Here is a 572,863-nt window from a genome sequence, read left to right on the forward strand (position 1 = left end):
GGACAGGAGGGGTCCTCTTCCTGGTAAACCACCAATCGTGCTCACCAACGTTGCAACTCCAGCAAAAAGTAGAAAACTGCTGTGAGTAGTAACCTTTTTACGAGATATTTTCATTTTTTCTCAGCATACTAAAATTAGAACAGTTCCCTGACTTATGTGGAAAAGCTCGGGGATTGTGGAACATTCCAGGACTGTTGCAAGCAGGAAGTTTTGGAATCTCCAAGGATATCAAGGCAAAACAATCACCACAGTTATTTTTCCAAATAATTCCTTGTTTTTTTTTTGTTTTTTTTTTGCAGAAAGTTTGCTCGGTAGCTTTGTCAAGTCGTCAGATCCCTGACGACTTGACAACTATTCCCTGAATTTGCCAACCTAGACAAATACATGTAGTATGACGTAAACAGAGCATTATTAACTTGAATCTGAAAAAAAGAAAATGTGGACAAGACGGGAGGACATTAAAGGTGCACTATGTAACTTCAAGAACAAAAAAAAATTCCACAAACTTGTTGAAGCTGTTACTATGTAATGACAGATGCAAAAGATAATCTGTGAGGATTTAAAAAAAGAAAGAAAGCAAAAGAAATCAACTGGAAGCCTAGTAGAAGCAACCAATCACAGCCAGGAGGCGTGCCTTATGGTTGTCAATCACCCTCCAAATGTCACTGCTCACCTTCCAAAATACCCTCTTCCCCTTTGCTCTCTGCTACACTGCAGTAGCTTGTCATGAATGCTAAGGCTAGTTAGCATGACCACCAATGATAGCGGATAAATGGCAAATTGAAATCCATTGCAAGGTCAAACCTGAGGAGAAGGAAAAATGACTGAAAAATGTCAAATCTGACGATTTTTAGTTACATTTGCCACGAGCACATTTGGCAGCCAGTACACATGATTGATTGACAGCACAAAGACCCTCCTCCTGGCTCTGACTGGTTGCAGGGAATAGGTGGAGGAGATTGATCTTTTCACAGATTATGTGTTGTAACATACTGCCAAGACATGGTGACAATTTGAACATACATAATTGTAATCTATATATATATAAAATTTGAAAAGAACAACAAAAAAAAGTCGACATCTGTTCCTGATCTACTTGCTGAACGGTGAGGTCAGGTGAGAACCACTCACACTTGCCAGGGGGTCAGAGTGATGAACTAATGATGATGAATGCATTTAGCCCCCACAGTGATCCCAGCACCCCGAGCAAGAACTCAGATATGTGTGGAATGTATATTCATGTTTGTTGATTTCATTTCATCCCTGCCTGGATGACGACGAGATTCCTTCAGGAATCAATCTCCCTTTATCGAAGTGGTTCAGACAAAGCTGTTTCTGGAGTCCCGTAATCCTAACCATTACCCTATTGCCCCCCCCCACACACACACACACACACACATACACACACACACACACACACACACACACACACACACCACACACACACACACACACACACACACACACACACACACACACACACACACCCTAACACCCCCATCTACTCCTCAAGTCACTCCACGCAGGTTGGCGGAGGGTACTGACATAAGAGGACGGACAGAATATATCCGAAACGTGATCCGCGCCAACAGACGGGACCAAAAATAAGGGTAAATCACAGACAGCGTGGTGCCACATGTGTCCCAGCTGAAAATGGAATTCAACAGATGGAGATTTACTATTGAAGCCTCTTTTTTTTCCTTAGCTGAGAAAAGTGGGACTTGACTACAAAAAAAAAAAAAGAAGGAAAAAAAGGCACCCGCAGGAGAATGTTCGGCATCCGTGGAATGTCATTTCAAGCTCACTTGGGGAACAAGGAAGGCCAAAATATTTACACAGAGAGTCAAAGTCTACAGAGAACATTTCAGAAGGAAAACGTTTGTGGAAATGTACTAGAACGTGTAGCTGTATACCGAGGGTGAGATGGTGGTTGCAGCCAGTTGCATCACATGGAAAGAGATGATGTGTTAAGATGTGTCGTTTATTTGTGGAGTTCAAGGCAGTTCAAAGTCATTTACGCCACAAAAACACAGCAACCAATCATGAAACAGGCAAGAAACAGGACATTTTTTCAAACGCTAACAAACAAACATATCGGTCAATGTTAGGCGACTCTAAGCAGGTGAGTTTTAAAGTCTTGATTTAAAGGAAATCTATGTTTCGACTGTTTTGCAGTTTTCTGGAAGATTGTTCCAGATTCATGGAGCGTACAGGTCTGAGCGCCGCTTCTCCGTGTTTGGTTCTGGTTCTGTTTCTGCAAAGCAGACCCAGTAAATAAAGCCCCATCCAAGTGATTTAGAAATGTTTTCCCATTCTACTGCGGGAGACTTGATTTTAAAAATAACATTTTCAGACATTTGGAATACTCTATAACACATGCACACAATGTCAGCATGTGCCAATGATAAGACCATGCAGAAAACAGCCAAGCGCCGATAAGACAATATGAACTGGATCGGATGTAAACGCAAAGCTTGCATCAAGGCTCCTGTTGGTTAAAAGAAAAAGAACAAAAACAAAATTCCCAAAAAATGAAACCAAGAATATCAAAGCGGGCCATTTTTTTTGCAAGCAATGTTCAGTTGAGTACTGCTCCATCTCCAGCTTTCTCCATGGGGAAAAGGCGGCGTACACCCTGGACCGGTGACCAGTCCTTCACGGTGTACCAGAGGACCAACAATCATGCATGACTGAACAAATTTTGAAGCGAGGAGAAGGAATGGCAAGTCTTTGCGGTTTGTCCTGCCAGATCACAAATAGGTTGTAAGTTGACTTTAAAAATCTAAAACAAAGAAACAGGAATTGGCGAATTATTCAAAGCCGCCTTTAAACTCAAATTGGTTGTCAGTGTAAGAGCATAAATCTGGCTGTCGTGTGATTATCTGTCACCCGTTCCAACACAAAAAGCTCTTTTAGCCTTTCTGGACTACTTATGGCTGAAAGGTTCATCCCATTCGGTGCCAAAGTTCTTTCAGGAACAGAATTTCCAAAACCTGCTGTATCTTTGGCAAGTCCTCAAATTATGCAAAGACCACATTATTCAAATCAAGTCCTGATGAACCAGGTGATATGCTAAACAAGCGGTCATTGCAGACTGGACTTGTCCCTATTCTAGACCAACTGAATGCGTCTGTCAACGCACACAACCAGGTACTAAATATTGGGTACAATGGGACAGGCACAAGTGACGGGTCAGCACAGATCCAAATGAAGTCCTACGATCAAACCAGGTCTGGCCTATAAGTACACATTTAGGAATGAGTATGGAAATGTTTCACAAGTGGAACTGACATCGTTTTGTTACCACAAAGACTCCACTGAGATGAGCTGTAGGGATTTGGGTTTTTTTCCCCTCATCGCTCCACAGTGTCCAGTGATAACGTCAAAGAATGAACAGCTGTCCAGTTCATCAGAGACCATCTTCATCATTCATGAATGGCTCCTTTAATGGTAAAAACACACATGGCCGGTGGTAAGACAGTGTTTAGGGGCATGGTTAATTTTAAAGGCACATGACACCTAAAATGTGCCACTCGTTAAGGGAATTTCTTGGTGGAAATAGTAACTCTAATTTTAGGGGGAGGAGGGATGTCGTTCCTTGGCTCTGAAATTCTTCACTGTTTGTTTCTGGACGTCCATTCTGCTGACAGATACCAGCAGGATGAGGGAACTCCAGAACAATCAGCTGTGTGAAGAAAACTGGAACAAGGTCAACTGTGAAAACAAGGTGACGGGCACCAACACGGAGCTGGACGCTTTGGAAGCAGAGCAAAAGAAATGCGTCAATCGTTTAAGTCAGATCAATTTTGGTTTTAGTTTTGGTTAGAATTACCAAAATTATTTCTAGAATGTTTTTCAGAGATTTTTCTGTTTTTATAACTTCTGAAATTCAACCCAAGTCATGCATTTCAAAAAGATACCGACCGAATTTGAGGAAAGTCATCAAATCTAAAAAAAAAAAAATTAATAAATAAATGGTTGAGCTATGCTTCCTGGCATTTAGAAAATAGAAATAACTTAGGTCATTTGTACTGGGTTAAAACAAGAAACGTTTGGCCTGAATTTATATCATATTCAGTGTATGTTAATATCTGGTGTCAACTGTACATGGACGGAGACAAGGACGACCTTGTTCCAAAAGACAAAGACGAACCTATTCGGCCGCAATGAGCAGACGCATGTTTAGAGGCTCTTCGAGGTGAGAACGTAGTTTTAGCTGTGAACCGTATTTGCACTGAAGGTCTGTTTTGTAGCTGCTGATGGACGCTCTGTGCAGCGGACATGAGGTGCCACCAGAAAGTGTTTTGCCTTATTTTACCCCTTCAAGTTGAAATATTTCTAATCAAATAAACTTTGATAAGAACAGCAAAGCCATCCTCAAATTTGACAAAAAACAAAACAAAAAAAAAAAGACTTCCAAATGATTCTCGTGACTTCAAGAATCTGTGGCGTAAAGCAAAGAGAAAAACTTAGAAAAATAAAACCCTGCTTGTTTTCCTACAGCTTCACCTGGAAAACAGGCTTTAGTTGATGGGATCATAAGCTGGAAATCCTGAAGGAGAACCTTCATCCATCAGTTTGTGAACCTGCATTTCGGTGAAGCACATCAGCAGGTCTACCTCTAATCCATGTTTCTTAGTTCCAGTCGTCAGGAACCACGACTCTGCATATTTTAGACACAGAACATCCGATTCTGATGCCTGCATGTCCTCTGCATGCCATGAAGTGCTGCAGAAGCCTGTTAATGACCCACTTTTAGATTGAGGTCTTGAAACTGGCCTATAAGAAATTGTAAAAAAAAAAAAATCAACATCCCGAGGTTTTTATCAGACATATATTAGGATTTTTTATTTATTATTGTGAAATGTTAAGGCATACAACCAAATGTTTCCTTGACAAAAGTTCACAGCAACGTCACATGAGTTCAACCAGCTGAAGCAAGGCACTTTTGTTTTTTTTTTCCATTTTCTTTTCCCCATCAATTATAACTTAAAACACAGAATACATCTTTGGCATCAAGACACAAAATAGTTACATGTATATTATATATATGTGTATTACGAGGACGAGAAACAGACGTAATATATTAACTCTTCTCACTTCAAATTGCCTTTTGTGTAAACAACATTCCAAAATAAGAGGACAGCATGTAACAAACTGAGACGCGGCATTGACCGGCAAATGCACCACGATGGGAAATATGAAATTAGCAGAGAGAGAGAGAAAAAAACACATTTAAATGTGAAGTTTTGTTTGTTATTTGTGCTCTTCAGAATATACTTTTAAATCGTTGCTGTTCACACAATAAACATCAGAGATAAAACTGGATAATAAATAGATGATGGCATACGAGCTTCATGTGATAAACTCCTTAAGTCGGATTTTAGTGGCTCTTAGCACTAAATAAGTGAATTGTGGCCCATTTCAGTTACATATATATATAAACATAACCCAAAATCCTTGACAACAGTAGTCTGCATACAACAGTGTTCAGTAATCCTACATTAAGCAGGAGAAATAAATAGAAGATTCCTTTTTAAGCATATAAGCAACTCTGTTATGGAAACTATGGTAAAAAAAAATAAAAAACCCAAACAAAGAAACTGCTGTATTTCACACAGTGATGGAGACAGCAAATAGAAGAGCAGATGCAGGACAATTATAGTCGAAAACCTCTTCCAGCACGGCAGGACCGGCCGCCGGCATTGGGAGGAAATAAACGGGCTGAGAAAAGCATGCGTCCAAGCACACAAAAGAATGCGTGCCATTTCAGCAAGGCCGAGGGGTCAGACTTTAGATAGCCTTTTTCTTTAACCGGAGCATTCCCTCAGCAAGGAATGCGAGAAGATTAGCTCCAGCGTGTCATCAGATGGGGGGAGCGAAATAGTGGCCGGCCGCCATCTGAGGCCCCACCGACCCTGCCCGCTAACGCCGGGGAATCTGGGAGAAAAAAAATAAATAAATTGGACCCCAGTGAAACGCCGTCAATCCTCGGGAAGCTTTTTTAGGAGCGAAATGAGCAGGCCTCTCATGAGCTCTGGCATTCAGGGGAAAGGTTTTGAATCCTCCACTGAGGGTCGTGGTTAAAAGAGAGAGGGCATCTGCTCATCTAAAGGTGGAGCCGTTTCTCAAAACAGCTTCCGAATGAAGGCCATCGTTTTTCTGAACAGATGTTACTGGCAGAGGGCATGGTTACAGGGGATGCTACAGTAAAGTCAAGATAAGATAAAAAAAAAAAAACAACTAAATAACTGTCACATGACAAAAAGGAGCAGCATTTACATATATAAATACAATTCACAACTCATGACAAAAACCATGCACTATGAGCAGCCCAGTTCCTTTTGCGTCGCTAAAATACTTTCCAGGTACCTCGTGCAACATCCCCCGTTCACTCGTGAAATGTGCAGAAACAACCCAATGGAAAGCTCCGCTCTCCTCTTGAATCACATTTTCATGCTCTGGACCGCTCAAGCTCGGCAGACCTCACATCCACTGAGAACTTGGTTTCTTTTTCCTCCTGAAAACGTTTCGGTCAGAGTTCGGTCTTATTGAGCGGCAAGTCGCGGCTCATATGAGAATTTCGATCGCCTCGGCGTCTGAACTCCTGAACATCTGGAGCGGGGCCTTTGGCTCCTCCAAGGCGCCTAAAACCGGTAGAAAGCAGGAAGAATTAGAAAATTAAGTTGCCAACAGACCTTGCCAACAGATAGTTGCAATTTAAATAGAAGATGGACATGAAACCAGACTGAATAGTTATCAAAGAATGTAGTAGGGTGATCAGCAATGAATCGATTTTAGCAATAAATCAACCTTTTCTTTTTTTGAAGATCTAATTTTAGGAAATTTGGATTTTTTTTCCACCATTGCACTCCTTTCAGAGTGATTGATGTCAGCCTTTTTCACAGATCCCGTTTGAATTAACGTCAATTATGCAACAACGTATAAGAGCATGGCCAAGACTTTTTTATTTCAATTAAGAGAATAAAGTTGTAATTTTGTGAGAACTCAACTTAAATTAGGAATTTTAGAATCTCGAGAACTCTGGTAGTGCTTTAACCAATAAGAAAAAAACAAATCTTTTAATGCACCAGCATCAAATTAGGACTTTTGAAATGACAATGCAAACTATTATGTCTATTATTTAAAAGAAAGAACCGCAGACCTGAACAAATGGTCACGTCAGATCTTGATTTCCCCCCCTTGTTTAAATGGCTTTTTCTCTTATAATTTTAAGATGTTCTTCAGGCAAAACTGAATTTTTATTCTCCTGATATAATTACATTCTTTTAAGAAAACAAATATTCTCGTATCGTATAGAAGGGATGACTGAAACAAAAGCCACATGTTGAAAATATTTTCTGTCATTTGTTTTTAGACTGATTCAGATACCGATCTGGTATGATTATATAATAGTACCAAACATTAAAAACTCACCGGTCGTAGCTGCTGGAATCCCTTCATTGACCTGTGACCTGTCCTTCTCTGCTGTGACGTCTGGCTTGACCTCATCACTCTGGGTGCTGGAGTCTTGGGTAGACGCCTTGACCGCGATGAAGGACGGGGGTTTCAAGACGACAGCGCCTGCCTGGTCATCCGAGAGGCTCTTTCCTGAAAAATGTGGACAAAGAGAAGACGTCGTTTAATCACCCGCTTCCATCCACAATGACAACCCCCTCCGGCTGGGAACATCTGCCCTTTGCCAGTTCTTCCTATGACTATTCCTGATCAGGCTATTCTGGAGCGAGAGACGATATGCATTCCAGCATTAAAACGTGTCTCCACAAAAAGGTCGCCTCCTCCTCCCTATTTTCATTTATTTTTTTTTAGCTTGCGTGCATTCTGTCTTGCACCGGCAGCTGCCACATGGAATGGCATGATGTTAAAGATCGTCTCGAAGGCGTGAATGGTAGGAACAAGAACTCACCTTTAGTTAAAGCGCCACACGTCAGTGTGTTGATGGAGGGGACGGACCTGGACTGACGGAGCGCCTGACTCTCTAGCCAGCCTTGCTCCCATCTGGAGCGCTGCTGCAGGACTTTGATCACAGTGTCCTTTTCCAGGAGCCGAGCGTGAAGTTCACGGATCCTGAGTGCGCGACAGACACAATGTGAGCTTAGGGTTCCATTGGAAACCAATGCGGTTTCCAGGTAGTCAAGAGGAGTACCTGTTCTCCATCTCCTGGTGTCTGTGGCTCCATAAAGGGAGGTCTTCGTTGAAGCTACTGTTTGGTGAATTCCCGGGTGAATGTTTGATGATTGTTGTATCCCTGGAAGTAATAAAACACATTGTTGGCGATATGTTGAAACTATTTCTGGCTGATCTGATAAATTTTTAATATATACATTTCCTTCTCATCTTAAGTTTTAATCAATCAGAAACAAGATTTTGTGTGATTAGTACGGCATGATCCAACCCAAAAGCTGCTACTGAACCCAGGTAGAGTGTCATCATACCTCTGTGCTGCGGCCGTGGCTGCTGCATCCATAACAAAGTGCTTCATGGTGCTCTCCTCCAGGTACTTCTGCTCCCATTTGGTGATGTCGGCCTCCAGAGCCAGGATGCGCTCCTCTTTTTCCCTCAGCTCCTGCTGCAGCGTGGATGAGCTCAGCTCTGATGCTGTGAAGTTGGTTGTCTGGATATGGTACAGACACAAAAGAGACAATAGTCTTTTAAACAAACCGTTACTTCAATATTTGACTTCTCTTTTTGTTTGCTTGGTGTTTTCAGTCCTGATAGTCCGGTGGACTCTGTTTCTTTGGGAATCAAAACGGCCACATTCTTACATTTCAGCTGGGCCAGCTTGCTTTCACACTACTCTGTGTCAAACGACACAAACCCTTAGAAAAACCTGTTCACCTCCTCGCCTGTGGTGGCGCTGCAAAAACGACTGAAGGGAACGACGTAAAAACTTCTGAAGAAGACATGCAGGTATTTTTCTTCACAAAATGTAAACACAAACAGAATAGATTCAGATTATAGGAGTGGTAAGATTTCTCTTTAGTTGCTGGTATAAGACAACGAGCCATTTCTCCAGCTAGCGGTAGACTCATGAGTTTGTTTTAGTTGTATTTACCCAGAATGCCCTGTGCTACAGGAGCAGTCTCTGGTCTGTTGCATTCATATGTTCAATCAAATAGAGCCAGAGTTGACTTCGACTGAACCAAGGCCTAGAGTGCGATTATGCATTCACACCTCCCCAAATGAACCGAACTTTGTAGGCACATGAACTAAAGTTTGACTAAAGCGGACTAAGCAGCTGAGATGCACACCTTGATGACTTTTTTCTTTGTTTTCGCTAACCTGCTGTGCCCTGAGGCTCTTCAGCTCCTGTTCCAGCCGGGTGCGAAGCCGCAGCTCCTTGTCCTCCCTCTTCTCGCACGCCGCCTGCAGCTGAGCGAGGGAGCTCTGCAGCCGCTCCACTTTCTTCATGTAGGCCGTCTTGCGGTACAGCTCCTCCTCCAGCTGCCGGTTGCGGCTCTGCGTTGAGGTCAGCGCCTGCTCCAGCCGTTCGCTTCTCCGCTGGCACTCTTCGCCAGACACACGCAGGTGCTGAATCTGCTTTTCCAGTTGTTCGCGCTCCCGCTGCTGCTCTTCGTCTGAGATAGAGGGATTTAAAAAGGAAACGTGATGTGAGGAAAGGGTGACGGGGGTATTTTCTCTTAAAAAAAAAAAAAAAAAAAGCTAATGTGTCTAGGGTCCACTGTAAGCTCGGTCCAATGACTCACTTGAACGCTGAGATGCATTCTTTCAAATATGACCCAACGAGACACATTTATATTCACAGATATCAAAGCATGTGGCTCAAAAACATAATTAGAAATTTGTTCTCTAAGCTGACAGCGAATGGAATTTAGCTTGTACATGAAAACATGAAATAAGCAATAAAAGACACAAAACTCTCCTTTATTAATCGTAAACCTTCTTCACATTTTATTTGGTATTTTAGAAAGGACAGCGAGTTTTATGGCTCCATAGTGCCACTTTAAAACGGGGGCTGATTACACAACACAAGTGCATGCCTGTGGAGGGAATGCAGACTTCCTCTGATCCTCTTACGCACACAAGCATAGCTTTCTACTGGCAAAAGCTCTGGAATGCTTCTAAGGACGTGAAGTAAACAAGCGGCTCAAAATATTCCTCAAGCAGCCCTTGTTAAAAAAAATAAAAATAAAAACACATGTAGGCTACAACACCTCCCATGACCGTGTTTTTATTTGAGGTTTAAGCCGGTGTGGCCCTCGGGGGAAATTTTATGGCGAAAACATTTCAGACTGGATGTCTCAGAACTGGTGAAGGCCTAAATTGGTCTGTGAAAATTATCATTTGCTCCTGGGTGCTAATGCTAACGGCTAGTGCGAGACAAGACCAAACACTTGTGCAATATACGAGTTTATTGCAAAAAACAAGCAAAAAAACAAAACAAAACAAAACAAAAAAACACCCAGTACAAATCGGAAAGTCCTCGAAATAGGATAAAAATATTTTGAAGATGAAGTTAATTTAAAACCACAAAAGTCCACTTTAGTCCTGACTCGTCTCTCACTAGCCGATAGCTCGATAACAGACAGTTATTAAGCTGGATTTAACCTGAATGCTACAAGATAGATATCACTTACAGTTAAAATATTATAACTATAAGTTAGAATATTACCACTGCTTAATATTTTAAATGGCAGACGTTTGTTTTAATCTCAACTCCCCTCTCGCTAGACGTTAGCTTGTGAGAGTTGATTGCATAAGCATCGTTAACTAGTTCTTAGTTAGATAACAGCTAGTGAGCTAATTTGGCCTTTGGCACCAAATTATCTTGATTTGAACTAAATACTCAAAGACAGTTATCACATACAGTTAGTTATAAGATTAACTTCATGTAAACCAAACCTCACTTTAAATATAAAATTATCAGAAACATTCGTTTAACATCAAGTGAAAGAACAGCAGCATCGGCTGAAACAAGATATGTCTTTTCCCTCTCCAACCTGAGAGAGATGAAATATTAACAGCTGGCTGGCCATCATTAAACCAAGGGGTAATAAAATGTCCAAACAAGGAGAGTATGCAAGCCAGGGGTCATGCTGAGTTAGGTCAGGATGTTCTGGAGTCCCAGACTTATTAGTTGCTTTACAGAAAGCAAGTTGAAGTGATGAAAAAAAAAAGAAAAAGAAGAATCTTGGGGTTGAGGGAGGTAATTAAAATAACAGAACTGGTTGAAATACTATGAAAGTCCAAAAATTCAGGTCACCTTTACTTGCAGCTCTGACAAAAAGGTCAGTGTCAATGCTGACAGCCGAGATGTAGACATGCGAAATTAATGGGGAAGACACCAGTTCCTGCTTTGGCTAATGTTCCTGCTATTGTTCAATGAATCACAGAGAGCTCTGCTTTGACAAATCACATCAATTACCATCTGTCTTGGACAAGACTGATGCGATTACTCACTTTGCTCCAGGAGTTTAACGAAGACGTGCTGCCTTGGGTCTGAGCACTCAGCATTACCAGCCGCTCTGTGCTTGTTAGCTGCTCCAAGTTGCTCTGTGCAAAGGAAAACATTGACACACTGGTTACACACATTATGTCACATCAACAAGCAATTGCCTCAACAGATGAACAGACCAAGTACCTCTGAGGTCTCTGTTAAAATCGTGCATCCTCTTAATCTCCGCCTCCAGTTTATTCCTCAGAGTTTTCTCCAAGGCTTCCCGCTTAGAAGAGCCTCTCATCAGGGTCTCGTACGCCTCTGATATCTGCTGGATCTCAAGCTCCAACTAGGAAGGAAACACAATGACGATGAGCGTCTGGACGCATCAAAGAGACAAATGAGTCATTGTCGCAATTCGCATTTACAGACAGACTGCTATTAGACATTATGTGCAACTGAGGAAGGCAGTTAAAATTCTTGAATGAGCTGGAGCAGCGTGCCACTGCTCCAGCTCCTTTTACAAGACAAAAGAGTTGAGGTGCTTTGCTGGAATTCCAGAGTCTGGAGTGGTGAGAAAACACTTCACACTTGCTGCTCAACTTGAACCATTCACAAAAACCTCTTCAATGGGACCACACATCCAGAAAATACAAAATGCGATCAGTGACTATACTCAAGCACTGTAACAAGTCTCTTCAGTGTCAAAGTTGTTTTCCCATCAGAGGTGAAAAAGTTGTAGGATTCAATATAAATGAAACTTTTGTTGCTCCTTTAGGCTTTGACGGGCCATCTTGTTCCATTTTTACTTGCTTCATACGGGTACAGAAAGGTGCCGTCTGCCACAGGAAGTCATGGATGCCTTGGAGACGCATTGGAGACGGAGGAAGGAGCTAATTGAGCTCCAGATGTCACTAGCAGATAACAGGAAGGCCAACAGTCATACAGCAAAGTTTCTCTTTTCTTTCCTTCACTGATTGCAACCCCTTTATCATAAAACATTCTAGATAATGTTGGCAGTTTTTGTTTTAGAAAATGTCGAAAGTTTAGATAAATCTGAGTGTGACATGGTTATAGTTAGCATGGCTGCACAAGTTAATTCTGATTAACGTTTTTCTACACTTATACTACTAATATGAAGATTTATTGTTCACTAATGACTGGAAGGCTATGAAGTTTTTAAATGATAGTATCTATAGTTTTCCAAAAGAAATTGACATCAGCAGATTGGAGCATTACAAAGACCAGAAACTGGAAAAAAAAATTTAAATAACAAAAACGGCAATTGTTTGGCAACATTTTGGGTTCAGAAAGGATGTTGGAAGTAAAGTTATTTTAGACTTTGAAACTTATTCACTTGTGCTCATTTGTTCAATGACTCTTAGCTAAAAGTACACATTTTCTTCACTTATTTGCAGATGCCTTAGTCCATTAAGTGGCAATAAAAATAAATAGCAAAAAACAGTCCGGGGGACTCAGACCATCAACTAACTGTGAAGTATTTATGCTGGATTATTACATTCTTTATTTTCAGTGTACCGTCCTTTTATTGTTATGGAGGTGAACTGCTCAATATATTATGATATTGATTTAAGGCCTTGACACAAAGACCTAATCTCCACGGTAACACCAAAAAGCTTGATCGTCCCTTTCGATTTTCAGTGCCGTTCAAACAGGTTGGCACGCCTACAAAAGCTGTATGCGCTTCTGTAGCGAGATGATGATTGCGAGAGCAGAAACAGTGAGTCTGAGAGTTTGGTCTATGAGGACACTATTGTCTCTCCATAGTTCTTGCTCACCTTCTGCAGCCTGGCAGCCTTCTGGATGTACACCTCCAGCTCTCTCCTGAGCTGCTCGTTCTCCCTCATCAACACGTCATTGCCGTTGGAGGATGCGTGGATGCCGTTCTGAGCCACCTGGGCTTGGGCAGACACATACCTGCAAAGGGCAGACATGAGTGATTCACCACAACACACCTGAGAACCACAGAAATGACAAAAGAATGCTTTGTCTGGAGTTCTTCTCTTGCTCCTGTTTCGGTGTCAGGTAATCCTCATGGGAGAATGAATCGATTATATAGTTGTGTGGCTTACCTGTGGTGCTGTGAGTAAAACGGGGGAGGAGGGTCTTTGTGGTACTGTACATGCTCCTGTGAGTAGCTGAGCATGTACTCAGGAACTCGGGCACATAGAGGGTAGTCTGGAGGAGGGCCGCGCTGGTCCGCGCGCTGTTGGGTCTCCTGTCCGTCATGCACCACGGCATTTAAAACAAGATTCCTATAAATCTGCGGATAGCTGCGGGAAGAGGTCAGAGCCGAAGCGTCTCTGTGTCCATTTCTCTCCAGAGAGAGCTGCATGAGCCTCTCGCTCAGGGAGCGAGCGTGCTCCCGCTTCAGATCCCACTGTCCCTCACTTTGAACTCCCACCGCGCCGGGGCCGTCCTGCTCTGACTTTTCCCTCCGAGAGATCAGGTACTGCGAGTGCGCTTTGGCCTCCTCGTAGGTCGGCAGCTCCTCCCTGTGGAGCTGGTACAGATGACACATGGGGCTCTCGGAGGGCAGGCAGTTCCCCTGGCGCTCCTCTCCTTGGGGCTCCTGCCGTGTCGACATCTGCATGTACTGGGTTTCTTCTTGAGTGAGGCTCTCCAAGGAGGAACGGGGACTGCCCGTGCCCCCACCGCTGCTCCCTCCACGCAGGGCCTGCTGCTGGATGGCCAGGAGAGCGCGAGTATCAGTCAGGTTCCCAAAGCGGAGCTGCTCCTGGATGAGGCGGTGCAAGACGGTTCCTGAGGAGTCCTCGGCTGTCTTCATGTTGGTCAATAAGAAATCAGTGCACAACTTAAACAAAAAACAAGCTTGACGTTGACACCTCAACAATCTGAAAAGGAAAACACAAGAGTATTGATCAGTCTTCAACAAGCAAGAGCTGCCCATTTCATCCTTCGCATTCTGGATTATTGTAGTTTGGTCTTTTGTTTCCCCCCAGGAAGACATTTCATATCCACACAAATGACAAATGAATAAAATCAATTTACTATATCTCCTAATTGTCATCTGTAGGCACGATAACAGATTTTGCTGGGCAATTAATTGTCTCAAAAAATTATTGCGATAAACGGTAATATTGTTTGAAGACCTTTATACACTGATTTAATGAATATTACGTAATAATACATGCGGTTTCCTGCCAAAGATAGGTACACTTTACTTTCAAAAGAACACTTAACACTGGAACTGATACACAAAATAAATAAAACCAAAAATAAAAATAGATGCTCAGTCTCCATTAACAATAAATGTACATGAATGAAAACTAAACAACATAAAGCCAAAGTGGAAATAAATACTGCATTCAACCAAAAGAGTGCAGATTATGAAGTCTGTATAGTATATTGGCCTTCAGTAATCATTAGATTTAAATAGAGAAGAATCCGACTGCCTGATGCAATAGTTCAAACTACAGGATTTTTTGTTACGGTACATCGTGGTGGCCGCTCCGATCTAAATCAAGGATTTATCCAGACTGGGAGCTTAACGCAACCTGTTGAATGTGACTGGTAGCCAATCAGAAAGCGCGGATTCTCCTCCTGCTTTCTGAGGGGAAATACGGAGGGAATCCCGAACAGCTGACACGGTGCAACCCGAAGTCCAGCAGACATCGGAAACAACATGAATGTTTATTCAACATTTCGTGCAAAGAAAATATAAATAACTAGGGGAGGAGTTGGAGCGAAATTTCTACCAGAAAACCCGGTAACTTTTCAGCTGTTCTTCGTTAACGTGACATAAATAGGTTATAATGATTTTCATTCAGTCAGACTGACACTCGCCACATGCATTACAAGTAGATTGTAGTGAGGAATTGATTAATGCCTGGTTTCAAAATGAGTAAACTGGACTTATTATTTTGTGTCCATTGTTGGACACAACACGGTTCGATCGAACCGTTATAGCTAAGATTCTGCCGGCTTATGTGTCTCTCAGGTTTTGATAATGGGCCGACAATCAGCGGGCCAACATAAGCGCGCGCTGGGCATTACACTAAGGAAATAAGGAAGGGAGGGTCAGTGGAGAGCACCGGAGTTGAGCCTTTTTTCATTCAATGTCTTCAACAGTAGGAGTAAAAGGCAGGAAGAAACGATATAGCCGATAATTGAAATGAGGTCGATAGTTTTCATTTATCGTGCGATTAATTGATTTATCGTTTATCGGATAGGCCTAGTCATCTGTACTTAAAAAAAGTGATTTTGTGACTGATTGTCGTTTCAGACCTTCAGGTTCAGGTTTGTCTACATAGGGGGTAATATAGTCTCCTGAAAATAATTACTTTTTCTTAAGTTATCGTGAGATTTGATCATTATATCTGTAAAATTCATTAAAAAAAATTTATTTCAAAGAAATACAAACTGATGAACATTGGTAAGTAGATGAGTAAAAAGAAGTTTGGTTTGAAAGGCAGAAGAATGGGGAGAGGAAGGCAAATTCACCAAGTGCCCCGATTCAATCCAGACCTGCCAAACAGCATTATGACAACTACAGTTATAGTTTCATTATTTTAACATGCATCCATTAATCTAATATCTATACAGCCGCTCAGTCAGCCAGCATCCCTGGTGTCTAGTTCAAGTTCATTTCATTGGGTGAGAAGAGTGGTCCAGCATGGACAGCTCAGCAAATATGCTTCTTCTTCTTTTTTTTTTTCTTTTTTTTTTTACAATAGTTGCACAATACCTAATGCCGTCTGACATGAACTGTTACTGGCAATACCCTGGAGAGTGATGTCAGTAGGACAAACTGAATTTTTCGTGCCCACACACTCCAGATAGGACGGTAAAACACGGAAATAAGACTTATATTAAAACAAGCGAACACTCCAATAAAAACAACAAACTCTACCAACTAACCAGCGTCATTTAGTAGAGTTAACGCGAGTAACGCTACTAAATAAATAGAGCAGAGATATTACCCTGTTTGTATGTAGTTTAAAACAAATATGTCTGTTTTTACATGTGCTACATGGAGGTGTTTCACCACGACTCTCCATATGGAGTCTACACACATCAGAAAGTCAAAACATTCAGACATTGAGCTGGACGAAAACCACAAATAATAATAATAAACCAAACAAACAAACAAAACAAGCAGCTTACCTCGCCTCATTCCACCGCGAGAACCGTTAAGAGTGTTAATTTGAATCAATAATCCTAAAGCTAGCGCTTTCTCCGGGAGCTCGCGGACATGTGCGCGCGCCGACCGGGCAGAAGCAAAACTGAGCGCGTGAAGCTCCGAGCTGCGTGGATAAATAACTGAGAGGCGATTGTTCCCTGAGCCTGGAATGAGAGGAATGCAAGCTCCGAGCCCCCGTGGGATCAAAAGCAGGAGCACAGGGGAGAGGAGGAGGAGGAGGAGGAGCATGGAGGGAGGCGGGACCCCAGGGGGGCTGAAAATGATTTCAGAGCTGCAGCAGCAGACCCTCAGCTGGCTGCTGGTGTCATGTAAAATAAATTTTAAAAAATAGATTTTTTTGTTTTTTCTTTGTGAGAGTATTTTAAATCCTTGCAACTTTTAAGATTAAAGCATATACAAACCCGCACATTGAAATATATAAAGACAAGCTAACATTTTTTTTTTTAAATGGAAGAGCGTTGGTAGGTATTCACAGAAACATTTGAGGAATGCGATTAGCTTAAAGGAAATATGATTCATAAGAAGGTCACAGACCGTTAAAAAATGTGGGAGTGGAAAGCAGGGATGTTTCTGCAGTTACCTCGGCCTGGACCAGCCCCCAGCACACCCTCCATAAAGAAAAACAAACACATTGTTACATTATGTCACATTCGCTTAATGACATCATTTGGAGACAAAATAATGTACTTTAGTGTTTCACACATCCAAGTCTCGGCAATGAAGACGTCCAGCGTTTCATTTAACGTCCAAATCAAATGCCTGTATCAGATTTGTCTTTGTCTTTGCTATGGACTGAACATGCAGTTAAGCAACATATAACTACTTCATGCACAACAACAACCTTTAAAAATATATATTTTCTTGTAAGTTAGAGGGACACACCAGGCCATGCTGGCCTGGGAAGAAGTGGTTTAAAATCACCCAATATAAATGGACATATGTGATGTTTTGATGGAAAGAAAAAATCTGCATTTCTCTCTTAGTCGTTTTGTGTTTGTTCAATGAAATATCTTCAAATCTCGGAAATTGTTTGACTTAAAACTATCCGCTTTTTTGGAATTCAGTATAGATGTAGAAGAAAAGCCCTTTGTGTACATGTTAGCTTCATGAAGGATTCAGTTGATGTAACGATTGATTATGTTTGAACTCATACGATGCGCAGTCTGTGAGCTGATAATGAAAATCTCATGCTTTCAAATGCTTAAAGCTGCAAAGCTGGATTGCACTTCACGACAGAAGCCATAACCAAACTGGGTTTATGGGTTACAGCTGGCCATACCGGTAAGAGCTGATCTATAATTGAGACAAGGATGAATGTTTTTTGTTTCTTGAAAAGTTTTTTTTTGTGTGTTTTTTTTTTTTTTGTTTGCATGGGTCTGGTAAATATTTAAGCCGTGGCCCGTGCCAGTTAATTGCAGATTGTGTGTTCCTGTGTGTGTGAACACGGCGGGACAGGGGAGGGGGGTTGTGCCGGGAGCAAGGCATGCTGCCTGCCAGCTGTCCGTCGACTCAAATCCCCGTCCCCTGCTTTAATAAGAGCTCTGAGAGATGCATTGTTCTCCCCAAAAAGCAGACATGACGGGGGCAGCCCTGCCATCTGCCGCACCCCGCCGCCCCTCCACCACCAGCACCCCCAGAGCTTCATTCACAATCACAGCCATGCATGAAGATGGAGACACTGGGATCAGCTGGTGTTGGGGGGTGAGGGGAGTCGTTTGGGGGTCCAACAATGAGCGGAGGCTTTCTGCAAGAACAAAAAAGAGGCATCGTCCTAATTTAGCGGCTGGAGTTTACGGAGGAAGTGAACAGGCCCCTGCTTGATAATGCAGCCCAGGTCGACAAACTGAAGGCTCACTTGGCTCAAACAGAGGCAGCCGTGCTGATTTGCATGGCAGTTGAAGTCCAACAGTTGCTGAAGAATGCTGAGCAAGCGATAACAATCCAGTTCTGCAGAATTATGATTCAACTGGAAAGTACAGATAAGCCCGGTGGTTTAATGCCTCACATTGTGTTGCTTCTCTGAAGAATTTATGGTTTACTGTTCAGTGTCAAACATCCTCATATCTGCAGGTTGAAAATTAATTTAGGGCAATAACGCAGGCAAAAGTATTTATACCCTTTGAACAGTTCCACATTGTGTGACAGACCAACACAAAGCAATTGCTTATCTGTGAATTTTATATATATATATATATATACTTTTTTTGAGCTTTACACCATGTTATTATGTTATTTTGTCATAAAAAAACAAACAAACTGGAGCATTTGAGAAGTCCTTGAAGCTCCCGTGCAAAAAGCCTGAATGGACCTGAGCTGCAGTTTCCAACCTTCTGAGCTTCTGCCTCACAGTGCAGGCCTTAACCAAGACTCCCCAGCTCAGCTCCTTCAGACTAGCCAGAAGCAATTAGCAAACATCTGGTGGAACTGTGCAGTAGATGAGCTCAGTATACGAGCCACTTCTCAGTGCAACACTGATAAAGATGTTGAATGGCTAACAGAGGAGCCATGTTGCGATGACTTCCCGAAGGCGGAGTTTCAGGAAGAGATTTTAAAGAGACAGAGGCCCAATTTCAAGGCTTTAAATTATGAAGTCAAAATTCCTTAAAGTCACATATTTATACAAAATTTTTTTCAACTGAAGTTAACAGGTTCTTGACTGCTGTACAATGGTATCATGTACCTGGAAACTATAATACTGCCCCTCTAATATTTAAAATTTTTTAAAATCACCCTTATTCTGACAGCACTAAAAAAAACTATTTCTGTGGAACCAAATGGCTTCAGAATTCACCTAACCATCAAAGACCACCCGTGTTTCTGCATAACTACAAATGTGATGTGAAAACCGATGCTTGCCAAGCATCAGTTTAATTAACAGCTGCTGTTCACACATGGTCTCCATCCAGTCTGAATGAGTTTCATCTATTTTGCAAAGAAGAATGGGGGAAAATTTTGATTCTAGATGTCCAAAGCAATAGTTGTAAACGCTGTACTTATGCAGACCGAAACCAGTGGATGTTTTGCAATAACTCTAAACAGACCTGGACTCGGTTATCCTGCAGTCACTGTGTTTGTTTTGGTCTTGCAAAGTAATAAAACGCCCGAGAGGCTTGGCTGGGAACAATCGCTATATGGAGTCTTGTTTCCGCTGTAAAGGCTAACTAACAGATTCCATGTCGCAGTGCATTGAGTCTTTATGAGGACATGGCTTCAAGCTTCTGTCTTTTTTCACATGTTTGCAATAAGTACTAGTGCACTGTATTTCAAAAAGGACAATGTATAACTCAAAGAAACGTCAACATTTGTTGTGTTCAATGGGATTACAGCTTTTAGCTTTCATCTTCAGTAGCAAATGAAAGCTTTGAAAAAAGAAGAATCAATATAGGAATAGTCAATGAAAAGATATAGTAGTTTTATTTATATAGCATATTTTCAGCAACAAGGCTGTTCAAAGTGCTTTACATGAATTACAAGAAAATACAAAAAACGACAAACCAAAAGAAAGACAAAAATGTAAAAGCATGAAACTACATATTGATTCTCCATGTTTAATAAGAATAAGTAGTCCAAAATTTATGAACTAGTGGATTCTTGTTCTGATAAAACTAGATGTTGGTTCTTCATGTTCAGTAAGATTAGTGAGATATAAAACTAAATGTTGGTTTAAAGAAATGTAACAAACAAAATTCATTAGCTTAAAGTAACACACTAAAATATTGTCCACTAACTTCTGTCGCCGAACAACGTCCCCATCACAACCCATCATGTTTCCAGCAGGTCCATTTCACAATGTCGCTGTTGACTATTTGGTGAAGGAAACCCTTTCACCATTACAACCGATAACTACAGTTCAGATCTGTAGTCGATTACCCTGGTTATCAGCAAGAGAGTATAATTTGATAATTTTATGACTGAACATGGCAACGACTGTGTACCATCCTCAGCCAAACGGATGTCTGACTCGCTTTAATGTAGTACTGAACGGACTCTTCAGACACCACAAGAAGAATGGAGAATTGTGGCTTCATGGCTGTCAGGGTAGCTACAAATGGTCGGCCCTCTTTCGACTTCTTCAGAGGAACGCCAGTACAGACTAAATTAGATCTGCAGTATAACCACATCAGTGCAAATGCTAATGTAGACAGTCACACATTCCTGCCTGGAAAAGGGAGACACAAACCCCAAGGTGGACAAGAAGACCGTCATGAAATGAGGTCAGAGGTGAAAAGTACGCCGCCATGCTAATCTGTGAAACAAACATGTGAATTTGATTTGAAGTGCTTAATTTCAGCCGTGACTGCAGTAGTGTTTGAGTCTTAACTGAAATCGTTGCCAGTTGTTCAATCCAAACATAACCCAGCAAGAATGAGCAGAGATAGACAGAAAATGGACGGATGGACTGATTTTTTGTCGTTTAATAAAGAAATGTGTTTCTTATAGGAAATATAAGACGAGTATGAAATTATATGAATTCTGAAGTATCAGTATTTATGTAGATTTTAGCAACAAAACAAAACAAGGCATGTCAAAAAAATAAAAAATAAATCAGAGCAGACTTCACTTGTCTGGCTCAAACCGGAGTTCAGATAAGCCACATTCCCAACTCACAAATTCACTTCTTTCCTCCAAATGGGCGTTTCAGATAGAATCAGATACTTCGCTCAGAAGCATCGTTACTGGAAAAATGCTTCTCTGATCATTTATTTTCCTCACATTCCAGATGTATCAACCCACAGTTCAGTGATTAAGGTGGGATAATCTGTCGCTCTATTCACTGGAGCGTTCATGACGTATTTCATTATGTCTAATGACTGTTAGTGTTATGATACAATTGCTTATTACATAACCACGATTCAAGTTTAATGGAAAGAATCATTTCTCACACCCTTCTCTACTACTTATGTCCTCCTTTTGCACAAAAAAAGTAAAGCCGGTGTGAATAAGTGCTTGACTTGCTTGAACATGCAGCAATTATTATTTTTTTCCCCCACGACTACACCCAACATCAACACGAGAGGCTTCAGAGACAAGCGAGTTATGAGTTATTGTATCATTCCGTTTCTGGGAAATCGTATAAATCTGTCACTCCGTGGATTTACCGTCTCGTTTTTTTCCAGTGTAAATAGGAGGCAAAAATGCTTAGGTAAACAAAGTGAATGAGATATTTATATGTTTCATACCAACCGAAGCCTGCTGATGCTCCCGTGTATTTTCTTATTTTATTTTTTAAGGTAAGCTCAGAAGCAGCATTTAATGTTTTATTTTGTTTCGGATCAGAAGAAGAGCACATTTTCTCTCATTTATTTAACACTTCAGGTACGGTTACTGTCAGACGGAGCTCTAAAGGCTGGCCTCTTGAAGGCCGTTAATGGCCCGGCCTAGTGGGTTAACACAATGCAGACACTGATCTGAGAGCAGCAGCCTTGTTACTGAGGTATGAAAGGCTTGGCGCTGGAACAGCTCCCTTTGTTTCCTGCAAAAGGAGGAAATGGTCACATTCCTCGCATTACCATGTGCATGGGGTTCTGACTGAGCCTCCCGTCAGTGGGCTTCAAACGGAGCAGAGTGGCGGCTCTCTAATGACACACTTGTAACTCCAAACCCTTTTTTTATCACTAAAAGAGAGAGAGAGAGAGAAAGTGTGATGACTGGTGGACTTGCTCGTTTGCTTATGGCGTTTGCTGAAGAGTTGCAAACAGGGGAAGTATTTTGTGTGTTCTGGGCAGGTAGTGCTATTTTATAGCATAATCATGTAATTATGTTAACTTCAAGTGTTTTATATATATAAAAACATGACTTGAAAATATTTCACTTCATAATTCAGCACCTTGAAATTGGGTCTCTGTCTCAATTTCAAGCTTACAAAACCAAGACATCATAGCATAATTCTCTTAGCTTATGGTGAGATTTGACTCTAAAGAAAGTTATAAAAGCCTTTTTTCTTTGCCATTAAAAAAGTGGAAATGATTTTGCTATTTCTAACCTACCTAAAAAAGGAGCCTTCAACTTGATTTAATGTCAGATAGCAGGAAATTAAAAAAGCTTCCATCTTTTATATTTTTAAGTGTGAAATGAACTGCAGGCTTGTGCTTTAGTGAAGAAAAAAAAAAGCATTCAACCAAATGCCAGCAGCCATGTTGGAGGGCTGTAAGACAAAAACATTTACACAAGTGTGACTTGTTCCAGGTCCAGCAGACACAGGCCTCTTGCACTTGGTGACAAGAAATTCCTCACATTAACAAAAAAGTAAACAAATGACACCGAGCTGGGGAGGAACTGTAAACAGGACTACACCTATGGGAGACGCCGTTTACAGATAACACACATATTTTCGAATGTGTCCCGTGGGCTCCTTCCTGCCGCGCCTTTCGTTCTGCATAATTTCAGAATAACTGCGACGAGATAAGGATGGTATATATCTGGGTCTTGTTTGATTCATAGCATCGCATTCGTCCCGTCAGGCCGCCAGTCTGGGCATCCCTGTTCTATTCAGCTGCTCTTATAGGTGAACATAGACAAGAAGGAAGAGGAAAAATAAAGGTGAAATCAAGGATATGTTGTTTCTGTTAGTTTTTTTTCAGGAGTGCTCCTATTTTATACTTAATTTTCTTCTTTTTTTTATCAGGACTGGATTGAATTTCTTCTCAGGTCTTCTTGGTTCCTTTTGGAGCAAAATCCCAGCATCAAGTTAAGACTGACGAGATGAAAACAAATGACCCTGAAACGAGAACCATCTACAGAGTCTAGGCGAGAAAGCAGATTTGTTTCGCTTGGTCGTTTTTTTTTTTTTTTTTTACCACCAATTAAATGCACCCTCAGTGAGACTTCTGTGTGAACGGTTTACGGCCCCAAAGCGACCCGGATTCTCAGAAGGATGTAGACGTCACCCAGCAGAGCACTGTTTAATAACGGAAGGAGGCATTTTGAAGATTATTCAGCAGAAGTCAGAGGAAGTTGATGAAAAGAAAAGCACAATAAATAGATAGTTTGCACAATAGTAAGATAGTTTGCCACATTTTGGAGAGATCTCTCCAGGGCGATGCTCTTTGGCGAAGCATTGTTTGGATGTGCAGTCAGAGCTCAGAGAGGAGGGACTGTGATGAGCTTCCATTACAAATCTGCACAAAACTTTGTCAATGTTCGGCTAATGTCAAAATAAATCAATAAAAAAATTCGCAATTGCAGGTTTTTCCATTAAATAAGAAATACAGTTTAAATCACGTGAATAAGTTTGTTCACAAAAGGTAAAAAAACCCCCCAAAAAACCCAGCATCCTCTTCGCACTTTGTGGTGTCTTCTTCATCTATTTTGCCAGTAGTAACATCCGGTTGTTGATCAGGTGACTGGAGATGCATTTTGATACGGCTGAAAGATCACCTCATGACATCACAAAAACTTTATTGAAAAACTGGAAGTTTTTTTTCCCCCTAAATGTGTGTTTCTATTAAGCACATTTATCTCCATACTTTCGATTTGCGCAGTTTCATAGTTAGTGAAAATGCAGCCGTCACCAAGATGGAAATGTATTCACTGGACGCCTGGTGTATGTCAACACTCCTCAAAGCAAACCCAGACATCCCTTGTTCCCAGGGTTCCTGAAACCTTCGGAAGACGCTGAGCTAAATCCGACCGCTCCAGGGAAACAAGCCCCGGGTGTTTGTCTCACAACAAGGGCCCTGCTGTGTGTCAACACACAACATGAGCATTCTCTGGAATGCCTGTGCTGCCAAATACCTTAAAAAAAAAAAAAGGGACACCTGAAGGAAGCTAAAAAAACAATCAGCTAGCGTTTTACAGGTGCATTGTCCATTCATTGCTTAGATTGAGCAACTGTCAGAAGGTCAAAGGTGAGTTTTGTTGAAAGATGAATGACGTATTAGCTTTCTAAAAACAAAGAGGATGGAATTTCATGGGATGTCACGGGGCTGCGGGGCTGAAAGGCAGATGTTTGTGGGGAGACAAAGCACCGAGTATCTCCTGCCCTCCAGCTCGGAGGCAGAAGCACCTGTCGTCTCCCACCATATGGACACGCAGCCACATACAAACACGCCACGCCATGTTCCCTACAACAGACTGCTCGCACAGCCAGCGACGCAAAATATGAAAGGAGGACTCCGTTTTAATTCAAATTCGTAATAAAAGTGGAGCGATATTAGCACCACTTGGAGTTTTACTCATTTTCCACTAAACAGATTGTATTTTATAGGGCTTTTACGTGACACACAAACACCAACGATACAAGTTTTCAAAAAACTAGCGTTGTTTAATGGAGTCTAGTTTTTTTATATTTAAAAGTAATAGTTCTATCGGCAGACTATTTCTTTTAGAAGATGGGAAAATTGTCTTTTTTTAAAGTGAAAATCTACAGGAACTAGTACTTTTTAATATTAATATTAAGAAACTGACTTACAACAAGATCCTGAATCTTGTTGAAAATTTTATAGCAAGTTAGTTTTGTCTTATTTTAAGTGTCCACGAGAAACTAGACATAAATACACAGTAAGATTGTGTTTTTGCAGCGTAAACATAGATCAAGAGCAACAATAGAACGGCTTAGAAACACTGTTTTCCATGTGCTTTGCTCACTGAGCTTTCCAAAATTTCACACATAAAACATTTGAAAAACTAAAAGATTCATTTTCCTTCCGCCTCACAGATGTGCACTACGTCACGTCAGTCTGTCACGTGAAACTCAAATAAATTCATGAAGGTTCAGTAGAAATCCTGTTGTAAGGAGTTCTGACAGTGCAAAAAAAATTCATACAACAACCGACTGCACATCTCATTTAGTTGAAGTCAGCTGTTGATAGTGGGTTTTTCTTTTTTCAATGATACATTTCATTCGGTCTTTCTGCTTTGTGCTGAACATGTGTACAGGCACACATAATCCCGCCCCCTGCCAGGCCCCATCTGTGCGGATCCGATCCGTTTGGAAACAGATGGCCGAGCAGAGCCTGGGCTTCCAGGTCAGACCAGGATGATTTCAGTCCTCTATCAGCCAGTGTGCAGAGATTGATGGCTCTGTGCTTGAGACCCAGAGAGCGGCTGGTGTCACACAGAGAGCAGGTGGTGGACCTCTGAGACACAAGCTAAACAGCTCACTGCCCCGACACCAACAGAGGGCAAAGGTTAAACACCAGGGGAGAGCGACTAATAATGACTGTCGGGACTACCAGCACAAGAAGAAGACAGAGAGGGTTCTCAGGGATCATAGCAATGTTACTGTTTCATTTTGTTGAAATTTATCATAGATGAAGTAAAATACTCTTGTTCAGCTCAAATGTTGCAGCATAAATCCACTTTCAATCAGTTTAATGCTGAATTTATGTCGCATTCGGACTTGTTATTAATCCATGACAGAGTATTCGAGTCATACTAATAAAAAGAATTTGAGACCTAATAGTAATCACAAGAATAAAACTAATAAAGTCAAAATATTACCAGAATAAAGTCGAAATAATACAAGAATAGTCATAATATTTACAGCATAAAGTCAGAATATTATGAGAATAAAGTCAAAATAAAGAGAAAAATATGACAATATTTGAGATTAAAGTAAAAAGAGATAAGTACAATTAAAGTCAAAAACTAAAGTCATGCTATTTACAGAATAATCAGAACATTACAAGAATAAAATCAAAATACTAAAAATAAAATAAAGTCATGATATCACGAGAAAAAAGTCAACATAATGTGAGAAAAAAAGTCAGAAAGTTGAAACAATTATTTTTTTGTTATTTAATCTGATCATTTATATATTTTTTCAATTTTCCTAGCGTGGCTCTGATATGTCATTATGCTGATGAAACCAAACATTATTAGCAATCAGGGTTGACCTACTGACAGGCTGCTCTGGGAAAACCTGCCTCTTACCATTCACATGGATGTTATTTCACCACCAAGCTAAACACCACCCGTCCCCTCTCACCTCCACCTCCTGCATGATGGGAAAAGCTGTCCTGTACTGGAAACACCCACCACACACACTGGAAAACTGCTGGGTTCCTACTGTTACAGCAATTAACAACCAGCAACCCAGATAACTGCTGCTGGCCATACAGGCTAATAACAAAGCATTATGTTTTAGCTCTGGTGCTAATTTCCACCTGCAGCCCCAGATCAGCTGGTGACTTTTAAAAAGGAATGCATAAAAACAACAACAACAAAAAAACCGGATGAATGCTGTTAAATAAACATAATTTATCACTAAAACACCATCAGACATGCAATCCAACAGCGTGCAAACGCAGCCGCATAACAGCCACACTCCCCAGAGCTCACTATGCACAGCACTCTCATATTCACTTCTACTTAATATAAAAAGAAACACGAATCAAAACAAAATACAACTTGTTCTGTTCTCGTTTTTTACGTTTATTTTGGTTCAGGCTGGTGAAAGGACTTGGGCCCTTACTATACTTACATTTAGAGATTTGAACTGTCAACTACAAAAGAAATCAACTCTATAGCAACTTTACGGTTGTATTTTTTTTTTAGACTTTTTGCTCTCCGTACTCAGTGTGTTCCATGTGCATTTTGTTCTGCACTTCAGTAGCTTATATGTTCCTGCTTTCTTTATTTGCCTGGTTTGTCTGCTGTGCATTTATCCTGTTAATTGTCACAATCTGCACATTTCTTTCCTGGGTTTTCTACCTAGACGGAGGGTAACTTGACGAAAAAGATGACGAAACGAGAACTTACAAAATAACAAGACGGGAGACGAGGAGCAAGACGGTCAAGGCAGCGGAGTATAACCAGAGGAAGCAGCGAGGAGTGAGAGAAAGAGAGGTGGTTAAATACTGGCAGGTTGGTTTGATTTCTGGAACAATGGAAAGGTACGAAACAGGAAACAAGATGCAGGTGTGATGAGAGAGCAGAAGGCAAGCTGTGGGAAAGAGAGAGAGATGAACAGGGGAGCTTGGAAACATAAATCTAAGTGAGACAAACAATAACAAAACACAAGAAATTAATAACATGAACTAAGTACAATAACTAAGATCTGAACTAGTAAAACAGTAAACAGGAAAAAGCCTGACCCAAACCCAACAAAGAATAACTAAGACCACAGAAAACAAATGGACAAAACTACAAACCCAGAAAAATTGACAAATTGCTCATTTCTATTTTTTTTCTATAATTCATCAAAAAACTACCATCAGAATGAATGAATGAATGAATGAATGAATGAATGAATATGAAATGTTTATGAGATATATAAGTCCAAAACAGTCATTTACAAGTATAAAATGAAGTGAGGAGTGTAAACTGACTTGATGATGTCGCAGAATTCATCCAGATTTGGAGTTGAAACTCTAACCCAGCAGGTTAAAACTCACACGGCGGTGCTTTGTTTTGTTAAAACTGAGGCTGGTTTTGGTCGGTGTTTGATCCAGGACCTAATTAGTAAAACAACTCTTGTTTCTGACCCTTCAGATTTTCCTGTGCAAAGTTTTGCTCTTTCCATTTAAAGCTGCGGCGTGTCACTTTTATCTAAACAAAAAAATAGACATGTTTTTTCAAACTGTCACCAGATAATCTGCAAAAAGATCGTCTTACCATTTAAAGAAACAAAAACAACCAATCAGAGCCCACAGGAGGGTCTCAGCTCTGTCAAACACCTTAATGTACTCGCTGCTAAATGTGCTAATTGCGAAGAAACATCTTACTGCTCCAGGATTATCTGCAGTCGTCGGTGGCTATGCTAACTAGCCTCAGCATTCACAGCAGGCTCTGCGTGTGCTAAGTGCAGCGCCACACAGAGGGATGATTAACAGTGCTAAGACCCGCCTCCTGGCTCTAATTGGTTGTTTCTAGTTAGCAATGGGAGGGCTGGAAGAAAGGCAGAGGAGCTGGGTGTTTTCATATCGCATTGTCATCACACAGTGACAGTTTCAACAGCTATGCATGTATACGTAAAAAAAAATTAAAGTTAAATACTAGAGCTTTGAAGCTCAAAAACGGTTTGCTGACATCAGATGCTACCTGTGTTTAGTGTTTGGTCAATCAGCGTACGACCAATTTAGAAACATATAACCATTGGCTGAAAAACTATGGTTTAAAATAAGAGCTTTATTTATTGTGCTAAAAACGTATGTCCCCTGCACATTTTCATAACTAATTCTCCGCTCAGAGTTGATGGGAATCTGCCGCTACACTTTGTTTAGATTTGGCCCCTCGTGGCACTTTGACCAGTCATTTAACGTTTGACCTGACAGCTGAGCTGCTTCCGGTGGTTTAACCTGTTCATGGGGTCGTTTCAGTTTACCCGGCGATTTATTTACTGTCAGATCGAAGCGGAGTGGCGGGGATTATTGTATGAAAGCCGAAACAGTTTCCGCCCCCACCTTGTTCGCAAAAGTTTGACTTTGTGTTTCTGGCAATTTGCTCCTATTGTGAATCACTTCCTGATGGGAGGCACTCTAGGAGACCGGCTCAGTCAACTGCAAAGGAATGCGACATTCCACTCTAATCTTACGGATGTTTCTTTGGATTTCAGAGACCGATTTCGGCCATTTTCCCTGTTGTGTCTGGAGAAAGTGTTTCCTGACTGACACCCGCGCCGTGCTCTGCTTTATCCACAACTGACTGCAACACATGCTTTTCTTGTCACTAGGAGACCACTTGCCATTATGTTGGATTTTATCACAAATATTTCAATGTTTTATATATTTATATCTGCACCTATTTACAGTTTAAGTTTGGAAGTCATGATGTATATAAACTTTTATAGCTGCTTCTCGTTTCCTCAGTTCTTCATCCTCTGAAATTGTTTATTTTTTGAGTTTCAATGATATCAATCATTTGTGAATTTTCAGTTGTTGTTTTTTTTATCAGTTTGTTCCTATTTTCAACCCACGAGAAGCATGATTTGAATGAAAAGCAGTCTATGTGGAATTAATCGTGAACAACATTTTTGTACCTAATATCTCTATTGATTTCCTCTGCTTTTATTTTGATAGTCCATACAACTTTGATAGTGAGTTGGCATAGTAGTTAAATATCTAGCTCTGATCTTTTTGTTTATAGCCTCTTAATGTTTTTATTCCTTTGTGTTGAAAAGCTTCTGTTGCGTGTCAGGATTCCTTCTTGTTTGTGTAACCAGCATCTACACGCATGTTTCCAAATAGCAACAGAAGCTGTGTATGCTCGCCGAGTTGTACCATGTCAGGGGAAAGCTTTGGTAAATACAGAGCTCGCTAAACAAACAGCTGTCTTGCTATGATAACCTCTCTGACCAGATGGGAAACGCGAAGTTAAAGGGAAAAGAGAGTCAGGGGAGCAGAGGGGGTCAGACATCAGGAATGAGGAAATCCCACCCACGCCATAGAGAACAGGAAGTAAAGGCTATTTGCATACAAATTGTTCTGCAGTGGTGCAACATATGCATCAGCATGAGGGTGGGTTGCCAGCAGAGCAATAGTGTAAATCAGCAGGTGGGTGTAATGTCTTAGACGGGATCCTCTGTCTGCAAGTGGAGATGTGGCTCTGAAAAAAAAAAGAACTTTTAGAATAAACTAATAAAATGTGCATTCTTAAAAGTATTTCATCTATATTACCGGTGCAGAGGCTTCACTCTATCACAACAGACTGCTCTGAGTTTTCACTGTTTCTTTCACGATGTCATCTGGTTCAGTCATTTAGAAAGCTGAACTGATTTATGGTTAATGCACTGTAAAAACACAAAATCTGACCAAATAGTTTTGGTCTAATTTCTGACGCAAATATGTTATCTTCTTAATATTGATGGAAAAAGTACCAGTTCCACAGACAGATTATTTTACTTATGTCAAAAGTTACTTTTAGGTTAGTTTTGCCTTATTTCAAATGTACAAAGATATTTGCAAGAAAAACTGGAGTACAAAAGATTTTGTGATTTTGCAGTGTAGGTAAAATGCTACTGAAATAGCAATAAACTTTTTAGTCTGTTGTAGCAAAGCAGGAGTCAAACCACAGGTTCACACACATGCGCTAAACTTTTTAACTTTCTTATGTCAATGTTCAGGATGAAGTTCAAATGAATCTCTACAACTGATTTTTAAAATCATTTTATTTCCCTAGCATCTTCCTTTCCCACCTAATTTTCCCTCCCTATGTTATTGATCCTGTGGGATGATATGTTTGAAATGTCCAGCCGGTAAAAAACTAACAATTTATTTTAATTTGTCAGAACTGATTTTAAAACTCTGGTTGGTGTTAAAGGTCGTGTGCAACGCTGCATGCAACGCTTACCTGCTCTCTCTTTGGTGAAATGAAAAATGGGAAAATCTCTTGTGTAATCTCTCGCGTTTTGTGAACTTGCTTTGTAATTGTGAAAAACCACCGAGCAGATTTCAAACCTGTGGAGGAAACTCTGTGGAAACCTGACGGTCTGTGATGCCCTGGCCCCTTCGGAGCCATCACCACAGGTGATGACAAGCTTTTCTGTGATCTCCTGAAACACTGACAGGTTTATGGCTCGTGTAATTAAAGACATAAACACGTGGAATCAGTCAGGCGGAATGTGGCATGGAAGCGGGGGCGAGGTGAAGAGGGTCAGGGATGTTTTGATTCTGGTTCAGGAGGCGGCGGATTCTCCGATTTTAGACAATTTAGAAAGGCGTCCCAGTTGCTGCATGCTCATGTCAACCTTAAATATTGTAAAGTGATGGCAAACTTTTCAGTTTCTCGATAAGAACATCTGATTTGTTTATTTTTTTTTAAAAGGCCATTAAATAGCAGTAGCATTGAGTGAAAGCATGTTGCGCAATAATTGCAGCGTCCTTCTCGTTCGGAGCTGAACGGGTCGGGGGAGCAGGGTGTTCCCGGAATGGGAACAAGGTCCGATTCTGAGAACAAATGTTCCTGACAACACTGTCACCTACCCCCCGGACCGCAGCGGCCTCACAGCAATGGAGCATGGAAGAGAAAAAAGGGAAATAAAAGGAAGGAGGGAAAAAAAGAGTGAACGTAGCGTCGGCTTATAAAGAACCAAGATCTCAGATTTTGCTGTCAACTGTTCTCAGTTATTGGGAGTGAAAACATAAAACATTTCAAGTAATCACAGTTAAACAGGTCTTGGTGGCACAAACCATAAGAACATACCATAGAAATGTACAAAACAAAAGAAGATTTAGATCATTTATCTGTGCTATATAAAGAAGGATTGATGATAACGATAACACTTAATCTGATTTTGCATATTTCTATTTCATCACCATATACTTCCCAAATTTTCCTCCGAGCATAGATGCATTTTGATTTCACTAACTTTTTAAAATCAAATCCTGTTTAACAATGAAGAACTGATTTAGTTTATTTTGTATGAAGATAGGTTTTAAAACATTAGTTTTGCAAGTACAAAAGCTTTGTGGAACACCTCAAGATATTTTACTCAGCTGAGATTCTGAATTGTTACTAAATAACTCTTTGGCTTGTGATTTGTAATATCTCTAAAATCAATGAAATTGCCACAAACATGCCCATCATAATCATTTTCGCCTTCTTTTCCTGAAACGTGATTTTAAAGTCCACGTCGACATGCATGTTGATTTGCTAGAAGACATTTTGACTTTTCTTTAGCAAGCTTCTCCCAGCGGTTTGCCAGAGTTTTGGTCCATTCCTCGTGACAGACGTGGTGTAACCGGGTCAGGTTTGAATGAAACTGAACCCGAGGATGAACCAGACTTTTGGAGGCCCAATGATTCCCCCATGACCTTTCCATGAAGTCACTCCATCCACTTCTAGTTGAGTCAAATGTCAGTCAACCAATCACAAGATAAACCATGACTCAGACATTTAGGACTCATTCCCGAACTGCTCAGACACGGCGACCTAACTACGTAAACGTCTCGGTTAAAAGAACACAATGAGAAATTATAGAAAAAAAAAAAAACACCATCTTGATAATTATTCTGGAATTTAGCGAGTCATTTTGGTAACCCTAGCTGACCTAAACCTGGAACGTGTAGTTGGATTTAACCACAAATCTCTAATCTTTAAATTTCCTGGTTTCATGTCGTCCGTACCGGACTGGGTAAAGAGGTCAAGTTTCTTTCCAATTAAATTTGAGGAAGGGCGTCATTTCCTCAGCCATTCCAGTTGAAAAGACGTGCAAATCAAAACATGCTGAGCTGTTTATGTCACCATGGCTGGAAGAATGTAAACTGGCTCTTCCCCACTCCTATTCATCAATGAATGCCGGGATACTTGAAATGTTTTTTTTTTTTTTGGTGCCTTTTCCACTTTATTCATTTCTGCAGTCACAGCAGACTGACTGGAACCCATTTGGTACTGCAGGCTGAGGACTGGAGATGATCCAAATTGATGGCCCCCATTAGCTGCAAATGAACAAGCAATGCCCTGAATAGTTTTAGCATAAGGCAATCCAACATCAAAGTTCGCAGATTCCCAGTTCTGACTGGGCTGAATGTCATGAACAATGTGCTCTAATTTCCAAGAATTCTTATTATTTTTTTCCTTTAATTAGGGTCTGCATGGGACGGCCGTGGGGGTTTTAGGGTTGTTGTGGTTCGTTCCAGTGGAGGATGAAACAGACGGAGATGTTTGCATTCCACCCCTTTTTTTTCACGCCGCATTCAGGACATTGCTGTGGATAAAGTAAAGACAGAGGTTTTGACTTTACGTGATGGATTTCCCTCAAGTGTTCAAGAATGACTTGAAGTATGCTTGCAACAGCCTCTCTTTTTCCATGAAAAGTATGAGGGTTTTCTTTTTTGGGGGGTGATTTGTGGAAAACAACAGTGTTGGGGTTTTGCTTTGGTTTTAATAGGTATGCCCTTCGTTGATGTGTTTTATATTGATGTAATTATGTTTATATTTATTAGTAAGCGGTAAGATTTTCATTTCTGAAGTTGTTTTTTTGTTGTTGTTTTCAGTGTTTCAATATCAAAAACTCCACAAAAATACAAAGACATTGTCCCTAAAGAGAGATAATGCTAAAAAAAAAAAAAAAAAACACACACACACACATTGGTGTTTCATCCGTTAGATAAAGATGTGTTTTACAGACATATTGCGCAACATTCACATTCAGCTCAGTCTGGAGGGAGGCAACTAAAGCCTGGTGACCCGCCAGGTTTATGTCACACTGGAGAAAACCCAGAATTTGGCAAATGTAAAAGTCCCAAAGACATGTTTAGGGTGACCATTGTGTTACAGCCGGAAACTCCGTCATTTTGTATCAACCAGCAGAGCAACTGATGGCAAAGTTCACCATTTAACAGCCTCGGGCTGCTTATGAACCTATCTAACCCGTTATTCTCTTTACCTGCACGTCGACAGCCAAAGAAGTTATGGCACCATTTCTCTTCCCCTGTACAGTAAAGTGTGAGCTGTAAGAGGGGGAAACAGCGCATGTAAACGCGCTCATTGTGCGCTGGAATGCTTCTCTTCCTGGCTCCTTTGCGCATCGTTCTCTAGGCGTCGAGCGCGCCTTCCCGTCTGCAGAGACGTCAAAACGCGACCTGAAGACCTACGTGAAGCTGACACCCCACCTACGTCATAAAATCCAGCAGATAGTCTGATTGGTTAGTGCTCCGTTAGTGCAGGTTTGTGCCGTTAAAATTTTCGTTTGTGCAGCTTTGGTTTCCGAGATATTAAAAATTATTTTTTTAGGTCATCAGAGTTCACCATCCCCCCATATAGCTCCAAAACAAACCAAAGTGGGCTGGTTCGTTAGTGCTCGGTTAGTGCAGGTTTGTGCCGTTAAAATTGTCGTTTGTGCAGCTTTCATTGTTGAGATATTAAAAGTTATAATTTTGGCCGATTACGTAACCATCCCCCCATATAGCTCCAAAACAAACCAAAGTGGGCTACTTTTTTAGTGCTCGGTTAGTGCAGGTTTGTGCCGTTAAAATTGTCGTTTGTGCAGCTTTCATTGTTGAGATATTAAAAGTTATAATTTTGGCCGATTACGTAACCATCCCCCCATTACGCACCAAAACAAACCAAAGTGGGCTACTTTTTTAGTGCTCGGTTAGTGCAGGTTTGTGCCGTTAAAATTGTCGTTTGTGCAGCTTTCATTGTTGAGATATTAAAAGTTATTTTTTTAGGTCATCAGAGTTCACCATCCCCCCATACAGATTCTTCCACCCAAAAAGAGGAATAGGTCTTCATACCTGAGTTCCTGCACTGAATGGCTCCATGCAGATTCATCATCTGGGGCCAAAAGAGTGAAAGTGGGACTATTGAAAAATGGAAACATGCATCATCAGCCTGTTAAAGTTGGAATATTGTCACTCTCTGTGTTAAACACCTGCTCCTTTGATGCCTTTTGTCAGTGCTTATGCTGTACTTTCTGTGACAGCTCTGCATTTCAAAATATTGTCATGAATGACAGTGATGACCCACTCTTGCAGCTGGTGAAATCCATAGCTACAGATGGTGTGACCCCGAAGACATACTTGCAGAGGGCAGATCTGCTTAGTTCAATGTTTGCAAAAACACAGTTGAGGTCTGGCGCCCACCAAATTGATGCACAGTGCAATATTTCCACTATTATTGGGAAGACAATGAGAAATGTATCAAGCGTTTACCTCTCAAAACACTGCTCTTCACAATACTGCCACCTAAACAAAGGAATGACGAGGGAAGTACCATTTCTTTTACCTGACATTTCTGTCCTGAAGAATTCTGGCATGACTCAGCTTGGCACTTCAGTAGAAAAAGGACTCCTCCTTCCACAGTCTCCCTGTCTCCGACCACTGGAGAATGAATCAGAATGCCCATCTGAATTCAAAACAGTAGCCAGGAACTCAGGAAACGTTCTCTGTGCAGGAACTGTTACTCACACCTACAGCTTTGGAGGAATACTATGGGTTGACACTGACCTTTCAAACCCAACAGAATTTGCGTTAAGTGAATTTCCCTCCACTATGGTTCTCCAAGAAAAAACACTAACTTTGAGAGGAATCGTTGCTTTCAGGGGAAGCTTGACCAAAGATGGCCTTGGACATTACACTGCATACTGCCGGAGAGCTCCATCTGTGTGGGAGCTTTATGATGACCTTGCCAATATCATGAAGACAGTGTCTGAAACAAACAAAATACTTCCACATGCAGTGCTATACACAGCAGATCTGTGATAGAAAAAAGTTGGGGAGAAAGTTTGAAGAGAGCAACATACCATGTTTACATACCCCTGATCAGACTTTTTTTTCCTTTTTGCAAGTTCTTATGTGGAAAAGGATTTGATATTTTGAGTTTCAGTTGGGTAAATGTTTTCATATTTCTTTCTGCATAAATCTCAAAACAGAGTTTTGTATTCAAAGAGGAGAAATTAATTTCCAATTGTCAATGTTTGTTGTTGTTTCAATTGTTAAAGTTCATTGTTCAAATCAACACCGTTTCTTATTTGACTGTCAACTTATATTGCATTTTAAAACCAGCCACTTTCATGGTTCATTACTTCTCAATTGCCTCACAATGAAGATATTTGGGTGGGTGAATAGCTAACCATAACACACATGTATGCAAGTTCATGCATCACAAAAAAAATAATAAATTACCAGAGATATTTTTCTTCTAACTGTATTAATTATGCCATGAGTTCTTGCAAACAGTACCTTTTCTATAATAATTAATAACCTCAATTGCATAAAAATGACACGAAAACAAAACTTACCCACAGACAGGAATTTGCTGAAAGACAACTGGCGAAGAAATGAAACAGGGAGTACAGCATGCAGCAGGTGAAATTAATTGTCCCCTAATTAGGTGAATGTGCTCAGTGAATCTTACAATCTGGAAGCACCAAATGAAGTAAAGTAAGATTTTGTTGGTATATTTAGAAAATAGTAAGAATAACAATAATGGGGTCATCTCAAATTCTCATTTGCATAACAAACTAGCCTATTTCTTTTTTTTTTTTTTTTTTTTTTTGGAGCAAGAAAGGGGGTGGGGAAGGTGACATAATCTGAAAATATGATAACTTTTAATATCTCAACAACGAAAGCTGCACAAGCGAAAATTTTAACGGCACAAACCTGCACTAACCAAGCACTAAAAAAGTAGCCCACTTTGGTTTGTTTTGGTGCGTAATGGGGGGATGGTTACGTAATCGGCCAAAATTATAAATTTTAATATCTCAACAATGAAAGCTGCACAAACGAAAATTTTAACGGCACAAACCTGCACTAACCGAGCACCAAAAAAGTAGCCCACTTTGGTTTGTTTTGGGGCTGTATGGGGGTGGTGGTGACGTCATCGGCCAATATTATAACTTTTAATATCTCAACAACGAAAGCTGCACAAACGACAATTTTAACGGCACAAACCTGCACTAACCGAGCACTAACGAACCAGCCCACTTTGGTTTGTTTTGGAGCTGTATGGGGGGATGGTGAACTCTGATGACCTAAAAAAATAACTTTTAATATCTCAACAATGAAAGCTGCACAAACGACAATTTTAACGGCACAAACCTGCACTAACCGAGCACTAACGAACCAGCCCACTTTGGTTTGTTTTGGTGCGTAATGGGGGGATGGTTACGTAATCGGCCAAATTATAAATTTTAATATCTCAACAACGAAAGCTGCACAAACGAAAATTTTAACGGCACAAACCTGCACTAACCGAGCACTAACGAACCAGCCCACTTTGGTTTGTTTTGGAGCTATATGGGGGGATGGTGAACTCTGATGACCTAAAAAAATAATTTTTAATATCTCGGAAACCAAAACTGCACAAACGAAAATTTTAACGGCACAAACCTGCACTAACGGAGCACTAACCAATCAGACTATCTGCTGGATTTTATGACGTAGGTGGGGTGTCAGCTTCACGTAGGTGACCTGAAGCGACTGGACGTCGCACGAGACGCGTACATCAGCGGCCTGCTCGCAGCGCACGCGCGCGCGGCCTCCCGCCGTCCCAAGACCCGCGCGTCCCGGAGAACAATGAAACGCTCCCCGCAGCACAAAGGACGTCGCCGTTGGAGGCAGAAGTAGGACAGACGCACGCGAGGCACGTCAGGCATGTCCTGTGAAGCCCCGCCGCGGAATGTGCGGCAGGGAGCGCAGAGCGCAGGCCGCGCCGCGCCGCGGCGGCTCTGGACCAATAAGAAAGAAATGGACTTCTCTGGTGACACAGCGCGAACCGTTTATGCCATGCGGCGTTTTAACAGCGACCATCTTTTACGTCATAAAAGCATTTAGAGCGTCTGATGACTCGCTTCCGGTTGTCTGAAGGTTTGCTCCTGGCCGTTTTCCTGGTAAGCTGACCGTCTGTTTAGGAAAAAAAAATGCAAAAAAAAAAAAAATAAATCCCCTCAGACCTGCACTAACCTGGAGCGATTCAGCAGAGATAAGTCAAACAATCCATCTTCATTTTTTTGTTTCTTTTCCCATGACAAGTGATCTTCATGAAGATAAAGAAAGTTCCCTAAATACCTCAGAGATCTTAATTTAACATGATGGATTGATAACGTGACCTGATATTTCCACCAACGCCCTCCTTTATTTATTTTATGAGCGTGTTGGATGGGATTTGCATTCCTGCTTTATAACGGCAACACACCTAAATCCTGATATGAGCCGGGAAAATAATAAAAAAAAATCCTGCAAACATGACCTGGTTGCTCAATTGCTTTTGGCTGGATGACACAGAACAGCTCACAGCTCCCTCTGCTGCTGGTTTGTGACACTGCATGTAAATAAACATGTCCCACCTTCCATGGCAGGAATAGATATTTTTTGCCTCATGCAGTTAAGCATTTAAATAAAACATTGTGCAACATGCTGCGTTACTTCAAGACACGGGTTTTCAAAACGTCAGTTAAGTAACAGGATCACCGACCCACGAATCCAGTCCATCGATTTTATCTCGGCATTTTATGATACTGACAAAGTAATTTATTGTCCTTTCCTAAACTTTTGTCTCTGGATTTTGAACTCTCTGGAATAAACTGCAGTCATTCTACATTGGGGACAATAAACGGTCTTCACCTCCATCATATCAAGAACTGGAGTTCCTCAAAGTTGTGTACTCAGTACACTCCTGTTCACACGAACAAACACAAACAAGGGTTGACCGATAAATTCATTTAATCAGCTCATCAAATTTTATTTAATTTTTGGAAAGTCAGGGTTTCCCCCACCCCCAAAAGCATGTGATGCTCAAGTTCCACATGCAGAACTTTAGCACCTCTGAACTGGAGAAATGCCTGCATTGCCAGCCTTGGTGCTGTTTGTTGGTGTGTGTGTGTGTGTGTGAGGAAGGGTGTTCATAGAATAATCATTATCACATATCAAAGTGACAAGTCAGAGGTCTTGGCAAGCGGCCGACCACCACTTCTCTGTTCCCTGTAATAACAAAAATGCAAAACACATTTTTTTCCCTCAGTTTATTTCCATTCTTCCAATGTGTCTTTGATTTAAAACAAAGCTATAAAAATGCATCTGGATACGGCTCCGCTGGCCTCTCCGCCGTCCACATGGTCGACATTAACATTCCGCCAGGTTACTAATGATGAGGACGGAGCAGGCTGCAGGGGGAGGCTTCATGACAGTGCTGGCATGGCGCGCGCATTCCTGCGCTGAACGAGCTGCAGAGTGGGCGGCTGTGACGCTGGGGGCACTGGGGAGAGAAACTGTCCTCAAAACTCAATATAAAAAGATAAAAAGATCAGCTTTTCCCAAAGAGGACACCGAACAACATTGCACATCAATACATCTACGGCAATATTAGCATTTGTCATACTAATATTGAATATTTGCCATACAATATATGATATCTAAGTGCAATGTTACCACAGGAATATTACTGGTTCACTAAATGCCATTTGATGCCAATATTTACTCACCTCAGCATGCTCAGTGCTCAAAGTGGCTCCAAATGCCAGCAGCGTGGCCAACTTTATGATTTGTTTGGGTAACAATTATTACAATTAAAGGCTCTCATTGAGCTGTGAGAGTTCATCACAAGATGGTCAGCTGATCCTTAAATATCAAAACAAGACGAGAGGACGTCACGGCAACGTGTCCTGCCAAGACCACGGCGTTCATCACAAACAGACAAGCTGTACAAAGTCAGAAGTGACACATGCGTCCGTCACGTGACACAAATGTCAGTAATCTTGTGATTTTTAATACGCCAAAATGTGTAGTGAATTAGGAAATGTAAATTAAGGAATCAGCAGTCACACACCGGTTTGGTACTGTTTATCAGGTATGCTAAGGCAGGAGGGCAGGGTCACGGCGCGGAGCCGAATCGCTCTCCCGAGCCGCTCGCCAGGAACCGGGACACCGTCCTAAAGTTGTTCTCCTTCATGCCGCGGATGTGGCTGTCCAGTTTCAGTCGCAGCTCGTTGGACCACAGGCTCTCCTCCTCCAGGAAACGAGACACTGCGCTGCGTGCAGGGGACAGCGCCTCCTGGTGGAGAAGAGCACAAACACCTCCAGTCGTGGTTCAAATTCTTTCAGAGCATTGCAAGGCGAGTTTTCAAACTTTCGGAATCACACTTTGGAAATGAAAACAACACAAATGAGCCAAAGAAAGCAAGCTTCAATTCACTATTACATGAGATCACTTATTACAGTTAATAATGTCTCGTGAAGGTAGTCGACATTTTAACTTTTTTGCTTTAACGCCCATATTTCTTTGTGTTAGTTTTTTGGGTCGCTAAATATACCAAGAAAGAAATACCAAGTCCAAATAAAACCTCATCCCACTTAAAAGCAATTTAAAATTAGATTTTGGTTGAAAAGCGGCTTTTTATCAGGTGCGGAAAAATATGTGGTTTCAACTGTAAATAACGTTTTCCAAATATAAGCTTTCAATCAAAAGTCAGATTGCACTTCATTACAAAACTGTGCCACTTGAACATCAAACACTTTCAAAGACGTTACATTGAAATCAAGAACTTTCCAAACCTCGAAAACATCAAATTGAAATTCTAGTATTTTCAAGGATTTCAGGCAGACAGACGTTTGGCCCCTGTGGCCCCTGAGTGCAGATCGATCATGGAAGGAAACTCACCTCTGGACCTCTGGAGGTCAGACAGTTTTCAGGGCCGGAGTTTTGACCCTCAGCAGCAAGTCTGGGTGGAGTGTGGGCTGCTCCTGCGTTTCCTCTGCTCAGTCCGGGGCTGCTGGTGGAAGACGAGGACGATGAAGATGAGTGCAGCTGGCTGTCTTTGCGCTCTCCGCCAGGCGGCTCTTTGGAAGACTTTGGAAAGACCTGAAGCTCTTTAAAGAGCCTCTGGATCTTTCTGTCATAGCTGGAGGGCTGAGTCCTGCAACGACAGCCGTTCAGAGCGTTTCGCCGTGGAAGTGTTTCTGTTCCCATGCGGACGCACCACCTACCATTCTGGACCAGGATGCACCTGTGCCGACGTCATGGTGTGGCCGAGCGCGACGTGTTGGTTCCTCTCCGGACCCGTTTTATCCTGAGCGTCCAGCTGCATGTGGTGCTTAGCGAGCGCCTGCTTCAGCTGCCGGTTCTCCTCTTCCAGGCTGCTTATGGAGGTCAAGTGGCGCTGGTGCAGGATCTCCCCACTCCCCTGGGGAGAGACGGGCGATCGACGGATGAGCTGCACAACCAAGAACGTGCAGAACTTACTTTAAGGACAAGGATCTAACAGGTTTTCTGCAGGTTTGACTGACTTAAATCTGAGGCTTTTTAAGACCATTAATAAAATTTAATTCCTGCATCGCGACAGAAAGGTACAAAAGAAAATGACATAGTATATATGACATCTTTTTTTGCACAGAACGCACCTGGCCTCGTATAGGTGGCAATCGAAGATAAATTTACACTTAACAATGAAACTTGGACATCATGCGCTAAATAAAGGTGCTACCACAATGAAATGCATTACAAACAATAAAACACTATATTAGCAGGTAATTAGCGCTAGCCTCAACGACTTCAAGCCACAAGACAGAATGAAGATGTCTGTGTGTGACTCAAACATTTGCCTGTAAACAAACTACACAGAATATAGAAGAGATAACAGCCTGCAAGATTTAAGAGCACACTTAAACGTATTTAAGGCCAATCAAGATTTTTTACAGAAATTTAAAAACACTTTCAGATCTTAAATTAAGATGCACAAATGTAAGTGTTTTTAAGGATGCGCGGTCTCTCTGTCTTAGATGCTGCTGGGTGATGAATACTCAGACACAAACCTTGGGAGGTTGGGACTGGAGCGTCTGCAGCAGACCTTTCAGATACTCGTTCTCGGCCTGCAGAGTCTCCAGCTGCACCTGAGTCATCTGAGTAACGTGAGAGGAAAGAATCCGGGTGGTTTCACTAAACCCAGCAGAAAGGTTAAACATTTGGTCTTGAAAGATATGAGAGTCTCTCGCATTTTGTTTAACAGCTACAAATCGAGAGGAAAAAAAATCTGTAAAGTGTGGCATACATTTGCATTCAGCCCCATTTGCTCTGATACCTGCTGACTCTGGAGGAGCTGCAGAGAGAACAGGACAACTAACACCCTGATAATCTACAAATCTGGCCTAAATGAAAGAAAGGCAAGAGGAAAACCAGACTTTAAAAATCTGACCTGCTGATTCTGACAAGTGGCTAAATATAACTTTTACAGAGAACAGTGACTGATTTTCAGACATAGATAATGAACGATTTTTCAGGTAAGTATTGGCCATTCTCCAAGATAGAGATAGCTATCAAAGTAGCAAGAGACAGCCAGCTAGAATAGATAGACACTCACTGACCGACTGATAGACAGAGAGATAAACTGGTAAAATGAAGGATGGAGCCCTAATAAAAAGCTCCGTTATCAGTTGGGTGAAAACAGCACTCACGTATTTCAACAGTCCAGTCAAAGTCTCGGCCTGAACTCCTTTTGATAATCAAGGGCATCACTTAAAAACAGTTGCTATCTGGGATTTTTAAGAGACGAACGTGGAAATATTGTCCATCTACGGACGTGGAAAGCTGAGGCTGAATACAAAAACATGCCACACTTTCCAGATATTTGTAACAACAACAAAAAAATACAAGTTCCTCCAGGTTCTTTTCTTTTCTCTTCATGCACATTTCTGAACCATGCGGCCCCAAACCGACCTTGAGCTGCGTGGCTGCCTCCGCCGCCCGCTGCGCCTCACTGCGAAGCTGCTGCTGGATGCTGGCCGAGGAGCCGCTGAGCGCCGAGATGGACAAGTCGCGCTGGTGCAGCTCGCCGGTCAGCTTCGACACCTCCCTCCTCATGCCCTCCACCTCGGCGCTGTGGGTCTGCCGCACCGTCTCCAGCTCCTGCCGGAGCTGCGGGGGCGACTCCAGACATGTGAGGGGCGACCCGACACGAAGGTGATGGGGAAAAAGAAAACAAAGCAGAAAGAACGAACGAACCCCCAACCTTTTTGCTTTCAGCGACCGAGTTGTCAAAGTCTGTCGCTACGTTTCTCAGCTCTTTCTCCAGGTTTGTTTGATCCTTTAGCTGTCGGCTCATGCTCTCCAATCTGCGTTCAGGCGAGAGGAAGCACAGGGACGTTTAGCCCGATTTACACAATTAAAACACAAATCAAAGATATTAAGAAAAAAATAATTATAGAGCAAGAAGAGGTAAAAACCTGGTGGATTTATATTAATCGTGGAGAAAAAACTATAATATGTATACAATTTATGTGGGTAAAACAATAAGTATATCAGACTATTATCACAAAGTGTTTGTCCACTTTCAGCTGTAATCAACAACAATTCCAAATGTTGCTGATGATACTTATTATGATGCTTTCGATAAGGGCTTTCTTGTTTTCTTTTAACGTGACGCCAGCAGTCACCTACCTCTGTTTCAGACATGTCAGCTCCGCCCGGAGGCTCGCCTCGCTGGCCTGAGCGCCCTGCAGCTTGTCGGCCATCTTCTCCAGGTCCTTCCTGATGACCTCCACGCCGGTGCAGCCCTGAGCCGCCAGGCAGTCCTCCAGAGAGCTGCGGAACGACAACAACACCAAGCAGTCCGTCACCTTTGCTTCAGGTTCCCGCCCGACACTGTGAGGTTAGAGCGCCCCCCCCCCCTTTGTGCAGAAGGCGCAGCGTCGCATCCAGCAGAGGAGAGAGCTTTTAAACGTCCGCCCACCGGATGACTTGGTCTTTAGCGTGGAGCAGCTGTTTGAGTCTGACGGCTTCGTTTCGAAGTCTTTGCTGGTCCAGGTCAGCTCCCCTCAAGGCGTCCGGTTCGTCTGACCGCAGCTGCGGGACAGAGAGGTCACGTCTGTTAACACTGGACTTCAATGAGTTCAACTGATTCAGCTTTGACAGCAACAAATGAAATACTGACCAACATATTTGATGTTTGTGGATGATGCCACTTGACAAAATGCCATGAAATGATGCGCTTATGATGTAAAGCACTTTGAGCTGCTGAAATGTACTACTTAAATAAACTTGACTGGTTGATATAAAATCCCAATGAAACGTGATTTTATGTAGGTTTGGGTTTGTGATGTGACGGTGTCACTCACTACTTACTGTATGTAACATGTGGTATTTAATATACACTCACTAGTTGTCCAAATTATGATCTCTGTTATTTTTAGAGTTCAAAGAGTTTTATATAAGCAGAGTTAGGTAGTATCTAGTTATATTTATGCAATTACATTTAGTGATTGCATACATTGAGAATAAAATAAGTACTTTTTTTTCTTATTCTAAATGTACTTTTAGGATTATTTTACTGCACTCCTTACTTTTACTTGAAAATTTTTTATCATGAAGTAGTTTTACTCGTTCTTGAGTAAAATTTTCTGGACTTTCCACCCACTGAATGAAAAACTAAAGTTTCATAATGAAAGAAATTGATTTGGGAAATACATTTTTTGTTACTTATATGAATTACTGTCATTCTGGTCCTTTAAAAAAAATTAAAACATTTCCACTTCACTTCATATTTTGGTTCGTCTGACGATGTCATTTGTAAATACTAAACGACTGATAAGTTAATCAGTTTCACAATAATTGAGTAAACCTTTTACCAATTGCTTGAATAACTTCTTGAAGGAATAATTTTTACTTTTCCCTGAGTAAAAACATTTTACAGTAGTGCTACTCTTTGGCGCTACTAAGTCTTTGGCTCTCTGCCCACCTCTGTCCATGGCCCCCCTCCTTCGCCCATGCTGACCTCCTGTGGCTGTCCCAGCAGGGCCTCACAGGGCCGCAGGCGCTCAAGCTCCAGCTCCTGGGACAGCAGGCTGCTGCGGGCCTTCTCCAGCAGAGCGCTGAGATGCTGCACCTCCGAGCAGCACTCCATGTGCTCCTGCTCCACCCGCCACGGTGCACTCTGGGAACAAAGCACGGCACGGTGATGAACGACCGCTTCCAGGTCGGCGTCTCTCTCTCTGGTTCAGTTACCTTAATGTGTGAGATCTCCTCAGTCAGGCTCTTATTCTGAGCCTCCAGAGTGGCGAGCTGCTTCTGGTACTGCGCCCGCTGCTGCTCCCACTCCAGAGAGAGCCGCTGGTACTCCTGCAGCAACCAGCAGGGTTATCTACACTGCTACTGGTGCTACTGCCAGGTCCGGTGTAAGCAATGCGGAGAGGGTGATGTGGGAATGTTACCTTCAACCGGTCTGATTCTTTTGCTCCTCCGCTTGTCTGCTTGAGATGTTTGCGCTGGAGTTTTTGGTAACTTCCCTTTAAATGGTCCAGCTGAAAGACAATGGCGTGTTAGGGTCATTGTTAATAGGAGAAAAAATAAATAAAAAAAGGAGTACATTTTCACCAAACAATTTCAGAAATTGTCAAGAAAGAACCTGGAAATTTATGAGTTTAGAAAGTTGAAAATTAGTTAGAAAAGAGGTTTTCGGATGAATCTCAGAAATTTTCTAAGAAAACATTTTCTTGTCATTACATTTTTTTTCCACCTTTAAAAAGTCAATAATTTGCAGAACAAAGAAAAAGTTTTTTTTAGATCATTCTCAGAAATTTTTGAGATAAAATGTGAAAATGTTTAAAAAAAAACAGTCCAATCCTTTGAAACTCAGAAATTTTTGAGAGAAAAATAACCGTATTTCAAAATTTGTGAGTTTTTTCCGGCAAAAATCTGCTCTAACATGCCGTTTGTCAGCAGGACTACAATCATTCAGTCCAACTTTGAATGCCTCCGAGGAGAAAGAAATAAAAGCAGTCGCTCTCGCGGGTAAACGCTGGGACTGTTTGCTCCAAGGTGTCTCACCTCTTCTCTGAGTTTCTGCAGCTGTTGCTCGTACTTTGCGACTGCCTCTTGGCGACTTCTCAGGATTTCCTCCATCTGTTTCTGAAGTACTCCAATCTGCAAACAGAACCCCTTGGATGAAACTCCTCATGCAACAACTTGGGACATTTAAGGAACAAGAGTCCCAGGCCTGTTCACTTCACCTCCAGGTCCCTCCGCTCAATGATGCTTTTGGAGGTCAGCAGGCCATCCTCTCCGTTCTTCACCTTGACCTCCAGGGCAAGCTTCTCGGCCTTCCACTCCTTCCTCTGGTGGCTGATCATGATGTCGATCTGTCTCATCAGTTCCTGGAGCTCTGGCTCGCATGACGACAGGACAGAACTGCAGCACACAGACCGGATAGAAGCACGTCTGTTAGAGCCAGTAAAACACAAACACTGACGTTCTAATTCAGTTTGGTGTCACCTAAAGTTTGTGTTCCGCGCTGATTCAAAAGAAGCCTCCATCTGGATTAGTTTGTTTTTGTGTGTGTGTGCTTCTTGTGGGTAAAGTCTTCCCTGGAGGTGTTAACCTAAAGGCTCCTCATGCCTTCCGCTGGCTGACAACAAAACAGCTCGTGGAATCCTGGACGTTACGCCGCCTCTACTGCCACCCAACCGAACTGGGCAACAACGACGCTTCCCCTGAGCTGCTGGAGAAACGGAAAGGACCGATCCGAAACACTGAGCTTCATACAGTCATCTACTAGCGGCGGAGGCTAATTTACAGCTAAGTTAGTCGGTCCAGGGATATTTGTTTACATCCGTAACTGCACTTATGCCGCCTTTCACTCCTTTGAGTACAATGAACTTCCTGCGGTGACCCCGCCCCCGTACTGTGACCTCAGCACGTTGTACGTCAACTTAACCGAATCCTCGAGTTCCAGAAGGCGCTCATGGCTCGTCTAAATAGGAAGGTACAGTAAATTTAATGATAAGGTATGAGGTATGCAAGGTATTACATAACTACGACTACATATAAAACACGTAACACGCAACATCGTTGTATTTATAAGTATAATTTCCATTGTGCCGCACAGTTGAACACGTGGCTCGTTGGTCTAGGGGTATGATTCTCGCTTCGGGTGCGAGAGGTCCCGGGTTCAAATCCCGGACGAGCCCACCTTTTACAACTGGTTTTATAGCTGCTTTTCCGTTTCCCCCCATTTATGTAGATGTAATATGCACCATTTGTTCCTTTGTTGCTAGGCGTTCTTATGACATACGAGTATACACAGAGGCAAAATACTAAACTCTTGCAAAGCATAGATCTTTTGAAAGATTTGAAAATTCATACCCTCCCTTGTTTTATTCTGATCCAATGGGTTGGGGCGCTGCTTCACCATTTCGACTTTTCGCCATTGCGTGCCTGTTGGCTCGTTTTTTCATTCGATACCAAGAATGAAACACATAGAGGCGTCTGCTCCTGCTACTGACAGGAAATGTGCCAACGGAACCATTGCATTTCTGCTGGTCTTTTCGGGTGAAGAAATTGATCCAAAGAGTGAATAACGGCATTCTAATTCAAACCAGTGGACATGGCTATAGCATGTCTCCGTGACAGGTACAAGATCGTGACCGGCCTTTTTTTCCGTGTGGCTCGTTGGTCTAGGGGTATGATTCTCGCTTTGGGTGCGAGAGGTCCCGGGTTCAAATCCCGGACGAGCCCAGTTTTTTTCCCGGTGTATCTTTAAACAATTCCTCACCATCTGACTGCATGTACATCATTTTATATATATATATATATATATATATATATATATATATATATATATATATATATATATATATATATATATATATAGTTCCTCCCCTTCTATCCACACCCCTCCTACTGCCTCCATCCTCCCTTCCTTCTTCCTCCACCTGCTTTCGGTCAAACGGCGAACAAAGAGCGCCTCCACCTCTTTGCTCCCCCAGCTGTTGTTGGGAGGGCTTACAGCCGGGTGGAAATAAAGAGAGAGACGTTCCTGTTCCGCCCCCACAATCGCCGCAGACAGTCCTGACAGCCGGGCAGCAGCGACACTGAACGAGGCGGATCGAGATCATCTCAGCTGTAAGTACAACCATATATGAGCTTTATTCTGCAGAGAAGAGAGAGATCACATGATGCCATCTTGCCTGTTACATCTGTTTCTGTTTCCTTAGAGCTTCTTTAAGTTCATGTTTTATAATAATGTGTTGATAAAGCAATCTAAACTTTTTATTCATGTTTGACTTCTCTGTAGACATTTGAATGTTATATTCTTCTACTATCTGCTGAAGTTGAATGAAAAATGTGATTTTTTTTAAAGGCTCATAATCTTTGCATCTTTACAACAGTCTAGTGACATTTTGTTTCATAATTTGATTCATAATTTGAGTCAGCGTGAGAATTTGACACACATTCTTTCATTTCACCCTCAGGGATTCATTATTATTGTTTATTATTCTTCACCGCAGCAGAAGAAGGAGGACTAACTCCCAGCGTGCGCCTGACGATGGTCCTGTGTGAGGATGGCGAGTGCAGCGTCTGCCTCCTGCCGTACTCCCGCATGGACCGGATACCCCGGCTGCTCCACTGCAGGCACACCTTCTGCGAGCCGTGCCTGGAGACCATATCCCGGCTGCACAGCGGTTACCTGGCCGTGTCCTGCCCGCTGTGCCGCCGGGTCACCTGCATAGGGCGAGAGCGCAGCCTGCAGGAGGCCCTGTGGGTCGACCTGGAGCTGTGGGAGCGGATTCAAGAGGCCACAGTGGTGGAGGAGCGGGAGGATGGACAGAAACGAAGAGCGACGGTGCAGAGGGCGGAGGCGGCGCAGCAGCCCGCATTACAGGCCGAGTGGTGGGTTCATGACAAGAAACACTAATATTTACCTGGAAAGTGACTCCATTTAACTTCTGCCGCTGTGGAAATGAGATTTTCCACAACCGTTTTGTCCCGACGCCACACAGAGATGACATAAACATAAATATGGGGGCTTGTTCTGGGAACAAAACACACCTCAGGCTTTATTCCAACTAATCCTCAACAATTGAGTAGTAATGATCAATCGTTAACTGGAACGTTTTTGAAGCAGAAGAACTCAGAATAATGAAGTTACAAAGGTACAAAAAATATACATTTTGAATCTGTGATTTAAAAAAAATCTACTTTGTAGATATGTTGTAACCACAACTTCTCAAATGACATAATTTTAGATTTATCTGGTTCAAATTAGGTAAAAAAAAAAAAAAACTATGTCAAGTTGAGTAGAAGGGTTAAAGTTTTCACATGCTGATGTTAGAGGAACGTTTCAGCTGCAGACGCATCATTTGGTACAAATAATCAAACATGCTAATGAAACGCTACATTGATCCATTTTAGGCAAAACATGTTTGTTTTTATTTTAAAATTAACTGAATTGTTTATTTATTTGCATCTTTTTATGTATTTCTACTATTGTTAAAAGAAAAAAAAAGAAGGTTGAAGTGGTTTTATAAAAAATCTGCAGACTGAGCCAATTTTTAAAAATCCAATCAATCGTCAGAATGATCGATGATCGAATAGATCGCTGCAGCCCTGTGCGAGCGTCCGAGCGCCTCGGGGAATAAACGTAGGAATTCCTCACATATCGAGGCGGTGGCACGTGTGCAGACGTCCCATTAGCGCCTGAGCTCTGCCACAGGAAGCTCAACTCCTGCCCCGTCTGCCCTCTCCTCAGCGTTTCCTGGCGGCCGGCCCCGGCGCGCCTCCGGCTGCCCGCTCTGTTCCGGAGGTTCAGCTGGACCAAGCCGCACCGGGAGACGGTCGTCCCCAGCAGCAACAACGTGTGAGTTTTCACTTCCTGGACGGTCGTCAGAACTGCCTCAGAGGAAAGAAAGTGACTGAAGAGGTTTGCTTTTCCTTTTTCTCTTTTGTTTCATTTAGAGAAATGAAATCTTGGCGCCGACTCTCAACAGACGACGTCTTCTAAGAAATGCAGCCGGAGGATCCATTTGTCTTCCTGCTGGGAGACGGTTTTGTCCTCAGCTGAAGGTCTTCCCATTATTTCACCCAGGCTTAGTTCTCCCAGCTGGTGCAGTGGGATTTAGTTCAGCTGTCCCAGTTCGCCTGACGCCCCCAACGCCCCTCACAGCAGATGGTCCGCTCCTCATCACCCAGCATAACTTATTATTTTCTTTATTTATGACAGTTTGTTGACAGAGTTTGTAATTAAACTATTTTTAAAATATTTATTTTCCACATTTTTTTTTTAAATGTCTTGTTTTGTGATTTTAAGAATCATAAATTCCAGTTTGAAAACTCCACTCTTCTCTCCATCTTTCCTGAAGTATCAAGTCAGAACATGAATATGATAATGTGACTGGAACTTTATGCACAGCAAAAAAAACCCCAGCTTTGCATAAAACACTCAGTCAGCCGTGAAAGTGGATTATAATCTTCATTCATCGAGCATCTGGCAAATTTTCCACGTTAAACGATATCAGAGAACTGGATCGTCACTTCCAAGGGAACACCCTTCGTTCCCCTGCCTGCCTGTGTCTGGAGGGTTCTGTCACACACACACACACACACACACACACACACACACACACACACACACACACACACACACACACACACACACACACACACACACACACACACACACACACACACACACACGTCTCACTCCAGAATCGTTGTTTCAGCACGAATTTGTTTCGCCTCAGTCATATTAAGGTCAGCGCAGTAAGAAATCCGTTGGTCGTCCCACTGGTTTGGCAAACAGCAGGCTGCCTCAGCTGCAGATCTCTTAAAGAGACAGTCCCACTTTAACGCCTGTTATTAATCCGACTGAGCCTTTCAATTCCCTTTTTTCAGTGGTGGTTTGATGTATTTGGGATTAAATGTGAGAGATCTAACCCACAGGTGTCAAACTCGAGGCCCGCGGGCCAAATCTGCCCCTCCACAGCTGTCAAATAGGCCCTCTACAATTTAGAGGGCCACATAAATTGAAGTTTTAAAGTAACAGCTACACGCTTAAATATAATTTTATCAGTGAACTCCAACAAGTTTTTAACCGTATAGGACCAAATTACATTATTGTGAAAATATTTTACGGATGGCTGCAATTTGATCATGTTCTGACACAGACACTGTAATATTTCAACTATTTGCTAACGGGCAATTTTGTCACAAGCGGCCCTTTGAGGATATCCAATGGATATCAGTGGATATCCTCAAAGATGAGTTTGGCACCCCTTCTATTGTCCAGCTTGTATGTTTAGTGTTTGCACCTTCCTCTGCCACACTTTTTTTCTTCCACTCAACTTTCTACCAACATGTTTGGATACAGCACTCTGAACAACAAGCTTCTTTAGCATTTGGTGCTCGTTCTACTGACCCACAGAGAACATGTTCAGGATTAAATGGGCTCACTAGGTTTTGACTTACAATATTCTAATTCTCTGATACACCCAACATTGGGTTTTCATTCTCTGTGAGCTACAATAATCAAAACTACAAGAGAAAAGGCTCAAGATATTTTATTCCATGCACCATCAATCTATTAATATGATGCAGGTAATATGTGACAAAACATATTTTTTATCATATACTAATTTTCTTTAGACATAACTACATAGGGTAATGTTCTCCAACGACTTCACTTTTACAAAGCCTGGTGAAATGAGTGTTATCACAGAGCTAACATTAATTTATTGACCATTTCTGCGAAAAAGCTGAATGTATAACCTGAATGAGAACGAGCATCGTTGGAGATAATCTCCGGGAGGGACAAGCAGGAGTTTCAGTTTCACAACACATTTCCTGACTCATCATTTGTGACTGATTGTGCTAATAATTAGGATTAAAGTTGAACTGCGAAGGAAGAAACTCCCAGTGATGTTACAAACACATTCTGTTACAAATATTCGGCCTTTCAGCATCATTCAAAGCGTGTCTAATTTAATTATTGGTATCCATAAAATAAAACTGTCCATTATAAGCAAACTCCAGATGTACATCACTAAAAGTTTAATGATCCGCACACACAGCAGTAGCTGCCCAGCAAATTCAGGTAGTGGTGAGGCCAAACAGGAAGTCCAGCAATGCAATCTTTGAAACAACATTGGGTAAACACTTACCAGGGTTTGCTAAGTGTATTAGGTAATGTACATTCCTGTGTTGGGTTGCTTAATCCGCTCAAACTGTAACAATGTCTGTGACTGTACAGTACAGGTGAGCAGCACCTGATGGCAAACAAACAGAGCCAACCAGTCAGCTGACCTTATAACCCAGGTTCTGAAAAATAACTGGAAATAAAGAAACAATAGACAATTGTTAAGACAATAGTCACATCAAACTAACTAATTTCCTTTTTAGTCCTGGAGGAGGAAAGTTATTTCAGATTTATGTTTTCCATAAGGAGAAAACATTTCTATCTCCTCTATTGTATTAAAAAAGTCACTTACAAAATGAATGTTATAATCGCTACAGTTCCTGAAACGTTTTGGAAAAGGCAGCAGCTGTTTGGGAATCATCTTTTCTTTAGTTCTCATGGTAGATTTCCTGTTTGTCATCCTTGGTAAAAGCTTTTATAGCTTTAACTAAAGAAATACGAATAAACTGTCTTGATAACAGGTGGCTGATAAGAAGCCTTTTTAAAAATGCAGATGTTAATAATAAACACAAAACACATTTATGTAACTTTCTTCCAAATATCCCCTGATGTACTGACACCCCCACATCAGTCTCATTTTTTTTGGTTTTCCAGGTGGATTAACTGTAAATATTTTGTAATTGTAATTCTGAAAATATGTTTTTATAACATGTACAATCTCCTGCTCACATTTTCCTGTCCTCATCAAGACATGTCCTCAATAGTATTAAACATTTCTATTTCTGATGAATGAACTTTATGAGCAGAATATAGAGAGCACATCAACCTGCCAACAAGCCGTGCATTAAAGCTTTCAGGGCTAAGTGAAGTAAATTTTGGTTTCTTACTGTGTCAGACATGGCAAACTACAGCACTGAATTATATTTCAGGAAATAAAACAAAGGTACTTACATGTGTGCTGCTATAAGCTTGACAGAAACTGAAAAGCCCAGTTGATCTATTTAGACAGATAATCTCATAATCTCATAACAAAGAATCAAATGTTAATGCATTTAAATTAATTCATATTTTCTGTTTGCTAAGCAACTACCGAATTGGGATTGTATCCAATATTAGTCATAAAACATCTATCGGTCATATTAATGAAGGAAATGCAAAAAAAACTTATATTTTTAATTAATCAAAGTTAGACTTTTATGTCACAATTAATACCTAAAATTAGCAAGCAAAACTAATAATACAAGAGATGTGGCAGTGGCCCTCAGTGGATTATTGTATGTTGGTGGACAAATACAGCTGATTTTCCATTGTCATGTTGTGACTATGTGTTACTCTGGTGTCGGCCAATAGGGAAGCTGAATATCTGGTTATATTACACTCACTGAAACTGGGCGGTTTTACTGAGTCGGGACAGGAACTGAAGTTCAGAGGAACTGAAGTTGATGTGCATGTGATGGTTACGTAATAATTAACCGTCATTACTTATTCGTCTAAGCAATGACGGTAATATTTAATAAAAGGTTAGGTTTTTAATTTGAGAAAAACATTTTATCAAATCAAATGATGAGCAAAGGAGAAAGTAATAAAGACACTCATGCAGAAGGTTGGTAATAAGACATCTTTATTAACCATTTGGAGAGACATGCTAGATCTCTGTACAGTGTGAATGAGAACTAGGTCAGCAGTAATCAGGTTTGATGTCTATTGTGATAGTACAATAGACACTGATCTGTGATAGTACAATCACAACAGTCAGCAGGGAGACCACCCCGGTCCCTGCTCCAACACGCAAAGATCCCACTTACGTCCCTCCGTCCAACTCAGTGGAATGTTGAAATGGGCCGTCAAAAAATAAAGGTGGACTCTGCCATATTCAGGATTTAAATACAATGGCGTATCTCCAAAATTCAATCTGAAAAACAAATACTCCAGAGTTATTTGTTAGAGCGTTTTTCTGACAAGGAACCAAGAACATTTTGTTGCTTCCTCTCAGCATGTCGAGGGAAGTCCAGTGGCACTTTATTTTGGTACGTTTGTATTCTGGTGAACGTTTCCTGCAATATTTTGACCAGCTGTTTTACTATTTGGCTCATTATGTTGGTTAGAGTTTGTTTTAGACGTGTGCTCCATATATAGATGTGTGAAAACAATTCCCAAACCAACACTTCTACTCTAGGACACACTACTCCAAATTGTATGGAAATTAACAATGAACATTTCCTTTTAACGGTTTACATTTTCACTCTATATCTAAAACACATTCTGCAAAAGTGCTGTAAAGACTTCACATCAAAGACACATCAAATCGAAGTAGTGTTCTTAGCACTGGCCGACTTCACCACCAGAACGTTATGATAACTGGCCCCGAAGGCGGACAGAAGTAGTCCATAATGTCAACATTTTCATTCAGTTCAAACACAGGCAGGAGAAATCAAATGTGGAAACACGTTATGCGACAGTTTCTTTAACGATCAGACACATCTTTGAATTAAGCGACTGTACAATTAGAATGAAGCGTCCCCCAACTTCATAATAACCTGAAAGGTCTACATGTGCAAATTAGTCTTTAGTCGGTGAGGAAACAGAAGAACGTCGTTTTAAGGGTGTAGTTGGCCCGTCTGCTCGGAGGCAGAGGGTTGGACTCTTCGCTGCTCGTTCACAGCGATCTGCATACACAGATCATCGATAAAAACACATAATTCTCCCACAGTGTGACAGCAGCTGGACGGACACAGTCCGTGACATTCAGACCGGAGGTGTCCTTAAAGAGAGGCGGAATGTGGCGGGAGTGAAGTGACGTGGCAGTGGCCCTCGGTGGAACTGCGTTCTAATGCCGTCCATACAGAAAGCACAAATTTACACACACGCACGGCAAAAAATTAAAAATTAAATCAGAAGGTCGTCAGAAGTCAAGTATACAAACCCAGCTCTTAGAATGCTGTGCAATCAAGTCACTGGTGGAATATTACATTTTTCAAACTCGTGTACAACTAGGCATGCATTACGTACTCTGGACTTTACAGCTCGGATTGATCCGAAATGTCTGAAATACAAATGTGAGGATAACAGCAGGGCTTCAGGCAGGAAGGCTGTGATTGGCTGTTCTGTAATTAGCTCTGAGATACTGAAGAATAGTCAATAACAAAGCTGAAAACGTATTTTTTTTGCGATTGCCCACAATCATTGTTGCACACAATACGGTCTGGTCTGTTCTTCAGGCTCTCAGACATGTTGTCGTTTTCCTAAAGTAGATGAAGAAAAAAAAAAACACTTCCAGAGGAATCCACCTTGTAATTCAAAAATATGGAAAAAAAGAAAGCTTTTTACTTTTCCACAAGGGAGAACAAAAGCTACTCTCAGATTAGGCTTTTTGGGGGTAGGGGAGTTTTACCAAGTCGTACAACTTTTTCTTTACTTTTTTTGTGAGGCATTTTTGTTAAAGTAGACCCAATTTCACATATTGCTAGTTCCAACCAATGATCAGTGGTCAGGTGAGGAAACCGGGATCTCAACGTGCAAAATCAACAGCGGGGTTAACCAATGGGAAACAACGTAACAAAGCGCGTGGCGTTGATGATGGAGATCCAAGGAGGAACCGTGAGCACTAACAGGAGCAGCCGCTTTCAGTGGTCTGGGGCTCCTGGGGTTTGTCCAACTTTATGTCGATCACTGAAAGACATTATTAAGGAAGCCAAGCAAGTAGGTCGACAGAACATTGTATGTGTCATTAAAACTCAGTGTCACGGCCTTCTTTTTCCAAAAAGCCAAAATTTCCAACCAAGGCTCTGGGTGTTAACAGGCGGTGTGATTTGAACGCACCTCTTGAATGTTTGTGAAAAATATAATTTATTTCTTGGAAAAATAGTGACAAAAACAATTAATTAAAGTGTCTGAAAACGTAGTCAAAATGAAAATTAATCTTATAAAGGTGTCCAACAAAAAGGGTCCAGAAAAATGGTCAAAAAAATATTTACAACCTGCTGTAACACACCTGACATTTACCAAACAAAATTCCCCCGCACTTGGCGTGTTCTTAATTACTCAAATTAATTGGAGGGTCTAACATTTAACATAGACTAAACACTTCCAAATACAAAAATTATTACAAATGTTGATTTTAAATAAATTTAAATATATTCTAACTACCCAAAAAAGGAAACTAAATTGGCACAAATTATAATTCACAAAATTGGACATAAATGGCCATGACACTCAGATACGTTAAACAGACTGACTTTTCAAGTATTCACAGCTGCTTATCAGTCTCTCACAAACTGGAGCCAACAGTGCAGATGAACTGCAGGCCCTGAACGCCTCACCGGTCCCAAAGGTTTTAACTTTAAGAAAATAACTTTGTATCCAACAAATCTATGTGGAGTTTTACTTTTGAACTGAATGAAATAAATAAACTTTTTGATGACAGCCAGCTTGAAAAAGAATACACACAGACAATGACTATTTCCAACCACTAGATGGAGCCTTTTCCTAACATTCAAATAATTCACCAATGAGATTCTGCATGAATGTGTGCAGTCGCAGCAGGTTTGGTGCCAATCTGCAGTGATCAATAGGAGAGAGGTGGGTTACAACATGAAGGGTCATCACTCTGTCACAGAGGGAGACTGGAACCATGCATGCATGCATGCACGCACACACACACACACACACACACACACACACACCCACACACACAAACACACACACACACACACACACACACACACACACACACACTGAAGGGTAAATTAGAGAGAGCAATTAAATGAAGAGTTCTGTTTTTGAGCCATGGGAGGAAGCTGGAGTACCCAGAGAGAACATGCTAACTCTGTACAGAAAGACCTCAGGTTGAGGTTTGAACCCTGGAACTTCTTTCTGCAAAGCAACAATATTACACTGCAAGAAACACAAAGTATTAAGAATTTGGTTTCCATTGTTCATAGAAAGAAGACAAAACTAACTCATAAGTAACTTTGCAGAAAGATACACGAGCTTGATTTAAGTCAAAATTCCTTAACTGATGAAAACATGCTGGTCTAACAGCAGATTATTTCACTTAGAACAAGACAAAGTGAAATCACCTCCAGTGAAACTAGCACTTTGTCATCAATATTAAGGAATACTTGGTTTCTCTGAAACATTACTTCCTAAAGCTAGTTTAGTCTGGTTTCCATAGTGTTAAGATATTTGCACAAGAAACTAAACTACAAATACTTGGTGGGATTTTTTTCAATTAAAACAGTCATGTTGAGTGAAATCAGCACCTTTTCATTAATATTAAGGAATTATTTACTTAAAACAATCTTTATATCTTGCTGAAAAGTTATTTCTAAGTTGGTTTTGTTTTATTTCATGTTTTCACTAAAAACTAGCAGGATTTTTTGTTTTTGCAGTGTGATGTCCATCCCACACTTATAAAAAGGCTTCTATTTTTATTCTTTCCTCACAACAGTTTTTTGGACAAAGAGGAAGCGTCCAAGCGATGCAGCCCAGTCCGTCTGTTGTGTTATGATGGAGACATTAACTTTGAATGAATCCTGGCTTAAATCACCGTGGAACAATTTCCTAACTAATGAGCCATGGCTGTAAAAAATAATTTTAAAAAGCACAGTGCTATTCCAACTTCATCTTCGACACAAAAAGCACATCCTTGCTAATCCAGACCTTCTAGTAAACATGAAGATGCAGCAGCAGCCTCTTATTTATGGGGCAACAAACACTTTTGGCCTACATCTCGTGTGCAAACCAGACCCAAACAGTCCCAGTGTGGCTGTCAAGCAGCCCGGTATGAGGTGGAGCCTCGCCGTGCGATCGCGGCGAGGCTCCTTTCCGCTGCTTTACAGTGGAGTGCGTGGTGGTATGATGTCATTTGAAGGGAGTGTTCCCACGTGCAGCGGCTGGCCCCAGCTGGAGGATGGGAGCATGTCAGCTGCCAACATCACCAAACCAAACGAGCCTGTCAGCCATGAATATTTTAGCGGTCGGCATAACTCAGGAATGGCTGTGGCTCAAGACGATTTTACATTTCGTCTAGAGGAGTTTTGTCGGCGCGGTTGAGCCTGAAGCTAGTTTTTTTTTTTTTTTGCTCCTCCTGCTTTCAGGCAGTCATTTGATTTCTTTCCTTTGTTTGCCTGAGTAAAGGCTGCAGGTGTTTGCGGCATGCTGGAGTAGTCTCATTCATAGTGAAATCCCAGATGGGATCTTCTTGTCAAATTAAAGCACTTTCCCCAGATCAGAACCTGACAGAGTAACCAGTGTGACTGAAAGGCAAACTGAATGTAAATCATCCTGCTTTGCAGTCAAACAGCTGGTACACGACAGGACTTATTCTACTTAACCTTGTTCCACAATCCTCATTCGGTTTAATGGGATTTTGTTGTTGTGATAAACTAACAAAAAGTAGAGCTTAATTGTTCAGAGGGATGTGAATTACACATGAGCTTGGCTAGTGGCAAACTGCAAGAGATTTCTCACCAATTCCTCTCAACTGGAGACGTACACAGATCATTTCCTCCAAGTCTGAAGACATTGGTCCACAACTGAGATAAAACGTATTAAAACCAGAACATCTGGGGGCATCTGACCCTGAGCTTATTTTAAGTCAATAATTAACTAATATTCATAAAACATACTAGTTTCACTTCACTATCATTTCATTTCACTTATAACAAGACATTTTTCCCATGATATTAGTGAAATAATCTGCCAGTGAAACCAAGTTATTCATCAATATTTAGAATTTATTAATTGAAAACAATCTCCTTGATCTTGCTAAAACATTACTTATAAATTAGTTTTGTCTCATTTCAAACAAATTTACACTAGAAAATAGGATAAAAATACTTAAGATTTAGTGTTTTTATATATTTTTTATTATAATGGCTAGGCTGACTCCTGTTGATCCCTGCCTTCCTTCATATTTTAAAACGCCATGATATTTTGCACTAAGTTTGAATGGTTTTCTCCTCACTATGAGCTGGATAAGTTTTAATAATATTGGGAAATCTCTGACCGGGAGTCCAAGTCTGGTCTAGTTTAAAATAGTTGCAGTCAAAGTGGCAGATTTTTAAAAAAGTTTTCAATTTGCCAGAATACAGGCTTAACAAAAAGTTTAAATTACTTCATCTTTCCAGAAAATACAGGATTTTAAAGTAGTAAATATGTGATGCAGCAATCAGATATTATTGTCCTTGATATTGAAAACAAAAACAATGTAGATAAGGTAGAGGTGGCGGTGTGCCAGATCCATAAAGGCAGATCAATTCAGTCTAACTATACTTTATGATCTGAGATACATCATACTTTATCATGCATTTTATATTACATTTAGAATTCCTAATTACATTTTAAAACATTAAGGCGATCAGATCTAATTGAGGACAAATTTTGATAACTGGTGAAAATTGCAGTGCTGCACAAAATTAGCAAATGAGATCATTTGGATCCGAGTTTGTAGTTGTGACTAAAATGTGGAAAAGTTTCAAACACACTGGACACTGTTGGTGCAGCCAGTTCCTTTGTTTTTGTCAGTGTTTTCCTGGTAGCCCTGATGACCCCAACGCTGATCTGGGTCAGGCGCCATGTTTAAACCCTGGAGGGGTTAATGACACAACCATTAGGAAGGAAATTGTTTTCAGAAGCAGAGAGCGGAAACCAGAAACTTGAGGCCTGCACATCCATCATGACACGCTCCCTTCCCAGCTCCAGTTTATATGCGCTGATTACAGTTTCCTAAACGCTCTGTGTGCCGACTGCCGTCTGATTGAGACCCCTCTGCTCTTTGCTTCAAATCAAATCTCATCCTTTTGAATCCGGAGCCTCCCTGCCTCTGTGTGTGTATGTGTTTGGTGCGTGGAGCTGCTCCACTGAGCGACCGTGTCAGCAGAGACGCATCGCTGCTGAGGAACTGTCATCACCAGCCATCCATCACCGCTCCTCTACCTCTCACACCGGAAAGAAGAAAACAACAACAACAACAACTAAAGAAGAGATGGAGCTAAAACTGTGACTAATGAAAGGTGGATCTCAGTAGATGGAAAAGTCTGGTAGGTTGCCAAGTTTATTCTTGCAGGAGCTGAGTTCACAAGTAAATTACAGGAACGCTGCAGCGGGATGTGCGGGAGCCAGCGTTCCTGTGCTGCGCTGCGCTCTGCCTGATTTAGGCAGATAAATGCTGCCGTGTTCGTCAGGACAACAGGAGACCCCTTAAAAGTGAAGGAGTAACGACGCGCGGCGCGACCGCAAGCAATTTTCTAGCTCATCTTCAGTTTCCATAGAGATGCGACTCTGCGGCTGTGGAGTAGAGGAGGATGTGGAGGGCTGCTGCACCCAGGGCTGCTGCACCCAGGGCTGCTGCACCCAGGGCTGCTGCACCCAGGGCTGCTGCACCCAGGGCTGCTGCACCCAGGGCTGCTGCACCCAGGGCTGCTGCACCCAGGGCTGCTGCACCCAGGGCTGCTGCACCCAGGGCTGCTGCACCCAGGGGAGGAACGGTCACAGAAACAAATGGTCGACGCTCACAGTCAAAATCATACAGAATTATTGTTGATTTAATACTGCTCAAGTATTGATAAGAGACAGCGCTAGAATAATGGTACATTAGTCTGGCTCTTGTAGTTTAACATATGTTTTGTTTGTTTATTTCTGTTGAAATAAGCAATAACTCGATGAATTGTATGATCAATTAAAATGAGCTCAATAATTTCCATTTTTTCTTTTCTCCATTTCTATAAAAAACTGGATGACAAAACTCTTCAATCTGGTGCTTTGGTCTCAACTAGCATTTTTTTAGGACAGTTTTGTTTATAGAGACTTCATAACTCATTTTATTTGTTGCTTCTGTTTTATTCATTTTGGATATTTAAAATGTCTTCCAGTTCCAGTGTTAAATGTTCTTGCATTATTATGCCATTATTGTTATTCTACTACTATTAAGGCAACAGTATTATCATTCATCACAATAACATCTGTGACAATTTACTGTCTAGCAGAATTTATTGTGACAGACTCATTTATGTCAAACCTTCATACAAATTCAAAAAGGACTGAATGTTTAATTTGTTTGAAAAGATTGTAAGCAGAAGTATAAAAACATTTTACCCTCACCCTTTTCTTTTATATGTATTACTGTATATATTTACTCAGATTATCAAAGTCTGATTCCAAACGATCCGAAACGTTAAAGTGTGACAAAAAAGGCAAGTACAGGATGAATCTGGAAGAAACCAAATCCAGTTTCACAGCATCACAAATACACTATAAACCTGGGAGATTGATGCTGTGTTTCACACCTGATGCTTAGGAAAGAGATATTTATTAAAACAAAACATTGACCGTATTACTAAACCAAATAAGCAGCATAAATATCAGACGGTGTAGCAGGGATGGAGCCCAGAGCCTGGGGACTCTCTTTTAGTTACTGATGGAAATTAAAGCAGAAAATGTCTCAGCTGCTTCATTTATCTCCAATAACACGTTGAAAAATGTCTCTGTTTGGCATATATTATTCCACAAAGAGCATATTTTGCATATCACCTCCATTTATTCTTCCCTTCCAACCAGAGCTGGTTTGACTTTGGCAGCGTTCTGCAGCTCCAACAGAACATTTCATGCTCTGATCCCTTCAGTGTGACCTGGAGGCTCGTTCTGAGGCGGTCTCTGGTTGTAACGGACAGACTTGGCCGCCCGACCTGAGACGAGCTGACGGTTACCAAGACGATTTTCCCTAACAACCTATTTAATTAGACAGGTAGCTGACGTGCATTTAAAAAGATTGCGAATGTAATTCTGTCAGCTAGTTCACAGTGCCGTGCTGCTGCAATCAGACGTCAACATTTTCGCCACGTACAAAAATTCAGAGGAAAAACCCGTATCGGGATAATATGTGACAGACCAGCACAAATCAAGGAATAATTGTGAGATAGAAACGAAATAATTCGAGGGTTTAATGCCAACAAAAATGAGAAAATGTTCTCAACCTGAAATTAAATATGGAAGTATCGATGAAAAAATGCATAAAATCCTTGAATGTATTTTGAAATACTTTCTCCCACATAGGAAATAACTTTATTACGTTTTACAAAATGGAGAGGTGGATCTTTTTAAAGAAATGATGATGTAATAATAATTTATTGCATTATGTAATAAATGTTCACAAACTAAAAGGGTCCAGTCATTAATCAGTAATCATTATACTCCTAATAATAGTCATATTCTAGATTCTATGTGCTTTTAAATTGAAACTCTGGTCAGCAAATTCAGATTCTGTATGAACCTAAAAAACAAAACGATTCAAAACGCATTCAAAGATTTTATTACATTTTGTGTCATTATTACATAATGCAGCTTTAAAGACGTTTTATCACATCTTAAAGTTTGATTTTATCACATTATTGCATATTGTGGTGTTATACAGCCTTAAACACTGTCAGGGATACAATGGCATGATACTAAAACATATTTACATCACACACTGGCCTACTCAAAGTCCAGACCAAAACGCATTTGAGAATCTTTGGCAAAACTTAACATTTGATGTTAACAAATGCTCTTCAAGCATTCTGACTGAGCTTTGGCAATTTTCCAATGAACAAGCAAACATATACAACAAAATATTAAAACTTTTATGTTAAAAAAAAAAAAAAATTCCCCCAATTCACTTCACGATTATGTGCTGCTTTGTGTTGGTCTGTCACATAAAATACTTTAGTGTTTGTAATGTGAGAAAGTGTGGGAAAGCTTAAGGGGCTGTGAACACTTAAACTGAAAAAAATGTTTTCTGTTCACAGTTTGTAACTGTGCTATAACATGTTCATGGTTTTTTCAAAGGATACTCCCCTCTTTGCTGGTTTCCTGCATACTTTCCATCCCTGGGAGAGCAGCCGCCACACGCCGGAACAGCTGGAAGACAGAAAAACAAACAGACACTGTTGTTCCAGATATATTTACTTAAAAAAAAAAAACTTTTAGGATTTTTAATCTTCCACCTGGAAGAAAGGCTGTGTGTTTATGTTATGAATTTGCTGGCCTGATGTCAGTGTGCTGAATGATGACACAGCCAAATAAACAATGAGACACTGCAGCCTTTGGAAGCTGCACTGTGACCTTTGTTTCGCCTGCACAGAGTGACGCTTGGTGTTTTAGGTGAAGAACGGCGTCCTCTGTCTGCAGGAGCTGCTGCAGGATGAGCGAGGCGCCTTCCATCAACACCGTCCACAGACTGACAACACAGCACAGCCTGCCTGACACTTGTTTGTTCTTTATTCTGCAGACAACAGCTGCTTTAAATGAAACAACAGAACAATCAGCTGTTTAGAAACAGACTTGAACCAGATGAGTCTTCTGCTTCGGTTTCTGTCTGGAATAATGGAAACCTCAGCATTAGGTAACAAATGCAGTTCAGTTCGCAGAGATGGGCTAAGAGGAGAGAAGGGCGTTGTGATTGGTGGGCTGTCCGACCAAATCAGGGAGCAGCAAAAGCTCAAAGGGAGCGAGATAAAACTGGAAGTTAAAACTCCAGTTACTTTCACATCAACATTGCTGGGAGAGGAGTAGAACAGAAATATCCTTTAGTGTCACACCAAAGTATTAAAAATATATTTAAAAATAAACTAATGTACTGCAGGGCAACAGTAAAATAATATAACATACAATTCAGTTATCAAAAATCAAAAATGGAAAAAAATCTCATATTTTTGTTTACCACAAATTGAAGAAAGGTTTCACGATTCCCAAACCGTGATGTAGAGAATTTATGAACAGTGGAAAAGAAAAATTTGTATAAGGTTTGACTCGTCCATCTACAATTTAGTCAGATAATAAAAAAAAAACATCTTGTTGCCATGGCTGCCACATCATAGATATCTAAAACTAAAAAATGTGTGAAAATCCCTCCAGCTGCACAGCAAATCAGAGGGGGAAATAAAACCCTCCAAAAAAGCAAAGTCCTCTCAACTAAGAATGTCTGGAAAAAAAACTAATGTAACTACTCTACCATGAGGGAAGCATTAGTAAATATGCTGCAGTTTCCTGTACAAAAGGTTACTTTCTACTGCAGGTTGTGTTTGAGGTAATTAGTTATACTTTCCTCCATTTTTATGCATAATAATGCATAAACAGTCACAACAACAGCTTCAGTCCACCAATCTACAGCTGTTAGGTAACACTTTGTGACAGACTTCATTTTGTTTACATGAGTTGTGGCCTTTTAATATGACTCAGTCTTGATAATATTTACACTGAAACAATGTCATCATTCAAAAAAAAACAGTCAATGATTTAAAATAGGGGTGCACCGATTGCAATTTTGTGGCCGATCGATGATAACTCATCTTTAAAAAGCTCGACCTCCTCATTCCGATTCTGACTGATACCAAGGTTTTTTTGGTGAGAAACGTAGCTAAATATAGCAAAAAAAACAAAACAAAACAAAAAAAAAATAGGTGAGTTGGCTTCAGTAGGGATTGACATCTTAATGGAGTAAATAATTGATTGACCACTTAGCATTATGTAAGCATAGTCCAGGTTCTACTTGTTGGAAAATTCTCACCTGTTTGACGTTGTAGCCCGTCTTGGCGCTTGTCTCGATGAACATGACGCTCAGCTCTTTAGCCCTCTGCTCGCCTTCCTCGATTGTAATTTGCCTGCAAATAAAAAGTGATCATAAGCATCAGCATCTCAATCCAGACACAAAACGCCAGTGGTTACTCTCACATAAACAACAAGTGAAAAGAAGCCGTACGAGGAGACTAAAATTCATTGTCATTTTCGGCAGGGAGGGAAATAACAGGTATTTGGCTAACTGGACAAGAGTGATTAATTACACCATGTAAAGAGTTAATGACTGCAAATCTGCATCATGTTCAAATGATTGGGGCGGTGATTGCTTGGTTCTTGCTGACACAAAGACACCATCAGGTTACCTGTGAGCACAGACAGACACCTTTGGCTGAGAAAGCAGCAGATCCAGAGAGAGGAAAGGCTAAATTAATTAGCCACTGCTCTTCTGGAAAAACCCTCATGTAACCATTTTGTTCAAATACTTTCTGACTCTTCAAATCTAACCAACAGGCTGCATTCAACCCTTAAACACAGCAGCGCTAAATCAAGCGGATGCTTCCCTCATTCTCAAACACCTCTTTTGCGTCGCAGCTCAGAGAGGAGTAATTCAGCGCACATGAGATAGTAAAAGACGTCTGCAGCACACAGGAAACGTTGCACCACCTGACAGAGTTACACCATTTCTTCTGCGACTATTTCTGGATGTTTCAGTGTGAATCGCAACTTAAACAACTCTGCAGCTTATTTATCTTCAGAGAGGCGGCTCTAGGGAAGCCGGAGGATGAATGTGCTGTCCTGGCAACATTCATGCCTTGCAAAGCAGCACTATGACTAAAATAGTAAAAATATGTGACGCTGAATTTATGTGTGTCGCACTAATGATGCTATGCAAATATCAGCAAAGAAACAAAGTAACAGAACATAATCATTATGAATTATGACTAAAAAATTTTAACATCCTTCTATTTTTTTTTTAAATGTCGACTCCCTGGGATTGGTTGATCCTCAAACTCACGTCACCTTTGATCATCCAGAATAATATGTTGAACTTAATCAAGCATGACAGTGAGTCTGAGAGAGTTTTCACGTTCAGACAGGAGAGGCTCGCCCCCCTGAGAGAAAGTCAGGACATGCAAAGACAAACTCCTGATTGCAGTCAGCTGTTAATTCATTTTAAACCCAATATATTTATAGCTCTGCAATGGGAACATTATGAGTTATTAAAGGCGACCTATTATGCTTCCTTGAAGAGGTTAGGATAGGTAGAAGCATGTTAATTACATTTACAATCATTCTTAGATCTTATTCTGCTCGGTTCTGCATCTTTTGAGCTCCTTTAAAATCCAAATAAGCTGCTGGCCAAACCCCCAAACTCAATGTTTACACTGGCAAGTGAAAATAGCTGCAAATAGATGCACAACTATACAACTGTACACCTTTGAAAAGCAGACGTGTAGCCTCCTGCACAGTCAACAAGAATGCAGCAACAAAACACTTGTCTTTGTGAACAGCGCATACAGCAGTAAAACCAGCTGACCAAACATGCTAGAGCTAGAGCCGGTTGCTGGGTAACAGGTTGCTAGATGAGGGATAGTGCCTGTTGTGACATCACAACCTCTGGAATGTGATGTCACATTCCAGAGGTTTTTTGAAATGGGTAATTTTACAGACACCAAATAAACTTATGACAAAAAACTTTTTAAGTGTTTGGGCTGTTTTTAGAAGCAGCAGAAACCAAAATAGAGGTATAAAACATGCAAAAGGTGAATTTTGTACAATACTTCTCCTTGAAAGCTATTCTGGCACTGTCTTTAAAGTAAGAAGATGGTGATTGGATTAGGACTATTTTCAGCCTGATCAGTTAATCGGAAAAATGCAACCATCCTATGTTTTCCTGATCTGTGAACACTCCATGCCAAGTGCCATTAGGGTAGGATTAGGATGGAATGCTGTTCAAGAGGAAGAAAGCCTGAAAATTAACAGTTTTCAGTATCAGTGAGGCATTTAAAATAAAGTTGGAGGTTCGTACAGTCATGTAAGAAATTTTCAAAAAGGAAACATTTTCTATTACTACACCAGATATTTTAGGCAAGAGAGATTTTGAGCAGATAAAGGTTTTCCAAATTACAACAAAGTTACAGTTTTATCATTTTGGGTTAGAAGCAGCAGTGTTACTGGATTTGATGACCTTTTGCAAATTTCTAAGTAAAAGTCAAGATTAACATCTTCTAAATAAAATTACGGAGATTCTCAGCTCCTTAAGTTGCTTACATTTCAAGCTGAACCTTACCACTATGAGCCTCCTGCAAAACTCTGACCATAATCACACATCTCAGCAGTGAAACATGGTGGTGGCAGAATCATGCAGTGGAGACGTATACCATAAGACTGCTGCTGTAATTGCAGCCAACAGTGGTAATGCAATAAATCATTAACAATATATATCACGATAGACATGACTGGTGTCTATAGATAATCCGATAGAACATTTGAATATTCACTGAACTCTGATCCAGAACCGCACAGCATTCTGGGAGAAATGGGGAAGGCCTTTAGCCACTCAACCTCTCACAGCGAGCTAACTCATTGGTTACCTAGCAACAACCTGAGTAACTTGCACAGCAGCTGTTCAGGTTTTGCCTCTTTACTGCTTAAAAAGAAACAAAAAAAAAGCATTACATGGAGTGAAAACAGTTAATATCACACCACCAGTTTGGTAATTCTTCATAGATTTAAAAAAAAAAATACTGATATATAACACAGTTTTTCACTCAAGAGGGTGAAATATAAACTGGCACCACACTTTTTATTTGTCAATAAAAAGGTTTTGGAAACCAGGCATTAATTTTTTTTCCCCGTTCACAGGTATTCGCTATCCCATGTTGTACATTAAAACCTTGTGGTAGTAATGTGAAAATCATGGCATATTAGCTGTACAATTTGTGCTCCTTCTGTTAACAGTCCATTTGTTCATGAGAAGAAGAAACTCTTCTACTAGCTTCATCATCCAAAATGCTTGGTAGTCGTTCAGGAGCAAGTATAGAAAAGAAAACCAGCAAAATGCAACGAGCTGGATACCGGGGAGATTCTTCTTGTCGGTGTGCAACGCACCAGGCTCTGCTTGGCTGCTGCCTCCCGCTGCATGGTGCACACCAGGTTTCCCACATGCTGAGCTCCAGCAGATCTGCAGCTCCTACACTGAGCATGCTCCCCCAAGCACTGAGCATTATGAAAAGCTCCACCACACTCCAGTGAGCAAAACCAAAACAAAAGAAAAAAACTCTGTGAAATGCTTTGCTCCCAAGTGATTTATACAAACAGTATGTGTAAATTCTACGATACTGCAACAGGGAAACAAAAAATTAAAAAGGCGCTACATGCAGGTGGTGTGACAAGAAACTGAGCAGAATTTGATCATTTGTGATGCAGAAATCTGCCCGTCTCTTACTCTTTGGCGGACATTTTGAAAAATTATTAATTTGCTGGATTCCCTGATGTGACTCAAGAACCTGAACACACACCTTCTAAATATTTGCACGAATCAGCATTGTTTCCTGATCCTAATGAGGCTTTCCTCTACAGAAAGCTGAATAATAAGCTTGTTATTAAGATGTAGAATGATTGGGTAAGAAAACATTTGCTTCAGCACTGATGGACCATTATAATTTTTCTGCATCGATTTGGCTAAACATCTGTCAGTTTGTCCGGTCCACACAGCAACAAGGCTCATTTCCGCTCTCAAAGAAGGAGATTAAAGGAGGACGCGATGTGATCTTAATGCAGTAGACAGAATTTATTTCTTTGCTGCGGCTTTAATATTCAGGCCACATTAAGAGCAAACTAAATTAACCGTGAAAAATTGGAAAAGGTCCAACAAGAAACTCTGATTAAAATCAAACAGCTCACTTTCTAAATGCTATTGAACCTAAATAGTGGTCCTCTTCTATCAACACCTCCTGTAAAACCAAAGCTTTTCATTCATCTTTTGCTATGGAAACGGTGAACTTGAATTGGCAGCTCCGGTGAGACGCATCCAAGAAACTGCAGCCATCAGCATTTTTCCTGATTTCCTTTCTGTTTCTGACATACTCTGAAGTAAAACTCCAGGGGAATTTCTCTGCAGCTCCGAGCTGTTGACCCTCACCAGGGAAATTAATGCATTTGTACTGATGAAATGACTTATCTCGCAAGGATGGATTTTCCTGTACCAAACGTGACATTCAGTAAAGCGCCACAGTTCAGAGGAGGAATGCAATAACGGAAGGACTTTCCAGCATCCATATAATACTAATGAGACAATATGGAGATACATGGAGAATGTAAAGCATGAATCTAATAAAGGGTATTGTGTACGATAAAGATCCATCACGTATAAACTAGCTTTCTGTTAAATCCGTTTTCTTGCTGATGGCATGTTAATGCATAGTTTGCCAGAACATGCTGGTGTCCTCATCTTGTCCTATTTTTGTCTGTCTTCAAACAAGATTTAATTAAAAATGCCTACATTTTTAATTAAAAACATAGATGTTTCGACTCTTCTTATTCCTAAAATAGCAAACCCCAAGGCCCTGTGCTCAGTTTTCTCAATGTCTGATTCCTTATGTTCTTTTTAGCCACTTCCCCACCAGATCAACAACCCACTCTATTCTCACTGACTGACTGACATAAACGACAGATGAGGCCAATTTTCTCTGAGTCAACTGCAAGTAATCCAGTAATGTTAATGATTGGACCAAGATATGTCAGAGTCTTCATGCAACTTCTGTCCCACCCCGAACCAGTCCAGAACTATTCACTTGTCAAAACAAAGCCTTTTAAAAAGTGCTTTTAGGGCATCACTGATTCGTGTGTCATTTTTATTAACTTAATTTAGGATTTGATGTTACTCAATGCTGTGTAAAGCCCACTATAAATATAAGAACATTTCTACCATCACAGCCCAAAGACACAATAAGGGCATAAAGTATAAAACCTGGACTAATTTTCTTGACTGGTTGTGTTGTGAGGTTCTGCAAGTTTTAGCAGATTTCAGGCAAAGAAACAACTTCACCACTGAACTAAAAAGGATTATTTCCATCTTTCTTTGCATTGATTCCTTTGTGTATGAAGTCTGCCTGTGGCCTACATTTTGTACACATGCACCATCAATACATGTAGCCAGCACAACCTATTTTATGGTTCAGTTCCTGCTGTATTGTATTGCTCTGAATGATGTAAGTTTCCGTTTTTCATCATTTCTTAGTTTATTTTCACCTCTGCATCTTTAAATCGACTCTTTTCTCCCCCTATTTTGGCTTCATTAAGAATCTTCCATCATCAGCATTTCCATTTTTTCTTCTTTTTGATGACTACACAAATCACACAGTCACATAAATAGGATGTGCTGAAGGATAAAACATTTCATAATTATGATTTACTTATTTCAATGCAGATGGTCAGATCCAAGTCGCTCCAATGAGAGTCGGCTGAGTTCCAAACATCACAACAATGAAACTAGATTTAATTCATCCCATAAAGCTAATGACTGTGTTCATTACAGAACGTGATTATGTAGCGACAGTAAGTCCTCGCATATCTTCCTGCACTGCTTGGACTGTAACAATAAATTCATATGCATCCATATCATTTCCATCTCATTAATACACAGATGTACTCTGCAGCGAAGCACCTAGAGCCTGTGTTGTGTGAATGCAGCCGGTGGTGTCAGCCTGCTTTGTTCTTGCTGTTCGGCTGAAAGTGCCTTCAGACAGTCATAGTTGCCATGGCATCGGGGCACGAAACGAGATGCTGGAGTTAGCCGGTAGTAGGGGATGGATCTACATACCTCTTGTCTGCTAAGTCTGTTTTATTGCCAACAAGCATGATGATGACATCACTTCCTCTTTCTGTTCTCACGTCGTCGATCCATTTCGATGTCTGCTGGAAGGAATTGACATCTGTGGAGATAAAGCAGAGTGAGATGACACCGAACAGCTGAGGTGACAAACGATGCAGCAGCACCAGTCCTCCCACTGCTGTAAACTAACATGGAAAGTAAAGAAAATGGTAGGGAAAAAAAAAAACACTACTGTTGAAACCTTGGTAACGAAGTGCTCCTCATCATATTCCCTCGTCTTAATGTGTCGTTCCAACATTCACAGCTCAGACAGTAAAGTTGCACTAACTTTTGTAAAAAAAAATTAAAAAAATTGTTTTATTTATGTTTTTTCCATATTTGTTAAAATTGTCATTATGTTGTGACAGTATGAGACAAATAATCTGTGAAAATCTTTTTAAAAATACAACCACTTCTGCCGTCTCCCTGTGGTCAACTGCAGAAATACACCACTTCTGGTGAAACCAATCAGAGTCAGGAGGAGGGTCTTAATGTCGTCGATCCACCTCATGTGCGAGCGACTCACACCCTGCATTTGCTCTCTGATATGTTACAACTGCATAGCACTCCATAGCAGGCTGTAAATGCTAAGGCTAATCAGCATGGCAATGATGACAAATCAATAATTTTTCTGTCACTGCAAGTTGTTTCTCCAGCTTTAGCACAGTGAGCAGTGCATACATGAGCCTGATTGACCTTCTGGCTTTAATTGGTTATTTTTGACTGGGAATGGTGCATTTTTCTCACAGTGATAATAGCACTGGGAGGAGGTGAAGAAGCTCAATCTTTTTATAGATTACCTGTTCATTTTATACATGGTGACGGTTTTAATATGCAAAACACATGTTTATAAAGGCTGCATATTGCATTATTAAAGCTTTTATTTTGAAAGAACTTTGATGCATCTTCCTTGTCCTTCAAAGCAAAGAACTACTTCCTGTTCGCAACTCATTTAAAATTCCTATAAAATGACATTGAAGAACGTTTGATATGTTTGCAACATTCACAGAAAATGTTAATAACTCATAATTTTTCCATTGTACAAAAGGTTCAAGGGGTTTTAATAGTTATGAAAGGCGGTAGTTGACATACAATAATACGAACAGCAGTGAAGTCTCATTTTAAGTTATTGAACTAAAGATCCAGCTGAGCTGCATCTTTTTAAGAAATATGCCCACTTAACTGGGAGTGCTAACAGCACAATGAGGGCTGTTTTATTTTCCTGGATATGGAAAATCTGACATTACATATAGCCAGTGCTTCACTGTACAAAACAAGAACCCAGTACAAAGAAACAAAGAAACAAACAAAAAAAAAACTATACTGCAGCACAAACTGCTGATGGGCTAATAGTCACTAATCAAGCCTTTTAGACTCCAAATGCTGGGAACACTAGAACAAAAGTTAGTCAAGTAAGTCAAACCACAGGGAACAGACAGCCTCAGTGAGAGCCAATATAACTAAATGTGCCTCATGCATTACAATAAGCAGCACATACTGTGTTAATTCAAAAGGTCTTACAAAGAGAAATTGACTCATCTTGTTGCATATAATGAAGGTTTTACACGCATTTGAATCAATGGGAATCCTCTGTGTTATGGTCACACTGTTCGGCTCAAACCTGCCAAAATCCCCTGGATTTCAACAAGTCCTTATAAAACTACAGAAAACATTCACAGAAAATGTTACCTCATAATTTTCCTATGTGTAACTTTACACATTTTTACATTGACTTTAGTTTTAATCCAATGGTGATCCAATGGTTAGTCTGGCTAATGCTAAAGCACTAAACCAAGACAGTATTTAGTGGAGGCTAATGATAAAGATGCTAACTTAATTAAGACACTTTCAAGGGTTGTTGTCTTCAAATTCTGTAACTCTTGTACTTGACAAATGTAAGAGTGTGCTCTGCTTTATGCAGATTGTTTAAACCTACGTACCTTTATTTTTGTTTGTTTGTTAAAGGTGAAGTTGTATATAAAAATGAAGTGAAATGGTGTGATAAAGCAAATCAAAGATATGTAATTTACATTTAAAGAGGCAGTATTATACAGTTTACAGCCACATAGAATAATTTAAGAACAATTAACTATATTACCTCCAGTTGTTATAGAAATACTGTATATATCAAATATGACTAAAAAGAAATTTTACATTCTAATTTAAATTGAGTTTCTTGAAATTGGGCCTCTGTCTTTTAAAAACTCCTGCTCTTTCTGAAACTCGGCCTTCAGGAAGTCGTCACAACTGTTTTCTAGTAACCTTGATTTTAACAGGCTTACACTGAGAAGTAACTCCTATAATGAGCTGAGCTCATGTGATTTTCTACCAGATGTTTACTAATTGCTGCTCTGAGGAGGAGCTTCATCTTCGTAGGCGGAGCTAGGTCCAACCAGGTGTTTGTCACAGCTGAATGGTTGCCATGAGATTCAAGGATTTCTCAAACATGCATGAAAGAATCAAAGGAACAATCCAGGCATGTTTTTGATGACGGAATGACATAACATGATAAAAAGCTTTAAAATGTTGATTTATCATAATACTGCCCCTTTAAATCAAAACTTAAATTAGTTATTTGTCTTTCAGAATATAAACAGTCTGGTAAATCAACCTGTTCTCCATACACATTTTTCTTTTTCCACCGCCATACTTACCCAAACCTTGGAAACACTTTTCATATATTTCCTATGTAGTATTCCTGTCATTCTGTCTGTAACAACAATCTCCAGGGTCAATCCCCTTCAGTTTTAGTGAGCCCACTGTGAGCCTTTTGTAAAACTCATCATGTGCAACAGAAACACACAGAGTGAAATGGAAAATCTGTCATCTGGGACACTGACTTGTAATGTCGTAGACCACCACAGCCACGGTGGAGTCCCGTATATAACTGGGGATAAGGCTTCTGAAGCGCTCTTGTCCTGCTGTGTCCCAAAGCTGCAACCTCACCTGGGGTTCAGAGAGAGAACGCTGAGGAGGGGAAGATTATTGAGACAGTCAGAGAGCCTGAAATCAGCTGGCTCCCTCCGCACACACACACTCAGTCACTGATAACACAACGAAAGCAAGATTCACAACAGGGCATTATTCAGACGAACAGATCCGTCATTTCCAAGGTTGTACTGCTTTTTTGTGTTTTTTTTAAAGATAAGCAGACAGCAAAACAGCAGATTTCATTGTATCCACCTACGCAGCACAGAAGATGACATGCTGTTCCCTCAGTGCTGCTCAACAGTCTGAATAAATATACATTATTGTTAACTAACGCCACAAAGCCATCGACGGAGACAGCCGCTGCTACTGGGAAACAATGTTTTCACCTCTTTTTATGACATTTATCAGACATAACGAAGGTCCTTACCGTTCGATCTTCCAAGTACATTGTTTTGGACAGGAAGTCGATTCCAATTGTGGCCTGGAAAGGAAAGAAGATATCAACAAACCAACATCGCTAAACTCGACCTTAAAGATCATCATCACTGTGTAATAAATATGATCAAATCTGCAGTGGAATCCAGGCAATTGTTACACACATTAGCATTATGTTAAACAACTAAAATATATCAAGTAGTTTATTGATTTTAAATGCCTTTTACACTCAGCAGGGCTGTTTACAATCATGACTCACATCTTCCTCATCATTCACTTATGTACAGCAATTGCAATCGAATCATTCCTTTTATTGTGTCATAATGCAGATGGCAGTGTTCTTCTTCAAGGCGTGCTTACTTTCCGCTTCCAAGCCCACGGCGTCTTTGCTTTGCTGCCTGTCATGATCTCATCAGCTGCTCTGGCTCTGATGAGCCCAAACTGAGAAATCAATGCTAAACTGCAGATCTGCATTTTGTTTCACCGCGCTGCTTGTCAGAGCTATTCATTTAGAAAGATGTGGAAAATCTGCCTGCGTTCTTTTGTGATGCAGATCGCTTTTCTTTTTAAAGGGAGAATAAAAAACTGTTCTGCTTTTTGCATAGGCGGTATTCTTTATCAAAACCTGAGCAAAGTGTAAATATTCTGTTAAGCAGCAAAGCTAAATGTATGAAAATAGAGACAGCTGCCCACGGCAGATGTGATCGGTGTGTTTTTCATGTAGAATGTACAGGTGTGGCACCGAGGCTGACCCGGACCAGCGCGGCCGGCTCCAGCTGCTTCTGTAAAGTCTGTGTGACCTGGCAGACTGCAGCATAATCCAGCCGGAGTCTGAGTTTTAGATGGTCAACAGGTCCAGTAGCACTGCAGATCTCTCAAATAAAGATGGATATTATTTTCAGTACTTCTCCTGAAATACTTTCCGCAGTGTTCGTACACTTTATCCACAATGAAATTCAAAGCACTAGACTTTGGAGATAACAATATAAATGAATTAATGGATAAAAGAAAAAAAAAGAAAGAAAAGTTTCAATTCACTAGTGTGCATCATTTCATACCGGTTTTAATAGTGTGTGATGTTATTCTAGATTTAGAGTAAACTAAAATATAGCATTTTATGTTCTAAAATGTCTCTTTAACACACACACACACACACACACACACACACACACACACACACACACACACACACACACACACACACACACACACACACACACACACACACACACACACACACACACACCATACAACTGTGACTGGTCCAAGAACAAGATACTAATTTAACTAAATATCTCACAGTTGCACAAATCTTTGAGCCATTAGGAATAATAAATATTCATTACATTGAAACAATCCAAACAACTTATGGTTAGGTAAATTAGCTTCATGCTCAAATTAAATGCTAAAATACAATATACAAAGAAAGTTACAAAAAAATGTCTAAAATATAAAAAATGTTCTTGCTAAGTTTTACAACCATTATTAGTTTAATACGTACATATAAGTACTCTTGGTTGCATAATTAACTATTCTTTGATTGATTTTTACATTTGTTGTGTTATACAAGAAGAAAAGTCCTGACATATTTTACTACCTCTGTTGATATGTTCTAAGTGTTGGAAAGTCTGGTCTTATCTTTGGTCTTGGAAGATCTGCTTTGGTCTTGACCTCGGCATGCCTGGTCTTGCCTTTCTACATCAAAACCAGACCAGACCAAGGTCTTGGACCTGGAGGGTCTGGTCTTGGAAGAACCAGTCTTGACTCCATCTCTGGCTTTCTGGTTTTTAGCAAATAGAAACAATTTTGGTGATTCGAACTGACCTAAAACAGGAAAAGTTTAGTCTGATTTAACTTCAGCGAGAAAAAGAAATAATGTATCTACAATTTTTAATTAGGGGTGTGAAAATATCGGATTAAAAGTCTAAATTTGAAAAACTGTTGAAGCCAAACATTAGATTTTACTTCACTACCTTGACTGTCGATGACTTAATACAGAAATCAAGCACTTGAAAAAAATTTAAATTGAAGCATGTGCAAAGATTTCTAGCGCCTACACAAACCCAGTTTCCTAAAAAGGGAGAAGCTCAGTGCTGCATTTGTGTGAACCAATGCCTGGGCAGGTGAAAGGATGTATATGCCATGTTGGGCAATTCAGCAGTGTGCCCACTGCCCACTTTGACAGACCTGAGCATCAGCAGCTCGATCACGCACTTGTTTCCTTGACGAAGCCAGCAGCCACACTGGACTGATTCAGAGTCTGGCAAAGCGACAGGATGTCATTTATACTCTTCCATTAGACTCAGCCCTGCTGGGATCAAACTGCACGGACTTAAAACACAAGAACTGGGGACGGTTCACAATAAAGGAGCAAATCTGAAAAATAAAAACAGAAAATTTAAATCTGGATATTAAATGCAAACTCTAGATAGCTACAAAACAGACTGCATTTACACTATGTAAGCATAACAGACAGTTAAGGAATAGTCTAATTATAAATGCTCTTATAAAAGAAAACACAAAACAAATCTTGAATATATTCAGTATTTAACAGTGTATTGAAGATAAACAGTTGGTTGTTGTTTTAGAAGAATAATAGATATTCTAGGTTCTGAACTGCTTCCACTTTGAATATAGAATCCCTCAGACAGCTATACATGCAGAAATAAGATCATGGGAAATTATTAATGCTCCCCCTGTTTAATTTTTAACAGGCACATAATGTCAGGAGACTGGTCATACATCCCCCACCCATTCTGCTGCCAACTAGGGCTAAACCTGTCTTCAGTAGACAGGAGTGGTTCTAATAATCCCCCCAGTCTTAAAATATTAAGCATAAACTTTATTAGAAGCAAAACGGATATTAACCATCATTTAGTCACTTCTTGTACTCCATGATAACAGAGGTTTTCATAACACAAACTATATTCAGAGGAATGTCATTAAAATTAGGGCTGCAAGATGTAAAATAAATCTTGTATGATATTGGTAAATATTGTGATACGATATTGTTTAAGTATCTTAAACAATTAACTTAAAGAAATCATGGAAAGAAAAAAAGCGGGAAGAAGTATAAACTTGTTCCTTCTACCAACTAAAACACATACTACACATGAGACGCCCTCAGCATTTTGAAGGTTTCCTGTATTTACACCTTTAGCCATTTATTTTGGTAGGCTCCAGACTACTGAAAAAAGAATGAACAACATGTTTCAGACATTCACAAAGACGACTGAGGCAGCTTTTGAGTCTGGTACTAGTTTTAGAGAGACTTCAGAAGAATTTGAAATCAGTCCAGATGGAGGACAGAGAAAACACCTGCTGATACGGAAGCTCTTGAATCCTGAGACACAAAGTGCATGTTGGCACAGTCAGAAAGGGACTACACACAGACCAGAACTTGAATATCTAATACAATGCCCAAATTCCCTCTGCAGAAAGCCTTCTAAATTCAGCAGGCTAAACAAATGCTGCTTTTAAGAGACAAGAAAAAGAAAAATCTTCTGACAGCTCTGTTCCTACCAGGACTTTCAAGGTCCTCCGTCTAGCAGGAGCGCTGACAAACCGAGCAACCCTGAGTCACAGAGAGCCCAGAGGCATCTGCTCACAACGCTGCCTTCAGCAGCTTATTAAGAACACACAACGTGGTTCATCTGAGGTTTGCTGCCGGCACTGTTCAGGGGAGTAAATCTGTCCATGAACGAGTCTCCTTTCACAGACAGCCGGCTGAAACAAATCAAAGTCCCTGAGACCCTGAACAGCACCGAAGGATAGAGCAGGTTTTTTTAAGACTACACTTCTCGAGTCAAGGAGAACATGGATGTTTCAATTCTGATCATCATTGTGGTGTTGTGGTTAGAAGAAAAAGAAAAGTCAGTTTATTATTATGACAATGGTCCATGCTTGATATGGTAGGTAACGCAAAGTCACTTGGCATAAGCGCAAAGGACAAAGCATGGATAGGGTTATGTCAGTGTGTGTTGACCTGGAGTCATTTGTTCTTTAAATCTGTCTGCTTGTTATTTTTTCTATGTGCAGATTTCAGAAGGAGTTTAATGAGGAAAAACAATTCCTCGGAAATATTTCAAAAGCAGAACCATTTCTATCAAAATCGCTCCTTTTGAGAGCAAATAATCATAAACAATTGCAAAATCCTGGAGGGACTCCTTAAGCACAACAGCAGAAGCTAACATCTACAGACTTCTTTATCTCCTCTCTTGGGGGTTCAACCAATCAGCAGCAAGGATAATGCATGGCGCTCCGGGATTGGCTGCATTGATGCTTCGCAAAGTAGCATAGCACATAGGCATTTCAGCTTCCTAAGTTGCATTTCCTTCTGAGTATTTTAGACCTGTTCTACCTAAGAGGATATTATTTTAAAATTTGGATATTATTCCAAATTTTAAAAAGATCACAATTTCATTAATTGCTGTTTTTCTGTTTTAAATTAAAATAAATCAAGTCATGTTCTGCATTTTTGTAATAAATTTCTGTTAGCACTATAAAACTGTAGTTAACACTCGGCCCACGCTGGGCTTATTCTTTATATCTGCTAAGATTCCAATATTAAGAACATGTAAACACTTAGATTAATAAGTTTATTGGGTCAGTTAATCTGGAGCTCAAAGGTTAGGTTGACATGAAATAGTGAAGGCTTTTTTTCCCCAAAGATGACATTAAAATTTCCGCCGTTGAGTCTGTATATGAAAATGGTCAGGAAAGAGCAGCTGATTCTGATTACTTGGGGAGAACAGACAGATGAAATCACAGCCCGGTGGCCGGGCTTGACTGACAGCTCCGACGCAACTGACAAAAGCGTGGAGCCTCCAGGGACCCCGGAGCCCTTTAACATGTGCTGCCAGGCAGCAAGGACGCCTGTCTCTGTCTCTCTCGGCTGAATGGCTGCTTGATAGGAGACTGCTGCTTTAAAAAAGGAGCAAATGCGGCTCGCCTCACTGACATCCCTCCCGCTGCCTGGAGCTGCTGCAACGCTCAGTTTCATCTTTTTGACGGCCGTCGGTCACTAAACACACCACTGCTCCTCTCAAATGACTCGGCCGCATCTGCTCCACTGTCCGAAACTTGACGCACGATGAATCAAAAACGCCAGCCGACGATCCTGGATGTAGAAGCTGGAAACCATGACGGCAAAAATCTGCACATCAGGACAGGTGTCTCCTGTGGGCTCTATTCAAATCAATTTTCAACCCTCATTGGGCTAATATATCCTCCCCCCTCTGTGCAGCAGCACAAACACTCTCACTGATCTGATGCCTGCTGCATTTTAATTAAAACGTAAAGGTCTCTGGAGTTGAGCCAGAAAGAAAAAACAGCAAAATCACTGTTAGCTCTACTTACTGCTGAGAAATAGGATTATTGTGCATATATAACTAAGAATTAGGCAAAACTGAGTTATAGTTTTGATCCATGTCGATTAAACTACAACTAGCATTCACCGTAGATAGAAAACAAAAGCAGCAGCAAATTTTTTCCAAAAGATTTTTTTTTTTGTAGAAAACCTTGGAAATTTCCAAAAGTCAAAAATATTCTTGAAAATACTAAGATAATATGAGATTAAGTGCAGAAATTTTCTTGGGAAAAAAGGAAATTTTTGCTGAAAAAAATCTCAGAAATTTTGAGGTTAATTTAGAAAGTTCTAGAAAAAAACCCATCAGAGATTAAAAAGTCAAAAATATTCAGAAAAAGATATCTAAAAAAATGTAAAAAAAATTCTCCTCCTACAATGGCCCAAATATACCATCGTAATTAAATACAGGTTATGAAGCCTTTTCTTTAAAACATACCTTTCCTTAAACAAGCAACCAGACAACCAACTCGCTTGCCGCATTCCTCCCAGCTGTTGCAGTCGCAGCTGTGTCAGTGAAAAGACTGACAATAAACCCAATATGAGCGCTTCATTCAATAAGCAGATGCTTTCTATTCAGTGCCAGCCTGCTGCCTGTCCCTTTAGGTCTCATTACTTCCAGACTTCTGCAGAACACCATTTATGTGTGAAACCAAGTCCACACATACTTCTTATGATGATTACATTAAATGTTGGCTTGGATGGCTAATAGATATCCCCACTGGAGTTTATCCAGCACCACTTAGCCTGGGAATTACAGCAGCAGCCTTGGGGTACGATTGACTGCAGACAAGCCACACTGGCCCAGATGTATTGATAGAGAGACTGCCACCTATGAAAATGATGCAGACATAGTCATTCATAAATGAACATCATAAATTCTACATTATATTAAATAAATGAACAAGCGTGTATCAACATATTAATTGGTGCACATGCAGATCAGCAACAAACATGTACCACTTCTATAGCAGAAGGCAAAAGTGGCAGCAGCTGCGAGGAACGATGCTGCTCCACTCGCGTTGCCAAGTGTCCAACAGCTGGACGGTGCAGCAGCGACAGTCACCAGACAGGGAAAATGACCCCTGGAGGCATGAAATATCTTTTCAGCAAGAATGCACCCTCTCACTTTCAGCATTATTGTGAACAAAGTACAGATTCTCTGTGCAAATCAAGGATTCTTTACAATAGCTTTGCAGCTGGGCACAATGAAAAGTTGAAAATGGTCATTAGAGTAAGCTATAATATACTCAGTAGCATGTAGAGAACCACAAGCATGTTGAGTAACATGGACTTACTCCATTCAGTATGTCAAAATTAGTGTATAAGCTAAAATTAGCCTAAACGCTAATTACTTTGTAAAAATATAAAGTTAATTTTATTTCCTACTATTCATCAGGTCAGCTGATGACCTGATGAATAACAAGTTTGTTTAGTCAACAAACAGACTTGTGTTATCTACAGGAACTTCTCATCCTAAAGGTCCCCAAATATGAGTTTTCTTCTAAATACACATATGTAGGATGTATTTGGAAGGCTAGCATGAAGCAGGAGGCCCTCCGCCATTACCACCATGCTACCGCTTTGCTGCTGCTACGTGCACACCGTTTTCGCCTGGGCCTGTCACAACGAAAAGCAGATGGCAGAACAGCTCACTTCCAGAGCCATCGAGAGGTGTGTGCAATGTTGGCAAAAGTGCGATGCGTCTGGGAGAGAGCATCCCTCTGACAAAGCTGTTGTCTGGAGTATCATAACTCCGTACAGTAACAATGTTATGACACTAACATTTTTGAAGTGCAAGTGAAAGAAAGTGCCTATGAACTGGTTGGTTTTTAACTGCGAGCTACTAACAGAGATGGGTGGGTGGGCTGAGTCCAGTGCAAAGCGGCCAAGGATGAGTAAGTCATTATGCAGGTTGTTCCTGATTCCTAACTAAAATAATGTGATTCATAAAACAAAAACAAAAACGTTGTGTCCTAGAAAATAATTGTGTTCATTAGTATTTATGACTATAAGAGATACTCAGCATGCTGATGCACTTTAAGATTCACACTAGACTTTCTCTTAGCGCTAAAACAATAAGCACAAAATAAGCTTTTGTTAGAATTGAACACTTTCAATAATTATCACAAAACAGTTTGAGAATAAAAGTCTAGTTTGTAGAATTGAATCTGTTTCAATATGTAAAAAAAACTGATTAAAAATGTATTCAGAAAATATAATAAATTAGTAGTGGGTGATATGAACTTGATATTTTCTGAAAATGAATGTATTATTAAGTTCTTTTTTTTAGTCTTTCAGTTCATTCGGTTGTGACTATACACCTCTTAACAAAATGTGTAATGCACTCAAAGAAGTGTGATTTGTATCACAGCAGCTGCATTTAATTATATTTTCAAATTCATAATGTTTATTCATACTCGGTGAAAAAAATAGCAGAGATAATAGTAAAACTATCAATCCCCAAAATATCACAGTTTTGAGGGATTTTAAACAATCAAAATCAATCGTGACAACAATAAATCAAAACTCATAAGAAATGCATCGTAATTAATTGTGAACGATATGATAAATGCCCATCCCTAAATAAAACACTGAAAGATTTCTGAAAGTGGCCAATTTTGAGACGATGGCTCAGTGGGTTAAGAAGTCGTCTTGAAATCTAACAGCTGTGGGTTCGATTTCATCCTCCTCCTGCCGCATGCTAATATGCCTCAGTGTATAAAAAAGTATGTAGTTTGTGAGCACAAATCACTATGTCTACCAAATTGCTCTACAAATTCAGTCCATTTCCTCTTCAGAACTGGAGGATGCTATGGATTAACTGTGGCATTTTCTCAACTGAACTAATCCCATTTGCAAAATATGTAAATATGTTTGCGTACAACCAGGAAAATAATGTAAATGGAGTTCAACATAGTATTTGTAGTCTCTTCTCTATTTTGAAAGAACCGCCTCCATATTTTAGGTCTGTCATTTTAAAGTATAGTTATCATTATTGACATTTCCTCTGCTCTTTTTTATTGTCTAATGTTTCAGTTCTTACTATATATATATATATAGCATGCTGTTTTTACAGCCATTAACCACAAAAACCCTGTCTGGTGTCCATAATTGATCTAGTTTAGTGTAGTTTGTGGTTAAACCATCCTAATCTTCATGCGGCTCATATTCTGACATCTTGGGACCAAGATGACACCAAACAATCGATTAGTCCTGCCCAGCTTATGAAGCTATAAACAGGATGTTCTCAGAAGGAAGCTTCACAGAGTGTGATCAGCAGGTTGCAACAGTAACATTGACTCAGAGTCTATCATAGGAAGATCTAGTTGGTTTTTTATCACCCATTGGTGTATTGCTACCCGTCCACGCCCACCGCCTCCCAATGATCTGGTTACTGATGTTGAAATGCCATAATTTGGAGTACTGCATACTCAAAAAAAAAGATAAATCAATTTCAAGTTCAGCTCAAACTTATTCGCTTTCCTCGCTTTGCCTGCTCTAATAATCACAATGCAACGCTGCAGTTCTTAACGTAACTTCTTTACATATATTAGATTGTGAACTAAATGAGCTAAAAGACACGGAAATTCTCATTCTCCACTATCCATAAGGGTGAAAGATTTATGTGTAATTCCAGTTTTATGACTGTGAAAGTAGATCCCTTTTTTTTTTTTTTTGCTTTTAAAGCAATAAACCCGCAGGCGTTATTAAAGCGTCTGCAGGCCTGCAGATGCTCACGAAAATCTCCAGAAGTGCTAGAGCTGCAGAAGCAATATTCTGTTTTCAGGATTGCGAGTGACGTTCAGCTGCTCTGCAAAACAGACTTAAAAACCCCCAAAAACCCACCAATTATCATGGGAAAATAGGTACTTTTGAAGCTTTTCGACTCAAAGGCAGTTGTTTTAACATGTTCTGTCATTTTACACATGGCGGATATTTCTAGCAAAGCTGGTTTTACTGGAGTACATGTGTTTGATTCATGAAGAATATCAAAAGAAAGGCTTACAACCCTTGTGACTGATCGAAACACATAAGTTGTAACATTACAGACTAAATAACCAGCTCCATAAACAACCACTTACCTGATATGTGTTGTCAAAGCTGTCATACATGAACCGTGTGATCAGAGACGTCTTTCCAACTGCAAGGCAAGAAAAGAAAACGATAGTTTCCATTAGAGGGTGAACGGGACATTCAGGAAGTAGACTTTCTGTCATGGTTGTCAGGGAGCTCATTACAGCGAAGAGGTGACTGAGGGGGGGGTCAGGTGTAGCATCGGGTCCACATGTAATTGGAATCAATCTGTTGCTGCAAATCATTTGGATTTCCTGAAAGCTGGAAACTTTTAATATAAAAAACACATGGAGGTGAAATCCAAGAAAGCAGAGTTGGTCTACTTTAAAGCAAATGGCAAATAATGTCAACATTTCTAGTGTTGGATGATATATAAACAGTTGGAAGGATGGGTTGATTGATGGGACATATCAGTAAAGGGGTGGAAGAACAGACAAACAGAAGGAAGATAAATAATGGAGGGATGGACAGACAGAGAAAGGATGGATGGCTGTATAATGTGTACAATGCCTGTAAAAAATATTTTCTCCTTTGGATGTTTTACCCTTTTTATTATTGATTTTACAAATCAATCATGAACAACATAATCTGGCTTTACTGACATAATTACAAAAAAAACATTTGATGTCAAAGTGGAAACTAATGTTTGCTATATAATGGAAGTTAAATTAAAAATAAAAACCAACCCAAAATAAGTGACTGTATAAATATTCACCTCATTTAAAGTGACTGACCTAATTCAACAGAGGTCCAGCTATGTGGTGCTAGCAGACGAAAGGTTACTGAAAAGTATAAGTATATATCCAAGATGCTGAATATTCCCTGGAGTTTAGTTGAATCCATTGTCAAGAAATAGGAAGAATATGGCGCATGTGTGAATCCGCCCATATCAGGTTGTCTATTATTCTCCAGACCTGAAATATACTTAAAAATGAAACGCTAGATTTTTATAAAACTGCATAACACTTTTACATAAAAACGCCATCAGATAATGATGCTTTTTACATGCTTTTTTCACTACATTCATGTATTGCTGTTCACAAACAGAGCAGACATATGAAGCCTGAGAGCGAGCCACTAACGCTTTGATTCGAATATACAATGATTGCTGTGATGATTGTTTCCAAGTAGGCCTGCAACGTGTCAAGGAGGCAAAACATTGCTGAATGTCGCAATTATAAGACTTGCTTTAAATAAATAAACAAACGCTTTAGTGTTATTGTCTTTGTGCTTTGGTTCACTACCCATGGAGCACTTAAATATTCTGGATTAGAAAACAAACAGCAGCATGATCACAGTTAAAAACATCCAGAATGTGATGTAACATGAAACAACAAATGGTTTAAGGTGCGACACTGGGCAAAGTGACATTAAGTTAAATATTCAACAAAATACACAGTCTTTCAAAACCTGTGCTCAGAATATGATATGAATTCACAATGCAAACAGTAAATGAGGATAATCTTAAACTACCTGGCTTTTCTCTGCTTAGGTCCGATGGTCATGACAAACATAATCATCTAGGAAAGCTTTGTATTTATTTTAGAGACGCTAATAGCATGCTACATCATCATTAATCATTTACAGGAACCGGCTGGATTTAAGTGTCCAAGTGATAGATAGTTCTTAATTATGTTTATCTCACAAATTTTATTAATGAAAGGTAGGGAAGCAGGAAAAATACAGAAGCCAACAGGATTCGACTCAAAACTCTGCCTGGAAGATAACTGATGATAAAATAGTTGCATCTGTGACTTCTACGTCTTTCACTCCAGAGCAATAATTTCTCAGTGTAACAGTATAATCCTCCTCCCTGCCCAAAACTTCAACATGTAGAGCCTGGGGAGAAGTCATTCAGGGTTTTTATTGCTCTTAAAAGTCGGTGAAACTGAACTCATTATTTATGCAACAGAAACCAACCGCAAGCGAACACTTCAAATACACAGCGACATCCTCCCTCGGTAAATATAATCTGTGCTATATTCACAGTTCATCAAATGGGCGGCCTAGTTTCAATTGTTTACAGGAAGATTTTAATCAGCCAGACTAATTTCACGCGGCTGTGCCTTCACTTGGTTTCCATAGCTGCGAGGCACAGACTCATGTGCAGCCACTGATTATTTACACAGATTTATTAATACATCATCTGAGTAACGTAGCTCCAATGCTGTCTTATTTTGGGCACAAGCCACTCGACTTAAAGGTAACCTAATAGCTCTTCATTCTAGCACGTATAGCCCTAAAAAATGAATAAATTATACATATAATATTAGATCAAAACTACCTTGACCAGCAGGTGGCAGTAAACCCCATAAAGTTAGCGTGATAGCAAACAAAGTAGATGCATAGGACTCATTGGCACATGTTCAGAGCCACATAAATAAGTCATAAATAACTATATAAATCCACAGTTTTGTCAGAAATGACCAATCACAACCAAGAGGAGGGGCTTAGCGCCATCCGTCATGCTCACACCTTCCCCCTTGTTCTCTGTTACACTACAGCTACGAACCTGCAACAAAACCTGCCATGAATGCTAAGGCCAGTTAGCATGACCTCCGATGACGGCTGATAAACATTTTCACCATCAACACATTTACCAGCGCATACATGAGTTTGATTGTCAGCCCTAAGACCCTCCTCCTGGTCTTGACTGGCTGTTTTTGACAGAACGGCGCTTTTTTGCAGACGGCAATAGCAGTGGAGGAAGTTGATATTTTTTTAGATATCTGTCTCATATTATACTGTTATGACACTTATTTTTTTCTTTTTCAAGAAATGTTGCATACTGGAGCTTTAATGTTGGAGCTGTGAACATAGTTCAGAATTTTGAACACTTTATTTATTCACTTTAAGTTACATTTTGAACTTGGAGCTTTCAAATACGAGTCAGCAGGTTCTGTTTCTTCACAATCTGAACCAAGCATATTAGCCAACCATAACAGCTGATGATTCTAAATAAAAGATGCAAAACTTTCCTTGTTTAAGTGTCTTTGAAATGCAAACTGAACATCTGCTTGAATGTTTAAATATTTGAGGTTTTGCTGCTTGATGAACAAAAATAGTTTAAGGGAAATATTGCTGAGTTTCAATAACACCATGGGTGTTTTGAATTGATTCTTTTGTGAGCAACACGTTCATCCCTTAGAGGAATTTAAATATCACTTCATTATGGACAGAGAGTTTTATCCAATGTTACACTGTTGCTGCCGAGTCATCCTCCTCCAGCTCAGAGAACATGAGACAGGCCTCCCTGCATCTCTCAGTCACAGCTGAAAGCTTCAGAAACTCAGGGACGGGCACAACCAGAGCATTGCACACAAAATCTGATGAGACTAATTTCCTCCACCGCAGGGAGGACCAGTTGACCTCAGCAAACCTTCAATTATTACCAGTAAACCACATCAGGCATATTGCAGATGAATTCCTTTATACTCAAAAAAATCCTGAATGCAAAGCATGTTTTCAGATTTTTGCAGTAATTAAAAACTTGGACCAGGTCAAAATATTATGGGAGGAATCAAAACACTGAGGAGGTCTGGTGGAAACAAAAGTACGGTCTAAAGCAGCGCTGGAGATGAAAGCACCAATATCAATTTTATGGGACTGCAGAAATAAACCACAATCATCTTATTAGATTTCAAAAGAAAAGAATGAAACAGGAGAACTATGAAGTTCAACTACAATCTGGTTGGGTTCAATAAATAAAAATATAAAAGAGCAAATAGTTTGGGTTCAGTGGAGTCCGAGATTTCAGAGTGGGTTGAGTGTTGTAGAATATTTTATATTTTAATATTAGGGTCTTCAGGGCCTTTCAGGCATTTAAAATTCCCTTCAGACATGGACCTCTGGCTTTTCTCTGGAAGAGTTGATCACAGGAGGGCTGGGCACTTTTCAATGAGTTCGTTTGAATTTGCATTACAGGCCAGATATTTGCTTATTTCATTTCAAAAACATGCCAGCAAGTCGGGTTTATTGCATGTCATGATTGGATTCAGTTTTCTAAAGAATACGTGCAAACTGCAGTCCAGCAGCACTGCTGGAATAAACAACTTTAATTCATGTTTATTTTTTGGAATGGAAATTAGGTCCTTGGACAATTTAACATAATTTTAAGTTTGTGAAATTTTTGTTTTCAGAGTTGTTATAAAGCTAAACATATTTAAGACATTAGGCTTGTGTTTAATGCAGTATTTTAAATATTTCTCATCATATTTTATTGTACCTCCCCCCAAAAAAGCACCACAGATCACTACTTGGACACCTCATCTTTTGTCTTTCAATGGACGAGTGCACAAACTCCCTGTTGGGTTTTCTGTTTTTCTTTTCCATTCAAGGCCCCAAACAAACTTCGCCCTACACGAATCTCACACTTATTGACAACTAATGTCATAAATATTGTTCCTCTACTATTTATTGATATTATTCTACTTAGCACCACCAAGTCAAACTCTGAGTCTTTTCCATCAGATCCACTATTTGAGTGACGTCCCTCCCAGAGTTCAGCCACAATAAGAATACTTTCAAACCTTTACAAATAACAGGAAACGAAAAACTATAAAATGTCATGGTACAACTCTAACATAAGCTGTAATTTTTTTTTAATTAGGAAAAAAACAAAAAATCTTGGAAGAATAAATTTTTTGAGAATAAACTGAGTTTTACTTGAATAAATGTAGGAGGAAATTGTCAAATTAAGTCTACATGTCATCTTACCCCTTCACATATTGTCACATTGTCCCTCTATTCAGATTGAGTTGCGAACTCAACTGGCTTTCTGTGCAAATGACAAATACAGAGGAAGTTTTCCTTTGGCTGTAGAGCTTCGGCAGGGTTAGAGAGGACAAATCATCGGTTTACATAAGGCATTTAAATGTTTAATGCTGTTGTGCAGTTCTGAGTGTGAACCTGATGACATCGTCTTCTATTTAAGCCTGGCTGCAGATGATGTTGTCATGCAAGATCATTGTGCAAGTTAAGTTGCTGGAATCTCCTCCGATGTGAGGCATGTAGTGCATTTTCTTTATTTCTGCTTAAGGATATAAAAAGTAGCATAGTGGTAATGCAGATTCTTGTAAAGGTTGAAGGTCAAATGAACATAAAAACATTGATGACAGTTACTGAAAAATGTTTCCCTTTTCAGTCAGCATATTCATTGTTTAAGTCTACTAACATGACATCAGGTGCCTGAAGAAATTATTAGGGAAGAATCAAGATCATCAGTCTTGAAAGTCATCCAATGTTCAGATGATTAATGATACTGATTTTTTTTTTCTGATAAATGAAAGTTTTATCAGACAACAGCATTTATTAGCATGGATGGTGCAAATCAAAAACTAGGACTCAAATTTATGCTGTTTTGGTGTTTCTGGTTTGAGCTACAACCTCTGTCGTGGGTGGGATTCTTAAACGTTTGCAAGCTTTTGGACATGTCGACATTAAAGTAAAGGTCAGCTAGACTGGACAGATATTTACAATCATCAAAGCTGCCCATGTTAACTGCTTATACATTTTTACTTCGCAATCGCCTTTTTTTTAGCATAAAAGTACAATCTTGTGAATGCTCTGGACATAGGGCATGATGTCAACTTCACTCATAGAAATGTTTTGTCTCTTAAGATTATAGTTTCCCTTTTTAAAAAAAAAAAAAAAAGGGACAAGGGTGTATGAAAATGGATGGATGGATTTATTGTATTACCGGTATGTATTTTGTAGGCACATAGTGGCATTTTACTTCCTAATTTAAATGCCTTGAAATTGGGCTCTGTCTATTTAAAATCTCCTGCTTTTTCTGACACTCCACCTTTGGGAAGTCATCACAACATGGATCCTCTACTAACCCTTTAACAACATTTTTTGTCGATGTGCATGTCCCTTAACAGCAGAGAAAAACATAAGGACCACATCTGCTCACCCTGCTCATTTAAAACAAAAACACAGTAAAATTGATAACTTTGCAGACATCCTAGTATTGGCAAGCCAGATACAGCAGATTCATGAGCAGAGTGTTTCCAGTTACATCTTTAGTTTTAATAAAGTCCCGTTTCAAAGACTTTTCAGATCAAGTTGGCAACAAGAGGGCCAATTACCAGAGAAAACAGGGGCCCCGCTGTGGGACAACCTGCTTTTTTTAAACCAGGAGTCCGCCAAGCACAGTCAGCAGACACCTCATCAAGACATCTAACAGCTCAAAATGCAATTTTACGGCACATTACAGTCCCTGCGCAGTTCAGCTTGCTTTAGGTGATTGCACTTACTGCTATTTGTGAACAATGAAAGCACAAAATGAGATAGTTTAGGGCTCTTATCTCAACAGCAAGATTACAAGGAAGAAAAAAAATGTTTTTTCCAAATATGTGGCTGAGAAAAGAAGAAATCCCTTTTAGATATTATCAGAGGGAATAACAGGTGTATTTAATGGAGGTCACTGTAATTATTCAACACTTTGTGAAATATTAAGTCAACCTTTCTTTTTGGAATTGAGAAGATAAAGAAGTGCCACTTAAATGACAAAAAATGTTTGAACTTAAAGTTGACCAGAGCCTCAATAAACAACAGCAAATGAATTCCACTATCAAAGCAGGACTTTGGCTTCCTTTCATTATAAAAATAATGTAGGAATAATGCAATTAAGGAGGAATAAACACGGATTGTGCTGCACAGCGTGTTGACTCCATTTAATTATGTGCAGAGGTGCACAGTGTGACTCATCGGTTCAGTAGATGGAGGACCAGTCTGCTCTGCGGGGGTTGGCTGCATTCAATTTGGTTTCATTTTAATCACTTTAGGAGAGCAAACAGCAAATTTCAACTTTAACAATGTTGCAGCTGGACGAACCTCGTCAGTGAGACTACAGACAGCATGATCAGAGTCTTTCATATTTAAAGATCAGGGATATTCAATCAACTGCAGCGCTGTGAAAAACCTGTTGCACCTCACTGATTTCTTCTGCTTTTGATTCTTTTTTTTGTTACACTGAAAGCAGCAGTATGTAACTGTTATAAAAAATGTTTTTAATATATTTGTTAGAAATGTTACTATGTTACAGTAAAATGCAACAGTTAATCTGGGGGGGAAGTCAAGCTCCTCTGCCTTCTCCCTTCGGTGCTGTTGTCATCTGTACAAACACCACTCAGTCAGAAACAACCAATCAGGTGCTGTCAATCACGCTCCTCACAATATCCTGTTTTCTCTCTTCTACGCTATAGCTAGTTCACCTGTCATGAATGCTAAGGCTAGATAGAATAGCTACTACAGATGAACATTATTCCTGGAACGGTAAGGTGTTTCTCCATTACCACATTTAGCAGCATGTACACAAAGTTGATTGACAGTGCTAAGACCCTCCTCCTGGCTCTGATTTGTTGATTTTGAACACAGTGCATTTCTTCACAGATTAACTGTCTCATATGGTGACAGTTTTACCAAAATATAAAAACAAAACATACTTTTGCAAAAGTTACAGACTGTACCTTTAAATGCGTCAGCTTTGCTTCTTCAGGCCCCGGATCACTTACAGTAATCTAGAACCGTGAATCCTGTTCTTCACCCAAAAAATTTCTGGCAAGCAGTTCACAACCTCAATTAATCAAACGTGAGTCCACCCTCACATGAGTTCCAAAGATGAAACCATGATGAAGGTTTTGGAGTGAAGTCCAGTCAAAGGCCTAAAATCCACTGACTGGTCTTGCTCAAACACCCTCTCATGTGGCTGAACAGCAGGCCAAAATTCCTCCATAGTAGCCTGGTAAAAACCAGCCCCTTGTTCTACACTTTGCTTTGTTCAGAGGATCTGAGCTTTCGCCTATTGAGATACGATTTCTTCCTGAAGACATGGACTCTGATGAAGTTTCATTTTACTCAGTTCAATATTGTGAAGCTTGCAATAAATTACCTGAGCTACCTGAGCTATAAACAACCATCCTCCACTGCGACGAGAGAAGTGCTGGTCCAAACGCTGTTAGTGTTAATTCAATATTTGAAAATGCAGCCATCATGGACTGAAAGGCTTTGTTCCCTTCCTCTTCTGCTATTGCTAAAACTACAGGCAGACTAATATTCTAATAGTCATCATTCACAAGTTCTTCTGTTCGCTGATTGGCATAGATTCTCTCCTTGACAATCTGATCCAGGGGAAGACACTGTCCAGGTTAACACCAAAGCAATGTGAAAGACTTGTTGACAGTTATGCTCGATGGCATTCTCAACTAGGGAGATTCAACCTGTTATTAGGTTTAGGGAGCACATAATTTTCTTTTCTTTTTTTAAACATAGGACCAGGTTGTTAGCTTTCTGTGTTGTATAAAAATCATACTTGATGATCTGAACTATTTAAGAGCAACAAACTTCTGGAAAATGCATAACTGCTGAAACACTGAGTTCCATTAAAGCTTAAAACCCACCTGTTCAGAGCCGTCTTTGATTAGCAGTAACTGGAATATTAATCAATATGTCATGTAAATCTGCTTGACAATGTAATCTGGCAAAATGTAAAGTTTATTGCTTGTTTCATAACTGATGACTGTGTGATGTTTTTATGATGTGAACTGTCTCACCACCGAAATGTGCAACACAAATAAATTTGATTTAAAAAAATGCAAAAGCGGTAAAACATTAAGGATTGTAATCTTTTCTCTGTTTTTGATATGGGGAGCAGTGGGTTCAATTAAACTTTCCCCATCTAAGGTAATACTAGAACATAACAGCTTACAAATTGTTGGTTGTGAGGATGACATCCTTCATTCTCACCGTATTTGCTAAATAATACATGGAATTATCCATTCAGCCCTCAAGCTGTGTTCCCAAAAGCCAGGTAAATCCACTGCTGGTCACTTGGCAAGTGAAAACCTGGAATCCCCTTGAGTGTCTGGCAGCCAATCGGAGCATGGCAAGGCTTTTTGCCTGGGCCGAGCTCCCACTCACAAGGAGATGGATAAAAATACCGGAGCATGGCATTCTTGGCATGACAACAGGATGAGAGCTAGCACAGTGTAGGCAGACAGGTATCTAATATTTATCAATGAAGGAGAGGACAGAGAAAACTAAGTGGTTTCAGCAGTTATTCACAGTGACAAGAGAGCACAAAAACCAGTGAACGATGAGGATTTATTAAATCTCACATCTCTGGACTTGTTTATGCCCACTAGCAGCTGCTGGCACACGGTAACCTTATAGAAGGGTGCCAGGAGCAGATGGCATCCAAGTAAGTTTAATTCCATCTCAACAAATTATACACACATTTAAAAAGATAGAATGAAATGTTTCTGTGCTTGAAAGCACATTTACTGGTTATGCTCTCTCAGTTTTAAGATCTCTCACTCGGTGATCCAATTAGACAGGAGGAGGATAAGAACACAAACTGTTAATATAAACTGTATTTTTCTAATATTTGCAGTGCCTTCAATGCAACTCTCCATCCAATTTAGGATTTAAAGTCAAGACCTGATTTAGTTTGAGAGGATGAAAGGAGAAATGTCCAGAATAACAGGACAAACGTTATTCTGGACATTTGTCCTGCTACATAACTTCAACACGTTTTTGTTTTTTTAAATACGAATGTGATTTTGAGGCTCAGCCCTGTTGCCTGGAGATATCACTAACTAAAAATCAGCATCAAGGCGTCCCAAACAGAAAGATTCCTTTTCTTTTACATTCAATCAGGCACTTCCACGCTGACAAATCAGAACAGTGACACTTAAAACTCCACTAATAGAAAAGATGCGATGTGAAACCTTAACAGGATGCATCCATTTACCAATACCTCTGAATTATGGATGAGTGTGCTTTCATACTCAACACAGGCTGGGTTCCCTGGGCACACATACTCGCACACACACGAGGAAGTCAGAAAGCTAATTCAGCTCTTACGAAGCCTAACAAGCAAAGTGACTTCACTAAAATTAGCAGCACAAAGACACACCTGGAGTAGAGCAACATACCAGCAGGCCCGGTGACAAAAAGGCATCTCTCCTGCCTTGGGAGGAGAGATGGAAGTCATAAGTCTGCCGTTTCACCGTGGAGACACCAACATGTCTTTTAATGTTTGGATTAATTTCATTCTGACGGGTGGAGAAATGAAAACGGCATCTTCTCAGAGAATAGCCCGCTTAGTCCATTTCTACTCTTGCGGGTTCCTGTTCTATTACTTCCACTGACTGACTTGTCTCAGATGCACTTATGTCCTCAGTTAAAAATAAAGTGGATATAAAAATATAATTGCTTTGAACAATGTGTTTAAACGGGCAATTATGGGATGAAGAAAGAAGATTACAGATATTGTTTTGCCCCATCAGTAGGGCAAGGCAATGTTATTAATACTTCAAATTATCTCTCAGCTTAAATATAATCTATGTGCTTTAAATAGATTAAGAATTGCATCTAGCTATATATATAAATTAATAAAATGAAAAGGTCTACCAGATTTTCAGTTGCACCGTGCCTTCATTTTAGCTAAAGTTAATCTAGCTTAAAAGGCAGGGTGGCAAGTAGCGGTCAGATACAGCCAGTTAAAATGCATCAATTCATAAATCGTCTGCTGTATTATTTTTAATGTTTATACCTATAGATTTATCACTAACTAGAGATATTTTATATGTTCTGTTCTCAAGATGTATTACACACAGGAAGACTATTGATGGTGCGCTGCCTTTGTTGAACCTTTTCTTAAACAAGTTGTAAGAGTTATATGTACCATCATGGCTACATATTAATACTCCTTTTGTATTGTTTTCTCTTTTTAAGATGAGTCAATCTTATTGTTTAAGAGAGAAACGTCTTGGCTGAATGGAAACGGTAGCAACTACAAGACTGCCTGGAAATGAATCATTTTGGGCTCACAGGTAACAAAGGAAGTGGAGGAGTGGTATCGATGCAAGATTCAGCAGAAATGCACCGATTTCATTTGTTTTTGTGGTTGGTTTCTGGTTTTTGACCTGTTCTAACAGGTTTAAGCCAATCAAGAACCATAATATAAAATAGTACAAGATCAGCGCTGAAAGCATTTCTGTGAATCCTATCATGAGCGGTCGTTTACCATCCATGTTTGGACAAGAGGTGCCGTCACAGCTGGCGTTCACTGTAAAACATTTTAACATTTTCAAAACAAAATTCATTTGTAAGTCAACATTCTTTGGTTTGCTTTAGTGGATCTCCTAGTTCAGGCCAGAAAGAGTCAAAGTGCAAATAAATAACCAATGTGTCATTTTATTTTTAATGACACATTGGTTATTATTTATTAAGATTTTCACACTTACATTCAACTCCATGCTTTTCTCATACTGGGGCAGCGAGGAAACCAGCAGCAGCCTCAATGTCATTGAATCCTAGTTGTTACTGGAATCGAGGCAAGTCAGGTGTCCCACCGGAGGCTTAGGTCCTTTCACTTGACCCCACTACTGAGCCAGAATCAATAGACAGAGCCTATGAGTGTTTGGGTCAGAATGGCCTGACCTCCTCCTTTTTTTTCCTTTTGCATTGACAACACAACTAAAACAATTTCTATTACAAAAATCATCTTATCAAAGAAAATTCTTGTTTAAACTCATTTGTGATTTCAATTACCAAGGACAACGAGTTGCTACCATCTTTCTCTGTCAAACAGGGACCAGAAAACAAAACAAGAGAAAACACAAGAAGTAAATCCTCAAGAGCGTCAGACTGAAAGATCCGTGTGTCATACAGTAGGATCAACAGACACACATGGATGCAGAACAAAGTGGATAATCTAAACTTTCAAATAAAAACATTCAGAATGCTGACTCAAGGCAGACTGCACCCAGTGAACCTCAGCTTTCCTTCTGCAGATCTGCAAGAACAACAAAAGGCAATGCGTTCAAAATGACAAATTGCTACAAGGTTCAACTCCCAGAGCAGAAGGAACGTCCAGGACAGGAACTGTATGAGATTATGGATGATTCTGAAACACTGCAAATGTAAAGACGCATTTAAAAACATCTGAGGTGACAAAGAACTTCCTGTTTGTTGGGGGTGGCGGAGGGACAAAAAAAAAAAAAACACAATCAGCTTTGAACAGGGATGGGGGCGTAGAAAGACTGAAATATTTCTAAAAATATCCATCTCCGATCAATATGGACATCACTTTTGAGCAAAGCGCAGTGTCAGACCGCTCCTACAGCATCTCCACCACCTGTTTCTCTGCAAGTCATCAGCTGATGATTCATTTCTTTGCCCACAGAGAGAGATAAAACACTCCCCTCCATACAAAGCTGAAAAGATGAATGCTCAGCCCAATGACTCCTCGTTTCAGTGAAGCAAATGCATTTTACAGTCATCTGTTTTAGTGAACATTCAAAAAGAGTTCTAATTTAACACAAAAGAAGGAGAGCAACGTGAATGTTGCAAAGGTTGGTCTGAGGCTGGAGGGCTCATCTGGGGAAAGGTAAACACTGACGGAGACCTGCTGAACTCAGTGAAGTGTCAGCTCCTATGCTGGGTAAATGACAGCCGTCTTCCACAGCTGGGATTTTATCCACTGAGCTGTTCTGTTTGGGCAACTGGCATTGTGTCTAAATAGGATTTACCGTCTCTCTACTTTTGAAATGTGTCGTGTTATGCAAGAACCGCATCCTCTTCTACAGTTCATAGTTAAGACAGTTGAACACCAGGGCTAGAGATTCAGCAATTAAGATAGTACAAAGCATTATGATGTATATAACATATAGTTTCATGAGTTAATGCAAATGTTTTGTTTTGTTCAAATTATTTTCCTTCAGAAAAATTATGACATATGAAGAGCATGCATTTTCAAAAGCCAGAAATTAACTTTGTTTGTTTTTTGGTGGAAATGTATAAAATTTCAATGTATGAAATCTGAAAATGTTCCTGACCTGAATAAAATAATGTCCATAAAACTGTTTTTCATTTTGACATAATGAAGAAAATGACCATTTCAAAGTTGACTTAAGAAATGAGTCAAGTTATAAAATATCATGCTAAGTCAACGTGATGTAGTAATGTAAAAACTTTAAGTTGAGGTTAATTTATTTATTTTTTTAAATTTCTCTTAACTGATCATTTTTAGTTTCATATACTTGCTTGTCACCGTCAACTTAATTGAAGTTGTAGCAATAGTTGTTACTCTGTGTTTTGAACTTGACAAATTGATACAGAGTCAGGAAGAGTGAGCAATTGTTTTTTTTTGTTTTTTAACAGCGTGTTTGTTACAATCCTATGTTGTCATTTCCTGCCTATAAAATCTTTTCTGATTGGATAACAAGGAGGGTGAAGTGAGACCACTGCATACTTCATAGTGATTTGCGTTACAAAGTTTGTAAAAACAGCTGGGGAATGTGCAGCATGTCTTCAAATATTCAGACAATGAAATTTACTCATTTCAATTGTTTATGTAGTTACTTGTCGATTAAGGTTGCAAACACTACCTGAATTTGTTTCTTGGTCAGCACAGTGTTGTTCAAAGCACTGTTGCATTTTTAAGCTTTTGCTCCCGTGAGAATTTTCAAGCCAAATGTACCTTTTAAAAGAGCGGTATTATGTATTATCCAGGAGTATAGTGGCATTTTACAGCACAATCAATAGCTATAGCCTATTACTATTGTTATAAAAATGCTGTATGTGACTTAGAAGAAAATTGACTCCATAATTTAACACCTTGAAATTGGGCCTTCCTGTCTCTTTAAAACTCCTGCTCTTTCTGAAATGCCACCTTCAGGAAGTTGTCACATCACTCCTCTACTAACCCTTTAACAACATTTTTCCCAGCGTTGCTCTGAGAAGCAGCTCCTATAATGAGCTGAGCCAATGTGCAGGTGTACCAGGTGTTTGCTAATTGCGACTAGCTAGTCTGAAGGAGCTGAGTGGGGGAGATGTTGGGGAGGGTTGCTCTGAGAGGAGGAGCTTTGTCCTCATTGGTGGTGCCAGGTTCACCCAGGTGTTTTGCACAGCTGAATGGTTGCCATGGGAGATTGAAGGATTTCTCAGACGTGTTTTTGATGAGGGAATAACAATATGACACCATTTAAAGCTAAAGAAAAGGTTGATTTTATTTAATACTGCCCATTTAAAATTAACAAAGAAAAAAATTGTACATCTGTACTCATTGTTTATCGAGTGGTGTATGTTAACAAATCTTATAAATCATGTTAAAACGGGTCTTCACAACGTGAACCATTCATGAAGCATGTCCGTTTTATTTCTGGAGCTTGTATGTTAGGATGAAGGGTGTGAATTCACAGAAATCTACTGTATTACAACAGGATGGGGCATGTTACTCTGATTTTGCTGTTATTTTTTTCCTGTAACACATTAACTATTAAATCCTTTTATATGCATCAACAACAAACATTTGTGTAGTATTTAATTCAGCAGGAAAATATACTGTTCTAGGCTGCTTTATATTGCTTTGAAAATTGGAAGTGCAATATTTATCCCATTATGTGATGCATTTGCAATATATTGTGCAGCTCTAGTTATAATGTCACTTGCAGATCTTGGTTCCAACTTTTGGGGGAAATTAAATGCATCATTGTGTGCACTAATCCTCAAAGGTGATTAAAAAAAATGACATATAGTCTCCTCTGCCTGGCACATATAGTAAACAGGGCAGATTAAAGTGATAACTTGATCAATCTGATACAGCTGGCAGAAGATCAACAACTGCATTTAATCGGAATTTGAAAGTTTATGCTGAGGCATTTCTTCTCAGACGTGCATCCTTAACAATATTCTCAAGGTAGTGAGGCAAACATTCAATCAGCGGGCTAGCGCTGGCTGTCACGGCTATACAACAAGATATCTCTAGCTGCACGGCATGAAAACATGTTCCATTTGCCAGGTTACTGGAAACTGGATATCCATACTAAAAAATAGCACACACAGACACAAGATGGGAAGTTGCATTTAGACGTAAAGTGAAAGTGTTTATCTTTTGACAACTAAATGATGGTTGAGGAAAGTTACTAAGAGATAAAGGTTGGACTGTCAACGCAAGGTTCACAAATAATTTGAAATAGAACACAAGAGTTAGCTTTAGTAATAGTTTTCAGTCTTCAAACAAATGAAACAAAATTTTAATCTTTCCGGAGTAGCTGACAAGACAAGTTTCCAATGCAAATGTGCGCAAAATTTGTTAATATTCCACTAACGTCGAAAGAACACAATTTTGCAATTGCAGTATTTCTATTAAATAAAAGTACAATTAAAATCTCATAAATAAGTTTGTTCAGGGGATAAATCATTAAAAACCATGCTGCGCCGTCATCCTCCAACAACGTTCTGTCGTCTTCTTCGCGTTTTGCTCCATTGGCAACAAAAAAAAAAAAAAAAAAAAAAAAAAACAACTTCAATCTCGTTCCACATTTTATCAAAAAATATGAGTTTTTTCAGAATTGGCATGTTTCCATTAAGCAAATTTATATTCGAAAGGTCAAACTGCCCAATTCAATGGAAACACAGTTGTTGTGATAGTGAGCCATGTCTGCTGAGAGAAGAGGCAGGATATCTCTGTTACTTCAGTGCTGATTATAAAACTGTGTGACAACTTGAGGAAATAAAAGTCAGTCCATTCGTATTGACTTTGACCCTAATAAAATTCTTTTTGTTAAAACAGATTATATTGATTATTTTAACAACTGTACTAAAAGTCCCAGAAGCATTTTCAGAAATGTTTTGTTACTCAAGTCGTCGTACTTTATTTTTTTGCATTTTCTGTGCATGTAGATGAGTGCTGCTGATATGCACTGATTGTATTTGCAATTGTGGTTTTTAGAGCCTTTGTAAGGGAAATGGTTTTGCAGCTCCCTGGCCAGGAAAACCAAAACTCAGTTTCATTTTGCTCAGAAATGTCGCTTCCTGCAGACAAAGTGATTGATGCATTAGCAGCAAGCAGCTAAAGCCTGCTATGAAGCTTACAAATCTGTTGAGTCAGCACTATTTTGAAACCAGCACTTTGTGTTTGCGCGATGGCAATCTTTGTGCAGTCAAAGATGGAAGATGGCATTTTGATTCAGGCGGCAGAAGCTCACGACAGCAATATATCCACCGCGCCACACATTTATTTTCCATCTGTTTATCTAAAGGGAGATGAAGCTTGAAGGCAGGAGGATTACATCCAAACAACCGACCGGTGTTTCTGTCGGGGGGGGGGGGGAGGAAACGACCCATGTCAGCTACCCAGAAAGTTCTGATTAGTAATCGGAGGTGTGCTAATGATGACTTAGTTGCTTGCATTCAGGGTGGAGAAACAGCCGATAAGCTTGTTTAAAGCCTCTTTAGCCGTGTTGAGGAAAATCTTCAGCCTAAAGTCTTTGTAGACGGAGAGTAGGAAACAGCCAGAGAAGTAGGCAGGAGTTAGGACTTCCTGACAGCTCATTTAACACTCTGCCTGCTTCCACCTACTTACTCCAGAGCCCCTCTCTTTCTGACGTTAGCTCATTCTTTTATGGAGGGCAAAAAAAAAAAAAAAAGCAGGACATCGTGCTAGCTTTCCCTTTATAGATGCTCTATTCAGAGACTTCAGCATCGCTGAACCAGAACCCTTCACAGGAGGCCTTTTCTTCAATCCACTCTCACACATCAGTTCCTAACACACGCTCCAGTCCAGACGTGTGTGTGTGTTTGTGTGTGTGTGTGTGTGTGTGTGTGTGTGTGTGTGTGTGTGTGTGTGTGTGTGTGTGTTCATAAATGACACTAGCAGAGCTGACTGGATTCACACCCGCCAGCTGCAGACATGTCGGAGACATACAGAGACACACAGAGACGCGGCGCTGTCTGGACGGTTGACAGCGTCTCCTCATGCCGTAAAAAAAAACACATAAAAAAAGTAAAACATTTTTTTAAAAAAAAGCACACACACCTTTCCCTCTGTGTTCCTTTAGCCAGGAAGTGTTTATGCAGAACTTTCTGATGGAGAAATTTCTCATGACAACACCTTTCACATCATTACAGCATCGTCTGTGCAAAGTTAATTTAACACCATTACTGAACTTATTCGGGTCAAAAGAATAGCAGATGCATGTGGTGGACGTCCAAACAGTTTACAGCAAATGCAACCCAGTTATTTTATCACTTCACACACATACAATTTTATAATTCCAGTTATCCTGAAAGCTTTCCAAGTTGGCAATAAGCTGGAAGTAAACAATCATTAACAATTGGGATACATCACCATCAAAATTGATAGCAGAAGATGTAAGTCTTTTTTTTTTTTTTTAACATATCAGTATCAGTCCGATAAGTATGGATTATAAAATTCCTTTCACTAATCTGTGTTGGTCTATGATTCAAATTAAATATCACATACTGAAGTCTGTGCTTCTAGCAAGACAAGATGTGAAAAAGTTCAACCACTTCCAATAGTTGGAGAAATAAAATGTAGTAGAATTATTGATACCAATAAAAGTTGATCTTATCCATTAAAAGAAAACCCTTTAAACTGAAAATCCCTGGGAACGTTTTACTTGTGCTTTTCTTCTACGGATTCCAAATTCAAAAATTGTTTTTGTGGTATTTTGATTTAACTCACTAATTGGGAGAAAAGTGTTGCAGATAAATAACCATCTATGTGAAACAGACATCCAGTCTCTTATGTAACCACTTTGCAACAGAAAAACCATAAATTGCATTTCTATAAATACTGACACTCCACGGTACAGGTGTCCAACTTCAGTTCTCAAGAGCCAGGCTCCTGAAAATGTCAGATTCCCCTAGTTCAACACGTCTGAAGCAAATGATTGCTTCATTACTCAGCCTCTGCAGAACTTTATCACATACTGAGGAGGGAGTTCAGTCAATAATTCATCTCTGGTGGAGAAGGAACAAATCTAAGATGTCTCTGGAGGACCAGGGTTGGATAGTCTTAGTCCAGATTATAACTAATTTAGCCAGCCTTGCATTAATTAAACAAATAATTACCTAATCCTCTCTGGTACCAACAGCCTGTCTATTCCATGCGGAGAGGTTAAGAAATGTTCTGTAATAATTAATCTGTCCGACAAATTTACCACTCTTCAGATAACAAACAATCCACAGATTTAACAATTATTTAATAAAAATGCATGACCCTGCTGTAATGTACGATCAATAGAGAAGACTTGAGCACTGAGCCTTGACTAATGGGGATCATTTAGCTTCTCAAGACCTCAGAAATAGAGCATATTAAAACAACCAGACCTGCCCTGCTAAAAAGGCTGAATTAAAACCTGCAGATTTACATTTTGGCGTTCCCGCCCAGCTCAAGTGTAATCTTGTGGAAAACAATTTAGCTGTTAGAAAACGAGACGCTGTTGGTTGTCTGAGGGTGTGGGCATGTAGAGCTCAGGATGGAGTGCAGAGCTCAGGAAAAGCCACGGATGAATCAGAGAGAGGCAGAGAGAGAGTTGCTAAAAGGTGTGACGCTGCTCATCATTCAGTGCTATGCGCTTCATCCACCAACATGTACATCAGAAAGCGGGTCAGCGTTCAAAAGCATAGTTAGTTGGTCAGTCTGCAACGATACCAAGGGCAAAGGTTGCAGCCATACAAGTTATCTCCTCGCCGCTGACAACCTGGGTGTGTCTCCACACAGGAACATCGGAATCAGTAAAAAGAAAAAAAAAAAAAGAGAGAGAGAGAAACAAACAACTTGTATCATCCACAGCAGCGTCACGCCCCACGCTGTTTTCAGCCTCCCTTCACTCTGTGAACCAGGACCAGTGATGGAGCTCCGGCTGTTATTTCACTGTCCGAGGCGGATATCGCCGCATCTCCGGTCCCTTAAACTTCAACCAGGGCTGCGCGTTTCCATTAAAGTGACGCCCTAATTCCCACACACTCACTCTCTAACAAACTGGGAGGCACACATTTCATTCCTACTCCGGCTCCCATCCCTCAGCCCCCACGGAGCCGCCCCACGGCCACGGCAGCTAGCTAAATGTCCGTGAACTTGCCGTCTGACCAGCAGGTGCAGCGACTTCACTTGACAAACAGCCGAGCACGAACTTCTTCTGGCGTGAATGAAAAGCATTTCTTACCGCTCTGCTCCCCGAGGAAGACGAGTTTGAATTTTCTTAGAGGATTCCCAAAGTCATTACCCACGGACATCTTGATGGGAGGACGAGGGGGGGCCGACCACGGACGCCGGAGGACAGAATGACGGGACTTCGGAGCTCGGTTGGTGAAGATGCTCGACGGAATGGGGCGGCGATGTTACAGCTCCGAGTCTTCGTGATGGGCACGAGCCGCTGACGCTGCACCGCCCGCTCCGTGACGCTAGGAGGGAGTGTTTAGGCGGGCCCACGCGCATGCGCGTTCTCACACGACTGACAGCCATGAAAATAACATGACGTCATATGTAAGAGAGAGTCCAGAGATGGCGATTTAATGCAGATAAGGCGAACTTTTATGGATGCAACAGGAGGGAAACGACCTAAATATTAGAAAACAAAAACAGGAACCATTTGAGAATCGGAAAGTTGGAACCCCAAGACACATTTCAAGAGCTCTCAAAGTCTACACAACCGTGTTAAAATCGAATTAAACTTAAATAAGTTGTTTAAAATTGGCTCATTTGCTTGGTGAAGGCATAACCTACAGGGATGTTTCCAATAATAATAGTATTTGTCCTCTCACAAATGTATAATCTTTTAATCCAGTGATTCACAACATCAAATAAATATCCATACCAGACAAAGCCAACCTTATTAATAAAAATGCAGTTTTATACATGATTTTCATACATTATGGGGAAAAAACTGCCAAGCTTTTGCTCCATCAGTATGTTCTGATGTTTGCTTCGAGCCAGATGAACTAAAGTGTCACATTAATGGCTATTAAATACAATTATTTGTTGTATTCACTGATCTTTGTATGTAGAGAAAAGAGAAAAAAAAATAGAGGAAAAAAAGTACATTACACAAACAATGTTTCCCAAACGAGATCTTCACTTCTACATTTCAGAGCTATTTGAATGGGTCTCATCAGAGGCCCCTTTATTAGATATTTTTGTCACAATGTAAGCTGGCTCTTTTTCTGAATCTGTAAAACAAAATGTCAGGGTAGATTTGTGTTTATGAAGCAGGTGATGCATGGGATCAATATTTCCTTATTTTGAACAGTTATCTTTACGTCTCTGACCAGCTTCCCTCTTGACAAAACTCATTCCCACAGGTTGATGCGGCCACCACCATGTTCCAACAACTTTCTGCTCACGAAGACATATGCTGCAATAGTTTCACAAAATCTCAAAGCAGCTTTTAAACGGACAAATAGCAAAACACAGAACATGTTCAATGACCAGATCTGTATACAGCATGATTTAGGTGCATAATTTATTTTATTTAAAAATATAAAAGGTAGGAGTAGGTGCTTAATATCTGAAAATCCATCAAAAACTTACATATGATTATACATGAATCTATTCTTGGTGTTGTTACTGATGTCTCAGGGTATGAGACAAATATGTAGAAAATAACTTAAATATTAAGCTATACAGTTCATTAGTTATAGAGTATGTTCCCAATGCAAACAGAAACCCCAAGTCCATTTAAACCTAACACGAACACGTAATGTTCAAAGATATTTAACAATTTTTAATCGAGATTTCATCCTTTATTACAGATGCAGCCTTCCAAGGAGTACTCTTCCTCAAAATGTTCTAACTTCACAGCGACGCTATGAGACGGGTCTCAGTCGGATCACACTCAGATTGTGGGCTTCTTGTCCAGATAGTACTCCTGGGTCCGTTTTGCTTTCCAACCCAGGATGATCAGCAGGATGATGCCTATGATCTTATAACCCACCTGCAAACCAATGTATCTGTAGGGGTAAGGTAATTGATCATTAGTGAATACAATAAATGTGTTCAAAGTGCAGGTACACATTTCTTCAGAGTCGTAAATGTTCCCACCGGCGCCTGAAGAGGACGGTGTCATAGTATTCGCAGCTGAACTTCCTTCCGCACACGTTTGTCCACCAGATGCAAGACATGTCGATGACCATCCCAAAGATCGCTGGACCCGGAAGCCAGGCTGACAGAGACGGAGGCAACGTGAGTTTTGGAGGACACCCACCCCTCAGACGGTTTGTGTTCCCGTTGCCTAAGATTAGCTAACGCTCTGGGATTTAATCTGAACCCAACTCGTCTGGCCTGCAAGAACTGATGCTGCAAAATCCAACGCTGACAATCAAGAAAGGACTTAAATAATTAGTTTAATCCATGTCCATGTCTTTCTTCGGTGTATGTAAATATCGGGTTTCACCCTTTTCTAATTATTTGGTTATTGATATTTTAAATCAGATTCTCCTAATTTATTCAACAGCAGAAATCTGTCCTCCTCTTACAAACTACAAAATCTTGCATACTTTCAAAATCTTATATTGATATTAAGATGAACTAGAAGCAGACTCTTACTGGGGTTTGCTTCAGCACTTAATGACTTAAAGATCATTTTAAATATATATAGTATGTGATTAGGAAAAGTAAAACTTACCAAATATTCTCATAAGTAAGAACTGAAGTCCTATAGCAAATGACTTCTCGTCAGCGGAAACACATCTGAAATGAAGAAAAAAACACAGGACTCAACTTTTAGTCAGTGTGATCCACTTAACTCAGTATTTGTGCCTAAATTAAGGACAGGCTTTTTAAAGAATATATCTGCTACTGCAGATTTTAACTCATAGATACCAACAAATCTGTGTCTGTATGTGTCCACATCGACATATTTCTTTACCTGAGCACCATCATGTATAGTGGGTTGTGAGAGAGGCAGGCAATCAGTGAAGCGAGAGAGATGAGTATTATGACTGGGTAGAGATAATGAGAGCAGCGGTTTGGGCAATGACCTGGTGTGACTTGGTTCTCAGCCCCAGACACACACTTGCAGTTGGTAAATACCTGTATTCAAAGAGAAAGTAACATTATTGCTACACAGCTTTATTGCTACACAGCTTAATTTTGTCATTAAGCAAAGGCAATTTCAAACAGTTGGGCTTGTAGCCTTGATTTAAAGAAACTCAGTGTTTCAGCTGTTTTACAGTTTTGTGGAAGTTTGTTCCAAATTTGTGGTGCATAGAAGCTGCATGCTGCTTCTCCATTTTGGAGAGGCCTGGAAGGTTGATACAACAACAGCAGATCTTGATTTTATCTTAGTGCCAGGTCATTTAGTGATTTATAAACTACCAGCAGTATTTTAAAGTCTGTTCTCTGAGCTACAGGGAGCCAGTGTAAAGACTTCAGAACTGGGGTGATGTCTTCCTGGTTTTAGTCAGAACACCAGCAGCAGCGTTCCGGTTCAGCTCTAGCTGGAAGATTTTTTTTTTTTTTTTTTTTTTTAGGAAACCTGCGAAGACACTGTTGCAGCAATTAATCCAACTAAAAACAATTGCATAAATGCGTTTCTCTAGATCTTTTTGGAACTTTAGTCCTTTGATCGTAAAAATATTCTTCAGCTGATAAAAGACTAACTTTGTAATTGTCTTTATGTATAGCTGAAGGTTCTGTGCTTGGAATTATGATGATTCTTTTCTGCATATTTAATAAGACTATCAAGAGGCATCAGCAGTGGTTCATGCAAATTAAACACTGAAACCTATCTAGACATATGTGTGTGGCATGATGTTTGATTTTCACCTTCACAGAAAGCAAAGATTAATTAACCTTACTTTTGTACATTAATCCTCTAAGCTAGCTGCGAGTCGTAACGTCTGCCTTTGACCTTTAATATTGAGTGCGGTAGTTGGATTGCAAGAGGTCTGGTTCGAACTACTACATAAGCCACTCAGTCCACCAGCTGGAAGATTTTTCACAAGCACTGACGTTTCTACACTTTGTCTAATATGCAAAGTCCTCTGCAAGCTGTGATTTAAAAGGCTTTTTATTAGCTATCAAAAGCAAGCTATGTGTCAGCTGTGGTCAGTTTGTGATGGAAAGATACAAGCCAGCGTGGCAGCAAATGTCAGCTTTATCTGACATACAGAAACTGCCAAAAGTTTTTATATCCCTTAAAATTCTCCACATTTTGTCACGTTACATCCACAAACATTAACTCATTGCAGAAGGATTTTATGTGAGAAACTGTCATTTGTTCAATGAAACATCTAAAAATATCAATAAATTTGAAAATAGGCAAGTTTAATTATATAAAACCACTTCTTTATCCCATTGGTAGTGTATTACAAATAGGAATATTTTTCAAAAGCAGTCTTTGTGTTTGTGGGACTAGAATTGCTGTGACACACAGTCGCAGCCATATGGTTGCCTAAAAAAACAATAAATCATTTGTATAAGTCAATATTGCCTCCCCCTATGGAAAAATACCTTATCTATATATATATATTTTAACAAATATAAGTCAATATGTTGCATGCATTTGTACCCTGAGACCCCTAAATAAAATCAAATACAACCAATGAACTTGAGCTAATCAGTAAACTGACTCCATCTGTAATTTATTCTGAGTAATAACTTAAAGTTAAAAGTTTAAAGCAGGGGGACAGAGAGGTCTGAACTTCCTACAGAGCATGATGCGGTCTATCATCTAAAAATGGAAAGTGTACGGCAAACCCAATTCAATTTAATTGACTTTGAGCTATTTTGCAAGGAAAGAAAAATGGCAGAATGTTCAGTTTCCACACTTCTTCAAAAGAAACTTGAGGTTGTTATTTTCTCTGCAAAGTATTGACTGAGGGAGGGGTGAATACAATCCATTCACTTTTTAGGGTTGTAGTTTGTTAAACCATGTATAATCACTCTAAAGTTATATGTAGTGTTGGACTGTCACATAAAATCCTAATAATAAAGACTGAGGTTTGTAGTTATAATGCGAAAGTGTTCAACGTCACTAAAACTTCAAGTGGCAATTTATTCTGTTTTTACAGGTTCTCTCTCAGATAAAGTATCTATGAGTGACAGCCATGAACAAGCCAGAATGAATTCCCCAAATTCAGAGTTTCTTCTATTTTTCTAAGCTGAAATTTTTAAATTAATACACCTTGCATCAAAGTGTTTTGTTATTTTCATAGATTCTTAGATTCAGCGGCATGCAGGTTATGGAGCAACATTTAACCAGCTTATCTGCGAGCTCTTGGAGAGATTTAGAGTTAAGCGTGTGTTACAAATATGCATGCACAAAGCTTTTCTCTTTGTGCAAAACCTGATTTCAAAACATGACATCAAAGACTCTGTTTGACAGAGGAGTTAAGTAACATCATTGGAGAGCAATGCACTGAATTGCGTCCTCGCCTGTTTTTGTGTAGAAATTACCTCAAACCTTTGGAGGAAAAAAAAGAGACTAGAGACTTATATTTTTTCCTCCCCTTCATTAATTCACACATTAATTTTCTATCTTGTTTTCCTGTTTTCCTGTTCAGAATTGGAGAAGGAACCTGGCTAATTTAGAGCTGCCAGTTCATCTTTTACTTTTTTTTTTAAGGAAGATTCAAGCATCTAAAACCTGTATGATAAAGCTGCAGCAAAATATTTTCTTTTTGTTTGTACAACTGATTTCTTAAAAACAAAGGGTCCTCCCCCTCCCATTAGAAGAGACGACAATTTAAATCTGTGTTTTCTCACCACGTGTTCAACACCAGCATATTTCTATGTATACAGATTCCCTGAGAGAGGGTGATGACTAACCATAGATCTGATGGTCCTGTTGGGGTGTAAGGTGACGTTAGTGCAGCCAGCATGGCAGGGAGAAAGGTACTGAATCCCATTGGAGTCACAGACAGGTAGGGCGGTGCTCTCAGGACAGGAGCAGCTGGCGGAGCACCTGCAGGGGGCAGCAGAGTTCAACCAACGCACATAATCTGTTTCCTGCAGGATGGAACTGAGGGTCTCAATATTTTTAGAATGGTTGTAAAATATGCTACTCAATTTTGTCACGCTATATTTATTATATATATATATTAACAATCAGCTGAAACCAGAAGTTTACAGACACCAAATAAAATGAGACATTTTATTATTTATTCTAAAATTAAATTAGAGTAAACTTCTCCTGTTTTAGATTAGTTAGAAAGTTAGAATTATCAAAATGATTTCCATTTGCTAAATTGATCATCTCTATCAATGAGTGAGAGAATAAATAATATATATATTTACGAATGCCTTCAACATGATAAATTTACATACACAGTGATTGCAGTCTCTTGAAACAATGATGACGATGTGATGGCAAGCGACATGACCTGCTGTTTCATAAAGATGCTCCACCCAAATATTATTGCAAACACAAATAATTTCATTAATTAATAACATATCATTGCTAAATAGAGTCATAACTCAAAAATGATAATTATAAATGTAAAATGTGTTAATTATTCAATGATTATCTTAAAACTTGTTTGGTCTGATTCAACTTCAAGCAGTGAGGAAAAACATGTATGTGTCTTTTTATTTCATGTATGTGAATTTCTGGTTTCAACTCTAAACCAGGTTGAAATGAGCTGTCATTAAAAAAACAAAAACAGCTTGTAAAACCTGAAAGGAATGCGATGTGAAGGATGTTCTGCATCTCTCAGAATGCAAAACACAATTAAGCTTTTAAATTAATATAAAAAAGAGAGCTATGAATTCAAGATAGGCCCACATGAAATTGCAAAAAACCTTGTAACTGTGTTAAAGATGTATAAAAAAAAACGGACTGGGATGTTGGATTTTTTTCAGTTTGAGCTTTATGTTGAGGATATTTTAAAATATCAATATCAAATAATTGTCTGAGCTCATAATATTTATCATAGACACTCTCTGTCTTACATTTTGTAAAATCAAACATTTCCTAAATGTTTCAAGTGTTAACTGCATTGGCTTTGAGACATCAGAGAGCTGTGAGGAAACAGAGTACAGCAGCTCTCATGTGTTGGTCAGACATTGTGCACTCACCTGGGACGATCAACTTGGTAATTGACCTCTGAGACTTTCTGCGTGTCGCAGCCCATGAAGAAGAGAGGGATGCAGAGGGCAGTGGAAATGATTAGCATGATGACTGCGAAACGAGGGATGCTCTTCAAGGTGAGTCCCAGCCTCCTCATGATGAAGCCACCGATCAGCATTCCCAATGCTGCAGCTGGTAGATTCAAAGACCCTGGGAAACAAGAACCACTGGGTTTTTACACACAGCATAACCTTAAAATAACAGCTTTCAGGGAAATTTTAGAATCTTTGATTTGCTATTTGCTTGAATCTCATTCATTTTAAGTCTCTGGACATTTTCTGGATATTTCACTACTCTTTTTGGTAGAACTGACAGACCAAGAAAGCTGCATCTGCTTCAAAATTGACATTTTCATTGAGCTATCTGGCCACAACGACAGTATGTGTGGAGAGTCAAGGTGAGAAATTCAATCTATGATAACCATTCCAACTGCAGAGAGCCTTCAGCACAACTTATTAAAAATATTTATGATCTTGTGTGGTAAAAGAAAATCCACAATAAATCCAAAAATTTCACTTGAACATTCTTTCACATCAATGTACAATTCTGACTGAAACTATAAATTCCTGCCATACTTACCGACTAGCAGAGTGCTGAAGGAAACTGAAACCCCATATTGTCTCTCCAGGAACTTGCTAAGGAAGCTAGCTAGGCCTGCTATGACTGAGGAAAAGCAGCACTGGGCCATGACCAGCAAGAGGAAGAGAGGGCTGGACAGCAGGTGGAAGAACATTCTAGGAAACACTGGCCAGAACACACACAGGAACACTGATTTGTAAAATGCAGCTTAGACAGTCAGGATATATGCCTAGTATCTGGTTTATGATGCGCTCACATTTAAGAAACTCAATCAAAGACCCATCCTTCTCCCGTAAGTTATCGTGTGTGTCACTCTCACTCTCACTCTCCGCCATCTACAAAAGAGCAAACACAGAGGTTATGTCGGCTTTCCTTTGCCAAGGAAAGATTATGATTACATAACCACGTTGTAATCAGTAGGTGCATCAGATGATCCCGTCTGAAACATTATTAAAAACCTGCTTTGTTTGGAGATATTGTCTTGCAGTATGTTGACAACAGCTACAGGACAGGATCTCCAGCCCCAAACTTGCCTTACGTTTTCCTCAATAAGTTTTGGAAATTTTAACTTCAATTTTGGTCAATGACAAGGACTCCAGATGGCTTTGATGAAGAAAAAAATATGGAGCAATTCATACCCACTAATAAGTGTAGTGGAGGGTCAGTGATGCATCAGCCATGGCTGGTGAATCGGAACCTTTAACAGGTTCCAATGGCCTCTTACAGAAGGCCATTGGAACATAATTGGGTCAGTGATATAATTAAAGTTTTTAGTTAAAAATGTGTGGTAAAATGTAGTCAAGTGAAAATGGCTCATGAGCTTTCAATAGAATAGTGAACCAACACATTATTTTCCCTCGTAGATCTGTATTTTTCTGTGTATATCAGATTTTCTTCATTTATTTTGTTCAATAATTGTAATGATAATATCGTTTTGGACTAGAATCAACTTGTAATGTCAACATACATCCAGCAGAGGTCAATAAGAGAACACAGAAGTATTTTGACAATTTAAAAAAAAAAAAAAACCTTTCTTCCACAGCTACAAACTGTAAAATCATGACTTGTATCCTTTCATTTTTAACAGAAAGATGCTTGTAAACTTCTGGCCAAATCTACAGCCATCACAGCAATGCTGTACACACAACCTGTCTTGTCATAGTCACTTACCTCTACTTCAAAGCTCATTTGACGGGGGAAGAAAAAGTAAGGAATGGAGGAGAAGGTCAAGAAGCCGGTGATGACAAGCAGACCCATCCACCAAGCCCCCACCCAGCCGGGGTCAACGGGGCTCAACGTCGGAATTTCATCTGAAATAGACAGAACAGAACCGACTGCTGAGTCGCTACAAAATGCAACGAAGCCTTGATAAACACCCAGCCTGAATCTACATGAACCATAGGATGTGTTTAAAAGACTTTGTCCTTACTGAAGCTACTTCTGTTCATGTCCACATAGAACCGAAGCATGAATGCACCCAGCAGGTAGCCGATGGAGGGTCCAAACACAGACACGGCAAACAGGATGGCTGTGAGCGAGAGGCCATAGGTTAGAGAAAATACATTCCTCACAGGAAAGACTTTTAAGCAACAAATCAGAATAAAGAAAAAACATGTCCTCTACAGGGCGTAGTAAGGAAAATATGTGGGGAAAAAACCCGGTGAATTATTATGAAGTGGAAGGTAAATTTTACATGGTTTACAAAATTGAATGTCTTCAGTCGATGTTGAACGGATGTAGGCGTGGTCAATATGGACTTCAAAACGAATTGATAACAACAAAGATGATGATACAAACTATTTATCACTTCGTTTTTAGAGATCCGTGTGGCTGCAGCTGAGTGTCACAGCAATAATAGTCCCACAAACACAAATACTGCTGTTGAAAAACATTCCTTCTTTAGGTCACCTGTCACATAAAGACGTACGATTATTTAATTAAACTGCTAATTGTAATCGCATTAAATCAGATTTTCAAATTTATTGATATCTATTGATGGTTTCATTGAACAAATAGAGAAAAATGTTAAAACAATTGGTCTCAACAATACTGACAGCTTTGGGGGAGTTATATGTCACTAACAGGAATTTATTATGTTATGTTAGAATGGCCCAGTTAAAGTTTAGACCTTTGAATAAGCAAAGAACCATTTTAGTCTCTAAATGTGAAAAGCTAGTAAAGACATACCCCAAAAAAACTTGAAACTATAAACGCAGATAAACATGGTGACATAAATTATTCGCTCCAATTATTTAGCTTATCATTTTTAAGAATAAATGACAAATCAATTTTCTTCCACTTCACAATTATGCACTAATAAGTGTTGGCTTGTGGTTGCAACATCAGAAAATAGGAGGAAGTTGAAGGAGTGCTGTATCAACAACATGACCATTGAACTCATCTCCTTTTACACACACAGGTCTCTTGTATCTCTGAACTGCAGGTTATTCACCTATGTAGAGAGGGGAGTTTTTACGTTCTGCAAAATCGTCAATGTAGGAAATGCCGAAGGGCTGGATGGGGACCGAACCCACGCCGAACAGAAGCTGAGCGATGCCCATAAATACCCACAACAGGGTGGTCTCAGTCAGGCGCTTGTTAACTTCAACATCACATGACTCCGGGTTGGTGGCGTTGGCAGATGGGTTGCATAGGGCTTGGTCTTCTGAAATGCAGTAGGCAGACACACATGGTCAAATATTGGAAGAAAGATGGAAAAAAAAAATTTAAATACAAGAAGTGATGTTTGATGACAGAAAACTGCAGATTTTTAATTTCTTGAAACCTCTCTGGCCCTCTGTTGAATCCAACATAATCAGTCTGAGGTAAAATGAAAAGGCAGAAGGAGGCTTCTGTTACTGCTAATGAAATAGCCTGAGGGTAACTCTTATCTTCGTAGCTTTTAACATAGAGATTATGAATGTTCCTTCAGTTTATGTTAAAGTTCAACTGAACAGGGGGAGTGAACCTAGTCAACTCTTGGTGAGTCCACTTAAGAAGCTGCTGGTGCTGTAGGCAAACCCAAAGATGCATTGATATGTTTGTGCACTTGTGAGCTCCCTGGTCTGGACCCACTCGGCACCGACAGACGTCATGCGGCTTTGTGTTTGTTTACGCGTGCAGCTTGTTCTTACTCTGCAAAGCCGAGCTGTGTGTGTAGGGCTGCGACAGAAAGTGAGGTAAGGTGAGGATCATGGCGCTGAAGGCCATCAGCAGTCCGCCGATGCCAATGATGCGAGGACGGTGAACCCGGTTGCCAAAGTAGCTCACAAACACAATCAGGATGCAGTTGCTGACCTTTGAAGCACAACCAGAGAAGCAAACCAGTCAGATCCTACAACCCACACAACACAGAAAATGCAGACGTGATAAATGAAGTCTCTTTTCGAGTACACTTAATCATTTGATCCATTATCGCAATGAAAACATTAATAAGGTGGCTTTGCATGACCAAAGCGTGAACTGAGATGTAATGTTCCGGCTTTGTTTAGTCTAGTTTCATAACACAATGCTGAAAGCAAACACACAGATAACGTCAACATGGCAATGTGGTTTGTAACTCCTGACCGCGGGTCATTTATCGGAGACAAATTAAAAGCATATTTGAGGGATTCGTAAGGAGAACACTGAGACTCAGTACTCCTGACATGTGTGTCTCTAAAATACAGCAGTGCCACCTGAAATATCAGGAAATGTGACTTTGTGTTGCATGCTCGCACTTCAGTTCCTCTTTTGTTATTATCCTTGAAAGATCACACTATCTCAGTCCTACAGCTCATGAGGAGATGCTGCTTTTGGCTCTTACCTCGTTGAGAGAGGAAATGGCTCCTGAGGAAAAGCTGTTGAGGCCGTAGCGCTTCTCGATAGTGGAGATGGTGCTCCTGAAGTAGGCGCTGTAGAGCAGCTGCGAGAGCTGCAGGAAGCAGTGGCACAGGACGAACAGCTAGGACAGACAGAGAGACAGACAGACAGGATGTTGCTAGAGTCTCTATATTGTGGTTAAAGAAAATAGTAATGCTGTCATAGTCAGAAACAGAAAGAGAAGATCTCTGTCCGCCTGGAACCTGCGATCAAAAACAGCTTAGTGCTGAACAAAGAGGTTCAGTGACTACAAAGTGTTGAGGGTCTGCTGCTCCAAAGGAGGCTCAAATAATCAGCCTTCCTCCATTCACAGTTTCTATAAAGTGTTTTTGTAGGTGCGGATGTCATTCCTGGTCCAATTGTCCCAAAGGACTTTGCTCCTGAAATCATGTTTCATTTTCCTTTCATATCAACATTTACAATTTCTCCCAACAGTGATCCATCCTTGTGGCAGGATGGAATGACATCTTGTTTCATGCAAAGAAGAATGTTTTCAATAAACTCTCCCTCAGGAAAAAATATTGAACCTACAGCTCATGTTTTTATTGGTAGGCAGCCAGTTTCCAGTAACAAAGTATACCATAATAAAAATGTAAGAGGTTTCAAACCTATTCCAAGGAACAATGATGCATATACTCACCTACTTGAGGAACCTGCTTTCTTGGAAGTGAAAAATTTGCTAACAAGTTGTTACACATGCAGCTTTCATGGCATTTGACAGATTAATTTGACTTTTTCTGTTTATTGAAGCTAAGTCAGGAGAGTGTTTTATGGGCCAGAGTCAGCTCAAGGCCAACATCCATTAATGCAACTCTTAGCTCAACAGGTAGTCCTGCTGTAGGGATCTGAGGTTCATTTGGTCAGCTACCCTCTCTGAATTTGTAAAAATCCTGGCAAAACAGTAAATAGTTGAGGAGCCAAAAAAAAATAAAGAATCATGTTTTCCAAAACATCGAAACCGCACACCTCTTCCAGAGCAAAAATCTGACGTTTTGGACCCGCTGTCTGCCAAACCTCCAGCTTTTCGTTACTCTACATAGTCCGTGTCTCTATTTGTTTACATGACTTGTCTCTTGCACTTCTCTCTTCACACAGAGAGTTGTGTAAGGATCCCAGTTGCCTGCTGGTTGGACTCCCAGGGATTTGGAAAAGGAGCCACGGTCTGCTCTGAGGGCTTCACAGAACCTCCGCGCGAACGTCCCAGTGACGCTCAAGATACGTGAGGAGATTTAGAGGAGAATTTGCAATGAAAACAGCGATAAATCTCAGATTTCATCTTTGTTTAGCAAACTGCCAGGTGGGCAAGGGGAGAATAAACTGTGCAGCTTCCTCAGAACAGCTAATTCCCCCATTAAAACTCATCTTTCTGGTTTGTGAGCACGCACAATACATGCTTGTACAGCGTTGCCAATATTTCATCCTCGTTTCCTATCAAGCGGCCTTTGCCTGTCTGAGTGTTTCAACAGGACCTTGTTCCTGATTGAGGCAAAGAATGTCTTTTGTTCGAGATTGAGATCATGACAAATAGTCTAAATCTGAGCTCAAACCCACTTCGGTCTTTGCTGTCTCAGTTTCATACATAATCCATGAAAACATCTCTTTTTTCCCACTGAGAAATCACCTAGTGCATAATAAAGCAAAAAACAAAAGGTTATTATCCTTAATGTCATAATGTTAGATTGATATAAGATATTATTTACACTTCCTGGTGGAGAAACTCAAAGCAACAAGTTGAGCAAACAGAGGAAATGATCAGCTTTCCACATAATTTGGTACACACGCACAGACTGGCACTGAACACATGCAGGATGTGCTCCCTGCAGGGAGGATCCACAAGAAGAAAACCAGAATTCATCTCAATAAATTAGGAATTTCTCATCAAAGGTTCTTTTTTTTATCAGTAATTTAATCCAAAAAGGAAACAAACCCTTCATATTTGAAGTGTTTGTTGTCTTTGATGATTATGGGTTGAAGTTTATAAGAAGATTAGACTGCAACATCAAACCAATAAAAAGTGGCAGAACACTGCTATCAGATCCACAGGTTGTGCATTTGTTAACAGTTGTCCTTTTTGAACACACTGTCAGGATGACATTGTCCTCGACTTCAACCTGCTGAGAAGGGAAGAATCGCAGGAAGTTCACAGGACGTTTTCTATCACTTTGATTTAAGAGAGCGAGCTGATGTCATATTTATATTTATTGTTGGGTTTTTTTTTTTTTTGTTTCTCGTAAGACTTAGCTACTTCTTTAAAAACTGGAACAAAGACAAAGCAGCATGGGAGGTGAGGATCGCCTCCCTTTTTATTGTGAGCAAACGGGTTGGCTGCACAAAGGCCTCCTGAACACAATAAAGCAGCACTATCTCAGATTCAAAGGTAACAGTTACAAGCTAGGTTGGCCACATAGCTCGGCTTCATATCGGAAGCTCCCGTTTTCAACTACATGTCGACGCTGCGATAGTCATCACAAAGTTTTAGATTCCATCTGACGGTGCATCTGGGTGGAAACTGATTCAACTCCATCAGCCCTCATTTCACCACACTGTTTCTGACCGAGACGATAAGAAAGCAACCCAAACCCGTGTGGTGTCCTTCACCGCAACTCATCCTAAAGGATGTCAACGAAAATTCGGCTGCAATTCTGTCTTCTACATGTTTTGAGAAAAGTGTTTCTTTCGCTAGTTATGTGCTTCCCAGAGGAAACTACAGCATCTCAGAAAATGTCATGAGTGTTGAACCGCCTGCTTATTTAGTCTTGGACATTTCGTTTGAAGCCATGTTAGTCACTTTCACGTTGTCAAGTTGGGTCCTGTAATTTTAACCCATTTTATTGGGGTTTTACAATATCTCTGTTTTTTGTTTTTATGCATTAAAATCTGAAGTGAGTCTAAATTTGTATTTACCACTATGAGTGGATACTTTGAGGAATTTTCTTTCACTGTAATTGCCAATCTCTACACATGTAGAGACCGAAAGCTCTACATAAGCTTTTTTGATAATTAACTCAAGCTCATTCAGGTTTGTCGTATGAACTCTTAAGAAAAGCACCTCAGAGTGGCTTTCATGATACTGCTGTACTTGCAGCTTGACAAGATGTGAACAAGGCATTGTAGTTGAGCGGGACATTAACACAAAACGTCTCGGTTAAATCGTTGCGTTTCCACGGTGCTAGAAGTTCGTACAATGAACCACTGCATTCTGCTTTTATTTACATTCACACAAGTGTATCAATTTCTTTGGAAACACTTTTTAAGGTTAGCCAAGTGTAAGATATGTGCTGATGAGATCACCAATAATGCTATGATTTACACGAATGCAAAAGTCGCTACGCTTCAGAAAAATTGCATCAAATCTGACTGAATTTTCCTCTCGGATGTCGAGATAGCCAGAAGGAAAAAAAAAACAAACATGTAAGAAGGCTTACAAGATGGCATATGGTGCTCAAGTGCAGGAGTGAAGTTGTCCAGGTGGAAATTTTTAAAGAATAGCCTCCAGCTTCAGGGGTTAAAGGCTCCGACTTGAGTGCGGACAAGGTGTAGCCAGCAGAAATAGTTCAAAGCGGAGATCAGTACATAAACAAACCGGGTGCTCTCACGAACCTGAGGAAATAGAAAGTAAAGGCTTTTGCAGTTCTGCTTGAACTTGCGCCAAGAGAAAGATGAGTGGATATCAGTGGTTTGTGTCACTTTTGTTGTCTGGTTGCGCAGTATTTGCATTCAAGTGGGGGAAAACTACGACCGTGTTGTTTGCTGCAATCGGAGTCCCGTCTTTCATGCGGCTAATCTCATCACTTAAATGAGAGCAGATTGACAAATTGCCTGCTGTTTAGTCTGTTTGTTCTGAACTACTCCCTTTATCTAAATATACCACCACAGGGCTTGGAAGGGGGCAAAAGTTCATAAGGAACACCCAACGTGACTGACAAGATCATGACCCGATGCTGACCCTCGCTGTTTCACCGACTTCCCATCCATCCACGTGAATACATCAGTGCTTCAACAGAGGGTATCTTCCAGCACAGAACCTGATACGGCAGGAGGGATAACTAAACATTAAAAACTGTCACGTGGAGTTAAATGGTCTTTTCTTCTTTTGGCGATAGAACTGTTTCTACTGTCTGAAAAAGCCTCAAGTCAAAGGCGTTGCTCGGAGATGAGTCACTGTCACGTTTTGAGAGTAACAAGCAGGAGTGCAAAATAAACCTTTGCCTCATTACCCAGAGTCCTGGAATGCAGAGTTTCTCATCCATTGTTGCAATACAATGACTAAAAAAAAAAACTCTCCTTTTGGCACGTAGTGGATATGGATACATGTCTCCCTCCGGTTAGTTCTCTAAGAAGGTAGTAATACAAACGGAGACACACAAAACTCCCCAAAACTGGACGTGAATGCTGCTGTTGAACACATAAACATCTTTGTCTTGACTTAGAACATTTGGTTCTTATTGGAGGAAGATCAATCAAAGTTATCAAGACTTTCCTTTGGTTAAAGCTATTAGAAGATGACTGAAATTCCACAGATGTAAAAACTACTTCTGGTTTTGTACAACTGGATCTCATGGAGGCCCATTTCTGCCACTTTGATGGACATAAAGAAAAATCTTGTCTCGTGTTTATGCGATTTAATGGAACTTTTTTTTTTTTTTTTACAACCACGTTTCGTATTTACTACATATAAAAATCACAATTATGAGCTGTATCCACAATTATGAAGATTACTCATTGTTTTGTGGTCTGGAAAGAAAACCCTGCTCACCAGCTGGTGGGCTTCAGGACGTTGTCTTGTTGAAATTCCCATTTAAGGGAATTTCCTGAGTTGGCTATAGTTTTTGTTCCACTGGAATGGTAGTTTTCCATTATATTTTATATTTTTGGTTTTGACTTTCTTTTAAAGATACGTTAACTTAAGCAGCTAATCCTTTACGGCACTCGATTTTATGTTCCCCACTCCCCAATAAACTTTTTTGACAACAGTTTTCTCTCATCATAAACCTCACATATCAAACTCTGCACTGCTACCGCTTGAACAATCCCTCTTTCAAACAATGACTCAGTAAATCACAAATTAGCAGCATAAACAGTATGGCTGCCAGTTTGTTTAGTTTTCTGTTACTCTGATACACCTGCTATTATTTTTTTGTTTTCTCTCTCTCTTGTTTTTCTCCTCTGCTCCCTCCCTGCCCACGCCTGCCCTGCTTTCTCTGTTTTTGTCCTATCTTTTTCAATATTTTTTTAGCCTTTCTTTGCACATCCTCCAAATCTACAAATTATGGATCTGGTTAACCAGTCTCTCAATGCAATTGGTCAAATTGTCTCAACGAGAAGACTGGGCACAGGAGAGCCCTCTTGTCCTACAGGGACACACCCGGCAGGATACACCCTGGATTTATTCATGATAACAGGATTTCTGTTGTTTGGAGCGTGTGAATACCTGGCTCATTGACAAATTTGTGACGGACTTGGCCGAACAAGCGAACACTCAGACTGTTGGTGTGGACAGAGACGCAATATGGATGTGAGTCTTGCTGAGACTCGCAGCCCAGCTGAGGACTCAAAAACTCACTAATTGGATGGAATTGATATTGGAAAAGTTGCTAGTTTCAATTCAGTGGAACAACCAAACTAATTTGGATAATTGGGAACTAAGATGTATCGGAGAGACTTTAGGGAAGATTGAAATTTATAATCTACTCAATCTAAGACAGTCTGTATCTGAATTGGCTTTCTCCATGTTGCCTTGGAAGGGATGCATGTTTCCAATCTACTTGAAGATATGTAAAGATAAAGCTCCTTCCGACCTCAACCCCCCCTGTTATCCATGCAGCTGTGGAGCTAAGGGCTCCCAAGGCCATGCCTTGATAATATCATCTTATCAGACTTCTGCCGGAAAGCTGAGCAACATGGTTTCATGGCCCTCTGATGTCTCTGCCTTCATTCATGTCGTTGTTTTGCCTGAATGTTGCCGTGTGCCCTGATGTGTCCTTTCCTCTTTTTTATCCTATGTTTTTAGAAACTGTGGAGTTTTTAACCCAGAAAAGGACAAACTTGGAGTCCAGAGACTCTAGTTTATTCATTTATAAGTCACTCTTTAGATTATATTTTAGAAACTGTCGAGTACTCACTATTTGGATGCAGATAAGACTCCTATTATTGCAACCAGAAAAGGAGGTAGAGCAAACTTAGAAACCAGAAAAACTACCTTAGCAACTATTTTTTAGATTCTGATTCTTCCAACCCAGAAAATGAATCAGACCAGAGGATACTTACTGATACCTATACCCATCTACAAACCCTGAATAAGAGTATCTAGTTTATTTACTTTAGATCAACATCATTATCTTTTTCTTCTTTTGCTCTTTCCTTGGTTTGTATTTTCTTTTAAATCTTGTAAAGCCCTTTGTATTGCCTTGTTACTGAAAATATGCTATATTAATAAAAATTCTTGTATTGGCCAGGTCACTGGACAACCACACAATAACCATGCATGAATCATGCACAGGTCATTGGGCATGGTGGTTGCCAGGTCATCAGAGTAGAAATATTAATGTTTCAAGATACCGGACCTTAATAATTTTGAGCACAAATGTAATTTACTAAATATTAGATAATATTAGATAACGTCATATTTTCGAGATAAGGAGGTCAGTTATGGCCAATGCAACTTCTAATAAAGAGGTCAGAATTCCGATTTAGCTCTATTTTTACTTTTTTTTTTTAAGTCCCAGTGGAGTAAATTTAGTTAGTTTTTTTTTTTTTTTTTTGAAAGTAAGATTTATTTTAAGCCCAGGTCTTTATGACAGAATATAAACGGGATAAAATTAAAATAACTTTCTATCAGATTATTGTTAAGGACCAAACACAGCATTGCACTTTGTTCCCAGGAGGCAGAGAGACGCTCAGGTCCCAAAAGGTTCGTGAAGAGAAACGTGAGGCGACGTGCCGAGGTAGACTTTGACTCTGTCGATTCTCCAGCGAAATAAAAATGTTAAACAACAAACAACGAGTGAGAGAGAGAGGCGGGTTAAAACGCGACGTTTAAACGGCAGCATCGACTCTTACCTTTATACTGCAGCATGGCGTCCTGTTGACTTTCCTCCTGGTTGTGGGGTAATTTGTCTCCATTGTGTCGCCGCGCCGTCGCAGTGGGAAGCAGAAGTGCGTTTCTCTCGCTGCTGGCTCGATTTCTACCTCCACCGGTGAGCTGGGAGGCGTTTTAAAGGCTGTTGGTGATGATGCAACTGGGCTCGCGCTCAAGCGCCACATGTCTTTTTTTTTCCTCCCCCCCCCAACAAAGTGATGATCAGGGAACAGACACTCTCGCGCGCACCTCTCCGGTCTTAGTCGCGCGCGCTCACCTGGGTGAACTTGGGGCGCCTGAAGGTGTTTTTTTGTCAGGCAACCACCGTTACCCACCCGGTGAATAACGGTCGGTGTTTGAACGAAAACAGAGAAAACCAGGAGCGCCTTTTAATTTAAAGCGAGCTCTGGTCCTCCGAGTGAACCCCTGCGTTGGTCCCCCCTCTGTCCCCGGCAGCTGAAAGGGGCTTAATGCTCATTACTTGCGGTATGCGGCTCCCTCGGCTGTTTCGGTCTGGGGCTAATAAGAGCAAACAATCCAAAGAGAAGCTCGTAAACACTTATGAACTGTCAGATTAGCTGGGAAAACAATTAACGAAAGCTGAAGTATGCGCGAGCCGCGAGGCGCGCGGACAGAATCGCTTGTAAAACTGTTTTATCTAAAGTTCAAAGTTGTTCTGGTTCCTGTTTGCGCCTCGCAGGTTCAGATAATGGTTCAAGTTCAAGGAGCAGCTTTTGGTCGCAGGTTTCACCATCAGAACTCACAAGAAAAGACAAGAAGAGATTTGGATCAAAATACAAAATATTGGAAACTACAGTTTTTCTTTTCAGTGGTCACAAACAATTGAGTGAAAAAAGTCGCAATGGGTCTCATTTTTTGATACCTGAACCTGGAAGTGCATTTTTGAATAAAAAAGTCTTCAAATGTTTTCTCTGTTGGTGTTTCTAATCGCCTCCATTAGCTGAAAATCATTTGAACAGAAATGAAGACTTAAAAAAATAAAAAGTCAGCTTGTTTTTAATTTATGGGCTCTTAAGTGTCTGTACATGACAGCTGGATGATATATAAGTACATTATAGGGAACCCAGTTACTGAAATAAATGAGCTTTTCAATGATATTATAGAATATGATAGAAACAGCGCCTCCTGTAGTGCAATAGTTGCAAATTCACCTGCCTGTGAAGTGACATTAATAGTACTTTCCAAAAATAGTAAAATGATGTAAAAGGAGCATAAAAAACTCCCGTATATTTACTTTTTAAAAGGGTAAAACATCAACCAATCCCTCATAAATGACTAACCAGCTTATTTGATGTTTCCACCTGTATTTTAATGATTCTCTTTGACCCTGAGCTCCTGGTCTTTGAAGTCGGACGCTCACAGATCCACAGAGTCCGGATTCAAGGCCGGACTCCATTTGGAAGAAAGAACATGGCAAAATTAAAAGATAACTTTCAACAAATCTGTCAGGGGTATGAATGATTCAGGGCTTAAAAGGCCATGCTAAATGTGTGAGCAATAACATGAGGGCAACGTCACAAAGTGATTTTGAAGCTGTGGCGGTAAATGGATGCAACCTTTCTCAAGGCCTCCTCTAACCAAGAGTTGAATGAAAATGCCTCTGTCAGTCTGTCCCTTCCATCAACAACATTCATTGTGTTTTGAGATTGAGATTTTCTGATCTCATCTTTTCAATCAACTGTTCCAGAACATCGTGCAGGTAAGGAGTCCTGAACACAAAAGAAGTCAGAGATTCATGTTTGGTCTGGTTTCAGGTTTTCCTCTCAAAAACCCCCCACAAAAAAAAACAAACTGTTCTTTGTGAGGTAAGTGAAAAGCACACACCTTAACGCCTGGCTTTGTAAAACGTTCCCCACATGGTAGTTGTGTTTTTAAGCCTCTCATTGCTCAACATCTTCATTGTTCGTTGTGATTTATGTTTTGTGCTCTAACTCCTGGAACCGTCAAATTATTATGCATAAAAATATATTCATCTATATGTCGCTGAGTCTCACACACACACATGCACAAACACACAGAAACTGAAGGGAAATGTAGAGAGAGCAGGAAAACCAGCAGGCATGTTTTTGGACAGATGAACCCATGGGACATCTTAACAATAAATATTTCAGATTTTAACACTTATTTACCTTTAATCAAAACAGTTGCAGAAAAAGCAATAAGAGGATTAACACTAACTACTTCTCATCAAATTCATCATCATCATCACCAACCAAATCCTCTTGATAGAATCTACTTGGTAAAAGTAATGCAGCTGTAAAGCACTTTATATATTCACACACTGACAGGCGATCTGAGCAGATCCAGCTCTGACTTTCCATTCTGTGAAAAACACATATTGAGCAGATTAAACAGAAACACATTTATTAAGCAGCCAAATATTAATTCAGTGATTCACTCCCTGGAGTTTGTGAAGGACAAGCTGACACTAGACCTGTCACGATAAATTCAGCTGGACGACAAATCGTTCTCGAAATTATCGCAATAAACGACAACATTGTTTGTTTGGAGACAAATGAAGCATAATTTTGTACAGAACGCTTAACAGTGGAAATGGACAATATTTTAAATATTCCAAAAGACACATTAACAAAAAAGGGAAATAAAACACACACACAACCAAAACCATCAATGAAATGGATTATGAAATCTCTGTAAACAAAATTGCTGTTTATATTTTGCCCAAATATAAACATAATCAAGAAAGAAAAAAAAGCAAACAGAAATTTCAAGCTGGTGACATTTTGTGATCATAACTATCGACTGTATTCTTCTCCGTTATTCAAGCAAACACTTTCCATTATAAAGAAGAGGATTGTCTCGTAGGATTAATTTGATGCGTTAGTCTGTGATTCATCAGCATCTCATACAATAAAGATCCATGTTGGTGAATATAGTAAGTAAAGCTTAACACAGATTTAGACCCAACAGTGTTTTTTGTTTTTCTTCAAGGCGAATTGAGGAAATGAACATGAAAAGACCTTCCTGGATCAGAAGAGAGATTTAGTGAGAAAAGAGAAACTTGGAGAGTAAAACCTCAAACCTTTGAACATTTTTCGAAATCAAAGCTGGGCAAAGTCTCCAGCGGTGACGACACCGCCGTCTGGTGCAGACAACTTCCAGTTACCCAACGCAGGGCTGTGGTTTCTTGTTTATCTTGGCTTATCAACGCTGATGCTGTTGGGAAAACTAAGTAAAAAAAAAAAAAAAAAGGGTGACCAAAGCTGACGAAACTGAAACTCGAATAAGACGACACCAACACTGGAAGTCAGGGCTGCTTTAGATTCTCTTCCGCAAACTGAGAAGTTTTCAAGTTATTTTGTTCTAATTGGACACAAAACAGCTGAAACGTTTTTCCTTTAATGTGCAGAGAAATAATCCTCTGTTAATAAACAGATGCTTTGTGCAAAACCAATCGATTCCCACAATTACTGGAAAAATATAACTATTAGTTTGTACTTTTCTTTTTCAAATTATTCAGTCTAGCAAGTTTTATTTTAAATCAATGGTTTTCTGTTACCTGTATGATATGAAAATAAGGCAACATTTTCACTATTTCTCTTTAAAACTGGAAAAACAAGAGATCATTTTAGTCAGGCAGATGTGCCAATGCAACAGATTATCTGCCAGATTAAATCAGTACAATATCAACCCTGGTATCAGTGTAAATTATTTCTATTGATAAATGACATGAGAGATTACTTTCGCTTTTTTTCATTTTTACTTTCTTCATATTCAGAAGGTTGCGTCCTGTCATGTCTCTCTGCCTATAGACAATTTGGGAAAGCCCAGATGATGATGTCAAAACTTTGGAAGCTTCTGACGGGTCTTTTTCCCCCCGGATAGGTTGACACAAAATTTAAGTTTGAAGGAGGAACACCTTAGACACACTGCTTCCTTTTGTGAAATCATGGTGAAATCTAAAGAAATATCAGCAAGAGAACTGCTGACCTCCACAAGTCAAGGCTCATCTTTTTCTAGACTTTCAAAACGTTCATCTGCTATCAATTATTCGAGAACCAATGAACCAATAACAATGAAAAGCCAGATTATAGTCTGAGCATACACACATGGCTAAAGAGCTCAACTTTTGAAGACAAATCCTGTTTGTCCAGGACAATTTCTAAGTATTTAGCTGACATGACCGTGATTACATTTGGGGGAAAAAAATGAAGCAGCACGCAAGTTCAAAAACACCATCCTGGCTGAAATACGGGGGTGGCAGGCAGCATCATGTTGTGGGGCCGTATTGCTGCAGGAGGAACTGGTGCACTTCATGAAACAGATGACATCACAAGGAAGGAACTTTATGTGGAAATATTGAAGCAGCATCTACAGACATCAGACAGGAAGACAGTGACCCGGAGCATGCAGTAGCTACCAAGTGGCTTAAGGACCCAGTCAGTGTTTTGGTGTGACCATCGCAAACTCCTGGTCTCGGCTTGAGAGATTTTGTGGGCAGATCTGTAGATGTGTGTGTGTGTGTGAGGAAGGCGGCCTACCAACCTGACCCGGTTCCACTGGTTCCGTCAGGGAGAATGGACCAGAACTCCAGTCATCTGTTGGCAGAAACTTGAGGAAAGAAATACAAAGCATTTGACCAAAGTCACAAAGTTTAAAAGGCACGTTCTGATTCTGAAGGCATTAATAAATAAATCTGATGCATTATAGTTGCAATTTTTAGCGAATAGAAATTCAAACAACTGAAAAAAGAGAAGTTTGGTCCAACTTAACTTCAGAGAGAGAAGCATGCTTTGACTGCCTCAAGTAACAGGAAGCTAAATAGTACGGTTTCCAAATAGTAAGGAAATGAATAAAAATGTCTAATAAATCTCATTATTCTGCCAGTTAGCAAATCAAAATAATGTCTGCAATGTTGACATAAAACAGAAAAACTTCAGTGGCTTAATGCTAAACAGTGTGACTCTTCAGAGTGTGAATGAACATCTGGTTTTAGATTTAAATACAAACTGGCAGTAAATTTAGTTTTCTGTTTCTACATATTCACGTAAACGTGGCTAAACTCCATTAGTGACTTGATTTGAACCGTTTGCTTGTGACCAGATGATACCAAAATTAGGGAGGGACCGGTCCCTAATTTTGGAGATATCGGTATCAGATATCGATATCTGAGGTTTAGTATCGGCCGATGCTGATCTGATACAGAAAAACAGCAGAATTTATTTGAAACTTTCTTCTTCAAACACAGACATACATGCCCTGGATTACAAATTCAGTTGACTGAAATACACCAACAGCTTCACAAGCTTGGTCAAACATGTAAAAACAACTTTAATTTGTTCAGTCGGTGCAATTAGGAGTAGAACAGCCAACGTAAGACAAATGAGCCTTTTGTGAAGGAGTCTGACGAGTGTGTTTGAAAAAAATAAAACAATAAAAAGAGGAACAAATGGAACAATCACACTGTTTTTAAAAGATCCCATTTTATTTGTGGATATGAATCTGGGAAGTAGTTTACAACCTTATCGCGACATGCAGTGACCATAAAAACTCATCACGAAGATGCTAAACGGTGGAAGAATACAACAAGAGCACGCTGGTTGGCAGTCGTGTGTTTTTTCACAGTGATTGATAGCACAAACGTTTCGACAAATCGCTCAGAGAATTCTGTCTGGGGCTGGTTCTGACACAGAACAATCAAGCTTATACAAAAAAACAAACAAAACCATAAATCAAATGTACAAATAAAGGAAGGAGGGGGATCCAATCCAAGGCGAGTAGGATTCTGTGTGTAGCTTTGCTGCGGTTCCGTCCACAGAGCAACCGTAAAAATCAGAGCGTTGGCACGGTCACGCGGCAGGAAGCTCATCCAGAGGAAGCACTGTACCATTTTGAGGAGATCTCGCAAATATCACAACACACACGAGCAAGTGTGTGTGCCGTTTCCAGGTCGCCTCTCATACCGAGCCGGAGCAAATCCAAACACCAGCTGTACCGGCCCGGCGTTTAAAGTCTGTTATTCAGAACAAATTCACCATTTTCATCATTTTGCTGCGTCACAATTCATCACTGTCCAGTGAAAAGTTGCCCCGTCGCCAGAAAATGTTGAGTCACGCAGGAGGAGGACATGCTGCTATTGTTCCAGTCCTCTGGGGGGGAAGAAGGAGATGCTTTGAAAGCAACCGCAACAGGAAACCAAGAATCTTTTTAATTTTTTTTACTCCTCTATGCCATAAAAAGGTAATTAAACAGATAAAAAAAAACTGTACAAAGTAAAAGAATCTCTGATAAGGCACATTTTTTATGAGTCAAAAAGCCTTGAGTTTGTTTTTTTTTTTGTTTTTTTTTCTCCTTCCAGCTTTCGTTTACACGAACAGGCCCGTTTTTACACGTAGGCACCCAGCGCGGCGTGAAACTCTGTGAGGCACTGAACGAGCTGCTGAAACTTTGGCCGCTCCTCTGGATCCAGAGCCCAGCAACAAGCCATGACGGCAAACCTGCCAAACGAGAGAGAGGAGAAAAGACAAAAAAAAAAAAAAAAATAAAGCACACAGTTCAGGCAAACACATACACACATCGCTGAGGACAACGCTTCCTGTGAGTAGAGGTGGGTAGTAGCCCAGCCATTGTTTTTGGAAGAAACGGCATCTCAGAAATGTTGATTATGAGCTAATAATCTTTGAAATAAAGTTACAAGTGGAAGTCGTGACACTGGACAGATTTCTGCTGGATCAAACCAAAGTGTGGGAGTTATCTTACGACAAAAGCTGCATTTGCATTGTAAACATGCGCAAAAATTTTGTCGGAAAAAACAACTTTACAATTGCAGTTTTTCCATTAAATAAACACAATGAAAATCACAAATCAAGTTTATTCTGAATTGTCACTGTAACAATTAACACTAATATTTTTGCCTAAAGAAGCTGCAGGTCCAAGACTTTCAGGGTGTTTGTCTTTCTGCCAGGCGCACTTAGAGACTGACATTGTTGCCCATTTTTGCTTTGCAGATTTCCATTTGGATTTAAGTCTGGACCGTTCTTTGACTGTATGTTTAAAATGTATCTGCTGTAACATAAACCTCCACCTCAGTTTAAAGTTTTTGCAGCTTCTAGAAGTTTTTCCCCACAGTTTCCTTGTATTTAGCTCCAACCATCTTGCCGTCAGCTTCCCTGTAACTAAAAAAAAAAAAAGAAGCAAAAACTAAAACAAACTGCCACAGCATGATGCTGACACTACCAAGTTTTGTTGCAGATTGAGGATAACTTAGTTTCTTTATTTTACATTTATGTCTTCATTGAAGACTATGACATGAACACGACTGTCTGGTGGGGCCACAGTGGTGGCCAGCATATTTTGAAGAGGGGCCATGGCCCCTCCCTGCCCACCTCTTGAGGACGCCACTGCTTAGACCTGCTTCCACATGGTTGCAGTTTGCCCTTGTGCTACCCTGTGCTTCTTAGTTGCTTTGCTAGTTTAGCAGCAATTAAAAAAAAAAAATAATAAAAACTTTAATTTTTCAGATAATTTATTAAAAGTTTTTCAAATGTTTTTGAAATGAAAGCCCTGCTCCTCCAGGATTTCACAATTGCTTCTGAGATTTTTTGCAGTCAAAATGAGATTTTGTGGTTCTACTCAAGAAACATTTGCAAGGAATTTTGCAATCATTTCAGAATCTAGATATGGAAAAAACCCCCAAAAAAAACAGTATAGATTCTTTAAAAAAAACTAACTCAATTTTTGTCACTTACTATTTTTGAGGAACATAGACCATAACTTGACCTCAAGTAAATCTCAGGACGCATTATAACAGAAGTGACGAATACTACAGGTTGGAGTTTGCATAACTTAAATCCAATGTTTTTCACTATTTTTGTGGAAATTTCACACGCGTATCTGCAAAAAAAACAAATCATGGAATTCTGAAATTTTTTTGAAGGGACAGAGTAGCAGGATCTTAAGAAACTTTGGTTGGGGTCTAAAAAAAATCTCTCCAAACATATATATTTTCCTTCCAGCTCACAATTGTGCACAATTTTGTGTTTGTCTAGCTAGTAAAATCCAAATCACATCCACTGAGATTTGCGGTTGAAACGTGACAAAAGGCCGCAGGGGTGTGAACGCTCATCAAGGCACTGACTTTGAGCGCTTCCTTGTTCTAGCCAATCATCAAGCTTGTCTTTCCTGGCGACTAGCGACGGGGCACCAGATTTTCAGCTGAGAAAAACTCTCGTTCTCATCCATCAGTGTGAAGCCGATGACCTCGTCACGGACTCAGTATTGAGGAAACAGCCCATAAATAACAACGCAGCGGTGGGCACCGGCTGCTCCCTGTGCTTGACAGTTGCAGGATGTTGATAAGGTTTGCATCGCCCTGCGCTGGCAGCGACTCAGCGTCTCGGTTTAATTCGGCCCCGCTGTAGCACAAACACTGTTTGAACAGCAGCACGCTTCTTTTGTCGAAAGCTTGTAAGAACAAGCCTGGCTGCAGCTGAACACACACGCTTCGCTGCAGGTGTCAGCTAACTGTTGGTTATGAGTTTATGGAGATTCCTCGTCCTGAAGGAACCCAACGGTAGCTTCATGTTGGTCTTGGACTGAAATTTGTTTTTGTTTCACAAAGTATGGTACATTTGACAACGGTTTCTGGAACTATTTATTGCCTAAGACATGTTTGGCTTATTGACGTTGCGGACGTGACGATAAGACAGGTCATCGCCGAGGAGCCGGTGCGTCATGACGATCTGCGTAACAATGCGCCTGAGACGGCCCGGGCCTGTTGAGATTCCACATGCAGCAGACCTCCGAACGTAACCTGGGGAATCTGGCACCATGCTGTCAAACTGGAACCAGCATGAATCAGAGCCGTTTGTCCAGAACATCACACATACTGGACAGAGACGGAGGGCTTAAAGGGGCTGGATTTATTTATAGTGCCATTTTATAGCACAATAAAATAACTATGTTAACTTCAGCTGTTAAAAAGATGCTACATATGCCAAATATGACTTAAAAATATTAAAGGGAGAATAGAGTGAAAAAACTAAAAAGGTGTGTGTGGTTGGGGGGTTTAATGGATTATTTTTTATAATATCCATTCATTCAGATGGTCATTTTGAGCAAACAATATGACCAGAGTTAAAAGTAGCAGCACAAGAGAGTAATTTGTATTAGCAGAGATGGCTCATAACTAATGATGTAATCTGGGACACGCCACAATGGAATATTATATTGAGTTGTGTTAGCAGGTCATAAAATCATCAAGCTGTCATAAAGCCACTGTCTTTAGTCAGAGGCTTCTACAGATTAGCTGCAACACTGACTGCTACAGAGATACCTCCTGCCCACAGCATCACCATCCACGACAACCTGTTTGAAGATCATATGAGTTCCGACATTTAATTTCCATTTGGGATAAACAAAGAATTTCTGAATTTAACTGAATATTGTGAATATCTGAATGAATCAGTTTTACACCAGAAAAAGTCCTAAATGAAAGACTGTTACATAAACAGTACTTTTAAAGCTGCATCAGAAACAGGTTTGTTCTGCCTTTTGGAGTTTGATTGTGATTAAATTGAGGTGCTTTTAGTTTTTAGTTTCCTGTCTCAGATTTTCCATTTCTAAATATTTAGCAATATTAATATTAAGAGCTTCAGTTTGTTTATTTCTGTCATGCTAGAGAGGGTACTTTAAACATACTTTGCATCTTGGTTAAGGTATGATAAATAGATTTTGTAGGTGAACTCTCAAAATAGTCTTTCAAACAACAGTAACACAGATGTAGTTTGAGGTGCAGAGTTTCCTGTAAAACCTCAATTAACGAATCAATCCATCAATCTATCAACTCACAGTTCGTCTGGACAGTTGATGGGCTGTGCTATTCTGTAGCCGTCCTTTAGGTAGGCCGACATCTCGAAAGGGTCGATGTCGACGTAGGGGGTCTGGCCCAACGTCATGAGCTCCCACAGCGTCACTCCGAAGGCCCACTGCAGACACACACAACATGATTACAAAACCGCTAAGCTCCAGTCAACACAAGCTGTCGGCCTCCATATGTTTTCACTTTAAAGGATAAACATCGGCATTTGTTTAACGGACGCTGAAAACCGGCGGTGCCCTGTTGTGTTTTTAAATAAGAGGGCATGAACAATACGAGGAAATTATGTCCAAAATGTCCTTGGAATACAAATCGCCACTGCCAGTTTTTGTTGAGGGATGGAAAGTTTAAACTGCAGGCCAGCTGTTGTGAGAAGGGACACAGAGTGATTGGGCTACTGTTGCTTTTTGTGCTGAGCTTTTCAGAGACTATAAATAAACAAAATGTCCATCAAAACAAAACTAAAGTCACTTCACTAGTCATTGCTGGTTATGCTCAATAAAACTACTGAGATTGTAGCTCCTGGAACTGAGAAAATGCTGTCTTTTAGGCTGAGGTTGTTTTTCTTTTTTTTTATTAACATGGCCTTTATGGCTTACACCCAGGGTGGTATGTTCTACACTGGCGGCGCAAAAACTGAATCATTTTCTTTCAATGATTCAGTTTTATATCACAATCATGTATACACTTAATGAACATTCTTTTCCTGAACTGGTTGTTGTTCCCAATAAAACTTTGTTCTCAACCAACTTAAAATATTGCCTTTTTCATACTTTTGCAGTTTTATCATATTTTTTTTACCCGTTAGAAAAATGACTGGTTCGAAACAGGACACCGATTTCTACTGACTGTACCAAAGTTATTCTTATTGTTAGGGATACCAGCTGCCATGTATACTTATTTTCTTCTTTCCTCTCTCGCCTGTGCTTCCATCACTCTGTGACTTGTAGCATTTTAGGAAATTATGCTGGTGTGACTCTGTCAAACTACGACCTGTTTAAACTGCAAGTTTATAACACTTCGTGACAGGGGTGCACCAATCACCCACCAGCGATTCTGCGATTTGCCGATTTTCACATGTGAAGCTGATCTTCTTTAACTTGGCAAAGATTTAAAAATCAACCTCTTCTGCTCTGGCAGTTAATAATTGTGACCCCACTGTTGCCAACTCAGCAACTTTCTTGCTATATTGAGCAAAATTTCAGACAAAAGAAATTGGCATCGTTCAAAGTCGGAACCAGCAGGTTGTGCTTTTTAAAAGATTGGTAATCGGCCAGAAAACTGCAATCGATGCCCCCCTCCTTCATGACATATATTAGAACACAACTACTGCACTCTAAACAGTCCTTAGCGATATCGGGGTCTCTGTCGGCTTTACCTTCTCAAAAGTCAACCACCCATAAAATTGCCCTAAAGCAAGATAAACGCAAAAAAGCTAGCTAGCAGTGGCTCAGTGGATGTAGCAAATTGTAGAACCAGGACCTGTTTGATGTAACATATGTGATACATGAGTTTTTGAGACCTCCAAATGAGCAGTGTGACATTTTTTTCCCTACAAGACTGCCATGGCAAAGGACTGGGACACATGCGGTTTCAGCAGGAAAACTTAGCTAATTTTAGAAGGTTAAGGTAAGAAAAATAAATTGTTTTGGGGTGAACTATCAATAGGAACACTTACTGAGTTGATGCAATGTAAAATTACTTAGTATTTTATCATAATTATTTTGTAAAACTGTGTTGAAAAGTGATGTATCAAATTTGATACAATGGGTCAGTTAACTCAAAAAATCAGTCAATTGTCTTTTTTATTGTACTTCATGTATTTTACATCATGTCAAGCAATGTACAGTCGTTTTTCATATAAACTAATGACATGTTTGCATGTTAATAATTTGGTACATTTATAGTTTAAAAATATATATGCAACTTGCACCTTTTGCTTATTTTCATTGAAAACTGACCAATTCAAAGATAAAATTAACACTGTTTTTTGTGCTTGTGTGTTCTTTTAGATGGCAAAGACATACACTGTTGAAGATATTCTGAACAGCTAGGGGGAGGATGAGGATGGACTCCTGCAAGGATTAAGGAACACCCAGATAGCGGAGATGATGAAGAAGAGGAACACCCAGATAAGGATGATGATGATGATGAAGCACCAGAAATCCCAAAGGACAAAACACCAAAGCAGTCGGGAAAGAGCAAAGTGAAAAGGAAAGAGTATAGCTGGAAAAAAACCGTTTGAAGCCCTGTTTGTTGAGTTTGTGGAAACTGTTGAGAAATACTCTGAAGAGGGGCTTGACTTCAGGGTCACTGGATTTCAGAGTAAACCAGGAAAACAACATCATTGTGAGATGGTATGACAACAAAGCTGTGAACCTGCTCTCTTCTTTTGTTGGTGTTTAACCACTGGGCAGTGTGAAGTGTTGGGGTCGAAAAGCCGAAACCCACATAATGGTTCCCAGACCGGCCATTGTTGACACTTACAACAGCTCCCTGCGAGCAAGGTACATTGACCTTCTTGATATGCTTTCTGCACTGTACAAGTCCAGCTTCAAATCCCAAAGATGGTACATCTACATTTGGTGGCACACCATCACAGTGGCAGTAATCAATGCATGGATCCGCTACAGAAGAGACCTGGAGAAACTGCATCCCAGGCAGAAAGACCTGCCCCTGCGAAGGTTTCAGGCCTCTGTTGCCACTGCCCTCACAAGTGCACGAAAGGTCAAAATGTGACAGACCTTTGTCCTCTCCGGAAGCAACGCCAACCCCTCCTAGGAGGAGGAAAACCACTGAGTTGCCCCCTGATGTGCGAAAGGATGGCCTCAATCATTTCCCAACATGGGGAACCCGACAGAGATGCAAGCACTGTGTGGACCACTTTGCCCATGTGTTCTGTGAAAAATGCAGAGTGCATCTTTGTCTGAACAAGGTCAGAAACTGTTTCCAAGCCTATCATAATGTAAAATTAAAAGGTTGTGAGCCACTATATGTATAGAAAATAACTGAAAAGCTATGTTCTCGAGACTGCCACCCTGCCAGTTCCATTGGTGGATTTGTTATTGCTGCATTGTTGTAGCACTTTTTATGTTTATCTGAGTTATTTGTGTTTTATGTTTTTGTTTGTTCAAGAAAAATCATCTTTGAGCATTGTGACCTGATGTATCAAATATGATACAAAATGAAACTCATATATGGAAAATAATTGAAATTTTTTTTTTTTGTTTGTTCAGAGGGACCAATAAAGGCTCCAGTTTCAAAGAATTGGGCTTTACAGGGTTAAGAAGAGTTAAGATAAAATATAAAATGTAAATATAAAATCAGCACCAAAAAAAAGTCAAGTTGTACAAGATGGTTTAGAATACTCCTTCAGAGCGCGGTGATGACATACACCATAAAGCCTGCTCTTACATCACTGCTTACGGCCACTGCAAACATTTCCAGCAAGTTCTTAACACTATGGCAGTAACTCTGTCATCGCATCCATCTTCCAATGTGTTGTGTGAAACCCAGTGGTGTAAAGGTACAGAGAATGTACTGGATGTGTGTAACTGATGCAGAGGGACTTGTAAGGACTTCCCCAGAAGCTCAGCTGCTTGGTAAAGCTGAGCTTCTATAAACTGTAAGCGCCATGGAGCAGCATGACCATAAGAGGAATGTTGAAGGATGGAAGTGAGCATCTGGCTGGAGTGAAAGTCTCTGTGGATCTGCTAAGTGTTGCTACTTACCATCTTTAAACAGGAAGGAGGGGAGCACCAGAAACACATGGTGGGCTCTTTCTGCGCCTCCCTTCCCCTTTTTTAAAGCCATGAGCAACTATCAAAAGAATGCCCAGAACACAATTGATCCCGTTTCCTGGATGGGTCCTCAAAGCCTCACGCTTCTTGAAAATAAACTAAAACCCTCATGACAGGAAACGCTATACCTGCCGGTGGATTTCTTACCACGTCACTGGCGCTGGAAAAGTCGTTGTTGAGCAGGCTTTCCAGGGCCATCCAGCGGACGGGACGGTTCTCGTTATCCCCCAGACAGTGGTAATCCATCGGAAATAGATCCCTAGCGAGGGCGTTGTCCGTGATCTTCACCTGCATGTTGTCGTCAATCCTGTCAGGGGGCAGAAAGGGAGGGAATAGGCATTCCCCGACCCAAAAAACAAACAAAAGTGGAGCATACTGGGAATCAGCAAGGACAATTGTTGCCACTTACACGCAGTTCCGAGCAGCGAGGTCTTTGTGGATGACCTCCCTGCGAGCAAGGTAGCTCATTCCGCACGTGATCTGGATGGCCATGTAAACCAGGTCCTGCTGAGAGATGGCCTGACGGGAAATGGGAGAAGCACAGAGTGACAACGAGCAGCTGAGAGGGAGATGAAGGAACTCAAGAGGGAGAACGAAGCACAGCTGATGGGACTTTAATGTGGTGGAACATATGACGTGTATGGAACTTCCTGTGTTTCCTTTGCAATGGGTCAAAGATGAGCGCCACATGCATGTTGAGACTGCTCCAGTTAATATTTCAAAATGTTTCAAAAGCATGTCTCGGCACATAATTATTGTGTATGTGTTTTTGTATTCAGATTACCCTAAATAAGCATTTCCCTTAATGATCTGCAACCTTAGTAGGGAGGTCCATGAGACTGACACATGTAGTGACCTGGTCTCATGGACTGTGGCAGCCCAGTCACACTTTCTGCAGACAGCTCTTTCAGAACTCATTAAGCTTCAGAAATGAACAAGTTCTTGCATATTCTGCTTTAAAATCTAGCTTTGGGTCACTGTAATATCTCAGATGAATATCTCCCTGAAATATTTGGGTTTGAAAAAGACAAAACAAACCAGCACAGCTTATCTGTCTTAATGACTAACAAACGTGACATGGCACGATTTCCTAAATTCCTAGTCAGATTAAGAAAGACAGAACGAGGAGATTAAGAATAAGAGTGAAAAAATATGTGATCCACTCATTATTCTGTTGCAAAGTTAATGGATCTTTTTTTGATACTTAAGACTTTTAACTTTTTTTGGTTTTATGAAATTGTAGAGATACAAACCAGCAACTTTTTTTTTTACTGAAAAACACGTTCTTTAAGCTAAATAAAGTGTTTTCAAACATTTTATAAATGGACAAAAAAGGTTAGAAAATGCCACACCGTTCTTTTATTTAGACAAACACCAGACACCCCTTTACAGGTAAACAATAATGTTCTTTTCTACTTTGTTTCATTCTGATCAAGCACTTTTAATTTTTTTGTTGAACCTGTTCAAGGTTTCTTGAACAGGTGAAAAGAAAATAATTCACCATAATATTATCTAGCGATTTTAATCAGTAAAGAAAAATTTACTTGGAGATTTTGAGGAATATTGCAAAAACATTTCAACACCACTGACTGGAGAACTCAATTTTGCTGTTTTTACTTCTTCTGTTTCTGAGAAATTGCAGAAATTGTTTTCTTCTGTTTTTTTTTTTTGCACTATGCTACTTGTGAAGTGCATGGGTGTGTTTGTTCCTTTAACATGCATGACTGTCCACCACAGCTGAGAAGATGATGACTCCTTCAAAGAAACTCAGTAATGACAACGCCACATGTCCAAGGGTGCAGTTCTATTTTCATGTAGTACAATTAAATGAATCCTTGGCTCAGAAATGCATATATACACACACATAGTGCATTTTCCTTGATGTCCTATCAGAATACACAAGGGAGTGTGAGATGAAACCAAAATAAATCATACCTAACCAAAAAAAAAAAAAAAAAAAAGAAAACTCAAACAGCCCACAAAGACGAGTGAAATATTAGCTACTAAGGGTAGCCAATCAACATTTAGTTTAAATACCTGCTTTGGTTGAATAGTTTAAAAGTTACCAGTTTGATTTAAATTGTGCCTTTAAATGAAACAAGTTAAATTAGAAACTTTCTTGTTTAAGTCCTGGAATGCTAGATAGAAAAGGACTTAAATAAAAAACCGTTTCAGAAACAAGGTTTCTTAAACTGTTTAAAGGCAGTAATCTTAATCTTCTGCGTTTTGTTGCAGTAAAAATCTCAACGAAATCATAATTTGGTCACTGAGCAAAGTTATTTAATATAGTCTTAAACAGGAAGGTTTATTGCGATTTTATGTCCGACAGTGAGAATAAAAATGTTATAAGTTACACATAACATTTAGTTTAAATGATAAATGGCATAGGGTGAAGACAGGGTCAACCGTCAAACTAGTGAAAGTTTATAGTTTTGTATAGAAGGAAAAACAAAAGAAGTGCAGAAAACTGTATCTGTCTCCTTTAGGTGCCAAAAGCACACAGTGAAATGAGAGAGCAAATGTATGTGTTGCTTGAACCTTCACAAAGGGCTTTTGATTAATGCAAACAGATGGCAAGCTTCATCTTGTGATTGCAAAATGTTTGCTAAAACTGTATTATGGAGCTGATTGAGTGCTTGGATCTGAGCTGGACATTTGCCAACTGGATCAGAGTCACAGGTTTGGCTACACAAAAGCCTGACTGTACGAACGCAGTGAAAATCTCTGCCCCCGAGCTTTAAGGCTATATAAACAGTGTTTGTGATAAAGGTGTGAACAGTAGTTTCTGTCGCTGCTACTTTTGTGGTGATTGCTGCAGAAACACAAACATGCTTTTCAGTCTTGACACTTGGATGGAGCCTGAAACGTCTAATTTAGGAGCTTTTATCATATCAGATGTGTCAGTGTGCTGGAGGGTTTGTATAGTTCTGGATGTTTCATTATAATTTAGTTGCGACTTTTTTTTTTGACTAATGCAGTTGTTTTTTTGCTTTGCTTTTAGAGTTAGTTTGCTAGTTTTTATTGTTTAAATATTGTCTAGTACAAGTTTAGTTTATGTTATATCTGCAGGAGCAGATTTAGATTTTTCAGACTGTCAATCCAATTCTATAAAAAAATGCTTAAATTACATGTTGTTGCAACTCATATTCTTATTGAAGAATTTCAATAGCTGGGTTAATATAGACCTGTAGCAGTCTGTATTACAGCAATTGTGAAGAAGCCTCTGACTGAAGGCACACTGTTTTTACTTTTGATTACATTTTTTTGGTGAGGAATTCAAAAAAGTCAACGTATTGTCCTGCCATTATGAGTACAAAGATTTGTTAATGAATACTCAACAAAAGAAAAATTTGAAATTATTAGCCAAAAAATGAGCATCTGTTTATTGTTGTTGTTGACTATTGTTCTCTGTTAGCGTAATATCACTCGGTAACGCCTTTTCTAGCATTCCAGGCAACAAAATGAATTACAAAAGTATGGATAAATCATGCTGGGATCGTGTCGAGCCAATATCTATATCAGCCATTAACCAAATCTGAGATGTTTGTATCGCACTGTGAGGTGAAAAATCGTATTGCAAGACCCATACGTATTTTTTTCAGTTTGGTTAGGAATAATAACCTTGGTGTGGAGTCATGCACGACTTGTACTTACTTCCACATATCATCATCATTATTTCAAGCAGCTTAAAGCTGCTGTGAACAAACGCCTCACCTGAGGGTTGTTAGCCTCAGCTAGCTTGCACTGGCGTAGGAAGAGCTTGAGGTTGCCCCAGGCCATGAAGGGCAGCAGCACCATGGGCTTCTCTCCCTCCTCTGTACACACGTGACATATTGGGAGCAAGTTTCTAAAGAAAGGTAGAACAATGGAGACAGTGAATAACTCAGCAGATTTACTGCGAGTGTGGAGGAACGATAGATAAAAAAACAACACTGCCAACTGAGGTCATCCAAACCATTGAAGGGGTGGACGTGTTGGGGAAATTATGAATGTGCTGACCGCTAATGCAACAAAGAGGAAGCACAGAAGGAACATGAAAGCATCTTAGTGAGAAACATGTAAGCTTGTAAAATATTGAAGCTGCTATAAGCCGAGTCAGTGGAGAAGGAAATAAGAAAATGACCAGCAGGAATAAAACGTCCAACTCCTCATTTTATGGGTTTTGTGTTATGCTTTTGTTGCCGTTAGGTTTTTTTAAATTATTTATTCTCAAATGTTGTGGCAAAGTATGAGGAAAAGGTCAACACTCCGCACCCTTCTGACACCATAAATGGTCCGCACCCTTCTGACACCATCAGAAGGGTGCGGAGTGTAAGAACAGCGGTGTTCCTCCACCAGCCTTAAAACAAACAGATGACCACAGGAAGTGAACTGAAACTGTGTTGCTAGAAAATGTTTTACTGATAAGAATACATATAGCCTAACACTGGGTCTTCAGTAGGTTTCACCAAGTCAGATTTCAGACTTTTAAAGACCTTTATAAGATTATTGTGAATGAAATTTAAGACTTGTGGAGGGAATGGTTGATTTCTGCAGAGCCAAAGAAAAAAGCTCTTGGCTTTTTTGTTTTACCTTTTCTAAAAAATACTTTGCAGTCATTATCTGATCTTTATGGGAGGATTTACTGGGATGTCAACTCACTGGCAGAATAGCAGCTGTCGTCAATGTTTTCTCCTTTTGAATAATTGTTCTATTTACTTTATTGCTATTGCACAAAGAAACATCAGTGAATTTGACAATGAAATGTCATAGTTTGGCTACCGGAGTACACAGAAGAAAATACTGAGAATCTATAAGTGTGACAATAATACATATGTACAAATGATTTCTGATGCAGGACAGCAAAAAAAAAATGCTCTAAAACGCGTGTACTTGCCTTTTCCACATAACTGTAAATAACGACAATAACAAAAGCAAAGTTTTTTACAAGCACAAAGTGAAATTGGATTCACTTCATATTTTTGCACATATATGGTAACCTTATGATTATTTTTTTTTTTTTACTTTAGCAAAAACATTAAAACTCCTCCTGGCTGCTCCTACTTACCTATGATGAAGTCCTCTAAGTTTACAACTTTCTGTGAGCATCATGGTCACCTGCACCTCTGAGGCATGATCTGAGAAAGAACCAGACAAAAAAAAGGAAACATCAAGTCATCTGTAAAGAGAATTACAGCAGTGAAAAAAAACTTTATTTTAATAAATGTATCCGTTCTGTTGCAGAAAGGATACAGTTCTTGTAATGGGAAACTTCAGAGGGAAGCTGACCTGTGCCAGGTTTTAATCAGTGTCTGCAGCTTTGGCTTCGCCTGGTACTTATTGTTCCCTTCCCAAGGGGTACATGAGACGGAAGCAAGAATTTTTTAACAAAGTCATAACTGGTAGTGGGGATATTGTTCACAAAGTGGTATCCACCCCACTCTGAGTAAACACTAGAGAACGGAGAGGTCAAGAGGAAGCTGGTAGAGAAAGCTGACACATGCCGCTGACAAAGAAGCTGTTCGGAGCACCAGCCCTCTCTCAGTCATGCAAACTTGCAGCATGAAAATGACTTCAGAGTCTTTTACTGTCCAGCCGGACTCTTCATTTATTGGACTGGATGCAGATCTGGTTTCTGCTGAATCCGTTAGGTTCGCAGCGGCTAATTCTGTCCCGATACTGCGTCGGGTGTGCAGCGGATCCCCAGGATTTGCTCGTAAAGAAGACAAGACGTTAAACGCAGCATTTACTTGACAAGATTACGACTGAAACGATTAATCGGATTAATCGTGGTGAATCAATTACTGAAATAATTGTCAGCTGATTTAGTAACAGATTAATTGTTCACTGGAGTGAACTGGGAGCCATTTGCTAAAAGTCAAAATATTCAGAGCAGTAATAAAGCCAAAATTGTACAATTTAAGATGAAACCCCTTTTTTAACCCACAACTCCAAAAACAGCAGTTTTAGCTTTACCAGGTTCAAATTCTTTAAAAAAGCCCTTATTTATTATATTTATAAGGAATGCTCTTATTGCATTTTAAGAAATAAAGTATTTGTTCTTTTTTTATATTTATTTTTTTTAGAATAATTATTTATGTGTGCTTTCTATTGTATTACTAATGTTGTATAAAATAAGCTTCAGAGGTTAAATAAAAAATCTGCAAAATGTGGGATTTTTAATCAAACATTTAATCAACATTTAATCTGAACTTTTGCTTTTCTCTCACCCAAACAAATGCATTTCATCAGCAATTTGTGTTTTATTCTGGTTATGCTGTGATTGCCAGGTTTACAACCCGGATGTAACTCCAGTGAAACCATCTTTACCCCACACCATGATGCTACCATTACTATGCTTTATAGTGAAGCTGGTGTCTCTGGATGATGTTTGTATATTTAGAGATGCTCATACACTTGCTCTAAGATTTCATGGCAGAAAATGTTATTCAAAATCTCCCATCAGCACGTGTTTGACTCATTTTCTGCCCACTTTGTTTGTAGAAAACGGCATTAGTCAGCACATACCTTTCACCGTCTTCACAAAGACCTGCTTCTCCTTGGTGGGGTCCTTTTCATCCAGCAACACTCCGTGGAAGATGCGGCCAAACGTGCCTGACAGAGACAAACCACAGGGGTTTCAATGGGAGCAGGGAGGCCAGGGGCGTCGCATTCATCGACTGAAAGGTCTCCTCCCTCACCAGGCTTTGGCTCGAGTTTAGCTGAAAACTGAAAAACTGGATCTTTCATCGCTTAGGACGGTGCAGAAATGCGCACGGCGTGGCGAGAAGAAACAACGGTGGGAAGACAGGGGGATGTGAGCGATGTAACATTATCTCAATGTTACATCGCCGCCTGGGGACATTTCGGAGGCCATTTTGGAGCATAAACCATCTACATAAACTTAGAAAACAAATGGCAGCCTGGGGGCAAACTGAGCCTTAGTCTCAACAGGAAAATGAGCTGGAGAACAGGGTTAGAGTTTAAGTGTCTCCCTCCCCCCTCTGCACCGTCTTCATCAAGCCTGTCTGGACCTGCAGGCTCCTTCACCCTTCAGCCCTGCATGTCACATATTTGGAGTCTTGTGTTTTGACTGCCAGTAATTGATTTCTATGGTCCATTGTTAAATTATTCAAGACTTCTCAAACTTTTTTTTCTCTCTCCACATTTTGTCATGTGGCAGCTAAAATTGTCAAGAGTTTTATGTGGATTTAGTGAGGCGTCTGTGGTTGTTCTATTCCAAAATGTAACAAAAGTTAAGGGAAAACAAAGCACTCAGATTACATGCATGTCAGAGCAAATTGATGAGAAGCTTTATTTACTTGTGGAAATCTGTGAAGCCATTGGCAAGTAACAGTTCTGGGATAATTAGCATGTTGCTACACGATGAGAAATCTGTGTTTACAATGAAAAGCATTGATTGAAGTGTATGAAGAAAAAAAGTGAAAAACTGTGTTAAACAATTTTTTTTCTGGAATGATGTTCCCAGTATCGGAAAGTTTTGTTTTTATTTGTAAGACGAAAGCAAAATGTAAATAAATAAATAATTCGTCATGTACAAAATGTTTGTTAAATGCAGAAGACAAAGAATCCAGAGGTTGTCCAAAAATGCTGAGGAATTTAGAAATGTTTTACAATGTAAACGCAACAAAAAGAAAATGCTAGCTTTAGCTTTTTTTTGGGGGGGGGTAGGGTGAATTTTTTTTCTGGGTGTTTTCATGCAAAGAAACCACAAAGAATGACAGAAATAGTTTGATAAATATTCTCTTGTTCTAAAGTTGTCCCTTTTTGTTCTTCAGTTGCAAATTGAGACCCCGGTGTTAATGAATTAAAAACCAAAATTATTAATGAGGGAAATTTAAAATAAATAGGTAAATGAAAAAAATGTTTGCAAAATGTCACCCTTGTCTACATTCCAGAGCATTTTAAAGTGTTCATTTTGTGAGCCTTTTAGCCTTGATTACAGAAAAGTGCACACAGCTACGCATCACACACAGACACACGACATTACACTAAGAAACTGGGTGCCAATATTCTCTGTTTAGTGTGAATTTCAGATTTATAAAGCGTGCATAAGATTTCTTATTTGGGGACTAGGGGAAAAAAAATCTGTATATTTCGGAGTTAAGTGAAAGTCGCCACATAATTTCACTAAAAAGAAAATGACTGGAAATGAATTTAAAATTTAAAACATTTTTTTGGTTGTTGTTCATTTACAGGAAAGCCAAAAGCTGATCTGAACACTGTCTACTTCCCACATCACATTTAAAACAGAAGTGATGAAGAAAAAAAAAACCCACACAACTCCCACAGACTTGTAGTGGATTGAGTTGTGTACATTTCTGGTGATTCATGCATCATAACTACAGCCCAGATAGGGCTGATGTCCAGAAAGGGAAGTTCACGATAATAACCATCCCATGAACACGCTGTGAACAGAGTGACTGCAGCAACATGATGAAACTGAAGCCAAAATCAGCTGTGATTGCATTTCTGCTGAGCTGAAGAAACGTTTGAAACTTTAACGTCAATGCCCCCCCTGTAAATGACCTTATTAGTATTTTGTGTTTCCTCATTTAAAAACGAATATTTGTTAACATAAGAATTTATGCTTTTATTTTGAAAGAATTTGAAACGGAAGAGTGGTGAAGTGTGACGCCAACTTTAGACAATTAACTGACAATTAACTGCTGGTCATCACACAGAAAGAGAGAGCGCTCAGGTTGGAGTAAAGCTAATGAAGGAGTGGTTCAGATTAGAGTATAGACAGTCAGTTGGTTGGCGCTTGGTTGATGGGGAACAAGGTGAGAGTTTTTAATATGTAAATATATGTTTAGTTTTACTGTAAAACGTGTAATTTGCTTTGGGTGTGACGGTTGGTTAATTAATATTCGTTAATTAACCGTTAACAGTTAATATATTGCGTTTTATTTCATGACAGAAGGTTTAATGACAGAATGTAAGAAAAAGGATTAATATGTTAAAGTAAAATGTGAAAACAACACTGTTTGAGTTATTAATGTATTGTATTTGTATGTTTTGTAGCTCTTACGGTGTGTTCACAATAAAAAGGCATTCAATAAACATTGTGAACCATCAGTTTGAGAGACCATCCATTCAACCGGGACGCTACACCCCCTTCAATGTGTTACATACTGTTCCTGGCAAGCATTCACCAACACTGATCTGATGAGGCACGCTCATCCCCTGCAGAGAACGTCAACAACTGTCATAGTAATTTCAATTCTGGCAGGCCGTGTGCTGCATAATAAGCCTGAGTGGATTCTGTGATTCTCCATACATAAAATTCACTCATTTCAACATTTTAACAGCTAAAAATGTGTTTATAGAGCGGAGCTGTGTTGGTTTAGTTAGAAAGCTTTTGTCTCCCTCACATCCATGTTAGTTTATGTGCTACAGATTTCTAAGTACTCCACTGCTTAAGAGTTTTGTTTTTGCTTTGTCTCACTTTTTGAAAACAATCTGGATTGCTAAACCAATCCAGCCCTATCTGCACAGAGGATGCTCTATCTACCTTGTTATAAATCATTAGTTACATTTCACCATCTGATTTCTGCCTGTAGTTTAACCTCTATGGCTAAAGCACAAGTCGGACTTGATTCAAATGTTTCAAATTGAGTTAACTGCAGGGTCTGTAATTAATTAATCGTAGTTAATTGCATTCTAATATAACATTATAGACAAAATAAGAAATATTTTCAGCTCAAAACCAACTTCCACTGATAATTATTGAATAAATAGACATACGAGCTCAAAAACAGATCGATGTTGTTTTCAAGCTGTTAGGTTATTCAACCTTCATATTGGTGCAGTGTTATTGTACTCATTCAGCTTCCAGGTGTTGCAGAGAAAAGTGTTTTAGAAATGTGGACTGGCTGACGTCATCACTGGGGACGTCTGTGCTGCAGCTACATGTTTAGCACTTAGACGCTATTTAAGGCTTGAATAGCTTCAGTGAAAGGCTAACTTCTTGGGATTATGAGACGGATACCTTCCTGTAAGACGTCTCGCAGTGTGACTCTGTCCCTTGAGATGGCGATGTCCTTCACTTTCGCCTTGGCCTCCATTAACGTCACACTCCTCAGGTCATTCTTCTCTATTCGAAGCGAAGGGTAACCTGTGAAAGGAAAGAGAAATATTCTTATTGCACAAACATTACAGCGTTCACAGAACTTGGTGGACTTTTCTCTTGGATCGCTGAGGCAGTTGCTATAATTCAAATAAATTCCAGCGATTACAAGAAACAGACTCAGGAAGACGTGCTGTACCTGACATGCATATTGCATATCAGCCAGCTCATGCAAAGTCCTGTATTACAGCACTGTTGTTGCATAATCTTCCCCAATCTCTGCACTGTCATTAGCTGCAGGCCTACCCTGTTCCCCACACCGTTTACATGTCAAGGAAAGTGGCAAACGTTTCATCTTCAGGATCTTTGCATCTGCAGCCTGAAACTACTCAATCTGCTCCACCAGCCTGAACTACAGAGATTTGAAAAACTAGACTTTAATTGTTTCTGAAAACTGGGTTTTATTTGAAGGGCGTTGAAAAAACACACGCCATAATGTTCAAATTTTATATGAAAAACCATTTTCATTCCTTGGCATTACTTTGCATTAATCTATCATATTACAATGAGTTGAAGTGATTCACAAAGGACTGTATTTTAGATCAACTCTTACAGTAAACTGACCAGAACAAAAGTGGACTAAAACTAATTCAACAGCAGATGATTTATGTAGACATAACACCTGAAAGCTGATCTAAGAAAGTCTGACAGTAAGACTTTGCTTGATATTGAGAAGAATGTTTAACATTTTACTTCATAAAAACAGGTTGATGCTGCCCCCTAAAGGCCACAACATCAACACTCATTTCAACCTTGTTGCATGGAGGAGTTAACAAATGTGGAGTCAAATCGAGGCACAAGACCAAAAACAAACAAACACTGGACAGGAGGGTTGAAGTTGAGGCAATTGGAAGCGGACAATAAAGTATGTCAGGGATGGATTTCTGTTTTCTCTTTGCTCTGTCAACATTTTCAAGTTTTCCCTGAAAAATGTATGATTTATGCAGGAAAAAACAGGATAACACTGTTGGCTTCTCAGAAAAAAGGGTTTTGAGGTCTGACAATAACCGAGAAACAGGGCTGCAAAAGTAATTCTGAATCTGTTCTTATACATGAACCCCTTACAGTGAGTGTGGGGCTCCAACTAAACATTATTTAGTGATCAATTATTCTGATGAAGCCACATATCGGAGATTTTTCATTTAACCTCAAGGTTTTGTTTTAAATACAATTTTAGAAACACATTAAAAGATCCAAATCAATAATTCTGGGTAAAACAGATTGAGAGAAAAACTTAATTATTTTTAAAATAGATTTTGGCCGGTTTTGGCTTAATTACTGCTCTCAGTGTCTTTTCCCAGCAAATGGTCTCTTTTTGAGTTTGTATTCTCCAATTATCGATTAATCAATTACTAAATTACTTGACGGTTATTTCAATAATTGATTAATCATGTTTAATCACTTCAGGCGTAACTAAGTGTGTCCTTTCTACACATGTGTTAAATTACAAGCAGCAAATTAGAAGTAGCTAATTTTGGATTTTTTTAATAGTTATCTTTCCCAGGTGTTCAAATCTAATCATATCTGATTTACTTTAAAAATGAAGTCAGAGGAAGGACAAATGGCATCATAGCATATGAATTAGTCAGAATGTCAGCTGCAACATGGTGTGACACTGCAGCAGGTAACAGGAAGGATGAAAAAGGTGCAGCAAAGGTGATCTATTTTCTCCTTTTGAGCTTTAGAGCTCAGTTATGGAAAACGCAGGATTTAGAAATGATGGCAGCATCTTGGAGTGAAGATAGAGTCTACTTGGTCTATCAGGGGGGAAATTCAAACGCCACCTCTAAAATCACCTCGTCTTTGTTACATCCAGGAAGTTTTCGCTGAGTTGGCGTAATTTCAACAATGCAGCAGGAGACAACGCTGTGACCTGGGTCAGTTTTTACAAAAACAAACATTTTTGGCCTAAAAATCATTTGAATCTTGTTAATACTAAGCAGCAGCAGGTCAGAACTTTATAAAATTGAGACATTGGTTTGATTGGTGAATCCTTAAATTAAATGAACAGATCTTTATTCTTGGATGTCCATTGGTGCCCTGATGTCATCAGAACTTTCTCACATTATTAAAAACTAAAACACAAAAAAAAGTTAAGACTTTTCAGAGTGTTTTTGTTTTTTTTCATCCAAGCAAAGCTGAGTGCCTGAAGCCCTGAGGGAGCATTTGTTGGAGTTGGTAAAAGTGTGTCAGTAGCGTAGTGTTTTGATTCCTCTTCCTAATGAACTTACTTTTGGCTTCATGAGGGGGAGCACCAGGGTTTTGGAAGGAGGAGGCAGCAAGCTGGAGAATGGGTGCAGAGCCAGGGTGATTGTCTAATGACAGGAGGGGAAAGTAGGGAGTGGAAGGAGGGAGAAAGAAAGGGAGAAATAAGCAATTACAAGGATTGCTCACACAAATTACAACGGCACCTGAACAGATAAATGGATGTAAATGCATCTAATTTTCAGTTTCCTTATATATTTATTAAACTATGCATGCTGGGGTGAATTTCACTATAAAGCTCTGGGTTAATGTATTGGTATAAGACAGAGAGAGAAGGCAAAAAGGTGAAATGCAGAGTTAACCCACAAGAGGGCGGTGATGGATCAATGATAGACATTTTATCTCTGGTTCTCAACATGACAAACTAAATCATTCCAGTTAATCAAACAGGTGATTTACCTCTGCAGGGCTGAATCAACTCATGTGTAACAAACAAGGATAGAGGATAAAAGAGTCACGTTTCATCTTATATAAGATTCACTAAAGATTTCTAACAAACCAAGGCCTTCACTGAACAGCTGCATTTATACAGAGAATAAATCCCCAACATGCAACTGAATATTTTCTAGCTAAAGCTACAAACATGCAGCAGGCAAATGTGACCCAAATCTTTTTTCTTGACTTTTTTCCAGCAGTCTGAACGGCCTAATACCCACCTTTTCACTCCTCTCTTCCCCAACTAAATAAATCAGATCTATGCCACTTCCACATGAATACGTATCCGATGTTTTTAAAGCATCTGCAGTCTGAACGGACACACTGCATTTTATCCGATTTTTGACGTGAGACTTGCGCCTCAATTCTGCACCAGAAGAAGCCAAACGCGGTAAAATTGGGGCGTAAACAACGGCTGAAAATTATATTTACGAACTTATGAAAGACATTTGTGTCATTGAAGCGCATCACATCACAACCCCACCATTCTTAGTTCTGACCACTCATTGAAACAGACTTTTCTGAAGAAGTTGTAGTCAATGCACCACAAAAGACCATTGATATTGGTTTTGTTCCCATTTCACTAACTTCCTTCCGTTGGCTGCCATTTCTGAATAAACTTTCAAATCCAATCCTTCTGTAAACACTGCACTGTTGTGTGACGTCTACACTGTTTCTCTGTGCATGCAGGTCGTTTTGTTGTAGCAAACTGTTCACACAGAAGTCACATTGTGGTCGAGTTTAGTTATTCAAATCAACAACAACGCCAAAAAAATAAATAAATAAATTAATTAATTAAGGCCTACTGTTATCGTCGCTGACTTCTGAAGGTCCTAAGTTGTGCTAGACTTTATTACGGGGCATCAGAATAACTTCACAGTTATGCCTTACTAAATTCCAGCAAAATACATTGAAAGGTGTGGCTGCAAAATAAGAAAAAACAAAGTTCAAAGAGAGTAGAAACTTTGGCACTGCACATTATCTGGTGAGATCCACAATGGAAAATCAAATAATTCTGACCTTCAGAGCACTAAGGCACCTGCAGCAAATTATCCATCCGGAAAACATCCAAAACCAAAAAGAAAAAACAAAATACGACCGCTGTCATGTATCTCGCGGCCAAAAACGCCAACAGTTTTATTACCAGTGATGGTCAACAGATAAATAAATCAGAGGAAACATTAATGTGGCGAGGGTCAATTCCTAAATCCAGCTTAGAACCGTGTTTCTCAGGAGTGGGGAAAAGAAAACGCTTAGAAGATGAAAGAGACTAGAGGTTATGAAATGGAACAAAAAAAAAAACCCCAAAGAGTTCACCAGTGTCTGAACTTTGACCTCATTAAAACCCACCTAATGAATTAAAGGTGTCAAGAGGCAAGTCTTTAGTTAATGGCGTTCCCCCCCGCGCCCTTTAATACGATGAACTTCACAGAGGTTTGTATTAGCAGAGGGACTGAACAGTTCCAGACATCCTCAGTCAGAACCAGTGAGAGCTCATCACATCTGGGCTCAAACGGACCAAATCCAATGCTTCAGAAAAGTTCAGGGTTGTTTTGTTTATATGTAGCATTTAAGTTTGTTAACACAAGTCTACCTTTCCCAGCAGGTTCTGTAATCGCATCAATTAGGTGTTTGATCACTTTCTGCCATGTCCGGCATGGAAAGGTTGCCTCCTCCTCCCTCCATCAACCACTGCCTGATGCAAAGCACATGGTGCTGATATTTACACACCACACAGAGCAGAGGAGGTCACAGGGCTGACAGCCACAAAAAGAAAGACAAACACCTCGGCAGCGGCTGCGTTCGTCATCATATGATACCGAGTGAGGCTAATTGTGTTATTCAGTTGACTATTAGATTTGGAAAAGCATCTGCCGCTTGCAGATGCCGGCAGGGCGACAGTATAACAAAATAAATAAATAGCACGCCGCACAGAGTTATGGATCTAATCTAATCTAATGTTGAGGATAACGGTGTGAACGGCAAATGCATCTGGTCTCACACACACACATACACACAATGCAGATGGAGCAAGAACACCTTACTGGTGACAGACGCGGCGTTGTTTGGCGTGTCGGCCCTCAGGTACTGAGTGGTCTGGGTGGATGGCTGAGAGAGACCCTGTGAGCTTCCACTGTCACTCACACTGACACAGAGGAAAGAAAACATGATGCAGGTGATCAAAGAGCAGAGGGAAAAAAAATCTGATTTGGTTCTGTTATCTAGTTTCAATCCAATTCAATCCAAAAATTTCACAAAAGATAAATAAATATTTGAAACACAATAAAAACAAGTATGGTTTTTCAAGCTCAGATACTTAAACTACATCTTAAAGTAAAGTCATTTGCACCACAGCTTTAAATGAACAAACCTAACATGTTTAAGCTAAATCTGAAAGTTTTTGATTTTTATTTGGGATCAAACTAAATAGCATTTGGTATAAAATACATTTCAGGTGAGTGTCTATCAGAGTTCTAACTGCTATGATCAGGACATTAATGAGCACAACTGGATGAAAACTCCAACCTGTCCTCCGTCTCCACCCTCTTGACGCTGTGCAGGTGGAGGATGGCCAGGATGATGGCCACCAGAAATATGACGATGCAGCAGACGCTCACGCTGATGTAGAACACCTGGGTGGAGGTGGTGGGCGTGGGCACGCCATCAACTGTTAAAACCCCCCCCAAAAGGATGACGGTAAATAAAGAAAACCTGGGTGAGGATTAAACACAGTTTACATTGCGAGACGGGCAGTGATAAAAAAAAAATTAAGCTTTTGTTAAAAAAAACACAAACGTGAATAAGAAAGGAGAGCTTTAAGTGCCTCTAAGGTCACTACTTTAAAAACGCTCGATGGCTTTGTGTTTTTCCATTCAAAGTCATTCAAAGAATTCGCTCTGATAGTTTGGAGCAGAAGGAGGTACGGTCACTTACAGCCCGCTGTGGTGGCGCTGTTATTGTTGACAGTAACAGGAATGTTTGAGTTGGAGTCCATTTCTGTTCAAAGAAGAAGAAAGATTGGAAAAGATGATTTGATTAAACATGAATGTGGTCAATTAAATGGTATAAGGTGCAGAATGCTGACAAGGCATACAACGAATGTATTTCATGGAACCAAATTATTAAAAAGTAAAGAAAAACAAAATCATCTGCTCCGCATACAATGCCATGCTAAAGCATTCATACCCCTTGAACATTTTCACGATGGATGCAGGGATATGACAATTTTGACCCAAATCATATCCATCAACAAGTCAGAAGAAACACAGATTAACATTATCAGCCCAATTTTACATGCTTTTTATTATTTGGATTTTTATTGTACAAATAAAAATCTGAATGGTAGGACGCATTTGTATACTGACGATCAACATTCTGACATTCCAAAACAAAATCCAGGCAATCTTCAGAAACAACTTAATTGTTGACTCTCTGTAATTAGAGCTTTGAAAGCAAAGAAAAACTGCAAAGGTGTGGCTGTCATTCTGCTAATGTTCATCAGGGAGGAGGGAAGGATGGTGGAGGCAGATTCATGTTGTGGGGGAGAAATGATGAGGCGTTCGAAACCTTCTATCCTTCATTTGCTACCAAATGCTGCATATGTCAAATATGACTAAAAAGGAATTTGACTTTGGAATTCAAAGCCTTGGAATTGGGTCTCTGTCTCTTTAAAAACTCCTACTGTTTCTGAAACTCTGCCTTCAGTAAGTCATAACAACATGGCTCCTCTATTAACTGTTTAACGTTTTTATCAGGGTTTCACTAATAAAGTGAAAGCTCTGCTGAGCTTCTGTAATCAGCTCAGCAGATATGCAGTTCCATCAGGTGTTTGCTAATTGTTACTGGCTAGTCTGAAGGAGCTGAATGGGGGAGTTGCAGGGAAGAGCTGCTCTGAAGCTGCAACTTTGAGGAGAAGCTTCGTCTTGAAGGCGGAAATAGCTCTAGCTACGCATTTTGGACAGATTAAATATTAAAGGATTTCTCAAACATGCACTAAAGAATCAAAGCAACACTCCAGGTGTGTTTTGGTGAAGGAATAACATTAAAGTAACATGATGAAAAGCTCAAAACATTTTATTTTACGTAACACTGCTCCTTTAAAACCTTTGGTTTGACATGTTTAGGGAAATATCCCTAAACAATAAGGGAATTGGAGTAAAAGGTTATTCAATTATTAAGTTGTATTAATCCTTAATCAACCACTGGGTGTATATTAAAAATCAAACATGGTGTTGGATCATGTAAAATCCCTTCAAAACACATTAAAGTTTGTGTTTATTTTGTAAACAAATCATAAAGCGTTCAAGAGGTGTGAGTACGATAACAGCGCACCGTTCCCACAAGCACACTATTATCTGACATAATGATAGGTCATAAGGGTTTGCAGTTCATTCATGCAACCACAGCTGTCCTGTGATACAATGGGAACGATATTCCTTATTTATTTGAAATGGGGAAAAAAAAACCTCATCCAGACAACAGACTCTGCTCCACTGTCTCAGTTTTGTTGCAATAAGCAACTCTAACCAGAACCAGAATTCATACTTTTGAAGCACAATTTCCTCCTCTTGAAGTTGAGCACTGTGAAGTTGGCCTGGCTGGTCAGGTTGAGCTGCATGGTGACAAACGCCTCTTCATCCACGTTTTCTGAACAGACAATGTCCACGCTGAAGACTGTCGAGGAAGCACAGACATGAGCCAATGATATACACAACATCTGTGGATAAGAGAAATGAATACATATGATGGAGGACTAGACTCTACAAAACTTTTCTTTCTTTTTTGAGTCAAAATCATTAGGAGCCATTGTGGAAGAACCTCTTTCGGTTCAGGAGCCTCATCCTGCAGATCCCTGATTTAGATTTATTTCTTTTTTATTGGTTTGAGCTCTAAATCGTTTGGAAAAAAAACGGTTCAATCAACCTTGCTCCACTGCTGTCTCAGTCATGGAGCTTTTCTACGCCGTGCGATAGGCGGGACAAATCTTGAGCGACGATGTCGACCTTCTGTTTCCTGAAGCTGCTCTGAGTTGATTACAGTTTATCCACTGGCTTGTTGTCAACTGATTACAGGGTTTCAGCATAGCTTCATGACTCCAAGTCAAACATCGTAATGTTGTGATTCTGAACCAAATCCCACTCTTTAGTCATGGCAGTGCTCTTGGGCAAACCTCTGGGGAAGCCAACTCCCCTACCCCACACAAGGTCTGCATCAGGATGAAAGGCTGTTGGCAAGGAGCTGGACTCACTGCAGCATTCAGATTTTATTCTTGCAACAAATGATTTCCCAGATGTCTCAAACAGGAATTTGTGCTTCATCTTTGTCCGTCCTGTAGCATATCAGTCTGTCATTTCTTAGATACGGTAACAAACTGATGACCTGTTTACCGAGAACCAGACGCCACCCAGCAACTCTTGCTGCACTGGTGGCAGCAAGAGTTTGGTGTTTCAGTTTTCAGTGATCTCCCCATCATGAACACTTCTTCACTGAACCTTCTTCTTCCTCACCTGGTAATCTGCTCTTCCAGCTGAAATATTCTTAGCAGCAGTTTTCTCTTTCACTAGACGTTTTCACCTGTGCTTTAATCTGACTGAAATATTTCTCTTTGATCAATAGAAAAATGTTATAAGCTCAGTATTTTTTCTACTAAAAGTAATATTTATCGGCCCCTCCAGGTTTTCACAATTCCACAATTGCAGAAATGTACCCAAAAATCAACAGATTCCGAAATTTCTTTTGTGCTAATGTCCAAAAGACATTGAGTTTAAGTAAGTTGTAACTCCAACCTGCAGGTGGCAGTATTAGTTACTTCTGCTACACTCAGCCTTACTTGATGTCAAGTTAAAGTGCACTGCGGCAGGTTACATAGGCCAAACTACTCAAGTTCTTTAAAGAAAAGAAATGTTTTGTATGTGGAACTTGTCGGCTTATTTTTTTTCCACCTCGTTTTATTTCTGTTTGAAAATATAGCAAATTTCTTGCAAGTATCTCCAAATGAACACCACAAAGTGAGTGATTTTGATTAACAAAAAAAATCCCAACCCAAATCCTTATTTTTATAAATTTCTATGAAATAAATCTGTATTCATATGATAAATCAGAACAATTCTACAAAGTGCAAGTTTTCATGGTTAAAACTGGAGCTGCAAAGGTTTCAAAACAACATAAAATTGGTAAACAAAGTGAACAATGAGCATCCTGGTCATTCTTTTCAATTACGCAATTTCAAAGTGTTTTAAAATGACAACTAAAGATGGAACGTTTCATAGACCTGAGAGAATGCGGGGAACCTCCCCCTGCCTGGAGATGTTGATCCTTGGAGTCTTCAGGACAGAAGGGTTCTCCACGAAGAATCCAAGCTGGTAGTCGACCTTTAAATGACAACTTAACATCAACAAACATACTAATATTTGATGTATAGAGAGGTAGTTGGGGACATAAGGATCAGAATCCTTACCTTTAACCTGGAATACCATGTGAAATGAAGGCTGTCAGTCTCAGTGGGCACAGGCATGTTGAATGAGAGAGCGTAATCATTCACCAGGTCGTCTCGGACGTAATAGAGCTCTGCATCCAGACCTGTGGACCAAACAAGTTACAGATGATTTAAACAGAGTGAAAGATAATATAAAAGATAGCTAGAAATCAAATTTCATTATTCTATATCAGGAGAGAGCAAGACCTCCAGCAGAAAACAGGAAGGCTAAACAGATTCCAGTTTCACCCTTTTGCCCTGGTAGCCTTATGATGCTGAACCTGGATATGGAAATGTTTGCATTCTTTTCTAAATCTGCCAAAAATATCTGTAAGCTAATTTATTTGTTTTTGGTCAAATATTGTGCATTAATAATATCATTAAACAGAACTAAAAAATTGTTTTTCCATTTTTTATGCACCAAAAGAATATGTCATTTTTGTGACCCACATCTACTTTGAACTTGACAGCTTCAACCCACTGTGACAAAAAGTTTGAACATGTCTGCTCTAGAAAATACACACACACACACACACACACACACACACACACACACACACACACCACACACACACACACCACACACACACACACACACACACACACACACACAATAAACTTGTATTTAGAAATACATGTTTTAAAGAATGCTCTCTTCTTTATCTCTCCATTTGTCACAAAAAACAAAGAAACAAACAAAATGCTGAACATTTGTTATGTAGGATTTGCAACTACTATTGAAAAGTACAGTACAAGGAAAAAAAAACTTCAACATGTGAGGGAAAGCAGTTTCTTTACTCATAAGAAGCAGGGCTAGTATAAAGCACAAGAGTGGAGACCATAGATTAGGAAGGCAAACAAATCCGTATGATGCTTTGTAATTAACATGAAAAGAGCCCTAAAGTGATTCATCTGAGGGGTTTTTTCCCTTTGCATCAAAGTCTAATGCTTAGTGATGAAATCCCCGATTCTGACCCTGAGGCAGCAGCAGCAGCCGCAGCAACAGCAGCGCTACGACTCTTTGATGGTGACTTTCAGAACATGGACTTTAAAGAGAAGAATCAAAACCGGGCCCGGCCTCTCTTAGTCCCCTCCAGGCTTTCTCTGAGCGCCTGCTTCAAACCCGTGTCTTGTCCTGCTGCAAACAAAGACATTCCTATAAATTTACCAAACTAAAGAGGAGACACGCGTTACATTAACCAGCACCTGACAAGCCCACAGAGACACTTTGTTTCACTCAAATCATATCTTTTTCCCCTCATTAACATTTTGTTTTTACAAAAATAGAAAGCTTAAATTTAATAAACAAGGACACACGTTTTGTAGAATTATTACGAGTTTTAAACCAATTTTTTCCTCCATCATCAGCACTAAATTAATATTGAAAATAAATTTACTTAAGTTATAGGGATTCAGGATAGGAATAGTTGCAGTGAGGAGTTCAAACTGTGTGTTTTACTCTTTAAATTTAAGAAAATGTATGAAAATCATTTGCTAAACAAATTCCTTAAGGTTTGATTATATGTTCTTTTACAGACTTGTCTTAGCTGGAAATTGTTAGACATGTTTTAGAAAAATATTCAGAAAAGATTCTGCTTTTTTGATTTTGATGAGGTTGTTTGTATGCAAAGAAAACTTAAAGTTTTTTTGTGTTCTTGCCACAGACAAATTTAAATATTGTCTATTTCTGTACTAATTTTGTCATTTTTCCCCTTTTGCTTTTTCATGTCCTCTTCTTTTTCAGTATTTTCAGTTTTTTCTTTTTCTTTTTTTCTGATGAGTATGAAAAGGTTATAATTGATTAAAATAAACACATTGATAATATTTCAGGATGATGGGTCAAAGACTGACATGCTGGTCTCGTGTCCGTCTTGCTCAAAACGTTTCCAACCAGGAAGCTGGACAGCACAACTTCAAACAGAGAAGGATGTTTCCCCCCACAGAAAATACCGATCTCCATCCAAGTTTATGCCTAAGCAGCTTTATCAATTAAGGCAAGCTGACAAGAGTCTGAAAACAGGAATGGAAGGTGACGGACACAGCAGCAGGTCAGTGTGTACACAGGCTGAGAGCTGGGAATAAGAGGTTCCTGAGCTAAAGGAAGTGTAACCTCTGCAGTCTGATCCCTGACACACACACTGCTTTATGCAATAATGAATGAATGAATAAATACAATGTGCATGTAACAGAGCCGCTGTTCGGTTACAAAGTTTGGTCAAAGCATCACAGTATCTGTAAGATCCTGACCGGCTTCTAAAATGGCCGGTGGGAAATGAGGTTTTGGATTCCGGGACATGTCATGGTTTCAGTTTGTTTCGAGCCGGACATTTCCATTTCTCTCTGCAAGTGTCAAGTGATTTACAGCGGCAGCAAAGGAGGAGGCTCAAATAGAAGTGATGGGAAACTCCCCTCCCGACACACCTGGGTACACTCAGGCTACCGAGGTGGAGGAATACAATCATTGTTTCAGCACCAGTGGTCCTTGAACCAACAAAAACCCCCAGCTGTTGTTGAAATTAGCCAGTTCACAGCTAATTTAACACGTGAATCAAACTCTGACTTGGAGACACACAGGAGACATCACATGATTTCTTAATACTATCATTTTTAGAACTAACTGAACCCGCAGCAACTTTTCAAATTACTCAAAACCTCGAGAAAGGTGCAGTTACGTTTATGCAGCACAAAGACATGCAAGCAAGCTGTCTGCTGTTTTATAGACATGTTGAAACGTGACGTCATGCATGCAAGAGCCCGCGCCCTACAGGGAGAGGGGGAAAAAAAAAACAGCTGGACAACAATAACTACCACTGGTTTTAGCTGTCAAGTTGTCAACATAAACCTCAAATGTATGTATGATACATAAAAAAAAGGCATCTATCACTTTGCTACTAATTCTCAACACTAAGACAAAGAGATAACAAGGTCCAACGGTATCTTCTTTCACAGTTTAATATTTTTAACAAATAGCAAAGGAAGTAGGTCAGTGGAGCTAGCTTGACTTTGACAACCTTAACATGTAGATGTGCTGTGGAAGTCAGTGGTTTGGCTCAAATGAAAAAACAAAACAAAAGGCGACCCAAATTAGCTAATCAATTACAGACTGGTTACAGACGATTAACAATAGTCAATAAATATAATAATACTCAATAAATAAATAGTCAATAAATGAAAACCTAACGCTGTTTGTGTGGTAAATGTCTGCTTGTTTTTTTGATGATGAATTCTGACAGATTTGTAATCTTTGCTGTGTCAGCTCCTGGACCTGTTGACACCAGCATAGAGAAAGGCAAACGAAAATGCATAATATAAAGTTTTGTGAATCTAATTATTACAAACAGAGGACCAGGCAGTTTACCCTGTTCAGGAAGGAAAGAAAGCAAGGTGCAGATGTCCACCTGGCTCCGCCCTGCTCTGCTCCTATCAATCACACATCCTAGATAATTTACAGAAGCTAAGAACAGGAGACGTCACATTGCATACTCAAATTATGGCGGGTTTAGTTCGAGCTTAGGCCTATAATTTATGTTAATTAGGCAAGTTTGATCAGACTTGGTTGGATTTTATAGCCCTCGGTCTTAAAGTGGGTAACAGAGATATTGTCATTCAGCACAGCGGGAAATTGTCATTGTTAGACTGGTCTACTCATATCCTGATCAGCCTAACCATGATTTGAGTTTAACTAGGTACTGGGTTTAACTTCAGACAATATGTCTGAGAGCTGCCAAGTGTAATCAGTCTTCTGCCTTCAACTACTATCCAGCTTCACAGCAGTTTGCTAAAGGGCACATCAACTTCTCTTTTAAGTGTTGGCAGGGAGAAACGATGACTCATTTCTCTTTCAGGTTCAGAAATTAAAAGCTGAACTTGATACCCTGGTGGCAAACCTCATCATGAGTAAAAAAAATGGAATGAGGCAAACGTGGATGCCTTAAAAAGACCGCTTTAGACCCCAACAACAGACCAATCGGAGCTCGGAAAAGCAGCTTTCTATTGCATTTCGATCTGCATGTTCTGCTCTCTGACAGGCTGTGGATGACGTTGAAAGGGGAGAACAAAAGACGGCAGTGGTCAGGTGGTCAGGTCCGGGACAGATACAACAAAGAGCTAGTTGTGCGCAGAGCTGACAAGCCACCTCTAAAAGCCTCCGTCTGCGAGTGTTCAGGAGGTTTCCATCAGGCCGACCTCTCTCTCGAAAGCCACAATAACTGGGAAGGCAGAAAACGATCCGCCTGAGGCTCCAACAAACCGACAGCAGCAGGAGGAAAGGAAGCCAAAGATAAAAGTTTGAGAGAGTGAAGAGAGTGAATGCATGAAAACTATCCTGATATGACAATGGAACAAGACAGATGTCCTCACTGTTGCATTTGCAATGAAGGGTTATATGAATACCAGATAGGATGCATTTGATGAGAACCTGGGGATCTTAGAAACTTTGACATGAACATCTCTGAGATTCAGTCAGCATCACTGACGGTGCAACATCCGGCTGTGAATAGCATGGACTACTTTTTTAGGTTCAGATTTTACAATCTAATGAATCAGTTTTTTATTTTTTGTAAACAATTCTGGTATTTTTCACGTTGCAATAATGTTCACAGCAGAGTTTGATGACATGTCTGTAAAACCTACTACAATATAAACCTCTCATACCAGTTGATAGCTAATTATTGATTGTTTTTTTTTAAATATCTGTCATACTGCTACACTGACGGCATGAACTTTCCTGTTTTATCCACAGTTTTCACTTCACACTGTTGTTGTTCATTTCTCAGCAGTTTTATGAGGCACAATGATGAAACCTGAAACTGCTGCTGTGCAAATTACTCAACAAGATGTTGCTAGATAACCAAAGAGTAAGTGAATTATAGTTGATCTCACCAAACTCATCTTTCCTAAATTTGTCAACATGTCCTGAGAGTATAAAATGAGCCAGATAGTCCCTGTGGTCTTACTGCCATCCTTGGAAATGCATTCTAATATTGAAAAAACAAGACCTTGTTTTACTGAATACATTGCATAGATTTTAACAAACTAGGTATCTACAAAGGCTTGCTCTTTCGAGCTGAAGCAATTCAAATGATGTCACAAAATTGTAATTTGAGACCAAGTTTATTAACTTTTTCCCAGTGGTCATGTGTTTCACAGTGACCATTGTGTCAATCCCACAATATGCTATGTTTTACATTCAGTGAGATGCAGGAAAACAGGAGATGGTGAGAAAAATCTGAGGGGAAAAATACCACATGTATTAAACAAAAGAGACGTGAATATGAACAGTGATTGAGTCTTGCAATGATCTTATGCAACCGCGTAAAATGCAATTAAGAATGCTTCAAGTTTGGTCCCTGATGCTGCAACAAAGAATTTGAGTGTCTTTTTTCAATAAAGGAAACATTTTTTGCTTTCAGTTTGATTTCATACTGAGCAAGACTGTAAACACACATCGCTAAATTCAGTATTCCTGATGAAAGAGTAATTGTATTTCTGAGAAGAAAGGAAAAATTTCTTGATCAGAGCAAACGATGAAAAAAAGTCTTTTCAATAAAACACTGTCGAGTTACAGATCAAGTCTCTCTTTAACTGAAATACTGCATACAAAGTAAAAATAATTGTAAACATTTTGCATTTTAACTAAGAAAAATAAATAAATCCCAGCCGTACTTTCAACTTGGCATCTGGACATCACCGCTTTCTGGCAAACCAGATGCAACCATCAAAATCAACATGCAGAACCGAGTCCAGTCCCCTCTGACCAAAGCCTAATGCTAAGTATTTACAGAAACCCTGCAACAGCATCAGCAGATGCTACAAAAAGGTCCCATTTAAAAGCATCATACAGCCAGAGGAAACACACACATTCAGTCCCAATTTCTGTGGTTTCCATTGAGTCACTTCAAAGAGGCCGCGCATCAATTTTCTTCTCTTCTTCGTCACGCGCCTCAAGGGAATAAAACAAGCGAGCCTGAGTGCTGCAGTTCGCCGATGTCCCACTATAGTGGCCACATTCATGTTCATACGTTTCTCGAGGGAGCTCCCCAGTTCATTACATAAATACGAACCGACTTCCTAAAAAAAAATTTCTAAAAAAACCTCTGGTTGCCCGTTTGTGTCAACACAAATGTATCTTTAGGCGACGTCTCAAATACACCATCCCTACTCGGGTAATATTGAACCCGAGTAGGGATGGTGAAGAACAAACACACTCTGTTTGTTTTTTTATAGTTTAACAGGAAATGCATTTCCTTATAAAATGTATCGTCTATTAAATAAAATCTACAAAAATAAGTTTTGTGTATCTCATTTAACTGTTTAGTCAGTATTTCCACAGCCTTGACTTGAACAGGAGAAACATTTCAAGATAATTTGACATGAAAAATGGAGAAAGAACGTGGTTGGGATGCAGAATGCCAACAACACACACACACACACACACATCCACACACAAAGGGTTTCAGTTTTTCAGAACCTCAAGCAAGAGGGAGCAGCTCAGACAAAAGATGTGAAAGCAGGAGCTCCTCTGTTCGGCCAGAGGATTCTTGAAGAGTGGCATGAAGGAAGTGAATGCTGCTGCCAATCATGCTTCTTTTTCAAAGCCTGGGCTTTGCTTTTCAGCCTCTTGAGGAGGAGGAGGAGGAGGAGGAGGAGGAGGAGGAGGAGGAGGAGGAGAGAGAGGACCCGACATGCCCTGAGCTGTTCAAAGTGCACGGACAGTTTGATTCAGAGTATTTCTGGATCTGAGAACTAAACCAAAAGGCTGGAGTATTTAGAAGATGGTGCAGCACATGATGGTAAGAGACAGCATTCTGATGATTAAACAAACTGTTGTGTCACCATTAGAGGGGAAGTATTATGTAAAATCAACTTTCTGATCATCATTTGTGATGTTATTCTCTTATTGAAAACATACATGGAGTGTTGCTTTTATTCTTTCTTTCATGTTTGAGAAATCCTTTAATCTCCCATGGCAACCGTCCAGCTATGCAAAACATCTGGTTGGACCTTCAAGGACAAAACTTCCCCTGCAGTTTCCAGGCTTCCGCCTCACAGAGCAGCCCTCCCCTGCGACTCCAACTCTCAGCTCCTTCAGACTAGCCAGTTGCAATTAGCAAACACTCTGGTGGAACTGCTGAGCTCATTACAGCAGCTACTTCTCAGTGAAATCCTGATAAAAAAACATTGGTAAAGGGTTAATAGAAGGACCACGTTATGATGACTTCCTCAAGGCTGAGTTTCAAAAAGTGTAGAAGCTTATTAGAGACAGAGGCCCAATTTCAAGGCATTAAACACAAAGTCATATGGATCAATGGATCACGATGTTTCTGTGAACAAAATTACCCTTAAAAATACCCCATATTAAGCATCAGCATAAAAAGATGGAGGTCATTTCATTTTATCATGTGATTATGTGATTCATTACTTACTGAGACAGGCTGAGCTTCAGGCTTAACTTCTAAGGAACAGAGAAGTTAAACCAAACCTGGGGGCGAGAGGGGAATTCCCAATTTTTGACTTCAAAAATAAATTTGTACAAAATCATGATAAACTATGTCAGTGCAATCTCAGAAACACCATTAAAATCCTAACAGCCTGCGTGAGTTAAGAGAAGAACTGATGTGGGAGATGAAGACTAGAAAAGAACGTGAATCCAAGTCGAGCTTCGGGTTCATTAGTCACATGGAAAAGCAATCAAGGGACGCCGCCGGTCCATCAGCCCCGGACCAGAGCTCAGCTGAGGTAGGATGTTTTCCATACTGAACCCTGGGGAGTCGGGCTGCTTGGGAAAGTTATCATCTGCTCCAAAAGCAGAAAATTTATGCGAAGAGTGCATCAACCAGAGATGCTTACAGAAGTGCCTCAGTGTTTCGGTCTCTGCACAGAGAGAACATGAACGAGCAGGAAGGGAGGAAATGTAAAACTGACTCAACGTTTCATCAGTCAGTAAAACATACAAAAAATTGGAAAAACATAAATGTTCTTCTGGACTAAAGCTACAATGGAGAGGAGAGCTGAAATCTGATGTTAAACAGGAGTGAAATCCTGTTCTAATGATTCTAATTTAAGTTGTAGAAAACTAATAAATTGTTTTTGCTGAACACCAAAATACATCATAGACCAGCTCTTGTTGACCTTCCAGACCTCTCAGGTCTTCTGGTTCTGATCTCCATCCCCAGAACCAGAACCAAACATGGAGAAGCAGCATTCAGTTTTTTATGCACCAAAAATCTCGAACAAACCTCCAGAAAACTACAAAACTGCCAAAACACTAAGTTCCTTCAAATCAACACTAAAATCCCGATCAGTTTAGAGTTGATACTGGAACAATGATCAATATATTTGACATGCATTCACTTGATGATGGCATTTGACAAAATGTAATGTTTATGGCTTGCTTGATAATTGGTGGCTGTGTGATGTTTTTAGGTGTAATCAGAACATTAAGTCAAAACTGGACAAAAAAATATGTACACTTTAAATAAAAAAAATCTTCAATTAAGCACCTTTTGCTGTCTATTTATTTATTAATCCAAAAATTAAACAAATTAGTAAACAGTATTTTTCTTTTAGCTGTAGATGCGTCCTTTGCTACAAATAAATGTGTAATTCCATTTTAGGCAATGACACACATTTTTGACTTCTTATTCATAAAAGTAATATTGTGTACAAAAAAAAGACTTAAGCAGCACAATGTGCTAATTTTTTCACCAATCAATCGACAGAAAGATGTTTGTGCTGATATTCTGTTCACTGGAGCCAAACTTTCTGCCCGTATTTTCAAATGACATAATTTTCACATGCAACTTTGCAAACCTGAACTGAAGAAGAATATCGTTTTTGGAAAAATGATCCTTCTTGCATCTTATAACGGCCACGTTTCATTCAGTCTTTTCCTATCTGGACTGTCAAAGTTTGACTTGAGTATGCTTAACATCTTAAATATGTTAAGCATACATACTGGATGATGGTGCATTTCCCTTTCACAATGGCTGTTCAATCTGGTGTTGAATGAGTTGAAGCATCAAAGCAAACTAAATATAGTCACAAGCAAACCAGTCCTTCTGTTTGATGCTTAGCAGCTCTGAATAACTGCATTTTCACCGAATGAACACACACAACAGTCTTGTGACATCATGTACTTCCACCTGCTGATAAATCCACTCAATAGAAAAAGATATCACTGTTGACCCACGAACAAATGCTGACGCGATTATAGGTTGATGACAAACCCATCATTGGCCAAAGTAGAAAGCCTTCTTCTGATTTCGCTGCTTCACCGAAAAACACAGTTTAAACCCCATAACAAGAGCGAAGGAGCAATGCATACACAGACTGGGACTTGGTGTCCAAGAAGAGAAAAACCTCAAGCCAAAGAAGATAAATAAAAAAAGAAAAAACAATTAAACATCCAGAGTAATTCACAGCTTCGTCACTTTTTGTCTTTTTGACTGGCTGAAATCACTGACATGGTCGATTATTATACACACTGCACCAAAGACATGAATAACTGTTTTAGCTGTGCTAAAACAGACGACCACGTCATAAACTATTTTGTTGCTTCGGCTTCAAAATGTAGGATTTGGGGGTTGCATGTTGTTTGTATTGTGTATGGTTTTTTTCCCCTATTTTCACGAAAACATCAGACAAGCCTCAAGGCCATTTTGTTCTTCCTCTTAATTGAATAAACTTTTTAATTAAGTGTGAATTACTCTGCTATATATAGTCGTCTGGTAATCGGGGTTAGTTTAAAGCCAGCGAACATGTCTGGAGAAGAGCAGGAACTAATTTAAAAAGAACAAACAAACTTGCAAAGATGATTTCATTTCAGATTAAAACACTGAATTGACTTACACAGAAGGCTGAAAATGACCCTTACCTCTTTGTATTTTTATGCATTTCTACTGTTGTGTAAAATAAGTGGGTAAATGAAAAATTTGCGTAGATTTTTTTCTATCCGATTATCGATTACTAAAATAATCCTTCATTGCAGACGTTATCTTTTCACAAACCACAATCTGATAATTATTCAATTAATCAACAGAATAGTCAATTACTGAAATAATCGTTCCTTTCAGGCCTGTATTTAAGAAGCAAATCTTGATTTCTATGGGCAAAAGACTAAACCACAATTACATTACATTACTTTCTAATGTTTATTATCAAGTATGACTTTATAAGAAAATAAGACATTGTCATACAAGCACAAAGTCAACGCATTTTATTCTGATTATATGTCAAACACAAGATAACGGAAAACTGAGAATAAGGAAGGACAATTACACTGTTTTAACAAATAATCAGAGAAGTGTCGCCCTGTACTTAGCCTAGCTGAGCCAATAAAACAATTACAGTCGAAAGTCTCTGGGCTTCTTTTTTCTGCCAGCTGCCATAGAGTATGAAGTGTTTGCTGATTCTTCAAGCTCAAGCTCAGTCGTTCTGGATGAAAAGGCTTGCCCAAGAGTCCCAACTGGATTTAAGTCAGGACTTTGAGAGGGTAATCGCAAACACGTGATTATGCTTAGATCTAAAGAAAAATTGGACTGTAGCTCCGGCTGTATGTTTAGTGAACCTCTCCCACTTTCTCAGGCTCTGTGCTTCACTCGGTGCTTAGCTCTGTTAAGACTTACTCCGCTGAAGAACACCAACCCCACAGCATGATTCAGCCATCACTATGCTTTACCGTGTGGATGGTATGAGTAGTGTTATTCGGGTGACTTGCTCGAAATGTATTTTATTCATTGGCATCAAAATAAAACTGGCTTTTTCTCGTTTTCCTCTCACCTCATTTACCTGCTGTGTTCATCTGATCACATCCCAATAAGAGACGCCAACGTCTAAGAAAGAAAACCTTAAACAGAAACACAGGCAGGCTGGGATGCACTCACAGCTGACTTTACAACAAGGCCTGCTCACCTAGAAACTTCTTCACCTCGTCCACGCTCATGTAGATGTTGACACGAGGCCTGTTGTTGTTGTTGATGTGGACGCCGGAGGGAATGCTGTGGCTGGCGAGGCAGCCGGCGCCTTCCAGCAGCAGCAGGAAGAAGAAGCCCCCGAGCCTCCACGGCACCGAGTGAGGCCAGCCCCGGCTCTCAGACGGGCTGCCAGCGCTCACAGTCAACCCCAACATAGCAGTGGTCGTCTGGCTCGCTGTTGTGTTCCCTCCTCAACAGTCGATAGTTTTTTTCTCATCCGTCCGGGAAGTTAATCCGTGGAGGAAACATTACGAGTTAAATTACGCCGCAGCGTCACTAAGCGCTGTAAATATTTCAGCCACAAATCTGTTGTTTTCGCTTTTTTAAAAGTCTTTTCTTTCGTGCTGAAACAGGCTAAGTTAGCCAGAGGAGGCTAACTTGAGTTTAGTTGTGCTAACCCTCGGCGGTCAGGCTGTCGTTCACCGAGCTCGCGCTCGGATTTACGACGTTTTCCAGCCGAATAAGAGACGTACTGGATGTCGACACATTGATGCACATTGATTTGTGCAGTTGAAAACGAAACAAGGGCGAAAAGAGTACCCGAAAGCAGTGGAGTCGCTAATACATGAAGCCTTCTCCCTCCATGGTATGTCCTCCCGTTGCTTTTTCCTCACCATCTCAGTTTTCACTCGGAGCAGGGAGGAGGGGGGGCCGCGGAACGCTCGCTGCTCCCACCGCAGGAGCTGAGTGCCGCCTTCAGGTGCTGTGGGAAATATTTCTTGAAGCGCGTCCGATTCATGTACGTTCGAGTTCAAATGAAGCTCCATAAATGCTCTGACCATTCTGTAAACGCTGGGGCATGCGTTCCAGTGAGGCGCATTTGTCAGTTTGAAAGCATAGTTTTAGACAACTTTTAAGTAGTTACTAAAGATGCTTTTTTTTTTTTTTTTTTTTTTTTTTTTAAGAAAATCACATTATTAGATATACTTGACTTATTGTATTTTGCACTAAACAGTCGTACAAACATACATGCATTAACTGAATTAGGAAGAGATTAGGTTTTAGAGTGCCAACGCAGGACCTGACCTTGACTTGTGCTTTAGAAAAATAGGATCCTTTAAAGCCACATAAGCGAGAACTCAAATTTCCTATAATAATGACGACAAGTCTGAGGGCTGTGCATATAAAAAGGAAAACAAAAGTAAAATTAACATTTTATCCAAAATGACAATAACCCTTTCCATGTTTTGTTTATTGAGGTGAAAGGTAGAAAATGAAAGAGTGGTGCCCCTGGATAAGATTTTTCTCTAAAGACTTAAAAAAAATGTTTTCTATAACATTTTTATTTATTTATTTTTTTTAAATAAATCTAACTTTGAATTTAACAAATGAACAATTATATACAGATTAAGAAATATCCAATGGCACAATTACCGCCAACAATCTCTTTGAAATAAACTTAAAACTCCTTTGTTGTTGTTCCTGTTATTTACTTTGCTATTAAACATTGACAAAGGTTTCTGGCGGATTTCCAATACTAACTCCTGAGTTTCTGTTGCCCCACAGTATGAATATGACATGACACACAATTATTCCTGCCACTGGCCAAAGTTTGGATGAGGAGAAATATTTATACAGTCACCACTCATAGAAGGATAATAAAAAACTGACTTATCCTAAACTCACTGTTAGAGGACTGCAGAAAAGAGTAGGATTCTTCCTGGTGTCACCAAGTTTTCACAAAGGTCAGATGCTATCAATATGCTAACTAGACAATTCAGGTAAAAAAAAAAACCCTACTGGCCCCTGCTATTATGAAAAAAAAACTGAAAATGGGTCACGATTGCATGTTTTTATTGGAATAATGAACCAAAGTATATTGCCAAATAAACACATAAATGGTTCACCACATTTAAAATGAACCATCTTCAGTGGCTCGACTTAAAAATATAGAACTTTATTCAAAGATATAATAAAAAAAAACAGCCACTTATTTTCTAACATTTAGAAAGGACGAAGAAATCTTAAACCATTTTTATAATTTTTATTAATAAAATATCCACCTACAAAATGATCTATAAACACTATTTACAGAATAGCAAGCAGTGATGCCTGCCAAGACAGAGTAAGATATTTTACATAGAAAACACTTGGCAGAGGAGATCAATTCATGGGCTGTGGTGAGAATGTATTGTACATTTTCTATTATTTCATAAGGACACATGAGGAAAATGTTGGGACTCTGAGCAGTCTGTGATTATTTCCCTGAGGGACAAACCTGCAGCTGGAGCACAAATGAAACCCTCTCCTTGTGTCTCTGCATGGAAATGAGGTATTTAAGGTCTCTTATCCGAATTTGCTTAAAAAGTGTGACGATAGTTTCTGCCAGCGAACGTCATAAATAACGTGGGGGTCAGTCGCCCATCAATCCCTTCCTTTTTCTGAAAACGGAACTTCGAGGATGGAAGATCTGTATCCGGATGTGCGAACGGTTGTGAAATGGTTACAGTGGGTCTTGACAGGGCTTCTCAGCACAAAGAAAACGAAAAAAAACAACAACAAAAAAATCACCATAATCAGATACTTCAAGTAGATTATATACACCGAAAATGTAGCTAAGAGGTTCTCCACATGACAGTGATGACTTTCATCAGCATCCAGCTTGCTCTAGAGGAAAGAATGACAAATTTTAGTTTGTTTTGTCGAAAATAATGCGCCGTTCTGCTGAGGCATGCAGAAAAGATGTTAAAACCTACTTTGATTTTCTTGTGAAAAAAACAAAACACTATTACTGGTGTTTGCTTGCTCTTCTGGCTGTTAGGAAAGAAAATACAAGTGTTTCCATTTAGTTAGATGACTATAAAGTCACTTGGGAGCAGAAAGCTTGTTATGCTTACTTTGACTTTTCACTGGCTCACAAATCTCCCGATAGCACACGTCCTGCTGTACCTTATATGTCCTTTTGTACCTGCGAGGAAGAAAAGCTCACATTCACTGGATATGCTGGGAAACAAGCCACTCCTCCAACCACCCCCACATTCCTCATAATCCTGAATCTCCATAAGTAGACGAAGTAGCAGCACTCACTGATAGTGGCACACTCCGCCCTCCCAGACAGGTATGCTTTTAGTCTCAGAGAAGAGCCTGGTGCATGGGTGGGGCACTCGCTGGCACACTGAAACACAGCACAGGACACACGAATGCCGTAAGAGCTGCCAGGAAGGGGATAAAGCCTGCTGGATGGCTTAGGGGTCTTGCGGGATGGAACCGGGCCCTTCTCGCTGGCTGACGGATGGGTTTTAGGACAGGAATGTTTAAACAACTCTGACACTGGATATTTGGGTGTAGAGCAAGATTTAAGGGGAGCAAGGGGTACGTCCAGTGTCTCCTTCATCAACGTGTTCTTCAAACTCGTAAATCCTCCTTTGTTTTGGCAGAGCTGGGTTTTTAGTAAAGGGCTAAGAAAGTGTGTTCCCCTCACTTGAGCGTTTTCTGGTCAGCAGCTGCTTTTTAACACTTTTCAGCAGGGCCGTGCAGAGACCTTTGGAAGGGTAGGGGCTCAAATTTAAAAAAGGGGCACATTGAACAAAAACACTGTTCAACATTCAGGAGCAACCACCCATATTAATCAAGAATCTAATTGGATCATACTACATCATTGCCATCATGCGGGGACAATGCAAAGCAAATGCAGTATATTTTTCCCAGCAGGAATAATGTTGCTGTTTCTGCTGACAGACCTGGAGGTTTTGAGTTGATCTGAGTCTGTAGCTGGTAAACAGACCAGAGGAGAGAAGGTACGAAGGTAAGAAGACAAACACACACTTACACAGTTCACACTGTCTGCCCTTGAAACCCGTTGCACAGGTGCACACGACGGAGCCCCTTTCGTTCACACACGTCCCTCCGTTCTGGCAGGACAGACTGCGGCAGTCCTGGGGCGACTCTAAAGACAGCAGCTGCCATTAAAACCCTCAGAGCAGAATGAGTTTCAATCTCATATTTCAGGCCCACTAGTTCACACCATCCACAGCTGATACCGTCCACTGACAGATTCCAGCTCTACTCCAGTGCACCAGAACAGGAATCTCGTGCTTTATTTTTTGCTAAAGTATTTAAATTAATAAAAAAAACAGAGAGAGAGAGAGAGAGTGCACAATGAAATACCTACCAGGCTGTGTTCTCAAAGCTTTTTCTTCAATCTCTAGTGCAAGGCTAATTTTGTTTGTCGTTTCTTCCATCTTTTCTAATCTGATAGGTGGAGGTCCTGCAAAGCAAACAGAAAAAAAAAGAGAGAAACATTTCCTGTCATGTATCTTTGCGAAACGAGGAAATGAACGAATTACTCCATGATGAGTCTGAGAGTTTAGATGTGGCACCGGCAGGGACTGTATACATTCCTCATCCTGAAACGATGTTTTGTCGAAACGCCATAAATGGTGGAGGAGAATCTTAAAGAGGAAATGTTTTCTCGAGAGCAAACGATAACATCTGGGAAAAGGTTTTACTGTTTAGCCTATATGCTACAGCAAGTGAAAAAAAAAGTGTCCGAAATCCTCAATAGAAAGTTAACTAATGTAATAAAAAAGCTGCCAGAAAAAGTTAGCAGGGTTTTCAAACATTAACGTTAAATTATACATTTTAATTATGTTAAAATAATAACATTTCCAGTTGTTCTAGTTTGGAGTTCCTCTAAATCAAGGCTAAATCCCCACTTTGCTGAGAGCCTTGATTCATAACAACTGGAACATTGTTCAACATATTTGATTTATATTTGCTTGATGATTTTGATGATGGCCTCTGACAAAATGGAATGTTTATTGCTTGTTTCATAATAGGTTCCTGAATTATGTTTTTAAGGTGTGAAACACTTTGAACTGCCTTGGAGCTGAAATTCAAGTGAAGTTGACCGACTAACATGATAAATTGTACAAAGCATGCTGAGGAGACTGGAACTATTGTCTTAAAGTAAAACTTCTTCAATCTCTTAAATATTCACGCGACCGTTTAAACTTACTGGTACGATGTCGGATCACTTTCGGCGTTAAGTGGGAAAACCTCGCCGTTATCTTCCCTCTCCTGTCAACCAGCTCAGTGTATCTGCAGCACAGGAACAAACACTGCTTAGCTTTTACAGTGGACCTGCTGCTGATGTTCGTGTTTTTGGGTAGAGTGAACCGTAATCAGACGCCTGCTAATACCTGAACAGCTCTTCGGAGTTCTTTATTTCAGTGCTGCCGCCCAGGTCTTGAGGGTGAGATGTGGGAAATACGCGCACGGTCTGGATCCCAAGTCCCTTTGCCGTGGGCCGCTCCCTCCTCCCAGGTCTGACCTGTGTTGGCACTAGGTTAGCGGAAGGAAACAACAGCAGAGTAATTCAAATGTAACGTATTAACACTTGTGGAGAGACAGAGCAGTAGGCACAGTAACTCACAGGTGGTAAAAGATAAGTGCTGCGGTACGCTGTGGATCTGTTCCTGTCCCGTGTTTTTGACAGACATGAGAGCGACGTAGTAGTGATGTCCTGGTGTCAGCTCACGGAGTGTGTACGACCCTAGCTTCCCATTAGGCAGGAAGCGGCTCCTGGTATTCAGACCACGGGTTACGTTGATCACAAAGCCATCTGGGACGTGTCGCGGGTGGCGGCTCCAGGTGATCAGCGCTGAATTGGGGGTCACATGCGACAGGGAAAGATTCTGTGGGGGATAAGGCCCTGGGGGTAAAACATTTAAATTTTTTTTTTTCTGATTTTTTTTTTTGCCTCAGTAATTCATATAAATCCACGTCTGTGGAGGGAAAGGGAAAGGTCCTCCACAGACGTCTTCACAAAAAAAAAAATCAGAACGAGGGATGCAAACACTTAATCGACTTAAGATTAATTGTTGATTAATGGTTTATTAGATTAAATTAATTCCAGTCAATTAACTAGTAACTTCGACCTTCTTTTAGTTATACTATCCAGCAAAGGGCGCCACTGGTAATCCCTAAACGGAGCCAGTTGATACAGAAACAAAGATGGCAGAGATATCACAAAATGGGCAAGCGAAACGGTCCAAACAGTCCAGCATGGGATCCAAGTTGCACTTTATATGGTTTTGTTTTGAAATATAAACACTCAACAAGCTACTTACGTCTCACCATAATAGCGCTGATGAGCTTCTAAAGTGAGGATGTGATGATGCCATTCACGTGATGGAGGCCAATAAGCAATGGTGATTTTTGGAGCTGTAATGACTTAATGTGTTTCATAAAACAAAGTTTTAACTTTCCTTCAAGAGCAACCATCTGTGAGCATCTCTCTGTTCATGGGGAATCAAGTGTATTTTATTCTTCTCATTTCTTAATTTTCTACTTAGCAACCTGAGAGGCTCCTGTTTTGTTATATTTATAAATATGTCTAAGTTTATTAATGCGAGAAAAATGCAATTTTCAAATTCAGTCAGTATTTAACATAGCGGATACGAAATGCTGAAACATTTTTTTAAATTCAGCAGATTCTGAAAAATGTAGCAGAGATTATGAAGACGGTCGGCCCTCTTTATGGAAGAGAACACTCAAGAAAATGGCTGCTTATTAATTAATCACTAGTCGACTGATAAGATCAATCACCTCAATTGATAACCTGCATTCCTATTAAGAATACACATTTTATCCCTGGTTAGTTCCTGGGAAGCACAATGTTAAGGATAAGGACTAAAGTGCTTATGTAATTTGTTTTCTGTACAATAACTCTGAGTTGGTCTTTGTGAACGGAAAGCTTGTTAAAACAATGTTGACACCTAGTAGTGTTTGAGAAACTGTCAACTTACTTGTCCAGAATTGCAGAGGTCCTGCTGAGTGACTGGTGGAAGGAAATTCATCTGGCCTGATCCCACTTTGAGTTAAAACATCCAATGTATACATGTGACCAGCTTGTAGTGAACTGTGAAACACAAGGAGGGACCCAGGTTGTGTTTACTCATGCTCAGTTTTGTCTGGAGCAGTTTGAAACTTTAAATTTGTGGAAAAAGTACTGGACACTTCCTTCTAAAAGGGACTCTGTCTTGTACAATACGTCAACACCTCCATCTAGTGGAGCAAAATGGAGCTGCGGCGGTGCCACTGGAATATCTAGTGCAAAGTCTTACCTGAAAGTGTGCTCAGTGACGCTCGAGTTGAGTGCAACGGTGAGATGCTCGGTCCCATCTGAAGGCATTAAAGAGACATGCACCCTGCTGACGGCTGCATGATGAGCAGCCTGGACCAGCCAGCTCAGCCAGACCTGGGAGGACGACACATTGAGCAGCTGCAGCTTTTCCACCCGCTGGGGTCCTGGCACAGAAAGTTTGATTGTTGAAACTCAAATTATCACATTTAAAAACACAAAGGGAGATGCTCACTTGTGCGAATTAGCGCAGTGGCAGGCTGGCTCGTGTCGTTGCCGTAGGCTTTGAGTTTGATGGAGACGGTGGAAATGTTGTACAGCATGCCGGGAACCAGGTCCCGCAGAACGTGAGTGGAACGCTGCTTGTCCAGGTAGTCCGTTTTGGGGGTGCTGTTGCCCTGGGGGGCGTAGGTCACAGCGAACATGCTGAGCACGCGGTGGGAGTGGTCTGGCTGATCCCAGCGCAGTTCCACCTCGTTCTCTTCCACGCGCAGTACATGGAGACCAGACGGGGGTAGCAGGTCTGGGAACAGCAGCAATCTTGGATTTTTACTCTACACAATGCTGTGCTTTGAATTATTAATCACTAATAATTCAAAGCATTATTAATCTTTATTTTCACATTTTGCAAAATAAAACCCCCAAATTGTCAGTGTGTTTTGTTGGGATCGAATGTGACAGAACAATACAAAGTAGCCTGTAATTGTGAAGTGGAAGAAATATTATTTGTGGTTTGTAAAACATTTTACAATAAACAACGTGAGAAGTATGGGTATGCATACTGTATGTATTCGGCCCCCCCTACAGAAATTACAGGTGCAGCTGTGTTTGAGTTTTGCACATCTAGAGAGTCAAACACAGTTGGCATGGATTTGAAGATTGACTTCCACATCTTGCCACAGATTCTCAATTGGATTTAGGTTCACAATTTGGAGAAAAGTAAAATTTTACCTGATCACCTTGTTGATCTTGATTATTTACTAATGTTCTCTGAATCCTTCTCAGAATAGCTGAATTTATGCTGGAATTAAATGAAAAACAACTCGACACCTCTGAAGATAACTGGTTGCACTCGGGGTATCAGATTACGTAAATCCAATAATTCAGATTCTTAGTCCTAAAATCCGTATTTCATATTGGTTCATCACACAAAATCTAAATAAAATACATCTCAGAGTTTGTGGTTTTTAGGTGACAAAATCCGTTATGATGCTCCGTAACCACATCGTTGTCTGTATAAATTTGTGAGTGCAGTCTGATTGTTGACCTTTACTGACCTTTCTCACAGTCTTTGCCTGTGAGGCCCACTTTGCAGACACAGTTGTAGTTTCCTCTCCTGTCACTCCAGCAGCTGCCTCGAGTTCCACAAGGTTTCAGCACACATGGGTCCTCCACTTAGTGGTGACAAAGACAAAGAGTGGCAATAAGATACAGTAGTTCATGTGTCACCAGTCTAAGAGTCATAAAGGTTATGTTAATCCCATTTAATGCTAAACAGAGATGGAAATAGATATGTGTTGTGTGTATAACCACAAAGAAAAAATAAATAAATAAGATGAGGAACGTATGGAAATGCAAGAAACCAAAAAGGACAAGTTTTTGTCTGTTTTGCTTTTACAATTAGTTGACTGTACGGAATTAAAGACCACATGGACTTAAATTATTCCATTTTGCTTTGTCATGATTACTCAATTTGCTACTCTACATCCAAAACCTTTTTTGTAGAGTATTTTTACGCCTGATAGTCCGGTAGACTCTGTTTGAATGTGTCCACAATTGCAAAATTTGTTGCATCTTCAGCTCGTGAGGTTTGCTTTCACGCTGTATCGTGTCAAACGATCCAAACCAATTGAAAAACTGCTGTTCACATGCTCCCCTGTGGTGGCGCTGCAGCAAGAACCACTGAAGGAAGGGACACAGAAACCTCCAAAGAAGACAGGAGTGCACATTCCTTCTTCATAAAATGTAAACAAAAATGGAGTAGCTTCAAACTGTGGCAGTTGCAGTATTTATTTTTGACTTTGGAAAAACACTATATGAGCCTTTTCTCTAACATTAGTTAGTAGCGTTTGTGTTGGTTGTATTTACCCAGAATGCCCGGCGATATAGTCTGCTCCCCTTTTTTTGGAGCACTTAAAAACAACAGTGACCTTGGCGGGTGTTCTGTTCATCATCATTTTGATTGTCTTGTTGAAAGTAGGATTTGGTTGGCTCTGAAATTTTTAAATTTTAACGAGAAAAACTCTGAAGTCATGTTGTCCCGACCTAACAGGAGTCCTTGGACTGAGCTATCTTACTTGACGTCCAATTAGAAATGCCTTATAATAAATGTGGGGATAAAAATGGATCCTTGCATTGAAACTTGATTGTCAAGTCAACTTTCTAAAATAATCCTTTTTCCAGTTAAGGCATCTGACAAGAGTTAAGCCTAATACTGCCTCCAAAAGCAATTCAGAGACAGTCAGATGCTTTTATTACCCATCGCCTTGATTATTGCAGTCCTCACACTTTGCCATCAGCCAAACTTACATTGCTCGCCCACAACTCAAAATGTAACCACTTGATTTATTACTAGGTCTTACAAACATGGCTACATTCCACACACTTTGGCCAGAGCAGTGTGGATACATAGAGGTAAGCTGCTCCACAATTTCGAAGCAGTTGCAGCGGAAGCTTGATCTGCTCTGCATTTTGCTCTGCATTTTAGTTGGGATTCAGAAACTAAAATGCAGGAGAAACTTTGACCAGAATGCTCCTTAGGGTGTGAGGATGGATGAGGAGAGGATATTAAATACAACCCGAATGCCAGAAAGGTTCTTTAAATTTGAACACAATAAAAACTCAAAGATGTTCAAATCACATGAGGCAATATGTGATTCACAACAGAACATAATGTAGCAAATGTTTAAAAGTAGAAATTGTACATCTTCATTCACTAAATTCTGCAGGCACCAAATAAAGTTGAGATAGCAACCATATTTACCAATGTGTAGCATCTCTTTTACAAAAAAAACAAAAAACAGTTTGAAGATGTCTGGGGATCAATATCTTGAATGATAAATGGCAGTTCTTGATGCAGTGCAAACCGGACATTTTGTTTTTACTAATTACAGAACCAAAATTATCCTTGCTATCTAATTTTAACCACAAGACCTAAATTTCAGAAGCAGATATTGGATGCAGGACTAAAAACAAAAGGGAAGGACTCCTTTGCAAGTTTAACAGTTTCTAACTCTTAACTCTACCAGAGTTAAGAGATAAACGTGAGACTCTCAAGGTAAATATCAGAACCTCTTCAAAGTTTGCTTACACATCTGGCAGCGTTCCCCGAAGAAACCGTCTTTACACGTACACGCGTAGTACTGTCTGTAACCCCGACACACACCTCCGTTCAGACAGGGGCTGGACTCACAACCATCTTGCTCTGCACACAGATATATTTGCATGTCGGTAGAATTCGTCCTATTATATTGTTGGCTAAATGTTCAATATTTGAGGTTGAAAAGCCACTGCACCTATTTCACAGTTCTGGCCTTTGAAGCCTTGTGGACAGTGACACAAGTAGGAGCCAGGCTGATCCTCACATGTCCCCTTGTTCATGCAGGGCTCAGACAGGCATTCATTTGTGTCTTAGAGGAATTGAAACATTCACATGTAGGAGCCATATCCGGGTGAATATTCTTTTGTGTTTCTGAGAATGCCATGGATCTACGGAAAGCCTTACCAATCTGACAGCGTTTTCCACTAAAGCCGTCCTTGCAGACACACTTATAGGACCCAATCTTGTTCTGGCAAGAACCGCCGTTGAGACAAGGCTGTGATAAGCACTCGTTAATCTCTGCCAAAAAAAGAAACAATTAAGTTAAGGTAAGTGTAAAGTAAAGCATAACTAGAACCACTGATGGATGTTTAACTTTAATCAGTAATGTTTCCATTGACTAAAATTGCACAAATTGGAATTGTGTAATGGAAACACGCCGATTTTGATATTAGCAGAACATGGAGAAAGCTTTGCACACATTTGGAAACGCAGCTACTGTAAGAACAAAACTGTTTTTCACATGAGTTTGTTTTGGGGGTTGGAGAGGGTGATTGTGTTGTTGTGTTCTACAGACCCTTACAAACGGGCGGCTGGCTCCATTCTCCCTGAGTGCTGCAGGTGCTCTGCGTGGCTCTGGGCACAGACGTGAACCCTGAATGGCAGACATACGCAGCGACGGAGCCTGGTGTTGTCGAGGAGAACTGGACCTCAGCGTGTTTGACATGGGGGGGCAGCCCGCAGCCCAGCTCTAAAACGGATGCAAACACGCCATAAATACAAGCATGGCTGCATAGTAACAAGATGCTTAGTGGTCCCCCACCAAAAGCACACCGAAGGTTATGGAGGTGCTTTCCATCAAGAACCGTCTGTATTTGTCCTGTTAAAATGACCTCCAGCATGTTGTTAAGAGTGTGTAGACATGAATCACCGTGTCTAATCACGTCTTACTTTATATAGCCTACACAGCCATCTATATTTGTAAATGTGGGGCCTCTAGTGCAGCAACACCGCTAAGATTATCTTTAGATGGAAAGCTAATATCTACGCACTTTAACAACTCAGGATATCCTCCGGCCTCGTCTAATCTGTCCAGGGCAACATCTTGTAAATGTCAACATCAGAGGAAGATTAAAACATTGTTGCCCGGTGACACAAAGTCTGCTTACCTGCAGAGGGATGTAATGAGCTCCGGCTTATTTGACAGTCTTTTCCGCTGTATTCGTCAGTGCATTCACATTTATACTTTCCTAGGTAGTGAAAACACGTTCCACCGTTTTGGCAGGGAGTGGAGGAACAGGGGTCTGGCTTTCCTGAAAACCAAAGAAGGGACGAGAATGAAATTCTTTTAATTATTGAGGTAGTTTACTTTTCTGGCATTCAGGACAAGGCGAGCATACATTTGAAAATCAAAAACACAAACAAAAACACATGACAAATGACTTGTAAAAGTGAATTTTATTTCAAACATCCTCTCCTGTGTGTTGTTCTGTGGGAGTATTAGAGCCAGGCGATGAGAATATTTTAAATGAATATAATAAAATAATCATATTAGCAGATCAAAGAAGAAATTTAACTGGGAAAAAAAATCCTACAATTACGAGAAAACAGTATTTTTTTATCAAGAAAGATTACCAAAGATTACCTAAATATGATGTGTCTTCCTCAGTCTATGTGTTTCTTTTTTCGAAATAGATGCAGTTGTTTGCACGGTCGTTTCAAAGTCCTGCTACTGATAACTATTTGATGGATATGTATTAAAAAGGCGTTTCTGTTAAGTGTTATCTGTAAAACTTATAACAAAAAACTTAAAAAGAGGAATGTTGAGCATTTTGTGATCTTATGCTTTGGTATTTTTGTGTTGAGTTCTCATTAAATGGCTACTTTGTTCTAATATTACAAATATCTTATTGGAATATTATTATATTATTGTCATATAAAAAAAAAACAACAAATATTAGTGTGGTCCTGATTTTAAAGTCCAAATGAGCAGAAGCTGTAAAACACGCTTCTGCTGACATCACCCCCAAAATATGGAACCACAAGGAATGCAACAAAATAACAAAATCCAAATTTTCCAAAAATGAACCCAAAAATTCAATTGAAGTGAATTGTGACATAAGCTTCCTGTTAACTGACAGGAGTGGCATATCGTGCGGTCTGGTACTGCTTCAGGGTTGAAGGGGTCGTGTGTTACAGATGGTGTTCTGCATGTCGGCTTTAATGAGAGGTTCTATGGGCTATTGTTGGCTCGCTGTCATCCTGAACCACGCTGCCCATTCTCCACACAGTAGGCACTTAGTGGATAGTTTCCTTTTTTCTGACCATTCTCTGCAAACCTGAAAAATTGCTGTGTGTGAAAGCTTCCACAGATCAGCAGGTTTCTGAAATATCTTACAGTTATGAGAAAAACAGTCTTTTTATTGAGAAAAACAAAAAACAAAGAGAGGCTTCTTGTTGGAGCCAGCCTCTCTGGCACCAACAACCATCAATCAAACGATCAAAATATGTCAAATCCCCTTGTTTTCACATTCTTGGTTTGAACTTTAGCAAGTCATCTTCGCTACATCTAGATGCCTGAATGCACTGAGTTGCTGCCCTTTAATTGGTTGGTTTACTCTTTGAGCAGACAGCAAAAAGAACAGTACATTATGAAGTGAACTGTGTTTGCTCATAACTTCCGGTGTACGTAAACCAGAAGTACTCATACATGTATATGAGTAACTCATACATGTTTTGTTTTCTTCTCAATGTCTGAAGTTAGAAAAGAACAGACTTAATTTTATTTTAGTTCAGCTAGAGTTACCAAAATAAGATGTCTACATCATTCTGTATGTACATCTTTGATTCTGACAACATTAATAAATAAATATATTGACATATTATTGCTCTAAATATCATTGCATTCAGCAAATAGAAATAATTTTGGTGACTAACTAACTGATTTGTGCATAATTAGCTTAAACATACTGAAAGCACTGGAGTTTTCTGAGTAGTTATTGACTTATTTCCACACATTTACTTTAATACTTTCACACAAACCTGCAACCAAATATTAGATATAATAGCAGTTGAGTAGTACTCACCCACTTCGCAGTGTTTCCCAGTAAATCTGTAAGGACACACACATCTGTAGCTCCCTCCCTCTTCCTTACAGGAGCCTCCATTACGACAGGGGCTCGACGCACATGTATTGAGTCTAACTGGAAAGAGACAGTCAAATAGAGGAATCATTGAAGAAGAGAGCACTCTAGCTTTTAATCACACAAAATACATTTCTTCCACTCCGTTGAGATTCGAGTCATAATTTGGGGAAATAGCCCATAACTCCGTCATACATACAAATTATCATAAGCCTCACAGCATTGCAATTTTTCAAGGAGCATTACGAGTGATGGCATGTTTCCTAGGGCACAAAAAGCTGCTGTTGGACTTGAGCCCGGGTAATAACGCACAACGCAGAGGGATGTTTTATGAATGCTGCTTAAAGCCGATTCATATGCAGGAACTGCTAAATGTTTTAATCAATTATTCTACCTTTTTCACAATGTTTGCCAGAGTATCCATATCTGCACTCGCAGGTGTAGCCTCCGTCTCGTTCATAGCAGTACCCCCCGTTCAGACAAGGCGAGGAGTCGCAGACCGACTGGGGCTGTACTGAAAAACACATAACAAGACTTGATTGTGTTCTACACACACAAAAAAAAAACCCAAAGTTTGTTGTTCATTCAGTTGATTATAGAACAATCAACAACATCAAAGATGTCAATTTCGCCCAGTATTCACGATTTGAATGGCGAATGTTAGAAGTTCAGTTTTGAAGCTCAAGTGTTTGTGACTACAGGAGACACATATACATGCAGTAATAAATATAATGTAGCCAGAAGTTTACATACACTGATTATGGGCATGACTGTCACATTAATTTGGGTTTTTTAAGGATTCTTCAAAGCTGTTCTTTTTCCAAATGCGGTAATACAGATTGAAAGATATCCCTATATTCAACTCGGTATTTTAATTAGAAGCTCAAAAGTTTTGAGAAAACCTTTATCTTGCCATCAGTGATTATGTTTGACTGCAGCATAAGCAAGGACTTGCTTGACAGCACTCGTTAGACTGACCAATACTCAGAACAGTGGAAATGTCCAAGGAACTCGGTTAAAATTTTATGGGAACTGTACAATTTACAACCTTAAAGAACCTTTAGCCGCTTCTGAACAACTGCAGTTTCCACATGGCCAGTTCAAACAATTATATGCACATATAAATTTGTTAGGATTTCAACATTTTGCCAAGGCCTGGAATAAGGCCCAAACTATCATCCTTAGATTCAAGGAACGAACCAGAAGCAGCCAGCGGAGGCTCCAATCTGCCATAAACTGCTCACAGCGAAGCAAGTGTTACATCGCCATGGACTGGGAAGGAGAACACCAAACAAAAAGTCTAAGCTCCAAAATTGACACCGATGAAATCTACAAAAAACTGGAACTACTCACATGGATGAGCCAATTGCGAAAGTTTGTTATGTTTAGATAGCTCAACTATTGAAATGTTTGGTGACACTAAATGGAAGAAAGGGTGAGGGAATCAAGGTGAGGCTTTCAAACGTAATACCACTGTACCTGTCAAGCATGGTGGTTGCACAATGCTAAGAGTCTGTTTGCTGTCGGCTTAAAGGCTATAACAGCGCAAACATCTAACATTAACTTCACATAAAATCAACAGCTTAACCAATGCAATTTGAAGACAGCGGCATGTTTCAACAAACCAAAGATACGCTGGTTTTAAATTATGCCAAAACGGGGAAAGCTTTCGGAATAGCTGTGACCTGAAGCCCAGAGAAGAATGGTGGGCTACAGGCAAGAAGTAAAGTCCATGTCAGAAAGCCAACCCACTAAAAGTTTGAACCAAATATTAGTAGGAGTAAATGTGCAACATTGACTTTTTTGATGATTGGAGAAAATCAACAATTCCACACCTGCCAAAGTGTTTGTTTATCATGCTGGTGCCTCAGGGTCTTACCAGGGTAAAAGTCCATTTGATCAGGCTCTACTCCAGTGTGACATGTACAAAGATAAGCTCCTCCATACTCCAAACAGGGACTTCCATCAGGACATGTTCTGCTGTTACTGCACAGGGTCTGAGTTATTCCTGAGTTATTGGAATTGAGAAAAGCAGGTACATAAATTTTGGAGGAAAATGTCTCCATCACAGTGTGACCCATTCATCAAGGGATTATTCAGCTCATACCCACCCAGCTGACAGTAGGCTCCGGTGTAGCCAGGAGGGCATTCACAGGTTCCATTGATGCCCACGCAGACGCCCCCATTCTGGCAAAGGCATTCTACTGCAGACACACACACACACACACACACGCAGAATGAGACTGGCTGTGTGAAAGATCCAGCACTAATAACCATCATCAATGCCACATGTTGAGTGTCTTTCATCTGACATATTGCAAACCCAAGGTTCTCGAACTAGCACCGTTTGAATTTCAAAAGGAAAAAAAACGAGAAATGCCGATTTCTGTGCTGAGTGTCCATCTAATGAAAGTTATCAATCTGAGCTAATAATGGTGTACTTCATTACAGTTTGTGTACCTTACAAAATGGACAATGTTCAATTCCAAAAATTGTACAGTACTTCCTTGTTAGGTATTTGGCAAGAAGTACAAAAAAAACTTTACTATTTGGAAATGTTGACTCCTGAAACAAAATGAAAAGCAAAATAAAACCACATATTTCAATGAAACATGCACTGCCAATCTAGAGAAACTCTTTCATATGTTTATCATTGGTCGCATTGATTACTACAACAGTATCTTCACAGGTCAGCTGATCCAGAACGCTGTTGCTGGTGTTCTGACTAAAACCAGGAAGGTAGAGCACATCATCCAGTTCTAAAGTCCTTCCACTGGATCCCTGTAGTTCTGAGAAAAGTCTTAAAATACTATTGTTGGATGATAAATCACTGAACAGCTTAGCACCACAATACATTAAAGATCTGCTGTTGTCACAGCAACCTTCCAGACCTCGCAGGTCTTCTGGTTCTGATTCTGCTCTGCATCCCCAGAACCAGAACCAGAACCAAACATGGAGATACGGCATTCAGCTTTCATGCAACACAAATCTGTTAATGCAAAACTGTAATTTTAGTTCCTTTAAATCAAGACGAAATACCCACCTGTTTAGAGATGCCTTTGAACCATAATATGTCTAACATTCACCAAAATATTTGATGTGTCTGATGATTTTAATCATGGCAGTCGTCAGAATGTAATGTTTGTTACTGGTTCCTCAATTGTTGACTCTATGGCGCTTTTATGATGCCTCGTTGTTGTAATTGACTGAACATCTTTCTCCGTTTTATTTGCCGTTGATTATGGTGGTACTGGAAAACGTGGTTATTTGTTATAAGAAAACCACTGCTGCAAACTATCAATTTGCTGCCGTTTTTCTTTTCCAACAACTTCAGAGGATAAAAAAAGAAAAAGAAAGAAGAAATAATTACCCTTCTTCACAATGCACATCCGCTCCTCACGAACCATATGAATGTTTTTGTTTTTCTCTCCCTGCTTAATTGCAGCAGCGGATCAAACGACTCGGCTGTGTCGTGGCTTAATGGCTCCACCTTTGAAGTCACCAGGAGCTCTGGTGGAGGGCATTCATTTCCCGGTGATATGGAGCATATTTTGTGACCAAAAAATGCAATGCCCCCAGGGGCAATTAATGGACTGTTAATTCGAGAGAGCCACTTTGATTGGCCACCTGCGCCGCCCGGGCCCTTTGATCTGAGAGCCTGATTAGGCACGCTTGAGTCCGGCTACTTTCTCTTCCTTGGAGAATCCTGCTCTTTTTTCCCCTGCTGTGCCTTCCAAGTGAGCCAGGCAGGAAAGTATTTGGGAGATTTAAGAGAGCCTATATAAGCACTTTTAGCTCAGGGGTGAAAAGCAACATGCATTTGTAGGAGCTCAAACCTTATTAAGGGGCACTTTTAACAGAAGGAACAAACACTTGCAGCAACTGCACTCAGTTGGTTAAGAGCAATCACTTTTGAAAGATGAAAGTTAATTTCTGGAACAGGAATAGCATGACACAAACTCTACATGCTGTGTGACTGGGAATGAAGTTTTTGAGTGTAAATGGCTACAAACGATAAATCACAGCGCGACGCTATGGCTGCGTTCCAAAGAGCAGCAGTTTTGAAAGCGTGCATACTTCAGCAGCACGGGCTGAAGAAATGACTCGAATACCACGGCACCGCTTCAACTCATAAACTGGCACTTTTTACGTCTAGACGAAACGCTTCCTCTTGTTTGTCAACTAATAAAAAGGCACAACAGAGCAATTATTCGCAGGATCAAGCAACCGGTTCCTGTAGTAAACTGGGCGAGGCCGTGTCAGTTTTGATAATTACGATAATCCATCACTACAGACGAGTCTTCCAGGGCAGACTTCCACATTCCTGTGGGATAGCAAAGCTCTTCTTCAAAAATACCCCAGTCTGCCTCTCTACCTGCCCAGCTGCCTGCAGTTAGCAGCAGAGAACAAAACCTGCACACTTTGACAGCATTCAGAGCAGAGCACAGGAACAGATCCAAAAGTATCTTCAACCCAGTGCATTCTCAATCTCCCCCAAAATGCAGATGTAAAACAGCAAAATGTGAACTATTTTTGACAAAGCTTCTTTGTTACCTGTTTGGTTGTGTGGATCAGTGGAATTCATCAGCTCTGAGGAAAGAAAGCAACAATAGAGGGTCATTTTATTGCATTCAAATAATACAATATAGAAGATGAAACCTCTTTCGTGTTGAGAAATATATTGGTTTACAAAAACACAGTGGAAATAACGGGTTTCAGAAATGAAGAACGACAATGAAAACATTCTCAGAGAAAAGTACATCTTATTCCATAAATATGAAACAATCTTCACAAATTGTGGTGTCCAATTTTCTTTCCCCACATGGGCCAAAATTGTCAAAGCACACAAAAGATTATTTTGTTTTTCAATTAAAAACACACAAGTGATAATTATTTTTACGATGTAGACAGTAACTGAAGCATACAATATTTTAAGAAAAAGAACAAAGTATTCTGACATTAGTAGAAAAATCTTAGTTTTACATCACAGAGATAAAAAATAAGGCCAATAAATACAGTAAATCAGACAACATAAATCTGAGCTTATTACATAATTCTGTATTTGCAGAAACCAGATCAGAAAGTATGGGAAAAAATTTAGAGACTTAAACATTTTGAACTAAAAAGTATCCAAAATATTCATTAATAAAATTTCACTTGCTTATTTTGATCCTAAAAAAAACTTTCAAAAAGATGGATGTTGGCAAGTTAGATCTACAAATAATGAGAAGCATTAATGATGACTCTTGAATTTCATAGAGAAAAAATTGAAAAGGCGCCAGCTTTTCAGCAAACGTTGGAGAAAATAACTGACCTGTTTAAAAACAATGTGAACTTTGCAAATTAGAAGTAATTTTCAGATTTTTTCCACCAGCGTGTCTGACAATATTAAATTAATAAAAAACATTGGTTTGGAAATGACTTAAACTGAGGAATGTTTTTGAATATAAAAGCAAGAGAAAGAAGTTAATTTTAGCAAGTTTCCCATGTATTTTTACATAAAGTTACAGATAAATTCCACAATAGAATGATAATAGAAGAAGGCATCATTTTCTTCAGTCATGTCTTTGTTTCATTCAATAAAATAAATTTCTCTCATTGCAAGCAACTTTCTTTTTCTTAAAACCTAAAAAAGAGGTAAAAACTGTATTCCTCTAGCCGTAAAACAAGAAAATGTTAGAATGCAGGAAAAAAAAAAAACTTGATAAGCTAAATTTAAGCAAAGGACCAAAGATATTTTTGCAGCTCTAGACAAATTTTATTTCCTGGACAAAAATGAGTCCTTGTATTGTAAAGGTGTTGAATCCGTATTTACTGACCTACTCTGATCTAGTGTTGTTTTTCTTATTTAGATATTACAACACCTTGAAAAGTAATCACATTTGACATTTTATCACATTCTGTCCGGAGACTGCGAAAGAATATGTTGCTTTCAATAAGTAAAAGTGTGCTGTGCATTTGTATTCTGCTACACTGAGTCAATATATCTGCTACAATCACAGCTGAAAGACTATTGTTGCATTTCTCTACCAGCTTTAAACATAGAGACAAGACTTTCTCTTGTTCTTCTCAGCAAAATAGCTTATGCTCAGTCAGATATGAAGAGGATAATCTGTAAACGTCAGCCTTCAATCCTTATGAAATGCTTAAGAATTTAAGTTTGGAGTTCTACTGAACCATTGTAATAAAGGAATATTAATTTATTGGTATCAGAATAAATCCAGAATCCTTTTCTCAACCCTTCACAGCTATGCACGACTTCATGTCGATCTGTCAGATAAAATCCTGCGGAAATTCATTGAAGGCTTTTCTGTACACATAGTTTCTGTCCACACAGCTGCAGAAATCCTCTCTGAATTCATAATTCTTTCCACTCTTCAAAGTTGATTATTTTAAAGGCACATTAATTTGGCTAAGAGCGTGCCGAAGTATGCTAAAAATGTTTTCAGTGGCAGTACATCCACAAATCCCTGCAACCGAACAGAATCAAGAAGCAGAAAAGCCCTCTTCCCACCAGCAGGCCTGAGAAGAGAATGCTGCAAATAGTCAGATATTATAAACTGTCTGCAGAGGGGCTTGTGTTATGCAAAGGTAACCAGGACACAATTGATGAAATGTTTTCTACAGATGAATCCCACCTGTTTCGCAGAACGTTCCAGTGAACGCAACGGGACACGCGCAGGTGAAGCCGGCCACCTGATCCACGCATTCTCCTCCATTCAGACACGGCTGGGATTCGCATTCGTTGATGTCTGAGGAACACACCAATATCAAACAATCAAAGGTGAGTCGAGAGGCGGATGTGTTCAACGGTAAGCTGGATTAGCGGGATTGGCTTCGCTTGGTGCAGGCATAAAGTTTCATTGACCAGGTGTCTGGCATTAGGATTAATCTGGTTTCATGTAGAAACAGGGATTTGTAAACTCTGGAGGGCCTGATCATTTCATTTCCTCATGGATTTAAGTTACAAAACTAAACATCTGCACAGTACTTAGATGAGAAAATGACTTTTTGCATACTGACTTCACCGAAGGAAGCTGTTTGAATATTTTTAAAAGAAGCGGTGCTTTGAAATCACTTCTAACAAGACCAGTTTGTCCACCAGTATCAATTTGTCCAGACTGATGAAGTTTTTGACATAAACATCAGCTAAAACACTGAATGTAATGCAGAATGAAGTGAAAATGAGTCGACCGAGACAAACTCCACTCACCTGTCTCACAACGCATCCCGGTGAAACCCGGCTCACACACACAGGTGAAATTGCCATCGCCCTGTACGCACGATGCGTTGTTAAGGCATGGTCTGTCTTCGCATTCATCAATGTCTACAACACACACACAAGCACACAGAAAGAAACACTCAGGGAATATTTACTCAGCTGATTAATATACCCGCCATGCAGCTCCCCTCATTCTGCAAATATGTGCTCCTGGCTGTGAAGGTATTAGAAGAGGCTTTGCTACTTCTTTGCAAGCTGACCGTCTTTGTGTTTTCCTTCAAGAGTATAGAAATCTAGAAATGATGGGCTAAGATGCAAAATGACTGACGCTTATGGTAACAAAACGTTAACCGGTTGCGTTTGTCAAAAAATAGTCAGTCACGTGACTCTCTTCCAAATTGGCAGGTATGACGTTTTACAGATTGGTGATTTGCCAGAAAAGACACATTCTCCCCTTAATAAAAATTGCACAAAAATTAATCAAAAGTAAATGCAAAATAACAGGCTTATATAAAATATCATTCACTGCTTGAAGTTATCATTGTGTTGCATCAGGATCGAAAGGGGAGAAGCATGCAGATATCACACCCAATCCCAATAGAATGGAAACACAAATGCTGCCTAAATGGAGGATTATAAATGGGAAAGTGACTTCGAGTCATGACAGCCTGAGGAAATGGGTGGAATGTACCTGTTTGACAGTGAACCCCCATGTATCCGGGAGGACACACGCAGATGAAACCATTAATCCGATCTTTACAACTCCCACCATTCTGGCATGGACTGGAAGCACACTCGTTGACATCTGCAAAAACAGGAGGAAACACAAGGGAGGCACTATGATGTTTTTAATTAAAAGGGAACATCTGGTAAACGATTGAGACGACTTCCAAGGATAACACATCTGATTGGCGCAGAGCTGATACAGGTATTAAGGAAATACTCAGGTGTCCCTCTGGAAAGTCTGCTGAAATCTAGCTATTTTCTTTACAAGCCAACATTATTTTTCCTGGCTGTTCTCGAGTAGACAAGTAGTCACTCGCAGCATGCACCGTGTGTCAAGCTAAACACAGCAGGAAGCAGTGTCAACCATAACTCACTGATTTGGCACCGCCGGCCGGTGAAGCCAGCCAAGCAGGAGCAAGTAAAGGAGGGGTTGCCTGTAATACAGTCATCGATGCACTGGCCTCCGTTCAGGCACGGACGCAGGTGCGGACACACCGAGGCTAGAAGATAACGGGAACAGGAAGCGGCGTAACGTCAAAATGTCAAAGGTGCGATTTTAAAAGAAATGTTCTTCTGAGCGCGGCTCTCACCAGAGTTGCAGCCTCCCACTTCCACATTTGCGTCGTCTATTCTGAAGACCCATCTGCCCGGGTAGCCGACGTTGGTCGTTTCCTCTAAGCTGACCACATCGGCGGTGCGAGAGCCCGGGATGTTGAAGTAGCGCCTGCCATCGCCAGCGTTAAAGCCTGCCTAGGAAGACATTAACATACAGGATGGACATGTCAAAGGACTGATAATAAAGAGATACTGAACCACTCTTGACAGATGGGCACTTTGTGTCCACAAGCAAGATAAGAAAGTGATCTTACCTGTGCCGCAATTCCCCCCAACCCCACAAGGTTTCCTCCACTGCTGGCATGTCTCCCTGTTGTCCACGTGATGTTATTGTACTGGAATATGGTAAAGGAAAGCTCTCCATCTGTAATCAGCACCACCTGGAAAGTATTAACCTGCACAGAAGGAAAAAACAGCTTTGGGTAAAATAATGACTTCATTAGTTGTTGATGCAAGAAAAAACCTTGAATACCAAAGAAAAATCTCTACTTAGATAACAAAAGGGAGTAAAGATAACAAATACAAGACCTTAAATTTACTTGGCTAAAGGTTTACCATCATTTTGTCTGCTACTACGCTGTACAAAAACATTAATACCCATTAGAGAGACTGATTAGGAAGGTCAGGCCTGCAGGCAGGCCGGTAAAAGAGATTTGCAGTAATTTAATTGAGTAGTTAAAGGGTTGTAAGTTATGTGGGATAATGATTTGCATCATAGTATTGAGGTGACAGACCTCCAGGAACAATCCCTGGCAATGATGGGAGCACACATCTGTCCGAAAGGTCCCTAAACTGTGTGCATCTGTACATAGGGTGTCTTTACATATATAAAACTCTAACACATCACATGAAATCTCAATAACATAAATGAAAACTTGTGGTTTAGCATGAGAAAACAGAGTCAAGATGTATAAATACGTTTTTAAGGCGGTGCAAGTTGCATGGTTTTGACCATGTTTTTGCAGTCATTATTTTCCGCCAAGGTTCTGCTTCCTTAAAACTCACTCAAGTAGGTAACTCTTATTAAAAAATAATAAATAAAAAATGGTTTTTGCATACTTGTTAAAGATGTCACAATGTCCTGATATCATGGACAAACATAAGATGTGAAAAAAAATGTACTTCTCAGCCTCCTTCCTGTGATCATACTGCCATGTGTAGAAATTCACAGCTCCCAGGTCAGAAACAGCTAATAAGAGCCAGGAGGAGGGTTTTAGCGCCGTTAATCAAGCTCATGTTTGCCCTGCTCCTACCCTGTCCTTGGCTCTGTACTCCACTACAGCTGGTTCTGCAAAGCAGAGCCTGCCTTGAATGCACAGGCTAGTTAATATGGCCAGCAGTGACAACGACTAACCAGCTTTCCAGTAATGTTACTAACCCCCTCCTGGCTCTGACTGGTTGTCTCTACCCAGGACCAGTGTATTTCTACTGTATTATATGTTGAGATCAGATTTTGAAAACACTCAAAGTTACACTACTACTTAACTTGATGTTGACAGAACAGATTTGGGTAAATTTGTACCGGCGTTTGGGAGTTTCCTCCAAAGAAAGTGACTTGGTGCCAAGTAGAAATGAGCACCCATGTTGCGTTGAAGTCGGGGAACTCTGCGAAGTACGTCCTGACGTCACCTGAAGCCCTCCTCAAGACGGAAGCGTCCTGGCTCTGCCTGTAGAAGACGCTCCCTGCCAGGCGGTTGTCCACATCGGCCCAGAACGGCGCCACCACCCTTCTGTCGCCAGCAATTGGAAAAGCCACCGGTGTAAACTGAGAGACCTCCCTCAGGAAAGACACAAGACCGTTGTTGTTAACCTGAGGAGAGGAACCAACAAAGCCACATGAATAAAACACCCCACATGTCAGCCTGAAGTTGCTCTGACTTCTTTATAGGATTAGGTGGAGTTAGGCGAAAAGTGCTGAATGGGGAAACATAAACTTGGCCGCACTGCGCCGACGTCACTGGGTAAACTCTGGAAATGAGCAGTGAAAGCTGCTTTCGTGGAAGTGGGCGCTTCCTACTTAGCAAACAGACGCTTCCTTTAATTCAAATGATGACAGCAATTCAGAGAACCTGCTTTCTGCTGCTCACACCTCCAAAGTCAGCACACCTGGAAGAGCATTTGTGGTCTTTGACTCTGCAGACTTCCACCAGCAGTAAAGTAAGCAAAAACCTTCAGACAAGCAAAAGGTAATGCAGCGACGTGAGTCCAGGAAAATGGTGTTTCCACATGCTGCATGTGAAGGTTTGCTGTTTGATTTGCTCATAACTGGTATAACTGGGAAGTTATTTTAAAGATGTAAACGTGGACTTTACAATAGCAGCTAAAACATCCATATATATATATATATATATATAACTGGTAGATTTCGATGTCAAATAATTTACTTTCAACATGTTTTTTTATATTTCTATGAAAGAGGCATTTCTGAAAAGAGAATAAGTCAACATAAAATTAGTATAAATAAGAAAGATACCTTTTTTAAATTAAAAATCGCAAATGATTTATAGACCCTGAGCAGTATTCTGCATGGTTCAGTCTTAAATTTATTTTTAAGACTGACTGGCCTCCTTTCCATCACCCTCATCCTTTGCCCTCTTCACTGATCCTCTGTCAGATTCAAATCAGGAGTTTAGACTGGGCCACTCCAAAAACTTGTAAAAAAGAAAAAAAAAAACAAAACAAAACAAAAAAACAACCAGTGAGAAGAAACATGTTGGTAAAAAACTCCCCAAAAGATTACCTTAAGACTTAATCTGGCAGTGGTGCGAATAATTTTGTGCTTATCTCTATTAGCACCTGAACTATGAGTAAGCACTTATGTCGTGCTTATGACTAAATGTTATTTTTTTTTAGCATTTAGTCATCCTACAGAAAATAAAAGGTTCACATGACATTCATTTACTCACTTAATTTTCTTTATCTGGCTAAATTCCACAATACACATTTAGTCCCCACTGAGTCTCCAATAAAAGCAGACAAATCTGAGCGTTTCTGACTAGTTGTGATTAATACTGTTTTAACATGCAATTAGGGAAAAATATCTAAAATTGCGCCGAGCATCATTAGGAATTGTAAATGCAAGTTAAGATGAAACAGAATCTGCAAAATGAAGTCTGAGAAACATATAAGGAGCGAGTTGTTTACATAGCTCTGTAGAAGGCGTGGGCCAGGCAGCAGCTAGACCAGAGGTGGGCAGAGTACGCAAAAAATTGTACTCAAGCAAGAGTAGTTCAACATATTTTCACACACATAGAAAGTAGTATTTCAAGAAATTTTTCAAGAGTGAAAAAGTATTTGGTGAAATGGTTCCTCTAGTACAGTGTAACTGATCACAACTTCTGAATATTTAAAAATGATGTCATCAGACAGACAAAATTCTAGTCATGCAAATTCTAGGATCTTAAAGACTGAAATAAAAAAACTTGTTTACAGAGCTCGCATAGAAGCAAGACGTGTCGCTACAACATGAGCGTCAAGTTAGAGTCTGTGTCTGGTGCATTTTGGGTAAATCAAGTTTCTTGATCATTCCGTGAAATGGTAGGAATGATACTTCATAATAATATCACTCAAATAAAAGGTGCAGTGAAGTGAAATTACTCCTAAGAGTTTTTTTTGTTTTTGTTTATTCAAAACACTACTCAAGTAAATGTAACTTGTTACAACCAACAGCTAGTTTCAACATATGTCAAGATTTCAAAAAGTTACATTTTAAACTGATTTCATTTTTTTTTTTTTTTTTTGCATTTTTATCATAGCATGAGAATCTAGTTTGCAAACGCCCAGTTTGGGACCTTCTCTGGTGCTATGTGATATAAGAAGTGATTTAAGTTATAGCACATGAATGAACATCGTGATTCTTCAATTTCAACATGGTGACAGATTCTGAATCATTGCTCTGATAAAGTTAGAACCAGATACAGCACGACAGGCTAACTGTCCTATCAAACCACCAGTGGGGAAAGGTTCATCCTGCAGACAGAGGGGATGAATCCCAATGAAAGGCTTTCATTCATGCATTGTGCCGGAGTATTATTAGCATGGGAAGAGTCTGTCCGCGCTGGCTGGCACCTTTCCTCTCTGTTCTAAAACCCCAGGGTGAACTCTCTTCGCTTTCACGCTGAGTGGCATGTGACAGTGACAAAGCAACGTCAGATGGCTGAACCCGGCTCCGCGGATGCATGAAAACCATAATTTGAAGAACTTTGCTGTAAAAACAGCAAAGGAAGTTTTGTTTGGCACAGCGCAGCAGTTCAGTTAATTGCCCAACCACAGTCTTCCCCTCTGAATCAGCGTGATGTGGTGAGAATGTGGCCGGTGCAGAGAGAAAGAAAGATACAGAGAGAAGGAGAGAGAGAGGGGATGGACTCCTGAGGCAGAATTCAGGGGTCGGCTGGAGCGCCATCTGATACCAGGAAAAAATAAATTGCTTAATTAATAATAATAATAATAATAATAATAATAATAATAATAATACAAGAGCAGGGCAATAGCAAATGAGAGCCCTGTGCTGACAGCAGCCTGAAAGTGACCCATCCTTAAACGAGAATTAGTGTAGAAAATGCCAAAAAATAAATAACATTTTATATTGTAACATAAGGATATGTTATTTTTATATCTAATCCAGTGTAGTAGCATCTGGAACTGCTTAGACAAGTGCATTTCCACCTTATAGAGAGCCTCTAAAGGTGGCTTTCACATGGAAATAACATTTGAGGAAAAAAACATATTTTTCTCTCATTCTAACTGATCTGTGACATTCAGGGAGGGAAGGTTCTGTATCACACTGATGTGAGAACGTAAGGGGGTTCAGAGCTGCCTTGAGTTGTGCTGTAGCATGACTTAGTTTGGAAACACCGACAGGAGAGAAGTGCAACGAGTAGGAGCTGGGTGATATGGACTTAAAGGGAAGATATTATGTATTTTCCAGTCACATAATGCCATTTATTAACACTAGCAAGTAATTGCATTAACTTCAGTTGTTTTAAAAATGATCCACATATTGAATACGACTTAAAAGAACTTTGCCTTTGTAATCTAGTGGCTTAAAATTTGGTGTCTGTCTCTTTAAGATACTCCAGTTCTTTCTAAAACTCTGGACGCTATCACAACTTGATGAGTCCTTGAAGAATCTGAATTATTGAATACAACAACATTTAATTTACCTTTGGGATCAATAAAGTATCTTCGAATTGGAATCTGAACATTCCTTCTCTATTAGCCCTTTATTACCAGCATTGCACTGAGAAGTAGCTTATATAATGAGCTCAGTAGATGTGGAGGTCCGCCAGGTGTTTGCTAATTACCGCTGGCTAGTCTGAAGGAGCTGAGTGAAGCAATAGCAGAGGACAAAAGCTTTGTGAGGCTGGTGGGTCAGAGGAGGAGCTTTTTCCTCAAAGGTGGCGCTAGGTCCTCCCAGGCGTTTTGATTAAAGGATTTCTCAAACAAGCATGGAGGGGATGTTTTTGATGAGGGGATAATGTTACAACAATATTTTATTTTACATAACACTGCCCCTTTAAAGTGTTATCACAATATTTTGTGGGACTATTATGATAACAATAAACGTGACAATGAAAATTATTCATTACTTCGTTTTTTATGTGACTATATCTGACTGCATGACGCTGCAGTCATAGCTCCACAAACACAAATGCTACCCTAGAAAAACATAGCCATTTGTGATCCACTTCTTTAGGACAGCAGCCACATAAAGAAATGTGATTTGTGATGCTGACCTGCTCACAATAGCTGCATTTTATCATATTTTTGAATTTATTGACACTCTCATTGAACAAAGGATAGAGAAAATAGTAAAAATAACAATCCCAATTATACGAACAACATTATTTGATTATTTTGAATCTATTGTGACAACGATAAATCAAAATTCACATAATGGAAGAAATGTATGACAATAAACCATTAACGAGACGATAAATACCCATTCATAGCAATGAGTCAATCATAGAAGATGTATCCCTCACTTTAAGTGGTACCACTTCATACTGCAACAAACTTTTTTAAAATATTTTTTCGGGGGGGATTTCTTCGCCGGATATATTCAGGATTTTGCTTGGGTGGTTTTCTTTAGAGCCAAGCAGTTTTATAGGCTAAAATAAACTTTCTTCTGGCTTAAGCCTCGCCAAAGCAAAGCTCTAAATGAAAAAAGAGGGCCATAGATCAGCTTGGAAAAACATTAGTTTTTCTTGTCAAAATGTGAGGTTCCACAGCTACAACCTTGTCCAGGTAGCCGACAGGACCAGAGAAGGTGAATGCACTTGCACCTTCTCGGCCCTGGCTCAGAAAGAGTTGTTGACTTACAACAGAAAACACATTTCTTTAATATATATCCAGTATATAGGTAATTAGATAATTAAATAGCATGTTTAATTCAACTGTGATGTATTTTAAATGATGAAAACCTTTGGAGTCACTTACATTTTCCTTCTGCCTTTGTGATCAGTCTGCTCTTATAAAATTCAGTCTTTCAAAATAAAAAGACAAGAGGAACGGCAGTTTACAACGACTTGTGTGCCAAACAATTTAGTTCTAATAAATTCTAAAAAAGTATATATTTATATGAATGAATTCAATCATTTTAAAGCTTCCCAAAAATAGTCAATTTCAGCTTATGATTAAAAAGTTTTCTGTCTACAGAAACTATGAAACTTTTGTCGAACCACAGAGTTGCAACATTCTCTCCACCTGGATGAGAATCAAGGAACAAGGAGCAGTTTCAGTTTGTTTACTTGTCAGCAATCCCTCATGCTGAGCATTCATTTATAAAGAAATTCAACCCTGTCAACATTTCTCTGTTACGCCTTAAATCTTACACATACCTAAACAAAAACATCTAGTTCGCCTGCAGACAGATTTCTCTTAACTGGATCTTTTTTCTGTCAACTAGTTGCATCAATACTAAAACATCTCACCATTTTCAGTCCATAAACACGTCATCAACCATGATGTGATGTGTTTTGTCAAGTTGAATGTATAACAGTAGAGGTAAATGATGAATGTCAACGCATAAATTTACAAAATCTTGTTATTCCTGTATTTTGTGTTGGGTTTTACAACTTCTGCCTCAAAAAACAAAACAAAACAAAAAAAAAACATTTTTGTTTTTTAGTCCTAAATCTGAACTACTGGACTCAGGAGCCTGAGTTGTGCATCTCTATGAAAAAGTATCTCTGATGTGGATACAGACTTGACATATGGAGCAGTAAATAAAACAGCAGAGCGTCTTGTTGCTCTGCAGGCTCCCTATAGTCAGGCAGAAAGAGAAAACAATTGCAGCACTGCTTGCTTTAACAACCTTCACCTGCTGCTTTATATTATTTGGAACTACTCATTTACAATAGCCCACTGCTACAACCTGTGTTTTCCATTTGGGATAAGCTTCAGAAAGTTATATGATTGAGAGCTGCTGCTCAGATGCCTGAAACGTCATCCCTTGTTTTTCATTGCAGCTGTTATCCATTAAGAGCACATTGCTCTTTATAGGCCACAATCACTAATTCTTACATTTGTAGTTGCGCTGTAGATCATTGGATAGTTAACCTTTTTTTGGTGTTTTTGGTTTTGTGTTGGTCCCATTAAATAAGGAATAATGGCATTTTTTTGCTGATCATGTGGGATGAAGTTTAGCACTTTGAACACTCCGCCACTCCCACCTGTCAGCTGCTATGTTCAAACTTCAAGGTCCCACTTGCTTTTGTAATTGTGCTTGAGTTAAACGGTAGAAAATGCTTTTCTTTTTTTTCTTTTTCTTCTTCTTAAACTTCTATGTTAAAGTGTCTTTTTTTGGTTGGGTTTGAGTAGATCTGCAACAATTTCTGGAATTATTTGATTAAAAAAAATACATCTCTTGGCTAAATTCCTATTGTATTTTATATGGCTTCATACTGTTCAACCGCCTAATGTTTTTCTCAGCCGAGTAACGTGTTTCCTGTTTCACAGAGTACAGTTATTGTGGTTGCGCAACGTTCTTCTGTTTACATTAGCTGTGATGGCGTAAGATGGGAGGAAAAGACCCTAAACATTATACATTTAGATTTGTATTTAAAAAAAGATAGAAGCAAACATCTTCTACAGTAAATCAAGTTAGTTTAGTGTAACAGTGAAACGTCAACAATACCTTCACTGATAAATCTATTTCTGAGTAATGAAACAGCAGACCCCTGCAGACATAATTAAACTATTATTGGAATCACAACTTAGAAAAGCAATGATGCACTGCACAGATCAGCTCTCAGTGGGGAAAATAAGTTTGATTTCAACAACAGCTATTTCAAAGAGCCATCTGCTTAAAGAGGCAGTACTATGTATTTTCCAGGCATATGATGCCATTTTATAACATTATCAAGTAACTTTCTACTTGAAGTTAATATCAGTTATTATTAAATATGCTGAATATATAAAATATGACTTAAAACAAATCTAACTTAGTGATATACAACCTTGAAATTGGGCCTTCATCTCTTTCTGAAAATCTGCTTTCAGGAAGCCATCAGAACATGACTCCTCTATTAACCCTTTAACAACATTTTTACCAGCGTTGCACTGAGAAATAGCTACTATAATGAGTTCAGGAGATGCACAGTTCCACCAAGTGTTTGCTCATTGCTGCTAGTCTGAAGGAACTGAGTGGGGCAGTCACATGGGAGGGCGTCCCTGTTAGGCAGAAGCTAAACAGCTTAGAAACTGCACCTCCAAGGAGGAGGTGCGTCTTGAAGGCATTACGACAGGGGTATCAAACTCCAGTCCTCAAGGCCCGGTGTCCTGCAAGTTTGAGATGTGGCTCTGCTGATTATCCTAAATAGAATAATTAAGTCATTAGAACTGATCTACACAAGGAGGAGGTAAATGGCTTAATGAAATTAATAAAATTGTTTTGTACCTGTGGCACATCTAAAAACTGCAGGACAGCGCCCCTTGAGGACTGGAGTTTAACACTCCAGTGGAGTGTCCATTACGAGGTCCACCCAGATGCTTGGCACATCTGAATGGTTGCCATGGGACACCAGGTTGATCCTGTGACACCAGTACATTGGGCTGGACCAGAGGTGCATCACTTAATGGTAATCTGGTTAGCAAGGCTTAATACCCTCCCTCGGTCTTTCGGAATGGGGTCCATTGGACCCTCAGGCTGACGGGATCACATTGACACCATGTGCACTTTTGCAAGGTTGTTTTTTCTGTGGTTTTGGAAAACTGACAGTCTGACTGAGTGTCACACTAAGGAGGAAGATGTGTGAGGAGTTTTTCTCTTAAACAGATTAGAACAAAACAACAGGTACCTTTTTCCAGCTATATGAATCTTGTTATTTTTTTCCATTCTCTCAAAATGGTGGAAAAGTTTGACTGATCTAATGACAATAAATGCAGAGGCTCTTGTTCTGAGACACCAACCAGCTAATTAAGAGAAACACCTCTGGCCCATCTCAGTGCACTGCTGTCATGTAAGCAAAAGATTAATTTGATCAAGTTGATCTACCGCTCATTGCTTTGGCCTTTGTCACAAAACGGTCACCACTCAAAAATTTTTCATTAATTTTTGTATTTGTAGGTAAATTTTCTGAAGGTGAATTTCTTCAGGAAAATTCAAAGTAAAAAAACAAACATAATTTGTAATTTTACAGAACTAAACTTTCTCTTATATTAGACCAAGACTTACTTTATTGTCATTGCACAGATATATATATATATAAATACGTACAAGTGTTACTGAACACTGAATACTGAACTGTTAAGACATTCAGTAAATATATTGCACTTGGTGTTTTCAAACAAAGTGAATATTTAAATGTATGTATGCATATATTATTATTATTTAATCATGCTAATAATGCTGCACACACTAATTTCTCCCATAAGATTCTGAAGAGTTCAACATGTCAACTCTGTAATGATTTGCATTAAAATTTTATTAAAAACTTTGCTCTCCCAAACATGTGCCAACTCATTGCTTCTGCTCCAAAAATCAATAATTAATGAGCAGCTGAAAGCTTGTTGAGAATTGAGTCACCTGCAAAAGAAATTGATTAGGTTATGTATATAGATACTCTCCAAACAAGAAGTAGATTTGATCAGACAAGAATATTCTCACATCTGCTCATGAACGGCTGTCGTTTCTCTGATTCTGGATGTCCTCCTTCGTGTTCCATGTTCTCAAATTCAAAGGGAATGGTTAATCTGAGCATGATAATCGTTCAGAACCTCCTAATGGGGTTACGCACACACATCTGTGCTCTGTTAAAGTGATCGGTCGTTTCTCAGATACAAACAGTCGGACAGTTCCAGAGGGGAAAGACCCCTGCCATGTTATCTGAGGTGTGGGAGGAGAAGGAGGGGAGGATATGGAGGAGTAGTAGAAGAAGAGATCCCAGCAACACGAGAAAACTCCCAGATACAAAACCATAACAGTGGGACAAGCCTGGTTACTATGTGGCATAAATAGGAGTGGAAGTTGGGAAAGACCCTGGGTTCAATAAAAGAAGTTTAAAGTGACATTTAGAGATCACGGTAACTAAAGGTTGAATTCCTTCTGGGTCTGGAAATAGCACATATTAGGGATCATATAGTTCTAAAAAGGATCAGCTGCAAAAGGTTTCAAGGGCTCAAAAGCTTCAGTAATGCTAATGAAGTAAGACAGCACCCACACAGCGTCTAAAATCGGTCTGCTTCCACGGCTTCTTTGTGGCAGCGGCCCAGAGGCTTGGAGCGAGCTCCTGGGAGAAATCTACAAATTTATCCCTGAGAGCTGAGTGAAATACTATCTGCTTCCCGACGGCAGATATCGCCCCGCGGCCTGCACGCCTTGCAGCAGATGTTTAATGGATTCAGGTGAGCCGCTGAAAGGAGTGAGCGTCATTTCAGGTTGATTCATTCATTCATGGCGTTTTCAGCAACTTCAGAATTACAAACGACTGAAAATGCTGAGCAATATAACATCATATGCAACAGGGCAAGTTTGCCCTGGTTTTCATGACTGTCGTGATGCTAATTTGATCTGAGATCAACAAGTCAAGCAGCCTGCAGCTTGTCTTATCTTGTCTAATTTGACAGGTGGAGATTAGTGTTATTGCAGAAGGCTGTGAGAGACATGGTGTTTTGGAAGACGACCTTTTGACCTTGCTAATTGTTGTCATGGTTCCTCATTCTTTTTAATGCCAGAGATCTCAACGGGAGGGGTGCTAAGGGGGGTTTGGGGGGGGGACAGGCACAGCTCCAGGCGAGGAGGGGCAGATTTGGAGAGAAAGTGTGGATGCATAACCACAACAGGTGGTGTTGATTTAAGAGAGTTCTGCCTTTTCCTTTTCCATTTGCTGGAGCTGAACCCAATATATGACAGAGGCAGATCAAAGGATGCTTCGCTTGCGCTGCGCGAAAAGCCTTGTCAAACCTTTCAGCTTCCTCCCAAGAGCACTGTTTTTGCTCTTTCTGGCGTGCGCATTTCCTCCCCTTCTTCCCAGCTTCTTGTGTAGAAGAATTACTCACAGATGCTGAACACAAACTGTCATTTCCCTCAGAAGGCTCTTTCGCAGATTTACTTTTAGCGGCGGGTTACCACTGTTCTGCTAATAGTTTGGTCTCCCACGTGTGCTCGGGAGCAAGCAGAGTGCAGGAATGGAGCAGATGTAAGGAGAAAGGGAGAGCCCTGCATTTTTTTCTTTTTAACAAATGAGATTATTACACAGAGGACTCAGTGAAAACTCAGAACGAACTTTGCAGTGAAGGATTTGGCCGCGCACCGGATCTCACCAGACCCCCACCCTGCACAAGTCACACCTTGTCAGCTTCAATTGTTACCTGCTTTTCCCCCCTTCTCCCCCTCCCCCCCGCCCCCTAACACACACACACACACACGTGATGATATACCAAGACACATCCAACTCAGACAGAAAACACACAGTTCTTTTCAACTACTCACGTAAAGTCCCGAGTGTCTGTCACCAAAGAACGGGAAGGCGACAGAGATTTCCCGGAGCCCGGAGCCTCCGTCGTCCTGGGCGGTGGTCTGGGCGTCCCCCTGGTCAGGACCGAAGGGGTAGAAGTCCTCCAGGGACACGGCGGTTTCCACCCCGGGCAGCAGGGTGCAGAAGCAGGGCAGGAGGGCTTGCAGCACCAGCAGCAGCATGGCCTTGGCCGCCCAGGGATGGAGCTGACAGCAGTCACCGTGGAAGGGAGGGAGGAGCTCACGCACCTCAGGCAACAAGTGCAGAGTGGAGCAGAACAGGACAAGACCGGACGCTTTTTCCTCCTCTGAGCCGCAGCAAAGCCGGAGTCCTCCCCGACCGCTGCCCCCTCCTCGGATCTGCCTCTGCCTCCCCTCTCACTCGTCCTTTCAGCAGCAAGCTGGGCTTCTTGTGTGAGACAGGGGAATACAGCAGGTTCCTTGCATTCTGCTTGCTGCCGGCCGCCGCGTGAGCTTACAGTCCGTCTCACTGAAATGAAACAGGGAAAGAAATGAAAGAAGAGGAGTGTGGGGGGGGGGGGAGCAGCGTGATTCAGCTGAGATGTTTTTCTTTTTTTGATTTTTTTTTTTTCCTTTTTTAAAAACAATCCAGTGATTTGATCCCTGATGGTCAGCTTAGAAATATCCTCAATAAAAGCTCTATTCTGCTTGCCAAAAGAGTTCTTTCAGCTTTTGGCCCCACCTCCCCCACAGGGGATTCACTACCTTGCATAATTAACTCTGTCTGGCCAATAGTCAGAGAGAGGTCGGTAACTGGATAACCACTGGGTGGATCTATGTTAATCAAAGGGCTGCTTTAAAGAAACTCTGACAGATTTTTCCCCCCGCACAGTTAACCTCTCTCTACGTGCAGTTACTAACATGTTGTCTCTGAGATGAAAAAAACAAAACAGAAAAAAACTCACACAGTATACAAAAAAGAAATCAAGAGAAAATTAAGCTTGATTTGAAGTCTGAATATTTGGAAAAACAGGATCTTTCAGTCTTAACAACACTTTCCATTGCATATCTGTAAATGTATGGATATTTTTATTTGAAATAAATGAGCAGAGATGCTCAATGTGGCTGAGAAAGTTTACAATCTTTGACTGAAAATGATGGTGACTTTTTAACAATGCAGCACATTTTGTAATATGACATGATGCAAAACTTTCAAACAATTCCACTTGATATTTGCATTCTCTAATAATTCAACTCAGTTATTCTCATTTAGATCAATTAAACAATGAATTTGATCAGAAAACGGCCACATGACCATGATAACGAATGAGTATGCAGATCAATCAAAGCCCAAATTAACGAACAATTTTCATCACAGGAAAGTTGGACAGATAAAGTTCTCTGAGCCACAAAGCAATCCCACAAAACAATGTGGCACATCCAGTTCACTTCAGAACAATACGCTTATTGTTTGTTGTTGTTGAGCTTTCTCGCAGATTAGCGTAATCCCATGCGCATGTCTGTCTGCGGGACGGCTGTGAACGCCTCAGCAGCGTGTTATGTGCGCTTCCAAGTATGGCTGTGGCTTGACACATGCAGATGTTGGAAAGCTTCCAGGAGGACAGCGGAGGAAGAACACAGAGGCGCCACATACTTCACTGCCTACACACAGGGCTGTAGCATCTGAATGAAATATTCCTGACACCTTCTCATCTCTCAGTCGAGCTGCTCTTTGAGAGCCAGCACCTGGGGGGACCAGGAAGGAGGAAGAATGTAGATTATAAAAAAGACGATAAAAGTAGATGAATATTTTTACAGCTGCAGGTCTAATACCTATTCCTCGAGGTGTCTGACCCTCTGGCAGTGAGCCATCTTTCTGGACTCCAAGGACAGCTCCGCCTGGAGCCGACTGTCCCTCAGGCGCTCCGTCTCTAAATCCAGTTCCCTGTGATGATGGGCTGTCACCTCCAGGAGGTGCTGTGCATGAGCGCGCTCCATCTCCGGGATTTGGATCTATCATAAGTTTGTTCAATTTTGAAGGGTTGAAAACAGAGTAGAAAGAAAAATATCAATCAGGGAAAGGGTGAAAACGGTTGTTCACTTTTTCTTTTGTAATCGGGAATCTGATGGGACTTTTAAACTGACAGTTATACATATCATTTGTCTTTATGGACTCCTTCATGAAGACTCCTTCATGTGACAAGTGCTACGTCATGTTTATGACAGTACCATGTCAGTCTTATGCACACCTCTTCAAATAAAGTGTTGCCAAAAAATCTAAAGAATTATATTTTTATTCATCACTCATTTATTTAAGAAATCAAAAACAATTACGTTTTTGCAAAAGTATTTATATTACTTGAACATTTTCACATTTTGTTGCAGTCCTGCAACTGATATTTTTAGTGCCTTATTAGGATTATATGTTGCATAACAAGAGAAGATACAGAAGAAGAAAAAATGTATTTCAATATATATATATATATATATATATATATATATATATATATATATATATATATATATATATATATATATATATATATATATATATATATATATATATATATTCCCTTCTCACCCACCGCGGGTGGTTCTTATCCTCTGAGCTCGGGTCCTCTACCAGAGGCCTGGGAACTTGAGGGTCCTGCAGTATCTTGGCTGTGCCAAGGACTGCACATTTCTGGACTGAGATGTCTGATGTTGTTCCTGGGATCTGTTGTAGCCACTGCTCCAGTTTGGGGGTTACTGCCCTGAGGGCCCCGATGACCACAGGCACCACTGTGGTCCTCACCTTCCAGGCCCTCTCCAGTTCCTCCCTGAGGTATTTCTCCAGTTTCTCGTGCTCCTTTTTCCTGATGTTGCAATTGCTTGGTATTGCTACATCTACCACAACGGCTTTCCTCTGTTGTTTATCCACTACGACAATGTCTGGTTGGTTCGCCATTACCATTTTGTCTGTCTGGATCTGGAAGTCCCACAGGATCTTAGCTCTGGCGTTCTCCACCACCTTTGGGGGTGTGCTGGACTGTCTCAGGAGGCCCCTGAGACAGTCCAGCACATCACAGCAGGGTGCAAGATACTGGCAGGGAAAGCGTACATGGAACGACATAACCAAGTGGCAGGCATAGTGTACAGAAACATCTGTGCAGAATATGGACTGGAAACCCTGAGATCAAAGTGGGAAACACCCCCAAAGGTGGTGAACGCCAGAGCTAAGATCCTGTGGGACTTCCAGATCCAGACAGACAAAAAAATGGTAACGGCGAACCAACCAGACATTGTCGTAGTGGATAAACAACAGAGGAAAGCCGTTGTGGTTGATGTAGCAATATCAAGCGACTGCGACATCAGGAAAAAGGAGCACGAGAAACTGGAAAATACCAGGGCCTCAGGGAAGAACTGGAGAGGGCCTGGAAGGTGAAGACCACAGTGGTGCTGTGGTCATCGGGGCCCTCGGGGCAGTAACCCCCAAACTGGAGCAGTGGCTACAACAGATCCCAGGAACAACATCAGACATCTCAGTCCAGAAATGTGCAGCCAAGATACTGCAGGACCCTCAAGCTCCCAGGCCTCTGGTAGAGGACCCGAGCTCAGAGGATAAGAACCACCCGCGGTGGGCGAGAAGGGAATTTTTTATTTTTTATATTTTACAAATCTAATTCAAATAAGCAAACACATCAGGAGTATTTGTTTGATTTGATGCCAGCATTTGGCAAAATGAAATGTTTATTGCATGTTTCATAAATGTCTCATGATGTTTTTATGATGTAAAGCACCTTGAACTGCCTTGTTGTGCCCAATACCTAAGGGTAGATCTAATCAGTCTAATTCTATGCTTTGTGCTCTCAAAGACGTCATGTTTTATTATTTATTATACACTATATTTAGAATTCCTGATTGCGTTTCTGAACCATTTGAAAGAAGGTTTGTTGCAGTTTTTTTATTTTATTTTTTATGTTTGACCAAACTAATCAACCTACTGTTTTCAGTTTCTTTATGTTTTTATTTTCCATTGGGCTTTACAATCCTAATTGCACTGACTATACAAATCAAAGTTTGACCAAGCTTGTGAAGCTACTGGTGTATTTAAGTGCGCTGCACTGGTGCAGAGTTATAAAATAAATGCAGAATTTAGTACATTTCTGCTTGTGTTTAATAAAGAGACACATTTTAAGTTAATTCAGCGTTATTTTTCTGTACCGGATTGGCTGATGTTAACCTCAGCTATCGGGATCGATATCGGGAGGGAAAAAAGTGGATCGGTAGTTAAAATGGCCAAAAATCCCAATGAAATACATGGAAGTGAGAAAAAGATCAAAAGACATAAATATATTGACAAGTCACTACAACATATGTGACCTAGAATTGATTGAAATTTCCCATTTAATTTTTTTCACCTCATTTAGAACAAGTTTTCCCTCATGGCCCAGGTTGCAAGGATCTTCTTACCTTGAGAGTCTGAACTACTCTCTGCTCTTCAGTCAGCTCTTTCTCCAGGCTTTGCAGTGTCTGCTCCAGCTGGGCTTTCTCCCTGGCAACAGATACCACCTCCTCCTCTTTTCTGAGTCTCTTCATCTCCACCTGACAACAGAGAAAAGGAAATAAATTCACCATGACTCTTCCAACACTCAAGTTCTAGTATTTTTGTAGCATAGATCAGCAAAATGTAGTTTGTTTTGTGGATTTCTTAATACCAAAAAAAAAAAAAAGCTAATATGTAGCAAAAATTATTGAAATACAAAAATAATTTGTTCCTGCAAGACTCAGTGTACCTGCTCATTTATGTGTGTTATGGCTTCAGCATCTGCATGTATTCATCGAGTCCAGAGTGTGGCAGCAAGGTCTCTGAGCAACACTAAACACATACTACTTCAGTTCTGGATTCTTTTGCATAAAGGCTTCCAGCAGTTGCAGAATTGAATTTAAGATACTTTAATTACATTTAAAGCCAATTATGGCTTGGCTTGCTCATATAATTTAGATGTTTCAGGGGTTTTTTTTCTCTTCACCAAAAAAAAACCTTCAAAGGCTTTATGGTGGAACGTGTATTTTTTAATATATAAATATAGCGTTCTTTAAAAAGTACTTTCAAAATTAGGCTTTTAAAATGAGCAGACTCACTTTCTCTAATGTCTTTCTAAGAGCAGACTTGTCTTTACTAAGGTGTGTCAACGCCTTCTCCATCTTTGCTTTCTCGTTCTGAAGCTTTTGCAAAGAGCTCTGCATGCCGGCGAGCTTTTCCTGCAATTCCTTCTTCTCTCTGTCGATGTGCATGGACCTTTGGAGTTGAGCCTCCTCCTGTTGCTTCTGACTCTGGGAGGGAGTTTATCAAATCATACTTCAGAAAAGAGCCTCGACCTTTGTAGCATCACTCACAGGAGTACAGTGTGCCTCACCTCCTTCAGCATTCGGTTACTTTTCTCCAGCTCAGATATTCTAACATATAAATCCTGTTGTGCTGAGTTAAGGCTCTGGGTTTGCTCAGTGAGTGAATAGTTCAGCCTCTTACTCTCTGAAAGTGCTTCCCGGGTTTTATCCAAACTCTCCTACGGATAAACAGATGTTAAAATATACTTTTCAGAATCACACAATTTCATGAAAACATTGCGACTTCCTACAATAGCCATAGGCTTTTATTAGTTCTTTATGTAATAATGAGATTTCTCTTAAGCCAAACAAGAGATTTATCAGCTTCCTAATGTTTTTTATTTATATTGTATGTTTAAGGTGATGGAATTATGACGCAGAGCTCAAAAAAGTCAATTTTACATAATACTGCTCCTTTAATTCATATCATGAGAAACTGTTCCACACACTGTACCTGCAGCAGTCTTCGGTCCTCCTCACTAGCAGTCAGAACCCTTTGCAGCTCGGTTACTTGCTTCTGCAAACCTTCTGTGTTCTTCCCAGTCCGACTTACGGTATTTGAAAGCGTACGAACCTGCTCCCTCAGCACGTTCTCATGCTGCTCAGCTCGAGTCAGCGACACCGCCAACCTCTCCTCGCTGACCCTGAGTGCTGCGCAATGATCTTCACTCTCGCACAGTCTTCGTCTTGCTTCTGTAAGTCTTTCCCGAAGGGCCGCAGCTTCTGCGTCCTGCTCTGCTGTTCTGAGGTGGGCCCTCTGTAGCTCACCTTGAAGGGTGCACTGAGAAAGCTCCAGGAAGCTCGCTCTGCTTTGCGCTGCTTCCAGAGACTTTTTCAGTTTCTGGTTTTCAGCATTTGCACCAGTTTCTAACTCCTGCAAGACCTCCATCTTGTCCTAAAGGAGATATTTCACACGCACTTTTAGCAGATGTTCACATAGGCAGCACACTGTGTGTGTTGCACATCGTCGCATTCCTATGATAAGCGACGATAAGTCTTTTTTTGCCAAAAGATGTTTTATGCCAAATAAATAAATAAATCACTTTTGGCAAAAAATGACTGAGGCCATTATTTTAGGAAGGTGATGACATGCACAGCATGATGATTTGGCTTCCATGACAACAGTTTTGGTGGTCACGTCGGCTGCTGTTTTTTAAAAGTCAGCGTTTGTGAAGAACTTTGTGTTGATGTGTTATTCTCTGTATAATTTGAATGACATGTCATACACATTCAGTGAAATTTTTACGGGGGTACGGCTATGAAAAAAAGTGTCCTTTATTTACTATTTTGTATTAATTAGCTTATTAGGTTTTACATTTATTCCTTCATTGCAGAAAATGGCTCTGTATGCCTTTCTATGACATAAAAATGACTTTCAGGGTTTTTTTGAGGGGCAATGCCCCCCCCCCCGTTTCCTTTTTGGAGACGCCACTGAACAATGCAACATAAACATGAATGTGCATGTTTGAAGTCAACCTTAGTCTCTTGGGAAATTGCCATCCACATGTCTTTAACATACCTGCAATGACCTGCATTTAGTCTGAGAGGCTTGAAGAGAAGTCTTGAGTTGAGCCAACTGACCCTCAAGGTTTCTGCTTTCCTTCTCTTTACAATATGCAACATCCTGCTGCAGGGTGAGGGACGCTTGCACCTTATGCAACTGTCGTGTCATTTCTTGTTTTTCTGTAGCAGTAAGCACATTGCATATGTCTGTCAAGACGCTGATATTTTCTGATTGTTGGTGGGGTTCCTTACCCTCCTCTGATAGCCTGAGGGAGCGCTGTACCTCCAGCAGCTGGCTGAGCAACTTCTCCTGAGAGACTTTCAAGTCAGTCACATGTTGACTCAGACTGACCGTCTGGGCCTGAGCTTCATCCTAAATCAAAAAGATGATTCACAGTTAAGATTTTGTGAAAAAAATGTTAAGAATAAGATTACAATATGGACTTTGATTTATAAGACCTTTTCTCTTTGGGCGTCCTTGATCAACCCCTGCAAAGTTGCTTGCACAGATTTCACATTTAATTCTTCATCTTCAGAATTAAGCAAGGGTAGTCCAGATTCCTCTGGTCCATACTCTCCCTCTGATAATAGAAAGCATGTTTTAGTTTCCATACTGTCAAAATAAATAAAGGCAACTGCAGAGTATCTTCACTCGAAAAACACAAAATCTTACCAAGTATGTTTCTAGCGCAAATATCTTAGTAAACCTGAAGTAAGGCAAAACTAACTCACAATTAACTTTTCAGTAAGATATAAGAGCTTGTTATGAGTCAGTAATTCCTTAATATTGATAACAAAGTACTAGTTCCACTGGCAGATTATTTCACTTATATACGGTGGCCCTGATCTGCCAATAGAACCAGCACTTTTTCATCAGTCTTAAGGACCTGTTTTAAGTCACTTTTACTGACTTAAAAAGTTCTTCTTTCCCAAAAGTTACTTGCAAGTTAGTTTAGCCTTAACTGTCCTAACATATATGCAATAGGTGAATGTTTCGAAAGATTTTGTGTTTTTGTATTGTTGCGGCATGATACAATGCCATCATTACCTGTCACATGGAAGTATCTCCTTGAGGGAGAGGAGGATCTTGTTTGTGATCCATGTTTGTGCAACAGCCTCACATGGTTGACATCAACAGTGCAGTGCAGAGCTGCATTCCACCCTGCCAGCTGGTGCTCCAAGTCCCGGCATATAGCATTGCTCAGAGTTAGCTGCTCCTCCAGGCTTTGGGCCTTGTTTTCAGCCAGACTGAGTTTGACAGAAAGTTCGTTGATTTGCGTCTTGGAGTCCTCCAGCACTTCTTCCAGCAGAGCTGTGGTTTCTCTGTGCCTCTGGCCCCTCTGCTGCTGATTGGCTTCTCTTTCATGCAGCAGCTCTCGGCTTTGCCGCTCAGCTGCTTCCAGTTCCATCACACGACACTGCAGACCTGCAACCTGTGAACAAAGCCACAGTCCTGTCTGTCAGCACTGTGCGGGTGATGTGTTGTGTGGTGACTTAAATATCTTAATGTCGCTTATAATGTCGTTTAAAGACAGGACAGTGTTTTCAAACACATTTGTTGAGTCCTGTAAACTAGCTGGACTTTATTGCTCACATCTTTAAGTACATAAATGTAAAAAAGAAGAAGAAAAAAAAGAAGCTGATTCAGCAAAACTATGAAAGCATACTATAGAAACTTTTATTTACAAAGTCATTTGACCTTTGCTATTTCTATTGGAGTTAGATAAACTAAAAGATTTGCTTAAGTGAAAATCTTTTAGTTTATCAACATACAGTAGTAAATAGCATTAAAACAATGACTTAGCTCATTAGATCTGGTGTGATTCTCAAACGTCTTTGGGTTTTGTTGAAAGAAATCGTGATTGAGAAGATATTATGTTGACATAATTTCAGGAAATGATTTTTAATCAGTACATGATCCTACAGAAAAAAACTGAACTTTTTAAAATGTCTTCATTATATAACCACAACAGGCCACACAGTGGTTAGTGCTGTAGTAGGGGTGAGCATGTATTGTATTGTTTATAATTTATTGTGAAAAATTTCTTATTATGGTAAGGATTTAGATTTATTGTTATCAGAATAATAAATGTCAGTCATTGACAGTAAATAGAAAAAACAAAATTGACAGTCTTATTGGAAATGTTATTTTAGCTGTTTTCTCTGCTTTTTGAGAGTGCAAAAAATATATGTGTAAATTCAAAATTAAGATTTGAATGAAGATACTGTTACTTACTGATATAAATCACACTTTTTAAAGTAACTGGCCTCTTGAAGAAGCCTATTTCAAACTGGAAAGTTTTGCAAGAACAATATTTGTGCTTGCGTCTCTATGAATGCTGTGCCATGCACTTTCAGCCATAGAGTTACATAAAATGTAGGCAAAAAGTTGTTTTTTGTCATAATCTTTGTTGTTTCCACAACACTACCAGAAAATATCACAATAAAATCCTCCATAATTAGTGTGTTTCTATTAGGCAAATTTATTTTTGTTATTCCAATTTGCACAGTTATATAGGCAAAGGAAACAGCTACAGAAAACATAGAGGGAGCTGAACTAAAGGAGAACAAGAATAATAGAATGAACTAAAATGCAAAATGAGAATACAACAATAAGTAAGAAGCTAAACACAAGGAATGAATTAATAAAACATCTGTGTTCCTACAAGGATCACAGATGACTCAATTCAAAAATACTTTATTAATCCCAAAAGGAAATTAAATGTTGTAGCTGATATTAATTCAATATGAGAAAGGGAAAAAAAATCCAAAAGCCATGAATGAAACAATCAGAAAAGAAAACATAAATGAAAAGCAAAACACCAACACCAATAGATCATTTACCACTTGCCTCACTGAGCGCTGCATCCTTGGCAGCCTCGATGTCCAGCACTCTCTGACTGAGAACAAAAGCCTCCCGCTGTGCTTCCTCTGCCCTCTTTTCCTCCTGACATACTTGGCTCTGCAGCTTCACCAGTTCCTGCTTCTGCCATCTGTTCTTGCTTTCAAGGACCTTTATCTGATAGCATAAAGATTCCACAAACTGATTCAAGCAATCCATGTGAGACAGATATTATAAGTCGAAGTAATCCTACCACCTGTCTGCGCAGTTCTTGCAGCTCTCTGCGGGCCTCCAGATGAGACTTCTCCAGCTCCCGCATAGAGCTCCTCAGAGTGGCTGCCTCTTTGTGTGTTGAGCTGCTACTTTCTTCCAAAATGGACTCGTTATGTTGCTTCTCCTCCAAAGCTCGTCTGAGGCTGGTCAACGTGAGATTAAAAGGGGTGTAACATTGAAATTGAGCATTTTCTTGCTACAAAAATAGACTTTGAGGAACATATCCAAACTTGTGAGATGGCTGCACCTGTTATTTTCACTCTCCACTCTTTTGATGAAAGCTCTGAGCTCCTGATTAGAAACCTGGATGGCTTCTCTCTCGCTGGTCTCATCGGCCAGTTCTTGCCTCAGCTCTAGTGCTTCTTTTTGTAACTTGTCTCGCTCCTGCACACAGCCTTGAAGCTCTCTGTGAGCCTCAGTCAGATCTTTTTTGGCCTCAAGAAGACTGTCTTCTGCTTCTTGCAGCCGACAACAAAGATCCTCTAACTTGATGACCAAATAAAAAAAATAAAAAAAACACGGAGTGCAATGTAATTGAGGATTGATCTGATTACTTCAGAAAGCAGTACATTTTGATACAATAGTACACTGCAAAAACAAAATTTTACCAAGTATTTTTGTTCTAGTTTCTACTAGAAATATCTCAGTACATTTGAAATATGACAAAACTAACTTTTCAGCAAAATATCTTTAGAGTTAATAATTCCTTATACTAAACACATTTTTTTAAACTAGAAGAAAGTCTGCGACTTCACTGTGGATTAATTTATGCAAACTCTTCTTTGCACATTTGTTTTAAATCTGTCGTAATGGAGGATTTTCGACCACGGTCATTTTAAGTTCATACTGACAGAATTCATCATCTAATCAGTTACGGCTCGTCTGCTAGCAGCAGTTCCATCCCATCCCACCCCTGAGCTTGAATTTCTTTTGTCTGAAATACCTCCTTAGGCTTAAAAGTGGTGCATCAGGAGCACGCCTTCTAAAATGGTAATTTTTCTGCCTCATCGGTCCACAAAATATTTACCAGAAAGTCTCAGTTTCTGGAAAATGTGAAATGTGCCTTAGTGGGATTTGTTTTGGCCAACAGTGGTTTTGGATTTTCTCATGAAATAAATGCCATTGTTTCCCAGTTCCTCTTCTTATTGTTAAATCATAAACACTGAGCCAAGCGAGGATTGTGGCACATTAGATGCTCCGTTTTTGTTTTTGTTTTTAATTCGCTGAATAAATTATCGATGTGCACTAGTAATAATTTTGGTAGGCCTACTGGGAAAGTTGTGAATGATGGCTCTCACTTTGATTTGCTGGAGTCCCAAAGTCTTGGAAATGTCCAATTTTCCCCGTTGGACAGACAAAATGACTTTGTTTCAGATCTGTTCTTGAATTTATTTAGATTCATGCCTGATGTGATTCTTGTTGAAATCTTTTAGCTTGCTTTCTGTTGTCCATTAGGTTCTGTTTTTTATAACATACGTTTAGAGGTGCTAAAAAACACCTGGCTAATCACTGAATTCATTGGTTACCAAAGAGGGCCAATATTTTTTCATATATGGCCAGGCTGAGTTGATCTTCTGTCCTTTTTGAATCTCCGCCTACAGGAAGACATCACAACATCACTCTTTTATCATCCCATTTTTATAAGTGTTTCGCTTAGTAATAGTTTGTATAATGAGCTCAGCAGTTCCACCAGGGGTTTGCTAATTGCTGCTGGATAGTCTGAAGGAACTGGGTGACGAGTCACAAGCGAGGTCTGCTCTGTGAGGCAGAAGCTCAGCCTGGAGACTGCAACTCAGAGGAGGAGCCGCGTCTCAAAGGCGTTGCTTGGTCCCACCAGAAGTTTTGAACAGCTGAATGGGAGATTAAAGGATTTCTCAAACATGCATGAAAGAAATGAGGCAATGCACCAGGTACGTTTTTGAAGAAAGGAATAACATTATAACATGATGCAAAGCTCAAAAAAGTCTGTTTAAAAACAGCATTTTGTATTCAGTCAGGTGAACTTTGCTTTTAAAATCAGTTTGGTGATCTTAGACATTCATGTGTAAGAAATACATCCTTTATAACATTTAAAATATGCCATTTTAAATTTTGTGTTCAGAATTGTCAGAAACTCTGTGACCTGTATTTTGTTTTATAGCAACGTGTTGTCGTTGGTAGTCGGAGAGGCAGAGGCCTAAACTTATCCAAGCACAGATAAGAGGCTGTTGGGCCTGTAGCCAGGTTCTGTCTCTCCTTATCTTCTCTTTGCAGCTCAGAGTGTAAAAAATCCACACAGAACAGCATGATAAATTGCAGCCTACCAAGAACTGGTGGAGGGAAAGGAGTGGAAGGAGGGGGAAAGGGAGGAAAAGTGTTATGTTTAGAGCCCACACAAGATGGTTCTTTCTCATAAACGCTAATGTGAGAAGAAACAAACTAGGGCCGATCAGGCCAATTATCCTTTATTTTATCTGATTTTGGGGGAGAGCAGGAGATGGGAGGAGTGGAGAATACGAGACACCAGTATGTGGTTGGGAAAGGGGGACTCGGAGTCCCAGTGGAGCCGGCCTCCTGGTGTTGCAAGGGAGAAAATAAACACTCCCCTGCTGGCTTATTTACACAAGGGGTTAAGTCAAACTTTTATTTCATATCATGGTACCAGGGACTGTGTCCTCCCCTTGTTTTTCCTCTCTATGCGGTCTGTCTTCATTGCTCATGCCCTGCCTGTCCTAGTGAGCCAAATTACGGTCTCTAATTGCATTTTTATGTTAATATTAGAGTCAACATGGCAGCAGTTCCCTCTTGTGGATTTGACAAAGTCAATTAAAACTGAGTAGGAGCCTTAGGGGAGGGAACCACAACACTTTTTCTTGTACAGCTCAATTCTGCACCTGATGGTACCTCACTGCTAGTAGGTTTTTGTAACAGCTAAAGTCAACATCTTCGTATATTAAGCACCTTTTCCTACACCAGCTCTAATTAATGCAAACTCTTAGAGACGATAGAGGAGGATCAGGATGTTTCAATGCTAGCCAAGCCAAACAAGTCTCTTTACCTTGCTCTATATAGTTCCTAATTTGTCCGGGGGGGGGGGGGGGGGGGGGGTTTGACAGGGATAGCATTGTTTTTTCAAATGAGGGGTGTTCATGCTTTTTCAGCATGCAAGCTACTTATAAAATCACCAAGGAAAGATCATCTACTTACTACAAAATGCAAAATATATATTTATCTATAAATATATTGAAAGTTCTTTATTGATTTTGTGCCAAATGAAGGTGATACGTTTTTAACTTCTTACTTGGGCCACCTGCCTCACTTATTTTTATACTGTTTCTTAAGAGGTAACTCGCTATCTAGCTAGTTTACCTGTACTTAGCGTCTTTGCGCATGCGCAGTTATTCATTTTTATAATAGCGGTTAGCAAACAGGTAAAAGAAGCATTACCGCCATTACCGGCAAGATGAATCATAGGCTGACATCTTCTTTTTCAATGTCATGCAATCTACCCACACTAGAGTTGCGATCGCCTGGAGGAATTGCGATTGACATATTGAGCACTGCTGTTTTACATACAAGCCTCTCTACAGGAAAATGCCAAATCTTGATACTTCAAAATGATCAAATGAATATTAAAATGACTTCAACAATCTACCTCCTGTTTTGCTAGTTCTTTGTGTTGGTTGAGTTCTCTGATGTTCTCCATGAGACTTTTCCTAGTACTCTGATGAGAGGCCAGGGATTCTACAAACTTATGTTGTAAGTCCTTCAGCTCACACCTAACAACTACTGCATTCTACAACATAAAAAGACACAAATTAATGAAGCTACATTCATTTCACAACAGAACTAAACTCGGAGTGTGTAGCCCTGACATACCTTTACCTTGTCCAGCTCTTGTCTGCTAAGCACTTCCCTCTGCATACGCTTCATCTCCATGCTGGCTGTAGCCAGATCCTGTTGGAGAGATGCTATTTTTGATGTAAGGGAAGCTTTCTCAGCTTCCTGCTGCAACAAAGCCTGGACACAACACACTATGAGGTTACATTTTAACATCTCCTGACAAAGTCAGTGGCAAACAAAGCTGGATGTTCTTAGTGACTTGCCAAAGTTTTCTGATCCTTCTACTTTTCTCTAGTATGTAGTTGTGAAGGGGAAGAAAATGTCACTTTTACCACAAATGATAGGCTATGAAGGATAACATTAAAGTTGCAGCCTGTAACTTTTGTATAAAAATGATTTTTTTACAGATTTGCTGAAACATACTTTCACTATGTTGTGATAGTATGTTATAAGATAGACAATCAATGAAAAATAAATCAAGCTCCTCTGCCTTCTCCCAGTGCTCCCAGTGGATCCCAGAGGATCTTAGCGCTGACAGTCACCTCGCAATGCAGACCTTATGCTTTCTCATACAGATTTTTCCTGATAGCAGATCCTGTTGTGAATGCAAAGGCTAGTTAGCATAGCCACAGAGGACGGCAGATAAACATTTTCTGAAACTGTAACTTGTTTCTTCACTATTTGCACATTAAGCAGCATGTACACAAGGTTGACTGACAGTGCTAAAGACATTCTCCTGGCTCTGATTGGTTGTATTTTGGTCAGCAGCGCTGCATTTCTTCAGACAATAATAGTTCAGTTTAACCCTGGCTTTCTTGTGCTTATCCTATGGTATTATGACATGGTAACAGTTTTAACACATCTAAATATTATTTTATGAAAGTTGCATACTGCAGCTATAAGTGTGACCTGCGTTAGTATACAAACCTTCACCGTCAGAGGTTTGCTTGAGAGAATAAGTGACAAAACATATTGTCACGACAATAAATATTGCAAACACTTTCAAGAGTAATGCTATGGAGATGTTTGTAGCAGGTCTAGTGCCGTGATTTATACATGACTGTATTCCTGTTTCTATTTATGTTTGTATTCTCAGAATATTTGGTTTCTTCTGTTCTTCTCTGCTGTATTTATAAGATATTAGTAGTAATTATCTTTAATCATTATTATTATTAAATCGATTGTTAATCAAGAGGTTAATGGTGACACTGGCAGGGCTGCCAGAAATCCACAGCTCAGGTCTGAGAATTTGTCTACAGTGTGACTATTGGTTGTGGATTCTCTCAAACTGTCTTTTATGGAAATGTGAAAAACAAGTGACACAACAAAGGCTTCAAAATTCATGTTCATCGATGCTTTCCATCCTATCTGATTGAGCTTGGGTAAAAGCAACCCAAAACAAAAGCTCAATCTTTAAGATGAGGGATTGAGGCGACTGATTATGAATACACATAACACTTTAGATTTATATTTCCACTTTACAAATGCACATCTGTTGGTTGGGGTCTCCAACATCTCAATAAAATACTTTGCACATAGGGAACTGGCAAGTGTAGATAAACCTTCGAGATTTGATACAGTAAGTGTTTTACGAGAGAATACCAATAAAATGCTGACCTGTAGAACACTGAACAGTATTACACTGACTGTTAGTTTTAAAATACAACTATACGTTATGTAGGATAATTCCTTAACATATCCAAAAATACTTTGAACAAAGACAAATGTATTTTTAAATAGGAACCACCTGTTGCTTTTTGCTTTCAGCTTGCAGGAGCCTTTGGCTGAACTCCTTCTGCAGCTTTGCCAGCTCATCCTGCACCTGCTGCAGCGCCCTCTGGTTGCGCGCACGCAGGTCCTCGCACTGCACGCGTAGCTGCTCTTCAGCCTGCTGCTGTTGGACAGCGAGCTCTGCAAACTGCTGCTCCTGTTAAAACGTCAAACATCGTCACGCACTTCAGTTCTAATCTGGAAACAATGTCTTCGATCTGCGAATGCCCACGACAACAAAGTCGCTGGTGTTATTTTTAAAGCCGTTGAGAGTTTATGTGGGAACACATGCCAACAAATGGAGAGGAGTAAACACAAACTGAAGGCAGGTTAGATCTTTTAATGTTTTATGTCCGACTGTCATCATAATGACATAAATGCAGGCTGCTGTAACCAATGCTGATTATGTGTGCACATAAATTAAAACTGTTTACTAGCCAGGTGCTGCACCAGGTGCCGCAACATGGTCCTCAGGCTGATGATTTACCGTTTGCTTATGTTCGGCTTCCAGCTGCTCTCTGTGAATTTGCTCTGTATTGTTCCGCACCAAAAGGGCATTTCTTTCCACCTCAGTCAGCTTTTCCTCCAACAGTCTTTGTTGTTTTGCAGCTTGTTGTAGCTGTTGTTCGGCATCCACACGCATCTGAGCAGCATCACCTGCACAAAGAAATAAATGCGTGAACCCCAGGCTGGCAATGAAATACTGAGTTGTACATCATGAGGAGATGTTAAAGTGTTATTAACATGTTTTGAGGAGTTGCATTTGCAGCCCATGTTCAGCCATGGGTTTACCCGGAACATTGAAGCTTAGCACTATTTATCTGATCCATGTGTGTTTGCATGTAGCAGAGAGACCAGGGTCAGCTGAGAAAGCAGCTTTGGTGATACTGCAGCCCAGCTGTTACAGATCTCAGGGCTGAAATATGGATCTCTGGTGGATGGCTGGAAAAGCTTCATGGCCGAGGGGCTTGGCATGGAAAACAGTGAGACCTCTGAGGGAAAAGCCACTCACGCGTCAAGGCCTCGTTAGCCAGACTCAAGCTGGATCTCTCGCCCTCCAGCCTGGTGAGCTTGGCCTCCAGGGACGTAGAGAGCTCCTGGCTCTCGAATATAGTTGCCTCCAGGGATTTCTTCTCTGCTCTGGAACAAAGCAATAAAAAGGCACTGAGCTCTGAAAAAAAAAAACAGGACCTTTGAAACTCAAGGTGGAGAAGATCATAAAATCCAATAATCCACCTCAAACACAGCTTCCAATAAAACTAGTTTACTTGTAGACTCTTGTTACATGAGACTCTGCTTTGGAAATCCACATTCACTTCAGGTCAGATTGCCTTAAAATATACAATGCCATTTGGTTTTACTTAACCCAACACACACACACTTGGGGATTGGGGACTGAGAAGTCAAGGTATGTGCACACATTGATTCATGGCAATGTATGCCTGCATATATGCATATATATATATATATATATATATATATATATATATATATATATATATATATATATATATATATATATATATATATATATATATATATATATATATATATATATATAGATATATATATATATATATATACATACACTTGGTGCAGATGCATGGGATTTCCTCCCACTGAAGTGAGCGCTTGCGGGAAACGGAAAACCCCGGTTTTAGTCTTGTCAAGAGGTTGCACAATTCAGATCCAGCAGTGTTACGACTATAGCAGGTGTTTATATGTACAAGCATTCATCTACTTGATTTGTGATGGCACGACGTGGATCCTACGCTTGTTGAATGATAATTATACCGAATGAAAATTAGACGCAGCTGAATAAGTCATTATTAAAAATAACAGGTAAAAATGATGGAATTCTGTACCCTGGCAGTCAAAATGACAGACAATGAAAAAGTATATGTACCCCAAGAACACACAGTTGTACACAGACCTCAGTGCAACAAGCTCCTGTGAGAGAGTGCAGGCTTTTTGGTCAGCAGAGTTTAGTTTGACTTCCAGAGCAGCCTTGTCCTTGGCAAGCGCTTCCCTATGTTGGGCAGCTGTCTTTACAGCAGTGATCTTTTCTTCTAGCTCCTTCCTGCATGCACACAGTTCCTCTTGTAAAGTCTGCATCTGCCTGCTCACCTGAAAATGGACATTTACAAATAGAAACCAAATCAAACAAACGTTTTTCACATGCAACAGCATACAGTTCCATACATTGCCACACGGCAAACTTGAGGTTTATAAATTGATGCTAAAATCTCAAGACATTTTAAGGCCAATTTCCAAAAACTGATACCATGCTTGGCATTTCGCTAAAGGGAGCCAAAAATGAGAATTATGGGCGAAGTATGTTTTTTTTTTTTTTTGCATATTTGTTGAAACTGACCCCATATTGCGACAATATGTTTATGAGACAGATCATTTGTGAAAAGACTTCCCCCCTGCATTTTGCCTATCAAAATGCACCGCTCCCGAGTCATCTTGACCAAAAACAGCCAATCAACTTTAAGCGGAAGGTTGTAGTGTTGCCAGTCAACCTTATGTACTATAATAATTTACTAATACTTTGATTACAGGAATGCCGTTTTACTGAACATTCATGTTCAGTGTTACCATTTAACACTTAATGATCTGGTTACTTGCCTAAAAAGTTTAGCCTTTGTTAGTATTTAGTTTAAAGAACTACAGTCGGTCCACTGGTGCTATACCGTGGCTGTTAGTGATTATGTGTGTTTTTACCCACTAAAGAGTGGTGCGACTGAATGCGAGAGGATGATAAATCACTCAATAGGCCTCTAAAAAAATTTGTTACGGTCACTTCTGAGGTGATGGTTACACCCATTGGGTACAACAGAGATGTAACCCTGTGTTCAAACACAAGGTTCAGTAGGATTTAAGTATGATTCAACCAAGAGATGTAAATATCTATCCATTCCTCCATTGTCTGTGCCTGCTTGTCCTTAAAGAAGTTCAAAATATATCTCAAAAATATTGGGTTTTTATAGATAGTTTTTACTTCTTTGTCCCCTGGCCCTCTACTGCTAAATAAATAAACAATATGTTCTAGTATTTCAATGGCCATTTTAGAACAGTCCAGAGATTTGATTTGATTTGATTTTGTAAGCCACGAGAGTCCTATAACCGCTTGCAACCATCATTGTTCTTGTTTGGAAATCGATAATAAAAACATGTTCAGGTGTGGAAACATCTCTCATTGGGGAAACCTCTCCCAACGGTGGACAGTGCCAGGGTATTGTTTGCTGCTTTAAAGTCTCCCATGGCATTTGGGGCAGGGTGAATGCTACAATCCTGTTTTATTGTGTTTCATGTCAGTAATTGGAAAACTGTGGAGTGAACTAAATTCCTTAAAAATAGTTCCCGTATTGCTTTAGTTTGGTTTACCCATCTCTCTTCATCGTTTCTGTAGGTGAAGGATAAACCGAAATGTTTCCAAATAGCAGATTTTATTGATCATGGGGAGTCCTCATAAAGTTGTGCGGTAGAATGCAGAGTTCTGAGCATTAATGCTCTGCATGTGTACAGGCTTCAAATGATGATCTATCCCTTCGCTATATATGCAAACCAAAAGATTTGTCATGAGGCTTTGTTGGCTGTTTGTTCTTCTTTCTTCCTTATTTACGTTTGAAAGATTTCACCATATTAAGTTAATTTCTCTGTGTTCTTTATTGTTGGAAAGTTGTTGCCATTGTGTTTATTTCTTGTATTGTATTGTGTTCCCTGTATTGTAGTTTATTCTCTTAGATCCGTACTCGACTTTTATTGTGAGATTATGTCACTGCAGTGAAATCTGAATTTATTGGAAGCCTTTTGGTCTGCCAACAAATTTGTCCACATCTGTAAATGAGAAATAAAAATGTACATCTGCTATTTTCTCGGACAACATTCACAGACTCGAGAACAATGGCTTTGTTCGTTGTGTGAACAAAAGCACAAAATCTTTTCTAAGTTGATTTTTTTTTTCCAAGTGGCCAATAATTATTTCAGTAATGTTTAGGCAGGTATTATTATTATAATTTGACATTATGTAACAGTAACCACTCTAAATCAGTACTGAAGCAGAATGTTTACAAAAGCAAGAATCGATATAATTTGGTTTTTAACTAAAATGAGCTCACATTAACCAAATATTATCGCTGCGTTCCTCTTAGCGTCTCCTTAGGTAAATATGAAAAAGGATGAATTACATGTTATGGATGAGAGTAGCAGCCAGACAGAAGATGAAACACAAGCACAGTACTCTAGAGGCCACACAGGGCTTGTTTTATTTCAGGCTGATTTATTTTTTGCAGATAGGTTTCCTAAAAATGTTTGGATGGAATTTGTCAAATTGTTTAGGCTTGTTAAACTCTAACTGGGGATCAACAGCTCCAGGTATTACACTTAGAACAGATAATAAATCAGGAAGGCATTCTTTTCATTCTTTGCAGGACGAAACGGCGAGATGTTATTTAGGAAGAATGGGAATACTTAAGGTGTTAATTTATCCGTGCTTTCGGAAGACCTCTGCTGGGTATTAAATGTCTATCTATTTATCTTTTCCAGTTCACATTTGTTCCTGAGTATCATGTGGCTGTAATCTCCCAAGTCACTCATAAAACACAGCAGAAGAGCTCCAAAGAAAACTCTACAAAATTAGAAAATAATAATAATAATAATAAAAAGAAAAACGCTTTATGAGCTCCTATACATTTTTGTGTAACAAAAACAAGCTGCGTGAATGTGATGAAAGCTATTAATAACGTAAGCACAGTTCTCCCAGGTGGTGGGAGCAAGGAGGGGTGTGAATGACCAACAAGCCCTGACCTCCGATTGCTTCTTCAGGGCCTCGGCTCTCTCCCTGTGCAGGAGGCTCAGTTCCGCTTCCAGCTTCTGGCAGAGCTCTCGCAGTAGAATGTGGGAGCTTTCAAAGGCTTGTTTTTCAGCAAGCATGTTCATCATCTCCTTCTGCGCTCGCGCCGCGTCCTCTCTGGCTGCCGCTCGCTTCCCTTCAGCTTCACACCTGCGTTCACTGAGCTCCGTTTTCTCGCCTTCCGTCTGAAAGAGACAAAAATTTCGCTTCGTTCGCTCTGCCACTCATTGATATATTTGCGAAAATCCACAGAGACTGACCTGAAGAACAATGCGACTAAGCTCCACCTTGTCTTTGGCGAGACCTTCGCTAAGAGCAGCCAGTTTAATGAGAGAATCTTTAAGGGTAGAATGCTGACTCCGCAATTTGATCAGAAGGCTCTCCTGTGCAGCACTGTGACACTCCATCTGTGGAGTCAATCATTGTTACAACAGTCATGCATACTTCCAAGAGCCACAAAAATATCAAAGGTTAGCACTGCGCTCTCACTGGCAGAACAGTTTACCTTGCTTAGAGCCTTAGAAAGGCTGGCCTTGTCATCCTCCAGCATCTCCTTCTGCAGAGTAACTTGATCTAGAGATTCCTTCACTGTAATCAGTTCCCTCCGGAGATCTGAGTATTTGCTCTCAAGATCCTCTAAAGCTCTTTCCCTGAAATATACAATATATCAAAATATAATAATCACACTATTTTTTCTGTCAGACTCCTGATCATGTAAACTTTTCTGTGGTCTTCCATTTTTCCTCCTTTTCGCTCCACACTCTGATATATCAGCGTTCCAGACGTGGGTGGTAACTAGTTCTATGGACTCAGATAAAGTTACTCGAGTAATATTTGGAGGGAAAATCTACTTTTGTGAGTACTTTTTCAACTCTGTATTTTATACTTTTACTTGAGTAATTTATTTCTGGATACACTAACCATTGTGAGTAACTTCACAGAATGAAGAACAAGCTTGTTTTAAACAAAATATTCACCACACCTGGTGCTGTGTAAGGTTTCATAAGATTTATTTATGAAGAAATTGATTTGGACTAGTTTTCTTTTGTCTGATTTTGTTATTTTGTAATCACATTGTGGTGATGGGACGAAATAGACACAAACTACACAAAAACACCGTCAACAAAGCAGTGAAAGCCTTTAGAGCAATGAGGTGAAGTTTGATTTTAATTTCAAAATGGAATGAACTTCTTAAGTTTTCCAAAAACAAATTCTACTCAAGTAAAGTACAAATTCTCACAAACAGTACATAAGTACTAAATTCACCTCATTACTGCCCACCTCTGATCACGTCTGTTTTAAACCCATCTTCAATAACTGGTTTCCATTTCCATCTCTCCAGTTTTCATCCTGTCCTCATGTGCCTTTTGTTTCACTCCATTTCCACAACCTGTCTTCTTTTCTTTCTCACTTTCCTTCATTCATCAGCTTCTGAACATACTCCTCCCATCTTCTCAACACTGTCCTCACCTCTTAATGCACTTTCATCACCATCCTTAATCACTAACTTGCGCATGTCCTTTTCAACCCAATCTCTCTCGACTTGCTAATTGACACAAGTCTTTTCCAGCTTGCTTTGTTTCCAGCAACTCCCAAAATCCCAAATCCTTGAAATATCTCCACCTAAGAAAATTGGGAAATTCTGTTGCCTTATGCCAAACTCTTGTATTCATTTCATTACAAATCTTCAGATAGTCGAAGATTTTTTAAACTATATCATGAAAATACTGTAGGAGAAGTGTTTCTAGAAAAATTATTTAGAATTTCAACTTTCTGACATGTGCTAGCGATCTGAGTTTTAACAACATCACACGTGAAATCAATTGGGCTTGACAGGATGTTTGTTATGCAAAGGTCATTGTTTGAACTTGAATGTACCCTCTGCGGGCTTCTGAGTGCTGGCGTGACAGCTGCGTTTCCAGGTCCTCCCTCTGCTGCCTCAGGAGGTCTCGTTGTCTCTGGAGGTCCAGTGACGAACTCCTCAGTACATCCAGCTCCACTCGCTGGGAGTCCACCTCCTGCTGCAGCACGGAACGCAGCTTCTCCAGCCTCCCTCTCTCACTGTGGGACACGCAGAACAAAGGAGGCAGAGGAAAACAAAAGAATGAAGTAATCTGGGGTCATAGAGGACAAGATTAAGATATATGCCTTTTTGCAAAGCTGTACAATATGTGCAACATTAGTTTGCTCTTTTTTTCTTGCAAATACTCATGGAATCCTGTGGGTAATAAAAAAAGGAAAAGCTGCTTTATAAAAGTTTACCTGGAGAGCAGCTCCAATGTGCAGAGACTTTCTTTGAGGCTTTCCTCTAGAGCTTTTTCAGCCTCCTGATGTTTTTCTTGCATTTCCTGAATCATCTGCTCCAACTCGGCCCTCTCATCATTCTTCTCCTGCAGTTGTTCTTTAAATGTGCCCACCTGCTCCAGAGCTTTTGTCAAACGGGCATGCATCTCCTGTGTTTGTATGCGCATGAATCATCATTAGTAGGAAGGACTTGACACAACATTTTTATAGAGCATGAATTTGTGATACCTGAGATTCTTTCAGATGCTTAGAAAGTACATTCTGTACAGCCATGAGGGTGCTGTTTCCTGACGGAAACTTGCCATGGGGTAGTGAGGTGGACATACTTTCAGAGTCAGAGTTCTCACCCTGAACCAACTGGAAATTTAGAAGAATTAAAAAAAAGATGTTACAAAAAACAATCTTCTTTAAAAAAAATGAAAAGAAAAAAAGTTGAATCAATGTGAATGTCTGCGTTCACACAGCAGGTAAATGAGCTTTTCTTTCCCTTATGCCACCAATGGGAAGCAGCAAAAAGCAAGGATCGGCCCAATTTCAATCTCCAATCTGTGCCACTTCCATATGCGGTACCAATTTGTATATCTGATTGTTTTCAAGGGCGGCGCAGTGGGTAGCGCTGTTGCCTTGCCGCAAGAAGGTCCTGGGTTCGATTCCCGGCCCGGGTTCTTTCTGCACGGAGTTTGCATGTTCTCTGTGTCCGTGCGTGGGTTCTCTCTGGGTTCTCCGGCTTCCTCCCACAGTCCAAAAACATGACTGTCAGGTTAATTGGCCTTCCCAAATTCTCCCTAGGTGTGTGTGTACATGGTTGTTTGTCCTGTTTGTCTCTCTGTTGCCCTGTGACAGACTGGCGAATGGAACGCAGCTGGAGATAGGCACCAGCACCTCCTGACCCCGTTAGTCTGAAGAGGCATGTTCGACTTTTGTATCATTGTTGTGAGACAATGAGAAAATTATGATGATGAAATTAAAAAAGAAGTCTGTGTTACTTCCTTGCACCATCTTGATAGGTAAATTAAGTTAAAGCTGAGAGTCCAGAACCCAGAACTGCTGTGTGAACATAGCCAATGTCATTTTGTACTGACCTGATGTATTTGGTATAAAATGTGTTGCAGTCCTTGAACCTCAGTGTGAACTACTGCCATCTCTGCTCTATCTTCTGCTCTCATCATCTCCTAAGCAGAAAAGCATTTAGGTTAGATAAGTAACATGCATGGGGCAAGTCTGACATTCCCCAGATTGCAGCCCTCTAGACAAGGAAGTTGTGGAGTTTATCAAGCCTGCAGTACAGACTCAAACCAATTTTAGCCCTTATTACTGCCCCTGTATTTGCCTCCTCTGGAGTCCTACCATCTTCTCCAGACTCATGGTGTGAAAGCTTGCATCCTTCTCAATTTTCTGGTTCTGGAAGTGGCTCAAGGTATCCGTCAGCTCCAAGATTCTAATTATCATTATACAAACGAGACACATACAAATAAATATAAAACACACACACAGCTACACGCCCACACACGCTTCACACGCCCACACACACCCCCTAAAGCACTGTACTAATTCAAAGATTGGCATGTTGTCCTCCTATAATACCATCAACACTATCAAATTCTGCACATGAAATTGTAGAATTCACAAAGACCTTTGATGATTATATCAAAAGCAGCTTAGATCAGAGATGTAAAGACACCAACTTTTTTGGTTGTCTCCTATTTGAAGTGTTCAGGAGGGAAAAAAGGACTGGAACAACACAAGCTAGAAGGAAAAGATCTGCAGATGACTATTACTTTTTCGGAATAGATTCAATGTGAGACCTTCATGTTCTACAAACTCTATTTCTAACACAGTTATTTAATTAGAACCTTAAACTGATAAAAAAATGCAGTTTCAATGGAGAAGATTATCTTTGATGATCCTCTTTGTGCCTCTTTAAATTGAGGCTGGTAACACATTCAAGTTGGGATAGAGGCACATCTGCCATACTTATTGTACTAATGACACTAGTATGAAAGTACTATCTATCTATCCATCCGTCCGTCCTTCCATCCATCCATCCATCCATCCATCCATCCATCCATCCATCCATCCATCCATCCATCCATCCATCCATCCATCCATCCATCCATCCATCCATCCATCCATCCATCCATCCATCCATCCATCCATCCATCCATCCATCCATCCATCCATCCATCCATCCATCCATCCATCCATCCATCCATCCATCCATCTATCTATCTATCTATCTATCTATCTATCTATCTATCTATCTATCTATCTATCTATCTATCTATCTATCTATCTATCTATCTATCTATCTATCTATATACACTGCTGTATATACAGTGCCTTACAAAAGTATTCACATCTATACCAGCTTCACCTATTAAGAGGAAGAAATGTTTTTCCCATTCTTACTCCCAAAATAGCTCAAGCTGGATGCAGATGGAATAAGTCACATCAGTTTAAAAATTTAAAAATTGCCTCAGATTTTCAACTAAACCCATCAAGGATTGTCATGCATTTATCTCCATCAACTCTGGCCAGAGTACCTAGCCATGCTGAAGAAAATGATTCCCACAGCATGCTGCTTCCACCACCATGCTTCACTGTGGGGATGGAGGGTTCAGAATGACGATCCCTCCAGGGTTCAGATCTAGACATACTTATCTGTGTCCTTTAGCTACTTGGAACTTGCAGAGACCTTGACCATAAAAAATTTGGGCTTGTAACCTGATAAAGTGAAAATGGTCAACTAAAAGAAAAACACAAAGCTAAAAAAAAAAGAATATGTATCTTTATACTCGCTACTGTCTCTTTGAAATTCCACAGACATGCACGTCACAAATCCCATGTATCTGATAACAGCAGGGGATGTTTCCTCTCTTCGCTGAACGAAGCACAACTCAAAGAACAATGCATGTATCTGTCAAAAACAGATGAGGTCCTGCGACCACAAACTTTATGTAAAATTTCTTTATGCATCTGAAACCAGTTTGTGCACAAAAAGCTTTCATTTCTAGGCTACCTTCTTGAGCAACAGTTTCAGGTCACGTTTCTGGATGTGGTGGGTAACTGTAACGTGGCTACATGCATCCTTGTGGAATGACAGATTCTCCTACGTTCTCACACTGCACTGCCTGAAACCTGAAGGTCACACACATTCAACAACGGTTTCCAGCTACGGCCTTGTGGCGCTCAGTTTTTCCCTCAGACTCCCTACATTTTTCTCCGACATTACATCAAAGCTTTTAATAAACCTTGGATGAGCTGTGACTCATCCTTCCTTGGAAAAACTGAGTTTGTAGATTAAGCAGGATTGGTAAATAACGGTACCGAAAAAGATTAGATTTGTGTCTGTTAGAGACTCAAACAGATGACCAAATTACAGATTCCTTTTTCTGCATTTTAAAGAATATTCTAGCATTTCTGGGCTTTCGAAAGTTATTAAGTGCAATGTAACTGCTTTGAAGAAAAATGGCTATGTAGAAAGTCTGCTATGGCTTTACCTGGAGTTTAGTTCAACTTTCTCTGCATCCCAGGAAAACTGAAGCTGCATGGTCTCCTTCAGCTTGTCCTTCAGCTGCATCTCCAGGGCTGACGTCTCAGACCCACTCTTTTCTGATATTCTGGTCTCCAAGTTCTGGCATGTAGCATGCAGCAGTTGACTAACAGCAGCACATTCACCTCGCATGTCAGACAGAGTCCTATTTGAAAGAGTCATGATTATGAACATCTGAAAACTGTTGAGCTGATACACAGCAAAAACAAATTCTAACAAGATATTTTTCGTCTAGTTTCCAGAGCAAATGTTTTAGTATACTTGAAATAAGACAAAACTAAATTACAAGTAACCTTTCTGCAAAAAAACAGGAGCAATTTTGTATTTTCAGTAGAAATTAGACATAAACATTTAAAATGTAGTGTTTTTGCAGTGCAAGGCCAAATGAGCTAAAAATTTCTGAGCCACAATGTTCATTTCATTAATTTCTTTATCAGGGTAATTTTAAACTGTTGTAAATCATCTGATGAGAAACAGCTACTATAATGAGCAACTATTATTAAAGCTAAACACTGTTCTGAACAATTATTATGGTAGTTAAATGCTAAGGGACTTTCAAGGGTTTAAGAGTTCAAATTCTCTTCTGATAGATGATTTTTACAGTGGATAACGACACTGAGCCACCTGTCCCAGTTGAGGAAAGAATAGCGGCGGGGGTGGGGTGAACGCTCACTCTGATGACCTGCCCCGCATTGATGACCTGCCCCACTTTGATCCTTTGATCAGAGATGCTGTTGCAGTCGTGAGAGTGAAACACAGATGAGGTGGGGGCTCTTTGGATGCCCAAAAATTGCTGGAGAATTTCTGGCTTCGCGCCCCACTCACCTGTCAGTGAAAGTCTTCAGCTGGGTGAAAGTGCTCCGCAGGGAGGCGGCCTGGCGCCACAGCGCCCTGACGCGAGCCTGCTCACGACTCGACAAGGAGGCGTACGTCTGCAGACACAAGGCCGGGGTCTCATGAAGAAAAAGCCTGCAGTAGGTTTGTGGCTTGCTTACTGCAACGTTTCCATTTTATTGTCATCCCTAAACACATGCAAACGCTGGAACTCCTAGACTCGCCCTGGCACGTTTACAACTAATTGGATTTCCCTCAGTCCACAGATGTAGGACATTTTACAGCAAGGAAAGCTGGATTGTTTGCACAATTTTTTTCCCTCCCTCTAAGCAGCTGGAATGTTTTCACAGGAAACAACAACTCAAAAAAAAAAAATGAACAGGGAACGAGAGTAAATTCAAGAAACTGCCGATGAATGGAATTCCAACCCCATGTGAACTCGGCAGGAGTTTAATTGTGCAATTTTTCAGCACTAAGGGGTGAACTTGAACTTTCCCTTTGCCTTTTAAGTTCAAGCCCTTCATTTAAGTGCTCCCCCCCCCCACACCTCTTTCTCTCTGCGCAGGCGAGTATGAAACCACTGAGCATCTTCGCGGGCCTTCCTTAAGCTCTCCATTAGGCCCTTGTTGACAATGTCTACCTGGTCCAGTTGTTCCCGTAGCACAGAGTTGACTTGGCTTAGGCTGGCACTCCTGCAAACAACATGTCAGATCAAATATCAATAATAATAAAGAAACACTCTCTTGAAGGTTCTCTAAGCAGAATAAACTTCAATCCACTAGGATGTCACTCAAAAACCTATAGTTCTAGCCAATCTGTGGCATTGTGTCAAGTTACATTCAATATCAACCAGGTCTGACAGATTCCAAAATCTTCACACAGTTCTCCCCCACTCTGCCCACGCTGATATAATGAAGCCTGCCACATGGTTACTCCTATATTTAACAGTGTGAGAGGCGGCCAAGTACACATTTGGCTTTATGGGATGATGCAATGTTTACATGGACGTGAAATGTGGGGATGGGATTAAGTTTCAGCGTTGTGTGTGAAAGCTTCGGAATTACATTTAGAACAGACTTAACGTGCACAATGCTTCGCAAAACTATTCATAGCCTTTGAAGTTTTTCTCATTGTGTTACAAATGGAAACCAGTCTGCGTTTTATTTGAATTTAATGGGATGAAGCAACATAAAGCAGTGCATAATTGTGAATTTAAAAGAAAAGCATTGTTAGTTTTGAATATTTATTTACAAACACATTGATGTCCATGTCAAGGTCCATTGTCGTTGGATATATACCAAAGACAACGTCCAAAGACAACGTCCAAGGACAACAAGGACAATGCCTCATAAATATTGTATGCAATATTTTTATTGCATACAATTTGCAACTAAACGTAAGAAGGAGTAATATTTTTAGGCAATTTGGATAAAACAGTTTATGTGAGGTTTATTTAATATCAGGCAACGTAGTTGCTTAAGAAATAGAGATGTAACTTTGTTACAACTTCTGCTGATGTGAAGCATTTGAGCATGTTTTAAATAACTGAATGCATGCTACTTTTGAACACAAAAGCATGAGGAGTTTCTTTATTAGGTAAAGCACAAAGTGTCTGTCACTCACCGGCTTCGCTCCTCCTGCAGCAGAGCAGTCTGTTTTTGGATAACAATGTTAAGATCTTGCTCAACACGCTTCTGAAGCTCAGCTGAGTCCAGGTGGGCCTGCAGAGGAATATAAAAACAAACTAACCTTTACCACTGGCAAACTGGTAACATTTAGCTATTTGGCAGCAGCTAAATGTCTGCTTTTAACTGACATTTATAGAGAAACCTTATTACTGGTCAGATTACTGATCTACATTGACTTTGGTAGCTAGACTGCTGGGACTGACTAAACTAAGTAAATGTGCAAACCATTTTTTAAATCGCCATTTATTGTCCTAAGTGGAAAATTAAGTTTGCAACAGGTTCTCCATAAGTTACAGAATAATAATCAAGGACTCAACTAATACTAATACTCATAATGGTTTACAGATCCCTGAGAACAAAAACAACTGGAACATACAAAATATATTTGATAATGATTATTCTTGATTTTGATGATTTACATGAACAATAAATGCAATGTTTATTGTTTTCATAAGTGGTCATTGTGTTGTGTTTATTCATGTAAAGCAATTTAAAGTGCCTTGTTAATGAAATGTGGTATACAAATAAACTTGACTTACCAAAAGTAGGGATGTGTGTTTCAAATGACTATCTAATCATAGAATTTTTTTTTCACTCATTGACTGTTTATAAATATCTGCTTTTGGGGTCTGAACTAAGGCAACGTTGATTTTGATCAAATTGTTCTTTATACCTATGTCCCAAAAGTGAAGAAGTAGCAATAAATGGACACATATTTTTTGTCTTGCCCTGAAGCCAAATTATAGTAATGGTTATTTTAAAGCAATGCAGCTGTAATAACATAAATCAATGTATTTTATATCATTTCGCTAACTGTTTACTGTCAAACAATTTAATATGCCCATGGTTATCCCGGTATCAAGGATGTATTTCTATTTAAAACTGATTCATGGGTGAATTAGACAGTTTGATCTTTTCAGACTCCAGGAGTTCTCCGATGCAGTGTCTTTGTCATGGTGTTGTGGTGGAGTAGGACCTGAATGCAAGAGCAGCAAAGGCGGAGAGTTGTTTATGAATAGTTAATGAAAAACTTAAGAACAAAAAATCAGAAGAACACAGGGAGCCACAGCACAACAGAAAAATAACAGGAGGAACCAGCAAATATTGACTGAGAATGAGTTGTATGTATACTGGGAGCTTGATTACTGAACAAGGAACAAGATGGCTGATAGAAACGGGTTCCAGGTGTGAAGGGTGAGAGCAGAAGGCTGGCTGAGGAGTGAGAGAGGGAGACAGAAAAACAGGAAGAGAGTGCGGCAGCAGGGAGCGAGAGAGAGAAAATATGGAAACTTGGAAAATGTAGACATTAGGAATAAACAATTAAACTAGAATTACTAAGAAGTGAACCACAGTAAAGTAGAATAAATTTTTGTGAAATGTGAGACATAACTTTATGGTCTTCTTTTTCTTTATTTTTTCTGAGGTAAGTGAAGCAACCACGTCATTAGATATTGGTCTAAGTTTTTCTGTGTCCTCCTGGTTCAGTTGACAGTGATTTCAAATGGATTTTGTTAGGCTGACCACTCCTGGGAAAGTTCATCCACTCTTCCATGTTTTCTTTATTTGTAGATAATGGCTCTTACTGTGGATCAGTTGAGTCCTCAAGAAAAGTTGAAAACTTCTCACTTGTTGTTAAATGTATTAGATCAGGGCATGATGTGCTGCTTTTTGAGTTCTCTTGGCTAACTTCATGTTGCCAGGCATGCTGTATTTAAATGATTTCTTGTTTCTACTGCTGTGTTCAAGTTATTTCGGAAGTCTGAGCTTGCAGGTGGGAATGATGTAACATGTGTTGAGAATGTTCTGGTTGCCAGTAGGAAAACAGTGACACTACAGTAATAAAAAATAGTAATCAATAGCAAACCTGTGGTGCAGCCAGTGAAATGGAAGTAAGAAAAAGTGTGACTCATGTGACAGTTAATTAATGACTTAAGAAGTGTGAAGATAAGATTCAAACAGCATTACAGTAAAACATAAATTATTCATGTGACTGGAAAGTCTAAGTCTAAACGATTTTTTAAATTTTTAACCAACATGTTTCTTCTGAATCAAATATTATGAAGTGGCACAGTCTTCATAAGTCTTGAATACTTGAAGCTTATCACCCAAAAGAAATAGTCAGAATCCAACAACAAAAAATATCAAAAGATGGCCAGTAAATGCAAGGAGGGTTTAACCACTACAATGCCAGTGAAGATTTTTACTTAATGATTTGGGAAGTTTTTGACACCACATGTCATTTAAAAAATGACTGATTGATGCCTTTTTCTCCTGATAAACATTGGAAAACTGTTTTTTAAAATTGACTGGTAATTTTTTTCAATGCACTAAAATATCATTGCACTTTTTTATTAGGACAGTTAACAGTATTATGAAGATGCAAAAGAAAAAAGCGCAAATCTATAAAAGAGCAAACACTTTTACTCACCACTCTCTTCCTTGTCTTTACTACAAAACATTCATTTACCAAGAAATTTAAAAACCTGATTTTAAATCCCATTTGAAATAGGCTGCAGTTAGAAACAGAAATAGTTAAACTACTTAAGCAAAATAAAATGTTTACCTCACAGATGAAAGCAACAACAAAACTAACTTTAGGCAAACGCAAAGCACACCAAATCATGCACTGTGTTTATCAAGTAATTTCAGTCAGTGAACACAGATATATAGATGATTGTATGTTGGTGTCGATATGCGATATTTTTTTCATTCAATGCATTTGAAATGATTGAAATATCCTTCTCCTTCTCACAGTAGTATCTCAGAATCTCTTATGTATCTTAAAATCCCGATGTCTTGTAACCCCTCAACCTCATAAACCCTCAGCTCCCTCTGCACCACCCACTCTCTGTGTTGGTGCCAGACACCCTGTCCTCACTAATAGAAACCACATGGCCCCAGAGCACTACAACACGCTGTGTGCCTCCAACTGCCCTTGCTGACTCCTCATGTACAAAGAGAGGAAGAGATTGAACAAGAGGGAGACCCCTCCCCTTCAAAACACTCCAAACCACCATCTAAACCTTTCAAATCAGTCCCGAGACCCGTCCACCCCCTTCTCTACTGTCTGCTGTACCTCGTCTTTTCTCGGGATGCTTAATCTCTCCAGCAGGCTCCAAAGAGCCAAGACAATGGTCTCACTGTTCGACACAGGACTCAATAACGTTGCCAGCATTATTCGCACATTTTCATATGACCTTTTTAAGACATTTACGCTACAAATTACATTAGGTGCTATCACGCACTTGGCCCAAGGCTGAGCTGTTTTTCTATGAGGACCCAGAGAGCATAAGAGCGGTGTTTACTGCCCGTTGTTGAGGTGACAGCCACGGGGAACGGGTAGGGAGGAATAACATGGGCGGTGTTTGAAATACACAGAAGTTCGGCAGCTGCAGTTGAAAAAGGGACTCCTGGAAACAACAGTTGTGTAAAGAGTCACTGATTGTGCGTGTTTTGGAAAAGCTGTAGCAATAACATTGACGTGCTGACAAGCCCACACTTTATTGATGTACCTTGAATGGTTAGGATATTTAATTCAAGAATTACCTTCTGGCTTCATGTATTTGAGGTGTTGGAACAACATCAAAAAGAAGATTGCCCAATACGAAAGAGAATAAAAACATCGGGAAAGCAATCAGTTAGTTCCAACAAGACTCAAAAACAATCTTAAAATAATCCAACAATGTAGTACCCTATTAACAAAAGTACAATAAATATATAAAATTAGGCTTTGCTTGTTACCACCATGAAGGGACATAAAAGCTTTAAAAACTTATGGCACACCAGTTCTGCAGTTTAAAGTCATTTTTAATGAGATGGGTTGTTTTGTTGTTGCTGATGACTCAAGCAGGCAGGGAAAAATGGTGTTGAGATGACTTAATAAAAAAAATAAATAATCAAATGAGAACTTAAACAGAGACACAGAGGGTGGGAGGGGCATGGCAAGATAACCACAGAACATCAATAAGGACTGACTGAAGATCTAGGATTACAAAGCAATGGTTACTGGGTCAAAAAACAGGAGAGGCTTAATTATCAGAATGAGTCATTTGTGATTGAGGAAGAATCATGAAAGGTCGTGGACTGGAAACTAAAATCAGTGTTACAAAGGTAAAAAATATATATTTTTAATTTTATTCTACTAGTCAATAGAAGGCTAAAAAAAAAAACATTTACATGTTTCTCTCAGCGCAGCGAGCAATCCTTACAAATATCCCTCTATAGGGAAGTATATATTTATGACAACGTGAAAGGCAGTTTTACCATATCCTGTTTTCATACCGGAAACATTTAAAGGTGTAGTGTGTAATTTTTATTTAATATTATGTCTTCAAAGAAACAAACAAACAAAAAAACATTTGTTAAAATTGTCACCTTGTCATGACAGTATGTTATGAGCCAGAATGTGTGAAAAGATCGATCTCCTTCACCTCCTCCCTGAGCTGCTATTGCTGTCTAAAGAAAAGCACCACTCCTGGTTAAATACAACCAATCACAGCCAGGAGGAGGGGTTTAGCGCTGTCAATCAACCTCATATACTGTGAGCTTAATGTGCTAAAGATGGAGAAACTATTTACTGTTATAAGAAAACCTTCATTGGTGGCTATGCTAATTAGTTTTGGTGTTGTAGAGAACAAAGTGGGAAAGTAGAGGGTGAATGGTAAGCGTCACACAAGATTGTGGCTGGCAGTGCTAAGACCCACCTCCTAGCTCTGATTGGTTGTTTCTAGTTAGCACTGGGAGAAGACAGAGGATCTCGATTTGTTTTCTCACAGACTATTTATGCCATACTGTGATGACAGAGAGACAGTTTGAACAAATATGTAAAAAAAAACATTTTACATCCTGCAGCTTTACACAGTATTTCAGAATTGGGTCTAGTACCATCAACAACAAATTGACACTAGGAAGTGCTAGAGCATCTGCCCTTTTTGCTCTGAACAAGGATGTGCTCTTTTGAAATCTTTTTCATTTTGTAGTGTCTATTACGTGGCCAAAAGTAGCATTTCTGGATTTAAAAGACTATTTTATCAGTACCTTACATATTTGTAAGGTACTAATCATTTTTTTTCCCTTTCAGGTGCTTTTAAGACAGTAGGCTGACAGGAAGGAGGTAAGACATGCAGCAAATATCGTCTGGTCTGGGAGTTGAACCCGCGACGGCCACATCGAGGACTCAAGGCCTCCAAATGTGGGTGGCGCTATCCCCTATGCCACCACAGCATGCCCTATAATTTTTAGATTTTTTATCTCATTCATCTTAGCTCTCTAAGAATCTGTCAAGTATCACACTGGCTCCATGCAGAAGTATAGATAGTTCTTCTTATGGCTGCATTCTGTGCTGTTGCATTGCTGTACTCTGTAAATCTCACATTACTCACTCAGCCGACTGTACCAAATGTTGCACAAGGTGCCCTTTTTTTCCATTTGAGCACCTGCCCCCCCAAAATGTCTGGTTAAACTAGAACAGTAACTTTCAGCTTAACATAGGTTAAGTATTCTTTGTATTTTGCACAACTCCTTAAATTAAAGTAGTGAAAACAGGATGTCTGCATGCATCACTCAGTTCCACAGTGCAAATTGTCAGAATTTCTCAAATCAATAGCATAAAGAACGTTTTGTGCACTCGGTGACCAGGTATCCTCGGCAACTCATAAAGGTCTCCGCCCTAACTCGGTGTGGAGGGTTGTTTGTCCTTTTTCATGCACGGCAGCACCAGCGTGTGAGCGTCTTGCCAGAGCCTCGCCCCAATTCCACACACCACAGAGATGACGCTTTTTTATGGTTTCTTTCCCCCTTCGGCAGTAAAGCATGAGGCCGAGGCTGCTGCAGATTAGCCATGCTCTGTGCAGGAAGCTCCCAAGGGAGGACGCACTAACAGTCCTCCGTGGACACCATCGTTTCACTTGGTTGTCTTGCATCACTAAACCAAATCCCCCCGCATCACTCAATGAGCGTGACCTCACTGTTTCTCACAACACACCCGTCAAGTGACGACTATAAAGGCAAAAGAGAGAAACCAATAATCTCAGCATTCCATCTGCCCCGACGCTGGGGGGCTTACAGGACTTAGCGGGGGCCCAGAAGTGTGCTTGCCGAGCCCTAAGCTATTTATGATCCGCTTCAGAGTACAATTAGTTTTGAACAGCCTCGACGGCTCCCTTAAGTGAGCTGAGCCCAATCCCATGAGGTCACCAAGTGCCATTCTGTAATAATGTTCAAAACACAATTCATACAAAAACAGCCCCTTAAGTCATGGCGTGTTTTATGCTGCCATATGTTAGCTAGGGTCCCTTTTACTTTTTTCTTTCTCATGCGTCCTTTTCTTGAGCGCAAGACTCTTAAGGCCGTTAAAATGTGGTTTGCGTTAGGTTTTTATATTTCTTGATATTTATGATTTGTGCCACTCCTTGTATTGTCTCTTTTGATAAATATTTCAAACAACATCAAGGGCTAATCCTGCTTTGATTCAACTGCCAACAAGCAACAAGAGAATCATTTTAAAGGCCCTTGTGAAAGCTTTGGTGTTTCAGCCAAAATGTTCTGCCTTGCCCATGTGGAAGATCAAAAAAAAAATCCAATCCATCGAGTTAACAAGTCATGATCACAATATTCTCTTAAAGATCTGATAACGGTCCAGTTTATCTAAACACTGAGCTGGGTTTTATGAAAAGAGCAGATCTGGGAAGCTTTTCTAATTTTCCCCCCTGTCCTCTCCAAAGAAACAAATCCATGTTTTTTTGGGGGGGGTTTTTTTGTACTGCTGTTTCCAGGGACACTCAGAAAGCCATCAACAACATCGGTTCCCTTTCTTTCTGTGAGACTCTCTAAGGGTGACATCTGGCCGAGGCTCGCAGTCGGCATGCGAAGGGTTACAGCTGCAATAGTTTTCTCTGGCTTGGCTTGAGCCCAGAGGCTTAATAAAGGGAATTAATGGAGTGCACTATCTGTCAGATTCCTAAACACAGCTGGAGCGGATGTTCATCGCCCCCCAAGCACCCCGAAGAACTTACTATCCTACTTGAACAACATAAGCCCCTTATTTCTTCCCCCATATTGTCCCCTGGGTGCTGACTCCGCAAAGGAGCCCCAGCTGATTGTGAAAGCTGTTTATGTATCATCACTGACTATAATTACACAATGTGGGATAACAAACAGAGAGAGTGGAAGGGGGAAGAGGAGTGGGAGGGCAGGCAACTGTTGTGAGCGTATCAAAATACAGTGAACTTTTTGGTCATGGATGGTAACAGCTGCGGTAATGATGTGGAAGCGGTACAAATAATCAATGTAAATGTGGTGAATTAATAATGCGTGCCGCACACTCGTGAGCACGTGGCCAGTGAGTCCTGTGGCATTTAACACGAATGCACCCAGTCTAAGACGATGCTATAGAGAACCCACACGAGCAGGCCATCCACTCAAGGTTTCATATGTTTCAGACATGTTTAAATAACTAGAAAGTATGCTAGATGCTTGACTTTAAAGTCTGGTAACTTGAGAAGCCTAATGTAAAAGGCTATATGTTCTACCGAACAGCTTTTCATAACAAAGTAAAGCTTTTAAGCCTACTCTCAGAGGAGAAGGTAAATTATTTTTATTATTCACATCGACAGATGTTTTGGACCTGTTCCAGTTGAACTGCAGCTTAAATTAACTGGATTGATAAGAAAAACAGGCTGGAGACAAATGGGGGTGGCAAGATGAGAGAAGACAGAGAACATTTCTAAAACTCGACTTTGTCTACTCCTGTTTGGCAGGATTCTTCTGAAGAAAGAATGGGGTAAAAAGATTCTAGAGAGCCCTGGGCAAGTGGCAATTGGTGTCAGAAATAATTCATCTAGAATCAGCTTTATCCAAATGATTGTAATATTACAGTGTTTTGCAGGCAGTAGGCTGCTTTGTATGAGAAAACGCACACTAGCATATCTGCAAAAGAAACACACAGGATACAGAAACATCAGGCTATGCAATACACAAACTAGGTCAAGGTTTATCCTGGCTCAGCAGCAATTTTCTGGGGTCACTAGAGATCACGAAGAGTGACTTACTAGGCACATAGGAATGCTTTCAGAGTTCAGATTTGAGCTTAGCAGTATTGAGGTAATAGTTCTCTGACAGCATAAAGACCGGGAGAAAGCTAGTGGATTTGGTGTGATGTATGTTTCCAAATGGTCACAATTTTTATAGCAGATAGTTGTTGACTGGCAAATACAAAAACCTCAATATTAAGTTCTAGAAAACCGTGTTTCTAACAAAGACATGACAATTTAAATATTTTGTGAAAATTCTGTATTCTTTAGTTTTTAGGTGATGAGCTAAATGTGGAATGCTACACCACGTTTACGGTTCCTCGTTAACACCGTCATAAACTTTTCCTAAAATTGGGATTTTATGTGACTTCACAGGGTGGCAACAGTGAAGCAAAAGAAAAGTCATTAAATAACATGTTTCTAGGGCTTTGATGGGAAACAACCAACATGTAGCAAAACCTTGCTCTGGTGAGATGACCTAAAATGCGATATGTAGAGAGAAACTAATACTGCGCATCACTCTGAACACACCGTTCACATGCTGAAACATGGAAGTGGCTTCATCTTGAAATAGGAAAAATCCAATGACGAATCTGTAAGAAATTAATGTTTACAGATGCTCTCTATTCGGTCTGACTGAACTCGAACTATTTTGTGGACAAGTCAGTACATGGATGTACAAAAACACCTACATCTGTGATAGCAGCGAAAGGTGATTATACACAATGCAACTCTGAGACTTCATACAGCGCATTTTCAGATGACTTGTGAGAAATTGTGAAAACCACATACCATTTTAAAGTTATGACCCATGTAGTTTGGCCTGTCACATAAAACGATTAAAATACATTCAAGTTTGCAGTTGAAACATTACAAAGTGTAAAACAAATTAGGAGTATACAAACTTTTGCAATTATGCTGATTGAAAAGACTACTGTTTAACTAAGGTCAGATAAAAGACTGGCAATAACTAACCTGGACTTTTTCAAAGTTAAAAATAAAAATCAACCTTAAGTTTTCTAAGACTCAGCAATTTCTCTGTTATTTGTTTATGGCTCTACTTATTAGAAATTCCGACCAGCATTTCCAGCACATCTGGAAACCAGCCATAAACACAGTTGGCAGACATTACTACACATCTCTGGGCTTTTTTAAAAACTACTAAATCAGATTCAAGGTTTAGCGTTATCTACAAACATGAAACACTTGGGTGTTTTATTTGTGTGTAGTATTGTTAAAAGCCATCTAAAAATACCAACAATATAGATGAATGCATTTAGATCTGCTAACTGCAGTAGCAGAATGAGGGTAGTGTTGTCACAAAATAGGTGCTTTATACTCAGTGAAAAACGATCTTTTTCTTCAATGGTCTCAGGGGAGAAGGCCAGTGACCTTCATAATTTTCTTCCTAAACAGCTGCCGCTACATGGAGCAGCAGCCATGGGAGGCAGTGAAGGGAGACGCTGAATATCAGGAGCAAAGGGGGGTCGGAGTGTACCTGAGCAGACCACAAGGAGACCCTTCATAACCCGTTTGTTTCTCTTACTTGAACTTACAAACACATGCATCCTGACATATTCTCAACATAGATGCGCAGATTGTACCTTTACCACATTCAATCACTCGCACAAACATTTAAAATATGTTAATTTGCATAAGTGCATTAATTAAATATGAGTTTGTTCTGAATTAATCCCTTCTTTGATTTCCCACAGGTACAAACAAGCTTTAATCTTCTATTTGCTTGTTCATGCCTAAAAGGCTTTCCCTGTTAGAGAGAGATGTGGTGCAGTGATGTTTACTGTGATCATATTTCCAAATGCATTCATTTGTGACGAGACTGGAGGAAAAACTTCTAACTTCAAATGAGAAATGTGTAAACCATTAATAAGTTTTAAAGCAGCTCGAGGCATTTATCTACATAGGGAGAAGCACTAAGCCAAAGCAGCATGGGCACAGTGAACACTAAACATGCAAATAACATTCCACAATTTAACCTTGGCCTAAAAAAATCCTTTCTCCCTTCTGTTGCTCCTACCCTCTCTGTGAGTCTGGTTTGTTTGACTAGTGGCTGGTCGTCGTCCATCTGGCTGGGAGAAGAATGCTCCTTCAGGGTACCGCTCTCCTCCTGCTTGCTAACCTCAACGCTCTCACCTGGGTTGGAGAAACAGATTCGGATCTGTTATATAGAGGTGTCAGGCTTTGCATGTGATGGTACCTGACAAAGCAGCGTGAGAGGCAGAACTAATGCAATGCATAATCAGTGCTTTTGTCTGGGAATGACAAGTGAAGCTTGCGCTCCTACCAGCAGGCTGTTCAGCCAGGTTGTGGGCGATGATCTGACAAATGTGAGAGGCGATGGGGATAGGAGTAGCTCCAGATTCTTCCACATTCCCTTGAAGTATCAGACTTCTGTCTCCTGAGTTGCTGTCTGACTGAAGCAGAGTCGTCTCCAATTTCTACAATGACAACATTATGCCCAACATGTCACTTAAAGGGGAAGTACTATCTGTTTTCCAGGCACATAGTGCCATTTTGTGGCACAATCAGGTAACTGTTAACTTCAGTTATTAAAATGCTGTGTAGGTCAAACATAACTTTAAAAAAAAATTACTTTGCAATTTAATGCCTTGAAATTGGGCCTCTGTCTCTTTCTGAAACTCCGCCTTCAGGAAGTCATCACAACATGACTTCTCTATTAAACCTCTAGCAACGTTTTTACTGGCGTTTCACTGAGAAGTAGACTGTATAATGAGCTGAGCAGATGTGAGTTCCGCCGGGAGTTAGCTAATTGCTGCTGGCTAGTCTGAAGGAGCTGAGAGGGGGAGTATGAAGGGAGGCTTGCTCTGTGAACCGGAAGCTTGGAAACTTGTATGTAGTATTGTTAAAAGCCTTAGAGGATTTTCATCCTCTAAGGCAGTGCTAGGGTCACTCAGGGTATGTTTGAGGGAATAACATAACATGATGTATAATGTTTGTTAACATGATGTAAGTTGGAAAAAATGAGCGTGAAAAACCAACTCATTAGCATTAATATTAAACTTTTCTTGTTAAAGGACTTTCTAGAACTTAATTTGTATCACTCTTTGATGCTCAAGAAAAGTTGACAAAAGCATTTTTAATACAAGTGATACATATTAAAATCTACACATTGTAAAATTTGTTTATGGAGTCCAGAGGTAATAATATTAATATTACACTCCTAAATACTTCTCTGTCTGAACTGCTGGAACCTCAATGTGTTTGATTTACAACACATTAAACATTCCAAATGATGTTCTGTCAACAAAAAATAAACCTAGTAAATGTTCCTATAATTCCTATAGTTATAGGTATAAATTACATATGTAAGGGCATTGAGTGCCACAGTGGTTAGAGCAGGCGCCCTGTATACAGAGGCTATGGACCTTGACGCTTCAATTCCCCTCCTGGGTTCTTATGCCGAAAGTCTTCCCTCCTTTTTAAGGGAAAGAAAAGACAATATCAGGTACTACCCAAAAATATTATCGACAGATTTATGGTAAAATGATTTTCTTTCCACTAAGGAGTTAATTTCTACCAAGAAATTAGATGGTTATGCAAAAGGATTATATATTTTAAAAAATACATAGATTGTCTTGGAAAAAGGCATGTTAAAATTGATTTATATTCTCTGTAATCAGTGGAAAAATCTTTATTGGCGTGACATCAATCAAACATTTTTTTATGATTGCTTCTCAGGTTTTTATATGTTCCCACTGATTTTTTTTTGACAATATATCTTTGGTGATGAGCTCAAAGTCTTTGAGGTTGGAAGGTCACCTTGCAATCTTAAACTCCCTCCACTGATTCTCTTCTGGCTCAGGTTCTCCACAACATAGATTTTTCTCCAAGGCCGGAGATCACTTCAGTGAATTTTATTATCTATTCAGTGAACAAAGATGACACGTACAAAGTATATACAAAAGACATCCATGGCAGGTTAAAATCAACACAGCAGTACCTTAGTTCTCACCTCCAGTGTGAGTTCTCCAGAGTCCAGCTTCAGACTGACTTCCTGTTGAACAGGGCCCTGCTTTTAAAGCCACAGGCTCCACCCACAGAAAGTCAAATTAAGAAAACAAAATAAAAACTAAGCAATTACTCCTAACTCAAATAAATTCTTAAAGTATACAAAATAATTAATAAGTGAAAAAAATAAATAAACTTGTAATCCAAAAAATACAATAATCAATTTAACAGCCAATACTCAGTACGTTCTGATGACGTCACCACATCACGCAACTCTCTCCCAGTGTGTCACAATCCGGAAACAAGCCAATTGAAAATAAAGCCGGGAAAATGTTTGAAAATGACAGATAAGGATTAATGTTAACTGAAGTGGGAACACCGCGTGTGACCCACGATGTACCGCACCAGTCCAAGCTGCAACAAAACGTAAGTTAGCGATTGTGTATGTCTGTGTATGTTTGCGTGTGTTTGCGTGTGTTTGTGTGTGTTAACTCTTTAATTAGGTCCTAACTCGTGACGGCTCCTCCGTCAAAGTAATGAGTAACTAAACCACACATTGAAAATGTATCGGAGTAAAAGTATGTAATTAAGTTCGGAAATATAGTGAAGTAAAAGTGAAAGTTATCCAAAATTTTCATACTCGAGGAAAGTATGAAGTACTCCAAAATATACTGAAGTAAAGTAGTGAAGTATTTTTACTTCATTATTATACAACACTGTAGCAGAGTTGCTCAGCAGGCTTCTGTAGGCCCAAAGCTGACATACCGAGCTCTTCTGGGAATTCACGTCAAACTGAATTCACAGTTTGTTCCTCAAGCTGTGAATTCAGTTTGAGTAACAAACTCAAAGGTCACACTGACTTTCAGAGCCTCTCCATAGATCCCAGGCATCTGGGCTCCCAAACTCCTATGATAGACTACTCTTCTTTAAAACATTACTTCGGTTCAATGATGTTCAAACACACACATTTCACAAGCTCTTGTGAGGTTCTGTCACGACATTTAAGTCAGGATGGGGTCTGGGCTTTGACTGGCCCATTGCAGTAGTTTGCTGCACTCCCAAAATGCCAGTATGTGAAAAGATGGTCACACTTACTAAAATTCAATTCCATTAAATAAATAAGTTGTTTCCTAATTCCTATGTAAGCAGCTAGGGTGTTTTTCACACACAACTTTTTCATTTTAGGTTTACATTTTGTTAAAAAAAATAGTGAGACTATGGAATAATTTTTGGTTCAATTATCATTAATTTATATTGTTTTAATTATATATGCTTATAAGAGAGGATCTACTTTTTATTTCCCATGATAGAGGCATACTCTTTTACCTTTTTGTCCTGCTTTTTCACCCTAACAACATTACTTGTAAGTTTTTTAATAAGCATTACCTTGGCATGTATACTTGATTATTTAGTTTCCCTTTGGGATTAATAAAGTGCTTTTGAATTTGAATAAAGTTATTAAGTTTAAATTATACCAGATTATGAACTCAATTAAAGTGTTCACACTTAGAGATTTAGGAGAAAAAAGGCTAGATTAGAGCTAAAGAAAGGAGGAAAAGAAAAATTAATCAGATAAAAGATTGCTATAATAAATAATCTACAACTAATGATAAATTACTGAAGCAAGTTTATACTGGATGCACAGTAATGCACACTGCATCGGATTCCAATAGCCAGGGCTAATATCTGGTGATATTCCCGGTAACAGTGAAAACTATTTTAAAATATGCACAGTTGTGTTTAAAATAACTGCAGTCCTACATCACTAACCAGGTTAAGCGCTGGATATTTTTTGGTAGAAACAAGCAGAGGCTGTAGTTGAATAATAGAAAACCAATAGACTCTACGGTCATGACATGCCTGCTGCTGATTCTGAGTAACTGAATCATCAGGTTACAAGGGATGTGTTCAGAAATATTAGTAATGTGGAGATTAATCAATTAGATCATTCATTCCAGGAAAAAACAGGCTCCAAACAGGCAGCCCTTATTTAAGGACAAAGTGGAACATGCTGGTTATGGTGCATTCCTCTGGGATTGTTCCACACATTGTTCATAGGAACAGTGTGCTACGATTAAAAAGTTGATTGGAGAAGGTAAAACATAAAAATGTGCAGAAAATAATAGGCTGCTCTGCAATTTTCTCAAATGCTTTAAAACAGAAACTAAAACCGAAAAGACATGGAAGAAAATGGAAAACTGCCATTCGAATGGATCAATTATCCAAAATGGAAAAGGGATCATGTTGACTTTTGCCAAAGAGGAGAAGTTCTAAGAGTGGGGGAAAACTATCAATAAACATACCAGCGAGAAAACAACATCCAGAAAAAAAAAGACTGATGTTACAGCCCAATCAGTCCAATAATGAAAACAATACTCCAGGGGCGACATCAAACCTGCTGTTTCAGAGGCAAAATAAGAAATTGCAGAGGAATGTTGGAATGTAGTCCAATTGTCCTGAGCTGGAATACCTGTTAGCAGTTGGTCGACTACAGATGTGAAGCAGTTCTCAGAAGCAGCTGCTGAACTAAATTCTTTAGTGATTTAGAGGAGACCTGAATTTTCAAGCGTGTTTTCCCAGGTTTATACACAGTAAATGTCAGACTTCTTTAAGAAAAAAAATCAGACACCGCCACATTTTCGAATAACTGAGTATTTCTTTCTTTTCTTTTTTTCCCAGTTATGATAAATTAGACATAGAATTCTTCAGGCTTTGTTTTCGAATTGAACATGCAGCGTTTCCAATACACTTGCGCTTTAGAAATCAAAGATTTGGAGTTTTATACTTTTGAAGAGACACATCTATGATTGTGAATATAACTGCATACGTTTCATAATGGTTATGACAATATAGGCACACGAATAGTCATTAAACTATCAAATCATTTTGGAACCGAATACATAAACTAACAAGTAATTGCCTAAAACTGTGATTGACCAAATAAACTCGCCTGGAAAATGCAACTGTTTTTGTTTGTTTCTACATTATGGGGCATTTTTAATTAATGTAATGTTTAGTTATTGATTAATAACTGCTTATTTATTGAGTTTTACATGAAACGGCTCTCATATATTATCATAAACAAGCTTCAGGCTAGTGAGAAATAGCAGGCGTGCCACTCCCTTCAGGAACGTTCTTGTTCTTTAATTAGCTTAATTCTCCTCACCTGCGCTTCTCCTCACCGTCTTCAACTCCGCAGCCCTCGACTAGCAACAATGACGCAGTTTGAAAGCGGTGAAGAAATGTCAGGGTACCGACCTGAATCACAGCCTCCAGTCTTGGTGAGTGTCCATCTTGCTCTCGACGAGAACTCATTATAAAACTTTCCCAAGTTCAACCATTAAAAGTTTTATACCTTTAAGCGTTCAGTAATTTGTTTGCTTTAAAGTTAGCTCGCGTTCTGCTGCAAAAGCCTGGGAACCTTTTGAGAATTCATGGCGAACAACAACAACAACTTATTATGCCAGTGACATGGAACTAAGTAGGCTCGTTCTTGAAAAAGGCAAACAAACAACCCTCCCGTCCCCCGCGTTTAAATAATTGTAGGAGTTAAAGTTAAGAAACTTCAGAATCAACTGAAGCCACAGCAAAGCTCTCTAATCCCAAACAGTTCACCATGGTAACCGCGGACAAGCAGAGTTGTCAAGGGAACAGAATTGGAGGACTGTAACCCGCGAGCCAAACCGCTGCGTTCCAATGGGTTAATAATTAAACGGGACAAACCCGCGTTTCAAAAGCTTTAAAGGTACTTTCACTCACGGAAAACATTTGTTTTTATTCATCCTTTTTATTTTGAGAACCATCATAGTTCATTTGTAGCAACAAATATGAGTAATGACGCTTCATAATAATGCTCAAAGCAGATGCTTTGAAACAATTTCTGCAAAACAAAACAAAAAGTAACATAAAAATATTCACTAGTACCATAAAACAAAAGAGGTCAGCAGTCAAATACATGAAAACACCTGTTCAGCACTAAAGCATGCATTAATACATTGAGATTGCCAGAGGGTTATGTGGCACACTATTCTTGGCACAAAGGACATCTTCTGATTGACTTGATACTTGCACTCCACCAGTCGACACATGCCAGGTATGTCACTCTGAACTCACTGACCCCCAAAACTGAAACAATTAAGGCCTTAAAGATATCTATGTCAAATCTATGGGTGGAAGTTCAGGCCACTGGGATGGGTCTAGGAATATAGTGGATACTCCACTGTAGAACCAAAGTCTTGGGAGGAAACATTCCACATCCCAGGTGTTGGATGCTCGGTTGTAAACCTCCACTTCCACCCCGTAGTCGCCCTCCATTCCTTTCCAGTGGCCGCCCGTGACATACAACTGTCCATCCAGGGATACGAGGCCACCATTCTCATGAAGCATGTGAAGAAGCTGGACCTGGAGACATTAAAAAGTCAGAGCTTTGACTGACACTAAAGGACTTCAAAAGGGGTTCTGCTTTGAATGCTGTTTTTATATTTCCATTGCCATGATAGCATCTAGTTTGATTTCAATAGCCCACCTTTTGCCACATGTTTGCCTCTGGGTCATATGAGTAAACTTTCTTTGTGTTATCAGCCAACAGGTATATTATCCCATCCATACAGACGGAACGAGGAGACGACAAATACTTGGGGATGAAGGGTGACCCTATACTGATCCAGGCATCTATAAAGAATACAGAAATTATCAGATTTTTGTGCTGAATTATTTATTTATTTTTTGCCCTGTTTTTGATTGAAAAATTTGCAGATGAAATTGAGTTGTGTCTAACAACAGTGACATGATTCTGAAATCCACCTTACCTATGACAGGGTTGTAACACTGCATGGTCAGTGCATTGTACTTCACTGCGCATGATCCAATCACAAAAAGCTTTCCAAAACACGCTGTGGCTGTGAAGTTGGTCACATATTTTAAAGCAGGACACGTCAATGCCCAGGAGTTACTGTAAGGGTCGTAACGCTCAACCTCAACTTGAGCCGACGTCGTGCCTAAAACAGGAAAACGAAAATTGTGGGAATTATATTTAAATAGTACAGTGTGGATAATAAAACCAACTGCAATAACTCTTGACAATACAGTCAAAAGCATTCATACCACATTTCATCATGTGACAACCCAAATCTTATGACACAGCAACACAATTATATAACCTAGTAGCATATAACTGAATTGGGTAAGAAAATTGGTAGTTTTCAAACTTCTTTACTGTTAAGAATCTAAAAAGTGTGGTGTGCATTTGCTTTCAGTCCCCCTGAGTCTTATGTAGAACCAACTGCAAGCCTTTTGGTGTATGTCTATAACAGCCATGCACATCTAGAGATTGACTTTTGTCCAGTCAGAAGAAGCTCAAGCTAAGACAGATTGAATGAAGAGGATCCACAACAAGTTTTCAAGTCTTGTCACAGATTCTTAATTGGATGTCGATCTGGACGTGAACTGAATTGTTGCACACATCAATAAGCTATAACCATTTCCAACCACTGTAGCTGTGTCCTTATGATTTGGAGTGCTAGAGACCCTGCATTTAACAAACATCCACTATTTTGTATATCATATAATGAAGATGCGCATGTGTGTGTGCGTGTGTGTTTTATCTTGACAAAAAGTGGAAATATTCAAGGGGTTTGAAAATATTTGGAAAATACTGTGTTCCACTACAAGAAAGAAATACAGATTCTTAATATCCTATCCCTCCACAGGACCAGGGGAAATTGAACTAAGTTGAAAAGGAGCTTAAATAGTTTGTCCAACACTGCTAACAGCTGTAAGATAGTAGCACAGATAGTTATATTTTCTCACCTCCGATTACATAAAGCTCGCCATTAAGTGTTGCCGACGTGTGATTTGTCCGGGGCCGTATCATTGGTGCCACAGTAACCCATCTTCCCTCTTTCATGATGTACTTCCAGGTCTCTGTGGTCGACCATGAGTTAGTGTTCAAACCTCGCGAGCCCCCTTATCGCACAGACAAACGCACTTTGTCAAAAGCCTGATATAATCCTTTTCTTGAGGGAGGACCTCAAGCAATTTACTCAAAAAGTTGTAGATGTCATCATTTTTATCTGAATGTTTGTCTTTTGTTTTAACATCTGGTGCTGAACTGACCTGTTACATAAACATCATTGTTTAGGGTCACCATGGCATAACCCCACTTGTTGGGATTAGGGAAGTTAGGCAGCTCATGCCACTTTTCTGCAGGGAAACGGAGAATATTTTTATTGAGGCACATTCAGACATTATGGGGAACTGGATAAAAGTCTCCATAAATAAAATAACACAGTAATGAAATAATGTCTAAAAAGTATGAAGGAAATTAGGCAAAAATGCAAAATGTTCTCGAGAACCATTAAGTGGTCATTACTTTGCAGTCTGCAATGAAACATAATTTTTTTGGCAAAACAATCCATTTGTGGCCAATGTCATTTTGCCTTGTCATGAAACCAGAAGTCTTAAAATGGGATGCAGCAATCTTTTCCTTAAAATCCCTTGAGAAAAATCTAACATGCCTTCCATCAACAGCTGCAATAAAACACTCATTTACGGAACTGAGAGGATGATCCAATTTTGTCACATCCAGAACATAGCTCTCCAAGAGTCGTTTTCCTGTCAACGGCACAGTTAATGACCTCCGATATCTGCCAAACAATTTTAAGGAATCCGACAGACTGTTCCCAGCAAAATTTAAAGTGTTAGATTCTGAAAGCAAGCCAGTGTGAAATGTAGAAATTGTATATCCCTACTTGTCTTTGTGTTGTAGAAGGCACAGTTCTTGGATGGCAATCTTTGAAGTCTTGGGTCTCTGTTGTCATCCTCGTCTGAATCGTTATCATCCTCGTCATCCAGTGAACGTCCTCCCATCACAAACAGTACTTCTTGCAAGTTTGGTTGTGGACTCTGATAGTTTAGTCTTTCGGAATATTCTTGTGCCAAATCTTGCTTCTAGAAAGATAAAAGTAACAAGGGTCATTAGTAATCGAATGCCATTTTGGGAAAATATGAAAGAGAGGTTAGATGCACTCACAAACCTCTCTACAAACTTCTTGAATTGCCTCCCTGCAGCGAGGGGAGGCCTGGACCAGACTGTCTTTCAGCAGAGTGTCAGTCAGGTAGCTTAGGCTGAGCAGAGACAAATGTGACAAGCTGAAGAGTTCAGGAAGGTGGCACAGTCGGGACTCTTTCTGATGCCCCACCCATTTCAAGATGGCTTCCACGCGTGTGCACTCCGAACGGATTTTCAGTTCTTCATCGGACAAACAAGCGGTCAGCTGATCTTTCCCCAAAAACAGAAACTCCTCACCCTGTTGCACGGCCTCAAAGGTCTCTAGGAGGAAGGCCCGTGCTTTGGCCACAATTTCAGGACAGCCGTGGATCTCTCCAAACTCCAGGATTCCCAGGCAGTTGGTCTCATCGATCTGATTCTGCAGGTATCGGCTGCACACAGCTCGAACTGTCTGAAACTGTAGTTGGCTAGAGGTACAAATCAAGCCCTCCACATTGCTCTGGTTTATTGTCAGCTTGCCGGTGTAGGCAAAGTCAAGCAAGTAGCTGAGGATGTCGGGATCGACATCCTGGAGCTCCACACGAGCAGCAATGCTCTCCACAAAGTCCCCTGAAAACATGGAGCGAAAATACATGCTGCAGAGGGCCAGAACCCCTCGGTGACAAGGGAAATCTCTTCCCCCTGCACTCAGGGTCACATCCACAAGTTTGGGGTGTGAACAGAGCAAACGCAAGCCTTCCAGGATGCTCTGAGGATGGGAGGACAGGCAGAAGTCCAGATCATCCACGTTGCGCACCATGATCACCTTATCCCAAAATGTAAATGTAAACTCTTCTGTCAGCAGATCAGCACTTTCCTACAAGTATAAAGGAAACACAAATAGAACTGATTCTGAAATGCCACCAAAACTTTCTCAGTTTTGAAAACAAATGAAGTGCACAAATATATATTTTTAGCCACTTTTTCAGGATGGCTTAGAAGTTTAAAATAACTGCATCATACAACAAATAAAGTGCTTGTCACTATTTTGGTTAATCAAGCTTTCTTTATAAACAATTCCAGCCATTACCTTTTAAAACAAAGCATACTTTTGATTAGGTCTCTTTGAAACTGAAACAATTTAGTTAAGCTTTACTCTAGTCATTGTACAAACAAGAGTAAAGCTTAAATTAGTGAAAAGGTGACAAAAAAGAACAAAAACTCACCCAAGATGGATCGTTTGAAAATGAGGGTTCATCCTTGAATCAAAACACAAGCATTCAACCAAGGCTAAGATCAACATGGAGTGGGCAACATGGCAAATGTTTGCTAAGTCACTTGGGAGGACTGGCTGTCCGTCTGTTATTTTTAGGACTGAGTGACGCTGTGCTGAAGTCAGATTGCAAACAACAAGTCTGAGACCTACAGCTGCTGCCAAAGGCACATGCTCTGCCGAAACGGCCCTGGAATCTCCATAAGGAGATAAATGAAGCAGTGTTGACACGTGGATGTTTCTCAACATAATCATAATGGTCTTCTGAGAAAAAAAGGCAGAACAACTCACCCCAAGTGACAGAAGGTTATCTGAAGTAAAAAACTCTTTTGCATCAGAGTTTTGTTGATGATGTTTGTTTGATACCTGAGATTTAATGTTAAATTACAGATAAAATATTACACATAACTCTGAAATTCGTTGCTGTTTAATTCTTAAAGCACAATGCAGTAAAACAGTATAAAATTTTTACAAATTAGGTCACATTCGACAATATTGAATAGAATTAAAGAAAACGTGACAGTATCTGTCGTAATTACAGAAACCACAAAAAAGCTTCTCTCTCAACTGCAGATCATGTTCTTTAATAGAAACAAGTTACTTTATAATTCTTAGTTATCTTTTACTACAAAGCATAAAAAATGTAAAAAGATACAGTAAACTACTCAAAATCAAAGATTTCTGCCTCTTTCTCTTTCCAAAAAGCAAAACTACGATCAATGTATTGACATATTTCTTCATTGCTGAAGCTGGAAATGTCAGTTCCGCCAGAGAGCATGTTCTCATCAGGCGTAGGTGTTTGAACAATGACTTTAGGGACCTGTCTAAACTCTGGCAGGCTGGGTTTCACTACAGTTGACGCGTTTTCAGATTCACTCACAGTGTTTCCAAAGAATTTCACTTTAATGTCCTCAAAGCCGTCCTTCCAGTCACGGTTCCCAGCCTCAATGTCCTGAACGACCGCCTTGTGAAACTCTCTGATTGTCTCCCAGGGGAACGTCCCCAAACGGTCGAAAACCTCGAAGCACAGCAAGTGCCTCATTTTCCTTTCATCCACAGGGAGATCCAACTCCAAGATGTGAAAGTAGCCCAGCATGAAGAGATCCAGGGTCAGGCTGTCGTAGTCGACTGGCACCCCGTCCAGACGAGGTAGGAACTGCTCTGGGGAGAAGAGGGCCTTCTGCCTGTGGAGTCTGTGAAAAACATCACAAGATTGTTAAAGACTTAGGAATGTTTTTCTCATATAGAAGTGCTGTTTTTATTTTCAATCAGGAATTTAACATAGGAATACTGCTAATACTGCTAAGAGCATGGGTCATGATTTCAAAATATTTTCTTACAGTAGATAAAAGTTGAAATGTGAGATTTAAAGTCATAAAAAATGACAGAATGATTTATGATCGTACTACATCGGCCACCGTCAGCATGAAACTTGATCCATTGCTTTCTCCAAATGGTTCAAGATTAGATCAATTTGGAGAAAATTAAAATGTGGAACAAATTTGCAGACATTAAATTCAATACATTAAAAAATATCTTAGCAGCTGAGAGCATTTGTATTCCACATGGTGCCACATCTGTTTGTGTCTTTCTGAATTTCTGAACTTTGTTACACTGTAATCCAGCCAAATTCCCAAGATAACTGCTCCCACTTGAATATTTTTTTTATTATTTGCTGTCATCAGACAGTAAACCAATTCTAAAATGATGGCTGGACAGCAGCCCATAAAGACTGTATGTCAAATGCTTCTACACCTCAAAAACCCAGATTTTTATATCACCCCAGGCCATTCTAACAAAATCACTCGACTCATAAGTTAAAGATAACATGCAAGTCATAATTTGATCACTCAGACCCTCCTTCTGGTTAATAAACCACGCGATGTTTGCATGTGTGCCGCTCATTCATGCTGATGTCAACTGCTGTGTGGTTAAATGAATGTGCTGCTTTCTCAAACAAGACCACACAAGACATCTCTGGCAACTGCACTCAAATGAAGGGAGCAAAGTTTTCTTTTTTTTACCTTCCCTCCAAATTTGCTGATGTGTTACAACAAAAACACAAACAGCTAGATGCAGAAATGTCATGATTAATTATTCTAAAAAGCTTAATGTGTGCTAAAAACTGTTTTGAAAGTTTGTCATTAGCAGAAGTAGCAGAACTATTACTTCTATTAATACTGCTACTGCTGCTACTAATTCTGCTGTTAATACTACTACTAATAAAACTAATAATACTGCTGCTGCTAATACCACTGTGGCTACTTCTGTGTTACTATTAACACTGCTAATAGTTCTATTATAATTGTTATTACTACTGCTACTACTATACTATAATTACAAGTTCTGATGCTACTACTAACACTAGTATTGCTACTAATTCTACTAGTAGTAGTCGTAGTACTTCTCTGTTGCTACCAGGTAATACTACTTCTGCTTTTATGACTACTACAGTTACTAATATTAGTAGTACACCAAGATTACTACTACAACTACATTTATTTACATTTGTTAACCACAGAGCACCACAGAAAGCCATTTCTGCCTGCTGCCATCAGGCTTTACGACGGTCAAGTCTGTGCGAATTGATTAAATTTTTTTCTGCGCTCATTTATAGGTTATTTATTGATTAATATATTGCATGTGATTGCTTGTTATTTATTTATTCATTTGTTTATATCTAGTAATTTTGAACTTATCACCCTTAGGTATATATATATTTTACAAACTTTAACTAAGATGGAGTAGCTTTCAACAAATAAGCAATTTTCCCCTTGGGGATCAATAAAGTATATTCTACTTATTACCACAACTACTACTAATATTAACAAGGATACAGTGATAATCTAGTCATTGTTGTTGAAGGTATTTTCTGCATCGATATGAGCTCATATAAACTCTGGGATAAAAATGCCTGCTGACTACAACAATTGTTTTGATATCTTCAACAGTGTTTAAGCATACCCTCTAGGTGTCACCAAAGGAGTGAATAATTAGCAACATGCAAGTCATGGGTCAACCTTGGAGCTAGAGCAGGTAGGTCAGAGATCTGGGTGTATATGTCCTTGAGGTATGAAACCTACATGGAAAGACCAGAATAGGCAGAAAAGCCAGAAGAAGTCCTGCTTCCAGTTTACCTCCAGGCAAACATTTCGAACAATCCATCCAGGGAAGAGCAGACCAAAACCTAACTTACTGGCCCACTGGTCCTAGTGTAAAAGTTATGTTTGTGGTTGTAATGCTACAAATCTAAAAAAGTATACTTTTAAGGACCGTTACTATTGAAGAATAATTTGTACTGAACACTGGGGATGTTTTTATGTTATCCAGCCTTACCTGCGTATCTGTCTGGAAGGGACGCTAGAGATCATTTTCCTCCAGTTTCCCATCATCTTGTTGACGGCACTTCTCTGTTTAAAGAAATGTCCCAGTGAACTGTTCAGCATAACGGACTCGTCACTTTCTGCGCTGCCTCTTTGACCAGAACCATACTCATCATGGCTCCCTGGGTCTCCGTTGCTCATCTTTCTTTCGACTGCATCCCTGCTCTTCAACGTCACTGCGTAGGCAGACTTTTTCCAGTGACCTAAGAACAGGACCACTATGCGCTCCTTTCTAAGGCTGATTGTTTCCTGAACATCTGCAACACTTTCGTCATTGTCAATACCAGAGTCACTGTTCTGGTCTACTTCGGCAGCTGGTTTCAACTCTCTCAGCTGTTTGTCAAGGTGTGTATCTTCAAGCTCCGCGGAAGGACAGAACATGACACTTTCCTCTTCGTGATCCGACAAAGATGTGTTCTGTTTCTCGAAATTTGACCTCAAAGTCCTCACGGACACTCCGAATTGATGGATTTCGTCCTCGATGCTCTCCCTGCGCACCCTGTTGGAGATCTGTCTGTCTGGTGCCTGAGAAAACACAGTGATGAGTTCAGTGTTGGGCATCTTACAGTAGGGCTGGTCTGTCAGGTTGGTCAAGAGCAGAGACATGCTTTTTACGATGCCTGAGATCCGGCCACACCACACAGGTAGGGGAACTTGGCTCTTGAAGTTCCTGAACTGGGTGTTGACAGTGATGTTGACTATGGGAGCCGGGAGGATGTTCCTGAGCTCCTCAGCAAGACGGGCCAGCTCCAGCTCATAACCTGCGCAGTTCCTCTGAAGAGAGACATTGGCAATCTGCTGCTCCAGATAGATGAGGTCATCCTCTGTCAGCAGCTCACCAGAGGGTCCCAGGATGGCATTGTGGGCTTGGGAGTACCTCCAGCTGACTTTGGCATATCTGCTCCCATTTTCCTGTAAAAGAAGAGGCAAACAGCAGGCAGATGAATACAGGGGATATTATTATAACGCTCGTCAAACATTTTAAATGATTTGGCATGTGAGGGAAAACAGTAATGATACAGTAAAACTGCAATACAGCTCTCATCCAAACCTCAAAAATATGACTCGACTCACAATGCGTTATGTGTGAATGATTTGTTACGAGCAATTAAAAATAAATGGTGACTTTAATGTAGATGTAATGCAGATATAAAACAGCATTACAAAGTCACAGCACAATTTGTGCTTTTCTCATCATAGTCTGAATAGGGTCAAAACCTATTTGTTTAGGCGAAGCAATGAGGAAGATTTAAACGACAAAGACATCAAACACCCCTACTAATAACGTGATAAAACAGATGAAGTGTCAGTTGGACCTATTTCTCCTGGAGGCTAGACTTGTGTTTTGAATATCAGTGCTATATAAAGAGAAGTCTTACAGTTGTCAGCCGAATTAATTATCATGCACACTACTGACAATACTTGTGGCAGGATTTTCTCATTTAGTTTCAAGTACAGAAGTGGGCAAATGTGTCCAAGTTCAGTAAGAGGTCTTAAAATATATATATATATTTTTACCGCAGTAGCATATTCTCAGGCAATTTTTATTTTATGTTTCAAGAAACATCCATAGGAGCAAAGTTATTAGTACCCATTCTGGAAACGCGTTGTACAAAAACCCTTTTGCCAACAGGACAGCGCGTACTCCCACCCTATAACATTTCACATGATGACATTCTGCAGATCAGAGCCAGAGATTTTCTGCAGGTCTGAGATCTATGGACTGAGATTGCCATAGAATAAGCTTGATTTGGACTCCAACAACATACTATTTGTAGTTTGGCCAGGTTCTGAACATGGTTCTGAACATTTGAAAAACCGAAGGGCAGCTCATTCTTACCTCCCTGTTAAGAGTCTGATAGACTGGATAAACTCAGTCAGTCTCATCTGACTAAAACATAATTTGCCAGTAATTGAAACAATTTGTAATGCTGACAAATTATACAAACTATACTTGTTTACATTTGTGATGGTAGGACACAAAAGGATTCTTTTGTCATCATTAAACTAGCTGCCATGTGGGTAGCACTACATGGCTGTTGTGAAGAAAGAATATTCAACTACATTTGGTTTAAGAGAATTGAAATGGGTACCAACTATTGTTGCAAATCACATTTTTTCCCCCACTGAATAATTCAATTCAGTGGCATAACGTTTGTGTTTTGTTTTTTTTTATTCCCACTGTACTTTTGGGCTACGGCAATGCAAGGGTGAATTCATTTAAAGGTTTCTTGCACTGTTTTTCAGCGTTGTCAGTAAATTTGTCCACATCAATAGGTAAACAGAGATCAGACTCAACAGTTAAAAGCACTTAACTAAACAGTGAGGATTTGCTTTGAGTTTCTGCTTTCTGTTGCAACAACAACATATTTGAACATTTCCAGTCACTGCTGACCAGTTCTGCCCATCAGGTTTGCCAAAGTTTAGACCACTCCAGCCATCATGACATCTCCAACTATAAATAATACTCTGAGACTCATTTTTCCTAGCTTGACATGTGATGAAAAAAAAATTAAAGCCGCAAGCAGCACTGGAGGCCCTCACAGTGAAGTGTGCCGGCCTCGTGGCGACCACGGAGGTTCCAGCAATTGAATTCATGCTCACATGCTCCCGCCAACAGCCAGTGTTGAAAGAAGGATTTATCATCTCAAACTGTGGTCCCTGGAGGATTTGTGGTGCAAGGGCACCCCCTAGTGGACAGAGGAAGCCGAGTTATAGCGACTGGATTCCTTTGAACGGTTAGTTGTAGGAATTGTCCTGTTACTCAAGACGATGAACCATTACCAAGCAAATAATTCATTTGCTTGATAATGAATGATGCTCTGTTTTCAGATTAACAGCTATTGTCAATTTCATTTGAATTTGTAACTAACTCAAAATGCCAAAGTAGACCTTTTAAGTCTGTTGTGGCCAGTCAAATTTATCAAACAGTACCACGCTTCTCATTAGGATGAACAAAGAAAAATACACGAGAGACTAATATTTTAATTTCAGGTTGCATCATATATTAAGACGAGTTATGGCGGGCGCAATTTTGGATTAAGTGCTCCTTGACAGCTTGTTAAATGGGTTAACTGGTCCTCAGCCTGAAAAAGTTTGAGAAAAAAGATGTATGCAAATGGTGAGGGATTACAATTTGCTATTCAGCCAAGCCCACATCTTCCCACCAACAAGCCAGTGTTAAAAGAAGGATTTATCATCATGTTATTCTCATTCATTAAACACAGTTTGATATCTGCATGAAGAAGGGATTAAGAGGAAGAAAAATAGAAGGAAAACAGGTGACTTCCTGTTGGAAGGGGGCAGGTCTAAAGTGATGTCACCAATTGACCATTTGAATGTGATGAGCTCTGGTCTGTGACGATATTAATGAAGTTTGATGCAGCAGGGAGCTTACAATGGGAAGTTATTCCAACTTGATGCTTCATGGTGGGTGGCCAGACTTGATGCTTGACCACGCCCACATGCTTTGACATAGGAAAATTCTTTTGATAACTTTTGACCTTCAATGCCTCAAGACTGTGGTGTCTGATTTTGAAGCCTGGATATCAAAAGCTGTAGGACGAATTCACTCAGATACAACATCAATAAAATAGACAAAATGGCGGCCTTGATTCAAAATGGCCGACTTCCTGTTGGGCTTAGATTTTTTTAGAGGTCCTGACAAGATACACATGTTCTGGGATAAAGCATGGCTGGGGGATGACTTTTTAAAAACATTTTAGGGAGCGCTGTGGAGGAATTAGGCTACGCCCACCAAATATGAGACTATGATAAAACGGTTTCACCGAAAAGCAAACCTCTTGAGGAAGAAAGTTGCAGGAACCTGGTTGCATAACCGCTGTAAATTAATACTTTGTTGAAGCCTGTTTGGATATGATTTCAGCATTCAGTTTTCTTTGGTAGGAGTCTGTCAGTATCCCACATCTAGACTTGAACAGAGAGCACTAATTGTGTGACCACAGAGATTTAGTTCTGTTCCTTGGCTAGGCCATTCTATAACTAACTTTACCTCCAGTGAAATCCTTCTTTTGTGGATTTGGATATATGCTTGGACTCAGTCATGCTGACAGTTTTCACCAGATGCCTGAAGGTTTTGGGTCTACACTGCAATGACAGCTTTGTGTGTACCCTCCGATAGTGTCCTGCAGGCTGTTAACTATTCTATCTCTAGAACCTTGCTTGTCCATCTCATAAGTATATTTCATGAGTCATTTTTCTTTTGAAAAATGACTCAGCTATTAATTTGTCAGCTTTTCTGACAAATTAACCACTGTTTTTTTTAAGACAGGGTTCTTCTAACTTGTGAAGCGCTAGTGCATATGGGTGATGACATTACCTTCCTCCTCTGGTCCTCTTCGTCCAGCAGCCGCGCCTGCAGTTGCCTCACCATGACCTGCCTCTTCCACTCAGCTATGGGCTGACCTTTCTCGTCGTGGGTGGGTACCAGATAGTCAATGTCTGACAGGTTAGCCTCCTCAGTGGGAAGGACCACCATCTTGCTCTGGCAAGAATGCAAGAAAATGGTAGGACGTGGCGCATAAACACCCTCGTGAATCTGTAATTCCTTTAAAGGAGCCAGGTTTTCCTGTAATATTTTGATGGACCTTTCTCAAGTTGAATATGTGCCGAATGCCAAAAATAGCTTCATTAGATTGTGTTTGCACAAAAATGTGTTCCCCCCCAAAAAACCTCTTGGCAAAAACACTTGACATATCTTGGCCTGCAGTGCAGTGTGTTATTATTAAAATTTAGATGGAAGACATAGGCTTTAAATTTAAACTATCTAAATCAAAAGAATATCTTCTAGACTCGCTCTTCATAAATAGGAAATAAATTTAGAAAATCCTGAGAGTAAGAGGAGTGTGCTTAGATGATTTGAACTGTATACCAGAGCAGTGAACTTACCGCTTGTCCTGTAAAAACTCCCGACATCCCTGAATCTTTCAGAGATTTTATGTTTTTCATGTCACCCAGGAGTTTTTTCTCAGCCAGGAGGTTCGTATCAGGAAACGTTGTCTTATCAGCAGAGGCACTTCTCTCACTCCCAGCTGCCTTGGATTGATTAAAACCTTTAATAACTGCAAAATAAATCAAATGTACTTCATGCCCTAATCCTTTCATTGCAGATTAAACATAGACACTAAGCATTAAACAGCACCAATCCCCATCCCCACTACTTTGCTCAAAGAGTTATTAAACAAGATGAAGAGAGGTGTTTGCCTTACCAGATGCAGCGATCTGGACTTGCTCTAGTCTCGTTGCTGCACTTCTCTCTGCAGCAGAAGGTAACGGAGGCTGAGGGTATCTATCCTGTGGTGGATCCTCACACTCAGGTTGCTTGAAAGAGGAGGTTTTAGGTTGTTTTAATTTAGTAATTGTGAAAGAAATGGAAAGAACCTCAGTGTTTACCTTCAAACTATCCATGTGACTGTCTCTGCACTCCTCACTCAGGCTCCCGTAGTAGTCCTCTTTGCCGCGTGAAAACAACACAGTCGGCTTCACCTGGATGTCCTCCTCTGCCGGAGCGAGAACCTCAATGGATTTGTTCGTCCACGAAGCCTACAAGTATCAAACCATGAAAACATGGACAATCAGAAAACTACAATGTGGCTGAGATCATAAAATTAAAGATTGGACTCTAGTCACTGTTGTTTGTTTATTGGTTTACAGTAATATTAATATTCTACTAATGGACATTAACTAAATATCTGACACAAAGATGATGGATCAACTGAAAGTCCCATTAGCCAAATAATTTCTCTATTTTACAGCCTAAACTTCCAGATAGTGCTTCTGTAAAAACCAAAACGCCTCTTTTTGTCTTCTGTGTTTTAGAAATGTTCCAATCCACTACTTGAGACTGAATTGCATATTATTTTTAAATGAAACCAGACTCTCTCTCTCTCACTAAACTATTGCCTCTGATTGACTGCAGCAACCCCAGTAAGAACCCACAATTTCTGCAGACAATTTCTTAAAATCACATCCTATTTTTGTATGCAAGTGTTTCAGGCTGCATGCATTCATTTGTCAATTTAATGATGGCGTTTTTCTACACAATCGTGCTACCGTTTACAAAAATCTACAAAGCAAAAGAGAGACAGTATTGATTGCTTCAGTTTCCTCTCTCTGAGTCATGTAGGATTCTTGCAGTACTAAAATTTCCAACTGAATAACAACACCCAGAAAACTATTCTTGGTATTTTTGATACTGTAGCAACACTGGAGTTTTTTCTGATAAAGAGTAGAAACACATATAAAGGAACAGCCTAAAAATGTCATGTGGCTTTCTCTAGGTGGGAAAATAAGCCTTTAAAGTTTGACATTTGAAGCAAATAAGATGTCAAAATAATCAATATGTCAATGTAATCAATGATTAAAAAATATCTTGCATCAAGATTAATAGAAATTGAGCCATTTGTCTCTTCCCAGGTTGGTACACAGCTGCGCTGCAAACATACTCACACTCAGCCCTTCCCTTATAGTGGCTCACTTGAACAAACATGGTGGAATAACAAAACAGTGAGCTGTTGCTGGACGTTTATAAGTCAGGTAACACAATAAAACTCTTTGGGACTGCATCTTTACACCTTTGACAACTCTGTGACTTTTAGGTTAATCTCTTGAGGACTGATCTTGCTGGCATAAGCTAATATTATCCATTATCCAGATATTAGCAAGTTGTTGTGTTATGTCTGTCTGAGGTCCCCTGGCTAGCTCAGATCCCCCAGCCACTTCCCCTTGAGAAACAAAACAAATGCTGTTCTACTGTAACATGTCGAAATTTTATTTTTCTTAGAAATAATCTGTTCAGAAAAATGTGTCTATATTATTGAAACTGACCATCAGTCACAGCATTGGATGTTTTAACAACAGGTAAAATATGTTTCTACATTCGAGCCTAACTTGGTGAAGCACTTTGCCCCAAACTGTATGAAACCTCAACGACATTACTGATGAAACTTAGAGCTGTTTCGCTGAACTTTAAAGCTGCTATTTTTAAGCTCATGGTTTAGATTTTAACAGGGTATCAAACCTGGACTCAATATTGGCAAATGCTTATTATTAAATGACATGAGGGGAATCCTGATTAGGGCATTCAGTATGTATTTAATATTCCCATGTACCATCTGGTGACAATCTCAATCCAATCATGGTCTCATTCTCCTGTCTTTTCATGACCAAAGCTCATTGATTGGGTTGATGACGTTAAGCATCAAGGTTAGGTATCTCATTATTAGATCTCAGCGTTTCATTATTGAATATCTTGACATAATAATGGCTGGACAATTTGTTATTCAGAAGATCTAACAAACTGGTGAAATACGGACGAAAAGAAAAAAGTGAAAGAATTGGCTCCAGCTGCAAGTGAAAATGTGTGACAGTTCTCTAACCAAGTGAAGTCAATTCTTGACAAAATTTGTGGCGGAGAAATGTGGGGAGATAGTGTTCTATTTTACTGGCAACCAAAAATAACATTCATCTGAATATTATTCCACTAAAACAAAGACCAAACATAGGAGAAGAAGAAAATCTTCCCAGGCAAAGCAAAAGTTTAAGAGTCATAACGGAAGGTGCCATGTTCAGTCCTGCAGACATCCTCTGTAAAAGAAAAGAACAAAAGGAGTGCAGTAAGGGAGCGTGAATAAGTGGCGGCATTCACACCGCTCCGGGGAGGATGGAGGGTATATGGAAACATTTAGGCTCCCTTTAATGAACCTGCATTGTCTTAATGCGCTCCATACACAATGCAAATCAAATTCAGCTCTCTGAGGACATTATTAGCAACCAAACACATCAAAGGCCCACCTAATATGCTGCTGCATGCTGTTGTGCTTTATGTCCAAGAGGTGGTCCTGCCATTTCCTCTCGCTCGGTACTTTGATGTGGAGCTACATAAAATATGCTGTGACACTGCTTAGGCGGAGAGACGAACTTCCCAGAAGTTGTGCAATCCACAAATAGATAAACAACATTACGGCCTGGGAAAAGGGCGGGGAGGAGGCCTTGTGACCCCTTCTCGTAACATTTCAGTGTCCCGAAAGCAGCGCGCGCCTGAGCCCGCGTGTGTGTGCGCGCGCGCGCGTTTAATTGGACTCGTTGGCCAGAAAACATTTGGTTTTCATCAGCACTCCATCACAGTTGCCACGCAGCTACAGATAGCCTGCGATTGGCTCGGAGCCACTCTCCCTCTGCTGAAGACGAGAGAGAGAGAGAGACTGAGAGAGAGAGAGAGAGTCCGCGGATTAGCAGCCAAGAGTTAGGAAACAGTGCCGTCTCATTGTCTTGCATGCAGGACCAGTAATCTTCACTCCCAGAAGGGCGAGCCACGCGAGAGCTTAAGTATTTCAGAACACCATGTGTACTGAAAAGACACGACATGTAACGCAGCACTGGCGTCAACCTTTTCAAGCAACCTGCGTCCATGTAAAAGCCGTCCAATTCCCGGTGATAAATTGCAACCTGGAATGTATACACTGGCGCGTGCGTTATACACAGAACTCTGGAGTGTAAATAGGTTCCCTGGCGCACGGCAGCACGCGCTCAGGTTCCACGAGCCGAGGTAAACGCTTGCGAGGCTAATAACTGACAATGTGTTTTGCCAACACTTACAACACTCTTTGCCTCTGTCACAGGGAGATGAATGAGAAATAAATTCAATTCATTACCGCGGCCTTCGATGGAAAACTCTAATCACTCTGGATGAAAATGTCGGACCTGAAAAACGGTCACAGGGCTCGACAGGAAAGCAAAAGAAAAAAAAGTCCACGCAAAAGTCAACAATCACAAAATAAAGTACAGCAATAAGCCTGTTGTATTAGTCATGCCTAACCGTAACAGGCAATAACCGATCAGAAAGTAGGCAAAGCAGCTGCCAAGACATCTGCCAGTTCAGGCCTCGTGGACAGAGTGTACAAAACTTTCCTTTCATTTCAGAAAAAATAATTACTCAGCCTGGCCAGTCACTTCCTACCGCTCGGAGAGAATGAGGGAAAATAAGACAAAAAGAAAAAGAAAAGAAAAAGCAAACTCACAGCGATCTGCGGAGAATGTACCAACCTGACGCCCGTCAGGCTCAAGCTCAGGCGGCCCGGACGTCCGAGGGGGTCACTGCCGCGCTGCCGACGTGACACTGCTTCATGACCTCGGGCCACTTGCTTAAAACCCTCTGCAGCATCTCGACCGGTGGCCAACAGCCGTCAGGCAATAAACAATAAGCCGACCGGTGAACGGCGTTAATAATTAAGCAGCGGGATTGGGTGGCTGGTAATGTCACTAATGCATGGACAGACAAATGGCCGTGTTGTAGCACGACGGGAAGTATCAGCGGAAGAGCAGCTGGAAAATAAGACATTTTATCCTCGCGCACTCAGGTGGTGTTTTTCCAACAGCTCCCGGTGAACACAAACACTCCACACTACAGCCTGTAATGCTTATCCATCTGACCTTATTCAGCATTAGTATCGCTGGCAATAGCATGTTGGGACAATTCATATTTTTTCACAGCAACTTGAATATCATTGACGTTAAGTCAAGTTAAAACTGCAAACCTTTGCATGCTTTATTGAGATTTCTCACCAAGTATTCGGCTTTCACAAAGAAAAATAATTTATTTGTATTCAGCCCCATAACTCTGATACCCTTAAAACAAATCCAGTTTAACCAACTGCCTAAAGAGGCTTTTAGCAAGGTGTCATTGATAACCCCCCCCCCGCCAAAAAAAAACAGCTCAGGTGAAAGAATCTGTTTCATAGTTCAAACAATGGATGTTTGAACGATTCACACGGTTCACAAATCTGGTCTAAAGAAATGAAAGACATTGTTGGAAGAAAGTAACATGAAGTTCCAGCAGTGGTATGAGAGAAACCAGCTACCAAAATGGTGGTTGCCAACCATTTTTACCCCACAGACTGGCCGCTGTTGAGGAGGCTTTTGAAAGGAGAATCTCTGGTGAAATAGGTCCAAAAATAATGTGTTTGGCCAACATGCAAAGCTCACTGTGTGGGGGAACCCTAACATCATGCATCACCCTGGAAACAAAACGATGGTGGCCTCATCATCCTGTGAGGGCTCCATAATTTGTTGTAGCCATGTGTTGCAATGGTCCATCGCAACACATTGTCTGAGATTCTGTTGCAGTTTTGGCGCCGCATTTCGGATCTTTGTTCTATTTCATGTAAAGGTTTGCACCAGGCTTCAGCTGTCCCGCAGATGGCCTCACATTTTAATTGAAACTTTTACGATTCAATTAGTGACTGAATGATTGTCCAGCGTCTTTGGCTGCAAAGCTCAAATCATCAGCCCAAATGCTTTCCAGTTGGTATGGGGTGTTCGAATTAACATCTAGTTTGGTTTTCTCCAAATGTGTTGCTGTCGAATCTGACCAAACATTTCCACTTTGGTCCTGTGGGGTAGGTCTTACGGTTTCTGAAGATGAAATGCGACACTTCCATGTTCTACTTTGAGAATGAAAGCCTTTCTCCTGACAACCGTACCAAACAAATCACACTCGATGACACGTTTTACGATTGTAAGAACAACATGCTAACCAGGGCCAAGTAAGGTCTGAGAGGAGATTCTTGTCTCTGTACAGCGACTAATTCCAGATAGTATGAAAATGGGTTTTTGCACCAGTTTTTTTGTTTTTTGTTGCTGTTGTTGTCTTTCCATCTTGCATTAACCCACAGCTGAATGTTGCAGTGCTGCATTCTGGAAAAACCTGACTCTATACATGTGTTTATGATTGGTGGTGATATGATGAAGTGCATTTGATTAGCAGCACCTGGCTGCTATTGACCCCCAGATGGAAGCAGTAAGAGCTTTTTAGAGTTAGGGATTTTGTAAACTACAACGTGTAGCATGTTATGTGTGGTTGTCTTTGGCTGTTTGATTATATACAGAATTCAAAGACCTGATGAGAACCTGAAGAATTTGTCCCGAAAGGTTAAACATCAGAGTGGAAAAGAAACTTTGATTTTCCTCTTTCATGCTATAAAGCAAAGTAAAGCGTGGTTGTATTTGGCTAAACATTGAGTAAACGTGATGGAAAAACTGATCCAAGTGAAACTGATGTGAAACTTTAGAGCAAACAATGAGCATTCTGTCAGATTACGATCTCTGTGAATCTTGAATGAATCATGTGAATGTTGCGGTCACAAAGTCTTTTGTCGTACAGAAATGCGAACCTGACTCTCTTCCAGTTCTTTTTTTTCCTGTTCCGATTTATACATGTAATTGTTTGAGAAGTCATTTCTGCATGGAATTAAATGAAATGTATAAAATACAAGTCCTTGAGTAATCTCAATGCAGTTGATGTGTTTTGAATGCACATTTACTTTTTGAAGGAAAGGTCAAAAACTTATTTCCTTCTCATTTGACCAAATCGTCTTCTTCCCCATGTTTGCTCCACCACCCACAATACTTTGTGGCAAACTGAAAGCAGTACTTCTGTTGGCTTTCTTTCAGCAATTACTTATTTCTTGCCACTTTTCCATAAAGACCGTTTTTTGTAACTGATAATTAAAAGACTCTTCCACTTGAGCTTTGGATTTCTGTAGCTCCTTCAGATTTACAACGGCCCTATTGACTGCTTCTTTGATTAATGTTCTCCTTCATAGCCCGTCACTTGGGGTAAAAGGTCATGTCTTGGTAGATTTGAACTTGCATTCACACCAGCCCTGTTTAGTTCACTGTCAAAATAGTCCAGTTCGTTTGAGGAGGTGTGAATGCACAATGGAGCTCTAATGCAGACCAAAAAAAGTGAACTCTGGTTCACATAAAGGCCTCGGACTCGGTTCAGTTGAAGTAAACTCTGACACAGTTTGAATGCACAAAAGAATGCAAGTGGTCCAGAAACCTCTCCAAAAACAGGAAGTGGATTACAGTGCAATGCATTCTGGGTCAACAGAACCAAAATAAATATGCAAGTCTGGCACTACTGGGAGAAGCTGCTAATTGTGAAGAAGGAAGTTGTTAGTCTTTTTCTGAGGTTTTTCTTCAATTCGTTCAATAGTTCACCACAGGCGGGGAGGTGAAAATGTTTTTCAATTAGTATGGGTTGTTTGTCACAGTGTAGTGTGAAAGCAAACCTCGTCAACTGGAAATGTAGCAAATGTTGCAATTTTGGTCCTTAATCAAACCAAATCTACCAAACTGTCAGGCATGAAAACATCCTTAGATTTTATTCAGAGGTATGGAGTAAGCGGGTTGACTAAAATTGCGTCCCACATTTTTTCAAATGAGTGTGACAAGAAGTTTAGACTGCTGGTGTCCATCTGATTGGAGCCATTGATGAGATGCAAACTCAGGACGGACAGAGCAGAGCCTAACATGAACATAAACAGACAACTCTGTTGTTTCTGTCTCCAGATTTAGAGGTGCACTGCAAAAACACAAGATCTTACCAAGTAGTTTTGGTCTAGTTTCTAGTGCAAATAGTACATAATAAGACAAAACTAACAGAGTAACGTTTCAGTAAAAAATAGGAGCTTGTTTTAAGTTAATAACACCTTATATTGATGAAAAAGTACTTGCTGCACTGGCAGATTATTTCACTCATAACATGGGTATAACATATATTTAAAATAATCTGCCAAGGGAACTGGTACTTTTTCTATGAAGATTATGAAAAACAAGCCAAATAGTTACTTGTAAGTTAATTTAGTCTTTTTTTCAAGTTTACTAAGATATTTGAACAAAACAACAAAAATTCTTGGTGTGATTTTGTGGTTTTGCAGAGTTGTGGCAAAATGAGATCTGCCACCTTCTAAAAGCATTACAGAGTCAGCTCCCTTCATATCACAAGGAGTTAAACCCGCCTACTTTTACTTAAAGGTCCACAGTCAAGATGACCTCTTTGTTAACATCCAGCTTTTGTATCCACTTCAACCAACACACAGCCAAGAAACACGATACACCCTACTGTCTACCGACAACACACAGTCCCCAGAGGTGACAATCATAACACTTCCAAGTCACTGGAATAAAAAAAGAAAGAAAGAAAAGAAGAACACATGACATAGAGGACCAGATGAGCGTTTGAAGCCGATGGCATCCTGCTCTCTTTGGTACTCTGAGGGATTGAGTTGCTGGTTCCAGGCATCAGAGCGGTGAAAACACTGAAACATAAGCCGGCAGATCCCGTATCAGGCTCGGCCCCTGGGCCCTCCACCTGAGCCACAGGAGAGTGGTAACCGATAGGCCCTCAGGTAGCAGCGGCTCCGACCGCCTCTGACGCCACAGCCTGTGCCAATTAGCTCCCATTGTTTATATGGTGGAACTGTTTGTGAATTGGAGCCACGGCAGCCACGCCTCGCCGATTCACCATCATCATCCTCTTCACGGAGGAGTACGAACCGTCTCAGCTGACTTATTTATGGATTCCTTTGGAGTGCACCTGTGCTTAATGTGTGCCTTTCCAAAGTGTTTGATGTTTTTTACATTTATACCATTATAATGAGAAACTTTGTTTAAGCAAGTTTTTTAAAATGACACCGTCAATTTGCAAATTTAACTTTCGTTGATGCGCTCTTGTTCATTGAAACCAAACTTGAACTTTTGACCCTCTGAGCACACAAACCCAACTGACTGCAACATCATGCTGTATGGACAATTTTTTTTTCTTGAGATGGGACAGACAAAAGTATACAATTTACATTCATCAAACGGACAATATCGCAACAAAATACTTTGACATTTGAACTTGGAACATGAGAAAATGAGAAAAATCTCCTGAGATGTGAATACTTCAGCAAGCGTACCGCTATGGGGATTGAAGGATACTGTTCAAAATCAATCCAACGAGCTGCAACCTTGATGTCATAATCGGTTATAATCCTCCGTTCGAATTCGTCAGCATTTAGAAAGAAACACGAATCCCACGTCAAGCTGTTACCACTAAAATATTCATCTCATTAACAAGCGTTGTGCTTCCCGCACACCAGAGCTAATCCCATAAAGCCCTCTGAGGCAAAGAGCAATGGATCTCCTCCTGATCACACACCATTGTGGCCCGTAATGCCTTATTAAACACAAAAGCCTTCATCCTTCATTCTCTTAGAGCTCTTAAACCGAGAGCAGCGCAATCAAGCAGAGTGGAAGGGAGCAGTTCAGCGGAGTGACAGGCCCGGCCCGAATCAAATGCATGTTACAAATTAAGAAAATGATTCACGGAGGCTTCAAGACTTTCCAGATGTTTGCTGTTGACCGGCCTCCCCCCACCACCATTCCCGTTCGGAGCGCTGATTTGTTTCACATCGAAGCCAAAGAAGACTCAGGTGAAGGACGGGAAGCCGAATCAGATTGCAGTTAGCCGATCATTTCAGCTACTGCCAGCTGTTTCTGTTGAGGCACTAAGGGCAAAAGACTTTTTACACTTACAAATACAAGGATTGTTGTTTTTTTTTTTTTTAGTTCACTTTTTTCTAATGATAATCCTGCATTCAAGTTGTTCTCGGAGCTGGGAAATTCAGACTTTGCCATTTAAAAACAAATCGACTGAAACGCCCAGCGAAGTCAGATGTCCCACTAGGAAACTGCAAGCAACTGACCATCTCCAGTTAGGACATGCAAAGCAGCTTTTCAATATGGCCGCTCCTCCCATCAACAGCTGCAAACTGTGGTGGAAACATTTTGGCTTCACAAGACACACATGTAAGAGAGCATCTAAAGTCAATGTTACAGACACTGCCTGTAGCTCTCAACTGAACACATTAAAGGTAGTGTTTGCTTACGGAAAATAAAACTTAGAACAATGTTCGTAAGATGTTTATGGACGTCGCCATGTTGAAACCATGTCTTCTTAACCAGTACATCCCGGGTCTGATGCCAAACCCAGCTCAGAGTTCAAATTCCCCAAGTAACTGGATTGTAGAATTAGGTAATCAGCGTAATATCCAGTTTGGAAAGTTGTAAAATGTCTCCAGTTCAGTCAGGTGAAAAGATGCTCTGTTAGGTTGAGATTTGGTCACAGTGGAGGTCACTAGAGCACAGCGACCTCACCGGCATTTTCAACACACCTGGATGAGTTCAGGTGATGAAAGCTTTGTGACACAAGGCATTAGCCTGGTGGAAGAAGCTATCAGAAGATGGGTGCACTGCAGTCAGAAAGAGTTGGACATGGTCAGCAACAAAACTCAGGTAGGCTGTTGACCTCTAAGGTCAACAGGCCCCTCACTGGATATCATCTCTCTTTTTCAGGCCTTTCTCTGTAAGCCTGAGTGATGATTGTCAGCATAAATCTCTACAGATCAGGGGTTTGTTCAGACCAGCTCATGACATAGTTGTGCATAAACTGAATGGCTGACCAGCAGACAGATGTAGGACCAACAGGATGGACCCACTGCTTTAAAACTACATCAACTTGCTCAAACTTGAAAAAAAAATCTATTGTGTTGCTTCTATACACAGTAATTTCAACAAGATGAAGTAGAAGCATTACATTTCCAATAGAAGTGTTACAATTGTGTATCTGAGAATATATCTGCTTACTACATCCCTTTTATTGCAGAAGATGCACTTTGGTTTCCTGACAAACACTATGCGCCCTTTAGACAGATGAATTTTGTTGGCTTGAGAGCTAAATATATATATATTTTATTATCTCAGAACTGTGCATCACAAATACACATTTCTGAGACATAATCACTATCCATTCTACACACCATCCCAGTCTACTGTGGGTCCTTAGTTCAAACTCCAGAAAGTCATTTTCACCATGTCCAGATTCCTAAATGCACTGGCACGTGATTGGCTGAGTTGCTACTTGTGCGAAGAAGCAATTGAATGGTCGTACCTAATGAAGCGATTAGTGTGTCTCTCAATTAAAAGTATTTTACATATAAGAATGTGTCATCCAATGTATTTTGTTTGTTTGATATTCTTTCAAATCCCCTCAGAAAGCAGCAGTCAAGTATTTCTGTTTAAAATATACAGTCGCAGGGGAAAACGCTGTAATGTCTATTTTCTTATTTACTACTGTTGTTAAAAATAAAGGTATTAATACATATATTGTTGACATACTTGCAGTGAGATTCATTGGTGTACCTCTAGTGTGGTGGACTTTTATATACTTAGATTTATTTGAGTAACTAAGTTATGAGAAGTTTTATTGCACCATACCTCATTTATTTAAAATATACAAAGGCAATACATATTAATATACATTAATATAAATGCCAGTTTAGCCTAGTAGGCTCATTTTCAGCTGTACTACTCTTAACTGAGAAAAAATTCTGGCTTCTTTACCAACAGCGAGTAACTTTACTGAATGAAGATCAAGCTTGTTTTAACCAAACATTTATGACAGTAGGCCTGTAACAATAAACAATAGTTAATCACATAATAAATAATAATAAAAAAAAACCTCAATCATTTTTATTTGATTTATTGTTTTCCTCTTTTCACCAAACGCTGAGTGATAAAAGTTGTCAGTTTGGTGTTCTGATCTCAACTAGTCGTTTTTTTTTTTTTTCAAAGATAATTTTGTTTACAGAGATTTTATGTTTTATTTCATCTATTGTTTTTGTTGTTTTCTCTATTTGTTTTGGACATTTAAAACATTAGAATGTAAAGGTTATTGATCCTTGAGGAAAGCGTTCTTGCTTCATTGTGCTATTATTACTATTATATTTCTTGAAAATGGTCTCAAAACAACAATATAATTGTTTATTGCAATAAGTTCTGGGACAATTTATTGCCCTGTCGGCGCGACATGAGACACGCTTACAATGTGTGTCAAAGTGAGACCTCTTGCTGCGTCACAGTTATTTTCTGCTGAGCCTAATGTGGCATTTGAAGACACATCAAGTGAAGATACAGTAATCTTTGTATATTACCTACTGTAAGTGTTGGTTTCATTTTACTTAGGAAAATATTTGGAAAGGTGTATAGATAAATTTGTTAACTATATGTACTTATGTTTTATTTTAGCACTAAGAATTTCCACAACATACATTTTATTAATTAAATTATAAGCAATGATTTCGAAACATGTACCCTGTACTTACCAAGAACTTGTTTAATTTTCCACATGTATTTATCTTTTTGTGGACTACTGTGTACTTTTACTTGAGTAAAAAAATGTTTACTCGAGCAAAATATTGTGATGCATTGTTTGGTGACTCTGCCCACCTCTGTTTATGTTTAAAAATATAAATTAGGCAAAGGAAATGAAGCTGCGCCGAAATCCACAGCCGAGCCACAAAGCTTACGTTCTTCTCTATGGCACGAAGGTACCTGGCACATTCAGAGTGCCCGTTGTACTCTGCTAAGTCTGCTGCTGTGAACCCATCAATATCCTCCTCTGTGGGGTTCGCTCCGTTGGCCAACAGGATTTTACAGCTCTGAGAAATCAAACGAGACAACATCAGCAGAGAAGAAAATAACAATACGTATAAAACTGCTTTATTCCCCCCATCCCTTTTAAATTGTGCCAACGAATAAATAAACAGCTTAGTCTAACTTCCAGCTCCCCGTTCTCTGCAGCATCATGAAGAGGGGTCCCTCCCCAGAAATCTTTGATGACTTTAGAACCCACGTGGAGCAGCTTCTCCAAGATGCAATGATGACCCCTGCTGGCGGCAAAGTGCATAGCTGTTGCTCCTTCCCTGTCTTGGCAGGACAAACCCACGTCGGTGCAGGTCACCTGAATTACAAGATTTACAAAACGCAGCTCAGACCAAAGCAGCAGCAATTACAGGGACCTCTTCAGAGAAAGGTCAGACAAATCCCCAGCACTGACCAGCCAGTCCAACACGGCCTGGCGGTCCATGTGAGCGGCGGCGTGAAGGCACGTCATGCCGTCGTAGGCCGTCAGGTGAACGTCGGCCCCGCGGTCTGTCACAAGGTACCGGGCCACGTGCAGGTGCCCCTCCTGGCAGGCCAGGTACAGCGGCGTGGCCCCTGTAGCCGTCTGCCAGTTCACACACCTGCAGCCAGAACACGGACAGCACGATTACTGCAGCAACAGGAACCATCAACAATCATGAAAATTACAAATGGGTGCTTTTTGTAGACGTAAAGTGAATTAAAGAGACACAAGTACTATGTTTGGCGTGAGGTGCTTCACAAATGGAAAGACTGATGGGATTCAGCCTGAGAGTACAGATATCAAAGTATCTGCTCCAAATTAGAGGCATTTATCATTTATCGTTATACATTTCTTGTCATGAGAAGAATGTTGATTTATTGTTGTCACAATAAATTTCAATCAATGATTATTGTCAGTATTGCTAGTGGTACTATTTTCTCCACTGTTTGTTCAATAAAAGCATCAAAAGATAAAAAAAAAACAGTTACCATGTGAAGCTTAGTGACACAAATCACACTTCTCTATGCGAGTGGTGTCTAAAGAAACGCATTGCAAACAAAATGTTTTTCAAGAGCAACATTTCTGTTTGTGAGACAGTTATACATTTACCTAAAAAAAGCCTAATGACTGGCTCTCATCGTCACATTTAACGTAAATCACAAAATATCTTGAGAAAACTAAGTGCATGTCTCCCACCTCTACTCTACATCCATGCTTCTCTTTTAAATGGATCAGGAGATCAGAGCCTTCCTGAAATATTCCCATTTTGTGTTCAGTAAACTCTGTTGTTCATTGTTACAGGCTTTTAGTGTGTGAGGACTGGAGGGTGGCAAAAGGAACATAAACGTGTAAAAAGCCATCAAATAAATTTTGCAGGATCATGACCTGAAATTAAACACAAATTAAGGTAATTTTATTTATTTAGCACATTTTCAGTAACAAGGCAATTCAAAGTGCTTTACATGAATTAGAAGGAAACAGAAAAACAACACACCAAAGGAAAGAGCAAAAGAAGAAAAAAGAAAAGCATAAGCCCGTGTTTAAGAATAAGTATTCTGTGATTTATAAACTAGTAGTTTCTCTAGATTCTTATTCTGATAATGTTGATCTAAAGTAATGAATACTTTCTCTAGATAAATTAATAAGAGTTTGTCTGGATTCTAACTTTGTTCTAATCCCTGCTCTGGACTGAGTGACTTTCTCTGGATCTTTTTTACTCTAAAGGTTTGATTCCTGTTCTGAGCTGAGTGAAGTATGCAAACTAAATATTCCTGTTCTGAGTTTCTAAGCAGAATGAGAGTCACATAATCACAATAGTGATAGTAGAAGAAATATCCAATTGTCACTACATTTATTCAGTGGTAAGAAAAGCTCAGGTGAAAAAAAACACACTAATAAAGCAGTCATATAACTATCATAAAACTCAATCATTTTCAATCAAAACGTTTTAAAAATGTGTTTAGAGTTTCTTGGAACTTCTAATTCTGTTTCTCGGGGGCATAAATATGATGTGACACAGAGGCCTATTTCTTTGGCCACGAGGCTGGATAAAGACCCATATTTATGTTGCCACCACACAGAGCAGGAAGGCAAGGGAGGGGGGAAAAAATCTCAGTTAAGAGAACCGCAGCAAAGAGTGGCACGTTGGAGTCACCAAGTCTACCTAATAACCATTAAATGCTATCTACATGCCAGCTACTTGGAGGGATGCCAGAAAAAAAAAAAAACATTTCTGTCCTAGCATTAAAAAGGTAGCCATGTTCAGTTTGCCAAACTCAATTGAGCTTTAACTGAATTCATGTGCTTTGGTCATATGAGACTGAGATTGAGTTTTCAGGAACAAACACAAATGGGTGTTTGGTTTATGGTTGGAAGCAAAAAGTCACCAGTGAGACTTGTATGGAAATAAGGATTTGGCCAAAGCTACATGGAAGCTGCTGAAAAGACACAAAACAATCTTCTGTTTTCACAGCCATGTCAAAACAGGCTGTGAAAGTTAAACCCAGAGAGTGGGAGTAACAGAGCATAGCAGAGGAGTCTGCAGTCCTGGGATTGTTCAAAGACAAATGGTCAAAAACTCTCTGTGTACGTCCACAATCATGTAATGTATAATAAAATACATCTTCCTTTTGTTCTAACAAATGACAAATGGAAGAGGAGACATATATATATAAAATTCCCTTCTCACCCACCGCGGGTGGTTCTTATCCTCTGAACTCGGGTCCTCTACCAGAGGCCTGGGAGCTTGAGGGTTCTGCGCAGTATCTTGGCTGTGCCAAGGACTGCACATTTCTGGACTGAGATGTCTGATGTTGTTCCTGGGATCTGTTGTAGCCACTGCTCCAGTTTGGGGGTTACTGCCCCGAGGGCCCCGATGACCACAGGCACCACTGTGGTCTTCACCTTCCAGGCCCTCTCCAGTTCTTCCCTGAGGCCCTGGTATTTCTCTAGTTTCTCGTGCTCCTTTTTCCTGATGTTGCAATCACTTGGTATTGCTACATCTACCACAACGGCTTTCCTCTGATGTTTATCCACTACGACAATGTCTGGTTGGTTCGCCATTACCATTTTGTCTGTCTGGATCTGGAAGTCCCACAGGATCTTAGCTCTGGTGTTCTCCACCACCTTTGGGGGTGTTTCCCACTTTGATCTTGGGGTTTCCAGTCCATATTCTGCACAGATGTTTCTGTACACTATGCCTGCCACTTGGTTATGTCGCTCCATGTACGCTTTCCCTGCCAGTATCTTGCACCCTGCTGTGATGTGCTGGACTGTCTCAGGGGCCTCCTTGCACAACCTACACCTTGGGTCTTGTCTGGTGTGGTAGATCTGGGCCTCTATTGCTCTGGTGTTTAGGGCCTGTTCCTGGGCTGCCAGGATGAGGGCCTCTGTGCTGTCCTTGAGTCCAGCTTTTTCCAGCCATTGGTAGGATTTACTGATATCAGCCACTTGGGTTATTTGCTGGTGGTACATCCCATGTAGGGGTTTGTCCTCCCATGATGGTATCTCTGGCACCTCAACCTCCGTTCCCTGTTGTCTGAGACATTCACTGAGCACATTGTCTGTTGAGGCTTTGTCCCTGATGTATTTATGGATCTTAGTTGTTTCGTCCTGGACAGTGGTTCTCACACTCACTAGTCCTCTGCCTCCTTCCTTGCGGCTCGTGTACAGTCTCAGGGTGCTGGATTTGGGATGGAACCCTCCATGCATTGTTAGTAGCTTTCTGGTCTTAATATCTGTGGCTTTTATCTCCTCCTTTGGCCAGCTAATTATTCCAGCAGGGTATCTGATTACTGGCAAGGCATAGCTGTTTATCGCACGGATTTTGTTCTTGCCATTGAGCTGGCTTCTCAGGACTTGCCTTATTCGTTGGAGGTATTTAGCTGTGGCTCCTTTCCTTGTGACCTCATCGAGGTTGCCATTTGCTTGTGGTATACCTAGGTACTTGTAACTGTCCTCTATGTCTGCTATTGTTCCTTCTGGGAGTGAGACCCCTTCTGTGTGGATGACCTTCCCCCTCTTTGTGACCAGCCGACCACATTTCTCTAGTCCGAATGACATCCCAATGTCAGTGCTGTAGATCCTGGTGGTGTGGATCAGTGAGTCGATGTCTCGCTCACACTTGGCGTACAGCTTGATGTCATCCATGTAGAGTAGGTGACTGATATTGGCCCCATTTTTGAGTCTGTATCCGTAGCCAGTCTTGTTGATAACTTGGCTGAGGGGGTTCAGGCCTATGCAGAACAGTAGCGGGGACAGAGCATCTCCTTGGTATATGCCACATTTGATGGACACTTGTGCAAGTGGTTTGCAGTTGGCTTCAAGGGTGGTTTTCCACAGCTTCATCGAGTTTGCAATGAAGGCTCTCAGAGTCCTGTTGATGTTATACATCTCTAAGCATTCAATGATCCAAGTATGCGGCATTGAGTCATAGGCTTTCTTGTAATCAATCCAAGCCATGCACAGGTTGGTGTGTCGGGTTTTGCAGTCTCGGGCAACTGTGCGGTCTACGAGGAGTTGGTGTTTGGCTCCTCTGCTATTTACACAGATATATATATATATATATATATATATATATATATATATATATATGTATATATAAAACATATTTGTTAAAACTATCACTGTGTTGTGATAGTATAATATGAGAATATGAAATAAAAAGCTCCTCTGCCTTCTCTCTCTGGTTCTGTTGTGATCTGAACCTATACACAGCTCTGTTAGAAACGACCAATCAGAGCCAGGAGGAGGGTCTTAGCGCTGTCAATAAATATTTCTCTCTGCTACGCTACAGCTAGTTCACCGCAGTAGAGCCTGCCATGAATGAGAGTACATGTAAATCCAACCTTGATAGCTGCAGCTATCAAGGTTGGATTTACATGTTTCATTGTGAGATCAGGCTACTGCAGCAAGATGAACACGCTGTAAGGCTGTGACTCATCTTTATTCAGCGACTGTGCTCAATTATTCATCAGCCAAAGCAAAGTGATGTTTGGTAAAGGAAAATAACAGGGACTCAAAGTGTGAGGATGAACTTCATTAACCAGCATGCTTTTAAGTACAGCCACATCAAATGACTGGACTTCAATTGGACTTTCCCCTTTTTTAATTGTTTAAAAAAGGGGAACGTTATCCTCCAACCTCACAGCAGCCTCTCTCTCCTGACACTCGTCCTTTCACTTCATCAGTTTGACCTGACGACAGGCTGGGGTCACTGGGAGGTCACGTCCACTGAAACAGAGCCACGGACGGCCCAGTGTGGCCTGACCGCTCATCCTGCCTTCTGAAAAACCATAGAGGTTTAAGCTCTAAGTACTGAGTTTCAGATTTTTAAACCAGTGGAAAGACAGATGATAATTTCCAAGGCATTTAAACCGGTTTGATAATAAGAATATTTAGAAATAATTGGAGAAAAATCTAATCTTTACACCATTTTTAAAAAAATGCAAGAATAACACTCCGGGAGCTGATAATGGCACTAAAATAAAAGTGCCAAAAAAATAAAAGAAAGCAATGATAATTATTCAAACTCATTTAACAAAAGGACTTCAGTTCCAGATAAAAAATTCTAAATAACATGTATATATATTTCTATACATTCAGAATTACTATTTGTATATCTTAACACTCGAAGAAAACAGGATGAGAATAAATGTCTTTTGAAAATAATCTGTGTTGAACTTCCAGCTTTGTTAGGATCCCTTGTTTGTATATTTTCCATGAGCTGCTATAACATTTGAAACATTCATCTAGTTAGTTTTTAGTTTGCAGACTTCCCACAAATTGTGAAACAACAAAATGCTGAGGTCGGACCCGGTCGGACCACCCAGTCGGACCCGGTCGGACAGTACGGTAGAGAGGTCAACGGACTGGAACAGCCTCCATTACAAACAGATAACTCTTTATTTGAAGGGCAGTGCATGAGACTGACATGACTCTGTAATAAACATGGATCATGAACATGCAGAAGTCTTCATGAATGTTTATGAGAGTTGTCGTTTAGTGTTTTTTGGTAAAAAAAAAAACGGACTAAAAAGTTGCATTAAAAGTGAATTCAAAGTGTCAACTTTGCATTAAAAGTATCACTATTTACCAAACAATACTTCATGAGAGCAGTCATAAATATTCATGAAGACTCCTTCATCTTCATGTCATGTTTATGACAATGTTATGTTAGTCTTACGCACGCCCCCTCGAATAAAGTGTTACCAAACGGACACTTTAAATCATATTAAAGTTCAAAATTTCCCTGAATGTGATTGTGAAAATTATAGAAAGAAAAAAGCTTGATCCAGTCAGAATGAGGATTTTTTTGGGGGAAAATCATTCTACATTTTTTTTCCCCCCAGGATTTCCACAAGTCTTTGAACGCCTCGTTAAAATCTGGAGCACAGACTGCTGCAGCGCGGTTGGAAACGCACAATCCTCACCTGGGCGCCTCCTGGAGGAGAAGCTGGAGGCAGGTGAGACCCCCGTTGGCTGCAGCGTAGTGAGCTGGTACCGCTCCACAGTTTGTCTGAGCGGTGGCCACTCCTCCAACCGACAGGAGCCACTCGGTCACCTCCACACGGCCAAACCGAGCTGCCAGGTGAAGAGCCGTGGCTCCCGCCGCGTCGCCGTCCTGGAAAAGAGTCACAGAGACCTGATGAAGATGACAGGAAGGATCGAGGGGATGTGCTGCTTTCCAGAGCTGCGGCACAGAATGCTATTACTGTTAATAAGCATATAATTAGCTCTTAATTTGAGTCGATACAGTTTCTAATTCTGGAGGAAAAGAAACAAATAAAAACTTAATTGTGCAGTTGTTAAGAACGTTTAGGAGGTGGCTTCGCACCCAACATCTGGGAATAATTTCTACTTGCTACTGCTGAAAGTGGCTCCACAGGAAGTCGACACATAATACATAATCAGCAAATACATTAATAAAGAAAAATTCATGTGCAGTACTGATTACAACCTGCAGCCATGAAACAGATTTTTAGGATACAAGTATTAAAACGTACAAACAAGTACTAATACAATAACATGTTAAATTATTAAAATTGTGTCTCTAACCAACACAAAATTGAAATATGGTTTTCAAAGATTTCTACAAACAAAAGTCTAAAAACCAACTCATAGCAGCTTCACTGTCTCCACAGCATGATGCTGACACCACCATGTTTTACAGTCATTCAGGTTCTCGTACTTTTCCCCAATACTTTGTATTTCTTCATGCGATGGATTGAATTTGTACGCCGTTGTTCTACGATAGTGGTGGAAAACATGCCCTCTCTTGAATATTTGTTGTGTTCCTTCATGATGCCGTTTGTTCTCTAATGAAACTCCGAGGCCTTCACTCAACAGCTGGATTTCTACTGAGATTAAATAATGCGCTGGGTGACTTAATTTAGAAATTAGATGACTTCTGAAGACAAGTGGTCATACTAGTTTTTATTTAGGAGCATCAGAGTATTCGGAGAATACAAATGGAAGCTGCACTTTGTATTTGTCATGCTTTGTGTTGGTCTGAATAGAAAGTATTGATCCATTTCCACTGATGTGACAGAATGTGAAAAAGTTTCAAGAAACTCAGTCATTTTGCAACGCACTTTGTGTCAAGGGTTAAGATTAAGGAAATGGCCATAATTTACTTTTGAAGCTGACAGAAACGAACATTTATAAACACACAGGTATTGATATGGTAATTAATGCAGTTCATGGGTAACACTAAATTTAAAAAGCTTTAAAAACATTAACAAAAGCTGTAAGTTCTTACAGAACAGTTTAAGCGGAACCAGGAATAGTGAAAAAGATGAAGAGAGCAGAGAAGCTCTTGGCTTACAGCATCTCAGATTAAACCGCACAGTGACCTTTGGCCCCTGGGTCATGAGCTTCACCAGTGACAGTAAACCCTCACAAACACGGGACACGACCTGAGCTTTAGGGGTAGCACACCTTCAGTCACGGATATTTAACTATGTAGCAATGACAGAGAGGCCCTGATCAGTGTTCTTCAGTTATTGATCATATCCGGAGCGCAACTGATAAACACAGAATTAGAAATGACTTTTCCATCAGGACTTCGGGGCCCATAAGTACATATCCCGGCTTGAAGCTCATACTGAGTTCCTCTTCAAGTCTTTTCTTTCTAAATGCTGTAACTGGACATACCTGCACGCTGCAGCCTCCTCGCTGCACGAGCCACCGCAGCTCCCGGATGTTACCGGTGGCTGCCGCGTCGTGCGCCGCCGTGGCCCCGTTGGAGGCTCGTGAGTCCGCAGGCAGCCCGAGGTCTTTCACCAGGAGCTGCAGGCAGTCCAGGCGTCCACAGCGGGCGGCGTGGTGAACCGGGCCCGCACCCTGGTTGTCGCAGATAGCAGGTGAGAGCTGACCGGAAGATGCGAGAGTCCTCAGAGCTGCGAGGTCTGCGTCTCGAGCCGCCTGGATGGCCCGGTGCGGCACCATGCTCAGCTTAACAGTTTCCTGGAGCACCGAGAGTCACCATCACACTACATGCTGCCCTCGCCTCCTCCTGAGCCAGGAAAGTGACACCCTGACAGCAGCCAGCTGGCCAGCAGGGCTGCCGAGGAGATGGAGGCGGGTGGGGCTGATAGAGGAGTAATGACAGACGGGTGGAGGCGCAGCGCGCGCGCGGCCTCCTGCGCCAGCATTGTCTGGCGGCGGCCATATGCTGGAGCTGCAGCCGCAGCCGCAGCACGGCTCAGTGGAGACGATGGGGGAGGAAAGGCAGCACGGAAACTTAAGTAACGGGAGAAGTCAGGATTACAATGAGGTTTTTAAGGGTTATTTTAAAAATTCATCACAGCGTTGGAATAATGAATACAGGTGACCCATCTGGAATGGTGGAATCTACATTAAATATCAGTCTGCAGCTTCAAGGGAAGGGAGCTTTACAAGCAGCTCGTGTGGCACAATAGTGCCTTCATTTTTCCATAACATCACCCATGAGGCCAGGCCAAGTTCCCCCACTTTATTATTTATATTAAATATCTCATAATCTTACAGGATCAAGTTTGGTGCGCGTGTCGCTGCACATCTTTATTTGACTCTCTTTAGTGCAAAAGAAAAGGGGTCAGTTCATTTGCTCCAGGACCTCCACCGTCTCCCTGAGATCCTCCACGACAGCGTCCACGTCTTCTTTGGTCGTCTCCCGACCCACGCTCAGCCTCAGAGCGTTAGCCGCCACCTCGGTGGGGACGCCGCAGCTCAGCAGGATGTGGGAGGGCCTGGCAGACACGGAGAACATGGAGGTCACCGCGCAGGAAAACCAGTGGGGTGAAGGAAGGAGGCTGGAGCAAGAGGTCAGCCGCTCATATCATGGCTGCAGTGGCACTTATGCTGCAGGAATACACACACTTCTGTGACAGCAGTCATGACTTCTGTGCCAGCTCATGTGGCAGCTGCCACAAACATTGTGGCACCTGCCTCAAAAGCTGCAGGAGCCGTCACCAAAACGGCGCAGAAGCCACGTCGCCTGCCACAAAGCTATCGCCAACAAGCTGCAGAAGCTTCCGGCAGCCGACACTGTAAGAGCCACTACAACTGCCACTGCCACAATTTGAGCTTGCCGTCTCTCCTCCAGTGGTAAACAGCTAAGACTCTTATACCTGTGTCCGCTGGCGGAGTGGCAGGCGGCGCCGACGCTGGCCAGCAGCCTCCTGCAGTTTGACAAAACCCTCCAGCCTAAAGCGGGCGGAGAGATGAATCATTCAGCGGCTCGCTGGCTTACAAGCAGCTCTGACAATCATCAGCGTAGGGTTAGAGGACACTGTTTGGGCTGACACGCCAAAACAGACACGGGGACAAAGACACATTACCTTGCAACACCGGGCCCAAGATGGACACGTTACATGTGTTAGGGAGGACATCAGAGCCGGGATAATGACTGTTGAAGCGGATCTTGTCTCTAAAGACATCCTGAGGCGGAAACAGGGGATTGTGGTTTAAGTTGATGAAACGACATGCCTCGTTTTCACATTCCCTCTGTCACCGCCCTACCCATTTCATTTACACCGACTTTTCTTTCACTGGAGACAAAATGAAGCCCAAATGTTCCACATTTTAAATCTTCAACCTCGTGTGTTTCAGAAAATAGGAGGTACAATGATTTCTATGTTTCAAGAAAAGTTGATATTCTGAAAGCATTTCTTTGAAATACTTTTGTAGTTTCCAATGCTGTCGTCTGTATTTTATCTCTTTTTTTTCCTGTGGGTAAGTACAGTAATGTTGCCCTGATAACATTGGTTAATATTTTCTTGTTTTGAGTTATTAAAGAGAAATAGCATCAGCCAAAGCTAGTATTGGAAGGTCAAAGCCTCATAAAACAGAATTCACTCCAATTTGTTCATCTCTATGCGCCAAGACTTCCTCCATTACTGATCCACATCATACTGTCCTTATTGTCCATTTGATTCCAGAGCACTAAGTTGAAGCCTTTTGATTTGTGAATGAACCTCTGGACTGTAAAAATCACTTTTGCAATTAGGAACTGAAAAACCCTTTTTACCTTTAAAAAAAAAAAAGCAATAGAAAGGTACAGAACTTGGGTTTGTATCATGTGCAGAAAAAGTAAATGTGTTTGGAACCAAAGCGTCTCTATTAGGGGAAACGCTTACCTGCAGTCGTTCTTCCAGATACGCTTTAATAATCAGCATATGACTCTGATAACTTGAGAGATTAGCGGTTACCAGCTCTGCAGCCTGACACAAACACAAACAAAAGGATCCTGTTACAAACAGTTTCTGTTCTACAGAGGCAGCGCATTAAACTTTAGTGATCTGTAATGTACGAGGCGCTGAACATAAACGACCTTTCCCAAGCCGGCTATCATTGGCGTGTTCTCCGTGCTGCAGTATTGATGAAGGAGCGGGGCAGGGAAAAAACAAAATAAATTCATATTTAGATCTGTAGGATTCTTATTTTTGATCTTATTTCAGAGTTTCCTGGATAAGACATAACCGGGCGTACCCTGGTCTGAAGTTCCTCTCCTGTCCTCCTCCAAACAGCATCGGATACAGAGGCGTCGTTGTTCCAGGGCCGTTCACGTACAACGCTCCGACACGAGGGGCGTAGAACTGAAACGTTTATATATGCACATGAAAAAAGAACAACACATTTTAGAAAGAGTTTTTATGCTAAATTTTTTAATATGCAGAACTAATTTCTGACCTTGTGTCCGACTATGGTAAGGTAATCCACTCCCAGTTCCTGGACATCCACTGGGATTTTGCCCAGCGCCTGGGCAGCATCTGTGTGCAGCAGGATCCTGAGTCGCTCGTGCTGCTTGTTGAGGGATTTTACTCTTTGGCAAATCTCTGGGATTGGCTGAAAAGACGAATGGCGTTCAGCGTACAGGAATGGGTTTTACGGCAATCCAAACATTGAATCTTTACAAGTGGAAAATGGTTTTCAGAACAAGAAAGACCAGGCCAAGAGGCTTTTCAAGCTTTTTTTATTCCCCCCCCCCCCATTACCATGACGACTCCCGTCTCATTGTTAGCCAGCATGACAGAGACGAGGCAAGTGTTTGGACGCACGGCCGCGATGATATCCTCCGCCTCGACGCGAGCTGTCACCTTAGAAACGGGCACACATGTTACATCTACGACGGAAATAACAAGAAGCAGATTCACCTCAGTGGTTGAAGGACAGACTCTTAAAAAAACAACAACAAAAAAAACATCCCGGAGTAAACGTGATCCCCCACCTGCCTTCCCGGCCCCCTGCAGGTTCTTGGCCGTGAGCCGGATGGAGTCGTGCTCCACGTTGGAGGTGATGATGTGCGGCAGGCCGGTGCAGCCGTTCTGACGGCCTTCGCCGTGCTCCGCGGCGCTGCGGCTCTTCCTGAAGTGCTCCATGGCCGTGTGCAGCACCAGGTTGTTGGCCTGCGGGACCGACCATTTGCTTTAAAGCAGAGCTGAGAGCTGAGAGCGGGAGACGACCGTTTTCTACAGCAGGAGTCGTTACCTCCGTTCCCCCTGAGGTAAAAACAATGTCCTCTGCTTTACCCCCAACCATTCTAGCCACGTTCCGCCTGGACTGGTTGATGATGGCTTTGGCCGTGACACCTGGAAAAACCACATTGCCAAGTCTATAGTAAAAATATTCAAAAATAGACTCAGACTTTTTTTCTCATTATCTATGAGATAAAGCTTCTGTTTTGAACCAAAACGAAGATATTTCACACCTAATATGTGGTTGCTACTGGGGTTTCCCCAAGCCTCCTGGAGAGCTTCAGAAATGACCTGAATCACCTCCGGCTCCATCGGGGTGGTGGCATTATAATCCATGTAGATCCTGTCAGATTAACAACTGTTAAACACCGCAGTGCAAAAGTATTCAAAACCGTTAAGTAGGCCTGTGGCAATAAGCAATAAATCTAAATGATTTGCATGACTTATTTGTTTTCCTTTCTTTCTTTCTACCAAAAACTGGATGGCCAAACTCTTCAGCCTGGTGCTTTTGGTCTCTCAGCCTTTTTCCTGAACAAAGTTTCTTAATTTTGTTTTCAGAGACTTCATAATTCATTTTATGTGTCGTTTCTGTTATTTTGATTGTTTGTTTTGGAAATGTAAAATGTCTTCCAGTTACAGTGTTAAATGTTTATTAGAATTTCAAGTTTATCTTTGAGAAATGTGTTCTTGCATTGTTAATCCATCAGCGTCATACGACTTAAAAATGCTCTCAAAACAATATTATTGTTTATCGCAATAATTTCTGGGACAATTTATTGTCCAGCAAAATGTGTCATTGTGAATTACTGTTTTCACACTTTTGTCACCTCACGACTGCAAACTTCTGTGTATTTTATTTGGTTTGAGGGAAACAAGAACACAAAGCTGTGCATAATTGTGAAATGAAAGGAAAACTGCAGATAGTTTCAGAATTGTTTGTGTGCAATAACTTGAAAAGCATGCATTCTTGTCCTCCACTAATGCAACACCCTGTTATAATTCAACTGGAGCAGTTCATTCACGGCTAAGGCCTCCTCACCTTTCTGCATTCATGTCCAGATTGTGATGAAGGTCGTGGTCGTTGTGGGTGTGACCCACCACCAGGGTCAGGTCAGCCAATTTCTCCGCCATTGCTGCAGAAACAGCAGATAAAACCGAGATGCATAATGAGCCTGAAAGCACGTAAAGCATCCAGACGGTCTGGAAACCCACAGAGCTAATCCTGCTGCAGAGCGAAGTGTTGGAAAGCTTCTAACTAACACAGTCCTGCAGCGTGAGACGTAAAGCGAACATTGTTTGGTGAGAAACAGCGCTGCTCGTCAGAGGGAACAGCTGTTCTCATTAGCATGTCCGTCATTAAGTTTCTGACCCAAACGCTGCTGCTTTCTGCGCCCGTTTTTACGCCTCATTCTGAAAACTGAAGTCCCAACAAAACTTTTTGAAACACCGCATGTCTTATATTAGATGGTTCCTGTCAGCTAGAGTTGGCAAACAATCACTTAAGCGCACCGAGAGCAACTTCAGCTAGCTGGTTTAGCTAACTTTTTTTTACTGCCGGGATTAACTACCGAGCATCCGACCGAGAGCCGCCACACCGGGACAGACATGGAGGTTAACAACCAGGACAGGAGTCCGACGTCTTGTCTCACCTCGCAAAGCCTCCCGAGGAGGCAGCGGGGAGATTTACTGTCGACTTTATCAATCATTAGCTTGCTAGCTAGTGTGTGGAACTGACAGCTCGCGACTCCCGCATCTTAAAGCCGCATAAAGAACCAGCAGCTTCACGCGACCATCGAGTCTGAGCGTCCAATACTTAGAAAATAAACTAAACAAAGTGTGCAATTATTTTAGAGCTCCGAAATCTTTTACCTGCTGACGTGAAGGTCCAGAGGCTGGATTACACACCACGTCACCCGATTTGAATGACGTGCTGGATGAATGAGATGACGTCAGAGAGAAACACACGGAGTCACTCAGAAATGAGACAAATTGGGCTGGGCTTTTTTTTTTTTTTTTTTTTTTTGTCTACTTCATTCAGACTTTGTAAAACAAAGGATACATTGTTGCATCTTTTTGGATACAACAATGTATCAAATTAATTTCAGCAAACATAACAGAATCTCCTAATGGTTTATAAAGTGCTATAACAGAGAGCTGCCAGCTGAATGACGTGTCAACATGGATGCATACGGACTGTATGCAGTACTGTTGGAACAGTACACTATCACTGTCCCAACAGTCATATTGGTAAATCATTTCAGAATGCAATATTTATTGGTTGTAATGTTCCAGATAGAAATACTACGCTTTGCTTGCCAGTGATAGATTTGGTCTGGCTATCGAGTAGATGCACACACGCCCAATATGCAACAAAAGAATGTCCCATTCCTCCCTCTTTGCAAATCTACTCTAAACCAACCAGACCCACAATGTTTGTCCGGTGTTGCTAAGGACAGCACATAGGAAGAAATTAATGTAAACAAAAACAAATGAACTCCGTTGAGGGAATGAAATCCAAGATGATGTTGCAAATGATGTTTTAGAACCGCATCTAAAATCTGGACCAAGCACAAACGAAGTCATAAGGCTGTAAAAAGGGAAGACATCAAAGCATTGGGCTTTGAAAACAGAATACGTGCGGTGGGATCAGTGGAAGACGAATGGGCAAAAACTGGAGTGATTGATGTTTGGCTGAGATTTCTTTCCAGACAGAAGAACAGATGGTTCCAGTGGGCCAGAGAGAAACAATCGTAGGTCCTGGAAGACTCGATGAAAGCAGGTTTTCCGTGATAAATCCTGAATCTGCTTTGGCCAAGGAAGACGAGGCTGGAACATTTGTTTGGTCGCGTCCCAATGAAACATATGAAGACAGCCTGAGAAAACAAGGGCTTCACCATTGGCTTCAATGATTATGTAACCGTGTCAGGTACAGTAGGACAAGTGGACAATAAGACTCCATCCTGCATTGATAAATATTGTTTTTCTCTCCAAGTCAAAATGTTAAGTGGTCGTTGTGAATTGTACATCATTATTCTACAATGTTGTACGGTTTAGTTTAAAAAGACCCCAACTAAAGTACTAAACCAGACCCAAAGTTATACATTATAAAAAACAAACGAGTCATTGCTTAGTGTTGCATCACTTCCAGATTTATTTAATATATGACAATGTGTTCAGTGTACACAAACATCTGACAGGAAACTCAAACAAACACTCAGACACTGACTGAACTACTGCCCATTTAGGAGTTTAATGAGTGCAACCATATGATACACAGTCCACGGCAATCATGTTTATATACAATGCAAAAATCTTTGAAGAACAATGGAATGTATTGGTGCAAAAAAAAAAAAAAATAGACGTGGAAGCACAAGAATGTGAGATTACTTCACGAGGGAAGGGCTGGAAAAGAGAGGTTGGTGATTGTGTGTGAAGGATGAGGATTGATTCCGATACTAGAAAGAGGGTGACGGCAAAGCAACCAAGAGCATTACTTTCTACAAGACATAAAAGTTTAACTAGGCCACAGTGAACCATAATCGTCCCACACATAAGCAGACAGATTATTACATGGCGGGTCTCAGAGTCTCTGCATACATCCCCGATGATGACCGCCTTACAATCAGTGAGGAACCCCAAAGCAGAAGGTTCAGAAAAACATTGAAGCAGAAGAATTCCTATATACCATTATTATTATTATACATTCAGAGTGAACTTTTAAGTGAGTGCACCAACAAAACTTTGGTTGCTTTAAAAAAAAAAAGTCAGTAAGATCAAAATCAATCAAACAATTACGTACAGGTTGACTGTTAGGGCTTTGAAATAAAACAACGCAATGCAGAGTTCTGAGTAAAGTACAAACAGGAGAGCGTTCACCCCAGGACAAAGGTGGATAAAAAGCACAATGATTCTGTTCAGAAGGTGAGCCGTGAGATTTGAACGCCAATTCAAGCTAATTGCTGATTTATTACGACTACCAACAGTTGTGCAGGTGAGAAGATCAGTCAACCGAATGAGCCAAAATATTTCCACACCACACAAGACTGTTAACATGTCAGGTATTGGATGAATCACATCTATAGAAAACACACAAACAAAAGATGCCATGTTTGCAGTTGTCTAATCGCTCCTAAAATGCCATGTCGTTAGGCTGGTTGCAACTGTTCTCTGCTTTTAGATGTCGTCCCTGCAGTCAGTTGACAAACTGAGCATGCTCCGTAGGCTGGCTGACCTGAGGCATGCGAATCCACCAGAGTCACCGAACACCTCACGACCTGAGTGGCGTTGGGACACGTTAAACCTCAGCTAAAATATACCACAAAGGAATAAAACCCGAGTAGAAACGAAGCAATTAAAGCTACAGGTGAGTTGCATTTGAAACATTTTGCATGTCGCATTAAGAAGTAGAGCCCTATGCAAGCTGGCAATCCTGAGATATGCTGAATCTCTTCCAAATATTTGAACATTTTGTCTCAAATGCATATAATAAGACGACGAAAGAAAACAAAGTGATTATGTGACGTGCAGACGTTTCCCGAACATGATTACAGCAGCGCGAAGGAGGTGAGGTTAAAGAAATTGGTGCAGAGGCAAACTGTGCAGAATGTTAAAAAAGAGGCACTACACTTAATATACACATCATTCAGAAAGCCAGTTTCATATGTGCTGTGAGGATCCACCGTTTTCCCATTTTAGGAGGGACGACAAGACCGACTTAATATCAAAAACGTTACATGGGTCATCAGTTGGGTCAAAGGTTAAGCTATCCTAATCGTTCAGGGTTGTTGTATTTTTCAAGTTTTCTTCAGCACAAAGAAACCGAGCGCGTTACTAGATTATTTTAAAAGAGAAACCGTAGGGATGAGGCTTTTATTATTCAAATGGTTCAGGAACTCATTAAAAAGTGCCATGTGCAGAAATTGCACTGAGTACTACTTTAGAAATATAAACGTCTTTGTAAATAAATACATGCGGAAATAAATAATTAGGCTGTTAGAAATCTAAATATATCACTTTTCAAACACAAGTCAGAGAGAAAGAAACCATACTGGGAGGAAAAGAAGGTGGAGATGTTTGAGTCTGTCATGTGGATGTAAAATACCCTCATACCCTAAATGTTATGGATTCACAGGCTGCAGTTTGAGGAGGTGCCATGTTGTTGCCCCACTGTGTGTGCTTAAGTTTGATGTTGAAGAAGTTTGAGGGTCTATTTTTTTCAATTAGTTTCATTTCAGCTTTTATTTTTCTGACTGTCAAGGTTAAACCAGTTGAAACTTTATGTTTAGCAGTAAAGTAGAGCAGAGAGGAACCTCCATGTTTTCCTATTTTACCGATGCAAATGTAGCGATGAGAGCTTGGCTAGTAGTGCAGAGGTGGCATTATTAAAGAATACATGTCCCTGTGTTGTTTGCGTTACTTTAAGTAATAAATGAGAAAGGCTTGATGTGTCACTGACAACAACTACAGCACGCTTATCGTACAAATGGAGTCTGGCGTGAGAAACCGCTGCCTCCTCCGTTCTCAAGCTGTGAAATAATGCCAGTACAGTGCGACGACTGATTCTTCCAGGAGTTTCTTTGCGCGTTGCTAAGGCCCGACGGGAAAAACCAGACGGCGAGGACACGAACAACGGAACGGAGACTGAGCAGGGGGGAAGATGGCTGCCGCTGAACCAGGCTCAGCATGATGGGAATGAGGAGAACAGGGAAGTATGTACATTGTAGTCTTTGCATGTATCTTTTTTTTCCTCAAATCCTCATCTGTCCGGCTCGTCTTCTCGACAGCTTTGACCTGAGAGGCAAAACAAGGACAACTCATTCGTTTTCCTTCATTTCACCAGCCGTTAGGTCTTCTATGTTCCACAATGAAATGAATAAAAAGTTCAGCAGGTTTTTTATGCGGCGGTTCCTAATTTAGCAAGATAACTTACCTGATAGTTCCAGCAAGAAGAGGGTTGAACGCATAGAGCCAGTCATGCATTTCTTTGTCATTAGTGGCTTGAAGCAATATTCCACGATGTTCTGTACACACTGCAAACGTATTTGGAGTCTGTTGGGAGAAGCACAAACGTTTCTTACGGCATATATAGATGTGGCAGAGGAGAAATGTTCCTGGAGCCGCTGGCTGTAAGTGCGTCTAGCCCCTTAAAAAGCTCTTTCATACGCGACGCATTTCTTCTAAAAAAATGAGGTCTTGAATCCGACAGTCATCTTTAAGTCTTTACTGAACTTAAAAGGAAATAAAAACAAACAGATTCAAAACAAATAGAAAGTGAGGGTCCAAAGACTGTGCTACTCTCAAGGTGCCAGACTTCTACAAGCTTTTATCTTTTATAAACTAATTAGTCAATAACCAATAAAAAGGCACAATGTAATAAGCTTAAGCACAATACAATTACAGAAGCTTTTTCAAATAGAAGAGTAAAAAATTTAACTCACGTGAACACAAAATAACATTTTGTATTAAGTTCCAAAAATGTAAATATGGCTCCTGCACAGACCTTCAGCATGGCCTGCTGGTCCTCACTGTACTCCACCTGGGCGGAGGACAGGTTCAGAATGGCCCTCTCCACCGTGTCTCGCTCAGAGTTGTAGATGTAAACGTACGGCCGCCGCACAACCACGTAGCGCTTCACCCATCCGTTGGTGTGCGGCTCCAGGAAGTGGATGTAGCCCTTCTTCGATACGATTGGGCTGAAAAACATGAATTGTTACATGGGGGAGTGAAAAGATTCCCATTTGTAACTTGTTTAAGACTCCAGTTGCATAAAGAAATGTGATTTGGTTCACTAAGCTTCATGCAGTAGCTGCATATAATCATATTTTCAAAATTTATTTTTAGCCCCATTGAACAAACAGTGGAGAAGAAAAAAAAAGGAAAAATAAGCCTCCCGACAGTTTTGGAGGGTTTAAGCATCATTAACTGAACTTTATCATAATGCTAAATCTATTCATCATGATAAATGGTAAATGATGTGATGAATTCCCAGCCGCTACGTCAAGTCGAAAGATGAGACTGACCTGACTCTGATCTCCTGTATGTCAGGGATAAGTTTTCGAGTCCGAGGTTTCACATCAGAACCTACATTCATGGACTTTTTGTCCGCTCCGTCCTGCTGCGGTTCAGGACTGGGGCTGACCGCACGGGACAGAGGCGGAGGAGGTCTGAGGTTAAAAATAAAAACCAAACACAAAAATACAGAGTTAGACACCAAAACATAGAGTGGAAAATCACAAACAACCCCAGAGCTAGGACTAACTTGAGCTCAGTGTTGTGATAGCAACCCTCCACCAGAGAAGGGCATGTTGAGGAGGGTGTGATTGTGTTGAGAGGAGATATGGAGGAGGCGTCTCTCGGCAATGTGACAGACATCTCAGAGATCTGAAACACACACACACACACACCTCCAGATGTTTCAAACCGATCAGCAAACGGCGATCAAAGCTTTGTGACATAATTTAAACTCTACCTTGCTTTCACTGGCGCTGACACACACATGGCTGTATTCTCTGTTGAAGGAGTGAGTGAGCAGCCGCAAACACTGACAAGAAATAAAGAAATAAATGGAGGAATCAAGCTATGACACCAAACAAAGTGGATTGCCAACTATAGAATATTCACATTTCAAATATGGTTAAAATGCCCACAGAGCGCAGCGTGGCAGCTGACCTTGGCAGCGAGCTCCCTCTGCCTGTCGGTGGTTATCTCAGAGCTGGAAGCTGGGTCTGCCTCGGCCACCGCAGTGGACTCACTGGTCTCCTCGGGGACGCAGGACTGAAGGGACTCCTGGCCCGTCAGCATGGTGGACTCCAGTTTCTCCCTCAGCAGGAGGAAATGTTTGGTTTTCTCCACCTGAGGAGGAGGAAACATCAGTCACACCTGCACTGTGACAGAAAAACTCCTCAGTAACTTTTAGAAATGCCAGTGACAGAAACTACTAAAACGCTGCCGTCTTAAAACTGACTTTTGTTTAGATCAGTATGAGCTTTGCACAGATAGTTTTTCCACATCTTGGAGAGAGGGTGTCTTTAACATTATTTATGTGAAAGCAGAGTAGGGTTTGCCCCAGTGTATTAAAAGCCTGGCGGGCCTCCAGGCTTTACTTGTACCCCCTCCAGGCTAAGTATTGCTTATTTATTTAAGTCTTTTTTATATGTTTGCATTTTTTAAGACTATATAGTTGGTGTTCAGGCACGAATCATCTAATATTTCATGAAAACCTGCTTAAGGCCCCAAAAAGGGGCTGGTTTGTGATTGTTGTATGATAAAATATGATCTGAACGGGTTCAGTCTTTTTATATGCTTCAAATTAGAAAACACACTTCTCACTTTTGGGAAAGCACATATAAAAGTAATATTGGCACTTGCATCTTGGAGGAGACTGAGTTTCTCCAGCTCCCACTGGTGCTCCAGGATGAGGCTGTCACTGCGTGGCCTCCACCCAGCCAGGTTCTCCTCTCCACGGACGTAGGCCACAGAGGTGTCCAGCACTCGCCTGCGTCTCCTCTGCATGCCTGGTGCGAGGCAGGAGGGTCCGTTACTCATATCTGAACTGAACCTCAGCTGAGTGTTGCTGCCACACGGACATTTTTCTTAACTCTTACCTGGACTTCCAGCATCTGCAAGATGACACAAGCTGACCTCGTAAACTCCAGTTACTCGGTTTCTAGAAAAGAAAGAGGAATTCTCAGAGATTGCATTTTACTGCTCGGCTGCATATGAAGCGTGGGGGGGAATACTAGACCTCCACGGCTCTTTTATAGTTCGAAGCTTTTAATCTCACCCATCCGCTGCTCTCAGGCTCCCCGTACCGAAAAGGTTGCGGATTGAACGAGAGGCCGAGAGCTTAGTGTCCCGGGAGTAAAACACCATGCAGATATCTTTGGTTATGTATGCAGGCTGCGTGCAGTTCTCCATCTGCAGTTGATAAAAGAAGGGGGCTTTTAAAACTTTTTTTTTCTCTCTCTGCGGAGGAACTCAACGCCTCACATAAGATACGGCTGTGTTACTTCAGCCTCTTATAAATGCGGGCTCTGTGCTGTACCTCCAAATAGGCCGAGAGGGTCATGTAGATCTTCTCTCCGTACGGCGTGACTCGGTTCAGGAGCAGGGAGTTGTGCATTGAGCTGTCCCAAGCAGCCTCGAAGCGGTAAAAAGTCCTGAGACAGTCCAGGACAAATGCATAAGCATAAGCAGTCAAAGCCGACTTTTTTAAAAACACAAATAAAAAGCAGAGATGCACCAATCAAGAATTTTTTCTGTCTTATAGATATTTATGATTTTCCTTTACAATTGTCTTGATTCCTGTTTTGCCAGATTTCTGTCATTTTAGAAAGAAATACCATGCAAAAAAAAAAAAAAAAGCAACTGGTTTTTGACAGATTTTTAATTGAACGGAAATTAAATGAAATTACACTGCAAAACATCATCAAGTACTTTTGGTCTAGTATCTAGTGCAAATATCTTGGTTCACTGAATAAGACAGTACTAACTTATAGTTAATGTTAAAGTAGGAGCTTGTTTAAAATTAACTCCTTAATATTGATGGAAAAAGTACTTTGCAGAAAGATTGTTTCACCTATAAAAATATTTTTTTCATCAATATTTATCAATAACTTAAAACAAAAGTTAGTCTTATTTCAAGTGTACTAAGATATCTGCACTTGAAGCTAAACCCAAAATACTCGGAGTTTTAGTTGTTGCTGTGTAAACTATCCATTTTGATTGGTACATCTCTATCAAAAACATGCTGTCTGTAATGTCTAATGTGTGTAAACAAAAGATTATGGAAAAAAAAGAGACGTTTCAAGAACAAACGTATTTTATATATAAAAATATGCACTGAAATTTTGCTTTAAAAACCAAGGACATAACTGGTAATCATAACTAATTGAATAAAAACTATGTTAGAAAAGTCCAGACAGTATAAACAGCATCTCCAGGTCATCATAATGCGTTATATGACAGTTTTTGCATGCAACACAATCAAATGATGGACTTTGAGCAAAGCACCACAGAAAAGCAATTGAAAGCAGGAAGGAATGAGAGGAGGACAGAGAAAATGGGGGACAGAGCAGTGAAATACCTATGGTCAATTCCCAGGGAAATGCTGTGAGAAAGAAGAAATCAGCAAAAGAATAAAAAGTAAGAGTTAGGAAGTATGTCGAGGCTTTGCAGTTGTGTGGCTGGGATGGTGTTTGTCTTTCTCGTCATGATAACAACCCCACAGAACTCCTTGAATCCTGCGGACACTGCTGATCCGTCACACCGGATGACCACCGAGGTGGCCATTTTTACCCGAAGCGACAACATAGCCGCTTTCTGCTTGCGTGGATGATTTACTCCGTAGGCTAATGTACACAAATTTACCCGTCTACCTCAAGGGGAAATAATCACACACATGCTGAAAGCTGTAGCTGCTTTGGCCCGTGGCCCGGTGACTGCCTCGAATCTAAAAAAGATTATCCAAGCAAGAATTGTATAAGGAAACCAGTGTTTTCTGTAGGCCATAAAAGCCGGCTGAATAGGCTCTTCATGAGGTTCAGATGTTCAGCCTAGGCCACTCTTGGACTGAAATGACCTCGTGTTGAAGTGAACAATGCGTCACCCAGAAGACAGCAAACAGGCACGCACTGTTCTGGAGTAATGACAGCTCCGTGCTGCGGACACAGCAGGGAGGTGACCGAGTGCAGAGATTCCCCCTTCTGCAGCCGGGAATTAGCGCACGAGTGCATGCATGCATGCAACGATCCAAATAGTAGAAAAGCTGCCCGCTTACACTACAAGCAAGCAATTTCCTTTTTCGCGCCTCTCCATCGTGTGCTTCTCTGCTTTTTACTGCCCACTAAAAAAAATGCAGGAGCCAGCGCTGAAGTCATTTTGCTGGCAGAACATTTAAGAAGCGTTTGTTTCTGGCGTTTGGCAGCGTTTTCCCTGAGGTAACAAGAAGCATTTAAATATATCCACAACATTGCAGCAATTTGGACTACTGAGGTAATGGTTCAGAGGATTATGTTTGAATAGCTATACTGATGTATTGGAATTGATGCGATCCATATTACAGCAATTTACTTAGTGGTTGATTTGAGTCCTTGTTATATTCTGTGATGGGAAACGCTCTGGGTTCTGAGGTCGGCGTGGTGCTCGAACCAAATAATTTTATAGATGTCAAATTATGACATCAATGTCAGGATTAACTAGAGAGTTTTTCTCAGCTTCCTACAGAATTTTAAAAGTGGGTTTCTACCGCCCCCTATTGGATCTGACGGGTCCTCCACCTGTAGAAACAGATTTTTAAAAACGTAAAAGCTTGAGGACATATCCTCAAGCTTATAAAGTGTGCAAGTGCACCGCAATAAATTTTAACACCCGTAGTGTAATTTATTTATTTCCCTAAGTCACATGTAATGTAAGTAATTCAATTACTTACGTTAGCTGCATTTCCATTACAAATGTGCACTTTGTCATTATTACATTAATATTTAAAAAACATAATTTTACAGTAGTGGTGTTTCTATTAAATATGAAACTCAAAGTCACACATAAATCCAGTTGTTCATGTGATAAATCATTTAAAAAAACATGCCGTCATCATCCGTCAACTACTTTCTATTGTTGTGCCATTGGCACAAACTGAGAAACTGGATCTTTGATTTTAATCAGCAGTTACCCGAAATAATCAACATTACAAAAAATAAATGCCTGAAATATCACTGTATTTAAAGGGGCAGTAATATGTAAAATCTACTTTTGAGTTTCACATCATGTTACAATGTTGTTCCCTCATTAACATACATGGAGCTTTGCCTCGATTCATTCATGCACATTTACGAGTCTCCCATGGCAACCATTCACCTGTGCAAAACGCCTAGTTGGACCTAGCGCCGCCTTCAAGGACAAAGCTTTTCCTCAGAGCTGCAGTTAAGCTTCAGAGGTTCCATCACAGAGCAGCCCTTCTCCCATCCCCCACTCAGCTCCTTCAGACTAGTCAGCAGAAATTAGCAAACACCTGGTGGAATTACACGTCTGCTGAGCTTGTTATACAGCTAGTTCTCAGTGCATCGCTGGTAAAAACTTTGTTAAAGTATTAATAGGTGTGATGTAATGAAGTCAAATTTGATATAAATGGCATTTTTAACAACTGAAGTTAACAGTTACTTAACTAATATGGCACTATGTATCTGGAAAACACATACTGCCCCTTTAATGAATTAATGTAATATGAATTTTATATATATATATATATATATATATATATATATATATATATATATATATATATATATATATATATATATATATACACACTGAATGAATAATTTATTCTTTAGGAGATGCACCTGTAAATTAGTATCTACACTCAACCAGAAAAAAATATTTTTAATAAGGTGCTATGAAAGCTTGCGATACTGTAACATATTTACTGTCTAAAAGAAAAAGATTTCCTCCGGACTTTGTGCTGTTAGAGGTTCTTGGAGCAATAGTTGGTGTGGAGACAGTTTGATGTCCCCATGACACCTCCAGCAAAGACACAGCCGGGAACGTTAAGCAAAGCAGAGCCATGCAGACCCTGTCCTTCCATAGCGGCTAACGTCCAACACCGGCCCAAACACACATCCAAGCACAGCAAGAGCAAGAGACCTGGGAACATGCAGGGTCACATCCTTCACCCCTCATGAACGGAAGGAAACAAAAGGGAACAGAAAAACTGCTGGAAGTCATGAGAGAGCGAAGGCGAGTAGGGAACCAAATCACAGGTCGACTAGAGAGATGGCTGGGTGTTAGGAAGGTTAGAGAGATGTGGTGTTGGTGTAACTTAAGATCATGAAAACAGAGGCAAATAATATACCTAGGCATGTCCGAATCAAGAAACTGTCTGCAGAGCAAAACAAAAAAGCAAAACAACAAAAGAACAACATTCTGTTAGTGTACTGGAGGGAGAAAATGTTAGCATTCATTTGCACTTTGATTTTTATCCAAACAAGACAACAAGTGGAATCTCAAGTGCAGTTTTAAATCACCAAAATTAAACTAAAACTACAAATTAAAAGTACTTTTTCATCAATATGGATCTCTTACTTTTAGTTGATTTTTTTTACTTTTCTTTTGGAAGATGGGAGATTAAGGAGTTAAATATTACATTTATTTAAACGGTTTTAAAAAAAAATAGGTCAGGCATTTTTTTCTATCTCTCACAACTTTCTCTAATGTGTCCTTGTCCTATACACTGATACAGAGAATAATTCTGAACATGTAGTATTTGCTTTTTTTTTTTTTTATTGTATCATTTAAGATTTATCTGACCCATATAAGGTTAGTCATTTGTTAATGTAAAAAACAATTATTTCAAATTGTGACAAATGTTAACAACTCTGGAGCTTTCTTCTTCTCATTAAGTTAAAATCTGTACTTTATTCAGATCAGTTTTAATGCTGACAGCTCCTGCATTTATCATAGTAAAAATGTATCAACTCTCACTGTAGGGAGTCTTTAGAGACATCTGCTGCCCTCTTGTGGCCGTAAATCACATATGAATACTTAAATGGTCATTAAAGCACATGGATTTCTCTAAGGTACAGTGGATTATGAGAAAACATCACCATATATTGACATAATAATAACTCCTAGTCTTTGAATGCCAGGATTTAACATGGTGTAACATGATGTCATGGTGGAATGCTCTAAAGATTGAATGAATGTTTTCATTATAAATAAATATGAATGCTTGTTAAAGTTGCAGTACATTTCAATGATTATTAAAACTGTCACTTGTTGTGACAAAATGGCACCAGACAGACAATCTCCACCTCCTTCCTGAGCAGCTACTGTATTGTGTAAAAATGCATCATTCCCAGTCAAAAATCAACCAATAACAGCCAGGAGGAGGGTCTTAGTGCTGTCAATCAACCTCCCATATGCTGCTAAACTTGCTAATGGTGGGAAAACACCTTACTGTTCCATAAAAACTGTTGTACGTCGTCATTGGTGGCAGCTGTTGTGGTGAACCAGCTGTTTTAGCAAAGTTAAAGTGGAAGGGCTTGAGCATGAGAGTGATTGGCAACGCTAAGCTTTAATTGGTTGCTTCTGACTGAGCGGTGTATTTCTGAAGCTAAAACTGGGAGAAGGCAGATTAGAGCAATTTCTTTTTACATATCTGTCTTTTACACGACATAATTATAATTTAACAAATATGTAAAAATATTTTTCTTAAAAAGTTACATAAGGATTTGTGGTATTAGGATATTCACTGCACAGCTTGAGTTTAATAGATACATAATTGAGACACAACAGAAAACCTGACAAACACAGAGAGAGGCTACATGTAGGTGCGATGATGAGGCACAATTCAACACCAGGGAGGGTCACACAGCCAGCTGGGTTCTGGGTAATCCTCTCTACTCTTTCTGCTGGGGCTGGAGGTTTAGTCTTTTTTTAAAAAAATCTGTGGTATTGCAAGTTAATTCATGCAGACAGAATAATAAAACTGTTTTTTGTGCCACGCTTCTGTTTTGGACATGCAATGCTCTATGGCTTACTGCAGTGCATAAGCTGCATGAGCAGTTTAAGAGAAGTTTAAACAAAGACCAAAAAATCATAAAGTACAGGGATTTCCAGGTTCAGCCAAAGAGCAGTGATACTATATATCAAGCATATTATCTGTTTTGCAGCTTAAGTAGACATTTTGCTCTTCTAACGTGATTTATGTGTGCATAAGGTCTCTAGCAACACATACCTGTCATCTTGCAGGGGCTTGACATAACCAGCAGATAAGATGTTAAGTGAGAGTATGTTTGGGTCGATGGCGGTCTCGTCAGCTTCCAGAGTGTTGCGTAAACGCCCTGACAAAGCACAGGTGTGTTTGGGAGAACTGTTCCTGCACATTCTTGATGAACTGCTTCAGGTTAAAGAAACCGGGAAGCTACACTTACCCACGACTAACTCTCGGACATCGTTCCACTCTATGTCTCCAGCAGACTCGTGCACAATGGTGACGGCTATTCTCCTCTGGAGACCCTGGAGTAAATCACGGAACAAAGGGATTCATGGTTTTGTTCAGCAGGTCTTTGAAAGTATTTCTATTTTGTCACGGTGCGATCATACCTGGTGCAGTAGGAATGTACCCTGGCATGGCAAGCCTCCTCTGTGGTCTACGACTGCAGGAATGTAACTTGGAGAAACCAAAATTATAAACGAGAATTAGTGGACAATAAATCTTCCCCAAATATTTCAATTCTAACTATCTGCTGGACTCACTCTCCGTTGGCCTCAAGCTCGCAGATCTCAAAGAACACCATCAGATCGTATTTACAGTGGCGGGGGCCCGCCTGGGGACGCGTCATCGCCTTCAGCTTGGTGGCAGGCACTGAGTTGACATGTTTCAAAATGTTATGTGAGAAAAAGCATGGTGAAGAGAGAACACACAACTATAAGCTAGTCTATGAAGGAGAGAGAACGGGCAGATGAAAGGAAATCCGGTGCAGGAAGAAAGTACAGTTTTGGAGAGAAAGAGCAACTTTTCTAGAAAATATTCATAAGCAACTTTATTGCTTGTACTTAAAGCTCAATGCTAACAAATCCACTTGCAGTTATCCTCTTTGTTCATTCCCAATGTGTTAAAGACAAAGGGGAATTATTGTACCTTTCCCTTAATTTTTACCAAAAGAGTTGAATAGTCAGATTGGAAACTGACTGCGTCTCTCTAACTTACTTAGTTCAACCTGAAAAACTCATTCCAAATAAGTTCACATGCACAAGTGTGGTGCATTTATATTCACTTCACTGAGAAGTAAAATCTAGAGGAACCAGTTCAAATTCAACCAATCAGGTGTAATTTGTCCTTAGTAAGTCAAGCAGAAAGACACTGAAAAGAGCTGTTTGTTGTTTGGCACAAACCAATTAGGCCATTCAGCCAGCATGTGGACCAGCCACAGATACAATGGGGAGTTTTAGATCAAGTAAATTTACAGGCTAAAATGACAAAGTGAACATAGAATTTGAGAAAAGACTTGAAAACCGATGATCACAGACGTTTTCCATCTATTCTTTTAGCGAGAAAAATGTTCCCGCTAAATGGCTTCAACTGTAAATAATGTTTTCCAAATTTAGGCTTTTAACCAAATGCACTTTATTACAAAACTGTGGAGTTTGAATATCAAGTGTTTAAGGACTTTAGAAAGAATCTGACTGAGCTTCAGTGATTTTGTAAAAAATGGGCAAAAGTTTAGCCTGCAGCTGTTATTGCAGAGAAAGGTGGTGCTACAAATATTAACTTGGGGCATGAATAAAAATAAAAAACTGAAAAGTGTAAACTTTTTAGAAGTTTACATTTTGCACTGAAGAATTGTGACATTCAGATCTCTCCCTGAGGTCAAATGACGGCTCATTAGAAGGCCTATAGAGAACATTGACATGCTGGAAAGGTCTGCTACCACCAGGAAGAGAACTAAAACGGGCAGGATGCCGGCCCTCAAGGACCGACTTTGGGCACCCCTGTTCTACCACAACCCAATTTTGTTCTCTGCTGTGAACAATCACATAAAATCCCAATAAAATAGATGAAAACATGACAAAACTGTTGACTATGCAAACACGTCTGTCAAATGTTTCTACTATTTTTCTGAAGTTTTTATTTCAGCTTTTGTCCCATTATATTTAGTGCTTTCACATCACTGTGATATTTAAATTTCCACAGAGAAACTCCAGTTCTACATTATATTTGAAAAGCAGAATATGCAATATCATAACCGTGCCTCTATATAGTAAAGTGACAATATTTTTAAGGGTAAAAGGCAGAACGATGAAGTTGAAGAGAAGGTTACATAAGGAAGTGCAAGGGTTCAACATAGAGGCTAACACACACACACACACACACACACACACACACACACACACACACACACACACACACACACACACACACACACACACACACACACACACACACACACACACAGCACCAGAGAGCCAATCCAAATGCAGAATCCTAAAACAGGAACACTTTTAATATCATTTCAATTTACCAAAATATTTATGTATTAGCACAACTTATACAAACAATAAAATGTCATTAGAAAAAAAACCCTAATTATTTTTCTTGACATGAGAAAAAAAAGGTTCCGGTTGCAGGATTCTGTTGGATCCGACAGCATGAACCAACCGGGTTTCTGAGCTTTAATAACTGAACAGATAGAGACGGGCGGGGCTGGCAGCTGAGCTCGCTCGTTTGCTTCCAGCAGGAAGGAAGCGGCCAAGCCAGCAGCGGACAGGGCGTGGCCCGACAGCGAGTCCACCAGCGCCCCATTGAACACGTCAGGGACCAGGTATCGGATCAGGTCCAGGGACTTCTCCCGATTGGACGAGTCGTCAGAGTCCACTGCTCACACCCAACAACATGAAGCTAAGATGACACGACTTGCAAACGGACGACGTACAAAAGATGCAAAAGCAACATAAAATAACTAACAACTAACTAGCGACAACAGCTGGGAGTTTCTTACCTGGTTTGGAAAGAGGCATCACTTGTGGAAATTGCCTTCTGCATGCGTGAAGCGGACTGGATGGAACAATAAAGTCACATGTAAATAGAAAAACAGATTCGTTTTCTATAGAGCTATATTTTCAAGGTAAGTTTTCAAACTTTTTCAGCATCAAATTTAGAAACAAAAACACAACAAAAATGAACAAAAAAAAAGTTTCACTTCATTATATGATACAATTTATTACTGTTGGTAATAGTCTTGCTGTAGTATTCTAGGTAAACTAAAATCGAGAAAAATGTTTTGAAATGTCTCTCTCACACAACCTATCCATCTGACTAGTTCCACAACAAAAAACTGATTTCACAAAAAAATCCCATAATTTAAACAATGTTTAAATAACATCTAAAATATAAGCTAACCTTTATTTCATTACACAGATCACTAATGTCAATGAGCCATTAGAAATAAACAATATTCATAACATTGAAGCAATGAAATGCTTCAACAGAATATCTAAATAATGTCACAAAAAATCCAAAAAAAAAAAAAGTTGCCATTGTGTTTTCTGGCATTTAATAAGTATAAATAATTTTTAGTAATTCTAACTAATCTAAAACAAGAAAAATTTGGTCAGATTCAACTTTAGATGGTGATTAAAAATATATTTGTATATGTTGTGTCTTTGTATTTGGTGATTAAAAATATCAAGTTGAAACTGTCGTCTTCATCAAAAGTTAGATTGCACTTATTACAAAACTGTGCAGCTTGAATACCAAGCATTTTCAAGGACTTTACACAGAAATGAAGCTCTTTCCAAGCACCTGTACAAACCTTATGTGTTTAACTTATTGACCAGGCGTCTCACCTGATGACATCTTTACACAGAGGAAGAAAAGGTTGTTTCTGGTAGTGTCCAAACACTTCAAAGACGATCGGTTGAGTCTTTATGTAGTCCACAAAGGACTTGGTCACTTCAACAGCAATCTACACACAAAAAAAAGACTTGAAAAGCAGTGCCCCATATGTGGTTGTAATAAAACCAGAAAATGATTTGTCTCTTACATTCTGCACGTGATAGAAGCCAAGAGGAGGCCCGTGGCCTGTGTTTTTCAGCGGCTCCGTAGAGAAAGCCTCGTCATGCCGATGGATGAAACTGAAATAAAAATGGAAACAAATGAAAAAGAAATAAAGGTGGAATAAAGACTAATAAGGGTATTTACTTTGGATGGATACCGACTTACTTAAACTGACAGAAGATGTCGGCATATTCAGCAGAAATGCTGGAGGCCTGCAGGACAGTCACCCTGAAGGTAAAAATGTTTCCGATTTTCAGGTGCTCCAAAGTCGCATCTGAAGTTGCATCCAGACCCGCCTTCGCTGGATTCTCCAACTCGTCTGCACCAGCTGATGCGAATAGAAGAAACAGAAATGGACAATGGCTTAAATGAAACTTTTTAGGTTTAGTTTAGATCCTCTGAAAGTATCGGCTGCAGCGGCTCCAGTATTCCTCCAATAAGCAAAGAAAATCGTCACAAGTGCCCACAGGAATGAACTATCCATTCACTCATAAGACAAGGTTACCCGCACATGTGTTGTTGTTGACCTCATCTGCTGACGGGCTCGTTTCAACATTTTGGCCTTGCCCCTCCACGATCCGAAGCTCTTCCTGAGAAACCCCTGTGCGGCTCAGTCCAACTCCGACAGAGCACGACTCCGACTGGAACTGAACATGTGAGGTCCACAACACAGCAGTCAGTAAAGACACAGCTTTTAAAAATCTGATACTCACGAAGTGACTTGTGACAACAACTGGTTGATTTTGTTTTTATTTAGGGTATTACAATAAAAGAGGGGTAAACACAAAGGCAGATCATAGTTTTTCCACTTTTTGGGGGAATACTGTGAAAGTCAAGTATTGCTTTGCTTTCACTTCACCATCAGACATTAATTTGTGTTGCTCTGTTACATAAAATCCCATTTACAGACATGCATCTGCAGCAGCAACAAGTGAATAAGGTCAATGTTTGTGAATACTTATACAAAACACTGAAATGTATCTAGGGCTGAAATGACTTGTTTATTCATGATTAGTCACTCATTGAAATAATTGTCAACTAATTTAGTATCCGATTAATCATTAACAAGAGTATATGAACTAAAAATGAAGCCAAAACAGTTAAAAAAAAAATCAGACATTTTTCATTTAAGATTAAGAAATGTCTTTGTCTGTAAATTTGTTTGACCCAAAACTCCTCAAGTTGCATAGTTTAAGCTTCACCTGGTTCAGATTCTGTAGAAAAAACAAAATTATTCGGCCTTTCTAATCAGTTAATCCAAAATATAAACAGATCAGCCACGTAATGTATTGTTAAGTCCAGCAGAAACAAATTCCAGACTTTCTATTTAGTTTTCTTACATAGAAATGTTTTAATCTACTTTGAATAATTGAACATATTGTTCTGCTTGACAAGTAGGATCAACTGGAATGTATGAAATTATTTTTTTGTAAAGTGCCTTGAGACGGCATTTGTTGTGAATTTGTGCTGCATAATTGAACTAAATTAAACTTTTCACATGTTGAGTTTAAAAGTACTCTTTAGCTGCAGATGCATCATTTGCTACAAATGTTTTCTTCTTTTAAAACAATTTAATGTATTTATTATGGATTATATAAAAAATAGCCAATTAATCAGTAGAATAATTGTTACATTAGCATCATACATTGGATTTTTTTCCCTCCCTACCTTCTCATACTGCTGATCCTCAAAAGAGATTTTGGCTGTGCCCGACTGTCTCACGCCGGAGCCGTAGTCGGGAGCTTCCTCGTCGGCTGGAGGGAAACAGAGAGCACCTTCACTTCATTCCCTCCAGAAGTTGCACTCAGCGTGTCTTTTCAGCTGCTTCACGCCGACAGACGTGAGCGACGGCAAGCCGGCGGGTCTGGGCCTTACCTGATATGGCCTGAACACCCACGCGCAGGAAGCCCTTCACCTCTCCTTTCTCGCTGACGATGGCCACGCGGTGCACCAGAGAAACCGGGTACACCAGGTTGCTCAGATAGACGAAAGCCCTGCGCGGTGAAAAGAAGAAAGAAAAAGAAAAACCGAAAGAAAAAGAACAGGCGAAACATTAAAACACAAGCAGATATCGAGAGGAGAAAAGAGACGGTTGACATTTAGTACATTTCCACCGGGCAGGACAACAGAACACAGAGCTGCAAAGCAACCAAACAGAAGCTGGGACTGCTCTTGCGATGGCCATGGTTGCCCTTTACTATTGCTGCTTTAAGGGCGTTTCTTCCTTTATCAATAAGCCAATATGTTGAGACAGTTATGGCTGGCATGCAGTATCCCTGTTGCTTTTAATACGAATGAAGCCTTGGTGAGGCTTAGGAGCACGTGTGAAAGAGTAACTTTAGCTTTGTAAAAATATATCAAATTTATGCTTAGGAGTTGTGCACTCACTGCAGAAAGCAAGGGCTTCCTTCATGAGCTCAACAATTTTACAGATTTAATTTTGTTTTTGTATGTTCGAATGTAATCACAAAACTAATTTAAATACTCAGAGTTAAGTCACTCTGCATTACAGTGCCTTGATAAAGTATTGATAACCTTGAACATTTTCATGTATTTTGGGGGGAATTTTATTGTGATAGAAAATTGTGTTTAAAATTATATTGGTAAATAATAATAATGAAAAAAATAAACATTTCCTTCCAGTTTACCATTAGTTCTATCACATTAAATCTACTGAAACAATTTTATTTTATTTTTATTTTTTAGTTAGCTTAACAAAATGTGAAAAAGTTCAAGAGGTATAAATACTTTTGAAAGGGATCGATTTTGCCATCTTGTTTCAAAGTGCAATTTAAGATCTATGAGTCAAAGGTCGCATTTTCCATAAGCCAGAGGGTTGGGTGGGGTTGGGGGTAGACACTTAGGGGTGGAGACTCATGACAAGATTGGTGAGGTGCAAATAAGGCATGCTCAGGACAAAAAAAAAAAAAAAAGGTCAACAAAAATACTTTCCAGTTGTCGACTCAAAGGAATCAAAAGCAAATGAAACAGAACAACATGACTCAGCTTGAATAAAAACTGCCAACAGCTTGATAAATAGTGTGCTACACCAAAAAACCCAACGAATAACATCCAAAATCAAAGTGCACCACCTGGGCAAAAGTAAAAGTGATGTTTGGTAAAAAAAAAAAAAAATTAAATAGTTAATTGTTAGACGTGTTCAAGTTAAAGTTGCCAAAAAAAAAAGGATCAAACTACAAACGTGTGTGTGCTCTGGCATGCCTAAAAGAGGCAGCAGCTGCAGTAGAAACCAGCTCTTTCATCTTGAGATTTTTGAGTGTTTCTTGCTCATATAACATGGTTCGCTCAAATTAATCACTTCCAACAGGAACAGAACAATTCTCTGTGCATGCCTTTGTAATGCTAATCAGATCAGACCTTAATAATCCCCATGACTCAGCTGCTTCGACAAGTCATTCACATTCATGCTTCTGGCACAAACCTCAGCTTTTTATTTAGCAGCACAGTGCTTCAAGGCGTCTGCTGGATTTTATGATTTTCACTGAAAAAATACAAAATCTTAAAGTACTTTTGATCTAGTTTCTAGTGCAAATACCTTAGTACACTTGAAATAAGACAGAACTAATAGTACCAGTTGTTGTAGAACTTCTTGCTGAATACTAAAATACTTCAGCAAGATAGAGGAGCTCGTTTTCAGGCAACTATTTCTTAATAATGATGAAAAGGTACTACTTCCACTTGGAGATTATTTTCCTTATGGAAAATGTCTTGCTCTAAGTGAATTTTTTCACAGAACTGCTTGTAAGACGAACATACTTCTATGAGTCATTCAACAATATACTAAAGTAACCTTGGTTTTAGTTTAAAAACCTGTTTCCAGGAGTATTAAAGTATTTTTATTTCACTTAAGGCAACAAAACAAAAAAAAAAAAAAAAAAAAAAAAAGAACGAAAATAAAGCATAAAAATGTAGATACATATAAAATATTGAAACCAGGAACTGTCCATTCAGAAGTAGCTTCATATGTTGTGTGGAGAGAGATTTGCAAATATTTCTGGTTTCAATTTCAGAAAGACTAGAACAATGAAAACTAAGTGAAGAACATAATAATAATAATAACATAAAAAATATATTCAAAAGCTTGTTTGCCTTTGAACATTAAACAACTGGAGGTGTTAAAAGAAGTGAGCAAAGAAAAACACCAGTCATGAAGCACTGAGCTGCAAAAGCATAAAATCTTACCAAATATTTGTGGTCTAGTTTCCAGAGCAAATGTCCTATTACACTTGAAATAAGAAAAGTGATTTAATCAACACTTTTCAGCAAGATATAGCAGCTTGTTTAGAGTCAATAATTCCTTAATATTGATGAAAAAAATCATCTTACTCTCAGAGTTCACTTATAACATGGGAAAATGTCTTGTTCAAATTAAATAATCTGCCAATGGAACTGAAACTTTGTCAGTTTTAAGAAATAATGTACCTAGAATAAGTTCCTATAACTTGTTCAAAAGTTACTAGTAAGTTGAAATACTACTTACGTTATATTTTTAAAAAATATAACGTAATAGATTAAAATGTTACTTGTGGTGCTCATCTTTCTGAGTTAGTTTTGTCTCATTTCAAATGCACCATGATATATAAAAAATAAATAAATTTGGTAAGATGTTGTTTTTGCAGTGTGATTTTTTTAAATGTGTCACCTCTATGTTAACATCAAAGATGCAGCTTTTCTCTCAAACCTGGAAAATGAAATTAAAGCAAAATATATAAACTAAGAGAAATTCAGATCGATGATTTGATGCTGCCATGTAAAATGCAAACTACCCATTCGACATCCTTATTGTGGATAAAACTCTCTTAAATGTGCACTTCATTTCTCTCGATGCGAATCGGAGGAGCAAAACCCAGCGTCTCAGTGTGAAAGAGCTAGTTTCCTCTGCCAGCATGCTCCTGAAACCTCACCAACCTTCCCACTACACTGAATAATGGAGAGCGGTCGTAAAAGGGGTCCAGGCCTTCGCTGGAGCCTCGGCAGAGCCCTCCAACATCATCATCATCATCATCATCATCATCCTCTGGCCCGAGCTCGGAGCACGGGTCGTCCAAAAAGATATCATCATCCAGGTCGTCCAACTCCTCCAACTCCTCCTCCCCTCGACCCTCCCTCTGCGAGTCAGCCAGCTCAGTAATTTCAGAGGTGGAAAGGGTCGGGGATGGGGTGGGATCACTCATGCGCTCGCTCATGCATGTGTTGAAAATAGGATTTCTGGTGCAGCCAGAAACATGGGAACTAGGTTAGTACAGTTAGATAGAAAGCACACATTGGAAAACATATGGACTGGAAGGAACCTTTCCCAGATTGAAACTAAATGCTGAGATATAGACGAGACATGGGAAAAGTGTTTCCCCAGCAGTAAACTAAATAGGGGGAAAGGAAGTGTGTGTCTGCGTAGCAAGATTTCTGTGGGTTACACCATTTTTTTTTTTCAAAGTGGAGGCCATGGTCCCTCAGCGAAGTTGCCCCCGAGCTCCACCGCTTTCATCAAATCAAACAAATTTGGTGTTAAATCAGGTGTGCTACATTTTTACTGGTCTGTGCTTGAAAGTTTGAATGTTAAAAGCTCAATCAGCCAAATCCCAAATCAAATAAAATTAGCCTTCAATGTTTGAGGAAAATTTTAGCAGCGCAAATATAACATAATTGACTCCCACCGAATTTGTTTGATTTCAGAAATGTGAAAGGGGCTGATTGACCTTCTATGACCCCCAGAAACTTTTACTAGTATCTTAAAAATTGTTAGAAATATTTAGTATGTTATTTTGTTTGCTGTGTTCAATGTATTTGATGAGTGCAGCTGTTCTGCTGTTCTCCCATTGTTCTATGAGTTTTTCAGTTCCTGCCTTGCAGTTGCAGAAAGGAGCAACTGCAACTCAAGCTAGCAGAAGAAATAACTGAAGAAACAACAATGCTATCTAACTGATTTGAGATAACAGAATAAGCTATGTAACTCGGGACCCCTAAGGAAATAAAAAGAACGTGTTGTAGGGTGGTTAGGAGATTGTAACTGAAGCTAGTTCATGTCCGTCTTCCTTGCAAGTAAATCTAAACTCTCTTGTCTTTCTCCTTTTGTGTGGCGTTAAAATGTTTTAGGTCATTAGAAAATGAAAAATGATACCAGCACAACAAAATCTTTGCTGCACACATTGCAGCATAAACATCTGAGAGCAATTTTGTTTGGGCGCGGAGGTGGGGTAATCTGTTTGTCAATAATTTTTACAAAATATAACGTAATAGATTGAAATGTTACTTGTGGTGCTCATCTTTCTGATTGGCTGCCAGTCAGATTTATCAAGATGCTTTGCTCCACAAGCCAGCAAAGCAAGCAGAAAATGGAAACATTTCTGGCAAGAAACACTGAAGGAACTGTCCAGTAGCCCTGCTGTGCAGAAAAACTGCTACAAAAAATGCTCAAGAAAACTCAGGGCCAACTAGAGTCAGAAGGTATAAGGCAGCATTTATGCTAAGCAAATCAATAAAAGTGAGGGCGAGGAGGGAAACAGGCGCCCTCATTCCAGACTATGATTTTATTTTAGGTATTTTGTGGCATTGTTTGCTGGTTTGCACCCAGAAGTTAAAAATTCTTTGAGCCCCTGTGTTAGACCATGAGCAAGAGATACAAATCAAAGATGCCATGCGGTACTCAAAATCAGTTCCTGTTTATCACTTCATTGTTGTTAATGTCCAATAAAACATAAAAAATAAACTATAATGGTCAACTCAAACAGTAGACAGAATAAAGGTAGACATCTATGTTCAGTGGTTTTAGTAAACAAAAGTGGCCAACAATTGTTCAACAAGCTAATGAGAAATGCTGTCCTGTATCTTTTACAGGATGAAGTGGATGATGTTCGCTGTTTACCTGCCAACCAGGCGGAACCATGGGAAGCGATCGTAAAAAGGGTCTCCTCCTGTCATGACACTTTCACTCTCCTCTGTGGTGTTATTGGGCACATCGGCAGCTCGGTCGTACATCTCTCGCATGAGGTCAAGCCTTTGCCTGCAGGAAGAGAAAAGGATGTTTTCACAGCCGATAGTCCTGCAGACTCGGTTTCCATTCCCGACCAAACCTGCAACATTTGCTCCAATTTCACTGTATTGTGTCAAACGAACCAAACCCTTCGGAAAACAAACCTGTTCCCCTCCTCGCCTGTGGTGGCGCTGCACCAGGAACCACTCAAGAAAACGATACGAAAACTTCTGAAGAACACACTGAGTGCAACTTCCTTCTTAGCAAAATGTAAACAAAAATCGAGTCTTTTGTTTTTGGTAAAAATCTATGACCCATTTTTTCCTTCTCCTGCTTCACTGGAATGTTTGTCTTGGTTGTTTTTACCCAGAATGCCTTGCACTTTAGTCTGCATCTACATATACATTTGAACCTCAAAGAGGCCTGGGGTTTTTAGGTGGACCAAAGTTCACTTTTCTGGTTTGTGTCAGAGTTCGGTTGCGCATTCAGACCTTCCAATATGAAACTAGGAAAGGAATCTAACACTAAACAATAACATAATTAAACTAGAGTACAGTGAACCCTCATTTTTCACGGGGGTTACGTTCCAAACAGAACCCGTGATAGGCGAAATCTGTGAAGTAGTAAACTTTTTTTTTTTCACAATTAGTATACAGTGAAATACTCCATAATACATCGAAATCAAAGAACAAAACCTTTTTACAGGCCCAAGTATTTGTTTAACAAATAAAAGTACTGTATAAACTTTTTTTTTTATATAAATAACGACTGTACTGTAAAATAATCATTTTAATCATCAATACGAACTGAAGGCTTCAAATTGCGGAGAGCAACACTCCCCCTCTGCGACCCGAGTCATTTTACGTATGTGTACATATTAAACTGCAACGTTATTGACACACAGGTAGAGAAGCGGAGAGACTGTCTAGCCAATCAGGACGCAGAATACAATGCACTGTGGAAAAAAGAAACTGCATAAAAAATTTGCAGAGCAGTAAGACCTTGAAAGGTGAACCGCGTTATACTGAGGGTTCACTGTAACTAAGAAAGGACTGAATCAAAGAAAAACGGGAAAATGATGATCTAGTCAAAAATCAAATCAGAAATCAAATCAGAACTTATGAATGCATGAGAAATTCTAAAACAACCCAATACTCTGGCAGGTTCATTTAGACAAAGACAGCCTACCTTAATTTTTCTAACGTCCAGAAGTGAGTTGCTCCATTCTTCTGATCTTGCACTTCCACAGCCACAATAGTGCGAGGAAAATGTCTACTTTCTCTGTCTTGAGTCGCCTCTGGGGGCAACAGGTCAGGAGGAAGTGGGGAGTAGAGAGTGTCTGTGAGCAACACAAACTGGAACTGGACCTGCAGGCGAACGCGAAGCATCTGTTAGGCAACAGCCAGCACAGAGGTTACATGGCATAATGAGTCAAATTAACAGGATGCACCTTCTTTTTGAGTTCTACACTGATGGCATTGGCTTCTTTAAGAAAGATGGCATTTCCCCACAGCAGGTCACGAAGTGAGGTGAACTGGTAGCATCTCCACTTCCTGAAGCCCCACACAGCCAACTCTCTCTCCTTCTCCGTCCACTGAACTGTTAATTAGAAAAAAAAAACAAAACAAGGAGACTCATGTGGCCAAGATGCGTTAACGACAGAGAGACAACATTTGAACCCAGACATCATCTTGACCTTCCTCTTCTGGTTCCTCCTCTTCTTCAGGGGCTTCTGGGTAATAACGGTCCACCTGCTTCTGTAAAGCCTCAAGCTTGCTCTCATAATCCTACACAAAAAACAATAATCAGTAAAGGTCTAAAACAGATTGCAATGTTTTGGCTTTAATACCAGACACCTTTGTGTAGTTATTGGTGTAGGTCTTTGTACAAACTATCAGTAGAAAACTAGAAAGTCCTCTGAACAAACTCTTGTAAAACTACAAAATGTGCCAGTTTCTCTACCAGTCTTTGCTGCTCTAGAAGATTGTTGGCTTCTTCCCTTTCTTTGCGGTACTGATCCTCCAACTCCTGAAGCCTGAGGACAGAAATGGATGCAGTCAAAACAGACTGGATGGAGGCAACACACAAAACCAAACTGATCAAGCTTTCTATTTTTATACCAGCGTGTTAAAAACAGAGGATGTAGTCATCTGTAATTTGGCAACTTTCATTCAGTGGATGTGGGTACTTATTTAGTATTTTAAGCTTTGCAGCCCAAAGGCTTATCACAAAGAAATGTCTATGCAAATAAGTTCCATCCCTTTATGACTGGTGTCAGATTATGGTTTATATAGGGTGGAAAGAATTTGTTTTTCAGGTAGATTTCAGATTGCAAGATTTGAAAAGATCTGGGTTAAAGAGAAAAATTTATTGAGATAAAATATCCAGAATGTTTGTGACTCTCTCAACAGATTTTACTGTAATTTGAGTTATTTACAAGTCATACATGGACACCACACCTTCTACTTTATTTTTTCATGTTCATGTAATTTTATGTTTAGTTATATTAAAAAAGCTTAGAAAAGAACAAAATAAGCTCATCAGCTCTAATGCTTCAGCTGTTTTGAAAAACACTGGAAGGTGTCAAAAAACATTGATGGTTTGATCATTTTACAACCGAAAAGCTCTATTTACTTTAGAGAGATTTAATGTGACTAACAACAAGTATTGCATGATTGTGAAGTGGAAGGAGAATGATACAAGGTTTTCATATTTTTTGGGAGATTATTATTCAGAGAAGCAGCTACAGGCTCTTCCAACAAGATAATTAAAACAAAACGTGGTTTTACAAAGAACCATTTTGCTGAACCAGTTTTCAAATTTGTGACTGTGAATGACTTAAAGAAACATTTTTTTTCCCCTTTCATGTCATAATCATGCACTACTCTGTGTAGGTCCCAATATGAGGTGAGAAAATCTGAAAAAATTCAAGTTGAATACATCTGTGAGGCATTGTACTTTCCATCCAAGCTAAGGTTTTTTTTTGTACCTCTGTTCCATTTCTTGTTTCATGTCAATGCCCTGTTTCTCCAACAGCTCTCTCTGGGCAAAAGCCCAGTCAACAGGCTCAGCAGGGGTCTCGGCGCAGGGGGTCCGCTCCCTTTCAGCTCTGGCCTGCTCAGGGTGGTTGAACCGGAACACGTGGCTTTTCCCCAGGATGATGCGATTTCCTTTAAGGAACGGAAGCTTGAATCAGTAAAACCAAGTAAAATGACTCATGTTTGCACAAAGCTGACATTAGGCGATTCAGTATTCTGACCTGACTTCAGTACTGTTGCTTCTGTCACTCTCTTCCCATTGACGTAAGTCTCGGCTCCTTCGCAGGGCTCCAGGACGACTGCTGCTTGGTAACAGAGAGAGTTGATATTACAGCAGTAGTGATGATGTCCGAACCCGTTGAGCTAAGAACCATCTGCTCACTCTCTCCTGATGGACCAGTGCATCTCGTAAAGGTGCAGTGCTCGTCCTGGATAAAATGGCCGCTGAGGACGATGTCTTGACGGCTGCTGGCGTCCAAACGGCCCACCCTAGAAAGCAACAGAATCTATTCCAGCTTCAACTTTTCAAAACAATATTACACTTCCAGGTGGAAAAATATATATATCTGTGATTATCTGACCTGGTGATTCCCTCTTTAATATAGTACAGCAGACACTCAGACATCAGAGGATCCTCATTGAGGTTCACCAAATGAGGCGTCTGACCAAGAAGAATGACTCATTTAGTGACAAGAAACTTTTGCTAGTGAAATAATTTAGCATCCATGTGGAAAAGTATGCTTCTCACAGCAAGCTATATCGACAGCAGTTAAACACCATGCAGTAAATTCACTTCCTGCAGCATTTAAATGTGGGTGTTTACATTGACTTATATGTACATAGGAAGGCAAACAGTTCATAAATCACTGAAATGGGAACACAACCATTATATATTCCTCCATGTTTACACCCATCCGTGCCATCAGTGCAGTGAGGAAGTGTTTGTAGTGTAATTAAGGAGATTAAGGAAATCTTAATCTACTCTCTCAAAGAGAACCTCACAGCACTCAGTGGAGAAGCACAACACAGAGCGACAAACCTCATTAGGGGAAAACAGACCAACTGTGTCTATAAACACAGGCTGGGGCTTTCTGGGACAATCAGAGGGCTTTGGGGCAAATAAGTAAGCAATTTGCTGATTAATTCTAAAGATAATTGTTTCATTTTAAAGACTGCTTGGAGACATGCAACATAATGCGACTGATTTTTATTTTGTGTTTTCTCCCTCTTTTTTTTTTTTTTTTTACCTTTTTAGGAGAGAACACACCAACGGTGCCGCCATCTTCTCGTATCGCCACACCCATTTCTGCCAGCAGGGCCTCTCTGGGGAGAAGCAATGTTCTCGATGAACTTAAGAAGCAATTCACAGTTTTGTTTTGTTTTTTGCATGTGCTTTTTGCTTTGTTTCTGCATCAGAGTCAGGAAGCAAGTTGCATTAAATATATGCTGAGGGACAAAATTCAAAAACTTAAATCTTGCTTAGTGATTTTTTTTTGTCTAACTTAGATGTAACTTTTCAGCAAGACATAGGAGCTTGTTTTAAGTTACTTAGTCCTTGATACTGATAAAAAAAAAAAAAAAACGTTCTAGTTAAAAGTGAAATAATCCACCCATGAAAAAGACATTTTTTCCATTTTATAAGGTAAAAAAAAATCTTCTAGTAGAACTAATACCTTTTCATCAATATTATATTTTCATGAAGTCAGTAATTCATTATAGACAATTTCCAAATTTTTTAGGTCATCAATTGTCTTCCGTTTTGTTGGCCACATTCTTACTATTCTAGACTTGTGGCCAAGGGCCAAACAAAATCCTTTTTTGGTCACACTTTGAACCCTCCTTGTCTAAATGGTGCAGCAACCATTTCTACTGGTTGCCTAAATAAACTCCCGCCATCTTACCTTTCCATTCTAATGGCTTCTGTCCGGCGGAGCTTTTCTTCCCAGGTCTCGTTTAGTTCAGCAATTATTTTCTCAGTTTCCTGACATTTGAAAACAAAAGGGGGACAGTTAAGATGCATCAACATGTGAGACATGGCCCCATCTTAAAAGGCAAGCTCCCCAACCCAGATTTTTGTAAGCCCGATTAATCTGAGAATTTTTCAACAAAAAAGCCAAAAAATATTTAAAACGGGGCATTTACTATGGCTAGAGGGAAATACGGCAGAAAGTCTCAAAAATCCAAGTGAGACGACAGTGGACGGTAACCAAATGTTAGCTTTGAAGTGTAACACAGGGGAACAACCTGGATTGTGATGGAGGATGTGGCCTTGTAGCCAACTGGTAGATTTTTCAAATTATGTTCGATAACCTCCCTATTAAAAGCACACGGGTAGGTCTGGCTTCAAACGCCAAAACAGATGTGTACTAAACATATTTCACTTATTTACAATATTTAAAATAGACTTTATTCTTCCATTTTTATAAGAAAATCCAATAAAGCACAACAATCTAAGGGAGAAGTCGGGCAGAATCTGAGATTTAAACAAATCACTGCAACCCAAAACAAGGTAAAGTACAAGGACAAAAAAATATCATGTAAATCCAAAATTACATTTATCACTGTCCTAAAGAGCTGCCCTGACAAAGTGCCTCTGCAAAAAGGGGCTATCAAACTGTAGTTCTGGCACCATGAAGATTTCTATAGTGCTTATTCTAAAACCCTGGTTCTAAGGCAGAATAACTAAGCGTCACCACCATTCCGGTCACCTAACACAAAATAAGCGTAAACCTGAGAGCATTAAAGACCGAGAGCATAATAGGCGACAGTAGCAATCTTAATTGGTCACAACAATTAAAGGTAGATTCAGAGCGGTGTAGGCGCAATCCACCAACATGTAACCCAACCAAATGTCGAACTCGCACCTCCGACCGACTAGTGAAGCAGCGACGCCTGGAGAACCAGCAACTTTCCGCGCGCACCGGCGCCCATATATACTAATGAGCCAGGAAACGCTGCGAACACCCGGAGTACAGGTGGGGGAACGAGCATGGTGTGTTCATAGGCCCAACACGAGTGGGAATTTCCGGCCACTTCGGCAGTGGGGCTATTTTTTGAGTTCAGAAACTAGCTGATTTAGCGAAAGAAGCGACACTGGACCCAGAGTTGAACGTAAAGATTCAATTATCAAAGAGCTGCGAGACGTCCGTCAAGAAAAGAAATTAAGGAGGAGATCAAAGTTGCCAACAGCCGGAGTGGTAACGCAGAGAATCGGATACAAGAAGTGGAGGAGGAAGAGGAAGAGGAGCGCTTGGAGCTCCTGGACATACAGAAACAGTTCCAAACACGGCTTGTGGATCAAGAGGGATGCAATCTAGCAATCTGGTGTACGTAATCAAGATGTTTATTTCAGCAAATGGATCAAACTTGGGGAAGAAAATCATTTCTAGATTGTACACAGGATTGGAAAATTTGAAGAAAAGCAATACAACATACATAAAAGTAAGATGGGGAAAAAAGATGCCAACTGTTGGCTTTTGCAGGAGAACTGGGAGGAGACATGTGGGAAGCAGTGGCAAACATCTCTTTCCCTTTTGTGGAGAGAGTATGTAAGATATTTCAGTACACCAGCACAAAGAAAATACCAAGATACAAAATGTTGGAGGCAATACGGAAAAGACAGAGCGGGTCACTTCCATGTGTTTTGGGATTGTGCCTACATGGTACCCTATTGGCAGGAATTTAAAGAATTGTATGGATAAGGTGCTGGGGGTGAATATTCCACTCACATTTGACGTTCTATACATGGGTAGAGGGATGGAAAGATTAACAAGAGCAGCTGATAAATATATGTATAGGATTATACATATATTTATGTATATGCTACCAATACATATATTGGTAGCAAGAAAAGCCACTACTGGAGGCAGAAACTCCTAAAAGGGAAGATTAGGTCGATGTAATGTATGATATTTATATTATGGAAAGGCTGACCTTTTCCATCAGATTAGAATCTGGAAAATTTAAGAATTATTGGAAAAATTGGAGGGGCTTTTATTTCACTGTGGAGATCATACTTTATTAATTAAGATTGTGGGTTTGGGTACCTTTACAGAGATACAGACCGTAAATAGTTTGTTTACAGTTAATTTCTGATAAGAGATTTAAAATTGTGATGACTTGGAAGAGAAGAACAGACAAGAAAACATAATTTTGACCATTTTTTTGTTGTTCTTTGTTCTCCCTTTAATTTTATTTAGCAAGTGTATGGATAGATTGGGTAATATCGAGATTAGCAAAGTTTTTGTGTCCAATGTAGGTACAGAATGTATGTGGAGGTTCTCTTGGATGATATATAATGTATGGATAACACTGTAAAGTCTATGTACTACTGGATGGAAAAAGAAATTTCAATTACAATGTGCAAAAAAAATAAAAAAACAATATCTTTACATGTGACGAAACGACTGAACTTAACACCAGGTTCTCACCTTCAGCCGCTCGATGGCTTCCTCGCTGCCTGGGCTGAACATAATGCGGTCATGCAGACTGGCAATAGAGGCGGCGCGGCTGGACAAGGCTGAGAGGGATGGCGATGGGCTCATCCCTGTCATGGCATTGGTCACTGTGAAAAGATCATCCCTTTGATTCACAGCTTGGCCTACATCGTTATTGTTCGTGTAATCGGACATGTCTGTCGGCGTGGGGCACAGGGAGTGGTTAGGAGGTCCGTAAAAGATAGCGAAGGAAAAATAAAATCGAAGATAAGGAGAGAAGAGAGGGAGAGTAGAAATGGAAGAAGATAACATGCCTTCAAACACGTGTAATCTGAACAGTTTGTTTAAAAGCGACGGCAGCGGGAGGAGGAAGCTGCACAGAGGGCATGTCAACTTAAATAAAGCAGCAAAGAGCCAACCAGCCACCAAAGAGCTTAAAGAAAATGCACTGACTTTATGAAGCTGTAAGCAGTCTCATTTGAAATGAAGTAAATAAAGGCACTTTACAGTAACTGTGTTCAACTTCCTGGTTTAGGAAGGAACCCTAGATGATTTTAGTAGGATAAAGATTTAGACAAACAGGATCCATTAAACTTTTAATCTTTTTTCCACATATAGGCCAAGCAAATCACAAACTTAAAGAGTCCGTAAGGTTTGACTAGCCCATCTGTTTCCTAATACAATGTTGGTCAAGATATCAAAACAAGCATACTATTTTTTACAAATAGTATAAACACTCGATAAATCTCAAGCACAAAAATCTTTGCTCAGAGTTGAATTATCCAGATGAGATTTACTCAGATTAAGTGTTTTATCTTTTTAAGTACAATATAGAGGTGAGCGATATGAGTAAAAAAACGTATCAAGCTTTTCATATCGATCGACATTGATAATTACCATTTTGTTTTTTGTTTTGAATATCTGGTGGTGCGACGTTTCCTGTTTCATCCACAATATCCTCTCCAGCTGCTGTTCTCATTTTCTGTTTCACTTCAGGCTCTTTTTTTTGTTAAATCTTTAAGCATCTTTTATATATGGTGGCTAAAAATGAAACTGCTAGTATAATAGATGATCAAAAGCAGTCAAGACTCACTAGCCCCTAAATTAATTCAATAAATTATTCTTTTCTTCGACTTGGTTTTTGGTGTGACCACACTTTGGCCCCAACAGCTTCATAGATAACAGGCTACGCATTTCAAAAATATACTGCATGCAGTTTTATTTTTAAGGGTCTGTAACAAGAATATTATCTATGTGCAACAAGAAGTTTGAGCTGCATACATTTGGGTTTGCTGAATTGTGAATTTATTTGATTCATCAGGCAAAACAAGAGAATTTTATGTTACACTAATGTAACATTGGGACTTTTCTTAATCTTAGCTTTGTTGTGATTTATTAACATCTATAATAAATTCTTTGTAGAGTATTAACTATGTAGCTGCTGCTATGGGAACAGAGTACAACAAATTGGCAAAGTGTGTGACACCCATCCTTCTGTACAGGTTTATTCTGCCAAGATGCACCAGATAAAATTGTCTCTCCAGCTAATAAATGGGGAGTGTTATGAAAGAGTATAAAAATGATATGAAAAAAAATAATACTCTCTGTGACTGAATCATCATTTTACTGTTACTGCACATTTAATTGTCCCAGCTGCCAGGGGAAATAGATTAAATCAGACACAAACCCAGCCTTGCCAGGAAAGGAAAGTGGGAAACATCACTTTTTATAGCATGGGAGTTGGGATGAAATGTATCATACTGCTTTCCGTATGCTTTTTATGCTGTATTGCTTTCCCTTTTTTTTGAATAATGAAAACTAAAACGCTGCCTCTTAAATGGCACATCTAAGAAGCCATATGTAGATTCTGTTTTTTGAACATCAGCAGCCTAAATTTATCATAATTATCAACAAAACTGCCCAGATAAACCTGACTGCTCAGTGGTGCTGCAGAGAACATCGACAAACTACTCATGCTGTTACAGTAAGCGCCATAGCAAAAGCAACAGCAAAAATAAAATATAAAACAGAAAAGTAAATAGGAGACACACGTTTTAAACCCTCTATGTCAGCACCAGTTGCTCGATAGGCTGGGTGAGATTGAAACAGAAGTTAATAGAGAGAGACAGAAAAGAGAAAACCTTTAGATAGAATCTTCATAGTAAAAACAATACCATGTCAATGGTTTTAAATACTTAATACTTTTAAAAGTATTAAGTATTTAAAGCCCTTGACTTTTTTTTTTTTACATTTTATACTGTTACAACCACAAACTTTGTTGTATTTTGATGGAATTGTGTTCAATAAACCATAATCATAATCACTGTGACGTGGGGTAAAAGTAATACACAATTTCCAGTTTTGTTCTACAAATAAAAATCTGAAAAGTGTGAAATGGATTTTATTGTATTTTATAATACTTATACCTAGTTTGATATAAACCTTTTCATTATAGTGTTGGTTGATTTTGCAGGGTGGCTTGCAGCCTTTAAGAGACTTTCACTTCATTCATCCTTCCACCAACTCAGGTAGGAAAACCAGTTTCAAGAAAAGTTTCCCCACAGCATGATGCTGCAACCACCATGTTTCATGGTCAGAGATGTGTATTTACATTGATGTGCAGTGTTATTTTTGTGGCAGATATTGCATTTTGCATGTGGGTCAGGAAGTTTTGAACATTTTGATCTCATCTGACCAAAAGATCTTCCTCTCTGTTTGCTTTGTGCCTTATGAGCCTTCCATCAAAATGAACACAGAGCAGCTGTGTTACACACAGGGGAACGCTAGTTGACAATGATTAAGTTAGTTTCTACTTAGGCATATCAAAAGCTGTATGAATGGAAATTAGCACATTTTTACTGCTATTTAATCATTTACAGCCCTCAAACTAAATATTCTAATAAAATACATTGCAGTTTGTGGTGGTAACATATCAAAGTTGACTGACCAGGCCTCACATATCCCACAGAATTTACATTGTTAAATGTAAATTCTAAATGCTAAATAAAACTTTTACAACTTCAGTTTCATCATCATTTAAATAACACACTTGTACATGAATAGATGGCGGGAAAAATTAGATTTTGTAACTCACTCTCAATGATGTCACCCAGTCCCTGGGCATACAGGAGGTCTTTCAGACGGGACACTTCCTCTTTCAGCTCACGCACCAATCGGTTGTTTGGATCCTCATTGATGACAGCGTTGCAGCGAATCTGTTTGGCACGGTCAGCATACCTGTGGATTTGAGGAAAAACCCCAAAATAACAGAAGATGCTGACACAAGAGGGAGGTAGAGAGCAAACTAACATACGTGCAGGATTGTCCTGATGTCTAACACATTGCAGCCTGAAACAGCTACTGCAACTTTTGACGTGTTTAATGTGATCCGGTCTCTGCCATCTACCTGAGGGTGCTGAGGGTTTCATCGTAGTTGATGTCAGCTGGACTCAGAGCGGCAACCATCGCCGTTCGAGAATTTCCCCCTAGCAACGGAGAGAGAAAATATGTGTATCAGCATTATCCAGGTTCAGTTTGAATTTATTCATGACTGCAATTGAAAAGCAGATTCTATGTACCCAAGTTCTCTCTCAGCAGCCAGGTTAAAACTGAATCTCTATATGGAATGAAGCTTTCCACTTTCTTCTTCTTTTTATTCTGTGCAACGAAAAAAAACAGATTTTTTTCTCCTTCAGAATGCGGGAGACAGATTTCTGAAAAAATAATTCAATTAAATGGGTAACCTTGTTCTGTCCAGAATCCTAAAAAGAATAGAAGCAGAAGAAAAAATATTTAAACATCTTAAAATCGGCCTCATCTTTAAAAATATACCAAACAGTCAGAGTAATACTCACCACTTCTGCCAAAGCAGAAATAACTTTCCCCAGTGTGGTTAAAGACTTGTTGATATTTGCTCCTTCCTGTCATTTTACAAAGCGATAGGATTTAATTAACTTTTTATAACAGGGATATAGAGTAAATTAGGATTTTCTTAAAGCCGTTTCACCTTAAGCCGGGTTCCTTTGGCTCCTGTAGAGTCCGCTCTCTCGCTGCCAGCCAGATCCACCAAGCTTATTTTACTAACCTACAGGAGCAACATCAGTTAATATTCCAGCATATTTAATGTTGCACATTATCTGTCAATCAAAAAAATATACAGCTATTAATAACCATTGCAGAGACTGGAATTAGATTAACCTTATGACCTGCAAGCCATCATTGATTTTTTTTCTCCTTAAGATCAAGATTTCCCCCGGAGTCATCTATCATAGTTAGGAGAAGCAGAAGCGCTATCTAAATGGATCATTTCAGTCAGGATGTGATAATAATCGGCTACCTTTTCAGAGGTGTTGTCGGTCTCCGCATCAAAGCGTTTCTGAGTAAATATGATGTTAAAAACTGCGTGAGAGCGACTGCTGGTCTCATTCATGTTGGTGGCAGCCACAGTCCTACACAGAGAGCAGAGTTTAATCAATTCACAGAGTCCATGTCTCTTTACTAGACGGTCCTACAGTAGCATGATTGTATCATACACAAGGTATTTTCTCAAAGTGATCTTACTTATGAAACCCGTGGTAGGAACACTTTCACGTGTAGTGAAACTAGTTTTTCCTTTTATCATTTTAGCTAAGTGATTTTTTTTTGGATAAACTGTAAGGCACTAATGTTGAAGGTTTGGTCATCAGCTATTAAGACTTTGTTTATATTCATACTCTTATTTTTAAGTGATTGAAGATAATTCACATAGCAGTTTCTTTCCTCTCCTCCCATTCTGTCTCTTTTTTTCCCACAGTAACCTTGTTTCAAACAAGAAGCATATAGGAACGAAATGAAACATGAACAGCAGAGAACACGATATGAATAGAAATACAGTATGTAAGGGCATTACACAACATATCATTTGTAATGTGAAAATTAAATTGGTGCTTCAAGGTAGTCTTTCAAGGACAGACATTTGAATAGAAGTTGGTGTTTTAGCATTAGCTTCTGCTAAATACCTGCTTTAGCATTTTCAGGACTAACTTTTTAGCTTGTGGTGCCCACTACATTTAAAAAAAGTGATTAACCATTTATTGTGTGAGAGATGAAGACAGACAATATAAAACTCATACAAAGAGGTGTAACTCCACTACACCGACATAAAATATTATTGAGGCATTTACTGATGCAACTGGTGCTTTTACCATGATTCAATAATTGTACAACATAGAACTTCATCATTTCTAAAACAACTAACAGATTTAACTGAGTGATACCTGCTACAGAACATTTAGCCAAGTTGTGGTGTGTGTATAAGTAAAAACTTATCATTTTCTCTGAATTAGAGAAAATTCTCAATATATCCACAATATAATTCACATATGCACTCACTTATTGTTTCTGAAAATCATTAAAAATATATGTTGTGTTGATCTTGGAAAAATATTGTGAACTCATGATATGGTTCCATCACCTGGCTTTGTTGCCAGAGTCCATCAGGTCCTGGATGTCGTTGTAAGAAGTGACAGCCAGTTTGGACAGGTCCTCAACGTACGGCCCCATCAGAGGATGTTCTCTGACGCGAAGGTTCCCTTTGTTCTTAGGGTTCAGCAAGTCCCTCACTCGTTCACAGTAGATTTCCATGTAGCTGACCTGTTCAAATACATATTTAGTTTGGATCAAGAGGCACCTTTGAGAACACAACCTCCTTATCATTCATCTCCAAGTCTCACCTCCACAGAGTAGGACAGGCTGTTGTCTGTATTATCACTGATCTTTGTAAAAAGATCTTCACAAAGCTAGAAAGAGGGAAAAAAGGCATTCAATAAAAAATAAATTCAGAAAAAAGTTGCTTCAGTTAATCTGCACTGGTTACTGTGTCACTCTACCAGTGGGATGATTCCTTGCTGATCCTTGACATCCTGTTTTCCCATCATTGTGTAGGATTTGCCCGCGCCGGTCTGACCATATGCAAAGATGCAGACGTTGTATCCTTCAAAGGCATGAAGCAACATTTCCTCTCCAATGTCTTTGTACACGCGCATCTGGGAGGCATAATTGATATCCTCCGGCTGGGGAGTGAGATCAATATCTAGTAAATCAGACAACCCAACACAAAACAGCTCGCTCTAATGGAAATCTGTCTCCTTGTTGAGAGGTATCGTTGCAGAATGAGTTACCGATGTGTGCGACCAGTAGGAGTAATCAAAGTTGAAGCTCTTGTTGTCTTTTGCCTGCTTGGGGTTGATGATGGCTGAAAGACAGGACAAGAAACATGGATCAGTCGGAGCGTGGGAGCTGTCTGAGTGAAACAGTACCTGAGCTGAATCAGTCAAGTTGTGCGGACAGACCAGGGAAGGCCTCACTTTGTTCCTATTACAGTGGTTAGGCATGGTGCTACAGCGAACCAAATCCCTCCAGTCCAAATGTGAAACTAAATCTGCTGACAACTTTGGAAGTGTACATCAAAACATTTTCTGAGACTTAAGAGCCAGAATGGACTGAAATACACCAAGTGAGACATTATTGTGTGTTTTTACAATAACTCCAAGATGAACGATATCTACAGTTTGCCGTTGTCCGGTGCAGGTTCAAGTTTATTTTTGGCTCCTTATGCTATGATCAAGGCTTTTGTTTGGCTTTGAAAGGTTCTGGAAAGCTTGTTCTGAAGAAGAGGGGTGCGTGGCAGACAATTACTGCAATATTTTCTCTTCCTACTGATGTAACCTGACAGGATAGATTATTTTCAACTGTGCCGGATGTACACTTTAAAGGAAATGTATCAGGCAAACTCCACTTTTTTAACCCTTCAATACATTTTGTTGTGTACTTGGAGATTCTGGGAGTGTAGAAAAGTTTAATTTAGTCTCTCCATGTGCTACATAGATGTCTTTGGTTGAGGCATATTTGTCAGTATGTTTTGTTTTCTCCATTCCCTCTTAAGTTTTTTTGAACTATTACAGCCAAACAAGATCATGGATCTCTGGTGAACCAATTTTCCGAGTTCAAGGATGATCAGGCTGAAAGAATAAAGACCAAAATGTTTGGTTGTTGGTTGTATTACCCATATAATTCATTACACTATCCCCCCAGCGTCAGAACCTCTTCAAAGTGCCATGTCAAATTTATTTTTTTTTTAATTCACCCACATCCATGGGGTATCTCCTTTTTGTTTGTGCAAAGCTATTTAAGGATGAGTGCTTCAGCAACCTCTGCCAGTATAAAGAAGGATTTGCCGAAAGGTTTTGTCTGATTGAGGGATCAGTTCCTTCTGTCTGTAGTAGCAATGGACAAAACTGTAAATGATGCCAAATTGACATCAAACTGTCACTGAGATATTAGTTTATATGTGTGCTGATATGAAGTCCTGGTATTGTTTTGCTAGTATCATTCTTTCTGATTATGTTAGCTCTGTGTCCTAGCTTTTAGCTCCTTAAAGACATGAACCTACTCTTTTTTGAACTGTTATTGTATGAACAGATTAGCTTTGTTCATACCATTTGTGCATTCAATCAAATACATTGCTTTCATTGAATCATGATAAATGGACATGATTCAGTGGTCATGTGCAAAAAATACACACGATCTAACTTGCTAACTATGTTGAGGTCTTGTTTACGAGATGCATTCGTTCATATTGTGGCATCATTTTCTTGTTCAAACATGTAAGACTGGATGGACAAGTCTTCTGTTGCGTACATCTTTAATCATTTTGAGAAGAATAGGTTTGTGTGCTTCTTGACGAGCTTTGCTATCAAACGACAAAAATAGCCAATCAGGGTGGAATGGAATGCTCTGCAAAATGGAGGGGGCGGGTGCGAGGTGCCTCAGTTGCATTTTGAGAGAGTGCACACCAAAACGAGTTGCTCTAAGACACACCTCAGAACAGGGGAATAAGACGAGCCAGTGAAGCTACAAAAACCAAAAATTCAGAACAAAGCACACCGGAATGCTTTTAAGTCAAGCTGTGATTAATATGTGATTTAAAAGCCGGAGCAGAAATAAATGAAGAGGAATATATTCACCTCTTCCCTCCTGTATCAGCCAATACATTCGTTGGTTACCATGGCGACTGACAATGGACTTGTGGACAGACATTACTACTGGCAAAGGAATTACACTGACTTTTATAAGCAACTCTCACTGCTGATTGGTTGTCAAAAGATTTCACTTTGATTCTTTCCCTTAACTTAACTTATCCTCCACATAAGGGAAACAACTTTGGAGGTATGAGTGATTAATTTGGTTATATAATGCAGCTGTAAAGACAATAAATTGCTTGTTAGTAGCTGCAGCAATTTATATAACCATCTAGTTTAAACAGAGTAAAACTTATGCTGCATTTGCTGAAACCCATTACAAATTGTAAGTATCAGACCACTTCAAAAAATACAGAGAATAATTACTCACAGCAGAACTATCAGATCAGATCTATCATATTTTCTAGGGCTACACAATATCAGAAATCTGATCAGAGACACTATCGTATCAGGTGGGGGCGTCAAAGAATCCATGTCACCTGAAATATTATTATTCTATTATAACTGTGGTGAACTCCATTTATTATTCAGCGATATTGAGTAAATATTTTTACTATCTTCCAAAAATTTCATATAACTCTGGTAGACAATTTCACAATTGAGTAGCAGAAATAAAATCAGGCTCTATAAATATATGCAGGTAAAAAGCCATTTTGTTACAACGGGCCATTTTAGAGCACCTAAAATTTTGCTTGGCTGGTTTGTGCTCAGCTCCTCTTTCTGCTGTTCAATAACGTGTCGCTCTCTCTTAGTTTTCGTTTGTTTGCATCCTAAAAAAAAAAAAAAAAGTCTCTTTGTCATTGTTGTTGCTAGGTGACTAAAATGTTGCTGTCATTTAATATCTTCCTGTCTTCATTCTCTGTGTGCTCAAAGTCACAATCATCCATTTCATCCTCCATCTTTCCACTCATACATTTAACACAATTTGTGCAGCATTTCTATTCTGTTGGTATAGCTGATAATATCATGGTAAACATGTTAATATTGCAATTATTTTTTGGCTTACAAAACACCATTAGACACAGACCGTCTGGCATTTCTGGGATAAAGATGATTCAGATATACCAAGTTAGATTATGACGTCTCATCCAGTCGTAAGCGACCACTAACCTGATATCACTCCAACACGACTGCTACTGTACCCTTTAATGAACAGCTTGTTTAAGGTTTAGCAACTGTGCAACTGACTCAGTCTCAATGTGTCTCAGGAAATTTATAAGTGTGGAGTAAATACTGTAAAAATGTAAAACCTAGTCAAGTATGTTGGTCTAGTTTCTAGTGCAAATATTTAAGCACAATTGAATTCAGACAAAACTGACCTGCAAGTAACATTTCATCAAGATTTAGGAAGATTTAAGGAATTCCTTGATATTAATGAAAGAAATGCTAGTCTTCTTCATCAGTATTGGAAGATTATTTTACGAGCAGATGAATTCACTCATAACTTGCTTCCTGACAAACATATTTTTTGTCTGCCTATTGGTTAGCCCAACCAAAGGCAGCATATTTAATAAGGCGATACCAGCGATGAAAATACTTCCTCTGTGCTCCCAGAGCAGCAGATCACTTTCTCTACTAATGCAGATGTGGTCAATAAGAGAGAAAAAACCAGCAGCTAAGTACATTCTCCAGTACTCTATGATTCATTACACAGTGAATCATATGAAATATGGGCCAGATTTCAGCCCCATTCTTCACTATGACAAAAATTTATAGTACACAGATAAAAAAAAAAAAAAAAGCAATTTCTACATTTTTCTTTTCCCAAAGCAGATCCGGCTACATGTTATTGTATAAAACATATGGAAACTTAGTTTTAATCAATTGATCATTCTAAATTGCCACACCAATTATCATGTTCATCTTTGATACTGATGATATTGTTCTAATCTACATGAAAGTTGTTCTCTCATACATATTAAAGAAGACGCAAAGAACACAAAATACTGTTTTCCAAATCAATAACTAAAATTATGACACAAATCATGTTCACAGAATGCTTCAGCAAAGATTGGATCTTAAAAATAACCTTGACTCTGTCCAGGATGAGTCTCTGCAACTGATGCTGACTCATCCTGAATGTTGCTCTGATTCAGATAAAACGAGCCCGCTAGCTCTTCCACAGAAGGACATGGAAACACCTTGCACTCAGATCAGGTGATTACTTTAGGGTGACTGAGAGGTTACTGGGAAACACAGAAGCTAACTTAATCAAAATGCACTCAGTAGTTCAGTTCTGATAAAATCTCTACATCATTTGAACTCAGATAAGGCAACAACCGTGTTGGTCATGTTCAGTTTTACCATGTAGCTTCTGATTTTGCAATGGAATTGCTTGCAGAAAGCCTAAAAGACGCTCGTGTCGTGTAACATATCGGCTATAAGACAAAATATGGCAGTATTACCTTGTACTAAGGTGAATTTTAGTGGAATCCAACTTCCCCACTTCTCTCAAATGAACAGAGATTTTATCTTTTGCAGGACACTGTAAAAGCTTCAAAATATTGCTAAAAATTATAAACATATCAATTATGTTTGTCTGTTTAATAGGCATGCTAGGCAGCTGTACAGTGGTTTTAGAGAGTTGAAATATCTTATCATGGCTTATACCCACTTGATACATACAAACAGTAGTTGGCACACGTCAGCTAATTTGCTAATAGCAGAGCTAATCTTTTGTTCAGCATTTCTGCTCATTTTGAAATGTTTCCATTTTGGAAACTTTCAGTTGAATAAAATTTGACATTTGTGATTTTGGTTCTCTGCTGTTTATACTGATGCTCTGAAGCAAATGAATCCTGTTTACGCAGCAGCTCCATTTCCTCTCCTCATCTTGTCTGTCTTTTTCTCTCCAATAACTTTATTTCAAACAAAAAAACATACAATAACAAAATAAAACACAAGACAAAACCGTAGTGTGATGGTTGTATTTGTTAATGTAAAAGACCATCATTTGATCAAATCAGGATATACGTTGCGATTATTTTGTGCATTATCGACTAAAATCATAGTTGCTTTTCATTCATGCTTTCGGCATCCTTCAGTGACATATCCCATGTTTGTATTTGTCACAGCTGCTGGGTTTTTATATCATGGTGACTGAGTGATGCCGGTCAGGCTGTCATGGATGACCTGGCCCAGTCAATAAAAGAGGAAATGTGGCTGCATCAGCAGGTCTGACACAGGGGAGTTAAACCCATTGACTGAGAGTCACCAACACGCTGCACTTAGCAGCAGCAGCAGCTGTTTACTGCTTTATGATGGGCTGCTGACTGAATTATGAAGTATGAATAGAAGACACATACAGAGTATGCGCAACTGTCAAAGAAATGCTGCAGGAAGATGAACAAAAGAAAACAGGTTTGATTGCTGTACAACAGGTTTGATATGTCAACACTTTTACAAACATTGAACTGTAATAATTTGATAGCATACTAAGAGCTTCAATGGTACAGAATCCAACGATGAGATGCTCTGCAAAAACACAAAATCCTACCAAGTGTTTTTGGTTTAGTTGCTTTTTCAAATATCATCACCCACTTGAAATAAGACAAAACTAACTTACAAGTAAGACATAGGAGCTTGCCTCTTTAACTGTGATGAGAAAGTTCTAGTTCCATTTGCAAATTAGTTCACTTATAAAATGAAAAAATTAAAAAATTTCTTGTTATAAGTAAAATAATCTGCAAGGGAACTAGTACGTTTCAAAATCAATAATGAGGAATTATTGGCTTAAAACAAACTGCTTTAACTTGCAGAAAAGTTACTGGTAAGTTAGTTTTATCTTATTTCAAGTGTGAAAAGATATTTGAACTAAAACTAAACCAAAAACACTTGTTAAGATTCGGCGTGTTGGATGTGGTTGAGAACAATAATTTTGAAATTCGGCCGAGATTCGTTCACCAAGAGTTAGCGCTCTTTTGCCTTCCAAATACAGACATTATTCCTCTGCATTTCTGTCCCCTGCATCTTAATTAAGGTCGGCGTGGGAGGGAACAGCTCACACAACAAGACTACTGCCATTTTCTCTCTTTGTGGGAACCGAGCTATTGTTCCACTCCTGAGTGTCAGCTAGAAAGCTCAGAAAAAAAAACAAAAAAAAAACAAAGACAGACACAAATTCCAAGGCTCCTTCTTCCCTTGTTTTGGCCAAGACTACTTGGGGACAAGGGGCCATTTATGCCCAGCCTCTGTATCCCCTCCAGACACTGCCACCAATGGATTTCTCTTCATGACGTCAGCCTGCTCATATCCTCCAGCCCACATCCAGAGCTATTGACTCAGTTTAGAAGGAAACAATCTGCTTTGCCTAAAGACTGGCAGCCGAACTATAAGTATCTTTGTGTGGCTGAACAACATGGAGTCCATTAGTAAGGGTGGCATAATGCTGAGGTCATTTTGATTTCTGCTCATGCCAATTAAACAAATTAAAACTAGAGATGGACTTCTTTGGAGTTTGGCACGCCAATTGTGATCAATTCCTGCAGGACGTTTCATGCATCAAAGCATTTATTCCTGTCCTTCTTTTAAATCAAACATCAGTATCAATCCACAGAATGTCGAACTTTTTATGTTTAACAGGAGGTTTGTCTTCTGTACTGCATGTCAAAATGAAATGTGAAGCTAGCGCTTTTAGTTTTAATATTTCATGGCTTGTAAAATCTTTATGGTTATGGGCCATTTTATGAACAAGTGGAATTATTGGCACCTTTCTGAGGTAAACATATTAAATGTAATTGGTCGAAAATGACTTTTTGATCTAAAAAGCCTGATTTCATCCTGCACTTTAAAGACTTTTTGCTCACATATATAGATATATATATTATATATATATATATATATATATATATATATATATATATATATATATATATATAATATATATATATATATATATATATATTATATATATATCTTATTCCCACTCTGAAGATTTTTATTATTATATTGGGATCAATTTGTGATTTTTTTTGACCATTTTGGTTCTGATCAACTTGAAGATTTGATTATAATATTTTATTCTGTGTAACTGATTCCACCAGGGGTTTTCCTTCATTTTTTTCCTCATTTTTACTTTTCCTTTATTTAACCAGAAAGAAAAATATATTTGATATTAAGAATCTCTTTTGCCTTCAAGAATGAACCAAAAGCAGGTTCATCCATTAAGCTAGCGGTCGTCCAGCATGAGGAAGGCCTTCCTGGCCGAACACCAGCTGTGTGTTGAGATATTCCCCGTCAGCAGTATCAGAGATGGGTGTGTGGGAACTGCTTCTGCTGCCAGAGTCTTTAAACAGCAGTCTGATTCTGGAACAAAGGAAGAAGTCCTCTTATAGGTTTTTTGAGCGATGTTCTGAAAAGGTGGAGATCATTCCTCCTTTCTGCCAAAGGTAGAGTTTAAAATTATGCGTGGAAATCTTGATGCTGAAATTTCAGAGTGTAACACATGGATAGAACTTTTAATAAGATTAGACTTTATTGAGAAATCATTGGATATTTACGATATTTAAGTTGAATTCTATTCTATTCTATGTTTCCAAATTAATTGCTTGATTAAAATATGTTTGTCTGATAACCTATTTGCAATTGTTGGTTCTGTGAGAAGTTCCTGTGAAATCCATAACTCCAACTGAGGCTACAACGTTGTGAATCTCTAAATATTTTTATGACATATACATTTCATTCTGCATTTAGGGATTCTTGAATTAAAACAAAAACAAATTATTACTTCAGATTGAATTTGATAAATTATTATTGAAATTAATTATATAGAAAATTTGAAAGCAGAAATGTAACTGAAATAACTGGATCAAGTGCTAAAAGAGTGACTAAATCAGCATTATGTCCAATGATATTGTTTTTATACAGTCCAGTGACTGTAAGAACTGTAGACAAATGAAACTGTAGAACTCGTCATGTTACGAAGGCCTTTTTGAATGTTTGCTACACCAAAAATTGCAAACATAACCTCAAAGAAATGCACTGAGGCCCAGGAAACGGCTGTACAGCCTGTTATCAAGTCATCCGTGTCATGAGGAGGGAGGAGGGAGATGACTAAATCAGGCCAAACAGTAAATATTTCAGGATGTCCAATCTATTATTGATGAACGGCTTTACCTTGCAGAGCAGACAACATATCAAGTATCTTTCCAGTCTCCTCATTCTGCTCTCCCTAAAGTCCCAGGAATGTGGAGCTCTGAACTACAAATAAATGCTATCAACACAAACCATTTTTCAAAAATTTGATCAAAAATAAACTAAGTTATACTTTTTTGACATTCTTACAGATTTTGTAAAATCCACTGAACCCTTCGCATCAGTGGCGGATTTGAGCAAACTGATTACTTTGTCTGACATGAGGAACATTTATTAAATCCTGCTTTTACTGTGAAAAGGTCTCTCTGTAATTACATGTGTGATTAAATCTGATGGAGATTAATCCACCTGAAGTGTGACGCTCAGGGATTAGTTTGGTAAACGTCGACCTGGCAGAAACGACTGCTGTCGTCGTGTGAAACCAGAAACAGAAAAATGACGTCTTATTTCTGGGCCTGAATAAAGTCAAACTTTAAGTGCAACATAAAAGATCTGCTCTCGTCGTTTCTTGGGAAAGACCAGGCCTGTTTACCACGGATTAATGTCAGTCGCTCCTGATGGTGCGCACAGTTAATTTCTCTTTGAGTAATCCCTTCACTAAGAAAGGTCAGAGGTCAGGGTGAAAAACAAAGCAGCTGGAGGAGCATGACCTCAAGTCCTCTGATTCATGAACTCAAACTTAGATTTCTACCCTCCTGCTGTCTTTCATGTATAAAGTGCCAAGACAATAAAAACATGAATACAAACTGCCATTTATTTGTGAAACAAACTCTGTGTTGTCATTTCAGCGCCGATGTTCGGGTTGGGCTACTTACTGGTGGTGTTTCCAGACATTTGGATGATGCATTTGCTTTCTTTCTCCGTCTCTCTTGAGTTGAAGGGGCGGACCCGCACCGCCACCTTCACCGAGGCCCCTGCCATGGCGATGTCTTCTCAGCACCTCGGGGGGCCTTCTCTGGAACCCAGACGTGGGGCCTGCAGGTCTCTGAGAGGGAGGACAAAGTGCCTTCATTAAAATTGACCCTTTTCTATCCCCAACATCGTTTACCCCATTAAACATTTTTATACATAACAATTTTACTGAAGCTTGTTATGTTATGAAACAAAAGAGAGTAAAGAGAGCATGTTACACAGCTGGTTTCTCATTTTCATACTTGAAGAAAGAAATTAATAAGAATAAAAGAGCATCCCAATATTTTGCAGTTGAGGACAAAGGAGGAAGGCACGGACACATGGCTGTAAAATAAATAAATAAAAAAAAAAGGTCATGCGTGGTCAGCTGCAGCTGAGGAAGATGGATAATAAAGCTGGCTGTAACAAAAGAAGTGCAGCAGCAGCTAAATGTCAGGATGTTTATCTGGATGACAATGGGACTGAAACAGACCAGAAATCTGGGAACTGGCGTCAATTCAGCAGGGCAGCTTCACGTCACTTTGTCTTACAGAAATAAAATAAAATAAAATAAACATGAAAATCTATTTGCTTCTGATCAGTTTGGGTGTGTTTGAGGAGCATGACTCATCGCCAAAGAATAATCCATCAATGTTAATGTCAATTAAGAGACCAGTACTCTGCATTCAGCGGTCACTGCTGCTCCCTAACCTTACAGAACATCCTTCAGAAAAAGCATACTCATTCCTGTTCGTTAATATTCATGGACTGAGGTAATTAATGTATCAGGATGTGTGTATGCGCCCTCATTTTATGATCTAACTGTCTGTCATCATCACTGATTCATGTGTACCTGCTGTGTCATCCTCCTCTCTTGAAATCCTCATAAACGTGGCCCCAAGCATATGAATCTATCAGAGGTGTTTGAGAAACCTGCACCAGCAAGAAGGCTTTTAAGGTTTGATCTTATTGCGGCGCAAACATGATGCGGCGGATGATGATGACACAAAAATGTAAAAGATTAGCAGTGAGTTAATATTAAAGACTTTTTTTCTCTCTCTTTTATTTGCAGTTAAATTACAAAATCTTACTGTGGAATGAAATTCAACTTTTTCACTATACATTTTTTTGAACATCTTTTCTCACTCTTCATAAGGGGTGTGATGACCATAATCTGCTCCAAGAGCTCAGGACAATCAGCTGATGATGATGATGATGATGATGATGATGATGATGATGATGATGATGAAGCAGCTCGGCGGGGCGGCCACCATCTTTCTGGTGGCAAATGCAGTAAAATACCCATAACCTTAATATCTGTCCTAAATTACCACGTAGTAAGCCATTATTTTGGCACGGAGCCTCATAAAGTGATGACGTTTGCGTCACATCTCGGCACCTTTTCAGGGTGACATGCTGGTTTCAGGCCTTTGCTGAAATAAAAGCAGGTCATATTATTTTTTGACGATTCATTAAAAGAACAAATAAAAAGCCGAATTATGGCGTCATTTCTCCAGTTGGACAACATTTGCTGAAGACTTCAGCCAGTGACACTGCATTCGTGTCAGCCAGCCCTCCCTGCCTCCCTCCTTCGCGTTTTAAATGTAACCCGTTTTATCATTTATAGACGCAGCAGAATAACATGTGAGCTGTGTAAATGTGTGGAGAGTGATGCCGCTCTGCTGCTGGAGGCCGCCGTGTTCATTACTGACAGCTTTTCTCTGGCCGCGCCCTTATGCTCACTCACTCCCGAGAGATTTAACACCAAGTAAAGAAGGACCGTGTAGTGCAGAATGTTTCACCAGGAGGTCATTGAAAAAGGACGACACACACACACACAAACACACACACACACAAACACACACACACACACACACACACACACACACACACTAAAAAAACTAAAGAAAAACGGGGTCGCCTTACCTCCAAGCAGCTCCTGGGAACAGACCGTGTTCGTCGTGCCTGTGTGTTTCACATCCACCGCCCGGGGATAGGATACCTCCACTTCCGCCGCTCGCCTCCAGGTCTGTCACCAGCCTCTCCTCCTCATGAAAACGGGACCGGGAGGAGGACGTCAGCGCGACCAGAACACCCTCCTCCGCCCCGACTGGCCCTGTCCGCCCTAACTGGACCTCTCTGGAGGACCGCGGAGGGAAGGAAGGGGGCCACTCTCGACCGCTGCTTTTGGGAAGCGGAGCGGTCAAAATGGCTCTGTTGTCTCGGTGTCTTTGGTGAGGATGCTCGAGCTCCACTGAGCCGGTGACATCACAGCCGGGGGGAGGAAGCAGAGTCGCTGCAGCACCGAGGAGGCAGGCAGGCAGGGGAGAAGGCAGGCAGGCAGGGGAGGAGGGAGGCAGGGGAGAAGGCAGGCAGGCAGGGGAGGAGGCAGGCAGGCAGGGGAGGAGACAGGCAGGCAGGCAGGCAGGCAGTCAGGGGAGGAGGCAGGCAGGCAGGCAGGCAGGGGAGGAGGGAGGCAGGCAGGGGAGGAGGCAGGCAGGCAGGCAGGCAGGCAGGCAGTCAGTCAGGGGAGGAGGGAGGCAGGCAGGCAGGGGAGGAGGGAGGCAGGCAGGCAGGCAGGCAGGCAGGCAGGCAGGCAGGCAGGGGATGAATAGATAAAGATCAGGGCGGGGATAAGGGTCCCTTCAGGGCTACAGCATAAAAAGAAAATATTCAAGCTAAGAAAGATGTTACTGCACATTATATGAGGGACCATATAGCCTACACGTTTAAAAAAAATATATAGGTTATTTCAAAGTAGGGGCGGGACAATAAGGGAAAGCAGTATATAAAACAAAAATGCACATGTGAACCTCAATAAATTAGAATATAATGGAATATGATGGAGTATAGTTATTTTAGTAACTCAAATGACAAATTAAAACAAATATTTTTGAACAGACTCAGTGATTTTAAGCAAGCATAAGGCAACAGTCCAGAAGAACTCCTTTTGAACAGGCAGAGGCTTTTAGCTGAACCAGAGTCAGGAGGGGCAGACTACTGGAAGGACAGAATTGACTATGGGATGCTGTTGCTGGAATAATAATTATAATTTCAGGAGCAGCATCCATCTATCCTTTTGCTCAGGTTTCCCCGAATGGCTGATGCTAATCCAGTGACGATATGCTGGCGTAAGAAGAAGCACCCAGAACACAAGTTCTCCACAGAAAAAACAAAAGTGGACAAGATTTGAACTTAGGACCTATTTGTTTTGAGGCAACAGCTTTAACCACAGTGCTAGGATCACATTTTCTGGTTGGGAAGAAATCTACTAACCCAAATTACTTTACATTTTACTTAAAATGATCCAATAAAAATGTATCCCAGCTACCTTGATCAGACCTGGGGAGAAGCCATTAGTCAGTTTGATCAGAGAACCAGGAGAAATTGTGCCCACAACTGTCCATCACAAAACAAAACTTGTCCTTCTAAAGAACAAAAAATAGCACAATCTGGAAAACCAGTAAGTACTTTTAATGCAATCTCCATCTTAAGTGGGAAGGGTTGAAAACTGTTCTAATGACGGCATGAGGGAGATCAATTCTAGTGAACAGAAGTTCTCTAACTGGTAGGAGGAGGGAACTGGATGATCAGGTTTCAGTCAGTGTGAAACATGATGCAGTGTTATTTGTGACCTTGCTCTTTGCACTGACCCACCGCTCCTATAGTCTGCAGCTCTCTGTCATAAATGTATTGTGTTTTTCTGCATAGAGCAGCATCGCTCCTGGACGTTCTCTGGGTCTTCCCCTGAATCATGTGCAAACGAGACCATGATAAGTTCTGACGTACACTCCAAGGTCTGCCAACATCTTCATCAGTCGCTGAGTAGAGGAATGAAAGGAGGTTTGAATAACAAGTTAAAACAATACAGCTTTAAAAACTGGATTCAGGTGAGCTTAATCAGAGGAACGTGGAACAGCTGAGGCAGAGAGCAAAGAGGCAAAGTGAGGGAAGGACAAATGACCAGGGTGACAAAGCCTGACACTGACAATAAATGAATGTTGTAAAATGCACCAACACAATAAATAAGTGAAACAAACAAACAAACACACACACACACACACATATAGAATGAACATAGCAAACATGATGGAAGTAAACAACAAGACCTTTCCAACAAGAAGGAACTAGAATGACAAGACTGATCAAAATACCAACACAAAAACTAAAACCCAACACAAGACATGCTACCTTTTCTAACTGTCCTTTAAGTCTTCCCTGCCAAGACTAAATTTGGTGGCCTGGCACTCTGAATAATTGACTTCCTGCCTGAGCTGTTGCCTTGATCCTGACTCAAAGGGCATGTTTTCTTAAAGAGATGCACTTGGAGTGTTTCTATCAGAGTGCGGACAAAAAAATGACCCCCTGTGCCGTTCAGCATGGAAACACGGATCAAAGTCCAGGTCTGATGAGGGCTTGTGACTCATGCATGTCCTGTCAAAGGATTCTCCCACCTGAGCTGTGGAGCTCTGCAGCTCACCCAGAGCCTTTGTTTTTTTTTTTCATCTTTCCACGCCTGTCAGTTTGTGATGATGCTGGGGGGTTTTCTTACCCATATTCTCTGACAAATCACTGAGACTTTCACAGCTTTGACGGTAAGCTGGATTTAAGAGCTTAAGTTAAAGTTACATACAGGTAGATTTCATTTTTGAATGGTCAGTTTTTATTTTGGATGTTTAAAATATCTTCCCGTTCCAGTCCGGAGTGTCCTGTACAAAATCAAAGTTCATTACTCGCATTATTGTACAATTATTATTATATTTGTTGATAAAGGACAACATGATCATTTATGGCAGTCATTTCTGGGAACAATTTGTCATCCAGCAAAATCTGTTATTGTGAAGGGCCTATTTTTTCAAACGTGAACTCAGGGTTTTACTGGAATGACGGTCACCACACAACCACATCCTGACAGCTTTCTGTGAGAAAAGCGCCCTCTGGTGGTGGATTGCAGACTCAAAGGGGGGTTTGCTTTTTGATAAACTCACAATAAAACTAGAATTTGTCATATTGTTACTACTTTTATACTCGAATACTAAAAGGTTCGCTCACTCTCATCGTAAACTGATATTTTCCTTCATAACTTTTCTAACATTTAACATTTAGAGTAACATGAAAATCTTTCTATAGCATGTCCATGCTTCTGATACAAGAACAGACACAAAACAAAAAGCAGAGATGATCTTTTGACTATACTGATGAGAACTGTTTATTTTTCCAGTTTAGTGACATCTAACTTTTAGCCTCAGTTTCAACAATGACAGAGAGAAAATATTCTGGTGACAGAGGTATCTGGTACAATGGGTAGATTACACTTTATTGACAGTTCACCTTAATGTTATTCTTTTTTTTTCAGAGAGCAGACTGCTAGCACAGCAGCCGCCTCCATTTTTGTCACACTTTACATCCATCACAGCCACGAGGGATGACAAGCCTTGTCTTAAGAGATCACGGTGATTTGAAAAACAAAACAAAACAAAAAAATCTGTCAGATCACAACTTTAAACATGAAGTGAAAAGTTCCAACTAAATGATGTCTGTTATGAGTTAATATTGCTTGGACAATAAACCAGAGTGCTTGTTCATATAATACTCTGCACTGGAAAATTCTCACATAAAGGGAGTTAAAAAGTTTGATAAAATCACTCAAGGATTTTGTTTTGTCTGAATGAGCCACTCAAACCCGAACAAAGCTGCAGCAACGTTACAAAAATGCCTTTTTCTTTTTTTTGCTATTAAACTGGTTGGTATTGTGAAGTAAGTCAAAGGCTTCTACCACTAAAACGATAATATGATGCATCTGTAGTAACACAGGATCGGGCTGACATTTAACAGCACCTTTCTTTAGGCAGCTTTACACGACTAAGTGTGTTATGTAGGAGTAACTTTATGTATTTGCAGAAAAAAAAAACATGCTGGACTGCAGTATATAAAGCCACCGTCACCCAGCCATGCTATGCATAGTGCACAGGTTGAGTGCTCAATGTTTTGTTAGATACACCAGAGAATTGCAGAATGTATTGATATCATTTACAGAAAATGGAGGTCATGTGGTAACATTGTTTAGGGCCAGGCTAAACATCAAAGTCCAAGTTGGATAAACTGGATCGCTCCACTTTAGGTCCGCTCCTCATTCCCTTTCTTCATTCTCATCAATAGGGGTGCACCAATTGCAGCTTGTTGGCCGATCACCGATATTTAAAAAGCCTGACCCGCGGTTTGACTTTATTTGTCTAAAAAGTTGCTAAATATCTCTGTTTACTTCATAATAGAAGTTATGAAGTAGACCCCGCAAAAAAACAAAAGAAAAAATCATACTGGAAAAAGATAAAGTGTTTTTAACAAATCATTCTAAGTAATCTGTTTAATTAGGGTAGAAGCAGAATTTAAGTCCCTTAAATGCACAAGCTAATGAGCAGAACTGCTACTGGATGGCAAATACGTAATGGTGAGAGAAACACTTAAAAGGAACGTCGTGGAGTGGATTGAATAAAACTCTATCAGATTAATCTCTGTGCATTCAGTCCACAAACAAGCCTGGGGAGCGATAGACGGGCTAAGCAGAAAAACTGAAGGCCGAGGGGAGGTAGCTAGCATAGCGTTAGCTAACGTGCCCGGTAGCAACTCCTAGCTTGCGCTGGTTAGACAGTTTTATTATTTACATCACACTTCACGATATATCTGATGCCTTTTCCCACCCTCTCACTCTGCGGTTGCCGGCGGACATGACCCAACTGCGCACCAATAAAACCTTAGAGATTTTTATGTGAGCTAGAGCTACCCACGTGCCATCACTCGCGCGACCGTCTGTCCGCCGCTCCGCTTTACAAAATGCACAGAGATGGCACTTTATCATCAGACTTTTGTTTTCTTTTTTTTTTGAATCAGCGATCACCGTTTTTGCCAATCGTGTCTTCAGTTCGTTTGAAATGGAGAGCACAGGGAGTGCTGTTGAGACTTTGTGCAAAGTTCCTCCCCTCGTGGGAGGAGTCACTGCGGCACCACCTCCTTCATCGAGGCCAGCGCCGAGTGGATCCGGACGTGAAGTCGGTTTTCGAAGTCGTAGCCTGTGAAATCCTCCTACGGAGAGATTGTGAAACAGGAAGTTATTCAGTTTAGTTTTTATAATTTTATTTGGTATTTTAGTATAAGTATTCAAGTTCAGCTTTTCACCTTGGCTTGAATTAGGAATGATCTCCCCTTTGCCACTGTCTGAATCCAACAATGGAAATAATAGTCATTGCACAACGTCCACAAGTACAAAGATGAATGTTTTTTTTTTTAATGCTACATGCAAAAAGCGCAGACCTCTGGTTTTGCAAGGAGTATGCATCCAAGCTCATAGACGGCGTACGGCTGGATGTAGGAGTTGATCTGTCGTCCGTACTCGTCCCTGATAGCTAGCTGGAATGACTGGATCACATGTGAAACGGGGAAAAAAAGAAAGTTTAAGCACCATTTAGATTAACTCCCGAATTATTCTCTGATCGGTTGGAGTAGAGTCCCACCTGAACAGCATCTCTGATGTTTCCTTGGCATTTCAGGATGGAACCGAGGAGGAGGTGTTTCAAGCCTCTGCATGAAGGCTCGTCTACACTCTGCAGCACTGCAGTCAGAACACAGGAAATGATGGGACGTTTAAAAAGACGTCGCTGTGCATTTAGGCTTGTGGAAATATGCAATAAATCAATCAATTGCACGATAAATTAAAAGTTAAATAATATCCTTTTGCATGGTTCATCATTTTGCTCTTTTCTTTCTTTCCACCAAATACTAGATGGCAAAACTCATCAGTCTGGTGTTTTGGTCTCAACCAGTTTTTTTTTTTTTTGGAAGGACAATCTCATTTACAGACTTCAAAGTTTCTTTGATTTTTTTGTTTTTGTTGTTCTGTTTATTTATTTAGGACTTTTAAAATGCCTAAAATCCACATTAATGTTTATTGATCTCTGAAAATGATCTCAAAACAACAATTTTATAGATTTATCATCCAGCAGAGTTTGTTATGGTGACAGGCCCACTGGCACATTTTGTGACATCACAACCACAAACTTCATTGCATAAGTGTTAAACTCAGGGCAGGTGGGCCAAATGCAGCCTCCCCTAACTATTTCTGAAGAAGGACTTCAAGATAACAGTTGTGTGTGCAAATATTATTTTATCAGTCAAGACAAACAAATTTAATTGTAATGTGGATTACTTCAAAAAAAAAAAAACAAACAAACCCCAAAACATGTATTTTTCTTCTATTTCAGCATAATGCACTGTTTTGTGTTTGTTCATCACATAAAATCCCCCTAAAACCACTGAAGTTTCTGGGTCCTGTAACTCTTCCTTCCTTTCTCCCTCTGTAGGTCGGACTGACCTTGATTCATTATCTGCAGTTTGGTTGAGGAGCAGTTCTGCAGCGCTTTCCACAGATAGAGAACCTCAATCACCCCGAGGATGCACAGCTGCCTGGTGGGCGAGACTTTTCTCAGCCTGTCCGCCTGCAGGGAGCCGTAAAAACAAGTTCAACTCCTACTGCAAACCACCGATCGTTCTTTTAAAATAAGAATAGCGTGTGTTGCTGACCCTTTTGACGGCAAACTGCTCTATCTGGTTGTTTTTCCTCTTGAACAGCTTCTGGACATCTTTGAAAACTCCGTTTGCTCCGTCCAGGTCCCCTGAAGCGCCCTGACACACTGAAAGGAAATGCAGTTGAAACAGAAACAGTTCAAAATTTGCATTGCTGGAGGATATTTCAAATGCGTTTAATATTATTTGCACTTTCTCTTCTTTAAATGTTCAAAATATTTGACAAACATTAACTTCTGCCATTGCAGCTATGCCTTCTGGTCACCACGGTGACCGCACACATCTTTGCATGCTGTCTTGCACCAACTTTTCAAAAATGTTAAATATAGCTGCGAGAACAGGACCCAGCGGTTCAGCAGGCACACAATTGCGCCTCTGATTTTTTTGATGTTGCTGCGCAATCCCGCTTGTGTGTTGTTAGTAGATCGGGTTTGCTCAAGATAACAACTAGAGACGCACCAATTAGATATTAATGTATGTATTGGTCCGGATATGGAAGAAACAAATTGTAGATCGAGTATGAGCAACCATGAGGCTGATCCATAAAGGGAGATCATCAAAGAACTATAAAATCAGTCTTAAGCTGTTTTAACACCAGTCTTACCTCCGGTCAGGTAGGCGTAGTAGCACTGCGACCAGCGGGACTCGTTCTTCAATCGCTCAAATGCTCTGAAGGCATCTTCGAAATTCAGCTCTATCATGCTGCACCAACCTGACACAAAGAAGAAGAAGTGGAGGCAGTCAGTCTGGCCCCTCGGCGGACCGCGCACCAACTCTCATGGCTAACCGGGTGAGAAAACACGTACCAATCTCATAGAGACACACATGCTGGATCTCTCTTTGGTCTGATGCAAGTTCTAATGCATCATGGAAACAGGCCAAAGCACTGTTGATATGGCACTGGGGACAGAGGAGAGAGAGAGAAAGAGCACACATACTGACAGGTAAACACTAATCGTATTGGACATGGACTGTTACGGATGTGTCGGATGAAAGCTGGATCAAGAGACGTCAGATTGGTGAGTTCACGAACCACGAAGCATGCATCACTGACTGTAAGGGACATGCCACTTTTTGTTTCCTTCTGGTCAAACCTGATCAGTGTGTGTGGATCCAGATGGTTACCACTGACTCCGGGTCTGCCGTACGTACCTCCAGTCTTTGAACTCGTCCCTTGAAGAACATGAAGAGGGAAGAGTTGGGATAAACCACAGACTTTCTCTGCAGGATGGCTTTGGCCTCCAGCAGCCCGGCATGTGTATCAGAACCCTCCAGGGCAAAGAAAGGCAGAACCACCGTGTGGTACCACAAGAGGGCCAACCTGGGAAACAAAACAAGACATTCAGATCAGATTGTTCTGCTGAGCCACTTCAACGATGATCGCATCTCTAATACACCCAAATGATTGATACCTTGTGGATTTCTTCTTGTTTTGCTTTTTCTTGCTTACAATTGGTTAAATGAACCAAAATGCAGTTTTCAAATAATATTACATCCAAAGATGTCCAAGACATCCTGATTTCAGATGGAAAATAAAACAGAAGTTCCATTTTTTCACAGCTTACCTGTCTCGCACCATACTGTCATGACATAGTGAAAAAAAAACAACAGATTTTTGATTGGCCTAGTCAAAGTCTGGACTTAAATTTGACAAAAACTGCATTAAAGTTGAATTACTTAAAAATTATTATGCTATTTTTTCATATAAATCTTTTCATACACCTGGCATTTCAGAAGTGATGTCCTTTTTTTTTTAGATACATGGATGTCTAAATGTAACATGTATGATGGCTTTGTGATGTGTGTGTGTGTGTGTGTGTGTGTGGGTGGGTGAAATTGAGGAGGTTCGAAGAGAGTTTCAGGGGGCTTAGGGGTGCCGTCTGCCCAGGGCAGCATTTATGTAAGAACAGCCACTGGAGTTGTGAACTATGCAACCAAACAGGTAACCAAAGGAGTGGCACGCTTCTACAAAGATGGTAGAAATCCTCATTTTATATCCACTGTTTCTTGAAAACAACAATTCAAATGGTAAACATGTGCTAATTTAAAAACATCAACATTTCTCTCACTGTTTACAAATTGTTCCTTATGCGGGTACAGACTGGGGTCGACTCACGTAGCCAGCGGCGCCTTCATGTCCTTACTCTCGCTCGCGTACATGAGGGAGGACAGGCCCTGGTGACGGTCTCCAGGGAAACCCAGCAGGTTGATGATCTTGAGCAGGTGTGGCGGCACCATGGAGATGCACAGGTGGAAGAGGCCATAGCCAAAGCTGACGGAGCCCTTGAGGCGGTCCAGGGCCTCGGCCGTCACACCGCTCTCCACATTGTGGTTGGCGTTGTCGGCTGAGAGCGACTCCTGGCTGCCGGAGGCCCCCTGCTGGCTGCTCTCCTGCAGCTGACTGATGTCACTGTGGCATTTGTTGTACATCTTCCATGCCTTGCGGAGAATCCAGCCGCCTTTTATATAAGCTGCCGGTGAATGACAAGGATGAGCAGCAATCATTTACTGAAAAGAATGCTCAAAAATGCTGCGTTTGTTGCCTCAGCCCAGTCATAAACCAGTACATCCAATGAAGGACTCATTGAGTTTTGGAATATTTTTAAAATGATCTTGATAAATTGTTCTTATGGCCTTTACGGCTAAAATACTAGGGATCTGCTTTTTTCACTTGCGATACAGACATCTGAGATTTAGTATCGACAGATACTGATACAGAAAAACAGCTGAATTGACTTGAAATATTTTTTTAAAAAGTCATAAATGTACTGAATTACAAATTTATGTGATAACTCTGCCAAGGTACAGCACAGCTAAATACACAAATAGCTTCATAAGTTTGGTCAAACATGTAAAAATAACTTTGATTTGTCCAGTCAGTGGAATTAGGAGGAGAATTTATTATTTATAGAATAAGAAATAAACTGACAAAAACAACAGACTGGCTACCTTTGTGAAATATGAAAAAATGAACTACAGCATTTGTAAAAGTGAAACCAATCCCTCAGAAATATCTTTTGATGTATGTTTCTACATCTGAATGACTGCTAACATTGGATTTATCAGATTTTAATACCAAAATCAAACTCCTTTTTAATAATTAACTACTAAATAACATGAAGTAACACAAATCTGTATGGATTAGTCAACACTTTTCAGAGTCTGCTTGTCCTGGGAGTTAGGTTTGGTTACCTGAGAGTTCCTGTTTGACGAATGACAGAACCGCGAGATACACTTGGCAGTCAGCAACAATGATCTGTCTCTGTAGGCGGTCCACCACAGCAACGCCTGACATTTGGGAGTCCATCTGTAACCCACACAGACAGGCCCACGTGTACAGTAAGCGGCGTCCACTTGAGATGTTGCCCATGAATGCTTTCTGAATAACCCTGAGGAGGCCAGGCAGCCCTGTGGCTACTCGTCCAGTTTTAGATTGAATTTCAGGGAAGTCCTAATTGAATTGGTTTTCTGGTTCGGCATGATCTCACTTGCAGCCTGGATGATTACACCTACTGCTGAGGATGTTAACGTCGTTATCTAAAATCTGTTCCTAGTGAAATGTTAGAAGATATGAGAAATATTAGAACCCCACTGAACGTCCAAATTGGTTTTATTCTTTTCCCCTGGCATTATTTCTGCTTTACCAGAGGTTCTATTAAAGAAAGCACCCTGCTAGTGATTTACTGGACTGACACACTTATTGTTATTATTGTTAAAGGGGCCGCAAAATACATGCTATTGAGCTTTACTTCATGTTAAAATGCTATTCCTTCATCAGAAACACACCTGAAGTGTTGAATTGATTTTTGATGCAGGTTTGAGAAATCTTTTAATCTCCAGCGGCAACCATTCTGCTGTGAAAAATGCCTCCGGGGACACAGCTCCGCCTTCGAGGACACAGCTCCGCCTTCGAGGACACAGCTCCGCCTTCGAGGACACAGCTCCGCCTCCGGGTTCAAAGCTCCCACTTGGAGCAGCAGTTTCAAAGCTTTTGAGCTTCTCAATGACTCCCTCACTCAGATCCCACAGACTAGTCATGAGCAATTAGCAAACACCTGGTGGAACTGAACATCTGCTGAGCTCATCATAGTAGCTATTTCTTGTGTGTTATGTTGTGATGACTTCCTGAAAGCGGAGTTTCAGAAAGAGCAGGAGTTTCTTAAAGAGATGGAAGCCCAATTTCAAGGCAGTTAGATTTCTTTTAAGTCATATTTGACATAATTAGCATTTTTATAATAACTGCAGTGAACATAATTACTTGATTGTGCTAGATTATGCTAAACACATTAAAACACATAAGACTGCCCGTTTAACAGTTAGATACTCGGCAACGTAGATTAGTCTTAAGTTTATCCTTTACTAGTTTCTCCCGGTACTTACACTCTTCTTGATCTTGTTTCGGATCGTCTCTAACACCCCAGCGCTGTCGCTCTCACAGAGTTTCTCAGTTGTCTTCAGATCATCACAGGCCATCTGCATCTTCTCCTCCTCAAATGTCATCATAGCGTTCTGCAGCAAAGCGCAGGAGAAGGCCTCCGACTAGTTAGGGTTTATACATCCACAAGCCCTCCAGGCATTGTGAAGCAGTCCATCCATTTAAGTTAGATGGACTGAACTTAAACGATGCTTTTCTACCTTCAAATGTCCAAAGAACTTTCAAATTAAAGCTTCAAACAGCCACAAAATACACATTGTTCACCATAAGAGTTAATTGCACTCTGTGCCAACATACAAGCCATACATCCGTTTGAATTACATCACTATGTCAATGTTTTGTTCTGTTCCTCTGATGAGATTCATGCTTGATCTAGCATGCTAACCGCGAAGGAGTCTTATGTAATAGAGTAACAAAAGGCTGCTTCAGCATAACCCTAAGTGGGGCAGAACGGTGACATCTGCACAGCTGTGTGTGGGGCAGGAACAAAGGACAAAACTTGTCCTAATCTGCAGCACAAACAAATAGGCATCACTTTAAAGCCAGCCCCAAAACTATACAATGATCTATGCCTAGCACCGAATAACATGCAGGGTTTGGGCTTCTCAGAAAGTGCAATAAATAAAACAATAATCCTAAGAATTGAAAATAATTTTTCACAATTACAACTTGAGTCTTATGGGGACAAAAATGTGCTGTTTGCCCAATTCTGTTACATGTTTGAGAATTTTATATAAAAAAATTCTTATTTTTATTATTCATCCTATTACATGGTTTATATATTTCATTTTGATACCATCTATTTCCAGTAAACACTAAAAGACTATTTCAATATCAACCTGCTTTGTCATTTAAAATGTTTTGTAAAGTAAAGTTCAACACAATTACAAAGGACAAAAATGTTTGTAATAGAACAATGACGAAGACATGAACTGAAGATCCACTCACATTTTTGTTAACAGGGACTAAAATTCTTTGATTGTGTCCTGTTCTGATCCTTGAAATATGTTTGTAGCCGTACTCAATGATGAACGTTCAGTCACTGAATGCTCCCAAGTGTTCAAATAATTATTTGAACGTATGGAGGAGAATTTGAAATTCTAAAACGGGAGAATCATCATCAGTGCAGACAGAGCATCTGCGTGGCGTTGCATGAGATTAAGAACTGCTACTATTGGGTCATTACTGTGATGTTAGAGTTGCACTTACCTTTAAAGTCTCAGGATAATTTGACATTCCCAAAAAATCTCATGGGAAACTAGGTTCAGCTTTTGATTAAATTATTATCAGATGGCGAAGTTTAAATAATTTAATTTAAAAATTGTTAGTTAAGCGTTGTCCTCCCAACACAGCCAGGTGCATTCATCAACCAGCGAAAGGAGACAACATCCTCTCTGCCTTCATTTTATGATAGGGCCAACATGAGAGGATATGACACAGTGTGAGTTTGAATTCGAGTGTGAGCATCACACCACATTATGAATCATCTCCCTCATTCAGCACCGACAGATTCAGGCTTTCAGCGATCTGCTCTTTTTGCTGCAATGCATTTCCACAGCTGAAGATGCATCCATTATGCTAATGGCTGGCAGGAAACAAAGGAAGATACCAGTGGTGACAACATGAGGCCTGCCTTTTGACAGACTACATTATCTCAGGTCTCACATCTAACATTAATTCTGTGGTCTTCTCCTCTAATACTCGTCACTGCCTTCATCTCTCCGCTGTAGCAGTACTTCCCTGATGCACAACTCACCAGAAAACTGACGAAGCTCGCTCCGAAGCTCATCAAAGGGCTGTGCGTCCTAACAGAGGCGCAGAAATGAGGGAAAATAAGACATAGAAACCAGGGGTTACAAAATGTGGCAGAAAATGTAAACTCAATTACAGGAAAGTATTTTTTGTGTATTTTTTTTTTATCTTTCAGTTACTTTTTGAGGTTTCTTTTCTGTTAGAAGAGATAAAAAACCAGAAGAAAAATGCACAAAAACAGCTGCAGTCTATCATGTAGATACATGATATACTGCAAAGCAAGCTTCAATATGAAAGATTATGAAATAATAATCCTGTTTATGTTTATTTACCAACATCCAAATATGCAAATTAAAACTGACAGAATAACACTTTGTCTGAGACTCTTTGTCAGGGAATCCAACCAAAATCTACAGACAGTGAAATGTAAAACAAAGAGAATACTTTTTCAGATGGATAAACAGCATATTTTTAATGTTCTATCTTAAAACTAACAGTTAAATTGTTGGTCAGCTGTTTTCAGTAACTTCAGCAAGACTTTTAAGTTAATGTCCAGCAGACGTCACAGCATCTTTTCAGAGACTTTGATTATTTCTAATCAATAATCAGTATAAGCTAAATCCTAGCAGTGATTTAGCTCATATTTGGGATCTGAAAAAATTCTATTGAGTACACAGTTATACATTTAAGGTCTGCCTAGTCCAAGTATTAAAAAAAACCCAAAACCACATAAGAAATAATCAAATAAAGGCTAGGTATCTAGCTAGCTAGGTGATAGCTTGCTAGATATTTATCTCCTAGCACGATAGGAGATAAATATCTCCTATCGTATCTCCTATGTTCTAGTATTTTAGTTCTCTTCACTGTGATTTAGCTCATATTTGGGTTCTGGTTTTTTTTATTCAGTATGAATTTATCTGGTTAAGCTCTGGTCTGTCCAAATATTTAAAAAACTGAACCACATAAAAAAGGATCAAATGAAACCCAGCTACCTCAACAAAGTACCACAACGACCATTTAATGCAGGAGCTGTGAGTTAGAATCAGAATTTAACATCATTTCATTGAGCGGATTGTGCAATAACGTAATGAAACCCTCAGGCCAATGCGCCCTGGGCGATCAGCCATATCCTCAATATTAAAGCCCAGGGCTGACCCAAGCTTGTATGGGACTTTAAGCAGAATCTTGATCTGAGGGCTCCTCTTCCTGTTGCAAACATTGTGATCAGTGAGTGCTTTTTAAAACAGATTTGATGGCGTCTGAGAGAAGCAGCCAAAATGGCTGAGAAGATGAATGTCTCAGGTTGTCATTTGCTTCGATGTGTTTGTGTTCAGGAACCATAAAGATTCATCTTGCAGCCTCAGCTTGTAACCATGTTAACAGAACAATCAAACAGTGGATATGTTCTTCACATTTTCACAAAGTAAACTTTGTGATTCTTTTAAATTATTATCATTATTATTATTATTATTATTATTATTATTATTATTATTATTATTATTATTATTATTTAATATCAATCAATTCTGAAAGCATCACTTCAAGCTTAATAGTGTTCTAGAGCTCAATAAAACTTTTATGACTATAAGTGAAAATACTAGCAGTTCTGAGTCCCCTGATGGTCTGAAGCTGCTCAGGTTGCTTATGCCTTGGGCCAGCTCATGTCTCACAACGACACACTTAAAGGAACACACCCACATTTTGTTTCATTTCAAGCGATCATGTTTTCTACAGGACACATTGTTCTCTACCCCCCACACCCCTTCCCCTCATCCCACCTGTTGGTGCAGGACAGAAAGGCTTTACCTGTATCTCTTGAAAAGCTCGTCGCTCTCTTTGAATCCGTTGTTGAGCAGCATGTTGATGCCTTGCAGAGCCATCTCAGCATCATCTATGTGCTCTGCCTTCTCCTCCACCTTCTGCTGCTGCTGCTGCTGCTGCTGGGACTGCTCTGGACCCGCCATCATCTATTCTACAGCGCAGTGGCTGCTGGACTGGACGAGTGCAATGGAAATGGAAACAAAAACAAAAACACGACCTCTCCGAGACAAACTCGCATCGGTTTCTGTCCGCAGATGTGCAGGGACAGCCTTAAACAGGGACGCGCTTCTGGTCGGATGCTTTAAAAAAACACACACACACAAAAAAAAGAAAAGAAAAGCCGCTGCGCGGCTTCCGCAGGATCCAGGAGACTGCGCCCCTCGGAAGGCCTCCGATGCCCGGCCTGAAATCAGACGAGCTCCGGTCGGCCCGGTGCTTCCAGCAGCAGCTGCCCGCTCAGAGGGAACGCTCTCCGCCGCTCGTCACCGCATCCGTCCAGCCGGCCATCCGCGCAGTTCTCCTTCAGCTAATCCCGTCCGCCCGCAAGCATCTGAGGCGTTACATAACGAGGATGCTGCGAGGCTTCGCCACAGCCAGGACCCACGCAGCTGAACGCACCGCTCCCCAGAACGGGCTGGCGTCACAACGCACGGCGGCTCGCCACCTGGGGGGAAGGATGGAGGGAGCGCGCGGCCCGGCCGCGCCCCGGTCCACGTCCTGACGACACAGCCTGCTGGGCCTGATGGGGATTTATGAACACATTGCATCGTGATGCTTACAATGCTTCTCATGAGCATCAGTGTCACTGAATAATGATAGAATGACGTGCAAAGTGTACAGGAAGGAAAGATCAGTGTGAATCTAATTCCTAAAATAATGGACTAAAATATTTTTTTGCCACCAGTATTTATTTATTTATTTTTGCCTAAATTATCTTTTGGCTATAATTTTTTTTTTTTTTTTGAAAAAGTGATTTTTCAGAAAAAAACTTTTTCGATTTTTCTTCATGGTGCCAGATTTCTGCTCTCAAATCGTCCAGAGAATTTTGCCCCAGAATCCTTGTTCACTCTTGTTCAACTGGGCAGACCTGCATCATGCAGTCGGATTGTTTTTTTGTATGTTTGTTTGTTTTTCAAGAGAGAAGAGACTTTATAATGGCAACACTTTTAACATAATCACTCTTTTTGTAACTGTTCCATGAGAAACTTTAACAGTCACCATAACTGAAGGCTGCACAGGGGAAACTACTTAAAACATGAAACCGTAGAGGCCAGAAAGCACAAACATAAAAAATATATATATTTTAACTGAACTCTGTTGAAGACTGAATAACTTTACTTCTTCTTCTTCAAAAAAAAAAAGAAAATAAAAAACTACCATTATGAAATATTATTATCTATCTGTGGGATATTTTTGCACTGTTGTACATGTGATTCAGCATGTTGCACTGGTAAAGAAAACAAACAAGTCAACACACACTTTATCCTTTGCCCCATACAGCAGGAGGCGGTGCCTCCGCTCTGAGCCACTGAAATGCTGGGATTGTATCTGGATCACAACAGAAAAGAGCTCAGAAACTCTTTCTGTGCTCTTTAACTCTCAGTAAGAACAGGCATGGAGCTCGGCTCGGTGGTTGGTGCTGTCAGGAGCAACAGAGTGCTGCTTGGTAATGAAGCGAGACCAGCTGTCATAACAATTAAAGATGGTAAAATCCACCAAATACTTTCTGGCTGCAACTTTACTGAGGATGTTGGCTGTGAGGTAAGCTGGCGGTTGCTCTCCCCTGTCCGTTAGGTTAAAAATGCCTCTGAGGGTTGATTTAACACCACTGGATTTACCGCCTGACGTTGTTGGTGTGACTCCAGGTGCTGGATGTGGGGGACAGCATGGTGATGCCAGGCGTCGTAGACTCCCACGTTCATGTGAACGAGCCGGGCCGCACCTCGTGGGAGGGCTTCTGGACGGCCACCAGGGCCGCCGCGGCGGGAGGAGTGACAACGATTGTGGACATGCCCTTGTAAGTTGAAGAATCCAGGCCACTCGGGCTGGTGCCCAGGGCGGCATCAGGAAGGGGACGCACACCCAACGAGGTCACATTGTAGGCTGCGTTGGTTGATTTGGCCTCTTTGAAAAGGGACAGATTTAACGGAGTAACATGTTAAGATAGCGTTTGGTTACAACCCCTCCAGGAACAGCGTCCCTCCAACCACAACACTCAGAAACTTTGAAGAGAAGCTGCAGGAGGCCACGGGGAAGTGCTTCGTGGACGTAGCTTTCTGGGGAGGAGTCATTCCTGGGAATCAGGTACCAACCAAATGAAATGAAAGAAAAGGAGTGTCCTATGTTTTTTTTGCACCAAAATATGAAAGTATTTTGTCTCCCCACAGCGTGAACTTCGACCTATGATCAAGGCAGGCGTTGCTGGCTTCAAGTGTTTCCTCATCCACAGCGGTGTTGATGAGTTTCCCTATGTGGCTGAATTTGACCTCCATACGGCCATGAAGCAGCTCCAGGGAACAGGAAGCGTCTTGCTGGTGATTTACTGGATTTGGCTCCATGACACACCTCTCGTTAAAGGGGCAGCATGGTGTAAAAATCCACTTGTTTGAGCTTTACGTGATGTAATAATGTTATTCCCTTCCTGTGCAAAATGATTGGAGGGACCTAGCTCCGCCTTCCAGGACAAAACTCCTCCTCAGAGCCCCAGTTTCCAAGCTTCTGTCTCACAGAGAGGCCCTCCACCGCAAATCCCTCACTCAGCTCCTTAAGACTAGCCAGCAACAATTAGCAAACACCTGGTGGCACTGCGCATCAGCTTATGTGAGCGACTTCTCAGTGAAACATTGGTAAAAACATTGCTAAAGGATTAATAGAGGGGTCAAATTGTGATGACTTCCTGAGTTTCAGAAAGAGCAAGCATTTTTAAAGAGACAGAAGCCGAATTTCATGGTGTTAAGTTACAGTCAAATTTCTATTTATAGCATTTTTTAAACAATCAAAGGGAAAATAGTTACTTGATTGTGCTCTAAAATGACACTGTGTGCCTGGAAAATACAAAATACTGCCTCTTTAAGAGACCTTCTGGTGATTGGTGACAAACTTAAAGTCATTTTGTTTTGTCTCTTCCAGTTTCATGCAGAGATGGATGTTCAGCCAACAACGGGGAACAACGCTGATGGTAATCATTTAAAGCACATAAAATTTTTCCCTTTGCCTTTTATCACTGTTAATTTTTGTGCTGAAAAAAAAAGTGAGCTGTTGTCAGGATAAAGACTGAAATGTTTTAGTGCCTTAATTTAGAATAACTTGAGATGCTGATTTTACAAAAACTAAATTATATTCAGACTAGGCTGAATATAGATAATGTGAAAAGTGTATAGAAATATTTGTGGAACTTTCTGTAATTTCAGTGAAATTGTTCATTAAACCTATATTTTATAACTAACCCACCCAGAGTCAGACCCTTGCCAGTATGACACCTTTCTGCAGTCCCGGCCTGATGTCATGGAGGTAGAAGCTATTCGGACCGTTGCAGAACTCTGTCTGCAGTACCGGTGAGAGAAGTTAATGCCAAAAATACTTTGAATTTTTCCACATTTGACCAAAAACTTATGAGAAACACTAATGCAGTAGTAAATGATTCTGATTTGGAAGAAAAATGGTAAGTAAGGATGAAAAAAATAATTTAGCCATCAAAAACTGAAGAAGTCAGACTTTTTTTACCCCGAGGTTGAACATGATGAAGCTTTCCTTCACAGGGACATGAGGGTCAGGCTTTAACATTTGGACGTTCAGTTTGTGGTTCTGCTGGGTGCAATGAATTTGATGATAAACTACATTTGCATTGAATTAAAGTGTAAGGGGTCCAAGGCTATTTTTGCAAGGCTGTGTATATTCCCGTTATGTCAGCACGGCTGGTTTCTCTGTTGAAGATTAGGTAGTTGCTGCAGCAGCAATGACCTTTCTGTGTTTCAGAGTGCGATGCCACATTGTTCACTTATCATCTGCAAAGGCCCTTAAGCTGATCCAGAAAGCTCGGCAAGCTGGCGCTCCCCTAACGGTGGAGACCACCCATCATTACCTCAGCCTGTGTGCAGAAAGCATTCCTGCGGGAGCCACACAGTTTAAGTGCTGCCCTCCCATCCGAGGCTCTGCTAACCAGGTAGACGGACTCATCGTTTTGCAGATCCAAAGGTTATGTTCAATGGACGCAATACAAAGAAACATGATTTGCATAATACTGTCATTGACATTCAGGAGCAGTTGTGGTCTGCGCTGAAAACTGGACAGATTGACATGGTGGTGTCTGACCACTCCCCCTGCACACCCGACCTTAAGAAACTGGAGAGCGGAGACTTCACGCAGGCATGGGGAGGGATTTCATCGTTACAATTTGGTACATTTCTCAACACCGGTGGCAGGTAGTAAAAGGCAAAAACTGTTTTGTAAGGGCTTTATGAAGTCCAGTGGACCCCAGAGTGCTTCACACTACATTCAGTCATTCACCCACACATTCACAGGCTGATGGTGGCGAGCTCCTGGACAGTAGCCACCGACTGCAGGACAAACGCCTTCTACCGAAACTTATGCAATTATTTCACCTTAAATAGCTCACATATCCAAATTTTACATTCGTTTTATATCCAGGGGGAATATCATCAAATTAGATAATCAAATTCAGTAAGTTTGAATGTTAAATTAGAAAAAGATCACATAAATATGACTTATCTCCAAAGAATACTGATTCACAGACACATCGCAGGCCTTAAATCACTGGTACTCCTGTGTTTCACCACAAACACTCTGTTATGGCAGTAAAGTAGTGGAAGGCTGATGATGTAGACTTAATGATAGAAACTAAAGACTACATGTTAATACCAATATCTCACACCCACAATCAACAATGGTGATCTCGCTGTGCAGTCATATTGTCCATGCTCCTTGCGGTCACTTAGTTTACCTAGAACTTTTCTGTCTGCTGAAATATTGCAGAGAAAAACATCAGGCTATCTACCAAACAGCTCCACAGAAACTGTAAATATTACAGAACAGAAAACCCCAAATCCAGCAGCCACTTTATCTGAAATACATGAAAAAAGAGACTCTATGTGTTGCAATAGCCTAGTCAAAGTCCAAACTTTGCCCTTATTGATTTGAAATTGCTAACGGGACTTGAGATTGTTTTTATTTAAAAATGTGAATGAGTAAAAATACAAGGACTTAAACCTATCAGAGCTAATAGAGCTCTTTCCAGTTTAAAATCATAAGTAACTTATTTGTTTTTCTACACGCTGCTTTTGCATTTTGGTAAAGTTTTTTAATTCTTTTTTAGAGTCATAAAGAGATACTTTAATAGATCGTGATTTATTGTTGATCTGTGGTTTTATAAACCCAAATTCCTAAATTGACTTACTTCCTGTCATTAATCGTCAACATTCCTATTTTGGTAGATTAGACCTGCTGTATCCCATCTCCAGATCTTCTTGATTGTGGTTTAAATGAAGCAAATTCAACACCGAACTGGCAAATAAGTTTCAAGCTTCTACCAATCATTTACTTTTTTGTCGCAATGGTCAAAGTCTGGCAGTGGGAGCCAAACAGACGGCCAGTTACAGTGTTTAAAAATTACCATCCCTATTTTTCAGGTTTGCCTCTGTTCTGGACTTCAGCCAGTAAGAGAGACTTTCAGCTGGGTGATGTGGTGAGGCTCCTCAGCAGAAACACGGCCCATCTGAGCAGCCTGGGGAACCTGAAGGGCAGCCTGGCCCCTGGCTTTGATGCCGACTTGGTCATTTGGGATCCAGAGACAGGCTTTCAGGTCAGAGTGAGGTATTCACACTGTAAAGGGGGCAGTATTATATAAAATCAGTTTTTCTTTTAAACTTTACATCATGTTTTAATGTTATTCCATCATCAAAAGCATACGTGAGTGTTGTTTGAATCTTTCGTGCATGTTTGAGAAATCCTTTAACCTCCATGGCAACCATTCAACTGTGCAAAATGCCTGGGTGGACCTAGCCCCGCCTTCAAGGCACAGCTCCTCTTCAGAGCTGCAGGTTCCAAGCTTCTGTCTCACAGAGGAGCCCTCTTCCACTCAGCTCCTACAGACTAGCCAGTAGCATTTAGCAAACACCTAGTAGAACTACGAATCTGTTGAGCTCATTATATGAGCTACTTCTCAGTGCAACACTGGTAAAAATGTTGTTAAAGGGTTAATAGAGGATTCATGTTGCGCTGACTTCCTGAAGGTGAAGTTTCAGAAAGAGCAGAAGATTTTGAAGAGACAGAGGCCCAATTTTACAAAGTCAAATTTCTTCTAAGTCATATTTAGTCATAGCATTTTTTGAACCACTGAAATCAACATAATTACTTGATTGTGCTATGAAATGGCAATAAGTGTGTGGAGAACACATAATACAACCACTTAAAGCTATTGTCAAGGCTGGGTTTGTGCTTCATGTTTGTTTTAAACTTCACAGATCGAAGAAGCAAGTATTCACCACAAAAACAAGGTAACGAAAGTCTGTAAGGAACAATTGAAAAACAAATCGCCACGATTGGCTTGCGGTTTACACGAGTAATTCTGCGCACGCGTGTGTGTGTGTGTATTTGTGCAGATGACCCCATACCTCGGCTCCACGCTGCAGGGAGTGGTGCGTGCGACCGTCCTGAGGGGCCGGCTGGTGTACAGAGATGGCAGCTTCTGCCCTGAACCTCTGGGAAAGCATCTCCTCATCCCCCAGAGGACGGGTCAAGCACAACTGTAGCAAACACAAACAATAAAAACTCAGTCCATTTGGAATATTGGGGATTTAATTGGTCTGACCTTAAATGTGTGTTCTTTTCCTTTTTTGTAAAGAGCACATAGCTTAAAGTTCCCATATGAGCTAATAGCTATTATTTGAAAATTGACTTTAAACAACTTAAGTGTTTAAGCTAAAGTAAAAGAGAATCAACAGTTCAGCTTTTATGTCTGTGGCTAAATATTACTGAGTACAGAGGACAGCCCAGCACCATACATTAGCTTTTGACATCAACAGAAAGCAGAGAGTCTGCTTCGTTGACTTCATGGACTGCTTCTCTTCCCAAACAGCAGAGGGAGAGTACCAATCAGAGGAACTGATTGAAGGAGCTGTATTACTGCAACTTACTATTGGATTTAAAGTGTATATGTTAACATTTTTATGTCTTTCAAGACTGAGAGTCATAGTAAAATCATTTATGGCCTCCCTGTTCTGGAAAAATACTGAATTTGAGGGTGATAACTCTTCCAACTGTTGACATGGTTTTAAGGTATTAAGAACTTTTGCACCTCCTGAAAGCCAGGTGAAAAGAAGACTGCATAAAGGTCAAACGTGTTACAACAAACATTTTACTAAAGTTATTTCAAAACGTGGTGGTTGTTTACTTTTTTCACTATGGTGAAACATGTCGAGCTTGAAGTAAGAAAAAAAAACTGGTTGGGCTGCTAATATGGTGTAAATATAAAACTAGAGTCACGTATGTTGTAGTTTTCAAAAAATAAAAAATAAAAAGAAAAGGCATTTAAAATGAAGAGTACAGGAAATAAACAGTTAATTTTGAAAGGCTGTAAGCCTGGTAGGTAATTATTAACAAACAGCAGCTTGTTTGGTGATGTCCTTATCACTGGAATAGGAAAGTACATGTTGTCAGAGTTGGGTCAGTTGACAGAAGATGAAAAGGGTAAATACTGTGACAGACGTTTGACCCGAGGACTTCACTGGTCAGTGGGAGGGGTGTGTCTGGCTGAGGGAATACTTCACCTCCGTCCCTTACGTCTCTTTCATCTTTTCTGCTCTGCTCGTCTTGCCGTAAAGTCATGTCGCCCGTCTCCATGCCTCCACCACAATGCCTGAAGAAACGAATGGTTGTTCCTCACCGTTACATGTTTGGACCAGGACCTTCCAATGTTCCTCGACGCATTCTGGAAGCCGGAGCCAAGCCGGTTATTGGACACATGCACCCGGAGATATTTGAGGTAAGTCAGCAAGTTTAACTCCCATCATGTTGTCTATGCAGGGGAAGATCAACACACAGCCATGGATTTCAGGATTGCAGGCTACGTAACTCTGTCTATCAAGACTGACAGACAGATGGCTTTCCTGATCCTGAATTTATGAACCACCCCAACTTTTGCTAACCCTCCTTTTTTGACCTTGGATTGTAGGCAATGCGTTTCAGTTGGACCCTCAATGAACAAAGACACAATATTGACATTTCACCTACAGAAGTTTAATTTTAATTGCAGATCATGAGTGACATCAAGAGTGGAATCCAATACCTGTTCCAAACACAGAACAGGACAACTTTTGCCGTGAGTGGCACTGGCCACACTGCAATGGAGTGTGCCATCTTCAACACAGTGGAGTCTGGGGAAAGCGTGCTGGTAGCGGTCAATGGTATCTGGGGAGAGCGGGCAGCCGATATGGGGGAGAGGGTTGGTAAGTCACTGAAAAGCTTCCTGATAGAAATAAAGATATTTTATATTTGCATTGGCAGACATATATCTAAATTTGGAGATAAAGCCTATTGGCTTGGAATATAGTCAGAACCATGCTCTGTTGGTCTGGTACAAACCAGATTCTTACTCTAAGCTTTGCTTTGTAAAAAAAGATTTGGACTCTTGGTTATTAATAAATTATTGTTTGCTGTAGGTGTGGACTGTTAAGTTTTAAATGATTGGATCGGATTTTACCCAATAACTAACGCTTGATGGTAACACAGCTCCTCAAACTGTGAAGGAAGCTACGCTATGAAGCTTACCAGAAACCACATGCACTGTAAACAACCCCATGAGAAGTAGGACCACAACATCTTTGCCAACTATGAAATGTCTTAAACATTTCTTTTGCTCAGACTTTAATAACTCAATATTTGTAGGTGTGGCCAACAAGGACTGAATGACTTTGTTCATTTCCTCCGGTGCTGTTGCCAAACTTCAACCGTAGGGAAACTACAATTTTAAAAAAACGTGTAAAAACTCAAAATCATTGTTCACAACCCCTCCTTCTTTTTGCTGGTTGGCCAGGATGCAATACCTCCTGAGAAATCCAGGTCAATGGGACAAATCCCAGCTGGAGCACTGAAGGGAGATGACAGTCAAGATGGATTGCGTGGGTTTCACTTTGGTTCACACTTTATTACTCCAAACATTTGTTCTTTCTGCTCAAAAAAAAAAAGAAATTGTGGAACAGGTTAAAAACATGTACATATATTTTGGAGTGGATCCAAAAACAGCCTCTATCCAACAGGTGCAAAAGTAAAAACCATTGTGGCGCCCCCTGGTGGCTACTTGACCAATGCAGAGATTGAGAAGGTATTGCCACATATCGCTGTAGTGATCAGACTAAACAAAGCAAACTCTCCTGCTGCTACAACTAATGCAGTTATTGTATGATCTCATCGCAGGCTTTATCAGAACACAGACCGGTTCTGTTCTTCCTCGCGCATGGAGAGTCTTCCACAGGAGTCCTGCATCCTTTAGATGGCATTGGCGACTTGTGCCATAAGTAAGACCTGCTGCTGCAGGATGTTCTCAATGTAGGACATGAGTTGATTTCAGATGTCTGCTGATTTGTTCCCCAGGTATAACTGCCTTTTCCTTGTTGATTCTGTGGCGTCAATAGGAGGCGCTCCTCTCTACATGGACCAGCAAGGTTTAGCGCTCATTATGTCGTCCATGTAGAGCAAATGAACTCTTGAATTAATCTCCTTGGTGTGGCATAATGATCTTTACAGAAAATTAAAGATGCTTTTGCCAATGACTGTATATGCAGGGATCGACATTTTGTATACCGGCTCGCAAAAGGTTCTGAATGCCCCTCCTGGTACAGCACCCATCTCATTCAGCGAGAGAGCGTGGTGAGAATATGTTGTGTTCTGCATATGCAAACGTGCAATGGGAAAACGTGTACTGAAAGGAGGAAAATTGTTCGCAGCCAAAAAGTGTTCAGTCGCACAACAAAACCTGTGTCGTTCTTCTTGGATTTGAGTTGGCTTTCAAACTACTGGGGATGTGATGACAAGCCAGCGAGAATGTAAGACACCTACGATTGAAGGCGACACAAGAGAAAATCCCACTTTGCAAAGTTCTGTCCTCTTTCTGTCTTCTCTGCAGATACCACCACACAGCACCGGTCACCGCCTTGTACTCCCTGAGGGAGAGCCTGGCTGTGCTTGCTGATGAGGTGGGGCATGAGTTGGAAGCAGCTCAGTAATTACTTGTGAATCTTCTGTTATACTTTTTTTTTTTTTAAAGCCAACAATAGGTAAAAAATTTTGCCAGGTTATTAGCACTTTGTCCTGATACAGTTAGGGACAAAGTTCTGTCTCACAGAGTCCCAGGATGAATTTTACAGCACTTTGCCAAAGTACTAACGCTTTATGAATTGATTTATTTACATTTTGTCATTCAGTGGATTTTATTTGGCTTTTATGTCACAAACCAACACACAGCAAGGAACAGTTGTGGAAGGCTAGGAAAAGGATGCAGTGCTTTCAACATTTGTACAAATGCGGTGTGCATTTGAGTTGATGCTTTGTAGCGGCGTCTCCCAAGGCAACTGTGATAGAGTGGTTGTTTTGCAATCTGAAGATCGATTCCAGGTTCTTCCTGCCATGACAGTGTGCTCCTGGGCAAGGCATTTGAACTCAGGTTGTCAGTGGTCAGTGTAGCTATGAAATGTGCATAGTAGTAATTGGAGTGGACCAATTACCATAAACATTGGAAAATGCAGTTACAATGTTATTTGGTGTCCTGAGATACGGTGAGGTGATTATTCTCTTCGGATGAATACTCAGCTGATTCCCATCATCTTTTTAATGGCTTTTCATGTAAGGGTCTGGAGAAATCCTGGGACAGACATCAGAAGGTGGCAGAGTATTTCCACGCTGGCCTGGAGAGCCTGGGTCTCAAACTTTTTGTCAAAGAAAAGGTGAAGCAGAGAAGCTGTCGTAAAACACGTGGCCATTGACGGCTCTGGGTTAACTCATGAACTGTTCGTTACAGCATGCAAGACTTCCCACAGTCACCACAATCGTCGCTCCTCATGGATACGACTGGAAAGAGATCACAGCCTTCATCATGAAAACACACAGCTTAGAGATTTCTGGAGGATTGGGGCCGTCGGTTGGTTTGGTATGAGAAACTGACACGTTCCGTCAAGCGCAGCCTGGTTGTGTTCGTGTGAATTAAGTGTGTTGGTGTTGTTCCCCGTCCTCTCAGGTGTTGCGTGTGGGACTGATGGGATGCAACAGCAGTAAAGCGAATGTTGACATGGTGCTGGCAGCACTAAAAGATGCCCTGAAACACTGCCACCGGAGCAAAGTGTGAGATGATGGCAGCAAGTTTTACTACAGCTCAAAAAATAAAATGTGGAAAATAAATATTGTTCCCTTTATGTGTCTGTATGTGTTGCGATACACTGTCATTTATGCCAGAATTGTTATGTTTGAAACATTGTAATTTCTATTTCTATTTCAAGTAAATTAATAAAAATTTGTTTGCGTTTTAAAAATGTACGGGTGAGGAAATGCTTTTTATTGAAGTTAATCTACATAGCAAATTTTAAAACTTCAACAATGACCAAAATGCCAAAAGAGACATTTGAAAAAAATAAATAAACGACTGCAAATCAATAAACTTTATTTACCGTTATGTGCAATTTATGTGGACCGGTTCATAAAATACAACATGACCAAAAAGACATAAGTCCAATTTGTATTCAGAGTAGAATAAACAGGAAATCCACTACAAACTGAATGACTTAGGTTGACATCAAATAGACTTGTCAAAACAAAATGAAACATGGACAGCACGCCTTCCTTCAATTCGAGAAGTAAGACTGCTTGGATGGGGACCAAAGCAGAATTATATTTGGGGGCCCTACATGCAGTTTAAAACGTCAGCATCACCAACATCGCCATCTTTGTTGCTTTGCACACAGTGTGTTTAACAGAACATGCTTGAGTCAACACAGAATTCCTTAAATTCGCCGGATGACAGAATATGACTTTACAATATCTAAACAAATAAATAAATAAAAGTACTTGAGATAAAGAAGTGTAAACCACTGGGATAACATTTCCTTCTATAGTTCAATTGTCTTTCAGTTATTGATCATTGCGTGAAGTGTGACGTCACAACAAGCACAGTCCGCATAATATTCATAAATCACCACAGGAGCATTGAACTTTGACTATGATACAAGTGAAACTTTTGAGAATTTTCTTTGTTAAATCACTTTTTTGGCGCCCCCTGCAGGCTTCGGGGCCCTATGGCGCGGCTTTAGATACAACTTTAAAAGTATCCGTTTAGCTTAGCTCATCATCCAAAAGAAGCGTCGTCATGTCCAAAGCTTCAGCAACAAAGTCAACCACAGCTCTTAAAGCCCCCCCTCCCCTCCAGGACGGGCCCGTCCATAGACATAATAAAATTCTTCTTTATGTCTATGGACCCCCTCTCCGGACGGTGGCGTAGACGAAAAGGAAAAAGAAAAATGACGTCTTTTCCGGTGTTTGTAAATCGCGGGTTCGCTACAAAAATTAAAGAATGGCGTCTAAAAGAGGTGCTCTCATTGTCCTGGAGGGGGTGGACAGAGCCGGGAAGACGACACAGTGCAAGAAGCTGGTCCAGGCGCTGCAGCAGAGCGGCCGGCCGGCAGAGATGATGAGGTTTCCCGGTGAGCAGTTTTAGCATAGTTAGCCTTCAAAGGTAGCCTTAGCATCTCTCGTCAGGGACGGCGCCTCTCCTCGAGTTTCACGTGAACATGGTTGTGTTTCTGCAGACAGGAGCACAACCATTGGGCAGCTCATCAGCGCCTACCTGGAGAAGAAGAGCGACCTGGAGGACCACACGGTGCACCTCCTGTTCTCTGCGAACCGCTGGGAGCTGGTGTAGGACTTTACTGCGGTGCTCTTCTCCTCAGACCTGCTGTCAATAGTTACAACTAACACAGATAATAAACACCGTGAAGCAGTCGTTTAAACAATAAGCCATTTAAAGGCGGACCGGGTGCTTTCTTTCCTTACTGTCAGGAAAGAAAACGTATCATATCTGCCTCCACACAGTCGATACTGCTGCGATCCAGTAGAGGTCGCCATTTCAACACAGCAACTCCGATATAAACATTGTTAGCTGTACCAACGTCATTGCAAAATTTACTTTGCAATTTACTTTGCACTTAGTTATACTTTGCATAACTAAGTCTTTACTTAGTTATGCAAACTAAGTAAAGTTTGCATAACTTTGCATAACTAAGTCTTGAAATTATAAATTAATCTGTACAGTTTAGAGTTGCAGGCACAACATTTAACACAAATTTTAGACCCAGTATTGCATGTGTCTTTTAAAAGAAACATGTTTGCGTAGTTCCACCACATCTTACTACTGTTGCCATTCTGAATCGTGTTTCCATATGGCCTTACAAGTTGTTCCTGGTGTAGTCAGAGTTGCTCCTAATTTCCCTATAATTTGACTTTGGACAGTGCATTAGTTGGTCCTTGTGTCTGGGAAGTTGGTATTTTCTGGTTTTGACCACAACTAGAACATAACCTACTAGTTTATTATCACACCCAGTTATTCATGGAGAATGCCAGCCAGGCTGCAGGAAATAAGTGATGCATTGTTTGTTTTACGGACCCTGATGGAGAATACAACCCAATTTTATTCCCTGGTCCTTTATTAAAAATTCTGTCCTTTTTTTCCCTCTTTAGTTTATTGCTAATATCATTCCTTCCCTCTCTTTCATTTCTTCTCATTTCTGAAACTTGAGTCTGGAAATTTTTAGATTTTGACATGAAACATGAGAAAGAATCTTACACTTACATTATTCTGTTAAAAAAATAAAAACATTCACTATTAGTTTCTGTTGTGAACTGTTAAGATTTAACATACAGAGGAAAATATTCCTCATGTTTTCTCTGAACTGCACGTATGTGATGAATCTTGCATTGAACACACAGGCCTGTAATGAAGAAGAAGCTGGATCAGGGCATCACGCTGGTGGTGGACCGGTACGCCTTCTCCGGAGTCGCCTTCACCAGCGCCAAGCCGGTCAGTGCTCTCTGAAAACCCGCGTCCGTCTGCTGGCGTTTCCATGTGTCTGAAGAGCAGCGGGGGGTCGTTGTCGTCCGCAGGGCTTCTGCCTGGACTGGTGCAAGCGACCCGACGTGGGCCTGCCCAAACCCGACCTGGTCATGTTCCTGCAGCTGAACCCGGCCGAGGCCGCACTTCGAGGTCAGTTCGGCAACGAACGATACGAAACGAGCGCATTCCAGAGATCGGTGCAGGAGAAGTTTGAGGAGCTCATGAAAGATCCGTCTGTCAACTGGCAGGTATGGAGATCATTCGCTGTTGTTGAATGTGGAGATGAAAAAATAAAAAATTCACATTCTTGCTCTTTTTTTTTTTAGGTCATTGATGCCTCCCAGAACGTCGAAGGAGTTCACGCAGACATCAGAACACACAGCCTCAACGCCATCAACGAAACCCAGAACATGCCTCTAGGGGAGCTGTGGAAGTGAGCCTGAGCCGGTCACAATGAATGATACGACGGCATACAAGGGCCATTGTAGACAAAGTTTTTAAAAAGGAAAAAAAAAAATCTTCAGTTTTCTGTAAAATAAAGTCTAAAATTTGATTTGGCTCAAAAACTTTCTAGAAATGTCAAAAGTGGAAAATATTTCCACTTTAGAAACTCAGAACATTTCCAAACCAGGAAAATGTTTGACTGTTTCCAATTGTTTTCTAGAAATTAGATTTTTGTTTTTTACTTTTTCCAACTCAGAAATTGTGAAGTTTCTGAGTTTTTAATTATTTTTTTTTACTATCTACATCGACCATAATATGCCATCTTATAATAACTTCTTTGCACACCGCACACTTTCCCTCTTTCAACATGAGATGTAATATAAATTTTTCTTATGGAGCCAGAAAGAGATAAACAGTTGTGATTTATTTTTAGTCCTCTTACATGTCTCTTGCTCCATCACTTGCCTGCATGTTGTTTTGATTAAATAAATAATTTTCAAACAAACTAGCGTATGCTCTAGACTTGGCAAGGATCCGTTTGCGTCAGCTGCTAACACAAGTCGCCTTTCTGAATTTGGTTTCGTTACAAGCTTGTTACAGACTTCTGATATTAGTGGACAAACTGCGGAAGCCGTAGGCGTCATGAGCCACTGTGGGTCTACTCCACAAAACCATGATGGCTGCTTTTTTTTCTTTTTCTTTTTTAACTTAGGGACTCAGGGAAAGGCACCAGATTCACTTCAGCATAAACATCAAAAGTGTTAAGACTCGAATGGAAACACACGTATGTGAGAGATGTGCGTACAGAATTGATCCTGAGCTCCTGCTACAGCTGCCACCGGGCCGTCTGGATGTCCGGAGGCTGATGAGAAGGAACGCTGCGTCGACTGCCCACGGACCGCGCCACTGGAGCTGGACCAGCTCAACGGGTCTCTTAAGAAATGTTCGTCTCCCTCCCTAACCCACCCCATGCCCGCCTCCCCTCGGGGATTTCTCTTCTGGATCCAGAGAAGAGACCGGAATCTTCCGCCTACTGTTCATAACAGTAAAATAATTGTTCGTTGCGTTCCTCACAGGGACAAGATTTCAAACTCCTCGTCCTCCGAATCGAAGAACCGCTCCAGCCTGTCCGAGTCCGAGAAATCTGTGACAGGGATTTCAGAAAAGAGTGAAACACTTAACTTACGGTATTTTAAAAATGTATATATATAAATACATACATACATGAATAGAATGCAGTTGACTTACCAGGAGTAAGGTTAAGGGTGTCGACGCTGACCATGTGGACAGGCTGGCTGTCTACTAATTCAAACATGGGCAGGCCTCCTTTCTTGCAGGACAACTGGAAGCAATGTCACACAGATGCATCTCAATAAACGACAAAAATCTGAAAAGTTTGTTTGGGTGAAGGATATAAGTAATAATCTTAAGGTTTTCATTTCATTTTGATATTACGCCAGAGTGATAATAATAATAATAATAAAAGAAAAGGGATTTTAAAACCAAAATGTTTGCCTTCTGAAAAGCACATCCATATCTTTGAAGGTCATAAAAAGCACAACGCAAGTTTGATTCACAATTCTGAAAACTGGGACCTGACACTTTTGTCCCCGCTGCTACAAAATAAAAGTAGGACCGTAACGCACCGTTTTCTAAATATGTATTACATAAAATGTTTTATCGTGAAAGCTAAAAAATGTAACTATAAAAGTGTAACCAATTTATTTATATTTTCATATTTTAGAACATAACTAATGCGCAACTACAAAAGAAAAAAAAAACACTGTTTCTAGAAGTATGGAAAATGAACAATGGATAGGCCTGTGTGAAGTTAATTACTTTTTAAAAACATGCTGAGATTTTACATAAGCACTAACAGAGAAAGAAAAATGACAATTTCTTGTTTCATTCATAATCAAACGTTTCCTGTTTGGACCTTTTAAGAGCCACAGAATGATGAATTTGGGGTTTTATTTGCTTTATCCTAAGGTTATCAGCATTAGCAGAAATAAACACTTAACAGATCACTGTCTAATAAGTGGACGTTTTCATTTCTTAATTGAATTAAGTCTCTGGGTGTCTTTAAGACTAAGTTGACTACAGTAAGTTTAAGAAAATATGACCCAAAATCTTGCTTTATGAAACAGCAGAATGAGACGTACCCTGCGTATGCGCATACACCAGTCGTCGAAATCATCCTCCGTTTTGCAGAAGAAACCCTAACAAAACAAAACAAGCAAAACTTGTGAGTTCCACTCCACACGGAGAGTCTCCTCATGGCTGAAGATGCTAACGCTCCCCATGCGGTCTCACCGCCGCGATGGACGGGTCCAGCTCACAGATGTGCATGCGGCAGGGCGGGTGCTGACAGTGGTACGTGTCATCAGGGACCTGGCCGTCTTCGCGCGGCTCCACGGCAGGCTGCGTGGTGTGTGGGTCTAAATAGATGAGCTCCTGACCTGGAGACAAAGAGACGAGTTCACAACCAAAATGGCCTCTTGAGAAACGGTTTCGAAAAGAAGAAAAAAGTCAAATAAAATGTGATGAGTACGAGCTGCTTTTTATTATTATTTTTACAGCTGAGAGAGTTTATTGAACAAACATGAGATCAGACATACCGACATAACCAATGAAGTAATGGGCACTGTTGGGTTTCCCCCCAATAACACCCAGCGACTGAGGCAGCATGAAGCATTGCTGTGAAGAAGACAACAGGGTTGGTCTCACCCCGACTATAGGTGAATTTACCTCAGTGTTTCGCATTGCAGTTTTTAAGGAGACTGGAATTCAAAAATCTGAAAGAGTTTCACTCATTTACTAGCTAGAACAATATATATTCAAGCTATGTGAATACTTTTTAGGGCAAGAACCTTATTCAGGCAGTTTATTATAAACATGTGAGTGATTGACAGCGCTAAGACCCGCCTCCTAGCTCTGATTGGTTGTTTCTAGTTAGCACTGGGAGAAGACGAAGGAGCTTGATCTTTTCATAGATTATTTCTGATAGCATACTGCTACAAAATGGTGACAGTTTCAACAAATATGTAAAATGAGTTACATGGTACAGCTTGAATTAAAATAAACAATAAATCTGAAAACAAAATTAAATTCAAATTTAAGAGCTTGTTTCAAAAATCACCTGCGTATTTTTTTTTTGTCCTGCAACACCTGTAATATAACGGGGAGGACACCTCCTGGCTGTGGAGGTTTCTGACCTTGAGCGTTTCGATGTAGGCCTCATTGATATCACTCAGGCCCAGCCTGAGAGGAATGAGCAGGACCAGCGGCCTCCACAGAGCCGTCTCCTCCTCGGCCAGGGCGCACGCTCCCTCCAGGCAGCCGTTCACCTCCCCCTCTCCTGCTGCTTCACCTGCTTGGTCCAGCCACGGCATGCAAAGACGCTCTGCAGGGAGGACGACAGGAAAAAAGACAGAATTCCTCAAATGACATGAAGCCTAATTCTCAACTCAGAATTAGGCTTGGAGATCGCCGAGTGTGTTATGAACGGCAAAGTCAGATTTGGTGTAAACGCATCATTTTCATTGCATTTAGAAGTTTTACTCTCTATTAAATACATCCCGAACTGGCTGCCGTTCTGTGTAAACAATTTGAGCAAAGTCCATCGTATTCAAACTGGAGTGCTATTTAAAGAGCCTCCGCTGACGAAACACTGAGCTGCAAAACACACGCGCACACACAGCTGCACTCACTGATCTCCTCGATGATCACAGTGTTGTCCATCGCCACGTGCACAACTAATCTGCTCCACGTATCAAACACAGCCAGCTTCCTGAAAGAAAAACCCCACAAATTATAGTTTCTATCCCGAACGGAACAGAAACTTTGAGCTTCCATTTAACATTGTTGTTCAGTCATTCTGTGGCTTCCTGTGTTTTATTCTTGCACTTGAGCTTAGGAATAAAATAAAGAAAGACATATGACATTCTGTAAGAGTGAAGTGAAAATCGCATGTCTTTTAAGCAAAGGTGCAATTTGTGCAAACTGCATAAATTTACATAAATTTAAGCAACTGACTAAGAGATATTATCAGATTTTTTCTTAAGTTAAAGAGATTATGGTTTAACTCCTTTTAACTTACGTTACTTCGTATAGGTTGGCGAGAGAAGGGAGCCAGTGGCGGAGACAAACGTTGTCCAGGCAATCAACGATAAAATTATGTTTACCCATAATTTTACACAAAAAAACAAGCTAGCTAGCCAACAGGGGTATATTAGCAGCTGGTTAGTTGCAGAACCAGGCCTGCTGCAAAACAAATTTTCCTGGATGATAAACAGTTCCAGAAATTATTGTCAGAAACAATAATGTTTTTGTCTTAAAACCACTTTCAAATAATAAAATGTTAATACAAGTCCAGCCTTTCAACAACTAAAAAGTTAAATTTGTACAGAACTCTGCACACTGGAACTGGAAGACATTTAAAAGATCTTTAGTAAAATACAACAATAAAATAAATAAAAAATAAACAAAAATACATACAAAAAGACATTAATAACTCCGATTATGAAGCCTTTGTAAACAAAATTGCACCTAAAAAAACTATTAATCGTCAGTATTGCGACAGGCTTACGTAGAACAGTAAGGGAGTCTGCACACAAAACTTTTGCCTGACAGAAAAGTCATACAAGCAAAAAAAAAAACCCCAAAAAAAACATGAAACGAAAAAAGACATCAAATATATGAGATTTAATAGTCATGCCATGACAAAATTAAAGACCTGTGATTGACATATAGAAGGGCAACTTACTTCTTGTTTTTAAAACGAATGTAAGACACTTTAAAGACTTAATTGTAGATGTATGAATCTAGCACCTTTTAAGAACCCCATGATAAAGATAGGTATCAGTACTCACTTCAGAACCTGGGCGACCGTGTTAGGCCCATACCACTGTCCAATAGGCTTCCCCTCTCCGACACCCATCTGGGCTGCAGCATTCAGGAACAAGAACACAATTTGATGAGCGCATTGTTGATCTGGTCAGAGGCGTCCGACTATTGCTACTCACCGATTTGATGGATGGAATAATAGCTGTCTTTTTTGTCGATGAAGGCGTTGAGAATACTGATGTACTCTTCTCTTTGTTTCTGCTCTCTGGCCCAAATCCAGTCTGAAAACAAACACACCAGTTATCACGTCGGCCCCCCAGCAAGCCCTGCTTGGTACAGTCTTACCAGTTTATTATTTATTTTACGTTATATCTGAACTTAAAACGTCACATAATGAATCATATGAAAGACACTTCGTTGCAGTTTATTTTTACACGCTTGATCAAGAGAGTCAAGCTGTTGTTTTTGTTGTTCAGTTTATCATTATTTTACATCGGCTTTTATGCTCATAATTGCACATGAATTGCAAATTAAAGTTGTTTTTGCATGTTTGACCAAGCTTGTGTAGCTATTGGTGCATTTGAAAGTGCCGTACTGGTGCAGTTATCACATTACATTTTATGTTTTCCAAAAAAAAAAAAAAAAAAAAAGAAAAAACATTTTTCATCAAGTCAGCACTGTTCTTCTGTATTTTATCGGTTTTGCCTTATACTGAACATCAGATATCGGTATCAGTGCATCCCTGCGCAACATTAAACTCTGCGTCCTACTTTGCTGCGTGACAATTGTGCCTCACCTCTGCCTAAGTGCCTGCACATCAAGGCCTCTCCGAGAATCATCTGGCCGCACCGCAACATACATCCCCATCCCGTGTCCGACGTTGGCCCGGTCCCTCCTGGAACACAATCGCCCTCTAATGGTCAGTAGAAGCATAACAGAGACGAGGTGGAGTTCAACATTCAGCCAACTCACCGATGGGCGGGAAGTTTTTTCTGTACGTGAACCACAGCCGAGACGTGATGTCGGACAGAATCTCGTCTTTCTCTAGATTCGAAAAAACAGTAAAAAATACACACTTGCTGGTCTGATTTCAGTGACAGAAAATGATAGGAGGAGAAAACCATGGAAAGAGATCCACCTGTAAGTGCATTGTATTCTTTCCCCAAGATCCACACGGGCTCCGAGGTCTCAGGAAAATCTTCAAACTCTCCAAAGCGAAGTGTGTCGTATGTCAATGTGGCTACAAACAAACAAGCATACAAAAAAGAAGAAGGTTATAATGACACTGTTAATGTGCTGTGCATTATGCTGCTGGATGATATGAGACAGGAAGTTAAATGGTGTGTCCATTAGCTTGCCTGATCAGAACCCTGGTAACTTCCACGATGTTTGTTTTTACACAGGAAGCTTTAAGTTAAAAAAACCCAAACATCTACAACTTTGAATTAATACGGCTTACATTAAATACGCAGCAACAAGCCAGGATGCAGTCTACTTTCAGACTCTCGCAATTAATTTCAAATTGAAAAAATGTCAGAGTCTGAAGTCAAACTCGGTTCTGTTTATTGATTTAGCTCCACTTCGCTGATCCAACCGAGAGAGTAAATTCATTAATAAGGCTTCGCAATTCATGTTCCCATCAATATTAATGACGACAAATATGGATAGTACATTTAAAATTAGCCTGAAGGTCAAAAGCAAACAACAACAGATAAAAATAACGTACAAGTTGAAAACATGTCCTCTGAGTCAGAGGACATGTCTCAGAGGACTCAGAGGACATGTCTATCATTATCTGTGTCTGCAGACTTGTCACAACTTGCAGTGGGGCGAAAAGTCAAAGTTGACTTCGAATTGGTAGGTCTTAAAAGCTACCAACTCGAAGTCTCTTTAAAGTCAAACTGGATTTAGTTTTCATCACCTTTTAAACATATAAAAAAGTAATCACCAAACAGGCTCATGATGAGCCAACAAAGTCATGTCCACCAGGCAGTACAGCCTACAGCAAGGTACATTATACTGTATTATTTATTGTGAATCAGCTCATTTCAAGCAGAATCAGGCTCAAATACGGAAACCAAGTGAATGAAGCAGGAAATCAAATGACCTCTGAAATGGATCATGGGGGGAAACTCTGGCTTAAACATGTCAGGAGTGATTCTAAGGCAACCTTAATGCTTTAAAATCGATGTTGTAAACTATCGAAACCTGCTTATCTGACACAAAGCTTATTGCTGCCTTTGTGTGATGTCATCAAACTGAAAACAGAGCAGAATGGTCTGGATTCTCCAGCAGGCTGAAAAAAAAAACCCCTGTGTATTTCATGAAACCACAGAGGAAAACCACAGCTCATCAAATCAACCGCATTTTTTAAATGTCAGTGTACATTAATGAGTCCAAACCAGCCGTCACTGAACAGCATCTGTAAAGATGATCCTACGTTTGGTAGCACAGTCTGTTAAAAAGAAATCATCGCTGTTGACTTGGAGCTGAACTCCCATAAAGTTTTGAAGGTTTTCTGCTGGTAAAGATTGCGACATGGAGGTAAAGCAGCTCTATCTATCGGTGGGAGATCCGAGGCAATCAGCGGTCACAAGAGGAGGAAATGAAGCTAGGAGTCAGACTAGCCTTCAGCGTTTTTCCTGCTAATTGTAACAAAATACCTGCTGAGATGTTGGCGCATCAACTGAGATGCTCGCCTTGGGCGTAACACGGTGTCTACGTAAGCGGCCAAACAAAAGAAAGTAGAGAAACTTATTAAGCAGAAAACTTTGCAGCAACACATGACACTGCTACAGGTGACAACAAGGCGTCGTGACTTGAGTTTATAAAGCGACGCAGCGAGCTGTCAACGCGAAGATTTACAGCTAATTTACCAGTGATAGTAGGCTAACGTGAGTTAGCTTTAGTCATCACTTTAGCTGGCTAACGTCACCGAGGCTACAAAGCTCGGCTAGCTTTCTCCAGTAATGACGAGGCAAAAAGAGAAATATATCCATGTATGGGATGATAATATCGAGAGTACTTCTACTGCTAATACGGGCTGTTAGTGAAAGAAAAATAACACTAATTTTCTAAAAAATATTGCCTACCTGCATCCATCCCGACGGTCTTCACCCTATCTTGTTTGTTGTTCTCTGCACTCAGACCCGCTGGACCAATGGGAGGAAAGTACCACTGCGGAATTCCAAAGGAGGCGGGACTTTTCCCCCAGCATCCAATAAAAACCGTCAAAGACAAATCAGCGTTCTCTGCAGAACACAATGGGGCGTTTAGGGGGTTTGAGGGGGGATGGGGGGCAGAAGAAGTGGGCGAACGCCCTCTAACGGTCTGTATGTGTAAATTCAGTCACGGACGCAATTGTGAAGTAACGCAGAAGTTATTCCTGCGTCATCTGAATGTTGTAACAGAAGCCCTCTTTGTGGGAGTCAAGCTGACGACATTTTCGTCCACAAAGAGTTATTTTATCGGTCGTTTTCCTTACCAATGCTTTTACATGATTAGAAAAGAATAATTTAATTGAATTTTGAGTTGCAGGGAATTAGGATGTCTGTTGGTCTACAACCCATTGAATCATAATTAAATTGTGAAGACATTTGTTTTTAGAACAACAAACGCCTCAGAATTTTTTCTCTTTTTTTCCCTGTATAGCTTTAAAGCGCTCACGCTTATTCTTAAGAGAAATTTAGAGACAAATTAACATTTGGCGCATATTTTTGGCCTGAAGAGGGAAGCCGGAGTACCAGGAGAGAACCCGCCCAGGGAGGAGAACCTGCAAACTCAATGCAGAAAATCTCCAAGTTGAGATTCATACCCTGATGGCAATAACAACCTTGCTGCTGTGTTGCCCAGTGGAGTAGAGCCATAGTTAATTTGAAAATAAAGCTTTTAGCAAAGGCAGTTAAAATAACTGAACCAAATAATGACAAACACTGTAAAAAAATAAAGAAAGAAAGAAACTGCATATTTCTCATATTAAACGAAATATTTCATGGTTTAGGTCAGTTTCCATTCCCAAAATATGTTCCATTCTCTTAATGGCAGAATATGCACTGAAATTACCATAAGCAAAAACAGAAAGACCAAATGATGCAATGACTTTGTAAGCTTCTGATAGGCCAATTAGAGAAACACCTGTGGCTGGGCCACAGATACCTCGAACTCACTGAAAAATCTTAAAAACTCTGGATCTCTGCAAGTCTGGTTCAGCCTGAGCTGCACTTCCTAGACAATGTGGGTGAAACAACTATCTACAAGCAAAAATGTCATTAGAATATCCAAATATTGTAATAATATGGAAGGAGATGAGCCTTCGATGAGCCTGATCTTGTCTAAAATTTATGCGTCACCCACAGATCTGAAGCTAAAAACAGCTTCTGAAGATAAATGAAGTTAATTGGTTACTGTATCTTTAAAATAGAGCAAACTGATCAGAAGAAAATGGCTGTGTGGAGTAAACATCGTAAAATAAGTATTAATGCAAGATTGTAGTTACTTTTGCATAGTGAAGAGTAAGAAAAATCTAAAACATCCTCATTTCTACATTAAACTGCAAAGAAAAAAAAAAAGAATCACGTGCAACAAATGTAAAATCAAATTTTTTACCATTTATTACTATTTACAGTTCTGGCAAACATTTATTTAATAGGTTGCTTAACGCTACACACAGCAGTGAAGTTATTCATGGAATAAAATCAATATACAAACTGCATGAGTATCATCACTTAACAGCTCCTTATACAGTGCAGCAACAATAGTGGTAACCATAGAGACGGAGGGAAACTTGCCCGGAAACACCTAACCAGGAACTCGTCCTTAATGTTTCTTAAAGAGCTTCTTTGTTATTTATTTATTTGTTTATTTTAAACTGAAAAGCAGCAGAAAAATAAGAGTCATGAGAAAGCAATGTCAAATTTTCCATGTGAATCAGAGCGTCGCAAAAAGTATTTAACCTCTTTGGATTTTCTCACATCTGCAAACCTTATGGTATTTTACTGGGATCATAAGTGGTAGACAAACCCAACGTTGTTCATGTTTTTGAAATGGAAGGAAATTTACGCATGCTTTATTAACAAAAAAAAAAAAAAAAAGTGTTTTGCATTTGTATTCCACCCACTTTTCAAATTCAATCAGCTGCCTTCAAATTTCACCCAATTAGCAAATAGAGTCCACCTTTGTGTGTAATTTAATCTCAGCATAAACTGAGCTGAAGGCCTCTGATCGAGAGCAACAGTGGAAAAGTATTGAGGAAAACAGCGGTCATGAACGATATCTGGTTTTGGTCTTTCCCCTAAAATTGAAGTAAAATAAGTTACACTGCGTGGTTGTGACATAAAAAAAAATGTGACTCTAAACAGGTTTGAATACTTTTGCAAGGCACTCTTCAGTTTACCCTTGTACGTCATGGCAAAACACATTTTTGAACTGCTTTCCCTCGAATCATTTCAATGTTTTGAACTTTAACCTCTCTAATAATTTCCTCCACACTCTTGTTCAAATAATCGGCCGAGCCTGAAGAGCAAAACTGCCTATTTGTGTTATGAGTACCACCACGATCAGATGTGGTGATCTGTGTTCAACTTAGAATCTCATGAAAAAGTCTTGGTTATTCATTGACGTGAGAAGCATTTACCCTTAATCACCACAAGGTGGCATGCAAGTCCCCCATAAAGGAATACATACAGTGCAGCAGCTTGAGAACAAAAACAAACTTTTTTTTTTCTAAAACAAGAAAGAAAAAAAAAAAATCCCAAAGTGTGATTGTGTAAACTCAATTTAAAAAGCGTGCCCTGACACAAGCAGCGCCAACAATAAATAGACAGGAGATTAGCGGCCCGTCCACCGAGGCTCAGTGCAAAACAGTGTAAACGTTGGCCCCACACGGCGGAGGCTCTCGTGGCGCCGGCGGAGTCTTTCACTTCTCTCTGAGGAGGTACAACACCACGGCCTTCAGGTGATGCCCGAACGCAAAGGCAGCAGACACCAGCCAGTGGGAGTACAGGGTGGGGCCGGTGTTCACCACGCACTTCGTGATGTCCGCCTGTAGGGAGACGGAGATCTTAAGAGACGTTTTGGAGGGAGACGTGGACAGAGGCAGGCGGCACAGACACGATTCACATCAAACATCAGCGAGGAGGATCAGCCAGCTCTGTCAGGATGAAAATAACTTAGAACTTTATGCAGCTCAACGAACAGGACACTGACTTCAAGCACAATCGTCAAACTCTGGCTGCTCATAACGCTTTGGCAAACTAGTCACCCAACATTAGAACCATAATCTTCAGTTTGTTTACTGGAAATTTGCATGTTAGAAACATAACGAGCTTTTTCATGTCATGTCCTTCCACCCCCTGACCTCTGACCTAACTTGCAATACCTTCATGCGATGCTAAAAAGAAATGCAAACAAGAAACATCAAGTGTTTTCACTTAGCATAAGCGCTGCCTCACATTGTCTGATTTCAGATGCCTATGAGTTCGGTGGCGAAAAATTGTATCGTCAGATAATATCTTATGACTTTACGACTAGAAAATACAACTTTTCACCACAATCCCCTCTTTTTATTATCAGGAAAAATGTAATATTTTATATTGACATCAATTTTTTATTTATTCCCACGGTGTTTATGGCTATGGAGCTGATGTTCGGTTTCGAAGGTCTTCGTCTTGTCAGAAACTTTTCCATTCTCGCAGGCTGGAGGTGCAAAGCGGCTTGATGAATTTGACTGGCAGCCAACCAGAAAACGAGCATCAGAAACAGCATTGAGGTCCATCATTTCAAATGAGATTTTATGAAAAAGAAAGACTGACAAACAAAACAGAAATTATGATGAAAAATGCAGGATTAAAAAGAAATGATGGGATTCAGGTTTTTTATTATTATTTTTGCATTAATCCCTCCAACTTCCTGAAGCCACCACAGCGCCCCCTGGCGGCCACCACTTTGAAAAGGGTAATGATGCAGTTTGTTCTCCAATGATCTCTTACAAAACTCTGAGGCGACAAGTGTGGGCCACATTCCACACTTTACTCTCTTTTTTTTTAAACAAATTTTCAGTAATGCTCTTCCTAATGTTGGTCTGTCACTTAAAATCTCAATAAAGTACCATGAGGCTTTTGCCTTGTGACAAAATGTGGAAAAAGTTAAATGCTAACAACTGCTCTATCAAGGCAGCTTACATAACCAGCTTGACAGAGAGCGACATACCGCAGGCAGCACGGCGCAGCATCAGCCCTGACACTAAACACGTCTCCATCCTCAGATCCCCCTCCGCCTCTCTGTGGAAAAACTTTCTGGGTCTGGTTTGGCGCTTCGCTCAAAAATAGGTCGCTCCCTCTTTTTGAGCTTGTGAGGTCAGAGGCACAATACGCCGCTCATCATTTTGTCACACTCCACTTCTCCTCAAAACACCGCAGGCATGCGAGCCGTGGCTCTGAGCAAACAGCCGCCTTTCCAGCCAACGCAGACAGAGGCACGTCGCTGGTCGCTCTTCGCACAACGTGTCTGACTCTGTTGCGAGAACACTGAAATGCACTGGACTATCCCCTCTACACTGTTTATCTACACTTTCCCCTGATTCAAGACTTACGATGCAAAAGCCAGGATTTATATTTATGTCTTTCATTTCCTCTGCAAGCCGCAGTTTAAACATCCATAGTTTTCGATCGATCAGCTGCAGGTGTTAGCTCATATCGACGAGAATACCCAGAAGCAGCTGTGCAAAGAGGAAGTTTGAGGCAGAATCAGCGTGAATGGTTCCAGATGGAAACACTGAAACAGAATGGAACCTGCAAAACAAAGCTGCTGGTGGTTCAGGACATCCTGGAGATCAGAGTATTGCATCAAATAGAAATTGCTCAACGCTTGCAACAGGTGGGTGGGAGTGCAACTGCAAGCACTTTGAGGTGTAGACCTTTTGGAGAATGGCTTTGTAGCAAAAGACCAGCAAAGAAATTGCTTCTTTCCCAATACAGACATGAAAGGACAAACAGTTCTAGCAAAGTGGTGCAAAGTTATCTGGTGCAAAAAAGAAAACAGTCAGCAATAAGCTTTAAAGAAGGAGATGCTTTCTTTTTTTTTAAACTCAGAAATCAGTGTTGGCAGATCGAAGCTTTACCAAATTGTGATCGGTGCGTCTCTTAAAATGGTTGAGGGTTTTCCTTACCCAGCCTCCTCTTTTCTTCAACCAGGGGTCAAACTCTTGCGGACAAACTCCCCCATGCAGTCCACGATGGTGTGAACCATGGCTGGATGACCATGACGCACACAGTCCACTGCCAGGGCTCCCGCCACGGCGTACAAGGAGACCACCTTCCCCCACGTCACTCCTGAGTCACACACACATAGGAGTTAGAGCTCAGAGCAAACTGCAATGAATTATCCCTTGACGGTCCACATTCTAATGTGCAAACATGTTGAGCAATGGCGACCATTTAAGGTTGGAAACCGAACCACGACGTAACAGCTTGAGGGTTCTGGTGAAAGCTACGAGGAGACGGATGGGGGTCTTTTTGCGGTTTTCCAGCTGTGGTACATGCAGACAGAAAGTCTCGCTACATTAGAGAGCAGATCCTTTTACCAGAGCGGCGTTCCTGTCAAAATGCCACCACGCCATTTACAGTCAAAGCTTCAGACTATTTCTGTGGTGTTTATATATCCAAGACAACCAAGCGGAGCCGAAGCTCTTTCCACAGTCTGTCCCTGCCGTCTCTAGAAGCTCCTAAAAGCAGATTGAGTTTCTCTTTATTGCTGGGATCTGGACTTTAACACTGGACTTCAACTCTGCAGAGTTGGATTTTAATTTTCTTTCAAGCCAACAGATGACGAGAGAGGTCCAAGTGAAGCATAAGGTCTTATTTAACGTGACAAGTCACATTTATATTTCATAAGATCTTTTTTTTCTTCTTTCCTTTCGCAACACATTTTTTGTGTGTGTTTGCTGACTTTTACTGAAGTGCTTGTTTTCTACACGACTTTATCTGTTCCTCACATCTTTGTGGGACAATTTTGACCTGAACTTCCTTTAAATGTTGCTTCACTTTATTGAGGTTTGTGGGTATTTCTTCCTGCACAGCTCTCTTAAGTTCTCAGTACAACATTATTGTTCATTAGCTGCTGTGTTTAGGATTATTATCATTCTGCTGGAGGACACAGTTTAGGCCAAGCTTTAGCTAAAATTCAAACGACCTCACATTTGACTCTAGAAAACCTTGAAGGGAATCGTCAACTCACTTGTAAAGGTGCATAGATCCCGCGGCTGCGAGGCAAGCTGCCTTGCTCTGTAGCTCGGTTTGAGTTGTCTGTAACAAAACTGCATTCTGGTTTTTGCACTGGGGCAAAATGTCTCCATACTGTCAAAACGGCCCAAGTTACGGTTTGCGTTCATCCCAGAAAGAAAAGAACTTCTCTGACATTACTGCCGACGTCTTTCCTGCTTGGCTTTTGAGCAATTTCTGGGTTTAAAAGGAGTTTGTATGATGCATGAAAATGTGGATTGGATTATTCTGCACCAGGGGTGTCCAAACCTTTTGCAACACAGGCCAAAAGCATCAACTCAAGAGTACTTGTGTGCTAAGAAAACAAAACAAAACAAAAAAAGTTTAAACTTTATCACAAAAGTTTGGAGAATCTGTTTCCTGCCCAACAATAAACATAAAATATGAACAAATAAAGGCATTTTCTGCAGGAAAGGAAAATGTAAATACAACCAAAACATCAAAAGCTTTTCACGTTTTCCTTGTTTAAAGGAAGTCGACCAGTTTGCTTCTTTACTTCACACTCCATTGAAGAAAACTGGAAAAGTTCATCTGTAAAACATGATTCCTCAGATAGACACTAACAGTTTTACTCTGCATTCTAGTTGTACTTGGAACTGGGAAACTCCGACTGGGAATTCAGAAAAAAAAAATCGACTGGAGCTGCGAGCAACTCCAGCTGCTTGTAAGATGGACTTCATGTTCCAATATGGCCGCTCCTAGCATCAGTGGCATTAAGCTTTGGTGGAAACACGTTTATTTTACGAGATGCATTTGTAAGAGTGCATTTAAAAATCAATTCCATTTATTTATTTATTTCATTAATTCCCTTGAAAATGGCTTTTTAGGATCCAATCATCGAGGGAGGACGCGTACAGCGGCGCTGATATGTTTGAGTCAAGCTCACAGCAGACAGACAGGAAGTAAGGGGGAGCGACTTGGCAAGTTTCCTGAAGGATTCCCCCCCTCGCCCCTCGCAGATAGTCTGTTTTTATCTCTGCTCAACAAATAAGCGCAGCGTGACGTTTGAGACCAAACTCTCGCGGATGAGGCATTTGCGGTCGTGATCTCCAGCTGCTCAGGACTTCCTCTCGACACAATGACTCGTCTGAACCCGTCTGCTGCACGTTTACTGAGTGTTTATGGAAGGACTGGGCCTTCAGTTATGCACCGAATTGAATTTGACCATCACTTATCCTAACAATGCCGGTGTGTCAGGCCCGGAGTCCTGCAGCTTTTAGATGTGCCTCTGCTGCACCAAACCTGAATACAATACTTTCATTCCAGTGTTTTGTGCATGTGGCACATCTACAAAGTGCAGGAACTCGGCCCTTGAGGACTGGAGGTTGACACCTGTGCATTAGAGCGTTCTTGAATAAATACAGCTAATCTCAAATTGGACTCACTGAAAATGGGCCAGACTAACCTGATCCAGTCCAGATAGACTCTGAGCCACCTTTTCAGCTCATCTCTTTGTTTTATCCCTGGAGGAAAAGAAGCCAGCTGGGACTCAGGCCTGAGCTTGTTGGGTGGGGTCCAAACTATCTGCAACAATTGCAGCGTTTTACCCTAATATGGGCCGAAGGTTTTCCACTGAAATTCCTTTCCTGGCAAGGGGTAAAAGAGAGAGAGAGAGAGGGGAGGGGGGGGGGGTGAAATTCCTCTAAATAACAGGGAATCCTGGGTTCAGATGAAAAAATGATCTAACTTTCAAGTGGGTTTTGTTTTACGCAGTGAAAGTTGTGAATCCGTTTTACAACTACTCAAAATACACAATAAGAGAAGTAGAAAGAGTTCCCCATTTGCTCGATATCTTCATTGTGTTTGTCTGACACTCTGAGCTTCCTGCTTCCAAAAGGAGCTTCTCTAATTAGAGAAACATTTCTTCTCCATCACTGCGTTATTGCGATTTTGTGACAAGCGAACAGAAAAGTGGAGGTGAAAAACGGTGCATGGTTTGAAAAATGTGGCATGGATCCATAGTCAAAGTGAAAACTTTGTAGAACCAGCTTTGTTCTGTATTCACAGCTGCAGATCTGCTATACAGCTCTTATAGCTTAATTTGAAATGTTTTTTAGGGACGTATCGATTCAAAAAATTTGGGCCGATATCAATGTATGATACTAATGCAGCTGTTATGGCCAATAACCAATATCAACCATAACAGAGGGGGATTGATAATATCACATTGCCAATTCCCCTCCCCCATAAATACATTCACAAATATAAACATGATCATTAATATTGAACCAGTTTTACTGATCGGACCAATGCTGGTATGTTTAAAAAATAACTAAAATCAGCTGATGCCAATATGTCATGCATCCCTATTCATTTTTTGCTCATTATTTGATTAAAGTTTTTTTTTTTTTTGCAAGATAACTATCCGAGTCAAACTGCATTGTGCCCAATATTGAAGTCACACTTCCACTTCTCAACTGAATTTTAAGTAGGACGTCCAATCAAGACGTAATCCTTTGGCTCCACGGTTATGGCAATAGTGTTTAAAGTTGGCCCATTGTATAAAATCCCAGTGAAACTCACTGTGTAGCAAAAGGAAGACCCACCTGTTGAGAAGACGTCCGCAGCGATAGCCATGAAGGCGTCGGACACCACGCCCTCCACCGCCACCGTGATGTTCAGCTGCCGGGCCACGTTGCGGTAAACGTTGGGACGGAGGTACTCCAACTCGTCACCTGGCCGGAACAGAGCAATCTGAATTCAGTCGGCCCGTCCTCTCACCGCCTGACACACAGGTAACGTTGGATTTCACAACATATGCAGATGATTTTTTTATTTAAGTTGTAAAGTTGTCTTTTTTCAAGTTGTCTTTTTTTTGTAAACATTTACAAGACTGATTTCTTTGTTTTCCCAGTTTTAAATCCCTTTTTTCAGTTTTGAAACTTCTTTTCAGTTTTTCCTTTTGAACAAACTTTATGGTCCCAATTTAGCTCCATATGAATGACTCTGTCACAGACCTGCATCACCAGCCTGTTTCATTATTATACCAACTCAGCTTGGTATAAAACGTAGCCAATGCTGTTGGTCCTGATCCTCTTCACAAACCGTTTCATTTTATTGCTGCCAGATTTTCCTGAAATCGATGGGATTTCTTCACCTCACAGAAAACAAGTAAACAACATTACAGGAGGAAATTGGCTAAAAATAAAGTGGAAAAACACGTTAGTGATCAGTCGCCCAATGGGTTGTCACCAGAGGCGTTCTTTAGGATGAGCCATTTCATCGTGATCAAGCACTGAATCACACAAACTGTAGAGGAAATAGAAAAACTAACCACTGCTCACTGTTCTATGGGAGAGAAAAAATGAGTAAATGGGTTTGCAAGATGAGGAATTGAAATGTATAAGTGTAGTTTGTTCAGGGGATTGCAGTCCATACAGTCTACCTGCTTTAAAGGCAGATTCAGGTGAAGGACTGACTCCAAGACGTCCGTGCAGCTGCAGGCCGAGCCGCCTGGAGCGTCTGAGCGATCAGGTGAGCAGCAGTCGAGGAACATGTGACCGACCGAAGGAAGGACGCCGGGAACACACCTCGGTTAATTATCCACTTCAAGCACGCGGCGAATCAATGTGTATGTTCTCGCCGTTCATCGGCTCACCGTATTCCTCATCCTGCTGAGAGGCTGAGATGACGTATTTACTATGAACGTCGGAGCAGTGCTCATCTCCAACACTTATGTTACAGGCAGAAGAGTGAAGGTGTTTGAAGACGGTTCAAGTTTTCCACCAAAGTCTGATTCCCGGCACTAACCATGATTCACACACGCAAGTGAGTTTCCTGCCCTGAAACGGAGGTGGAGTCATAACGAAAAAATGTAAAGCAACACCTTAACCAGAAACAAACTGGTCCGCTGTGTTTTTGTCTGCATTGGGAAAACGACTCCTGAAGAGAAAGGATTGCATCAAGAGAGAGATTCCCCTGAAGGGGTTTCACTGGAAACTCAACGAAGGAGTTCAGTTGTGTTTCAGTCTGCACATTGATCCACATTGACTGAAACACAACTGGATTCTACTGGACTGTATTCACCAGACCTGCCTACGCCGATGTCGCCCTTTTTCTGTTGATTCTTTGAAAAAGGGGAACGCAACATGAACGATTAGTGTGAAAAAACAACAACATAACAAAACATTGTCCTCTGCGTTTTGCTTCTATTATCTAACTAATAAAAATGTGGTATCTGCTGATCCAGCTGTGGTCATTTTTAGCTTTAATTAACTTAAACTGGACCTTATTTAAGAACAATTAGTGTAAATTTAGGGGAAATCGTTACAAGTCCCTCATCTTGTGACTTTTGTCTCTCTGGTCCAAAAGTGTCTGAGGTGAAAACATGTGAGCTCAGCAACTCAGCAGAGGAAAAACAAACCATCGGTGTGGAGGGGAAGTTTTTTTTTTTTTTGTTTTTGGTTTTTTTTTTTGCAGGTGAGATGAGGTCAGACAGAGGACCAATCGGGGAGCTCAAATTTTATAACCAACGACGATATAAATGATTAGTTGCCTCTGCACATTGATCCAGGTGGCATTTCTTATCTCTGCACCAAAAACCTCTGGGTTATGTTCACACTGGTCACCTGGCGGGACTGGAGTCCAGAACAAGATTTCAAATCAGAAAACGGAACCAGAAGCTCCTCCAGTCGAGTTTGTTCACGTGACAGACAGATGCCTGAAATGGTTTAGTGTTTGTGCGTTTAGACGTGATTGTTCCATTTGACTACTTTTATTCAAAGTGGTGTTTTGCTACATGACGGATTTCAATATGAATGTTGGGGAAAGGAGCGTTTGCAGCTGCAGCGCTCACTCACTGGATCATTTATGTTGTACACTGTCAACATTTATGCTTTGTCTATTTGATAATAAATAGGCAAAGCCAAAATGGCATGATATTTTTATATAGTGCGCTGCTGACATGTTCACTGCATAAACAGGACAATATGAGTTTATAGAAGGACTTTCTGCAGGGTTCAGGTTTGTTGGCTTTTTTCCAAACAACTGAGACTAGATTTCATCTTTTTCCTCTTGCTTTATTTATTTATTTATTTTTGGTGTTATTTTTCTCCACACGCCTATTTCGAGTTTTAATATAGTTTTCTTCCAGAATGAAAGATTGTTGTGAAAAGTTTTCCTAAGCAACTCGGTCCTAATCTAATTTTCAAGGCATAAATATGATCCACCATATTGGATCCAGTTCTATCAGCTGGATTTCTGCAGATGGATCCCGACCCAAAACTTCGGTGGGAAGCGCGACGGACTCACCCAGCCACTGGACCACCAGGGACACCTCCGCCAGCTTCCCTCCCGCCACCGCCACTCCCTGCTCGGGTCTGGACCAGCCGATCCCGGCGCGGTTCAGCCGGGAGTGGATGTAGTCCCTGCACAGCGCCTTGGCCTGGGACACCAGCTCCTTGTCGGTGGGCGACCGGTCGAACACCTCGGCCGCAAACACGGAGGAGCGCCGCAGCATCTCCATGTCCCGAAGCGTCACAGCCGCCGCTCCGCCTGCGCGGCTTCAGCAGATCACCGCTCCGCCGCGCCGCGCCGCCCGCGCCGCGGCTCTCCTGCTGCTATTATCAGATACAGACTTGCGGAGATTATCCCGCAGGACAAACACGCGGATTAGGTTGTGGGTTGATAGCCTGGATGAAGCTAACAGGGACGGTCCAAACCAATCTGAGTTTACAGAGAGAATAAGAAATTATTTTTTTTTTTAAAAAGAAGAAACGGCAGGAAAAAGTTCTGAATTAATCAATGAAGGCGATTTCATATTCAAACACGCTGCACGTGTAAAAAACAAAACAAAAACAAAAACGGAGTCCAACTGTATTATGAAAGAATAATAATGAATTTAAAAAATCTTGTAGCGGAGCAGAGAAGTGAATCTAATGACGGAGTTTTTGTTTTTGTTGGCTTTAAGCTGGGGAGCAGGAGCCAAAAAAATAAAACAACAACAAATTTAATAAATAAATAAATAAAAATGCTTGCCTGTTCGCAGACTGACGGGCTTTCCTTCTAAGGGCAGTTATTGTGGAGACCAAAGGCGGAGAGAAGCAGCAACTGTAAGCCCCGCCCATCCGAACCTCCACACACACGCGCACACGCACGCGCGCACGCACACACACCCACCCACACACAAACTCGTTGATCATCGACTAGCTTTATGACAGGTGGAGGCCACTCACTGTTAGTTTCCCTTTTGCCTAATAAGATTTAAGTTTCTGCTTCCTGATCAGGGCCTTTCATAATTTTCTCCTCCACTTTGTTGCAGTTTTCTTTCAGAGTCCTCGACTGCATGGGTTGCAGTCAGTCTCACGTTTTCTCCACCTGGGTCAATATCATAACAGTTAGCCGCTTTATCCCAGTGTCACTGGATTCCACATGAAGCGGTGCAGCCATCTGCACTGACCTCGTTGTCCAAGACTCAGCTAATGAGGTTTTCGTGCAGCCTCATCGTTTGGAAGGACAACATGCTCCAGTCTGGCTGTGATTGCATCCACACCCTCTTCACGCCGCAGCAGAAACCTGTTGGAGCAGGTCCTCTCCCTGGCAGCACTGCTGCTTCTGGGGGAAAGCCACTTCCTCCGGCTCGCCGCTGTCAGGACATGCCAGAGGAATGCCCTGCTTTTGTTTACGAGTCGCTGACATCAGATGCGGAGCAGCCCTGACAGTCCAATGGGGGCAAAGTTCAGCTGTAACTGGAAGATCATTCACAGAAGAATATCTTATGGTGGATGCAGCAGCAGGGCCTCGCTTCTGTCATAAAATGAGACCATGATGTGTCATCTCAACACCTTACTCAGCTTACATTATGACATTCATCTTGTTATTGAAAAACAAGCAACTACAGGAAGGAGCTACACTCAGAGTAAATGTTATGGAACTGCACACACATCAGGCTTGTCCTGCAGGAGCTTCTGGACTTGCGCTAATCCTGATGCAAGGTTCCACAGTATTGTACTGAATACAGATCACGCCATCGCAAAGGTAGTCAATGAAAGTTAAACTTATTTCTCCCAAAAGAATCTGAAGAGGTGATGCTGAAGCGTCAAGACGCTGAGAGCATCACTGACGGAGCTGCAAGAGAATCCAACAGGTTGCGTTCCGCGTGTGGCAAACTCAACTCAGCAATATTCTGTTCCAATGGTGAATTATACGTTCATGGTTTTCCTGAAATGATGAGTTCTTTCTCCATCATTACCACATTCAGCCGCGCAGTCACGAGCTTGATTGACAGCGCCAAGAGCCTCCTGCAGGCTCTGATTGGTTGTTTTTGACTACTTGCGGTGCATTTTTTTCAGAAGGCAGTGGTGGCAACTGGAGCAGCTCAGAGATCCTCAGTCTCATAACACACGGATGCAACATGGTAATTGTTTTAGAAAATATGTAAGAAAACATTTTTTAAATAAAAGTTACACACTGCAGCCAAGACAAAAACCAAACAAGAAAAAAAAAACGACTCAAGAATCAGTCAAATTCAGTTTTATTTGTTATGTTTTCAATGGAATAATATGAAGTCTACATGAGGGCATTCAGAAACACCGCTGACGACAATAAATAGGTGAGACCTGGGCAACAGGTTCATACACATGCAAAAATGACTAGCGGGCAGGAGATGACCTCCGTCACAGTCTGAGGCCCCAGAGGCAGAGGTGAAAGAGTACATGGATAGTACCTCCTCTCACTCACACACACACACACACACACACACACACACACACACACACACACACACACACACACACACACACACACACACACCACACACACACACACACACACACACACACACACACACACACACACACACACACACACAGAGGATAAAAATTCCAGTCTTCATAGAAAATATAGAAACCAAACAATACCATTATTTCTCTTACCAAACTAAATCAGCTGTTCAGTCAGTCGTACCTCCTTTAAATCAACTCCTGTTTATCTAAAACAGCCTGATAGGAGGAGCTCAACATGTTCTTCAGCTTCATTAGAGGGGAAAACCTTCACACTTAGATAACCCTGCACAGTATGCTGCTGAGATGTTGTTATCCGTATGTAAACTAAAACAGGTTAGATTTCATTAGTCGATAGCTCTGAGAGAAATATAGCACCTAATTGACAATAATGCATCTTAATCTGGGGCATAAAGCAGAACATCTACCCTGTAAACAACTGAAACTGTTATTCTGTTAAGAAACAGACACACTTAATGCATCCTCCAATTTCCAGCAATATTAGTCGCACAGTCTGAGTCAGCAGAGCAGCAACCTCCAAGCCTCTCGTCCCCGGCGACAAACTGTTCGACATGACTTTGACTTTCCGCTCGCCCTCACACACGTCTCGGCTCACCCAGAAATACAACGCAGAGCACATCCTAGCTGTAACCTTCATATCCCACATGCCGCGCTTCATCCGCATCCCCAACATGTACCAAGTAAAGCTTCAATCGTCATGCGTGATGACCTTTCAAAAGCAGAAAATGTAAGCCCTGGTCCCATAAAACTGCATTTACCTTCAGTTTGTGTCAAATAAGCAAACTGGGCACTACACATGCAAAAAAGGAAAAAAAAGTCACAAAAATAGATCATAATGTACACATCTCCCTTTCATTATATCCCTTATACTGAGATGTTTGTTATTATTCAAATACCTAATAGGAAAACAAAAATGCACACATATTAAAAAGAAGCTGAAAATACCAACAAGCAATCTGGCAGTATCTTTCAGTCTCCAGTTGTCATTCTTCAAAATCTGAACTTCGAAATAATAATGTGACTTTTCCCAGAGGCCCAGCCTCAGGATGCATAATGCTTCATTTAGCTTCCATTCATCTCCACATGACCACCTTTAGGTATGAGCAGGCTGATCCGGCCCGTGGTGCTCGCTGCACTCTTGATCACCTCCATCCATCTGAAAAACAAACAAACAAATGAAAGAAGAACACAGACATATTTTATTTATACTGCTACTGAAGCTGGGAAAACAGTGCAAAAGTATTCACGTCCCGTTTTCACATTTACGGGATCTCTGATGGTTTCAGCGACTTAAATTTAAGACTTTTTAAGACCACTATGAATGAAATGTAAGTAATTTTCCACAACAAAAACATAGTGACAAGGTTTTTTTTTGTTTCGCACAGAATGCACCAAGCATGGTAATGCACCTAGTCGTGCTATGGCAAAGACTAATGTCATCCAGCTAATTGCAGATAAATTAACTTACCCATGATAGTCGCTAAAAAGTTAGCTATGTAACTAGAAAGGGTTTATTAGCAGCTATATGGAGGAAGCCTCAACCGTAACAAAGCTGTCTCCATGTGACTCAAACTTTCACCGAAAAGAAAAGTTTAACCCAAAACAAATTAACCAAAACATTAAATATTGCACAACTAAATTTAAGACCAGTGGTCAATGTAGTTAAGGCCAACTCACATGTTTTCTAATTAACTTAAGATACTTTAAGGCCATTATGACTGGAATTTAAAACCTTTTTCACGACAGGAATGTTCAAAGGAAAACTGCATATTTTAAATAGTAGCGCCAAATGTTTGGGCACAGAATGAATGAATTTAAGACATCTTAAGGCCTTCATTTTAGACGCATGGATTTAAGGCTATTTGAGGATATGCAGATACCCCAATTTAACTGGGATTTCTTTTTCCCCAGAAGTTTTTTTTGGCTTCTTTGTTTTGATTTATGTCATAAAATCCTAGCAAAAGACATTATTACTGTGGTGGCAACTGTGAATATGTCTGATGTAAGCGAAACGAACCGGGCGACGAACCTCTCAAAGGTGTACTCGCTCTCGGCTCTGAAGAAGTAGACGTGCGACTTGAACTGCAGCTTGAAGACGTACTCCTTGTGAATGCTGTCCGACTCGTCGGGGGTGCTGACCGTGTAGCCGAGCAGCGGCAGGCTGGCCAGGGGGAAGTCGTCCTGCGGCAAACATAAAAGCAGTTCCGTTGTTTGTCTGTTTTCATGCGCCAGGAGCAGCACACGGGAGGATCGGCGGACGTTCGGGCCCACCTGGTGGGTCTTGTAGAAGAACAGGCAGAAGTTGGTGAAGACGACCCAGAGTTTCTGCCAGCCGTTGCTGTTCTTAAACTTCCTCAGCAGGTATCCTGACAGCTGGTTCTGACACACAGAGAAACAGAAGGTTGTTCAGACGCTGGCAGCTGGATTCAAGGTTTAATACATGTCTAGTTCTGTGTCACTCAGGGTGATGAAAGGGTTTTACTGCATGCTGTGATTTTTAAATGACAAAATGATTTAGGAACAGAGTGAAGTTTGCTTCATGCACATGAAAAACTGTTTTTAAATCTCTAATGAGTTAAGTTGGGAAAAAATCTTATTTTCTGGAATATAAACTTAAAGTCACATGATGGTTTCATTTTATAATCTACTTGTAAGGTCAGGAAGTTAGTTATTTGAAATGTGCTAAAATAGAATAAAGGAGATCTGTAAGCATTTCCTTAAGAAATAACATTTATTTAAGAAATTTTCATAATCCAGTCTCCAGGGTCTGAAGATGCAAAACCTACAGCCACAAACCGGAACCCTTAATAAAGATTTGTATAAAACAATAGAAATTTACGGTTGTATGGAGACCTAATCTGAAAAAAAGTTCAGATTACATAATTTACACATTAAGCAGTACATAGTAAGCCCAACAGAATAAAACCTTCATAGAGGCAAATAAGGTGATGAACAAAGACATCTGAGCTCCAATTTGCCAACTTTTGGTGTTTTAATTATTGCTCTGCCTGTAGATATTGGCATGTCCGGGTGATTAGCCTTTTTCTTTAAGACATTTACTGATTTATAAAAATCTGCTCTATTAGAATGATATGTGCTTTTGTTTGTCCTGTTTTGAAGAATGATCATTTATTGGGACGTTCAGCAATACCAGTAACTGTGGTGGTTTTGAAAAGAAAATAGAAACAAAATTCTTCTTTTCCAAATTGAATAAGTTTTTTACATTTTTATCTTTATTGCAATAAAAAAATAAGTAATATTTTTTCAGAGTTGTTCTAAGATTAATGTTTGGTAGATGTGACATAACTATATATCATTTATTTTTATTTTAATTGACCAATAGAATTTTTTTTCAAATGAAAGGTTTTCCCTATTATTATTCACAGAGTTTGCAGGTCGTTCTTTTCTGACCTTTGTTTCCATTTTAGAGTTGATTTCATGTGATTTTTTGCCAGGTTACTGGTATTAAAGCTCCTGGTTCTGGTACCTGATTCATGCGCAGGTAATCATTGAGAGAGAGGTTCTGGTTTCTGTACCAGCAAACATGCGTGATGGTGTTTGGTCTTTGTCCCTGACCGAGGAGATAGCGCGGAGGAAGCTCCGGCGACACGGCCGGAGAGCCGAAGACTGGAAGTGTGAGAGAGAGAAAGAGAAGAAAAGGGTGCAGAGAAAAGGTTCAGCGTGTTAGTTAAGATAAGGAAGTCAGGAGGAAATGTGAGTCAGGCAAAGTCCAGATCTGTGGAATGAAAACTCGTCAGACGATGTTTTCTGGCATGCAATATAATGAAGGGGAGCAGAAGGTGACACCTGTTAGGATACAGGGAGAAACCAGGAAGACAGATGGGGAGGGAGAGAACGCTAAAAACCCCCCAAAACAATTAAAATGCTTTAAAGAAAAGATGAAAGACTCAGATCCAGACGGAAGACGCTGCTCTTTCCACAGGTCCAGTGAGGAAGTGTGTGTGAAACGGTGTGTGTTTTAGTGTGTCTGCGTTCCAGGAGGGGGGCTACCTCCACGGCCAGGCTGTGATCAGACATAGACACACTGGTGTTGCGGTGCCAGCACACATGCATGGTTGTGTTGGCACGGTGATGCGTCTGCTTGTCGAGGGAAGTGCGGGAGGAGTTCATGTCGTCCTCCGACTCCTGCTCCAGAGAAACCTCGTCAGAAGATCCTGAGGAGGAAGAGGAGGAAGGAGGGGTGGAGGGAAGGATAACAGGAAGTTGTGTGGAGGAGAGGGGGATTTGCTTCTGACTTACTAGCGTTTTCGATTTAATTTCGATTTAATAAACGGACAAAAAAAAAAAAAAAAAAACCCAATAACAACAACAACATCCAAAAGAGACAAGCGGCTTTCGGTGGGGACGTGGAGGCGGTGAGGTTGCTGGGAAGCCTTACTGTTGGAGTGATCGTTGAGGCCGGTGCTGAGGAAGATGCCAGATTTCTCCTGAGACTTCTTAGCCAGGTCGATGGCCATGTTCAGATCCTCGATCCACTTCCCCATCTCCACCTTAGAGCTGATATCACAAACAAACAAAAACAAACATCAGGAGATGGCTATTATGCAAAACAAAGAGTCTGGGTCAGAGTGTAGAAGAAAGAACATTTTCAATGATGTGCACAAATGCTGACGAGAAAGAGAACTGGATTAACTGAGCCATCATGAGTAAAGAGATTAATTCACCAACACAGCAGTTGTCTTTAATTGTTTCTTGGGTTCCTGCCAGTTTCCTTGTTCCTTGTTGTTCATCTGACAAATAAACTAATCAGCATGTCTTCACTGGAAAAAGAACAGCACTGGAGCACAGACTGAGCATTAAAACAGTTCTGGTTTCTGTTTGCTTCAGGTTCGGCAAAAGTTTGAGCTACTTTTACTAAATACTAAAAACAAACAAAAAAATGTATTAATATCACAAAGCAAACTAATATCAGAAACAAGAACAGGAATCATATTACTGAACTTAAGCAAATATGTCATTGATCCAACGTCCTGTTTTTAAACTGGTCTTATTTTAATAAATTAAGGCCTTATGCTGAGGGGACTTTTGAAGGAAGTTGTTTTTTTTTGTTGTTTTTTTTTAATATATACAAGATTCAGGAAAAAATTCAGCAAAGTTAAAGTTTCCTTCCAATGTATTTTCAAATGGACTCTTATTGGCTCACCTGGCAGCCACCACGATGGTCCTCTGAGCAGAGTAAATGGTGAAGCAGTGCGGCACCGACCATTCGTTCTCACTTTCCTCGACCTGTGGGAGAGCATTCACAAAGAAACAGAAGCTCAATGGAGTAAGCAGTGACTACCTTCTGTTATTGTGAGGGAGTTAGCATGAGTGAAAACAGGAAGGGGCAAAACAGAGGACAAAAGTCTGACAGTAACACGGAGCAGCATAATCCATGGTCAGGATGTAATGTTTGTGTTTTAAGATTTTTTGTTGGGTTTCCTTCTTTTATTACACCTCAATTTAAATCATAAGAGGAAGCACAAAATACACAAACAACAACTTTTGTTTTTATTTCTATACAAAATAAAATACCCATCATTAAACCGTTGCTGTGGTTTATAAACTGCTCATTCATGTGTTCATGCGATTGAACACATGAATGATGCATTACCTTTTCCCCATCATTTTATGAGTTGACGTGACCATTTGTGCATTTACTCTCCAAATGAACCCATAAAAGTAGTAAACAGGTTATAAGCAAACAGATAAAAGGATCAATGAAGTGACTGAATAAAAAACTAAAATCTCAACTGCCCAGGTTACAGATGTACATAAACACAAAAACAGGAAGATGAGGATCACTGCCGTTAGCAATCCCCACACAATGCAACTTTTACTTTTTTTGGGGGGGGGCAGTAAAATTTAATTTTTATAGTGTCATTTTATAGCACAATTGTGTAACTATGTTGCCTTCATAATTTTCCTTTGTAATTTAGCACCTTGAAATTGGAGCTCTGTCTCTTAAAAAAAAAAAAAAAGAAAAATCTTGCAATTCTTAAACTCCGCCTTGAGGAAGTCAACACAACATGGCTCCTCTATAAACAGTTTTAACATTTTTACCAGTGTTACTCTGAGAAGTAGCTCAGCAGACACACCGTTCCACCGGGTGTTTGCTAATTGCTGCTGGCTAGTCTGAGGGAGCTGAGCGAGGCAGAAACTCCGCTTAAAAACTGCGGCGCCATCTCCACCCAGACATTTTGCACCCAGACATGGTTGCTGTTACGACTGGCTTGGAGACCATGCAGTGGTTCCGGTGCAGAAAACGAATATTTATGAACAAAAACTACAATGGATCGTGAAAGTCAGTGTCAGTGGTGTCATGCCAATGCTTGGATGTGTCGTATGAATGCATATGAGGTGCAAAAACAAAGACAAATTCAAACGGGGAGCTGAGGCCTGACAGCAGAGCACCACAAGCGTCAAGAGGCAGAGTGGACACCGAAGGTGGAGACGGCCAGGTTTCAATATTCTGTGCTCCAAATGAACAGAGCAGCAGCACCTGTAAAGGATTTCTCAAACATGCACGAAATAATCTTGGCAACTCTCCAGGCATGTTTATGATGAGGGAATAGCATATGATGAAAAGCACAGAAAAGTTCACTTTGCATAATACTTTAAGTTGATGCATAAAATTAAAATAATTTGACATTGGTGTGTCTGCAGCAATCTGCTAAATATGCTTTTTATTTAGTCTGCATGGGGGAAGCAGGGCTGGTCTGGGCATCTATGCTGGAAGAGCTCACTTACCGGTGCATCCAGCACTATGAGCTGCAGCCAGGAGAGAAACAGAAACATGCAGAGTTAGGAAACCAACACGCCTCCGTTTTGGAGGTCTGTCCTAAAACCCTAGTGCGAACTGAAACGCCATCAGGAGTCGTCCTCCGCCGACCGGCGCCCATGCGTGTGTGTGCATTAAGGTAAAGTCAGAAAAAGTTGAGAGTTTTGTTTTCCAGACTCACAATCATGCCGTGAAGTGGCAGCTGTCCATGCACTTTGAACTGATTGGTTGCCGTGACACCTTTGCTGGTGTAGAGGAGCATGTCTGAGAACTGACAAGAAAATACCCGAGCATTAACAGCTGATTGCCGGCTTGATTAGCAAGCTGAAGGAGGAGTCCGTTCTGGACCCACCAGGAAGAACATTCTCTGCTGCAGTCCCTTCTTGGTGAGTTTGTACAGACAGCCCTCTCGGATGAACTCCTGCAAACAAAGAGGCAAACAGAAGACATCTTCGTTTCTGTTGGTGTCTGTGCTCCCCCTGCCATCTGCTCGGCGTCGGTGCACTCACCCGGCCTGGCGCCGTTAAGTTCTCGATCCCGATCAGGTCTCTCTGCAGCTCCGTCAGCTTCTGGAAGTTCTCCAGTCGGATGAGACTGCTCTGGAGCTGGGTGGCTATCTCCGCTACTTCCTTCAACGCTTCTGCAAGGGAAGAGAGAGAATATCAAAACATGTCACGCTCTGCACCACCGAGGAGTTACGATTAAGTTTCGCAGACAGTTTCAGACGGTGCCTCCAAACATGATACTCATGAAATTAAACTTGACAAATGTTTTTTTTGTTTGTTTTTTGTTAAGACTGTTTAAAAATCAACTCCCGTGTGGTCTCAGACTGTGGAGAAGAAAGCTTCACACTGTCCGAAAAACAGAGGTAGAAAAGGAGTCACTGTGGAAATACACACCAAAGTTCACTCTGCCTTTTCAAATTGATTCTCCGTAGAGCTACTTGCAGTTCCTTTTCTTTGAATCCAATGTTAAGAAAATACTTGTTCTTAACAAATATCACTGACGTCAAAGTTGTGCTGCTTTCCCCCAGTTTGGACACTTTATCTTAATTTTTTTTCTCGCATTGATGTTGAGGTTTGTTTTTCGTTAAATTTATTTGCTCTGTACAAAAACTAAAAAACAAAAAAGTAAAAAGACTGAACAGTTTTTAAGAAGTAACTTTTACACTTAAACAGTTTATTATATATATATATATATATATATATATATATATATATATATATATATATATATATATATAATCTTTTTTAATGAAATTTGAAAGTCTCTTCAGTGTCTTACAGCTTTTTGTCAAAAAGAGCCAGATTAGCTGTACTTCCTTTCAAACCGGAGCCCCTTGTTCAATGGATCCGTGGTCTACAGGGTGATGAGATGTGGAACATTCACCTTTACAGTCTTCATAATCGCGGTGAGCAGGAGAGTAGTGCTTGCAGAGTCTCTCCAGGATGAGCTTGTAGTGCATGAGGCGCTGGATGGGTTTGAGCAGGAACGTGTTCAGCGGCAGGTAGCACACCTTCTGCAGCTCAAACTCTTTGTAGACCGTCTCCAGCTTCTTTATCCTCTTGGAGGCTTTCTCTAGCTCTGTTAGCACCTCGTCGTGCTTCTGCAGGAAGCTGGTGAATTCCTTAGGGCAAAATCGTTAATGGAACAATGTGCTTGATATTCATCGGAGGGTCCGGAGTCAGAACTTAAAAAGCTAAAGGCATCTGTACCTTAAGAGCACACATGTTCTTCAGCATCACGTCACCGATCCTCTGGTAGTCACCTTTGACGTGAGCATTTGAACGCCCCTCCCTGTCCAAACAAAGGCAGGTTTAATTGTCATCACCATGTCGACAGGCATGGTGAACTGCGGAAACGGAGCGATGGAGACGTACCAGAGAGCCAGCCTCTGGTCTAACTCCTTCAGGAATCCTCGGTGGAACTCGTAGATGGGGTCGATGTTGGAGAAGAGGAGCGTCATGAGGCCCTCGGGCATGGCGTTTTCTTTGATCACTGCGCTACGGAACCACTGCGACAAACAACCCGCTATTACACAGATGACACTGAAGATATGCAACATTTTTTAAAGAAAAATAAATCACTAAAAATTTGACCAATTCAAATTGAAGAACAACACACCAGCTGCTGAGCGTGGTGGCGGCAGCATACTTCTGTTGAGTTAGCTGCCAGTCGTGCTAACGCTTTGCACAAAGAGGGCAGAATATCGAAAAGAGGAATCCTTATTAATCCTTAAACTCTGCTTGACAGGACAATAATCCCAAACACAAATCAGAATCATTTCTGTTCTGATATGAAAAGATGTTGAGTATCTTTCCAAAACCTTGTTGATAGAAACAGAAACTTTGTGATGTATCCAAATTAGTGTGGGTGTGTGTATTATGTGCTAATTTGGATGAAAAAAAAAACAACAGATTTGAATTTATGTACCCAATTCTTGTTTCTAAAACTGACAAAAGTTATTTGTTGTGTCATCATTTCATCCTGAATGAAGAAAAGACCAAATATTTACTGAGCAGTCCATCGTGATAATGACATTCAGACCAATACTGAACGAATGTGAAACTTTAACTGCTGCAAAACAAAATTATTGTCCTTTTTCGTTCTCCAACTCACCACAGTGATGACCTCCAGGTCTTTCAAGTACGTTCGCTCTGTGGTCAGAATTTCTTTGGCAATGAAGTAGGCCTTGTCGGTGGGATATCGCTGGAGGAAGAAAGGGGGCTTCATTGTAAAAAGACAACAAACAAAACTGATCCCAAGGAAGTGCAAAGAGTAAGTCAAATTCTCTAATGACAACATGCCTTCCTTTAATTAAAAACCTGGGGAATACTGTGCCTTGCAAGAGTATTGATGCAGAGAAGGGAACTTAATCTTTTTGGCTTGCATGTAAAATACTGAATGCACGGTCCATTGTTACTGAAACACGGTATTGGCAGAATCATGCTGAGGGCAGACAGGGTGATACTATAAGAAAACCTGTTCTGTGTAACAACCCTAAACATACAGCAATTGCTACAATGGAATAATTTAGATCAAACACATTCATGTGTTAAAGTAGCCTAGTCAAAGTCCAGATTTAGAATCAACAGGACAATGTTGACTCATGAATATAGTTAGTATATCCAATCTGACTCTGGTTGGGCTGCTTAATAAAAAAAATTGACAGAGATTCATCCCCAGCGTCCTGCAGCTGCAACCATCAATGAACCATCAACTCATACAAGTGCACACCGCACTTTTGAGATTTTTATTTGTTGAAAAAGTAAAGCCATGTTTTAAATTCTTTCAGTTCTTGATTATTTAAATCTTTAAGAAGGGTCCTTTGAATATGTGACACTGGTTCTGGCATGAGAGGTTTGACTGTTAGCTCCGCCCACCAGGTTATGGATGGATGTTTGTAGTTACCAATATTCACCCCACTCAGCAACTTTCTTACTAGTTTTAGCAAAATTTCAGACAAAAAAAGAAAAAAAGTCAGTATTGCCCAAGATTGGAATTGGTATGTGTGGCTTTTTAAAGATGAGCAATCAGTGATCGGCCAGAAAACTGCAGCCAGAGCATCGTTACTACAGCACTCTGTAAAATGCCTGTTGTATATCTTTACACGTTGGTGTCCAAAAATGTTAACAATTAAATTGGGGGAAAAAAAAAAAAAAAAAAAGAAAATCACACACAATCCCAATAGAGACAAAATTTTTTTTGTTTGAATACTTTTACATGGCACTGTATGTGAATCGGCTTTAAATATTTGAACTTTTGAGGCAGGTGGGGCCGGGGGGTTTGGAAGGGTGGCATGCAAGCAGTGTACCTTCCTCCTGCCCTCCTCCTCCTCCTCTAGCCTGGCAGTGCTGCCCACCTCACTTAGGATGGGGCTCTGCAGCGGAGACGGGGCCTGGCTGGGGGGCAGGCTGAGGGTCGACATCTGGAAGGAAGGCGACAGGCTGAGGGGACCCTTGGAGGTGAGGGGCGAGAGCTGAGGATTGTCCATTACTGAATCTATGAATGGAAGAGGGAGAGTCAAATTAAAAAAAGGGGAAAAAAAAAGGGTAGTTTGATTTTTCAGGTGTCCCAGGTGATGGGAACGTGGAGAGAAAGGCACAAACATGACCATCTTAAGTGGCGAGGGTTCTTAATCTGTGATTGCAGATAAACTAATCCCATATATTAGACTGTATTTTGTCACATCAGCAACACTAAACCCAGTTCCCCCTTTCTTTGTTTCTGTGAAAACACAGCTGAACATTATAAACAAATCGCAAGTCTAATCTCACATACAAACACTGGCAGCGCATGAAAGAATAGCTGCGAATCAGACTGCAGTAAATATGGGTTCCCACACTTTTTAAATCCTGGCCATAAGTTTTCCAAATCCCCCTAAAACAAAAAGAAAGAAGACTGAACGAAAAACAAGCCTTCCTCCTTCCACTGCTTCTGTTCGCTTCTCTACACAGCAGATAAAACCCGACCCATCCCATTCTAACAACGGAGTCAGCACAGCTGCTCTTCCACTTATAAAATGCAGGGGTGGAGGGAAGATCGACGAGAGAGAGGGGGGAAAAAAAAACAAAACAAACCAAAAAAAACAAAACACGGGACTCGCTATTTGACCCGGAAATAATTGCCCGGGTGAAAATGATCAGGAATGTGGCTTCTCTGCAGGGCAAATAGGTTGTTAATGGTGGATGTGGAGCAGCCCACAGGGACCGACCCAGAGAGGAGGGGGAGGACAACGCATATCTGACTCGTCAGAAAGAGAGACGGGGGGCTTTGGTGTGGAATGACTTGGCATGAGGCCTGCCCAAACAACGAGCGCACACACACAGCTGGAATTAGGCTGAGGAATCTTGTGTACGACCCAACCCCCCCTCCCAACTGCATGTGGTTTGCTGCATCAAAAAGAAAAACAAAAAAAAAAAGAAAATAGAGAAAACTACTGTTTGTATAAGTTTGTTGAGGGATTATAAAGTGTTCTTTTTCAGGAAATAAAATACGGACTTTGTTCAGAAGTGGGACGGCCCAAAAAAAACTCAGGATATTTCTGTGAGAAAGGATCATCAGTTTTGTCTTGCATCGTTCAAACACAATCAGCCATGAAGCAAGTTCGGTCTCCAAATTAAGAGGTAAATCATTTCTCCATGACCTTGATGACTAAACTCTAAATGCCTAAAACTGCAAACAAATGAGAGGAAGAAAACCCTGCTGTGACTTCAGTCCGATTTGCAAAAAGAAGAATTTTAAGTCTGACATTCATGGTACCCAAAAGTGATTCCTTTATTCTTGAGAATAAAACATACAAACATTAAGTACATGTTGATGATGACTAAGCTTAAATACACACAAGATTAGGTGATGATTACTTGGTGGCTAAGCGTAGTTAGCTTGTTATTATTACCATCAGCTCAGTGTAAAATTGGGTTAAAGTAGGGAAAAATATCATATTATGGCAAAAATAGTGAATGAAATGGAAAACAAAACAAAATAAAAAACACACCCAAAAAAGACAAACCCCTTCATCAGGTCAGAACAACGTTTAGTAAAGTAAAAAAAAAAAAAAGATCTGGGGCTGAGCACACGTTTAACTGCAGAGGTTGGAAATGCCGTCCAACAAAATGACAATGAGAACAGATGAGCAATTAGAGGTTTGAATTAAATAAACCATCTTAAGCTTTGGATCCCGTTTAGCACATTGTGATTGGTTGGAATTACTTCCCAAGGAAGAAATCATACACCTGAGTTAAAGACACATTGCGTGGAAGGGCTGCAGAAAGGGAGGCTCAGAAAGACTTGACTAAAACAGAAAAAAAATGCAAGTCACTATGGAAGAACATCAGTTTTGCAATCAAGTCTTTCTGATTTGAACTGTGCAAAACAGATTCCTACGCCAATACAAAATGAAAGACAGATTTGCCTTTGTTACTGGATTAGAGTCCAGAAGACTGATAAGAGAAACATGCACATGTTGCTCCTTTAGTGGTTGAAAACCTTTGCTTGCATACCTATGTTTCAAATGTTTCTAGAAAGAGTAACACATATGTCCAGTTAATGTGCAAAACAATGCTTCCTGTCAATAACCTGAATATTTAGTTGTTAAATTGTGAATAACATGATTTATTAAATATGGTATAGCACCCTTGAAGCTAGAGGTTAAAGAGAAATGTTTTTTTTAGCAACTTTGTTCTAAAAATACAGGACTAATGTACCAAAAGGGGTTTACTTAAACTTTCTATATTATGAAAAATCTTAATATCACATCTTCTTCATTCTAGCTTTTATTAATTATGTAGCAAAATACTATTAATAGTTCTAAAATGATACATTCATCTTGTATAAAGTGGTATTAGCATTTTACATTATGGCTCAACAGAACAAGGTTTACATTCTATTATTTATCTGAACATGAAGCTCTGTGGTTAATCATGATGGTGCTGAGAAAGAACACGGCAGGTGTAAACACCATTTCAACCAGCAGGGGTCAGTAATGCACAGAAGTGAAACTAAAAACACTGTGGCATGCCTTGCCTTGTTTATTTAAATAAAGGAGGCACTTTAAAAATATTTAAATAAGTCACAAAAGATTTCACTTTTACCCTGAGTCTCGATGCTCAGTTGCAAGTAGAAGGAATTAGTTATTTCAAAGTTCATAGAAGAGCCCAGCAAAATGGTTTATTACAAGAAAAGCTGATTTCTTTTTGTTGATTGTTATAACATAAAATTAATGTCAAGTTCTACAAATTTATGCCAGCTAATGGAATGAAAGTTTGAATGGAAAGTAGCTTTCAAAGTCTGTGTTCAGCAAAGGACGCGGAGCTATTACTAAGCTAATTTGTGCTTTATTGCTATTTTTTGTATGTAAAAAATCTTTTAAAAAAACAATGAAAGGTGGCAGACTAGACTCACTATTTTTTCTTGTAAATAGATCACATAATGTAGATTGAAGCAAAAAAACACTCAAGAGTAATTTTGTTAAAAATGCCATGAATGGCTTACTCTGGGAAAATAAACTGGCCCATCCTCTTCTGCTTACATTGATTTACTTCTAAAAAAACTAAAACAAAAAAAGGTGATCTATATGTTACTCTTTATATTACTCTTATAAGCAAAAAACTTCTCCTGTAACTGCGCCGCAACAGTTTAAAGGCGTAAGTGCTGTAAGGATTTACATTTTAATCTGTGGGGATCCAGAGGGGTCTGCCAGTCCCAGGGACTGCAGGTTGTGGCATTGGAGCAGGAAGCCCTCTATCCCACTACTTCCTGTTAGAGGGTTGCTATAAAACAGGTCCTGCTCAGGGGGCAGGTTGCCGTCGGAGCCCCAGTCGGAGTCCGAGTCGGAGCTGCCGTTCCCAGATCCCTCGGTGGCGGTGGGAGGGTAGCTGAGCTGCTCGAGCTGCTCCACCAGGTCACTGAACTGCATGGCGGAGCTGCTCTCAGAGCGGACAGAGTACGCCGGGAAGTTGACCATTGAACTGGCCTCTGACTGGATGCCAGAGCCCGGCAGGCGCAGCGAGGAGGAGTCCGTGACCCCGTACCCCACCGACATGGACTCCCCGGCAGAGCTGAGCCCCAGGTTGTCCAGGGAGCTACACTCGGAGCGGTTGTTTGCCAATGAGCTGGTCTCGGAATGCCCCACGAGGCTGTCTGGAAATGCGTGGACATTCCCATTTAAGTCCTCGATTCCAACACTAAAAAGCCGATTTTTGCTGATGTCAGACCCCTCTGTAAAACCTAATTGGTCTACTTTATTCTCGTCGAGCCCGAAGGAGTAGGCCTCTGCCCCGCCTCCGTAGAAAGAGATTTCGGTGGGATCATCATCAATGAACTCCTCTGACACCTGCAGAGGTGAGCCAGGCATCGAGAACATGGCATTTTGCTTCGTCCTCAACAGTTCTGCCTCGAAGGCCTCAGGTGTAAGAGGCCCCTTCAGTTTCTCCCTCCCCCCTTCGAGCGAGCATCCCGTTCCCCGTCTCCTGCCTTGCTCACTATTCTCATTGTCGTTTCTGGAGGGCAGCGATAGGGATGTGCTGCCGTCTAAACACACAAACACGGGGCTGCAGTGTCCTGCTGCCTGGTTGCTAGGGGCACCTTGAAGCGAGAAGTGTGACGGGAGAACGGCCTTGACGGAGTCTTCCTTCGGAGGGCTGGGGGGTCTGGCTGCTCCCGCCGGAGACTGCAGCGGCTGTTGAGCTGGAGATGGGCTGAGTGCAGAGAAAGGTTGGAGCTGAGGATGTATCTCAGTTCGTGGAAAGATCCGGGTCATGTGTGCAGGGAGGAAGGACTCGGCGGTGGAGGAAAGGGAACAAGGGGCCCTGGGACTGTCACTGAACGACAAGGTCTGGAAACAAAGGCAGAACAAACGGACAAGAGCAGGGCCAAAGAACATGCAGAATGAAGGCCACAAAAGAAAGAAAAAATAAATATTTTGATTAGTTTATCCATTCTGGCATAAATGATGGTTGTTTCTAGCTGCGTTTCCATTAATGGTAAAGTTGCGCAAATCAAAATGACAAAAATTATTTTGCTTAATGGAAGCACATCAATTTCAAAACAGCTCGTGTTTTTGTGATCAGATGAGATGAGGTGGTCATGTCAAAATTTCTCTGCACATCACACATGATCAACAGCCGGATGTTACGTCTGGCGAAAAGGACGAAGAAGACAACAGGAAGTGGTATTAGAACGATGGTTCTTTTCTTTGGAATATGTGCATCTGGCTCCACCAGAGCTCTCACAGCATCGCTTAGTTCATAACAAGATGCGTCATTTTAACATGTTCAATCCAAAACTCTTCTGTAAAATTTGCAACCACAATTCCCCAAAACGCCACACACATAGCTGCTCCCAGACATAGCGGGTTGTCACTCCAATGCCTGAATAAGACACTGACGTTTCCTCTGATTGGCTGATAGATGATGAGCATTAGCGTTATGGCTGAATTATGATTATTTCTCATGCAACTCCTTACATTTGTCGCTGCCGTCATGATTTTGAATGACTTACTGAGTAAAGAAGATTATTCATGTGTGATTTTAAATTTTTTTTTTTTTTACATTTGCATAATATAGACAGAGATTTGCGCACATTTGTAATGGAAACACAGCTACTGCCACATGTTTTTTCTAGTTGTTTTGTTTACCTGTTTTGGCATGTCAGAGGTAAAGGAGCGAGCAGACATTCTTACTTTGCTGTTCTTCCTAAACAAAAACAGACCTCACTGTCAGAATAATTCATTGTTACTCATATGGAAAACAAATTATATGACCGACAATGTCCAGTTTGGGTCAGATGTTTACACACACTCATCACAGGCATGAACACCACCAAGTTTGGGGTTTCATTGATTTAGTTTACTCAAACTTTGGTGTCCAAACTTTTTCCTTTATGAGCTAATAATTGCCACGTAGTTACACTTAACAATTCATTTTTGGTTATTTTGATTTTATTGGTCAACAATAAACAAAACTTTCAATATTTTAATGAAACAAATTTGCATAAATTTAACTGGGAATCATGTGAAACATAAAACAAAAATATTATTACTCTTTGGTCAGCAAAAATAACAGAATGTACGATGCCATCACTGCATAGAAAGCCCTTGCTGTATTTGCAGAAGGGTCTGAGTAAAGGTTGCTGGTTGAAAAATGTATAAAAATGTGTCAGATTTCTGCACCAGTGGAATTTGATTGAATTTGTGCCATTTTTGAATTTTTGGCCAGCACTTAGGATGCACATGGTCAAAGTTATGCAAACACTGCCATTAATGTTTGGTGAATGTGCTTTATAAAGCGGTGCCTTGAGCACACACTTTTTCTAGTCATGGCAGCAAAATGCTGCCACCATAATGCTTTAAAATTTGTATGTTCAAAAGCCTCTCTTTGGTTTCTCCGAACATTCTTCTTCTTATGTCCAAACAGACCAAACTGCATCCCATCTGACCATAAGCTTTTCTCTAAATATGCATTTAGCTGAAAATTTCAGTCAAGGCTATATAGTTGTCGCACATCAAAAACTGGTTTTAGAATGGATAAAGGGAATGAGCATAAACCTTCTGGAATAACCCTCACAAAGCCACAACCTCAATCCAGTTGAAAATTTATGGACTTTACCTCAACACTCAGCCTGTCCCAGAAAACCGACCGGGTTTAACGTTCCACCAATTCTGCCAAGAACAGTGGTTAAATATCCTGCCACAAGTGTGCCAAAACCTTGTTGTCAGCTTAAAAAAAGCATGTGGTTAAAGTACAACTTACTATGGGATATTTAGCCAAATAGTTGCCAGGGTATTTGACCCCTGTATGTACATTTTTTGTAATTGCTGCTGCTCTCTTGGCCAAGATTCCTTTGGAATCTCAATGTTTTTTTTATCCACTTAAAATAACAGTTATAAATAAATAATCCTCACCTCAAAAAATGAACAATTGATCATTTGTGCATATCTTGAAACTTTTAAAACATCATTGAAGTTATGTGTTGAAAGAAGAATTATTTAAATAAGCCATCAAAGGACCCAAAATTACTGAAGTTTGTACCCATGATGAATGTATGTAAACTTGTTACCTGGACTGTACTGCACATGTACTTCTGTTGAGACTATAACACACCTCTGATAAGGGGTTCTCTTTGCTCCGTTCTCCCGAACATACTCCACAAGCTGTTTCTGGGTCCTTCCACTGACAGAGAGAATCCAAAGCAATAACATGATAAAATGCTCAACTGTACAGCAAAGGTCAAAAGTCTGAATGAACTGACTTTAAAGAGTTCCTACCTGTATCTGAAGGAGGAACCTCGTGTGAAGAGGATTGCTTTGGTTTTGGGTTCCGGTTGATCAAACAAACGGAAGAACGAATGGTACTCCACACAGATCTTCCAGAAATTTTTACACTGGTCACGACTGGCCATCATAAACTCAAGAATGTCTTGATGTGGCCCCTGAAATAAAGGTAAAATTAAAAACACTGACCTGGTCACATTTACAATGAATGTGAAATCTGAGATTAAATTGAAGTCTGTGAAAACTTACATGGACTTCTGGGTGGAGTTTTATGAGGAACCGTTTTCTCTTAAAGCTCAGTTTGCGAATCTTGGACCAGTTGAAGGTGTTTATTTTCGTGTTGCCCTAGGTTACAAAATAATACCAGGAAAGACAAACAGAAAAGTAAACTAAATGACAGAATGAAATCATGGTGGTTGCGATCAAAGCAGTAATCACCTGAAAGACCTGAAGGCCCATATGAGCAACAGTCAGATTGATCTTGGTGCCTTCTCGGTCAGCTGCTGGGTGAAAGCGGACACCGTACATTTCCAGTTTACGAGCAATCTCTAGAATCTGGAAATCTGATTCAGCAGGAGTCTGGCCACTGGTTATAAAAGAAAGGGGGGAAAAGTACATAAACAAAAAAATTCATGGCATGTTAATAGTGAGCTGTGGTATGTGGAGTCCCTCTAGGATCAATTCTAAGAGCCTTTTTTTTAAATTGAATTAAATTAAACAACAAGATGGCACAAAAATGTATCCACATAATTTTATTTGTGGTCAAAAATACTTTAACTCTGTTTAAAACTCTCCTGCTACCAATATTGAGTTAGCTAAAATTCTAGCAATATTTGCAATAAATATAATACAAAGTAAACATTGCCAAAATGAACTATTCTGATCACTCTTAATGATTTCTTCTAAGTTAACCACATAATTCCAAAAATAAAACATGTCATGATTTGTTGACATCTTCAAGCTTTACAAATTTAACTGGTGCATATAAAAGCAAGTGATTACAAACAAACAGCATGTTAGAAACATATCCATCCCATCATTACTCCATTCTAATTTTGTTCATCCTTTAAGCATGAAATCTCCTTAGAGCCCTCTCCTGCCCCACTGGCCTGACGGCTAATAGACTAACCGGAGCAACGGATTAAAGCAGGGAACTCTCTGCTAGTGCTACCACTCTGGCAACCAAGGAGAGAGATTAGCAAAAGTCTTTAGAGAACCTTTAAGTCTTTAGGGCTTTTATTCAACTTGGGTGTTGGAAAAAAAAAGCCTCTGTTGGCTATGAGATAGCATTATGCTCCTTTAGAAACTGGCTGTGGGAAAGTGCTGTAAACAGTTTCTGCTAAACTCTAAACCGACAGACATGACTGAGGAGGACTTGTGTCTACGTATGAAGAACACACAGTCACGGTTTTCACCAAGCATAAACTGCATAGAAGCAATGGGGCATCATTTACCACTTCTTAAAACTTCAACATAAAACAACATTTGGGATAAGGACCGAAAAGTCAGTTTACTTTCTGTAAATCATAATTAGATAACAGAATGAGCTCAAAATAGCAACATGACTGCCTCCCATTAAGGCTAAGAATAGGAGGGGCAAAGCAAGCACTGGCAGGTCAGCTAAGGCTTCACTTTTAAACAACGCTAAGCTACCGTTCTTTAAAGTATTATAGTTGAACCTTTGAAAAAAAATGTTCACAGACAGGTGATAGTTAGCAAAACTATGAACTGATGATTATGCACTACTCTGTCTAGTTCAAGCACATAAAATGAGAACAAAATGCAGTGTGGTTGTAGCAGGATGAAATGTGCAAAGGTTTAAGGCATATGCATATTTTTACAAGACACTAGATATGAAGCTGATCTTTTTTCGGCTGCTAAATTTGAACACGATCTTTAGAATGTGATACTTTATGAACAGTCTTAGATGAGGACATATCTCAGAGTACTCCAGCTGATGTTTCATCTTCATGGTAGTTTTTTTTTTAATCTTGGCAAAAGTTGTTGCTACACTTAAACAGTAAGTGTAGCTAATATAAAGCCACGATTAACAATAGCTCCTCAACATTACCCCTGTAGGTGAATACTGAATAAAAGCCACACCATTATGGTCAGGAGAAAGATCAAGCTGTCAGGAGCAGTGCTTTAAATAGAGATTCAAATCATATTAAAATCATGAGGTGAAGGTAAATTGCATTAAGTCTTACTAGCAGTAAAAAAAAGCAGAGCAACAGCCCAGACACGGCTACTACCACTAACCCTCTAGAGTAAAGACCAAAACCTGACAATATTATTATTATTTTAAGTGGTTCCAGGGATTTGTGGCTGATATGGGTTGGATTCAAATATTTTAAGAGATTTTTGGCTTCAGATCAGATACAAAGGAACAGGGACTGAAACTTACAGGTGCCTGCGGTGGAACTCCATGATTCTCTCTTGCACTTTGTCTTGATAAGGCAATAGTTTGTTTGCTCTCAGGAACTCCCTGTCTGCAGCGTCATCATGGTCTCCGATCTCCGCTGTCGGTTTACACAAGAGAAAACATCAGATTCGGTCTGCATAATTGGAGGAAACGTAAAGTCTCTTCAGAACAGAATTATAAAAAGGCCACATGAGATTATTGTCATTTTACAATGTGCAACGAGTAAGTCCATCTCCGTTTTGAAATTCAGCGATCATTACGAGGCAGTAATTGAGTATTTCTTTGTGTTTTTGACATTAAGGCGGTAGAATTACACATACACTGAACAATGTGTGAGGCCAGCAGCGCTCCAGTATTTTCTGTACAGATCAACCTGCCCTCCATCAGATCCCTCTTCATCTGCAGGGAGAATAAATACCTGTGGGAGGAAATGAGAGCCCAAAATTACTCACAACACTGAGATTTGTAGATTTGAAATACTTTTCAACTCAACTGAGAAGATGCTACGAAATGAGACGCACATCTCTCAAAGGATAAGAAAACAGAAGGAAATATCAATACATTTTCAAAATCATTAATTGCTTTCATTATTCGTAAAATAATGACCATTTTACTTTAAAAAATGGCACCTTTCTCAACAAGGAATGAAAACTCTTCATTATGATACAGCAAATCAAACCACTCCTTTAATTGCTGACCAGCTTTTTGCATGTTTTCTTTACTACTTCAATAATTTATCTTTTGTGATATTTTTAAGGTTAAGATTTTCTATCAGATTCAAGTCAGGCCTCCGACTGGGCCACTCCACAATAACACCATCACTTCCTGTCAGAATAAAACAGTCAATAATGCTAAATTAAAATATTTCAAACCTAAGTGATGTAACTATTTGGCAGCACAAGCATAATAAAAATGTATTTTATTTCTCTAATGATTATTGAGAGATTTTTGAAAAGAAAACCAAAACCCTTAAAGATTGTGAAACTTCTTCCATGAAGACCGGAGCCAAAACAAATACCCAGATAAAATTTCACTTCACTGACCTGGTGTACTCTTCCTGCAGTTGACCCGGGTCAGGGGGAAAGAACTTCACAGAAAGTCGGAACAGCGTATTCGCTGGTCCTGGAAAGCAATAACAGAAATATTGAAATTCCTCTCTCTATCAGGTGGATTTACAGCCAGTTTGATGCTACTTACTTCTGACTTGTCTTGCAATGGGCTTTGTCGGTTCTAGCCATACCTAGAGGGAGACAAAGTTTTAGCTTTTCAGCATTTCAAGCTCCAAGTTTGACCAATTGTTACAACAAAACTCAATGCAGGTCTTCCAGTATAAAGTGACAGCTCTATAAGCAATCGTCTACTTTTCTTGGGACAGAATTTACAGTTCCAAGTAAAAAAACAAAACAAAAACAAAAAAACAACAAGCTCCCTCTTCCCCTCCCCTCATTTCTGCCTCATTGTAGCTCAGCTCCTCTGTTAAAACTGTGGCTGAATGATGAAGGAATGCGCAACAAGAAACCAGCATTGAGAAACATTTCTACTCAGAAAAAACTGTTGTAATCCGTTTATCTACACATTTCTGCATCTGTCATTGATCTAAATATATTGGAGCCCGTCTTCAGGCAGTAAATCAGTTAACCAAACCCCTTTCTAACAAGCCAATGAATATTATGTCATTGTTTATCATCCAAATGAAGTAAAATCAATAGAAAAATAAGACCAACTCATGCAGACTTTAACTGTGAAAGTCTTTGAGCACAATTTTAAAAGAAGATACTGTTTGAGATGTATGGCCAGTGAATCCATTAGAGACAAGCAGTATTGTTTCAGAATGTCATTTATGGTTTGGATCGTGGCCCCGATGTTGGTTTATAAAAACTCCAAGGTGGTATTACATTCCAGTCGTATTTCTGGAAAGATAAAAACAGCAGAAATTCTGACGGGCAAGTCGAGCCAGACAAGTTATGCCTCATTTCTACTGAGTAGTACGGCATGTGTCCGAACTCCAATTTATGGTCCGGCATATTCAGAAAAGCATTTCCGCCACCAATGGAACTCTCACTGAGCAAACACCTCACGCTCCGTCAACTGTACGTACCGTTGCCCTATAGACCTACAACTTAAGCGTGCCCAGAAATGGTGCGACGTGTTGGTTTTTTGGGCCACTTTTACCAAGAAGACAAACGTATTAAACCACAGTGATCCATGCCGTAAATCACAGTGGAAACGAAGCATTACGAGACTTCTACATCGTTTCCAGTTAAACAACACTGCCTTACTGTTTGTACTAATCCAGAGCAACAAAGTAACCGTAAAATGACGTCAAAGTGAACAGGGAATCCCCTCCACCCGCATTTATGTTATGTTAAGAACTTTGACCTGTCACCGACAAAGAGTGTGTAGTGTAAGCATACAGTACATTGTAAGACTAGTGAAAAACCTGAACCTTTTCATGTGGGGTCATAATAACAACAAATGTCAATGAATTTTATTTGGAATTTTTCTGGCACAAAGTGGTGAATATTTATGAAGGGAAGAAAAAGGGATTCAATAGTTTCAACATTGAATATTCAACATTTTACAACAAAAAAGTACAAAAGTATGGATGAGGTCCCTTTTGTTCAGTACTTTGTAGACCTACCTTTTGTTGCAGTAAGTTATTTTGAGGCATGTCAGCTGCATTTCCGTTGACCATATTATAATTGCACAAATTGGAAATGCAAAAATAAATTAGCTAAATGGAAACACGGCAATTAAAAAAAATACACATTTATTTTTTAATTAAACGTTTTTGCATAAGAATGAGGCGGTTTTCGGCAATATCAAAATTAGCAATGGAAACGTGTTTCCACGTCGCATGATGTGTTGTCATTGTGATCAACAATCGGATGTCACGACTGGCAGAAGAGACGAAGAAGACGACAGGAAGTGGTACGATGATTTTGTGTTATATTTTTTAATGTCTTATGGTGTGAACAAACTCATTCACATATGATTTTAATTGCGTTTCTTATTGTGAAAAGAGCAAAACATTTTGAGCACATTTTAACATTCAACATGTAAATATTGAGCACATCTGTAAATGAGCTACTGACAATTTTACATATTTGGAAACTAATTTTTGGCCCCAGTTCAAACACATTGGTTGGAAACATTTCTGAATATCTATTTCAAATTTCTACAGCTGAGTCTCAGTTGGATTTAAGTTTCAACTTTCAGTGGACAAATCTAACATTTTGCATCCATTTAACCTGAAAGACCCCATTGATGTTTGCAATTGTGACATGACAGAATATTAAAAGGTGTATGAATAGCTTTGCAAAGCACGGTGAAATCTGTGTGCTTCAAATCAGAAGTGAAAGATATCATTGCGGAGTACATACCCAATTCATCTGCATGTTCTGAAACTCGACGCCAAAGTAATCACTTTCGATGAGGTTACCCCTGTGGAAAACCTCAGACAGGAGGTTCTGTCCAGGAAGTTTTGGCTGAAAGAGAAGAAAGAAAACAGACTGAGGCATTCCTTTCATCCACATGCCAGCAAAGTTTTCTAATACCCTCCTGTGAAGCACCATAAACTCGCACGAAAAGCAACATATAGAGCATTGGTTTCAGTCAAAAAAAATATTTAGACGTGCCCCAAGTGATCCCCAGAGATCCTTGGAGAAAGGCCAATGTAGCTGTAGCTGAGCGCTGGGTAGGTTCTGTCTTTGGAGCAGAAAATAGTTGCCATAGGCAAACAATTCTCTTCATTGTGTTTTATGAGTTTGTATGCTCCATCTGTTGAGTCAAATAGCCTCCTTGATGTTGACAATAAGCTGGTAAAATATATATATATATATATATTTTTAAAAAAGGTGTTCTGCGTTGCACTGCTGCCTCACCCTGAGTTAAGGGGAGAACAAATCTCAGACAGAAAATCTGCAGAGGTTTACCTTCTCAGCGCTCTGGGGTTTGTTTTCACTAAACGAAGAACTAATTACTATGTACTAAGAGCATACTGCAGTTGAGGTTTGGAAACCTAGGCTGTGACTTTTTGAGAAAATTACAGCCTAAAACATCTGGTAGTGATGTAAAATAGTATTTTTAAAAGCCTTATAAAAAGAATTGCACTGCATCGGCTAAAGTAAGGCAGTACAGCTCAACGGCCGCCAAAAGCTCAACTACAGACGCTCTTTTCGTTAGTCACATGTTCTGCAGCCAGACAACCTATAAATCGCAGGTGAAATCTACAAAAGGACCATCAACAAGTGTGAAAATTTGTTGTAAAAGGCTTCAAGAGCATGCACTTAAGAGTTTGATTACCACTGAACTAAAGTGAGGAACGAAAGCATATGCATTGGAATACTTTGGTCTGCCTTTGAGAAGAAGCCAAACACACATTCTAGATGACGTCAGTAAGTATGCTGAATGAAAACAGTGGGCAAATGTGAGGAATTCAGGCAAAATGTGTCACTTTGGCTGACTTTCAGCATAAACACTGAGCTCTCAGCAGATGGACTTCTTTATTAGTGAGTTTATCAAAACCAAATTCTTCACTGACATTAGATCTTTTTGGACATACTGTCCCAACACTGGGACAGTTTTAACAAATATGTAAAAAATATATATATATTTTTTTTATAAAAGTTGCAAGCTGCGCCTTTATTCTTGAGAAGGAGTGTTTAAATTAAAACCTCAACAAACTAGTGGGAGAACAACATGTGAGATGACATTTTCACAGAACTAAAGAAAATTATGGTTCCAGAACAGCATAATAAATAGACATATGAATCTGCTGATTTTCAGCTCGATGGCCCTGACCGGCGACAGGTTGGTGAGAACCTCAAAGAACAACCTTTTTCTGACGAGTGATACCAACATGCTACCATAAGTTCCAATAACAAGACTGTTCCTTCTGGACGCTGTTATTGAGGGAAGTTTTTTCAAGTGAGGTGCTTAAAAATTAAGTCAAAGGATGAACGCTGACGAGGGGAAGATAAGTGAAAATTGTATTTTCGTTGCATGTTGAGACATGTTTGCAGCTCAATCAGCTTATGAGAGCAGATTAGTCAGCTTACAACAGGTTGTCTGATAAACAACTTTGACTGCATAACTGAATTTAGATGCTTTGAAATTACCTTCAACTTCCCCTTCAATAATGGGACAGAAATGATGGCTCTTCAAGATCATTCCTGATATTTTACATATTTCACCTCACAGTAACACTTGAATGTTTTAGCAAACTTTCCACACTACTTTTATTGGGATGTACAAATTTAGTAATCGTCAATTATTCAATGTATTTGATCATTGGCACAGCTACTAACTTAACTCTAATCAAAATGTTAAAAGTCAATTAGTTTTCTTTCACATAGCTTCTTTTTTATTTTTCTTGTTCAGAAGTTCATTTATTGTATTTGAAGATCCAATGACTTTGGTTTAAGATGTGCAACCTTAATTTGAATTTAAACTTAACGTTAATTTAACAAGCCAGCAAAAGGACAGGATATTTGTGTAACCTTCTAGTCTACGTCTCTTGACCCCTCCTCGAATGAAATGAAAAATCACTGTAAACACAAGCAAAGGACAGCTTCACATTCCATCAAACATCAACATCTAAGATATCCTGAGGAACGAACACATAGTGTCATCTCTTGATAGTGAGATCCTGATAAGTAGTTAGCAGTTTGCAATTTGCTGAGCGGCTGCATACTTTCAGAGAACAAACAAGAGGATCCACATTGGTTATTTTCACCTTGACCTTTTATACAAAACAAAAGACCTTAGCAATGAGCCAAATGCGAGTGTAAGTCTACTTAATGGCTGTCTGAGTTTTATTCTGATAAAACCCACTGGATCCATTTTAGAATTTCTCAACTTATTCATTTTACGTGAGGAAGCAAATTTAATAATTCCATTTATTACACTTTTATCCAATCTTGGTAACAAGACATCCTGCCACCATACACTGTCACCAGAGAGTGAGCAGCTCCAGGCAAGCAGCAGAACAAAGATCACTCCACACAAGAAGAAAAAGTGAAAATGTGCATCTAAAAAGGTCCTATTGTGCCAAAATATCCAACAAAGACATGACAAGCTATGCAAACTAGACATACCAGGTGATGAGTCAACAGTATTCTGGAATGAGCAAAGCTCCAAAGCAGCAGAGCACAAAGGCACTTTAAGCCAAAGAAACAACTATTATAATCTTTCAGGAAAAAAAGATTTTTCATAGAGACAAAGACATTTATTTACAAGTACATGGAAAAATTAATTATTCTGGTCAGTGGAAACTAGAAATTAGCTTTATGGCCATCTAGATTAACTACAAATGTTAAGTAAAAAACTTTAATATTTATTATTTTGTGGAGCCATAAAACACCTACAGAAGCAGCCTTTGTTCTTGGGAGAAAAAAAAATTCAGTGCTTTGACAAACTGAGAGGAAGCTGGAGGGCTTGTGTTGTGGCACAAGCAGCGCTTCGTTATATTCCCCAGGGCTGGTTGGAGAAACACCAATGAACAACATCTTTTTAAAACACTTTAATCTCACTGGCAGTATCTCAGAGTGCACAATAACTTCATTATAGTCACCAAACAATGAAATACTTTAATGAACACCAACCAAAGGTATGAAAAATAACACCAAGCAGGGTTTTTCCCCAGTGTATTGTAAGCCTGGCGGGCCACCAGGCTTTACTTGACCCCCCACCATGCTAAATGTCGCTTGTTTATGACAGCAAAGACTGATTAAACTAGGTTTGTAGCTGAAGCATTGAACTGAGCACGATGGAGTGCGCACCAGTTATGCTGTCCATGCACCATATGCTACTTTTCTCAAATCATAATGTATGCTCATGCACCCCTAAAGTTTTGTAACTTAAAATTTTTCCAAACACAAAAGCACGGTGGACTGCTTTGGTGTCCCCATCATCACACGTAGCAGGTTTTCTGGGGGAAACTCTACCAGATACTTATAAGAAGATATTTAAAGATAAAAAAATTGTACAATCATAAGTAGTAATTATTTTCCTAAATCAGTGTTTCCCAACCCTGCACAGTGCTTTAGTCCTGCTGATTGCAATTGATGACTAATTAACAGGTGTTTGTTGAACTGCAATCAGTTGAATCAGGCACATTAAAGCAGGGAAAGCTTTAAAACATATGGGACAGTATGCCTTGAGGACCAGGGTTGGGAAACACTGTCCAAATAATTGACTAAATTAGACCAACAAATGTCTTCATTCGCTGTGTAAGAAAAGTTGACAGTTCATCCAGAATGATGTAGAGCACCAAAACTTTCCTGATACCAGTTGTGTTTCCACTACCACAAAAGAAAAATACTATAGCTCTAAAAAGACTTTATCCTACAACATCTCTGAGCTAGACCAGCAGGATGAAACATTCAGTAGGAGTGACAGTAGTGCCAGCACTGGATAAAAATGATGCGAGCACCTCCTTCTGATTTAGATTCAATAATGACTTGGTTAATTTACAATATATCAATAATTTAATTAATACTTTTGATATTGCCCATTACAAAATTCAAGAACATAATTGTGTGGCATAATTATTTCCAGAATGATGTGAAATATATTCCACCACAAAGCCATTTCAGAATTTTAAAACCAAGCAGATCTGTCTGGCTGTGGAAAAGCAAACCTTTTTTCCTAAAATACATAAACTACTTTAGAACATTTTGTTAGACAAATGTTTGTTTTGTTTTTTTCCCCAACTAATGTCTAAACTATAATATCTAAAAAAAGATAAGCCTATTCTTAAAATATCTATCCATGATAAAACCACACTGACAAAAAATTAAATTAAAAGACAAAATGCAGAAACCTTTTTTCCCCCCCATTTTTAAGCTACCTAAATTCTAGATGATCCTTCATCTCTCTGCTGTCAGTCAAATTTTACTTAAATCTTCTGGAATTTTCTGTTGTTGCCACAAGTGAGTCAGAAAATTGGTGGGTTGCTTATGAAAAGTTCAAACAGCATCTAAAGCTCAGATACATGGGCAGTATAAGAGTTAGCCCATGTGTTGTTCACACCCAGCTTGTGGTAGATGAACCACAGCCTCATCGTGTCAACGGGTCACCTAATCAAGCTTCAAAAGCAGAAGGGATTATGGCAAGCAGATGTTTCTCTGAGAGACAAATCTTTCTCTGGGTGTGTTAGCGGAGCAGCGTGGCATTTGGTGATGTTGGGGAAATACAAGTACGAGTTTGAAAATCAGCAATCTGCAGGGGGGAGGACTGAGTTTCTCATGCATGGAAAAAAATAAACAGAAAGAAACGGAAAGGAAACAGGTGAACAGCAGATCTTGCCTAACCCAGTTCAAATCCAGGTCTTGGGTGTGCCTTGTGCGACAGGTTAAGCACGGTTTCATCCCAGATTCTCCCACGAGCAGCAGGGGTGTGTTGGGGCTTGTATTTGGCACAGTGGGACACACACCATTTTTTCAGCTTAGCTCTACCATCGCTCTCTCTCCGTCTTCGTCTCTCTCGAAATACACTTTAAAGCTCTGCACACCAGTGGCCACAACTATGTGAAGTGAATTTCAAGGGCCTTTAGCTGCTTTTCTCAACCAAAGTCAAACTTTATTCTAATGAGTCACGGCTGGGGGTTCTTTTCAGAGAGAGCTGGCAACAGAAAACACCTGAGGACAACTGCCTTCAGGCTGCATTTGTTGGCACATAAACAGCATTTGCTGATAGTCAGGATCAGGTTGTTTGCAGGTGACCTTTGACTCGCGTTTCCAACTCAAGCCATTTCAACATTCTTAAGCCTGTCGCTATGAAACGGTGTTACACATCAGGGTCATTGTGAAATTCTGAATGGGGTGGAGGAGATTGAATTGTCATTTGTGGAGAGTGTGCGCGTATGTTGCCTTGCAACTTTCTAACGACAAATTTAAGCCAAATTCCATACGTCAGTGTTATGCGACATCATTCACCTATTGGGGGGTTGATGTGGAGAGGGTCATCGTTTTTAGCTGCTTTAACTAGCCTCTGAGGTCAGTTGGTGAGTAGGTGTGAAGTAGGTAATTGATACTAGCTGCCCTCCTTTGTACTCAACAGAAATGCTGGTTGAATAACACTGGTTTAATTTATATTGGCACACATTTTGAATAATGTTTAATCTCATAATGTACAGTGCATGTTTGTCTAGTAGCTGTTTTAAATGTTTGCAAAACTTTATTTCCATTAAATAAGAAAAATTAAAAATCTCATGTGAATATGTTTGTTCCCACAATATCACTTCCTGTTGAATTCTTCCTGATTTGTCCTGGTTGTTGATTATGTGACTTTTGGGATGCCAAAAGTGTTTCCTTTGCAGTTTTGCAAAAATCATACCTGATCCTAGTGCCAAAGCTTTTTATCAAAAAACAAAAGTTTTTGCCATGATTTGATTAATTGAATTTATTTTTTAAACAGAAAAAATGCCACAGAATCTACAATGTTTAGAAATGCACCAATTAGCAGCCTAAAAAAATAGGTCACTGTTGTAAATACTGTTCCCTCCACAACTTTTGTGTTTCCCCTAGTTTGATTACAAACTTCCCCTGGTCTACTTGCTCCAACACCTTCCATATTGAATAGTTTTGTTGCAGCTGTAAGCTCAAGGTATCGGTCGCATACTGACTGGAATAAGATTTGACTTTGTGGCTGAACCGTTCGTGGGTCAGGGTTGGTCAAGGTGAGAAATAACCAGACTTGTGCAACAGACTCAAGTTATTTTTACGATTACTTCTTGCAGATTCTGTTCATATCTTTCATGTAAAAATTCAAACTGCCCAACGGTCACCTTTCCAGAACAGCAAATCCTGAACCTCATCAAACAATATAAAACAGAAAAGCTCAAAAGGAAAGAAACCACTAAGAAAAGAAAGAAAAAAAAATTGAGAAGGGAGGAAAAAGAAAGCTCAAAGGTAAGAATGGTGGATATAACAAGAATGTACTTAGGACACAAGGAAGGAAGAAGAAAATGGATAAAACAAGGACAGGAGACAACAAAGCAAGAAATAGAAGGAAGAGTGCAAGGAAGTGTACAAGTAGGGAATGAATAAAGGAAGGATACAAGTAGGGAGCAAAAGAAGTAAGGATACAAAATTTGTTTTAGTCAGTGGGAAGTAGTGACATCAAATTCTACACTCATCCATACTAGCAAGGAACACCTTATGATAAAACTCTAAAAAGACGAGCCTCCATGTGTAGTTCTTCACACTGTGGATTTTATGACTACTTTCTGGACAGCCATACAGAAACAAATAGCAAAAAAAATAAAAAATCAAACAGCAATGACTTGAATCACACAAACAGCATTGTGTTGCTCTGACAGAAACCAAATGTGAAGTTGACGTCAACAAAGAGGTTGAAATTCCTGGGACAAACTTTCAGCAAGGCTGCACTGCTGTGTGAGCCCCATCCCCCACGTTCTCTGCTCAAACTTTGTCCTGGCGGTGAGTGCTCTTTCTGAACACGAGACACTGCCCCTCACTTCTGCTCCCCTTTCTTCCTACCTACTTTGTTTTTTGCCGTTTACGTGCTTGTTTGCCAACACTAAAGCTGTGCATTTTCACACTGCTAGGTTTTACAACCCATACCCCCCTTGGCTTTTTTTTTCACAAGTTTTTGAGCTAGAAGTTAAGGCCAGAGAAGGGACTGGCAGAGCTGGATAAAAGGAGTCTGTGTTTCCTTGCCCTGATGGGCCTTCCTCCACTGTCCAGAAACCACAAGGCTGAGCTTTCTCCTGCACTGGCCGTGGGAGGAGCTTGTGAACAGGAGCTATGCAAGCAAATGTCTGCTGACGATGCCAGGTAACTGTAGTAAAGGTTAACAAATCACAGAGCAAAGCTCTCTTATCTGATTTTGGTCTACTTTGTGCGCCACTGTCACAAACATTCTGTCATACAACATATTTCTATCACAAACAATAAAAACAACAAAGGAAAGAACACAGGAAAGTTTGCTTTCTGTGAATTATTGAGTGAAATTCCATCAAATAGTGGACTTGTAATAGTTGTAGATTTATGCAAGGGTACTGTGGCAGTTTGAGCAATAAAACTTCTTAAATTAGTGAATTTGCCAATGTTGATATTGTAGTTAATTCGTGAAGCATTGCATAAATGTACATAATTCCTAACTGTGCCAGTCCAACATTCCTCAAAAAATATTCATGCCTCCTTGATGATGGTGGAAGAGGAATATCAATGTTGCACTCTGAGCACATTTACATCTAAAACACAACAACAAACTTGTGTCTACGTCAATGAAAACTGATATCGGCACTTCGCATGAAGAATGTCGGGGCCTTTATGTTAGCAGGGGAGGGAAGGTTGATTGTGCCTTGTCGTCAACTTGTCAATCACACACTTGAATTGGTTTTATTGGCTTTAAGTATCACATAATTGTGAAGTGGACAAAAAATGGTTGCACTCAATTTTATTTATCAAAGTAAAGGAGGCTGAATGTGAATAGGTTTCAGCTCTGTAATTGCAAAAGACTTTGAAGCCCACTCCACAATTTTGTCCTGGTTTGCATTGGTCTGTCACATAAATTCCCAACATAATGCATTGGGTCCGTGGTTGTAGCATGACGAAATGCAAGCAAGTTTGAATAATTTGGCAAGCAGCCACATCCTCTTCTTAAATAAAAGCAATGCTATGCAGTGTTTCAGTGGAGAGATAACTACTACTCTCCCACCAACCCACGGCTCCTCAATGAATGAACAGACATATGGGGCAGAGTGGATGAACAACAGAGCCTCTCAGAGAGCCATCTTGTTCTTGCCAAACTCCAGTCTGCTTGACAACAAGACTGCCGTCATTCCCCCTTTTGCAGCTATGTACTTCTGTCTGCGCCATGTGCAGAGTTCTCATCAGGCCAAATTCAAAAACCGATCCACCACAAAAACAGTAAGGGTTGAAACGAATAATCGCGACCAATCGATTGAAATAATCGCCGACTAATTTATCAGCTGTTTAAGTATTAACTAAAGTACACAGATTTAAAAAAAAAATTAATTACTGAAAGAACACCGCACTCAAAGCAATACCTCTAAATTGTACCAAAAAAATATATGCGCTTTGTGTTTAACATAAAAAAACCCTGTCTGTAAATATGTTTTACCTAAAACTCCTCAAATGAGAGTTTCAGCTTCACCTGACTGAGAATGTAAAAAAAATTATCTTATTAAGCACCTTTTGCTATCCATTCATTAAAAGGTTAATCCAAAAAAATATATAATCAACAGAATTGCCCACACTGACATTAAATCAAGAAGAAAGAGCTGAGCTTTTCACAGCTTGATGTTAGAAGCAATTCTTTCTCTGTAGATGCATCCTTTCCTATGAAAAACTAAGTGTCCACTAAAGGAATGCTACATAGTCACAATAAAATGTTTATTTTCTTATTAATTAGAAAAGGAATTAAGTTATTTGCATATTTCTGTGTAATTATAATGTATAAAAAACATGCTTAAATGAAAAATCTGCAGAATGTGCCAATTTTTCTCATCCAATCACTAAATAACTAAAGTAGTCATTAGTTTCAGCTCTAAAAACAAAACAAAACAAAAAAGTCATCAAAAGATTGTTTTCCTTGTTGACTGAACATCATGGCGAGTCGTTCTCTTATAAATCAAACTTAAATCTGTCACAGTCCATTAGCATCAGACTTGGCAGTAACACATGGCGGATGAGATTATAAAACGCCCGTCTCAACGGTGCTCCCAAACTGCATCTGCTGGAACGGTTATTGTTGTGGCTACAGGAGGATTTAGGACACCTGGAGAGAGGAAGAAATACTCCATCTAAAACATAATTAGCAGCCACCAAACTCAGCATTTGCTCTTCCCTGTAAATCAGGCACTGAATTGAATATTTAATCCTTGTGGCTGACTCCACTTTGATAGTATTCTCCTCACGGTAGGAAACGACAGGAAACAAGTGCTGATATAGTGGCTTCCTTATTACTTCCTATTTGTCTACTGAATTACCCCTTCTGCAAATTGGAGAGTTACAACAGGAAAGCAAAGGAACGTTGTTTAAGTCTGGGAACACCAATAAATAAAGCTGGAGTACAGGCTAGTCTCAGGTTAAAAAAATAAATGAAAACAGAAAGAAAGACTCCATTTCACCATTAACTTTTAGATGTGAGGCAGGAATTAAAGCCAAGAAACCAAAAAGTGCCCTGGAAAGGGACACAAAGCTGGAAGCAATAAGAGGCCTTAAGGGAAGGGGATTTTAACACCAAAGCCATGTGGCAGCTGTCACCGACCCAAAGCCACACGCAAGCAGGGTAACCAAGACATGCAGCCTGGTGTGGAACAAACAGCAGGCTTATCTCAAGAGTGAATAAAACAGGGCGAGGGGATTGCAATGGTGACCCCGGCGGGACAACTGCTGATACTCACATCTATGACGAAGAACTCCTGGGAGTCGTCCAGTCCCTGCACACGGATCTGGAGGCCCAGCCCGTGGCTTTTGCTCCCGCCGACCATGTTGCCGCTGAGGCTTTGGCCGGGCTCCAGCGTGCTGATACCGGCGTTGAACTGGGCTCCCAGCCTTGTGCCAGGGGTCTGTAGAACCCGATACGAACCCTCTATCTCCCCCATGATTCCTCTGGACCGCGGACTCCTGTAGGTCACAGAAAAAAAGTCATTGCAAATCATGAAAACAAAAAGCAGTATAAAAATTTCTTTTCAAATTAGACTTCAGATGAAATGCTGAATATTTGCATTTGGCTCGAGCTATAATATTTTACACTTTGGACACATGAGCCGCATTTATAGGAACTTAACAGAACTATTTCGTCCTTTCACAGTCGTGAACCCGACTTTCATTTTCAATGATTAAGTTATTTTCTACGATCAACTTCACAGAACTTGTTTCAAGAAACTTTTTGACTGGCCAAACTCATCTCCTTTAGTGCATTTAAATTTAAACAGTTCTTGAAGCAGGTCCTATGACATGTACCAGTTTTTACAGCTTGACATTTTCCTTTAGCTGTTTATTTTTCCGTGTTGTATTTGTTGCTGCCTCTTGGCCACAACTCCCTTGAAAAAGAAGTTTTAAATCTCAGTTGGGTTTTTTTTTTAGCCTGGTAAAATAAAAATAATAATAACAATAATGTGTTGTATTCAAAAGTAATATCAACCAGGAGCAGATCACTGATTTATTCCAAGTGAAGAAATAAGTGGTCATAATCTTCCATTATCTATTCTTATTTCATAAACGTTAATAGGCCCAATTGGTGCTGATTAGTGGAATCAGCACCAACATAAATGAAAACAGAGTGTACAAAGTTTCTGCTTAACGATATGCAGTTTAATTAACTTCCATCCAAGATGTGAGTATGATGGTGTGATTTTCTCCATAATTAATGGAAATACTTAATTGCAAAGGAAAGTTGACATGTTTAAGTACATAAGGGAAAATCTGGTTTTCTTAAAAGCACAGAATGGAAGTATGAAGGCAACGTGAAAGAGCAGCAGTTGTACTCTAACATCTGACCCATTCAAGATGAGTGTACTTATTTCAGTATTTCTTGAGTTCAAATGTTCAGGTTGTCCAGCCCATTAGATCATTATTAATGAAGTCATCTTGGCTCATCAAATAGATAAGAACAGCCATTCAACTGCAGATCAAACCACTAGCAGTCAGTCTACCCACTGATATAATGTGTAAAATAAATTGATATGTTTAACACAAGGACTTTCATTTGAGTTGAAACAAATAAAATATTGCCTACATACATGTCCTCTTAACATAAAATGCATAGTTTCCTTTGTTATTTTCAGATATAGTTATGTTTTCAATATATTGTTGAAGCAAGTACCATTTATCATACTTTTAATATGATTGCATTTTCTATTTCATTTAACGCAATAAGAAATTATTGGGTACTTTTAGCCCTTGGTACCAGAATAAATGGAAAGAAACAACACACAATTACACCCTGTCTGAGATTTGAGCAAGTTTACGACTACTTTTCACTGAAGCTAGCGAAGTTTAGCAACATGGACAAATAAACTGAGCAGTTTAGGTAAATGTATACAAAATGGAAATAGGCAGAGATGAAATGACAACGTCTGGGCGCTAAATGGGGCTAAGAATTAGCGAAATGACCCGAGGCCAACACACATCTGAGCCAGTCGCAGAGACTTGGATGTGGTGCAGGAGGCTGAAACTGCAAGAACCACTGCCTGGAAAAGAGAAAGAAACCGCGGCGTGCAGCTTTAAAGACGGCGTGAGTGTGGGTGGGTGTTTTTTTTCTTCCGATGTTTATTTTGACCTAGTTGCACTCAACTAGGTCAAAAAGATACATATGTTGCTAAATTGTGAAACGGATGAATTACAACAAATGGCGGAGAAGACGCCAAGAAAGTGCACGAGCGCTGTTGTTTTTCTTTCCTTTTTTTAATTCGTTTTGAAAAAGTTTTGATACACTTCAATACAACAACACCGAAATAGTGGGGACGCGAAGTTAAACCCTGAAGTTTTCGGTTCCGGCTACCGAAACAAAATAAAAGTCACACGTGATTTAAAAAAAAAAGTCTGAACGGCGGTATTGAACTTACCGTATCTTGCTGGAAATGATACAAAACGTTAAAACTTCGCTACACCGAGGAGGACACCGCTCCAGTCCATGGTCGGCGTCGCCTAAACCAGTGTGCACTCACACTCCTCTGTCATTGGCTGAAACCGTCGCGTTCGTCCTGTCATTGGCTCAGATGTGGCCGAGGGTTTGTGGGCTGTGGGACGAAGATTTACCTTCCTTCACTTTAAATAGCTTGCATGGACGGAGAAGAGAAGAAATATGTCGGAGGGAAAAGCACATCGTACTTTCTTCTAGGGCCTACAAGAAACTTTGGAAATGTTTACGGCGGTGGCGTGGCTTTCTTTACCGGAGCGGTCAACCCTGATAGGAAATAAAATGGTTGATCCTCTGAGTACAAGACGAAATCTCCCAACTCCTCAAGTTTGTGTTAGTTTGACATGAATTATTCTGTATAAAGGTGCATTTATCTATCAGAAATGTTCAGTTCAGTCTCGTTTAACCAAAGTCCAACGTCTTCTAGTAGCTTTCAGGTGAAGAAAGAAAAAAAGGTGTTTCTCACATTATAATATAGCTCCCCCTACTGGCCTTTTTAAAACAAATGTTTTAGCATTTATTCCATAAGTTAAATTTAATACATTTGCAGAAATCTAGTGTGTGCAAGCAAAGGCCTTTTAAAAAAACCATATATTTTAGTATATGTATAAATTAGATAGCCATACAAACCTAATCTCTAAAGTTAGATTTAAGACTGTTCTTTTACTTTTACAGCACTTTTAGCTTGAGCAGACTTTGCTCATCCCTCATGCTTAACATCATTTGAACTCAATCTAGACAGATCTACAAGTGCTATGTTTCACGGGAGACGTTCAGAGTATAATTATTTTTGCTACCTTGTTCTGGCTGGGGAAAGTTTTTCGTTTGGACAGATCAGTGAGAATGAACTCAGTATTTGTGACAGCAGACTATTCTCGGTGCAGAAATGTGAAGAGCCATTTGATACTCTCAAATCTCTGACATTTTTCACATAAAATGTCTTATTTTAACTCCTGAGCAGCAAACAAACATCTTTGTCGTGTGAATAACATTTTTAAAGTTTGTGGTTGAATTCTCACCTTGATCCATATTCCAGTTGGAAGTAATCATATAAATAACAATTGTGATTGATTTTGTGATTGATTGTATTACAAAGAAATTAACTTTACACTTTTTAATACGTTATAACACCTCTACCTACAATAAATGGAATGACATAAAATAAAATGTAAACAAAAATAAAAAATTGAAGGGTGATCCTGGTCTATGCATGTTCTTGGTGTTGATTTTAAAAGTAAAAAGAAAAAACATAAAGAAAGTATTGCTTTCAAATTCAAATATGGGTGATTTACCTTGTTTTCATGGGCAAAATGGATGAGGAAAGCTGTACATTTGATTGAACTTTTCTTTCATCAAAACAAAAACAATAAACACACAAACAAAAATGAAAAGAAATATATATATATTTATATTCCTAAACTATTCTAAGACCATTATATGTTGTGAATGTGACGCAAGGAGGCGCTGTTTCCTCTGAACACCTTGACTTCTGTCAAACTGAAATGTGTAAAAGCAGCAGGTTTGTTTAATTTGTTTTTCTGTGTTCAGAGTTGATTCTATTTTTTGTAAATACTATCCACCTTCAGCATGTGAAGTATTAAAATGGTCAACAGATGACTGCAGGGTTCATATATGGCTGTTGTTGGACAATAGATTATGTTCCCTTTTTGTCACTCAGCCATATGTAATTGTGTCTCTTTGGTTTATAAAAACCATAGCTTCTCAGATCTCTCAATATGACTGTCAGTTTTCCAGTTCAGGGGACAGTCAATGTATAGAGAGGAAACAGCGCCCCCTAAAGCCACAATCCACGATGGTCGGAGAAATAGTTTGTGGACTGGTAACAAATACAGACCCATTCAACAAATTAGAAAATTATTGAAAAGTCAATTTTCAGATCAGAAAATGGATGGATGGATGGAATACCTTTTTCAGTTCAAAAACATTTCTAAACTTTGAATGCAATGATAATTTGTGCTTTTGCTTCCTCTCATCATTATTATTGCAAAAGTCTTCTTCTGTGTTTGAATGGGAATTCCCTCAACCATCTCCAGCAAACCTGACACGCAAAGAAAACAGCATATTACTCCTGTTTTAATCTCTACATGAGAGATTAATGTAGGTAATGTTGGTATATTTTAGAATTTATTTTCAAATTTTAGACCTTTTCTAGAGCTCTGCTTGGCCAAGCCCCAGCCAATGTTTGGAACGTTTCAGAACCCTACAGTTCTTCTGGCAGTCTGAGATCTGCTAGTCAAAGACTATTAATGCCTCCAGGAAGACGGGGGATTAATGCTTTGGAGCGCTGACCCCTCGGGTTGTGGAATGTGTTGCCTCCATCTCTGTGCCGTGTCGATTCTGAAATGACTGAAGACTCATTTATTCAGACTGGATTTAACTAGTTGATTGCTGAATGATTTTTTTTTCTGTATAATATGAAATTGGTTTAGTCTTCTGAGCTTTTATTTTGTTCCGGTTTTTATTGAAAAGCACTTTGTGGTCTTTCAACCTGTGACAGGTGCTGTAATATATTTATTTACTAAGCCTCTCTAACAGAGTTTTAATTGGGCTACAGAATTCAGCCCAATCACATATACTTTGATAACTAAAATAATAGATTAAACAGAATAAATATTATTGTTGTGGAGCTCGTATGTCTATTTATTCTATTAATTACAACCAAAAGGGGTTTTGAAATAAAATCTTATTTATTTTGTAAATATATACAGTTTTTGATTATATATAATTATACGATGAATATATATGATTAAATAAATATAATTCTGATTGGTAATAAAAAAATTTAAATTATGGACCGTTTCCAACAAAAGCTTACAATTGGGTGTGTTTTGTGGTGTAAACAAGCACAACATGAAGACACCAGGTCAGACTGTACTGGTAAGATTTGTCCTCCCAGACAAAGGTTTTAAAGGGGCTCTGAAGGAGCACAAAGAAAAGAGTTAAATATTGTAAACTCATGGTGTCACACTCTCAGTTGACTCACTCACACTTTCCTTTGCCTTTAAAAAGTGTTTCAGTCAGTAAACTCCACAACCATGGGGAAGACTGCTGACCCCCCAGTGAGAGTAAGTCACGAAGGTCATTGCCGAATTCAAACACATTCATGGGAAATTAAATGTCAAGTGAAATCGTGGTGTGAAATTTTGCACCAGGGACAGGGATAACCACAGCCAAGCAAAACCCATTCAAGCATCAAGAACTACTACACACAGACGAATGACGTTCCTCATGCCAAGGTTCTGCTGAAACAGACACTGGAGTGTTGCTCAGTGGTCCAAAGTCTTCGTTTCTGAAAGTAAAGTTTGCTTTTGATTTGGAAATCAAGGTTTCAGAGTCTGGAGGAACAGTGGAGAGGCACAGAATCAATGTTACTTGAAGTACAGAGTGAAGTTTCTGCTGTCAGAGATGATTTGGAGTGTCATGTCTCTGGGTTTCCTGAAGATCACAGTCATTGCAGTCATCGTGCAGACCATTTTAGAACATTTTGTTATTCTGACAAACTCTATAACAATGCTGAATTCACTTCCCAACAGGACATGGTACCTGCCGTCATTGCCAAAGGTAGCAGTAGTTGGTTCAGTGACAGTACAATGTTACTGTACTGTCCTTGATTGGTCAGAAACAGACCCGACCATGTCGATGGTCAAGAGGATGATGAGACACCAGTCCAACATGGTCATGTGCTTATGGACCTTAGAAGACCAATATCAATGTTCCTGTAGCTATTTTGTAGGAGGCACTGCGGTATTATGGGATCGCTTTTACCCAATAAAGACATTCCCGTTCCATCACTGGTTTGGACACTGGTATGGCATTTGTCACTGATCCTGTTTAAGATATTCAGAGACAGGATGCTAAGCTATACTTATGAAGAGAAAGGTTTCTGCTTTGGGACCTCGACACCTTTGATCCTGGTTGATTGGGTTCTTCTCATTGACATCTTTGATCCATTACCTTTACCATGCAGCAGGCCAAGTCCAGTTACTTAGGGTGAAGCGTCTAGAATAGAGTTGAGCCTCTCTAAATCTGAAGCCATGTTTCTCAACTGGAAAAAGGGCTACGCCCTCCGGTTTGGGTGTCTTTCTGTGCCTCACACAGTGTTTTTGTGCATGGTTTGGGTCCTTTTATCTTTTTCTTTGCTGTTGTATTTTTGAGAACCTTGGTGGTTTCTGCATGCAGACCGTAGAGCTTGAATGTTAGGAAGGTTCATTCTGGGTGAACTCTTCTAGAGTGTTTTGCTTTTTCCCCCTCCCTTCTAACCTGACTGTTCAGTTTATTGATCAGGGATCTGGATCTATAAGTGTAAAATATGCTTATTATGGTATCCTTCTATTGTTCTACACTTACAAACACTAATTTAAGGTTTTAGATCTGCTACTTTATTCAGATTGTCATGGAGTGAAGTCCCAGCATGCATTGTGAGAGTGTCTGGTCAGCAGCAGAGCTGTGAGTCTGTTTGAGATGCAGGTCCTTGTCCCTGTTTTTAACCAACCCCTGCCTGTGCCTTGTCATCTTTAAAAACGATCAAACACTTCATTTCTGTCTGGCAGGGTACTCACATACTTTTTTCTATCCTAGTTTTTATTTTTAACAAAACGTTTCACTCATATTTCCTAGTTTTAATTTTCAAATATCTAGATGTTTTTAGTGGATGATCATCAAAAATAAAGACGGCCACCAGAGAGCGTATTAATGGAGTCATGGTCGATTGACTTGGCTGTTTTCATGCTCTCTTTTGATCTGTAGTCATTATTCTCAGTGAATCCAGGACCTCCTCACAGTGTCTCTGTAATCAAGTTAGTCGTGATACATGGTCCTGTAATAACGTGAGGCAGTCGGCCATGGTGTTTATGTATTGCACAGATTACAACTTAATACAGAGTGAAAGTGTTTGAAATAATAAGAAGTATATTGTTGCTCATTTATCATTCTCTGTTTAGCACATCATTATCACGGGCACGGGCCTCAGTGCTAAAAAGGAAATCCCACCTGCCTCCCCAGGGTTGAACAACTGATAACAGTTTCAGAAAGAAAACTGCAATACAGAAGAAAAAGGCTGAAAAAAAATATATTAAAGAGAGCAGTAAGAAAGTATTTCTACATTATAAAAGCAATTTACATTTTGTCATGTCACTGCCATTATGTTATTTATATATTTTTTTAAGGTAATTGTATGGGTGTGTCTGCATGACACAGCAATTATAGCTCCATAAACAAAAACATTGCTCTTGAAAAACGTTCCAACTTGTAATATTTAAAGAAGTGATTTGTATTGCTAACCTTCACATAGTTTAGCAACACAAACAGTGGAGAAAATAGCAAAAATAACAATCTGGACATTTTTTAAAAAACATTTTTAACTGGAATTTAACATGTCAGCGATAAATCAAAATTCTTATTATGAAAAGAAATTGATTGCAATAAATTTGTCATATCATTTATCATAATAAATGATACAATAAATGCTTATTACCCTAAAAAAAAGGTCATTTCTGTTTTTAATTTTGCGTGCTCTACTGCACAGAGCAGCCAAATTTCAGTTTCAGTTTCTTAACGTATTCTGTCCTTTGCATTCGCTCCAAAAGCCTTCTGTGGTTATCCAGATGTTACTTTGAATACTTTCTGTTCTGATTCACATTAGAAAACACTGCTGCAGTTTCTTTCTTGTGAACCATTATTTCATCTGGTGCATCTTTTTTTTCCCCAACATGAATTTGAACTCAAATTGTTTTCTTGTGTAGTTTAGGCCAGTGTTTTCATTCCACGCAGGAAGCATTTTAATGTCATTTTAATACAATTTCAGGTTGGAAGGAGCAGTGGCCTTCATTTTCATACCATTTGGGAGCCGCTGATAGACACCATAACAAACGTGTATAGAAAAACATGTACGACTGAAATCTGAAAGATGTGACGAGAAACTTACCAGTAGAAAACTAAATTGCACATTAAATTTACAGGCAAAATGAACTTCCTGTCTACAGTTTAGTATGGTGGGAAATCCCAGACAAGTTGGAAAAGGTGGTTGACATCACTGATGCAGAATAGGATCAAAGAGCAGAGAGAGAAAGAGGAAGTTCACACCATCTTCTCCAGTGATCACAATGGACAAGGATCATATCCCCTACTCCAACATCTCTCTGTCCAGCTTCCAACTACACAACCAGACAGAGATTTATAGGAGGCAGAAGCAAATGAGGTGGATTAGCAGTGCTTCCCAGAAACTGAACATGTAACAGGACATGTCACTGTGGAACATAATCTCTGCTACCCAGGAAATTAGACAGCTTCATTCAGGGGTGTCTTCAGATTTGCTGGAAGACTAACAATTACTACTCCATGGATGATATGAGTCATCACAAAATTTCATTTGGCTTTGTGATAAATAAAGTATTTGTTGACTTTGAATTGAATGTTAAACTTCTAATTACTGATGCACGAATGCCTGTTTCCTTAGGCCATGCCACTTCTGGGAGATATTCGTAGAATATTTTTATCATTATTTATTTTTATTATTATATTATAATAATCGATTAAATTTTCCTTTGGAATCAGTTATTATTATTATATGATGTTGCATGGTGACTCACCTCTATCATAGACGTTTCAAAATGGGACACAGACTCTTTTTCACAACAGCAAACATTTGCAAGTTGCCATGCTTCACTGGTTGTTTCACCTGAAACTGTTTTATATGCTTAGATGAGACCAACATGGAGTTTGTCAGCTAAAACCTCTTCAGGTGGGGTTGGTGTGAAACAGAAAAGTACAACAGCTCAGTATGTTGGAGGTGTTGTGATGCAGTGGGTCTGATTCTCGTCTTGATGTCCTGATGTCCTATCCCATACATCCATCCAACCTACAACCGAAGACTCTGGAGTCGTCTCATTGTATGTTCCAACCTTGTGAAATATGACAAGAAAACAAAAAGTGCAAATGGCAAAAAATAAGGTTGTGTGATAATTGCCAATATTTGTGCCACTATAGGGTTTTAGTAAAAAATAATCCTTGGCATGTAATCCCCCCGCCCCCCAAAGAAATAATGTAGACAAAATAACAAGTGGTACTGAGTGCACCAAATAACTAAACAGAATAGGTTTAGTCATCAATTTATGTGAGATTATTAATTGCTTACAATCTAAAAGTGGAGTTACTGAGAGTGAATGAGCTCAGTGGTGATGAAGAGACTGTAACTTGAATGAAGATGGCTGTCTGGGATGATTTGTGACACCAGGTGGAAGAGACCTGCAATGATGCATGGTTTCAGGATGCCTTCATGCCACACAAATAAAAACGGAAGGCGTAAAAAAGAAGGAAGCAGTTTAATAAGCGTGACCTAGCATGACTCTTACAGTTTGATGCTGTAATAAGAAAGAGAAGGCTGATATTTAAGCATTTTTTAAACCAAATGATAAGCATGTTTTTGAAAAATTGGAAAGAAAAAAAATATTTAGAAGATTAATTTAAAATAAAAACTCAGCATCTTTGAGCTATAATCTCAGTGTCTCTTCTTCATATCCATGCAATTCAATGATTAAACAAAGTTATGAACATTATTTCCTCTGTGGAACACTTCTTTACTTGGTTTATTTGTTTGTTACCTCTGCACTTACAGTACAGTGAATATTATATGTAACTTAAAAATAATAGAAAAAGTTAATTTCTTGATTCTATTGTAAGTTAGCTCATTGTCCCTCACTCTAACTTTTAAATTTCTGAGAAAATAAAATAAATGACAAGACAATGTTTGAGGGGAATGAAAATAAGTTATTTGTAACCGGACTCTTGGACGTGACGTTTTAGGACATGATTGGTGGCGGAGACCTCTATATATCCGTCAGGCTTCACTCCCACCTTCTCGCCAGTGGAATTTCAGCTCAGCTCCTGCACCTTCAGGGCAGACGAACACATAAAAGAAGTAAGTACTGGCTTGTTTTCAGTCCTATACCTCTGTATTCCCGACATCCGTGACTTCTACTGACCACTAATAAACCACCGCGGTACTTGTCCTTTGACCAGTTAAGGGGTAAGCTCTATGTATTACACTATGTTCTGGCCTGACTCCGTGTCATTTCAGCCCTCTCAGCTGTGTGCCTACGTGGACTTAGCTCGCTAGTCGAACGTTATGGAAGCTAACGTTAGCTCGCTAGCTAGGCTATAGTTGGACTTGTACTTTTATTGAGTGTACTGATGTTGTATAACCCGTATAAAACGCCACAATCCCTGTCTAAATGTACAGTTGGGATTATTGTAAAGTTTTCAGCTTTTAATTAGCTGACATTTTAATGTCACCAACTGTGAAACAGACAGACTTAAGTTGTGTTTTCCAAGTGAGAGTGAGGCATGCTAAGTTAAGGCTACCTATTAGCCGAAGGGCTACGTGTCACAGTCGTACACGCCGCAGTCAAAGTTTTTAGCAAGTTTGCTAACAAGCTGTGGTTTCTGGGGTAATATTCAATTATTCAGTATTTGTCCTTGTGGCTCTTACACCTCTACTCAATGGCCCGAGTATCCAACGTTATCTCCGTGTCCTCGTTTGATATTATTAGTTTTGTCTGGCAGACTACATGTTTTATCGGCTAGGCAAGGTTAGCCGATATGAAGGCACCTAGCATTAACTGTGCTGTAAAGTGTCGTTGGCAGCTGTCAGCTAGTTAACATAATATCCTGTTAGCTGCCTTCTTAAGTCTATAAGCTGGGATTTAAACTATAATGTTATCGAGGCTCGAATGTTGGCAGGCTGTAGGAAATATTAATGCAAGTTAACGTGGAGTACAGAGCAACAAGACACTGACTTATTTGTAGCTTTTTATTAAATACCTGGCGTGTTGCTGATCTTTTCTCCTTTGCATCACCATACTGTATTTTTAAGTTTCATAAACTTACAAAATTATGTTGGCTAAATTCTCAAATGAGTATATTTCAGAAGTAGAGTGCAAAACTTAATTCATAAAAAAAACTTTTGGATGCCAAATTCATGTTTACATGGATTTTTTTTTGAAGGTTTTTCTTTTTTGGATGCACATGTTTCTGAGGTAATTAATAATCTTCTGTCCACATTAAAAAATGTCAAAGTTTGGTTTGAAGTATAGATGAAAATGCTATAGTTTAGATTTTCCACATCTTCAGTGTTCAGAATAATTATACTTTGAAAGTGTGAGTTGTCTGAATCAGATTTTGTCAGTCTCATCAAAGCATATGCTGTCCTGTCAACATTTTCTTTCTTCTGTATGTATTTTAAACTCAAAACTCGTCAGTCTATTTTCTAGACAAATGAATCCAATCTATTATCACGCAACGACAACGCTGGTTATAGATTTGTTTTTGTGAATTTTTAAAATTCACCAAGCTAACTTTGATGTACACTGCATTTTTTTTCTCTTTACTTTCTTTTGGGAGCTTAGCCAGTAATTGGTAAAAAGAAGGAACCCATAATAGTACATAATTGGTAACATGCCAAACTAGAAGTCATGTTTTTGCTGCAGGAGTGCAAACGTTTCCCTTCCCCAATGTTTAGTCAAAAGCTTCACCATGTCACTCATGACCTAGAAATTACACTGTTGACTAAAAGGGTTTGACTTTTATGTTAGCAAGAGACAGAAAACTAGTGAAACTTCACACTGGATAAGGTCCGTTGGACATAAAAAGCACAGCATACTGTATGTAAGTAAACTCTTGTTGTGCGGTGGTAGAGCACAGCACTGCCCTCTTTATAGTTTTTAAAATATTTTACCTCGAGTCTAATTCACATCGCTTCTGAGATTCTTTTATGGTCCAATCAGAGTGAATGTTTTGTTTAAAAAAACAATCAAAAAAAAGCAGGAAATGTGAAAATGACGAGGTATTACTGGAAGACATTATTCACAATACTTAAGCCCAAATTGTAGTCTTAAACACGCAAGCACAATGAAATGTAATTAAAACAACTACAACTTGTTTTGCACTTCATACATAAGTTACTCATGACAACTAAACCCATCTTAAACAGTCTCTTATCACTGTTGTGTGTAAAAAGCTGTTTAAATGCAAGTTTACTCTACTATTTTTTTTTTTTTTTCAAAAAATTCTACAACGGCTGTAATCTTGTTTCATAATGCTTTTTGTGGAAAAGTCTCCAAAATTTTCAGTTTTTAGGTTTTAACTTGACAAGACCAGAATCATTTGTTGGGTTTGTTTTAGGAAAATGATAATCAGTCTGTCTGATTTATCATTGAAGAGCAATTAGCTGGTGTATTTATTGCAAATCTGCTTGTTCATCAATAAAACAGTACAGGAATTTAAAGCTTAGTTTTTCATAGACTGGAATAATTCCTTTTGGAGTCCTTACCTTCCTCCTCTTTGTTTTTTAACAGGTAAAAGCTGGCAGGCTGACGGGAACTTGCATTTTACAGGACGGATTATCTGGTAACTGACCATTTAGCTGGTAAGTTGCTTGCACACATGCAGCGTTTTTAAGTCGAATAGAATAAATCTTTTGTTTTTCTTAACAAATGTTGAGTCAGTCCAGTTGTCTACAGAAGATGGGTTCAAAGTCAATAACACACTTTTCAATTTCATCCCAGCTATAAAACGGTGCAGTCAGTTTCAGTTTACTACACTGTTTACTATGTTGAAGCAGCAAAAGATTATAAATGTGGGATAAACTTGGACTAATAGTAAATTACTATTTACTGGGTGATTATTTCTAATAGGTGCATTCCTTTTATTGCACATTTTTATGTCTATGATCCTTTAGCCTTTTTAGCCTTTGGTGGCATTCTTTTTGAACTAGCTTGGTGGAAAGAGGAGACGTGAAGACTCCTGTGCAGTCAGGTGGCCTGGACTTCTACATGGTTCACATATTTTGAGCACACAGCATTCCTCATGTACATACCTGCACACACATGTGGATGGGACTGACACCAGCACATTTCTTTATTATGTTCCCACCTTTAAAGCAGAGGAGTGTGATCATAAATTTATGATGTGAACATAGATTATTACAGCTAACTCTATAGATTATGACTTCAGAAAAAGTTATTAAAACCTCTGGTTGAACGGGTGGGTTGTTGCTACCTCAGTTTACAACAGGTGTCCTCTATGCAGATTTACCATTTCTATTGTAATACACTCAACTGAATGATTTTATATCCTTTTTCTGCTTTTCTTGGAAGAAAATCCATCCTAATATTATTCATTCTTTTCTTTGTTGGCAAGAGTTTCTTGACCAAAACACACAAACTAGAAATTCCCCTGGAGTTTTTGCTTTATACGTGATCAAATTGAAACAAGGTGCATATCCTATTTCCAAGAAAGTATATTCCCTTATTAATGAGGATCACCTGAATGTGTAAAATTCAGGTGAAGGTGAGGACTTCTGAGTTTTACTCTTGGAACTGAACCGCTGGCTCAAAGATCTAAGACACGGACCGCTCATGGACTTTAATCTCCTGCGTTGTGGACATAGAGAGGTCACCGAGTAAAATCCTCTTAGCCTTCACCCTGCTATAATTCTTGGAATAGTGCTGTTTGAAGAGACAGAGAGGGTGCACTGCATTTGGCATTGCTAATAAAGGTGCTCCTGATCTCAGGAACATGGCTTTTTTGTGATAAAAGTAGATTAGATAAAGGGAAAACCAAAGTTCAGTTATAATAAGCTTGCTCATGATCATGTGACTTTATTATTATTTTTTAAACATGTTTAGTTCTTGAGATTAAATGTTTCCTGACATATTTGAATGTAATTGAGCCAAAATTCAAATTGTAATAACATGTGGCTCACATGACTGCTGTTTTTCTGAACTCTGCCATGTTCCAAAAAGTGGTGTTACTTTAACCATTACTTGTTAGCTGCATTGTGGTTGTCACCGTACTAAACCATGCGCTTTGTTTCCAGTGGCACACTCGGACTCTGTGTTTGACGTGGGATCTTAACCATGAGCTCAGTCGCTGTACTTACGCAGGAAAGCTTCATCGAGCACCGCAGTGGGCTTCTGCCAGAGCAAAGTGGTGGTGAGTGATTCTGAATATTAATGTACTTTTAGCACTTTTTGTTTTAATAATTGGGGTAGTTTCATCCTCCCCTCCAGCTGCTGGAGGCCCCAATGCTGGAGAAGATGAGGAGGAACTTCCTACCTACAAGGATGCCTTCCCACCTCTCCCTGAGAAAGCGGCCACGCCTGAGGGGACGCAGGAAACTGCCAATGCCTGGACATCAAAGATTCGGCCTCTCAAGTCCTCCATTATCACCCAGGTGCACCAGTACTACTACTTTAACTTAACATGTGGTCCTTGTCTCCTTTTGCTCGAATTTGTAAAAATTTTACAGAGTTTCCTTGCATCCTGTCTAATGTTTGAAATGCAAGTTGGCCTTAAATGCATTTATCACAAGTCTTAAATTTTGGCATGGGATGACTAAATAATTTTGTGTAATTTGTTGCATGTAATATTCACAAGTAAAAGTTTCAAAATGCAGACACCTTCCTTGTGTTCTGTGACTTAAGGCTACCAATAACTAGCCGCTAATGTACCCTAATTAGCTTTTTTTTTCTTTTTCTTTTTTTTCAAAATAAATCTCAGGTTTTCCATGTGCCGCTGGAGGAGCGCAAGTACAAGGACATTAACCAGTTTGGGGAAGGGGAGCAAGCAAAGGTCTGTGTGGACATCATGCATAAGACCGGAGCCCACCTGGAACTCTCCTTAGCTAAAGACCAGGGTCTCTCCATCATGGTGTCTGGGAAGCTGGATGCTGTGATGAAGGCCCGCAAGGAGATCGTGTCCCGACTGCAGACTCAAGTATGAAGCTTTGCAATTTCAATTGCTCAACATTTATTGTCTGTGACAAAGATGGCTGAAATGTGTTTTGTTTATTTTTCAGGCTTCAGCGACTGTCGCTATCCCAAAGGAACACCATCGCTTTGTCATCGGCAAAAACGGGGAGAAGCTTCAGGAGCTCGAGCTCAAGACTGCCACCAAGATCCAGATCCCACGACCCGACGACCCCAGCAACCAGATCAAGATCTCTGGTACCAAGGAAGGGCTGGAAAAGGCAAAGCATGAGATCCTGTTGATCTCTGCTGAGCAGGTAATGTTAATGTCCTGTGGAAGCATTTCCACATACATTTTTATTTTCTAGTTTTACATTTTTTTAAACTTTTCTTCTGCATTTAAAAAAAAATAGGATAAGCGTGCTGTGGAGAGGGTGAACATTGATAAGGTGTACCATCCCTTTATCACCGGTGCCTACAATAAGATAGTTGGAGAGATGATGCAGGAAACTGGTGCACGCATTAATGTTCCTCCTCCAAGCGTGAATAAGAATGAGATCGTCATCACTGGGGAAAAGGAGCAGGTGGCCCTTGCTGTGGCTTTAATCAAGAAGATCCATGAGGAGAAGGTGAGGAGGAGGCAACAAAAGATTAGATTGTATAGAACAATGTTTAGTTCCTGTCAAAAGGTGCAAACAGCTGGTCTTTGTATCTACTGCAGAAGAAAAGCACAACCACGATTGCAGTGGAGGTGAAGAAGTCTCAGCACAAATATGTCGTCGGCCCCAAGGGAAACACCCTGCAGGAGATCCTGGATAGAACTGGCGTCTCGGTTGAGATCCCACCTTCAGACAACAGCTCAGAAACAGTCATCCTTCGTGGGGAGCCTGACCGCCTGGGACAGGCCCTCACCGAAGTGTACGCCAAGGTACAGGCGTTTTCTGATGCAGAGTGAAAATGCCAACCAGAGGGCATGAAAGTTGGAGGTAAAACTAACTTTTTGTTTTTGTTTTCAGGCAAACAGTTACACTGTTTCCTCGGTGTCAGCTCCTTCTTGGCTTCATCGTTTCATCATTGGCAAAAAGGGACAGAACTTGGCTAAGATCACCCAACAGATGCCCAAGGTGAATGCAGTCAAGATTGGAAGAAGTTTGAGTTTTGAGTGTTCATTAGTCCTAATGATGTCTTTATTGTTTGTGTTCAGGTGCACATTGAGTTCACCGAGGGAGAAGATAAAATCACTTTGGAAGGACCAACCAAAGATGTGCAGATGGTGCAGAGTCAAATTGAAGCCATTGTTACGGATTTGGTGAGGATTCCTTTTCACTAATGAATTATCTTCTGTACATGAAGAAAATCTTTGACTTGCTGATACGAAAAACTTAAGATTTCTTCTCTGACTACTTCTACACCAAAGTGATGTAATTTGGTAGAATTTATAAATAATGCATTCACTCATCTGCAAAAGATAGGATTTTTGACTTTCTGACTTGATGAAGTTGAAAACCAGAGGCCATTCATGGTGCATCTCTACACATGGAAGACACATATCTCATTTTTTTATTTATTAATTTGCCTTTTAACAGGCAAGTCGAATGGATTATGCAGAGATCACTGTGGATCCCAAATTCCATCGTCACCTGATTGGAAAAGGAGGTGTCAACAGTAAGTTTGCTACTGAAACTGTATAATAAAAAAAATTAAAAAAAAGATTTTTGTGATTAAAAACAATCTGTTTTCTGATTTTATTTTTTTTAACATTTAGTCAACCGCATCAAAGAGTTGCACAAGGTGACCGTCCGCATCCCCCCTGACAACGAGAAGAGCAACTTGATTCGCATAGAGGGGGATCCGCAAGGTGTGCAGGAAGCCAAGAAGGAGCTGCTGGAGCTAGCGTCACGCATGGTTGGTACACACCACTGAGACGCTACATGTAGTTCACCATGCAGCCTCGAATCGCTCAATAACTTGTGGGGTTTGCAGGAGAACGAGCGTACAAAGGACTTGATCATCGAACATCGTTTACACAGAGCCATCATCGGGCAAAAAGGGGAGAAGATAAAGGAAGTGCGGGACAAATTTCCAGAGGTCAGTTTTAACTCCTTGTATCGGTTTGCATTTGCTCTGTACTGAAGCTGCTGCCGGTCTCTGAACGACTCCATAACGTTTGTTCAGGTCATCATCAATTTCCCCGACCCAGCACAGAAGAGCGACATCGTTCAACTCAGAGGGCCTCGGAATGAGGTGGAAAAATGCTCCAAGTTCATGCAGAAGATGGTGGCTGAAATGGTAAACTGTCAGTTGTTTTAAAATAAATTTCTCCCTCTTTTATTACTATTGTGATACACATTTTGAGGTGCAGCACAGGGTGTCTGCGCTTCCTTAAAGTATTGCATGCATGGATCTAAAATTAAGGCCATAAAACTTCTTCATTTTACTGATTTTATTTTTTCTAAAAATTTGTGCCACTTAGTACACGGTCCCTGATTATCATTATCTAACGTTGCAGGTCTTAAATTTTCTATTGGCAGGACTGTTTATCTTGTATATTCAGTTTGTTTTTCTTGGTGGGACTTTTGTCAGAAAAACAAAAACTGTCAGGCAAAAGTACTTTATTGTGTTCTGTGACGAGACGGTTGAGGCCAACGGTCCCTCACTAACATACACTTGCTAGCTGTCGCTTTTTTTGCATCAATTATGGGTAAGTGCAATCATCTCCACTTGGCTGGACGAAGTTTGCACATTTCTGTGGAGATATAGGTCTTAAATTTAAGACTTTTGTGATTTGAGTTTGTGAATCCCTTCAGTAACTGTGTGTTCACATTTTCATTTCTACTGGTTTAGTTGGAGAACAGCCAGACTCTGTCTGTCCCCATTTTCAAGCAGTTTCATAGGAACATAATTGGAAAAGGAGGAGCAAACATCAAGAAGGTGCCGTATATTGTACTTTTTTCCTTTCTGTATTGCATCCTCAACCCAAGAACAAGCCTTAAATAAGATCTTTGATGCTGTAGATCCGAGAGGAAACAAACACCAAAATCGACCTCCCTGCCGAAAACAGCAACTCTGAAATGATTGTCATTACGGGGAAGAAAGCAAACTGTGAAGCTGCAAGGAACCGCATTTTGGCTATTCAGAAAGAACTGGTAAACACTCTCTAAACTATGTCCATCTGGTTGTATGATAGTAAAATTACAGTTTAATTATTGTCTCTCAGGCCAACATCACAGAAATGGACGTCTCCATCCCGTCCAAGTTGCACAATTCGCTGATTGGCTCAAAGGGCCGCCTTGTGCGCTCCATCATGGAGGAGTGTGGCGGCGTGCACATCCACTTCCCCACCGAGGGTTCAGGGATCGATAAAGTCACCATCAGAGGGCCAGTGGAGGAGGTGGAGAAAGCAAAGCAGCAACTGCTTGCTTTAGCAGAGGAAAAGGTTCGTACAAGTCATTCAATTTCCTTGCTAAACTTGCAAACATTTTACTTTGGCGTTTGATTATACAATCGGATTGATGTTTGCCAATGAGGAAATGTTTAGCACCTATCCACCAAACAGCCACCTACACATTAGGGTGGTTTCCACCTCTTCAAGATGGCTGTCAACTATCATAAATTTATTCTGAAAAGCCCTACTGAATTCTAAATTTAAAATTTGGTAAACCGTCTTTCACAGCAAATAAAGAGTTTCACTGCTGAGCTGCACGCAAAGCCAGAATACCACAAGTTTCTCATCGGGAAAGGTGGCGGAAACATCCGGAAGGTTCGCGACAGCACCGGCGCCAGAATCATTTTCCCCACGTCTGAGGACAAAGACCAAGAACTCATCACTGTGGTTGGGACTGAGGAGGCGGTTCGGACAGCCCAGAAGGAGCTGGAGGAGCTCATCAAGAGTTTGGTATGCCATTTAAAAAAAATAAAAATTTGAGTCCTTTACAGGAATGGGCTGGTATCTGGGTTCAATGGGAAAACTTTGAGGCCTATTTGATATCTCTAGTGTTTTTTTTTTCTATTGTTGGACTTTTTTGTCTGGCAAAAGTTTGTCACAGTCAAATATCTTTGTCTTCTGGAACTGTGGACTTTTGAGGCTCCTGGTAGCTCTTGCTCGCTACAGTATGTTAGCAGCCACCTTGCTAGCTTTGTTTGCATCCATTATGGGTGACAACAAATTTAATGCCAGTTGTACACTGCAGCAGATATGTAGGTCTTACTTGAATGGGTGTACGGTGCAGATTATTCGGTTTCTGTGTAGCCATTTTGAACTTTATGAGTTAAATAAGCTGATTCATTCAACACTTCTAAAAATGGCCTGATTTAAAAACAAAACAAAAGATGGTACGAAATGTCCCTAAAGGGCCAACCTTAAACATTTGGAATGTTATAACGGGAAACTTATCGCTGACCAGCTCATTCCTGATCCATAACGTAAAAATAAATAAATAGAAGTGCATATCTTGTGGTTTTTAAATAGTGATGTTCACTTTGTGGTTTAAGGACAACATTGTGGAGGACACGATGAACGTCGACCCCAAGCACCATCGCTACTTTGTGGCCCGCCGGGGTCAGGTCCTCAGGGACCTTGCTGATGAGTACGGTGGCGTCATGGTGAGCTTCCCTCGTACTGGCTCCCAGAGCGACAAGGTCACCCTCAAAGGAGCCAAAGAATGTGTGGAGGCAGCCAAGAAGCGCATGCAGGAGATTGTTGAGGACCTGGTAAGTGTTGGTTGTCTTTTTTTTTTTTTTTTCCCCCCTTGTTTTTTCAGATTTTTACTTGATTTTTTTTTGTTTGTTTTCTTTCCCCCCCAGGAGGCTCAGGTGACTGTCGATTGTGTGATCTCTCAAAAGTTCCACCGCTCCATCATGGGTCCCAAGGGCTCACGGATTCAGCAGATCACCAGAGATCACAACGTGCAGATTAAGTTTCCAGAGCGAGAGGACCCACAAGGTAAAAGCAGGCCTTCATTGTGTTTCTGACCAAACTTTAAGCAAAAAGGAGCATTTTTGTCTCAAAACAATTAACGGTGTGTATGCGTTTGTTTAGCAGCACCTCCTGCAGACGCTCCTGTTCAGGAGAATGGAGAGGCCAATGGGGAAGTCAAAGAACCTGTCGACCCAAACGCTCCCAAAAAGTGTGACGTGATTTTGATTTCCGGTCGCAAAGAGCGCTGTGAGGCTGCCTTGGAAGCGCTGAAGGTCGGAGCTGATGCCATGCCTCGGTTTGGACTCAGTCAGTTGCTTTTTCTATATCTAAGCGTGTTCTCCTCTCTGCAGGCCCTGGTTCCCGTCACAATTGAGGTGGAAGTGCCTTTTGAGCTTCATCGATACATTATTGGACAAAAAGGAAGTGGAATTCGTAAGATGATGGATGAATTTGAGGTACACCGTCTTTTAAAATCAGTTAAAATGCAGTGTGGGCTCAGTGCAGCTTCCTCATGACTTCAACCTGCTTCCAGGTTAACATACAAGTGCCTCCTCCTGACCAGCAGTCTGATAAAATTGCCATCACCGGCTTGGCCTCTCACCTTGACCGTGCCAAAGAAGGCCTCTTCGAGCGGGTTAAGGAGCTGCAGGTTGAGCAGGCGGATCGGGTTTGTAGTTCTTTCAAGTCGTTCTGCTTCAGCCTCTTTCACAAGATGAAACACAAAAGTGGGATGATTTTCTTAGTCCTGTAATGTTATCTCAAACATGACCTATTATGCAAAATTTTAATTCTGTACTTCCATTTGGTTCCTACTGCTTTTAAAAACTGGTGTTTTTTTTTTTTTATATTTGGAAATTGAACTGTTTCAAAAACCTCCCAATTGTAAAGTCATGAACGACAGGCACTGCACTGTTAGCAACCCAAGCAGAGCTCCAGCACATTTGGGCGTCTAGTTTTACTGCTGCATGGTCTGAACAATGGCTACTGAAAAAGACAAGTGCTGACTTGCCATCCAAAATGCACTAGCTTACTTCTTGTTGGTTGTACAGGAGGCTCCACTTCTGCTTTTCAGAGACGTAAAGTCATATAATTAAGCATCTGTTTTCAGCTAACAGTGAGTTCAGTGGCATGGCCAGCAGCAGCTTATTTAGATTTAAAGTGACAGAAGCCTTAAAACAGCTCATTGTGAAATGACCTCAATGTACCGAACTGATCAGACTTGAATCTCATCGAAGAATATTGGTACAAAAAAATGTAAACATGTTTTGGCCTGTCTTAACCTGCTCAAGGAATCGTCATAAGTCACCTTTTAAAGGTCATGCACAGCACAAAAGTCTCAGATTAATTTTCAAATGCCAGAAATCGGGCAATAAAACAAGTTTTGTGCAAAAAATCTCCCCTGAACCTGCAGGCACTCAAGAGCTTCAAACTGACCATCACTGTGGACCCAAAGTATCACCCAAAAATTATCGGCCGCAAGGGCGCCATCATCACCAACATCCGCACAGAGCACGATGTGAACATCCAGTTCCCAGAGAAGAATGATGAAAACCAGGTATAGTATGGAAAACAAATGCTTAAAGTTCTTTTTTTCTTAACACATTGATGAAATGGAACGGCTCAAATCTTTTTTTTTTTTTTTTTCTTCAAAGGATCAGATCACGATTACAGGGTACGAGCAGAACGCCATAGCTGCACGGGAGGCTATTCAGGCTATAGTGGACGAGCTGGAGGAGATGATCTCCGAGAACATCACCCTGGACAGCAGGGTCCACGCCCGCATTATTGGGGCTCGGGGCAAGGGCATCCGCAAGATTATGGATGAGTTTAAGGTGAGCTTCCGTAAAGCTGAAATGTTCTCCCTCTGGAACACGCACAAAGGAACTCGACCAAAACCTCACTGCCATTTAAATGTTCATCTAAATGTACAAACTTTTAATCTCAGTAAGGCAGGAGCTAAACATGTAAATTCACAGAGATTTTAAGTCAAAAACATGTTCTAGAAAATTTCTAGCCAGATTTTTCTTTTTTTTTTTTAATCAAACATGTCAATTTTTAAAAAAATAATGACTTAAATATTAAGTTAAATACAACTTCTCAATGTTTTCAGATTGATCTCAGGTTTCCACAGAGTGGCGCTGCAGATCCAAACCTTGTAACCGTAGTAGGTCGTCCTGAACATGTGGATGAAGCCATTGATCATCTCCTGAACCTGGAAGAGGAATATGTAAGCTCCTCTAAACATTTTTTTCCTCCCCCCCTCCCTCGAGTCATGATCAAATGCCAACTGTTTGCTGATGCACTTTTTTTTTTTTTTTTATGTTGTTTTTCAGTTGTCGGATGTTGTGGAAAATGAGGCGAAGATGGCATACATGAGGCCACCTGGTGGCAGCGTTGCTGCTGCGGATGAGCAGCGTGGCCATTCCAAAGGTTTCGTGGTTAGAGAGGCTCCCTGGGCCACCGGCAACGAGAAGGTGAGACCTACCCAAACGGCTGCTATTCCACTCTGCATCACTAGTTTTTCTGAATCCATTTGCTCCTTTTCTTTCAGGCTCCTGACATGAGCAGCTCGGAAGACTTCCCAAGCTTTGGAGCTCCGGTCCAAGCGAAGGCGTCACCCTGGGGACCCAAACGCTTTTAAGCCGTTGGCTTAAACGTAACTAGTCAAATCTTCCCCTCCACCAACTCCATGTGCATCCCTCCCAATCTCCCCCCCAAAAAACCTCTGGAGCTGGACTGACCGCTGACCCTCAAAGTCTTTAGTTCTCAGAATATCATCCTGCATCTCGGTCACCAGTCCACAATAAGAGCTTTCAGATACTGTAATCCATCGTGAGCTTTATGTCTGCGTTGACTCGTACCGTCTCGAGCCTAAATGTTCCGGCCATTTTGCCGTCTCGTCTACACCGATGTTTTAAATGTTTTAGACCAGATGCCTCATTGTGGTTTGAACTGTTCTACCAAATCGTGATGACGAAGACATCACTACTTTTTACGTGAGCTGCCCTTATCTTAGTTGCCTTTTGCAGGAACAAGGGGTGGGGAGATACTGATTTTAATGTTCAAACTTAAACGTCAGTCGTAGAAGGTTCCCACACCCCTTCCTGCTTCATCCATGTAGCCCAGTGAAAATAACATAGTCGTCCGTTTCCAAGCACACTATAGTGATCGTCCAATCATGTCCTTCCATGTGCTCGTACCTGTGCTGCTGTGCGAACGATCAAACTTCGGCTCCCACCTTGTAGCCTTATGAATTGGTGAGCTGTGATGGAAGGTGTTGGGGAGGTAAAGAAGGGGAGGGTGGTGGCTGAGTTTCAGCCACCACAGAATGGCACCAACTCAAACTGCCAGATGCTTGGAGATCATGCCACACCTAAACTTTGTACAACACTAGGCTAGAGCTCCACAGCATCAAAACCTCACACTAACTGTTTTAAATAGATTCGCTACATTATAAAGTAGATCACTCTGCGGAAGTCGACCATCTTGTGCCAACTTTAACGACGTCCCGCGTTCTTCGCCCTCTGTAACGGGTCAGTGTCCAGTCCCTTTGTCTTCCAGTTGCTATGCAGATCCCCTCTGTTATATAGCAATGGCCCCTCCCTTTTTTATTTTTCATTTTTATTTCAGCCTTACAACTAGAAAGATACAAACCAGGTAGAGATGAGTTGCTTTCAGTAGACAACTGCAAGGTGTTTCCTCATTCTTTCAAAAACATTTTCTTCCCAGTTGTGTGTTTTACTTGGCGTGTACGTTTAGCCTACTAGCTGCTAAGTAAATGTCTAGCATCTACCTACCTTGGTTTATATCCTCCTTGTATTGAACGAAAGATTATGCAAATACCATGAAGTGAACGGTTATGGACGACACTGGAAAAAATTGTCCAGAAGCCAATAAAAAAATTGAAAACATTTTTCATCTCCGGCATCCTTTTTGGGTTCATCACAAATTAATACATTTCATGTCATAAGATGGATTTTTGAGAATTTAGCGGTTCATGAGTATATCTAAAAATAGAAAATTGTGGAAGGTCACTATAAAAATTAAATGACAAAATTTGGGTGCAAATTTTGATCATATATTGAACCAAGATTCTATTCAGTAAAACATTAAGCATAATAAATTATTTTCACCACTTCAGCCCAGACAACAGAGTGATCTGTGGCTATGCGGTGATCTCCATTGCTCGGCTCAAAGCAACGTTCAGCAAAAGCTCGTTCTGATGTGGTAGATGAGCTGAAGTCAAGCTGATGGATTTTTTTACAGTACAGCGGTAAATCCAGTATGAATTCATCATATACTGCCACACCGCGGTATCACTGAGAAAACTGAATGCTTCCAACTGTTGATGTAATAATGTTTGCCACTGGACGCGCTGGAGAGCGCTGGTTGGCTCAGCCAGGCAGAGGAACAAACTGTTGGCTAGTCAAGTTGGAATAACAATAAAAAAACAAATGGAAGATAAAGAAAGAGATATAAAAAGAAAAACGTGAGGCCAAGATTCGAGACTACACAATTCAATAACAAAGTATGTTGGGTTTTTAAAGATTCTGACTGCCTGTATAGGCCACTCAGTAAAAAAAAAAATCTCAGAGATTCTGTCATGAGATGGTATCTCAAAATAATGAGATTTTATCTCAAAAATAATGAGATTGTATTTCAAAAATAATGAGATTCTATCTAGAAATGAGATTTACTCAAGATAATGAGACAGTAATTCAAAATAATGCGATTCTATCAAAATGAGATATTAACTCAAAATGAGATATTAACTCAGAATAATGAGATTATCTCAAAATAATGACATAGTAACTCAAAATAAATAGTTGTTTATAACATATTCCAAATTTGTGTACTGAAAACAAGAAGTAAAGTTATAGTACCTGTATTGTTTGCAGGAAGCAAAACTGGATCAGTGATTTGTCCAGAAAGCTGTTAACAAAATAGGCAGTCGGCTTTAAGCTGGTCGAAATGATCAATCCAAAACTTCTGAAAGTGCACCACCATTGCTCTATTCTTGGATTTCCTGTACTTCCTGTATCTCATTATTATGAGATACAGGATATATTCCTGTATCTCATAATATATATCAGATATTATGAGAGACTATATGATAGTCTCTCATAATAATGGCATACTATCTCATTATAATGAGATTTTTTTAACAGAGTGGCGGAAAAGGGCTTCCATAGAAAAGCAAGCGGTGGAGTGACATTATCAATCAGCCAAATAAAGGAATATGTTGTGGCAACGAGATGTTTTTTACAAGAGGAAGCAACTGATTAACATCTGAAATGCTCCAATGACACATGGACTATGACCCCAGAGGAGCTGAGAAGGCTTCACACTAACAGTGTCACCAGCCACAATGAGGTACTTGATGAAATGAGTTGCATTTCATTTTCCTTTGGGTCAAATTTGAATTGATTTTTTTATGTATTTATTTATTTTTGTTAATATATTATCAGCTTCTCACATAAATTCCCAATAAAATACACAGAGGTTCATATTTGGAGCGTGTCAAAATGTGGGAAAAGTTGACTTCACTGCAGTTGACTTCTCCTTTGTGAGATTTTAACACAGAAATGGGGTTAATTTTATTTCTCCAAGCAGCCTTTCTGTTAAAATCCACCTTCTTCTTTCATGTTCGTTGTGCACTTTGGTCAGAATTATGAACCGAGAGCAGACGACTCTTTATTCCCCCCCCTTTTCATCCCTTCTCCTGAGAGTTGACAGAGGTGCATTTTCAACACTTCCAAAGTGCTCCTGTGTTCGAAGGGAGCATCGGAGAAGCTCTCAACCGGAGCTCTGAGGCATAATCACCAAACAATTAAGATAATTTCCCAACGACTGCTGGTGGCAAGGAAAGCAATTTTTCTGTCTTGTAATCGAGTCGGGCTGTCAGATTAAGATAGCAGGTGATTTAAGAGAAAGTGTCTCTGCTAAGTGTTTGGAGAGCGATCTAGGTGGCCTCAGGATTCCCTCTGCCCACTGAGATTGCCTTGAAAGCCAAGGCGCTTCTAAATCTGAAAAGAGAAAGTAACATTCGAGAGTTGGATTCGTGTCTCTGGGCGTTTTGGGGTTTTTTTGTCACTGTATTACTCGCCTTCTGCTGCAGATCTGCTCCTGCATCTTGCAACATGAAAGAGTCGAGTGGCTTCTTATCTTCTCTCCCTTACTTTCTCGTATCTCCTCTTTCTGTCTTTTACTTGCACACCAACAACAAACTTCAAATTCAGTACGTACTGTATGAGATTATTATTGGTACATGACCAGAAGACAGATTCCTTTATACAAGTTGTATGTGTGTGTATGTATGTGTGTATATGTATATATATATATATATATATATATATATATATATATATATATATATATACATTTGTTTTTTTCTTATTTTGATAAGCAGGTTTTTTTTTTCTCAGTATTAGACATGTGTTTCTATCCTTAGAGCCTTTGAGCCTCACCAGATGAAAATTGGAGAAAAAAATAAATAAAAAACATCGTTATTGGGGTTATGTATAGATGGAACAGTGTTATGGAATATTCTAGTTTCTGTTTTCATTCCACATCACAATTCTTTAAAAAAAAGAGCACTACTGCCTCAAACGTACCCTTCTTTTTAAGAGATAAGGACTTTCAAAGACATAATTCTAGACAGCTAACTATTCATAATGCTGCACCAGTTGGTTAGATAGTGCTTACATAAAAAAAGCTGTGTAATATCAGAAATTTTCCAGCCAGACAGTGCAATTTAATATAGCACAACCGAGTAATTGTGACTTTCTGTTGTTATAAAAATGTTGTGCATGTCAAACACGACTTAAAAGAATCGTGACTTTGCAATTTAACGTCTGAAATGGGACCTCTGTCGCTTTAAGAGGCTCACGCTCTTTCTGACAGCCCGCTTTCAACACGCCGTCGCAACAGCATTCCTCTACTGACGATTATGTTTTTTTTTTTTTTTACCAGCGTTTCACAGAGAAGTAGCTCGAATGATGTGTTAAGCAGACCCACATTTCCACCATGTGTTTGCTAGTAGTTGCTGCCGCTTGTCTGAAGGAGCCGAGTGGCGGAGGCATGGGCGGAGGCGTGGGCGGAGGCGGCGGAGGAGCTTCGTGGCAAAGGCGGCGCTCAGTTATGGCGCACTCTTTCTGCAAACTGAACGGCTATCAGGGGAGACTAAGGGGGTACTCGAATATGAATCAAAGCAACATCAGGTATGTTTTTGATGACATTGCAATATAAGCTAAAGCTAATAAAAGTTTATTTTACATAACAGTGCCCCTTTAAACTGCAGCCAGAACCTGTAAACATGCAGATGGGAGAGAGCTTGCAGAACTCTCAAATCCTCTGCATGTTTGGTAGAACCATGGTGGCGTATTTTTAAGACATTGCAGAGAGAAAAAAATGAGTAAATTTCCATATTAACATCAGATATTTTCTAGGAAATAAAGAACAAACAGGAAATCTTATGAGCGCCAAAAGTTTAAAGTTTGCTAGAAATTTTTATTTTTTATTTTTAGATTAATCTTAGAAATTTTCTACAGAAATGTTGAAGCTTTCTGAGTTTCAAATGTCAGATTTTTGACATTGGAAACTCAGAGATTTTCTTTTTTTCTTTTTTGTTTTTAACTTTCTGAGATTCATCTCAGAATTTCAGAGATTTTGGCAGAAATTTACTCTGGAAATTGATGCTGAACTGGCTGCTCTGTGACAAAAAGGCAGTTAGAACAAGACATGGTTTTGCTGAAATGGTGTTACTGTTGAAATGAGACAAGTTTGTATTTTTCCTGCAAGAGAAAAACGGCTTTGGAGTCCTCTGACTTGATGGAGTGCTATACAATGGTAGGCCATTTTTCAGGTTGTTGCAGCTTGTTCTTAACAGGAATCCATGACTTTTCACTTTCTGTAGGGTATAAAAATGATGTAACTGTAAATATTTTCTTTATGTTAGTCGATATCATTTCCATCCTAGAGTTGTCTAAACTCTTCTAGGAATTCAGATTGAACTGACCTTTCACTCAGATTAGTGGAAAGTTGAGCTTCTTGTCACCAAACCCTCCAGCTGACTGGCAAACCTGATCTCAGAAAGACGAGGTAGTTGCCTTATAAAACTCCAAATTCATTGGACACCTGACTTAACATGACACTGGGATACTTGCAAAATAGTAAGAGGCAGGACTTTCTGTGGATTTAGAGGTTATTTTCTGACATTTTCTTGAAACTTTCCAGGCACTTTTCTGAAAGTTTCAGGGTAAAATCTCTGAAGTTCAAAAAAAAAAAAAAAAAAAAATTAAAAACACGCTATAACTCCTGGGGCAGTACCCTGCAAGCCTTATCTATAGGTGACAAAGTGTTGCTTTAATTTATTCAAAATATTTTATTTAGAAACATAGATCAAGTGAAAATATATATCATCATTTGTGATGATGATTTAATTGTTTATATATTTTAAGGAAGAAAGCCAAGAAAGTAAAAGTTATGCTCCACACTCTCAGATGGTGCAACAGTTACACACCTTTGTCCACTAGATGGCGTTGGCAGACTGGAATTTCTTCCTCATTGATTTGTGCAGGGAGTCTAAAAACTGAACAACTCAAATTCTACACACGTCACAAAAATTGGCTGCCATCTCTTACATAGAGAAATACTGTTATTTGGACATGTTTGTTACATAATCATTATTGTATCCAAACTGGCATTTTGATGATTTTCACTGATCATAAATTATTGAAGAACAGAAAAAAAAATCCTTTTTAAAACATATTCTGAAGTAAACACAAATGACCAAACAAAGATTGCTTTTAAGCCCAGTCAGCGACTTTGTTAAGAGCATCAAAACCTCAAACGTATCATAAAATAGATTTAATCAGTAAATTACCTCTATTTTGGAAAAGTTGTGTTTTTCTTCTGTTATGTCAAATGTTGATTGCAAGTTGTAAAAGGTAAATATAGCCATTTCCTAAGACAATCACCAGAGTGAGAAGTGGTTTAAACCAGATATTGAGTTTATTCAGTGTTAGATTTCTGACTGAATATTCTCAGAATTAACCAGACATTGGTAATTCACTGTTATCTTGAATGAGTCTGAATTGGTTGTAAATGTAATCCATGTATGATAATAAAGTAACAACATTTAATGTCTATCTTCTATCCTCCCTCCCAGAAAGAGCTCTTTGGTCTAATTACCAACATTGTCAACTCTCAAGTACGGTAGTGGCAGCATCAAGCTGATGATCTCTTTTGCTGCCAGTGGAACCGGTCCACTGCATTCCACCAGATCTGATGAAAGAAGTTGTAAAACTTACCATGATGTCTTTGGCAGAATCATTTCAAAACATTGCTTTTCTTCTTTGTTGCTTTGGATGTTTGGGAGAAGTTGTGAATGATGATGATGTTTTTTGTTTCAGAATTGTAGTCTGCCTGTAGATACTATCAGGCTCTTTGCAGCCTCCCTAACTGGTTTCTGTCTTGTGTTCACATTGGTTTCTACTGACTGATACCTTTGTATAATAACTTCCTTTCAATCATTTTAAACCTGCCTTCCAAAAGTAGCTTTAACAAAATTATGCAAGTCATTTTAGTCTAGTTTCTGGTGCAAGTATCTTAGTACACTTGAAATAAGACAAACCTAAATTATAAGTAACTTTTCAGCAAGATACAGAACCTTTAAGTCAACAATTCCTTCATGTTGACGAAAAAGTATTATTTCCATTGGTAGATTATTTCATCTATAAGAAATATTTTATGTGTACGGAACTAATAATTTGTCATCAATACTAAGGAATTATTGACTTAAAACAAGCTCCTGTTTATTGTTGTGGAAAAGTTACTCATAAATTGGCTTTGTCTTGTTTGAAGTGCACTGAGATACTTCCACTAGAAACTAGACCAAAATTGCTTGGTGAGATTTTGTGTTTTTGCAGTGTAAAATCTCTTTACCTTGATGTAGATGTGTTCACATTCAGTGAATCTGCTTTACTGCCGCCTTGACATTAGCTGTAACTGATCTCATCGGTGACTGTGATCGCTGTGTGCTTGTTGCCAGTGATGTCAACAATCCCTGGCAAACATAATTAGACTAAGTGTTAAGAAACTATTTAATAACAAAAGGCTGCTGTGAACATTTTTTCCTGAATCACTCTGCAACCTTGTTTTCCACTTTTAGATCTAATTTAATCAGTGATGTAGCAAACACTCACACATTGCCACAGCCTCTTACGCATCATTATTACAGTAAAGTCATGCATTTAATCACAGCACAATGGGCTGATGACACAATTCACCTCTAATTACTTCCAAAATTACAACACTTGACATGTTACAGAGTAAAATGCCGACTGCCCCGGGTTTCCAGCACCATAGGGAGAATCTTTGCCCCCACGTTGCTGTAGCAATCTTTTGACTTTGTCAGCACCTGAGGTTTTAAAAAGGAGCAGAGAAATCCAGCCGAGTGACCAGCAGGGGTCACATATGGCCAAAAATGTATTCCATTCCCCTTCTTATAGCTCATTCTTACAAGAAAAATGTCAACAAAAAGTTTCCCATCGACTCAATCAAAATTCCTCATGCTCGGCTCACCGTTATTTTGACGGTTTGTCTACATTATCATTCAGTTTCTGTGGAGCATGCAGACCAGATGGCAATCACATACACGAATCAGTCCCTGTGATATTTACTCCTTTAAGAGATGCAAAGCGGGTGCTAAACATCAAGCCCTCCGGATCAGTAATTAAAGCATCAGGACCACAGGGTTGAAGGCAGAATTTTGCTTCTGGCTGCTGCGTCATCTAAAGCAATCTCTAGATCTCAAACACGTCTAGCTTTTTGTTTTATCTCTTAAAAACACAAATGTGGGAAAGCCTCCAGTTGAGTTCCTGCTTGGAGAGGCGTTCGATGACACGCAGAGCCTTGTGTTCCTGCACGCTCCGGCCACTGCCCGCTAGCTAGCTAGCTGCTATCTCTCGTTGTTTAGCTTTGTTTTTTATCCGACGTACAGTTTTCACCCAAAACTTTTAAATCTAAATGTCCTTCGCTTGTTGCGTGAACTTAATTAGCTGGAGTGGAATTATTGCTTTGTATGTCAACGTATTGAAAGATTTAAGCGAGCAAAAAACTGCTGAGAAAAAAAAAAACTATATATATCTTCATATAACTCCATGTGTGTCACAAACCAAGTATTGGTTCTGTACTTTATCAGATCTCTCCAGCGTCTCTTCCTCTGGAACTGCAGAGGTTTCATGCTAGGTGGCGATGGGGATGGGGGGTAGTCCGGGGAAAAAGGAAGGGATCTGCTGAGGCGCTCTCGCACAATGACATTGTCTGAACTACAGCCTCCACGACTTGCCGTGCCGCAGCGACAGCCCTTTAGTGTTTCCTGTCAAACGGAGCATTGTTGCTTTTAGTTCACTTTAAGTGTCTAGACAGTGGTTTTGCTGCTCCGTTGGTTCCCCTTGGATTGAGGCCAAATCTTCACTCCTGGCGGTGATAAGAGTCTTATCTCGCTGTTAGAGGGCCTGGAAACTGGAGCAGAGCTCAAGAGAGTGTCACTCAGGTGGGGGGGAGTGCGGGCACCTAGAAGAGCAAGCCGGGGTTAGTCAGCCGACTCACACATCACACCTGCATATTCACTTTGAAGCCTCTTCTGAAAGATTATTTGATTTTACTGGCTGGATGTTTTGTATCGCCACCTCTGATTTTCTGTCGCCCCAACAGTAAGATGTGCGTGCGTGTTGATTTCTGCGATTCTCAGCATTGTTTCAATGGGTTCAATCGGTGTTCAACAGAGAAGGGCGCATGAAGGAGCTTATAGCTCCCAAGATATGCGGGAAAACTTTCTGCATTATAAACCTCACCTAAACAGCTCTCCAAAAACAACAGCCTCCGAAGGCAGCTGTTTACTCCGCAGCTCCGCACCGACAAATTATGAGGCTGGGGGTCACCCATTGACGCACAATGAATGGCCCGCATTCTTCCCGACAAAGGCCAGGAGGGTAATACAACTATTCAGACGCTCTCTTTTATGCTCGTCGTTGCTGGAAACTGTTTGTTGTAGAAAAAAAAAAGTCCAAGGTCCCTCAGGTAAAAAATCAGTCGGCAGATTGTGCGCTGGTTTCTTGTTTGAAGTCCATTGTGGCTTTATTCCCCAGCCAGGTAACACAAGAATGCCGCTTTTCTTCCCCACATAGTTGATCCACAATATTGGCAAATGGTCCTTAATTCCCCTCTATGCAAGGTAACTCTCCAGCTTGAAGTAATTCAGAGTCCTTTTCTTTTCACTCTGAATGGTGGGGCCTGTGTAGGAGAATGAAAAGGATTCAATAGAGGTGGATGATTTATTCAAGGAAAAAGCACTAAGACTTTGGAATGAGAAGCATGACTGTATTCTCCCGCGAAGGACACCTTGTTTTGTGCGACATAAGGCGAAATCTATGGCTGCTCAATTCATTCGTCACCGTATAAAAGAGATTGAACTGATAAATATATATATATATAAAGTGGGGGACAGTGAGGAAAGGGTGGGAGGAAAAAGTTAGCCTCCCCCCCCACTCCCATGTTTGGTTGGTTGCGGACGTAATGGAGACCGTAGAGCTTATAGCTTCGTAGCGTCGACTCTGACTCAGAGTCAGTGATGAATACAATGGCATGCTGGACAAAAGAACTAGTTCAATTGTTCACCAGTGGTGCTACTTTGGGTGTTGCTAGTCGTCGTACATATTTGTCAGGGGTCTCAAACTCCAGTTCTCGAGAGCCGGTGTCCAGCAACTTTTAAACATCTCTCTGCTTCGGCACACATGGCTCCAGTATTAACTCATTAGCAGAGCTCCGTAGAGCTTGGCAGCATGCTAGGAACACACTGTCACCTTTTTATTCCAGTGTGTAGAACAAGGGACACATCGAAGAGTTGAAGGACTGGTTCTCAAGGATTGGAGTTTGAGACCACTGCTTTAAAGGGCCAGTATTAAGTACTTTCCAGGCAAATAGTGTCATTTTATAACACAATTAAGAGACTCTGTTTACTTAAGTTGTTATAAAAATGCTATTTATGTCATATATGACTTAAAAGGAATTTGACTTTGCAATTTAATGCCTTGAAATTGGGTTTCTGTCTCTTTAAACAAAAACAACTCCCACTCTTCCTGAAACTCCGCCTTCAGGAAGTCAGCACAACATGGTTCCTCTATTAACCCTTTAACAACGTTTTTACGAGCGTCTCACTGCGAAGTAGCTCACATAATGAGCTCAGCAGATGTTCAGTTCCTCCAGATGTTTGCTAATTGCTGCTGGCTAGTTTGAAGGAGCTGAGTGGGTGGGTCGCGGTAAAATCAATATTTTAACAGTACATAAAATGCAGTTTTCAAGTTTATTGCTTATTAATGTTGTCTTGATGGCAAAAAAGCAAAGAAAATCAAGACTGTTTATACTTTTACAAACTACTATCATGAATCTCAAAAGGTTTTTGAAAAATCTGTTTTCTGTGAAATGATTCAATTCTGGGTTGATGGATTTAAATAAGCATCAAATAGGAATCTTGAATCAGCTTCATTGACCGTGGTGCACATAGGTTCAAACTGAACATGTGCAGTTCTCTTTGAGAACAGAAAACGTCTTTGGTTTTGAGAGGGTAGCGGTATAGTTGTCTGCAGCAAACTTCCAGAAAACTTCCAAACAGCTGAAACACCGAGTTCCTTTAAACCCAGAATTAAACCTGGCTGTTTCTAGAGTTGCTTTAAAAAATGTAACATTGACCAACATATTTGAAGTGTTAATGATTTTAATGATGGCTCTTGTCAAAATGTAACATCAGTTATTGGTTTTCACGACTGTTAATTGTGTGATGTGTTCACCAGATGTTTGTTTTCATGATAACGAAGCACTTTGAACTGCCATGTTGCTGAAATGTGCTAAACAAATAAACTTAAGTGATTGACATATACGATATCAATAAATACCGGTTTTTGCAGTACTAATATCAAATATTTACATTTTTCCAAAAATTTACATCAGTGCATCCCTGATTGTGGGTCAGTTCACAGCGTTTTGAATTAGTTATTGAAAACACAGAGAGATTGTTACTTTTAGCATTTATTAAAGGACGCTAACACATAATGTCCTAGTTGCTCCATCATTAATTTACTTTTATGCATATTTGTAGGTGACTGGTGTCTCCAGTGGTCAATGGGGAAAGTGGGTGGTCCACCCAAAAACCAGGTCGCAGACTCAGAACCTGGTTCTCGAGAGTTTTCTGTGAAATTTTACGTCTTTAAAAATAGGAAATTTCCACTTTCGATTGAAAAAACGGAGCATTCCAATCACCCATTCAATGCTGCGCCGGCCCGTTTATGCTTTCTGCCAGGCGTGGCATGCTGGAAAAGTCCAAGTGTTTCGGTGCAGCTGTTTACTGGGAACACACGCTGCGTCAAGTTTTCACATCCACTGAACTACTGCGTATTAATCACAATTTTTTTTTCTCATTTTTAAGAAAGAGCATGGAACTGGCAAGATTATTAACATTTAATGGAGAATTATTTTAGATATAAAATTCACATTTATATCATATCCTAATATAGAGGGACTCCCTCCCACCCATCCCCACTGAATAGGCTATTTTTATTTCTCTCATATGTGTTGTATAATCACTGTGTTTTGATGCTTCAGGCGCTCTGACATTTGATGGTGCCGGCTGTCAGGCCTTGTCTTGGATTAAGGGCAGCATCAGGCAGACATATGTCCTTTCTACTTTTGTAATGGTTTGAGATTTTTTTTTTTTTATCTGGGAGAAATATAATTTTTATCTCACTTCATTCAGAATGACAGTTCCTCAAAATCGCTCCACACCGAGGGATATTCATTACTTTTTGTAGACCTGCCCGGGTAGCTCGTCAACTTTTCATCTCCCTTCATCTCTCGTCTATTTCACTCTCTCAGAAAGCCTGTTTTTTTTCTTCTTCTTCTTCTTCTGGCAATTTTCCTGCTTTACTTTGCTATGACCTTCCTGCTTAAATTGCTTGGCTTGTGTTATTCACAGTCTGAGATTTACAGAGAATAATATTGCACCACAGGATTTCCCACACTCTTAGGTGCCCAATAACTTGTGACAGAATTTCTGTGACCTGGTTGTCTGTATTTTCTCAGCTTAGGTTGAGGTGATGGGGGGCTGTAGTTCTCATCTCGCCCCCCCACACGCCCCAACCCCATCTGTACATAATGCTCAAGCTGTCATGTGCACCTTAAACTGCGCCCACAGTTCAAACGAATTGATTGGTTCCAGAAAAACGTAATAAAAACAGTTAATAAAGAATATTTTTGGGGCTTTTGATAAGCCAATCAGGGGCCAGCGGGTAATGAATGAGCAGGTGCATGTGTTTGTTTGTGCTAGAGGCACTTTTTTTTTTTTTTTCTCCGTTGGGCGAAACAGAAAAGTTGAGGTCAGAATGGCAAGTCTAGGTGGAGCTAACACACTTGCAAATGCGTCGTGTAATAACAGTCATAATGGAGGATGTAAAAAGCCCTCTATCCTTTTTTTTTTTTTTCTGCTTCATTTAAGACAGTGTGAGTGCTTATCTCCCGTCTTGTCGCGCCACAACAGAAAAAATACATGGAGAAACTACAAAAGGAGATGTGCACAAGTACGCCACATTCAACTTTCCTTCCCTCTATCTCCTGCAAAGAGGCTTTTACATTGTCACTCTCTCATTTGTGGCACATAATAGTGTCTGGAACTCTCCGCGGCCCATTGTCAACTACAGGACTAGTTGTCCATTTGGGAAGTGCAAAAAATACTGGGAGGGCTTTAATCTTTCTTCATTATTTTCCAATTTTGGATAAATGTGCTCATAATACCCCCCTCCTCCTCTAAATGAAACTCTTTGACACTCTCTCTCTCATTTTTTTCTTTTTTCTTTTTGCTCCACACTGCACTTTTCACCTGCTTTCATCTTTTACACAGGACAAATAAGTAGTCCAAGTGTACGGTCAAAATGTGGAGATAGAAGGATAATTGAGTCAATAAATATTAGGGTCATGGTGTGATCATTGTTGGAGCCTGTTCAGGAGGTCTTTAGAGCAATACCAATACGCATATTACCATATTTTTGTTATTTGCCACAACAGAGCAAATTGACCCAGCGAGGGCTACTTTGCAAAACTGTGATTGTGTGGATAGCTAACAGCACAGACCGGGTCCCTCTCTGTTGCTGCCTTTGCCACTGTAGCATTTTCTGTATCGCCGCGTTTATAATGGGTCGTCCGGCCGCCGCGCAATTTATTTTGATATCTGAGATGAGAAATTGTAGAAATGTGACTGCTCTAATTCTGCCATAGACTACACTTATGATGTGAAAATTTCTCTAATTTGCAACATGCTCAGTAGAAATGGGCCGCGTGAAATATCAGCGCGTCTCGATCTGACCCCCAGAGAATGCCGCGACTGTGACAGATGTGATTGGACGCAAGCACGCACATCAGCCCGAGCGCCCCGGAGCTCTTTGCTGTTGGTCACCCGCACTCGGCAGGCAGCCATGACAGTATATGCAAAACACTTGAGCGATAGTGCTGACAGAGAAATTGTTCCACAGTTTAACCCCCACTTCCGCCCCCCTCCGAAATGAAAGGTTAAACAGCGAACATACTGTAGCTACGAAGTGTTGTTTTGCACGCTTCGGTGCAATAAATGCATGAATAAATTGTCCAAATTGAAGTGGGCGTGTGTGGATGGGTGACGGTGACATGCTAATTGCTGTTTCATGTCCTGGAAGTGTGTGTGTGATTTTTTTTTTCTTTAGAAATATTTAGCAACACAACCCTCGGCAGATGCTCTCTCAACAGCCATGTCCTCCATGTTGATGGAGTAGCTGTGGGTTTTGACCGAGACATGCGAAAATGTCATGCTATCATATCATTAGTATGTAATGAAATCTAATTTCTACCCCTTCAGCATGTGTTTACTTAAATTGGAAATGATCGCTACGTGAAAAATTGAACTTACTTTTGAAAGTGATATCAGTCAAGTGGTAAAATTTGTTGTAAACTCTTGGAGTTGCATGGTCAGAAGGGCTCAACGTGAGCCTGCGTAGTTTTTAATAGAACAAACTCTTGATTTTGAAATAGTTTCTACTCAAAATTGTACTCATTTACTCACATTATGTAGCCTACATTAAACAACAATCATACAAGTGTTTTAAGGATATCGTGGCTCAACTCAATGTGGACGCAGGTTGTCGTTGAGTATGTTTAAACATTGCTGGTGTTTTTCAGGGTTTGTTGACTGAACCTGAGCTCACCAGTTTGATAACCTCAGACTCCTGTGGTCTTCATCTGAATGGAGCTCAAAATTACAGTCTTTCATGGAACACGTTTCATTACTGAACCTTTTACCGAGGCCAAGACAGGTAGAAAATCCCCCCCTCCGCCACATCCAGTGGAGTCCTCTGACGATGCGTTAAATATTTATTATATATACCCAATATCTGGAGAACTGTGAAGAATAAGCAGGCCTCTTTCCTGGGCTAACGATAAAGACAATAACTGCAAGCATAACAGCATTTCCATGCTGATTCTTTAAATATAGTTTGCTAATGATATATTATTAACAGGGGGCTTAGTTGATTTTTTACACCCATGGTTCATTTCTGCTCTGATTAGCATGGTTGTTTTTGTGTCGGCTTTGGTGCCGTTATCAGTGCTGTTGCTGCTGTTTCTACCTGGAATGTGTGTCGAGTTAGCTAGCCAGCGCTGAATCCAGTCAAAGGCAGCATCAGGTAAATATTCTTGCATGTTGTTTTGGAATAAAAGGATTAGTGTTACAGAGGTCCTTCTTCATATTTATGCGTTGCATTTGTTTTTGCCAGCTTGTGGTACTTAGCTTTAGTTTGAAGTACTAAAAATGACTTTAAGGTGATGCTCTGCTGAACCTGCGATGACAATGTAGCATATAGCTGTAGTTGATAACATGTTAGCTGTCATTAGCCCACCTTGCTAGAAACTTGTGGAAGTAACACTACAGGCTTTTAGACTATGCTAATGTTACAGTGTTTATGTTTCTTCAATAATATGAGTAAATGGTGGGATTTTTCTAAAAAAAAAAAAGTTACATTTTACATTAATATATTATTGTAAACTTGATAACATTTCCGATGATAGTTTGCATTTTTAAGTTGGACAGAAATACAAAAGATATGAAATACATTTCCAAAATTGTTTAGCACTATTTTACATTCAGACTGCCTACAGTTGTCACCTTTCTGTCTAATAACCTTCTCATTAGTTTTGCTACCCATACAAGAGAATTGTCCCTGGAAAGTTGTTCTTCTGCCTGTTCCCGTGCTACAAAACATTTAGTTCTTGATTCATGTACATGTTCAACATTGCTACCTTGTCAAGCATTGCTCTGTCTGGCTTGTTCTATAAGATTGAAACCTCATATGGATTTTCACCTGAAAAATGATCTTCAGCATAATAAAAATTACAGAATGATTCTGCTGCTTTGTTCAAGCAGAGTTACATCCGCTCACTACCATCAACGGTGCTGACTGGGACCAGCACTTTCTGCCCACACACGTCTTATAAAAGTTCACACTAACAATATGAATGCTCACTTTCTACTCCTATGCTGTTGTGAGATTTGGATAAAGCACATTAGAACGAAGGACATCAGTAAGTAAAGCGATTAAGCTGCTGTCAGTGTTTCTTATGGTGCAGGCTGGCCTGTCTAAAAACAGTTTCACGTAGGTGTGAATGTGAAGAAAGGAATCACATTTTGTGAAACATGAAGTCCTGTCATGTCCATAAAGTATGGGTGTCCTTTGTGATGGGCTCTGTTTCATACAGCCACACAAACACTTGGCTTGTGTCAGATAGCCAACGTGTCGAAAAATGGATTCTGATCCACCTTCCTGTTTGGAGTTACTTAACAGAACTCAGCATGCTGAGGTGAGTAAATCTCAGCATGCTGAGATGTTAGCCAGCTAAATGTTTAGCTCAGAGCTAAATATTTAGCTGATATGCAAATTCACTTGCCAATAACTGGAAGTGGACTATCCAAATGAAAGATGGGCTTTCATACCTCTAGATAAGCTCCTGCTGGTGAGACTGGGTAACTGCTACAGTCACTGGTAAACTTCTGTATTGTCGCTAAAACGGCTCATTCTATGAAACTGAAATGTTGTACATGTCGGGAGAAAAATTGAAGCCAACCACTCTCGCCAGCAGGAGTTCATTTGGAAGTTTGCTAAACCTAGCTCTTATTTTTATAGTCCACTTCCAGCTATTAGCAAGTGAATTTGGATATTGGCTAAAATGTACCTCTGAACTAAATATTCTCTAAGGGCAATACATAAGTCAGGCTATGCATGTATGAAGCAAAAATAATTAGCTTGGAGGCTAAGTATTTAGCTTGCAAGATACATATTTAGCTTTGTAATGTTTAGTTTGAAATTGAGATATTTATAAATTAATGAATAACTTGGTGAAAAGGTCTGAAAAATGACTTTTTATGCTACGACAGAAAAAGTGAGTGTTAACCCAAAAAATCCAAATTATTGCTGTTAATTTTCAACTGTGTAATTTTACAAATGCATCCCCGTAGTTGAACACATTGAGGATGTAAATTTCATTCTGAGGTGGTCAGACGAACTTTAATTTTGGAAAAGTAGAAGGCGACATTCTTCTCACCATACATGTGCTATTCACAACAGGAAGATGTTAAAAGCGATGCGCGTATTTCAAAGCGTTGACAGGACTTGATTTTCCACAAATTCCCTTCATTCACGTAACACTTTTTTTTTTTTTTAAATTTCAGCCTGTAAGGCAAGATAAAGGGAGCAGCAGCAGCTTCAGCTTCAGAATAACACGCAAAAATGTTACAGATAGGCTTATTTAAAACCATGGTTTAATGCTGTTATTTCTTGGGAGACAGCGAGTGTTTTAAATGTTATTTTGAAGACAACTTAAATATGCAATTCTCAGTTAGGCAGGAATATCTTCTGGAAGTAATAGATTGTGCAAGACAGTCTATTATAAACTGTTTTTCATTTTAAATGCCGCCGACATATTTACTACATTTACGCCAGTAATTTAACTGAATCCAAATGTCCAATTACATTGAAATATGTTGTTTTTTTGCAATTATTTATTTACAGTATTTAAGATTACAGCAGAGAGCAGAATTTCTTACTTAGATTTGCACTGACCCACTTAGTGCAGCGCTGCAAATGTATCACTTTATATGGTGCTTCCAGCAAGGACTGTTAATGTGATGCTTTTGTTTGTTTTTTTAACACCAATGCCATCATTAATGTTATGATGAATTATGAATCTTATGAGTAATGCAGTGACTTCACAGTATAAATGTGCTTTACAATAACTATAAATGAAAGGAAATATAGATTACTCAGTCTAAAAATTGGATTTTTCACACTCTTTCTTAAAAAAATAAACAAAAAACAACCCAAATACAGTATTCGGGAAGAGTCCACTTGTTTTTATTTCCTCTTGTATGTGCTGAGGAGCGAGTTTGAAGGGGGGGGAGACACAACACAGTCTTTGAGTCATTGGCACTGACCAATAATCCCACCAATCCATCACAGATATCTTCTCACTGGAGCAGTAAATCTGACTTATTGACCCTCAAAGCCCCTCAAAGGGATCATTTTACAGAAACACACTCATTTTAGAAAAAAACAAAAACTTCTACTTCTTAGCTTTTTGAAAATATTTCAACCTTTTGCGTTTATGGTGTTCAATTTGAAAGCAAAATTGCATTCATCTATTTCTTTTCTTTTTTTTGTATTTTTTAAAGCTGATATCGAGTTTATTTTCACACGTTGAACCTTACAAGCCCTTGACTTATGTGTTGCCCTTCATGCTTGGCTGCTCACCAGGTCCATGGAGCGTTTCGAAGACCTGAGCACAGAAAAACAGCTTTATATCAAATTCTACTGCCCTATTTTCTCTTTATAAATATATATATATATTTATGTATAAATATATATATATATATATATATATATATATTTACATCTATAGATGTAAATATATTTCAATTAACGTGTGCCGGTTGTTTCTGCAATCACACAGCGCATCAGTAATTGTTGGATTTGTTTTTAATGCCCCTCAGCAGATTATTTTCTTGTTGTATTGATTTATTGATTTTTTCAGTGTTAATTTTGAACACATTGCATATTTTTAAGCAGAGTAAGCAGATTTCTCCCAGTTCGTTTGGTGACGCCTTCAAACATGCATCTAAGAAAAAAATAAAAGGGCTTAGAAAGCAGTCATAAGACACACAGCAAAAGGCCTTTATGTTCAATATAATATGAGAGCAAATAAAATGAAAGCTGATGTTAGGCAAGAGGAAGGAGCAAAGGGAGGGGAAGAAAAAAAAAAGCACTTTTGACTTAAGCATTCATAGAAAAAAAAAAAAAATCTGAATTTCTGGGTCCTAATCTTTCGCTCCGAGCGCTGCCGTGCTAAGCTCTGGTTCGGGATGACAGGTCCCCCACCTGGACAAGCTTGGACAATGTCTCCGCTGTGTCTCATTTCTGTGGGAACAGTGCGGCGCAGACAGCTAATCACGTCCGGAACCAAAGGCACCTGCCCTATCTGCCTCTACATTTGGTCGGGAATCTTTAAAGAGGCTAAACCTCACTTTCATGCTTGTCTTTTATTCACGGTAAGTGCTTATCGAGAGCGAGCTGTTGCCACTGCCCCATCTTCCCTCCCACAAGCTTCTGAGAATGCTTGACGTAAGTACAGCCAATCTGGGTAAATACGAATCTCTCCTTGCTGTCACTGCTGGCATATTATGCCCCTGAGGGAACATTCTTTTCATAATATCATAAGCTGCTTAGCGGTGTGCTTCTATTTAAGGCATACATATTAATAGCTATAAGGAAATCATATTTGAACTGTTCCCTGCAATCAATGTCTTTGGGTTTGCTGTTATACTTTGTATAAGAAGGTGTTAATAACTTGAAGGCACTTAGACTGGGCAATCTAATCCCTTTGTGTGATAGAGACTCATCTTGGCAGGAGAGTGCGGCAGATCACAGGACAAGGTGCCACCGAGGTTTAGTCCCCTAAATCACGACTAGGCTCTTGCTCTCCCTCGTCAGAGTGAGATCCGGCACCGGCGCGCGAAGTTGGTGCGAAGAACACGACAGCAGCTGGTTTCAGCCCTTTTCTTCTGGCCTGGAGAGAAAAGGTGACATTACTCTGGGCCTCCTTAATGCTGGCATAGAGGATTACACAATGATTACACAATAAATAAGGGAGAATTACAGGATTTTCTTTTATTTTAACAATGAACCTAAAAAAAAAAACCCCAAAACTCCCAAAACATTTGGAATCTTCATTCATCTGTCAGAAGAATAATAATAAAAATGCTTGGATCTTTATTTAAGGTGTGTTACCTTATCAACATAAAAAAATAAAAAATAATTCTTTAAGCAAAGCAGATAAAACTGTAAGTTCTCAAATCAGCAGGACACAGAGAAAATGAATGCATGAACCAAAATCTGACCAACATTACTGCTAGACAGGTTAGATGCAGAATCAGCAATAAAGGCTCAAGCTGGTGAATTGTAAGAGTTGTTTTTCTTCAAATGATTTTACTGCAGTTTTTTTTTCCTGTAGAGAACTGTGCATAAAATAAACCACAGCAGAAGTGTGCAAAAACTAGGGCTATAATACCAACATGTGTTGGTACTACAGTCACATTGTCAAAATGTTCTTTATTATTAGAGATTGACATAAGTAGATTATTTTATTTTATTTTTTTTACCAGTTTGTCACATTCCACACATTTTTATCTACTTTGCTGGGATTTATGTGGCAGTACAGCATGAAGCGAAATGGCTTTCAACATTTTTAGGGAAAATAAAACTAAGTTCTGTAAACTGTGGCGTGCATTTACCTCCAACCCACTTTCCTCTGACACTCTGATAAAATCCAGGACAACCAACAAGTTGTCCCTCACAGGTTATTTTTTTTTCTGTCGTTTTTTTCCCCCTTCATGACTACATGTTACTTTCTGTCCTGTTCTGTTCTGTCATATAAAACTCCAGACTGAAGTTTCTGCTTGCAGTGTGACAGAGCAGCAGAGAAAACTCTGGGCTCGAGTGGCTTTGGTATTGGAACTGCATGTTCAGAAACTCCACAGCTGTCTCTTATACAGATGCATTCATAGACACATTCGGGCCGAAGCCTTGTGCTAGGAATTCATTCTCGTAACATTTACATTTTTCTCGCAATCACAAACTTTCACTTACTCTTTTGGGGGGGATTCTTTGAAATAGGCCAATAAAGTAGAACAAAATAGATGTGACATGCTTTTAGTTTAATTTATTTAATAAAAAAACTTTAATAACTTTGTTTGAAGCGGATGGAGGCAGAAATGTAAACTTATTTCAAACCTGCCCCCCTTTTTTTTTTCTTTGCTAATCGTCCTCTACAAATCCAAAAAGTGACATTCACTTGTGCTAAGCCTTTTTTACTGAATGCCCCTAAATAAAATCAAGACACAACCAATTGCCAACAGAAGGAAAGACTTATGTTTGTAACAATATTCTGAAAACCACACACTGAAACTCTTTCCACAACACAACTATGAGCTACTTTGTGTTGGTCGATCACAAGCTCACGGCTGAAATGTGGAAAGCAAATACACTCTATATATTAATAAATACAAATTCATTCATGCATTGGTTTGGTTCAACAGCTTCTTCTGCTTGGTGACTCCTGTTCTAGTTCTCTGGAAACACATTGGACAATATTATGAATGTTTGCTACGGAGGAAAAGTGGAAAGAGGGAAGCTGATTCAAGGTTTCTTCGTTGCCTCCGAGAACAGAGCCTTTATTCTTCCTTCGCTTCTCCGCTCAACAAATGGGAAGACGTGACTCTAAGAGTCCATCAACAAGAGTCTTTCCCCAGTCGTTACACGTGTGGACGCCGATTTTAAATGTGTGATGACACAGAAAATTACAGCCAACTGCTCGAATAAGAGTGGTGGGAAAGGGATTCGTTTGCCCAGCAGGGGGTGCTGAGGGTCCAAGCAGGGCTGTGGAGTGTGAGAGCAGGAGGAAAGGCTCCGGCTCTGGTTGCCGGGGCACAGCTCTCTGAGCTCAGATGAGTGCTTCAATTGTGGGGATATTTTCCTCTAAGCCCGTGGTTGACAGCAACACAGTGCACTTATTTAAAGCAATTTCAAACATGTCTTGTCTGACAAGTTTTAAATCCTACTTAACACCCCGTAACCGCCACGAGTTTACTGTCAGAATTAAAGAAGAGAATTCTCAAAGGCAGAAGAAATTATCACTTTCATTTTGTTCGTCGCCATTGTTTAGAAAGGACACGGGAGGGATGTTTACCTACGGATGAATGCGTTATTAGCGCCTTTACAACTCTGGAGGTTTTCACGCCGGAGAAAAGGGGTTTCAAAAGTTGAACTTCGATTTTTCTTTTTGCATTTTTTTTTAAATTACCGACATCACAACTGAGAGAATAAATGGGAGTCTGGGACGAAGCAGGACGGAGACATTTTTATGGAAATAAATCGTGACACTACAAATATTTCACTTCGTACTCCTCGTGAGAGCTTGCAATTGAAAAGCAGAATTAAAATATTTTCTTTAAAAACGTTTCACGTCCAACATATAATATTTATCCACATTAAGACACATGGGAGCAAATCTGGGCCTGCCTCAGCGTTGGCTCATGTCATTCCTGCAAAGAAAAAAAAAAAAGATTTTTTTTTTGCTCAGATTCCACATTCTCTATCAGCCAAAGAAGAAGAAGAAGGGAAAGAAAAAAAAAAAAAAACAAATCAACAAATGTAACAATCTTCCTCCTGTCCTCCTTGTGATTGCATGTTAGGGACTGAGGCGATAAGCACACTGGTACGTGTTGTTGCTGTGTGAAAGACACCCTTTATCGGCTCATACCTCTGACTTGTGCTTAGTCTAGTCAGCCGGTGAAATATGACGGAAATCTGATGTGGGTACGGTCCCATCTTAACATCAGCGCGAGAGCACGCCTTGCAAGCCAATGTTTATGCTTCCCCGGCCTTATGTTCGCAGGGCAAAAATGTCAATAGTGTCAAAAGGAACATCCTGCCAAAGAGAGGAGGTTTTTCTTCTTCTCCTTACCTTTGCAGCGGTTTTATTGTGTTTGCAGAGCATCATGTAATCAGTGCAAAAAGTGAGCAAAATGTTGCTGGAGGTTGATTTAAGCCCAACCTTTGTTTGATTATGTAAACTGTGCATGAAAAATGGCCCGGATTTGATAATTTTGCAGGAAGCTGAGTTTGTCTTTGAATGCAGAAAAAAAGAACAAATATTTTTCTCTATTTATTGTTTCAGAGATATGATGGGGGCTTGGGGGGGGGGGGGGGGGGGGTCAGCTTGCAGGAATGAGTAGATTCTCATGCATTTACTTCACAAAAGCAGGAGGATTTCAAGACAAGACATTCTGAAGCGAAACCTTTCTTCCACTGTAAAAAGGAATTTTGAAAAAGCATGCTAGTTGGTAAATGTTCTTGAAGAGCTACAGCTGCAGCCAACTGAGCTGCTTTTATAGTAATTAGCCGGTTTTCAGGCCCTTTAGCAACTCCTTTTTCAAAAGTATACATGTAGTAATTTTTTTTTCTATTGTCAGAGATTTAAACAGCAGTCCCTCCATGGTGGAGCCAGACTATCTCCCTCAGCACGAGGACTGCTAATAAATCATGTACGAAGCGGCAATGAGCCGATTCCCTTACAGGTAGGGAAGGAATTAAAATATACAAATATTCTTTGACTATTATAAATGATTGCCTAAAAATGACCTCTGGATTTCTGTTGTCTCCTTTTGGTACGTTGGACACAGGAGCTTTTATCCCCCGAAAAATATCCAAAGAGTTTCGTAGTAATTAACTGTGACTTGTGGTATGTTTATAAATGGACGACTGGGATAAAAAGTAAATGTAATCAAATATAAATGAGAAACTACTTTTAAAAACCCTCTAAAAGTAGATTTTTGGTTCAAAGCATATTTGGTGTTTTTTCCCCTCACTTATTCTTATTTCTCGTTCATCATCCATTACAATCACATAATGGATATAACTTAGGGTGGCTTTATTCAGGGACTTCTAGCAAACTTTGAGTCAACCAGTAGATGCCTTTCTTCTTGAGGAGTTGGCAACAGCAGCTGTTATGCCTGTTATTTTGGATCTGTGGTCTGGTTTTCAGCAGAAATGCTATGGCTGGTAGTTTAAATCAATCTGTAAACGTAGTGAAAGTTAAGATCAGTCAAATGATTTAAGGCTTAGAACGTGTGTGATGGATTAAGAATGTAAGTTTGCATCCAGTTTATTGAAAGCTAATGCAGAAGTCAAACTATAAGAATGATGTTTTTTTTTTGTTTTTTTTTAATGTGTAGTGTCCAACAGAATTACTGACCATTTTTCTTGCGTCTAGAGACAACTCTCATCAGCCCGGTGCTTTCTCTGGCATCTCTGTGATGCGACTTTAAAAAGATGAAATGGCTGGACGGAGGAGAGCTTTCTGAAACTGTAACTTTTTAAACGTTGATGCTGGTTTCCGGCCCATTACAGTCCTGATTATGCAGCCAAGAGGGTCTCAGCAAAGATGACAGAGGGGATCCTCAGTCTCCATAAATCTTGTTTGAATGCTCCAATGATTGCAGCTGTCAAACCGTGTCCTTCAGTGTGTCTGACATTCATCAACCAGAGTTTAGAGATTTCAAATGTACAATAAAGAAGATCATTCTGAGTTATGAAAGTACAAGCCATTTCCCCGTCGGTTCTGAAATGTCTATGTAAAAGTGGATAAACACTTAAGCTAATAGGACAAACAGTCCAGATGTGCAGCTAGTTTAACTTACTAAACAACTGGAGCGTAAGTTGTTACATTAAATAAATTATTTAATTTAAGTGAACCTATTCTAAACATTAAAATTGAACAACATGTTGTTGAGTAAGCACAGTCTAAACACTGCTTGGAATTTGACCTATTTAAGTCACTTGGACGCTGAGTTAGTTTTGAGTCAGAAATCTGAATTAAAATCTACCCAAATATCATCTGGCAGCGTGTCATACATCATCCGCATTTACATCCCAGAAACATCGGGTCGTTTAGGGATCCGGCGTTCTAAAGTAAAATTTAAACTTATAAGACAGAACACTTTAAAACAGTTCAGAATATTCTACCACCTATTGTGTGTGTGTTTTTTTCTTCTTTTCTAAAAGTCCTGAAGGTTATCTCGACGTCATATCTGCCGGTGGTCTTTGCACCGCTTCTTCTCATCGGGTTTTGTATCGTCTATTGGAACACCTTTTGATTTTTTTTTTTTTTTGGGCGGTGGGGGCAGGGGGATACTTTCGAGGTTTGCTAAAAGAAGGATGAAACACACACACACACACACACAACCATGGGGGTCTCAGACAAAGAGTGAACAAAGACATTTGTTTCCTGCTACATTGCCACCATCAACAGTAGCATCTTGCTTGTTAGCTGTGCAGAGCGAATGGGAATGTGGATAGGGGTATTTGGAGGTGGAAGAAAGGAGATGCTATCCGGACTAAATGAGGGAAGATTCACACAGCATAATGAAGGCTGGACCCATGGCTTCACAGCTGATGTGTATCTAAAAAGGCCTGGTAAATACTGTTTCGGAACAGAAGGCTTTATCTGCAGATATACATATCCCCTGCAACCACTGCCCCCCACATGAGGGCAAGATCTATCTTTTGGATCACCTTTATTCTTGTTTTTTCTTCTTCTTCTTCTGCCTTTTTTATCTGCAAAGGTGAAAATATGTGAGACTTCGGTTTAACTCTTTTAGGAATCTGTGCACTCTCCCTACAGTTAGAGAAAGATATATTGGAGAAGAAGTTTCAAGAAAATTCTACATTGTTGAACAAAAAATGTAGATAAAAAGGAATATTTCTAAACAATCCCCTTGTAAATACTTGGACAATATATTAAGTAAAACGTTATGCAATGACTTGCCATTTTAGACAGTTTTTCCAAGGTTTGACAGCTACAGCTTGTATAATATAGTGGTGGGTCTCAATAAAAAAAAAAAAATTAAGCAATTTTAATTGCAGGGTCTGTGATTAATTGCAATTGATCTCATTTTCATAAAGAACCATATATTGACAAAAGGCCTTTTTTGCTGCCAAATTACACATCAGCTGAACAACAAACATGTCTGTTTTTTAATCTGTCGTTCAGATCAACCATCAGATTGTTGCAGAGAGCTGTCATTGGGACGTTCACCGGGTGAACCCCAACCTACAGGCGCTGAGATGGGGAGCAACAAGTACACCCGCTCCTGCCCGATGCCTCTCACCGTGGCATAACTCCAGAGTGGAAGTATGTCCAGCCCCTCTCAAGGAGGCCGGTTCCAGAACCGGAGCCGTGCGTTGAGGTGAGATTGACTATTTCCGGCCAGAACCTCTGAACCTCAGACGCTCGTCTGGCTCCATCCCCACCAGAGAGGTGACATTCCACGTCCCAAGAACCGGCTTCTGCAACCAAGGATCGAAACGCCAGTGACCCCTCCCTTGGCCGCCACCCATCACAAATTTCACCCAACCCCTTTGGCCCTTCTCATAGGTGGTGGGCCCACCTTCTCATAGGTGATGGGCCCACCTATGAGAAGAAGGATGAAACACGTGGTGGGCCCACCTATGAGAAGGGCTCTATGGGTAAAAGCCCGGCCACCAGTCGCTCCTCCACTCCTGAAGCCAGGCCTGGAGGGGGGCACCACGATACGGTGGCAGCCCAAGGAGAGGAAAAACACAAAAGGGTCAATAGATGAGCCATGTTGTGACTTCCTGAAGTTTCAGAAAGAGCAGGAGTTTTTTTAAAGAGACAGGAGCACTCTTTCAAGACATTCAATTATGATGTCAAATGTCTTTTTCAGTCATGTTTGATATGTATAACATTTTTATAATAACTGAAGGCAAAATAGCTTAATGATTGTGCTATTAAATGGCACTGTGTGACTGGAAATACATAGAACTGCTCCTTCAATGCACTGAAAGAATGATTTAATTAGAGATGGACTTCGCTGGTCATGACTTTGAATCTGATGATTTAGATTTGATTCCAGTTCCAGTTCTAGTTAATGACTAGAACTGGAATGTCTTTATTGGAACCTCAAAGGTTGAGGTCATGTTATGTTCTTCATCCGTCCATCCTGTGTTCGGTTCCCCCTCAAAAAAAAAAACAAAAAAAAAAACGCTTTTTGCTGGACGAAAACGTCCTTTATGTCGCAGCACATGATGACACTTTATCCAGTTTTGTTACATCAGCACTCGCTGTTAGAGACGCTGTGGAAATTTCTTATTATTAGAGTGAAAAGTGTCGAGTTGCGGCCAGAAGCTGCAGCTCCTGAGATCATTCACCTTCTGACCAAGCGGCATAAAAGGAGCTCATTCTTTGAGGGACAATTGAACAGAAACAGAATGAAAGTCTGCTAGGAACACATCATGCTTCCAAACAAGGGGATAGATTCATGGTCACACAAGAAAAGGAGAAGAGTGTTTTCGTTCCAAACAACAAAAACATCTCCTTCTGTCAAGCGAAATTAAAAAAACAAACTAAAGAAAAATGGAAAACGAGAAAACACTGATCTATTTAATTGCCAATAGCTCACAGCTACAGTATGAAACGACATGCAAACGGATTGAACAGCTTGAACCATTTTAACTTTAATGTTCTTTATGTGTATTTTGATCTGTTTATAAAACAGCTATTCTGTAAAGACTTTAGATGTTTGATCTGGAAAAACCTGATGACTGGACAGATTTTGGCTTTGAACTTGACAAACATGGCATATGATGTGATAGTCACTGGAAAGAAGAAAGCCACTAGAAGTCTATTTGTACTTTTGTCAATAACATGGTCACACACACCCAGAGCTACAGGCGAAGGGTTTCAGAGCCACACAGCATGTGTTACAATGGCCTAGTCAAAGTCCTGACCTTATTCAACTGGGACTGTGTGGTGATTTGTATTTCTAAAAAACTTTCACAACCATTTATAGCTTTTACTTCTTTGGTTTTTTTTTCTCTCTCTCTCTTGCTCAATATCATCAAAATATAATGAGACTATATATATATATATGGACATAAACTAATAATAATAATTGAAGGGCAATTATTCTGTTTAGAATTTGTTTGGTCTTAAACTCTATCCTATTTCACAATACTTTTGGACAACAGAGAATTATAGTCACGGCAAAACAATTAAAATAATAATAATAAATTATGAGAATACAAGAAAGTTGTACAAGAAGAAAGTAAAAAAAATGGAACACCCTCATACTACTGTGATGTTATTCTAATAATTTTATTGTCATTTCATCAATATTCCCTAATGCATTAGGCCATAAGAAGCACCTGCATGTGAACCTAATGGATCCAAATAATCTGTAAGACTCGAGTGAAACCTCAGAGTTACATGTGAGGAGTGAAGACCTTGTCATTTTCCATCCCTGCTCCACACTTCAGATGATGCGTTTGGGGGGGAAAAAAAAAAAAAAAGATTTCCTTTCCTCCTGTCAATGCAATTGAGCTATTGCAAAGGAGGTGTGTGGGGAAAATAAAAGTAAGAAAAAGGTCAGCTGGATGTGAAGCTCCTATTATCAGCAATCTTCCCTTAGCTTCCATAAGCAGCTTGTTTCTAAGCTGCAACCTAGCCAAGCATGAAGAGAATATAATTTCAGCCAATCTCCCGGTAGCATGGATGCACGGAAAACCATTGTAAGGCTAGTAAAATAGCCACAATGGAGTCCGTGGCCTTTCTGATAAAGATCTGCATGGGTAATGCCAGGGCAGCAATGAAAGCAATTTTGCTTCTTCGCAGTTAACCCGGCTCCCTCCATCTGACCGCTGTCCCCCGGGCAAAGAAAGAGGTGGGTGGCAGGTTTTTATTGTGTATGATTATGAGCGGCAAAGCGCGGCGAAGTTTCAGGCTTTAATTCTCGCCTTACTGGCAGCTTGTGCTGAGCTTTGCTGCTTTTTGTACGCTCACTGTTTTTAGATCTTTTAAATGCCTGCCAGGGCTACAAAGGGAAATGCTGCAAATGCTCTTAGTAATCAAAGTGTTAACGCATTACGGGGAGAGCACACACAAAGAGTCTGTTGCAGTTCAAAACTGTAAAGGTCATTTTGTTGCATTTTGGGGGTGATCTTGATCAGTGTTAGAAATAATTAAATAAATCTACGCAGTCCCTCTGAAAAGTCTGCACAGCCCTGCTAAAGGTCTGGTTTCCTAAGAAATAAGATCACAGTACGTAATATCCAAACTTTGATTGCCTTTAATCTCTACAATACAAAGGGAAAACATGTAAAACTGCATATCTTTGTACTGTTACAGTTTGATTTGATTTTTTGCTCATTTACAGTCTGTAGCTAAAACCATAGTTTGCAGAGAGGTGAGAAAGGATCAAGGAGCTCATTATACGAAGGTACTAGTCAGGAGAAGGGGGGACAAAAAACTCCAGCAGCACATGTGCAGGCAACACTGTAGTGTTGCCTGTAGAGTTGCCTGCAGGCAACATTCAGACTATCAGTGCCAATTGACTGGACCTCTGTTGAATTAGGTCAGTCACTATGCTGGCAGTTTTTTATGTCACGTTTTTTTATTTATGATTATTTTTGAAGAAATCAGTCTCCACATTGACATTAAATGTGTTTTTTGAAAAAAAAAAAAATAAAAAAATAAAAAAGGAAAACTCTTGTTTTGTAATAGTATTTTTTTTTTCTTGCCTGAATTATTTTTTGAAAGATGGCTAAAAATAAAGTGTTGCCTCAGTGCATGAGGAATAACAAAACCAGACTGCAGCTCTTCGCTCACTTGGCTCCTCCACCTGAAGAAGTGAATCACTGGTCATGACTGCATGTTGTCATGTGAACACAAAGGATGAGACCATGCTAACTTCATCTGGTGAATGTGGCTCTGGCAGACTGTCACCCTGTGCCTCAAAAGAATGACCTGCACTTCACTCCTGGAGTTTCCTGGTTTCTTTTTTGTTCTTTTCTTTTTTAATTACTCGGGCACAAACTGGAACGCCTCACATGGGTCTTTCCAGCCCTGTCTTTAATGAAGTCACGTACCAGTAAGGTCTTACTCTGTAACTGGGACAGTGATGCTGGTCTTTGTGTAAACTCTTCCCACCCCATATGGTAGCTTTTCTAACATATGCTCTTATATGTAAGTGTAATCAATCAGTTTCTGTATGTTCATTGTGACGAGATGGACAGAAACTCATCCAGCGAGTGTTTGTGCAGTGAATACATTTATGCCTAAGCAGGGTTTTAACTTTAAACATGGCCGACCTTGGTAGTCAGATGCCACTTTTTGGCCTTGTTTTAGACTTTATTAAAGTTTGCTTTGGTTTTAATGAACACATAGATGGAAAAGAAATGAAAAATAGAGAAAGGTTTAAAGGAAAAGAAGGAGAGAAAGAAAGATGAAGAGAATAGAAATTATTCTGTTATTCTGCTTCTACACCTGCAGAAAGAGAGAAATAAACGGCACCAAATAACATATGGATATATGACAATAACATCATCACCGAAAAGGTACAAATAAAAAAAGTTCATTTAGTGGCAACCACCCAACATAAGTTGCATGTTCATTGGCCTTAAAATTATGCAAAGTGGAATTACAAAATAAATTTGCAACATGGCAATATATATATATATTTTTTTGCGTACTTCGTTAATTTCATGACTCTCATCCCATGAGTCACGTGATCAAATGACAAACGTTCCAGATACAAATGTGGAACATTTTCAATCACCTATTCTTTCATTTCCTACAAAAAAAAATCTCACTTCTTTATTGGTTTAATTAAAGCGTTGCATAATATTGCTGAACAAGTAAAATTTAATCGCCATAAAAGGTTTGTGTTTTTGTATTAAAAAAGTACTTTCCGTATGATTTTGGTCTAATGGTTTGGACACCAACTTGTGTAGAGTCACCAGAGCTTCAACCATTCATAATAAGTTTTAATCATGTATAAAAAAGCTGAAGCTGTTTAAACAGCTTTTGGAATTATTAAAAAGAATAATATGAACACTGGATGCACTCTGTGCACAAGCTGCAGATTGTAATTCAGCCCAGATATTGTTTAATTACAAGCAGATATCAAGTTTATTAATATTGACAATCAATCTTATGTACCATGAATGCTTGCATTTTTCTCAGAATTTGTTTTATTTTTCTTTTTGGGAGATATAGGGCTTATTTTTTTAAGTTTAAACAAACATATAATATAATATAATAAAACAAAACCATTGGTGACTTTCTTACCAGTATACACAGAAAACTATCCATGAGTGATTCATTATTAATGGTGAATTTATCCTTTTTGCACATTTTCAGATTTTATTGAAAAAAAATAGTCATAATATTGAGGCAATTGCACATAATTTTCTTCAATTTTTTTAACTCACCCAATATTTTGTGTCACAGTCACAGAATAAAATAAAATACATAAGTAAGAGAGTATGAACAGTGTTTTATATCAATACAAAAATATTCATTCTTTTTTGTTGCTGAATTGAAGAACACATAAATAGTTCCAAAAAACATATTCAATGTAAAAAATGATGAGATACACTTTAGAATATTTGTAGTTGAAGTTTTTAAGAAGTTTATTCCTGAAATGAAATGACAGAGAGCCAAACAATATAAAAGGACTACCACTTTTGACATAATCAGACTCTCGTTGTAACTTATAACCAGCTTTATTTTCCTTTTTTTTAATCTCATATTTTGATGACTATTACAGGGAGGAGCTCCGGGTTTTATTTGGAAATCCTCATTTTCATCACCTTGATCTTTAGCTCCTTCCACAAATTCTCTATCAGATTCAAGCGGAAATATCACTTCTGATTGTGGTATGAATACTTTTTGGTTTAAATGCTCAACGAGTTTCCGGGGTTTTATTGACAGCTTGTTTGACGTGTCCTGGACCGTTAAACTCCGTCACCCTACAGGTTTATCTATTTATAGAAGAACATCTATGGCCCGTTTTTAGATTTCTCAAAGAGTGGCGAGCTTTTGAAGCCCTCTCCCAGACAAAACACGGGCCCACGTCGAGGTTCGGAAGATAAAATTCCTGCAACCTTAAAAGTATCACTTGCAGCTGTTGCTGAACCCATCAGAGCCGTCTGTGGTCAAATCGCCGTGTTGTCTGAGCAGGTTATAATGGAGGCCGGTGACCATAGCCACAATACAGATTCCATCTCGTCTGTGATCAACCGCAAAACCTTTCAACGCCACCCGCAGAGGCTTGAAGAAGCGGGATGAAGAAAAAGACGAAGATTACTTTTGTTTTTTGTAATCTCCTCTCTCTGTTTAAGGAAAACGAGGCCGGCTTCCAAGATGTCCATTAATATCTGTTGTCTCCTGCTTGAATGCATCTGAAGTTCAACGTTCCATGCAAAACCACACGACAATGAGGTTGTTTCAACTCGACCTTTGACACAGGAAATCTGTTTTGTGCTTCTGTATTTGTAGTTTTCGCAAGGACGCGGCAAAGTGAAAATAAGGCCCGTTTTTTTCCCTCAACGTGACGTACAGTCTGCCGTTTAACAGAAAGAAAGTTAATTATCTGAAATGAGTCTGATGATGGCGAGACGTGACACACACTCACACGCACGCACACACCCACACGCACACACACACACTCACGCACACATACAAAAGGCAATACGTTATTTGAATGTTTAGCCATTATCTCCAGAGCACTTTTCAGATGATTTGTCCTTAACCGCGCCAAACACAGGGGTCCGACACCGCCTTTTGTTTTCTTAGTTTTACTGCATTGCACAGTTCACGGGGAGAGGTCACACTTTTGTATCGGTTTTATGGAAGGAGAAAAAATATTATTTGAAAGATAAACCTTTTTTTCCTTACTCCTTTTCATTAGAGCAAAAGAGAGAGGGAGAGAGAGAAAGTGTGCATGCTCACACATCTTGAATAGAATGAAGGAAAAAAAAAGCTGCAGTCTCACGTATTGGCCCCCCGTCTCGGCTGGAAGAATGCCGCTTCGCTTGAGGTAAGGAGAAGCAATGGTCATTTAATTAACCTTTCCCGCTTCAATCTGCTCACAACAATTTTGCCTGTGACTCCCTTTAATAGTTTAATGACCTTGCTGTCAGTAAGACTGAGGAGAACTGAGTCAAAGTATGATTTAATTAAGAGTCCATATGTTTAAGACTGTTCCCGCGGAGATGTGGAAACATTGGGGTTGTTGGCAGCGACAGGACTGACCTTGCTATTGAGTGTCAAAATGACAGCATGAGCCTCAGAGTAAATAATTAGCCGAGAGAAGTAAAAGAAAAGCAGTCTTTGAATAAGGCGTGTGTGTGTGTGTGTGTTTCTTCTTTTCTTTTCTTCACCTGGGTGGTTGTAATCAGTGTCCAGTAATGCTGAGTCCTTCCACAATATGGTGCTAGTGTCCCTTCAAGGGAAGACACGGCTGTTATATGCAAACCAGGTGCTGTAAAGAAAGGAAGCTCAGCTGTTTAAGTTTCAGAGGCTACAGGAAATAGATTCCTCCAAACGTTTCGGAACGTTTCAGATTTCGACACGACGGACAGCAGACATAGAGTGAAGATTGTAGAAATATTCTTAGGGAAATCAAGAGAGAGGCACCGATCAGATATTGATATCCGTATCGGCTCCGATATTGACAAAAAGGTATCGGTGAAAATGAGCCTGATCTTTAAGGGCAGATCTAATCAGTCTAATTCTATGCTTTGCTTGTTTTACATTATATTTAGTAATATAACTAATGGCACTTTCTGAACCATTTGAAAGGTTTGTTGTAGTTTCTTTTTTACATATTTGACCAACCCATTGTTTTTGTCAGTTTCATTAACTAGTTCACCTTGCTATGCTCCTAATTCACTGAACAAATGAAAGTTGTTTTTGCATGTTTGACCAAGCCTGTGCAGCTTTTGGTTTATTTTAAATGTGCCGCACTGGTGCAGTTATCAACTAAATGTATAATTAAGTGGTGATGCTTTTTAGTTTGACTCCTATATGACTTTAAATCCATTAACTGTTCTCACAACCTCTTGGATCTCGTCTTCCTCCCTCTGTTTCTGTACCAGGTATGCTAAACGCCGCCACAGAACCAGTTCATAATGTGGTAGATGCTTGCTCAGTGCGTCTGTGAGCGAGTGATGTCAGCCTGCCACAGCAGACAGCCTTTATTAAGTGACGCTGTCAAAGCAACGGGACAACTCAAAAACTACTTCCTGTCATACTTCCATCCTGACAGCATCCGGATCGGATTCATGTTGACAAGAAACATTGTAGCCTGTGTGATGTTCATCACGTCTTCTATGCGTTAAGAACTAACTGTAAAAAACAAAGAAAAATTTCAATTTACAATCAAAGTGTGAAGCTTGCAGTGTTATTTCTTTTTAACATTTTTTTTACTTTTTAGTCTTTGGGTATATGAATGTTTTTGCAATGTGTGTATTTTTAGTGCGGTAAGTTGATTGGTTGTTCTCGTCCAAGGCACGCAGTGAGGCTTTGACTCCTCTGCAGTCGGATGTAGGAATATAGAAAATCCAAACCAGAAGCTCATTTCTACTTTGACCTTTAATTTAATTGAAACATGTCGTTGCTCTAAAGTCTTTAATTATGCTTTAAACCATTTCTGTGCTGTTCAACAATATGATAGCAAGAAAAAGAAGAACATTTCATGCAATTTCTTTAGTTACTAAAACTCAAGATGAGACGGGCCAGTCCAAACATGTCTTAAGTGTGGTCCGTGATGAGAATGTCCAGAGGGGCTTTCCAGAACGGAGCAGCAATGTTGCTGAAAGATCTTAGACTCACGGTGAAAAAAGAGACGTGAGTATAGAAACACAGAACTAGACCTCAGAGTTAGACTCTAACTAGCCTTATCATTCGTGGCAGGCTATGTTGTGACGAACCAGCTGTAGGGCAGCACCGAGGAAGCCAGAGAGGTGAGCATGAGAGTGATTGACAGCGCTAAGCCCCTCCTCCTGGCTCCGATTGGTTGTTTCTCACTGAGTGGTTTATTTCTGCAGCTAGCACTGGGAGAACGTAGAGGACGTCAACCCCACCTTCACCCCATCCACAAATTATCTGTCTTCTATTATACTGTCACATAATAATCTTAATAAATATGTAAATATATATTTTAATAAGTTGCATGCTGCAGCTTTAACTGACCACATATTCAAACGACCCATGCTGTGGTAGTAAAATGGACGGTAGCCCAGTTATTAATAATGAAACGCCTCATAACAAGAACGCTGGTAAATGACAGTCTACTGTTGCACAGGTTTGTTTTGTCTGCTACATTTAAACCAATAGGAAGGTCAGGAATCACAGAACGTTCATGAGATGCTTTGTGGTTCAGATGAGACTCGGCTTCACCGTCCTCTTCTTCCTCCTCCTTTCCCTCCTCCTTACCCTCCTCCTCCTCAGCACGCTGCCGGCTCCGGGAGCGACGGGAGGCAGCCAGGGTCACCTACGACAGCTCAGCTGACTGTCACACAAAGTGCTGGTCCACTGATGAGAGTTAAATTACTTCATAATAGTAAGGGTGTTCCTGGGTTTATATTATGATACGATAATCCTCTTTCCACACAATGATGATAATGATCATTATTATGGCAGGGGAGTAGGGGGCGAGGAAACCACTCGGAATGGAGACTTTGCTGCATAATCCTCCTGCCTTGAAAGGTTAAATACGGATTTGAATATTATGATCCCCCCTCCACCACCACCACTCTGAAAGTGATCGCGCTGCATTTGAAGCAAATGTGCTCGTTGTGCACTTTACCTTCCGGAGCCGCCTGAGTGTCACACTGCACCGCAGAAGACATGCTTTGCACTGAGGTTATTTTCACAACTACTCCTGGGGAAAAAAAAAGAAAGAAAAAAAAAAAGATTATGAACTATGACTCTTCTGAGAAATCCAGTGTTGGAGACACTAATGTTGAACGTGAGTGTAAAAGAGGTTGTGGTAATCTTTGGAGAGGCAAGGCAGGCTTTAGGTCCCGGTTTCTCAACCAGAGTCATGGTTGGAAAGTTAATGTGAGCCATGTTCAGCAGGGGTGTCCAAACGTTTTATCACATGGGCCAAAAAGGAGTCAATAAGAACAAAAACAAAAAAACCTTGTGAACAATAAACTAAGCTGGAACAGATGAAACGAGTTCAGTAACTTTTGTTGTTGTTGGAAGGACATTCATGCATTGAAGATCCAAAATGGAGAGACAAAAAAAAGGTTTCGCAGGTTTGAAGAACCACACTTTGAAAGCGCTTGACCGCAAATAATATAACTTTTTTTTAAATCAATTCTGAGCAATTAAACTAAATGTAGAAAGACGTAATAATGACAGTAGGTGAGCAGCAGTTGGTGCTTCACTCCTTCACATTTAGACCCACATGAAATAAATTTAGATGAGTTATCATAACAGTTCAGTGTCTTGAAGGAGCTTTATTTCTGTTAGCACAACTTATTTGTCTCAAAAGGGAACATGGAAAAGCGTCCGTAATCTAATGATCCATTGAAATGAGGAGATGAGATGAAGTATTGGGTTCACGTAAAAGCAACGAAACACATTTTGATGTATTTTGAAGTAGGAATAGGATTAGGGTAAAAGATAAATAAAAAATCAGACTGATCTCAGAATTCTGACTTTGGTGCAGATGGGCACCTGGGAGCAACCAACTTTAATACCAAATGTGAAGGAGGAGAATTGACCTTGTGGAGAAACATTTTGGATTCAAGCGTTTTGTCTATGTGAATTATGAGAAAAAAAGACATTTTTCCCCTCACAATTCTGTCTATCCCTTTTTGTATTCACATTTCTTTACTTAATTAAGCAAAGGGGAAAAAGCTTTCAGATAAAAGTCCTGGCAGGAAAAAGAAACACAATGTATTTTTGTGGCTTTAATCAAGTATGTGAGGAAGAAACCTATTTTAGGTATTGATCGTTGTAGAGCAGGAGGGTCCTCCGAGGCCGGCTTTCATCTGTGAGAAGTTGTTGACTCTTCCTGCTGCTCGAACTTATTGAACATTCAGGCTTTTTCTAAAATTCCTCTAGTCGCTTACTTGAAGAAAAGCTTAACGACCCCTTGTTGACCCATCTGAAGTTGTGAATGCCATGTTCTTTCTCCTTTTCTGTTAAAATATTCCAGTTCTTTACGTTACATCTCTTTTTTTTAAATAACCATTTAAAGATAAGAGACCTTGATTTAACAAGACAGGGTTTTTAATTAGTAACTTAGAAATAAACCTTCTGCTGCACACATGGCTTCATAGTGGGGGGTTTTACTTATCTAATAGTCCGATGCAAACTTGGAACTTTATGAATTGTTTTGTAAGGGAAACAGACACATCTCTACTGTACACACCAGTATGTGCTTACCTAGTAAGGGTCTTGACTCTAATTCTTATATTTCTACCTTCCAATTTGTTGTCTTCTTTGGACTTTTGCAATTCTGTGTTTAAAATAAAATACAATAATATTTATAAATACTATTAATAAATACACGTAAGATGCACAATGCCAGTTTAATCTTTGAACTGCCTGTTAAAAACTGTGCTTTGCCACTTTAAGACATGTCTAGAACTGCAACTGTATCAGTTGTAACTCTTCTTCTCTGCAGTGTTTCTGTTAGCTTAGTTCTTGGCGCAGCTTCATGTTCGTGCCACACCTGAGTGAAGTTGGCCTTCACTCAGGTTTGAAGAACCTGAGTGAAGGTTCTTCAAATCAGACATAATTGGCGTCAAACTGCAAAATTTTTTGTTCGTGCCAGTATCATTTTAAAGATATTAAGAAATGTTTCTAGAGGTCATCAAAGGTCAGGTGGAGGAGATTGAGCTCACAGGTTGTCTTTCTCATACTGTGCTGTAACGGCATGGTGGAAGTTTTAGCAAATGTGAAAAAAAACAAAAAACAAAGCACACACTGCAACAAGTACTAGCTAATCCAGCTCTGGTGCAGATCCACAGGCTTCATTCACTGGATACCTTCTTGTCTATTTGATATTCCACAGCCACAACTGGAGGGATTACATGAGGAACAACTAATATCTTAAATGAAGTGCTTACTAAAACAAGGGCCAAAACGATGCACTTGTGTTTAAGAAACATTAGATCAGGTGATTACGGTGTCTATACACCATGTCCAGCTGGTGTATAGACACCGTGCTGACAAGGAGAACTTGAACCCCACTAACAATAATGACCTGAATCATTTTCGTCAAAAGTATTAGAATGAGCCATGATTATTCAAGGGATGTTTGTCTCTAAAAATGACCCGTACAGTTAAACACTCAATAATCTGTCCTTAATATGACCCTCTGTGGATGTACAGCTGAAACATCTAGCATCTTTTAACAAATCCCTTTTTTTAAGCAGTGTATGGCAGATGTGCAAATACTAAATGACATATCCCAAAATGTAATAAAAATAATTTTAAAGTAGCATCAAATAGGAAAAATATTTTGGTATATATTTAAAAAAAAATAATGAAATGGAATGACAAAAATTATTTTCTTTTTCATAATCATTACAGCAATCAAACTCTTATAATTGCTCACCAGCTGCTTGCTTGTTTCCATTGGTATTTGAAAACACAGTCTCAGTGGATACAGGGAGCATAACAGAGAAAAAACAAGAATTGTATGTATTTTATTTTTCATTTGAACTTTTACCATGTCACCTGTACCTACGGCTAGGCAATATGAGGAAAATTTAATATCCTGATATATTTTTTCTATGTCACAATACACTACATATATATCGCCATATATTTATTGAGTTCCAATGTTATTTTAAACCTTAGACCCCCTTGCAGCATGATGTTACCCCCATGCGGTCCCACCCCCATTTCCCTGCTAGACTTAAATGTAAGCTCAATAAAAATGAAAGACAAAGGGATGCAGTGTTTTGTTATAAATTTTCTACACTATGACTAGATAACAAAGTCAGAAGAAAGTTTTAATTAAGAAAGAAATTAGCAAGGGAGAGGGAAGTAGGTCAGTTGCTTGCTTGACTTTGACAAACTATAGTATAGATGTGGAATAAAGTGCGTTTTGGTTCGGCTCACAAACAGAAAAGGCTTGTAAAAGAATAGTCACTAGTGAGGCATTCGAAGGGGGTCGGATAAACCATACTCACAGGGAATTTGATGGCGAAAACGTATTATTTGAACGACAATGTATGCTCAGTGGTTGCGATATAGCCATTATAACCATCGTAAATTGAAAAAGTCGCGAAACATCAAGTGTATAAGATACATCGTACTGCCCTAATTGCACCTGCTTGTGTACTATGCATCGTTTTCTGTTATTGGTGGAATGTGTGTTTTTTTTATGTGTTTGTCAGGGACTGCAAATGGAAATTAATTCTGGCAGAAGTAATAGTTATATTAGTTAGATGGTTAACAGTTTTTCTTTGTGTAGTTTTTCTCCTACACATCAGTGTCGTTCAGTAAACCAGGTAGAAAATGATACAACTGTAAGAAAGCTGAGAAAGGTCAATATCTAAATGTTTAGTCCTTTTGATCAATAAATGAGTTGGAAATGAAATTGAGACTGATCTCGGTTTAGATTTTTGATGACCATCAATTATATCAGTTTCAGTTTTGTGGGTGAAACAAAAGTCAATTTTGATGAGGGCGAAACGGTACAACACCGTCAATAAGAGCCTGGATGCTAAGACCTGATCTCCGGAGGTTTGACACTTTAACTGTGCAAAACATATTTTTTTCAGCAGAACCTTCCTTGAAAAACCCAGAGCTTTCCCTTTAGTTACGATATGTACTAATAGTGTAGTGAAACATCTCTGTGACTGGAGTTTAGCTTCAGTTTGTGATCTGGTTTACAGCAGTAGGAAATAAACAGACTTAAAAATGAAATGTCTGAAATGTCCCACATGTAAAATATTGAAGGCAAGGAAATGATCTTTAATTTGGACGTTCTTGTAATAGCATATTAGCAATGGCCTAAACTATTTTAACAAAAGTACGTTATTGATCCCAAAGGAAATTAAATGTAACTCTTAATTAGTTATTGCATTGTTTTCTGGTCATATTACAAGTGCTGAACGACTTTTATTCTCCCTCAGTAATAATTAAAGGAACTGGACATTTTCAATGTTTTGTGTTAAAGTGATATACTTTCATTCTATGGTTTTATTTCAGAGGAACAGTTTTCCCAGTCCTGCCTCTGTCCTCTCCCAGCGTTGGGATGAATGTTGCATGCGATTGTATATGATGCATACATTGCGCATGTCACTTTCCGCATGTCGTACAGTAACGTGGCGCGGGTACAGTGAGCTCGGAGGAAGCCGTGCAGCTTGTGCCAAAAAATTCAAACACGATTTACATTCCCAATGTAATGTATTAAAACGTTGACAGGGCAAAAGGGATTCACAAGATGCTGCATTAGAAACTCAATTTCTGTGATGAATTGCCTGAAGCCAGTGAATTACAAACTGCTCCCTACCACCTTCCCCAACCCACCCCCTACCGAGGCTCAGAAGTTTTTTTTTTTTTTTGTGTGTGTCAAAATCTTCTTAAACCTCTCTCTTAATCTGATCTGCTGAATGTGAGAGGGTGAAAGGATTTCCAGACTAAAAAGCATTCATTTTTCGTCTTGTTGTGCACTGCCTTTTCCCAAGTGCTGGGTCAGTAATATTCAAAATTTGCTGCTTTGCTCTTCCATCTTCCCGGCACAACTCTGCTTGTCTCGGCCTTATAGATGTCCTTTCCCACCCTGGTCCGTCGGCCATTATGCGCGACTGATGGAAAAACTGCCACTATACTTAACTAAGTGTAAACATTATTAACCAAGTAGTACAGGCTGAGGGTGGCAAATATTTATATTTATAATTTAGTGCTGCCACTGGCTATGATACAAACTGTTTCCACACACAGCATGCCTTTAACTGTAGGTAATAAAATGCTTGTATCTCATTTCAAGTGCCTTGAACTTCCCATGTTTTGTCATGGAGTACAAAGCAGTGCATAGATGTGAAGTGGAACAAAAAGATTACACGATAATTATTATTATTATTGAAAAAAAAATAAATCTGGACTTGTACTTGTGAACAACCCATCAATGGAATTACAACAGCAAGTCTTTTCACTGAATTCCCAACCTGCTTTGCACATCTACCTGAGTTGTGCAATACTGTATGTATTGGTATCGGACTGCTAGCAAGCAAATACAGGGCATGGTATCACGATACCAATAACTTAATGCCTTTTTATTTTTTAAGTTTGACGTTGTTGTTGCACAGATTCCCCTCTCTCCTTTTCTCTTCTCTACATCTCCTTGGAGATGTTAAGACCTGATTGACGGTACTTCATACTCTATTTTTGTGGTTTTTCATTCAATTGTTTCATTCAAAGTTGAGATACATTTTGGACAAAGTTTATAGGTGTCTTACTAATGTTTTGAACGTTAGTAAGACATCTTAAAAAATTATTTTGTTTCCTAAATAAAGTCGGGAAAAATTCCAGATTGAGAGCAAATTGAAACAAAACATTGAGAACCTATGACACAATTAGAATGAAACTTCAAAAATTGAAACAAATGTATTGATCTTATCACTCTAGTATTGATCTGATGCTTTGTTTTGATATTATTGATATTTTGGATTTATCCGCTAAGCTTTAAACTCCTTAATCCCTCCAATCAGATCAAACTAAAACCAGGCCGTGAATATCGATCAAGTCTTGCCACAGATTTGATGAGTGAAATGGATGTTTTGGGACTTTAATGTTCAACGCCTGTGTGATGAAGACATCACCACTTGACTTCGCAAAAACAGTGCTGTCTGGATTTCCTTCTGGACTGAAATCAAGCGTCAGAAATATTCCAGTTTGAACATATCAAATGAACAATGCAGAGGAAGCGTAAACATAACAAATAACTTGAGAAGTAAAACGCATTTCACACGAGTGACTGACTTATTGTTCGCCGGGTTCATATTTTTCTATGAGCGCTGGTGCCGGCCCTGCGCCATTGTGCTCCCTTCATTGTTCTTGTTGATTTACAGGGCCGCTACAATGGTGTAATAGGAGTTTGGCTCGGCTGCTCCAGAAGAGGTTTGCAAGTCTTTTGTTTGCGAGGCCGATTGTGAGGAGTGAGGAAGCCTTGGAGCTGTCATCCCAATAAAGAAAGCTCCTCTGCACTGTGTTAAGACCAACACCCAGTCAAAAGAGGTGGTGGTGGTGGGAGAAGCAGATTTAGTTCACCGCTGTTTGCTTTTCTCACAGAAAGGCCATGCATTAATGGAAATCCAAATATTCCAGCATTACCAGAGGATGATAATGTAAATTCAAGTTAATATTGGCACAATGTGTGTGTGACAGTTTGCCATAATGCGCTCTTCCGGGATTAGTCGTTCATTAAACAGGTTTGCCATGCAAAGCCACTGTCAGATTTTTGTCAACCGGGACAGAATAGGGGAGAAAACAGTGCCAGCCGAGGCATTCACAATTAAAATCTGCAGCCTGATTATGGTGACCGGTTTAATCTCGATCATGTGAGTTCCTCTGTAGATGTACGGAAATAATTCTCGACCATAATAGCGCGGCGAGTCAGAGGAAACAAAAGCTTGTATGCGTTTGGTTTAAAAAGAGCTGTGAAGCATTGTCAATGAAATGTTGTTTCATTTAGATTGTTCAGAATAACAGCGTCTATTTATACCTCCTTTTTTGTTGGCTTTTCCTCTTTTCTCTGTTCTTTTTGTGGAGTTCTGTGAGATCTGAGAAAATGGATAAAGTGCTATTGTGTTATGAGATCTTACATGGATCCAAAGCTTTTCTCTTTATTGTTTTGGGATCTACAGTAAGATGGTGCGCGCTCATCAGACCTTCAGCATTCTTTAGTGAAAATAGAAATGTTTCATTTTAGAACATGGATGATGATTTTTTTCTTTCCATTTTACTAGTTTAACAGTTAAACTGCTGACAGTTTCCTATCATACTATATGTGTAAATAGCTGTGGCTTGTGCTGCACCATCATTTCTAAATTCTGGGTATTATGATAATATGTAGAATTCAAATACATCAGCGCAGAGTTCAGTCATTTTGTTTTGCGATAGCGTTTCAGTTTTATTTAGTTTTCTCGTTTAAGTGTAGCAAATGTGTAAAAATGTTTACATTTCATCCCAAATCAATCCTCGTTATCTGTGTATATTTATTTTTCTTGGTTTTCGAATTGTATTTTATTTTGATGGAGACGCTTTTATTTTATTGTTTTCTGTTTCTGCATCATATGCTGTGTTCATGCTGTCCTCCGCAGTTCAGCCAAGCTGAGCTGGGTATATACATATAGGAGTTTATATATATATATATATATACATCGAATGATTGTAACTAAGTTCATTATGGAGCCATTGCTGTAATGTTTGAGTCATTACTGCAGCAATGATGCATATTTTTGGTATATTAAGTACAAGCTAAGTTCAGGGAACACTTCCCACTGAGGATGGTTAAAATCTGCAGATACTTGACCCCCCTCTAAAACAACCAATAACTGCCTATTTTAGTAGTTCCAATAGCAAATATATATTAATATGGATGAAAAGTGGAGACAACGTTACCACTATCACATAAGCTAATATCTACTGTCTTCCTTAATAACAGATTGGCTGCTTTGCAAATGCCAGCCAACAGCATTGCCACTAGGTGTCTTAGAATATACAAAATGTTTTTTTCTTTCATTTAGAGCAGGCAGAGGATTTCGAGAAGTTGGCCTAAGTTAAAACTAGGACTTTTGAAGTGCATTTTGGTTCAGACATTTGAATAAAACTAATTTAATTGATCAAATAGTGAAGTACAAAACTGTTACTTAGTGTTTAGATGAAAGGTTGTATCTGTCAGGATATTCTTAATTCTGGTTATAATTCTAAAACTACATTCAAGTTTGTTCTTTTTATTCACATGAATGTCAACGGTTTCCTTTCTCCAATTAACAAACATGTTTTTTCATTTTAATGCATCTCTATGCCTTTTTTTTTGTTTGTTTTTGCTCTTCAGTTCTGCCTGTTCAAGGACTTTCTGGTGGTGGGGGGGTGCAAAGTTAGTGCCTCTTTCAGTCAGCAAGAAATAATGAGATACAATGTACCTTTTTGGCTAAAAATATATGGCAGATGGCAATAAAAGATTGTTTGACTGCTTTTGTCATCCCCACCTTCAAGATACACAAGCATCATAAATACTTCATACATCGTCTCACACAATTCTGGCTTGGGGTGTGCGCTTGTTTGTCACTCTTCGGTATTGATAAAAAAAGATTGGTCCCCGGAGAATGTGTTGTTACCGTCATAAAGGGAAGGCCATGTCCACATTATTATTTTTCTCATTGCGTCCAGCAGTGTTCAGCTTTTCAGAACGCTTTAATCTGCTCTCCAGTCGGACACGTGGGACGCGGCCTTGCCCCCCTATCGCCCCCGGTAGACTCGAGGCGGTAAATATCAGATGGGGCCCCTGCTGTCCGCTTAGGCTCGATACAATCAGCATTCAGAACAATTCCCAAGCACAATAAGAGTTTTTCAACTGGTGTCTGCAGTCCTAAAGTGGGCCGAAGGACCGTTCTCACCCCACAGACATAGCAATGAATTATAGGGAAAAAGAAATCTGTTGCTTTCATATGTGCAGTGGAATATATTGACTAAACTTCTGCTAAACATTCAAGTTGGATTAGAAAATTCAATTTTTTTTTTTTTTTTACAAATTCTTGAATAGAATTTTAAATATGTATAAAACGCTTTTCTTTGTCAGTCTTCACATTTTGAAGAATATCATACAGGATAAAATCTTACATTTTTCACTGGTAAATTTTAGTGCTGCATCTTGTTTCAAATGTGTAATTGAGTTAATGGTAAGGTTTTTAATTAATATGCTAATCACATTTTAGTCCACCTGTATATTGGCTCAATAAGCAATATGTTCAATTCAAAAAGTCTTATGCTCTTCAATTGTATATAATTGTATATCAACTCAATAACAGATATTTTTGAAATGTTACTTCAATTATTCAACTATCAAATTAGTGCAAAGTGCTTTCCAGAGGTTCAGAAACTCCTGTTCGTGGAACTTCATCAGAAATGTGGACTGTGGACGCTGACTTTAGCATTGGGGACGTCTGTGCTACTGCTACATGGTTAGCATTGGGATGCTATTTCAGGCTGACTCCTTTCAGCATAACTTGCACACAACATAGTGTTTTCCAGAGTCCGATCAGATAATTTTTTGAAGTAAAAATGAACACCCAGTGGACAAGAGAAGGAGATTTGTCGTCCATCATTGTATTGCAGATGTAGCTTGTGCGTCAGATTTACATTCCTTAACACTAAGTAAAAGTATTCTCAGAAACCTGAGAATACAAGGTTCTGGACAGAACATTTTTACATTAACACTTTTTTAAAATGAATAAATAAATTGTGTTTAAATTTTTAACATGTTAAAATCTATGTAATCAATCAAAATCAACATGTTAAAGTCCTGGCCATGTTATAAAAATCTTAACTTTGAGTGTCATTGTAAATAGCACAAAAAATGTATTTAAATTTCAGGGTGAAGCCAAATTTATGAAAAAAAAATGTGCATAGATGAAAATAACTTTCAAGCCTCAAGCCTTGGACATGAAAAGATGAAGGTATCTCAAGTTGAGTTTCATAATTTCTCAAAATCCCACTTCTAGTGACTGTGAAAAAATAATACACTTTGATGTAGAGCTCAACATTAATCTCTCTTTGTTCTAAATGCTCTACTTTGTTTTTTATCTTGAGTTTATTTTGGATGGTGAAGTAATTTATTTATTTATTTTCCATTTCCATTCTTCCAGGTTTTCTTTCTTTCAAGCAGCCTGACCCAAACCATCACCTTTCCCTTGGCATAATGTAACCCAAAAAGAACTTTGTAGCACATCGCACTCAGACTTTGGACCGGTCTTCATATGGTAAGCAATTGTGTTGTGAAAAGTCCGAATAATGTAACAATGGCCAGTACATACACACACAAGTAAGGCTAGCCCCCAATCTGTTGATCTTATCAGTTTTTTTTCTTATAAGTTTCTTATGTGTGACAACTTGTGACATATAAGTGAAAAAAGACGGACAGATTATTGTGCCAAAAAGCAGAGTCTCTGCTTACGGCAATAAAATCCAGGAAAGTGCAAAACAAACAGCAGATTGCTTCTGAATAATTATTTTTCTTCCATTCTGACTGACAGTTATTGTTACTCCTATTTTAGAACCACTTTGTCATTAATCAGCCAGATCATGTGGTGAAAGCTGTCGCTGCTGAAATAGCTTTAATATGGACTACCCCTCTGGGAACAACTTGGTCATTAACTCTAATGCCATTTTCTGCTGGAGAGAAACCTTCCACCCCTCCTCTTTTTATTCCCTTCATTGATTCCAAAATCAAGAGGCAAACGACTCCCAGGACATTTAAGCGCACTCGGTCCTCCTCCTCGCCAGCCAAAGAGGTTGCATCGTGTCTTTTGTCTGAACCGCTGACCTACTGTTCCTCTGCAGACAATTGTCGGCAGCCCCGCCGACGCAGGACTCGCTTCAACCTAGACTGACTTAAACAATTTTTTCTCGTTAGGAGCGTGTCGGCGTGTCATTTACGGTAGTAAACGAGGGGGGGGGGTGATGGGTGGTGAAAGGGGAAAGCTGCAAAGACTGTGATGAAGACAAGAGGGGCAGGTCAAATGGCAAGCTGCATCTTTAACTTAGCGGGTATTGATTTTAGATCCCCCTCTCCTTTTCCCCCACGGGAGACACAGTTAGCTACTCTGCATGAGTGTGGGATGGTAGCAGTGAGTAAAATCCATCAGGAGCATCAGGTGAACAACCTGCCCTATTCAAAACAATTATTAATTCAGACACTGGAATTCTCCCAATAAATAAAATGAATATTCAAGAAGATGTTCTTATGTGCAATTTTGATTGCATTATTGTCCGATTCGATTAAAGATTGGGTTTTAAGAAAAAGAACCACGCTTTTGCCCGGAAAAGTATGTAGTAAGGAAACACTGATCTAATCTTAACATATGAGACATTTTGTGCCATGTTTTTTTTCATATTGCTGTTAATAATGAACATCCATTCAAAATTAAATTCAAAAATACTTTATTGAAGGCAAATTTAATGTTGTCCTAACTTGTATTAATTCAGATTCTTCATAATTAATGTCGATAGTGATGGCTTTTGGGAGGAGAGATCTCCTGTAGCCGTCTGTATTACAGCTAATTTGAAAAAGCCTCTGACTAAAGACACTGTTTTTCTAAGATAGTCTCATGACAAGGATGCTCAAAGTTGTCTATAATTTTCTTGATTTTTGTGTAAAAGTGTTTTGACTGTGCATTTTGATAAGATGTGTCAAAATGACATTGTGCTGCTATGGATCGGTAGAGTACATTACATTTTATCATCTCATTTTGTTCTGTTTTTAATTCTTATGGATTGCCCTAATTCTTCTAAATGAATGATCAGGAATCTTTACAGAGTCTGTGAATGCTGCAACTCCATGCCCCCATCTTTTAAAGGTCAGCGGGTCTTTTTCATAGCAGACAGAGTGTATGCATAGCATACCATGACATTAGTTAAGTTGTAATCAATTCATTGCTTTCAGACTTGGCACTTGTGTAAATATGCATAGTGGTTCTTTACGGAATATGTATGCACTTTCTCTAAATTCTGACATTTAAACTACTGATATTTTTGTTAAAAAGATACTTGGAAAAGTAATGCAGACACCCAACAGTGAAAAGGGAAAGCTAATGCAGGCTAGTCAATTTTATTTTGTTGCGTTAGAAGTAGCATCAAGTGCATAAAATGAAGAGCTCCAGATGAGTTAGTAATCATCAAACAAACATATTAATTCACATCCAGTGATGTTAATCAATTATAAATTTAATGATGGAACTTAATGTCATGTTCTGATTGTTGATTCTATGTTGCGTGACTTTGTGTTTTTGTGTTTGTTATGATGTTAAACACTTTGAAATGCCTTGCTGCTGAAATGTGCTATACAAATAAAATTTTATTGATTGATTGATTAAAATCCAAGTGGAAACTGGTTTCTGCAAAATAATGAAAATAACATGAAAATATTTATTCTAACTTAAATCACTGCATCATATGGGCTCTGTGTGGATGGGTCTCAGTAAGACTTCCACATCTGGACGCTGTAATTTTACCCCAATTCTTCTTTACAACCTGACAAAACTGTTCTGTCAGGTTGTCGCGGATCGACCTTTTTCAGGCCCAGCATCAAAATTCTCACTCAGTTCAGACTCACAAAAACAATCTGGTCTGAACTGCTGCAAGTGTGTCAACAGCGTATGGAAACAGAATGAAGATTTTGTGCCTTGAGAAATGTTTCGAACGATTTCTTTTGAATTTTCTGTGGTTGCGGTTCTGGTTGTGCACCGGCCAGAGTGGCTTGTATAAACCTTTACGTATTTCTGCGATCTTCTTTTCACGAACCGGGACCTTTGTTGCCATTTACTTCATCATTAAATTAAATGTGATTGAAACAGCATGAAAGCGGTTCATTGAAATGACATATTGAATCAGAGATGAAAACATTTTAAAATGCTTACCTTTCATTAACCACCAATTCACTATTGTATGTTGAAGAGGTCAAAGAGAAATGCCTGTACAAGTGCAAACAATGTATTGAGTGTAGTAAATAAAGCATTAAATACCTTCCTGCAAAAATAGTAATAATAAAGAAAGGTCTGTTGAAGTAAGCAATAAAGCTTTGAAAACGATGCATTTAATGGAAAATATATTACCATTTGAAATGGACTCAGCTGTTGTCATGATGTCCTTGAGATAGAGGTTGCCTTCAAAAGCAACAATAGCTCTTTTCAACATGTTTCTATGGCTTCACTACTTAGGCCGCCCTTCCAGACTGTTCAAGGCAACCACTAGCCCATCTCCGGACCGCTCCTTTTATTGTCTCCATCATTTTATATCATTTAGAGTCACTCTCATTCTTATCTAGATATTTCAATTACATGGCTTCTTTGCCACAATGTAATTTATTGAATCACTGGTTTGCGGAGTATTATTGGTCTGCTATGTTTCTGGGAAGGTTTCGCTGAGCACATAAACTCCCTTTTTTTTTTCGTGGAAGGAAATGAAGCTGAAATTTTTCTATGGTTCAATAACTCACTTTTTTTTTTTTAAATCACAAACATTGTGATAAAAACAATGCAATTCAATACAAGTCTGCACATACAGCAACGTCTACCTTTTTACCCAAACATCGAAATTTCTGATATGGACTGTTGGGAAAATATGTTAAAACTATCAAAGTTGTTCATGTGCAAAATTTCCAGATGTAAAGAGTAACAAGCAACATGTAAGAGTCCTTACGATTGACAGCTGCTATCCGTCACCGTACTCATATTGTGTTGTACTGTATCACCTCAGTAAAAGTTACACAGTACAAAGACAAATGTGGTTTGGATCCTTGTCTGTTTGTGCACAGCACCCTATGACCACTTTCAAAGTGAAATTAACTAAATAAAAGCAATATCAGGCTAACATTAGGAGTGCATAGGTTGTTCTGAAGAATGTGAGACTCAGTAGTGTACTATAACATAGTCTACTTTGTGTAACAGCATACACAGTGATAACAGTGATAGCAGCAGCATGATAGAAAACACTTTTCCATGTGTAATATTATTTAATTTGTATTTTTTTGTGTTATTTTAAATGTATATATATATTTTTATCTTGCTAGCTTGGTGCTCTTAGGGGCCCCTGATGGTGTGGGGCCCCTAAGCAGCTGCTTAACCCTGATAGCAACGTATAGTAAATTCTAGCATAGTTTAATCTACCTTAATACAGCAGATTATAGTACAGCATATTATACCACAGAATAATATAGTCCTGCATAGTTGCAATACTTAGCCTTATATGTTATACTCTATAGTACATGATACAATAGTTCAGTTTACAGTACCACTGTGTACCAGAGAATATCACATTATAGTTTAGCACAGTCTATTACACTATAGTTAAGTTTTTCTTGAACTAAAACTGACCTAAGAAAAATAAGTACAGTCCTAATAAGGGATGTTAAAAAAAAAGTCACATTAACACAATAAAGCTGGAAAAACTCTGCACATGCTGCAGCTGACAGAAAGCAGGTTTCCTATTTGAACTCGTGTAAATCTCTTTATTCCCCGGCCGTACATTTCGCCGGGATGTTTTGCCGTTTGCATCAAGAACTAACTTTCCACCGGCAGAGTAGCGAGAGGAGAGACTTGACGCAGCAGTCTGGTGTGGATAAGAGGTTTCCCTTCCCAGAATCAGTAGTGCACAGAGTAGGTTAACAGTGCTGCGCCCAGGGAGATGAAAAAGCATAAATTAAAGTGCTCCCTCAAGGAGAGGAGGAGGGGATTGGGGTGTGTGTGTGTGTGTGGTGTGTGTGTGTGTGTGTGTGTGTGTGTGTGTGTGTGTGTGTGTGTGTGTGTGTGTGTGTGTGTGTGTGTGTGTGTGTGTGTGTTTGGGGGGTGCTGCTGGGTTACCGAGGCATTATCAGTGCTGGGTGAGGAGCACACAGAGCTCAGTTTCATCCTCATGTTCTTTGTTAACACAAAGGGGGTCACCTCCATGTGAAAAGGGAAATATAATAAAGCCGAGACCCTCGCACAATGGCAGACCGCTGACAATGCTCACCTAATTCTGCCTTTACGGTCGCCGGGCCCAAACTCGGGCTCCTTCTCAGGAGGGGCGTCCAGGCTACGGCGATACAGTTAAAGAAAAAAGAAAGAAGAATACAATATGTTAGCTGATGAAAAATAAAGAACAAAAAAAAAATAACACAAGCACACACATGCTCACTTGAGAAATGTTTTAATTATATACAAGAGAATGCAGCTAATAAAGGAGGGAATTAAGGCAAACGCTCTGAGCGATTGTGGGAAATTGGCCAAAAGGAAATGAGTTGCCTCACAACCTCTCTCTCTCCTTCTCTCTCTCTTTCTTTCTCTCTCTCTCTCTCCTTCTCTCTCTCTCTGCCATTAAAAAGCTTGCAACTTCAAGCAGTTTTTTAATCAGCTAAAAACATATGTGGCTTTGCAGCTAAGACAGCTTGCCCAGGCGCTGATAAATGCCTATCACTAATTTGCATATGGTAGAAGCTACACTTTAATCAGAACCTCTAATCCCTGACGGTATTAATGTTTTTTTTCTTCTTCTTCTCCCTCTCCCTCCTCACATAGTATCATGTTTGCTAATTCCAAAGTGATCAGCTCCTTGTATGCGTCTCTTTTTTTGTGCTGGCATAATGGCCGAGTTGAGAACTTCTGTTCCTACTTTGGCACATAATTAGGACTACAAAGGGGACAAATCGCGCTGAATGGGAACTCACAAAGAAGAGCTCCTTTCTTCAAACCCCCCGCCCGCCCTGCAGCCCCCAGTCTCCTTCTTCCGCCGAGCTCTCGTTAACGGTCGTGTCACTTCACGCACGGCCGGTGAAAACGGGGGAGAGGAGGAGAATTTTTGCAGCTAAATCTTGACTACATGGCAGCGCTTAAGAGTTCAGGCCCAGACAGAGAGAGAGAGAGAGAGAGAGAGAGAGAGAGAGAGAAAAAGAGAGAGAGAGAGAAAAAAAAATCAAAATTTACCATGTAATTAAAATGTCTGTCACCCGTCGGCGGGTTTAGAGGTTGGAGTTTCTCCTAAAAGTGGCACTCCAGGCTGAGAAGTATTCCCTCTTAATTACTTTGCTAAGCACCTTGCAGGGTACATATGTTTGACCTTATTTTCAGCTCTCATAAATATCTCATCTGCTGCAGCTACACAAATCTGTTTTCTTTTACTTAAGAAAAAGGTACAAAACTTATAGGTTTCTTTTATTTTTGCTTCTTCTCTTGTCGATTTAAACGTTTTCAAGTAACATAAAAAAAAACCCTCAATGAAAGCAATGACCTCATTAACTCGGTGTGCCTAAGAAGTGATTGTGAGGAAGTAATTTGCCCTTTGACCTAATAACTGGTTGCGTCCCCTGCCTTTGTGAAGGGTTTGTAAAAATCGACAATAAAGTCTTCGACATTAGGGTTAGGGTTGATCTCAGCCTGGACGGAGGGCGTTGGAGCGCGAACAGCCGCAGCAAGCAACTCACTCGGATTTAAGGACAAACTTTGACTGGACCAGCACTGGTGTGAATCAGATCAATGTCCTGCTGCCAAAAAACCCCCAAAACTCTTGAGTTTAAGGTCATGAACTGATGGCCAAACAGCAGGAGAGCAGAATTCATGGTTCTATCAATAACGATGAATTTAACCTGAAGTCTGTCAATCTTCCACCTCCGTGTTTGACCAAAGGATGGTGATGATGATCTCTCTAGGAGGTTCATCTTTCATCTTGTAAGCTCATAGAATATTTTCCCCAAATTCATGGAGATCATCAAGACTTTAATGTGAAACTGATTGTTTGGTTGCCATTGACATGCAGTGGTTTTTGCCTTTTCAACTCTCTGTAAATAAACATTTTAACCAGTTTCTTTCACTGCTTCAGACACACAAAAGGAAAAGAAGAAGAAAATCTAAATGTACCAAGGAGTTTCAGTCTAGTTTCTAGTGCAAATATTTTGGTACACTTCAAATAAGACAAACCAACTCATAAGTAACTTTCTCAGCAAGATACAGGAGCTCGTTTAAAATCAGTAAGTCCTTAATATTAATGTAAAAGCACTTTGGCAGATTATTTCACTTAAAAGAAAGTGTTCTTCTGATAAGTGTTTTCCAGCCAATGGAGGCAGTACTTTCTCATCAGTATTAAGGAAATATTGGCCAACTACGTATAGTTGAGACATTTCTCAGTTTTGTCTTATTTTAAGTGCGTTAAGATATTTTCACTAGAATTAGACCAAAACATGGAAATTTGGCTTTTCTTTTGTTTTGGTGTTTTTGTTGTTACTGATTAACTTTGACTATACCTGAGGCAAGTGAGGTTCTCAGTGCTTTAGATTACATCCTGTAGTCTTAACTAGACCTCCATCGTTAACTCATGATAAGCTCATGAGTTATCGATGAGCTTATGGAGAAGTTTTGGGTGGCAGCAGAGCCACTGCAAAACAGCAGAGCTGTTCCATGGCAATTTTTTTTTTCTATTTTTGGACAGGTGCTCCAATGTAAATGTATTATGGTAACTGGTCAGAAGAAATCAGAATCAGATTAAGTTTCTCCGAGTAAATGTATTAAGTTTGCCATGTTAGACAAACATAAAATAACTTCATTTGCTTCCATGTGACAAATTAACGCTGTATCCATTTAGTTGGAAGCCCGTTTTCTTTTTCAGGGTATGTCACACTTGAGTCCCACAGCCTTTGAAGTTGCTTTTCAACCCATTCCAGATTGAATGGGTTTCGAATCTGTTCCTGAGTTTTTGTAGGGCGCAGCATGATATGTGGCTTTTTCTGGTCTTTTGGCCTGCTTCATGTTGTCAAACAGGTTCTATTCAAGTGATTTCTTGATCCCACTCGTCAGTGACTAAATCACTGCAAAAGTAATTATGTTATTATTTTCAATTTAGAGAAAAAACAAATTTTTTCACAGCGAAACACATCAGTTCGGATCTCTTATAAATGAAATTTTCATTTGAAAACTATATCTTCTATTTATACGGTGTATATTTTTGTCTGACATTGAAATTTGAAATGTGACAAGAAGCAAACGCAGAAGAAATCACTTTGTCACGGCACTGTAGTTCTTTTTTTTTAAGGACTACAGCCTTAAATTTTGGGTCATGACGCTGAAAGAGGGGAATTAAAAATGAAAGGGAAAAAGAAATGGAACGTCAACTAGCTACATGAGACAGCTGATTTATACAATTCATTTGGGCCATTACTTTTCATTAAACATCAAATGAAATGGGTACTTACTTACTAAGAGGCCTTTGGGGAGCTGAATTGCAGAGAAGAAAGAAGATTAAACTTTACATTCAGCCCCAAATTTAATTCAGAAGTAATCAATCGCATAATGGGCCAGCAACTGTAGCCGGGGTGATTGAAATGAAATTACCATATTTTTAATCTTAATTTTCCACACTGTTTATCTGACACTGTCAATATAAAATACAAACAGATAATGAAATAGCATTATATTGACACTACAATCATCTCTCGAGCAGCCCTCTGTGATTAAACCGCTGGAATGTTTGATTACATTTTGTTGGCTGACATTACAAATGACACGGATGCTTCGCCGAGACTTGCTGCCGGCTGGAAAATGAGCCTATCCATCAAGGACTCCTGGCAGCTTCTCCCCTTCCAGTCGATGGCTACTGCCAACGGTCTGGGCACCCTTCTGTCAAGCCGTTTAGCACCCGAGGAGAGGGGAGGGAGGCCGCCGTGGTCGGGCTGCTCAGGGGGAGAAGAGAGCGGTTGAAAAAGATGGAAGGAGGGACGGGGGGGCGTCGAGACGAGTGATTCACGGCCCCTTTGCTCTGCTAATGATACAAAAGCAAAGGAGCCACACAGAAGGAGAGAGAAAAATGTCTCAGGCAACATATCGCCCATGCAGGTGTCTCCTGGCGTACCATAAAGGGACCATAAAGCCCTCACAATGCAAGGCCCACAGTCTGCAAATCAACAGCCAAACTGCCGCCCTGGATTAGGTCTGCTCCGCAGTCATCAAGGCCTGTCCACTCCTGAACGCGGCGCCGTGAATACCCTAATTACTTTTTAAGAGGCTTCATCAATTATTGAAAATTTGCAAGGAAGTTCAGCGACGCTCCAAATACTTTTTTTCCCCTTGTTTTCTTGGTACCTACTTGAACACTTAGCAGACAATTTTGAGGGGAACGTTTGACTCCATGAATATTGACGGGGCTTTAAGATGGTTGGGCTTTACGACATGCAACCCGCAAACATACACGGCACATGTACCGCTGTGATGGGAACCAGCTGGTGCTTCAGACAATAATGCATCGTGTTCTGCTAAAGAATTCACGCCTCTTAACCTTCATAAAATGCTTCCACCTCACAAATGCCTCTCTTAAGGGAAAATATTATGTAAATAGACTTTTTTGAGCTTTTTGTTATATTTCCTCATAAAAAAAAAACATACCTGCAGTGTTGCCTTAATTCTCTAATGCTTGTTTGAGAAATCCTTTAATCTCCATGGAAACCATTCAGCAGGACAAAACACCTGGGTTGACCTAGCTCCGCCTTTGCGACACTGCTCCTCCCCTGGACTGTAGTTTCCAAACGTCTGAGCATCTGCATTACACAGCGCGACTCCCCCACTCAGCTCCTTCAGACTAGCCAGATGCAATTAGCAACATCTGGTGGAACTGCACGTCTCCTGAGCGCCCGTGTAAGCAGCGTGCACTGCTGGTAAAACATCGTTAAACGGCTAATAGAGGAGCCATGTTGTGATGACTTCTAAAGAACAGGGATTTATTTGTTTCAATTGGAAATTTCTCATCAAAGAGGTCAAAGGTCACATGTGGGGTACCCCAAGGTTCAATCCTAGGACTCCTCTTATTCAATATTTATATTCTCCCACTAGCTCAGGTTATAATAGGAAATAATATTAGTTACCACAACTATGCAGATGACACACAACTCTACATTACGATGTCACCAGGTGACTCTGAACCCATTCGGTCACTGAATAAATGTTTAGACAGATAAATGTGTGGATGTGCCAAAACTTTCTCCAGCTGAACAAAAACAAAACTGAAGTCATTGTTTTTGGACCTGAAGAGGAACGATCTAAAGTCAATGCACTGCTTCAGTTATTTCAACTAAAAACTAGCGATCAGGCCCGAAACCTGGGAGTAGTAAAGGACTCTGACATGAACATTGCGAGCCACATAAAGACAGTTACAAAGTCGGCCTTCTATCACCTGAAGAACATCTCCAGGATTAGAGGACTAATGTCTCAGCCAGATCTAGAGAAACTCATCCATGCGTTTATCTTTAGTCGCATTGATTATTGCAACAGCATCTTCACAGGCCTGTCCAACAAATCAATCAAACAGCTGCAACTGATCCAGAAGCTGCTGCTCCTGTTCTCACTAAAACCAGGAAGATAGAGACATAACAGCAGTTTTAAAGTCCCTGGCTCAAAAGAACAGACTTTAAAATACTGTTGTTAGTTTACAAATCACTGAATGGTTTAGCACCACAATACATCAAAGATCTGCTGTTGTTGTATCAACTTTCCAGACTCTCCAGGTCTTCTGGTTCTGGTTTGCTCTGCATCCCCAGAACCACAATCAAGAGAGGAGAAGCAGCTTTCAGCATCTATGCACCAAAAATCTGGAACAAAACTCCAGAAAACTGTAAAACAGCAGAAACCCTGATTTCCTTTAAATCGCAACTAAAAACACACCTGTTTAGAACTTTATTTTGAAATGTAATATGTAACAATGTATTGTCTTTTACATGTTGCATGACTTTGTGTTCTTGTGTTTATGATGTAAAGCACTTTGAAATGCCTTGCTGCTGAAATGTGCTCTACAAATAAAATTTGATTGATTGATTCTAGAAGAGAGAGAGAGCAACTTCTTAAAGAGACAGAGGCCCAGTCTCTGACAAATGACAAAGTCCAATTTTTTAAAGTCTTTTTTGATGTATACTGCATTTTTGTAACAACTGAAGGTAACATAGTCACTTGACTGCTATGAAATGGCACTATGTGCCTGGAAAACACATAATACTGCCCCTTTACTTTTTTGGGGTTTTTGTGTAATAGAAGAACAAAAAGAAGCGGATGATCGCGATGTGGATGAAAAGACAAATGTTTTCAGAGGTTTTTACAAACGAAAATCTGAAGGTTTGATTTCAGGCAATACTTATAGAATCACCTTTTGCTGCTATTAGAGCAGCAAATGGTTTGAAATATCATTTTGGCCAGGTTTGCACATGTACTCCCTGAAATTTGTATCTATTCATCCTCGCTATCTTAAGTCCAGTCAAATTGTATGAAGAGTATCTGTGAATCTGTGGACATCAGTTTTCTGTTTTTTTTTTCATCCCCTTTTCTTTAAAGGGGATTCAAGTTGGTACCGCACACTTTTTTAGCACATTTGAGTCTGGACTTTAACAGGACCATTTAAGCTCATGAATATACCGTTGCAGATGTAGCTGTAGGCCTGGTGTTATATCAGACATATGAAATTAAAGATGTCAACATATTTTTCCTAGTAAAACTCAAAGCCATATTTTTTTGTCCATCTCAGGTCAGCAAAACCAAAAGAAACACTAGTTTGTTTGTTTTTTCCCCACTTATTCCTTGAAGCTAATCTCCCACATAAACAGAGAGGGTGTTTGCTGTGTGCATCCGTCACATGTTTTCCCGTGTTGAACTGTGGGAACTCGGCTAATCTAGCCAACCACCTGTAGAGGTGACACAGCATTCTCAGTGGAGATGAAGTGCCAACCCCAGGAAATGCTCTGATCCTCCACTGGAGTTTGTGTTAATGTTGTGGAAGCCTTTGAAATGTTTACAGAGGGATTTATTCACACCGATATCGCACATCAACACCGGAAGGACATTCCCCTTTTTTAATGGCAAGCCAAACGCTGTCACATAAACAAAAAGTTGCGTGATATAAATTCAAGGCAAAGCATCTATTGCGACTGAATGACGGCGACGCTGGTCGACGGGGGAGCGCGCCGCCATCGCCGCCGTCCTCTTTTCAACAGATCGAACCTTGAGCATGAATGAGGCTCATACCAGACTACAGCTGCCACTGTCACCAATATTATTGCTGGTGAATATAAATGTCAGTACTGTGAAGTGTAAGGCATGGTATTTGTACGTTATCAGATTCATTCAACCACACTTTTGCAGAATCCATTTAATGTTGTGAGAAGGAGGGCAGGGTGGGGAGCATTGATTTATGGAGATGTATCAAAATGTTTCTTTTTGGAAATTTGTGATAAACACATTTATTTGCCTCACAGAGACAGTACAACACAACTAAACTGAACAAAAAAGAAACGGCTAATTACATCTATCGCAGCAGTGTTGTTTATCAAGAGTCCTGCAGAATAATGCGCTGCGGCGGCACATTAGAAGAGACAGATTGTAGTATTTGTGTCATCAGTGGTATCAGCGGTCCTGAAGGTCAGACTGATAAGGCTGAGGATTTCTGCCTTCGGATTGCATTGTGCGCCGACCTTCAGACCCCCCCGAAGTCGATCAACCGGTATAACAGCTGCTCCACCACAGGACAGCCAGGTTCAGAGAGATGGGGAATAAGGAAGGATCAGTGCTTAGGCTGGAACCTGGTGAGGCGAAGCCAGACAACATGGGGAATTTTAGGTCGGACAGCCACAAAAAGCAGACTGGCTGCCCCTGTAACTTTGTACCATATCGTTCTGATGTCATGCCCAAACATCTCACTGGCCTCTTATGTGCTTTTCATTTACGTTTCTGTTGGTTAAAGTTTGGTCAACAACCTTTATTAGACATTAAAAAAGAAAATTCTTTAGGTTCTTCAAAAATTGTGTTGTACAATCGTCAGCAAATCTGACATTGGGGTGAGTTCTGGTGTCCTAAGGTGCACCAAGGCTTTAAACTGAATGGGTAAATTAGCACAATGTAACACAATGCTAGTGCTAATATTAGTGGCAGAGGTTTCATTTTCCTGGTGTATGGAGGGTAGCATAACTTTCTGCTGCACCTCTCCAACTTTTTGCCCCAAACACTTTTACCTTGCTTACAACACAGATGTCTTTGTTTATTTGAAAATATTTTTACTCATTAAAAACAAAAACTGAGGTGTTGAAGCTGAAGACATTTACCTTACCTTCACATTAACTCTGTTTTAAAATGACAGTTGCTAAGCTACCAGCTACCTCTGCTAAGCAGGCTAGTTACCCAATCACATCAATGGACTAAATAACCAGCTAAAATCAACTTGCTGTTTAAAATGGCTAAATTTAGTGAGTGTTCACTCGATGTATTTTCTTATGTAAATACCTTAAAATTAAAGGATCTATATCAGATGTAACATTTTTTAAAACTGTAAACACACATATTTAACATCCGATTTTTATGTCCCAGCTGATATGCGGACCATTGAACTCCTAATTGGAGTTTGCTGGTGCAAGAAATGAATAAATACATTTGATGTAATAAACAACCCTTAGTTTGTCGGTAGGTTGTCCAGCCAGATCCATAGAAACATGATGCAAGAAAAGCATAAATAAAAATGATTGAATAAGTGACCTGCTAAATGGAGAATCATTTTCAAATGCAGGGAACTATGTCGCATCCACTGAAACTCACTTGGCCACTTGTTAAATCAGTAAAGACTTGTTGTGAAAACATAAAGAAGAAGAGCTCCCCTTTGTGAAAACTTTATGGTTGCTCTTTAAAAGGCCTCAAGGCAATAAGTAAATAGGTATTTTCTTCGACTTGAATACTGGAGCAGATGATCTTTTCATTGCAACGTGCAGCTGATGGAAGTTGATGTTAAAGGACACAACAGCTTTTCTCATTTATTTGTACAATTATGGACTAATATGGACTTATATAATAGTCCATATTAGTCAGTGGACTAATATGTAAGTCCTTTGACTTACATATTAGCGCTGCCATATGTAAGTCAATGGATTATGCTAAACTTTGTTTTCTTATTCTTATGACTCAAATGTTTATACTTGTCAAATAAATAATAATTCCATGAGTAACTTATGAAAAATTTTACATTTTCCACATCCTATCGCATCTACACTGTAGGATTACAGTTTATTACGCTGGTCCACAAAATGGCAAAGGCAAAAACAACTTAGACAAACAAAGAGTCACATCTCCATAAAACTAAGCTGTAATGAAAACCCCCAAACTATTACGACCCTGGCGCGAAATTTAATCATACCTATAGCTACAACAAGTGTCTTATGTTATTCAATTATTATACTGTAGTTGCTAGGCTAGGTGGGGATGTTTTTTTTTTTTCGCCTTTTGTATTCACATTTGTTTAAATAGTAAAACAATATTCCCTGTTTTGGATACTAATTAAAACACTTTCTCTTTTACGGCCAAACTACATCAAACTGTTCATCATCGGTTTGTGAACTGATAATGAACTCATCCGCCATCTTGACCAAAACAGCTATTAAAGGGGGAGTCCTGATTTTCTTTCTTTTTTCTTGTCCCACTGAAGTATGATAATGTATTTGATGCATGTACAGTACCATCCTAATACTGGAAACATCCACGGTTAATTTGTAATTACCAGGTCTGTTACAGCTGCGTCAGTGATTCCTGTGAGATAATGTGTGACAAAATAAATACAAACTGCCACCATTTTCTCTCTGCAAATTCAATCTGCCATGAACACAAAAATAAATGGATTCATCAATAGCTTTGTGAAGATCGATTTGAAACTATTTATAGGCTGAATCGGAGATAAAACCCCCCCGAATTTAAATCCGATTTGCAAATTGAGGTCTCGTTCCTCCGTTGTTTCTAAGAAGTGTTCGCACGGCTCACCATGCTTTCTGCTTCCTGTGATTTCAGGCAGAGATGAGGCTGACAACTGGCACCCTCCAACAATAGCGTCACATCTGTTAGCCATTCTTAATGATCTTTCTATCACATTTGAAGAAGGCGCTCCTCATCACAGAAACGCACGTTGCTCGTCACGATCGTTTAGGAAAGACTAATAGCGATGGGAGGATGAGAAATACAAGTGGAGAAGAACTCTGTCAGAGGAGTTTGATTTATTGTACAAGTACAGATGTTGCTGCAATTAGATTAGACTCACTAAAGTGATTCATGTCTCATTTCATTCTTTTTTCCACAAGCAGCCTCAAAGTTATTTTTGAAATTCCATTTTAGGAACTGTCAGTCAGGCAGACAGTTTCATATAGACCATAAACACACTTTATTTTCTTCTGTGAAGTGGAATCATTTGTAATGTGCCGGTCTATACTCTAGATAGAGATTTAATGTACGCATGTTTTCCAAAACATTGTAATTCAACTCAGGCTCAAATTAGGTGACATGTTTTAATATCTTCATAGAAACAAAATTCAAGTTTAGCATCACATGCTAAACCTTAAATGTGATATTTGTTATACTAAATGGGACGCAGTGTTAATTGTCAACACTTCAACAACTAGACAACAAGGTCCAAGTTTCTCTCATTTCACAGGTCAGGAAAAAGTCTGAAGGGTCAGTGATGCTGGCTTGACTTTGACAACTTTAAAATGTAAATATGCTGCAAAAAAAAAAAAAAAAGGCAACCAGCACACCAACTCTCTGTCAGATCATCAGTAGAGAAGGTTGTTAAATGAGCTAATCAACCACCGCTGCTTCCGATGATCGCTTATTAATAATCGCAAATTAAACATCAAGCCTGAAACGAACTGCTGTAACACACAATGTTCTACTTTTCTGTATGGGAAATGTGTGGTGGGTTTTTATGGTGTTGAGTCCTGATAGACTTGTGGATCTGTAATCTTATGCCGAGAATAAATTTGTTCAAATGAACCAAAGAAAAAGTGAAAATCCGGAACAAACTTCCAGAAAAAATGACCAAACAGCTGAAACACTGAGTTCCTTTCAATAAAAACTAAACACCCACCTGTTTCTTTTGCTTTTGAGCCACAGTGACTGCAGCACTAACCAATATATTATGTGTTGATGATGTTAATGGTGTGCAAACAGACAAAATGTAATGTCTGTTTGCACATCTGTTGACTGCATGATATTTGTTTACATTTTCACTTTGAACTGACTTCCTGAACTCTCCTCATGCTTCACACCGTCAACCATCTGAGGGACAGAATCCCACAAAGTTCTGCAGCCTTTCTCATATATGTTTACATGACTGTCCAAGCTTCTTTAAGAGTAAACATTATTATTATTATTTTGACCAAACTCATATAATAAGGAGGAATCTGGGGGTTGTCTATATTTTAAAGGAACTCTACATTTGTTTTGTAGAAAAGTGACGTAGAAGAGCGTCGCACCTAACTTGACTCTTGATGATAAGGTTAGACATCAGCACTGTGGGTCAGAGTCATTCATTCAAGCCTTCACCCTCCACCGGTCCTCTTGTATAAATGATCTTTTCAAATATCTTCACATCGAAACCTTTTCTGAACCGTTGCAACCTGGTAATGGCAGCCGGCTTTGAACCCCTCACCTCCACAGCATTTCAGAAATATGTAATTCCCTCATCATTTCACATCTTTGACACGCTGCAGCCTCTTCCTACATCCACTTGATGCTGTGCAACCTTCAGCCCTCGGTGGTCGCATCTCTTCAGTCTGTTTTAACCTTTGTAGAAATCTTTTACTTTAGACCATAAAAAACAGCCTTGCTGAAATATACTTTTACCTTTATGTTTTATTTTTTTCCCGCATTGCATTTGAATGTAATGCTACGTTCATTCAAGGGAAGTATGGCTTTTCTCCTCAGTCCGTTGTCATTTTGTACAATGTAGTCAAAAGGTTTTAACCAACCTCTCCTCCTTAGTGGTGTCTTTTCTCTCTCTCCCTCTCTCTTTGAAGATCTCAAACTTAAATGTTTTAGATCTTCAAACTAATTTTAATATCAGTCATCCAAAGCATGTATAAGATACAGTTTCAAATGATTCCCATTCCTCCTTTGGAAAATGGGATCCTGATCATGTGCCAAATATCATGCCATATTTGCCATATATTACATATTTTCCAGTTTTGTTCTAGTGTCATTTTATAGCACAATAAAGTAACTCTTACAGCATTTTCAACTGAAGGTATTCATCACACATAAAGAAATTTCACTTTGCAGTTTTATCCTTGGACTCAGGCCTCTGTCTCTTTAAGAAACTCCTGCTCTTTCTGAGACTCCGCCTTCAGCATGTTGTCATTTGTCAGGATTCCTCAAACATACATGAAAGAATCAAAGCAACACTCCAGGTATGTTTTTCTTGAGAGAATAAGATTACAACATGATAGAAAAGTTGATTTTACATAATAAAACAAATAAAAAAAAATCATAAACTACATGATTTATCTAAACTTTTAAGCTCAGTTTCACAAAAGATCACAGAACATCAGAAGCACTGTTATTGCTTGTTATTTATGCCTTTGTTTCTTCAAGATTATGGATTGTTGTTGTCACACCTGCCAGAACAAACCATCCTTGGACCGTCTGCAGGTTGTACAGAATGTTGCTGTATTGTACAGAATACTCCTGACCAGAGAAAGACCCAAAGTTTATCTCTTGTCAGACGACTCTTAGTTCTGCTACATTGGCTCCCCATCCACTTTAGAATATGTTACACAGTTTTGAACGGAGATCCACATGGGCACATCTCAGAATCCAAGTGGCCCTAGCAGGTTCCTGAGGTCATGTGACCGGGCCCTGCGTTACCTCCAGTACGGTGAGACTTTATCCTTTCGAATTTGAGTTCCAGGGAAGATCAAATCTTTTAAAAATACATTTTGCTTAACTATATGGATGTACTAAAATTCAAGGATTTTAGTTGTTTCTTTTGAGCAGCATTTCAGATCCATGTCTTGAAAGGTGCTATGTAACTAGCGCCTTGCATACCTACTCATTTACTCATTGGCAAGATGAATGCAAACTTTTACCTCACTAGACTGAAATAGATTTTGTAGCAATGAATTTCATATTGTGTTTCAAAGTGTTAAGAATTCAAAATCAATATATTTCTGTTCTGTGAATGCGGCCTTTATTTCTTTCTTTGAGACTCATTTCAGCCCAAGGACCAAAATAATGTATTACAGGGTTATGAATTAACATTGCTTGCAGCGTCATTCAACCATTGAAACTGTATAATATGAGAACTGAATCAACTGAAAGGATGAAACGCGGTGACACAGGTCATCCTTCAGCGCGGCTCACATCATGTTTGTCCTGATGCAGTTGATGTTTTTTTTTTCATTTTTTTCCAACAGCTTGCTGAAAGCAGCCTGATATAAATTTTCCCTTGCTTACAAAGAAAAATTCAACATCTTTTAGAAAGGTTCTGTTCACTGCAAACAGACAAGGACCTTGTGTTACAAATAAAGGAGTCTTTGTTTGTCGTACAAAAGTAATGTTTTAAAATAATAAAAGGCAATATTTTTCACAATAAACATATTAATCTTATACCAACAGAACACATCATTGTAGAGTCAGATTATTTTGACAACAGCATGAGCAATTGATTTAATATAAAAATTGATTATAATCATGTTTGGTAAATTTGTTTTACATTCTTGTGATTAGAATCGCATAACAGCCCCTACATGTCTGTTATTTTTCAATCACAACCAACCTTGACTGACAGTTTCAACTCATGAAACTCAATTATTTATTAACTATCAAATGTTACTCTTGTGCCAAAAAAGAGGAATTTGGACAACTTGAAAGAGGTCATCAGCGTACGTTGATACCAAAGTAAACAGGTTTGGCCCAAAAAATAAATCCTGGTGATTCACAGATAGTGAAAATATGAATCACCTGAATATTTTCTGGTGGACTTTTTTTTTTTCTTTTTTTAAAATTGTGATGGACAAATCTGAATCGTAGCCTGTCGTTTTGACAGATCACATTGCACATCTCTGACCTATTGGTGCAAACGTTTTCAGTTTTACAAACCCAGTATGTCCTGCAGTATCATCTCTGACAAGGACTCAATACATCTCACAAATCTGGTAGCTGGCATGTTGAAAAGTTATGGTCGGGAGGTTTTGGAGAGTGTCTGGTGCAGGTAAATCAAGTGCTTGTGTTCAGAAAACACTTCAATTGGAGAAATGTTCCCTGATTTAAAAACTTTGACTGAAATGGTGGTTGTGATTCCAGTCTGTGTTGTGGCACTGGAGCACAGATTCATCCACCAGATCAATATAGAGACCCTGAGGGATTTGATTACCCACAATTCAGCTCCATGCTAACCAGCAGGAAATAGCAAAACAGTACACATTCAGACCATTTGTAATTTAAGGGTAACTGCTTAGTTTAATTGTTCACATGTAGATCCTGGGCCCGCAGTCAGTGGTATTTGTCACTGCGGAGAAAAATATCCACGCATTCATCTGGTTGATGTGTGATGGTTCTTGTTGAATATTTCTAAAACTGACTCAAAATTTAAATTCAACTGGATGTCATCATTTTAAAAGCTGATGTTAGAAATAAAAGTAGAGTGTGATGGAATTTGCTTGGACCCAGTCAATGGTAATGACTGCGAACGAAAAAGTCCAGCGCAACCTCTGAGTTCATAAGTGGACTGACAAAAATATTTCCCAGTTGAATTCCAGTGAGATTTATCTGTTCTCATTTGGAGCACAGTCAACTCATGTTGGGCCAAGATCAGGTGTTTTAGAGAAAACAACCGATTTGATTCAGCTTCTCATGTGGCTTCAGCAAATGAGCAATTTATGCAGCAAAACATTGAAAGTGCATGATGCAAAAATTCATCTATTATCCTCATTGAGCATTTCTGAAAAACTAGCATGCCAACGTCTTTCTAGTATTGTTTCTTGTTTCAGCTCATGCCAAATAATTCTCCTGCAGCGTTTTCTAACTTATTCCACATGTTCTCCAACTTAATGTGAAGCACAGATTTTACTCAGATGTCAAACTTTATCATTCATTTGTAAAGAAACATTAGGAAGCTAGGATTAGCGCTAAGATGAGAGCACTGCAGCCTGCGTGACTGTCGAAGCTCATTGTGGACAAAAGTCAAAGTTGCACTCCAAACGTTTTGTCAGAATTCCAGCGTTAAAACAACAACAACAACAACAACAACAACAAACCCCCCTTCAAAAAACCAAACAAGGCAGAGTTAGCAGAGGGACAGCAGCCGCCGAGGAATCCCGCCACCTGTTGGAGGACAATGTGGCTTTTACATAGAAGTGAGACAGACTTCCCCTGCTCCCTCCTCATTTTGTCAAGGCGTAACCTTTCCCCCCCCGCTCGCCCCCTTCAAAATGCAGCAACTCTTTCCAATTGAGCTGTTGTTGCTGCCATTGCTATTGGCTTTCAATAAGGCACAGGGTTATCAAAGAGTGAAGGAGAAATTGCCTTGGCTCTGCCGTAGCCCTGATTGCGCTATCAGAGCCGTCAGGGAGGTTCTTTATAAAGGGAGGGCACGGGGGAGAGCGAGGTGGCGGCTGGCGTTGCCCCCCTGATAAATCAGTGCGTCGCTGGCAGCCGCCGCTTAGTGCAGCCAGGCAGCAACCGAGCGCCGCAGTTCAGGGTCGCTACTTGGCAAGCCCCCCTCTCAAACGGGGGGGGGCTGTCTGCACCCGACCGCAGACCGAGTCGCTCCCACCGCTGCCCTCGTTGAGGTTTGTTTGTTTATCCGTGACCCCCCTCCACAACCCCGCCACCCCCCACCCACTCACAGCAAACAATATTGTTTCAGACCATGCCAAATTATCCCCCTCAACCCTCTGCTCTCTTTTTTCTAACTTATTCCACACATTTTCCAACTTCATATATTAAATTAGAAAAATGTTTGAATCAGAAATGTGCATCCACTTTGTTTCCATTATTTCTGTGTTTGTCCCTCCAAACAACAAAACAAATTAATCCAAAAAGAAAGTATTAATACTCGCAGGGAAAAAGGGACAAAAGCTTCCATTTTTTCCTCTTAATTTGTATTTGGCAAGTCTGATTTTATGTCAAAAAGAGCATCATTCTGCGTATGAAGAGAAATTTTTAGGTTTTCGCAACATGGAGGGATTTACACGCATTCTAATATGACAACAATTCGAAGATGAGGAGCTGTGGTGGAAAATGGACTTTACTGAGAAACTTTTACAAGAACTAAACACCATATATGCATACATGTTCTTGTTTTTGTTGTATATTATGTAACAAAGGAAAATACCAATCACAAGTAAAAAAAACCCAAGACTTTTAAATGCTTGATATAGAACTTCAAAAACATGTATGCACAACGATGTTGTAAATGATTAAAAGAAGCTCACATTAAAACAGGAAAATAACCTTTTAAAATAAAAAAAAGAAGAAAAAAACTCCTGCCATATGGAAGAGAAATTATGCCACCGTTAACATTTCTCATAAATTTATCCCCTTCATCTCCAATTGGATGTTGGAGTTTATAACCCCTAATAAAACTCCTGATTTGTTGTGCGCTGGAGTGTTTGCTTGATAAGGCTGCAGCACAATCATCACTTTCGGGACCTGCGCCTCCCTCCCTCTGGTCCCCCACGGCCGTTTCTGTACTTGTCTTCCAAAGAAAGCTCAATTTTAATAGTCCAAGCTGATAAAATTAAATGAAATTAAACGACCAGAGAATGGGGATGAGTGTGAGGGGGGGGGGGGGGAGAAAAAAATATATTACATACATATAATTTGACCTTCTCTATTCCAGGTGCAGTGGGGTTAATGCAAATCTTCAATGCTGCAGCTTTAGATTGCCATTAGTGTTCAATTACACTCAGTTAAACAGGCAGCACCATTGCCTCTCCAGTTTGATTTAGGTAATGATTAATTTCCGATCCATACTGTCGCGCTTCAGCCTTCTGATTTCCACTGCCACCAGGAATGGGTTTGATGTTGCACAAGTCCTCAGATTTTCTAAGTGGATGGACATGAATATAGAGGTACATGCCATTAAGAGTGTGAGGCTGCAGCGCTGGGCCTGTGACGTCATCAAGAGACCGACACGTCTGTAGCGCCGCGTCTGTTAAAGAATCACACAGTTGGACTCGTGTAAATGGTCTCGTTAAAATATGCATTGGCCCGTCTACGGTTACACTTAATGTAAGAGAGATGTCTCGCTCGGCCGTTTTCAGCAGAGCTGTGCTTGATACGCGTTTAAGAGAAATTGTAACAATTTACTTGTGTGTGTTTGGTGTGTAATTTGTGGCCTCTCTTGATGGAGATGTCGAGTTTTGGTCCTCTGACCAAAACTGGACCTGGATTAGAAAATAAAATAAATAAAGAACTCTGCTTTTTTATAACCATATAAGTAGGAGTTCTGATGCACAGACTATTTTAAATCACTTTTCACTTTATACTTTTGGCTCATGTGACAAAATGTTTGTACAAAACTGTGTTAAAATCTCAATGTTAATACCTAAGAAGCTCTAAACACACAACAGCTCCCTGGCTACAAGTTAGCTTGCTTAGCATTAGTCGCTAGGTATCTGGACATGGGGAACAGATTCTTGTTCTGTTTCACTGAATCTAAACATTTTCAGAAAAGTTTTTCTTTTCCAGTTATAAATTCCCAAAATAGATCCACTTTTAAAACTTTAATGGCTGAAGGATTGTTTTCAAATCAAAGTAAATGACTAAACGGCGTTTTCTGTCAAATCTGATAACTTTATTTTGTGCTTACAAGAGGGTTAGCGTGTTAACTAACAGTTTCATGCCTATAGATCCGTATGTTTCATGCAAGTTTCAACAAGTGACAATGAGTTTTTCTAAAACAAGTTGTTAGCATGCTGGCGGCCGGGTTTGTGTCCGGCCTCACAGTTACCCGCGCCGCGCCTCCTCTTGAGCCTTGAAGCCAGGGGACGCGTGCGGACGGGGCGGGGGCCTTTTGTGTGTGCAGTGTGGGGGGCCGCAGATGCCATCCCCCAGAGACACAGCGGAGGTTAATGATCTCTCAGCCCCCGCTAAAATAAATAAATCATTTCCAGGCAGGAGCCCTGCATAAATCTTCACTCAAACGGCGATTTGCTGGAGCAAGCACCACCAGTTGCTAATGACTGTGTTTTTTTTCTCTCTCCTCCACCTCTCTTGATTGCCCGAGGGGATAAACTGTGACACAGATGAGTTCCTTCCCTCACCTCCCTCTGTTTCTGTCTCTCACTCTCTCTCTCACACACACACACACACACCACACACCCACACACTGTTTGTGACTATTCTAATTCGCAGCGTTTCGTCAGGGGACATTAGGCGGCTGACAAGCGTCTGGTTTGGACGGGGGGTGCATTTGTAGTGACAGTGGTAGTTGTTTCATGTTCCAGCTGAGCTGATAGCGGGAGACGTGTGTGGCGTGGCTGCTGCCAGGCCTCACTCAATCTCTTTCATGTCCTCCACGTCGTTCGCTCGCCTCAACGGAAACACAGAGGATGACTGTTTCTTACACTAACATTGTGCAATCTTTGCACTCTTTAGCATTTTAATGCTGCGTTACCAAGACTCTACGATGATGGGGAGCAGGGGGGGTTTGCTGTGGGTGATGAAGATATAAATTGTTATCACTATATTTTGTGGCAGTATTACGATAACAATGGAAGTGATTAATTGTTATCATTACTTCTTTTTGAGGTGACCATATGGCTGTGGCCACATGACACAGCAATCATTGCAAACACAAATATTGCTCTTGAAAAACATTTAAAATGCACTTTTGTAAGACACAAGTCACATGAAGAAGTGCAATTTGTATCACTAAGCTGCTCATAGTGACTGCATTTAATCACATGTTCGCATTTATTTATACTTTCATTTGAACAAACAGTTGGGAAAAACTAATTATCCCGACATGTGGACAACTTTGGGGGGTTGTGAACATTATTAATAGGAATTTATTGTGACAATGATGAATGAAAATGAATAAATTTAATGGGCATTTATTAATTAATAAATAAACAAATGAATATCTCGCCCGGAAGGTAGCTGGAAATAGGCACCAGCACCTCCTGACCCCATCAGGGATAAAGGGCGAGCAGAAAATGGATGGATAAATGAATAAAAGCTCAGGCTTACTGTGGTACCACATCATCAGTCCAATCAACACCATGTGACCCTCTCTGGTTCTCTACATCATAATATCATACACTTCTAATTTTCTCAATTCCACTAAATCAACATTCAGTTATTTGCTCTTCATGTTGATGTTAATCTATTAAGAGGGTACAGAGGTGGAAAAAATGTGACATTCACTGTAATGTCAGCATATGAGTTCAGTCTCTTTCATGCTTTTCACTGTATAAAATCTTCTTAGGTCTATAGATGCAAAGAGTTTTTACCGGCATCACCGATTATAGCGCATTCACCAGAGTCTGTGGTCAAGAGCTGCTGCCATGACCACGACACCTCACTGAAGTCAATCAATAGCTTTGTTTCCATTGACCATGTCTTGATAGTGTTGGTGCTGGGATGAGGTGGGGTTTTTTGGCAGTATTGAAATTGGTATATTTCATAACTCTGCGATGGAAACGATGTAAAACACGAGCCTTGATCAATAACCAGATGCTGCTGCTGGATCAAAACATAGAAGAAGAAGACAGAAAGTGGTCGCGCACATCAACAAACTTATTTACGATGTGAGTTTCTTTTCTTTATAAAACCACCACAATTGTGATTTTTTAAATTTTTTCTTACCATTAGAGGAATATTGACAGATCTTCTCACATTCGTAATGGGAAACATGTTCTGCCTGCTCTCCTCGAAACACAGTTGACCTCCTACCAACAACGCCACGAAGCCAACATTCAACTCCCTTATGATGTTTTCATGTCTCCCACTCAGTGAGGTGGATAAATTATCATCTGAACTGTTTAGCATTAATTAGTTTGATGGGAAAATAATTACTTCATTATTTTGTTTCACTTTCAGCATTTTCCCCGTTTTTTTTCTTTTCTTTCTTTTAATTCATTTTGCTGATTTTCTGCTTTTGTTTCTTGCTAACTTGAATATTTCTGTCTTTCTTCTGAATTTTTTTTTGCATTTCTTCTTATTCTTCTGTGTTTGAACATCTAATAATAACAAATAACAAATTTTGTCTAATTACAGTTTGCTCTGACTAAAGTGTCTCCTAAATCTTTTAGTGACTCATTCATAATTCTCAGGATTTAAGAGAACGCTCTTACTGGAGCATATATGTACTTTACATCAAAAATGGGAAATGACATCACTATGTTAACCCGAGATGTCACTGCGTAGTTGACGTCTGGCGGGGAAAAAAACATACTTTATGTTTTAATGAGACAGCAGAACCATCAGCTGTTGACTGCTTAAGTGGTGTCATCAATACACAGGGATTAGTAATCAATGAGCCCATTCAGAGCTAATGAAGAGAGCCACACTCAATTAGAAACATTCCTCAAAAACAAGTGGAGTTATCGACGCAAGCAGAGAATAAAAATAAACACAAATTGTTCATCGTTTCTCACTTGAAATAAAATGATTGGATTTAGTTTTATTTTTCAGACACGGTAGAAAGAGAAAAACCCTTTCATGGGATAGTACCTTTGACAAAAAAATGCATGGATTGATCTTTATTTCAAAGTAAAAGGCAAGTCAAACGCTTTGAGGATTTATAGATCAAATCATAAGCATTTTGACTGGAGCAGGGATTTTTATGTGTGTATATATATATATATATATATATATATATATATATATATATATATATATATATATAGAAATGAGCAACAACAAAGTAAATAAATAAAGTCATTACCAGAGCTTAGAACACAGCCACCCGATTTGCTCTTTTATCCTGCTACAACAAAAAGAAGACGACAGAAGGAGAAATAACAAAAAAGAGAGAGAGAGAAAGAATTGCACAGAGGCTTTTCTTTTCTTTAAAATGCTGCATTAGGTCTTTTCCTGCAGTCAGTTTTCATAGTTCAAAGCTGGCAGTTCAATAAATAGCTGGAACTGGCACATCTCTGTTCTTGCAAAAAGAAATCAATGTTAATCCTATTACCGGCAGTTATCACCTAGCCCAGAAACGGTGGCAAGTAAGGAAAAAAAAGAAGAAGAAGAAAAAAAAAACTGAGATGTCAAAGCGGGAAGGGGGAGAGAGAGAGAGCGAGAGAAAGGGAGAGAGAGAGCGAGTCACCCTTCATTCACTTTCAAACACAGTTTTGATAATTTACTTCTGTAGAAGAAGAAGGAGGAGGCAGGCGGGAGGATGGGAGCAGGGCACTGAGCTTCACTTACCAGGAAATGTGTGCGTGTGTGCGTATGCATGCGTGTGTGTGTGTGTGCGTGTGTGTGTGCATGCCTCTGAAGAGTAGGGGGGAGAGGGAGTGGAGGGGTCCAAGGCTACTGATGTATTCGCACATAATGCTTGGATCAGACCCTGCTGCTGTAAGCAAGATGTTTGAGGCACAAAACATCGTTTTTGAAAAATGTTCACACCGCTTAGCAATCCTCTTCCTGGAGCGCCCTGACATCTGGCCTTTCTCTCTCCCCTTCTCCCACTTCCACTCCATCCTCTGCGCCTGGCGCTCCGTCTCTGGGGGAACCGGCAGTGGAGGCGGCTACCTGAGGAACCGGGGGGGGGGGAAATTATCACCGCTCCTCCGCTTCTGTCGCAGCGTTAACAAAAAAAACTGCTCAATTACATCTCCTGTTTGAATATGCAGTAGGTTATTTTGCTCGTTTAGCCATTGGAAAAAGTGAGTCCATTAGTTTTGTCTGACAAACTGGACCAAAGGGAACCGGAAGACAAAGAAACAGAACATTTCAGCTGAAGCATTCAGTGCTTCAAACTAAACTCCAATAATGACAAATTGTTTTCTTGCCAATCAGCTGATCAGCTAATCAGCTAATATACTCTGAAGCATAAACAAAAGAAATCAGAGCAGCAGACCTCCAGTCACTCAGCTAGTAATTAGTGCTCTGATTGATTTTTCTCTATTCGCATCGAAATAATTCAGAAGGAGAAATGATATTTCATCAGAAATCAATTAGAATATTACAAGGGAAAATAAATTGGTCTTAGTATTGTGCTCACAAAGTAGCTCATAGAAACAATGAAAAGAAAGTCCTCAAAAATATCTTAAACATCTTAAATGTGAATTTTTTTCCCCATTTAAAAGACAATTGGTTTAGAACGTGACATTTCTATAGTGCTGTCAGTGTGATATCACTGTGTGCACTAATAATATCGCAGTGGTCTCATTGGCATGCGTCAGTTTATTAATTTTGGAAGTGTGGTCAGATCACAATTTGCATGCTAATGAGATAATCAGCCTGATAAAGACGTTAAAAGTCACTGAGATGGAAGCGGAGTTGTAAAAAGAGAGGATGAAGGACAATATTTTATTAGAACTGATTTTGTAATTGCAACTTGCATGAACAGTATACCCACTGCCTCATTTTCTTCAAATATTTTGCTGCCATAATGAATTGATCCAGAAAACAAGAGACTGAACGGCAGCATCAACTTTTTTAGAGTAATCCAACTTTTTCATGAACCAAATACGAGATACTAGATAAAGGTGTCATGAATACTGGCTCTGTTTCCTCTCAAGGAATTGCAACATGTTTTGCGTCTTCAGTTTTTCAGACCGCTGACTGAGACCTTTATAACGCACTGCGTACAAATGATGTCACATTTATCTGGAAAGATGAACATGTATGGGATTTTTTCTGACATTTTGGTTTTGATCATTCTACTTTTGAATGAATGCAGCTAAATGTTTGACCATAGACACACAGTTCAATACAGAGGGCAGTAAAAGTTGCAGTAATTGATCATTTCATTGTTTTATCCAATTTTGAAAGTGTTGCTGATTTCAAAAACATTGAAGTGGTTCTTGTTTGGATGGATAACAATCCATCAAGATTTTGTTCCATGACATCTCACAATATTAAAACAACACAATATTTCTCATCAAGAAGACGCCTGACATCTGGTCCACTTAGCTTACACTAACTATCATTATTCCCTTTGAAAATAAGGATTTACCCTCCTCAATAGTTTAGCATTTAGCTGTATTTTTTTATTTGTGAACACAAGCAAGAATACTTTTAGGTTTTGCAAGAACCGTCATTGAAACGTCTCACTAATGATTCCGATGACGAGACGCGTCTGCAGCTTTTAGAGGTGCATGCTACCTATAGGGCGAAACGAGGCACGTTCTCCATTTCTCTGACATCCTCGCATGGCTTCACGTGAAAATCTGTTCACTGGAGAAAGTCGTCAACATGCAAAGGTTGGTGAAGTAACTCTGGCATTCAGCTCTGCTGTCCCACTCATTCAATGTCAGCGCCACAAAAGATGGATTGCACTTTCACTTCGCCGCACTCTAACTGTACATATTCAGTGGAAACAAAACTCTCTGAAAACAAAACACACAGCCATTTAAAATCGCATTTCTCCAATGAACACACCAAAAGCCCTAGATTAGGCCTAATCACTGTCACCAGGAAGCAGAATCAGGCCCTCTCACTGGCGGATTAAGTCTTCTGTTGTTGTTGTCCTTATTGTTATTGCTGAGAAATAATTACAGCTGAATCTCATCAAAGCCAATTCAACTCTTGGCAGGGCTCGGCTCTGTTTTCTCTCTCTCTATTTTTTTATTTATTTGTCTCCCCTCTCAGTGAGGAACCTGAGTTTTCCCCCTGTATGAAAGTAAAGATTAAAGTAGTTGAACACCGAGGAGGAGACGCGGGGGGCAGCGGCAGCAGGAAAAGGTCTCACTGCTCTCAGACGGCAGAAAAACCCAAAGAATGCTGGAACACGTTTTCACCTTGACTTGCCTGACTTTTTGTTAGGAATTTATTTCCTGTGCCGCGTGAAAGCAAGTGACCCCATTCCAGGCGAGCCTATTCTGTATTCTTATAATAAATTAGGTGGCAATGCGGGGGGCTTTAACATGTAAAATAGCGGTGACATGCTAAATAATGAGGCAGGGTAGAATTATGTGGCACCGCCGTCCGGACTCTGGGGTATACCTGGGCCCCGGTCTAGCCCGGGCCTCCCACTCGCTGGCTGTTGAGGAGCTGAGGGGGTTTGTTTAGCTGAAGGAGGGTTGGCGTGGGGTGAATGCATAAAAATAGAATTAATATTCCAACGCCCAAAGCTAGATTAAACTTTGGTGACCGTTTCCACCACGCTTCCCTGTCTTTTCCTCCCAGTTTGCCTCGTGGGAATTTATTTAAGCTACATCACGCCGTTTTATCTTTCGGCTTTTACGATCTCATTTTTTGACGCATTTCACTTCGCGTAACTCAGCGCAGGAGTTTTGGCCTCGGAAAGCGGGAGATGATTGCAGTAAAGACGCAGAGCCGTGTGATTTTCCAGTCAGAAATGTAATCATCTCACAATGACCGTGCGACTCCGGGAGCTCGGGCTTCTTCGCCGTTATTGTCGCCGTTGAATATGGAGTACACCCGGCGTGGCGCAACCTTGAGGCTGTTCTGTAAAACTCTACTGTTTTATTGCCATTGTGTGCAGCAGGTGACAGATTTACCAGGTCTAATGCGGGCGATTTTAGTTTGCTTGTAAACCTTTCTTTTTACAGCCTCCTTTTTGTGTGTGTGTGTGTCAGGGCGGAGGGTTGAGGATTAACAGATGAGCTTCGCCTGTCCTTCAGGTCTCACACGCTATTCCGTCCAAACTAATATCCCATTTTATAGCTTTTCTGTCAGCAAATACAAGGGAGACTGATGAGGTTTTCCCTCATCGGAGCATTAAAAAAAAAAAGGTGATTTCAATCTGAAACAAAACACTGGCATTCTCTTAAAAGTATCCAAACAATGAGAAGCCACCATGCTTTGGGATTTGCTACCAGATGAAAAATGGCCATGTTCTCTCTGATTTTTTATTTTTGTTGCTTTTTTTACCCCTTTTCACTTTTTGCCAGAGCTCCTGTCTGGCGCGGACAGCGGCCGTTACAATGGGTGATATGTTACACGCGCACACGCTGGCTGGATTACATTTTCTAATGGCTGTGAGGGCAGTCCTGGCTGTTTTATAAATTAAAAAGAAACAACAATAAAATAGGGCATTGGCAAATACATAGGATTATTAAGCAGCGTTTTGCCACTGGACTTGACCCAACTTTCCAACAAAATTAGAGCGCAGACTTGGCAACAGATGACCTGTGAAAATGTAACTCTTCTGCTTTTGCTTTTTTCTGTCACCTTTAAATGTGCAGTACATAACTTCTATAGAAAAAAAAGGTTCTTCCATATTTGTTTAAATTGTCACTATGTCAGGACAGATAATCTGTGACAAGATCGATCGGTGCTCCCTGTGTTGCTATTACCATCCGAAGAAATGCAAAAACAACCAATCAGAGCTAAGAGGAGGGTTTTAGCGCTGTCAATCAACTCGTGAACATGAACTTTTCCAGGAATGCCCCCCCCATCGAAATTACTTCAAATGCACTTCAGATATATTCTGAAGGTCATAATACAACACAGAACATCTAAAGCTATATCGGCCTCAATAATGGCAGCTGAGGTCAGTTTTTGTCATTCAACTAGAAAGACATTGGGTGAAAATGGCATCATGGGAGGGAATGCTAAGGCATAAAGCCAGATTCACATCTCTCAGAAACATCTTGATGATCAAAAGACTTTTGGAGAAATATCCATAGAACTGAGACTTGGAAGTTTTTTGAAGGTGTGCATCGCTTTGTTTCTGCCAAAACAGAACACATAATTTCAGAAAATATCCCTACAATCAAACATGGTGGGACCGTTTTGACCGTCAGTGTTTTGCCACATTGTCCTGTTGTACAACCGTAATGCCCTTAAGTTCGTCTGGGTTATGGATGAGGACAGTGATCTGAAGGAAACCAGCAACTCCTCCTCTGTAACCTTTACAAAAGCCTTCAGTGTGTCTGAATTAAAGGGGCAGTATAAAGTAAAACTGACTTTTTTAAGCTTTACATCATGTTATAAAGTTAGTCCCTCATCAAAAACAAACCTGGAGTGTTGCCTTGATTCTTTATTCATGTTTGAGAAATCCTTGAATTGCCATTCTGGGTAAAGAAAATTGAAGGCAACATAGTTGATAATGCAATTTTATAGCACAATGTGCCTGCAAAATAAATACTACTGCATTTTTAAATCAATCCCGCAAATAAAAACAGGTCAAACATTGATCATAAAAACTCATTGTCAGTTATTTTACTACTGTGATGGCGAACCGGAGCTGCAGAACGGGTGTTTCACTTGCTCACTTAGGGCCCGGTTAGTTTGCATGGATTTGTTTCTTTCATAAAATGCGGGCATCATTTGAAAACTGCAATATCTTTGTCTGATGTTGATGTTTGTTTGATGTTTTTAAAACATTTCTGCTAAAATAAAAAGACAAAAAAAAGAGGAAATCTATAAGAGGGTGAATCCGTTTTTTAAAAAACAATTTTTTTCACAGAGCTACAAACGGTGTGGTGAGATGGGGATCAGCATTCTGCCGGTGATGTTATGAAGTGGGAGATCTCTGATTGTTACCCGACATTATGCACACAGTTTGAGGCTAAATAACAGGCCCGTGTGGGCATCGTAAACCTCGCTTCCCGCGCGCCACCCTCGAAGCGGGGGAGGGAAACTCCACCACCACCTCTTCTTCACCCACGCCTCTCCTCCCCATAAACAACTCTGTCATTTTAAGTAAGCATCACCCTGCTTACCAGGCACCTTTCGTGCGTGAGCTGCACCTAATTTAGAAGCTTTTAAATCTGTCGCAAGTGTTGTTGTGAGAAATGCCTGGTTGCAAATGTCTTTTATTGAATGCTGACTGTGTGGTATTACGGGGTTGCAGATATGCCCGGTGTAATATGTCCCCATAGCTTTATCTTGTAATAGTAAAGTGTATTAATTTTTCCCAGACTGGAAGGGCGGCACGTGAATGGGAAGAATCGACTTTTTTGGGGATTGCGGTGACTTGCCACACGCTCCAAACATGGCTTTCACGCAGCGGAAGATGAAGCAGGTGGTGGGGAGGCAACAAAAAAAAAAAAAAAAGAAAAAAAGGAAGTGCTTTCAGTCGGTGCAGTTCTTGAGTGAGCCCCACCGGTTTATCGCGATCCATCCATCCAGTTTTCCGAGAGTGGCATTCTCGGAATTGGAATTCAAACTCCACTTAGCATGGTCACCTCAGAAAGTGGAGCTTCATCCTAATTTGCGGCACAGTGAGGGGAGGCTGTGAGGCATTCAGTAGGTCAGCGTGTTCGTTACAGTGCCTGTCCAGAAAAAAAAGTGTTCACACTGCTGTCTTGTTACACTATGACCACAAACCGAGGTCCATTTTAGTAGGATTTTGTATGACAGACCAATACTATGTTGTTTGTAATTGTTGAAGTTGTCAAATTCAAAAAGAAAAATAAGATGACAAAAAGTGAACCATGCATCGGTAGCTATCTCCCTTCCCCCATTTACTCTAATTGCCATAAATATATTTCTACTGCAACTAGTTGCCTTTAGAACAGACAAAATGAGAAAAAAAAAATCATTTTGGGTGGAATTTAATCTCCAGCCATCGTGTGAAGGCCTTGGAGGTTTCCTGGAGTACTTTTGTTTTTATTATTATTTTTTTCATTCATGTTTTTTATGTAAACTGAGATTTTCAAAAATTTCACACTCAGAACGGTGACAAGATTTCAAACGAAATCTTATCCATTTAAAATACACACAAACACACACACACACACACACACACACACACACACACACACACACACACACACACACACACACACCACACACAGACACACACACACACACACACACACACACACACACACACACACACACACACACACACACACACATATATATTTTGAAAACCATTATGATAAAGAAACGCGGCGTTGAATATGCTAATGTTTTGTTGTGTGCGAAACGTCTTCGGTGGCTATGCTAAGTAGCCATAGCATTCGTGACTCTGCTTTAAGGAAGAAGCTGTAGCATAGCAGAGAGCATGGCGCTCCTCCTGGCTCTGCTTGGTTATTTCTGACCGATCTGTGTATTTCTGCAGATGTCAGCAGGACCACAGATTAACTGTCGACCAACAAATATGTAAAATATATATATATATATATATATATATATATATATATATATATATATATATATATAATATATATATATATATATATATATATATATATATGTATATTTTTTTGTAAAAGTTACAAACTGCAGCTTTAACAGACTGCAATTAGGTGACCAAAGGGCTGTGTTAGCAGGCCATTAGCTATGTTTAACTTATCAAATAATGCTAACAAGTTAAACAATTATTCTGATGACATACGTGGAGCTGAATGTTAACTGACTTTAGCTTTAGCCGCAAGCAGAGTGAGTGCTGAAAATCTAACTCAGCTTTTTTTTTTCTGTGATGTACAGAGAGAAGATTATTTTTATTTCTGCATCAGAAGAGGTTTCCTTATTCTTTTCATCTTCTCATAGGTTCATATGTGACAGCATTGAAATTGTCAGGATATTTCAGTAATGAGGCAGTTCAAAGTGCTTTACAATACACACACAAAAAAAAAAAAATAAATAAAAAAAAACAACAATATTCAGTAACCAGTTATGAAACAAACATTGTCAAATGCAATCTTCAAAATCATCAAGCACTTACCATCAAATATATTGATCAATTTTCCAGTCATTATGAATCGAAGGCAGCTCTAAAGAGGCAGCCTTTTACCTTTGATGGAAAGGAACTCAGTGTTTCAGCATCTTTGCAGTTTTCTTGAAATGTGATTTCTACGTGTTGCTGATGACTGACAGCATTCAGCTGCCAGACACGTGTTCTTTAGGTTGGCTTGAAACCAGTTCAGTACTGGAAGCAAAACGCTTCGTTGTTCATACTTTAATGCAGTCAGGAGTTGCATTGCAAAAAAACAGATGTTCCAGCTCTGGTTGACTAACCTTGAGAAAAACTCTTGAATGCAACATGTTTGAGACTTTGAAAATGTTAACTTAAGACAGACTTGGACATCGAGAGCAGTCTCAAGCATTAGTAGTCTAATCAATAAATTTAGTCTATTTGGAGGACCAACTGAGACTGCAATATAAACTCTGAGCAATTTGTCACAATATATGGAAATATATTTAGCAAAACTGAACATTTGGGCCAATATTCTAAATGTTTAGTGTGGCAGAAAATATAAAACAGCAAATGACCTGAAAGTGGATCCAGGGTAACTCTGGAGTAGCTGCAGAGTTCCCTAGCTCAGGTGGAAACTCTAACAGGACTAGAATGAATCTCCACTAATCTGGTCTTTATGGCAAAGTGGCAAAAAGAACATCTGTGTTTAAAGAAAGTCAAATAAGGTCACATGATGGAGTAGTTTAGGTGGATAGAAAAACATGCCACTCAAAGACCAGGCACTTTTGTCTTTCTACAATTATACAAGACTTTCTGATTGTTCACCACAAATTATCCTAATAAGATACATTCAAGTTTGTGACGTGACAAAACGGGGATGACTGCATGCCACATGGTAATTTACACCTCAGCCCTCTCAGTGAGGGCCTTTTGAATGAACAGAACGAACCAATAAACAGGCCCGCCAAAATGATTGACTTTCTTTTTCCAGAATTATGTGCAGCTATAAAAAAAAACAAAAAACAAAAACACCTTTTCGATGGATTCAATCCAAAACTTGTTCATCAAAGTTGACCACATTTGTCCGCGCTCTACCTATAAATAGATATTTGGAGGGGTTTTATGTGGATTCTAACATCAAGCCGACTAAAGAGTGTCCTATTTGCTCAGATAAAGGAACACCATGCACTCCTCTCTAAGCTGTGAGGAAATGGCAAAATGGAGGAGACAAACCGGTAGCCTCCCAAGTTTGTACAGCGGTGCTTTTCCTGATAATGCCACACATTCAGGGTTCCCGCTTTCAGTCGCCTTCGCACGAGTGCTCCAGTCTCACACGGCACTTAAGTGTGATTAATAAGGTGCGGTGTTGTGTGTGCCGCGTGCGTGTGTGTGTGTGTGTGTAGGAGGGTTGGTGTTGAGGTGGCAGTATGGCGGGGGGAGTTTATGTCAAGATAAACGTGGAAATGACCTAGCAGTCGCTGCCTTTTTCCCTTTCGGCAACCGCACAGTGCCTCGCTCAAGAGCAGGAGAGGCTGGGGGCTTTTTTATCAAGCCGAGGGCTCAGACCACCAGAGGCTCTTGTGAAGGAAGGAAATTACCGGGTGCAAACATTCACAATACCCCAACTCAATGCCAGCCCCCTTCCCCTCTCTCCTCTCTCCCTCATCTCTCTCTTTCCCTTCTCTCTCTGACTTCCACTCTCCTGTCCCTATGTTTATCAGGTTTTGGGGCACTGTATTTTGATGTCAATAAGCAATTTTTCTTGCCTGGTCTCCTGCCTGACCCCTTTAATCCATCAATATATTATTAGAGATAAAGTTTTGTGGACGCCTGCTGCAGTCACAAGATAAATGACATCTCTGAAGTCACGCATTAAAGACTAGATTAAGGCCTTGTGACTGTGTCTTCAGTGCTCATCTGTGCGCCTCTGTCCAACCTATCACACTAAGTGACAAGAAAGAAAAATAATGAACTGAGGCAGAAAAAGCAAAGAGATATTTCTTACACACACAACCGGCGTCTGTCTTCAGCCGGGATTAGGACGCATTAGAGGCATGCTCAGAGAGGAGGAGAGAGGCGCCGTTTGTGTCTGTCTTGGCTGAGAGGAAAAAGGGATTTTCAGCCCCTCTATCTGTCGGAAACCAAAGGGAAAGCGGGGAGTTTTTGTTTAAGACAATATCGGCCCAATTTGTTCAGAAAGCAGATGGCTTCATTTTGAATATCTGTGCTAGATTATCAGCCATATTTGAACCACAAACTGTTAAAAAGAGATCCTGATTAGATTTACAGCTTCATCAGCCAACACTCTATTATTACTCTATTATTCTGGTGGGGTGGGAAGTTGAATTTAATGCTGATGCTCTGAGGTTGAGATTTATATAATTACTAATTGCTTCCGTGAGTGAAAAAAAAGTGAAAAATTGTTGCTGTTTTTCACTGCATTGTCTTATTGATGCAAAAAGTGCAAAAAACAGAATCCATAAATTTTATGAACCTACCTAATCCTGTTCGGGACTGGTTCCTGTTTCTGAGGGTCAACGACGCCCCAGGGCCTGTACGCTACTAATATTTTTAAACATTTTTTTTTTCATCCTTTGTGTTGCCCTGTGATGGACTGGTCACCTCTTCAAGGAGAAAAGGTATAATCCACTCTCACTGACCTGACTGATCCAGGGGATTTCAAATAAAAGCGTCGCAATGCCTATCCCTTGCCAGCAGGCGGCGATCACTTGAACATTAAAATGTTAGTTCGCATTTTTTGAAGTGAGGTTCTGTGCATATATATATATATATATATATATATATATATATATATATATATATATTATTACCTGTTATTGAAAGATGTCACTGGGCGAGTCAGAAAAATAAGTACATCCAAAGAGTGCTAAAAGCCAGCAAGCTAGTCAGATATAAAGATAGTTTTTAAAACTACATCTTCAGTGATGTTAAGCAGAGTAAGACTGATGTGAAGTTCACAAGTTTACATCCTCTTTAGTTTATTTTTTTAGAAACTTTGCCAGATTGATACAGTGAGCTGAAGCAAAGTGGCTCTGTGGAGAAATGGGAGCGTCGTTCAGTTTGACAAAACACCACCAAACACAAAAACGGTCACTTGGAATATTATATTTGACTTGTACCATCCTCTAACAAACTGCTATATGATTCTCATGTTAACATTTTCAGCTTCAGTCCTGAAACGCTCCAGTCAGATGTGCAGACGTCCTCTGCTGCTTTTCAGCACACTGCTTTCAAGCATCCTTTTAGTTGTGAAATAAAAACATGTATCCATGAAGAGCCATAGTGAAAGGTTTTCTCTGCCTGCTTAATGTGACAGCGTTCTCCTGAAAACCAGACCCCTAAAACCTCTGAGTAATAGACAGGATTATGGACGTGAAATGACATTTTTATAGCTTAAACTCCCGACTACCTGGACTAGCGGATATTAAACACGTATCTGGTAGCACTTAGTGTTAAGTGGGACCAAGTGCTTATTAAGTTTCTGATGCCCTGAGAGTGTGTCTGCTCCAGTCCGGGCTGATACGCGCCGCTGGGCCACAGTGAGCGAGCCGGGGTGGATTTGCGCTGGACTTAGACCCGTTTTATCAGAGCTTGCCGGTTAATGCGACGCCCGGCGCTGACGTCGCCACCGCTGTGAACCGATTGACGGTATTTGAATTTCACATTAAGCCCTCCCTGACCGCCTGTGTTTTCATGCGGAACGTTTTCACTCGATAAGACACTTTTTTTTTTCCCTCTGCAGATACACAAGCTGTGGTGAAAGCACCAAAACATGGTCCAGCTGTTTGCCTTTGTGTCGATTTACCTTTCCAGTTTTCCCCAAGAACTTGTCGACCTGCCATTCCCACTGCAGGGCCTCAGACACTGTCATGCATGTTGCCATATGTCACACACAGTATTTTATTTTGGTTTTGGTAAAGTACAAGCTAGAGGACGAGTTGTTCATTAATATCCCCATCAGCCGTTGCCAATGGTGGTACTCGGAGAATCTGGCATTTTGTTCCCAAAAAACCTTCGAAAAATTGAAATTCGAGTTGGAGCTCCATCCTGATCTCAAGTCTTTTGACATGTCTAAGAAGTTTTGTTTTCAGTATTGACCTGCATTTATGTGAAATATTTCCTGAGTAGGAAAACTCGGCACATGGAGCAAACTTTTGAATTTTAAGATTAGCTGAACGTTTTTCTTCTACGTTTGCTGTTTCCCCCAAACGGATTGTCCCAAACTGTTAATATGTTTTGTATTGGCTTTCTTTTTGCAGCTTTTCCACCATGTTATGATTTGCATGAAGTTATTATTGCTTTTTAGAAAAAGCAATAATAAGGAATTGATTTAAAAAACAAGCTGCTGAAAAGTGACGTGCAAGTTGGTTTCGTCTTATTTTAAATGTACTGAGACGTTTGCATTAGACCAAAAATACTTGGCAAGATGGTCTTTTGCAATGTGAGCTCTCGTATTTTTCACTCTTCAACAGTTATTTGCTACTTTGCACTGATCCGTCACAAAAAAATCGCAGTAAAAGACATTTAATCCTGACAAAGCATGACAAAGGGCATGATCACTTTTGCAAGTCGCGTTTAGTTTGTATAGAAAATCATCTGAAAGAAAAAACTGGCTTCTCAAATCAATTGGGTGATATGAACCAGACTGGCCCCTTAATTCAAGGCTCCATATTCATTTGCTGAGCTTTTCAAATAAATTACCCAAGGTCACCCGGTAATGGCCAATTAAATTAGCTCTGCTGAATTTCTACTATTTTTTTTGGTTTTAAAGGTGAGGCTAGAGGTAAATTAGTCCATTAGTTGTGTTTTGTTTGCTTCTTGATTCTTTCTTTAAAAGCAAATCTACAGACTTCAATGCGTTCCGTAAAATCCCCTATACGATAAAATTATTTCTCCTCAGGACAGTCGGCACGTCTTGAAGGTTTTCTTTTGTCCAGTGAACGGGTTTCAAAACACTCTGAAAGAATCTGGCTTTAACTGCTAATATTTCAACTCTGACCTTTTAGCAGAAGCTGTTAATTATGCCTTTGACCACAACCGATCTGAATGTGGTCCACCTCCGACCATTAGCCTCTTTATGTTTTCACGCTGTGTGCTTTTCCCTCGGCTGTATAATTCTTCCTACACATCGAAATACATCTGAATCCTTTGACGCCTTTTCACGACACATGCCGTCTTTCGGTATGTGAATCGCCTCTTGAAATCCAGTCGGATTGTGAATTTATTTTTACTGTGATCATTTTAGAAGTTACGGAGAATTTCTCTGAAGTTTGGTGATCCACGTTTGTTATTTCGGCTTCTCAAATGTTTCTTTTTCACATTTTGTATTGGTTTAAATAAGAATAAAAATGTGACTGCACACGCTGGTTTGCTAGTTCTGGTTTGCACTTTTTGTGGACTTATGTCGATGATCTCTGAATAGTCTTTTTCCAGATTACCTCTCAAACTGTGACGCTTGAACAAATATGTAGAAAAAAAACCCCCATATTCTTTATAAAAGTTGCACTCTTCTTCATAGCCTCAGAAAGCCTTAAAGCGACTCTCACAAGCTGACAGAAACTTTGGTTATTCCACTTCCATGTAGCAACGGAGACGTTTTGCTGGTCGCTCGGCTCGCTGCCTTGTTGAGTGGCCCGTTTGCTGGTCCAACAACATGCTGCCATCACCGCTGCAACGGAGCCGCGGCGCTGTCAGCTTCAGAAAGGCCGTCAGTCCTGAACATTTATTACTGGAGCAAAGTCTGTCTCGGTCTCGTGTTTCCTTCCTTTCTGAGGAGCTCAAGTCGCCCTGAGCTGATGCTTGCAATTCTTATGGTGTCCCAATTATTCCTATGAAGCCCTGCAGAAGGGCTTTACTTCTTTGGATCATAACTACTTAATTATGCCCACTCTTTTTTTCTTTTCTATGCAAACACATTTTTTGGGAAGGGAGAGATATCTGCATGATTCTTTTTCCTCTTCTTTACAAATAAATGTGATGGCGGTTTAGCAGCCGGGTGGTCTCAGACGGATATGGACTAAAGCTGTTCAGTGAGCGCGGTGGGTCGGGCCGCTCAGCGTCGTGAGTTATGTGGCTTCCGCTCCCCCTCTACCCCCCCGGAAGAGCCGAGCTGAATAGATCATCAGATAGTCCTCGGGAGCCGCCGACTGTTTATCTCCACTGCGGCGGAGAGCGCTGATGTATCTGCAGCGATCAGTTAAAACCACACTGATGATGAACTAATGAATCAAGGCCCGCATTAATCACAGCGCGGCTTTCACAGAAAAGACAAATGGAAATGCAAAAAGTTCCCCACTAATGATGAACTACTAACAATTTGCTGGTGGACAAGAGGATGTAGGAGGGGGAGGGCGGGGGTGGATCACACACACACACACACACACACACACACCCACACACACACACACACACACACACACACACACACACACACACACATGCACCCCCCACACACACACACAGGTTCCAAGCATAATCTGGGAAGAGATTAATATCTCCGCCCCCCTCCCCTCCCCCTCAGACCCGGCCTCCGACCCGGCGTCGCTGCCTTTAGAGGCGTAATCAAATTTCATTACCAGCCGAGGCGACGTGATTAAAGGGAACATGGGCCGGGTTCAGAGCCCCGGCACTGCGGCACACGCTGGCCGCCACTCACAGGCAACTCCGCCCCTTCAATCATTCACACGCCGATCCAGATCAGCCTTTCACCGCCGGCCCGCCATCTCTGACCGCACGCCGGCTCTGCGGGTGCCTTTATCTGCCAGTCACGTGGCTCCCGGAGGAGCGTTTCCGCTCTGAGTGACCCTCAGTGGAGAGCTGCTTCCTCTCAGGCCGAGTGAAGAGGCCGCCTTGTGGATCAGGCCTCTCACACACTGATGCAGCCTCACAATGCCGACCACGTTTCATCAGGACAGTTTGTAAGGATGTGGCAACAATCGCTGGAATAATCTCTTTATTCCACTTTACAAAACAATTTGAATCCGACTTTGATCTTGATTAGATTTGAAGGGGCAGCATGTGGGGGATTGGTGCTCTGCGCCTGGAAGCGTCTCAACTGCCTCTCAGAGGAGGAGTTTTGTCCTCGAAGGCGGAGCTTGGCCCCTCCAGGCGTTTTACACAGCTGAGGGGTTGCCGTGGAGATTAAATGATTTCTCTGACATGCATGAGAGAATCAAAGCAGCACTCCAGGTATGTTTTTGATGAGGAAATGACATTATAACACAATGTTACATTATAACTGAAAAAGCTCTAATAAAAAAAAGAACACAATCAGTTCAGGGGCCACAAATTACCCCTGGGCTACAAATGACCCCTGGGCTACAAATGACCCCTGGGCCACAAATGACCCCTGGGCTACAAATGACCCCTGGGCTACAAATGACCCCTGGGCCACAAATGACCCCTGGGCTACAAATGACCCCTGGGCTACAAATGACCCCTGGGCTACAAATGACCCCTGGGCCACAAATGACCCCTGGGCTACAAATGACCCCTGGGCTACAAATGACCCCTGGGCTACAAATGACCCCTGGGCTACACCGTTTTTCTCAAGGATTTGGTTCTGGGGAGTTCTAATTGTTGTAACTGAAGATTCTACAGTTAATTTCTAAAAACGTCTCAAAATATTTGAGAGCCAAATCAAATTTAAAACATGATTTAGTGGCAAAAAGATGCAACTTGTGGCTGCGGTTCTCAAGGATGGAACTTTAGGGATACATTTGTCCTTTTTTCCTCATTGTCTGAAGTTATCAGACCCAACGTGTCTTGTTTTAGTTAGGGCGAAGGACCGAAATGGCAGAGCAATTACATTCAATTTTACACCGGCATATTGACAGAAATAATATGGCATAGATTGTTTTAAGAGTGGAATGTGTTTTCCAGGCATATAGTTTCATTTTATAGCACAATCAAGTAGCTATGTTGCCTCCAGTTGTTACAGAAACGCTGTATAAAGATGACTTAAAACAAATTTGACTTTGTAAATTAGAATGTTTGCCTCTGTCTCTTTAAGAAGCTCCTGCTCTGTCTGAAATTCCGCCTTCAGGAAGTCATCACAACATGGCTCCTCTATTAACCCTTTAAGAAAATTTGCACCAACGCTTCGCTGAGCAGTAGCTCCCATAATAAACTCGGCAGATGCATAGTTCCAGCAGCTGTTTGCTAATTGCTACTGGCTAGTCTGAAGGAGCCGAGTAGAGGACTTCTGCTCTGTGAGGCGGAAGCTGGGAGGCTGCTACTGTGAGGAGCAGCTGTTCCTCGAAGGTGGAGCCAGGTCCACCCAAGCATTGAGAACAGCTGAGATTAAATGATGTCTCAATCGTCCATGATAGAATCAAGGCAACACTCCAGGAATGCTTTTGATAAAGGAATAATATTTCAACATAATGTAAAGCTCAGAGAGGATTTTACATAAAACTGCCCCTTTGAAGGACTTTGTAATTTCACTTCAATATGAGCAATTTCATTTTTAACATAAAAAAATAACAAAAAAAAAAACAATGAAGTGACTTCACTCAAAAGGTAAAGTTTGTTGCCATAGTGGAGCTGTGAACCTTACAACATTGATCCTAATATACATGCAGCCTTCAGAAGTGCATCAGAAGTGACACGTACATCAAAGTTCCAGCAGAGCGTAAGGATACACAAAATCTCCTTTACTTTTTTCACATTTAGACCCACGTAACCCGCGTTTGATCAAAACACCAGGGAAGGAAACGGTGCGACGGCAGTTTCAGTGTTTCCTCCGTTCACGGCTGCATTCATGTAATCTAAAGCTGAAAGTAGACATTTAATTTCTGTCTATCACCACATCACCTCACAGCAGAGGGTTAGGTAAAGATAGTGCCATCTTATTGTGAGTTGGGGTCAATCTGCTCCGCCGCCTGGCTCTGATGACCCCTCTAGTTTTTTGAAATCTCTTTTCATCTTATTTTCTGAGAGCTTATTCTCTTTTCTTTTCTTCCCTCCTTTCTGTCTTTTGCTTGTTTATTCATTAACTTAAGGATCATGCGCATTCCCTCCTGTGAACCTATTTGATGCAGAATGAAAGGGGATATAATATATATATATATATATTTTTTTTTGTATCCCGTCATTTTCTTTCTATCTCCCTTATGACTTCTTAATCCATCTGAATGCACAGAAGATAATGTTTTGGGCGAAATAACATAAGAGGAAAGATAGACTCCCGAGGACCAGTATCTTTATTGCTTGGAGGATAAACGGATTATGTCAGCCATTTTCTGCTGCTGACAGCTTTTCTTATTAACCGATTTTATTTTTAATCTGCCAAGGAAGAAATGCGGTTTTTATGTCACAATAAAACGCTGGTCACATCTAATGCTGCCCTCAAACAAACAGATTTCACAAAGCCATGCTGGGGTATTTGAAATAACTTTGAAAAAATAAAATATAAAGGGGTGGGGGGTACGAAGAAAAAAAAGAGAAGGAAGCGGGGAAAGGAGGGAGTGTTCATCAACACGCTTGTTCAGTAGGGGTAAAAGATTTTTTTAAGTCTTTCACACTTGAATTCTTCCTTTTTTTAAATATGTCTTTCCTTTTTGCTGATCTCTGTGGAAAAAAAAAACAACAAAAAAACAACCTCTATCATGACGGAATATATTGTGTGTGTGTGTGTGGGCTCCCCTGCTGTGTCCATTCACACGAACGCCTATGCACCACACACACACACACACACACACACACACACAAAGGCACACATGCTTGTTTACAAAAGGGCTAAATTTAAAGAGTGGAGTGGAGGAAAAGAAAACTGGACAGAGTGAACGCTCCTGTTTCCTTTTCCTGTCTCTAAAATCAGGCCAACTATCTCAGGTGTTCATTGCTCAAGCCCTCCACCTCCACACCACCTCCACCACCCATGCTAGGAGATTCTGGGGATCATCTAAAATGAAACCATTTGACCAGATTTGTATGGAGCGCTGTGTGTGTGTGTGTGTGACGGTGCCATGGAGCTATCATTAACCTCAGGGCTTTAGCGCTCCCTGCTCTCTCATTTCATGCTCGTGATCTGAGGGTGTGAATTAGCCATCGCCCCTGGCAACCCAACTTAGTTACCGGCTGGACAACATGAAAGCAACACACAGAGCTGCATAAAGAATCGTCTCCGATGCCCCCCACCACCACCCGCCTCCTACATCCTCCTTACCTTCTGCTGGGTGACGGAGGCCAGGATGCTGATGGGGGGTTTTGGGGGACCGAGGCCCCCCAACTAGCATTAACCTCTGACCCTCTTATGAACACCCACAGACATGACTACAAAATGTGTAAGGAAACATCAACAATCATTTTTATTCACTATTCCATAATTATTGCATTCATTTAGCATAAATGCTGCCTCATGTCACCTGATTTTAGATGGACATGGCAATGTTATTGTCAGATAATAAATTATGGCTTTAATCACAATCCCCTCGTTTGATTACAAAAACATATGTAATATCTTATATTGACATCACATTTTATTTTATTTGCACAGTTCTTATGAATGGTTTCTTTGGTCTTTGTGTTGTGAAGCTTTTCCGTTTCTTGTGAGCGACGACAGCTCGATGAATTTGACAGGCAGCCAATCAGAAAATCAGAAACGGCATATTATAAATTATCTTATCTTTTTTTTTTTTAAATGACTTGAAAACAGAACAACTAAAATTATGAAATGATGATGAAAAAGTTTCAATAAAAGAATTTGAGATTCAATTTTTTTTGTACTTTTTTTTTTCCATCTTCCCTGAAGCTGAAAAATACCACAATATGCAAATGTCCTTTGTGATGAATAAACTTAAATAAATCAGACAAACTTGTCACATTTTTCCCTTCTAGACAAAAATCAGCCACAAATGATGCATAGTTTCTAAAACCTTTGGTGATTTGTAATTGTTTTTCCTTAGTCAGATCCTGGTCTAAAGAAGGGCAACGACCTTCTAATGTCAATCTGGTTGATTTTTGAGTTCACTAAACGTTTAGTCCTACGTGTGATAGAAACGGTGTTTCCACAGCTGATAGTCCAGTTGATTCTGTTCCAGTGTGGACTAAAGTCGTAGAATTGGTTAATGTTAAAATTGCGCCGGTTCGCTTTCACACTGCGAACCGGAGCAACCTGTTGCCCTCCTCACCTGTGGTGGCGCTGTACCAACAACCACAAAAGAAAATGACACAGAAAATCTCTGAAGAAGACTCAGAGCGCAGCTTCCTTTGTCATGAAATGCAAACAGAGATGGAGTAGCAATGAGCAATTTCTTCTGCTAGCGCTAGACCCACGCGTTTGTTTTGCTTGCATTTACCCAGAATATCCTGCACTCTGGAAGTTCACTTACTTCTTTTTGAGAGTTTCCGGGCCCGCTTGCATTCACACGTGCTGAGATCAAGATTTTTAGAGTTCGCGTTTATGGTCCGCATCAGAGTTCGGTTACATATTCACACCTTCCTGAACAAACCGAACCTTCTTAACAAACGAACTAAAGTTTGATTAAAACAGGATCGCCGTGAATGCCATTAAAAAACATTGAAGGCTTGAAAAAAATGTCAGTGAACGCAGACTTACAGACTTATAAAAAGATCACATCCCAATTCAATACTTTGAGTGAATAGTCTCCTCTATTTATGAAACACATTTTTTACTAGAGCTCTGAGCATCAGCCCATGTGAAGGAGGGCAGGGTCAAGTGGTGTTCAGTGTTCTGTACATATATATATATATATATATATATATATATATATATATATATATATATATATATATATATATATATATATATATATATATATATTTTATGCTATATATATATATATATATATATATATATATATATATATATATATATATATATATATATTATATATATATATATATATATATATATATATATATAAACCCAGTCATCACATTATAATCATTGTTCATGTCAGGTTTTCAACAGTGTGAGACGTTGTACTCTTTTATTCTTAAATAAGTCAGTTTTTTTAATCCATTCACAGTGAAAAGGCACAGTGTTTTTTTTATGCTTTGTGTTTCATGTCAAGGCTTTTTGAGGTGTACTTTACATCATTTTTTTTTTCATATTTCTGTTAAGGATATTTTTTCGCTTAAAATGTAAGAAGAGACCAATGCAACTTCTCATAAAATACGGATTTATAAAAAAGTAAGCTGTTTTCAAAAGTTACTTTTAATCTGACAAACGAATCTCATTTATTCAGTACGACTCCTTAAATTAGGACCATCTTTTCACCAGGACTGCATTTCAATGAACACAACCCCCCTCCCCAAAACACACAGACCTACGCAATAAAGAGCATATGTATTTCACGTAACCTGTGTGACCATAAAGCAGATGCAGTGGTATATTTTGGAGTCAGAGCTTTGGTGACAGTATGGCTGCAGTCTAAATGGATTTGGTTTGTGTGCAGACTGTACCAGCTGATGGAATAACACTGTTTATTCATTGAGGAATGATTGAGCTTGATACGGTGTGTGAGTGTGTGTGTGAGAGCGAGAGAAGTATGTTTGCGTGTGTGTGTGTATGTGTGTGCTTTTGCTGGAGTAATACTGACATCAGTGCAGATATGGCAGCAGACACCTGAATCAAGTCGCATGTCATTACGGGACCCAAATTCTTCACCGGTACCCATAACTCCTTGCTGACACGCTCCGTCGCTGCAACAGGAAGCAGCAGGATCAGCTCGGTTTGGCTTTTTCATTGGAGTCTCGCGCGGCGGCGAAACTAAAGGCTTCTGTGCATCAGCAGGACAGTAGAGCTGCGGTAAATCTATCATTAAGAGGAGACGTTGTTTCTTTTACAGAGTTAGTTCAGATAAGAGCTGATTGGCTATTTAAAAAAAAAAAAAGAAAGAAAAAAAGACTGAACTGTCCCTTTAAGGTTGATGTGTCCAAAATATGGTCCTGGGGCCATTTGTAAAGCTAGGATTGACTTTGTGTGGCCCCAAACTGCACTGCAAATATGATTCACATTTAGCCTGAAGATGAAGGCTTTTCATGTGTAATATAGGTACAATTATTACCAACACAAATTTCTCACAATGTAAAATGTAAAGTACAACACAAAATATTTATCTTTCTATAAGCAATAAAAACTAAAACCATTTTAATCCAGAGACGTTTACTGAAAGGTGACTTTGAAGCACCCAAATCAGCTTTTATTCAATTGATTTAACTTAATATAGCAAATGTTTTTCAAGAAACTGCTATAAATATATAAATATAACAATAGATGTTTGTTTTAAAATTTTTTTAGAGAAATCGTGGACATTTTTTTTCTTATTTTCTTTTTGCCCATGACTACCTTTGAGTCAACAGTTTTGGTCCATTTGACAAAATATTTTAACAGCTCTTCTTTAAAGGATTTCCATAAACAGCGATCAATTTGGGTCGAAGGTCTAATTTTGTATTTTGTATTTGTTTTGTTCTTATCTTTAAGTTAAAGCAGAAAAAAATATATATATCTTAAAAATTCTCAGCAGTATCCGCAAATAGATCAAAAGGTTCATAACCCTCAAACTGTTTAAAGCATCTTTGTTCTGTGAGATAAATCCAGTTCACTTTTATCAGTGCAAATATTTCAGATTTGCTGAGAGGTGTATTGCGGACTTCTGCCCTGATCCCTCTTGAAAATGAGATCAAGACCTCAATGGGGTTTACCTGGTTAAATAAAGGAAATAAAAAAAAAAAAAATTCCAATTGGAGATGATCAGATGTAGTCCAGTCTCATTTAAAAACTGTGAAACAGCCCTTTAGTGTACCACCCCTATGACGCTCTGAAACACATTTCCTGTTTTAGCCTCTCACAGTGTCATCAAGTCAATCAGAAGTAGTTTGTCCCTTAGTGTTTTGTTTCCTTCTGGGTAACCAAAAGTTCTTCAAAGCCTTTTTTACAAAAATGTTGTGAGTCTTAGTCTGTCAAGCAGATTTTAATCGACCTTATTATTAACCTAAATGCATAAGGAAGATTGACTTCCTTATTCTTGTGCTTCAAATAAGAGTCTCATCAAAGACACAGGTTGTCAAAACACCAATAATTATCAGACCACATAGAAAGTGAAAAGGCATTTTTGAACAAATTAGTCTAAAATGTTTTTATTTTGACACCACAGCAAAAAAGATGTTTGGCATAAACCAGATGCAACAAAATGCAGAAACACTAACCTGTAAACCCACTGAAGATTGACGGGACACTCAGAAATAGAAAGTTCTGACCATATTCAAAGCCTGATCTTTTTTTTTTCTGCAAAACAGCAGAAACCCTGAGTTCCTTTAAATCTGGATCAAAAGCCGACCTGTTTAGTTTCTTTTGAAGCACAATGACCGAAACACTGACCAACGTTTTGATGTGTAATGATGGCATGTGACAGAATGTAATGTTACTGGTTTTCGTTGTTGACTGTGTGGTGTCTTCTGTGACTTTGTATTTTTGTGTTTTATGATGCAAAGCACTTTGAACTGCCTTGCTGCTCTGCAAACAATTGATTGATTGGTTGATTTTCATGTGTCCACTCAGGCAGTTCTGAATGCTAAACAGAAGACCAACCAATCCACTTTTACAAGTGGAGCATTGCAGCTTTTGCTATAATGTTCCACTTGACCTTTATAGATGCAAAAGGTTGTGTTTCTGTTAAGCAAATTTATTTTCTTAATTCCAGATAGCACAAATGTATGATCAATGGAAACACAGACACTGAAGTTATTTCAACCAGAGATATGGAATTAGGTTTCAGAATATTTTAACCTCTTTTGTTATCTTTTGCTCACTGACTACATAACAAGGTTAAATTCAGGTGGCAGTAAACTAATTCACCTCTCAGAATATTTAACAGGGTTTTCTGATTTACTGCTGTGGCTGCAGGAACTACTGTTTTAGAAAATAAGGGAGATGATGGCCAATAAAGAGGGCGTGTTTAACGTCAGCTAATCTTCTAAGAGCGTGACGTGAAACGAACACAACTCATCGTCTAACCTTATTCTAAAACATTTCTATCTTCACATCTGTTTCGTTTTTTGTTTTATCTCATTTTTTTTTTACCAGTAGAGGGATGATCTAAATCCTGCTGTTGTGAACTCCTCATGGATTTCCTGTCTTGTTTTGATTTTTTTTTTCTTCCAAATAGCGTGTTTATTTAGGCGGCGCCTGCGATGATGATCAGTCTTATCAGCAGAAAGGAGAGCAGTGGAGGAAACAGTCGGCGAATTAGCGGAGACGGATTCCTTCCCTATCATTAATAACAATCCTCCGTATTTTCTCCTTAGACTTTCAGATGTTTGCATATCATTTGTGTTTTTAATTGGCGAAGTTTGATTAAACCCAGCCCCTAGTGTTACACGGCATTAGGCGCTTGCCATATGTTTCGTCGCGAGCAGATACCCATTTCCATAATCACTCTTGCCTGTTTGAGGCGCCTGTCTGTTCGCTGCACGGCTCTGATCGCATCTACCTCAACTTTGAAAACAAAAAAGCCTCCAAAAACACGCCGTGCGAGTTCCCCGGGTTCATCGCTGTGACCTTTAATCTGCCACTTACAGAATGCTGCCATCTATCATGGTTGTCACTTTGAAATCCTAATCTCTCGTGAAAAGTCTTTACAAGTGCGGCTGGATTACTCCGCGTTAATTAATCATATTCAAATGCATGAAAACAAATTTTGTTTACAAATTTGCCGTCACCTAAAATGAGGGAGACGAGGGGAGGAGTGCGCGGCCCCAGCGAGGGGCGAGGTGAGGTGTGCCATTTGCATAACATTCAGTTGAAACAAGCGAGCAGAGACTGATTTGTTTGGAGAGCCACTGAGAGGAACAGAGGGCATGTGTTCCTTGCGTTTTTCATTCAAATTGCATTCGGATCAGAACACTTCCTGACACTTATGCTCCTTACAATGGGCCGTGTAAATATTAGAGCGAAACTCTCGTCTGTGGCTTCGCTCGTCGTCTGACTGCGTGAATAGAAAAGAAACTCTTTAGTGTTCCTCTGAAAGTTGGCAAACGTAATCCAGTAAATCGCACGGTGGGAGCCATTTGTTTGGAGTTGTAACTTTTCAAGTGAAGTGTAATTTGAAGGGTTGTGTGATCAAATCTGGAGCTAACACAGAAGGATGCTTCTCTTCAAAGCAAGTTTAGCGAGTTGCTATCAATGACAGTTGCTATCTGGATGTAGCATTATTAACCCCCACAATACAATGGTCCATTCATTGATTCATTGATTTTCTATCAATATGTTGCATGTTATTGTTTAAAAATGGAAAAGTTGCGCAACTGCACAGCACTTTAGGGGAAAAACAGGATTCTTTTACTTTTTTAAACTGAACCGAAGCAGTGCATCTACAAGTCAAGGTTGTCAGAGTTGCGAGCACACACACACAAGCATGATTGACAGCGCCAAGACACTTCTCCTGGCTGTGATTGGTCGTTTCTAGATAGAACTGGGAGAAGAAAGAGGAGATTTCTTCACCAATCACCTGCTTCACAATATATTGTCAGATCCTAGCGACAGTTCTAACAAATATGGACTTTTTTTTTGTATAAAAGTTACGTACTGCAGCTTTAAGAGCAGTTAGACTCCAGTCAACTGCAGATATATATCAGCAGCACACATAACTTGATTGTCTGACATTTTAAATATAATAACCTACCAAACGCTGCGTGCAAGCAGGCCTTTGTTATTGTCACATGGCACACACCACTGAAAATAAACAACAAACAAAACAGGTATAAGAATGGATACACCAAAGTGACATGGGAGTAATAGAATGACCTTCTTGTGGACTTTGCTGAAAAGCAGGGTCAATCCCAGGACACAACCCAGTTTAAATAAGCTCTAGTGGTCATATAGGTGGCCAAAATCATGCCCGAGTCTTTGTTGATGGCTACAAAAAGCATGCAGAAGAGGTGCAAAATGCCAAGGACGAGCTTTGACCTTATGTTGATAACAGAAAAAACTGCAATGAATTAGTAACCAACCTTTTTTTAAGCTACTGAATCTGTTTCTATTATCTCTGCAACCTGGAAATAACAGTAAATCATTTAAATCTCATAATTAACATAAAATTATATTGATGAGTGGATGTAATCCTCCAAGAAAATTCAGTGTAAAGCTTATTATGTTCTCTGAGTTGCAACAGGAAGCGCTTGCAAAGGGAGTCACATTTAAAAAGGAAAAGAAAAAGAAAGAAGAAAAAAGGAAAATCAAATTTTCCATACAATGGCAGAAGATTTATTATTTGTGCATGTAAAACAGCAGTGACAAAGTAGGCTGCCCTCCAAATGCAACAGGACTGATATCTTTGTTGGCTGTGTTCTGTGGATGCAACATAAGGGGATTTCTTTTCGCAGAAGCAAGTCCTGGCTGTGTTTTCTGTTTGAGAAAGACACATTCTTTCCAAAGAGGTAGGGGAAGGAAAAAAAAAAAAAAAACATTTCACTTTTCAATTACCCCCAGCTCCTTCACCTCTCCCACCCTCCCCAAGTCTAGTTTCCAAGGAGAGGAGGAAAAAAAGAAAAGGGATGCTTTTGACTTGCGTTGCAACCCCTCTCCTCCTCCTACCACCTCCCTCCTTCTGCCCCTATCATCATGGCCTCCACTTTTATGCATGAAACAGAGGCAGATTGAAAGCATTCAGCGGCCATTCAGACAATGAAGAAAGGAGATCCTCAGAGCTTTATTAGATATGAAGATCTACAATAAAAATCAATTTCTAGCCTCTTTATGCAGTTTAAATGACAAAGCCTCAACCCATTCAGCCATTGTGCGCAGGAAAGTAATTCTGCTGCACTGGCCGAGACAAGAGCGCCGTATACTTTTTGACCCGCGATTGCAGATTCTAATACGATACAGACCTACGGAGATAATAGGAGGCACTTAATATCATCTGTTGAGAAGAAAAAAAAAAAAAGTTATCTCATATCTTTTGCCAGATAGATTGATGGGGGATGAGGTTTTAAACTGTTCATGGGCAGAATACTAAACAGGGCGAGATGGACAGCTGATGTGAAAAGAATCCACACAATTCACCACGTTACAGATACAAACGTCAAGAGAATGAGGATTGTTCTACAAATAAGGTGGAGAAAAGGGTGGGATGCATTTTTATTCAACTAGTTGAATGACCTTCTGCTGGTTTTAGTGATAGAAGTGTTTTGGGATAAGTTTCAGTCAGTACCAGGGGTGGACAACATAGACTTAGAATTTCTTCTCTATATTTTGTGGTACTGTTGTGATAACTATAAAAGCGACCTTAAGAACCATTTCTCACGTCTTTGTTTTGGGTAACGTACGGCTGTGGCTGCATAATGCAGCATTCATAGCACCACAAACACAAATGCTGCTCTTGAAAAACATGCCTATTTGAAATAAGCTTCTTCAGGATACAACGTATTGAAATCAGCATGATTTATATCACTAAACCACGCACAGAGACTTCATTTAATCACATATTTGAGTCTACAAATATTTATTTGTTTCTATTGTGGAAAAAGCAGCAGACAAAACAGTACAAGTGGCTTTTTACTTAAGGTTTTTTCATATTCACTGAATTTTTGTATCATGGTAAATGTTGTCCCAAAAGGGGTATACCAGATAGAAATTGAAATTATACCCAGTTATCTTTTCAAACTAACTCAATCTCTGAGATGGAGAGCATCTCTAATCAGCAGTTCTCAAGTCTTTTTACTAATTATTTTAGGTCTACTAAAATTCAGATTGGCCAAACTAACACATGCAGATGCTTTGGGCTAAGGCTGCACATTAACAGTCGTCCTGCTTTAAGGTGAACATAGTCTGGTGTAAACCAGCACCTCATTTCGTACATGGAGTCTGGAGTCTTAGCTGTTAAGAAACTATTGGTTTCTTGAGGCGTAGACTCTGCTGAAGTTTGAAGCTTTACCCAATCGCTAATGTTTGTCCTTGACATATGCAACGTGCCAGTTCAACACTATGATGCTTACCAGAAATTGCCTGAACCGAAACGCACCCAATTCCACAGCACGTCTACATATTCATGTTGTCAAAGTCAAGCTAGCATTACTGACCTACTTCCCTCTCATATTTTTTAATTAAAAATTTTTACCGACTTGTGAAATGTGACACCCTTAGACCTCATTTTCTAGTTGTTGTCTTGACAACAAGTATCAAAGCACTGCGTCTCTTTGTCTTTTATATATCGCACGTTCATTTAAGACGCAGCGCGTCGTGTTGACAACTTGACACCTAAACCGATGGAGTCATTGTCAGCAAGCAGTTTCTTTTTAGTGGTCTTGCGTGCATCATGTCACGTTTCAATGTGTCTATAGTTCCAGGATTATTTAACAGCGTCCATCTTCCCGTGTCACAGACAGAAGGGTGTTTTCACTCTGATGTCCTGTTAGTTTTGTACCACACAGGATTCAGTATGTAGGCCATGGTCTCCTTGCCTGGTCTGTCAGATTAAGTGGAGAACCGTGTCTTGGTAGTTTGTAGTTGTACTTTCATCTTTCCATTTTCAGATGACGGATTGAACTGTGAGCCGGTCAAACCTTGGAAAGTTGTTTTAAACCCTCGCTATGCTTTAAACCGTCTCCACAGCTTCCTCTGTGACCTGTATGCTGTGTTCATTGGTCTTAGTGATGCTGTTTGTTCCCAGATGTTCTGTGCCAGACCTCTAAGGCCTTCAGAGATAACTTCTGCTTCAGTTAATCTCACTTCATGTTGGTCCATCACATTAAATCCACAAAATATGTTGAAGTTTTTGGTTGTCCTGACAGCAAATGTGGAAAACGAATAGGTAGGAGTACTTTCACAAGGATTGGCTTGAGAGTGTGGGAATCAAATTTTCCATCATCAACCATTTCTCCTTCCATTATTGTCTTCCTCTGTCTAAAGTTGTGAAATTGTCCACTCCGTTTGGATGATGGGTTGTCGCATTCCACCCTCCTGCCTGTGATCTAAGCTCAGTTGTCTCACTGTTTACAGAAAACTCCAGCAATCGATGACATGCGACAGAGCAAACTCAGCAAGATAAATGATCCATGTTGCCGTAATGAAAAGGTCTCTCTTTTCTTGTCGTCGCGCTTTCATTCTGCTCTGACGGGGCGGTGGAGGGGGAAGCGCGGATGAATTGGAAGTGCGCGCCGCACCTCCAAGGGCAGGGAGATAAATATTGTGCCACACTTCTCCTCCGTGTCACGCCGAGTCTTCCTTACCAGGCAAAAAAAAAGCAATTGTTTCACTGCGGGAGCCTCGACTGCAAGACATGTGCTCTTTCAAATTAAACCTTCAAGGTCCCAAAGTCGTTTATTTGTGTCAAAGTGGACGCTGAGAGGAATTCTGAGAAACAACAATAAATTCACTGAGGATGTAAGAAATCACAATAAATTCTCAGCCTCTTAGCAGCAAGTGCTGTTTGCTTGTGGAACAGAATAATATCCAGACGCAGCTCTCCATTATTGGCCTTAACATGTGGAACTAATCTCCTCCAAAAGGACTACTATTTGGCGTCTTTGTTGTTGTTTTTTTAAACATTTTTTTAAGTTTAGCCTTCCCCAAGTGTGAGATACACCAACACGCCTCCACGGGGGGGAAGCCATTGATTGTGAGTAGCCTCCTCCAGCTTCTTCACCAAGAGAGACCGAATGGATCCTGATTCACTGATAGTGCAGACGCCTCCTTGAGTGCTTTGCAAAGTGTGGACCTTGAGAAGAACGGCTTTGCCAAAAATCCTCTTGTGGCGCCCTGAGAGCGCAGCACAGTGCTCGGTGAAAACAAAGATGTTATAAGCTAGCTTAGCTATTATCGCCTCCTCGCACTACATCTCCCTAGACACCGCATTCAAATCAATCCCTATTTATTTGCTTTTTATTTATTTATTAACACATTTTTCTCCCCCCTATTTCGCAGCAAAATAACGCTAAAAGGATTATATGTGGAATGACTGCAACAATTAGCAATGCTCTTGCTCGCCTGTTTAATTCAGCCAGACTGAGAGGCTTTTTTTTTTTTGTTTTTTTTTTTGAGTCCTTGCAGAACCATTAGCATACAGTAGTTTTAGGACAAAGGGACAAAAGACAGAACTGACAAGAGGGCAGAAAAGAAGGCGGCAGACTTTCTGGGTTAATGTGTGGGTGAAATAAACAAATGTCAGAAGTTAAAAGAATTCAATTTCAATAGGTGCATCTGAGGCTATACTTACTGTATGTACAGTATTTTGTTTTGTATTATGTGTTTTCCAAGCACATAGTACCACTTTATGGCACAATCAAGTGAGTGTTAATTTAAATTTTTGGCCAAACATCAAACATGACTTAAAAGAAACTTTGTGATTTAACACTGTGAAATTGGGCCTCTGTCTCTTTAAAAACTCCTGCCCTTCCAGTAACTCCGCCTTCAGGAAGTCATCACAACATGACTCTTCTATTAACCCATTAGCAGTATTTTTACCAGCGCTGCGCCGAGCAGCAGCTCCAATAATGAGCTCGGCTGACGCACAGTTCCACCACGTTTGCTAATTGCTGCTGGCTAGTCTGAAGGAGCTGAGAGGGGGCGTTGTTGGGGAGAGCTGCTGTATTTCTTCCAAAATTGATAGTCTTTTTCAATTGTAAAATTAAAATTACAGAGTGGCATTAATGTTATTTGGAGCGTAAGAGCGGGAACTGTTGGATGGAATCTGTTACATAAATAGTAAACTAGACAAGCAATTGTCCAGGTAAAGAACAGTCCAGGTAAAGAACAGTAGCTACGTTTCCATTCCATATAATTAAAGTGGAACTGCAAAAAAAAAAAAAAAAAAAAAAAAGCTTAATGAAAACATGACAATGTAAAAGAAAAAAAAAGTCAGGAATCACATTTTTAATAAAGTTTTGAGGCTAAGATGAGGGGACTTTTTTCTTTCATATTGAAATTGGTGGGTTGTGCAAAACTACAGTTTTTTGCATCATAAGTCACATGATCAACAACAGGACTTTACCACAAACAAGACAACAGGAAGTAGTAGGAAGATGATGGCACTGCATGTATTTTAAGGACTTGAATGAACTTAAACACACATGATTTTAATTGTGTTTTTGATTTAATGGAAACATTGCATTTGCAAAATTGTTTTTTTTTTTCTTCTTTTTTTTACATGAATAGAATATTGACAGTTTTCACACATTTTTATCAGATAATGAGGTATAGTTGCCTAATTCATCATTTTACAGTAAAAAAAACAAAAACAAAAAAACATCTGTATTTGGGGATAGTTGTGATACGCTCACTGGTTAAGGTCACTTCTGCTGTTCTGGACTCCTGTGGTGGAGACGGCCAAGAATTTTCATATGAAGTAGACAAGGTAGAAGTATTTTGATCTTTTCTGACTTTTTCTTTGTATCACACTGCTGTTGTTGTGACCATACCTGAATACGCACCACAGTTCAATGATAAAACTGCAGATAACACAACCCTGGGCTAAGAGCTATGAAGCATTGTTGCTTCAAATTGATATGTGAGGTTAGATCTCATCCTTCCTGCCATCTTGATTGGAAACGAGGTTAATTTGATTTCCTTAAGATCAACAAACCGCCCCCTTAAAGGAAAAAAAAAATAAAAAAATTAAGAGAAGAACAAAACATTGAGCGAAAATTAATCATGGTGCGTCGCACGGATTTTTATACACTTGTTTAAATGAACCAATGAATCCGGCTGTTATCGTGAACAAAGACCATGATCCTGCTATCAGACTCTTCATTCATGTCTTCTCAATGCCTGAAAGACAAAGTGGGTAGCACAACAAATTCATTTTGAGCAGTGCTAAAACATGATCAGCATCTGTACAGGCGTGGGGTCTTTTTTTGACAACTTAATTATATTCATGAAACAGTGCACTGCATGTAAATGACCTTGGTTCTTTTTCGGTGCATAAATCCTGAAACTCAAAGTGAGTGTTACTATTGCAGCCTTTAATTTTTAAAAGCATAATCTACTGGTGTTATTGCATTGCATAGTGTTATGAGGGCATTTTTAAAGGGGCAGTAAAATCAATGTTTTTGAGCTTTACATCGCAGCATTATGTTATTTTCTCATCAAAAACACACCTGGAGTGTTGCCTTGATTCTTTCATGCATGTTTGAGAAATCTTTTGGTCTCCCGTGGCAACCATTCAGCTGTGCAGAATGCCTGCCCCCTCTTTGAGGACAAAGCTTCTCCTGCAGTTTCCGAGCCGCCAAGCTTCTGCCTCACAATTCAGCTTTGCCCTGCGACTTCTCCTCTCAGCTCCTGCAGACTAGCCAGCAGCAATTAGCAAACACCTGGTGGACCTGCACATCTGCTGAGATCACTATCGGAGCTACTTTACCAACGCTGGTAAAAATGTTGCTAAAGGGTTAATAGAGGAGCCATGTTGTGATGACTTCCTGAAGGCGGAGTTTCAGAAAGAGGAGGCGCTTCTTAAAGACACAGATGTAAAATGTCAAGCCATTAATTTTCTTTTAAGACATAAAAATAAAATCCACCAGTTTGAACAAAAAATGAACATGGGCACAATTTTGGGTTCTGCAAACCCTGGACTGGACTTTGGACAGATGAGACCAAGCAAGGATGTTTGGCAATACAACACATCCTGGTACACAGAGACACAGAGTTTAAATAGGGGAAATTGTCGGTTAGCACAAACCAAACATAAGATGTTTGTAAACCAAAACTATTAAATCTTTTTTTTGATAGGTCAAAAAAAATTCAGAAACTACATCATCAATGGATTTTGCTCCTTATATATATTTTTTTTTTCTGTTAACTTCTGCTAGTCTTTGCATTTTTTTTTTTTAATCTTTGATTTTATTTTACTCTTATGTGTTCACTTACTTTCTTGTCTTCAATATTAACATCTCTGCAGTGTTGCTCAGAAATCGAGCCTCACACGTTTGGTTCTGATTCCTTTCAGTTGCTTTTCTGTCGCCATTCCTTTCAGATCATGGCTCTTTTTCGTTAAATTTGCCCTTCTTGCTTTTCATTTCATTCCGTTGTAAAGATCATGTTAGGTTTTTTTTTTCTTTCTTTTGGAGTTTCTTTACCTCTGCTGCGTTAGTTAAGAACATTAATTTTGTCCTTCAGCTGCGGTTTTCAGTCCTCTTTTTATGGCGCTCGATATCACAAAGACAGACACACAGACCTACCTGCACTGGCCATCAACACCTTCTGAAGTGAAGACAGAGTTACAAGAAAAGAAGTAAAGGTCAAGATCTCTGAATAAAATGTGTGGATACCCTGTCAAGGTCTGTGTTACGTCGAGAAAAAGATCTGGAAAATCTGACTTGAGTGTCTTCACAGGCTGGAACAAATTGGTATCACCACTCTTTCAGTAGTAAATGAAGATTTTGACTTTTTTTTTTTCTAAGAGTGATATGCGCTTTGTTGTGACCAAGCAAAAGAAATGGCTGACTGAGCATCGTCCAAGAGAAAGCATTTCATCTTTTAAGGTAGAAGATTATTCAAAATTACCCCTCTGCTTTTTCTAAGGCTCTAAGGTACGAAGGATGGAGTTTTTAAGAGGTTCTAGAAGAATTGAGATCTAACCGCACATCACAGAGTTACAAGAAACTCTGTTAATAATGATGACTCCATGTCATTATTAAGAAACGATGATAACTTAGGTAACTCTACATAAATTGGAAAAATACATCCCCTTGCTCTGGCACACTGCACTAAATGAATAATATCTACATTTCCAGGTTTCATTCTAGTGGAATGAAATGATGGATGTCGGTGGTAAATAAAAAAAATTGTCTCTTTGCCCTCCACCACTGCGCGCGTGTGCAAATTTTCCGAATGTTAGCGTCAACCTGTGACATGTCCACGGCTTTCTCCCTGGCATCCCTGCTGTGTTCCTTGGCCTTCACGATGCTTCTCGTTTTTTTTTTTTTATGTCCGCTCACAGACCTCCGACCCCTTCACAAAACATCTGGATGCATAAGGAAGTCAAACTACGCACAAACGGTTCAGAGAAATCTCCCCGGATCGCTTTGAGGAAGAAACAGCCGGTTGCTGTTGGACGTCACCTGTGGTTCCACACACACCGATTGTCATTTCTACTCTGTTTACAGAGTATAGGGACCTTACATTGCTGTATTCTTATCCATCCACAACTATTACCACACCAGTCCTCTGCCTCGCATTTCCACATTAGAGGGGAGGAAAAAAAAATCAAAGAGGGTATTAGGCAGCAGGGTTATTCCCGACACTTTGCTGGAGGCTGGCGTTAATCTGTGCGTTTTGGAGAAACGAGGTTAGTTAAGCATTTTAATGGCCCTAGCCCTGTGATAATTAGGCCTGCCCTGGAGGGAGCTCCAGTTGAGCCACTTGGGCCTTGAAATGGAGCCAGGGAACTAAAGCCCTGCACGCACACAATGATCCTGAACTAATTCCCTGAGTAAATATTTTCTCCATTCTCCCTCCGCAGCCTCTTTCTCTTCAAAGTTGTAAAAGGCCTGTTTCCTTTTGCTCTCACTCTCACTCTTTTATCCTCCCTCCATGTAGATATTTTTAGCGAGAAAGCACTCGCAGCAGTTTTACACAGATCCCCCTTTTATTCCTTTCTTACTCTTCCTTTCTTTTGATTTGAATTTCTATAAATCAGACCTGGATACATTTTGACAGGACTGGAGTTTTGGAGTCGACATTTTTTATTGCAGTAGAAGGCTTTTGGATGGCTGTTTATGCAACTTTTTATATAGTGTGTGTTTTGATTTTTGTTTCATATCTTGAGACCGGGTCTCACAAGATATATGTCGCTTACGTACTGAAACTAAATGAACTATATAAAAATGTTTTTTAAAAAATTATTTCTCTTCATGCGCTTTTTGAATACATGCGATTGGCATCATTGTTTTTTTGTTTTTTTTTGTTGTTTTTTTTTTCTTTTTTGAAATAAATAAAGAAAAATATGTATTTAATTTGTCTCGAGTCTCTCATTTGATCCTGGATACTCTAAAAAGAAGCAAGTAAATGTAAATAAAATTTTCTCATATGACATTTTCCTTTTAAACTAGTAGAAGAAACAATATAAACAATGTTGCAGTTGAAAACACTGTTCTAACACTGATGGTTAGAAACAAAGGGGTTCTTTCATAACTGTGTTAATAGGAATATTTCTTGCATGTTCATTAAAAAAATAAATGTTTTAAGCCAAAAAATAAAAAAAACATAAAAACTTCCTTCCTTCTTTCTCTCCTCCTTTCCGTTTCTCTTCTGCCCTTTGAACACAATCGTGAAGCAGAGACACTGAGCCTCAGTAACATGTCGTGTGAGTGGCGTGGCCCCCTGACCCCGGGGCCCACGGAGGAGCCCTTTGACTGACTGATCCGCCCGTCCTGAAGGGGATAGGAAATCTCGGAACATTGTGCGTGGCCCCTTCCTGTCTGCGTCTGGGCTTCCTCAACACTGAAAAGCCCCCAGAGCCGCAGCCGCCATTGTTTCTGGGCACAAAGGACAGACATCACGTCAAAAGTCCTCCGTGTCGCCATGAAACTCGCATTAGTCCCCGTCAACAAGAAGAATCAAAAGCCACCGACGGCCCCGGCAATTAGAAATGAAGAAATATTCATGAGACATGCCGTGATGAGTCTATTGATGCACAATTCATGATTTGTTTTGAAAGGCATTTTTCTTCTTCTTCATCCTTCTTGAACACACACTGAAGATGTCCCGGCATTAAGTTGTCAGTCTACAAGTTTGTGTGCGGGTGATAAAGTTTTGTCAGCTTTCAGAGTGGCTGTTTGGAGGACGCTTTGACTGACACGTGGCCCCGCAGCAGCAGAAGCTGGCGTCCAGGTCTTCCGGGGACACTACTGGCTTTGTGAGAAGTATCTTCATCTCACTGCTGCTCTGTCAGCCCACTCCTCCAGGCCACAGTGTCAGGCGTCATTTATATCTGACAGGAACGCTGTGTAGAGAGAGAGGGTGTGTGCGTGTGTGTGTGTGTGAAAGAATTTACACCCGCGTTTGTGTGTGTGGGCATAAACGTCACATCGACTTTGGGATTTTAACGATTTCAACGCATTTGAATCATTCTGTTGTGAAGAGTAGACTCAGTTTGATTAGGGAACAAAATTGCAATAATTGTTATATTTTCAGCTGATGCAGTTTGCTTTCTCATTGCACTGTGTCAAATGAACCAAAGCCTTTGAAAAACCTGTCCCCCCTCCAATTCACCTCTGGCGGCGCAGCACCAAAACTATAATAAACCAGGTATGGGCCTATTTAAGAGTCCTAATATGAGACTGCCAGTTTTGATAAATCAGTCAATTTCAGTTTTTATTTTGTTACTTTTAGTGAACTATAATAACTTGGTTGAAATTGGATTTAGGGCTGCACAGCGGCGCAGTTGGTAGCACTGTTGCCTTGCAGCAGGAAGGTCCTGGGTTTGATTCCCGGCCCGGGGTCTTTCTGCAGTTTGCACGCTCTCCCTGTGCATGGTGGGTTTTCTCCAGGCACTCCGGCTTCCTCCCACAGTCCAAAAACATGACTGTCAGGTAAACTCTCTAAATTCTCCCTAGATGTGTGTGTGTGGGTGCGTGTGTGTGTGTGTGTGTGCGTGTGTGGGGGTGTGTGTGTGTGTGTGTGTGTGTGTGTGTGTTTGTGTGTGTATGTGTGTGTGCATGGTTGTTTGTCCCGTCTGTCACTGTGTTGCCCTGCGACAGACTGGTGACCTGTCCAGGGGGACCCCCCCTCTCGCCCAGAGCACCAGCACCTCCCGACCCCACGAGGGACAAGGGTGTCAGAAAATGATGGATGGGATTGGATTTTAAAAAATCCACAGCTAATTCAAACACCAAAAATCCCTTGAAGTTTGTTGTATATTCATACCAGCCAATCCCAAACGAAATGGTTAAAATGCACAATTAAAACTCCTAAAACTAAAGTAACATCCATCCCAATGCTGAGTGTATGTAAGCTGCTGACCGCCGCTGTACATGTCCTAGCACTTCCTGTGTCTCAGGACGTGTTCTAGAACCAGTTGATGAATGTTTTCCGAACATAGAACAGTATCATTAAAACTTTCTGCTCTGTGCTTGATTGATTTTCCGTTTCTCAGTGGCCAGATGTTAACATAGAACCTGCAAATGACTCCAATTTGAATATGTTACTTATCGACACTCCACAGTGCATCAGTGTAAAATCTTGTGGAAGTGCGCTTTAATGGGAAAAATATGTCATTTTTCAGTACAGAGTAATTAGGCACCATTAATTATAAAAGATTTTGCAGCTGAGCCGACGTCTGATGACTGCCAGGCCGGGTAATGTAGGTGCTTGGTCAACTTCACTTCACTAAAAAACTTTCATGTGCAGGCATCCGGTAATGAGGGAGGTGGAAGTGATGAGTGAGGGAGGTGGAAGTTGGTTAATGCATCTTGGCCTGTTGATTTTGGCTAGCCTGTTGACATGATGAATGGAGGGAGAAGGTGTCGCACTTGGCTCCTGTGGCAGAGTCCCTACAGAACATAGCCCCAATTAGCATCAGAATTGTTCCTTTGGAGCCATAATTCAATCCAATAATCTCAAGTCACAGATTCGATGCATTTAGAAAAAAATAAACTCGTGAGCTCAGTTCGACAAAGTCTGTTTCTGTTGAGAGGATGCAAAATTATACTGTAGTATTGGACATCGTACCGATATTTCTTCAGGTAAACTTCATTTCTGTTACTGTATTTATTGATGTAAAAGAGCAGTGTATTATGGTATGAGTGTGGAGACCCAAAGATCAAACTTTTGTGACCTTTTAACAAGTTCAAACCTGTGGCTTCCAGTGAACTCTACGAATAAAAAATATAGGAACAGTACAGATTTTTTTTCTGGTCTTCCTGCTTTGAACGTGGATTACTTCTTGTTGTTTTTTGCATCCGACTGTTGATCCTGTGACTCGTGTGATGCGCAAAAAATTGTGTTGCGGTTTTGCGAAATCCGACTATTTCAAAACAGCTGAAAAACAACCTCATATGCTAGCTCACAAACATTTCATTGGAACGCCAGAGTTTTATTTGATTTTATTTTTTTAATTGTTGTGTTTCCATTAAAGCATTTTATTTTTACAATTTGAATTTTCTGGTTTGTGGAAATGCAGCTAAATGCAGTCTTATTGCTGTGCAGTTCCAGCATCTGAACACAATCTCACAAAACGCTTTTTTTCCGTCCTTCATAAGGAACCCAGTAAAGACTCAGAGCTTCAGTAAATCACTGGAGAGACAGAAGGCCGCTTTTCATGCACTCTCCTAAGTGTTAGCTTCACCCCGGCTATTTACGCTCTTCCCTTTGTCCTCCACTTCCTCTTCAGTCCCTCCATTGCCCCGTGACTTCCTCCTCACCCCCCTCCTTGTCCCGACTCCGGGACGCGGCCGGTCGTGGCTCCTGGCGCCTTCTGACCCTTTGTGCCACCTTTATCACAGACTTCTTCACCGTGGGCTACTTAACCGCGGCGCTAACTGCAGGTCCTGCGGGTCCCTGTGATTGTGCTCTGCATTGAGCGGGGAGATGAGGATTAACACCGACACTCGATAAAGGGGTCAGAGGTGTGCAGTGATTATTTGTGTGCGTGTGTGCGTGTGTGTTACGGGACTGATAGAAAGACAGTGTGAGTGTGTGTGTGTGTGTGAGAGAGAGGTAAGCCTGCGTAGATGTGTGTGTTTCAGGATAGAGGATGAAGCATGGCTGCAAGGTTGAGGTGAAATAGATGGATAAGGTTAGCTGAGTTATCAGACAGGAGCATCACAATCAAGCTGTCAGCTCAATGCCTCCCTCTCTCTGCTCTCCCCCTCTTTTTTTGATAAACAGAGGAATAGGATTACAATTTGGACCAGTCCTGGGGCGGTGAGGAAGTCTGCCCTGCCTTTCAGCTTCATTCTCTGCTCTATGAAAGGAACACAAGAAAGGCACAAATCCAGCGAACGGGGCTTTCTGAGGCCTAGCGGATGATAGAGGAAGGGCGTTCTGCTGCTGAAAGAGGTGTGGAGGTTGGCTTCAGGTGCGACGGAAAAAAAAAGTTTTCTTTTTCATAAAAGTAATTTTCCAAAAAGAGGATGGATTTGTATTGTTTGTTCCTATCTTTATGTCTGATTCCTCAATAAAACTGTTTGAAATATAAAAGTAATTTTCGTCCTCTTGATATGCAGTTAGGCCTGTCGCAGTAAGCGATAAATCAATTAATCACATGATAAATCAAAACAAGCTCAATACTTTCCATTTGCATATTTATTTTTTATTTATTTTCTCACTTTCCAGGAAACTCTGGAGGACTGAACTCTTCATCTTGGTGTTTTAGGACAGCTTTGTTCATAATTTGTTCTGTTTGTTGTTTCTGTTTTGTTTGTTTAGTCGTACATCATGTTTAAATGTCATTCCTTCATCAGAAACATACTGGGAGGATTACAGTGAATTTTCATGCATGTTTGAGAAATCCTCGAGTCTCCATGGCAACCACTCAGTTGTGGAAAACGCCTGGGTGGACCAAGCCCCGCCTCTGAGGACGAAGCTCCTCCTGCAGTTTGTTGCGTTGACTTCCTGGCGGCACAGTCTCAGAATGATGAAGAGTTTTTAAAGAGACAGAAGCACAGTTTTAAGGTGTGACATCGGAAAGTAACATTTCTTTTGTCATATATGATCACATACGTCCTTTTCTTCAACTTCACATTCATCCAACATTAAATCACATTAAAACACAATATAGGAGGTCATAACAGAGCAAAATATGGTTCAAATGCTTTACATGACATTAATTTATCTTTGATTAGAAGTATATAAAATAGTTTATATACTCTTTTCATAAATAACAATAAAATATAGCAGCTACATGATCGATATTTTAAAGAGACAGTATGGTTTTCATAGCTGTAAAGCACAAATCCAACATTTCTCTATGCAATGTCATGGTAGTACCAACAAAGAAAGCCGAACTTATTAAATGTTCCGCTGATTTTCTATTAATTGGCTGGCGCTCTCCTTTCTTCTCTAAAACTAATAAACACTACTCCTGTGATGGCAGCACAAAGGCCCATGCTGTGGTTGTTTTGTCGACTTTGTTCAGGACACAAAAGACTCGCTGTTCCTCCGGCGCCCCCTCTGACTGATCCCGCAGATTTTTTTTTTGTTTTTTTTTTGTTTAATGTTAACTCTGCCGAGAGCGCAGGAATAATGTTGGGACAGAGACCAGAGCAGCAGGGCAATTAAGACAAATTAATTATGGTGGGGGGCGGAGGGGGAGAGGACTCGGCCCAGCTAAACTATGAACTCACAGTGGTGTTGGAGTCACATCACGGCGCTCTGCCTTTTAAAGGCTGCTGTTGCTATGTTGTCATCCACAAGGAAACCTTTTGGATTATTAGCCTAAAATGTAAGACCTCAGCTTGAAAAAATTGATACATATAAATCTTTATAATGCCATTTTATTGCACAGGCAAGTAATTTATGTCACACCTGCATAACGTAAAGCTCAAATGTTGATTTTACATAATTCTCCTCTCCCTCTTTTAAAGGTTGGTTTCACTTATGTAAGAGAAAAAGTTGCATTGATTTTTATTTACAGGAATTAGACTTAAGAAGGGGTGAATACAAATTCACACCACACTAGTCAGTATTTACCTCTTAAACTATGTTAATCTCTTCCACGCCTCCTCTTCCCTCCATCTCTATAGGTTGAGCTAAATTTTGAGAAAAATGTAAAAAAATATGAATACTTACTTATTGAATTTATAAATTCAATAGCAATTCTCTTGCCTGCCTTCCACTAGGGGAAAACATGGATTATTTAGTTTAAAGATCTTTGTCTGGAACCATAAAATTTGTCTATTTTCCCAAAACTCTTTCCATTTTGTCCAGACACCAAAAGAACACACGCACATTCAATACGTTCCTTCCTGTCTTTCCGAACACTGCATTACGCCTATGAATTAGTGTTGTAGTGGTAGCTTTAGATTAACAGTCTTTTGGTTGCTGGGATGTGAAAACTTGTCTGGCAGCGCAGAGACAATCATCTGACTCGAAACAGGAATCGGGAAGAGCCAAGGAATCGGGAACATCTCGACGTAAGCTCAGGCAACAAGTGAAAACATCCTCCAAAACCTGAATGAGCGCAAACACTCGACACAGATCCGTGTTCTATTCTTTTGTAAAAACCAAATCCCTCTCTCTCTCCATTCGCAGCCATAATGTGGCTTCCAAGCGAGGTCCAGCCAGAAATCTCGCGGCATGGCCGTGAAATAAAGGGAAGTGCTTCCAACGCCCGACTATGCCAGCGAATAATGCCAAAGCAAATTACTTAGGGGAAGTTTGGTCCAATTGGATGCCATCCCTTGGTATGTAATTCCCATGGAGCATCGCTGGCAATGGCGTTGCATGCCTCAATCAGGTGTGGGGGCCTGGAGGAGGCGCTGCTCATTTGCATGTCCAAGTATGAGGGGAATTCCTCTAAGGAAGGAGCCAGGCTTTGATGTGGGCATTCCCATTTGGATTACCAGACCGAAATAGACAGTAATGGATCAGCGAAGTCATTCATCACAAGTGTGTGGTTTGCTCAGTTCTCCTTAACCTTCTAAACCACATCGGGCTTCAAAGAGAGTCGTCCAGCGGGCTCCCATTGTCACAGCAATGGCTGCAGATGAAACTGAGAGGTCATTATATTAATTGGAAATAAGCTGAATGAGCCATAAATGTAGACAGACCGTTTCCTTGACACATCAGATTGTTTTGTAGGTTCTGTTGAAAGTATGAAGTACATCTTTGTTAAAGTTTGTGTTTCCCTTTTTTTTTTTTTTTTTATGTTCGGGTCCTGTAGTGTGTAGGATTGTTTTCTTGCAGAAAAGAAAGTCCTGGGTTGCCATGTTCTCTGTTGGTTTGCCGCAAGGTTGGAATAATAGTTTTGGGTTTTTCAGTGTTAGTTTTTTTGACACCTTTTAGTTTACTGTTTTGACTCATTCTCTTGTTGTGTTCTGAGGTGTCTTACCGCTGACAATCACTCTCGTGCTGAACCCCTCCCGACTGGCTAGCGTTAGCATGACCATTGATGACGGCTGATAAACGGTTTTCCAGGAACCGCAAGCTTTTTCTCCGCCATTAGCACTTTGAGGAGCATTAATTGATAGCGCTGGGACTTCGGCTTTAAATTACACACATAACTAACCTGCATAAAAATAACTAATCTATTTACTAATTAGTTGGTTTTATTTAGCAGTATCCGAGTAAAGACTACCAAATGCAACTGGTTCAAGATGAACATTTTCATTGGTGTAAAGAGATGAAAACCATAAATCTTTTTCCTCCGTCTGTCTTTTCACTATTCATTTGATCCTTTATCAAACTTATTAGCAAAAGTAGAACAGTGTTTCAGTTTCCTTGTTGGCTTGCACCGTGACAGCCATCCAGAGAGGTTTGCCTCTTTGCTGCTCAGTTTCTTACCACAACAGGTGAAGTGAGAGCTGTGGAAGAATGAAGGAGAGGCAGAGACATGGGAATAAAAACGATAAACAGTTTGACCTTCTGTTTCTGCCAATTTCCAGTGCCCCCCTCCTCCTCCTCTTCCTCTTCCTCCATCAGCCATCTCTTTCCTCCTTTCGCCCTCAGCCCTGTGTTGGACGAATCCTTTTTGGAAGGGATAAATAGCACCGCTGCGCTTGATAGCCCCAGTCCCAAACAGCAGCTACCGATAAATAAAAGGGAACTTTCTCCATTTATCTCTGTGAGAAAGAAGTTCCTATTAGGGGCCCCGTAGCCACGGGGCCTTTCCCTCCTTCACCGCACAGCTTTGTAGATTGCCTGCTTGGTTTAAGGTGCTATTGAGTGCTCACCAGGACAATTACATGCCAGGACCCCCCCTCCGGAAATGTCCCCCGCGCGCCGTCCTGTACCTCTGCGCCGGTGTTGCGCGAGATGCTATCTGCCGATCGCGGCGGATGGGAATAGCGCGAGCGGCGCGTCGTGTGACTGTGTGTGTGTGCGCGCGAGGGCGCGTGTGCGAGCTTCCAGCTGGAAGAGGGGACAGAGGGGGTGAAGTGATAATGGCACTCTGAATGGTATGGAATAAAGTATCATTGCTTAGAGCCTGGAGTCAGACAGTGATACTAATGCAAATGGTTTCTACCCCCACCTCTGCGTCTGGTATAATGATAGCCCCACAAACAGTATGTATGAAGAAACAGAGCGGAGGAGATATATAAATAAAAATAGACCACACCTCAGTGCAAATGACTTTTTGTTGCCTTCAGGGAACTTAAAGACACACCTTTTTTTTTTTTCTTTTTTTGCAGTTTCCCTCCCCGTTCCCCCTCAGGGCCTCCTCCTATTTCCTTCTTTCTTTGATTATATATATATATATATATATTATATATATATATATATATATATATATATATATATATATATATATATATATATATATATATATATATATATATATATATATATATAATCTCTGATAACATATAAAGTCAAGATTTCAATGCAGAGCAATATCACGCTGGAAAAAAAGAAAGAAAAAACGGTGTCAGATTTAAGGAATACTGGGACCTGGACCAGGCGTGTAATTTTAACCAGCAAGCAAAAAAATAAAAAATAAAAAAAATAAAAAATCTATGTGTTCAGGACACGTGAAATCAGATGTGTGTGTTGGCGATTGAAGGAGAAGGTGGCATGTTTAATCCTGTGAGTTCTCAATGTTTTCCATTAATTAAAATGACATTAAAGCCTTGTCGATGCTTCAGTTTGGCTTGTCAAGCAGAATGGGGGACCTATATTGGCAATGTGGACCTGAAGTTCTGTCACTATTTATGGCACTATTGTGACAACGGTAAAAATGATGAGAACTATTTATTACGTCTCTCTTAGGCAACCATATGATTGTGTCACAACAATTACACAAAGAATGTCTTTGAACAACATAACCATGTGTAAGACGAGAGATTTGTGTCACCAAATTGCACACAGTAACTATGACGATGCTTTCATTGAACCGACAGTGGAGGAAATCGTAACATTGCCTTCCCCGATAGGAGGGACTGTATAGGGAGGTTTGAAACTGGAGTTCATTGTGACAACGGCAAATAAACAAGAAATGTGTCATAAAAGCACGATAAATACCCACCTATAAAATGGAATATCTGACCAGATGAGAGGCTGTGGAATAAAAGTCAAAGTTAGTCAGAAGGTCGGCGTTCATCACCAGTCTGTTTGTCGTGAGTGGCGGTGGCGTGTCGACTGTATCAGCTTCCTGTAGCCTTTAGCAGAGCTGCAGGGGGAGTACAGGGACCCTGATAGATAGAGAGGGCAGAGCTAATCAGGGAGCCGGCGTCCCCCTTATGCTCAGGCCTCTTCCTATACCCCCCCCCCACACACACACACACACACACACACTTGCCTCAGTTCTCGCAGTTACACATAGAGCCTAAGCTTTTATTTCACAGTGTCAGTCTCAAAGATTTGCCTTTTGTTCTGTAAAAAGAAAAAATAAATGCTAAAAGTTCATGCCGTCCATTTGTGCACAAATTGTCGAAGTTGTGTAAAAACACTGACTAAAATGTAAAAGAACCTACACTGTAATATTCAGTGTTATTCAGTGAGATGAATCCACATTTTTTTCTCTCTCTCTCATCTCTCCTTGACCTGCCGCTGAAATCTACAGCGCTTCTGTACCTGAGTAAAGGTACCGACCTTCAAATGAAATGAAAGACACATGGAGCTCGTCTGGAGACACGGGAGAAACAAAAACAACTCCTGCCCGCGACTCAACGTGTGGCCACCATTCGTTAGAATCAAATCATTCCAGCGAGTCTTTAATTGCGGTCAGGAGATAACAGGTGTGTTCAATTTGCGGCCATGACTTAATTCCTCATGATCACTACTTATTATAATTAAGTTGTTCCCACATAAATTAACTCGTGACTATGATTTTTTTTTTCTCTCATGTCACCAGTCGGGCTCTATGCGTTTGTGTTGGTTTTGATATAAACTAATTGTGCTGCGTTTGAGAAGCTAATTGTTATTATTATTATTTATTATTTTTTTAACAATTATTGACACCAAATGTGTTTCATTTGTAATTGTGGGGTTGACCTTCAGCGACCTCTGGACACATTTCTTTAGCTCTTTAGAATGACTGCAAAGACTAATCTGAAGAATTTGACTTTAAAGGACACTTCCAGTCTGTCCAACTGGCCGTATATAACACTTACATGCAGAGACTAAATGCAGCTTTTTTAAAACATAACTGTTTGTCAAATGTTTCACAAAAACATTACAATCACGGTAGCAATTCCATACTCTTCCAATAGTAACATATTTCTTTTCTCTATCATATGTAAAAAAACAAAAACAAAAAAACAAACAAAAAAAAAAAAACGCTGCAAAAGAATAAAACCTCCCCAAGCTCCACTGCTCCATTTCAGCTAAAGGCCAAAATAGTAACACTACTTATTCTTCCAGCTGGTGAAGCTTCATATATAAATACTAGAAATGGTCACCCCCTCCTCCTCTCTCCACACAGTGTCTTTGTAACATATCAGTTGGCTTCACAGTGGCCCTAATATCTGGGTAAAGTTTCATAAGGGTGCCTTTTTGGCTGCCTGAGCTGAGTGGTCTTAGCTGCCTGTGATAGGCCTGTGTGCCGAGCAGGTTCTGGAGATAGCGGCTCTCTGGTGGCACGGCTTCCCTCTCAGGTCCCTCCCTGGCAGAAAGCAAAAGAAAGGGAATAAAGAGGGCTGGGAGAGAAAGGAAGGAGGCAGGAGGGAATTGACACAGAGCTTGGCGAGGAGCCAGAGCCGGCCTCCTCGCGTCTAATGTACGAACGGGGATTTATTTAAACAGTGAGAAGAGAGGACAGCTTCACAGTGCCAGATTAATTCCACTTTTTATTCAGAAAATAAAAGAGACTTTGAATTATTAAGAGATAGCAGGATTAGAGGCCTCTCTTTCCAACCCCAATCTACGCTCCTTTTAATTTCCACTTTATTAGAATTCTTTTTGAAGTATTTTAACGTGGACAAAAGGAGAAGAAGAGAGAGAAAGCGGAAAATATTAAATATCAGTTAAACTGCATTAAACATAAGCCCGAGCCCCATGTTTTTTCTCTCCCTCTCTCTCGCTCTAGAGTCATATTGATCCTGCTCTTTCACTTCTCAATTATCAACTTTTATTGTAGGTTCAGCCAAGTGCAGAGGCCGATTTTTGAAATGAAAACGGCTCCTATCTTCTATTCATCCTTGGGGCTGCGGTGGGCTTTCTCGCTCCCTCACACTCTCTCTTCACATCGCTTCCCTAAACCCCACTCAAAACGTGTCAGCGAGGGCGACTCCGTTGTGCCCCGAGGAGGAGGGGGATGGAGGGGGGTGTGCCGGTTGTCACGTCTCCATGGCTCAGGTCAGCGTGGAATCAACAGTATCAACAGGCACAGAAGGAAGGGAGGAAATACCCCCCCCCCCCTTGACTATAATGCTAAGCAAACCACTATTTACGTAATATGCACTTCATGCTATATTTGCTTCTTAGCTCTTCATCAAGGGAACGGCTCGCCCTCACATTACAGGGAGAGCCGAGCCGTACGGCATTGTGCCCTCTCCAAATCTCAGCAGCCACAGGAATTGATTGTGCCGGAGGATTCTCTCTGTCAGACAACCGGCCCATAATCTCTGGCAATTCTTTGTGCTGGAGGATTACCGCTGAAAGTGTTACCACATATTTACAAACTACTCCACCAACTCTCAACAGGCTCTCCTGCACGCGACACCCCTCAGCCGCGGCTAAGCCGAGGTTAACATCGGTAAATCAAGCTGAGATTTAGGACATCTCCTCCTGAATCTAAGCGCCATGCTATATCTGCGCAAATATTAAAGCACAGGGCTGCTTGCTTTTCACTGTTGAGTTTTTACATTTTTTTTCTTTTTAGCTCCGATTTACCATAGAGGATTACCTGTGTTTATGAAAAGTTGTGCTGTTGTTGGTGTTGGTGGGTGTTAGGCAGGAGATTCTCACGGTATATGTGCCGCCGCTGAAGTATTAGGTGTTTGCAAAGCACCTTAAATATTCAGTGGTTATGAGAAACTAGTTGGTGACTCAAATAACTCTGGACGACCTATCTAGCTGAGAATAATGATAGCATTTTGGAATAGTTATGATCATTTAAGCTATTTCCCTGTTAGCAAAAGTAATAATTTGCCTTTTTTCCACATAAACCTCAAATAACTTTGGCGTATACCTTGAAAAGCCGAGGCGCTGTTAGCAAACAAAAGAAAAGTGAGAAAACCTCTTTTCAGCCAGCTGACTGGCAGTAACAGGAAAGGGAGGGACGTCGCCGTCTTAGTCTGTTCTTCACACAGACATCTCTGGTCATTCTGACACTTTTTTTGTCATTTCTTCTCACAGTAGCTCAAACCGTAGGCATGGTGGGATGGAAAATGAAAATAATAACTTTAGATCTTATTAACTTTATATACTTTTATGCCAATATCTATGCCTATTCATAACTGTAGCTTAGTATGTAGTTATTTATGCAAGAGAGAACTAAAATTATTCATAGCATTTACTGCTGTTTTGGTTTTTATGCAGAGACTTAAAAATACAAAAACTCTTTCTAAATTCAGAAACAGTTAATTCCATAACTGCGTGAACGTAATCACACCACTGGTTAGCAGAGCTACCTAAGTAAGAGTGATGAGTGTTGCTAATTTGCAGTTTTGTCAGCTGACCAGCAGTGCTCAGCAACAGAGATATTAAGGTCCTAATAATTGAAATTTAAACTGTACAAACAGCATGACGACAATTTTTAAAACCTGACTGTTGCTTGATAACTGGCAGCGGCTCCTGCCGACTGAGTACACATCTGTTAATGTGTGAAGCACTTGACACCATCTTCCCAAGGGACACATCAGTCGCCCCGCAGTAAATACGGAGCCATTCATGTGAAAACGATCGCGCTTTAATTAACAATGCAGGTTTACACAAGCGTAAATGGATATGAGCAGACCCGGCTTTTTAATTTTTAACCCCTCAAGTTATATTGATATTTTGAAGTAATATTAATGAAAGTCACTAATAATAAAAAAAAAAAGAATCAAGTCTAACCTGGATCTTAAACGACGTTGACTATGATTGACTTTATTGGCTGCATGAAATGAAAAAAGCAAAGCGAGGGTCAAGAGGCCAGTTCAGCCGTCTCCCTTTAGCATCTGTGTCTTATCTCTCCATCGGGGCCCAAGTGTTTCATTCAAAGACTCACCAGATAGGCCGTGTGTCTGGGTGTTGTTATTGAAATAAACTGGACTGACGTTACCACCCCGGACGAGCCCCTCATACTCCCTTCCACTCTTGCTCCCTGTCTGTTTTGAACAAGTGTATCTTCAGAAACACGCCAGCTTGTTATGGTAATGACCTGCATATCCCCCCGTCACCGCCTCCGCCTATTCTGCATGTGCCGTGGGGTGAGGCCCTTTTTTTTTGGGGGGTAAAAGGGGGGAGGAGGAGGAGGGGTCAAACTGTCACACAATGTACCAGGGCATGGCTTGTTGTGTCAGAACAAGGGATTGAAATACTCTTGAAATACTCTGAAAAGACGTCCCGTCAAATACACATGTAAAGCATGTCCATTGTTTTTCTTAAAAAGCAACTCTGAAAATGTAATTTCTAGCAACTTTCTGTATTGAAAAAGTAGAGAAGAATTTTATTTATTTTTTATTTTTTTGTAGTTGCTCGAACACACACACAGACACGTGCACAAGCCAAACTATTATGTCAGCCAGACTCCTGGCATATGTGAGATCTTATTTCTATCATTACAAAAAATGCTGGGCACAAACTGACAAGCATAACCTAAGCACTAATGGAAATCATCCAATATCTGATGCTAACAACAGCCAACAGTAGGGGCTGGGAGTAGGGGGGGTGGAAAGTGTTGCTTCTTTGACATGAGAAATCCCCGGCAAATAATCCGCCGGAATGTCGACTGGATGGGTTCGGGAGGGAGGCAATGTGCGACTGGAAATATTCCTCTGTCCTGCTCGCACCAGAGCGGCGGCTATAATTAAAATAGCAATGAATTCGGCCCCTGGACAGGAGACTCTTTAAAAGGCAATTGTCAGGGGCGTGGGGGGCCAGATAGCTTGAGAAGAATTGTTTGGCAAAGAGAAAATAAACGGAGAAAATGTCGAAAGTCGGCGTTGAAAGAACGATGATAAGGATCGTCTATTTAAACAAACCTAATGCTTGACTGCTTGTTGTGAGCTACATTTCATACATAAAATATGTTCTGTCACTGATATCGGCCCTTATCTGTGAGGGAAAGAGGCAGACGAAATTTGCAGCCTGTGTGCGAGCAATGGGGCTGTTTGTGGAGAGTGATAGAGGCCCAGAGCTGGAGATGCACGGCAGATAGCATCTGTCTGTCTGTCAGGCGTGCAGGCGGGCTGGAGCGGTGAGGGGAACGCACAGGAGACAGAGACAGAGGAGGATTGGTGGGGAGGCAGAGAGGATGGGGTGCACCCGGTGGTGGGCATATGGACCAAAAAGGCCCTGCCTCCCGAGGAAATAGGTGACTCCTAACACACCCCAGCCACCTCCCACACCCCGTCAAATGCCAGTTGACTTGTAGGGACGCTCCCCAGTGGGCCGCAACAACAAAAGAGAGAGGAGGGTAAGCAAGCTGCCAACACAGCATCGGAGCGGCCACCGAGGGGTGTGCGTACTGCTTGAGTCGCGGAGGTTACAGGATAAACAAGAGACCTGGAAAGCGATCGTCTTTTTGGCCATTTGGCTCAGATCCAATCGTAGCTTTTACCCCTTTATCACAATAACCCTCCCCTCATTATGTGGGTGACCTTGGTGTTAGTGGAGTGCTTGTGATGAATTAGCCTGGTGAACTGAGAATAGGCCAGCGCAGCAAAGTCAAGGCTGTGGCGGCCCTGAGGCAGATACTGGTAGCCGGGAGGACATTGCAGATTAAAGAGGCAAGGAGGTCAGCTGAAAAAAATGGACTGATATTCTATTTGTTCCTCTTTAGCGAGTGAATCACACACTTTACTATACATAGTTATATGCATCAGTTAGTATTAATCAACACTAAGGCATTGAAGGGGCAGTTTTTATGTGTTTTAAAATGACACATGAGGCCATTTTGTAGCACAATCAAGTAACTGTTACCTTCAGTTGTTATAAAAAGCCTTTGTATATCAAACATGACTTAAAAGATATTCAACGCCTTGGAATTTTACGTCTGTTTCTTTAAGAAGCTCCTGCTCTTTCTGAAACTCCGCCTTCAGGAAGTCAATTAATCCTTCAACAAAGTTTTTACTGGATTCAGAGGATTTAGATCAAATGTTCACATCAGTAAGAAACCATACTAACTGAATGCAAGTGCGCTCTTGTTAAGTCATTTTCAGCTAACACCTGCCATGACATCATGGTTCCTGGTGTATCGGCTCACCACAGCAGGTGATCATGAATCTGCCTTAAACCACGACACTGGGAGCATGTTGCACAGGTGAGGTTGTTGCAAAATCTAAAAGTTTATTCCACTAGGGTGGCTTTTTAGAAGGTCATGACCGATCAGACAGATTGATCCAGTCGACAAGTTTAGCCTTAGCATCATGGAGGTTGCTATAGCAAAAGCTTTCTTGTGAAATTGTTTGATAGCCATAATGTAGAGATGGCAGTTGCTATTAATTGTTTACTTAATATTTTTATGAATAGCAATACACAGCATGTACTTCGTTGCTTTTCCGTTTTAAATAAGGCAATTAGGTCACATTAAATAGTTTTGGTATAATAACTATGATACTGTATCAAACAAACAAACAAAAAATAATATTTTTACAAGGAGTGCACAACATATCGGCATGAACATCAGATAAACCGAATGAGCTTCAGGCCAACATGACCAATATTTTTTATCATCCGTTTCTGTTTTTTTTTCTTTTCTTTTCTTATTTTCCTAAAGGCGTCAAAACGCTAGTTAAAAATGTACATTACTGTTAAACATCTCTTACATAATATTAATATCGGCCAAGATTTTCATATCGGTGCATCCCTAACTTTTGCTTTACGATTTAACAATGTAAATATCCCTTTCTGGCCCAGGCACTATGCATCATTGTTTACACTGCATGCACTTTATGAAGGTATGTAAGTGTAAGCATTTGAAATGCTAAGATTTCCCTACCTGGGCTGCATAAACCAGGCTGGGATATTTAAACGGGATTATCCGTCGGAATGAGGTCTGAGATGCAAGATGCTACCGTGCTGAAAAATTCCATTTGTCAGATCACTGGCTTTCATGAATACTTAAGAATGGAAGCGGGGCGGGCGGGTGAAATATCAACTGCTGAGTATACCAGACTAATTACACTTGTAGAACACAGCAAAGCATATAAAAATGAATATATATGCTCAATTTAAAGAAAAAAAAGATGCTTAAAATTCAAAAATGGCAATAGCTTTGGAGGATTGTAGCTACTCATGCTAACCACAGAGGTGAATGACGGAGCAGGAGGGATTACCAGGCGGGGGCCCGATGCAGATGATTGACCTGAAATGAATTCTGCTCTTCTTTTTACACATTTCCACCAAACTACCAACAGAACAGAGCAGAAAAATGAGTGAGGTCACAGTTTATTCAGAGAAGGAGCGACACAAAGACACATGTGAACAATTACAATGTACTTCTTCCTACAGCTGCTTTTATACCATACTGGTAAAATAAATAACAGGCATTGGATCATCTTAAATAAAAATACCATAAAATTCTATAATTTCACATTGTTTACTCCAAAACTTAAAGCAAAACGTACTCTGGGATGCAGTTGCCTAATTCTGCATGAAGAATTCTAGCCATGTCTTTTGTATTATTGTTTACATTTATTTCTTTATTTGAATTTTTGATATTTATCGATAGCTGACATATTTTGTGTTTGAGGCCCCATTTAGTTAGTATCAGCAACAGTTCCGTTTATCTGTAGTACTGGATGCCATATCAGAGCCTGTGTGCAGAAAAAGGCAGAAATCCTCAGAAACTGACAACTTATGAGCTGATATTAAAGATCCACACTTTCACACGACACCACTCAAGTTTCTCTCCATTTCCCTGAGGTAGGCTAAAGTTCCACATCTTGGGACTGCAGGTTGCATCGATACGCCTGATTGATCAGCCCATCTCGTGTCCGCAGGGATTACCTTCAAACAACTGTGAGATCTGGGAAAAACAAAACGTAGCACCTTTAACGCCTCGCCACAGCCGACAGCCTGAACCAAAATCCACAAGTTAGCTCCACTCAGCCGGACCGATAAAGCTGCTGCCGTCCACCGAGGTAGCGTTACTGTAGTGATACAGCGGCTCAGAGAACAGCACCAGAATTAACAACGGTCTGTTGTAAAGGTGTAGAAACTTAATGTACAGTAACATAAAGTTTTGTCCCTTTGGTAACATTTTGGCTGAAATAGCTAAAACCAGCGAAAACGGGAATCTGTTTTTGAGTCTTCCTCTGCTCTGAATGTTTCTTTATCTGTGAACTGTCACTTTAGGCAAACATTTTGAATAAACACCCATTTTTATTTATGTTTTTTATCAGCAGCATTCAAGTGCGGACCACACAAAATGTTGCAAAATATTGAGGACCAGCCTGTGAATCTTCTAAAACACTCCTAATCAGACCAATAGTTACTGTCATATTTTAGAAATTAAATGTTTCTTCCCAAAACTCATGTATTAATGATCAGAGCTGCTTATCATGCACAGCTCTAGTTGAGAAACATAAAAGGCTCTAGAGCTGCTCCTCCACACATCAGTCGCATTGATTAGACCTTGCAGTGACATTCGTACATTTTATAGAACTTGACTAAACTTCAACAGAGAGAAAAAAAACCTTTTAAGATTATTCCGATCAGATATGAGAGTAATGCAAACAACTGGCCTATAAAATCAATAGCATACATAAGCTTTGGTGAGTAATTATTCCAGTGATTGGTATTGATCAGTGGTGTGGCGTGTCAAGTTCCCACTTTATTGATAAACCAGTACAGAGACACCTGACTGTGTTTGCTAAGCTATTCTATTTAGAACCTTCTCTGGTATTCTCTAACCTTCTGAAGGCTGTTGGCCGTTCACAAATTAACTTCAGTCTGTACCGTTTACGTGTGACTTTGATAAGTTGAACATTAAATCCACTCAAGCCAAGATTGTTTATTTTTCTTCAATCCATTTACATCAAGTTTATCAAGTTAGGAAATTTGATCCTGTCTCGTGTCAAAGGGTGTATTAATCACATTACATTATTATCACTAGTAGCATGCTAACCAGTTTTGTTCATTTTTAAACACTGAATGTAAAAAGTCTACACACACCTATTAGAACTCCACATTATTGTGATGTAAACCAACCAACCAACCAACCAACCAACCAACCAACCAACCAACCAACCAACCAACCAACCAACCAACCAACCAACCAACCAACCAACCAACCAACCAACAACCAACCAACCAACCAACCAACCAACCAACCAATTCACCAATCTGACCAAGCATTAACATAAAGCAGTAGAAGCCATATAGATGTTATACTGAAAAAAAAAAAAAAAACTGCATAAATTATGAGAGAAAACAAAATATTTCCAGTGTAGGAATTGGAACTGCTCTTGTAATAAAAGCGTTCAGGATCATCCTGACTTTCCATTCTCTACAACAATTCTCCACCAGTTTCCAGTTGGTACACCAAAAGGAGGAGAGTCTGGGATCAGTAAGACGAGTGAGTGATGTATAGTTTTTCCCTGAGACAAATCGTCTGGAAGGTTGCAGAGATTAGTTACATCTGGGGCTTTTAAGAATGCTGCAAATTGTGGCCTTTCTTTAACGCGGCTGATAAGGCTTTAAATGAAGGGAGCCTCCTTATCTGCCCCGCTGCTACCCATAAATCACAACCGCCTCGCCTCCTCTCCTGCACCCCTGGTGGTTTCTATCTGCATCCCGGGGCTGGCCGAGATCCCGCCATCACCGCCGCTACCACCAGCACATCACACAATAATTACGCTATTTGCCTCCTAATTCACCCGCTGCAAGACAGTGCATAAGACGCGCTCTTCCATTATGTCTCACACTCGTTTCAGCCTCGCTTTTAGTCTTCTCCCTCTGCCTCTCGCCTTGGCGTACTCACAAGTCTTCAAACGGAGGAGTCATTCTTCCCGCGAGCGCTATCAGACTTTAATCCACGGAGAAAAAAAACCCACCGACACTTCACCACCGGCAGGAGTGAATAGGGCGAGGAAACAGCCTTTAATGGGATATTGTTCTTCCTTTGTCTCATTCAGACCAAAAGGAAATAGAGTGGATAGCATAAACTTTAATGAGCTTGTGTAACAGACTCACTTAATTCTTTGGCTTCTCATGCAATCAGACAGCAGTGAGAGGGCTTTTTGTTGTGCTTCCATAGCAGTGTAATGTGCTTGGGCAAAGGAGTATGTGATGGAAATATTAACAACCAAGACTCAGAAATGATTTCTGAACAAATGAATAAATAAATAAACAACAACAACACACACACACACACACGCACACATATATTTATAAAAATGTCGTTTATCCAGATAGGAGAGAAATACAGCCAAACTTTTGTGGCGACTGCTTGTCGGGTATACATGTGAAATAACAACTTGATAATTGAAACTGCTTTAGATTTTCCATACTTAACAAAAGTGTTTATATTCATGGATATCAAAAATATATGCTGAAATTAAATTAATTTTAATGTCCTGAGGACACCATTGAAATATGTGGAGACAGATCTCTTGCAAAAGGAGGAGCTTCAGATTTAACTCAGACATTCTGTTATGTAGGTTTTGTAGCAGTGGTTGTTTTTGCAGCTTGAACAATGTTGGCCTCCAGCCTGTGAAGATGTTAAATTAAATTCAGATGATGTACTTTTTTTCCTGGAGATCACTTCTAAGCCGTGCTTAGCTCGAGGCACTGCTACCTGAACTTATGTCACCAAGTCCTGGCAGATTTGCAATCCATAATCTTCCAATCATCGTCCAAGACCATCCTGATCGAAGACGAAGGAAAAAAAAAAATCCAACTCAGCTGCGGGAGCCAGACGTAACTGTTCCAGGAGCAAAAGCAACCGTTGTCGTTGTGGAACAAAGCCGCTATCAAACAGTTGCGGGTTCGACACACGAGGAGAGACGGATTGAAGCGAAAAGGGAAAGTCACGGCGCTCTGGGGGAACAGAGGCAAATTCTCAACTTTCTTGCTGTGTCACTGTCCTGCGTTTTCACGGGCTCAAAATTTCACTCGCACAAACTATCAGAGGCTCGTCGCCCGAATGAGACACAGATGTCTCCTCTGATGGCTGATAGATGATAAGTACTAACACAAGCTGTTTACTTCTGTCGCTGCCAGGACTTTTAATGACTTATCGCCTGGACAAGCTTATGCACATGTGATTTTAATTGAATTTCTTATTTAGTGGACACAGTGCAGTTGCAAAATTGTGTGTTTTTGACATCAGCAAAATATTGACAGTTTGACACAGTTGTAATAACATTTGTAAGAGCAGCTAGTGTGAAATAATTGTCATTATTGTTTTTTGGGGGATACCTGTACACAGGAAAAATAGGAGAGTATTTCTTTCAGAGTTAACGTTATTTTCATCTAAAAGAGTCACGTTTATACATTAGAGAGTGAAATTATTTCAATTGGTCAATAGAATTGGAGTCCAAAAGTAGAGGAAATCATATGGGAGTAAAACAAGAACACACCCACTGAAGATCCTTTAGTTTTGTTTCTTCCACCATCTTGTTTTCCCGCAGTGGAAACGGAGGAGGCGGTTAGCTGTGTGCCAGGTAATATAAAAATAATTCTAAACTAAGTACTGCATTGCCACTTAAAATTGCAATGTGATTTGAATTGAAATGCTGATGATACTGATGATATAGCTGATTAAAAAATACACACACACACACACACACACACACTATATATTTGTATATTTCCATCTTCTGCATTGTAACAATGCTCCTAAAAGTAGGTGAATGATAAATGTTTTTAAAGCTGTGAAAGCAAAGACAACCATGAATGCTAGTAGCTGTGATTTACAGATTTTATTTCACATTGTTTGAATTGAATAGATAAAATGTCTTCATAATGTTTATTTTTCAAGCTGCAGTAGCCCAACACTGGAACAATGAACTATACAAAGTTTTCAAAATTGGAAAGTTATAAACAAGTGGCACAGATGCAGGGTATGCAAAAGAGAAACATTTTCAGTTCTACTCAAACCACAGCCAAGAGGCTGAACTTCTGTTTTCAACTTACATATAGGAAGTTCTTAGGATCAGCCAGGTAAGGGAACAAGGTAAAAATACCCTTTTCATGGTCTTCTTTTACACGTCTGGAAGGACTTGTCCTACAGAGACATAGCAAAAACTATGAGCATTTTTAAAGGTGTAAAGAAAACCTTCAATAAAGGTGATTGAAGGTTTTCTATGAGAGGTGCAAAGAAAAAATCAATAATTTCAGCATACCCATGTTCACTTGTCATATGGGCAGCACTATCTTGACCATGTCACGCTGTCTGCTGTCTGATAGGCTTTTTGTTTGCACATATTCATAAAAAAGATGATCTTGTCTCCTCCTGGTTTGTGCTTCACAACATTTTCAGTTATCTAAGTGATGGTAAAAATATAACAAAATATAAATTAATACATGACAAAAACACCACACACAAGACAATTACAAATCCTATTTTATTTCACAAAAAGAGATGGTATAAGAAAAGCTACAATAGTTATTAGTAGAATAATAAGTCCAAGATTTAACATTTTTGGTGAAGTCCAGAGCCTTCCACGGTAAGGATCTAGACTAAATGTGCAATTTTAATTTTATCGTAGAAAAAAAAGCCCAGCAAAGCTCCTAACCGTAACCCACTCCATAACAATCACTCTGCAAAATACTGAGGAGGCTCTGTGGGAGGAGTTTAGCGCTTGAAGAGCAAATCGCGAGTTAAAGCCTCTGAATTTCATGACTTGTCAATGAACAATGATTAAAAAAAAAAAGAGTTTGATTGACACTTACCATACCGGCATGTTTTAGCGTGTGGGGGAAACCGGAGTACCCGGAGGAAACCCACGCAGCACAGGAAGTAACATGCACACTCCTTACAGTAAGGCTCCGACCGGGAATTGACCCCGGAACCTTTAGCTTGCAAGGCATCAGCCATCAGGCTGCGCCACTGTGCTGCCCGGAATATGACTATGCTCCTATTAACATATCTTTGTACCTTTTGACGTCACCGCCGTTCCCCGGGTGATGACATTGAGGAAGCGCCTCGGATCTTTGCTCGTCATCATCCGGGATCTTTTCACATAACTTCCGTTGCAAACAACAGCACGTGAGTTGCCCATGAATGCAGTAGCTGTCATCAGCTATCACTTCCGCCTCTTCTCCTTCATGACAATTAGAGTGAGACGGTGTCACGAATACAATATGGACATTCAAAAATATGACATAAAGCATAGAAACATACCTCGCTGGCTGAACCTTCCTTTCCACGTAGAAATTAGGTTATTAAATCAATTCTTAAACTTAAATGACACTTCTACAGTCACTTGCTAAAGCTACGCTTTCATGTCGCAAGCGTCTCTGGTTACCTAGCAACATGCTGGATTCCACTTCCTACTTTAACCTTTCAGAATAAGAGTCGTAATAACAAAAAATATAAATAATACAAAATAAAACATGTAGACTAAAACTATGGCAGTGAAAGCAGCATTTGACCTTTTGTCAAATATGTCTACAAGCAGAAAGTCCTCAAACAAAGCAGTGGTCTCTCACAGTCTGATGACCTTCTTCACAATGCTGAAGGCACAACAGAAGTGGAAAATGGTAAAGTTCCTATGACTTATGAAGAAAGTGTTTAATGTAACAGAGGTTTATATGAATTGGTTCAATATAAGTGCACATCCTCCTGCTGTCAGTGTTTGGTAAGCTTACTCTGGAAGTATTAACATGGTGGCAAATAAGAAGTTTTGGTAGCTTATGTTTATTACACTTTTTCTTCTAAGATGGGACAGTGATATGTCATCCATTTTGATCCTAGTCCACCTCCTGCCACCGTCACCTCATGGGTGCAAGAGACCAGGAAAACTCTCAGCGAGACAAGCCAGTGAAGTTTGTCAAGGAACATTTATGTTGATCAAAATTCTCCATTCTTCCCCTTTTTTTATTTTTATATTTATTTCATTATTTATTTGTATTTCTTGTGAAGTTGGTCTTAAATCTTGTTTCAAGTGACATTTAAGAGGTCCTCAAAAGTAATTTGCCTTGTCTGTCTTTTTTGAAACCCAAGACTAATCATGTTTTGTTCTCTTTTTGCCACAGACAGGAACCAGCATTTTTACACTAAGTGGAGTTGATTTTGATCTGTAATTCAACTCTTCCATGAGAGTAAATTTTACTCTTTAGACTGGGACCAAATGTCTTTTTTAGAGTACAATTTTTTTCAAATTGAGCAACTTTTACTCTGGAAATTTTACTGTGTACCATCCCCAATCAAAACTTTATGGTGAAATGAATATTATATCATAAACTGTCATTTTATTCAGAGTTGTGTACAGAAACCCAACAAGATCCAAGTAACGTTCATGAATGTGAGCCAAAACATATTTGTTTCCAAATGATGATTTATCATTTGTTACTATTTAGCTAAATGCCATAAATGTTTTAGCTTCTGGACTGGAAATGCACAGATCTAGAAAAAGAGCGACATTTTGAATTGATCCTAATTACTGGGCAAGTACTCACTCTCTCTCTTTCGCACACACATACGCACATAACGTCTGCTGTGTGTGTGCTTATCAGGAGGTACCTGTGTGGCAGGTGATAGAGGTGAAAGTGGAGGCGGCTTTACGTGGCAGCAGCACGACTGATGGAGCAGCTAAGCCTAAGGAGGAGCTGAAGGCGTGGGTCTGGCCTGCGTTGTGTTACTACAGCCCTAACTGGAGACAGATTAAGGACTGTGCATTTATCTTTGCTTGTAAATGAGTGACTGGCCAGTGTTGTTACTGCCAGGCCAGGGTATTGGAACAAGAGGCTTAAGATGCTATCAGAGAATGCAGTGCCTGCAGGCTCTCTGAAGATTATAAGGCGTGGAGAAAAAAAAAAAAAAGAAAAAAGAAAAAGACAGAGGGAGAAGTGTTGACAAACAACCAGGGGTTATTAAGCATTAATTATATGCTAAGCAAACGCCTGCTCTGACCCATTAACACAAAGCTTTTGAGACCGTAGGGGTTCGGCGTGCCTTTATCAAGGTCAGAAGTCATCAGTTCGGTTTGATTGGCTTCGAGCCGCTGTGTTGGACAGATAATGAGTATCAAGGTCTTCTGCTGTTCCTCCTGCATTTACAGCTGAGAAAAGTCAACAAACGACTCAGATTTTGTTGATACAATGATAGAATCTGGCCATGCCATCCCATGTTATGGGTTGTTCAACAACATGTGTAACAGAGTAGGATTGACAGACTGTTTTCCATTCTTAGATCAGAATTCCATTTCAAATTGTGTTTGTGAAAGCAGCTTTTAGGAATGTGAACCATTCAGATGTGGAAGGGAATTCACCTGGTCGCTGTAAGTGAGTAAAGCTTGCATGTGGCATTTCTACTGTGACATAATATTTGATCTAACTCTGGAATACCTCACACCCCGCTCACAACAATCACTGCTACTGCATTTAAATAAAAGACCCAGTAATAACATTGCTCATTCTACACTATGCAGACATTCTTTCTGCACTGACGAAAATCTGTTTACCTCAGCATGGGCTCTGCCCCATTTAACCAACTTTATAATCAGTTCAACTAATAATTATTAGACCACTTGCTCACACTCATAGTTGAGTCCTACAAACAGTCTCTGTTACTTTCATGATCATTAAAAATGAAGAAAATAAGTGACTTTATGGCAAATATGAAATGTCCTCACGCATATAATTTCTAAATTTATACCTTTTACCTTAATAAATACAAACTATATACAACTGGGGAAATTTGCTAGCATCACAGAGACCATGTTTTGTTGAAAATATATCTGAACAAGCTCTAAGTCATCCATAAAATTGGATAGATTTGGTCTGAAATTGAAAGTTTTTGCTGCTATTGTAAATGTTTGATCTGACATTGACAAGACGAGGAGAGGAGAATAATTAGCTGGACTCAAACTCTGGACCTCCTGATTAACGAAGCCACAACTTCATTAGATAGGCTCCAAAACCAGGATTCATTATGACTTTTCACCAGTCATTGTTTTATGGCTATTGTTATTAGATTGATGTTTAATCCATATTTTAATGGACTGCACAATAGTTAACATCATTGCTGTGCAGCAGGAGGGTTCAAGGTTTAAATTCAAGCCAGAACTCTTTCTGCACTGAGTTTGCATGTTCTTCCAATACATGCATGGGTCCAAGTTCTCCGGCTTCCTCTCATAATCCAGAGCATGACTGTTGACACAACACTAGACTGTTAAGCGGTGGATGATGATGCTGAACTGGTTTTCAGCGTTCTTGGGGCAGCGCTACCACGAGAGGGGAAGGAGAACAAGCTCTTGATGAAACCCACAGCTGGTTCTTAAAACCTGGATGTTAAGTCATCAGAATCCATTCTTGCATTGATTTGGTCTTGAGTGCTTCAGATGGCGCTTTATAATAATATTTTTTCCCATGGTCTTTCGCACAAAACATTACAAATGTGCACCCTCTCCTCTGAGTGAGGGTAGGGATCACTGCTGGATCAGTTTCTTTTTGCCTTGGCAGTGTATCAACATGCTTTGCCAATTCAATAGCAAGCAGAGATTTGTAGTTCATTGGAAGGCACAACAGATTAGGTCAAGTCAATAGACTGAATAGGGCTCTCTCTGACATCTATAGAGATTCAAACATTCGCTAAAATGTGGGTTAGATTGGTAGTTTTCTTTTAGCATGCTAAACCTTAGCATCCAACATTCACTAAACATCCCACAAAACTTTGACTTCTTGGGTTGGTTATCTTAGTTGTTCCGACATGATTTACATTTTATGGAAAACGATGTCAGGCACTTCACTGACTGAGAAATTAGAGGGTCTGTTACTCCACTTGTCCAATTTAATCACACTTGTGACTCATCTCAGCTGCAATGCCAGGAAGTCATGAGTCACTTTGAGCACCACGGCGCCAGTGACACCTTGACACCTGCTTCTCCCTGCGCCTGGCAGATAAATAAAAGTATTTTTTTCTCCTCCCTTCGGTGTCAGGTGCACTGTGAACTAAAGCCACCAAGAGCCTTTCAGGGAGCAGTGAGAATGGAGATTACCAACAAAATCTCCTGTATCCATACGATGCAACCCCCAGCTTGCACAGGCACTTACAAATTGGTATTTGGAATATAATTAGCTTTACTTTCAAGGATTACACTGCCTGCTACAAAGCCAGAACTGCATATTTTTCAAGGCTTGAGGGTTGAAGACGGCAGCCAGTAATGCTGCAAAATCAAACTTTGTGCTATTTAACATTATGGAAAGAAAAGTTAGACTAGTTGGGGAACAATAAGGGCAAATGTAATCATTTAAGATGTGTATTGTGACTATTTGGAAAATGTAAATACTGAAGCAACCTGCAAAAACATTGGTTAAAGGAGCAATGTTGTGTGTTTCCCAGGAATATGGCGCCATTTTATAACACAATCAAATAACTATGTTACCTTTGACTGTTAAAATATGACTTAGAAGAAATTGGACTTGTTAATTTAACAACTTGAAATTGCGCCTCTGTCTCTTTAAGAAACTCCTGCTCTCTCTGACACTCCGCCTTCAGGAAGTCATCACGAAATCGTGTTAGTTGTTCCCAGCTGAATGGTTGCCAAGGAGATTAAAGGATTTCTCAAACATGCATGAAAGAATCAAGGCGTTTATGATGAGGGAATGACATTATAACTAAATAAGAATGGAGGTGCCATACTTTATTGATACAAACATAATGACAGGAAATGATCTATTCATCTGTTTTCTACACTTGCTTAATCCTTCCGAGTCACAGAGTGACTGCTGGTTCTCCAGCAGTGAGATGCACCCCATTAAGCTAACTGCTGCCATTACTATTTCCATCTCCATTTGACGTGACACTGTAATCCCAAATGTAGCTTCATGTCCTTATGCCTGACAAAAACGGCAATAAAAGGAACTGAAATCAGTAGGTTAGGTTATGGATGACTTAGATCTCAAACTTCTGGGAGTTTGTGTGTCAGCAGCATAAAGGATTCGATTTTGTCATGCCAACGACATTGGTTGGCGAGAACTTAACAGGATTTCTCGTCTCATCGACTGGATTTGTATGCAGCTAAACAGACAGTTTGAGACGCTGCTGAGCAAATGTTCCTTTGGTAAATGTTGCTTTAAAAAAACAAACAAACAAAAAACAAACAACAACAAATAAAGAGCCGTCAAAATACATACGATATTCAGAAGTTACTTTTCATTAAATGCCACTTCTGCGACTTTGAAAAGGTAAAAGGAAAGCCATGACCCAACAGAAGTAGTTTTGATTCGATTTCAATTGAAGTCCACAAAATTCTGTCAAACGAGAGCAGCAAAATGAGGCGAGTGTTTATGTAGCGACTAGATGTCAGGGCCAAATACTTTCAATTAATTCAATGTATTTTATGCAGATAGAAAACATGCCGCAGTTTATTCATTAGGTGAAGAATAAAAAAAAAGTTAGCTAAATGCCCAGGAAGTGGCCTCCTTCTTATTTAATAATAATATACTTTTTTTTAAGGTCCCTTCTCTTTTTTCTTTTTTTTTTTACATGCTATGTATTTAAGTGTTCTCCTTTTCTGAATTATTTTAATGTGTTCGGTGTTCATTTTGCAGTCTTACTTGACCCCTTTAAAGTCTGAGTGTTTATACAAATAAAATGTATTATTATTATTATCATTATTATTATTACCTTGAAATCTAGAGGAATTAATTGATCTAATTGTCAGCTAATCTTCTAAATGATCCCGCTGTGTTTGCCTGATCTCTGCAGATTTCTATTCATTTTGTTTTACCTCTGCTATTCTCTCTGTTCTACTGAGTGGAGTTATGATATTCACTGTAAGTGTAGAAAACTGGCTTTGTGATGCCACCTTGAATACAGACGGCTTGTTTATCGCATGTTTATCCTGCAAAGTGCCTTGATGAACAACAGGAACCACTGACCCCGCCATGACCTTTAGCAAGTCGAGCCAGACTGCAGCAAGTATTGCCAGCTTCCTCAGGTAGACGCATAGTAGTTGCACATAACTAAGTTTCACTCTGTTCACATGTCGGTTTAATTGGTCATTTTATTTTTGATTTTTTTTTTTTTAGTTTTTACCAAAATTACTTTCAGCTAGATATGACTTTAGCCATTATTTTAGAAAGGTGATGAAATGTTTCTGAGTTACTCAGAGATGACTCCATGCATTTCATTTTTACAGTTGAATAAATTAGCAAATATATACATATATATTTTTTTTTTCATTCAAATCACAAAAAGAAATGTGCAATTTGCTTCAGTTTCCTTCAAGCTAAATCTCAAAATGAAACTTGGGAGCCTCATATTTTCCTTCTATTTTCAGACGTGGCAGACAATGACCTACAAACAGACATTCAAACAGACTTGCAGCTGTGCTGAGGTCACGAGGGAAGCACGCCGACAATGAGCGAGCGACGGGGCAGGCCGTGTGCGTTCTGTACGTCCACCATGACACAAGCTGACCCCCAGCTCTGGCTAAGGACTTGGAGAATAAGGATCCAAGAGATGAAAGACGTGGTGGATGTAAAACCCGGGGCTTTTGGACATTCTGAACAAGATTATGTTTGCCCTTCTCTCCGTGCCCTCCTCTCTGCACCGTACTTCAAATGCTCCTGCAGGAGACTGTGGAATGTGCTTCACTTGTTAACTTTACTGCCGCTACTCCTTCTGAGAGGTCAAAAACTCAGAGAATGGGCGGCGGCGGCAAAGCAGCCTGCTTGTGAACGAACGGGGCCGACAGTGGGAGGTTTTGAAATGTTCATACCGGGTCACAGGCAAGCAGACGAACGCAGGAGCTGAATGCCGTGTTTTGGTGTCAGGCCCGTCGAATCCAAGAGCAAGGACTTCCTCACACACTCACAGGTCACACAGGGAGGAGGAAATATTAGTGGCTCTGCAAACTGTCCCTGCAACAGAGCACAATGCTTCAGGGCCATGAGTCGCCGTTTTGTCGTTGGTTCTTTCACTGTGATGTGAAGCGCCAACTAACTAACACCACTGAGCATAGATCTGTATTTAAAACAAGCTATGTTAAAGATCTAATATGTTATATTTACATATTTGTAACAATTTAGCTCGACTTTAACACAAATATTATTCCATCCACAAACATCTTCAGGTTTTTTTTTTCTTTTCAACCATGCTGCAATTTTTCAAATCATCATAAAAAATTGAATATTATGCAAGGATAATTCAATTAAATTTTGTTTTATAAAGTACAGAACTGTAGTGGATGATGTGATGACAACAAAGCATCCATTTAGTGTGAAGGTTTAACCTCAGTGCAAAACATGAAAAGCAGTTTTCAAACGCCAGTTTATTCCATTCAGGGAGAAAGGTTACACATTCCACCTAAAAAGATTTTATACATTGCTACCAATATGGTGTCACGACTAATAACTGGTAGTGACAGTCTGAAACAGCACATCATGCATCTGCAATAAGAGTCTTTTCGGGCAACATTTGTTGATGTGGTTCTCTTTCAGACTGTTCAGCCCCTCGCCTGCGGTGGTGCTGCAACAGGAACCACAGAAGAAATTGACACAAAAACCTGGGAGGAAGACACTGAGAGCATCCTCCATCTTCACAAAATGTAAACACAAAAGGAGTGGTGTGAGTTTTCAGCATTTCTCTTTGGTCTTTGGGACCACGAGCCATTTGTCCCTCTGGCGCTAGACTAATATGTTTGTTTTGGTTCCATTTACTCAGAACGCCACTTCCTGCTGCTGGAGCAGGCTCCACTCTGTTTGATGTCCACGTGTGAATTCAAAAAGCACCAGAGTTCATTTTAACCCAACTGATACCTCGGTCTGTAGGTGCACCGAAGTTGGAGTCATTCACACCTTCCCAAACGAGCGAGACTTTCTAGACAAACCAATCAGAGTTCGATTAAAGCAGATTAATCAGGGATGGTGTGAATGAGCCCCTCCATCAATGAGAAGGGATATCAACCCACTCTTCCTTGCAGAATTGTTGTAATTCCATCGCCTGTCTATAGGATTTACATCCAGACTTTGACTATGCCACTCAGATTTTCTTTTTATTTTCAGTCAATCAGAATGAGACTTGCTGGTGAGCTTTAAATTGTCTTGTTGTTTGAAACTTTGGGTCAAAAGCAGAGAAACGTTTGGATCAGTTGGTTGTGTATCACACAACGCACGGCTGAATCCAACATGAGTTCAGCTTTTTACTAAAACTTCATTATGCTTTGCAAGGAAAACATTCCTAGTGCACCACCTCATACTGCGATGCAGAGTATTAATAACCACAGACTGTTAACAAAAGTGCATTTTTAAGATGTGAACAAAACTACAGTTTATTTTTGTTTTTGTTTAATGACATTTAAGAGATTTTAAAGTACATTGGATTCATAACAGAGCAGACCAGAATATAAAAAATAATGAGCTGATCTTTAAATCTACTTTAAGCAAAACATAACAAGAGACTGGAGAACTTCACCTCCTGCACATACAAACCAGTGACAGAAAGCGTTGGTGAGATTCATGACCTTTAGATGAATTTTTGTTCTTTGTTTGGACCGAACTGAACATGAAGCACTGGCTGGTTCTGAGAAACATGAGCGGTTTCTCACGGGTCA

The 572,863-nt window shown here is 40.1% G+C and overlaps 20 protein-coding genes, 2 long non-coding RNA genes and 2 other non-coding genes across 53 annotated transcripts; 9 read left to right on the forward strand and 15 right to left on the reverse strand.

The window, feature by feature from the left end:
* Positions 1-4,826: 4,826 nt before the first annotated feature.
* On the reverse strand, positions 4,827-16,740 carry amotl2a (angiomotin like 2a). The gene is made up of 11 exons (XM_055044946.1): positions 16,568-16,740; positions 13,513-14,295; positions 13,219-13,357; positions 11,624-11,768; positions 11,443-11,535; positions 9,304-9,599; positions 8,457-8,635; positions 8,168-8,269; positions 7,928-8,088; positions 7,438-7,611; positions 4,827-6,647 (listed from the first exon to the last, which is right to left on the reverse strand). The coding sequence occupies exons 2-11, from the start codon at positions 14,226-14,228 to the stop codon at positions 6,571-6,573; spliced, it is 2,082 nt and encodes a 693-aa protein (XP_054900921.1). The 5' UTR covers positions 14,229-14,295; positions 16,568-16,740; the 3' UTR covers positions 4,827-6,570.
* A 21,901-nt stretch (positions 16,741-38,641) lies between these two features.
* Positions 38,642-46,579, reverse strand: cep63 (centrosomal protein 63). Its single transcript, XM_055046500.1, is given in 15 exon segments — positions 38,642-39,974; positions 40,581-40,836; positions 40,907-41,103; positions 41,732-41,818; positions 42,633-42,841; positions 42,844-42,913; positions 42,916-43,027; positions 43,353-43,496; positions 43,645-43,757; positions 44,686-44,844; positions 44,916-45,029; positions 45,122-45,211; positions 45,738-45,833; positions 45,920-46,097; positions 46,182-46,579. Coding segments are annotated over 15 exon segments (2,046 nt in total). The 5' UTR covers positions 46,223-46,579; the 3' UTR covers positions 38,642-39,794.
* A 5-nt stretch (positions 46,580-46,584) lies between these two features.
* im:7152348 (uncharacterized protein LOC559250 homolog) lies at positions 46,585-50,023 on the forward strand. 2 transcript variants are annotated; one of them, XM_055046552.1, is made up of 5 exons: positions 46,585-46,671; positions 47,675-47,810; positions 48,197-48,578; positions 49,438-49,545; positions 49,644-50,023. In XM_055046552.1, exons 3-5 carry the CDS (start codon positions 48,235-48,237, stop codon positions 49,687-49,689), a joined length of 498 nt encoding a protein of 165 aa, XP_054902527.1. In that variant the 5' UTR covers positions 46,585-46,671; positions 47,675-47,810; positions 48,197-48,234; the 3' UTR covers positions 49,690-50,023. The 2 variants fall into 2 exon arrangements, with proteins under 2 accessions (XP_054902527.1, XP_054902532.1); XM_055046557.1 differs by lacking the exon at positions 46,585-46,671 and having other exon boundaries at positions 47,604-47,810; positions 48,200-48,578.
* Positions 46,805-46,876, forward strand: trnap-cgg (transfer RNA proline (anticodon CGG)). Its single transcript has one exon. It is a non-coding gene; the product is annotated as a tRNA-Pro (tRNA).
* On the forward strand, positions 47,352-47,423 carry trnap-ugg (transfer RNA proline (anticodon UGG)). Its single transcript has one exon. It is a non-coding gene; the product is annotated as a tRNA-Pro (tRNA).
* A 3,399-nt stretch (positions 50,024-53,422) lies between the features above and the next one.
* rab6ba (RAB6B, member RAS oncogene family a) lies at positions 53,423-102,271 on the reverse strand. Of its 4 annotated transcripts, none has more exons than XM_055046540.1 (9): positions 94,617-94,726; positions 94,310-94,447; positions 83,066-83,124; positions 73,608-73,661; positions 73,090-73,216; positions 70,199-70,310; positions 64,364-64,457; positions 62,649-62,715; positions 53,423-55,488 (listed from the first exon to the last, which is right to left on the reverse strand). In XM_055046540.1, exons 3-9 carry the CDS (start codon positions 83,093-83,095, stop codon positions 55,424-55,426), a joined length of 549 nt encoding a protein of 182 aa, XP_054902515.1. In that variant the 5' UTR covers positions 83,096-83,124; positions 94,310-94,447; positions 94,617-94,726; the 3' UTR covers positions 53,423-55,423. The 4 variants fall into 4 exon arrangements, with proteins under 4 accessions (XP_054902515.1, XP_054902506.1, XP_054902497.1 ...); XM_055046531.1 differs by having other exon boundaries at positions 94,310-94,450; XM_055046522.1 differs by lacking the exons at positions 94,310-94,447; positions 94,617-94,726 and adding an exon at positions 102,041-102,271 and having other exon boundaries at positions 73,090-73,195.
* Positions 102,272-102,705: 434 nt separating this feature from the next.
* On the reverse strand, positions 102,706-120,824 carry slco2a1 (solute carrier organic anion transporter family, member 2A1). Its single transcript, XM_055046567.1, has 14 exons — positions 120,443-120,824; positions 113,328-113,465; positions 112,657-112,819; positions 111,975-112,187; positions 110,952-111,050; positions 110,693-110,832; positions 109,779-109,857; positions 109,523-109,687; positions 108,892-109,093; positions 107,644-107,779; positions 104,741-104,904; positions 104,498-104,562; positions 103,915-104,035; positions 102,706-103,823 (listed from the first exon to the last, which is right to left on the reverse strand). The coding sequence occupies exons 1-14, from the start codon at positions 120,644-120,646 to the stop codon at positions 103,709-103,711; spliced, it is 2,004 nt and encodes a 667-aa protein (XP_054902542.1). The 5' UTR covers positions 120,647-120,824; the 3' UTR covers positions 102,706-103,708.
* Positions 120,825-125,907: 5,083 nt separating this feature from the next.
* On the reverse strand, positions 125,908-165,053 carry ryk (receptor like tyrosine kinase). Of its 2 annotated transcripts, XM_055054138.1 has the most exons (16): positions 164,336-165,052; positions 153,407-153,528; positions 153,221-153,320; positions 151,495-151,623; positions 149,884-149,946; positions 149,476-149,617; positions 148,995-149,095; positions 146,481-146,564; positions 144,112-144,237; positions 140,628-140,714; positions 139,168-139,237; positions 137,835-137,967; positions 134,530-134,639; positions 134,268-134,427; positions 130,293-130,429; positions 125,908-126,940 (listed from the first exon to the last, which is right to left on the reverse strand). In XM_055054138.1, exons 1-16 carry the CDS (start codon positions 164,550-164,552, stop codon positions 126,829-126,831), a joined length of 1,893 nt encoding a protein of 630 aa, XP_054910113.1. In that variant the 5' UTR covers positions 164,553-165,052; the 3' UTR covers positions 125,908-126,828. The 2 variants fall into 2 exon arrangements, with proteins under 2 accessions (XP_054910113.1, XP_054910121.1); XM_055054146.1 differs by lacking the exon at positions 146,481-146,564 and having other exon boundaries at positions 164,336-165,053.
* Positions 165,054-166,189: 1,136 nt separating this feature from the next.
* Positions 166,190-199,673, reverse strand: sned1 (sushi, nidogen and EGF-like domains 1). Of its 2 annotated transcripts, none has more exons than XM_055060717.1 (31): positions 198,658-199,673; positions 188,248-188,535; positions 186,980-187,120; positions 186,701-186,860; positions 186,485-186,610; positions 186,076-186,189; positions 185,376-185,489; positions 184,801-184,914; positions 182,717-182,752; positions 180,274-180,363; positions 180,042-180,170; positions 178,557-178,676; positions 178,106-178,222; positions 176,189-176,332; positions 175,597-175,770; positions 175,206-175,319; positions 174,997-175,110; positions 174,792-174,905; positions 172,759-172,875; positions 171,717-172,004; positions 171,465-171,648; positions 171,147-171,259; positions 169,772-170,050; positions 169,539-169,680; positions 169,355-169,437; positions 168,509-168,604; positions 168,167-168,283; positions 167,425-167,512; positions 167,235-167,305; positions 167,094-167,151; positions 166,190-167,004 (listed from the first exon to the last, which is right to left on the reverse strand). In XM_055060717.1, the coding sequence occupies exons 1-30, from the start codon at positions 198,862-198,864 to the stop codon at positions 167,126-167,128; spliced, it is 4,020 nt and encodes a 1,339-aa protein (XP_054916692.1). In that variant the 5' UTR covers positions 198,865-199,673; the 3' UTR covers positions 166,190-167,004; positions 167,094-167,125. The 2 variants fall into 2 exon arrangements, with proteins under 2 accessions (XP_054916692.1, XP_054916683.1); XM_055060708.1 differs by having other exon boundaries at positions 180,274-180,366.
* Positions 199,674-199,712: 39 nt separating this feature from the next.
* Positions 199,713-243,091, reverse strand: crocc2 (ciliary rootlet coiled-coil, rootletin family member 2). 2 transcript variants are annotated; one of them, XM_055060571.1, is made up of 34 exons: positions 242,738-243,091; positions 237,795-237,948; positions 237,528-237,643; positions 227,395-227,492; positions 226,319-226,463; positions 225,763-225,869; positions 224,885-225,082; positions 222,732-222,822; positions 222,467-222,556; positions 221,613-221,741; positions 221,343-221,533; positions 220,959-221,141; positions 219,586-219,730; positions 219,341-219,487; positions 219,035-219,265; positions 216,156-216,349; positions 215,235-215,362; positions 214,710-214,879; positions 214,200-214,379; positions 212,489-212,629; positions 212,265-212,405; positions 208,878-209,116; positions 208,614-208,773; positions 208,367-208,534; positions 206,564-206,948; positions 205,975-206,096; positions 205,768-205,888; positions 205,532-205,695; positions 204,467-204,907; positions 204,042-204,191; positions 203,767-203,958; positions 203,095-203,226; positions 200,476-200,655; positions 199,713-200,388 (listed from the first exon to the last, which is right to left on the reverse strand). In XM_055060571.1, exons 1-33 carry the CDS (start codon positions 242,792-242,794, stop codon positions 200,476-200,478), a joined length of 5,490 nt encoding a protein of 1,829 aa, XP_054916546.1. In that variant the 5' UTR covers positions 242,795-243,091; the 3' UTR covers positions 199,713-200,388. The 2 variants fall into 2 exon arrangements, with proteins under 2 accessions (XP_054916546.1, XP_054916555.1); XM_055060580.1 differs by lacking the exons at positions 199,713-200,388; positions 200,476-200,655; positions 203,095-203,226; ... (1 more) ...; positions 204,042-204,191; positions 204,467-204,907 and having other exon boundaries at positions 205,578-205,695; positions 205,799-205,888.
* On the forward strand, positions 242,655-275,018 carry LOC129379954 (uncharacterized). The gene is made up of 3 exons (XR_008608263.1): positions 242,655-242,760; positions 248,800-248,889; positions 274,785-275,018. It is a non-coding gene; the product is annotated as an uncharacterized LOC129379954 (long non-coding RNA).
* Positions 243,247-247,846, reverse strand: klhl30 (kelch-like family member 30). 2 transcript variants are annotated; one of them, XM_055060821.1, is made up of 8 exons: positions 247,694-247,845; positions 246,514-247,344; positions 246,229-246,427; positions 245,594-245,680; positions 245,288-245,443; positions 244,288-244,476; positions 244,005-244,150; positions 243,247-243,880 (listed from the first exon to the last, which is right to left on the reverse strand). In XM_055060821.1, exons 2-8 carry the CDS (start codon positions 247,285-247,287, stop codon positions 243,632-243,634), a joined length of 1,800 nt encoding a protein of 599 aa, XP_054916796.1. In that variant the 5' UTR covers positions 247,288-247,344; positions 247,694-247,845; the 3' UTR covers positions 243,247-243,631. The 2 variants fall into 2 exon arrangements, with proteins under 2 accessions (XP_054916796.1, XP_054916804.1); XM_055060829.1 differs by lacking the exons at positions 245,288-245,443; positions 245,594-245,680 and having other exon boundaries at positions 247,694-247,846.
* LOC129379876 (espin-like protein) lies at positions 248,226-277,333 on the reverse strand. The gene is made up of 11 exons (XM_055060809.1): positions 276,589-277,333; positions 274,866-275,056; positions 268,867-269,053; positions 268,588-268,770; positions 268,337-268,468; positions 256,536-256,685; positions 256,352-256,463; positions 256,032-256,204; positions 255,463-255,627; positions 251,077-252,035; positions 248,226-248,933 (listed from the first exon to the last, which is right to left on the reverse strand). Exons 1-11 carry the CDS (start codon positions 276,880-276,882, stop codon positions 248,402-248,404), a joined length of 3,078 nt encoding a protein of 1,025 aa, XP_054916784.1. The 5' UTR covers positions 276,883-277,333; the 3' UTR covers positions 248,226-248,401.
* Positions 277,334-277,393: 60 nt separating this feature from the next.
* scly (selenocysteine lyase) lies at positions 277,394-282,322 on the reverse strand. Its single transcript, XM_055060857.1, has 13 exons — positions 282,261-282,322; positions 281,431-281,524; positions 280,625-280,734; positions 280,405-280,505; positions 280,145-280,322; positions 279,912-280,039; positions 279,607-279,762; positions 279,406-279,512; positions 279,248-279,284; positions 279,054-279,137; positions 278,256-278,355; positions 278,046-278,121; positions 277,394-277,664 (listed from the first exon to the last, which is right to left on the reverse strand). Exons 2-13 carry the CDS (start codon positions 281,520-281,522, stop codon positions 277,511-277,513), a joined length of 1,323 nt encoding a protein of 440 aa, XP_054916832.1. The 5' UTR covers positions 281,523-281,524; positions 282,261-282,322; the 3' UTR covers positions 277,394-277,510.
* Positions 282,323-283,518: 1,196 nt separating this feature from the next.
* kif1aa (kinesin family member 1Aa) lies at positions 283,519-330,706 on the reverse strand. Of its 14 annotated transcripts, none has more exons than XM_055060593.1 (51): positions 330,338-330,706; positions 328,336-328,505; positions 319,568-319,641; positions 319,277-319,459; positions 319,121-319,186; positions 318,862-319,040; positions 317,746-317,857; positions 317,416-317,493; positions 317,264-317,329; positions 317,153-317,170; positions 316,988-317,066; positions 316,816-316,894; positions 316,504-316,646; positions 315,461-315,499; positions 313,404-313,606; positions 310,875-310,954; positions 310,221-310,296; positions 309,555-309,634; positions 309,356-309,462; positions 309,195-309,275; positions 308,925-309,105; positions 307,898-307,970; positions 307,632-307,722; positions 307,386-307,534; positions 307,124-307,302; positions 305,828-305,965; positions 303,874-304,173; positions 300,820-300,938; positions 300,613-300,698; positions 299,450-299,591; positions 299,110-299,272; positions 298,931-299,021; positions 298,734-298,852; positions 297,887-297,942; positions 295,644-295,752; positions 295,491-295,557; positions 295,319-295,403; positions 295,123-295,228; positions 293,239-293,265; positions 290,476-290,499; positions 289,435-289,549; positions 289,174-289,307; positions 288,995-289,056; positions 288,759-288,904; positions 288,060-288,242; positions 287,860-287,931; positions 287,650-287,771; positions 287,411-287,554; positions 286,891-287,083; positions 286,321-286,439; positions 283,519-286,181 (listed from the first exon to the last, which is right to left on the reverse strand). In XM_055060593.1, exons 2-51 carry the CDS (start codon positions 328,439-328,441, stop codon positions 286,139-286,141), a joined length of 5,487 nt encoding a protein of 1,828 aa, XP_054916568.1. In that variant the 5' UTR covers positions 328,442-328,505; positions 330,338-330,706; the 3' UTR covers positions 283,519-286,138. The 14 variants fall into 14 exon arrangements, with proteins under 14 accessions (XP_054916568.1, XP_054916633.1, XP_054916588.1 ...); XM_055060658.1 differs by having other exon boundaries at positions 313,404-313,537; positions 330,338-330,705; XM_055060613.1 differs by lacking the exon at positions 293,239-293,265.
* A 2,889-nt stretch (positions 330,707-333,595) lies between these two features.
* On the reverse strand, positions 333,596-345,889 carry LOC129379898 (tetratricopeptide repeat protein 39C-like). Its single transcript, XM_055060841.1, has 14 exons — positions 344,982-345,889; positions 343,180-343,228; positions 341,369-341,497; positions 340,181-340,295; positions 339,105-339,459; positions 338,141-338,309; positions 337,795-337,888; positions 337,593-337,700; positions 336,986-337,095; positions 336,777-336,900; positions 335,920-336,017; positions 335,720-335,824; positions 335,585-335,623; positions 333,596-335,491 (listed from the first exon to the last, which is right to left on the reverse strand). Exons 1-14 carry the CDS (start codon positions 345,140-345,142, stop codon positions 335,402-335,404), a joined length of 1,746 nt encoding a protein of 581 aa, XP_054916816.1. The 5' UTR covers positions 345,143-345,889; the 3' UTR covers positions 333,596-335,401.
* A 646-nt stretch (positions 345,890-346,535) lies between these two features.
* On the forward strand, positions 346,536-352,392 carry zgc:103559 (Allantoinase, mitochondrial). Its single transcript, XM_055060851.1, has 11 exons — positions 346,536-346,757; positions 346,862-347,013; positions 347,186-347,300; positions 347,384-347,530; positions 348,126-348,174; positions 348,451-348,550; positions 348,972-349,158; positions 349,254-349,392; positions 350,642-350,814; positions 351,476-351,508; positions 351,614-352,392. The coding sequence occupies exons 1-11, from the start codon at positions 346,611-346,613 to the stop codon at positions 351,761-351,763; spliced, it is 1,392 nt and encodes a 463-aa protein (XP_054916826.1). The 5' UTR covers positions 346,536-346,610; the 3' UTR covers positions 351,764-352,392.
* Positions 352,393-352,485: 93 nt separating this feature from the next.
* agxta (alanine--glyoxylate and serine--pyruvate aminotransferase a) lies at positions 352,486-356,535 on the forward strand. 2 transcript variants are annotated; one of them, XM_055060869.1, is made up of 11 exons: positions 352,486-352,995; positions 353,266-353,458; positions 354,269-354,333; positions 354,426-354,526; positions 354,603-354,673; positions 354,794-354,878; positions 354,956-355,054; positions 355,135-355,204; positions 355,856-355,951; positions 356,026-356,154; positions 356,242-356,535. In XM_055060869.1, the coding sequence occupies exons 1-11, from the start codon at positions 352,837-352,839 to the stop codon at positions 356,347-356,349; spliced, it is 1,176 nt and encodes a 391-aa protein (XP_054916844.1). In that variant the 5' UTR covers positions 352,486-352,836; the 3' UTR covers positions 356,350-356,535. The 2 variants fall into 2 exon arrangements, with proteins under 2 accessions (XP_054916844.1, XP_054916851.1); XM_055060876.1 differs by lacking the exon at positions 352,486-352,995 and adding an exon at positions 354,046-354,130 and having other exon boundaries at positions 353,302-353,458.
* A 106-nt stretch (positions 356,536-356,641) lies between these two features.
* Positions 356,642-359,613, forward strand: dtymk (deoxythymidylate kinase (thymidylate kinase)). Its single transcript, XM_055060896.1, has 5 exons — positions 356,642-357,697; positions 357,803-357,911; positions 358,980-359,070; positions 359,154-359,351; positions 359,430-359,613. Exons 1-5 carry the CDS (start codon positions 357,568-357,570, stop codon positions 359,538-359,540), a joined length of 639 nt encoding a protein of 212 aa, XP_054916871.1. The 5' UTR covers positions 356,642-357,567; the 3' UTR covers positions 359,541-359,613.
* A 339-nt stretch (positions 359,614-359,952) lies between these two features.
* On the reverse strand, positions 359,953-367,582 carry atg4b (autophagy related 4B, cysteine peptidase). Its single transcript, XM_055060884.1, has 13 exons — positions 367,485-367,582; positions 365,531-365,632; positions 365,365-365,436; positions 365,189-365,287; positions 364,572-364,673; positions 364,419-364,491; positions 363,258-363,337; positions 362,763-362,950; positions 362,166-362,244; positions 361,861-362,006; positions 361,710-361,766; positions 360,796-360,889; positions 359,953-360,691 (listed from the first exon to the last, which is right to left on the reverse strand). Exons 1-13 carry the CDS (start codon positions 367,492-367,494, stop codon positions 360,618-360,620), a joined length of 1,176 nt encoding a protein of 391 aa, XP_054916859.1. The 5' UTR covers positions 367,495-367,582; the 3' UTR covers positions 359,953-360,617.
* A 1,397-nt stretch (positions 367,583-368,979) lies between these two features.
* On the reverse strand, positions 368,980-380,211 carry boka (BCL2 family apoptosis regulator BOK a). The gene is given in 6 exon segments (XM_055060904.1): positions 368,980-370,432; positions 372,557-372,582; positions 372,585-372,719; positions 376,214-376,342; positions 378,918-379,982; positions 380,065-380,211. Coding segments are annotated over 5 exon segments (630 nt in total). The 5' UTR covers positions 379,132-379,982; positions 380,065-380,211; the 3' UTR covers positions 368,980-370,306.
* On the forward strand, positions 377,116-377,851 carry LOC129379952 (uncharacterized). The gene is made up of 2 exons (XR_008608262.1): positions 377,116-377,238; positions 377,352-377,851. It is a non-coding gene; the product is annotated as an uncharacterized LOC129379952 (long non-coding RNA).
* A 911-nt stretch (positions 380,212-381,122) lies between the features above and the next one.
* farp2 (FERM, RhoGEF and pleckstrin domain protein 2) lies at positions 381,123-417,209 on the reverse strand. Of its 5 annotated transcripts, none has more exons than XM_055060796.1 (28): positions 416,946-417,205; positions 414,780-415,002; positions 404,764-404,868; positions 402,578-402,620; positions 402,424-402,502; positions 401,701-401,798; positions 401,363-401,477; positions 399,397-399,544; positions 399,208-399,303; positions 398,953-399,116; positions 398,789-398,857; positions 397,324-397,381; positions 396,273-396,522; positions 392,050-392,189; positions 390,807-390,896; positions 390,068-390,201; positions 389,903-389,984; positions 389,577-389,814; positions 388,697-388,827; positions 388,540-388,608; positions 388,369-388,458; positions 388,157-388,177; positions 386,571-386,653; positions 385,806-385,924; positions 385,418-385,581; positions 383,678-383,785; positions 383,436-383,587; positions 381,123-382,562 (listed from the first exon to the last, which is right to left on the reverse strand). In XM_055060796.1, the coding sequence occupies exons 2-28, from the start codon at positions 414,978-414,980 to the stop codon at positions 382,469-382,471; spliced, it is 3,141 nt and encodes a 1,046-aa protein (XP_054916771.1). In that variant the 5' UTR covers positions 414,981-415,002; positions 416,946-417,205; the 3' UTR covers positions 381,123-382,468. The 5 variants fall into 5 exon arrangements, with proteins under 5 accessions (XP_054916771.1, XP_054916762.1, XP_054916744.1 ...); XM_055060787.1 differs by lacking the exon at positions 385,418-385,581 and adding an exon at positions 384,894-385,033 and having other exon boundaries at positions 392,002-392,189; XM_055060769.1 differs by having other exon boundaries at positions 392,002-392,189.
* A 7,698-nt stretch (positions 417,210-424,907) lies between these two features.
* On the forward strand, positions 424,908-438,612 carry hdlbpa (high density lipoprotein binding protein a). 4 transcript variants are annotated; one of them, XM_055060731.1, is made up of 28 exons: positions 424,908-424,955; positions 427,390-427,460; positions 428,913-429,028; positions 429,088-429,269; positions 429,596-429,811; positions 429,894-430,100; positions 430,197-430,412; positions 430,505-430,711; positions 430,800-430,907; positions 430,988-431,092; positions 431,370-431,448; positions 431,549-431,688; positions 431,767-431,871; positions 431,959-432,072; positions 432,628-432,714; positions 432,798-432,929; positions 433,001-433,219; positions 433,457-433,678; positions 434,275-434,493; positions 434,587-434,725; positions 434,822-434,973; positions 435,052-435,156; positions 435,234-435,368; positions 436,113-436,256; positions 436,354-436,533; positions 436,812-436,928; positions 437,035-437,175; positions 437,253-438,612. In XM_055060731.1, exons 3-28 carry the CDS (start codon positions 428,953-428,955, stop codon positions 437,340-437,342), a joined length of 3,837 nt encoding a protein of 1,278 aa, XP_054916706.1. In that variant the 5' UTR covers positions 424,908-424,955; positions 427,390-427,460; positions 428,913-428,952; the 3' UTR covers positions 437,343-438,612. The 4 variants fall into 4 exon arrangements, with proteins under 4 accessions (XP_054916706.1, XP_054916714.1, XP_054916723.1 ...); XM_055060739.1 differs by having other exon boundaries at positions 434,825-434,973; XM_055060748.1 differs by having other exon boundaries at positions 429,106-429,269.
* The last annotated feature ends 134,251 nt before the right edge of the window (positions 438,613-572,863 follow it).

Source organism: Poeciliopsis prolifica, unplaced genomic scaffold (assembly GCF_027474105.1).
Source record: "Poeciliopsis prolifica strain line A6 unplaced genomic scaffold, Auburn_PproV2 SCAFFOLD002, whole genome shotgun sequence".
NCBI lineage: Eukaryota > Metazoa > Chordata > Actinopteri > Cyprinodontiformes > Poeciliidae > Poeciliopsis > Poeciliopsis prolifica.

Bases quoted from the DNA above. Each gene is read 5' to 3' on its own strand.
- amotl2a (XM_055044946.1), bottom strand. From the start codon at position 14,228: ATGAAGACAGCCGAGGACTCCTCAGGAACCGTCTTGCACCGCCTCATC. The intron at 13,358-13,512 runs GTAAGCCACACA...TGCCCTTTGCAG, and splicing joins TTTTACTCACAGCACCACAG to GTATGTGTCTGCCCAAGCCC. The intron at 8,270-8,456 runs GTATGATGACAC...TATTACTTCCAG, and splicing joins GCCACGGCCGCAGCACAGAG to GGATACAACAATCATCAAAC.
- im:7152348 (XM_055046552.1), top strand. From the start codon at position 48,235: ATGGTCCTGTGTGAGGATGGCGAGTGCAGCGTCTGCCTCCTGCCGTAC. The intron at 48,579-49,437 runs GTGGGTTCATGA...CCCTCTCCTCAG, and splicing joins CCCGCATTACAGGCCGAGTG to CGTTTCCTGGCGGCCGGCCC. The intron at 49,546-49,643 runs GTGAGTTTTCAC...TGTTTCATTTAG, and splicing joins GTCCCCAGCAGCAACAACGT to AGAAATGAAATCTTGGCGCC.
- farp2 (XM_055060769.1), bottom strand. From the start codon at position 414,980: ATGGGGGAGATAGAGGGTTCGTATCGGGTTCTACAGACCCCTGGCACA. The intron at 389,815-389,902 runs GTACAGATGCCT...TTTTGCCCTAAG, and splicing joins AGAACATGTGTGCTCTTAAG to GAATTCACCAGCTTCCTGCA. The intron at 385,925-386,570 runs GTGAGCCAATAA...TTGTGATATCAG, and splicing joins ACCATCGTGGTGGCTGCCAG to CTCTAAGGTGGAGATGGGGA.
- slco2a1 (XM_055046567.1), bottom strand. From the start codon at position 120,646: ATGTGGCGCTTGAGCGCGAGCCCAGTTGCATCATCACCAACAGCCTTT. The intron at 104,563-104,740 runs GTAAAGAAATAT...TCTTCATTTCAG, and splicing joins CTATACATGATGGTGCTCAG to ATGTGTTTCCGCTGACGAGA. The intron at 103,824-103,914 runs GTGGGAACATTT...TTACCCCTACAG, and splicing joins ACCGTCCTCTTCAGGCGCCG to ATACATTGGTTTGCAGGTGG.
- LOC129379876 (XM_055060809.1), bottom strand. From the start codon at position 276,882: ATGGTGCCGCACCGGGCCATCCAGGCGGCTCGAGACGCAGACCTCGCA. The intron at 268,469-268,587 runs GTTAGACTAAGC...TTGATTTCTCAG, and splicing joins CAGAGAACGGGGAGCTGGAA to AGCTGTAAAATCCTGTTGGC. The intron at 256,205-256,351 runs GTAAGGCAAACA...TTTATTTTGCAG, and splicing joins AGTCCAGATCGCTGCATCTG to TTATTAAAGGTTTTAATCAA.
- dtymk (XM_055060896.1), top strand. From the start codon at position 357,568: ATGGCGTCTAAAAGAGGTGCTCTCATTGTCCTGGAGGGGGTGGACAGA. The intron at 357,912-358,979 runs GTAGGACTTTAC...TTGAACACACAG, and splicing joins GCGAACCGCTGGGAGCTGGT to GCCTGTAATGAAGAAGAAGC. The intron at 359,352-359,429 runs GTATGGAGATCA...TTTTTTTTTTAG, and splicing joins ATCCGTCTGTCAACTGGCAG to GTCATTGATGCCTCCCAGAA.
- rab6ba (XM_055046510.1), bottom strand. From the start codon at position 102,110: ATGTCCGTGGGTAATGACTTTGGGAATCCTCTAAGAAAATTCAAACTC. The intron at 64,458-70,198 runs GTATGTAGATCC...TTTTATTTGCAG, and splicing joins ACAGACTTAGCAGACAAGAG to GCAAATTACAATCGAGGAAG. The intron at 62,716-64,363 runs GTGAGAATTTTC...TCTGTCTTCCAG, and splicing joins CGGGCTACAACGTCAAACAG to CTGTTCCGGCGTGTGGCGGC.
- atg4b (XM_055060884.1), bottom strand. The intron at 364,674-365,188 runs GTGAGGCACAAT...GTTTGTTTTCAG, and splicing joins GTGCAGGCACTTAGGCAGAG to ACTGGATTTGGGCCAGAGAG. The intron at 362,007-362,165 runs GTATGTCTGATC...CTTTGTCTCCAG, and splicing joins TTACTTCATTGGTTATGTCG to GTCAGGAGCTCATCTATTTA.
- agxta (XM_055060869.1), top strand. From the start codon at position 352,837: ATGTCGCCCGTCTCCATGCCTCCACCACAATGCCTGAAGAAACGAATG. The intron at 355,055-355,134 runs GTAAGACACCTA...TCTTCTCTGCAG, and splicing joins GATGACAAGCCAGCGAGAAT to ATACCACCACACAGCACCGG. The intron at 356,155-356,241 runs GTATGAGAAACT...CCGTCCTCTCAG, and splicing joins TGGGGCCGTCGGTTGGTTTG to GTGTTGCGTGTGGGACTGAT.
- scly (XM_055060857.1), bottom strand. From the start codon at position 281,522: ATGGCGGAGAAATTGGCTGACCTGACCCTGGTGGTGGGTCACACCCAC. The intron at 278,356-279,053 runs GTAAGCGTTTCC...TTTCCGCCTCAG, and splicing joins ATCTGGAAGAACGACTGCAG to GATGTCTTTAGAGACAAGAT. The intron at 278,122-278,255 runs GTAATGTGTCTT...CGCCCGCTTTAG, and splicing joins CTTGGGCCCGGTGTTGCAAG to GCTGGAGGGTTTTGTCAAAC.
- crocc2 (XM_055060571.1), bottom strand. From the start codon at position 242,794: ATGAGTTCTCGTCGAGAGCAAGATGGACACTCACCAAGACTGGAGGCT. The intron at 227,493-237,527 runs GTAGGAGCAACA...ATTCCTCTGCAG, and splicing joins AAACCAGACTCACAGAGAGG to GCCCACCTGGACTCAGCTGA. The intron at 205,889-205,974 runs GTCTTATAAATC...TTTTTGATTTAG, and splicing joins AGGACGCCCAAAGAGAAAAG to GATGAAGCTCAGGCCCAGAC.
- hdlbpa (XM_055060731.1), top strand. From the start codon at position 428,953: ATGAGCTCAGTCGCTGTACTTACGCAGGAAAGCTTCATCGAGCACCGC. The intron at 430,908-430,987 runs GTGAATGCAGTC...GTTTGTGTTCAG, and splicing joins TCACCCAACAGATGCCCAAG to GTGCACATTGAGTTCACCGA. The intron at 431,093-431,369 runs GTGAGGATTCCT...GCCTTTTAACAG, and splicing joins AAGCCATTGTTACGGATTTG to GCAAGTCGAATGGATTATGC.
- kif1aa (XM_055060593.1), bottom strand. From the start codon at position 328,441: ATGGCAGGGGCCTCGGTGAAGGTGGCGGTGCGGGTCCGCCCCTTCAAC. The intron at 299,592-300,612 runs GTAGGGAGGGAA...TCACATGTTCAG, and splicing joins AGGATCAGCAGTATGAGAAG to TTCCAGTCGGAGTCGTGCTC. The intron at 295,404-295,490 runs GTATGATCGCAC...GATTTACTCCAG, and splicing joins GTACATTCCTACTGCACCAG to GGTCTCCAGAGGAGAATAGC.
- LOC129379898 (XM_055060841.1), bottom strand. From the start codon at position 345,142: ATGATGGCGGGTCCAGAGCAGTCCCAGCAGCAGCAGCAGCAGCAGCAG. The intron at 338,310-339,104 runs GTGAGTCGACCC...TTTGTTTCCCAG, and splicing joins ATGAAGGCGCCGCTGGCTAC to GTTGGCCCTCTTGTGGTACC. The intron at 337,096-337,592 runs GTAAGACTGGTG...ATTTCCTTTCAG, and splicing joins CTACGCCTACCTGACCGGAG to TGTGTCAGGGCGCTTCAGGG.
- ryk (XM_055054138.1), bottom strand. From the start codon at position 164,552: ATGTTGGGGTTGACTGTGAGCGCTGGCAGCCCGTCTGAGAGCCGGGGC. The intron at 149,618-149,883 runs GTAAGTGACCGT...GGGTTTTAACAG, and splicing joins CAGCGCCACCACAGCGGGCT to TTGATGGCGTGCCCACGCCC. The intron at 134,428-134,529 runs GTAAGTGGCAAC...GCCCCCTGACAG, and splicing joins CTCGCTGCTCGGAACTGCGT to GATTGACGACAACATGCAGG.
- klhl30 (XM_055060821.1), bottom strand. From the start codon at position 247,287: ATGGTGCGCAACGTGGATGATCTGGACTTCTGCCTGTCCTCCCATCCT. The intron at 246,428-246,513 runs GTTTGTGAGTGC...TTATCTTTCTAG, and splicing joins TTCAAGAAGTTTGTAGAGAG to AAGCAAGATTTGGCACAAGA. The intron at 245,444-245,593 runs GTCAGTTCAGCA...CTGTGCGATAAG, and splicing joins CAATGATGTTTATGTAACAG to GGGGCTCGCGAGGTTTGAAC.
- sned1 (XM_055060708.1), bottom strand. From the start codon at position 198,864: ATGCTGCTGCTGGTGCTGCAAGCCCTCCTGCCCTGCTTCTGCACCCTG. The intron at 176,333-178,105 runs GTGAGTACTACT...TTTGGTTTTCAG, and splicing joins TGGGAAACACTGCGAAGTGG to GAAAGCCAGACCCCTGTTCC. The intron at 169,681-169,771 runs GTGAGTTACTGT...CCGCTAACCTAG, and splicing joins GCACTTATCTTTTACCACCT to TGCCAACACAGGTCAGACCT.
- zgc:103559 (XM_055060851.1), top strand. From the start codon at position 346,611: ATGGAGCTCGGCTCGGTGGTTGGTGCTGTCAGGAGCAACAGAGTGCTG. The intron at 349,393-350,641 runs GTACATTTCTCA...CCTATTTTTCAG, and splicing joins GATTTCATCGTTACAATTTG to GTTTGCCTCTGTTCTGGACT. The intron at 350,815-351,475 runs GTCAGAGTGAGG...TAAACTTCACAG, and splicing joins ATCCAGAGACAGGCTTTCAG to ATCGAAGAAGCAAGTATTCA.